The following is a 544,054-nucleotide window of genomic DNA, read 5'->3' as shown; positions in this document are numbered from 1 at the left end:
GAGCTGTGCTGGGCACTGAGGAGCAGCCACCAGAGAAGAGCCCTTGTTCTCCATCCCCCCCCTTACAGCACCGCCAAGACCCTCTTCCTCTGACTTTTGCTCTCCTGTCTGACCTTCTTTGGCCTCTTCTTAGATTTTTGCCCCAAAGCCCTGACCTGTGTCATGACCCCTTGGAAAGAGCCGTTTCCCTTGGTCCCTGGTGAGTTTTCGCACTTGGCCTCGGGCCCGCCGCAGGCTGCACAGCCGGGGTTTGCGGGGAACCCGGGCTGCCGAGTAGCACTAGATGGCAGGAGTCAGTCACGCAACAGGATCAGGGCAGTCTCCCTCTGAAAATACACTTGAAGCTGCCGAGGTGGAAACCTGCCAACTCACTCGGAGCTGCGTGGACCAGGATGGGCTTAAGCGTCGAAAAATCCCTTCTCCAGCCAGACTTTAGGACTCTGCCTCCCGTCTTTCCCACAATCCAGGAGCGCCCTGCTTGAGGACGGTGGGATTTGGCAAGGCTTTATGAGCTAGGATTGTACTTGCCCAGTGAATCTTGGCTCCGATTTTGGACGTGCTCAGAGTGCCGGTTCGGATGTGGGATTGCGTGGTTTAGATGTCTGTGATTTCTTTGGGGGATGTCAGGGCTGGGTACTGCTGCTCCTGCCTCACTGAGGAGCATCACCTGTGCAGTCCTGAGAGCTGAGCTGCAATAGCAGCAGATTTTTACACTCCCCCTCCCCATTCTCCATTTAAATGTCATCTTTAGCTGCCCAACAAACTTACCCTTGCTTAGACTTTTGCAATTCTGCCCATTCAGCCCCTGCTTTCCAAAGCAGGGAGAAAAACAAAGAGCCAGAGGAGCCGGGTGTCTCCTTGAGGCACTTTGCTGCATTTCCAGCCCATGCCTGTCCCTCCCGGTACGGTGCAGCCAGGCAGCGCGGCTCTGCGGTTCAGCCAAACAGCCATTTAAGTGAGGCACACGGAAATACTATATCGCTCTAAGTCTTGTTATAACTTTTATCTTGCTGCGACTTTGCTTTTAGAGATGCTCTCAGTGGCTGGCAGCAGCGGGAAGGCAGCAGCTGTCACATCCCACTCCCTAATGGTGTTTCCTATCGAGCATGCACCGGTGTTGCTGTAACCTTTCTGTAGTCTGTGCTGTGATATTATCGGGCCGGAAACTTGAGTGAGAGACAGATGATGCAAAATCAATCTCTGGAGCACCTGGAAGATAAAAGATTGGTACCAAATGTTGTAGCAACAACAAAAGAAACAGTTTCTTCCTCAAATTCTTTGCCTTGGAAATTCCTCCTGGGAAGGAGATGAAGAGTTGCTTTACTCTTCTCTCCCTGCTTCCTTCAGCCTAGGAACAGCACCAGCCTGTGCCTCTGCATGCCAAAATCTGGGGACAGAGTAGTTGCTGCAGAGTAAACACAACAAAGCTGGTCTGTGCTCCAGGGAGGCAAAGATCTGAGCAGAGAGCAGCCTGTCCCCTGCGGCTGGTGCAGAGGAGGCAGCAGGCACAGATTACGCCTTTCATCATGGCACAATTAGAGAGGATCGCTAATGATCTAATTGTTCCTCTCATCCCAGCCCTAAGAACTGAGTGGAGATAACCCATTGGTACTAATCCAGGCTTCAAAGACTTGCTCTGCCAAGTTATTTCCTCTAAATACTGTCAAATCTTTGTCAACTAGTAATGGTAAAACAAGATGTTCCCAGTGCCTGTGTTGGGAGCGCAGCCCAGAGCTGCCAGCAGAGGTGGTGTGAACTTCACAGTGCTCCAAACTCTTCCAAAGTCCCAGGGTTTATACCAGGGCACGAGCCATCACCTGTTACCTGACCCAGCCCATCGCTTCGAGCTTGCAGCCTTCCCCAAAACCTTCTTGGTGCTGATGTACCCACTGAAAAGCAAAGGCAGGGCTGCATGGCAGAGTTTGCAGACACCGTCTCTGATGACGAGGAGGCACACGTGGAGGGTACGTGGTAAGCCTGAGGGATAAGATTAAAGCTGATAGGAATCACATTGCAGAATACAGACTTATATCTGCTGCTGATGGGGATGTTTATTTTCAGCAAGGCACATGTTTCCTCTGGGAAGGAATTAGCCCCAGCACAAGCTCTAAACCTGATATATCCCCATGAGTTCGGAAGCTCTGGGTACTGCTCTGGTTACAGGAGTGATGGTTATACACAGGGGGTACAGCCATGGCCATTAAATTTTTTAAATAACCTTCCATCTTGTGAAAACTCACAGTTACAAAGGTCGTCCCTGATTAGAGGTTCTCAGGTTTGAGGCTGAGTCCTGTGTAAGGTGAGAAGGAGATTCCCCGCAGGGATGGGGGATGCAGGGCTGATGTGGGGGTCCACCAGGCAGCAAGGCACAGTTGGATCCTGGTTTTTGGGCTGGCCCTTTGTCAAAGGGAACTGTCAAACATCTGGGCAGAGGTAGCATGTGCAGACGGCTGCTTTCTGCCTGAACATCTGATTCCCTAGAAAACATCCCCTCAGATGCAGGCACAAACACTGCTTGTAGACAAGCATATTCTGAGGAATTTCCCTGCTCTGACTCCAGCTGGTGCCTGGGGATCATTGAAAGACCCTTAAATTGGGAAAGATTATTGGCAGGTCATTAGCCAGCTGCATTTTTATCCATGCCCGGTGAGAACAAGGTGGCAAACCAGCTTCTTTTATGAAAGACAGATGCAGTCTCATTCCTCCAACCCCATCTCCTGTCAGCAGCTGGGTTCAGCAGTCTCCTGGCAGCCTTGCACGGTTTTGGCGGGGCTGGAGCTGACCTTTCCATACAGAGGAGGAGAAAACAAGAGGGGAAGCCTCTCAGTCTCGCACTCTCTGTTCCCTGAAGCAGGGGAAAAGCAGACGCCTCCACAGACCGTCTCAGACTGAATGGGAGAGCCTGGGGTTAATCATCTAGGCTGGGCATTGACAGAGCATCTCTATGCATGTAAGAGCTCTTCAGGAGAAGCGTAATTTCTCTGCATGTGCACCACTCACAAGAACAAAACAGCTCCCTGGAGCTGGTTGCAATAACAGAATTGTCTTCTGAAGAGAAATCAGAAAGCCAGAGGGCTTCGGAAAGGGCAGTGCAGAGGCTTTTAATGTTTTTCTTCCTTCTAAAATAAAGATGATGTTTACTACTTCCCTCCTTTTCCCTTGCCCATGCAAAACAGATGTTGCTGTGCAAAAGGCAACCACACTGAGCTAATGATGCTTCTGTATGTGGTGAGACCGGCGCTGGGAGCGGGGGCAGTGGGCAAGGGCAGCCTTTCGGAGCAGAGGGGCACTGCCAGGCAGCTACTTCTGCAAAAAAAGCCTGGGTGGGTGCTGCTGGGCACAGCCTGCTGCTTTTGCAGAGACCGAGACACTTAACAGCACATGTGTGGGATGGGGAAGGGTGGGAGCGGATCTGCGGGGTTTGAGCATGGTGCTGTCGGGGCGAGGATGAGTATGATGTTCATCACTCTGGATAATGTGCTGAGCTACTGCCAGGGTGAACACTGGGGCACCTGAATAATGTGGAAAGAGCAATGCTGTGGGCAGCACCCCTGGCTCTGCCCACCTGTATCTGTGGCCTCTGGCTCACCAAAGGGGCTGGGGAGACAGTGGGGGGGCTGCTACCCGAAGGAGATGAGGAAAGTGGAAATTAAGGATGAGAAAAAAAAAAGGGGAAGAGAAGAAGCCAGCGGCAGGGATGAAGGCGAGTGGTGCTAATGTTTGGCAAGGTCTCCAGGGTTATCCTGGGATTGGGGATGATTAATGTGCTGGAGGACTCCTCTCTCTGTGGTCTGCTGGCCAGGCGATCCGTCACTGCCTTGTGATGGACTGCCTGGTTCCCACGCGTCACCGTTTTAAGGTGGGTTATTGATGGCCCGCCTTTACAAACCATTCCTCCTAATTACTTTTTGGCCCAGGAAACAGCAGTCAGAGCTGGATGGAGAGAGGGTGAAGGGGTATGTCTGCAACAGAGACTGTCAGGAGATGGCTAAAACCCATGACCCAGCGAGCCTGTCCCCCCATCCCAGGGACGCCAGCTCCAGCCCTGCTGGGTCACTTAAAAAGGTGTTTAATCACCAAGTGGTAGCGCTGGGCACCGGCTGTGTAGTTGAGTGCTTCTAATCAGATCAGGTGCAAAGGTGTCTGAATTTCTCCATCGTTATAAATCTGGTCTCAATTTACCATATAATCAGCTGGCGATCAGTGTGGGATGCCTTGCTGTCCCGCCCTGCCTCCCTTTTCCACTGATTGATTTGTTACCCGTGTCAGACCTTTCATCTGTGATGGGCAGAGATGCTGGAGGATCGTGTTCTGCCCTTTCGCCCTCTATTTGCTTGCTTTGCACAGAGTTCAGATTAGCTGAGTAAAAGCTGCTGCTGGTTTGATTGACTCCCAGATCAATTAAAGCAGCATGTGGACAGATGGAGGGCTCAGATCCTGAATTTTACCCCAATCTCCTTCTTCCTCCTTTCTCTGGGGGCCTTTCAGGTTAATTGCCCTGATCTCTTGCTGCCTTTTCCTGCTGGCCCTGAAGGACTGTCTGGCTAATGTTGCCCTATGTGGCCAATGCTGTGATGAATCCAGGCTGGGGAGGTGCTGGGAAAAGGAGGGAGGGAGAGAATTGATTTGCTCCATCAGGCAACAGCAGCAGTTGCTGCCACTGTTTAATTCTCAGTTCAAGCCCCGTGGAGAATGCAAACGGCTCCGCTCCTCGACCAATTTACAGCTGCTGACAAGCTGCTAAACAACATCTTTGTTACGAGCACGTGTGAGTCCGTGGGCTCCTCTCCGGGTGACAGCATGATGCACAGGTAAGGAGTACGGATGCTGCTGCTATTTCTAATGAGCGCTGCTTGCTGCAGGCCACCCCGATCGCCGGCTGCCTTCTCCCAGTGCCCGGTGCAGCCCTTTCTGCATTCTGAGTTTGTCTTGTCGGCTTCAGCGGGCTTTTGGAAGAGACTGATGGATGAAAGTTCACCTCGGATGGAGCTGGAGCCCTCAGCACGGGCTGCCTTTGGCTGGTTGTGATAAATGAGGGCATCGATGGCCGGACGCTGCCCTCCTGAGCACGTGGGTGCTGGCGCCAACCACCTGCACGATCCTGTGCACGGCGTGAGCCTGCAAAACCCGTGTCAAGCAAATCTGAGCGAAACCTGAAGGGTTTGGGTTGCTCTCACTTGGGATTTAGCGTGTTGGAAGGAGCATCCTGAAACAATGCAGATGCTCAGTTGCGAGGAAGATGCCTTCCGGCAGTGACCCAGGGGATGAAGAGGGAGGAGGTGGTGAACCAGCCCCGCTGTGTTCTGGACTCCAGGCTTATTTTTAAGCCAACATCTCATACCAGTGTTTATTACACAACGCCCTTTTGGTCTGAGGCTTGCACCTTTCTCCGGCGCACAGTCCCTCTTGGCCTGAGCGCATTCAGGGACCGAGAGCTCCAAGTCCTCGCTAATCTTATCAGGTTGCACTAATCCGAGGCTGGAATTTAGCTGGTCCTATATTCAGCAGGGACCTGCTTTTGCATTTAAGTAAATTATCTCCCTAATAATGACAAATCAATTATTGGTGCTGCTTCCAAGGAGAATGTTTTGGTCTATCTTTTTTTTCAAAAAGCAGTAAGTAAACCTGTATGTTCTCGCTGCCAAAAATCAGCTGCAGCAATGCGGCCAAAATAATAAGGAATAATCCAACCATGCAGACAGTGAGTTAATGAATTATCCTCTTTAAGTTGGAGGTGCTCAAAAGCAGCACAGAACTGAAACATACCCAGAAACCTTGTTGGGCTTTATTAAGATATTCTACTTCTCTTTACATCCTTTTTTTTTTTTTTTGTCATCATGAGCCTCACTGGGCAGTGAGGTTTGTGGCTGGGATCAGGCCAGCTTCCACCGCACGGAGCGCAGCTACGAGCTGCGACATGGCTAATTGCAGCTGGGGACACCTCTTTTGGGTGCCCCGCACCCCGGGTCCCCGCTGAGCTGGGGAGGGGCTGGGAGAGTCCCTGCTGACGTCTGTCTTTCTGGCAGGACATCCAGTCACATCACTGATTTAAAACCGGGTCTGCAGGGAAGCTGGGGAGGGTCAGGGGGAAGCGCTGCCAAGCACTCGATCGGCACCAGACGCTGCGGTGACAGGCGCGGTTTGGCACCGGCTGCGGTTTGGCACCGGCCCGTCTCCTTTCTGGTGTGGGGAGCTGGAAGTGGGCAGGGGAGGGGGGGGTGGAGGAGAGGTCACCTCTTGCCCCCCGCTCTCCCGCTGCATCGTTGCATCTGTTTGTGGGCTTTAATTAGCAGTCCTGCCATTTGGGTGGCATGTGGGCATCCATTATTTAGTGGCATTATTTGTGTTGACAGGATTGATGGGACATTTCATCAAGCAATTACAAAAAGTCCAACTTGTTCCAAAATACAAAGGCAGCAGCCGGCATAAATTAATATGTGTTGCTTTTGAGTGTTTACTACAGACTGTTTTCTTCTGTCTTCCCACAGGAGATAATTAAGAAGGAGGCTGTTGCTCTGCTACCATTCGGTATCGGGAGATGTTGCCATATCCCCTTAACTCCAGTGGACCTCCTTGAATCTGACAGATGATCAATTTAGAGTATCGAGAGGAGGAGGGTTATTTCTTTTCCACTGTAAGTTTAGGCATTATTATTTCCCTGGGTGGATTGATTCATATTTGGTTGGCTTCATTAGCTGAGTTATGCCATAGCCCAAATTAGCACTGAGCTTTCAGTGATCAAGAAGGATGGAGCAGTTTGTTCTTATCAGTAATTGATCATGGAGCTATTAATGGATGCAAATGTATTTGTTCACTCTGCTTTGATAAATAATGGCTCGCTACTCCCCTGTGATATGATTTGTGCTCACATTTCCGCTCGCTGCTGTACCGTCCCCAGGCCATGGGCTGAAGCATCTGGCCAACAGGAGACAGATCTTGTGGCTTAATTTTCTTTTGCTATCAGTTATTGATGGGCAAACTTCCCCAGCTGATTCATCCCGGTGCCTTGCTCCAACTTTCAGCAAGCTGCTGGGGTTTTTGTGGTCAGAAAGCCGTTTCCCATTTTTGCGATGCAGGTTGATTTTCATTTTAGGATTAACCCTTAGTAGCTGCTCCTGCAAGCCGGGGGTACTTTAATGAGATCTGTGCTGCCTGGGGGTCCTTGCTGGTGTAAGCAGCTGCCGAGCTGTAACTGGTCCTGCACCCGGATCCCTCCTGCAACCGCGGTGCACAGGGTGCAGGCACCCACCAGACCTGCAGTCTCTTGTGTGGTTTGATTTCTTGGTGAAATTCTCGCTGGGGATTGACCAAAATAGGTGGCTCTCTGTACCCATGTCTATTCACCAGATGGTTTCTGAAACCTCTTGGAGAGACATCAGGGACAGTGATTAGGAGCAGAGGTGATGCTTGGGACTGGGAGTGATCATGGCCACGTTTGTCTCAGCTCAGTAGTCTTGGGAAGGATCTGGAGAGCAGGATGCTGCTGGAACGTGACTCAGTGTGTTCACTCTTCCCTGTATCCGCCTCTTACCAGCTCTTGTAGCAAATTCTCCCTTGCAAGAGCCTGTGCAGCGCTTGGCCCAGCGGGGCTGTGGTCTCTCGTGGGGTCTCCTGGCACTCCTCTGGTGATACACATCAGGGACAAGGAAGAGGTAGGTTGTGAGGACACCTTGCCACCTTTTGTTACAAATAAATCTTGGATAATGTCTTTTTTTTTTTTCCCTCTTCATTATGATAATGGCATCATTTTTGTGCATGGCAATTCTCAGACACAAATAGCACTAAATCACCTTCCTCTTCTATGGTAACTACACTAATATTATTAATATCCTGCATTCATAAAACAATTTTCAGCATCTCAAAGCGCTCTGCACACATTAATTTAGCCTTACAACCTTCCACTGGGAGAACTGCCAGTATGAGTCACATTTCATAGCAGGGTAGAGGGGGTAGCATTGAAGAGGAGAACCAAGCTCTCTTCATATTTACACCAGCGCGGGCGCAGGATAAGTGCTCTCAGGATGATGGCAGATGCACTTGTGAGCGTGTACAGGATTTGACTCATACCGGGGGGAAGGACTCTCCTCGAGGTCGCTCAGTGAATCATTTGCAAAGCCATAAATAGAGCCCGAAGAATCCTCAGCTTCCCTGAATCTGCACATGAGGTGCGTTCCCCGGTGAAGAAAAGGGCTGTGTTTATACTCTGGGTGAAAAATGAGAGTAAGAATGATTTTAGAAAGCAAGAAGTTGCAGGGCCTGAAGGCTGGGGGGTGTGTGGTGTAAGGAAGCAGAGGAAAACACCCAATCTTCAGTCTTCTGATCCAAAATCCTCTTGATATGAATTTACAAGGATTTGGGTTTCCTTGCAGGGCAGGGTCCCTTTTTCCTCTGGTGCCCAGCTCAAGCCCAATCCTTCCCCTGCAGGGAAATCATAAGAATCACAGAGTCGTTTGGGTTGACAGGGACCCTAAAGACCATCTAGTTCCCACCCCCCTGCCCCGGGCAGGGACACCTTCCACTAGCCCAGGTTGCCCAAAGCCCCGTCCAGCCTGGCCTTGAACCCTTCCAGGGAGGGGGCAGCCACAGCTTCTCTGGGCAACCTGTGCCAGGGCCTCCCCACCCTCACAGGGAAGAATTTCTTCCTTAGATCTGATCTAAATCTGCCCTCTGTCAGTTTAAACCCGTTACCCCTCATCCTATCCCTACCCCCCTGTTCAAGAGTCCCTCCCCCCTTTCCTGTAGCCCCTTTAAGTCCTGGGAGGCCGCTCTAAGGTCTCTCCGGAGCCTTCTCTTCTCCAGCTGAACCCCCCAACTCTCTCAGCCTGTCCTCACAGGGGGGTGCTCCAGCCCCCCGAGCATCTTCATGGCCTCCTCTGGCCCCGCTTGAGCAGGTCCGTGTCCTTCTGATGGTGGGAAATCTCACACACAGTGTGCACCTCACTTTCCCCTTCAGTTATGAGTATTTGCAGGCACTGCCTATTGCTGGGGAGATATCCTTCAAAGGGTAAAATCATGAGGCATGATGGCTGAGGTATCAGATGAATGCAAAAAGCCAAGTGGTTCTCAGGATTTTTTTTTAATTACCATCTTCCACCACATTTTAATTTGAGGCATCAAAGCCAAAAGACAGAAACGCAGATCTGGTCTATACCTGCCATGGAAGGCCTTCTGTCTGTCATCTCATTTCCTTTGCTGGGGACAAACAAACTCTCTCTGCTTTGTTCTGTGGCAGTGTTTTGTTCTGTGCATTAATTTCTTTTCTAAAATTAAAAAAAAAATCCTAGAGATTTGGCACATTGCAGAAGGGAAAAATGCTGTTTAGGGGATTAAAAAGAAAATAACTCCTTTCTTTCAAATAAATTACAAAGCACTCTTGCTGCTTTGTACCTGAGAACCTGTAGGAAAGTTTATTTTTAGTGCCAGATTGGATGGAGAGATGAAATGACTGAGTCGTCTTCAAAAGCCACCAACGATGAACCAGTGCCAAGGAAGTGAGGCTGCAAAGTGTTATTACTGTTTATGTTTTTTTTTTTTGTCCGGAGTGGTTTGACATTCAGCTTGTTTTATTCTTAGTCCTGATCAGAGACTGAGAGTATTGCACGTATCGGGGAGAGGAGGGAGCTTCAACAAAGGGTAAGATCAGCACGTTCATACATAAAAAAGGTGCTGAGCAGCATCTCTCTGCCCCCCGCTCCCCTCTGCCAACACCTGTGTCTGAGGTTGCAGTTTCCTTTCCTTTGCCGAGCCCCAAATCTGGGGAAAACCCCAGCAAAACCTGCCTTGCTCTCCTCTGCCCGGGCTGCCCCACCAGCCAGCCCCACACATCCTCCCGTCCCCAGCAGCTGCCGGCAACTGGGATCTGGTGTCTCCTCTGGGATGAGCTCGGTGGTGACGGTCTGTTAAATAACCCAAGTAGCTCCTCGCCCAGATTTGCCTCTTCTCTGAGATGCTGATGCTTCCCAGCAGATTGATACCATCATGTGGTTTTAATGGAGTCAGAATTAAGGCCTTTAGGTACATATTTCCTACCCTGCTTCCCAGAGCGGGGTAAAGCCCACGGTGTGACGTGTGCCGGGGGCGCGGAGGCTTTCCCACGGTGCTTTCCCCATCTCCCCCGTCTGGAAGAGGGAGAGTGGTGGTGGAGGAAGAAGACGTGCAGGTGGAGCTCTCCGAGCATTGGCATGTATCATCTTCTTTATTGCTGTCATGGTGCTCGTAACTACCTCCATCCATCACTCCCGCCGTACCGCGGTGAAATTAGCCCAGTGCTTATTGGAGCAGCGTGCCGAGGTGCCAATCTCCCCCGAAAGCACTAAGCCATCCTCTCCTAAAAGTCTGTTAATTTTCCTTTCTTTTATTTTCTCCCTCCCCTTTTCTTTTTACTGCCATATTAATGAGCTTTCATTTTCATAGTGGAACAATGAAGGCCGTGGCCAATTATGCTAAATTACAGGTGTGAGAGGCTCGGTGTCAGATGTCCTCCTGCGAGCCGCAGCTCGGCTGCGCAGCCCATCGCAAGCGCTCGTTCAAGTCCTGCACCATTAAGTGACCAAAAGCGGCTTTCATCAAAGTGCCGAGGACAATTTTAGCAATAAACAGGATTGCATCTGAAGTGGATGGGTCCATAAAGCTCGCTCCTGCAGCTGCTACACACCGTTGCCTGCGACGAGAGGCCCTTTGGGCTTCTGAATTGTGGGGAGGGAAGGAAGGGCTTGAGCATCACACGTGGGCTGTGTTTAGAATGTATGTGGGGATGTTCATGCTGGCAGAGGGTGCGATTTCTTTCTTTTAAGCTGCTTTTCTATCCCAGCAGAGCTCCTCGTGTGAAGCGCTTCTGTGGGTGTATCTTAGTTTGTTAAAGGAAACAATTAAAGCGGCAGTGTGGTAATGGTTTGTCTTCTTGGTAGAAACATGTTAAAAGTCTCTTCCTGGGATTTAAACTGCTGGTGAAAGGTTTGACTGCCAGAAAAAAAAAAACTTATAGGGACTATCTGGACTTTTTTCAGCATTAAATTCGTATCCAGAAAGGTCAATTCCTTACCTTTAACTTCAACGCTTTGGCTTTCTTCCTATAAAGTAAATCTTCTGGAGGCAATTGCTGCTCAGCAGAGCCTGCTCCCAGCACTGCATGTTGGGCATGTATCACTGCATGATATTCACACAGAATTTTTTGCTCACACACCAACTCTGAAAACTTGGAATTGTGTCAGCTGTGGGTGCACAATGCCCAGGGCTGCAAGTCCTCCGGTCCTCTCGCACGGCAGCGGCAGGGTCAGTGCCAGGAGCTGAGCTGAGACCCTCCACGTGAGGGGCTGGACCAGCAGCACTGGGGGCTTCGGCTGTTGCTTAATGCTCCTGTTGAGGCTCTGAGTCAGCATCTCATCTTCGGTTTTCTTGGTTTCTGCCTCTTTCCCAGGAAATCTTGGTGTCGCGCTGTCATTTAAATAGATGCAAATTCACGTTTCAACTTCTCCCCGCGTATCCGTGCTCTTGGTGAGGTTCACCCTTACTCTCCTGCCTTTACCTGCCAGGCTGCCTGGTCTCAACACCGGCAGACGCATCTCTTTCTTGTTTGACAAGCATTTGGTGTTTTTTGGGGGGAGCTGGTGTGTGCAAAGCAGCTTCATGTCGCAGTGTCTGTGAATTATTACAGATGCTAAATGCAGAGAATCTCCTGACAGCTCAGCACCTCAGATCTCTTGGCCATCAAAATCACAATGTTACTTCTGACTGAACTTAATCATCTCATAAGAAATGATGGAGTAGAAGGGGAAAAAAAATAAAATATGAAAATCACTCCTGTACCACCACACCTCTGCTTCAACCTTTCTTCTTTCATGTCTTGGCTGATTTGTTTTGATCACTCCCAGCCTTCCCCGCTGAAGTTTGTTTGAATCCCATTCACAGGGAATTCATTGAAATAAGGATCCACTAATGAGTTGTAGAACAGCTGGTGGAGAGGAGCGAGGGGTTTGCGGGGCACCGGGGAGGGGATGTGGCTCCTGGGGCTCGGCCAGGCGACCGGGCAGGGATGGGGGATGCTGCGGTGAGCCCAAAAGTGCCTGCAAAGCCCAAAATAGGTCCAATGGGACCTTCCTCCAGCTCTGGTCCATACAGGCAGTGACAAGGCTCAGCAGATGGTGAAACAAGAGCTGTGGAAAATCCCTTATATTGTGAGCAATGTACTGAAACATCACTTTTTCTGGGAAAAAAAAAAAAGAAGTTATTTAATGCATTGATGTAGAATTGAGTGGATTTTTTTAATATCATGACTCTGATGAAAAACTGGTGGAAATACAATTTCTATAACTACTGAGCTGGTCCAGAGTGAGGGCTTCAAGAGGGGCCAAGCAATTATTTTTATTCCTTTTGTTATAATAAAGCTTAGGCTAATTCCCAGGAAGGCTTGGTGGTGCTTATGTGCGGTATGCACACGTGAGGAACCCTAAGTCTTCCAGGCAAGAAAAACTCATCTGTTTTACAGAAAGGTAAGTCAACACCTAACTTGGAGTGTATTTGATTTTTTTTTTTTTTTTTTTTTTCCAGGGGCACTGTCCAAAGTCAAATAGGTAGGAATTAAATTCCTATTTTTGTCTCAATCCAGTATTTCTAATACAGATGCATCTTTATCCCCTTTAGGGTTTTTCCCCCCTTCCTGTTCTAAATAATTACCTGGTTCCATGACCATCAATACACCCAAATGGAAAGAAAAGCTCTGATTTACATACACTTCAGTCAGACTCATCTCAAATGACCCAATTCTGAACCACCTTCTCCCAGGGTTTAGTGGGAGAAGCAAAAAACAACCCAGGGCATCTACCTCTGAAAAGCACATTTCAGACTCGCCCAGACTGACTGATGTCCTTCTGTCCCAAAGTTGCTTTTTTTTTTTTTTTCTGTTGTTGCAGATGTTTTCAATTTCTCACCAATTTGTTGTAATTGTTATGATAAGCATTTCTGCCAAAATGGTAGTAAAAACTCAATTTTCCCGAGGAAAATTAACAAAATATGTTCACGGCTCATACAACCTGTTTATTAAGCTGTAGCAGGAATTGACTGCAGCTGTGAAATAAGATATAATTAAAGTCTGGGGTCCTCTCCCAGATATCAGGTTTTCAAAATTTGCTATGCTGCGGATACAGGAATTATTGTGGCCAAACAGCCCAATCTGTCAACTGGGAGCACTTCCAGCAGCCGAGCGTGTGTCTGTGCATACCTGGGGAGAGGTATATGTTGGTTGGCGACTGTGTACATCATCAGATGTAATCAGTTCATCTCTAGAAAATGGAAAGAAAATGGTATTTTTTTTCCCTGAGACATCAGCATCAATCTTTTCTCCTTTTTCTTGGGATCTTAGAGCAAAGCTGTTACAGGATTATTTGTGGGTTGGTTTTTTTTTTTTTTTTTTTCCAAATGGGGAATAGAGTCCCCTCTGCATCAGGCTGGGGAGGAGGCAGCATCCCCTGTGACTTTGCAGCTGACCGATGCTGTTTGGGTACATCGGCCTGAGGATGTCACCGGCTCTGACCCTTTCCATTCGCACCCGCGGGTGTTCAGGGCGCGGGAGGAAAGTGCTGAAAGTCAGCGGCAGCCCGGGGAGGGGGCTGTGGGGGAGGCAGGCTGACCTTACATCTCATCATCGCTCCTCTTTGAAGTGTCGGCAATTCATTCTCGGCTCCGCGTCGCAGCTTCGGGACCTTTCAGGGTCACGGCTTGTTCTCCGCAATAAGCAAACAGGCTGGCACTGTATCCCTGACACTCGGATTTAATAAAGAGATATTTAACTCTGCCCTGCTGCAACCTTTTCACAAAGACAGGGATCTCCATGGCAGCTGGAAAGTCTCGCACTGGTCAAGAGGCAATTTTCTGATTAAACAGTTTTGCATGGTGTCTGGCAAGGTCTTTTATGTGCTCATTTAATCCTCTGATCCTGCGCTGCGCCGGAGCAGGGAGGAGAGGCTGGGAGGTGATGGCCGTGCTCAGCTGCTGACTCCCCCATTCCTCCTTTCCTTTCACCGCTGGTTCAGCTCCAGAGATGAAGCCAAACTGTCCGCTAAAGGATTATAAAGAATTACTGCTGTCCCCTTCAGTTGGTCCCTGAAGCTCTGTGCGCTTTTCCCCCCTCCTCTTCCACCTGTAAACCAGGGTGTGAATATCTTCTGAAGCTGAACGTGCTTCGTGCTGCTTCTGCTGGCGGTGCTGCCCGATCCACAGGGCATCACACAGCAGCTCTAGACTTGAACTTCAGGGCCAGGTTGTTTCTTGCTCGTGGAAATGTTGTTTTTTCACTGTGAGAGCTGCTGATGTGCTGGGGTTTGGACCTCCAGCTGTGTCTCCAGGGTCCTGATGCACAGGGAGCGTGAAAAGTGCATTATAAGGGCTTGATATAACTGTTGTTCTGGCTGTGTCAGAAAAACATATTGGAAAAACTGTGGGCAAGTTGAAGAATTACTTGGAGAGTGCTTAGTGATGCTTGACTGAAGGAGCAGGCGTAAATCACCCCAACTGTGCCGCTGGTTCTCCTGGTGCTCAGGGACAATGGAGGTTGCCGGGTGCAGGTGTTGCAGCCAGAGCTGTCACTTGCTCAGGTTTTAGGGGTGTCACTTCCACGCAGCTCTGCAGAGCATCCCCCAGCTGGGACGGGCACTGCATGGCAGGCTGCGAGCCTGCCAGGTTATATCTTGTGCCATTCATATTTTTTTTTTGTTTTTCCCCCCAAATATAAAGCCTTGAAGGGAGGTGCCTGAGTGACAACAGGCATCCACGGATGCGCTAAGCGCCGTAATTTGTTGTAATGACTCAAATTCAGAATGATAACCCAGAGAGGTAGCGTATGGGCCACCAGCGGCTGCCGCATGCGGCAGGGTCGTTAATGGGAAACGAAGGCCTTGATTCAGCGGCAGCGTGATTGCGCCGTGGCTGGAGACTGGAGTGCCGAGCTTCCCGCCGGGGGTAATTTGGGCCACTTTCCCTCCATTCGCTAAAGAGCTGCTCAGCTGATGGGGCCACTTTATTGCTGCTTTTCTTAAGGGTGGAAGTAAATTTCCCAGGGCCGGGAGCAGGACGGCGGCAGGGCAGCAGTGGTCCCTGGAGTCCCTGCTGCCTCCTGCAACAGGTTGCTTGAATTTCTCCTTCCCTGGTCTGCCCGTCCAGGCTGTATTCCTCTGCAAATAACCCTCCGGGCAGCTCGGCCGCTGTATCGCAGCTGTTGGCAACTTGCTTTAAGAAATCCAGAAGGAAAAAGTCTTGATGGTGTTTGCAGTTCCATGGGAGAGATGAAGGGGCACATATTGCCTTGCAGGTGCCACAGAGGGGACATTTCCCTGTCCCCTCCTTCGCACAGACCTTGCAGAGAGGTCACTGATGAAGTGAGTTGTCACACAGCGTGTCACCTCCCTGCTGCTGCCCAGCCCTGCTCTCCCCTCCCAGGCAAAACGTCTAGATGATGCTGCTCTGACTTTCTCCCTTCTACCAGGGACAGGCAGAAATGGCACAGGCTGCTCCTTAAAAAGTCAGATTTGGGAAATAACTTGTATCTGCTTTGCTCTTCTATTCCTTTCTATTAATGCTGTTGCGTGGCATCCCACACAGGGAAGGTGTCACACAAATAAAGCGTTAACTGATTAGTATCATTGCCCAAGGTATGGAGCAGCCAGAAAGGAGAGCAAGAGGTGACAGGGTGTGAACAATTGGGGTTTTGGGAGCACCCAACAATTGCTCCCTTGTTCCCAGCTGTGCAGCGGTCACCGCACACGTGTGGATGGATCTGGGGAGGGACGGGCTGGGGGGCACTCATGCGGTTTTGCTTTTCCCTACTGGCACCCAGCTCCACGTTCCTGCTGCACCAGGATGGGGAGATTGCACAGGCCAGGGGTGGGGGCTGAGACACAGTGCTATTTTCCATTAAGGTCTCCAAACTCTCAATTAATTCAGATTTTACCAGACAGCTATTTGTTTGTTAAATTAAAACCAGCTGGTTATTGAAAGAAACATATTTATTGGGAATTAGCAGCCATGTGCTGGATGGATATTTACTACTTAGTTGTCAAAGCTCAGAGAATCTGTGTTTAATAATAATTTTTTTCCTTTCAATTAGTGCAGGGGGGGGAAATCATCCCATTAATTCCAAATTAAGTGCACATTTGGAAAATTTCAATCCTGAATGCTGCTGACATCACTGTTGTATTACAGCTGCATTGGGTCTGGCTCTGGTGAAGCTCTTCCTGGACAGGGATTTGTCACCCTCTGCCCTGACCCAAACCTGGCCGGGGGCGGGGGGCTGGTACCCCCAGAGCCTCAGCTCTGCCCTCTCCAAGCTGAACCAGGCACTTTGCAGCTCAGTCTGGCCCCAGGGCCATGGGGCACTGAGTGCGGGGCAAAGGCAACCTGCTCCTCTCCTCCTTACAACAAAAAGTTTCAGATATCTCAGTGGTTAGAAGAAAATGTTGGTAATTGGGTCTTCCTGGAATAGGCAAGGAGGGACATGAATCATTTAGAGAGAGCTGGATGGCAATTAGAAAGCTCTTCTGCACCGTACGCTGCCTTTCTTCCTGAGCTTGCTGTTTGCTAAAACATTTATTGCCCATCACAAGCAGTTTTCTTGGGTGCCCGGTGCCTGTCCAGCCTGCGCTTGGCTTTTATCAGGTCTGTGAAGAAATGCTGTTTATCTACACAGCTTTAGGATGGGGGAAATTACAGTTTCCTGCTCTGACACGGGCACCGGGATTTGAGGAGGCGGCGTCTCAGCCCTGAATCCCGCGATGGTGCTCGGACGCGCTGGGGCTTCTGCTGTGGGTGTTTGGGGGGTGTGAGAGGTTTTGTGTCAGGGCACCGGGTTGCAAGATGTGGCCTCATCTCTTGTGCCCTCGGACAAGTCACTCCCCTTGCTCTGAACTTCAGCTCCTGTTTGCAACAGAATCCTTGTGCATAAGGGTTTTGTCATCCAAGTGCAAACGGCTCGCAGGCTGAAGGCACCCTTTGAAACAAACCCTCAGTGCCCTGGGGATGGAAGTTTGTGCCTCACTGCCCGGAGTTTAGCTCAGTGCTGACTCTTTTCCTGTGAACCGAAGGTGTTTGTCCGCACTCCCAGGCAGAGGGCAGCTAAACTGTGCGGATCCATCGCTGCCGGCTGACCAGCCCCGGGCAAATCGTGACCTTTGCCATCTTCCTCTTAATTGAAAGGAGACGGGGCAGGGAGATATTTGTCTAGAAAACAAGTTGTGAAGACTGTAGAGATGGAGAGAACAAAAAACCGTCTGAGGGATTGCTTTTCAACTCATTGCTTCCAACTTTTATGGCTGTGACGAGGGACAGCATTTCCCCAGAGCGGGGACGTCGCACAGGCGTCGCTGGGTCCATCCCCGTCCCAGCAAACCCCCCCTTCTCGGGCTGTAGGGGTGGGATATAAACAGCGCAGAGGGTGGGGTTGATGCAATGAATAGGATTTCTGCGGCGTCGCTGTAAATAATCATAAGCAATGCGACCCACAGGGATGGAGAAGGGGCTGGGCTGGCGGGGACCCCGCTAGATGGCAATGCTAAACTGCGCCGCAGCCCCGCCAGCTCCTGCACAGCCAGCAGCAGATTTCAGGAACGTGTTGGGGCCTCTGCTCCCCGGCTGGTGCCCTGGGTTGTGTCTTGCCCTGGCAGGGCCTTGCACCGTGCAGGGGAGGGTCAGGTTGGGGGAAGGCTTGAGGAACCCCAAGGGCAGGTACAGAGCGGTTCACCCTGGGGACAGCTGCTTCTCCAGGTGATGTAATGGGTGGCTTTATATATCAAGGCGTTTGCAAGAATAAAGGAAACACATTTTTTCAAATGCAACGGATAGTGAGATCATGCCTGTGTATGCACATACATATGTACACCTATCCCTTTGTGAACTCTGCTCTCCCACGCTTCCCTCTGGCAATGAGTTTCCCACGTCAAAGATGACAGGCTTGGGTGTCAGGGACAAGCAGGGACTGTGCAGAATTTTTTCCTACTCCTTTTTTTATCCCTTTCAAGAGCTGCACACTTGCTGCCTCAGTAGCACAGCATGCCGCTGGCACCTGGGCTGCACAAACCAGCAGGCAGAAGCACCCGGTCCCTGTCCCCCTCGTTCCTCGCTCTGTGCATCCGCCGTCCCCCTCTCCCTCCTCTCTTCTTGAAACCTCCTCTCTCCTCCTTGGAAATCTGTTCTCAGCTGTTCCCTTTATTCTCTGCCAGGCCAGTAGATACACTGAATCCTTCCCCCCTCCCCAGGCACATTTGTCACTAACTGTTCTCATGTCTTTGGCTGTTTCTTCTTCAGACTCCCCCTCTCCGTGTCACCTACAACCAGCTCTGGATTTTGGTGCCACTGAAAAACTCCTGCGTGGTTCAGACTCCTGCATCTTGTTGCTATTTAGCCTGACTGCTCTTTCCCCTTTTAATTGCTTTCCTCCTTTCTTAGGGGCTGGGCCTGCCTTCTTTGACATTTCTTAAGTAGCATCCGTGCTGAGATGAAGGATTTTCATTAGCTCGGTAGGCTCAAAGTCAGCGAGGCTGTGGGTGTGCTGCCTCGGGTGCGCAGCCAGGGCACCTCCAGCTGGGCTCTGGTTCGGGCATTGAGCCTCATGCAGGTACCTGTGGGGATGAGCCCACCAACAGATAGTCATGAGAAACATTATCCTAAATCATTCCATGTAAATCCACGCAGTCCAACATCCCACATCCAGCAAAAGAGCAAGGACTGCCTGTATCCTCTGGATTTATACAGCCCCAGCGCCCTGCGAGCCCGGCCCTGCTCTGGCGATGCTGCAGCTGTTCCTGCCCACAGGAGTAATAATTCCTCTTGTCCCCTCCACGCTTGTGGTTCCCACCACGTCTGCATGGTGGAGTGAGATGGACCGTGTCTCCTGCGAGCGAGGATTACCTGGACTTGCAGAATCAGGCCCGTGTTTAGCACACCAGGCATCAGCTGTTACCTCGAATACCGAGTGCTGAGAGGGAATATCTGGGCTGAGCTAATCCCACTCGCTGCCCTTCTGCTGTCCTCCAGTTGAGGATTTTCTCTCCCTCCTGTTCCCAGCCCCAAACCCCCCATTTCCCAAGGGGGCAGAGCACCTGATGGCATTAGTGCCCATGGCCGCGGGGCTATGCTTTGTGCACTGATTGCTTTCCTCTCCTGGCACACTTAGACACAAAAAGCCTTAATCAAGGCGAGCAATTATATTTGAGAAGAACAACAAATAGAGATCAATAAGCAGACTGTGATGTCTGCTGGAGACATTTATGATCTCTCGGCTGGATTATACTGGCCAGCCAAGAAATACAGTCATACAAAGCAGTCCTGTGGACGGGGATCAATCATGATGCTGTTCCTCTTCCCAAACCTTGGGGATGCTTCCCCCACCCTTCATCCCTCCAGTGTTACTACAGCTCAGTCTCCAAGCGAAAATATGGTCCTTGTCATCAAACTTTAAGGAAAAATTTGCAGTACTGAGGATTTGATTGAAAGTCTTGCTTTGAAGGGGAGAGAGGGAGGCAGGTACCTCCCCGTCCCCCCAGGCTGGTCCCTGCTCTTATTTCCAGGTTTTATGGCATAATCTGTGGCGCTACCCGGTGTGCTCTCTCCTCTGCTTGCTGGTTTGGCATTAGATAAGGGAGAAGATAGTGAGAGAGTATAAAGTTTAGAGCCTGTGGCAGGGACTCATTTTTCTCATTTCAGGCAAAGGGAAAGGATATAAAATGAAAAGCAAGCAATCAATAAAAGAAGAAAGTTGTATTTCTTTAAAAGAAAAAAACCCATACGTGTCTGTCTGCACTTTTATCCAAGGCCTTAACACCAGAATAATGAACTGCAAACCCCGTTTTAGCAGTTCAAAAGTCCTGAGATGGTGCTATGATCCCTTGTCTCTCCCCACCTCCAAAAAAATCCCAAGTGGCACAGATTCTTCCCTCCGTTATAGCTGCATAAATCCGGGATAATGGCATTGCCCTCCGCAAGGTTATTGTGTGTGGGCTGCAGCAAGGGGAGGGAAGGGATCAGCCCTGCTACTCTGTAAATCAGAGATGTTTTAATGACTGAGATTGTGTGACTCTGCCTCCACCTTTCCCAGTGACACCGTTCCTGTCCCGACTGGGGACAGTCATTCCTGATCTGCGGCAGATTAAAGGAACAAAAATAATCAGTTGCTGCACAGCTGCTGAGGTAACGGAGTGGTCCAGGCTCAGGCTGTGCAGATACAGCTCCAGGAGCAACAGAGCACTTCTTCGTGCACGTGCTCTTCCACTCGCCCCTCTGCGGTTTATAAATAAAATAGATACAGAAATGTAAAAAATAAACCTGTTCTTTTGTTAACACCAGGGAGTACGATAGACTGGTCTAATTTAATAGCTATATAGTCATTCAGTTGTTAACAAATCAATATTTTCCTAAGAAACAGTATGGCCTACCATAAATATCTTCATAGTTATGTGAACCTTATCCACATAATTTGTGCGCTGCGGATGCCATAATGAGTTACATGATGGCTGTGTCAGGGGGGGATATTTATTAGGAGATGATGGTATCTGGGTGGCCTGTAAAAGATTAAAAAAAAAAAAAAAAAGAAAACAGGAAAACCACAGACCTGTTCATAATTCTTGTTTCTCACAGTATGTGTTGCTTTAAAGTACACCTGCTCATTATTAAGGACTAAATCAAATGGCTTTTGGATAATACGTGGAGTTTATTTGCACTTGCAATATATAATCTAATACATATAAATTTACAACTAAATAGAAACACTCTTGAGCTCTTGACTAGAATTGATGTGGTGAAGTGAGCAGGGTCTGCCAGCCCAGGAGAGGTTGGTGTCTCTGCCACCTCCAGAAATCCCGTTTAATTTGGGAACGTGTTGGGTCTGGCCACGCGCAGACGGCACGTGGGCTGGAGCCCAGCACGGGCAGAGCTGCCTGCTCCAGCTCCTGCTGGGAAATCGTTTGGGTTTAGGATGCTTGGAGCCTAACACTGGCTCAAAGCTGATTGCAAACCTCTCCCGCTGCCCATCCTGCCCTGGCTGGGCTGTGGGACCTTCACTTTGGATACGGAGCAGTAGCCACATAGTTCCTTGATGGCCCGACACGGCTCTCACCAGCCACCACACGCCAAAGTCCTTCCCAGCCTGCTGTTGTCATCAGGGGAAACCTTTCCTGAAAATGTGCTGAGAATATACTGTCTGGAGAGGAAATGAGCAATGCTCACATGGCAAGAAAACATCCCTATCATGCAATTATTTCTAAACATGTTATTTTATGATCCTTCAAAAAACCCCCTGCAGAATAAGAGAGGAGGAGGAAAAGTGAGCAATCAGGGAATCATTCTCAGTTTAAATTGCCCTCAGGAAACGAATGTGTCAGAGTAGATTGAAAGATGGTGTTATCCCAGGAGAGTGAAAGAGAGACAGAAACAAATAGAGACAGGGAAACTGTTGTAGAAAAAGATGGCAAAGATCTGTAAGACCTGAGCAGATCGCTGACAGCAGCGTGCTCTGGATCCGCTCCACCGTGGTGCAACTCCGTTAAGACCTGGTTGCACTATTAAGAACAGATTTATAAATAGTACATGGAGGATAAATAAATGACAAATAGATGTTTTAATAAATGGAGAGTTAATTGCTAGAGAGCTCAACAGCTCAATAAACTGCTGCTTTACTGTCTCTAGGGTTTTTTTTTTCTTTGCCACTGTAGGCTGAGGCATAACAACTTCTGTCCTCCTAGCTATGAGCCACACACACTGATCATATCGTGTCTCCAACATCCTTGGCATGTCCATGAAGTGGTGATTTTGCCTTTATAAATCATTTATGAATGAACCATCACCAAAATGAGCAACTGAGCTTCTGATTCGAGATTAGACTTGCCCACCAGCCCTGCAGCTCATGACAAAGCCCTTTCCAAGAACTGCTTTTACCCAGAGGCTCTGGTTTCCTGATACCCACTTGACAACAGGAACATCCTTCGGGTTTCCAATTTTCTCCTGAACTACCTCTTCCCTGTGTCTGCAATTACAGGGAGCCATAGCAGCTGTGCCTCTGCCTTTGATTAGTACATAAAAACCACTTCAGAAAAAGCCATCCTGAATTACACCCATTTTCTGGTGGCTTTGCTAACTGGGGTGTTTCACGTTGTTTGACACTCCAAACACATCTCTCAATTTCGCGGTCCAGGAGGGCTCCAGGGAGCCACCACCCTCCTCCATGGGCTTTACACAATTAGTAGCAGCTCAGCTCCACCTTCCTTCCTTTCTCTATTAACGAGCCCGCCAGGCTTCAATTGCTGTAAAATAGCTGACAGGTATAAATTAAAGGGAAAAGTGTTCCAGGAGATGAACCATAACCCAAGGTGATGTTGTCTGCAGCTGGCCCAGGCTCCAACCTGCCTTGGCTGAGCTGGGACAGAGCAGTGCCCAGGAGCCTGCCAGACACTTGTGCTTTGTGCTTTTCCTTGGGACCCGATGGATCGCTGCTCTGTGGCCTCTGGCATCTCACTTCGTTGCTGCTTCTGCTTTCTCTCTGCGCCTTTGTCTGTCTTATCCACCTATGCAATATTGCTGTGGTGTGGGAGTTTGGGGCCAGGCACTGATTTTTTTTCACAGCTACAGCAGCAATGCTCTGGATGGCTGTCTCTCAGTGAAGGCAGAGATGATCTTTTCCTTTGACAGTCCTTCCACCACTCTTTTTTCAGCAAGGTTATAAGGCAGAAGGTCCTTGTGAGGGGGGAACAGGCTCTCTAGGATCCCCTCTGCCATCACAGCTGGGCGTTTCAGCACAGCGATGCTCATGTTGCAGCTGGGTCTCCTGTGATCCCTCAACAAATCGCCCAGCGTGTGCTCAGTTTTCCTCTCACTTACTTAGGAGAGCCAGGGTTACAAAATTGGGCTACAGGGTGGTTTAAACGCTGTGCCCAGGGGAGAGGGCAAAAAATGGTTTCACGTGAAATAATTGCGCTGAAGTACCAGTTTCACAAAATACATCATGCAAAAGATTGGGAACAGGGTGGATCAGATTTGCTTGTCAGCTGTGAAAATCAGGAGTATTACTTGTGACTTCAAAAATATTACACGGTCCTTTCTTTGGAGTAAAGGAAAGTAAAAATTTGGGCCATTGATCTCAATTGAGTTACCCTTCAATGGATTTACCCCAGTGTAATTCAGAGCAGAGATTTACCCATAATGATTTCACCCATGACTGAATAACTTTCCCTTCATCGTCTCTGCCCGTGCCAGAAGCACGCTGGAGAAACCCAGCAATCAAATCACTCATGTGCACCGAAACAGTTCAGCCAGGTTCTCGACGAGCATCGCTCACGCGCGTGCCAAGGAGCCACGTCGAGACAAGATGATTTAAGATGTGTGTTGGAGTTCTGCGCCATATTACATCTGTTTTATCTCCTTTCAGCCGAGATGGATAATCAAGGGGAGAGCGTGCCAGGGTGATGGCGAGGGAAAAGGTGGAGACTCCTGTTAGCACTGTGTTAAAACAAGACGTGCAGCATTATCTCCAGGCGAAACAAAACATTTGTGCTCTTTTTCCTCTTTCTCTTCTCCTCTTTAACCACCTCTGTGCTGGCAAGAGGAGCCAGTGGAGGGTATGCATGTATGGACGCTGCGTTTCCATCAGGGATGGGAGGGAGGGTGATAAAATCCCCCCAGCACTGCCACCCCCCAAGCTCTCCCCGAGCATTGGGATGAGCCTCTGGATCCTTCTTGCTCTTTGCAAAGCAGAGGAGCCACCTTTAAAAAATAGCTGAGATTTTCATCTTGGGCTGGGAGAAGTCCATGAGAGTCAGTGCTGCCGAATTTAATGCTGCTATTTGGTCGGATTTGAGGTAGCATCAGTCAGCACCCTCTTCACTGATTTACACCAGCACAGCTCTTGGACCATAATCAAGCTCATATTTCCAAGACCAGCGGGGCAATCCCGCTGGCGGATTTTGCCGGAGGTGGGGATGAGCTTTGCCTGGGCTGCAGGAGCCTGGGGGGACGCGGCAGTGCTGGTGGGGGCTCAGTCTCGTGGGAAAGGTGAGAGTCAGCTGAAACGCTGCCCGTTAGCTTCCCACCGTGCAGAAGAGCAGGGAGCGAGGGTCAGAGCCCGGTGTGCTCCATCTCTGCTCTCTCCCTCATCCCCGAGTCCCTCCCTGCAGAGCGAAGCCACTCGGGAGCTGGCTGCGAGCTGGAGCAGAGCTTTGGCTCTGACCTCCGAGGTTGCTGACAAAGGATATTAATGATTTCCCTAAGGGCAATGTTCAGGCAAACAGGTTCGTCATTTATTTTGCAGATTTACTGGAGTATTATTAATTTACTAGGATAAATTCCATTAGGAGAAGGCATTCATTTCTGAAATATAACTTATTCACAGTGTCTAGACCCGCTCTTCAGACAGGGATTCCACTAGTTAAGAATTATTCAAATATTGATCTGGACATTTCTAATTAACTTTGCCCATGCATTATTATGCATATGCACAAAAATTGATTTTTGCCAGCCCAATAATTAGATTTAATACCTGAGGTAACTTATATTTATGTGTTTAATTATTAGATTCATTAGCAATTTTAATAAATGCTATCAGCTCAGGAATTAACTACCATACTTGACACTTGTTGACTTTCCCAGTCGCTGGTGAAATAACTGCCTAATCAGAAGAGGAGAGACAAAAGACTTTCTGCAGACTGCTTTGGAAGTAATTATCACGTTGTGCTATATAATTATTAATACATTCCTTCTGACTGCAGCGTGGTTAGTTTCTGAAACCAAGGCCATCTGTGATAAACATATAAATATCTAACAGGCTTATCTCGCTGGGAGGTGCAGGGAATATAAAATACATGTGAGAAGAAGCAGGCAGATGCGATGGGAGAAGGACAGGGATTAACAACGTTTGAGTGATAAAGCCTGGGGCGCTGTGCGAAGTGAACCCGAGCTTCCCATTGCAATATCAAGGCAGAGAAAGGACAGGGCGACGGTGGCACAGGGACAGTGGCACGGTCTGGTGTGTGGTCCATGAGTCACACCTCCAAGTTGGTGTGGAGTGGAGCTCCAAATCTTTTCAGGTCTCCAAAAGCAGCCACTTGTGCTGTGGGGAGATGGTCAGTGCTTTGGGAAAGACTCCCCTCTCCTTCCCAAATGCCCATGTTTTCCTGCGGTTCCCGCCTCAAAGTACCCCTATTAGCATCCAAAAAAAAGTCGTCTCCTGAAAATGGTGGAGTGGAGCACTGTCCTTGCAGGTCTGCAACAGGCACCCCTCGATCTGCCTTTCTGGGTATCACAGGACTCTCTGGAGGTGCCCAGCCTGGGGCAGAGCCCACCGCAGCCAAGGTGGAATCAGTATTTAATGAGCTGTACTAAGGCAAACTTGCAGTCATAGCATGAGCCAAGCAAGTGCCCTAATTTATATTGGGATCCATTTCTATTTCAGCATCCTGGAGCCATGAATATCATGCAAAAAGTCCCCTTTCCCAGACATCCAGGAAGATTTGTGGTGTTGTGTCTGAAATGCATCACAAAAATGTGCTCGTCTTTTCACCCTGACGACTTGACGCCCAAGATGTGGTTGGGAACGACCTAACAGCCCATTTCTGAAGGGTTTGTGTCCAGCTGCTGCCATCGCACCCCGCTCACCTTCCCCTCCCTCCCCTGCCCACAGATGCCTGTGCAGCCGCACAGTGTTACTGAGCATTCACTTGCAATTTGGTGCCGGGGCCATTGGGAAATTGCTGACAATTTGGATGAAAATGGTTGGAAAATTGCAGTGTTTAGGCCCATTTTGTGTGGCTGTGTGTGTGCAGAAATTGCAGAGGAAACACTGGAAGAGGCCAGCGGTTAGACATAGGCACTGTTGTTCTGTGGGTGGTGGGTGGCCCCCCCCCTCCCCCAGTCATTATGTATTTGTAAACAAATGTGTAAATCGAGCAGAAGAAATTGCCCTTGAGGGAAGCAGAGGACAGGTAAAAGCACTGGGAGAAGAGAAATGTAGCTGGGAGCCCAGGGTGGAGCTGCCTCTGCTCTGCCACGCTCCCAGCTAAAGCTCACCTTGGCTTAAGGACGTGGCTGTGACCCAAGGTGGTTGTCACTTGGTGCTGACCAGGCATTTAAGAAGCACCTTTTTTGAAAACACATCAGTGAGGTTGCTTATGCATTTTCTCACTTGTAGTTTATACCTCCCCTCCAGAAATTTGCCCCATAAACTTGTCTGTTAGCTGGAGTTATTTGTGTCCTGGTGCATCTCAGGGTGAGCAAGGAAATCTTGCTTTTTTTTTCCACGCGGTTTAAATAAAAGGCCCCTTGCAGCCCTGTGTGAGCGAGGGGATGGCTCCTTATCAATACGGGGTTGGCGTTACCCTGGGCTGATCGATCCCTCCTCGTGGGCACAGCACCGCAGAGGTGCTGGCACAACACGCCAGCTCCCGGCGGCATCTATTGATCTGTAAAAGCCTCTTGGAGCAGATTGACGTTTCTGCCCATCCTTTAAAGATTTATTCTCTTTCTGCTGTGACAGCGGGGAGAAATCCTCATCAGGAGAGGGAGACGTGCTCATGGGTCCCCTCACCAGTCTTTGCCTGGAGGAGAACCTGTGCCTGGATGCCAGCCCTGTGGCCGCTGGACGCGTGTTGGCTCAGCTGCCACCATGCCGGCATGGGCATGGGACCATCTCCACCCTCATTCTTCAATTTTAGGGCTGCAAACCCCCTTCATTCACCAGAACGAGCTCTAGCCCTGCTCTGTGAGGCTTTCTGTGGAGAGTCTTATTGACAGCATTGCTGCAGTAAGAAACTGGAAGGGAAAACCAGATTTATGCAGGTTTGGGTGCAATGCTGCTGCTCACCTCTTCCTAAAATTAGCTTTTTTCCCCCCTCCTCCTCTCAACATCCCTCTTTCCCTCCTTCCAAACCCCGCGGCGAGGTGTGTTGCACAAGGCAGTTGACATTCAATCCAAAAGCCTTGTTAAAGGCCCGAGAAGCGGGGGAAGGAAGGTAGGGGAGAGAGGAACCAAACTGTTGATCAGATTAGACAAATTCTCCAAGCCTGGTTTACACGTCCAGAATGAGATGCTAATTAATGAACAGCAAAAAAGCAGCCGGGCTCCAATTTGCATAAATATGCATTGTCAAACTGTTAGGTAAACAAAAGGCGAGTAATGGCAGCACAAGCTGGATTCATTATGCAGCGATCCCAGCGAGACTGTTCAGTGGGGATTACAGCCTCTGCAATTTTATTTTTTTGCTTAATTTCTCTTTCTGTCTCCAGTTAGAATTCAATTCGACATCTATAATCAGCTGCAGACAGAAAACCCTGATGTAAAACCTTGACACAAATAATGACAAAAAGAAACCTTTTCCTTTTGTGTTTCTTCCCGGTGCGTGCAAACGTGTACATAGGGACTGTAAATGAAAATTTTGGGATTTTAATAGGTGCATGGAAAAATGCATGCAGTAAATTCATTATAATCCTTCTTAATTACAGCTAATTGGGATTGTTGATTGTTCTGAACATTGAGAGCTGGAGCAGGGAGGTCAGTCCCTTTGGTTGTTTGAAGGGTAATTACGTACCCTGGAGTTAATGGGTCACTTAGGAGCTTCCTTCTATCCGTCCCGTTGATACACGGGAATGGTCCCAGTGGGAATGAGCCAGGTCCCTCCCGGGGGTTTTGGGGGGCCGGGGCCTGTCCCCCCTGGTGCATCAGCAGACATATATCTCATTTCTTGGGACATCTTTTAATCTGCTGCTATTGCTTCCCCGTCCTTGGTTCGGAGAGGTGTCACGAGAGCTTTTGGGAACAGAAAGAGCACTGCAATGCCCATAAAATAATCATAAATATCCTTTTAACAGCTAATTGAGATTCCTCCTGTCTAACAGATAGTTAGATGGATGGACAGATAGAATTGAGGAATTACGATGGTTTATTATTCACTCTTGGTACGTTTTCTTTGATGCTCTCTGGGCCATTTATTCTACCACATTAGCTGATTTTTATTTTGATATTGTAATTTTCATTTTGGTAAAAGCACCCACAGGAACTGAATGGGAACTCATCAGCATAAACTGAAAGGAAGAAATAACTTATATTAAACATAATAATATTTTTCTTAAATAAGAGAAGAAACCAAAATGATGTAAAGATATGGACACACAACTGAATGCAATCAAGTTGCTGCAGCTTGCAGGCTTCAGCCAGGAAGACTCATCATTTCTGTGCTATGAACTTGAACTAGTTGCAAAGTAAAAGGCTTTTCTCTGCGATGGCTCTTCCCTCTGTGTGTGTGGGCAGTCACCGAGGCTCGGTGCATGGATGCCAGCTTGCAAAATCGCAGTAAGGTGATGAGTGTGGGTGATGTGGCCTTACCCTCCATTGTGGCAAAAATAAAAGTATTTCTCATTTTCCCCTTTGCCCCACCACAGAGGGAGCCGAGTCCTGAACAAAGAGCCCTGCCAAGGGCAAGTTTCACTCCCTGCTCGTGTTGCTGCATGAAACGATGCAGGCCCGGGCAGTGACCATGCTTCTCAGCTTAAACATTTCCCCGAAACCTGATTTCAATATACCTTAGCTGCACCCTGCAGAGAAACATTCATGTGTGGAGCTTTCTGTTGGGGAAACGATGTCCATTCTCTGCTTGAGAGTCAGCGTGAGCTGGGAGGGCAGCAGGAGCACAATGTATTAGCATGAGTGCTGCGGCGGATGCTTTATGAGATCAATTACTGCGGCCAGGCTTGAGCGGCTGCGATACCTCCAGTCATGGACAGAGTTGGGCAGGTCAGGACTATAAGTGTTTGCATTCTGGGGGGCCACAGGAAACTATAAAGCAGACCAGAATGCCTTGTGTCAAACCTCTCCCCACCTGCTGACCTTCTTCTGGCTTCGCTGAAGGTTTTGAGCATAAAGTGTAAAATTAAAAAACTGAAAGCTTTTTGCTGAATTGGAGGGAAATGGGTAACAATTCCCTGGAAGCTTTCCTGAAGCCAAGGAAATTGCGTGGAAGATTGCATTCGCATCCTTAGGTGCACTGCTTTCATCCTGGGTTGGCAGCGGGCTGACACGAAAGAGGAGCTTTCAGCAGATGAGGAGGCCAGTTGGCTCCAGCTGACCACTCAAAGGCTTAAGGGCTTTGCTGAGTTAGGGCTTTCCAGCAGTTCTTTTTTAAATTGCATGGTTATTATTTAGATTTTCCGGTGCTGTTTATTCTGTACAGATCTCCAGGATTTTTTTTTCACAAGGAACTTGCTATTACTGTTGATTTCTTTTTTTCTTCTCTACTGCAAGGATTAAACATAAATCATTCTCCTTTGGTGCATCATCCCTTCCTGGACACTGACTTCTCCGGGTATGATGCTGAGCACTGAGCTTTGCTCCCTTCCAGGCCATCTTGCAGATGACTTAACTTGGGGCTCCTTTCCAGGGCAGGCTCCATCCTTCCATCAGCACCGATCATGCTGCCCCTTCATCTCTGCCCCAGGAGGGTGCTGGGGGTGGGAAATCAGGACATCATTCCCCCAGGAGCCAGGTCAGGCATCTGCCATCTCGCTATTGATCCATCCCCTCACAGACGTGGTACCTGCCTGGGTGCAGGGGACTCAGTGCAGTTTGTCAACGGTGCCATGCTGAGCTGGGAGCCCCAGGGCTTTGCAACGGGACGGTGGTAAAGAGATTTAATTTCTTCATGCTCTCAGGGACTCTGTGTCAATTCAGGGTTAAATGGACCCAAACAAAGGCAAGCTGTGGGAAAGCTGGGGAGAGACCAAAGGAATTTTTACCTCTATGGAAGGAGGCTCATGGGGAAGCAGCTGGTGGTCTCATCCCCAGCGAAATCTGCTGCTGGAAGTGAGTGGGGCTGACTTGTGCAAGGAGACGTTGTTACAACAGGGATCGAGGGCATCTCCATTGGGATCAGGTCCCAAAGAGTTAATAAGCCCAGCAGAAAGGGGAGAGGAGTGATTAAAAACCATGAATCACATCTTCATAGCATTCCCTGAAGGACTTCCAAAAGAATATGAGAAAGGAGGGAAACGATGGACGGGCTTCTCACATGCTCTAATCCTCCCTCCTTCCCTTGGCAAAGATTTGTGAAAGAGGCAGATGAGACGTTTCCTGTTTGGCAAAGAGCAGGGAACAGGAGATTAAATCAACCTGCTCTTCTCTGCACTTCTAACACAGTTTGAAAGATGCTTAAATATTTATTTAAAAAGAAGGGGGGGAGAAATAGAAAGAGGGGGATACATAAAATTAAAATGTTCATTATCTCACAATTCATATTTAATAAGAGTCGTTGTTACAGCTGGATAATGGATTTCCTGCCATAAATGTCTTTCCCATTTCTGCAGGCTCAGCCTTGGCTAGGAAGGGCTGGGGACACCTGGCAGGGGGGAAGGCACAAATGATGCTGAGAGGTGGCAGTCAGAAGGACACCCCTAAATCCACCAAATTCTTGGTTTTCTAAGACTATTTCTCATTATCCTGCTGGAGGGGAAGATGGAGGTGCTGGGGTTGAATTGCTGTGCTGTTGCCCTGTGTTTGGGGAGTGCTCAGGGTGTTCATTTAAAGCAGAGGCAGCTCTGGGGTGGTTGGCAGGCAGGTCAGCGAGTCCTCAGCTGCCAGCCAGATCCGTATTCCCATTTTCCCCAGAATCTACCCCTGGAGACTCATCAGCTTTGCCTTGAAACAAAAGCTCTTGTCGAGCAAAATCCCAGTTCTGTTGGCCCCAAGAAGGTGCAGTACAAGGGCTGTTAAATATTCGCGTGCCAACAACGTTAAGAAAATCCAGTGGAACTTAAGTGACTTTGAATGCGAAGCACTGATTAACTGCTGGAGGGGATTATCGAAGAAGTAAATGGAAAGTAACGCCGGGGATTGCCTGATATGAATTGATCAGAGGGTCCCTTTGGACCAGGAAGAGTTTATTAGACACACTACCTGATGCGATGGTTCAGAAGTATGGTTAGTCAAGCTACTTTGGCTCTTTCTTTCTGTCAGCTTATTAGAAACCCCTGGGTAGTGAAATACCTCCAAATAGGATGAAGGTGTATTTACTAATTTGTGAGGATTAACAGGAATAGAATTATTAAGATCCCTATCGGAGGCTGTTGTGAGGTACGTGGCTGTTTTTGTTGGATCTCCATCCCAGGAAAGCTGCATCAATGGCCTCAGATGACCCAAGAGGGTCCAGCCTGGGCAGAGGGATACTGAGTTGCTGTTGGATTTCCCCCTACCTTCCTGAAATTATAATCAAGGCCTTAAAAAGCAAGAAAAAGCTCCCTGAGAACAAGCGAAAGAGGGTAATGTGCTTCTCTGCCTTTGCTCCAAGGCTTTCTGTTTGTTAGGGCTGCATCTCTGGGAGCAACCTGTAGCTCGTGTCCGTCTCCTGTGGGATCCCTGTGCTGCCAGGGGCTGGGGGAGGTTTGGGGTGAGATGCTCCAGGTGCCTTCTGGGCACTTTCTCTCAGCCCACGCTGAATCAGGGCAGGGATGGAAGGGAAAGGATTGCACCAGCTTTATAATAAATGTCTCTGGCAGGGACGGGTGGCTTTATTAACCCCATCTGTCTTCCACAGCCACACAAATAGTGGCAATAAATCTCCCAATTACTGACATTAATGGACAGAGCTCACGGGGACAGTCCAGCCCCGATCCCTGCCTGTCCACACTCCCCTCCTGGGAAGGTGCAGCCAGCAGAGCCCATCTTGGCTTTGCAAATTGCGGAAAACTGGTTTGTTGCCAGGAATGAAGTGGCAAAAAGTTGGTGGTTTGCTGAGAAAAAACACTAGTCCAGGATTTGTGTGAGTGGATGCAAACCCTGCTATAGCCTCCACCATGGGGAAACTGAGGCACAGGGGAGTGGTAACACTACGGCAGGAGATGACTGGCAGCAAAACTCCCCACTCCTGTCTGCACAAGTGGGTTTGTGCAGATGCAAACTGTTAACCACAGCAGTGTGTCCTGGCCTCCAGATACCAATCCCTCTTCCACAGGAGCCAACGCAGATGTTGAGCTGCTGTGCTGTCCCCTCAGCGCTGAAAATACAGGTTAAAATCTGGAGTGGGTCAGGGACACTGCGGGGCTGCCTGGTGGAGTGGCACAGGTGAGCTGTGGCCCAAAAGGGTGATGAATTTGGGTTCCCAAAGAGGCCCCAGGCAGGGCATGCAGATATGGTTTAGCCCTGTGCCGTGGGCTCAGGATGCTCAGCGAGAGCCTCCGAGCAGGCACGCACACAGCTCAGCTCTCCGTGCCACCACGCTGCTGCTCCTCTGTTTTCCCTGTCTGTAAAAGCTCCCCCCGCCACCTCAGAAATGTAGGGTTTTATGTTTGCTTTAATAGAAGAGTCTTGTCTTATTGATTTCCACCTGCATGCCGGCGTGGCCGTGCGTAGCATCGGAAGGCAGAGCGAGCAATCGATGGGGATCCCAGGGCGCCACGCTGCTGCTGCTTGCACTTCTGCATTACTTTACTCCTCGCCGTGGCAGGGAAAACTCATCCCCCCAGCTCCAAGCACGAACAACTCTGCCCACCTCGTGCTCCCGAGGGCCCTTCTGGAACATCCAATGTGTAAATCCGGCTGTTTTCCTCCTTCAGAGGTGGAGGAGCTGATTTCCCAGCTCACGTCCAAGACAAGAGGCAATCCATCCCGGCCAGCGAGATTCAAAGGCTCAAAGCCTGAGGCCAGCAGTAATAGAAAACTAAAAATGTTTTGTTTCAAGTTTATTGCTACAGTTTGTCCTCTTTCAACCCTTATCTTACAGAGAAATACAGATTTGATAATGGATCGACTGCTTATATTTAATATTGCTGCGTCATCAGAAGGAAATGTTGTTTTGCTTTGTGGAAGAAGCCTGAAAGCAAAGCAAGGTTTCCAAATGCTGCCTTGGAAAATCCATGTTTGCTGTGAATGGGGATGGGAGAGTAAACACCAGCATTTCCTGAGGAATGTGCACTTTGGTTTTCTATCACCCCACCTTTGGAGCATCCATTTCCTGAAAAATATCCCCGGCTCCCTCTTGTTTCAATGTGGAGCCAGAGAATAATGTGTAATATCGGTATTTCCTCTAGAATGGCGATCTGTTCTTTCTCCAGCCTGTCAGGGCTCCTTACACATGGCATAGCACGATGCTGTCCTGCAGATCTGCCCCTCGGGTTGTCCCCTTATCCTGGTCTTCAGCCCATCAGCCAGTCAGGGGGTTCAGGGAGGTAAGGGCTGCGGGAGGAGCTCAGCCCTCGTGGCAGCCGGAGCCGGCAGCCGTTAGGTGCGGTGCCTCCAGACACTGAGCTGCAGAAATTCTGCTTCTCATGGACTGTTATTTAGTGCCGCTTTTGGGGTGATGGATAACGGGGAACATCTGCAGAGATGGCACACAGTCCCTAACTCTGTGGTGATCAGCCTTGGTGGGACCCAGGGAAAGGAGTGAAGGGAGGGAGACAGAGCAGGCACCTTATCTGTCTATTTATCTATCTGCTTTTCTGGCCAAGAAACCCTGATTTAGGTGGCAAGGTTCCACCTTTTTAGATCTGGATGAATGAGACTTCAAGGGAGAATTTTATTTCATCTGTATTTCTTTTATTACTTCACCATATCATACCCCTGTCCTTCTACAGCATTAATCATTCTCGTTCCTCCTCCAGGATCACTAGTCTTTCTAATTCCCTGATGTCTTTTTTCAGCTGCAGAGCCGTGAACGTAGTGGGTATAATGCAGATCCAGGGACTCGGGGTAGGTTTTTCTCTGCTCAGTTCTGCCTACTTCTGCCTTTGGTTGCAAAAACCTTTTACTCCTGCCTGCGGTCCCCAGTTCCCGGTGCTGAGCAGCCACAAAGCAGAGGAACTGCAGGTGGATTTTCAGCAGCTGCCCCTTTTTTCAATAAATGTCCCTGTGGAGTGCTGTGGGGACACTGGAGTGTCCTGATGGACATCGCTGGGTCCCTGCCCCTGGGAAGGGTGATCTGGATATGGCCCCCATCCCTCAGGAGCTTTGATCCCTCAGTTCAGGCAGTTTTGCTTCCCGAACTCAAGCTCATCTTCAGCAGGTCGGAGGGACCGTGAGGATGCAGCCCTGATGGGAATCACAGCACAGCACAGTCCCTACGCCAGCGTGTGATGTGAAGCATTAAACATTCCCGATAACTCCCCTTGGTCCACCTCAATCAGCAAATCCTCCCTGGTCATAGCCAGCCCAGGTATTTCTGCTATGCCTTTGGGCACCAGTGAATGCCTCTTCTTTATATTTCTCTTGTAAAGTGCATGAAAAGAATTATTTTATGTAAAAACAAAGACCCTCCCAGCAGGTTCGGTTGATATAGGGAGAGGACGCTGCGAGTTCTGCAGAGATGGTTGTTGTGAAAGGATCACACAGATGAATTGCATTGGAAACCATGAGCACCGACAATGGGGTTTGTTTTACACTTGTTTTTATTAGCACCCATTCAGCTCAGAAGTTGAAGATCCCCTGGATGAAAGTGCATCTCTGAAAGCTTCAGCTCTTTCCCCCCTAATTAAAGTTCAAGGCAGCGATCCGTACGTCTGAGCCTTCCAAGGGCTCCTGCAGGAAAAGCAGCCTTGACATCCCCAGTATTTCTAAGTTTAGAAATAAAACCTGTCATCACCAAGAACTGCAACTTTTCCCTTTAACACAAACAAGCGACAGGAGACAAAGATCTCTCAGACCTCATCGTATATCACAGAGCTTCTTAAACATCAGGGTCTTCAAAAGAGATCTCCTGCCAGGGCTGGCACGAGCAGTGCAGGAGGAGGGCTGGTTTCTCCGCACCCATCGCCGGGGGGGGGAACCTGCTTCTCCCCTTCCTCCAGTCCCCCACCCTCCACTCATCCTCCTGGTGCTTTGCTCTCCCTGTCCCACCAGTTCCCAGCACGGAGCTGCGTGGTTTTCCCTTCCAGCTGAGGCTTTTCCCACTTGCAATTGTTTCCTTATGAGAAGGTTGGTTTTTTTTCCCCTTGCTGCCTTGGGAAGGTGAAAGACCCCCCGTGAGACCCAGCCGCCCCTTGCCCCGTGCACGCAGGATGCCTCTTGCTCCCTGCGGCTCCGCTCAGGCACTCAGCTGCCTGTGCACTTGTCTCCCCTGTAATTTTTCTTCGAGCAATCATGCTTGAAAAATGTCTTACATGTAGATCTCTGTAGAGTGGAAAAAAAATGTTGAGTGGGTGGATTCAGGGGGAAATAAAGGGGTTTATTCTCGGTGCCAGTTAATGAAATTAGAAAATGGAGAAGAGCTCGCCTAATATCATACAGGGAAAGATAAAATACATTTTAAAAAATCACAATGCTGCAGCTCTCTCTAAATGTCAAAATATTACATTTTTTTGGATGATAAAGATGGAAGAAATAGCTGGGTTTCAATTTCAGGTGCCACATCATATCTCTTCCCCTCTATAATTTTTATTAAAATGTGAATGTTCCAGGAAGTCATTATGTCGTCTTTATTATGTTTGCATAGGAAATAAAAAGTTTATTTGAGGAAAGTGCTCAGAAACAAGGCCTGCTTGTGTCACCCTTAGGGGAGAGCGGGGCGGGCGATGGCTGCTCTGCTGTCCACCCTCCCACCCAGCAGGACCCTGCCCACCGTGGCAGAGGGTTCAGCATCCCTGAGGCCACCACATACCCTCAGGTGCGTATCCAGTGTGTATCCCTGTATCCAGTGTGTATCCCTGTAGCCGGGGTATATCCATGTATCCGGTGTATATCCCTGTATCTGCTGTATATCCCTGTATCTGGTGTATATCCATGTATTTGGGGTATAACCCTGTATTTGGGCTATATCCCTGTATCCAGGGTACATCCGTGCCCCCCAGCACAGATGGGACGTGCAGAAGGCTCAGCAGCATAAACCCACCACTGCCCGTAGCTACGTGCTGGTTGCAATAAGGTTGTGCTTGAAATCCAATACGGCACCGAGAGCTCTAACTCTGCGCGGAGGCGAGTGTCTCAGCCCCTCTGAAGCAGAGTTGCCTCCTCTGATTTTGACTCAGCAACCTGCCTTGTGCGGCCACGAGCCGGGGCAGCGGGGCCCTGCGAATCCCCCTCCGCTGCCAGACTCCACTCTCCCCACCGTTAACACCGCTCCTTTCCCCGCCATGCGATTGCGCTCTGGTTTTCCTTTTCCCCCTGGATTGCTCTAAGGGGAAACACCAAAGAGAAGGAAAAGTGCTGTGGTTTTACTTTTTAATTTGTTATCTATATTTCACTTTTTCTGTGGCTGCACTTACTTTTGCCTGTTTGCGTGAATCTGTGATGCCTCTTGGTTTTGTTGTTTGTTGTTTTTTTTTTTTTTTTGTTAGTAGGAAAAAAGCTCACTTTTTCTAACTTGCTCAAGGCAAGGCGAGGGGAAGCATGTTGCATTCATGATACGGATGCTCTCCCACCCAGCCAGGTCCCTGCTGACCTCCGGGGTGCCTGCAGACAGCTCTGCCTGTTTCTTTTCCCTCTCCCTTCCCTTGACGGAGGTGTCGAGACCCAGCGGTTGCCTGACAAAGGCCGCTGGCAACGAGATATAAAACTTTTAGCAGCAAGGGCTGGAAGACACAGCCTGCCACATTCACATGAGAAGTTGGGTCCATTCGAAGTGTTTATTGCAGGGCGGGTGATGAATTGGCTCAAACCCCCCGGGAAGCAGGAGGTTTTCTCCACATCAAGCTCCCCAGAAAGGTCGCTTTTGCCAAATGCACCCTATTAAGCTCAGTTCTGGGGCAGCAGATGAGATTTAAGGGTCTGTGATCTGGAGGAGATCAGCCCGTGGGTGCTGATGTTCCCTTCTGGCTTGAAAAGCGACGAGTCGATGAATGTCACAGGCGCTAATTTAGTGCTGATTCATAACACCTGAGAGTCAATGTGAGAGGAGGTGGATGGATTTTCAACTCCACAGTCTCCAGTAACGTTCATTTGAACCCTCTTTGGCAGCTGTAGCAGAGAGGGCAGATAGCAGCCAGCCTTGCATCCCCCATGATGCCCACTTGCAGCCACTCAGATGCAATGAAAAGAGGCCCCGAGCCGTGGAGAGACTAATTATTGCAGCCACTCCTGTGCATCTGCCAGCTTGGATTGGAGGGAGAGGGAGGTCCCCGGGGCCGTGGCCGCAGGGAAAGGGATGCTCAGACACAGCCTACGACTGTCCTTTTGCAGTGACACAACTCGCTGTGTGCCGTACCACGGATCTCCAAGCACAGTCTGAAAATTAAAGCCTGGCTGCACAGCTGAGCATGTTGGTGGGGTTTTTGAAAGGGAAGCTGAGCTTGTGCAAGGGTCTGATAAATTCCTATATACTGCGTCGTGTACGTGAATACTGTCTGTGTGGCCCAGGGCAGGGGCTGTGTGGCTCCTGCAGAGCCAAGTGCTGGCAAAAACATACTTGAAAAAGAGTATTTCACTTCCCAGCACATCGCGCGATGCCGCAGTCATGCAGCCCTTCCCCTCCGTGCCATCAAGGGAGTAGATCTGCGTTGGGTTGGCACAGCAGGCAGGGAATTAGTGCCTGGCCGAGTCCTGTTTCTAGGGGATTAGAGCTCGTTTTACAGAGCTCAGCTTGCAAACGCTGAGCTGGTGACCGGCATGGTGGGCTTGGGAGCTCCTGGGGCTCCGTCTGTTCGAAAAGGGATGGAAAATACCCTCCAAGCAAACAGAAAGGGGCATGGAGTGACAATGCTGAGGATGGGCATCTCATACCCAGCACAGATCCCTAATTGCTGCTTCTGTTAAAGGTAAAATCCTTCAGTGAAAGTATTTGTGGCTATTGGCCGCAGTGATGCAAAGGGGCAGCTCGGTGCTCCCAAACTACTGTATAAATTGTTGAGTCTGCTAGCTGTAATATTAGCTTTTAAATTTAATAGCATTTAGAAGTAAGTCGTACGTTTCTATGAGATTTACTTGCACAATTAGAAGCCTGGAGGGATTTTTTGTTTTTAATTCAAAGCATTGTCATAAAAGCTTTTGGAAGAAGAGGGAGAAATAGCGACATTTTAACTCTTCTTTTTAGTTCCTAAATAAAAGTCCTTAAACTGAATCATTTTGGAGTAAACTTTCCAATATACATTAAAGGAACACAGCCACAGCTGGAGAAGTGACAGTATAAATATAATGTTATGCATTCATGTATATCTCCCTTTAATAATTTCTGGATTTATCCGCTGCAAAGAGAATAATTTTCTCTCTGCCCCCAACACAGACACAACCTGTGCTCCGGCCCCGTGGTGCTGCTTGTGATCGGCTCTGGAGCTGTTCCCAGCCCCCGCGTTGGAAAATTAGCATTAATTAGCTTTTCTATGGCATGGCACCTACAGGGAGCAGAAATAATTTTGTGAAGGAAGGGAGCACTGGCCTTGTTTCACAGAAGGGTAAGCTGGGGCCGTGTGCAGGGTAAGGTAAGAGCGAGATAGCCTTGAAGTGAAGGCGAGCGTCTGTAAAACAAGAAAGTCCTGGGGGCTCGCTGTGAATACGGGCATGTTTCTATCAGTGGGCTGAGTGCCATGAGCCTTTATCCCTCTCCATCCTACCTCACCCCCGGCTCCCCCCGAGCAGGGAGCTGCTCCCCTCGCTGCCTCACTGACGATAAGCTGAGCTGCCATTAAAGTGAGGAATCACCAGCAGCATGGGTTATTTTAAATCTTTAATAGACATATTACCTTACATTAAGGCTTCATCATCTCCCTCCCTGTGTAAGCACAAAGAGAGCATCCATCACAATTAGTGTAACATCCCAAAAGGCATAAAGAAGATGGACGCGAGCGCTGGAGGGAGGCACGAAGCGCCATGTACCACCTTTCCGTGGGGCTCGGGCTCAGCTCCAGGGGGGCTGGCAGGCGGGCAGCGCTCCGAGCAGGTACCAGACGTGAGGTGATGCTGCCCACGTGTGTGCACTGCTTTATCTGCCCTCCCGGCCTCTCCAGTGTTTTCTATAAAGCCCTGGGGCCCGGAGTCATGCTATTGTGTGAGAAACTCAGCTTTCATTAAATGATAATAATAATAGTCATTAAAAAATAACGCTAAGTTTGTAGCTCTCGTGATTCCCATTAAAAGCTAGAAATACGACCTGCGTCTCCTAAAGCAGGAGGAAAAGAAAATGCAAATCACAGTTTATAATTGTTCTAAAAATCCTCACATCTTTAAGCCCAAGTTCATTGAGTTTTGGGGGGGAGAAGAAGCTGGGGAGGAGGCTGGTTCCTGCCCTTATGGCCTTCTCTCCTTGCTCTGCATCCTCATGGCTCAGAGCTGGGTTTATTCCTGTGTCCTGGATGCAGCCAGGACCCATCTGACACCATGAGCATCCACAACCCCAGTCCCGAAGCCGCTCCCTCTGGTACGGGGAGGTGAGAGCAGGAGAAGAGGGGTTCTGATGATTTCTACAAGGCCTGAATTTCAAGGGCTTCCTAAGTAGGAAAAGCTAAAAAATCTCCCACAGATATCAGATTTCTGTATTTTTATCCCAGGTTTACTCTAATGATGCTTCTCTCCTGATCCCAGGGTCTGTGGGAGGGTAGCGAGAGCAGTTTTTCAGAAGCAATGCTAAGCCCTGAATCCCAGGCAGGAATATGAAACATTAAGGAGCAGCTAACGAGAGGAGAATTGAAAGGAAGCTTTTCCCAGCAGAATGAGTGGGCTTTAAAAAAAAAATAAATAAATAGAAAAAGCCCAATGGTGTTTAGGAAAGAAACAGCAGCTGGAAGATGCAGGCGGTGGGAGCACCGCTCCTTCCTCTGCCTCGCTGGCTCCTTCCTCTGCCTCGCTGGCTCCTGGCAGCTGCCAGGCAGAGCCCAGGGGATGCTGTCAGAGGGGACGGTTTTGTGAAGGCATTATGGGGGGGGTTGCTGGGGGGCTTGGTGGTGGGGACTCTACCACGGGGATGTTGAGTCTCCAGGGACCTCCACGGTGGAGTCCTTCGCCTTCCTCAGCAGATGGGCTCGGGATCGCTGCCTTCTCTGGCAGAGACATGTGGTCCTTGGCTTTTCAAACAGGAACTGAAGAAATAAATAACTTTTGTCTTGTTAATTCAGTATTTTGGTAAGCCAGGAAGAGGCTTCATCCGATCAGGGCTGTGGTATTATAACAGAGCATGTCATCATGTCCTCAAAGCTTAAATGAACAAAAAGCAATTAAAGTTCCCAAACCTGCTGATCTGTACATGGCCTCCTCCCCTCCCACCGTTTTTTTTGTGTAGGTCTGATCCATTAAAGAAACTAATTACTTTCTTTTTATGTTTGCAGAATAGCTGAGGTGGGACATGAATGGGTAAGCCCCAACTCACTGACCCCTTTGACTTGATATCAGTGCCGACCATAATTAGTTTTCCTGATGAGGCTTCCCCTTCTTGCCAAGCCATCGAGAAGAAGAGGAGCCAGGCCCTGACCACACCACCAAGAATTAAAAATACGTCTCCAACCCCTGCAAAATAAGGCAAGGAACCACAGGGGCAGGGTTGGGAGCAGCCGCCTTGCGCAGGAGGGTGGGAGCATCCCTGCCTGCGCAGCGACGCGGGAGCCCGAGGAAGACGGAGGGGAGCTCTCACACTGGTAAATTTTTAATCAAAGGTGGCATTACTGATGTCCCTGGGTTTGCAGCACTCTTTTATCTCTGCTGAAACGCTTTGAGCTGGAAGGATCCCCTCTACGTGACCTGTATGATTTATACATCTGTAGGCAGGTAACGGCCAAGGTGCGAAGCGCCGGCGGGGCCAGGATGGCTTCCCTCTGTTTTTGAACATCCCTGCTCTCATCTGCACGCTGGGCTCCCATCACAGCTCTGCCCTGGCCGGGCTCGCTCGCCCTTCATGTCCCGTGACCGATTTCCTCACTTTTTCTTTTATCTCTAATCGACGTCTCTGGTACAGTTTGCTTGGCTGGGAAGCCCAGCCAGCATAAAGGAATGAAGCATGAGAAATGAGGTCTTTAAAACCCATAAAAACATTTGCATTAGCATTTCAGGCTTGAAACATTTTCAAGTTGCTACGTTTGAAAGTTTTCTGGTTTTTTTTTTTTTTTCCCTTTATTTCCACGTTAAAGCAAACATGGATGTTTCTTGCAGGAAGCAATCCCACTTTGAAGAGAAAAATCATAAATACTTAAAGGCATCCTTAGGTCCTTGGTGGCCTCCTGAGCATCCCAACCCTTGTGTTGCCTCCCCGGTGCCCCGCAAGCTGTGTCTGGTGAAACCATCTCCCCAACTGGCCTCTGGCCCTGCTGCATTCATGGTAGTTTGTTCCAATTAGCCAACCATCATCACTATAAAAAAAAAAAATGTGTGCTTTATTTCCTGTTTGAATTTGTTTAGCTTTAGCTATTTGTTCTTACTCTGTCTTTCTCCGTTCAATTAAATAGACCTTTAGCACACTGTATTCTTTTCCCTTAGAAAGGTTTTATATGCTCTAATCAAGACACACCTCGTTCCTCTTCAGCATAAACTAGACAGACTGAGCTCTCTAATTCCTCCACCGCAAGGCATTTTCCCAGCTTTCAGACAACCAGATGCCACCCTCTCCAGCTCTCTCAGCATTTCCAGCTTTAACTTTTGGTGTGAACCCCTGGAAAACCTCAGTGTGTTGGGGATGGAGTAATGCCCGGAGTGGTGGGATGTACACACTATCCTCCTCTCCCTGAGCCCTCCTGCACACCCACCAACCATGTTTATTTGCTCCCCCAAAATTTCTCTTTTTCCCCCCAAAAAGCCCAAACCTGCTTCTGAGCCAAAATAGATGATTTAGCTCTAAGATGGAGGCAAAGCCAAAGCTGTTTGCTCCTTTCTTGCAACGCCTTCAGTCAAAGGAAGACCAAGAAACAGCTTTTATTGAATTTGTTTTTCCCCTTTAAAACCAGGGGTATTTTTTCCCAAGGAGGCGGATGCACACGCGGGCCAGCATGCTCTGCTGGGGAGTGTATAAATAGCCGGGGCTGAGAGCAGAGCACAATAGCTGTCACTCGACCGCAGCAGAATAGGGACATGAGTGGTAGCAGATGAATTTCCTAAGCAACAAAGATCCTGTTTTCATGCAAATATCTCTTAGTAATAAAATCCAGGAGAAAAGAAAGACAGATAATGTGTTATATAAGCAGAATTATCTTGGCAGAGAATGCTTCTTTCAAGGTGGGTTTTTTTTTTTTTTTTTGGAGACATCAGCAGCCTTTCAGCAACTTGATTTGGGCTGCGAAGGAGAGCAGCGGTGAACGATGTGCAGCAGAGAAAGTACTTTAGTCGCCTACAAAGCACTGTATGAATTTAACACGAGCAGCAGCTAATGCGAATAAAACTCAGAAAAAGATTCCTTGCCGTGATAACACGGCCTGCCTTCCCCTTAGGATTTCTGAGCACTTTGCAAACATCCATTAATTAAGCCTCAAAGGAGATCCCGTCCCAGGTTTTACAGCCGTGGCGAGATGAAGTGTTCTGCTCTAGTGCAGCGTCTGGGAAGGCACACGGCGTTGGGATGCAGCAGAGCCGGGAGCTGAATGCTGCCGCTCTCCCCCTTTAGCCCCTCTCTCTGCTGCAGAGACAGTCAGAAGGAGGAAGAATTTTGAACTTCACAGCTGTTGACCTTGTCAGGCTGGCCTGAGACTGATGCCCCGTGTCCCTCTTGGGATGTTTTAATCTCTGGTGTCACGAAAAAGCTCCAGCACGGAGAGCAGTGATGTCCATTCTTCCGTGGACACAGATCCATTCCCAGGCAGCTCTCTGCTATTTCTCCTTCTGGTTGCTTTTTTGTGGTGTTTTGTTTGTTTTTTTTTTTTTTTAAATCTTTTATGCATTTTTGGAGGGTGTCTGCAACAAACCAGCCTCATTTGTAAATGTGGTCAATACCCTGAGTTTGAACCTTGAGCAGAGTGGGCTGACCCGCTCTGCATGGGTGCACAGTCAACTCTGAAAATGGATTTACCATGGGGGAAGTGGAGGGAATATCTGCAAACCAGGAATGTCAGTCAATAGGTTGGTGAAGAGGCCAGCCGCGGAAAGCAAGAGGGAATGCAAGAGATGGGTGCCCTCACTTGTAGACCTAATTAAATATATGACCAGTGCACTGGCACATCCATACCCTGTGCCATCTGTCTATATTCATCACAAAGTACTTGGTTTTCCTCACTTGGCCCCCTCATCCCGACACATGTTACAGTAACCTGTTATGATAATTCAATGTAAAATCTGATTGAGATGGTGACTTTCAAGTAGAGCTCAGCATAAATCTGAAATTCGGGTCCCAAACTCCCCAAATTTCAAACCCTGGGGAGGCTTGAAGTGCAAACCTGTTCCCAGATCCAAAGCTGAGGCCTGTTTGACTTTGAGATCTGACATCTGGAAGCTGGACCCCGATTTTTGAGTGTTGAGCATCCAAATGAAATTCAGCTGAAGGCACAGATCTTGCTTGAATTTCAACCTCCCCCGAGCTCCTAGGAGCTGGGCAGCTAAAAGCACTCAGTAGTTCCTCCTGCTGTTTTTGCTTTGAAAGAGGGGTGTCACCCTCCCTTCCTCATTTCTGCTGTAATTAGGCTCTAGAAATTTAGGCTCTGCAGATATTTTGCTCTTCCCCAGCTCTCCCTCGCATCCCGAGCTGTTGCACCTTTCCAAGCAGTAACTCAGCCGCTCGTACTCTCTCTGAAGGAGCCAACGGGGAGCTTCCAGCTTTCCTGGTTTTGTTGGTCCCCTGGTTATTAGTGCACTTGGCTCCAGTGACATGTGTTTTTTGAAGCCTGCAGGAACTTTTATGTAGCTAAAAGGTCTCTTGTGTTGTCCTTAGAAGCGTGCATCTCCATCCTGCTGCCTCCCTGAGCACAGGAGCCTTGGAGCAGCTTCTGGTCTGGAGAATGAAGTTGGTCTGTTTACTGGGAGGAGAATTAGTTTTTCTTTTCTAATGAATGCAAGTTTAGGGCAGAACTGATGTTTTTCTTCCCCATTGCTTGTGTCCTTGCATGTCCATGACAGGTTCAGGTGCAGAGCCAGTGTCTGTCTGCAGATTGAGACTCCTCCCTGTCTCACTTTTGGTGGAAATCATCCAGTTGCTTGAAAAAATTATATACGCACAGATACTCTGCTGCAGCAATCCTCGTTTTGTTAGGGACTAGTGCTAACAGTCCGCACGTGACCATGAGATATTCCAAAGCTGTGACAATGGGGTGAGAAGAAGAGGAAGGTGTTGAGATGGAAAACACGTGTCTGTATAGGTGTCACCTTGGTGAGGACAAGAGGCGTGAGCAAGCACTGGCACGTTGGAGGTTGCTGGGGGAACTGGGGATAGACGAACTCACTTTGCAGAGTGGTCCCCATTTCCCTGTGTGTCCCATCCTGCTTTCAACCCTGGAATATTTTGTGTTTGTTTCTTTGTGAATAAACCTCTGAGCTCTTTCGAGGCCTTCACTGGGTGAAGGAACAAGGAAATTTATGCCAGAGGAGGACAAGAGCCTCCAGTGGCAGAGAAATTTTGCTATCCGTATTGCCATCATCGTGGAGGAGGTTGTCATGGTGACTCGAGGTGTCAAGAGACTGCTCCGGAGCTGGGAGCAGGGGAGCGAGACGCTGGCAATGGGAGGCAGGGAAAAAGGGGAACAGGGTGAAATGGGGAGAAAGTAAAAAAAAGTGCAAGAATGAGTAAGGAGAGAAAAATGCAGTGGGACGGGGAGGAAAAGAGATTGAAAAGAGAGCGCTGCAGGGAGATTGGCACTTTATTCCCTTCCCTTTGTGCATCCGCTGGGCCAGGATGAGCGAGAGCGGCGGCAGCGACTGGGGGTCAGGGCTGGGCGCTGCCCGCTTGGCTCGGGGTTTGGAGGCAGCAGTTTTACAGTCTGTGCCCCAAACGCCCTTCACTCACCCTTGGCCCGCGCCCTGATCTAGCATGGACAGGCGTGAAACGGCGATGGACAAGTTTCTTGGGGAAAATAGCTCCATTAAGGAGCTCGCAAGCAGGGCTCTGCAGGGATGTGCCAACTATCCCCCCCTCCTTTTGCCCTCTCCCTCTGCCGAGCCCCCTTTCGCAAGCACTAAATCTGCAAAGTAAACCCCAGCGAGAGCACTTTCCAAGGGCTGCCGGCTATGACAGATGTTATTTTATGGAACACGGCACCAGAGATGTGAAATACATAGTTCATAAATGTCAGGAGGAAGGAAGCAATATCCTGGATTGAGGTCGTTTGACTTTTTTTTTTCCTCTCTTGCGAAAGCATCTTTCCAAGTAAACAGCAATCCAGGCCTGGCTGCCATTTGGAGTGAGGAGCTGTCTGCCTTGGAGAAGGATCCGGCACTTGGGGGAAGTGGTGCCTGAATGTGCAGCTCATCTGAATGTGAAAAGGATATTTTTTTGTTCCCCACCCCATTGCAACATCTGTCTGAGAAACTCAATGTCAGGAGATAAGGCTGAGGCCTTAATTGAGGTCTCCAGGGAGGGCATTGCAAGTGTGGGTCTATAGGAAGAGAATACATATGTGTGTGTCTATATATATATATATATGTAAGTGTATATGGAATTGAAATTAATTAGGTCCTCAGTTAGTAACAGGGTTTCTACCATTTCCAAAATGCGTGATGATTAATACTTGTTTTTACTCCTCTGGATGCTCTCGTGGTCTGCGTTAATGCTCAGCTGCTTAATTTCCAGCCCCAAACCCCAGCACCATCCCATGGCAATGATTTCCCTGGCAAACCATACTTCTCCTCCTGCTCTCAGCCCTGGCCGTGCGGTGAGTTCAGGAACCAGAGCTGACAAATCCCCACCTCTAAAGTCGTTAATTTTTAATACAAGTGTGTCAGAAAGTGTTACTGAAACTCTGCAGCGGCTTGGCAGGGCACTGGGGAGGGCAGGGAGACAGCCTAATGTCACTCACATCTGCCTGCCTGTCTCTGCTGAGCATTGTATGACCAGTGAAATGCGTTTCCACCCAGGCACGGCTTGGAAGCCAACAGATGTGGCATTAAAAGCTAATCCCCAGCGACTGGCCTCCCCCGGCCGCCCGCAGCTCCCTTGCACCGTCACATTTGCTCTGGAGGGGCTGGCTGAGCTGGGGGCGATGGTGTCGGCCGCGCTGGCCATCAGCACCCGAGGACAGCATCCTGGGAGAAGGATACGGGATCATCTCTGGGCTTTTTTCTTCATTGCTACCAGGAAAAACATCCTGTTGGTCTCAGAAGATGCTGCATCCCTGAGATTTTTGGAGTGGGGGTGCCGCAATGCAAACGTCAAATTTTTATTTCAAAGAAGGGACGAAAAACCTTAAATTTCCTTGTGTTCTTGCAGCAAAGCTACTTTTGGCTGGAAAATAGGCCAATTTCCACCTTATCTAATGCCTCCAGCTGTGATATGAAAAGCTCAGAGGAAAAACCGCATCTCTCACGTTATCTTTTAACTGCAAAGTTTAATTATCCTCAGCTGTTCTGCTGACATGTGGCCGTGCCCAGGCTGCACCAAGCAGGGTACAGTGGCATGAGCAGGGGTTGGGGACGACACTGGGAGCTTGGCTATGTCGATGCCAAGGCAATAATACCTGAATTTTGTTGCTTGAATGGGGCAGGCAGGAATATTCTCCATTCTCATCCCATTAGCTCTGAGTTTCTGTGATGAGTAGCACAAATTTTCTCTCTTCTTGTTCCCCAGGCTCTGTGCATTTTGTGCCCACATGCAGAAACCTGTGTGGGATCCGTACGTAGCTGAGATGTCCATCAATTATTTATAGAAGGAATATATTCATTTTGCTCTTAATTTATTCACCATTAGCTTCATGGTAAATAGAAGGAGAGAAAAAAGGGGAGATGTACAGATGTGGATGGAGATATTGAATAACTCTACAGAAATAAATCCACTGAAGAGGGGGCAAATGTTAGAGAATGTGGTAGGGAGGAGATGAGAGTTAGAAGAAATAAAAAGCTTTAATCTAAGCAGGGCTTAAATACACTTCCAAATGTCATCTCCTTAATAGCTTGTCCTAAGTCTCAGCGTGTTAGAAAATATAAATGATGGAGAGATCCTTCTCCCCTTCTCATTAGCTAACATCAGTAGTTTTATACATCTACATCTGTTCTTCTTGATTGCAGCTGGCCTCTTAGGTGGTTGGTTTTGATTGTATTTAATTCATTAATTTCTGTTTGGGTGAGGCTTTCTTCTTCCTCCCCCTTCTTCTTTCCCCAACCTCCTCTTATTTCCCTTTAGGATTCAGTAAGAAATTGAATTCTTGCAGCCAAAGCATTCAGAAGATCTGGGGAGCAATATGGTGTGATGTCTTTTTTTTCAACAATCCACTCTGCTTTGGCGACACGTGATAGTGTGTTAATGAAATATTTAATGCAAACAATAACGGAGGAAACCAGAGGAATTTTGTTCCTGGATTTCAATTTAGCGAACCCCTCTGCCTGGAGGTCTCCTCCCAGCCTGAAAAACGAGTGTAATGCTCTTGGAGCCTGTGAGACCTGCTTGTGCCTCGTGAGGATGGGAATGAAAGGACCATGAACTCCCTGGTGCGGGCAGGGAATTGCTGGGCCAGGTCCTTTGGTGGCTGCCCCGCTGCTCGGCTTAGGATGGTGATGCTCGGATGGCATGAAAAGGTCTGGGGACAGAGTTTTTTAGTAGGGCCTGTAGTGATAGGACAAGGGATAATGTTTTTAAACTAAAAGAGGGTAGAACCAGACTAGATATATGGAAGAAATTTTTTACGATGATGATGGTGAGACACTGGCACAGGTTGCCCAGAGAGATGGTGGATGCCCCGTCCCTGGAAACATTCAAGGTCAGGTTGGATGGGGCTCTGAGCAATCTGGTCTAGTTGAAGATGTCCCTGCCCATGGCAGGGGGGTTGGACTAGAGGATCTTTAAAGGGCCCTTCCAACCCAAACTCTTATTCTATGAGTCTATGGCTACGGCCTCACATGTGCCGTGCAAAGAGCTCAGCCGTTGTTCAGTGCTTACCTCATCGAGCATGAATTTGGGTTGCTATCCCTTGGGAGCCAGCTCAGGGGACGCGGTGTTTGCTCACCCACTTTCAGCACCTCGTGCCCACCCATGTAGGTGCTGACTGGCTGGATGCAACGTCTCTGCAGAGCTCCCACGCCTGCAGGAAGGGCAAATGGGTGAGGAGCCCTCTCTCTGCCTCCCGCCGAGCTGTTGATGAAATCTCTTTTCCCTTCTTTTCTCTGCACCAGCTGGGGTTTTGCTGATCTGCCATAGTGGTGTTAGGTTGGCTTTTTTTTTTACTTTTTTCCTTGCAGACTAGTATTTTCTTCTTGGTTCTGTGGCATTTTTTGTGTATTTGTCAAGGACACCACTGTTTAGGAAAAAAACACACCAGCCAAACCCAAAATACACAACACTTGAAAGACTGAAAGATCAAGATCTCTGTCATCTAAAGGAGTAAACTAATAGTGTGATTGCAAAAAGCCCCCGTGAGGATCCTATCTGTCAGATCACTGTCAGCTTTGTACTCAACATCTATTAAAGACAATTTACATGAAAAACATGCAATCTCCTCTCCAATCAGAAGGTAACCTAATCCTGCCAGCAAATTGAAGGTGAGTTCTCAGTCGAGTCTGGCCTTTTCAAATGCAATAGGATCTTTTCTTCCCAGACCTTCCCCAGGGGTTAGAGCTGCAGGAACAGGGGTTCTGTCCCATCCTCCCCTGCTCAGGCCCAGCCAGGATCTGGCATCCTCTGAGAAGAGCTAATTCTTCTCCCCTTGTTGGTCATACCAGTATACAAGCTGGGAATGAGGGTCAAACCATCTGTTTACACCAGTCTTGCTCCTACTCCCCAAAATGGTTTCTTCTCCTTTGGGAAAGTGCTTTGAATCCCTGAATAAAGAGTCATGAACATGGATGAGAAATGGCGACAGACTTCAGACAGGGAGCCTGCATATCATGCAGCTGTAAAGCCAGTATCCCGAGGCAGTGATTGATGGAAATTCTGTCATTAACAACCAAGACATTGGATTTTCCAATGCAACAATCATCTTTGCTCCAGCCTTACACATTCCCAACAAGGATGCTCTGCAGCTCCAGACAACACTGATTTTTAATCCCCCTGAAATCAGCTGTTCCAACCACTCTTAGTGACTGTTTTTGAGGCCCCTTGGCTCTGACTGGGGAGGTTTGCACTCCTGGTTGCAGCTAGCAAGCCCAAGAGTAATGCTCTGAGAGTCTTGTAAAATTAAATTGCATCTTTATATTAATGGGGGTGGGGGAAATCTCAGCTTAATGTCTTGGAGGAAAAAACACAAAGGTCCCTGGTAGGTGAGGGTCTCTGTTTGGTGCACAAGGACCAGCTATGGTGGATTTTAAAATCTAGAAAAGGGATCAGTGTCCAGTCTTGGAAGCTGAAGTGAACCAACCTCTAATTGAAATAAAATCCACGCTTTTATCTGGCCTGGTAATCAATCATGGGATCCATTACCAAAGGTCAGATGGCTGTTTTTTTAAAAACACAGCCTAACTCCATCCACGGGCAGTTGTACTTGAGATGGGAATTACTGGGTGAATTTATATGTCCTTCATTAGGCAAAATGTCAGATTAAGTGTAGGAAATAGCATCTTTTGGCCTTAAAAATGACAAATCTGTGAAATCCAAAACAATTGTGCTGAAGTTCAGTCTGACCTCTTTCAACTTCTGGCACTGCAGCTTGTTGTCCTTCCTAGTTTCGTGTAGGAAAGGGATGGAAAAAGCAAGAAGATGAGAAATTTCTAGACCTGGGTGTCAGACCCGGCTGTCCTGTCACTCGCAGGAGCGTGTGGCAGCGAGGGGTGACAGCAAAACCATAAATAGGAGGCAGAACAGCAGCCAGGTGCCAGAGGACTCGATGCTGAACGGCAGGGAGTTACAAAGACAGTTCGAGAGAGATAAATGTCGGATAATAACGGCACGCATGTCTTTGCAGCGCCCGTCTCGCCTTGTGCGAGGGATCAGGGAAGAGGTTCAGGAGCGAAGGAACAAATCTTTGTTATTAATGAACAAAGAGAGCAGAAAATGCTGGCGATGAGGCTTTCTGCATAGGAAAGTCAATGCCTCTGATGAGCTTTTAACACTTAAAGGAGCTGAAATTTCTCCCCAAAGCCTTGGGAGTTTCAAATGAGCTCCTAGTTCTATTATGACACATAAGTAGGGTTTGGGGTAGGTTTAATATCGGTCTTATATCAACCCTGTCATTGCGTGAGGCTACATGCAAACACCCTGTGAAAGACACTTGCTTTTGTAATGTGCCGATGATACGCCGAAGGGAAGGGGTGGGATGAGCAGCAGCATCAGGAAAGTCAGGTGACACAACCGGGATCCTCTGCTCCTCTGTAGCAAGGCTGGGATTAAAATCCAACTTTCCAGGGTCCAGTTTTTGTAACATCTTGTTGCTCAAGGTCACTTGCACTGCCTGCTCCAGGTGGTTTCCATATGCAGAGAAAAACAAACAAAAATAAAGAGTCAGGTTTTGCCTCTTGTTCTTAGTTGGGGCTAGAAACAGCTGCTCGCACACGCGTGTGCTGCTCACCACCAACCCGACCAACCCCAAAACCTCTGACATGCAGTGCTCAAAGAAGGAGCAAGCTGGAAAGCTGGGAATCATTCAGAAAAATAAATCAGCCACTAACTAAAATAGTTACAGCAGTGAAGGAGGTTAATGCGTGCGCTGCAGCCAGCCACAGGCACGGAGGTGAGGTATTTGTAATATAATATTGAAAGATCACAGTCCACCTCTCCCTTCCCAATAGTCCAGGGAGAAGTTTCCATCTTTCTAACAAATACTGTGCCTTTATATAGCAGACAAATTATTCCAAATGGCTTTTGTGGAGTCATGATGACATATGTTGAAACATATTTCCAAGATGATGGGAGACTGCAGGGGAAATGTGCAGGAAGCTCTTCCCCAGAGGAGATGCTCTTAAAACTTACTGTGAAAAATCTGCTGCGAACGCGTCCAGGTCAGAGCGTTTGACTGTGTAAATCAGCGTAACTCCAGGGCCAGATCCAGCTCCCGCAAAACATGGGGAGCTTTGCCCACCTCCCTCGCTTGTGGAGTCACTCAGGTTTGTACTAACCGTGGAAAAGACGGTTTACAAGACAATATTTCTAGGTTTAGAGGGAAAGGTGAATTTTGCCTGTTAACTATGAAATTAGGCTAGAAAAACAAATGCCCTCTGCTTTTATCATTGTCATACCTGAGATTCATTCGCCCCTTTGGTGAGCAGAGGTTATAATACAGTTTCTCCATCAGAGTATGGGGCTTACATGTAGTTTCTCTCTTTCCTTCTTGTTTTAAAACAATCCCCCTCCAAGCAGTACATTTTGAAGCCAGCAATCCCATCCCCTTCATATTCTTTAAAATATTTAAAGATGGTTTCCTCTCCTCCAGGAGCTGAGTATTAAACTCCCTTTCTTGGAAAAACAGAATGTGAAAATCGTCCAAACAAGTTTCCTTGACTGGCAAGTTGTGTGGAGGACTCATAACTTCATCCCATCGGGGACATTTTCACGGCAACTTTTCTAAGGGCTGAAAACCAGCTATTAAATCCCAAAAGCCTTCCAGAGGAAGGAAGCGAGCTGGGTTGCTCTCCCTGCTGCAAGCTCTGGAGTCAGGAGCTACACAGCTACGTTATGGAAAATGGGGAATTTCTTCCAGTACCTCACTGCTCCATAAACTTGTGGTTCACATGCGGATCCCCAGAGACTCTCAGTCCTTTGGGCTGGCTGATGACGCATCCTATATCACTTCTCTTGCTGTCAAATCTTCCCTCTGCACAGTAGCTGAAATTATTAGGTGTCTCTCCAACAGGGACCAGGAGAGACGGTGTCAGGAGCTGTCAGTGTTGCTCTCTGGAGCAATTTGTCTGCATCAGGTGGCTGCCAGGCCAGGCAATTTCTTGCTGACAGAGTTATTGGGGCATTAGGAGAGGTGAACAACTCCCGGTCGAGTCCCGAGGCATCCCTTTCCCACCCTGGGGAGTCCTTTCTCCACCAGACCCTCCAAGGCTGCTGCTTCATCTTTAATAATTAAATCTCCTCTAAGAATCTTCCCCAAATCCAAGGGGTTTTCTGCTGGGAACTCCAGGCTGAGCTTGGCTTAGGGATGTCTCGCTTGTTTTATCTCGTTTCCCTGCACTTGCTCGTTTTTAACCTGATGGACAGATTTTGAGATGATTTATGTCTTGGCCAGAGTGAGAAGGGGACCAGACATGGAATAAAGCTGGTCAGGGCAGAGAGGTTTCTGACTTTTCACAACCGATCAATGCATTTTTTCCCTGCCGTGCGGTAACACAGTTAAGATGTTTCTTTCTGCATCTTTCCAAGGGAGGCAGCCCCAACCAGAGATTAGCCTAAATTTCCTTAGTCCCAGGTTCAGTGAAAGTATTTAAGGAAATGCTGGATGACGATCAGCACACACGCAGCCCCTTGCAGGGTAAGGGGGGACGTTGCGATAGCGCAGTCATTAGCAGTTCCCTGTCTGCATCGGGTCTTTTTGGCACACCAGGAAGTTCATGTTCAACATGTGGCGTTGGATTTTCTTCACTGCACATGCTCAGGAGAAAAACCATCATTTCTGTGTGCATGTAATCAAAGAAACTCTTCTCTGATTAACGTACAGTATCCTTGGGGAAGGGAAAAAAAAAAGAAAAAGAAAACAAACAGAAATTGGACCCAAGATCTTTCCACATAGTGCTCAAGGCAAACAAATAAAGGATGATAGATAACCAAATAGAGGAGAGGAAATTGTGCTCTTCTCTCCTCTAACAGTACCACAAAAGGCCCATCTCTCTGGTTTCCTGGTAATTACCAGCCTCTCTGTCAGTGGGTTACCTTATATTAATTAACATTATTTATTGCTGTTGGCAGAGTGACTGCTACAGTAAATCAAGCAATTATCAGCCTCGCATATTGCACTCGAAAGAGAAGTAACCAGGTGCCAGAAAGGATTTACTTTCTGCTTCATGTTTTATTCACGGACTCTCCATTTAACGTTGCGTTTCTCCATCACAGCCACCATTGCACTGCAAAGAAGCGCATGGTACGGCAGCACCGGTGCCTGCTGCCTGCACTGCCGGCAGCTTGCGGGCAGCGGATCATCCCAAGGCAGAGGTGGAGGGGAGGGCTGGGCTGCCCATCATCTCCTTCAGCCTTGGTGGCCCCAGCCCAGCCAAGGAAAGGAACACCATGGCACCAGGGTGAGGGTTTTCTCTCCTCTAAGGAGAGAAAGTTCATAATTTTTCCCGCTGGCGGTTATTAAATATAAATTTAATTGCAATTACTTGCAAAAAATAATAAGAAAAAACTGGCTGGCAAATGGAAAAAGTAACGTTGTGCAGCACTGTAAAAGGTTAAAGCTGCTTCTGCTTGTAGGAGCTGCTCACAGGTTGTTATTTCCAAACTGACCCCGTGGGTGCTGGGGGAGACCTCGGGTGCTCCCCAGGCTGGGTGGGCGCTCGCCCCAAACCGCTGCTTTCTCCTCTGGTGAGGGTCTGGTCCCTCAAAGAGTTTTGCCAGCTGCCAGTTCTGATTTAATTATTTGGTGAGAAATAGAATGTGAAGAAAAGACGGGGGGAAAAGCCCATGTGGGCATCTGAAGGAGACACTTGGCTTGTTAAAGCAACACAATCACAGTTTGTTGCTAATTACAGGAAAAAATACAGCAGTCCCTGGAGGAGATGGCAAGAGAGAGACTCATAAAACCCACAATATGAGTATGAAACATTTTCTGGTTTTTGTAATTGCTTTTTTTGTTTGGTTGTTTTTTTTTTTTCCTTCCTGTCATTTGAAAATCTTCTCTGGGCTTTGTCTTCTGCCCGTTTCAGCCTCTGGCTGTGCAGAAGCCGGACGCAACAGCACCGCTCTTAGTGGCGGATCCTGCAACTTTTGCAAAGAGCTTTGCACCACGGTCGTGTGTGATTGCCGGGGATGAGGAGCACTGCCGCACTTTGCCTGTTGCTTAGTTGTGTTGGGGTGTAGTTCAGAGATGTCTGATGAGATGCTCAGCTTGGGAGGGGCAGGCAGGAGTAGTTGCCTAAATATCAAATAAAGGATAAGTTTTGTCAGCTGCTGAAACCAAAATATCTTGGGATAATGTCTATATTTTACTTCTATTTCTTTTCAATGTGCAGAATTGTGAAAGAAACAGAAATTTCCCATGCAAGAGATAACTCAGTGTCTGGGGGAATCTGGTGGATCTTTGAAAAAACAGGTGAGAGCCTGGGTGCTCTCGTCCCCACCGCCCAGCTCTGCGGTGCAGCAGGGACCAACCCTTGGGGCGCTGCTGGAGCTTCTTGTCAGGTTCAGCTGGGTGCCCTTCTTCCACCTTCTCTGTCATGGCTCTCACCAAACCCTTGCTGCTTTGTCCTTCTCCTCTGCTGAGCTGCACGGTTTTACTGCCAGTGTGTCCCTTCCCAGCCACCTTGTCTGTCTCCATTAGCATCGAGTGTCGCCACTCAGATGGTGGATGTCGACGTGGGACCTTGAGGGTCTTGAGGTTGTGATGGAAAAAGCCCAGAGCTTAAAACCTTTCCATTTCCATCTCCTACTCCCTGCGTGACACTCTGCAGGTGAGAAACACGCTGTCCTCAGCCAAACGCCTGCTCTCATGCGTTATTTGAACAGTTTCCTAAACACTTCTCCAAGAAGTCCTGTAATGAAAGGAGTGGTTTCCTTTGGCTCCCTTCCCAGACCTACCCAAACAGAAGGATGCTGACCTAAGGCTGTTAAACACTTTGATGTATGGCTGTGTCTCCTTAAGTAGAAGATCCATATTCTTAAACTAAGCTGCCATGACACAGGGACATTATGAACTCTCTGAACCAACTGAATCCTACAAATGAGCCATTAGTTGGCTGTACGGCACATTGGCTTCCCTGCGCTGGAGGGGGCTCCCGTTAAATAAGATAATCATTGCTGTCCACATGCCCGGCAGGCTGCTATGTGTTAATTTTAATGCAATTTGTCTTGCCCCCTTCCCCCCCTTCCCCTGAACAGTGGTCAGAAAAGCCCCACGCTGCTGTGCTGGGGGAGGCTGTGGGTTTATGCTGCTTCAGGAACACGGGTTCAGCAAATTTCTTATCATGGGAGGAACCAGTTGCCTTCCCCCTCTGATTTCCAGGGAGGAAACTTGAGGAAAATCCCACTGTCACACCAGCATCCATCACAACCTGACTTTTATTACCCCTGATGACAAATATTCTTTTATTTGCTACTAAGCCAGCCCCCATAACTGTGCCTGATACCTCTAATCGAGGATCAAAACCATGTCGAGGAGGGAGACAGGGATCCTTCTGAGCTCCTGAGCATCCTACAAGCAGCCCAAATAAATGACAGCACCCTGCTTAGCCCGTGCTCTCACACAGTGCTGGCGAGGCACCTTCTCCGGCTGTGCTCTGATAAGCAGGTTTGAAGAGCAGCATTTCAGAGATGTTCTCTGGGTAAAATGAGCACTGGAGAGTCTTAACCTGAAAAAATAGAAAAGAAAATAATAAAAGAGAAAAAACCTGAACAAAGGCATGGTGTAAAAATGAAAGATTTCATCATAAAAGGTAAAATCTCAACGCCCAGCACATGGCAAGTGCCCCAAAGGGTGTTTACACCCCCACCACGTTTCAGAGGGGTTTCTTGTCTCTCCGACGTGCGCTGCCTCTCTTTGCTCCCAACGTTTTTGCTCCCTTGACAGATCTAATCCGTCTTGCAGCATTGTCTGCGTGCAGACGCGCAAACCGGAGGTCATCGCTGTGGGGAAGAGAAACGTACGGGTAATTTATTACATGGCATGGAAGGGAAGAAGGAGTCCAACTCCAGAGTCACGTGCGTAATTGCAGTTTTACTCTGTGACCTCCTCTGGAGCCTCCTTCGAGGAAACTCCGGTCATTTGAAAATGGAAACAAAATATTTGCTTTAGATGATGAGTCTTTAAGGGACTTTCATTGCAGTGTTAGTGATGGGAGCGGTACGAGAAGGAGCTCCTCTGTCTGCACAGCTCAGAGCACAGAAGATCTGTATTCACAAGGCATCAGACCACCACTCTTTAGATGGTTTGCTTTCCACCGAGAGGGAAACTTTTTGCCCACATTTTCTTTTGGTTTATAGGCTTTCAGAGACACCTAGTCCTCTGCTGCAGCCCACTAGAATTGATAGCAGAGCTGCCTGGGTCCGGGTGGATCTGCTTGGAAATGGCTTTTTCAAATAAGCTGGAAAGATATTTTCTGTTTCTCTGAAATTTGAATGAACACGCAATGTTTTTTCTTCATTAAAAATTGAAGAAAAATAAATAATTGGGTACCCTTGGGTAATAATTACCCAGATTTATTTATGTACCTTGTGAATAGTGGATGGGGTCGTTGTTCTCTCCATGGGTAACTCCCAGCTGTCAGGGCTGGGCGAGCAAACTGGCCCAAGGTAGGGCAACAGAAAAAAACAACTCCTTGTCTCTCTCCCTTTCTGGTGAAGCATTAAGGATTTGGAAGACTGGTTTGCAAATAAAAGGTGACATCTTCACCCATCTCTTTTCATATCTGATCACCCACGGGGTTGAGAGCATTGGGATGGGGCGGTCAGCAGCCGTGGGTCCGGTCCTCTGCCTCGCTCCCGGCTTTGGGACGCTCTCGCTCCCCGGGTCTGGTCCAGCTGGCTCTGGCATCCCGTGAGGGCTTTGGTCAGGGAGAAGAAACTGGTTATTGCAGACCGGAGCCAAGCTTGGGCAACCTGCTGAAACCCAAACTGGGCTATTTTAGCTGAAGAGCAAGGAACACCCATGACAGGCAGAGCATTTGCCTTGATTTTATTCTGATTTACTTGTTGCTTGGATTCCTCACAAATATAAGCTTGCACAACAATTAAATTACATTTAATTTGATTAGATTAGAGCTGAGAGAAGCACTCTTCTCCCTCTACAATGTAAGGAAAAGAGAAATGAAACCTTTCAAGAAAAAAACATGACTTGGGCTTGGAAATGCAAAAAACCCCAAATTTATCTAGATGAAGAAAGGGAGATGTAATGAACTTCAATTGAGCAGGAAGCCTTGAGAGAGAATCAAAAGTTTGGGGGGTTCATCGGAGGACATAATTGCAACATGTATATTGATTTTACAGAGATAAGAAAACAAATGTTTGCAGAGATTGGACTTAGTTTATTACATTTATTTCCCCACAGAATTGATGTTTCTCCATTAGAAAAAAACCCCTGATGTTCTTAAATGCATTGTTTTTTCAGAGATTCTTATTAAGTTATTGCCTGATCCCACTGGCTCTATCTTTTTGCAAATTGGTTTGTCTGGAAGAAGGTTACACTTTTCAGGCAGCTTATGAAGCATCCTTTTTTTTTTTTCCCCTTAATTGTTTGCATTAAAGGACTGGGATCTCGCTGCGCCTATCGCTCCCTGGGAGCTCGATGAATAAACCCCTTTGCCCAAACACTTGCCAAAACCCAGGGGATGGGTCAGCCCTGCCCATGTGCAGTGGGGATGCCTGAGCCCCTCGTGCTGATAACTGCCCACTGACTTCTCATGTGCCCTTAAAATACTTCTTCCAGCACTTTTTCTATGTGATGAAGAGAGAAACTGAGGCAGCAGCAGGGAAATGACCTGCCCGCAGCCCCAGTGCCCAGCCTCAGTACCGCATCCTTGCCATCCCAGCGTCGCCACGAGCCAATGCTGGGAAAACCTAATCTGAGAGGTGAAGGTTTCTTTTTATTCACCGGCGTGATGATTTAGGCCATGTATGTTATCCAGCGTTAATTCTACGTGCTCCTAAGTCTCCTGGTAGCTTCTCAGGGCTTGCTAATACTGCGGCTTAATCACAGCTGAGACACCGCTGCCTATGCCAGAGAAACAACACTTCCAGGTCTGATTGATTGGGATTTAAGTTCTGATTTCTCTTAGAGCATAATCAGGCCTGAATGGGAAGGTTTTTACAGTGACAATTAAAATAATGAAAGTGAACTTTAAATGACATTCAAACACTGTCACCTGCTACCAGCTCCACTCTCCCCTCTGCATTCTGGGAACTGCAATTTTAAGCATCATTCACTGCAGGGTGATTACAGCTGCATCTATTCAGCGAGTCGAGCTAAAAAACTGCAGCAGCCTGAAAGGAAGCATTTTCAGGTGTCAGGGCCTGCCACTGCGCCTGATTTCCAGGAAAGCTCAATATTTTGAATGTGTGATGGGGGCTGAATACTTACAAAAAACCTGGAACAGATTCTGAATTAGTTTTCTCTTCATGGCATTTACAAATTGTAATGAATTCATATTATGTTTGTGGTGTATAATAGTAAGGAGTTTATTGATTTACAGATCATTATTTTACTATACATTCAGAAAACAGCAACCCGTGGCATTACTCATGTGGCCAGGGTCAGGAGCTCTTCCAAAGCCTCGTGTTATCTATTCTGTTCAGATCTGGATAAATCAAAGCCCATCATGAACAAGCTTGAAGTTGAGGGTAAATTAGAAGCAGGAGGCTCTGGTGTGTGGTCCCGTTTAGGGGTTCCCATGTTTAGGGACCCTGCCAAGCAACTGATGGGGTGTCGGGCAGTCGTCAGGCTGCGCCCCAGGGCTGGGTGGGAGCGAGCACAGCCCTGGGGCAGAGACTCCAGAGGAGCTGGAGCAGCATCGAAAAGGGTAGGAGCCAGGTCTCAGCGAGGACTCAATGACTCAGCCTCCTTAAGCAAACATTTGCTTTAGCATTTTGGGGCTCAAAATGCTGAAGTCACCTTATCCAGGTGTCTCAGTTACAAATTCCCATCCCTTACTCTCGTTTCTGCGGGGGTTTACCTGCGTCCCAGCAGGATCCCTCCCCTGCAGCCCAGCAAACAGGACCGATCAGGCACAGACAGGCTCCCTCCTGGGCTTGTCAGATCCTTTGATGAATTAAAAGGGTTCAAGGGACGCGGTGAAGTGGTGCTTGTACTTCAGCACAGGCAAATAAGTACTCAGTGAGTTCTGGAGGAAGAGGATGTTAAAAGCCACGGCTCCTAAAGGCGTGCACAGAGCAGCCTCCGTGGGCTGTCATGCTGAGAGTGAGAAAAACCTCCTGCACCTGGGATGGCTTTCACCCCCATCCCAGCCCAACCCCAAACCAGGCAGGGACATGCCTTTCCAAAGCAGCTGCAGTGGTCTTGGCACCAGGTCACTGCTCTGTCTTGGCCACCTTCTCCATGAAATCAGCTTCCAGACTCAGTCCTATGTTCTGCTCGGGGAAAGAAAACCAAATCCAACCATCACACCCCATCACTCCAAACCTTGCAGTGATGCAAGACTGAATATGTTTCCTCTGCCTCCTTCAGATCCCTGGTCTTCCCCCGGGATGTTGGCATGTGCACCTCATTGATAAGGAGGGTTTTGGAGCAGCTTTCCTGAGCAAAGCAGCTGTGCCAGGAGAGTTCTGCCCTGCTCTGCCACGGCACAGCAACGAGCATGGAGGGATTGCAGGAAACTCATGTCCTGACCCCCTGCTTGGTGCACCCAAGGAGCCTGGCAGTGTGGTACAACCCTGCTCCGCTGAATGCAACAGGGCTACTGAGAGCAGCAGTAAAATTCAGTCAAAGGACAGGGACCCCATGGCCACCGTCCTGCTGATGGCGCCTCCCAGCCCTGGCTCATCGTCCTGGTCCTGTAGCTGATGGGCTGGGTTGATTCTGTGATGTGGGAGCAGGTGTGATGTAGTAAGGAGAGGTGATGTTGCTGATTACATCACTGCAATCTGTGGCCTGCAGTGGGGTCAGTTCTCTGCCGTGCCAGGAGCTCTACATCCATAGCAGAGAGCTCTGGTCCATGTTTATTCTGTTTATTGCAGAATATTTCCATGGTGGGAGAGCACAGGGGCCTCACACGGCAGATGTATGTATGGAAAGAGAGCCAGGGGCTGCCTCGGAGACACGGCATTCCCAGGGCTGGGAGCGCAGAGGGAGGCAGCCAGGGCAGAGGGACGTGGGAGCCGGGTATGGGTTGCAAAGAGGTGAGGAAGATGATGGTACCTCCAGGTGGGAGTCGAGGTGTTGCAGCACATTAACCCGCATCTCGCAGCAGACGCAGGAAACAAAACCAAGACCCTGTAATGCTGCAAGAGTGATTTAGCTGCAACACCAGTTTTGCTGAGACGCTTATGCGAGGGACATCTCCTCGCTGAACTCATGCCATGTTTTCTCACTGAGTGTCTCTGCCCTCTTCCTCAGCCAGAGGAGCTGCTGCTGGCTTTATCTTCTGCTCGGCAGGAGGGGTGTTAGCTAGAAAAGACTGCCGGCTGTGAGGCAGGACTCTGTCTTTGGTCCCTGGGAACATCCCATCAATCTGCTGTTTGGAGGTGATAAAGCTTTTGCTTGGATGTTTCCAGCACATTTGTGTTTTGGTCTGGGAGCTGCAAGGATGCAAAAGCCCTGGAGCCGCCAGCTGCAGCGATTCGCAGGGCATATGCAAACCTCCTGCGTGCTGCTGAGGGGGGCCAAGCAAGCCAAAGAGATCTGCAGGGCTCCAAATCAGCACAGCTCTGCTGGGGCAGCGGTTTTATCCCCGCTCAGGCTGCAGCTGACAGGGACACACGCTCTTGATCACCCCTGCATTAAAATTCGTCACTGATCCCTGCTTGCGCCTTTGATTTTGGTGGTTGTGCCTTGCTGAGGGACGACATGCTGTTCTGTTCATTTGTTTTCTGATAATCTTTGCCGGTCTCCAAGGCTTCCTTCCCCCAGCTTCAACTGCTGCCTGCTAATTTCCATCCAAATCAAGTAGGGCTCTTGGCTGCTCAGCGCGCAGGCACAGCTTTTAACCAGTTAGCCCAGCTCGCCTTCCAAAGAGCAGGGACGTGATGGGTGAGTGAAGATGCTTGAGAAGTTACAGGGGATGCTGCTTGCTGGGAGGCGGGGACAGAAACCTCCTTTGCTGCCACAAGCAAAGGACAGCATCGGGTCCCAGCTGGCAGAGTTGCTCCTGGGACGTTACCGTGAGAGGCAGAGGAATCGACGGTGTTTCTTCGCAGGACTCACTTGCACCGATCCTGGCCTGGGAGTCTTCAAAAAGAGGATGCAGGGATCAAAAATAGGATGCAGGGACCCTGGGATGGCACGTGTACAGGTGTGTTAGTGCAGAAGGGCTGGGGATGAGAGGCAAATGCTGGGGATGCTCTGTCCTGGGGAAGGAAAGCAAGGTGAGGGATCAAAAAACAATCTATTAACACCAAAAATCAAGACAGCACAATTGCTATGGTCTCCTATCTGCAACTGAGGCAGCTTTGCAGCTCTTCACTTCTAATTACCCACAGATAATAAGCGAATACAATAGTGAAGGCTATTAGAATAATTTACTGTTCATCAAAGAAAAAAGATTGGAATCATTTGCCTTCAGTATATCCATTTCTGTAACGAGGATCCTACCCAAGAGACCATCCAATCAGCCCCTTCTGACAACTCTTGCCAAAAATCCGTTACAGTTATTAGCAACAAAGTTATTAGCTAGTAATTAACTCTGTAATTAACTTGAAGTCACTTCAGCAATCAACACTGAGATCTAATGTGAACATGTCATTAAATCAAGTGCCATTAACGTGTGGAAAGATCTCTCCATGGTGGCTGCGATGACAACAACCCAAAGTTACCACGCCACTGGTTCGCTGGTGCTGGGTCACCTTGCAGGCAGCAGCTGGGGACGAGCAGGAGGCCACGAGGTCGCAGAGAAGCTGCCTTCTGCTCCCTCCCTGGACAGGTCAGCTAAACCCTGACCCAGGCTCAGCCATCGCTTTCTGCACAGGCCTCCCCAAGCATCCCATGTTTTCCAACTTCTCAGCCACTCTGGATGCTCACTGCAGACAACCACGACTCTTGAGTTTTTGATCCAAAAAGCATTGCCTTTTAATTCCTTGCATGAAGCACTGAGTTCATTTCTTCTCCTCCTTCTTTTTTAACAAACATATTGTCACCTTCCGATCTTCAGGCCAATTTTCTCTCCAGTCTGCCTTGCAGCACATCCAGACACTCCAGCTCAAGTGGGTTTTATCCCTCCAGCCTCTCTCCTCCCCTCCCTGTCCCATTCCCTCTCCACCCACTCTCTCCCCGATGCGCTTAAAAAAGACACAATTGAGACGCGTTAATACACCCAGCTCTCCTGCGTGAGAGTTATTCTGTCTCATCACGGATACAGAGGGAGAGGGAACAGATTTGGCATTTAATAGAGCTATCCTCAAGGACACCAAGGCAGCTATTCAGGAACGATCAAATGACAGGTTTGAATATCAAACAGCAGCCCTGACAGCCAGGAAATCGGAGATCTCTCGCCGTACACCTGATATCCTAATCTGAAATGAGAATCTCGGGGGAGGCGCATCCTTTTCAAAGGGTGCTTTTTTTAAAAAAAAAAAAAAAGGTAACTTTTCCTTTTGCCTTCAGAAGTTTAACAAAAGTGCATCCATTCAGAGAAATCATTTATCTCCAGTGGCAATCAGCTTAAATATGTCCCATTATCAAGCTGCCTGCTACTGTACATCAGCAGGCGCTGTTAGGACACATGGCTAAGTGTGGGTAACACACTAGTAATTACTTGTCTTTGCAAAATAACCTCAGCTGATGAAGAGGAAGGACAGGACAGAAAAGCAGCTAAAGCCAAGAGAGACGGAGCAAGTGTGTGGAGAGCAGGGGGCGGCTGGGAGAGGCTTTACCTGGTGGTACCCTGGTTTGATCCCGATCAGGCCTGCCTGGCATGCCAGCACATGGGGCAGCATCACCCCAGGACATCCCTCTCCTCCTCCAGCCTTAAACTTCCCAAAAGCTTAATGACCTCCAACCCACGTCCAGGCAGCCGTGGGGCTGCAGCACCTACATGGGCTGGTGAGATGCCGCGTGCTGCTGATGGACTCGGTGTTTCCAACCATGGTGCTCTCCTTTTATTTTTGCAGATCATCCTCCTGATAAGGCACAGCCCCATGGGGTGGCCATGCCCACTGGTCTCTGCTGGGGACCTTTGCAGGAGGGAAGGGTCTGAGTGCCCAAACCAGGGCAGCAGATACCTGGCTGTGAACAGAGACAGACACAGAGGCGATGGCAACCTTCCTCATTTCAAAAAACATGTAAGCAGGACTGTATCTCTATACACTATATGTATATTCCTTGATATATAACTTAATAAAACTTTATGGACCTAGGATAAGGAATCCACGCTGAATAGATGAACTGGGATTGAAATATGGTCCAATTAAGTCTGTAACAGGGCTGGCTTTACTTTGAACATCCTCCAACTTGAAATGAAATCTTCACCGAAGGAGATAAATCAGCCAACATAAACCGCAACCCCGCTTGTGCACCGCTCCCAAACGAGCAGGGATCAGCCCAAGCCTATGATTTTTGAGCCAGGGAAGATGGATTCCTATCGGGATGCATCCACTCACAAGGTGTTTGCAGCCTTCTCCCCATGATTGAGCTTGGGCAGCTCTTCCCCAGCCTCTCCTGCGCTGGCTCTGCCAGACCCCTCATGCTCATCCCTGCAGAAAGAAAACAAAACAGCAAATTGTTTTGCCGTCATGTTCCCACAGCTGCAATTAGCACATTCATGCATTAGTTTTATTTCCCCTTATTCGGCGTCCTCTTTTTTTCTCTTCTGCTGCTGTTTCAAGAAAAGGAGATTATTTTTAATTACAGTTTTACACTCGATTAATGAACGTCAACAATGTGCTAATGAACGGGACTGCGGCACGAGGACATGATGCGTTTCCACAGCTTTCAGGGGGTTTCTGTAGTCATTATTTATCTCCAGGGTGCCCCCGTGGAGACTTGGAGATGGGGAAGGACAAAGAAGGCAAACGGCAATGTTATGTTCTCCTGGGTTCGGGCGCATAAATTGCTCAGGACGCAGCAGTCTGAAATGCCCCAAACATTGACCCAGCGTGGTCCTGGGATGGGTCTGAGCATCCCGAGGGCACCAAGGGAGGGCCTCTGCTGTGGGTAATGGCAATTTCTTATGCCCCGTCATACTCATGCAAATAGCTCAGCGTTAATGAAAGTTCTACCCTGATGTCATTCTGCATAGTTAAAAATATACCACCACTCTAATTTTCTGGTTCATGGTGATATCACCCGTGGAGTTCGAGGCTTTGTTTTTCATCAAAAGCAGCTTTACTCTCTCCCCCCAAATGCAAGGAAAGGTATGGGCTTTCTGCATGTGGAAAAGGTCATTCCATCATAAAAACCTGCCGCCTGACACGCTGTTTTTATTGAGGTGAAAGGCAGAAGTATTGAAATTCTGCCAAGCCAAATGAAAAGAGAACGCAAGCTCTCCAAAACAAATAGCAACCCTCCAAAACCCGAACAGAAACCTTACGCACACAGTTCTGCAGGGATGAGGCAGTGGTTTGCAGAGACAGCCCGGATCAGGGCAGCTCACCCTCTCCCCAAGCCTTCTCCATCATGTCATCTTTGCCGGATTTCCAGCCCCCTAAGGAGGAAACGCATTTAAATCCTAATGGAAAACACCCCGTGGGCATCCTGACTGCTGCAAAGACTTTATCCATCCTTCCTCCTGGCCTTTCCTCCTTAAATTCTCCTTAGAGACCTCCTGCCTCTCTTTATCTTATGGCTCTCCTGAGCTCTGGGTGCCACCGAGCGTGAAGGTTGCTGTGTAAATGCAAAGGGGCTGGGAAGAGGTTGCGGGAGAGGGAGCAGAGGTGGGGGGAGCGTGGCACTCCGGTGGCCCCCTGCACCCCAGTGGCACCCGTCATGCCCTCCCCTCCGTGTGCCAAAACAGAGCGTTAAATCCCTTGTACTTAGTGAGTGCAGTCGGTGTAATATGTTTCTCACTTTGTTAGAGAAAATCAGCTTTGGCCAAGAGCAGTGGCGCTGTCAGGGTAATTAAGCAGCGTTTTGTGCTTATCGTTACTGCTATATTTAGGTTTTTTGGTATATTATTGCATGACAGGTGGAATAATGACAAACCCCACTTGGGCTAAAGAAAGCCTGGGCTTGCTGGCCTCCCATCTGCAAACCTTTCAGCACAGGGTGTATCAACTTATTTAAATGAGAGACGAGATCCTCGTAACACTGCGGAGATGTCTGGGAGAGCTTTAAAAAGCCAGGAGCTATCACAGGACTCCTGATTGAAACCGTAAAAGTATCTTATCTCCTCTTTACCCACCTCCCCTTGAACTGAGATCGTATCCATCCATCTATCCATCTATTTATCTATCTCCTTAAACCAAAGATCTGTGACATTGCTGTACACAAAGCATACATGCCAAACAGAAAAGCTGAGTATTAAAACCACTCTCCCACTTTTTCTCAGTTTTTCTGGTATTTTGAGGAACATTAGGTGAAGACTTTTAGTTTTATCTTTAAAAAACACGCTATGTTTTGCTGGTATATTTTTACAGAGACATTGGCCCTTTAAGTAAGAGGTGTAGTGAGTGCTGCAGTCACTGAGCCCAAACCAGTACTGCTGACAGGCTGGACAGGTATCCCACCACCCCACCCCCCCCCCCAAAAGAAAAAAAGAAAAAGAAAATGCAACCCAAAGGAAAAAGCAAATAAAAACTGTGTATATTTGTCTGCCTCCCGCAGAAGGGCCCTACACTCATCCTATCTCCAAGGCTCAATGTGCATATGTCCCCAGCATGATAAGGCTCCTTTGAAACCGTTTTCAATCCCCATGCTCCGTCACCATTGGCTGCCTTGTTACCGAAAATTTACCATGAAAGCAAAAGGGAAAAAAAAACCTAAAAAGACTCTGGACTGAGTCAAATCTATTTACTCATAACTCACAGTGTGTTTTCCCTTCCTCCCCCCCCGGGAGGCTTATGGATGCCAGTGCCGTGCTGGGGGGCGCTGGGGTCGGGGGTCCCCTTCACCCGCCGGGCATGAGGGTGAATAAATAAATCCCTTAATAAATTCAGAGTCATGGATGGGGTGGGGGAATAAGGGGGTGGGAAGGGCTGGGGAGCCTGGTGTGGAAACCTGAGGTGGAGTTAATGCTGCAGTTGTCAGTCACTTTATTATTTATGAGCCTGGAAGCCTTTTATGATGGGAACGTATTTTGATCCCTCAGCTAGAAAGAAGCAAGTATCTAATGCTGTCTAACCCTTTTCCATTTCATTCAAGAGCAGGCTGAGTTTGCCGACACTTTCTGTTTTCGTGTGCAATAATTGCTTAATGGTGACGATTAAGCTTGGCAATGCTCTGCAAACTGTCACTCTTCGAGAGCTTGCAATTTTTCCTCAGTTTGGCTCCTTGCGAAATTTTCTGCTTTTTTTTTTTTTTTTTTAACTTTCTTATTCTTTTCTTCCAGCAGCTCAAAGCTGGAGAAGTAATTTGGTTCCAGGTTTGGAAGAGCGGCTGATGACCTAGGTCCATATCTGCAAAGCGTGACCTGCAGGGAGATTTCTGTGCAGATCTGTTGAGATCTATACAGAGAGAACTAAGCTTGCAGCTGGTGTAAATCAGCAATAGTACAAGTAGTTTCAGCTCCAGGGGGGGGTTAAACCCATCAGTCTGCATCTGCCAAAATCTGGGCTTGGAAATCATCCGTAGTTTGGTTTCTGGGCAATGGCAGCGGGGCTGGTGCAAGCCAGATGTACAGCAGGATGTTAAATGCCCAGCAAGGCGTTTAACTCATCCCCACATCACTTAAACGATTATCTTGTAGTAACATTTGGGGTTTTTTGTGCGTTATAAGGTATATTAATTATGAACAGGTTTTGGAATTGAATTCCCAGGCTTTAATGGGCTGCTTCCCTCCACCAGCAGATGTGAGCTGACTCTGTTTATGGCCATCCTATCGCTGAAAAGGCTCCGTTTCAGCAAGAGGGGGAAAATGGTCCATGTCACCCTGAAATGTTAGCAGGGTAATGAGGAAACACAGTGAAATGAAACACTAAAACACCCCATAAAACCTAAGTGCTTCATCACCATAACTAATGAAAATATATGATTGCCTAATAAAAAAGCCCTTTGAATGGGTTGCGCATGGTGGCCTTGCTTTTATTAACACTTGTTAACACCCGAGCGGTGGCTGCGGTGACGGCCACAGTGGCTGTGGGGGTGACCGTGGTGGCTGTGGGGACAACCACGGTGGCTGCGGGGACAACTGTGGTGGCTGCGGGGACAGCTGCCGGGGGTGGAAGGGGCCGGCCAGCCCCGCGCCGCTCCAGCTCCGCTCCCGCCTGCAGAATCGATGGGTGCACTGTTCCTCCCATCCCGCACGATGGATGAAGGCTTGGCTGGACTCGTATTTGTAGCCCAGAAATAGATTTTCTTCGGTTTTTTTTTTTGTTTTTTTTTTTTTTCTGGTAGACTTGATGTCTTCAGGTGCTCTTCCAAAGTTTTATCAAGTCCTGATTTTCCACATTATTGCAAAGAGTTGGTCCCTGTCCTGGGGTCCTGCAGTCCCCACCAAGCCCTCCTCCTCCTCCTCCTCTCCTGAAGCTTTGCTAGTGTTTAAGTTGAACAAAAATAACCAACAGCATTGTGGTGAAATAAGATTTTTAACTTAAAAAACCCCACAACTCATTTTATTCACAGCAGCTAATTCCATTAATTATGTTATGATGCAATTAAGCATTTCATTTCCTAGCTATTAAAGCTTAAATTATTTATTAATAATTACAGATCATTAGCTGATAATATTCACTCAGCAGCTCGGGACCTGAATAATTCATCTACTTTGACTGAGTATTCCCCCCCCACCCTTGACATTTGTCTGTAATCTTTTTCTCTAAGTTTGGACATTTGTTTCCCAGCTCAGGGACCGCCAGCAAACTCTGGTACTTTGAGGGGGAGCTCAGCCAGGTCTCAGCCCCCAGCAAGTGCACAAAAGCCCCCATGGACCCCCCAGACCCTCTTCCAGCTGGAGATAGAGCACCCCCGTGATTCACCCCCCCCTCTTTCAGGACAGCAGCAGCCCTTCTGGCTTTCTGAAACATTTATTAGCGTAACCAGTATGATAATAATAAACAAGCCAACAATGATAATAATGACTAAACCAGCTCAGAACGGGCTCTGGGGTTGATGCTTTTGGAAACTACAATGCTGTGCCCCGTGCCCTGTTTTCAAGGGCAACAGCCACACCTGCTAATGAGGATATTTCCCAAAAAACCCTCAAAACTGTTCCTTTCCTTTCTGTGATGACCTTGCAAAAGGCAGCGTTGGTGTGGGGAGGGGACGGGGACCTGGGTGCCTTGAGGGGTAACTGAGGGGCTTCTGTGGGAGCAGGGAGGGATGGTCCTGGCCCCCGCACGGCGGTCGCTCCCCGTGAGCAGGGGGGAGCATCACTGAGCTTTGAGACTGATGATACGTGATAATTGCTAAATAGCTCAATATCTAACAGGAAATTACCTTGCCTTGCAGAAACAGCGCAACAGTGTTGTTTAATTAAGACTATTTAGATTTGGATTTCTAGCATTATTCTTTTTTATTGATATATATGAGTTCATGAGGATCTGTTCTGGGGAAGAGAGGAGAGAGGAATGGGTGAGAAGGGAAATTGAGAGCTGTGCTGTGTCTTCACAGCATCAGATAACTAAACAGATAAGGACTTTCTACTGGCGAGGGCATTAGACACGGACACTGAGCACCTGTGCTCTATTTCGGGCCTGGCCAGCAAATTCCTGCAGGATTTTGACCCATTTACCGAGGGAGAAATGAAGCAGATAAAGCAAATCAGAGCTAATATTTCTCGGACAACGTGCGGGCAATGGAGGGGCTGCTCAGGAGCTCTCTCCAAGGACCAAAGCAATGCTTTCCAAAGCGAGGGACGACTCCGAAGGCTCATCTTTCTTGCAACAGCCAGTGGGGTTTTTTGACAGGTCTTGGAGGCTCTAACTGGGACTGATGTGGGACACAGGGAGAGGCAGAGACAGAGGAGCAAATGCCTTCCTGGCTCTGGAGGGAGGTGTCCAAGTGTGCAAAGATGCGATGATTTGCCTATAAGGTCATCTGAGATGCACCCAGCATCTCCTCCTGGTCACCCAGCATCTCCTGCCAGGCAGTGCCACGGGGGGGGGGGGGTCTGGGTGCTTCCCAAGGAGCAGCTCCCACTGCTCAGGCCAAGAAAATGAGCACTTGAGAAAAGAGCTTCAGATGCAATAAGAGGAGGGTGGAGAGGAGAGGAGCTTGGATAGAGTCCCCCTTTCCTCCATGCCTCGAGGGAAAAAATAAAAGGCACTTCACTGTAGCTCAATTAATTAGTTAATGCTTGTATGGCACTTTTGAGATGTAAAGAGTGAGGTAAGAGCTCGGCGTTATTACTGGTAACTCAGATGATCAACACTGTGTGCTGGATGTGCTCGGAGCCAAAGCTGAACCCCACGGAGGAGGCGGGGAGGGAAAGGCACCCTTCTTTCGGCTCAGAAAAGCTCTTAGCTTCACCCAGTGAATCTGGAAGTGCTGGAAAAAAGGGGGAAAAAAAAAAAAAAAAAAAAAAAGATCATGCTTAGAGGAGCTTGTTAGGTTTGTAAGAAGGAATCATTCAATCAAACAGAGCGAAAGCTTTTTTCTATGGTAATCGCTTCCCACCGGCAAACCTCACAGGAGCAAGCGGGTCGGCTGAGCCAGGCTGGTTAAACGGGGTATGAAATTAGTCCTTCCCACCCAAGGCTGGCTCTCCAGCTTCCCAGCAAACACTGCTGCACTCTGGCTGGTCTCCCCACTTTCTTTGGGGGGATGTGGGAGCCAAGGCAATGACCAGAAGAGGCACATGCAGCCTCTGCTGCCTCCTGGCACTTCTGCGAGGCTGTTGTGCTTTGGGGAGTGCAGCATTTTGGGGATGATTTGGAAATTTTCAGAGCACAAATTCACCTGGGAAATGCACATCTGGTGGGGAACATAGTGAGCCTTTCTGAGGGATGGGTGGGATAAAAAGTATCCCCACTAAGAGCAATTTCCCAGCCCCAGTGCAGCACATTGAAATGAAAGGTGGCAGCAAAGAGAAAGTGTGTTGTTGCAGTTAATTAAATGAAGCTCTGATATCTGAGCTGAATTCCATACACTTACATAAAACTTATATATAAGTGTAGCTGTTTGTATAAAACACCTATAAAATTGTACCTTTTCCTTACTGCCTTGTGGGTTGTTAGCAAACCCAAATGGGGAAGGGCTCTGCTTTTGCAGGCAGCAGCTACAAATTTTGATATTTTCTTTTTCTGCCTCAAATAATGTTGTAAAACTGAAATCTCAGAAGTTCTTCAAGAGGTAGGAAGCAAAAACTGAGAGAAGCTTCTTTGGTCAACCAAGTAGCTCCCTGCAAAGAACTGGAAATTTTTTTTGTTTCCTGTCTGGCTTTTAATGCTTCTTACTATCAATTAACATTTCCAAATGAAAAGTCATTCTCAGCTGAAAAAGCCAGAGGTCTCAATTGGAAAGCATCAGAGTTCGACTTTCTGATTATTTCAGCTCTTTTCTTTTGTAACTGGGGGAGAATTCATTGAAACAGATCCTTTTCAGCATTGATTTCTGCTTCTGATAAAACAGTATTTTTTAATTAAAGGAAAAATTACCAGTGGTGAGGCTCCATTTGCTGGTGAATTCAAAGAGTGGTTGTTACAGTGATGGAGACAACGTGTGTTGAGACAGACAGGCTTGAATCCACCCCCACTCGATGGCTGAAAATGCGTCCAGATGTAATTAAGATCCTGACTGCCCTAGAAATGCCTTGAACTACAATAAATAATTCATACAGGAAAAAAAAAAAATCACTTCTCATTCAAAAAATCCATCCAGAATGAAAACCTCCAGATGGAGAACGTGTCGGTCTTTTGCTGACAAAACCCCACGTGCTCTGGTGGGGCTCCAGAGCGAGGAGGAGGAGGAGGCACGGGGAAGGTGAGGTTGGCAGGGCTGTGCCATTCAGAGCAGGGACCATCAGTCATCGGTCCACACCACGCAAGAATCAACCTGTGGTCCAGGAACAGTTTTCAGGCAAAGAGGAGATTGGGCCAGGCTGGTGGCTCACAAACAGACCCAAGGAGCTGGATGAGCAATGGGCCAGGCAGCAGAGGGAATCCCCAGCCAAAAATCACCGTTTCCCAAGAGATCAGGGGTATGGTACATCAGGAGCTTACACTCACTTTTCCTCATATAACCCAAATCTGACGTGAATTAGTTAATTTGTATGGACAGGGGTTGCATGGGGATGCAGGGCGACGGCCCCGTCGCTTTCCTCTCCTCCACACCTGCGCAATCTGCCGTGCAGATGCTTTGCTAAAAACCCTGGATCTTTAAAATAATCCCTAGCAATCTTGATGTGATGAGTGAAGGGGAGGGAAGGATGAAATCGGTGTCAGCAATAAAAAAAATTTGTTACATAAAGCCTGACTTGAAAAATAAGGAGTGGAGTGGAGTTGAGGCTGCCTTTTAAACTTAATTATGCACATGTTTCTCAGCCAGGGTTTATTGAATTGTATGGTATAAACCATAAACAAACATTAAAACCTGGCTGTGTTGACTGCAACAAGCAACAAAATGATCTTTAAAGATCAAATATTTATTTCCAAATCCCAGGAGCCGACCTTCCTAGATAAAAGTCAGGAGGGAAGGGGGCCACTCCCCGTAGACACGGCGTATGCATCTTCCCCCGGTCGGTGCCAAAGCAAATTACCCGCCCCTCGACGGAGCAGAGGCAGCGGCTGCTCCGAGGGCTCCACAGATGCATAAACCTCAGGATTGGCGGGTTGCTGTGAATTATTTGTCCCCATTTTGAAATAACTCATCTGGGAGATGCAGCAAGAAGCTCAGATGCCGGCTCCTTCCCATCTCCATCCTTGGGAGTGTGCGCCGGCGTCGTGGGCATGACGTGCACCCATGTTTGGTGGGTTTATTGGACATTTGTTCTCCAGCACTTCTGTCTCCCAATTTTTTGGGGGAAAAATCTTCCAGGGTGGCCGTGCCCTATCAAGGGCCAACCCAGTGTCTGTGGTGTCTCGTGGCCAGCAGCCAGGATGCATTTGGGGGCAAAGCGTCGCGGTTCATCCTCCAGCAGCAAAAACATCCCTGACGCCTCCGAGTGTGGCCTCTGCCTGTCCCCGGCCCCATGAGGGGCTCTCGTTAGGGAAAGAGCCAACGATAAAAACAACCACCCGAGCAGCTAAACCTTCAAACCTGGCCGCAGGGCGTGCTCAGGAGGGAGCGAGTTCAGCACGCAGCCAGAGATCTCGGCAGTGATTTGACAAGCCCAGTTTTAAATAATTCAAACCGTGAGCCCTCTGCCCTCTCTCCTGAGGAATTATTCTGCTCTCAGAAGCTCCTTGCACTGCGATGTTCCCTCTGATACCCACCCCAGGAGCATCAGCTGCCCTTTGAGCAGCCCCTTCCCTTTGTGCCGGTTACTGTCACCACGGGGGGGGGGTCTTAGAGGACTTTTTGCTGGTGCTGGGTCTGCCCCAGCACAGCGCAGGGGGGTGCTGAGAAGTATGGCAGAGGAGCTGCCCCATCATCCTCTCCTGAGGATGAAGCCAGTGTCCTGAGGTGGGTGACATGTGCTGCTTTGGGGACTGCTCAGGGGCCAGGTGAAGGCAGGAGCGGGCAGCAGGATGCCTGGGATCCTGCCCACGGGATGCAACTGGGGGTTCATCATCCTTTTCTCATTGTACGCCCCCCCCCAAACCCCCAAACTGCCCCCCTGGGCTTCATGCTGCTCTTTAACATCTCCCAGCTAGCAGTTGTGCAGATCAGTGCAGGTTGAGATGCTGCTTCTCAAATCCCCCATGGCCAGGGAAGGAAATACTTATTTGCAGGTGGATATTTATTGAAGAAATATGAGAGAGACAATTTGGGGGGAAAAAAACCCCAAACAAAGCAACTCAGGCAGCCTCCCCTGACTTATCAGCATGAAAGTTCTCCTTCATCTCCTCTGAAATCTCTATAATTTACTCTTCCCTCCCTTGCAATGTTTATGGCTTTTATGTTTTTTGAAGGTTATTTATAACAATTATGTAAGGAAGAAAAAAGTGCCATAAGATGATGTAATTTACTGGAAAATACATGAAATGCTAAAAAAGAAAATAAATAATCAAGCAGCACATTTCTGTGCTGTTACAAGTGCTGCAGGTGGAGGCACCCATCACTGCAGGCAAGGTCCCCGCTCTGCCTCAGCACCGGCACCTTTGCTTCTGATTGCACCCCAACAATTACATTAATGATTTCAGATTAGGAAAGAATAGTAAATTGTAGCATACAGGGAAAAGATGTGGGGGGACACTGATGGGGGTGGGGCTGCAGGAGTGTGGCCAAGCCAGCAATTACCTGGGCTGGGTTTTACCTTCATTTTCAGGAGAAGAGGAGCTGAGAGCATCTGTACCAGCCGGCCTGAGCACCAGGAAGGGTCCCGCTGGGCTCCACGCTGGATCCCTCCTGGTCCTGGGCTGTAAATGAGCTTTTCTTTGGTTCCCTGGCAGGGCTGGGAAGCCCTTTATAGCGCTGGCAGCACGTCTGAAGGATTGCAATTCTCGGTGGCAGGCTGCTTATTCAGGTCTGCCTCTGCAAATTTGATTATAATGGCTTAAAGAGAATCACCCCTTGATAAGGCTACCAAAAATAATAATAAGAAGAAAGGCTGAATGGGAATAAATGAATTCATCAAACTGAAAAACTATAACTCAGTTATTAGACACACGCAGCGAAGTGAAGCCAGCAAGTGCTGACGCAGCGTTCGCGCTCTTAATTCGGTCTCTCCATCACTTCACCCCCTTTCACCCCCACCCCAGAGAGAGGGAAGACTCAGCAAAATGAGTCAAAGGCAGCCAAGAGCGCGGCGATGCCCATCATGGTGCTGCCAGGGCTGGGCAGGGCCAGGGCAGGGCAAACCTGCCAAGGGCCCCCTCCAGGCTGAGCTTTATAATCCCTCCTGCAGGAGGGGAAAATCATTTTCTTCCCTTTTTGTGCGTGTACGCGTGTGTTTTTGGTTTTACTCTATTCTTCCAGTGACATAATTACCTCTACGCCAGGCATTTAAGCAGCATCATAAACAAGATGGTACATAAATGGAACGAAAATAGGGAACAATTGACTGTAAATAAATACACAGGTAACAAGAGCGAGAGCAAAAAAAAATTGTCTGATTACACAAAACCCATCAGCTCAAAGCTCTGCGGGCGACAGCCCCAGCTCTGAACTGAGCAGCCAGAGCAGCTACTGGGGGGGCTGCAAATAACCCCAGGGATGGGCAGTGGGCTGCTGAGCCGGGGAGCTCAGCTCCTCCACCAGAGGCTCAAAGGCACCACTGTGGTCCCTAATGTGGACTCTGGATGGTTACGGAGGTGATTTTGGGGTCTCTCCAGCTGTACCCCTCTTTTCTCACCCTGTGCAGTCCTCAGGGGGACAAACAGGCTGCAATCCCCAAACCCGAGCGTCCCCACAAAGCTCCAGCTGTGGGGACATCTCGTGCTGCCGGTGCTGCTCAGATTGAGAACGGGGACAGGACATCGACAGCCAGCGAACGCCGCGACAGCCGAGCAGGCTGCAGCTGCCGAGCGCTTTGGCTCGCCGCAGGGTGATTATTTTTTTGGGGAGCGGGGGTGGGAGGGAGGCGTCTAAAGGCACGAGCAGAGGGAGGCCGATGCAGGATGGTCTGGCGAGGATGCTGCGTCGCACAGCGCCTCGTCGAGATGCGGTTCGGAAGGCAGGAGGGAAGGCAGGAGAGTCGGGAGGTGCTGCCGGCCCCGCTGCCCGTGCAGGCAGCCCCTGCCAGGCTGCCCTCCTGCTTTGAAGCCACCTTGAAAGAGAATTTCCAATTAGTCTGTTTGGGCTCGATTTTACTGGGAGGCAGCAGTGGCTGTTTATCCTTCTCCCAGTTCACCCAATTTGGAGCCCAGTAAATCTGTTCAGTGGCTGCAGGTAATTTTCTCATGTGAAGACAAAAGAGGGTTGGTTTTTTGCTTTTTTTTTAAATTTTAAATGATGTTTGCTAAGTCACTGTGGGCTCTTATCAGCCCTTTCCATTTCCTGAGGAATCCCATTCTCTTTTCTGTCCTCTGTGAGCTCAAGACCTAGATCTGAAGAGCTGTTTATTATCTGCTTTGCCTTCTGATAAGCTCCTGTTTATAAATTCACTTCCCCTACTATATATCTCCATTTGTTTTTTTTCTGATTTTTTTTTTCTCTTAAATTGTAGATAAGACATTTTCTTCCTTTGCTGGCTGACTTCCAGCTGAATTACGCAGCCCACAGCAGGCACAGCACAGCACTGCTTCCTCCTTTTCAGTCGCTCTGACATCGCTTTGGTGACGTTATTTTTGTATTTTGGACAAATCAACGCTGCGCAAAGCCACCCAGGGTGGATTCGTACCCCTTGACAACCAGCCCTGGCTGGGACCTTCCCATCCCATGGTGGCTGCTGCTTCCATGCCACCTGCTCAGGGGCTGTCCCTGTCTGGCTGCATCAACAAAACAACCAAAAAAACCTCTTTTGCTTCCAATTACATGACTCCCTCAAGCTCGAGTTGCCATGACCAGATTTCACTGGCGCTCCTATTTATAGTGCAGAAACATCTACAGATGGGGGCTGAAATTCAGGTGTATTTTGCAAAGCGAACGTGGGGTAACGCCGTGCTCCTGCCCTCAAAGCTGGCACCAGAGCAGAGGAATAAGGTGCTGCTGGGATGTTTCCAGGCTGCTCCCGCTCTTCTTGGACCTCAGCAAGCTGGGATGTTTTATTTTGCTGCCATCAGGCCAGCCACCAGCTTTGGGAAACTCTCCTCTCCCCCTCCCTATGACTTCCCATAAAGCACAGTCCCTCGTGTGCCAGGAGACGTGTTGCTCTTAATTACGCGATGCTTTATTAAAACAAATGTCTCTGTGCACTTAAAGGATAGGTGATGGTTGTGGTCTCCCCGGTAAATATTTACAGACTGCAAAGTTTTCTCAAGTAATCATTTGGGGGAGAAAAAAGGACAATTCATCACATTGATGTCAGATCATGGCCTCTTTGTTCCTTGTAAAAGCCAGATCCATCACACTCCTTCCGAGCAAGGACACTCGGCAAGGTCTCTGTCACTTGCCTGAAATATGCCAGCACAGCAGAGGCCACCACGGCTGGGAGAAGTTCGAACAAACCCAACTTTTGCTTTTAATTACTCCTGAGGTTTCCACCGCTTCCCATCCACCGAGAAGCTCAAGCTGCTCCGAGCAGGGGCCATATGGTCCCAGCGCACTCAGCCCAGATTTCCGAAGCCGTGATTAATTAACTCAGCTCCAGGCAGGTGAAAGGGTCAGCGGGGCTCGCTGTGGTTTTCGAGGCTGGGCAAGCGGGTACACCTGAAATTCCTGGGCAAATGTGGCTGGTCTCTGGTAGAGGTGGGGGGGACTGGGCAGGGGACCCCGTGCTAGGGTCCTGGCTGGAGCATCATGTCCCCTTGGGGGACCTGTGGGAAAGTTTGCAGGGGCTGAGTCTAGCGATGAGGGTGCTGAGATGATTTATTGGTGCAGGAGGTTGCAGAAAGATGCAGGAGGATGCGGGAGGATACAGTGTGCAACCGCTCCAATCCCTCCCAGCCCCGTTTTGTCCTGGGGAGCTGGGCTGCCTCGCACGCTGGGGCGAGGAGCATGCCAACAGCTCGCCTGTGCACACAGCTGTTCAAAGACAATAAAAATTACGCTCTTGCCCCACAGATTTTCCTCTGACATCCCATCTGGGGCTGATTTGTGGGGAGGAGGAGCCCTCTGTTTGCATTTGGTGAGCGCAGCCGGTGAGCAAGCAGGATCTCCCTCTGTCTCGGCATGGGGGGAGCAGGATGCATGGCGCTTTGTCAGAGCCTCTTTCAAACAGGATTAAAAATGCATAAACAGATAAGGATCATAAACGTGAGTCTGTTGGGCCAACGCAGCTGAGAACCCGGCTGCTGAGCTGCCTTCGCCCTCGGCCCTTCGATCTCCTCATCCACCACAGGACCCCTGGAGCTGCCCCACTCCCAGCTCAGAGAGGCAGCCTGGGGGTGGGGGGATGCTCTGGGCATGCAGGACAGTGGCACACAGGCTTAGTGGGTCCAGACTGGGGGGCTGGCAGAAACAAAACCTTACTGCTGCTGTGAAAAGGGGTTTCTGTGCAGGGCTGACCACACCCAAACCCCCATAGGCACCAGAGACCATCGCAGGCTTCCTCCTGGGGTTGCAGGAGGGGCACGGCGTGCCCGTGCCATCTGAAGCAGGGGCTTCATGGGCTGTTTCGAGCTGCCCTGTGCTCTCTGTTGCTCCTTGTTTTGCAGAGAAAAGAGGAGGGTTTGTACTTTGGCCAAAGGATACGGCACCCACCTCTCCTGCAGACTTGCTCTAGACAAGCTTTGGGTGCTGAGAAAGATCTGGATGGTTGATATCTCATCCCAAAATTCACTGTATCATTTTAAGTCTGCAGTGCAGTACACCCTGCCCACAATCCCTCAAGCATCCACTCAGCCCTGACCCGGCACAGAGTTTCTGATGCCATTTCAGCTCTGTTTCAGGGCTGCTATTGCCCTCACCTCTGAACACAGCGACGTTTTAGTATTCAGCTCTCAGGCACCTGCAGCTCTGCCATAACACCCCATCGCTGCTGTTATTGAGCAGCTCTGCTCTTGGCTTGTGCCAGTCTTATACTGCAAGAAGATATTGCCCAAGATCTGCGGGGGAACCAGCCAGCTCACTGGGCTACGGTGTCTGCAAGGTGAAAATCCCCGCGGAGAGCCAGGATGCCGTTGCCAGCTCCCGCCGGAGCCAGGGGGGCTCTGTTTGGTTGGTGTGGGTGAAGATTGGGGTTTCATACAGCTAATTATCTGAGTAATCTTCCTCTCTTTCCCCCTCCGTGAGATTTCTAGTTTCTGGAAGTTGCATTCCCTCTTCTACAGACCCGACGTGTGACAACAACCCCAATGCTCAACGTATATAAAAGGAAAAAGGGAAGGAAAAGGGGGGGCACAGCGCACCAGAAAGACATTATTCACATTCCAGTTCAGCTCACGAATGTCAGGTTGTGTTACACTGAATCTCTTTAAATACTGACATTGTTCATGGGCCTTAGGGTAAGCTGTGCCATGCAAACTGCGGGGTGAAATTCAAATTGGCAATGGGCATTATCTGGAAAAGCATCATAAATCCAAACTGTGAGGGCCGAGCAATGCACCAAAATCTCAATTAGTGTTACTGTGGCTCTGAATCAAGGCTAGTGGAAGATGGCACCAAAGAGCATCGATTTGTGTTATAGTTGTAGACGTGTCCTTCTGCCTCTGGAGGACGGGAGGATGACAAGTCCGTGCCCTCCGAGAGCCTTGGGGAGATGTGTCTGCCTTTTGAGAAAAAAGAGCAGCCCTGCAGTTTGTGAGTGCCGTGACCGATGTGTATCGTGTCTCCTCACCCTGCGCCCAGCCCCGAGGCCCGTGCGTTGGCGTCTGCACAAATGCAGCACAGGGACACGTCCCTGACAAGGGCTGAAGGAGGAGGGAGATAAAAAACCCCAAATCCTGGGGAGACGTGACAGAAGGGACGTGTTGGACATCAGCACCAGATCCTGCACGCAGCCGGGCTGCGCTGAGCTCCTTCTGTCTGCAGGAGCCCGTGCAAAAGCACTTTCCTTTCTGTGTCTGGAGACGTGATCTGAGCTGACACCCGCTGCTGCTGCAACATGTGCAGGGAGCATCTCCCGTGCCAGCCGTACCTGCCGGGTGCACGCAGCGTGCCCACCCCCGTGCCCTGCTGTCAGCCCTCAATCTTCCCGCTGGTGCAGGGACTCGCTTCAAAGCCTGGGATCTGGTCAATGCATCCTCATTTTTCACTCTCTGTCAGCCAAGACATGTTGTGACGTGCTGCTGGAAGAGCAACTGTGGCTTGGTGTGGGCTGGGACCTCCCCGCAGCCACCAGCCAGCTGTGGTGGAGAACAGGGGGGCACCCAGGGTGAGTGGGTCCCTGGGTGAGGGTGCCCAAGGCGGGAGGAGCAGGAGGGTGGCAATGGCAGACCAAGGAGGTCCAAAGAGATCAAAATGGGAAACTACAGCAGCGCCTGGACATCCTGGGGTCTGGCCACGCTCGGGACAGGAGCTTTGAGCATGCTCTGGCACGGGGCTCTTGTTAGCGGAGCTGACAACGTGCTTCTAAACCCGGCTGGAAACTGTTTAATGAAACCACTGCAAACCCACTCAACTGGGTGATACGTTTTTTAAGCAAGAGGCTGTTAAAGGCAGCGCTGCTTCCAGCAGGAGCCTGTGCAGGTGTGTGCACGCACAAAGGGTCTCCAGAGCCCCTCTGCCTTGCTCCAGGTATGGAGAAGGAGAGAGTGGCAAAGCCCTGGCAGCCCTGGGATGGTGGGGATGAGCCAGGAGATATCAGGGAGGTGATGGAGTCACCCCAGAGGCAAAGCTTTGAGCCGGCACGTCCCTCACCCCCGCAGCTCACAGGTGGGGTGCTGGCAGCTGCCTGTCACAGCCGCTGCGGCAGCGCCACATCTCCCTCCACGTGTCACTTCGATCTCTCCCCGGATGGCTGGCGTTGGAATGCAGGATCTGACATAATCACACGCCCAAGTGCTTTGCTATAAACATGCGTTTCCTTTTAGAGGAGGTCTTGTCCCTCAGACAGCTGAGGTGGATGAAGGCTCCAAATAGCTGATGATAACTTTCGGCTGCTGCCTTGCCGGGTGGGTTGCCTTGCTCTGCCCTGCCTGCTCAACACTGGCACCGCTGCCCAGGCTTTGAACACGGTCAGGGGATGCCCTTGGGGACCGCAGTTCTCCCCAGGTCCCCCCAGCACCTCTATTTGCAGAGACATCACAAATAAACCACCCCTGTGCTGGAGATGGGGCAACTGTGCAAAGCATCAGTGGTCCATCCCCTCCCCGGGCACCCTGCTCACCCCTGCCCAGCACAGGGGCAAGGGTTTTTGGCAGGGCTGTCTGCGAGCGGGTGGTACAGGTGACTGCAACCCTCATTTGGGAAGGGAGTTGCCATGGAAACCCATCCCTTTCTTTTTTGGCCACCGGAGAACCCTTATTCTCCATCGCCAGGCTGAGGTGGGAAACTTTAGCAGGAGGTGGGTGGTTAATAAACCTGGAAAAAAATAAAAGGCAGAGGGAAAATGCCCCTGTGAGGCGATGTCTTGTCCTGCACATCCCTGCTGCTCACAGGATGGGGCCATGGGGTAACATCCTCGGGGGGTCCTGGGCTCCCCGTGGGGTCATCTCCTCCCACGTCAGGCGTTCGGCGTTATTTTGGCTGCTGGGCAAATGGCTCAGCAACGAGCTGCCTCTCGGAGGCACCTGAACTTGAATTCCCACGGGGACCAGTACGAGCTCTAACATTTTCTTGGAGGAAAAGGTTGTTACTGAGATTATTGACCTGGAGGGCAGAGTTAAAGCAGGCTGGAAATCGTAAAAAAACCGATTCCATTTTCCACCTAGACTATCAAGGCTCCCAGCAAAGTCTTCCTGTCTCTTTTCTTTCTTTTTTTTTTTTTTTGCTGTTAACAGACATTTTTTTAAGGTCACGGTGCTGGCTTGCTGTGCATTATCAAGTAATTTGCACAATATATTTCTTCCCTCTGTGTATCTTCTACTGATAATGTATCAAATGCCAGAGCATTAACAGGAGGTTTTCGTGCGGGCGTTTGCTGTGTAGGCAGCAAGAACTGAACTCTCCCTTGAAAGGACAGAGGTGAGAGCAGCAAGGAAGAGACGTGTGGAGGATAGAGCAAAAGGCTAGGAAAGGTGAGAGACATGAGAAATACCAGAAGAAATCCTTGAATAAACCATGCTTTGCTGCTTTTTTTTTTTTTCCCCTCCTGCTGTCATACTGCAGGACAAAGACCTGGGTTTTTAAAGACCTGAGTTTGACACCTCGCTTTGCCCGAGGTCCCGTGGGCTGTGTCTAAGTGGTGTTTGTCAGGCAGATGCTGGCTCACTTCGTTTGCAATCCACATTAATTGGGATCTGGGTGCAACTAGAAGATGCTGTTTTCAGCTGGTGTTAAGGGCCTTGCCAGGCACTACCCCTGCTCGCAGGGTGCAGGCGCTCAGACCAAGGAAAATCCTCCCCCCCCCATCCCAGTGATGCTGAGGTGGCTCCGGTGCAGATTTTCAGTGCTGGTGGCCCCAGCGAGGCTCCCACGACATCTTATTTGGGCAGGAGAATAGTCTCTAGGCCCTATAAAGAGCATTTCTGAGACATTCCTCCTTCCATCCCATTTCTCCGGTCCTGCCTGCAGGACAGGGACTGTAATTTGCCCTTTCCCCAACTGCTGGATTCCCACCTACTGTCCCCCAGCCTGAGCAAAACCTGGTCACTGGTGTCCCCTGAACGGCCCCTGCACCCTCGTAGGTGTGACAGCACGCACGCAGGGTGTGAGGCAGAGGCAGTTTAAAGAACTCTGTGTGTAACCAGTTTTTTTTTTCCCCTTTGCTAATTCACACTCTGGGGACTGTCAGTCTCCGAGTCCCCAAACCTGCTCATCTGCTCTGCTCTGCAGGGAGATTAAAAACCTCCCTGGTAAGACATGCCTTCTGTGCAAGTGCTTGGCAGAAGGCGAGCTGGAAGCTGCTTTGCACAGTGCTTCAGGTAAAGCATCAAACGCATGGAGCCAGGCTCCCTCCTGCAACCGTGGACGGATCCTGGCACGGGGGCATTTGGCCCCGAGTCTCCCCTCAGCTGGGGAAGAGGTTTCTCTGTTCTCCTGCCATGAGCAGGGAAGGGCGCAGAGGAACAGCTTTAGGGCTCCAAAAGTGCTTTTTTGGGACTGGAGCCCTGAGTGATGGCTGTGGATTAATGGGGCACAGGCAGCCACAGGGTGCAGATGCTGCCCTGCTGCGGCTGAGCCAGCCCGGGCTGCCGATACCCCAAAAATATGCTTGGAAAGGAAGGTCTCCCAGGGAAGGTATTGATGAGGGCTTATCCTGGATTCAGGCCACCTCTCTTCAGCCATAGGCAAAAGTCTCTTTAGTCATCTACTTCCCTCTACAGTCGCTGGGAAGAAACAGCATCTTCCGATAGCAACTCATCCCTGCCCGGGAGATGGATTCCCCCAGGACCCAGCAGATTTATTGGGGGTCACCCCCCGATGGGCTCCCCCAGCCGCCCTGGGGCGAGGGGGATGAGTCCCATGTTGGTGTGGTGTAGGGAGATGTTTGGTGAAGCACAGAAATATGAACCCCAAGTCTGGCTGGTGGCCATGGTACCCTCCTGCTGTCAGGGCAAGCGAAGGGAAGTCTGAGGGGTCAGGAGGGGCTCACTGGTACCCAGTGTCCGGGGTGGACTGGGCACACTGGTGCACAACCAGTCTGTCTACTCCCCTAGTCCTTTCAGATTGATCTGGCTTTTAGCATGACTTCAGCCGATTATTAAAAATAACTTGAAAGGAAGAAGAAAGCACTTCATCATCTGCCCGGAGCCTTGCAAAGCCCAGGGAATAACAGCATCTTTTACTCGCTCTCTTTTCTGCTCAGAGAGCTCCTTTGCTGGGTGGAATATATCGCCTGCCTGATGCACAGCGGCTGCCAGCAGATCTGTGTGCTGCCCGGCTCCTTCTGCAGGCTATTTCTGTCTCCGCTGCTCTCCGCCTCTCTTTTGCAAGGGCAGGAGGAGTTTTACTCTTTAAAAGTTTGTTCCTAGGCTGCCAACGCTGCTGAGCGCTGCCCGTTCAACCCACCCGAGATCTGCTCCGCACGCTGGCGGGATGCTCTTTCCGATGGCAGAAGTGGGCAAATTTCCTTTGGGGAAAATGATAATAAAAGGAGAAAACACTCGCTTCTGTGCTGACCTGTGGAGGGGATGCCATCTTCCGTCCTCAGGGGGGGCAGACGGGTCTGCAGGCCTTGCGTGGGCTCCCAGGCGAGGTGCCGTGGTGGCACCCAAGGCGGTTTGGGTTGGCAGTGGGCAGGCAGGCTGGTCCCCACGGCGTGGGAGGTCGTGGGGGGACATGGGGCTGGAAATGAGTAGTTGTTCTTTGTTATCTGTGGAAAGCAAACACGTGAAGGAAGGGAAAGGGTGAGCTCTGAGAAGGAGCTTCAGAAATGCGTGGGAGCAATTTTAGGTCTTCTTGGAGTCCCCGGAGAATTAGTTGTTTGGCTGGAGGTGAGTAATTAAGGATTCTGATGTGGTCAGGTATATTAATGTCCCTCTGAAAGCTTCAGATCAATGATGGAAGGGAAAAAAATAGAAGACATGCATAGTAATAAAAAAAACCCAACACCAGAAACCTTGCTTGACATGATGACATTACTGATATTTTTTTATGATCTTCTCAAATAAACTCTATAACAGTTATTAATTTAGTATCGTTAATAGCTCATCCTTCAAATGTCAGGCAGAAACCGAGGCTGCAAAATCAGATTACTGTGGACAAAGTTGGGGGAAGAAAAATGGTAAAATCTGGACATGAAGAGCCCACCCTGGCGTGTCCTGAGGGCCCTGCACAGCAATGCAGTTACACCCAGACAGCCCTGGCGCGTCCGTCCTGGGGGGGTCAGTGGCTCCATCCCAAAGGATGTGGGAAGCAAACTGCAGGATCATCCTCATTGCATCAGTCATTAAAACCCCAGATCCCCACTGGTGGGGTTTTTTGGAGGGGTTTTCTGTGGTGACTTCCTGGGTGATGAGGGGCTGGGCTGCAGCCCGGGCACAGCTGCATCTCAGCAGCCCCTGGAGCAGGGGGAAGACTCTAATTAAACAGCCCTTTAAATAGGGACTCAAGCTGAGTTACTGGGGGTGTTGTAGGAAGCTGATTCTCCAGAGCAGCCCCTTGTATCAATTTTAGTAGACTCAGAAGTCAACCCCAAGTGTTTTTGGTGTGCTTTGTGGTTGGATTTGTACGTGGGATCTCTCCCCCCAAGTCCAGGTATGTGGTGCTGCAGGGTTTTACAGGTTGTAAGGAGAGGGGAAGGGAAAGAGAGAAACATTTTGCATTGGTCAGAAACATTGTGTCTATGATATTCATGCTGTTACCCCCAGGAATCAATGCTCATGAATTTATTAAGACCAAGAGGCTGCTATATTTGCAGGAATATGAAAACAGTCTGTTCCTAACCAGAATGCAAATTACAATGTGTGTGTGTGTGGGGGGGGATAACAACTCTGTGTGTGTGTAATTTAATTTTCTGGTGTATAAAAAAGGTGCAGACGTGACCGTAGTCCCGGCGCTTCAATAACACTGTACAAATAGCGTAGGGATGTATTAAAAGTTGGTGCCTCTGCGCTGGTGTCTGTGTGCACACAGATTTGCTGTGTGCAGACAGGGAGAGAGGGCTGTGCTTACGTATCCCTGTAGGTGTTTGCTGAGAAGAAAATATGGGAGAAAACCTCTGTATTTTGGCTGTTAATCACCCTTCTGGTATTCAAAATGAGAATTTCTTTTGCTGGCAGTGTCTTCAAACCCAGAAGTGTCTGACCATGCATATGGTAAGGCTGTGCATGTGTAAATTGGCACAGTACTGATGCAACCCCGTAAGTTGGAGCTGGTTTTGCACCACTCCACGTCTGGGTGGGTAGAAATGTCTCCATGAGGCCTCTTCCACTTGTGCAGTCATGAAAGCTAAAGATAAACCAGCCCTGATGGATCCGTCTGTCTCCTTGGCAGATGGGGTGGTGTAGGGGAAAGGGAGGGTGTCTGGGGGTGTGGGGGTAACTGCAGCCCCCTCCACCACAGTATAGTCCAAATCCTTTCACCAGCAAGGGCACACATTGCCCCAGCCCAAACAGCAGCTCTTATTTCATTGTGTAATTCATGTACAAAGATGCAGCAAACACTGTAAATTTTGTGATGCGGGGGGGTAAAAAGGAGAATTCTTTCTTAATCCAACCGGCAAAGCTCCCCCAGCCCTGTCCAATCTACCCCAAGTTGTGAATTTTGTTCTTCCTACAAAAAAAACCCTAAATAATTGGGCTATTTCTGCTAAATACAGATGTTGCTGACACGATGCTGTGGTTCCCCTGGTTTGGGAAGCTGCTGGTAGTTAGCCTGAGCGATGCACAAAATGAATTCCTGTCTTTCTCCTTCACCCCGGCTCTTCTTCCTTGAGCAATACTATTGGCACTTCTCAGCAGCAGAGATAGGCAAATCATGGTGTTTTTTTTTTTTTTTTCTGATTCTGTGAAAGTAATTTATTCTTATTTGGGGAAAAGAATGGGAAAAAAAGAAAATCATTTGGGATTGACTCAGTCGTTCTTTTGACCCAAGGTTTAATGTTTGTTTCATGTTGGAATTAATTATCTCCTGCTCAAAAACTTCCTCAAGTCAATGTGTCAGTGGAGGGCTGGGGGAAATGCTACAGTGTGAAGAAAAAGCTGAAATTCCTCAACACAGGGAGAGGGGGAGGCTCTGTGATGCTCGGGGTGTTTTGGGGAGAAGGATGGGGGTGTCGTGCTCTGCAAACCTCCTTCTTGGCATTATTCAGCCAAGCTCTTGTCTCTGCAACTGGCCTGAGATGTGTCCCATGCTGAGGTTGGTGCAGGAGGGTGGAGGAAAAGTTCTGCTTGGTCCTGGGGGGTCCTGAGCCCCCCCCCCCTGCCCCCAGAGTGGGAGGAACAGGGGTAGCTCTGCAGGAGCCCAGCATGGTAGGAAGGTCTCCATGATGGCATGTGAAATGGGATGTTGGCACCTCCAGAGCAGAGCGTTGAGCTGCACTGGGTCACTTTTCAGTGAAGCAATAAAAGGAAGGGAGGGAAAAAAAATCCATTAAGAGGGAGAAATTGTATGAAGAAACCAATATCTGCAAAAGCCCAACTATAAACAAGCCCTAATCAAAGCCACACGATGAACAAGGTACATCCAGACGTGCCCAGGAGAAGGGGAAGGAGTAAGAGCAGCAGCGTGGGAGATGTCCCACCAGTGAGTGACTGCAGGAGGCGAGGGAAATCCTGTCCCGCACCCCTCGTCCTGCCTCTGTCCCTCTGGCTTGGGGAGGTTGTGGTGGCAGCTTTCCAAAGCGCACGCTTGGATGCGTGCCTGCTTTTCATTCAGATGTAATATACTGATTTACAGAAGAAGGGCAAAATAAAAAAAAAAAAAGGAAACGGAAAAAGCAAACCCTCAGAAATTCAATTAAAGCTGTTGCCTCCTTTAGAAAGAGAAAGCTACTCACTTTGAATGTGGTAAGTGTTCCTTTCTTCTGTAAATCAATTTAGTTTATAAAATGCAAAAGGGGGAGAAAAAAGAGATGGGCCTGGTTGTGCATTATCAGCCCATGGGTCCCTCACCTCTTGGCGCTGCTGCTCTCTTTATGTCGCTCGCGTTCGCTCTCATCAGTCCTCCCCCTCCTCTTCTTTTTAATTTGGGTTTGGGTTTTTTTTTCTTTTCCCCCCAAGCAGAATGGGCAGGATACCAGGTGCTGGGGTTGCCAATTCTCTTGTTCCTGTTAACAGCTTTCTGGCCATCAATATTTCATTCTCAGAGATGTTAATGGCTTTGAACCCCTTTCTTGGGTGCAGGCCAAGGAGAACTTGCCACCCCTTGCTCAGCTATGCTGTGTGTCCGTGCCGGGACAGGTTTCATCACAGCCGGTCCCTTTGGGAAAGGAAAATGGGCATCGGCTCCTGTGCAGGCAGGAATGCAAAAAACCTGAGCGTCAGCTCTTCTGGCCTCTCCCATCGCTTGGAGGACACCCAGGTCGCATCCCTTCCCCATCCCTGAGCAAGGGGTGCGAGGCTCAGCTCAGCTGACTCCTCCTCAGGACAGTTTGCAGTGAGGGTAGCCCTGAAAACAATTAAAGCAAATTAGGTTTCAGTGCAAACAAATAATTTGGAGAACAGCGATTGCTGGGCTGTGTTTGCCCAGCTTTCAAGATGCCACGTCTCTCTGCATGTTAAAATGGAGCTTGGCAGATGCCCGAGAGCATCTTGCAGCCCCGTCTCGGAAGAAGGTCAGAGCAGAGGGGACAGGCTGGGGACAGCCTGGGGAGCCAGACTGGCCAGCGGTCCCCAACCCGGGGCAAGGAGGCGGCTGTGACCCCTATTTTCTGCAGTGGAGAGGAGTAATTGCCCAGCCTGGATTAGGCAGCTACACAACATGGTCTGAGCAAGACCTAAATACTCTGGAGCGGTGTTTTGCAACGTGCATATACAGCACCCAATAAAACAGGCGCTGACCTCAATTGAAGACTCTCAAAGCCACTGCGATATAAAAATTGATGAACTGGCCCGAGGAGAAGATGCTGTCGTTTCAGGCTGGGATGAATTCCCTGTGTCACCATGGCTTTTTTCTTTCCAGGGATGAAAATCAGAGCCCGTGCCTGGCTGTCCTTGCTTGGCAGGGTCGGACCCTGCTGGCAGCATGGCTTTTGCAAGGGATTATGACAGGCAGAGGCTGGGTGGCTGTGGGGAGAGAAGAGGAGGAGGAAAGAAAATGCAGAAACTGCTCGAGCTTAACTGAGCCTCTGTGCTGGAATTCTTACCCCAAATCTTCTAATTAATAGTCAGGATTAGCAGCTGCTGAGGTTGGGTCTTAGCCATCTAATCATAGCAGCACAGACCGGCTGTGCTCAGCATCCTGAGCACAAGGCAGCCTTTCTAGACTACCAGATAAATAAGTTTGCAAATTAAACAACAACAAAAAAACATTAATGTTTGGATGGAACCGTTCCTTGCTGTTGTGCTGTTCGGAGAGGGAGGATTTGCTGTTGCAGTGCAGTTCCTGCTAATAAACCCCTTCTCTGTGCTCGGGATCTGGCTCTGATTGCTGTCGTCTTCTTCCAAAATGCATCCGATCCCTCCCTGCGTGGCAGAGACGTTTCCCTGTCTGTGGGTGCTGCACCCAGGGCCAAGCTAAGCCCACGCCATGCCAGCTGCACCTCCTCTGGGTGTATCTCCCTTGCCTGACTGCTGGTGTGGGCATAATCCATCCAGAACATCCAGGCTACTCCTTCCCAATGCCTTCCATTGCCTTCCCAAGCCTCCCAGATTTCTTAGGGGAATGCAGCTAAAAATTGTGCAGTATTTGCCCGGTACCTGGGAACGGTCCAGCCTCGTGGAGCCCCAGCTGAGACCCTGTTTCACCACGACCTCGGCAGCTCAGCTCCCGCTGTGACGGGGGAGATGCCAAACCTGTCAGAGATGTCACAGGACCAGGAAATTCGCCCTCTGCGAGGGCAGTTTGAGCCCTTCACCAGGAGCAGCCCCTTGTCCCCACGGCCCCGCGACGCGCTCGAGGGGACGGGAGCGGGTGCGCAGCAGTCCAGCCCGCTGGGTACCTTGTAATAGCTTTTTGTGTTATTGGATTTTTTTTCCTTTAACAGCGCTGCCTGCTCTTTTCTTGAATGTACAGTAGGAACAAAAGAGCTCAAGCTGTTTGTCTTCATTTCTCCTGCTGTCTCTCTTCCATTCAATACCTCTGCCTCGCGAGCAGTTTTCCTGGCACTGTGGGTGTGTGTGCGCATGTCTGAGATGGGATGAGGTACCCGGGTACCCCCCCCGGGCCGCCAGCCCTGCCCATGAGGGGGTGCAAGGGGGGCCAGGCCTAAGGCAGACAGGGTTTCAGGGTGCGTTTTGCTGCTTGTGGCATTCACGAAGCCAGCCAAACTTTGCTTCCTCGTGCATTTTCGAGTGTTGCCTTCTGCCAGCTGCCTATGTCAGCTCTGACGGGTATCTGCAACTTTTCTGCCTGCATGGGGTATTTTGAAAATCCCAGCTGTATCAGAAAATGCAGAGCTCCAAATGGGGTTCTTCAGAGCAAAACACAGCTGAAATAATCAAATGCCACATTGTTCCTGTGCAGAATGGAAATCAGCTATAGCTTCACCCTAACTTTGAAGGATTTATGAACTTTGCTGTAACCCCTTTGCTGAGAGCCCAGGAGATGTGAGAAACTTCCCGTCCCCATCAGTGTCACATATGGGGAGGGGGGGACTCAGCAGGAGAGGCTCAGGTTTCACTTGTTTTAAAATGTAATGAGTTTCCAGCCATGGAGGTCGCCTGGGAGCTACATGTGGAGTTACTGGCAGTGCTGGTGCTCACGGGTCTGGGGGGCTTGGACACGAGGGACCCCCAGCCCACAGCATCCCCCAGCGCCCTGGCACAGATGAGCCTGAGACACTTCACAACTTCTAATTCTCTTTTATGGAGCTCGGTACTTGTTGCCATCTGCTCCCAAATGTTCAGTGCAAATCGGCATTCACTTTTATGGTTTTAATTAACCTAATAATAAGCCTTGCGTGCCAGACAGGGGAGAGGCAGGCACCGGGGCTGTGCATGCGCCCTGCCAGCAGAAACCTTTGCTTTCAGGACAAAACCTGTCTCTGAGCCCCAAATTAGGGGAAGCCATGAGGCAGTTGTGCAATAATTCATTACTGATGATTAATTAGCACTGCAGACCTACTTCAGCAGCTTTTGGGGGCAATTGCCATCCCCTTTTGCAGCCTCCCTGGTGTGGAAAACACATAACCACATAAACTTTTTTCCTGCTTCCCATACAAGTCCAGCACATCTGGGCTCTCAAATCTCCTCAGGTATCCTGTACTCAGTCTTGGGGCTCCAATAATTTCTTGATATTCTTGTTGAGAGGAAACACCAGCTCTGCTCACCTTGGGATCCAGTCTGTAGCAGCTGGGTCTCCCCTTTGCTCTGGCTCCAAGGAGACTCTTAATTTCATGAGGTTTTCATTTCCTCACTGGGCTGTAAAGACATTTTATCTTAGAAAGGCCGCTCGTTTTTTCTTTAAGCATAGGGGAAAAACAAAGCAAATGGAAACATGCCCTTTGGGTAGATAAACATACTTTTCTCTCCTGTTTTCTATGATGAATGTGTTGGTGAATGGGAGGAAAAAGAAGCAGAGGAAAGGATGGTAGTTATAAAAGTGTATGTGGATGTATGGATAGATAAACAGACATTTTGTTTCCTATGTTGACTGGGTCACTAAGTGGATAAATAGATAAATCTCTGTTTCTTATTTCCTATGGTGGCTGAGTCATGGAGGAACAAGATGGGGAGTATCTCAGATGCTCCCTGCTTTCAAAAGCATCATCGGTTGCTTAGCCAGTGTAAACTGCTTTTATTCTGGCATCACAGGATCTGGGCCATTATCTCTCTGTTAATTACTTTAAACTATCTTCTGCTGAGTTTCACCTTCTTCCTTTTCTGCTATTTATCCTGCCTTATATCATCTGTAATAATACCTCTGATGTCTTCCCTCATCTCTCACTTGGTCCCGGCGGGACGGTGGTGGGTTTGTGGATGTGTGCGAGAGAACGCGAGAGCAAGTTGTTTTCTTTTATCTCCTTCCCATTCCGTATTATCGCTCCCCATGCCGCCTCCTGAAGTGTGATATAATTGCCTCTGAAAGCACTGCCTGCCTGTCATATCTTATTGCTTGGGTAGGGTATCAACAAAATGCAAAACTGCCACAATTTAAAAGCATTCAGTGTCTTTTATACATTTCCACCCTGTTAGAAACATATTTAATAAAGTTTTGACGTGTGGAAAGAGGCCTAGTAAGTGATGATAAAATTCTGAACAGCAGCGGTGCACCAAAGGGGATGTATTAAAGTTAATGAATAAATGGGCTGATTTCCACTGGAAATGTGATTGTAAATAAGCATCAACAAAAAAAAAGCAGAGGACAGACACTGTACATCCTCATTCGGAGGCTGTGGCAGCAGAGATAAATTGGGCACAAATAAATAAAGACCCTAACGAGGGCTGATGAAAATGGATTAAAAGAGGATTAGGAGATTTCTAATGAATTTAACCAAAACCTGAAGGAAAAGTGACAACTGACCTTTTACTGGAACTTTCTGAGCCAAACTCAAGAGACTTGCAGAAACATGGGTTTCAGACAAGCGCCTTAACCACAAAACCATCCCTGTCTGTAGGATCTGGGTGGTTTCCCCGGGATTGTGGTGGTTGCCCACCCATCGCACCCCACCCCGGGCAGGCAGGGATGCTGAGCACGCAGAGAGCCAGGCGGTAGCCTAAAGCAAGTACACGATGCAGAATATATATGAGAAATAGAAAGATAGGCAGGAAAACACCATGTCTCTTCTCTGATGGTTCACACAGCAAATAAGCTAAATTCATGAATAAATTGTTTGCTACAAATAGTTCATAACGCTCAGGGCTTCAACCATGCGCCGGCTCCTCACCAGGGAGAAATATGTGCAGTCGTCTGCTAATTCCAGATCTTCTTTAGGTCAGACCCATCAGATTAATTACCAGCACCCTGTGTCCTTCCCCTTGCTGGGAGGAAGGACTTCCAGTTTCCAGCCATTCCTCTGTCCCAGTCTTTGGGGTACAGATGCTCTACCTTAAATTCCCTATTTTTTCTCTTTTTCACACGCACAAAAGATGCTGCTGTATCTTGGTGATTGCAAATAGATTTAAAGATCACAGCAGAGACATTAAAGCCCTATTAGACTATCCAGTCTAACCCCCCGCAGGTCCAGGATGGGATCCTCCCATGGACGATGTAGCTCATATTAAATGGATGCTGTGTTTAATCTGACAACAAATCATCAGGCACAATGAGGGAAGGAGAAAACTCTTCCTACAGTAATTTCATTCGCCTGGAGCAGTCAGTGCAGGATGAATACTGGGGAAAACATTAAAGAAAAACAAACACTTGTTTCCAAATATCCTTAAGAGCTCCATTTGGTGGCTGGTTATTTAGAGGAGCCTTAACGCTCGAGCACCCTCTGTAATACTCCATGGCTGGGTGTGCTTGCTCGCTGCAATTACGTGTCTAGCCCTTAAGTAAGAGGTCAGCAACACTGTCTTATAGTCAATTAGTCAGGGAAACCGAAATGAGCAACCCGGTGCTTTCATTCAGGCAGGCTGGAAATGTGAAGCAAAGAGGGTTGTGTTGGTGGTTGGTTTTTTTTTTCTTACAGTGATCTAACACGGTTTTCCCTTTGCAGGCCACTAGATAATATAGGGGAAAAAAAAAAAAAGGGCAAAGAATCAGGAGTAACACGTGTGCTCTGCATCCTCCTACTTCCCTCTAGTGAGGAGGCGATGCATAGAAATTAATTGCAAGTTTCTTGTGGGGTTTGCAGGAGGGGACTGGATGTTTTGGCTCAGGCAGCAGCGGTTTGGGTGGGCAGAGCTGGGGAGGGGAGGTAGCGTGGACGCACCCAGCACAAACCCGCTCCCGGCGCGATGGCAACCCCAGGACAGCCAAACACGACTGAAAATGAGCTTTATCTTGGTTTTAACTAGCAATTGCCTAACTCAAGCCATAGCTTTTTCAGCTCCGCTGCTCCCATTTATGTACTTGCAGGGTTATAAAGGCTCCCAATCCAAATCAATACTAGTTCTGCTTTTGCAAAACCAAGTGATAAGGCTTAATCCATCTCAGGACTGTTTTAAGTCGAAGCAATCTCGCTTAAGTCAGCAAGATGATGTGGTGTACGTTTGGTGTAAATTAAATAATTTTAATTTTTAGTCCAACCTGGTCAGGCAGAACTGCCCCAACGCTTGCGAACAAACCCAATCAAACCCACATCAAACAAATAAATGTCAGTCACCATTCCGCACCGGTACGGCGATGCAGCGGGTCTGTTGTTGCACTTAATGCTACATGACATTTAATTAACTTCCAAACAACTGCCTTGTATCCCGTTCTGGGAAGCGGCTGCGTAAGAAAGGGGCACGGCTTCATGCTCCGAGCGGTGCCGAAGCCGGCGCGCGTTGCAAGGGCTCCCTAGTTGGAAAAAGTCAAGCTGGTGGCCTGACTTAATATGCAGGGAAACTTTCTCCGGAGTCTGAAGCGGTGACTCCGTCTCCTCCTCGGCTGCCAAGACGGTGCTGCATCACTGAACTATATAATTGCATATTTGTTCCTGTTGGGTTTTGAAATATTAGGACCCAGTGTATAATTCCACGGTGCCTGTGCGGCAAATTCTGCTGTGTAACTACAGGAGAGAAAGTTGTGCAAGGGGAGCTGTACCCACAGAACTGCTCTGTGTAATTAAACCAAAACTGGAGCAAAAGCAGGCGGGAGGAATAAATCTATTTGTTCTCTCTGTGCTTCCTCCCCACCCCGGAGCGCGATGCCTTGGTGCTTTGTGCTGGGCTGGTCCGTGCAGAACGAGCCCTGCCCTCATTTTTGCTGTTGTTTTCCCCCTCCATCCTTTTTCTGGCAGAAGTAGTTTGGGTTTAGGTTGGAGGTGGAAAGCCATGAGTTGTGTTTCACCTTGTTGTAGCCGGCTTCTGCTTCAGCAGAGATGCAAACACCCGCGGGGTCTGCACCCGCTCGGCTCCCACCTGGCTGGCTCCTTTCCTGCCTAGATGCCAAGAAACCATATAAAAACTAGACTACTTGGGTTTTTTTTTTCCCTCCCTTTACCCTGGGAGGCACACACTTACCCAAACCAGTGGGTTTAAGTGACAACACCTTTGCTTTCTCTGCAGCAATAAAGAGGAAGGAAGGAAGAACACCGAAAATATATGACATATTGGCAGAATTGTTTCTAACTAGAAGGTTTTTCAAAGTTGTCTAAGTGTCAGCAGCTCTTCTTATAGCCTGAATTTATTTGGCATGGTGTCACAGTTATCTCTGTTAAACAAGTCCTCATATGCACCTTTCAGAGCTTAAGAACACCTGAGGGAAAATGTATTAGGATCTCTGCTTTCAATCTTGCTGTAATTCCTGCTTTACCAAGGGTGGGGAAAAAAAAAGAAGGAAATGTAATGCTGCTGCTGGGGATTTTTTTATTTATTTATTTATTTTCTTTTTAATCCAAACTGACTTTTGTGTTAGGGAAAGGTGCTCTGGTTGGCAGCCTCTTGGAGGTTTATTGCCGCTGGCCACAGATGTGCCAGGCAATGTGGGATGCCCTGAGGCCAGGGCTGAGCTGCAGCTCCACAGCCCCTGTGCAGTGCAGGCACCCACATAACCCAACTGCTTTGCTTTTTTTTATCTGTGATAATGCCATCTTTGCACGTTCCCCCATTGGAGGGAATTACAGGGATAATCAACTTGAGATGCTCATGAAACTCTTGCCTGGAGAGCAGGCAGAAAAGAAACCCAAGCAAAAAACCCTCAAATATTCTGCTGTTTATTGGGGAAAGCCTTAAAAGAAAATGGGAGCTGTACATAAACCTGTCCCCGGGCAGCTGGAGCTACACCTACCCCCTTTCACGTACCTCTAGGTTCCCTTACTCCCCCTTTGGATGTGAGGCTGCACATTGATCCTCCAAAAAAATAAGGATTATAAACCTCCAGCTTGTGCAGGGAGCATCCCGGCTCGGCATCACGCCTCTCCTGGCCCAGTCCACGGCGGATCTTTGCTTTTGCGCCACGCGCGGTGTCAAGTTGAAAGACTCCATCGTACAAGTTGCTAAACAAAATCCAATTAAGCGGCTGGGCTAGAAATGTAATTGTTACAAAAAGTGGCGTGTCAGATGGCGAGATGTTATTAAAAAAATATAGAGAACAATTTGCACTTTCCCTCCCTCCTTTTCCTATCGTGCCACAAACCCTTCAGATCGCAAGTGGGCCATGCAGCTATTCCGCCAGCCTACAGCCCCTCTCTTAAAAGGTTATTCCCTGCGAGGAAAGCGAGCTGGAGCAAAACGTGTTGCCGAAGGATCCTTTGCAAGGCATTTTGGGGGCGGACTGTGAAATTAATGCTATTGCTTACAGAGCTAGAAGTGCATGTTATTTAGCTCATTAGCAGGAAGGACGCGGGGTCCCACGGGTGCCCCACGGCTCACCTGGGGGCTGAGAGGGATGAAGGGTGGAAAATAAAGAGGTTTTTCTCCTTGCAGCATGGGGAAGGCTGGGCTGGTGAGGACCTGCAGGCTGGGGTTACTCTTCAGGCATCAGCCAGTGCCCAAGGGGATGGCGGCTCTGGAGGCCTCACCCAGGGTCAGATAATTTAGGATGGGGCAGCCCCAGATGCGATGCAGAGTGCAACCCCTCAATCATCCTCGCTTGCCGCAGGGGGTTTGCAGGTTCGGGGAGGGAAGTCTGCATTGCTTCGGTGCTGATTGTCTGAAAGTTTTGCTGCTGAGACTGACCTGCCTTCCCTCCTGCCTTTGCTCAGAAATTTAATCCACTTGTGCTCTTACAGTGCTTTGCGAGCCTCGCATGCACAGGGCTGCTAATGACTAAATGTTATTACTAGTATTATTTTTACTCAAAAAGCTCTTCAAACAAACATTAAGCCATCTGTTTCTTGAGCAAACCCTCGAGGTTATGTTTCGTCCTAACTTTCTGCTATTATTGTTTAAGCGTGGCCGTTCAGAGCTGCTTCCCATTATCCCCCATCCCCTGGGAGACATGTCTAGCAACAGAAAGAAGTGTTACTCCAGCAAAAGCTTGTGTAAAATCCTGCCACCGGTGTTTGTAAGGTGATTGGGAGTAGGGGATGCTTGTCCCCAGGGGGGTTATGATAACCAAGCATCCTGTCCCGTTTCCAGGGTCTCTTTCCACTGACAGACTGTGGATAGCTTCAGCCTCCTGCAAGTATTTGAAGTGCAGAGCATGTTTTTATGACTCTGATTCAGCTGAGCACTTAAAGAAGTGCTTGGAATTAGCGTGCGCTTACACATTTCCCTGACACCAGCCTTATTTCCATCCAACAATAAGTTAAAAAAAACCTCCAAAACCACTTGGTGAGGAAGATGAGAGTGCCGGTCCCCTGCAGAGGTTTATCTGGAGAGGATGGTTTCGTCATCCTGGCAGGCAGCATCACTCAGTACCCACCAGTGAGTGTGGCAGAGACCTATTTCCCACGCAGGGATTGCAGCGAGGGGCAAACCCAGACGATGCCCCTCCAGCCAGAGCGTCCCCCGGGGAGCAGCAATGAGCTGGAGCCTCCCTGGGAGCTTCGGGAGGACAATTTCCTTGAGGCCAGACAGCAATCTCCAGCAGCTCTCTGCTTGCTGCCTGCTCCGGACAGACACAGCTGGGGCGGGAGCAGGCAGGAGCCTGGGACTGCAGCTTGCACAGGCAAGGGACCATTAATTCCCATTTTTCCTTTGCTGAAGCAAATTACAGCAGAAGGGGCCCTGGGAAAGGGTAGGAAAGGTTTCAGAGAATGGGAAGAGTAAGGAATATTGACCTGAGCTGCAGAGTTCAGCTGAATCAAATTTTCTCTGGCTTTGGAGACATGTAGAGGGGGGGACCAGATCAGTAAGTGGAAAAAAAGGCTTGAGAATCAGCATCCATGAGGCATCATAGAGCAGGAAGTATGGTATGGAAAGCACAGCAGATCCTGAGATTTAACTGCTGGGAAGCAAAAGCCAGGCCCTGTTGGCTTCCTTCCCAGAAGAAGCTGTCCGTGGTCATGTTGCTTTGCTTCGAATCTTCCACTACAATTATTTTTTCACCTTAATAATTGCCCTCAGTTTTTGCTTGCAAAACACATGGTTTAGAAAAAAAAATTAAAAAGAGGTACTCAGAGGATTACATGGCCAGCCAACCAGGAAGGAGATGAAGGCAAGGAATGTGCTCCTCTAGGACGGCGCCTGCCCTCTCATTGCCACTAACTCGTACAGGGAGACACTGAACTGCAATTGTGCAGAAAGGAAAAGCGGCTCCGATGCCCCACCGCTGTGCCAAACCCCCCCCCCCCCCCCCCCAGCACTCGGGCGCTTGGCTATTCATCTTCCAGGCTGTGGCAGAGACAGGCACCCCCCTCCCTTCTCAGGGTACCAGGCTCCGTTGCTTTTTCAGCTTGGCTGCTGGCATCACCCCAGCCTTATCCGTAACAGTCTAGAAATCAGCTAGAAGGGGAACTTTCAGATAACTGATCCGCTGTCCTGAAATGACCACGCTCCTGGCTTTGCATTGTGCTTACGCGCTGCAAAACTATACGTGCGTGTGCGTGGATACAGGGTTGGCATGTTGCAGCTGATGGGGAGCCAAAGGGGCAGGGCAGGCTGCCTCTCCCTTCTGAGGTTTTGATGGGAAGGAAGGTCAGCAGATACCACCCTTTCCCCTCCCTTTGCTCCTCTGCAGCACAACAGAGTCCCCAGACCATGGAGGAGGGAGGAGCAAGAGCTCGCTCACCCCAAATAACCCATGTGGCATCATGCAGTGGGGTGAGGGGATGGAGGGGGTCGGGATGTGTTGCCAGATGGTGTAAAAAAAAAAAAAAAAAACCACAACAAAATGTTTAGGCTCAGCAGTGGCCTCAGTTGTGTGGGTGATCAATCTGCCAGGGAAAGAAGTTCTCGCTTTGGCCAGTTTTTAGACTAAAATCTCTTTCTCTCCTATGCCTGGAGAGGCGTGCGTGCCCTGGCTCAGGGCTCACCTCTGCTGGGCAGCACACTCCGTCATAACAGGATAAAAAGAAAGTGATAATTGTAATCGATGCTCCTTACATCTTTAACACCCCCAGGACATGGAGTGTCACAGGTATTAATGAATTAATATCTGCAGCAGCTGGTAGCCCTGCAAAGCTGTGTGCTAGGTGCCCGTGAAAGGGGGAAGCTGAGTGGTGGGGGAGAGAGATGCGCGTGGTGGCAAGCCCGGGGCATCCTGCCCTGCCGCTCGTCCCCCCGGGCTCCTGCTCGTGGGGACGGCACCTCGCTCTCCGTGGGCTTCCCTTTCTCCTGGTACAGCCCCCATCCCTCTGCCATCTCTGCTCGGGGCTCCCTGCTCTGCCTCCCCTGCTCACCCTCTTGCCCCCATTCCCACCCTGCCGCATCTCCGGATGGCTGGTGTTTCCCCCATCACATCTAATCTAATTTATACGCAGCTTTCTTCATATTTGCAAAACATAAAAAATCTCTTCCAACTAAGAGCCTGCTTTCCATTCCAGAGATAGGTTATATTCTTCACTGCACACATGCCTGCATATATTTGAACAAGTTTGATTCAGTGTAGCTGACACAAAAACCACTTAGTTGTTTCCCCTACATCATCCTAAGTTAATACTCCTGACAAGTACAGGAGGCTTTTCAGCAGTTTTTCTATTTCAGCTCCCCTTGCTTCCTGCTCTCTCTGTTTCGCCCCCGCTGTAAAATTTCCCCGAATCTAAGCAGCTGACCGTACCCCAGCAATTTGTATCCAATATGCTTGAAACAAAAAAATTGAAAGGGTGCCTATGGATGCACGATGCAATGACCTGAGTCACTGAGCTGGATTACATTTCTATGTATTTTGTGCACACTCTGTGTTTTCAAAGGAAATGAAAAATAGGGAGCTGGAGATGGGATCATTCGCACACCCAGGTTAGGGCTAGCTTTGGTTTTATCATTACTTCTGGGTTATTACAAAGCCAGCTCTGCTCCTTTCTGAACTTCGGGGGGATTTTGTTAGTCCTTCGGTGGGTTTGACTTAGTGCTCCTATGATGGAGAAGCTGGTCCTGGACTGCTGAGCAAGGCGTGAGGTCTCTGTGATATTTTTGCATCCATCTCCCTGGGTTCTGCTGATGCTTCTGAGAGAGGAGGTTTTTGTCCCAGCCAAGCCTTAAGCTCCTTCCAGCAGCAGCCCTGAGCCTCTCGCTCCTACACCACAGCGTCCCTGTGCCCATCCCCTGGGCAGACAGCACGGAGAGGAGCAGCTCTCGGTGTTTGTGCATATCCAAGCAGCTCTCCTGTAGCAGGATCTCCTGAGCCACCCCAGCAGAGGAGCAAATATTCTGAGGTTAACTCCATCCGCAGTCACAGATTGCTGCCAGTGATGGATGCATTGCTTGGTGGGGACAATCAATTGGTAAAGCAACCCTGTCTGGAATTTATTCAGGGTTGAAATGGGTTCCCCAGGCTCTAAGTCTATCGATTCTCTCGGTGTAGGTTATTTTTACCATTATTTACGTGCTAGTAGCATCTCGGGGACTAACTCAGATCAGCCTCTATTGTGTTAGATACTGCTTGAAATGAGAACCGGCACCTCCCTCCTATAAAGGGGGTTATAAATAAACAGGAGAGTCTGCGCGGGCGGGCAGCGGCGCTCTCGCATCCCTCATTTGCACGATGAAGATAAGTGACACGGCGAGGTCACTTGATAAGCCGCTATTGGTGTGGGAATCTGTGCTAAATCTCTGCAGAGCCTGTGCATAGCCTCCCCCCATCCAACGTCTTACCCCAATGCCCCACTTTGGCCCAAAATTGGCCCCCCAAAAAAAGATGGAGTGGTGGTTCCTAGGGAAAGGTTAGTCTGGTGACTAAGTAGTCTCCAAAGAAATAAGCCTTGGGGAACAATAGCTTGTAACATTAACTTTGCTAAAGAAACTGGTATCCTTTTATGGCTGATGTACTAATTGTTTTACCCTTTTCCTGTATTCTGCTATTGTGAACATGTTTTCATTCTGTGCATCTTTTGTGGCTGCTTCTGAAAAGCTGGTGCCTTATCACTCTCCTTTTCTTCAGGTCTCTAAATATTTATCCCATAGTTTCATTTGACTGGTAAATAAACGCTTACACCTTTTCTATTCCCTAACGTTGTCTTTTAAATTAATCTCTCAAAAAGTAATTGGGGAGAAGAGGAAGAAGTTGAAGTTGGATAAGACGTTAGATGAAACAGTAGCAAATCAAACTGCTGTATTCAAATCCTTTCTTTTAGTTAAATTTCAAACTAAAAATAGTCACTACTTTGACATTCACATTTCTTAATTGCTTATTTTCCATATCCCCTGTAGGTAGAGTAAGACATCATAGCCTTAAACCGTGGTGAGAGAAGTTTGGGGCTATGTATTGTGATAAATTTTCCAATCTCAGCGAGGGATGGGAGTGGATGGCTCTTGACGCAGGGAGGGAGGAAGGACAAACTGGGCTAAATAATCTTTTTGAGGTCTCTTCGAGCCTTATTTTCTTTTCTGATGCTTCGTTTAAATCTAGTGTGCCCATCTCTGACATAGAGGACTCGATATTCCCTGGCAGGCTGGTGAAAATAGCCTTTGACGCTTGAGTCTATTATATAAGGGAAAATAATGTTTTAGCTTTTTGTTGCCTACTTCGGACTCCAATCTGGCAAAGATTTACTTGGGTATTTAACTTTCTGCACTGAGGATCACTGGGGTTATTCAGCGTGCGAGGTTAAGCAGGTGCCTAAGTCTTTGGAGGATCAGGAACCTCATTTGTATTAACAAGTCACAGAGAAATCCAGCTGACTGGCTCAGTTTAACAGGTTTTACATGTCCGGGTGGGTATTCCTGCCCAGCCCCGGGTGTCCTGGCTAGAGCTACCTGCTTCATCGAAGACCCGAGGGACATCATTTCAGGCAGACATCTCCACTAGCCCCCGCACAGCAATAGCTTTTTTTTTGTTAAGGATGTAATTCCCCTGTGGCAGAACCGGCTCGGTAAATGTAATGACAACGTAGGTGTTGCATGGTTAGCTCCTGCACAGCCCACCCAGCTTCCCCTCTTTTTAACTCCCCTGGAAATAAATGCTACTTTGTCAGCAGATAAAAAAAAATAAAAAAAAAAAAAAAAGAGAGGGGAAAATCTAGAAAAGGAATTGAAAATAAATTGCCTGCTTCATTTAAATAACATAGCTGATTTAAATCAGGGAATGAACTCTCTTGAATTTCTGGGTTGTAATGAGGACAATGCAGACTTATTGTTCAGACTCTTTCAAGCAAGCTGTATCCAAAACGCTCAATAGAATTAAGCTCTGATCCTGCAATCACTTACGCCCATGCGGAACTGGATGGCTCCACTGAAGACATTAGACGGGGTTATTCATAGCATTAAGCGTGTGTTTAAGTCTTTGCAAGACTGGAACTGTGCATAGCCATGGAATTAGGCACCCGAAGCTGGAGCAAGGGGCATGGGGGATGTCCTCCGCACGGCGCCCCGGCATCGTTTCTCGCTCGCAGCCCAGACGCGGGGTGGTGGGCTTGGGCACGCTGCAAAGCGCTGCCTGGATTCGCTTGTTGGTTTAATTCCCAGCATTTTTCATGTTCCTGCTGCTCACCTCATTTCAATGAGCTTCTCATTTCCCACTGTTTGTTTAGTCTCAGTGCTGGACCCTGCTCAATATTTGCCTTCTCGTCCCTACTATTTGTTCTTATTTCCATGTGTTTAACATATATATTTGTTACTATCTGCCCAGTAATCGCAATAGCTTTCCCTTGCTGCTTCCCTTTTTCCCTGCTCAGCCCAAGGAGCAGCCCCGCAGAGGGAAGCCTCCCTGGCTTCCCAAGGGCAGGACGCTCCGAGCACCAGCAGATCTGGAGTCTCATTGCAAACCAGAGCAGGAAATGCAGACAGCAAAGCCATGGGCTCAGGTCTTTGTTTCTGAGCCATAGAAAGGCTTCCACAAAAGCTCAATATCTTATTTTTTTTCCCCCCCTGTGTGTAAAAAGGTTTTTCTCCAAGTCTTACAGGGCAGGCTATTTCCCTTAGCGATTAGCTGTCTTTTATCCAGGGACCTTGAACCTGTCTATAAATGGAATCCCCCTGCTGCTCTGTGCTTTGGACATTATATTGGCCACTTATAGCGTGAGGAAAACCAAAGCACACAAACAACATCTGCAACAGAGGGGCCAAGGTGCTGCAATCTGGCAGGGCAAGGTGAATGCTGCCTGCTCTTGCCTGTGCTGCCTGTCCAGAGGGAAAGGGCTGCGGGATGTTCATGTGCCCAACAGTGGGTTAATCCTGCGGTGCTGTGCAGGCAGACGTAACCCCAAATCTCTCCTTTCCCCCATTCTTGGGGCTTGCCTGCATGCTTCCATGACTTTAAGAGTGCTGGAAAATGGGAATAAAGATGAGGAAGAAAAGAAGAAAGAGCGGGGGGAAAGATGCACTAAGCGAGACGCAGGCTGGAATTAGAATACACTGTTTTGCTCCCCCCCAAAAAACCCAGTCTATTGTTTCATATCAGGTTTCCTCTCGAGCAAGCAATTGTGAAGCCAACCTGTCCCGCGAAATGAGCTGTCGTTCCTGGCGCTGAGCAAACACTATTGATTGCAGCGTGGGGGGAGCCCGTGGTGTGTTTCTGCCCATCCCGAGGGGGGGGGCTCCTTCGGCGGGGAGGTGGCTCCTGCTGCCGTCCGTTGGGACGTGGCGGCTGGCTGACACGCAGCAGAGTGGCAGAGCTTCTGCAGCGGGATGAGGGACACCGTGGGTGGCACCTCGAAGATGCGTCAGCAGGTAGCGGCCAAAATTTTGGAATGAGGACCTGGGTTTTGGCTGTAGAGTTGTTGTTTTTTCACGGTGTCTCCCCTCCTCCCACTCCCTCTTCACCTTCCACCAGCTTCATGCTCTGCTCTAACACAGGCTCTTGCTTGTTTTTATTATTTATTTGAGCTGGCAGCTCTCTGTTTTGCAAAGATTCCCCCCCCACCTCATCCTGTCCTTCATTGTACCACACTCGAGGCATCTCTGTCTTTCACCCGTGCTGCTATAGCAACTGTCGGAGATGCTACAGCAAGGCCATCCTGGCCAGGGCCATCTGCACGAGAACAATACCTACTTCAGGCATTTTTAGCACCGAGCAGGTAACACTGCATGCTGCAAAGAGCATCCATTGTGGCTCTGGAGCAATATCACCATCCAGAGGGTCTCTCAGCTAATAAAACCCTCTGTAGCTACAGAGAAGCATGTTTCTGCAGCTCGCTTGGCAATTGCACGCACGCGATAGTCCTGCGGTGAGTAGACCCAAATGCATTGGCCGTAATCATCCGTCACGTTTATATACCGCACTTCATCCCGAAGGATCCCAACAGGCTTCGCAGCAGACGTTGTGCAACGGGATCCATCATCTGGCATCGAAGCGTGGCCGGATCCTGCCGGGATGGAGCACGGCAGCTGTCGAACACGGCTTTACGCCGACGGTGGCGAGGGGACCTCATCCTATAGCCCCTGCAAAGCCATGGGAGGGGTGTGGAGGGGACAAAACCCACCTCCAGATCTGAGCTGGGGATCTCAGGCTGCTGCTGGGCCCCGTCCCACAGCTCTCACTGGTCCTTCAGCCCCCGGTTCCGCTCAGGCACACTTGGACCCACTGTAGCTGGTGCAGCAGGTACATCTGCGCCTGCCATTGACAAAAAATACTGTATTTTCCTGCAGCTTTTGGGTTTCTTATGTCTGAAGCAGATGGGCTGATCGATGGGGTTTGACATGGCCGTAGCCCAACGTTGCCTGCCACAACAACGCCGTTAGCGAACAGATTTGATAGCAGCCGTGCAAGTCACTTTATAACCACAGTAATCACCACGGCACGGGCAAGATTCACTTACTTTGCAAAGAGATGATAAATATTCTCTAGTTTTCCCAGTGCACATTGCTCTTCTGCATGAATGTTTTGGGTGAGACAGGAGAAAGGTTGGTGTCTCCTGACACCAGATAGAGGTCTGGATGTGTCACCACTCTCCTCTTGCCTTGCCTCCCCACCCCAGGGCTCTTTCCAAAATATTGTTGTCATCCATCTCAATTTCTCATCCTCCCCCACATCCCTGGGCTGTTTGAAGCCCGTCTCCTTGCTCGGGAATGTCTGGGGCCGTGTCGTGTCACTTGTCACCCCCCACTGCAGGTCACTGGCTTGGCGAAGTGTGCTGGATCGAAGGGGAAAAGGAGGGAAAAACCACCGTGTGGCTCTTGCAGCCTGGGCTGGCCCACGGTTAATGTGATCAGTCAAGTTATACGGTAACAGGGATATTACCAGTGTGTTAACACACTCGGGTCCCCAGCGAGCGCTGCAACCCCGCCAGGCGGCTAATGAGCTGCGCGCCTTGCATTATCCGGTGTAATTGTCTTCATATTAATGGGAATAATCTGTTAACACTCTGGGCCAGGATTTGCGTGGTCCTCTCTGCATCCCAGCTGTGGGTGCGCAGGGTGAAAATGGGGATCCCCACGCACCCTGAGACCAGGGGTCCCGAGGGCAAAACTCGCCGGCCCCTCACCTGCCTGCAGGTCCTTCCGATCAGTATTGTTCTTTCCACCCTGTAAACGGGATTGTCTTTTAAAATATTTTGAAATCTACTGACAAAAAAAGCACTCTGTCAGAGGTAGATATTATTGATGTTGTTATTATTGCATCTCTCATCTCTGCTGCAAAGGATGCCTGACCATGCTGACAGCTGCTATTAAGAAAGTTGCACAGCCAGTGTTTCTGGGGATGTAATTCTTTCTGAGCAAAGTTAAACACTAAAAAGGGTTATTTCATGAAGTAAAAGCAAGAGCTGTGAAAAAGTTTGTCTGTGACATGTGAATAGTAATCATGTTGTATATTACCCGGAGATAGACCTATTACGAGATCCTTCCGTGCTCGTTACAGATGCGGCAAAACCCGTTATCCCAATTCTGCAGCTGCAAAGGGTAAACTGGGTGAAACTTTCCAGGTGCTCAGGACAAAGACAGGGAGAAATGACATTTGTGTTCAAGGAGTTTCTCATGCTACAGGGCTGAGAAACACAAATGGATTATTTTCCCCAGTATAGACAAAGTTTGGAGCACATGCAGACCAATATATGGCTTCAGCCCCTTTATGGCTTTAACATAAAACCAGGAGACATGTGGTGGCTTGGGCTGGATTTTGTATTAGGTGTTAAAATAGCAGGAGGGGGAGAGAGACAGCTGGACCGGAGCAAGCACAGAGCACACATCAAAGCCTGCACCTCTGCTCGCTTACTCCTGAGCATCTCTAATGAGCACCTAAAGGGACTGTACTGGCACTTGGTGACTGCCGTGGGAAGGACGGAACAGAAAAGAGCAGGGAAGGGGATTCCTGACAAGATCCTTTATTTAAGGATCCTTTCAAGCCCTGCTCTGCTTTCCCATGAGCTGAGCAGCAGGGACCAGCCTCGAAGCCCCATCCTGCTGTCACCCAGTGCTCGGGGACAGCCAAGATGTTTCATGCCAGCATCATCGCCCAACTCTTGGCTGTTGCTGGCAGGATCCCGGGCAAGTGGCACAGGCTGCCATCCATTAGCAATTTCCCCAGCACTTCAATTTATCCCTGTCATTTAGGGTTCGTGTGCTATTATTTAGTCTATTTCCAAGATCTTATTACATTTTTTATTCATAGGGAGGTTAGATTTATATATTGAAGATCAATAAAAGGCTCTATCATGGCTACATTATTAATAAGGAATACATTATATGTAGACAGACAGCCCACTCTATTGGATTTACTTAGTAGATATGCTTTTTGGGGGCAATTCTGAAAATTTACTACCTGTTCGATCTCTCTTCCTCTCCTTGCCTCTCCCTGGGCACCCATCCCTCCCTCCTTCTGCACGGGGATAATAGCAACTTTATTTAGCAGCATATGTCCTTTGTCCCTTGCAGATGACACTGTTCATGCCTCTATCCTCTAACAGCCCCTAAATCTGAGTGAGAAGCAGGGCGTGTGCCACGGGAAGAGCATCCCTAGCTCGGTGGCATCATCGTCGTGGTCTCTTTAGCATTATGGCACTTTATTTCCTTTCTGCTTTATTTCCTTTCTGCTTTTCCATACCATGGCTGGATAGGGAACATGTCTGTAGCCACCTCCAGCACCCAATAATGATGTCCCTGCCACAGGTAGGAAATTGAAGCAGCAACATAAATTAGGAAAATTGAGGATAAAATCAGCTGCTGATGCTTGATCGTGGAGAGTGCAACCCCACAGCACAAGGGTAGAAACTCAGGCTCCTGCTCCAAACTCTTCTCTCAATTCAGCTACGTCTGTAGCCACCAGGCAGTGATTCACCATCACGTGCTTTCAACTATTTTGCACCATTTTGCACTTTGCTGACCTTCCAGCTCAGTTCTCGCTGCTGTTTATGTGACAACATCTTCCAGAGGTGTAAAGGGAGGGTGTGTGCACGCCGTTGGGCATCCACATGCATGGCTCGTGCCAGTTTGGCTGCCCGAAGGGCTGGGCATTGGGCACAGGCAGTGAGAGCTCTGCAAAGGTTGGGGGGAAGGATTTGCACAGGGTCACACAGGGAAGGGACAGAAAAGCTCCACAAGCCACTTCAGGACTGGGGCTCCTTGTGCTGACGAGGGCTGGACTCGGTGCGGGTGACCCCCATCCTCCCTGGCCAGCTTCCCACCATGCACCCACTCATAAATCTAATTCAATCAGCAGTAATTAACTCTAATCATCATAATTAACAGAGAGTGGGAAAATATTAGCTGGAATAATCAAATCTGATCAGTCTGATGCTGCCTTTGCCTGGGAAACCTGCGGGGGGATAAGTCAACTCATCCGCACCACACTTGTACCTTGTCAAGGTTTTACGAGTACATGAACCATCAGGCTCATCAAAAATGATTCCAGCTATGGTTCACGCCCTGACCTCTTTCAGCTAATTACTAGCACGGCAGTTAATCACGGAGAAGCATTAACGGGTTGGTTCCTCCCTCTGCTTTGGCTGCCAGGCAGGGGATGCTGCATGGGCTGCCGCGAGCTGTGTGTGCGCTGGTTAACACGAGAGGGGCTGGTGGGGAATGCGCAGTGGTGCGGGTTCAGTCCTGGGGTGGAAAATCAATAAAATGCATAGAGTTCTTGCATACTGAAAATGGCTTTCCTTCCCCTGGTGCTTTTAGCATTCAGGACCTCTCTGCTCTCAGTCTTGAGCTTGTGCATAGAGGAAAGCAAAGAATATTTGGCTCAGAATGTTTTATAAATTTTTATTTACCGTCCGTTCTTGAGATCTTCGGGTGAGCGGTGTCAGGTAAGAGTTTCAAAGGAAAATATCTAATACCACAATTACGATAAGCAGCCCTCAAACACAGATAATACTATTTATTAACAAAGCATCAGATGTATCTGTTTTCCTCTCAGCGGAGACCCCGGGAGTGCCCCAAAGCGGTGGCAGCCCCCTGGGGACCAGCGGATGCAGGTCCAGCGGTGGTGGAGCAGCCTGGGACAGCAGCACACCTGGGGGGCTGTGGTGGGGATGTTGGAGCATGTTTATAGATGGCTGCATCTATTAGCAGCCACGTGTTGGCATGATTGATGTCTAATTGCTGTCGTGGCACAATATGGCCACGGCTCCTGAATGTTTCCTGCCCTTGGCACAGTAAAACACCTCGAGGCTTTGCTCAAGTCCTCGGCTCTTTCCAGACTGTCCTGTGTGAGACTCAGCCCTCAGCGTGGTCGTCTCTGCCTTTGAAAAACATTTAAAATAACAATCTGTTCTGTTTTTTTCCCCAGCTCTTCCGAAATTCATATCTTTCCACCATGTTCTCAAAAAAAGGTAACTCAGCCAGTTGGCGGTAATAGTCTTGCGAAGTTCCAAATCATCTCTTTTCTGCTCATATTAAACTGTGTCCCTGATCAGAATGAAACCAGGTATTTAGTGTCATTAAGTACTTTTAACTACACTATTTATTATGCTGTGGATTGTGGTTTGTTACAGGATTTCTCAGCCATTATATGATTTTAGAGGGGATTTTTTTGTTGTTGTCATTCTCTAAGGAGCTTGTACCACTTAAAATTTTGTTGTATAATAGTTAGTATAATCATCTAAATTAAATGTGTCTCTTCTGTATGATGTTTTATGTTAATGCCACAGTGCGATGGCAGATGCATAAGCAAGCAAGCTGTAGATGGGCAGGGTAGCTGCAAAAATGTACTGGACCTGACTCTGCTCCTTCGGGGTGTAAATCAGGAGATGCTCCAGCAAGCACGGTGCAGCTACACCGGCTTAAAGCTGGCAAAAGGGAGAGCAGGATGGGACCCGCCGGCTGCCTCGGCTGGGGATACACACGGCAGAGCTCCCGGTGGTGATTATTTCACAAGTGTCTGCCATTTCACCCAGAGGGCTTTTTAAAAATTATTATTATTATTATTATTATTATTTCCTAGATGGAAAAGCTTTCGCATCATACATCAGCGTCATGCTCACAACAGCTCGGCTTCAAGCCTCTACATTTCGGGGTGAGTTTTGGCCTTCAAACTCCTTATGGATTCTCCATCCTTTCAGAAATCACCTTTGCCCTCTGCCTCCGCAGCCCCAGCCTCGATGGGCTGCTGTTCTCCTGCAGCCACTGGTCGCTGGGGATGATGTGACTGTGTCCCCAGCGAGGTCTGCTCGGCCACGGTCGGACTGGGACGACTGGAGGTGGCTGCAGAGGGGCTGGGCTTGGGGCTCACAGAGATGCAAGATACATATACATTAATTCTCCATTGCTTCTCCACAGATGCTTGTGTCAGTGCCAAGGGGGTACAAAATGCAACTACAGATGGAAAATTAGCGTCTGAAGAGGTGAAATGCTTCTCTAAAATTCAGTGGGTGTTTTGGGGCAGAATAAGGGACCAAACCCAAGATTTCCAGGAGTGTCTCAAGAGTCACACAGCTCCCAAGCACAGAGTCAGCAGCCAGAGACGCTGAGGCACGGCACGGGGCAGAGCAGGCAGGTTAACCAACAGGTTGGAGAGAAATTGGTATGCAAGCTACAGCCAAGGAAGCCTTTATATCAGAGCCTTACAAAGGCAATTCTCAGCAATTGATATAAAAAGGTGTCAGTTCTGGTTTAAGTACTGTATTACCAGCAAAGATTTATCTGCTTCAAAGGCAGGCCTTGTGCCACCGAGGGAATAAACAGCTCTTCTCCTTATCTTTTTTGCATAGCGCAATATTTTCTCCATTCGACTTTGGCTCAAAAAAGACTTTTTCCTCCACTTTCTTATTCGCATATTGTAATTTAGAGCAACCCCCCCAAGCCCCCCTGGAAATCTCCCAGGGAAAATGGCTTATTGGGGTCACTGAGGGGGGGTTGGAGAAGCGGCTTGTGCCCCCCGGGAGGCTGTAGGGGGGGATGCAGGGGGATGGAGGGGAGGTTTCTGTGGGTGCTGTGGTGGGCAGAGGCTCCTTCCCAGGGATGGAGGCAGCTGGTCTGGAAAACAGCTCCAGCAATCGTAGCAAAGAGGAGGAGACCATTTCCCCCCAACCATCGGCCATTTCTGTGCAGAAATCCTGGAGGAAAACTGCAAAGAGCATCTCCGAGCACCGCCGGGTCACCCTCAGTGCAAAGCAGTGCCAGCACGCCCGCTTGAGGGCTGGGGTGCGAGGAGCGAGGGATGCACGGGGCAGGGGGGGTTCATCTCGCCACCTCTTTATTTGCTCAAAAAAGGAGGGTGGGGGAGCCGGAGTGGCCGAGCAGCCTGCGCAGCTCCGCTCGGTGATGGAGTGGCTGCTTCGCTGCTGCCGGCTCGCTAGCAGGGTGGATAGATCAATAGATAAAACAGTTTTCACTAGCTCATTTGCCGAGCTGCTGGGTCGGTGCCGTACCTGGAGCTGCATGGGAATGAGGCAGCCCCGGCCCTGGCGCTTCGCTGAGGCTGGGGAAGGGGGCAAAGGAGAGGTTGCAGGATGCGACCGGGCTGGGGCTCAGCCTCTGCTTGTGCTGGGTGCGGGGCTGAGCTACCCCATGGTGGAAGGGGCCCCTCCAGCCCCAGGCGATGCTGCTGCGGAGCTTCCCGTGCTTTTCCAAGTAATTCCAACAGACCATTTTTAAAATGATGTCTTTAAACATATTTATACAGGCCACATATATTTTACATGCCTGCAACAATGCATTTTATGAAGCATATAAAAAAAACAGATAGAAATTATCTATTTCTCCTGTACAGCTTGTCTCCTTTGCGGGGGGAGAGATAACAAGGACCTATTTCATTTTGCTCTTTGCTGCAGGATGCCATGCAATAAATTGAGAAACGAAGTTTTGAAAAATGCTTCTTTTTTTCCCTCCTTTTTGAATGCTATTCTAAGCTGGAAAGACTCAGCAAATGGAAAACATTATTTGCAGGCTATCAGCCCAGAGTCCCTTTTGCTCCCCTCTCTTGTTTGCTCACTGAAATGAATGGGCTCTTCCGGCAGCAAGGATCATAACGTTAATCAGAACTAAAGAGCATTGTGTTTGCAAAGAATCAAGGATCTTCCCCATCGCAAACTTTACAAAATGGTTCTTCAGATACTTGGGAACAATTAGATCAAGCTCAAGCTCAAGCTGCTGCCGGGTGCTGATCGGCAGTTCTCCTCTTCATCAAATATTCAGCATGGATATTTCATTATCAGCCTAATTCATACCCTGCATCCACGGCTGGGTGGTTTTAGAAATTAAACTGTACTTTCACCTCTAACGAATGCAGTCCCTGGCAGGCGGTGAAGTGGAGAGCGGCTGCCACGCCGCTGACTTACTGAGTGGGGTGGGAGGGGGCTGCAGCAACCAGGGCTGTGCGTGGCTTCACCTTTCATAAGCAAAAAATTAATCACATCCAAAGCGATCCGGTGAACGAAGCTAGCAAGCTGTGCAATTACAGCAATGTACAGGAGTTAATTAGTCACTTGCCTTCGCCGTGGAGAGAGCCCGGCGGAGCAGCGACGCGAGCTGCCGAATGCCGGAGCTGGCAAGGGTTTGCTGGTGGGGCTGGTGCGTGTTCTGCATCTCGGGGCTGGGATCAACCAGAAATAATTCATGATGATGCTAACCCTGATGTTTGGAGGAGCGGTGAGTATGGCCGTGCTGTTAGGGACATGTGGACCTGAGCAGGATGGGAACCAGGGGAGAGGAGAGGAGGTCTAGCTGCTCAGACACCTGGGATGCGTCGAGTTATTGTGAATTCTGCTTTATGTGCCCACAAAAACCCTTGTCTCCACTATGGGAGAGTTTACAAGCAAATAAATCTGTTGATACTATGAGCCGAAAAACATCAGCACCAGGCACTTGTGCCCGGCCCCAGCTTTACAACGCTGGCAATTAAACTTCTTGTCGGCACACGGGTTCTCAAAAAGGTTGACAGCATGTTCAGCTAATGGCACTGCTGGTGCTTCTCTGCCGCCTGCGGTGGTTTATGAGCACTTCAAGAGGCACAACCAGAGTCAGGAACATCCTCCCTCCCACGTACCCACTTTCTGAGACACAAGAGCGTCCGACTCCTCTCTGGGGCTTCTCAGATGGGAGTTTGTTCGTGATTTAGTGCACAAGCAGCGAAAGGGATTTGCCTGGGAAGCATCATCCCGACACCGCAGTCGATCTGCTGAGTCTGGGATACACCAGGCATGTGCGAAACGGCTCCCCAGAGCACAAGGCCCAGCGATGCTCAGGAAGCATTAACTCACTGTACGAACCACCTGCGTGGGCACTGTCAGCGCAGCACGGCGAGCTCCACGGTGCACGCCCAGGGCAACACCCTGTCAAGCCACAAAAGCCTCTGGTTGTTCCTTTCCAGCTTTTTCCTAGGTAGAAAAAGAGGTCTCACGCACACGAGTAGCTCTGCAGCTCTACACAGGCTGGTGGCACGGTGGGAGAGCCCAGGGGCAGGGTGGGCAGCAGGCAGGAGGGAGGGAGGTGGGCTGTGCACAGCCCTGGCAGGACTGGGGGGCTCTGGGCAGCAGTGGGGGATGTACTGGGAACGAAGCCTTACTGGTGGTGCTGGAGGAGCATTGCTGGCCATCAGCAAGCAAAGCAGCAAAGCTGGTTTGCTATGGAGGTGCCTCTCTTACAGGAGCTCTGCCTTCATAGAAACCCCAAATTCATGCGATTTGTACCCTTTTGGCACAATTTACTTGAAACGAGTCAGCGAACTGAACTGTTGGGGAGGGGAACGCACAGGCACGAGCCTCGTTTCCTTCAGAAACTGGGTCACGAGGGGCCATGGGTTTCTGATTTCACAGCAAAGCGGTCAAAGGACTCAGGTTGTCCTCGGGCTCTGCACCTCTCCGAGGGCTCTACAGGTGACGTCCGTGTGTCCGTCCGCGCTGGGGCTACCTGAGGCTGGGCGAGATGAAGCCAGCACGACATTTTCCATGGATGTCAGCTGCAGGGCTGTGGGTAGAGAGCTCTGCCTGGTGACCGGCACGTCTCCTAGGGAAGGGACAAACCTCCCAAAGGCCCTGGGTCTGGCCCCGGGAAGGATGCAGATGCTCTGGCTCACGTGTGCAGCTCTGGCTGAGCTCGGCGCTCGCTTGTCACATAGTGCTGGTCACCGGGAATTTGATGGTTCGTGCAGCATCGTCAGGGCTCCACTTAGCACAGCCGGTTGGCTCCTCTCCATGCAATTACAAATGCAGACGCTGGAGCTGCAGCGGCCCGACCAGGCACCTGCATACAGATCAGCCCCGGAGCCGGAGCGACAGCGCGGGGCTGGCTGCCACCCGCTTCACCGGGAAGCGCCGGGCTGAGACACCGGCTGTCGCGGCAGCAGCAGGGATGCTGGCGCGGGGACGTAATTAAGCACTTTTTGCATGGGTGGTTGTAATGAAAACCATATTGCCAAGAGGACTGCTCTCGGCCATGCTCAGGATTCACCGCTCGTGAGAGAAATGTTTAAAAAAACAAAGGAAAAAGCCCAATACTTCGTGCCGAAGCATGGCAGGTGTCTCTCACTCCCCTCCCCACCTCTTGACTATTAAAAAGTGTGGCAGGTGGAGGTTTCTCTAACCTGCTGAAGTATGTGGCCAGCGGCTACCAGAGGCAGGAAAACTTTTGGATTTATTCATGGCCACCTGTCAGGGGCTGTCATTCCCCACGCTGAGCTACAGCCTGAAGTTTGCTGTGCTATAAATCAGCTCCTCTTGGACATCATAACTCTTCTTTATAGGCTCTTTCCCCCTCATAAATAAACCTCATTCCATATGTATATACTGCAAAAGGCAAGCCTGATTTGCAGCTCTGTGCCAGCTCAGGTGGCATCTCTCTGCCAGCTGACAAAGTGCCCGGGGAAACTCTCCAGCCCGGCTGCATCCCTGCGTGGGGTGCATCCCTGTGTGGGATCCCTCGGCTGCGGGGACTGGGACCCCCCGAGGAGACCTGGGAGAAGCAAGGATTGGAGTGGGTGCTCGTTCCCGTCCCCATTCACATAAAGCAGCGCAGGGAGTGGAGCCAGTCACTTGGGAAGTCCTTCAGCCACAAAATCCTCTTTGCACGCGGAGAATAAATGCATTTACTGAAATTAGGACTAACTGAAGAGACATGTCGTTAGCAGGAAAAAAAAAAAGGAAAAAAAAAGATTTGCAAGAAGTGTGAGCAAATGGAGCAAGATCTGAGGCTTCTTTTCCCTCCCCCTACACGCTCTCCCAAGGGGGGGATGCAGCAGGGATGGAGGGGGCTCCTCAGGGGGATGGGGAAGGTGGCTGCAGCTTTTGCTCCGCTCCCTCTTCAGCACCCCCTGGCCAGGAGCGGGGAGGGAGCAGGGGTCTGCGCTCAGCCTCAGACAAAGACCTCATTTCAGCCAAAACAGTCGAGCAATTTATGTCCCCCACTGTCCAAATGAAGAATGGGCCCCTCTATTTTTGTCCTCTAGCTGGTATTTTAATGGCAGATTAACAGGAAATAGGTCTAAAGGTGCAATCTGCCTTTTTTTTTTCCCCTCAAAGAGACTGCAGAAGTGCACATTGGGTTTTGCAACTGGATTAAAGAATGTACTGGCCAGCGACCCCACCATGAGGCCAGGGCCCAGGGACCTCTGAGAGCCCAGGGGTTGGAAATAGAGACTTCACCCAACCCATTATGAACTTTCTTCTGCCTCTATTGCTCCCACAGGGATGCCAGGGATCTCACAGAGCTGCCAGAAATGCCAAGACCAGACTCAACCCAAGTGTGTGTGGATGCAATTCCCACTGAAGTCAATAGAAGCGGTTCTCATCCACCCTTATCGCAATTTTCTGCCTTACTAGCACCAAATCCAAGGGAAGAGAGAGAGAGCAGCCCGTACCCGGAGCACAGCCATCTCTTTCTGAGCTCCTGCTTTGCATGGCTGTTGCGAGGCTGGGGACGAAGGACACCGCAGGGTGATAAATCCTGCCAGCACAGCGCTGCCCGTCCGCGCCCGCGCTGCAGAGCAGCCCTCCCGCCCCGCCGAGCGATGGGCTGGCATGGGGCTGACTCACTGCCACTGCCCAGGTTATCATTTTGAATGGTTTAAGTTGGCAGCTTCCTAAATGGAGAGAAGATTAAGCCCGAGTGAAACATTTTTTTATAACTCCAGCAAGTTCCAGTTGGAGAGATGAAGGGGAGCCCTGGCACTGATGCTGAAGGGGGTGCTGGGATGCAGAGCACCTTGCAGACCCCAAACCCTTTAATTTTTGAGACCAGAGCATGGACTTTCTTTCGTGTCTCCTTGCAAACCCCAGCTGCAGCCCCCTCTGAGCCCTGATCAGCACCGGGCCAGGCAACAGGCAGCAGTTGGGGCTGGTTTCTGGTGCAGGCAGCTCCCACTTTCTGGCTGCCATCTCCAGTCAAGATAGTTCACACATAGATGATTAACAAAGCCGTTGGCATCGCCTTCTGAGAATTAGTTAGAAATCATAACGCAGTCTAATCAATACTGCTTTCACCCACGCAGGGAGCTGCTGGGGAGGGAGGGGGCCGTGAACAACATCTGCATCTAAAGCATCCCACAGCGCAGAGCTGAGCTGTTGCAGGCGCTCGCAGCTCGTCCGTACAGGAGGGTGCTGGGGTGGGTGAGCCCCCCCCAAGCTTCCCTGCCGGTTGGGGTGGCCCCAGGCTGAAGCCGAGGTGTTTCCTTCCAGGACAACCTGTCCCTCACTCATTTCTGAGCGCTCAGGTCAGAGGGGATTCAGGGATGTCGCTCTTGACTAAGGATGGATGAAACAACCAAGATGAACCTTCCATCACAGCTGAACACCGTCTCCTCCTTACCCTGAAGGACCCTGGAGCATCTCTTCCTTATTTACTCCTTAAAATTAATATCACAATCAAGTGATCCTCTCCAGATTTATACTGGTACGATCTCCGGTCCTGATGCAATGTCACGCAGGTTTATGGAGATGCTGTTGATTTGGACCAGTGATCACAGTGACAAGAGTGCAATGCCAGGAAACTTCCCAGGGCCGCTCCTGATTTACATCCGTGATTCCGCTTCATCAGAAGCACTGCCAATGCAATCCCAGTCAAAGGCAGCTTATACCAATGTGGCAAAAATTTGCCCTATAAATTATCTTTAGAGCACAAGGATTTCAAGCATGCCTGTCCTAGATTAAGCCGTGTCCTTGTCAGTCTTGAACTAAGAGAGGAAATAAATTCCTCTCTCCTTTATTTTTGACTGACCTGGAAAGCCAAGACCTGGCAGGAGACAAGCCCTGCCCGCTGCTCCAGCTCTCCGTGCACGTGCCTTGTCTCCACCGCGGTCGACAGAAATATTGCTAGCATCCATTTCATTTCACCAGGAGGGAAACTGAGGCAGGGACTGAGACAAGGGCGGCTCCAAGGCCCCTTCAGGGCTTATTGCAGAGCCAGGGAAGGAGTCTGGGGAAATAAGAAATGCCCCGGCAGAGGCAGAAATGCCCCCCGAGCTGCAGAAGCCGGTGCTCCCCCTCCTCTGCGGCTGCTGGCATGTGTAATTAAATAATCAATTATCGGTGCACAGGTTTTACGGGTGCGTTTATGCCCCTGTTGCAGGCAGGGGACGGCAGGCTGCGGGCAGGAGCGTGGTGCTCTGCCAGATGGGCCATCAAGCCCCGCTGCTGCGCGGGCGCGTGGCTCCGCTGCCTTCGCTTTTCTTGTTTGCAACGAATTTACAAATCCTTTAAGTACGGAGAAACTGAGCCTTCCCCCAGGAGAGACAGATGGCTGCAGAGGCATTAGAAAGGCAGTCAAAGCAGAGGGGTTTTTTTTGTTGTTGTTGTTTGGTGGTTGATATCGGTATGTTCATCTGCAAATGGTTCCTTAGTGCTTGGCTCTCCTGCCCTCCTTCTCCTTCCGCGCTGGAGAGCGCAGGGGGCTGCAGGGACCTGGCAGCCCAGCCCTCCCTGCCAAGGGTTTGTCTTTGATCCTACTGGGGATGGAGCAGGACCGATGCCAGGTCAGAATCAGCCCCTGCACCACCGCCCATCCTGGTTCCCACCATGCGACTGCTGCAACAGCAGCTTCCAGCCTGGCTCCCAACCCATTCCAAGGTGGCTGGTTCTCTCTTTCGGGGCTTTAGCCAGGGGCAATGTCACCCTTCTCGTGGCTGCTCGGGACGCCGCGCTGGGCAGGCTCAGGAGGTGATGGGGAGCAGGATGATCCTGGCACGGCCGGCAGCGCGGGGCTGTTGCTGCTGGAGGTGATGGCAGCGTTGGGGAAGGCAGCTGCACGCACCGTTTTTTTTCCTTTTCTTTTTATTTTCTTAAACAGCAGCAGCACTTTTCAAATTCTCAGCATCGTGAGTCACCTCACATATTAAGAGCCCAGGCAAGAGGGCACTGGGCATGTGTGGGACAGAGATAAATCTGGAGCTCCACGCAGGGACGGCTGGCTGGGTGTTTAGTTATGGCACAGGAATAAATGTCTGTTTTGTGTCAGCTCTTTGCAAGGTCCTCCGATGTCCTTCCGGCTCCAGCTCCGCTGCACACATTCTGTTTCAGGCTGAACAAATACATCCACGGCCAGAAATTGATTTTCTAAAAATGTAATATGCACACAAAACCCAACATGTATAAAATATGTCGGTTTGTGGGGGAACAATTGCGCTTCTTTCCTGCCCCCAAAAAATCAATTGTAAGAGCGTATGTAAAAATACAATGGCACTAAACTCCAAATAATTAGGTGATTGTGCTAAGCGAACATCTTATTTAAAAATGGCTCAGCAGTACACGGCTGTGAGACACAATCTAATCAGAATGAACCAGGAAATGTAGCAGTTTCCAGGTGAGTAAGCTGAAATGCAGAAGTCATTGTATGAAAGGGAGGGGGAAAAAAATCAGGGATGGAAATGACAAGGGAAGGAAAGAAGAGGAATCAGCTACATAGACAAGAGTAACAGCAGCACATTGCCATCATTATTTCTGAGCAGAAAGCACAGCAAAAAGAATGCGGGGAAAACATGAAATTAAATCAAATATGATTACCGAACAAATAGAAAAGAACCAGCTCAGGGTTGGGATTTTTTTCAGAGTGTGTTTGGGCTGGAGCAGAGGCAGGGGTGGGAGAGGCTGGGGGACATGGGGGGAGCGGGGTGAGGGGAGAGGGACTTGTCCCTCCATCACACCCCACTGCAGCCTCATCCCGGAGCAGATGATCCCTTCAGGTCGGGAACGAGCAGCAAGAACAGGTGGGAATCTCTTACCCTAAAAAGTGGTTTTTAATCCCGTTTTCATGCAAATGTTATTGCAATAAAGAACAAGGAAGTTCAACACAGGTACGGGGGCATAATTGCTTCTGAATAGATTGCTTTTCAGAAAAAAACACTTTTTCTTTAATTTTGAACTCCCTAGTGCGCCAGCTGCTCCTTTAACCACCGCCAGCGCTCGCTGCTCCCATCACCGCTCGAGCAGCTCTCATAATCAACGAGCGCGGGGGCCCTCGGTAGCTTCGGCTCATCCGTCTTTCCCAGCAGCTCGTTCATCACCGGCAGCGGGGAAGGCGCTCAGCCCTCGTCCCTGCTGCTTTTGCCGGTTGTCCCTTGAAAGCGGCGGTTAAAACGTCGCCACCGGCCGCCGCGGTGAGGAGCGTTGGCAGGAGGAGCGTGGCCACGCTCCACCGAGGCGCCGGGTTCAGCAGCGTTTTACCTTTCGAGCCACCGGTGCCAACACATCCCCAAAAACATCCCGTGGTGGCAACACCTGCAGCCCGTTCGTGAGGCCGGAACAAGATGCCAGGGCAGTGTTTAGGTCAGGAAAGGACCAACCAAGGGGTGAGGATGGGTGTGGGGTGTTCACTGTCCCATGCTGGGGTTCACCTGCAAGCAGCATGAGGAGAAGCATCCTCCTCCTCCTCCCCCCCATCCCTTCTCACCATAATTTGCCTTTGCTTTCTCATAAAATTTAAATTACTCAGGCTAGGAGGAGAACCCCCTCCCCTTCCCTCCCTGCCCCTGTTTTGATCTTTCTGGTGCAGTGCAGCTGTTAAACAAAAAACCTCGGCGTGCTGGAGCTGGCACACAGATGTGGCCACGTACTCCCTCGTGCAGAGAAGCCCTTTGAAGGCGAGCGGCGAGTGATGTGAATAGCGAGCGGGGACGTGTGCGGCGAGGGCGGGGGGGGCAGCTTCAATCTGGGGTGGGGATGGAGAGCACAGACCCTCAGCCCCACTCCCTGGGGTGAGGATTTCCAAACTCAGGTGAAAGATGAGCGTGGGAGCCCCGATGGCATGGGATGAACTGGGGGAGGGCACACGGGGGGTCCCCAGGGGCAGCGGGATGTTGTGGGAAACGCTCTTGTCCTAAAGACAGGCAGATCCTGGATGGATGCAGCAGTTTTCCAGCGATGCCACCCAAAATCAGCCTCATCCACAGGACTGGACCCCCGGCTGGGTGAGGGGAGCAGCCTCCCTGCTTTCCTGCTGCCCACCCTCCCTGCCTGCAGCGCTGCCTGCTCGGAAAGGAGAGGCTTCCCTCTCCCCCCCGCAGTCTGGGCCAGGCTCGTGCCACGCTGCACCTCGAGCTGAGGTTGTGAAGGTCATTTTTGACCCGTGTTCCCTGCAAACGTGCTGAGTCTCCACCTCATTTCCTATGCATTGAACTTCCCAGACCTGGAGGACTCTCCGACAGCAAGGCATGGGGATTTGACTATTATTTTTCTCCTGCCTTTCCCCCCCCCGCCAGTCTCTCTCCAAGAGAGGATTATGGGTTGCACCTATTAATTTTAGACCTGAAGCACCGAGTGGAACTTTGCTGAGTGTTTTATAACCCGCTTTCTCCCAAATTCCCTCTCTGCCCAGCGCCGCGCTTGTGCCCTTCCCAGCAAGGAAGGAGAAACTGGTGCGGAGGCAGGAGGGGGGGTGTCAGGGCTGGGGGTGCTGCCCTCGGCGTGGTCCAGCGATGCGGGCGAGAAAGTGCCCAGCCCGGGGGGGTGCAGGGACCCCACAGCGATTCAGCAGCAGAGCCTGGCTCTCCCTCTAGCTCAGGCTTTTGCTGGAGGAAAGGGGAGCCTGAAGCGGCCCTGCTGATCCCACGCTGTCTGGAAGAGTGTGGAAATGATGGGAGCGGGTTGCACATCGCTCTGGGGGTCTCTGCCCTCCTGGGGGGACCAGCATCTCTGCAAGGCCATACCTTGAAAGGGATTCCTTCTGCAGGCTGGTAAAGCACAAACTTCCCTCACATTAGCACAAGTAAATGCTTCCTAATCCCCCTGGGCTTCGCCTCCCCATCGCTCCCATTCAGATGTGTCTATTAACCTGGTTTTTGGGAGCCCCACAGGGCCCGGGTCTGTGTAGGTATCTCTGCCCAGCACCTTGCTGGCCAGCACTGCTGCTGGCTGGGGGCCCTGGATCCCAGCGCAGCGTCAATCGTCATAAACCCCAAGTGGCAGCAACGGTGTGGCTGTGCCAGAGCCCCCTGCCAAAAGCAGACAAAGGCTGTGCCACCGTGCTGCAAAATCAATTTGGCAGCTCCCAGGGCTGCAGCGCTCCCGCAGAGGCACGGGAAAAGCATGGAGTGGGTGTCTTGGGGAGCCCCAGCTGCCCTCACACCCTGCCACAGCCTTGTCACCCTCTTTTTTGGTTGGTATTTGCAGCAGGAGGGCTGGCTGATGGAGGATGCACATCCCAGTGCACAACTGGGCAGCACCAGCCAAACCCCCAAACCCCTTCGCTGTTCGTGCTTGAACAACAGAACAGGCAAGAAAAGGCCTGGGATTTGGTTTTGCATTTGCTTTTAGCCGTTTTAGGGGACTATCAAACAGGATTTCAGCAGTGATTAAAATGTGAAGTGTTTGGAAGGGCCGTCTATAAACCAGGTGATGATGGATTGATTTCACTCCCAAACTTTTACATCCTGAGTCCTGCACTGCGCCGGCGGTGAGCACGGCCACGCAGGGAAGGTTTTATAGAGCATAAAGGCACAGGTGCCGTAAAATAAGGGGAGGTGGGCTGGATTAAAGCAAGGCCTGTGCAAGAGGAGCTGCAGGCATGAACGTGTGTGTGCCAGAGCAGCTGCCAGGGGAGCTCTGCTGCCATAAAACCAGGCATCGGCAGCTTTTTGTCTCCTCCTGCAAGGCAGCTTTACACACCCCCAAAACTCAGCGCATCCCTGAAGTGGGGTGGGAAAGGGAAGGATCCCAGCAGATATCAATGGCGCCACAAGGATTTTTCATTTATTTATTTTTTTTATTATAAATAGCCAAAAGACTTGATCCCAATTCCCCTTTAAATGGGCAAACCATAATATTGATAGTTTGCAACAGACACAAGACAAATTGAACTCCTCCATCAGCCGGCAGAACCTCTTTTAACAGGGGATATATCGAAGCCATAAATTCCTGAAGACAGGATTGCTATGCAATAGCATAATATATCTTCTATTCAATCTTTTATACATTATGTTTTGTCCTGCATTTTGGTAGAAATATTTATGGATCAGGAGATGTTCCTTGAAGAAGTATCGTCCCTAAGGGTCTCTCCCACTCGCCGTGCTTGGTGGCCTTGGAATATTTGCAGGGATGCTGCAGGGATGCTCGTCTGCGGGGCGGGCAGAGGGGCTGGCGTTAGGCGCTGGTCCAGAGTGTGTTTTCTGAAGCTTCTTTGCACTTGATTCGGGTTCCGTATTTGACCTCCAGGACACCTGGAGCTCCTGTTTCCCCAATAAAAAAGTAACTATATGGCACGAGAGACCCCAGGACACCAGCAAGTCCCTGTCTCTCCTCTGCGCAAGCACGGCAGGAGATTTTAAAACTCATTTTGCTGCATTTTTTTCTGTGGGTTTCTTTCTCTACTGTGAATGGGAAAAGCACCAAGGAAATGCACTTTAAATAGGTAAACAAAAAGAGGAATTCTCCCGAATCATAATTTCCTTTCATGTGGCTCTGCCTCAAGGCTTCTGGCTGGTAAAATTAAAGAAATACAATTAAACCGTAGCTGGCTCCCCAGTGCTTCTGTGCAAACTAAGGCAAAATACTACTGGCACAGACAGAAAAAGCACCCAGGCCTCCATAACTTAGCTGCTTTAATTTAAGCTTCTATTCACATCCCTGTCAGCAACCAGGAACCGGTCCCATCTGCCGCTACTCTATAGTCTTGCATGAAGTGAGCTGGCAAGTCTCACCTTCATTTCTCATGGGCAGGTGCCAGCAAGCTAAAAATACAGCTAGAAATGACCCTTTTCTTGGCAACTTCCAGGAAGCCTGAAAGCTGCAGCAAGACAAGTCCTGGCGAGGAGCAGTGCTCACTTTTTCAATGGGAAAGGTGGTTTTCCCATCAGAGCCACCTGGGCACCTGGTAGGCTGTGCCGTCTCTTGATCACGGTCAAGTCTGTCACTTCAAAAAAATGTTCCACCGCTCCTGAGAAGTCACGGGCTTGGCAGAGGGGATGCAGGGTCTGAACGGCCGGAGCTGTGAGGGAGCTCGAGGTGGGATGGAACTGAGATGAGCTAAGCAGAAAAAAGCATCTCCATCCTGCGGGAATTTCTGATCTACTACTTTATGCCTTTTTTTTCCCATTAAAAAAATTCTCTTTTTCCAGAAATAAAAGTAGCCTCTGTACTGACCATCATTGCTGTCAGGACTCTGATCACCCAAAGCAGCGGAGGTTTTAGCCCTCCTGATTTTGGGCCCCAGCCCAACTAGATGCTCATTGCACGTTGTGTTCAGGCATTGGGGCAAAACAAGATAAATCAGAGCACAACCATCACGGCCGGTCCCTGGGTGTACCAGCAACCAGGAGTGAGGGAAGTCAGAGGCAAGCAAAGAGTTTCGGAGCCCAGCGCCCTGACTTCTGGAGAGGGTTTTATCTCATTAAAACAAATGAACAGATGACAGTTGCCTGTGTTGACTGGGGGACTGCGCTTCTCGATTACACTTTATAAACCCCAAGCTGTTTACTGCCACGGCAGATAAGTGGAGCTTTTAAGAGGAGGAGATACAGTCTGGGGTTTGTGCATGTAATAGACTTTGTGTGTGTGTGCGTATGCGTGTGTGATAACACCATGAGCCCAAACTGTATGTGAGGCTGCGACTTCTGCGTCGCAGGAAGGAGGCAGCAGCCCCCCATCATTCCCTGGAGGGGTCCAGGGATGGAGCATCCCTCCAGCAACCATCCCTGCCCAGTCAGGCACAGGCAAGGCAGTGAGGGCAGGGCAAGAGGGGAGCCCCTCTGTAAAGGACTCGGGAGGTTTGTGGGGTTCCCACAGTCCTTTTGGCCACATCCAGCCTTTATCTGAAGCTGCTTTCAGGGCTCTAGATGTAATGGATGCACATAACATAAAGCACATCTTAATCAATGTGAGAGATTCTGCTTAAAACCCAATGATTTTGATCTGGAGCCTGACAACGTGGTAATTTATATGCAGTGCAGCATAACCAAAGAGCTTGTTATGCAAACACAGACCACTGATTTGACAAATCTCCTGGAAACAGAATTAATGTCTGTATTCTGTGAAAAGATGTAATTTATTTTAATATTTTAAAGAGAGAAAATTATATATGCATGTATATGTGTGTATAAATAGAGCTAAACAGAAATAAACACATATGCACATGCAGATACATATATTTACAAACATTTCGATACAGCTCTGTGAATATACATGAACTGCAGGGACAAGGGTGGATGGATGGATGGATGGATGGACGGATACTTAGTAGATGTAGATCATCGTACTTCAGCTGGCGTCGACTGGATTATGTTGATTTACTTCAGTTTCAGATATGGCCAAAAGCAGGTAGGTAGTTAGATCCATACTGATAATTTAGCTCTTCTAAAAGAGCAGAGAAACGCCGCCGTTACCCAGCGCAGAGCCCGGCCTGCTAACACAGCTGCTGCAGACTTTGTGCCACTGCATTAAACAATAAGATATTGAATTGGAAATGACCTCCTGATTATCAGTGGCATCTCTCACTGTGTTTATTTATGGGCCGCAATAATATTAGTATAATATTATTGTTGTCCTTTTTGCAAACTATGCTTTATTTATGGCGATGAGGTAGGAAACACAGTCTGCATAATTGAGTTTGTGATGGAACGAAACATATGTGAGAAATTTCTTAATTTGATTTCAGACACACACAATGTTCACTACCCAGTCTCCTTATTTTCCCATCTATTTGTCTTTCTCCATATGGACACATCCATTTATCTATTGCTCTGTTACTTCTGAGTCTCCTGCTTCTCTGGGATCCAATTTTTTTCTACTTATGGAGGAAGCAGAAAAGCTGGTGAGAGCAGAGACAGACATGAAAGCGAGCTCTTCCAGGGGACGGCTGAGCACGGGAATGGCCAGGAGAGGAGGCTTGGAAGATGTGGGGAAGAGAGAGACACCTCCAGGAGGAAAAAAGGGAAAAGGAGCAGAGAAAAAGTATCATACAAAGTTTAAAACAACCTTCCGACAGCCCAGGACTTGTGTGTCAATACAGATGCTGTCGGTAAACTGCTACCTCTGGTTTACCACCCGTCCCTCCCGCAGCAGAAGCCAGCCAAGCAGCATAGATCGCCACCTAGAAGTTTTATTTCATGTGCATACCTTTCAATAACGCGGTTTGATTATTGTTAGATGTCTACGAGCCGTCTTGGCTTTGGCAGGACTCGGTCAATACCCGCAGTCCCTTCCCAGTCCCTCGGCTCTGGGGACGTGGAGGCAGCTCGCCGTAACTCCTATCGATACGGGAGCACTTCCCTTTCTGAATCAGAAAAAGGGAATCGATGGCCTGTCATTGATCACCCTCCTCACGGCCTGAGCCCCATCTCTCCTTTCTCCCTGCTGCTCCGACCCCACCTTTATTAATTAAACAAGCGGCCCCCGTGCTCCTGCAAACCTCCTTGCAAGGCGATGTATTGCCCGTGGCACAGTCAGGCCAAGCCTGTGCATGGACGGGTATCTATAGGCACTGCTATCTGTGCATTGTGTAAGCAGGAGAGGCTGTAGGAAACTAATTAAGCATTCAGTCCTCCTTTTGCCTCAAAGATGCTATGCAAAACCAAAGCCTATTGAATGTTCAAGCAGAATTCTTATTAATTTTATGTGGGAGATAGGAGAATAATTGCCTGGAAACCTGGTTTAAAGAATGGAAACAGGCTGTCTCTTCTTTCTTACTTAATTTGTATTGACTTTTTTATTTTTATTTTTTGAGAGCTGAAAACATGGAGTGTGATTTTTCAGTGCTTTAAAATGTGTATTATGTCCCCACTTAAGGACTTGCTGTGAAGTGGGTTAGAGTAGTGAAATTGCACTGCCCTGAATACAAGCGAAATAGTAGCAATAATAACAATAATGCAAATGTCAGGGCTGTCACGGCGCCGTGCACCACCAAAACGTGGCTTTGCCAAACTGCTCGAGCAGGTGGGAATGGCCTTTGCCAGCCCTCAGCGTGCGGAGCCGGCGTGTCGCACCACGCCGCAGCGCGGTGCCGAGACCTCTCCCACGGGGAGAAGCGGCCATAAATCTCCCAGAACAGCACTTTCCTCGCAGGGGAATGAAAAAGTCATTAGCTGGGAAGAGAGGCAGGGCAGGGAGGAAGAAATGCACAGCACGGCACGGGAGGAGGAGGAGGGCAAGGGGGCTGGGGAGGCAGGGACCCAGCTCGGCATCTTTACTGATGCTGCTCGCACTCCTGGTCCCATCACACGCACGTTCTCGCCCTCTCCATGTTCTCCATGCGGGAAGATTGGCAGTGACCTTTAAATGTCACTTCCAAATGCCAGCCCTAGCTAAGTGGCTACAAACCGCAGTGTTTATGTTAGATTATGGGGAGCGATGGGCCTGAACCACTCACCTCCTGATGGGAGCGAGACAGGGATGCTGGAAAAAGCAAAGGGCCCCTTGGGCGGTCCATGACCAACTTCTCCTCCACCCATCATTAGAGAAACCCCGTCCCCCTGCCCCAGCTCCTCGCTGGTGTGGCCAGTATCACAATCCCCAGCTGAGGGGTTGGGGCTGCTGCTGCTGCTCCCCCGGCTTGGAAGCATCAGCAGTTCAGGTCACCTCCCCAGGGCAGAAATCAGGGGTCCCCCGGCACCGGGGAGGGGTGTCAAGGTCAGGTTTCTACCCTGCCGAGGATGGAATGCAGCAAGTCAAACAGCAGCATGATTTTCTCTGCCTCTTGCTCACTTTTAATAAGTTTAAATTAATTAGAAAATCACACCAGGAAAAAAAAAAAAAAACCAACCCAAACCCCGTATTATATTTCAACCATGTCGCGGTGTTCTTTCCATGTTCCTGAACGTACATCTCAAATTAGACCCCGCCAGTTACTGGGGGAGAAAATCATTCAAGACTTTGTTTTCAATTGATTCGAAGTTTGGGTGAACAAGCTGTTCCCGCACGATTTTCATCTGATCCCCATTAAATCCTGTGTCCCCCCGCCCCCATCGCGTACCCCAGGCCAGCCAGCCAGGCCAAAATAAACCTGGCACACAGTACTTTTATGGTCAAATAAAATAAAATCACTGGAGTCACTGCTGCAATCGCTGTCATGCTGGAACCATCAGCATTACCCGGAGTGAGATAGCTATCCAGAGGAAAGCGAGAGGCTTTGGCTACACAAATTGTATTTCCCTAGGCAGCGGATTAATTAAAACTATCAAGTGTTCCAGCTTTTTGAAATTAACTTTGAAAGTGTTTGGATAAAAAAGTGGGAAATAAGAAAAAAAAAGCCTGAACAATTTTTTTTGTTCCTTTTCTTGTCTCCCTTGAGTGCAGGGAAAGATGAGAAAAAGGCAGATTTCCCCCCTCCCCAGACCGTTTGTGGTGCGGGACACACGCGTGGCCCACGGGGAGCTGATCCTGAATTGTGATGCTAAACCTGGGTTTACCACAGATCTTGGGCCAAACGTCCCTTCTGTTAAATTTCTGTTTGGGGGGGCTGCTTGGCTTTCTTGAGATGGTTCTTCTGTTTTTTTCTCCACCTCCAAGCAGAGGTGTCTCCTCTCCATCCCAGCTCGGTGGTGGGGACTGGGCTCTGTGCTCCAAGGCACCGGCATGATGGAAATCCTGGGGGAAAACCACTGGGCTGCAGCAGATGACACTTGGTATAAACAAGAGGAGAGGGGGAAATAAAAAGAGAGAGGGAAAAAACCCACTCAACAGCCCGTGTACAAGACATTAGGGACTATCACGAAGAATCACACTCGGTGCAGGATGAAGAGGCTGCACCAAATATACAGGAGCCGGCTGCCGGCGGGGATGGCTTCGTGATCTAAGAGAGCAATCGGGAGGACGGTGCCTCGTTCCCGCAGGACGGAGGTTTATTTCTCAGCAGGTTCAGCTGTGTGGTAGGTAAATTATTCTCAGCCATACTTCCTCGGGTCTTATTTCATGGCCCAGCGATGATTGTGCTACTGATCTTCCAAAGGGGGTTGTTCTGGGCTGGAGAGGCCTTATAAATAAGGACGTGGAAACCTTCCAGAAGAGACAATAGCTAAACACACCGTATAGGCATCCTGTCTTATGACATATGGGGTAAAATACAGCCAAACAGCCCTGGAGTAGGAACATTTCACTATGCACCAGTTCCTCGGTGTTGGCAAAGAGGAGCAGGGGATGCTAACCCAGCCAGGCAGGGCAATATGCCTGATAAAGGCGAGATATTTGCAGGAACAAACATCCCTCCCAGGTTTAAAGCAAACATTTACGGCAGTGCTGGACTCTTCTTTCTGCTGGTTCTCAGTTAGCATCAGGGGCTCATGGGGGCTGTTCTGATTTTAATCAGGCTCCTGCCCTCCTGTTCAGCCCTTTTCCCAGAGCAGTGCTGCAAGCTCCCCAATACTGCTAAGAGCTCCCCAATACTGCTGAAAACTCCTCAATACGGTTGAGAGCTCCCCAATACTTCTGAAAGCTCCCCAATACTGCTGCGAGCTCCCCAGCAGTACTGTGAGCTCCCCAATATCGCTAAGAGCTCCCCAATACTGCTGGAATCTCCTCAACACTGCTGAGAGCTCCCCAATACTGCTGCGAGCCCCCCAGCAGTGCTGCCAGCTCCCCAGTGCCACTTGTCAGCTGGGCAGCAGCTCCCACCGCTCTGTTTTCCCCAAATCTCACCATTTCTGCCTTTTGGAACAGGACAGCCTGCCCCGCACGTGGGTGTCCCACACCGATGACCCCGGCAGTGGGTCCTGCAGAGCTGCCTGCACCCCCTGCCTGGGGTTCTCCTGCCTGCACCACCATACACGTGCTGAAACTTCCCTTGTTTTGACATGCCCCATTTCAGCATCTTCAATAAAACGTGCCGGGAGCAGAAGGAGCAGACCTGGATCCCAAAGGGTCCTGGATCAAGCCTAATTACTCTTCAAATGACTTCTAATCATCTCTCCCGCTCTGTTTCCTGCAGCATCCATGGTTCTGGCAGCTGTGGAGCTGAAAGAAGGAAACAAATGCAAAACAAATCATTAGGAAACAACAAACCCCAAATCTGCCCAACCCAAGTAGACAAAAAGCAGCTCAGGATTTCTGCAGGATGGCTTGGCCTGCCTTCTTCATCTCAGCGGGACTCTCAGCAGATCTTGGTTGCCCGGAGAGAGGTTTCCTCTCCCCCTTGCTGCCTCTGCACCTTATCTTCAGGCTCAGGCGAGCTGCTTTGGCTGCGAAGGCTGCGGAGTCACTAATCCTGGCTCACCCAGGGATGGTGGGAGTGAAGGCAGTGGCTCGGGGGGTTAATCCTGACTTCTTCCCACTCCTCAACCCCAGCCGTCCCCCTCCCAGGCTCCCCCTTTGTGCCATCTGTGTGCCACAGGCTTTCAGGGGACACCAGCACCCTCCATCTGAAGCCCCAGGGGAAGGGTTTTCCCTGGCCCAGTTTTGGCATCACGAAGCTTGTAAAATCTGCCCTCCCAGTTCTCCCAGTGGAGAAGGGACTGCCCAGGCCCCGGGGGGAGGTGTCTGTCCTCCAGCTCTGTGACCGCAGTCCCCACAGTCCCTTAGGAAGCTCCGGCACACAGACTGAGACTGGCCACAAATGTCTCCTGTTCCCAAGTGCTCCCCTTCCATTAGTTGAAAAAAAATCAATCAGATGCTTTTTATTCGCTATTTTTTCCCCCCGCTGCAGCAAGCCTTTGCCAAGCACAAACATCCCATCCTGGCTGCTGGCGCTGAGGCTGCTTTCTCCATCCCAGGGGGCTGGATGGGTGGGACAGATGTGGCGGGGAGGGCTGTGGGATGGGGCAGTGATGGGACCGGGGTGACGTGGGACTGGGGTGACATGGGACTGGGGTGACATGGGACCGGGGGGGTGCATGGCTGGGGAGAGCCTGCGATGGGGCAGTGGGGACCGCGCTGATTAACGCCGCGAGATGTAAAACACAACATTAGCACAAAACCTGCCGGAGTGCATTCTCTGATTACCACGGAATTATAATTACACTGGCCCTTAATATGCCCACATCCGAGTAATTACAGCCGGCTTACCAGCCTCCAGCCGCGATCTGATATTAACTTTTAATCACCTCGCCTTTGTGCCGGGGAGGGCATGGCCACATCGAGCTGTCCTTGTTAGGGACAGTCCATCAGTGTCCCAAACACAGCGAGGGACGGGGATGCAGGGAAGTGGTTGGACTCTGCATCCCTTCCCGGGGAGCCTTTGGTGGCCAAGGGCCGCGGTGTCCTGCTGTCCCCATCGGTCCCTTTCTCCCTCAGGCTCCATCACCACAGTGTTTACATCCCGGGCATCACCACCACCTCTCTCCCAACCCCAAACCCCGCCGTGTTGGTCCCAGGGGAGCAGAGAGGCACAGCTTTGCCTGCTTTGCCACAGGGAAAAGTGCTCAAATCCCAGGAGCCGAGTGGAAGGTTAAAGCCAAGCCCCCAGCGGTGCCCACCCGCCAGCGGGAACAGCCCGAACACGGGCACCCAGCCACAAACAGCGTCAGGATTACAGGGAAAAGATAAAATTAACAACAGGGACAGACAGAGAAAAGAGGGGGAAAAAAGAAAGAAAAAAACCCCCCTCAGATAGTATAAAATATTCTCCCTAGAGGACCGATTTCAAAGACATTTTTAATTAACTGTGCATTTCACTGGAGCTTAGCAGCAGAATTATTGTACATAAAATAAATACCAGTTGATTATTAAGAACATATTTACCAAGCCTTAAGTACTTCAGGTCACACATGCAGGCTCCTGTTCGGTACAGTTGTTTCAGAGTAATCAGTTATTTACTTTACACCCTCTGTTGCTGTAGGGAATAGGATCAAACTCGGGGGGCAGAGGCATCCTCGACCCTGGGAAATCTGCTGCCCAAGGGGGGATGACCATAAGGCACGGGGGACTGGGATGGAAAAGGTTTTTCTTTTCCCCTTTCACCTCTGCCGTAAGAAAAAGCCGCCTTTACTGTGCATATTTATCGGAGCTGTAATAAATGGGGGTCCGAGCCTTTTCCCCCGATGATTGATGGACACGGGGATTAGTTTAAGCACAAGGGGAAGCTAAGTGGTCTGGCTTGGACCACAGCACATTCATCAACTCGACAAGCAGAGCACGGGTCTTACTCCTGCCTTTGCTGGGAACCTTTTTTTTTTTAAAAAGAAAAAAGAGCATTTTGGATTTTATTACAGTAAATGTACATATACGAACCAGCGCTCGTCTTTATCCAAGTTAACAGCCAACAGTCGTAAGCTGGGCTCAGTTCACATCACAAGTGTGTAAATGGTTAACGGCAGCAATTATTGCCCAAAACGAGCAGCCTGCCCACCTTCTCTAGGTATTCCCATTGCATCAAAGCCTTTGGCACAGGAATGGGGTCAAAATTGCCCTCTTTGCCCCAGAAAGGGGCTGCAGAGGTGGCTCCAAGCGCCGATGCAGGAATCCAGTGGCTCCTTTGGAGGTAGACCTGTTGTCCCAGCGGGGCCTCACATCCCAGGGCAAAACCCATGAGAGCTCCTGGGCGACAGTGGAAAACAAAATCCAGCTTTTGTGGCTCCCAGCCATGTCCTCTTAAAAATAAATTCATGGCTCCTGTCTGCCTGGGCCATCATTTCACAAGGTTTATGCACAAACCACATACAAGTAGACTGGAAACATAAAATTATATAGGGCAGTTAATTGAAAAACTGCCTGCGCCGCATGCAATAATTGACATTAAGTGTTGTTTGGAGCAGGAAATCGCTCGATATTAAACAGGCTCGGTGGTACCGTAACAGCACCGAGCGGCTCCGGGGCAAATCCAGCGCCTGCAGAAACCAGGAGGAGCCGTGCTGCTGCTGGGATTCGGATGGAAAACAAAGTTTCCATGAAGCAGGAGTTTCCATGGAGGGTGTTGATGCTACACAGGTCTCACAGCATGTACTGAACAGGATAAGGAGGCGGGCCCGATCTGGGAAGAGTCGTAACTTCAAGTGGTGGTTTAAATCAGCTCAAGGAAAGACAGCTAATGAGATTTTTATTTATCTTTTTATTTTTTAAGTAAAGAGAGCAAAGTTTTGCAATCCCCTATATTTCCTACAGGATTTTACCATTCACTGAGGGCAGTGGAGTTATTTCCCTTCCAATAACCATCCCACAAAGGGCCCCATGGTCCCAGTCGTGTCCCGCGGGGGCTGTATGTGCCCTGCAGATGATCCTATCATTACAAGTCGTCTAAATAGACGAGGGAAAAATTAGGAGGGGAAAAACAGAGCAAAGGGCCTGTGGTTGCTTGGCCAAAGACACCCAAGCAGGGCAACAGAGCCTCGGTCGAAGTCCTACTCCAGATATCTCCAGGGTATCGATGCTGTGGGAATAACCCTGTTGCCCTACTAGATACCGCTGTGGGGGTCACCAGGGACCCCAAATCCCCCTCCCTCGCTCTGGTGACAAGGCACCGTTTGCCCCTGGGGTCGGATCGTGATTTCTCTCAGCTGGGACTAAGAAACAAGATTTGGAAGTCTCTGACTCAGGAGCCAGGTTTTAATGTTCTGGTCGCATCACCCACTGCCTTATTAGCAGTATCAAGCAACCGTAATTTATAGACACTTTTCCAAAGGGGAATTATCAATATATTTATTCTGCTGCTGATGTACAGCTGAGCTCTGCATAAGGGTTTACTAAGCCTTGACAGTTTTCTATCAGCTCTGCGACCTATAGGTTTTTCCCATACAAATATTTAGCTCTAACTCAGAATAGAGATTTTACTCTCAAAGTCCCTTTCAGACCCTTCAGCCCCCTGAGGACCTGGGTTCTTTCAGTGCTACAGCCTGGCTCCTGCAATCCATCGGTCAGGGGTGGCTGGCTTGTTCAGGAGATGTTGCAATATGGGCAGAAAATATTAGCTTAATACCTTCAAGCCCTGGGCTGAACGTGGTGTAGCACATTTCATAAAGACACCTTTGCTGTCAGCTTTTGAAAGGGGAAACCAAAGCGATGCCGTAGGGCCCCAGAGAAGGGCAGGGGCACTGCAGGAGCTCTCCCAACCCCGTCTCTCACGCAAATTTTGGCTGCCTCCTCCAGCCCAGGGTGCTCGGCAGAGCTCTGCTGCACCCCAAAAAGCCCCCAGAGCACCCCAAAGCTCAGCCCAGCCCCAGTCCTCAGCATCTCTGAGCACACCCCGCTCTGGCTGTGCCCGTAGGGAGAGAAAGAGCCCATCCACGTGCCAAAAGCTTCAATCAAAGCAGCATCCCACTGATTTCCCCTTCTGGGGAGGCCCCGAGGGCTGGTTGAGTTAAGACAAGGAGGAAGAGCAGCACAAACCGAGAGCTGCTGGAGCTTGCTCATTTATTTGGGCAATGATAGTTTAGCTTTAAATATTTATAGTGCTTCCTAATGTACTAGTAAGTGTACTGTAGTATATTCTGCAAAGACGATGAGCCTCTGTGAGCTCACTGCAAATATCATTGTCTCTTTGCTGCTAAATCTTTGATGAGAATCGGGGAGGAAGGTGGATTCGCGCGCGTGTGTGTGTGTGCTGACAAGTGATCGGAGTACAGGAGGAAATATCCCAAGGAGCAGAGCTGCTCTTTAGGGTTTGGGAGCACGAGGCTCTGCCCCGCTCCAGTCCCCGCTCCGAGGGGGAGCCGCTCTCCTGTGGAGCCACCCTCCGCCTGTGATTGATGAGGAGCTCGTGAGGAGGAAGAGTCTGTCGTACCACCACCAGCTCAGTTAATAAAGGCCACAGGAGAGCGGTGGGAGGCAGCCAGCGATACCTGCCCGTCACCTCGGCTGCTCAGCACACGGACCAGGCTGGAGCCCCGGGGAGCTGGAGCTGTGTCCCCCTGCCCCTCCGGCTGGCTCTGACACCCCCCGAGACCCAGCACTCTCATTTCACTTGTGATGCAAGGCCAGGATTTATTTGGGAAAGGCCCTGATCCACCTGTATTTAAAGGGTTTCTTACACCGATGGGCATGAGATGCCAGACAGGCATCCTAAGCCTCTCTTCAGAGCAGCTGAGAGAAGAAATTATTTAATCAGGGACTATTTAAACTGCAGGGCGGACTTCATTTACCATTACGGCACGACATAAAAGTTTAAGAGCTTTCACAAAAAAAAAAACCAACAACCACCCTACGATCCACTTTTCCAGCCATTCAAGTTCTTGTAATAAATCTGCAAATATGGAATTTATCACTGGTAAACGTGTCCCTTCACCGCCGGCTCCGGGGAAATCCCTTGCTCCGGGTGCAGCTCCCGTTGCAGCCGTGATGCTGGGGACCGAGGTGTCCCTGCTGCTGGGGGACACGCTCCCAGCCCCCACCCTGCTCAGGACACAGGGAAGCACCTTCCCCATCGTATGCTACACATCCCCCCCGGCACAGCCCCACCGTGCCGATGGAAAGACTCGCCATCGATTTCCTACGCTCCTTGGATGCTCTCCAAAGCGCGGGGAGCGCAGCCTAAACCTTCAGCCCGGCCTAAGTGATTGTTAATAATGAATCAATAACGATAATATAACCCTGCAGGGCAGTTTTGCTATCGGAGGCATCTTATTAATAGGAACTGAACAATTAGACCCTGACAGCCCGTGGAGAGGGAGGCTTTGAAGTGCAAAGAGCTGCTGCAGGGTGAGGCGATACGGGACCGGGGAGCTCATTCGGGAGGCTGGTCCTTGCCGGTGCGTGGAGCTGAGTCCCTCCGGGGGGGTCTCTACAGCCCCCCCAGCCGCTCCAGTACCCTCTCTGCAAAGCAGCTGTAATCCCCGTGGGGAAGGGGAACGCTCTGCCCTCATGCAACGAAAGCTGGGGTGCTGCCCTCCACCATTTGCCAAGAGCTGAGACTGGGAAATAATTTTCAGATCATCACACAGGTGGGTGCAAAGCTCAGCGGGGAGCCGAGCATCCCAGCAAGCAGCCTGTACACTGGGGTGGTGAAGGGTCCCCTCGGTGCCCACGGCTGCTCTGCTCGGCTCCGAGCCCATCCTCGTCCCTCTCCCACCGCCCGGTGCCTGACGCGGCTGCATAATCAACCCAGCAAGGAACACGGGCTATTTTGCAGGGGAAATAAAAATGTATCTATAATTAATGATCCTCCAAGAACACACGGCCCCTTATTAATGTAGCGATTTGGTGAAACATAATTTATGAGACACTGAGCTTAATCATCGACAAGATCCCAAGTCAGATGCCTGGGAAGGGAGGGAAAGGGGAGTTGCCTGCTGTGATTGCACATTCAAAGGACACTTGTAACATCCAGCTCTCTTGGCAGGAACAAACCCCCTCATGATATGGCTGGAGATAACCCAAGATGGGCCTGATATAAGGGAAAGGGGAAGAAAGCAAATCCAAGCCAGCAGAAAATCCATTTACAAACATCCTTTCCACAGGCACTGTGCTAATTATAAAATCAATAGACCCAAATCTGCTCTGCCAAAGGACTCTCCTCTATCCCTGGTCCCCAGAGCAAGGCAGGACCTTCCCCGGGTGGCCCAGGAGGTCCCCACGTCCCCTGGAAGTGGCCCTTCTTCTCCACCCGCTGATGGACAAGTCCAGAGAGACAGGTTAGACCTTTTATAAAAGCTACCTGGGGGAATCCGGGGCACGAAGCCTCCCAAGTGTGTGCTGTGGGGCTTGAGGCTGGGCACAGCAGTGAGAAATTCAGGACTCCCGTTTAACTTGCATTTCCGCACGGAGATTTCTAGTAGGATAGCATTTCCACAGGTTTCTGTGGGAAATACCTATTTCCAGGGAAAACAGAAAAACTGAAATACCAACTCAGCTCTGGCTACCCGAGCCTGAAAACACATTCCTGCAGATTTTGATTTTCAGGTTCTCAGTGAAAACCCTTGGCATATGTCAAGCAGCATATGCAACGGGGAGCGGGGGTGGGCAGCGGGTGAGAAGATATTCCCAGTCAGCACTGGAAAGGGCCCAATGCAAAACCATTCGGAAACATCAGGAGCTTTTGCAAAATCATGTTCTCATTTCCCGTTCCTTCACCAGCCCTGGCTTTGGATGCTCAGCACTTCTGAAAAGCAATCCAAGCTGTGATGCCACATGGTCTCTCCAGAGCTGCCAGAGTCCCTCTTCCCCATGTGAACGGCAACTATCTTTTATCTGGGAGCTATTAACAATTAAACAAACGATGCTCCGTTATTTATTTTTTGTCTTGCAAAAGCTCTTAGAGACCCCAGGCGTAAGCCAGGGCCCGTGGCTCGGCGAAGCGGCTTTAAGGCGCTGCTGTCTGTATTTAGCACATGCAGCATCACAAGATATCTGATGGAAACACATGTTCCTCTTGCGACAGCCCCCTCTGCGCAGCATCGCTCTGCTTGCTCTGTGGTTTAAATTAATTTTAACAGGGATAAAAAAACCTCGTGCGCACGTGGGAAACTGCATGCAAAGTGGTTTTTACTGGATATTTCCCAGAATATGAACGATCGTGGCAGAGCAGTAAGAGCAGCTCCAGGAGATCTCCCCGAGGCGTGTTCCTCTCGGGCGGTGCGGGCTGAGAGCCGTGCACGGCTTCATCCTCACTGTCATTTCCCAAGGAGTCGGTCGTGAAATCCTTGAGTAGCCTTGGATTTGTCCCAGCCTTTTGCCCGTGGATTTGCAAGCTCATTACACGGGGTAATCAGCGAGGCCTGACAGCCTTTTGGGGAGGAGGAGAGCAGGCGAGAGCAGGATAATCCCACCGCCACGATCCCTAAAAGCCACCCTGGCGGCTTCACGCACACGAGGACAGCCAAGCCACGAGCTGGAGGATGCTCACGCCTGCTCACCGCCCACCTCCGCCGCAGAGCCCCCGCTCAGCTAAAGCCCCCACAGGCACCAGCTCAACCGCTTCTTTAAATCATGCTCCAGTCTGATAAGCATTTGAGAGCCTTTAAAATGATAATTGCACAGCACGGGATAAAGCACAGCAGCCGCCACGTGAATATTCATGAGCGAGGGACCGGGGATGCTGCCACTTTCAAAGGGATGCGGGTGGTACCCCTCTGCCAACAGCCCCGGCGGGAACCGGCCCGGCAAAGCATCGCTGCCCCTCCAGAGCACCTTGGGAAACACTATTTCAGCTCAACCATTAATTTGTCTTTCTGATCTCGGTTAGCCACCCCTCCAAAACACTTTGTTAGCGCCTGGACTCCCAGTGTTGAAGGAGCAAGAGGCAGGATCCCAGACAAACGGCGCCGAGGCTGGCGACGCTCGGAAAACCCGGGCAGGTTCTGCTGGTCGCTGCCAAGCGCAGCGTAGAAACACCTGTATGCTCCAGCCATCGCTCCGCCAGCGCCGCGGAGAAAAAAGCAGCTAATTAAACCCATCCTCGCTGCCGCTGACCCCGCTGACGTTGCTCTGAGGGCTTTGACATCCATAAAGAAAAGGGACCACGAAATCAATTATCCCAAAGTCCGCGACGAGGGGCCTCTGGGAGCCGACAGTCAGTGCTTAGATTGCCAAGGGGCCATCCGCACACCGCGGCTGGCTCCCGAAGGCTGCGAAATGTGCTTTCGGGATAGTTTAATTAGTGTGATTTATGTCGCCTTCAATTGATTGGGTCCCCAGAGCTTCAGGAATCTATCAGAGGGAACGGGCGGCATCGACCCTTCGTTTCAAACCTGTGCTGGAATCAGAGCAGCTCGGGCGATGGTTAATAAGCAAATATCTTGCTCATAAATACAGCCAGTGTGTGCCTGGGGGTGCAGAAGATGGGCGGTGGGAGGTCAGGGACTTCACTACCCCAACCCCGCACAGGGCTGGTGTTCCCATCCCAGATCCAAGCGTGACCCACTGAAGCGGCCTGGGTGGATGGGTTAAAAACAAAGCAGCCAAAAACACTGATTTGCAGTAAAATCAACCAAGCCTATAGCAAAGCAAAGTCCTTCAGAGCTAATAAAAAGGGAGGATTTTGCATCTTAGCACAAGGAGATGAGCTGCCAGCAGGTCCCGGCCGTGCCCTGCCACAGCAGCCGCACTGCGGAGCAGCGCTGGACGGCACTGGGACACCAGCAGCACAGTCCCATTTTCTACAGAAAAAGCATCCTGTGGGTGCTCTTCAGCCCTCACCAGGCTCCAGCTCCGCTCCAGAGCACCGAGCTCTTTTTTTGTTGTTGTTAGTGGCGGTTTGGTTGAGTTTCTCTTCTCTCTTGATCCTAATAAAAATTAAGTGAAAGCAAAATGAAAGCAAAAAGCTTTGCAGGGTGAGGACGGAGCAAGGCAATTAGTTTGTGCTCTTGAAAATTATTCACTAATTGTGCAAGGAGTTGTGTACAGAAAGGGAACTAATAAAAGAGATTTAATTTGATTCTGGGAAGGGAAGGAGAGCGGAACGAGCAGCAGAACGCAGCTGAGTGCTAATGGGCTCTGCTGATGCTCGGCTCGTCCCCGAGCAGGTTCTGCCTGGCAAATGTGGAATTGAATCCACCGACTTTGGGGCTCTGAGCAAATTCCCTGTGACTGTGCAACTGCCTTCTCCCCACAGACCCCGCCCGCAGCCCGGTGTGACTCCTGGGCTGTGTGAGAGGCTTTGGGGCAGCCTGGGGCTGACCTCCAGCACGCGGCAATGATGCCACCTCGCTCCGGGGATCGCTGACAGTGATGGTTTTGAAGATGGGGAAACTGAGGCACACAGACGTGGATGCAGAGTAGCGCCCAGGTCTGCTTTGCCCTGTGCCTGCTGGGCTGGTTAGGGTTAGGGGTGAAAGATGGGTGTGCAAATACCCGAACCTCCAAAACTGCCACAGGCAGCTGGCGGTGGCTTCTTATCCCAGATTCGGATATTCTGGGAAGTTCCTCCCCACTGAGCAAGGGGCTGAGAACGAGGGACAAAAGCCTACCCAGAAATGTCCCCAGGATGCTCAGGGAGCACGGCAGGGTCAGCAGAGCTTCAAAGAGACCGGACTCGGTACCGCTGACATGCAGAATTCCGTGCCAGAGGTCTCACCCGTGGCACCAGCTAGTTCTTTAGGGTTTCTTCAGCTCTGCATGGAGGAGGGAAAGCAACAGCTTCTGTAAGGAACAAAGTGCCTGAGGGGAACCCAAGCCCCCGTTGGCAAAGCGCTGTGAGGCAGAGCCTGAACATAATAAAAGATCTGTGTTTTTTTTCTGGAAAATGCTCGGAGAGCGAGCTCGGTGCTCTCAGGAGGAGGAGGGCTCCTACGAGCACAAGGTGACAAGATTTTGCCTGGTCACAGGGAAAGTCAGCACCAAGGTTTCCCTGACTTCCTTGGGGCTGGGACTGTGATTGTCCTCAGGGTCCCCCCACTTCTCCAGCACCTGCTCTTTGAAGCCCCTTTGGTCCCATAAAATCCCAACCTGAAGTTGATGTCTCCAGAATCAGCACTTTAGGCAGCAAATAAGCTGACTGCTGTAGCTAAGAGCACATCTGTATTGCTCCTCAGTTTTTAGCAAGCCCCTCCAAAGCCTTGGCAGAACCACTACGGATTTTGCAGCAGAAATACTGGCTCAGCCCACACTACCAAGAAAAAAAAAGAGGGAAGGGAGCGCTCAAGTCTCAGTGCCTGTGTGCGTATGCATGCACACTTCCATGTGCTGCTAACCGCTTGCCATCGCACCCTTCCCTCCTCCTTCACTCGTCTGGCTCCTCCAGCCTCAGCTCCCCCCTCTCCAGCACCTCGGCAGCCAGGAAAACTCCCCCGGCCGGGGGCTGGCGCTTGCTCTCGGCACCCAGCGTCATTCCGGCTGGCACGGCCAGCTGCTGCTCGCCAGCTGCACCGCAAATCCCTGTGGGCAGGCAGCACCGAAACAGCCCTTTTGCTGGCAGATGCTTCTCCCAGTCAGCTCCAGTGCCCTGCTGGGAAAAGCTGAACCTTCACCTGGGAGCCTTGCTGCCTTTCCCAGCTCCAGACATGCCAATTAATTTGCTGTGTTCTGATATATTAAACATACACGTGTTATGGATGAGTTCTGGGATATTATTATTATTATTATTATTATTATTATTATTATTCCTTAAATCACAGCCCCAAGGTACCAGTGGACACTCAGCATCACTGGCTCTGTCGGCATTGCCCACACTGGTGCACATTCCAACGCTCCTTGACCCTTAAAGTCCTGCCCTAGCCAGTGTGGGACTAAGCATAAACCCCGCAAGAGACCCTCCCGTTGTTGTTTTTCCATCCTCTTTCTCAAATATTTAGAGAAGCATTTTTCAAACAGCTTTGCTAGGCCACGGACATGGCGCTTGCTGCAGCGGGGGCATAAAACTGACCCCTGCTCTGAGCAAACACAGGGCAGCGACCAAGAGGTTACACTAGTGCCTGAAACGCAGGTGCCTGTGCCCTGGGAAACAGCCCGCTGGGCCCAGATGGAATGGAAATGTCTGGTGAGAAACACAGAGAATCAAAAAAAAAAAAAAAAAGTCAAGATCAATAAAAATGTTTCATTTCAACTCTTTCTGATGGATCGGAGTGCACAGGGAGGGCTGCCTGATGGATGGATATATCCGGAAGGCAGCTCGATGGATAGGATTCCCTAAATGAAATTGGGTGCATTTCAGGTGATTTTTTTATTTTTTTTTTTAATGACAGTTTTGTTTCTACTACTCGTACGTCCGTCGCAGCCAGGGCACAGCGATAGTAACGGTGAGGACAGGGAAGAAACACGAGCCTGATGCAACATGCACACGTGAAAACAGGCCCCCAGGAGCAGCCGTGCTCTATTTTATTGCTTTTCCTTAAAGGCTAACTTGCTGATTATATTAATTTTGGTCTCTTTGTGGGGGTAAACTGCAGCTGATGAGAGCGTAACTCTTGTGCTCTTGCTGTCTACAACCCAGAGCCTCCGGGGAGATTTAGCATCTTCCCCCTCTATGGTGACTGACCTCTGGACCGTCTCCAAATCTAATTGCCTGGTGACCTCCAGGGACAGGCAAAAAGTGCTTCTGTATTTATATAGCAATGACATTAATCTCCGAGGTAGTTAATTACGTGCTTATTGGACTTGCTTTGTGCAGTAACGTCATGCATGCTATGCTTTTTTTAAAGCGAAGCCACCCAGAAATCCACGTCATGAACAAAATTGCTCCTGTTTAGGTAAATGCATTCCTAAAATATTTAAATTACTCCCTGTCTCCGTCCGTGCTTCTTCTGGAGGGTCTGGGGAAAGCAGCAGAGCGTGCCGGGGTGCTCGCAGGATGAAAGGCGCTGGCAAGAAATGGTACGTGGCTGCTGAGTCACCAGGAGGAGGAAAGGACATTTGCGGTGTCGTGTCCCCATGCCACCACTGTCCCACCCTGCCCCGGCAGAGCAGCCACGGGGACTCGGGTGTCACCTTGGGGATGTTCTCGGGTGGGCTCAGACCTTTCCCTGAAGCATTTCTTGAGGCTGCAAAGGGGGCAGCACGGCTGGGCTGTGCAGCTCGAGCACTCGGCACCCGCCAGCCTGCCGGGGGGCTCAGTGGGGAGCATCCCACCGGGGTCTTTCACCCATTTTACAGCAAGAAAAGTCCCTTCGAGGCAGACGTGAGGACAGAGCTGTGGGTTTGGGTTTTGCCTTTTACAGAGGCAGCCCAACAGCACAACTTGTTCCCAGTCCCTGCAGCCCCTGCACACGGATCCCGTCATGTTTGCCCCTGTTATTTTTCTGCTGTATCTCTTTTTGACAGGACTGATGACATTTAAGTTTTCTGAAAGCTTCAATAAAAAACACTTTAGCCACTATCACCTCAATCTCATTTCCAGACAAATCTGACCACCTTCCCCATCCCGGATTAAAATAAAGGCACAGGTTTCCTGACAGCCCATCACAGACACGGCCCTGCCTGACATGTAACTTGCTTTGGGAACCCAAGGGCAAAAAATTTGCTAAATGGCTTGAAAATAACATGAAGAGTGGTGGAATCTGGCCCCAGATGACAGCTGGGGACAGTGTCCCGGGCATGGCGTAAAGGGTGGATGGTTTATACGGTGGCTCTTTATGAACGGTCGTGTGGATATGGCATTGGATGGGGACAGAAGTGCTGTGGATGCAAAGCTCAGATCTGCATCTCCATCCTCTGCTGTTACCCTGGATTCTAACATTTTGACATTATCGGAAGGAAAGAGTTTTCCTTCAGTGCCAGGATTGTTTTGACAGTATTGAAATAAAATGATCCAACATTACGGAAACATTTCAACGGTTTCTTGATCAGATTGTGCTTATTAAAAAAATATAAAAATCATCATAGGAAAGTTTCCAGATTTCAGCTGTTTGGTTCAGAAGGGAAAAGCTGACGGTGAAATGGCAGTTCCCAGCACCACCAGACCAGGGGGTGCTGCCAGCCCCTCTTGCCAGGGCCAGAGGACAGAAAGGGCGAGATGTCCCCAGGGTGTGTGTACCGTGCCACGTCAGAGCCATGGAGAGAAGATGGAAAAACAACAGAAGTAATCAAAATCTCCTGCACTTTGTGCTTTTTAATTTCCAGGCTGCCCTCTGTGTTGGCGTCAGCGCCGTTACCAGTCAGGCTCTGCCATCCCGGGGTTTGGCACTGGTGCTCGTATTCCCAGTGATGGGGTTTTAAAACCTGATCTCCTCTTGGCGCGTTCCAGGGAGTCAGAGAAGGGAGTTTCCCTGCAAGCTGAGCTGTTCCTGCTGTGTTTCCACCTGAACGTCATGGCTGCTCTGAGCAGCCGTGCAAAGCTCCAGCTTTGCCTGCTCCCAGCGAGCTGGAAACCTCCCTCGTGCCGAGGCTCCGGCCGTGACGGCTCTGGGACCCGCGTGGAAGGCGGCCGATGCCTGCAGGCATCTCATCCCGTCTCCAGCCAGACCCTCCTTTGCAACGGGGAAGCTCGTGTCCTCTTCCCGGGGAGAGATGAGGCTGTTTGGGCTTTTTTCCTTGCAGCAACATTTCTGCTCCACTTTTTAGGACTATCTTTCAACTCCAGATTCAACATCTGACCTTAAACTTGGGCTTCTGCACCGCTTTGAAGATGAAGAGCGTTTAACAGCCACTAACCACACAGCTGGAACCAAGGAAAAAAGAGAAGAAAATGCCAAGTGGCTCCTGCAAACTTTCCATAAGAGAAAAATTGCTTGGGAAAAGCTTCCTTGAGCGAGTGGGACTGAGTGTGGGGTGGGCAGAGGAGCCAGCCCACGGGCGAGCAGCTGGCAGGGCTGGTCCTCCCCATCCTCATCCTCACACCATCATTCCCCCGTGCAGCAGCAGAGCTAAGTGGATGTCAAACACCAGCAGAGCCAGAATAGTGGCACTTTATATTCCGTTTGCACGGGTATAAATGACTGCAGAGCGATGGAAAACGAGGCCCCTGAGCCCCCGGGGCCGTGCTCGCACGCTTGTGTTTGCTATCCAAAGCACAATAAACCACAACATGGGATTAATCTCAACTCCACATTATTCAGGTTCCTTGCTCAGGAAAGTCTGAGGCTCAGTGCATCTCATTTTTGTGCTTTGCCACTCACCATAGTATCAACGGTCCTTATTTAATGGTTGCTCCAATTTTATGCAGACAAATTGCCTTTGAACTCAAGGACTGTAAGGGAGGCTGCGGGTATTGCCAGGCTGGAAGTTTTGAGTCCTCAGGCATATAACTAATCACAAAATCCCGAAATCCTCTCTTCTCCATGACTCAGTAAAGCCTCCAAAAGCTCCCACTTCTTTGCGCTTTCCCTTCCACGGCTCTTTCCTGGGGCTGATGAGACAGCACTAAATATTTAGCACATCTCCAAGGGCTTGGCAAGGGGCTGTGCCCACCCTGGCTCGTGCGTGGCCACAGGTCCCTGTGGGGGTAAATCTGCAGCCTGGAGGGATGTTCAAGACTGGATCAGGCATAGGCTGGAGGATGTATGTACCAGGGGGATGTATATACCATGGGGATGTATATACCATGGGGGATGGATACTCCTGGGAGGAGTTGGGGGGTGGCAGAGGCTGGCCCAAAAGGCTGTGGATGTTTTGGGAAGGTGTGAAGGACGATGCAAGGAGGCCAGCGCATCGGTATGCGAGAGGCACCGTGCCCACTCCCTTCCAGCCTCGCGTTCTGCTGAAGCATCGCTCGTGCTGGTGATTTTCTGTGCGCAGGGCAGAGTATCCGAGCCAGCCCGCGCAGATGCTGCTTGTAGAGGGAATGGAGGGGAGACCGGAGGGAGGGAAACATTTCTCCTCCCCCCTTCAGGGCCGACCCACTGAGCTCCAACCCCGTGGGCAGCCCATCAGGGTTATAATGGCAACACTGGTACGTCCCTGCCTGCCTTTTCCTGCAAGACTTATCCTTCATGGTCTCCCAGGGAGGAGAGGGCTGGGGGAGTTTCCAGAGTTATTTCAGCAGGTGGGTTTAGTCAGGGTTTTCCTTGCTCCTCTCCCAGCCGGGGGAGAGCTGCCCTGACCCACATACCACACACTCAATGCTGCTTTCGGGGACGAGCCCCGGTGGGGTCCTGGGGAACCAAATCAGGTCAGCCCAGCACCTCGGGCACCCCGGTTGTCCTCTCTGGCTCCTGCCACGGCATGTGGGCACCTGGGATGGGAAAGTAGGGCAGGAGGAGGATCCCCCCATCCTGCCCCGTCACTGCCAGCATTCACCATCCCCAAACCCACACCACATCCTCCTCCCCGAAACACCCCGCAGCACCTAGAGAGAACAACCTTGGGGTAAACTTATTGGGGGAGGACATTGCTTAAAGCTACTGAACTAATTATATATGGATGTGCTTCCCCCTACTCATCTGCTGCTGCATCTCTTTAACTGCCCTTCGACTTTGCCCCCTCTCCCCTCTCCTCTCGCCAGAGCGGGAAGGGGAGATAAGGGGAATTGGTATGCTTCGCAGAGACTCCGGGACATCGGGGCTTTATTTTAATCCAGTCCATTAATCAATTTCTCTGTTGAAATTGAATTAACTGTCTTTCATCAGCATCACATCCTGGGACTTGAAAACAGTAAGAGGCACAGAGGAATGCAGATGAGGCAGCAGCCCTGCCTGCCCCCACAGCCCTGCCTGCACCCGCGGCTGCCGGCAGAAAGGGCTTTGCTGCCTGCCTGGCCTCTGCGAGGCACGAGGCTCTCGTCAGCCCCTAATTGGGAAATGAAGGAGACAAGGTGTCGTCCCGCAGCCCGAGCAGGGCTCCTCTCCCTTCCTTAACTAAACAAATTCACCACCAAATCTCACTCCTTTATACTCTTTTTATTGGGGCAGGGTGGGGAATATTTGCTTGAAATGCAATTTAAAATGAAAGCAAATCAGATCTGGCTCCCTGATTCAAAGGCAAAATGCTTATTACTCTGCTCTCCCTGCCACTGGGATCTCTAATGCTATGTAAATTTGACGGCGCTGACAGAAACCAGTCCTTGTATTTCTGCCTGGAAATCCCCCTTCTCCCACTGCTCCTCATGGGATAATTGAAGGTAATTGGGGACAATGATGACTGTCAAGGGCTCAACAATTCATGCATAGTCCTGCACAATTTTTTTCCTTCTTCTGTAGTCCACCACTGCCTCATCCTCACGTCGGATCCCAGCCAGAGCCTGCCCAGAGGACTCCTCTGCTACCTCCGTAGCTTGATCCAGCATCCACCCAGATCAATAGGAGCTCCTCTGTTCACATCAATAGATATTGGAGCAGAGAGTAAATCTGGGCTCTGGATAATGGCTTTATTTTAATTAGTCTTCGGCCTTCCAGTCATTAGTTCTCAACAGCTTAACTCCAAGCAAGGTGCAATAAAGACTCCACTAGTGTATATTAGTTTCCAGCCCTGGCCTAAGAAGCAAGAATTAAGAGTAGAATTTGCAAAAGAGAAAAGTTGCTGCATTATTTAAAAATTTGCTGATGAATAATTTAGTCAAATGAGTCTGTGAATGTTAGACAATATTGCATTACAAAATAAATCAATTACAATATACAAAAAAAAAAAAAAAAACCTCCTTGGCTCATTGAAAAACACTGCAAAGGAGAACAATATTCCCTTTATTAAAAAAACAGGGAGGGTTTTAAATAAGAATCTGTTACGATAACCAAGGTACTACTGCTAGCATCTCCACGAAAGGGCGGAAACATCCTTTCTCTCCCCCAGCAGCTGCAGCAGCTTCTCTCCATTAACATTCCTCTCCCATTTTAGCAAGGTTAACTTTGAACCCACCAGGTATCCCAGCTTACGGAACAGTTGAGTTAGTTTTCTGTAAATACACATAAATTAGCATCTCCTCAGTCCACGCCGCCTCGGTGCAAAGGGCCCTGCTCACCTGCAGCAGCCAGCCCTGAGCCTCCGCACCAGCTCCAAACCACTCGGCACCTCTCCCAGCGTGGGTTCTGGTTATTTAGAGGTCACCCCAGGTTTCGGGGCACCCCAGACCTTCCCAGAGCCTCCATAAAACCTTTGGAGCTGGGAGGGGGGACCTCAGCACCGGGGGCTTATCACACACCTCGCCTTAGGTCGGGATGCTGCGACAGCACTGGGACACCAGCTCCCTGCTAATATAAAAGTCCCTTAAAGCCAACAGCCGTAAGGCAACTACTTATATATAAGTATAGTCCCATAAATACAGGGACAGGCTGACAGCCAGGCAGCTTTCAGGTACAAAAGGAATTTCAATTTCTGCCTGCCTGTGCAGAAGTTGGGCTCGGATTAGTTATCGCTTTATTTGGGGCTGGGAGGGTTTAGGGAGAGAGAGAATTAAGGCTCCTCAGAATAGTGCCAGGCTGGGGCACCTGGGTGCTTAATTGAATCCTGAAAATGAGTTAAAACGTTAAGCCTATTCCTGCCGGTGGTAATTGGTTGTCGGCTTGATGGAGGAGACCTCTGTATGTCCTTAACTCCGACAGGGCCCGAGAGCAACGGGAGAGGCTGGGGGCAGGGGGTGCCAGGCTTGTGGGGACACAGGGACACCCCACTCTGCTGCCAGTGTCCCCACGATGTCCATCTGACGTGGGGCACCAAGCCCAGGGGTCCCAGCACGGCTCCAGCCAGCCTGGTTGCTGCAGAAGGATTTGACGGGGCTCTTTGTTCTGGACCTTTTCATTTAAAGATAAAGGAGCAGGAAAAAAGCTTTATTTTCAGCCTTTGCTTCCTCCAGTTGAGACTACTTTTCCCCCCCCCACCTTCTTCCCCATCTCCTCTATCCATGGCTCATAAACAACCTCTTTCTGTTGAGCTCTCTCTCCAGTTCTGGCATCTCTCCTCTCTCTGCCCCAGGCTCCTTCACTATTTATTCTCCAGCACAACCGCCCTGCTGCGCTCGCTGGCTGCTCGGAGCCTGCTTTTCCCGTGAGTCTCAAGGTGCAGGAGCTGAGAGGAACACAAGGATCTTGCTAAAAGCCTCGCTGTCCTCTCCATCGGCATGTCACTGCCCAGAAATCAGCAGAATTTCTCCCAGGATAAGCTGGGGGAAAATCCTCAGCAGGTTGGGACATTGGCTAGAAAGCTTATACGTCTTATCCCAATGTCCAGAAGCCAGGTTTTAAAATTATTTTCATTAGTGCTTTCTGCCTTTTGAACCTTCCGATTATGTTTCTTTACAAGCACCAAATAGAAAGAAATCTGAGATGCTCCTGTCTTCACACGAGCCAGAAGCCAAGTCTTTGAGAAACCTCACACTCCTCGCGAGCATGCGGGATGACTCTCTGCAACCTCGTGCTGCGTGTCTCAAAAATCAGGATATTTGGAGCTCCCGGTGCCCTCCACACCTGTGGCACGCCATCCAGCAGTGAGGTGGGCAGACACGGGCTCCCTCCTGGCCAGGAAAGGGGGGATCCATGCAGGGAAAAGGCGTCTCCTACCTGCACAAGCCCCGGGAGCGTGGGGTAAAGCACCGACGTTGCTGCGTCTGCAAACTTATCACCGAGAGGAGCCGATGGAGAAAAGAGTCCAGGCAGTTTAATTAAAGATAGGATTCTTTGAGTGCTTATCGCAAGGGCAATGAGAGGCAGGCTTGGCCAGGACCCCAGGTTAACCTGAACAATTTAAAGCTTTCGGCGTAAAACCCTTGACAAGTGAAACAAGGATAACGGGGTGATAAACCAGCAGGAAAGCGCTGCCAAATGAGATGCCACGTGAACCGTCAGCTGGAGCAGGGACAGCCAAGGAGTACCCGGGGAGGTGGGGTATCACTTTTAGCATCATGTATCCCAGTTTGGAGGATAACTGGTCCTGAAGCGGTACCCAAAACACGCTGGGAGGAGAGCAGGACTACGGCTCAGCTGCCAAAGGCTTCCTGCATGACACAAACTCCTCGCTGCTTCTTTGCACCTCAGTCTTATGTTTTTAAAGTTGGTCTCGGCAGCTGTTGTCACGGGCTAAATGTCCCCAGGAGTGGGACAACCCGCTGCCCTTTGCCATGGGAAGATGCTCAGCGCTTGTACAGGCTCTCAGGGAGAACAGCCGTTGGGATTTCCCATGCAAACACAGGCACGTGGCCCTGCTGAGAGCCAGGACAAGTGGCGGAGCATTCTGATACATGAGAAAAAGAGGGAAGAAAACAGGGAAAAAAAAGCCAGAAAACACAGTCAGAGCTAGTTAGTGCTGGGGTCATACAGGGAAACAGGCTCCATCACTCCAGACCACACACGAGCTTTGGGAAAAATACACCCTGCGGCCTCTGTAAAGAGCCCCGAGCCTGCGGCCGAGCACCTCCCCATGCTGGGGGGAACATGCAGTTCTGCCTGACCCCGCTGCCTGCCGAGGGGAAGATTTCCTAGCAGGCAAACAGCAATTTCTCAGCCCATACTTGGCAAAAAGTTCAGTATTACAAAAAAAAAAAAAAAATATCGGAAGTTTTCTCCCTTGCCCTCCCTGCTCCCACAGCCCTCGCCAGCACCAACAGCCTGCGCTGCCGAAATTCAATTAAAGGCCCTCAGTGTTTGGGGGCTGCAGCCACCCCCACATGCCCAGGGGTGACCCCTGACCTGGGAATATTTTCCAAAATTGGGGAGCGCCGAGGCTTGTGTGTTCGCCATCATTGGGGAAATGGGAAGGCAGAGCGGGAGCAGCTTTTGTGTGACTCAGGGGCTTTGCTGTCCCTTTGCAATCCTGAGTGCCACTCCCAACCCTTTCTTTTCCCTAGAAATATGACAAAAAGGAGGAATATTTCATTTTAGAACAGATGAGACGGGGATATTCCTGACTAGGTCCATCTATCACAACCAGGTGAGCACATTGTATATGCAAACCCATTGGGAAAAATAAAGTGGATGTCGTGGAGCGACTCGGGCAGATGAATAGGGCTGAGCCAGCCCTGCGCTGTAGACACGGTGATGGGCAGCTGGAGCATCACCTCTGCCATGTGGCAAAGCTGCTCAGGGAGCCCCCAGCTTCATTTCTGCCCCAAGGAATGGGCCCAGCACCCACAAAGCTGAAATCAGAGGAGAGCATCACTGCGGGAAGGAGGGGGCCGCTTGGCTATTTTTCACAATGGAGCAGTATAAAGCTGGGAGATCATATTAGCTTTTAAAATTGCCTTCTGCTGGCTGGCTGGATCCTGATAAAGCACAAAGATGAATTACCAACTACCAACGTGTGTACAGGAGGGAGAGGGAGGCTGTTACAGGTTTAAAAATCTCAGGTCTTCTGGTTTTGCAGGTTCATGCAGCTGTCTGGGACAAGAGCAGCACTGGGGAGAGAATAGGTGCCGATGGACCCCCTGAGATCCATCAGATCCCATGTTGGAGATGACAGAAACTTGGAGCCAGACCACTTGATGCACCAGCATCCACCCAGGATGCTCAAAGGTCTTTCCTTGAATTTCACTCTGATCTTTCTGACATTTCCAGGGGGGTTTTCAGCAAAGCCAAATCACCAAAGAATAACCCGAGCTCGGCCATCTGTCCTACACGGGGCTGAGCTGTGGGGTCGCAGCTGAAGAATGCAGAAAGGAGGCTCGAAACCATGCACTGAGCTGCTAGAGCTGGGCTCAAGGGTGCTCGCACCGACGTCCCAGGGACAAAAGCAAATATAAATCTCCTTTTGTGCTCCAGCAGCAGCATCTCTGCAAGGCAGACAGGTCGAGAGGGCTCCAGGCAGGACCAGGCATCTTAACCAAATTTCTTGGGCTTTCTGGAGCTGCGGGAGAAGTAGGCTTCTCTTGCATTAATTAAATCATAAGAGGAAATGATAGCGTGGATAAAAGCAGCAAGCGCGAAGCGGCTGGGAGCTGGTGCGAGCCTGCGCTAATGACGGCTGATTTTGCATTAGCATGACTGCCTTTGGTTAGCAGACAGAAATATGCTGAAGCAGAGGCTTTTGTCAAACTCGGGCCAAAACACATCTGTGAATAATTGAACAATATTCATGTCGGAGGAGTCAGCAATTTAGCACTGGCTTCCTCCGCAGTCTGGGAGGAAGAGGAATGGCTTCTGGAGAGCGAGAGGAGACAAAGCCAGCTCCGGCTGGTACGTCAGCAGCTGGATAATGAGATGTGCAAAGGTGATGCTGGGACCTCGTGGGCTCGTGCATGAACAGATCCCCACCGTTTCTGCTGTGCCATGGCCAGGACCCGTGAGCGGGTAGGAGAGGAAGCCAAGAAGACGAGGAGGAGGGTAGAGGGGAAAAGGTGATAGTTGTAACAGCAGCTTTTGAATCCTGCATCATTTTTCTCCCCTCGAAAGGTCAGAGACAGCTGGCCCTATTAACAAGGACCTTTGGTGGAGAAAATTGCCTTGTGAAAGGGTGATTTCCAGGAGTGACACTCTATTGATTGCATTGACTGCCCACTAGTGTCATTTAGAGACTGTCAGGCTGCTGTCTCGGTGCTTCATCCCGCTCCAGCCCGCTGCCGGCACACCCTGACCCCGGGAGCTGCCTGCCCCCACTCTGCTGCTTCCCAGATTGCTGGGGGATAACGCAAAAAATCACAAGAAAATTGCTGGAAAATGAAAGAGACGGGCATAGGGCAGAGGAGGGTTTTAATTTGATCAGCTAAAACCAGATTTGTCTTCTCCCCTCATCGCTGTCTGTGGGATTTTGTGCCAGAAGGACGGTGCCCAGGTGTGGAGAACAGCCCAGACCCACCCTGGGCTGCTTCTGGCCCTGGAAGACCCTCTGTGCACCAGGGGGGAGAGGGCTCGGGCCAGCCTTAGCCCTTGTGCTGAGATTTGCCCATCAGCCCCAAGCTCAAGGGCAACGAGGTGATGCTTAACTTTCAAAACCTGCCCACACAGATGCCTCGGCAGGCCTGGAGGTCGAGAAAGCTGGGAAACCAAAGTTGCTGCAGCAGAGAAAGTGATGGGAGGGGACGCAAAGGTTTTGCAGTATCCTACAAAAAACCTGGAAGAGGTGAAACATTTCTTCTTTGAAAGAATCCAGGCTCTCATTTTCAAAACAGTTCTTGACCTACAAAACAACATCAGTGAAAACTCTTTGATTGTTTCTTGCTGGTGTGTTTTTAGCTGAAAAAAAACATAAAATAAATCAGGGCTTTTGCACTCCAGCCTGAAGCTCCGGTGCCGGTGCTGCTCCTCGGCAAAGCCTCGTACTGGTGTCTGCCGGTTCCCCTCCGGCCACACACCCGCTTCCCACCACCTTTAGCAGCTCGGCAGAGCATGCATCTCACCGAGCTCCAGCTCCTGAACATGTTTGTAAATCTGTAGTAATAATAGTGCGAACAATAGTAAATCTTTGCTCCGATGTTCAAGGCTGACACTTCTCCTGCAAACTCGAATTTGTTTTTCCCCCGAACAACCCTGTTTATAAATAAAGACATCCCGCCCTCCCCATCCTCCTGCTCACTGTACTCGAAGTTACACGACAGCTGAACAAAGCCCAGGGAAACGAACGGTGACTTTGCAGAGAGCAGCAGCGAAGGAAGACGGTGTAGGGTTAAACTGCCCAGGCGAGCCCACAGTTCACACCCCGGAGCAGAGGCGACGTGGGAATCTCACCAGCACCAGCAATTAAATGTCCCAGCCTTGCAGGGGTTGATACACTTGGGGAAATCTATCTCCTAAGCTCGAATGGAGCCGAGCACATCGTTAGCATTGCCGTCTTTAAATGGGACCCTTCTCATAAAGTTTTGCCTCTTTAATTTTTTTTCCTGAAGTTTCTTTCCATCAGCATGTGCACTCACACTGAAGCAACCTCCTTCCCTCTGGCTGCACCCCACAGATGGGGCATGGGGGTGCTCCCTGCCTGCAACGGTTTAGGGCTGGCAGAGGAGGTACAAGAGCCCAGGTCTTGGGGCGAGAGCAGAAAGGCCACGAAGGAGCTCACACCCTCCCTGCAAGCAGAGCTCCTTGCGCTCGGCTTCCCCGCACACCCTGGGAGACGGGCCCCGGCTTTCCTGCTCCCAGAGCAGATCTGCACATCCCCGGGGAGGGGACAAATCAGTCACTGTCCCCCTGCTGCGGGGACCCCAGCAAAGCGGGGATCTGCAGGCAGCAGCCCTGCCCGCAGGGAGGGGTGCGCTGGCTGGAGAGGGTGCAGAGCCAGGCAGGCGAGCAAAACACAAGCAAGCGCACTCCAAGAAAGCATCTGCCTCCAGGCTCGCTGCCCATTTTTCAGGCTTATTTGCAAGCGATGGCACAGCAAAGTACGAGCATTATGTGCTCAGCTACCAGAAAAGCGGGGAAATGGAGGGGATGGCAGATTGAACGATGGCTTGGCCAGAGCCGTGCCAGACGCAGGAGGGGTTGTGGGGACCCCAGGCTGGGGACAGCTCAGGGGCCTGGTCGTCGGGCCTGGCACTCCTGGGGAAATGTCCCCTCTCCTGTCACAAGCAGTCCCCGAGGGAGTGGGCCAGCTTCCCTGAGTGCCAGCAAATGCATCCAAGGATTAGCGAGCGATTAGGAAGTGCTTTGAAAACGTAAAGCGCAACGGAAGCAATAATTATTTAATAAGCAAGAGTAATAATGAAAAGCAACCAGTGTGGAGCAGCCAGGATTGGCAGGTCCAGATTTTTAACAAAGGGGTGGACAGGCTTGGGGGGGCTGTGCTGGCCACCCCCCATCCCTTCTGTCCTCTCCTCATTGCCTGGTCCCTTCAGGCTCCACAGCCCAGACCCTGCCACCAATCAAGGCTCTGCTAAACAGGGAAAAACCCCAAAGGATAAACGCTGGCGCTGCCCGTCGGACCCCGCTGGGAGATGGGGGGTGAAGAGCAGAGCCCATGGGACGCAGCGCTGGGGGGGCTGCCAGGGTTTGCAGGAGGTGTTAGCACCAACGGTAACACTGAGGCCAACAAGCAGCATCCTCAATATTTCGGGGTACACACAGGTGACAGGCAGGGCACAGCGATCGCTGAGGGACCCCCTGAGACATCCCCACAGCTCCTGCTGTAACAGTGCGGGTGTCGGGATTTACAATCCCCCTCCCCAGTTCCCCGCGGCGACAGGGAGAGTGACGAAAAGCAGGAGGGGAGCGACGCGCACGCAGCTCGCTCCGCTCCTATAAACCACTCCCACGTGGGGAGCCTGGGAAAGGCTCTGCAGGATCTCGGAAGGCTTGGGGAGACGCTGAGCTGCCTAATTTGGATGAATCCGTCATCAAATCCCACAGCCGCTGGAAAGGGTCCTGTGCGAGGGGTGCAGCCACGCTGGAGCTTTGCACCTTGCTTACAAGTCGCTCAGGCTCGGAGCCAAAAAACCACCCTGCTGAGGCTTCCCGCGCTGCTTCTCCGATTTCTTTCCGGATTGGGAATTGCACGGCCCAGGAGGAGTTTATTATCCAGCCCACAGGAGAATACAATTCTTCCCGTGTGCGTGTCTGTAGAAGGGGCTGCAGCTGATGCCCATCACACATAGCTGCACCCTGCTCCGGTGAGGAGGGTGAAGGGCTGTGCGAGGTGATGAAGGTCTGACCCTCCCTGGAAAACAGAGAGGCCACCTCTTTGTGGGAAAAACCAACTTTGGCTTATGGAAATAATCAGGGTAAACATAAAATTAACATGTTTCAGCCAGATTTGACGCGCTCCCCCACCTCCAGACAGATGCTTTCCCATCCCCAGCATCCAGCCTTGGCTGGGAGCTGCCATATGGATTAGATTCTTTTCCTGGAACTTGTTCTATAACACATACATAAAATGAGTTATTTTCACTTGGGCCCAAAAGCTGCCATTGCTCCCCGTTTCTCTTTGACCTGTCCTGTTTCTCCAGATTATTTATGGGCATAATTACACGCCGCTATTGATTTTCTGACGGCTGTCCTGATGCTAACTATTTTACAGAATCAAGCTCATTTCTACAGCAAAGGTTTTCATGGGCCTTGACAGCCCGAGGAAGGTGGCTGACGCAAGGAGTAATCACATTTTCTGCTGGCCCTAAGATACCTGTTCCTGGAGCCGGGGCAGCACCGGGGAGGTGACAGGATTCGGTCATCCCGGGGCTGGCAGCGGGGACCGTGTCCATCACCTCCTCCAAGCAGAGAGTAAACGAAGGGCAAAACAGCAGGAGGTGGATGGAGACCTGCTGAGATGCTGGTGACGCAAGAAATTCACTGTAAAACAGCTTGCACATGAGTTTAAAGGAGGTGTTGCTCGCTTCCTTGGCACGGCACGTTAGATGGGGGGATTTTGCACAAAAAAGTCTTATCCAGGGCATCAGGCAGGTTTGCTCGCTCAGACTTTCCCCCTCTGAAGGGGAAATATCAGGGACTCATGGGGAATTTTGACACACGTTTCCATCCTGGACAAGTGAAAGCAATGGCAGCTTTAATGGAATACAGAGCCGAGGAAAAAAATTAAATCAACTCAGTATTGAAAGTCTCTTTTTCCAGAATTAGGATTCAAGTGAAAACACATTTAAATAGCAACATTTCCAAGTGATGCGTAAAACCACAATGAATTCCTCTGAGTAGGAGGGGAAAAAAAAAAACCCAAACGCAACTTTTTTTCTCCGATCTGAGCTGGTGGCTCCAGCCCAACGGTGGAGCTGTGAACTCAGGAGGAAAGCCAGAGTGCCCAGGCAGGAGGCCAGATGCCAGGGTGATGGCCAGGCAAGGAGGGGGGACATTTCCATGAGCAAGCAGCTCTGCTTTCCCGCAGACTGCCGGGCTCTCACCGCTCTCCTGGGACATCCAGCGACTGTCGGTTGTGTCAAGAAGCTGCTGCTACGTCCTCCCCAGGCAGGGCTGGAGTCTGAACAGCCCTGCCTGCAGCGCTGTCTGCTCGGCTCTTCAGGGAGAGCCGGAGCAGCGGGTTTAGAAACCTTAAATAAATCAGCACGGCAGCTCAAAGCAGATGAAGTCGCAGACGGCACACGCTGGCGCACGGTGGGAAATTAAAATTGATGCTCAGGTCCCAGCTCCGCAGAGCTGCTCTGACCCACTTGCAGGAGGAAAACTTCACACTCGCCACTCGCTTAACTCCTGCGAGCCCGGCTCGCTCATGCCATCCCAACCTCTCTCTGCTTTACAGGTGCTGAGACACCCTAAAGCCAGGCAGATGGGCCACCCACCAACAGCCTTTCAAGGCTGCGCTCTTCCAGACATCCCCAAATCTTCCTCTTGTATCAACTTTCCGTTTTTCCCCCCATCCTTAATGTCACTGCCATGAGTATAGTGGAGCAGCTAAAAAACCCCAGAAAGTGGAGCAGATATCCACAGAAAGGGACCATCAAACTTCTGTCCCCCCAGCCCAGGCTTCAAAGGCAGCCTAAGGAGAGCATTTAGCCCATGCGCCCTCCAGGGAAGTGTATTCCTCTGCGGCTTCTGCCCTGCCCCACACCGCAGTAAAGGGAAATACAAGCTGCACCACTAGAAATGCATCTCACCTCTCACAGCTGCTTTTCAAGTCACTGCTGGCTTTTCCCCGGGTGCTGGTGCCGCTCTGCATCGCTCCCCTCCTGCTCCAGTGTGGGGACAGATCCTGCAGCCTCCCAGCCCCGCTCATCTCTCTGACCCGTCCCCAGAGCCTGAGCAAAACTCTTGCTGGGATCAGAAGCAGCCCAGCAATGACCAGTGAGCGCGGCTGGTGGTAACAGAGCACCCTCAGTACAATTATGTATTGATTGGCTGCGTTACAGCCGTGCTGATTGTCTGTTATCGATACGGAGCCGCGGAGCTGCCCGCTTGGCTCCAGCAGAGGCAGAGGGTCAGGAGAGGAGGTCAGTGCATGGGGGGTGCAGGGAATCCTTCGGCATCCCTGGCCAAATCCCAGGGGCAAAGGCAGCCATGGGAAGCGCCGGCAGCCCTTCCAAACACACGGCACTCCCCACCTCGGTGCATGGGCCAAACCACAGCTGCCAGCCCTGAAATGTGGGGACTTCCAGGCAGCAAGAGATGCCTGGAGCCGCCAAAAGCAAGGGGGGTCCCCATGGCCCAAGCGTGCCCGCGCTGGGGTGATAAAGAGACTTTCCGCAACTCATTGTGGCGCTGCTCCTGCCCTCAGACATATTTCTTGACTCATTTCCTTTAAAGGGATCCCAGAGGGTGAGGGGAGGGGGTTGGTTTTGCTCTGCTTCAGGGCAAGGGTCTGCGTAACCGAGCACGGGCGCGGGAGCAAATGCTGCTCATGCGATGGGCAAATGGGGAGGGGGGCTTGGAAAAACAAGCCACCCTCTCCCAAGTGGGAACAGAGGATCTCTACACTGAAGCTTGGCTGTAAATGCATGTGTATGGGCAAGTAAATATGTAGCTGTTCCTGGCGTCCTGCCTTGGGAAATCTCAGATTGCTGGGCAGACGTTGCACGGCATCCCCAGGAGGGACGTGTGCCACGCCAGCGGGGACAGGGAGCAGGGGCAAAAATACCGTTGCAAAAGCGCTTTTCTCAACCCACACTCCAGCTAGCCAGCAGCGAAAGGGGCACCTCAGCAGTGAGGCTGATGATTTGCCCTAGCTGATCTTAATCAGCCCGAATCCACCCATCAAATTCACATCCTGAACCCACCAAGGTGGTGGGAGAGCGAGCGGGCGGATGCGGGATGCTCCCACAGCAGGACGGGGACCTGGGATGGGCATCAGGAGCCAACACACCATAAATTCACACCGTAAATCCACACCAGAACCCCGTCCCTTGGCGGAGCAGCCCTGCGTAATACCAAGCAATAGTGTATTGCTCTTTCTTTTTTTTTTTTTTCCAAACAGAAACAGGTCATAACAAGTAGCAGCCATTAGACTAATTAGCCCCAGTGAAAACAGAAGGAGGGGGGGGATTCAGAAAGGCAGTAATTGAAGCCAAATAATGAATATTTAACTCTCTTAAGTAAAGTTTAATTAAGTTATCCTATGGCTGAGGCTTTTTGCAGCATTACTGTGTCTTTCAAGCACATTAAGTTGAGCCAAAAATAACCTTTGCAGAGACACGGGGTACTCTCCCCCTCTCTGCTCCCCTCTCTGCAGAGCTGCATCACTGTTCAGCCCATAGGTTTCATTAACAGTAAAGTTGAATTAATTTAGAGCAAGGCTCCTCTGGCCAGGCTGCCCCGGACCCCTGCCCCTCCCAGGCTGCACCAGTTTACTCCCATTGCCCTCCTGGGTGCTTTGGAAGGGTTTTTAAGTCATTGATGGAGGCGGATGAGCTGCCCTGCATTCCGCGGCCCTTCCCAAGAGCAGTTGCCACCCTCAAAATCCCTGCAGTTGGAAATAAATGCAACTCCTCCCACTTTTGAATGAGAACACAACAAGTGGTTTTATCATCCCAATTTAAATTAATCCTCCAGTTTATGCCATGTGAAGATGCCGGACAGATTTGCTTTCCTTGCAGCGGCCATTCCTGGGTGGCAGAGGAAGCCTCTGGAAGCCCAGGGACTGAAGGAGATTCTTCTGGGCTCTAAGAAGTGTTTTATAGCATAAAACTACCCACCCATCCTTCACCTGTCCCCCATGGGGAGGGGGACCAGTGCCCCCGCCGCTGCCCAGCCTCTCCAGGAAGGATGCGGGACGAGCAGTCGATTGCTCTTTTAGCAAAACCTAAATTCATTAACGCACTTCCCCTCTCTCCCAGGTTTGCCCTTTAAGAGCTCTCAGCGATTTTTGTTGATGAGCATTAACTTCCCTTCCAGCCGAGGCTGGGAGCACACCTGATGAACAGCTTTAATGTCACTCACTAATTGCAGAGCCCTCCATCTCGCCCATCGCCAGCAGCTAATGCACCATTAGCGCCGGGGCGAGAGGGGGTCCCGCAGTTGGGGCTGGAGGGGACCGAGCCCCCCGCCTCTCCTCACCAAACCCTCTCATCGCAATCAGCCCGCCATGGCTGCGCTCCAAAACGCCCAGGACGCCGATGAATGATTTGTAACAACACCCCATCAGGTACACGAGCCTTCCTGTAATTGCTTGTCCTTCTCGGGGCTCTTAAAAGCTTTCCACTGGAAGAGAACAGAGGCTCCTTGTCAGAAACAGGCTATTATACAGATGAAAAGAGCCTCCCCCCCTCTTTGCTGCCTCTTGTTTTTTCTTCTTAATGTTTTATTTTCCGCTCCCCCCCCGCCATGATTCTCTCCCAAGCTGCGGGTGAGGCTGAGGCATGGCTGAACGAGCACGGCTTTGAGACGATGTCACTGCTGGGGAGGGTTTTACCGGATGATTTTCGGAAGCTGGCAGGGCAGTAACCTTTAGCGTGGGACTAAACATACACGGGACCACACACGGTCACGCAGGACCAGGGGTGGGGTTTCACTGCAGGTTTTATAACGCACATAAGCTGGCGGAGCAGCGTGGGGTGTGCTGCATCCCCCACCGCCCGTGGGCACAGTGCCACGCGGTGCCTGAGTGATGGCCAAGAGCATTTTGGGGCAGCCCTGGATCACCGAGGAGAACGCCCCAGCTGGAGCATCGCATGGGGTCAGAGCACCCAGCACCCAGCCAGCACCAGGGACCGAAGGGTGGGGGTGTCCCCAGGAGCCTCATTTGCAAACGTCCCCCAGCCCCATCAGCGTGGGATGACGAGGACTGGAACAGCTTCAAAACAAACCCACTGAAGACATTTCAAACAACTCCCTACCCATCTCCTGGAGATCAAACTGCCAGTACAGAGCCAGTGCTGCTGACTCATAATGCTTCATTAGCGATTCGCCAGCAATTAATTCATCTCTTGATGATGTTCGGTCACTTTTGTACACGGAGAGTCTGATTTTCATCTCTCTCACGCTGGCTTTGCATTAGTGCAGCTCTGCTGATTTCAGCGGGACCAGGTTGCTTTGCGAGCAGCCGTCCCAGCACCCTCTCCTCCTGCCAGAAACCAGCTCCTCCGTGCAGAGCAGCAAGAAAAAAGAGCCCTGCGTTCAACCAGCCTTTGCCCTCTCTCTGATTTTCTTCATCTTTCTTTAAAAGAGCTGAGCCTGGTGACTTTCCAAGGCGGGGAGACGATGCTAGACAGGCTTCTGGTTTGATCCAGCCTGACAATGCTTCCGCTCCGCTGATATTTGTATCAAGTACCACAAGGCAAGGGAAATCAGGATTTTCCTTTTGAATCAGTACTTAGCCTGCTTACAAGGAGCGGTCAGGGTCACTGAACGGGAAAACCATTTCATTCTCCCTGGAAATAGTCCATTACAGTGCCGCTAAGCTGCGGGAGCAGAGGGCAGCGCAGCACAAAAAACAGATACTCCTCGACTCCTTTACCACCCCCAGTCCCACCTTCCCCTTAGAGCAGCCTCTCCAGCTCAGAAACCATCTGCAATAAGCTCTGGGGTGCAAAAGATTCACAGGGCATCCGAATAAAGCAGCAGGGAGGGGGGAGGCAGCTCCAGTCGGGGGTGCTGCAGGCTGCCAACACCTTCCCTCAGAGCAAGGGGGGTCCCGGAGAGTCCCCAGCCCAAGGCACCTTGTCCAAGGTTTCACCAACTGTGCTCAAAATTCTGATTTTTTGGAGTAGGGGAAGAGGCAGGCAAAGGGGAAGAGCAGTCAGCCCCAGTCAGCAGAGGGGGAAACCAAGGCACAGAGTAATTCTCTATAGAAATATTCATTTTAAAAGCCCAACTCCATTAAGGATTGATCTTCCTGCCAGGCCAGCCCGCTCAGACACAGCCCCTCTTCCACACCAGTGGGATATTCGTCCTGTGGAAGAGCCAGGCTGCTACAACCAGCCTGCTAGGGTTTGTAAAACTCTTCTTACAAAACTGGAATTTGGGGCCTGAAAGGACTTGACAATGTCCCTTTATTTCCCCCACTGTCCCCAGAGAGGCTGGCACTGAATTGATGTCCTCTTTGATTCAGGGAGAGGATTTTTCTCTCTGCCTGTAATTGCCTGCAGTTTGCTGGTCGATGCTTCCCAAACGCAGCAGCAGAGTTTGCAAGGAAGAGGATTCCCAGAGCGGGCTGGGACAAGCATGAAAATTCAGGGGGAAAATGTTCAGACACAGGAAAGCGCATTCCCCCCCCTCCAGCCCCGGGGGATGCTCTTTGCACGGGTCAAGGACCAGACCCGCAGCCCGGTTGAAGTTTTCCCTGGATTCGGGTGCTGTACATCCCATGCGGCAGGACACGGGCCGCACTCTGCACCCCTGTGCGAGAGCCACAGGCTCTCATCTCATCCTATCCTTGCCAGTCAGCCCCCATTTCTCTATTTTCGTGCCCTTCTTTTGTTCCGCCTTCTTTCTTAACACTTTCCCCCACTTTTTTTCCCCCATATGTTACTTTAGAAGAAGAAAAAGTTGGGATGAGAACCCAAAAGAGAAAAAATACAAGTAGAGCAGAGTGTTTCAGGGGAAAAAAACAACCAGGATTATTTTTAACAGGAATGGAAACAATTACGACCCTAATGGAAAGCTATAATGAAGATTAGCTTGGGTTTTTTTCTACCAGTAACAGCTTCCATCATGAGGGAGAGAAGCAAAACCAACAAGAAAAGGGCAGATTTTCCCATAACTTTAATTTGCAGCGATTTTCCTGCAAGGCTCAGCCAGCTCCAGTGGCTGTTGCACACTCCTCCAGAGCAGCAGCACAGCCGGAGGCTCTGCCATGGGCACCCGTGTTTGCTGTGGGATGGGGTGCAAGGAAAACACCGAGCTTTGCTTTGGGCTGGGTGCAAGGACAGCACCCGGCAGAGGAAGATTTGGGGCTCAGGGGTGGACGACAAGGGGGTTAGACTCACACACCCCCCTCCCCTGAACTAGGCAGCCTCAATCAGCTCCCATTCATCCTCTCCCCATGCCCTGGGCTTCCTCTGAAAGCCCTTAATCATTTCTCTTATCTTCTGGAAGAAAAGGCGGTGGATAAGGACAGCGGGGTCCCCTCCATGGGCTGGGAGAGTGCTGGGAACGGGGGACGGGATGAGCACAGCCAGGATGGAGATGCAGGATGGATGAGGCTGGAGGGTCTATAGCCCCCCAAAACAACCAAATTGCTCCTTCCCATCGAAATGCCTGGGCTGACAACAAATTTCTTGCCCCTGAGGATCATCGGGGATGTTAAATGAGAGCCTCAGCATGTGCTAAACTGGAATAACTGTGAGTGGCTGCGTGCAACAAGCTCTTGTCCTTGGCTTCCCACCCCATCCGTGCACACCCTTCCTCTCCTGTCCCCGCTCCCCCAGTCCTGACCTCCCCGGCCAGCTTCTCTAGTAGTTCAGCATATTTTCAATGTGAAATAAATGTTATTTTCTCACATGCCGAAGCCCAATTCATCTTCCTGTCAGGGGAAATCGCAGGGAGAGGGTGAGCAGCAGCAGGCCACTTACTGCCTACATGCAGCAAAAGGGATAACGCTGCTGCTCACACAAATCCTTCCTTCCTTCCTTGTTTAATCAAGCTGAAACACGGCTCGTATGGGCTTGGGAGGGAATTTAAAATAAAAAAAAAAAAATAGGAGGTGGAAAAAGTTACCTTGTTCTCCTCTCTGGTCCCTTTTGTTCTGCCCAGAGTTATAAAACCCAGTGCGATTTTTATCTTTTCATAAACTTTTATTGAATCTGATGTTGGGAGGGCCATGGAGTGCCATCCAATTAAACTTCCCCCTAATCCCACTCTTAACTCCGTGGCACCGATGGGAGATTAAGAACTAATAAAGATGACAAATGAGAGGAGATAAACGGGAGCCGAGGAGGAGGATGGAGGGCAGCAGGGCACCAAAAAAAGGGCTTTAATTGTGAAAGCCATAACCCCAGTAACTTGAGAAATATGGCTTTCATATACTGCTGGGCAATTGGAGACGGGTAAAGCTGATATTAAACACAGCCCTGGCTTCCTCTGCAGCCACACGGGTCCAGGGCTGCCCAGAGCTTGTGGACGAGGTCCTCCTGCCTGCTGGTGGGTTTGTTGCGCCCCCCGTGCGTTTGCAAGGGGCTCTGTTTCTCTGCAGAGCACCCCCAGAGCTGCTCTCTATCCAAAAGTGATTATCCCTGGCCCTGCACACATTTTTGCTGTGCAAATCACATGTGCTACGAGCCAGGGAAAGCCCAAGGAAAAGCCACGGGGGAACCCTTGGTGAATTTTTTTTCTTTAATTGCCTGACCAGCTCGTGAGTCACTAGGAGAACTGGATGGAGGCTGAAGCCCCCAGGAATGGCTGTTGGGGATGGGCATCATCCCTCCGCACATCGCCACGGACCAGCCCTCTCTGGGCCCCCCCGGGTGCTCAGACATCCCGGCCCATGTCAAGCGCAGGGGCCCAGCCCCAGGAAGGCATCACTGGGGACCCTCCACTTGCAAGACAAGAGAAAAAAAAAGAAAAATCTTGTGCCACAGGACAGCAACGCTGATATTTGGCCACAAGGATCTCTTTGTAACGCTCAGCGCTTCTGCGTCACAAGGATGGGGAGCCCCACACTGCCCCAGTATCCACCTGCTGCTGGGCCAACTGGGAGCTCTGGCAGACCCCCGCTCTGAGCACCCCACGTCCAGTGCCTCCAGTGGAGAGGAGACCCCATGTCCCTGCAAGGCTCCAGTTGACGGGTTGTTGTAAGCAATTCGCTGCCTTCCTTCCCACACCCAAACCCCTCACCCATACATTTTCTCAGCTCTATATTATTTTTTTTATATCTACTCATATGAGACACATTTATCCAACCACCTGAGAGGGGACCCACGGCCCAAAGCACACCACCAGCATCTCCCAACGCACGCAGCCCATCCTCTCTCCACCTTCCACGAAAGATTATCATCCTTTACACCATTATTTTTGCCTAATTACCAACTGAGTGCTGCTACTTTTGCCATGCAATCAGATCCCAAATAACGCTGCGCTCCTGAACAGGGAAAACAAGGTGAATTCCTCCAAAAAGAGACCAGGGCAGGGGTCCTGGGAATGGTTTCTCTGCAGTCCATGTGCTTCCCTCCCATTTCTTCAAGCAAAACGTAATTGGCCTTGAGCAGGAGCTGCTGCTTTTAATTCACTTACCACTGACTCATGCCTCCCTTCCCCAGCACCCTGTTCCAACCACATGGTGAGCGGCACTCCAACGCACTGGAGCTATTTTGACACACTAAGTAAATATCAATTAATTCGCCTTTAAAAAAAAAAAAAAAAAAAAGCTTAATTGAAAAAAATCCAGGTCCAGATTTGCAGCCCGGCGTTTGCCAAAAGAGCCTTGTTTTAAGGCTTGCATTTCTCAATTGCTGGGGATTTTACAGCTCCCACAAGTAAAAGCTCTCTCTAAAGGAGCTGTATGACTCACTGAAGTCAGAGAGAGGAAAAAAAGGGTAAAATATTCACTTCCAGAAGGGTCTGAGCTCCCACCTGCTGGAGCAGAGAGCCAGGATAAGGGGGGTCACGGGCCAGCCCAGCTGGGGACCCTGAGCAGGAGGTCTGGGACCCCTTCAGCTGCAGGAAAGGGGGGCGGGTTGGGTGCATGGGACAAGCCCCCTGCACAGGGCCAGGAGCACAGGGGATGCTGGAGCATTGTGTTTCCCTGCCCAGAGCAGCAACCCACAGCCCCCCACCCCGCTCAAGGCATCAGGCTGGTGGGAGCTGCAAAACGCTAAATCTTACCCAAATTTCAAGGCAGTCGGTCCCAGCAGGAGCAGGTGCAGGCACCCGCTCGCTGTGGCACAGGGCCAGCCTCCCCAGCACACCACCAGCCAGGGGCATCATTAAAGCTTTGTATTTAAGAGGAAAAAAAAACAAAACAAAACAAAATAAAAATCCCCAGCCCCTGCAGAACAACTTAATTTAGTAAATCACTTTGACTCATGCAATTATTTGCTTTTAAAACACAATTAGCTGATGAGCCTCGGCTTTGTTTTGGGTCTTTTCCTCCTCACTGGTGCTGCGTAAGGAAGCGAGTGCGTCACTGGCACCGAGTCCCTGGCAGAGAGGGGACACACCAGAGTCCAGCCCCTGTGCCAGCAGCAGGACCCCAGCTTGTCAGTGCAGGCAGGAGGGCTGCTCCCTGGCAAAGACACAAAAAGGCCTCTTTGGAGCATGGTTTGGTGCTAAAGTTCCCCAAAAGGGAGCTCTGAAGCAGTGGTGGGAAGAGGGAAACTCACTTGCCTGAGTCCATGCAACAGCAGTGATACCACCTGAGAAATCTGTTCATCCCAGCATCTCCCTCCTTTGACACCTCCTAATTAGGGTTACCCTTTGCAGCAGCATGCAACCAGCTTTTTAATTACAAGGGAGAAGGCAGAAAGTGTGAGACACTCTGTATTTTTAGACAGCACGAAAAAAATAGATACCCAACACTTTTTTTTTTTTTCCCTCCTTCTTCCTCCCTTTCTGCTCTTCACAGCTGCCCTTAGCTGAGAACTTCAGCGCTTACAAGTGAGAAAGGGATGGGGGAAAGGTTAACCAAGCTGTCAGAAAGGGTTTTTTTTCCTCTCCTTAAGATGGCAAAACAGCAAAATGTGTTTACTGTTGGGCGTTGGGTAGCTAACGAGAAGTAGGTACTCCGCCGGCCTGACACTAAGTGCCTTTGACACCGATGACGGCCCTTTGGTAGGAGCAAATTCACCCAATGCCTAAACAGATTATTTCAAGTGTCTGTTGCTGGAGAGCACCACTTTGCAAATATTCTAATGTTTGAACTGCCTCATTTATCCAGCTCTGTATCCAGGGTATTTTGCATGGCGTAAGCCACGGTAAGGGGAATTAGAACATGAGAGCTTTGATTTCGGGTGCTTCCTTGCTGCGTATTTGTAAGGCAGCCACTGCAGTCGGGGCCAGACGCCGATTAACAGGTTGTTCCCATTTTTAAGCAATTTTGCAGTATTTCTCGCCTTAACTGCAGTCACTCAGAGCTCGGTCTCGGAGTGGGCAGTTACCAGCACTGCTGATGTACATCCAACAGCCCATATTGCAACACATCAACCAAATGTGAAACCCTACAAGAGCTGGATGCATGTGGGGCTGCCCCCTCCTCTGCTTCCCAATGCTGTCCCCCCCATTTGGAGGCTTCTTTTCCCACCCCCATCCTCTTTTCTCCATTTTCCAGTGCCCATACTGTTTTTTTCCCTGAGGCCAGGCAGCTATCCCAGCTTGGATCACCAAGGAAACGCCTCCAGCTTAGGGGGAAATCAGCATTTTCTCCCCCACGGCTGGAAGGGAGACAGAAAAGCTTCCCCCGTCCCTTGGCTATCGCACTTGGAGGTTAGAAAAATGTCACGGAGCCAGGAGACACGATACGAGACAGACCGTGCAAGGCGGCAGCAGAAGAGACACCGACAAAAAAAACATCTTTACATTGCAAGTGACATCAATTCATTTCACTATCACTCACTGACGTCGCTTCTTTTCTGCTCACTGTTTTTTCTAAAATTGTTCAAGGCAATCGCGTGGGTGTTCAGAGGAGCCGGAGGGGACAGCGGTGCTGGGGACAGGCTGGTGTTACACCAACCCCCTCTGCTCCCCAATTTGCTTAGCATCACACCAGCAGCCTGGGCTGGCCCGTGGGTGGATATTTCTGGGCAAAACCACCGGGAAACAGAGACCCTCGGGCAGAGCAGGGAAGCCTGAAGGGGTGCGGGGAAGATGCACAGCCAGGTCACAAGTGCTGGCAAAAATTCTGCAGAGGAGAGAGCTTAAAGAGCTCAGGCTGCTTAGTTTATCAAAAGGAGAAGGGAGGTGACTTGATTGCCATGAGTAAGTACCTTCCTGGGAGAAAATAGAGGCTACTAAAGTATCTTTAATCTAGTGAAGAAAGACATAACAAGAGGCAGGAGTTTATCGTGTCTGGCTTCAGCTTCCCACTGGAAAAATAAGGCACATGTTTTAACAGCAAGGCTGATTAACCATTGGAGCAAACACCAGCAAAAATGATGAATTCTGCAGTTTTTAATGGCTTCAAATCCAGGCCAGGTCCCTCTCCTGGTAGGGGTCAGCCCAGCACCCACCTCTGCTTGCTGTGCAAGGGTAACCAGGTGAAACAGGAAGGTGTAGGACACATAAAGCAGCCAAAGATTATTCCCAGATTATTTCATGGTCCCTTCTGAGGCCTGAACTCCAACACAATGCACAACACAAACTGCCTCTCCAAGGCTCACACAAGAGTCCGAAAAACCAGCTTTATTTTGCACCGTGGATGGCAGAGGTGAAGGATTCACCCCTCTTCATCTGGGCTGCGCAGGTCTGCTGATGTCCTGCCAGCCTGGAGCATCATGGCAGAGTCGGTTCGTGTGATCTCCAGGACAGAGAGATACAACCCACACGGAGTCACTGGGACTTGCTGAAGTCTCACACACAAATCCACCTCTAAACGTTTAATGCACCCATCTCGCCGTGCTCAGGGACAGGTCGCAGCACTGGCAGTGGTCCCCCATCTGCAGTGGGATGCTGGTGGGTGACTCTTGGGGCTGGTTTGGTCTCTGGGATCCCCAGTGTTGTGGTTTCATCTGCCGTGCCAATGGGTTTGTGTGTAACACACACAGTGAGACATCGGCGAAGCTGAAACTGGATTTTCCCTTCTTACAGCATAGGTTTACCACTCAGAACTGTTAAAAAGCACAAAAAACAAATCCAAGCAAACAAGATGGTTCAGAAAGGGAGCAGGTCACCGAATCCCAGAATCATTCAGGTTGGAAAAGCCCCTCGGGATCATCGAGTCCAACCCTCAGCCCGACTCTACACAGTTCTCCCCTACCCCACATCCCCCCACAGCTCATCCAAACGGCCCTTAAACACACCCAGGGATGGGGACTCCACCCCCTCCCTGGGCAGCCTATTCCACTCTCTGACCACTCTTTCTGGGAAACATTTTTTCCTCCTGTCCAGTCTGAACCTCCCCTGTTGCAGTTTAAAGCCGTTCCCTCTTGTTCTGTCACTAATTCCCTGGGAGAAGAGACCAGCACCAACCTCTCCACAACGTCCTTTCAGGGAGCTGTAGAGTGATGAGGTCTCCCCTCACCTTCTCCTCCTTCAATGGCTCCTCACAGGATTTATTCTCCAGGCCCTTCCCCAGCCTCGTTGCCCTCCTCTGCCCTCGCTCCAGCCCCTCGAGATCTCTCTCGAATTGAGGTGCCCAAAACTGGACACAACCCTCCAGGTGTGGCCTCACCAGTGCAGAGCACAGGGGGACTATCACCTCCCTGCTTCTGCTGGTCACGCTATTTCTAATCCAAGCCAGGATGCTGTTGGCTTTCTTGGCCACCTGGGCACACTGCTGGCTCATGGTCAGCTGCCTGTCAATGAGAACCCCCTGATCCTTTTCTTCCAGACAGCTGCAATTCTGAAAACGCAATAATGTGACAGCTTCCCCCCACTCAGGCTTTTCCGAGTGCAAAGCAGCTAAAGCAGAAGCCATAAATTGTTCAGCTAAAGGACAAGGAAGTGCCGTAGGAGCCATTACCTTCTCAGAAGTCAAGCAGCACGGATTAGAATGGAAATTACTTGGAAATCTTGGCGGGGCCAGGCAGGGATTGTTCAGGGCTCAGCAATTCTCTCCGCTTCATCACCAGGGTCACTGATTTACTCGCTGCTTTGCCGTTTATATGGTGCATGGCAGGGAGAGGCACTGGCCCCTGGGAAATTAGGGGGACAGGAAAGGTCCTGCGTGTTTGGAAAAGTAAATTAATGTTAGAGGTGGGAAATGGAGCTGGGGATGCGGGGTGGAAAGAGCCTGACCCTCCTGTGTTCCCTCTTGCCCAGGTGTTGCTCAGCCACAGCAAGACAGGAGCGGTTTTAAATGGTGCCTCTGCTCTGTCTCTCCGGAGATGTTAAAATCCACGCGCGTCACCAGGCAGCCCACTCCTCGCTCCCCGGCCCCGCGTCACATCTCTTATCAAAGTCCCATTTTTAAAGAACAAATCGCAGGCGCTGCTTCTGCTGTTGTTCCTTGATTTCTGAGTATGTAGGTGGACAAATTTTCCCAGATTTTCCCCGCACCACAGCGAGTGGTGCCAGGGAGGATAAAAGGATAAATATATATAAATATATATACAAGAACCTATGAAGTCATTTGGCTCCGGGAGCTCGGGCCTTAAATGCACCATACTGAAACGTCACCAGGTTTGGTGCCAGACCCGGAGAGCTGGCAGAGATGCTCTGACAGACCTGGTGTCAGCTCTGACGTTTGCAGAGCTGCTTAGACTTTCTAGCAACGAAGAGAAGCAGCTCAGCTGAGTCGTTAAAGTTTTGGAAAAGCAGAAATGCAGCCAGACGTGGGGTGATTCTGGTATTGCGGGTCTGCGGGCGGCTGGTGCTGGTGCCGTGGGGCTCAGGAGGTGCAAAGGGGGACAGGGATGGGGACAGGGATGAGGATGAGGTGTGCCCCTCCCTCCTCTCCCCATGCAGCATCCCGGTGAGCCCTGCGCCCACCTCGAGGGTGCCGTTAAGGAAAGCAGCTCGGCATCTGGATGAGCTGAAGTCCTCAGGGAAGGGGCTGTTCTGTGCGTATCCATCCGGGTGTGCCATTTTCCAGGCAGCTGGAAACCAGAGCCTGGCTCCGAGCCGAGCACGTGGGAAAACCTGACCCTGAGGGTGCAGAGGAGGGACACGACGCTTCATCTGCTGAGCAGCCCCCCTGCACTCGTGCCCCATCCCCAGAGGGGACACCCTGAGAGTGCGGAGGCTGCCGGCACCCTGCATCCCCGGCAGCACGGGCCGAGGAGTGGGAGACACAAGCCGAGCCCCACGTCCTGCTCTGCAACCTCCGAAACACTGCCAAAAGCAACGTCTTTATTCCTAACCCCCTGCAATCTGTGTAGGGACAAGCGAGTCAGCCTAAGCTGTGCACCGAGCAGACTTTTCGCTTTATATTACCCAAAGGAATGAACCGCTATTATGAAATCATTAAATTAATAACTCGGTAATATAGGCAGATATATAAAACAATCTGTTCCTAGAACAAAAGAAATTACTACGTTCCAAACATTCATAATTTAATTTAACAGTGAATTAAAGCGGCATACATAATTTCACCCTCAAAATGTCAATAGCATTATGTAAATAGAGCCCGGCGTGCTCGTGCTGACGGCGTGTGCTGGCAGTGCCCGCGTGGGAGAAGGTGCCCATACACCAGGGAACGTCCTTTAGCACCAGCCGCCAGTTGACAGGAATAGATTAGCTGCTCGCCTTTTAATTAAGGATGTACTAAACATTCAAAGCACTCGGCAGGACGGGAAAGGAGAGAAGAGAGAGGCAGCTTGGTTCGTAGCAGGGTGGAGAGGGTAAACGAGGGAGCACGGGGCGCTTTGGATGCGGATCCGGGATGCGGATACGAGGATGCTTCAGCTCCTGAGGGCTGCAGGGATGGTGTCACAGCCCTGATCCTGCACGCACCCACTCACCCCAGCACCCAGCTGCAATAAAACATCCAACCCGTGTCGAGCATCACGGTCCCTGTTACTTTTTGGCTGTGCTAACACGGCTCCTCATGGCGAAACCGAAGCCCTGAGCCCCTCAGACTTCATTTCTCCACCTTTTCTATTCCTGATCCGTCCATCCAGAGGGAAGAAAAAACTGTAACCAAATACAGTATTTAAATTAGCCTGACTCCTATCTCATTTACTCTTTTTAAATTTTATTTCCATTTGTGCTACCTAATATTTTTCCCTTTTGTTTGAAATTAATTTGCTATAATTTATGGGAGCGTATTTTGATTGCTTTTGATTAAGTTGAACAAGCAAAAAAAAAAGTCTGCCACATTAGACATGAAAGCAAACAAATCCTTTCTCTAGGCCCGCTTGTGCATAATTAATAAACGCTGTCACTCCTCGTACAGTAAATATATCTATTATGTTACAATAAAATATGTGTTGTAGTGATTAATACACACAACCAGAATATGTTCTGGGTAAACCCACAAAAATCTGGTAGTAGAAGTTGTTTGTTTCCATAATATCTGGGATTTGGGGCAACTGTCAGGACTTCAGAAAATGGGAGAAGTTTTCCTTCGAGAGGCAAAGCAGTGCACAGCTTCTGCTGAGAACTTCGCAGCTGAAATTACAGCATCGTCAGAAATTCCTGGTTATTCCTCTTAACTGCAATAACTGTTAATATTTTTTTTTAACTTTGTAAGTAGGGCAGGGCAGACTTTCAGGCTGAATTCTGCTCTAACCACCCCCTCCTGTGCTCAGCCACAACCACAGGTAGGAAGCAGAAATCCTGGAGTACAATCACCTTCTTCTGGCAAAACCTCCTGTAACCCGGGCTGGGGGCTCGGGCTGGGGAGCGGGTCATAACCCGGCTTCTCCTGGGAAGAGGCATCGGCCTGGAGGGCAAGAGGGCTCGGGGACGCTCGGGAAGCTGCTCCTCTTAATTGTCCTAGTTAGAGAAGCTGCCCTAAATCCCTAAATGCCTGTTTCAGCCCATCACTCCTAAGAAAATTGGGGGGTTGAACCCTTTGCCAGCAGTTATCTGTCTTTTACCGCCAGATTTTACAGGTGGAGGGAGAGGAAAATAGTAAAGATGTGGGGGAATAAATACGCTAAAACAAAGGCAACTCCTGAAAAAGAAGAAAAGCCCTGGACAGTTGGTGCCACTTCTAAACACATTAAATATTTATGGGCCCTTGCTCATAGCTTCAAATGAGCTGTAAATTGAATGGAGGTTATTTTCTAGGTAATTAAAAATGGAGAGAGAGATACAGGGGACTGTTTATGGGAAGCCGTAAAACCGCAGCTACCAAGAGTATTACCACTGCCTCCCCCTCCGCTGCATCGTGGGCTGTTGCAACCCACTTCCTCTGCATCCCACTTCCACTGCATCCCACTTCCACGCATCCCAATTCCACTGCATCCCAATTCCACTGCATCCCAATTCCACTGCATCCCAATTCTACTGCATCCCATTTCCACGCATCCCAATTCCACTGCAACCCCCTCCACCACATCCCACTCCGCTGCATCCCTTTCCATTACATTCCAGGCTGTTGCATCCCCCTCCACTGCATCCCAGGCTGTTGCACCCCCCTCACGCACAGGGCTGACAAAAGGCTCACATATACCCGCATTTCAAACCCCCAGGTATTATCTGCCCATGGTCACCCTTCCCCGTCCCACACGCAAAGCTTGGTGAGATGAGCCAACAAATCGCTTGGGACCACCGCTCTGATTTCCCAAGCGATGCCGGAGCATCCAGAGATCGAAGCGCAGGGCTGATCCCACCGAAGGGCCACAGGTCTGGGTCCTGCCCTGGCAGCACAGGGGGGCTGGGGCGGCAGCAGCCCGTGCCACAGCAGCTGGGGACAGGTTCACCTCCTCACACAGTCCTTCTAATTCCAGGGTTCAGCAAAAACCAACAGCCCAGAGATCATTTTCAATAACAGCCCCGTTCCATCTCTGCACAGAGTCATTAACATCCCGCTCCGCAGCAGGGCTCTAACTCAGCCTGTTATTAATGTCAGTTCCGCTGCAAACCTATTCCTGTGCAAATTAATCCTTCAGGGAGCAGAAACCTCCCGGGCCGTGGATGTCTGTGCACAAGACACACTCCCTGCACCCCAGCCATCGCGAGCACTCCCCAGTTTGCACTCCCAGCCCAGGCCCTTTGCAGAAAGTCACCCCAACAGGACCAGGGAGGGGCTGAGCATCTTGGGCAGGGGGGGTCCAGGCTGCACCCACCCGCACAGCGAGGCAGAGCCTGCATGGCCAAGGAGGGGGAGCCGGGGGCCACAGAGCCGGCTGGCAGCTGCTGTAAGTCAGCGTGACAGCTCTGGCCTCGGGTCGTGCCGGCCGAGAGCTTGACCTTCCTCACCACTGAACTCTTCTTCCTCCGGGTCACCCCTTTCCCAGCCGCCCGACCAGCCTCCGCACGCCCCCAGCACATCTGCTGCCGCTGAAGCTAGAGGAGCTGCAGATAACTCTGGTTTTCCTTTTTCTGCTGCTTTTTGCCCCGTTTGGCCAGCACTGCGGTTGTTTCCATCCTTTTGCTCTGACGCAAGCATAATAAGCCGCAGCCCTTCCATCCCTCCTGAGAAACCCCAGAGCACAACGGAAACAAAACCAAGACCCCGGGCTGAGCAGAAGACACTTCGTGTTACGTTCTCTGGTCGTTTGGACGCGATGCTGGAGGAGGCAGGAGCAGGGGAGGGAAATTAAGGAAGGGAAGGGATAAGGACCAGATTCCCGAGCCTCTGCCTTCTCCTCTCCAAGAAAGACCTGGTGGCACCAACTGATCCATCTCAGCATCTTCCTGGAGCTTCCCCCACCCCCAGAGCTGCCGTGCATTTCAGGCCAGAGGCTGGTGGCAGCGGTCCCTGTCTTCCAGCCCCCCACGGCGCACAGACCCCTCAGGGTGCTGGGGGGATTCCAAAGCCCTGCCAAAATCGGGGGGACATTTCCAAGCTTCCCACCCACTCACGCAGAGGCAGAGTTCTCCCTCCTGCACTTTGCATTTACTTCTCTAAATAGCCCAGTAGATGGTCAATCCCTTTAGAACAATCCAAGCAACCCCTCGGAGGTGCCGACACCACAGCTTTGCCTTCCAAGAAGTTTATTGATGGTTTTCAACCCAGTGTCTGCAGGACAGGGCGGTGGGCGAAGGGGAAGCAGCGCATCTCGTCGCGTTTCAGTAGCAGGACAGGAATTTGGGAAGGCAATGGCTTCGCCCCTGCCATTGCACTGGGATAAATCACGGCCGCTGCATCCTGACAGCTCGGAGGCAGCGAGCTGCCAATGCCCGGCCGGGGGTCGAGGACCCACGCAATGACTTTTTGTCTCTTATTAATGCAGGGAAACGGAGGGGGAGCGAGTGCAATTAGAAAGAAGGAACGAAAGAGGGAATGGGGGAGAAAGGAGGGAAGGAAGGGAGATTAACAAACAAACAAAAATCCCCAAATCCATCAGAGCGGAGGCTACAAAACAAATTAAAGTTGTTATGGCAACTGGTGTGTGTGGGCAGCAACACACGTCTCCCAACGCACAGAATTAAAACAAGCGTCATGTTCAGCAGCTAATTAAATACCGCTGGCCAAGCCCGCTGCCTCGCGGCGCAGCCAGCTCGCCGGGCCACCTCCGCGCTGCCGGGGCCAGCGCGGTGCAGCTGGGCTCCGGCTCACCCCGGGCGTGCGTGATGGCTTCCAGACACCCGTCCTGCCGGGGTGAGCTGCGGGTTTGCTTCCTAAAAAGCTCAGCCGGTGTTGGGTTAGGGAGGGTGAGCAACATGCATGCACCAACATCACCCTGGGGACCCGCAGGGTACCCCCGCGGTGCCCCCCAGCATCGTCTGGGCACGGGGAGGGTTTGGGAGCCACAGCAGATCTGGGTGAGAAATGCCAAGGCTCACCACCCCCATGCCTCCCCCTTCCCCACACACTTGATTTTCTCCAAAAATGACCATGCAAGGTCACTGAAAGGACCCCGATGGAAACAGTGAAGCCCTTGTTCCTCCCGCGCCCCCTCGGGGGATCAGCCCCCTCGTCTGCACAACAAGCCGGTGGGGGCAGATGCTCTGCAAAATGCTGCCTTTATGCGGTGAGGTCTGGGAACGGGGGTTTCTGGGGCTGGAGCACCCATTTATCAGCACCCGAGCAAAACAGGGCTGCAACAGAGACACCTTAACCAGTTCACTGCCAGCCTGGGGGTTTTCCCTTCTCGGGAGCACCGGCTGCTCCGCTTACCAGGGCTCCTCCAAGGAGAGGAGATGGAGAGCATGGATGATGCTTTTAGGGGCAGCTGGTTTTTGCTCCAGCAAGGTCCATCAGCAGCTCCGCCGTGCATGCAAAGAGGGTTTGCAATTCGCGCTGCAACCACCTGTAACTTCCCAGCTCTCTACTTAATCCTCCTTGACATCCCAGTTGCTGCTGCTTCTATAATGAATATACAGACAGGGAATTAGAAGAGCCTGTGCTTGGTTTTATTTTACCCACTGAGTCTAATTAACGTATGCAAAGATGCGGCACTCAAGCAGGCATCGAGGAATAATTCACGAGGCCGCGGCCAGGCAGGAGGGAGCCCGGCGGGCGCTGAGCAGCATCGCTCCCATACGTGCCTTGCCCTGGCTTTGGCCACAACAGCAAAACCTTGCAGCCCCTTACTGCAGAGGCTTTAAACAGTTTTTCCAGATTGTAGAGCCCTTTAAAATATCCCGGTTAAACCCAATGAAGTCCTTTGCTGAACGAGCCTGCCAATTGTCCTACCCAACACCCCAGGGTAACACGCCGCATATCACAGCTGTCAGAGAATTATTACAAGCGTATTTCATAATTTGCTTTATATAACCCTATGTAAAGCCCAGGAGCTTCTTCTCATGTCTGTGCGTTTCTTCCCAAGGCCAAAGTTTAAACAAAAAAGCTTTGGTGGTTGCAATTCTTCCTGGTAGAAGATGAGGGGTTGTTCTTTCAGTACAGTCACCAGAAAGACAGTTTTCCTGGGGTTTAAATCTCCTTTTCTCCCATGGAGGTCCCTCAACGTTACTGATCTTGGGAGGGAAAGAGATGAAGCATTGGAGATGTTTCCTCTTAAATCTCAAGTGGCTGGAAAGCCTCACATCCCTCCTCCACCCTTTTTTATCCCCATTACCTGCTTTTGCATGTCTCAGAGCTGCCCAGGAGCCGACACCTTCTGCCCTTCCAGAAGGGACCCCTGGGACGCCAAGACCTTGCTGCTCCTCCCAGAAACCATTCCAGTGAATTCATCGAAAATTATTAAAACCAGCTTTCTAGAAAGTGCTTTCCCCCCTCCCCCCAAGTTTGATGGTACCTTAGTTTTGTACATCCGTATTTTTGGTACAAACGGAAGCTATTTTTAAAAACGTCTCTGAAAACGCTTTTTCTTCTATTTTTTTTTTTTTTTTCTTAGCGCTCCCACCGGTTGGCATTTCCTGCAAGGAGCACAGAGAGTTTTTCACTGCTTAAAAAGCCTGTCTGCAGAAAACCGCCTCGAACAGACCTCATGCCAGCGCTGAGCTCGATTTACGGCAGCGAGCGAGGGAGCATAGGTGAGTGCCCCGGGGAGAAAAAGGTAAAAAAACAGCAAGCCAGGATGCTGAAGGTGAAATCATTAGCGGGCACAAGCTTCTCGTCCCCTCTGCCCCTGCCCTGTCCCCGAGTGTCCCTCGCTGCTCCCCGCGTGGCTGGGGGCACGGTGCAGTTGGCTGCTCCTTTGATGGCCAGGAGCAAAGAGCTTGGAAATTTATGCACAACATTAAGTAAGATGCTTTGGTCTCCAACTAGGTTAAATTGCTTTCTATATTTAAATTGCCTGCTAGCTGGTTGGATGCGAGGCACAGCTGCGAAATGGAGACTTCCATCCAGTAAACAGAGGAGGAAATCCTAATGGATTAATCTGTTATAATTAGACGATTTGCGGCAACTTTGACACGGCTCTCGCAGGAGCGCTGGGTGGGAGAGGCGGAGGAGCCCCTGCGAAGGGCGATGCCTCAAGTGCTGGGTGCCAGCCCTGGGTGAAATGCGGGAGCAGCCCTCACCCACCAATGCTCCCAGATGCAAACTCTTCATTTAAACTCACCCTGCTCCCCTGAACTTGCAAACGAGCCAGCACAAACACCGCATTTCACAGCGCAGTGTTCCTTGTGCTGCTATTCAGAGCAAACCCTGCCTTGCCAGGGCAGCGTTGCCTCCGGGCAATAGCCATGACGTTTGCACCCTGGCTCTGCCTGGCTTGCTAAGAAACACAGAGCACTATTTTTTCCTCCTCCTACCAAGATGCAATGCACAGGAGTGTAAGTGCCAAGCTGTACCCTGTAACTCTAGAGCAAGAACTAAATACAATTTCTTTTCTGGCTCCTTTATCTAAGGAAGGGGAGGCTCTCTCTGGGAAAGCTTTAGCGGTTTTCTTCAGTTATTGTTTTATGCAACATCAAAAAAAATAGTGTTTTCAGCACTTTCTCATATCAAGGAAGTAATTGAGTCAAAATGAAGAAGAAATTATCTGTGAAGTTAATTATCTAGCAGACATGTTTTACACTCAGTCATTTTTCACTACTACGCAGTAACTGGAAGCACAGGCATTTTTCTTTTCTGTAATTAATGTACTCGGAATATGTTGGAGAAAGTATCAGAGGTTAGTTTTGGGTTGGAGGAGCATGTGTTGGAGGTGAGTTATTATCGCCCAGGCAGAGAGGGGACAGCGACACCAGGAGTGAGCCCAGCTGGGCTGTTTTCAAGCCTGGCTTGGACAACTCCTGCACCCAGGGCAGAGGGATGAGATCTCCCCAAACCTGGGCTTAGTTTGGGAGCTGCCTGTCAGCAAGAGTGAGTCTGTGCGAGGGGCCAGAAAAAGGAAACCCAGAGCTCTTGCCAGCCTGATGCGGCCCGGCACAAGCTGAAGCGGCGGTTTTCTTGTTGGCAGCCTGTGTGTGCCTGGTTTGTGCTTCCAGCAAGCAGAAGTGGCCGCTGACATCAGTCCAGAGCTTCCAAGCATCTCCCCAAGTCACGAGCAGCCTCCTCGACGCCTTCCCTCCCCGTGGCCAGTTTTCCACAGAGATGATTTTCCCGGTGCTGATGAAGGGACCCTTTCAGCCCCGTCCCCATGCAGGAGATGCTGAGCAGAGCCCCGGCGCCACAGGAGGGACCCCAAACCTCTGCTGCTTTGGTGCGGAGCAGAACAGGCATTAAAGTCCCCTTTCTCCAGCTTTGCCCACCCCTTGACAGCAAAAGCAGAACAGCATCCCCACGGCAGAGCCTTGCAACATCCTACACTCTGTGCCAGGCAGGGAGACCCTCCCCAAATGCAGAGTGCATCTGTTGAAAGCAGGAGAGCAAACATGAGCAAGGATGTTAATGAGTTTTGAGGGGGAAGGGGCTCCACATTGCTCATCCAAAGCCCTTTTGCTCTTGCAAAGCTGCAGCCAGCAGCCCAAGCAAAGGGCACGCTCCCCTCTTTTTGGCTCCGGTGGGGCTGTCTGGGTACCAGCGTGCCAAAGGGGCTGGGATGGTGCCTTGCCGCGGGAGCACGTGGCTATGAGCAAGCGAAACCTGTTTTAAAATAAAAATCACCTTCTACTTCCATAAGGTCTCACAGCAGAGGTGCGACACGTCCCGTCATCCACCACCAGCTCGGAGCCACCAGCTCTGCTCCTGCTCTCTGCCCTGTGACAGCCTGAGCGGCTGCCCCCGTGCTGGGGCCTTGATCCAGCTGTGGGTTTTGTTTCTGATCATAATTCACGTTTAGGCATCACCTCTGTGCCCAGAGGCTGCTGTATCCCTTGAGCAGCTCTGCCGTCTCCAGAGGATCTTGTGCCACACCTGCATGACAACGGGGCGATGCTGCAGGGACCTACCTGGGTGTTTCCTGCGCTGCTTCATGGAGCCGGGAGCTTCCTCGCCATCCCTGCTGACATCCTTTTCCCAGGGAAGAAGATTCGAAAGAGAAGAAAAGCCTTGAGCGAGCCGGGAAGATTGCCTACCTCCAGGGAGACAGACCGGTGACCCCTGGCAGCAACAGACAACGAGAGCCTCCCCCTGCCTTTCTCCTTGATTTAATTCATTGTTCATTTACTGCAGTAATTATATCAGGAAAGTGTAACGCAGGACACAGGAGTCCCTCAGAGGCTGCTAATTGTTGCTGGAATGAGGCCACGCGGGCGGTAATTGAGGGAAGCGTGGCCGATCCTACAGCCCAGCTCCCCACGGGGAACGCTGCAGCTGAGACCACTCGGGGCAAAGCCCCAGGCCATGGCTCATCCTGGGGCTCATCAGACACCTCCTTAATTGCCTGGCAAGATCAGGGGGTATCACTGAAATAAACTTCTTTATTTTCCATAGGGGAGGTGGGAGAGCTCACTCGTGCTGATGAGAAAAATCCCATTGTCATATGTAAAGCAGGACTGGGGTCTTCTTGGTCACCCCCTGAGCCCTTCTCCTGGGGACAATGACAGCAGCTGGATGAGTCCAAACTCCCTTTTGTCTTCCCAGTGTCCCCAGCCCTGGCAGTGTTGGGACACAGCTCATGGGGCAGAGCCCCCCTGTGCCACCCCCCAAAGCACCTCCTCAGCCGCTCCCCCAGGCTGAAGCTGAGGGTCCTGGTTTTCCTGCCCAAATCCTTTAAATCTGGGGTCATCCAAGGCCCCAGGACCTGTGACAGACTCCAGAGCTTCACTTACAATATTAAAGATAAGAAAATAAATCAATTATGGTTTCCTCTCCTTGTCAGAGACCTCCCCAAGCCTCCTGCCAGCTTCCTCTGGTGAGATTATCCCAGATAACAATGATGGGTGGTTTGAGGAGATGTTTGGTGCCTCACTGGAATTGTTCGTATTTAACAAAAGAGACCAGTTTCTTACGTCCTCCTCTTTCTTTTTCTCTCCCTGCTGGAACAGCATCAAGCGAATTTCTGGGCTCAAGGATCAAGAGGTTTCTGAACTCGAGCATCCCGGCTCCATGCACATCCCCACCCCAACCCACAGCTCCGCTCACCTCCACGCGGTCGGCAAGAGGTTATTTTTATGCCTTTAAAATTAAACACAGCACAATGGGGGGGGGAAAAAAAGGTATTTCTTGCGAAGCAGCTTGGGAAAGTTAATGAGGCAAAAGTATCTGCTTGCAGGAAGCCTGGAGGTGTCAGGAGCGCCCCAAGGTGATAACTCATTTAATGGAGGATTAAGAAGAGGGAGGAGGAAGATGACACCTGCCCAACCATGCTGGCCTGAGTGCTTATTAGAGCCTAAAGGAGAACATCAAATTAATTATACAGGGCAAAGGTGTCATCCCATCTATTTTTAATCACCTCTCATGTTCGTAAAGTCTTTCCATGCTGCTGCAGCTGCCCTTGTTGTGAGAGATGGGCCAAAATCCAATGGGTTGTGCCACGGGTGACCAAACCCCAAACCAGCACCTCAGAAAACTTGCTCTTGGAGAAATGAACTGCCTTTAATCCTTTTTTTTTTTTTTTGGCTCTGGAAGCAGGTTGGAGTGAAGGGAGAGCCATGGAGAGAAGATGAGTATGGGCAAGCAGAGGAAAAAAAGACGGGAAATCCCCTATTTGCAGGCAGTCCTGGTCCCACGCGCTTTGCAGCTCTCAGGCAGGGGCAAGTCCTGGATCCACGGGACCCCACGCTCAGTGGGATGTTGGAAGCCACCAGGTCCATGGAGCTTCTCAGGGTCATGCCCACAGCTGAATTTTGCAGGCTGGTTTCTGTTCCTCTGGTCACGCTGAAGCTGCAACTAGCCAAAACCCACCAGAGTGTCTCTGCTGCCTGCACGCCTGTGACCGACACGCAGGACCCATCCCTCCGGCGACAGTTTGCATGGACGAGGGTTTCAGTGGTTTGGAGCTGGATTGTCCGTGCTGGTGTTTGCAGTGCAGCCCCAGGAGAGCCTGTGCAAGGTCTCCAAACATCCCGCTGGTGCGTGGGGTCTCCGAATCCAGACGAGATGAGGCTTGGCTCCGGCTGAGAGGTGCTGGAGACCCCCAAACCCACACAACTCCATTTGTGCTGCTCCTTGAAAAGGACCATTCCCAAAACAACGCCCTGCAAATGAAATCCACGTATTCATCACGTAGCTTCTGCCAGCAGGAAAGGCAGAGATTTAGCACGCTGCGTTAACTCCACCGCATCCTCCAGAACAATTTCCCACAGCCTCCTTCCATGGCTTCACGAGCAGATAGCATCTCGTCCCCTTGCCCTCCTTCCAGGAAAGGCTTTGTGTCTGGAGAGAAAGGCTTAGCAAGGCTTTGGGAGGATGACTCACCAGGATTTTGCATCTCAAGCTTGGCGTCCCCAGCCCCAGGATCAGCACTTCCACCTTGAAGAGCTTTGCTTTCAGCAGCTCGAGGTATGAGGCATCTGGATGAAGACTGCAGGCTTACCAGCACAGCTAACGCCTTCATCCCAAACGTAGGAATATTCAGCAGCTCCAACACAAACTCTGTGCCTAGGACCCAGCTGGGAGCAGGGGGCACAGCTGGGATCTGGGGTGCTCCAGGGATGGCAGCTCTAGGCACTGCCCTGCCTCTCACCCCGCTGGCATGGCCACGGCTGCTCAGGGAGGGCACAGCACTGCCGAAACACCCGCAAGAGCGAAGGGACAACTCAACTCGGGCTCATTCCAAGCTCTTTGCTTCCTGCTGATGCCTCCTTAGCTGGAAAACTTGAGGAGCTCCAGGGATCTCTTGCAGATGGGGGGTGCAGGTCCCTGGCGGGCAGCAGACGTGGCATCAGCTACTGGATGGAGACGTTTCTCCCTGACCTTTCCTAACAAAGGAGTTCATACTCCCTTTGGAAAAGCCACGGGTGTTTCTAGCCCTTGCAGGGAAGTAGGAAACCAAACCACCACCAAGAAGAACGATCTGCACTGTATTTTACAGCCCCTTTCCTAAAAAAACACAGTGCTGGTGCTCAGAGGGGTCCAGGCGCCTCTGCTGAAACTTTGAACTCATGGCTGAAGCAGAAGGATGGCTGGGAGCACCCGGGTGGGGGCAGCTGGGATTTCAGCTCACCCCACACATGAGGGGCCCCAAAATTGGCTGGAGAGCCTCTTGAACACCACCCTCCATCCCTAGATGCTTTTTTTGGTGCCAAACTGCTCAGCACATCTGGCTCTCCAGCTCAGAGCTGTCATTTTCCTGGCTGTTAGAGGAGAGAATATGGTAAAGAGCAGCCTGGGTTTGCAGCGCGACTCCTGCGAGAGACGTGACATGTTTATTTTCCCCGTGCCAACTTCCACATCAAACGTGTTTTCTTTTTCCGTACTGCAAAAGGGAATATTCATCCATCCCTCCCCTATCCACCAGCGCCCAGCTCCCTGCAAACAGCCCAGCCAGTCCTTCAGCTCAGATTTTGGCATCCCCAGGTCCCCGAGATGCCCCTGACATCCCGTTTTCCATGGGCAGAGCTGGATGGGGGTCGATGTTTCTGCTCCCTGGCATGAGCAGTAAAGTAGGAAAAAAAAAAAAACAAACAAAAACAACATAAATTTGAGAAATATGATGTTTTGTATGACCCAAATCTCAATGTTTCATTTTGGTTTTAAACACTGTCAGGTTGCTTGGGGCGGGGGGGGGGGGGAAAGACATTAAGGAAAGGGGATGGTATTTTCAAAAACAACCCCTGCCACACGGGAACGTGTCAACTCCTTTGAAATGTTTGCTTGTTTGCTTGTCTCCTGGAGCGAAACAGTCAGGGAATTGTTCGCAGCATTGAAAATATTTAGACTGACCCAAATCCCAGTGTTTCTGCAGCTGAAGGGCCCCCGTTCCCCCCCCGGGCTCGGGATGCTTGGCCGGACACAAACCCGGGCACAGGCGGATGCTCGGCGGAGCTCGGCTTTCGGTGGTGCTTCGTTCCTTGGTTGGTTGTTCTTGGTTTATTTTTTTTTTCCATTATAGACATTATTAAAAAAAATAAACTTTACAATAATACATTTTTAAGTTGTTGTTGCCATTTGAGCATTTTTTTTTAAAAATAAAGGACAAAAGGAAATTAAAAAAGCCACACTGTAGATGTATATGGTTATGTATATACATACATATATGTAGGTATAGGTGAATGGTATATACATACACTATATATGTATATATAAAAGAAAGAAAACGGAGAGGAACATATAGAGGTTTCTGACCACCGATGGGTCAGATCCCATCCCAACCCAAATTTGACCAGACGAAGATTAAAAAAAAAAAAAAAAAAAGTCTCCCCCTCGAAGTGACAGATAAAAAACATCAGGACAACCTCACAACGTTTGAATAGTAGTTTCTTTTCTCTTCCATTTTAAAACTCTCGCCGACCACGGGAAAGAAAAAAATTCCACCCCAATAACAATGTCAAGAGCTCGAGTGAGTCCCCCTCAGAGGATGCAGAAGAGCCTCCCAATGGCACGTCCATCCTCTGGGATGCTCCGATGCGGAAACCTCGCCGTCCCCGCAGCCACCCCAGCGCACCCGGGCTGATTCCTGCAAATAACCTTTGCCAAAGCTCTGCTCGACGCTTATTTTCCCTCCCCAGTGCCGCTCGCAGCTCTGAATCTCCTGTTGCAGGGCACATGGGGGGGTTTCGCCACAAGCCGTGGCCTCCTGCTTTAGAAAAGAAACCCAACGCACCATCAAAGACCAAAAAAAAAAAAAAAGGGGGAAAATGGAAATAGGAAGAAAACCACCAAAGTTTCCCAGCATGGTGAGGGTCCTCCTGCCGCCCGGTGTGCTGGGGCTCAGCATCACCGGTGTTTCAGTCTCCAACACGAGCCGGTCCTTCCTCGTCGCCACGGCAGGAACCGAGGCGAGAGCGAGCATGTCGGCGGGTGCGCGCTTGTGCGCGCTTGTGCAAGCGTCCCTGTGCCGCCGGCCGCTGCCTTGCTCGCCCCTCTATAACGCCAGCAGCAGGAGGATGAGCACAACGGGCAGGATCCGGCCCGCCCGGTGTCGGCTGCCGCCCGCCTTTTGGTCCACGAATGTCTTCTGGTCTGGCATGATGTCCGTGGTCAGCTGGGTCTGCGGGTGAGGGGAGAGAAGGGTTTCAACAAGGCCCTTTTTAGGGGAAAGCCAGCCAACCTTGAAAAATGCCTATTTTTGCCCTCCGGTCCGTGAAGCCAGTGGTTCCCCAGCCCCGAGACCCCCCACCCCACACTCTCCCCTGCCCCAAACATACCTCTGAGTAGCACAGGCTCTGCTCTTTGGACTTGTTTAGCTTCGGGCCGTGCTCCTGAAGATGAGAAAACAGAAAAGTTTAGGGCAGGTATCTGGCTGGTCCTGCCCAGGGTCACACCCTGAGCTTTGGGGTCCCCAGATTCCCCTGGCAGCTACTGAGCTGCCCTGAAAGGGTGCGGGGCGATTGGAAATGGGGGCTCAGAGCACGCGGCTGGTGTTGAAGCCTGAAGAAGCTTTGCAAAAGGCGAGAAAAGGGGCTCATCCCTTCTCCCCAGGCAGCTCTGGGTCTTTGCTGGGCCCCTCACGTGAGGCTGCAAGCACTCACCCAGACTCATCCCGGCCCCAGGTTCACTCCCCCCATGCTCCCTGCCGCAAATACTCCTGCTGAGGACCCTGCCTCCACTCCTGTGACACCCACTGGCCACAGTTCCCCTGTCCCGCTCCTCTCCTGGCAGCACCTTATCACCTACAGAGTGAAGTGTGAAGCCACAAGCCCAGCACAGTGCAAGAAAATATGTGTTTTTCAGGTTTCCCAAAACCATGTGGAATTTAAGCTGTTTTCACCCCAAACAAGCCAGGGGCAGGAGAAGTTGGGCTCGGGACAGCTCACCTTGCCCTGGGCACAGCGCTGGGCCAGGCAGAGACGACGCCCCGAGAGAGGGAAGGGGATGGACAGGGCACAGATCCCTCCGTTCCCCATGCCAGACCTCTGGGCAGTGCCCAGAACCCCAGTTACTCGGGATGGCCGAATCCTGCCAGGCACCTGGGTCCCTACCCTGCACCCAGAGCGAGATGCGTGCACCGAGAAGGACTTTTTGCTGCCCACGGGCTGCAGCCGATCTCCTGGCTGACTGACCCCCCGAGCGTCCAGACCAGTCACCCCAGTTTGCAGTAGCGACTGGGCTCAGGTTGTACAGTCAGAGAGCGACACGGGGGTGTTGAATGCCAGTCGGCTGAACAGGAGCCAGCAGTGTGCCCAGGTGGCCAAGAAGGCCAATGGCATCCTGGCTTGTATCAGCACTAGCGTGGACAGTAGGGACAGGGAAGGGATCTCACCCCTGTGCTTGGCACTGGTGAGGCCGCCCCTCGATGAGTGGGTTCAGTTTTGGGCCCCTCACTCCAAAAAGGCCATTGAATGACTCGAGCGTGGCCAGAGAAGGGCAACGGAGCTGGTGCAGGGTCTGGAGCACAGGTCTGATGGGGAGCGGCTGAGGGAACTGGGGGGGTTTAGTCTGGAGAAGAGGAGGCTGAGGGGAGACCTCATGGCCCTCTGCAACTCCCTGAAAGGAGGGTGCAGAGAGGGGGGAGGAGTCTTGAGCCAAGGAACCAGCACCAGGACAAGAGGGAATGGCCTCAAGCTGCGCCAGGGCAGGGTCAGACTGGCTCTTAGGAAGGATTTCTTTGCAGAAGGGGTTGTTGGGCGTTGGAATGGGCTGCCCAGGGCAGGGGGGGAGTCCCCATCTCTGGAGGGGTTGAAGAGTCGGGTTGACCCAGCGCTGAGGGATCTGGTGGAGTCAAGAACGGTCAGTGTGAGGTTCATGGTTGGACTGGACGATCTTCAAGGTCTTTTCCAACTGAGGTGATTCTGGGATTCTGTACCTGGACAGAGGTGCAGGTGGTGATGATGCTCGTGTCGTACATGGTGTTGCTGTCGTTGATGTCATCTGGCAAGGCAGGGCTCTTCTCCGTCTTCGGCGGGAGGGTGACGGGGGGTGAAGGGTTCTTGGGGGAGAGGTTCACGTCGGTGCCGTTGCCGAAGGCTTGGATGGCATTTCCTGGGGGCAGGAGATGTTTATGGGGGGGGCTGCACCCCGGCAGTGATGGGGCAGGGTGAGGAGGGAGAGAGGGAAGCGCCTTACGGAGACAGGGGTTTTCCGTGAAGTCTTGGAGGAACTTCTCACACTCCTCCTCCATGTTGCCGCTGCCTTTGCAGGAGCACCAGGGCGAGATGGTGATGCTGGTGGTGCTGGCGTCGACATAGTTGGGCGTCATGTCGAAGCCTGCTCCCGGGCAAGGAGAAGGAAGAGGGATGAGGGGCCACGGTGGGAGAGACCCTTCACCACCCCGACCCCCGGCACTCACCGATGAGCCCCGCATAGGAGCCCAGGCACGCCTGGTAGTTGTCCCCGGGGCAGCTTGTCAGGAACTGGAAGGAGGCTTGGCAGTTGGTGTGGAAATCGGCCAGCCGGGACCTGGATGCAAAGAGCAAGAGGGAGAGGGATGGGATTTCACTGCCGCTCCCGGCACAGAGCAACTCGGCAGCAAGGAGCAACATTTTAAAAATATAAAGGCAAGAAAAGAGGGTAAATGAGATAGAGAGAGGAGATCTACATGAGATCTAAACGCAGGAGGTGCAACTTCTTGTCTCACCTCCCATTGCCGCAGCCTGCCAGAGGGTCACGAGCAAGGGAGGGGTGCCTGCGCACGGAGGGGTACCCCACTGGGGGTGAGCCCCCGAGCGTGGGACCCTCGTTCCCCCATCCTTTACCTCTCCCCACCTCCCCAGCCCTTTCCAAGCACTGCTGAACTGGCAGAGCACACCATAAACTTCACAACCTCATTTGGCCGCGCTGCTCCCGGTGTCATTACACGACTGTAAAATTTCACGGCTTGTTTTTATCTTCCCCCTGAAATGTTAAAGCTTAGAGTGCAATTAAAATGCCTGAGGTTGGGGTTTACATTCTCCTTTCTTCTTTTGCAGCTGAGAAGGGAAAAAACAAGAGGAAGCCTCACAGAGACCCCAGGGGCTGAGATGCTCGTGTCCTGCCTGCCCTCCTCCTCCATCCCTGCCTGCCCTCCTGCCAGACTCGGCTCTGGGGCAGAGTGAAGGCAGAAAGAGCAGAGATAGGGATAACCAGCAGGACCAGGAGGAATAGGAAGGGACAAGAGGAGCAGAGGAGCTGATTTCCACTCCGATTGCTGGCTTGGTTACCCCTTCTCATCTCCTCTCACTGCTCAGTGTAATGCACAGAAAAAGTGCAAGGAGCGATGGAAGAACAATTCTTTCCCGGTGTATCAGTAATCTGGCTCTGCCGAGCCAAACCCACACTTTCCACGCGATGCTCTGGGGATTTTTTTCTTGGGATGAATCGAATCACTGAGGTAGAAGGCTAAAGAAATGGGAAGGATGTAGGAGAAGATGGACAGATGGACCAGGTGGACAGACGGATGGGCTGCAGTTTTCCAAATTGACTCAGTCATTAAACGAACAGACACGAGGCTGAATTGTGGCCCAGGCTGGATCTCAATCACAGGGAGGAATCGCTGCGAAGCAGCCAAGTTGCTGACACTGTAGATGAGACCTTGCATTTCACAACAGAAAACCTCCTCAGCTCTTTTTTTCCACTCTTCATATAGAAAGAAGGCATACATTATTTTCTTTAGCTTCCTTTTCCTTCCTTCTTAATTAAATGTCATCTTTGTCCAACCAGTGATTGAATCATCCAACAGTACCTGCCTAAAGCCATAAGAACTGATGGAAATAAAGGGTAGAAACTGTGTTATTTTTTTAAAAAAATAGGAATGATTTGTTTTCAGAAGGTTTTTATCAAATTAAATGGAGGAACAAATGAAGCAGTGATTGAATGAAGCAGAAGGGATCTGCAGAGATACCTTACATCCATCCAGCACTTTTCATCACGCCGGAATCTCGAGTGCGTTAAGGGAGCGGGGGGCAGGTACCACTGAAATGCAGCCAGCGCCGGGGAGGGGGGAGCAGAGATGCTGCTGCTGAGCCTGCAGCCAGGAGGCCACTGTGTTTTCCTGGGCTACGTACTGGGAAAAGGACGTAAGAGGGAATAAAGCACAGCTGCTCGGGGCTGGACCGCAGCACTGGATGCTCCACGTGGGAATGCAGCGGTTTCCTGGAGACTTTTGTTGTTTCCAGCCACCCGTGGCTGGGGCTTTTTCCAGGGGTTTCACAGCCACTGATGCTCTGTGGAGCAGCTGAGCCTCTTCTGGGGGCTCCCTGGTCCTTTGGGGACCCCAGCATCACCCCACAGTGAGCTCCCTGGCCGAGGCGGGGGTTTGGTGAGAGCCACCCGTGCATTTGGTACCTTCTTTTTGCTGCTTCCCACGGCTGGGCATGCAGGTCATGCTCAGTTTTCACCTGCCGACAGGCTGCCAGCGGCATAAACTGGATTATTTTCCCACTTACACCAGCTGCCTGACCCACTTACAGCCTCCCAACAGGCTGCAAATTTCCAGGACAAGGTCAGCCTCTTCATCTGGGTTATTCAAGCACTCCCAAGGAGAAGACAGGACTCCTGGGCACTGCTGTGCTCTTCTGCATGTTGGATGTTAATAAATAGCAATAACACAACTGGGAGAGATGCAGCTGGGGGGTGTGCGGGGCGACTGCTCCACGACACAAGGAAGGAGGATGGGCTTGGGCTAAAGCCCCGATTTCAGGAAAAAAGGGGATTCTGCAGCTCTCCTGTGGCATGTGTGAGACAAGGAGCCAACTTTCTCCCTCTCCTTCTTCCTGGAAACAAAACTCACCCATCCCAGGAGCAGGATGTTTTCACCAGACTCACGTTTATTTTCTTCTCTAGCGATTTAGCACACGGGGAAAGAAAAACTCCCTACGACAGCGGTGCAGAGAGGGAGGCTGGGGTCTCCCACCCTGCACCCATTCCTGGGGCTGATGCTCAGCTCTCAGCACAGAGTCTCCCTCGCTGGAGCTGTGCATGAAAAGCTTTGCCAGGGGGCATTCGCAGTGCTCAGCCCTCCCTGCAGCCAAAACCAGCCTTGGGTGAAGGGGTGTTGCTCCCCACTTGCTAAGTGGGAGCAGAAGGAAGAGCCCAGGGTGGGTGTTGCAGAGCAGAAAAGCTCCAACTCCGCTCCTTTCACACAATCCCCATCGCATGAAGGTATTTGGATGCCCTCCTCCTCCCCTCCACAGGAGATAAATAAAGTTTCCGACAGCATTTCCCCTCTCCCCAAATTAGAGGCGAAAGCACGTCAATTCTCTTAAAGAACTGTGGCAAGTTCATCACCGAGCGCCATGAAAATTTGTCACGCTGCTCCCCGGGGCCCTGCTCCTGGCTTGTAGCATCCTCTAAGGCAAATGTTATTCTTTTCATAATACATGACAAGCCAGCTGGTAATCTTTCCAGAATATCCAAGCCAGATGTCACTCTTTCCGTTGTATACAATGAGTTTGCAGTCGTTGGATGAGACTCTAACTGCCAGGAATAAACCTTACTGGAGTCGGCCCATGGCTTCTCAGATTTCTGCTTTTAAGTGCCTGGGCAAAAAAAGGAGAGGGAGCCAAGTCCATCTTAGCAGAAACGGGAGGAATTGGTGCCAAATTGCTGGCTGGCAGCTCGAGGCAGCAGGTGGGTCTGGCCAGTCTCCGCCTGCAAAGGCCAGACCTGGGCTGGGAAGAGCTGGGCTGGCAGCTGGGGCAGGGATGGGGAAGGAGGACAACGGCGCGGGGAGCTGCAGAGCACAGCCTCAGCCAGCACGTTATTTTCCTGAAAGGTCTCCAAGTCAAAAAAAAAAAAAAAAAAAGGAGTGAAAAAGGGATTAACAAGAATTAATTATATATACACACATATATCATATCCTAAACCCAGTCCAAGCGCTAGATTTCAAAGTTAGGGGGTTACAAGCTGTTTCTCTTTGATGCATCTAGAAAATATATCTGATTTTTGAGTGAAAAGACCAGAACGATGCCAAGGGGAGGCAGCCCCAGGGATCCAGGGGCTTTAATACCTCTCCTTCTCCCTGTCCAACTCCAGACACCTCCCAGGGACCTGGGTCCCTGCGGTGCACGTATACCCCTGGCACATATAGCTCCCGTTTAGGGGACTCTGTGCATTGCTGGAGGGCCCATCCCGCCAGCTCCTGGCTGCTAACTCCTCTCCTACCCTTGTTAGCGTGCAAGAATTCAGCAGCAGCTTGCCAGTGCCAGCAAGACACCCTCGCTCTGACATTAAAAGTTACCTACACAGCAGAGGATTTTTGATTGGTTTTTTCCGCTTGTTGGTGCATTGCAATTTTTTAAGCAGAAAAATCCCCAGAACAGATGCAAGGTGCCTAATTGGGTGCTAATTGTTCCCATCACCGCATGCCTATGAGAAGTCCAAGCCCAGCGCTGGTAATAACTCACCACCCATCAAAGCGAACAGTATCAGGCTCTTGAATATTTCATGCAGAAAATATCGAGATGCGGAGATTACTCAAGACGTGTTTTTCACAGGCAATTTACAGGGACCAAGGAAAAATGGCTTTAATAGACATGAGCATCGAGAGGCGGCTTGGAAACGTGCCTCTCCCCCCCCTGCAGAGCAGTGGATGTTCAAGAAGCTGCGACAACATGCAAAAACTCAGCAAGACATGAAAAACCCGTGGGCCCGCTGGGCATCCTCCTCCCAACGCTCGCTCTGCCTGCTCGTCCTGCTGGAGATGAATGCTTTCAAAGCCAGGAGATGCTGAGATAAAAAAAATTAGCCTCAAACACCAAGAACAGTGGCCAGGTAATTCAAAGAGCCCTGGGGATGGGGATCAGCTAAAGAAATGAGAGGGAAGCTGGAGCAAAACTCCACTTTCTGGATGACCCTCTACCAAAGCTAGTAAATAGTTCACAGGGGAAAAAGAAAAAAAAAAAAAAAAGATCAATGGAAATATTTGTTTTATCCAGGAAAAGTGATCTGCCACCTCTGGTGGAGACTGGAGTCACCTGTTCTGGTATAAGCCAGGAGGGTTTTATTGCTACTTTTAGTGAAAACCATCTCTCTGCTGTAGCGGAGCAGCGCTCCGCAGGATGGGCGCTGGTCCCCCATCCCACCGCCGCCCCCCGCCCAGGGCGATGGGGGCAGCAGGAAAGAGGCAAAACCAGAATGAACCAGAGCTCAGCAAAGGAGAAACCCCCAAATTAGAGTAAGCAGAGCTAAGCCAGCGAGAGGGAAAAAAATGAGGACAAACAGCCAACAGACCAACTGCTAAGTTAGGAGCCGTTAATTACGAAGTTTAGTTATCCATATGTATTTTTAGGACGTTGCATTTAGATTCATCATAGATAAGAGCAGTTGAAAGTCTTTTTTTTTTATCCTCTTGCCTATGCTCAAACCCTATCATTACCCAGCAAGAGAAGGGAAGAATTAAACACACGCATCATTTGATTTTAATTGAAGGACTGTTCTATTTCATTGAACTGCTAACTAAGCCGAACAGGAGATTGTGTTTACATAAGCAAACCCTGAGTCAGTATAGACTTGCTGTCACATTAAGTCAATACTTATGAAGGCTCTCTATTTAATTATTCAGTGCGAATTGACTTATTATTGTGTTAAGAGCACCGTTAGCCTTGAGCAAGGTGGCCACGGAGCTGAGAGATCCCTTCCAGCTGCCTTTGCACCTGGGTGCCCACAGGGTCCCAGGGGAGAGGTACCTGGGGGTGCTGCCCCACTGGCCCCCTCCCTGTGTCCCCCCCCATATTGGGAAGCCAAAGCCACCAACCTTTGCAGATTCGCTAATTTAAGGTCGGATTTGGAGGCTTCTCCTGGCAGGTTACTGCAGGTTGCCCAGCTCCAGTGCAGCCACCCACCCCTGGGGACCCATCGTGCCCTGTCCCCCCTCCAGGGCCGAGCACTGCTCCTCTCTACCAGCTCCCTGAACCGCTGATAAATCCAGCAGCATTCTTCCCTCCTTCTTCTTCCTCTTCCCAGACAGCTCTGTGGACAGCTGAGCCGTACTTCTGAGCCGCTCTCATTACACGCCGTAATGAGAAAGTTGAGCTGCCGCTCCGCTGTTTATCAAGGAAACATCCATTATAGATGGCATTTTGTCTGTGCTAAACAAAGGGCGTGAAGACGAGGACGTGGGTTTAAAAACAAAGCGTTTTGTTCCCATGTTTGGTGTTTAATCAATACCAAGCCAGCCTGGATCCGTTCCTTCTCCTGCGCACGCCGCGGGCCAAGCCTCCCTCGTGGGTCCTCGGGTGATGAAGCGAGGCTTCCCCTCCCCGGGGTATCGCTCCCAAATTAGCTGCCCAACCCCAGCCAAGGAGAGATGGTTTCTGCTGTGCAGAAATGCACCTGGCCAATGGACACAGCCACGGGCGTCCTGCAAGGAGCTGGGCAGGATCCGTCCCCACCCCCAGGCAAAAATCCACTGAAAATGGGGAGAAAACTCAAGCAAATGAAACATCACCCTGCTTTTGGATGCTGAGGAGCTACAGCCAGTGGAGGCTGGGAAATTCTTCAGCACCAGCATCACTGAAGCATATAAGACCAGATTATTTGTGTTCCTGACTTGCTGATGCAAGATGAAAAATACAGCAAACTGCAGCTGCTGAAATCAGCTCTTTTCTCCCCTTTCCTTCCCTTTCCCCTTAGCTGAGGTTAGTGTTTTGCAAAAGGTTTTTATATTCTAGGAGCTAAAACCTGTCCATTGCAATCAGGCACAAAGCTCAGGGAGTTCGTCGGGCTCCTCTGTTGTGCCGGGAAAAGCTTCCCGGCGCAAAAAGCTTCACAAATTGCAGCGATCTGAGCCTGATTGCTCCTGCGCTCATGGCCAGGAGCCGGGCGAAGGGGCTTGGGGCATCTCAGAGGGGATTTTTAGCAGCCTCACAGGTCAAGGCCATTTGAATTGCTTCGGCTAGAGGACCAGGACCCGAGCTCAGAAGGGCAATGCAGAATGGAGGGGCTGCACAGCACCCTCCTCCTCGCCACGGGGACCCCCGGGTGATCCAGACCCTGCTCCACGCTGAGCACTGGTTAAAATACCCCGGTCCAAAGAATTCAGAAAACAGCCACTTACAGAACCACTCTTGGTCCTGATGGAAGTGCTGGTAGCTTTTATCTCCCCAGCTTTGTGGCCACTGATGGGACAGGAGTTGGTGTTCAACAACCATTTAACCACCAGCCCTGTGCAGCTGGAAAGCAGCAGCAGAAAGCCATGAAAACCTCCAGAATGACTCTTTTCCATGCTGGACCATTCATTTGCCCTCTCCCCCGACTCCTCTGCTTCTCGTGGGAAAGAAGGAAGCAACGTGACCTCAGCGTGGGTTGTGTCCTGCAGGAGCAGCAGCCCCTATGAGGGACAACCCCCTGCACCCATCTCAGCACCGACCACGGTGAGATGGCAGCAAAAACCTCCTGGCAAAGTCCTATCCCGGTAGAGAGGGCTTTGCCATTCATTAGGCGTTCAGCCAGGAGGCTTAATTACGTTCACAGCTCGTGCAGAAGCATTATCTCATCTCCTGTCACCGCTGGGTTTCGGAGCAGCTTGCCAATCTGCTTCTGAGTTCAATGCCCTTGCCAGTCCCGTGTGCTGATAAGGAGGACAAGCATCAGTCTGTGATGCCGGGCCGATAAGCACAGGCAGCGAAGGGAAAGCCCACGGCAGACCCCAGCAGGGGCTCGGGATGATGGGATGTGGAGGGGGTTTCACACCCGCTTGCTCTTGGGTGGAGGCTGGTGGGTGCAGATGCCGTGGGAAGGAGGACAAAGCCTGTGCACTCTATTTATACACATTCCCGGCACCTGGTGATGATCTTGGCAGGGGCTGCCTGCCAATGCTTTGTTATTTATAAAAGCAGAGGGCCTTGGGGAGGCAGGAGAGAGAGGAGAGGCCCTCCCCAGTACCAGGCAGCCCTGCAGAACAAGCCCAGAGCTGCTCGGCCAAGGGGACACCAAAAAACCAAACTCACCCAGCTGGCACAGGGATGCAAACCCCCCCCCCTCCCTGGGCTTTTGCAGAAGCCCAGAGCTGGACTAGCAGCATCACAAGGGATCCTGGAACCGTGCACCAGAGTTTGTAGATCCCTGTGTGCGGTGCAGCGCTGTCTCTAGGACCCTCTGCATCACCCCCTTATACCAAGCCAAAGCCACCTGAAATACAAGGCACGTCCACATCAGCCAAAACCCTCTGACGAGGTGCAAACAGAAGCTGCTGGAGGAGTTTGTGCTACCCACAGGGTGGTTAGACAGCCCAGATTTCCTTCGGCTCCTGAGCCTGGGCTTTCCAGGGTCACTAGGTGCTCTCTCAGCCTGGAGCAGCTGGGAAATGCCAGGAATGTGCATGGAGGAGGAGCTGAGGGAGAAGGGGTTCAGCCAGCAGGTACGTCCATGCCCAGCTCTAAGCTGGGAAATTGGACCCACAGCAATGGGTGCTGCGACTCCCTGCCCGTGTCTGGGGCAGTGTTGGGGCGGACGGACTCACGGCCGCCGGATATCAGGCAGCTCACAGCAAGCAGCCAGGGCAGCAGGCTCTGAGGATGGTTTTCCTTGACCAATTCTCCTCCTCATCCTTGCCCCACAGGCGACGGGACGTGATGCCCATGTGTGCACCAGGCGCAGCATGCAGGGCCATTCCTCCACCCCCAGGGAAGATGTGCTGGCAGGAGACCTCCAGATGGAGATGGAGGCGGGGGGAAAACAGCAGCAGGGACCATAAACCACAGCCTGCGCGTGTGCCCGCTGCCAGGGAACGCACAGCGCACACACAGCCCCTGCTAGAAGGCTCTGCCAGAGCCCTCGCCATCCCAAAAGCCAGGGAGAAAAAAGCCAGACCCTCTCTCGCTTGCAACGCAACATGACTGGAGAAAAATTCTTATTTTTTTCCTCCCCCTCTCAGCTCAGGTGCCAGGCACGGCTCACCCTAGGTAGGTCACCGCTTCGAAACACTTCTGCAGCTGCAAACACAAGGAGGACAAGTGAGCTGCTGGAGCGTGGCAGCATCTCTGAGCGTCCCCGGGCGCGTGCTCCCCGCCGCAGGCTCTTAACCCCGTCTTGCACCCCAGTGCCCCAGCCTGGTTAATGCGACAGCTTTTGATGGGGGGCTCGGAGCCAACCTGCCTGCCTGAGCCTTGGGGAACGCTGCCAGAGCCCCCCTGGGGCAGCACGGCAGGAGGGGAGTGGATGGGATGGGATCTTGCCAGCCCAGATCCGAGGGGTGCATCCATGCCCAGCCCTGCAACCCCCCAGCACGGGGAGAAAACAGCCGAGGTAAAGGCAAAACTCTGCAAACCAATGCCCAAAGCTGGAGGCACAAATAAACACCGGATTCGGGTGCTTTGCAGAACGAGAGCCCCCGGCCAGGCCCACCCCTCCCCAGAAAAAATGCATTTCCAACTTGGAGCAAACAGCCAAAGCAGCTGCCACACACTTCCCCCTTTGCTGTTTCACCTCTTTCTGGCAGAATTTCATTTCATGCAGGAACGGGCTTATAATTAATGCTCGGCAGCTCTGCGGCCTCTCCGGTCCCCCTCAATGCGCTGCTAATGCGGGTTATTCCCCCCCCGCGAGCGGTTGCATCCGCAGCATTTAATGTCTGAGCAAGCATCAGGCCTGCTGTCAGAAAGGTGCTCCCATTAATTTGGCCACGACTCGGCACAGCCCTGGTATCTTTTATTCATAGACATTGGCTTATTGTATTACTTTTTGATAAAAAGCCACATTCCCACATTTCAAACACATTCGCTTGCAGCCAGAGGAAGACCTGAAGCTCTGTTATTTATTTATTTCGCCACCAGGCTCTGGGAAACTCCATCACCTTGATGGCAAAAAGGCCCTCCTCCTCATAGGAAACATATTCTTTATGAGGCTGATCCAGCCCCCAGAGGGTGACAGGAGGTTTTTTGCCGTATGAATAATGAGTTTCATAATGGAACAAAAGCCTGATCTCCCAACTTTGCTCTGCCACGGGGAAGACAGCGGATTTCACCAGCGATGAAGTTTTGCTGGGGATGCTGGAAGCACGCCGAGGGATTTTGCTGCTTGCAGGGCGTGGGTGCCCACGCTGCCACGGTGCTTTTTGCACGTTCACCCCCTCCACAGCTTGGGGAGACGGAGCGGTGCCGGGTGGGGAACAGAGCCAGCGCAGTCCCCAGGGGCTCAGCTCCACCGCTCACAGCAGAAAGGCAGCTCCATCCCCACTGCTCTGCTTCTGCCCCATGGCTCTGCCCCACGCCGAGCGCTACTGGAGGCCACTGCCCCACTGCAGCCTCCCGGGCCAAGCACGGGGAAGGGCAGAGCTGGGGTTTTGCACGGGGGGGTTTCAGATCAGAGCTCAGGGTGAGGTGCGGGGGGCTCAGTTGGCAGCCCCCATGCTGGCAAAGCACACGGAGCCCTGCACAAACCCACAGGTTCACCCCACAGCGAGGAGAGACCAAACTCCAGGCTGCACCTCAGCCTCTCCATGAGCAGCCAAAACCCATTAAATCTGCCCCATTTTGCGCACAGATTCCAGCTGTTCCTGGAGGAGGCCCAGCCGGCAAGTGCCACGCGGCGTTGGGGAGAGGCAACCGATAAACTTGGAGGAGGGTCATGCAACAAGAAAGCACTGCAAACCCAGCCATGGCCCCCCAGCCTGGCCCTCCCCTCTCCAGCCTGTGGGTCCCCCTCCGGCACTGGGAAGGGCTGGGGCAGCCGGCGCAGAGCCCCGCGCAGCCCTTACCGGCAGAGGTGATCCGTCCGGCATGTGTTGCGCAGATCCAGGCAGTTGGGCTTCTCCTTGTCCTCGTAGGAGCAAGAGGGGACGATGGTTTGTCGCCGGCGCTCAGCACAAGCCTGGTCCTTGCAGGAGCAGAAGAGGAGGCGGTAGGTGTACTCGCTGGGGACGCGGTCGAAGAATTGGCGCAGCGCCTTGTGGCATTTCCTCCGGCTGCAGTGCTCGGTGGCCGAGATCTCCTTGCTGCAGGTGGAGATGTAGCCCGAGCGCAGGCGCTTGCAGTTGTCGTTCAGGTTGCAGGCTTTGGCCGCGTCGAGGCAGTGGTTGCTTTTGGAGTTGGTGGCGGGGTCCATTCCTGCCCGGAGAGCAAGAGGGAGAAGGGGTGAGCGTGGCACCGAGGGATGGGGAGATGCCGCGGCATCGGTGTGACCCCGGGCATCTCCAGCACAGCCTGGCCCTGCCCTGCAGGCAGTGGGGAGGGGGCTGGACGCGCCGCTGCTGTGCCCCCCGCTTCACCCCCATCCCCCTGCACGATTTGGAGGTCCTTCTCCAGCACAGGAAGGGTTAACGCGCACCAACTGCAGCAGGGGGACCTGGTCAAACAGTCTTCGGTGCATAATTCATGCCATGAATTTGCAATATTTTTTTTTCCTTATCAATTATTCAAAGAATAATTATTAATTATTCAGCCTGCTCCAAAGCAGAATAATTTGCCGAGCTGCACAGGGCCCCCCTGGCCCCCACATCCTCTCCTAGGGCTCCCCAAAAGTGGGTCACCCCCAGCCAGTCCCCCCCAGGGCAGGGACAAATGGGGACAAGGCTGCCACCGAAGCCGGGCACCGGCCAGATCCCGTGTCCATCCCAGGAATCCCAGCTGTCAGCAAATAAACAGGCAGAGGATGGACGAAGCCAACCCACCGTGCGCGAACGGATGCTGAATTTTCTTTTTTTATTTTTTTGTCAAAATGATGGATTGCCCTCAGCAGCAACCCAGGTGCTATTTTAGAAGCTCCCTGACTGCACTAGCCATCTCGTCCCTAATTTCCTCCCCTTCGTAGCCAAGCCAAGCCTGTGGATTCCTCCATTGTCTCCCAGCTTCTGCAGGCAAAGACAAACGACAGCACCGAGGAGAGGTCCCTAACAGACACATTTGTAGGGACCTGCTAATTAGCAAATGACAAGCAGCTGCCTGGGCGAGCATATCCCCACCTCCCCTTGCCTCCCCCAGCTGCCCCTGGGGGCTGCCCTGCAGGTGAGCAGCATTTTGGGGTGTCATTTGCAGCACAGGACCCGATTTTTGTCTCATTTTCCCATGGTCTTATCCAACTCCGCGTGATCCTGGGAGCTGCCAGCACAGCGCTGCCTACATTAAGGGGTCCTGATTAAAAGGTGAAGCTGGAAGTCCCCCCCAGTGCCAATCCCCACCCTGCTGCCCCTGGGGGATGTTCAGCTGCTGGGGGTTTGGTGGCACCAGTCCTGACCCATGTTGTGACAACTGTGGGGTCCCCGGGGTCCCCTTCACCAGGGCCAGCACCCCCTGGGCAGGCTGCGGTGAGTCCCCAGAGCTGGGGGGGTAAAGCTGTTTGAGAGAGCCCTCAAAATTCCCAACGTGTCATCCCAGTGATGAACACCCCCCGTGGAGATCTACCGGGGCCAGGAGAGTTTGATGAGACATACGTAAAGTGAACACTTCTTCTGATGTGTGATTTAGAAGTAAATCTGCCTTGAAAAATAGCGCAAGAGGCAAGAAGGTCGCCTGAGCGGAGAGATGTTGGAGCTGACGGATGGTCGGAGCGCGAACGGGCGCTGCGCTGGGGGAGAAGCCTCCTCCCTGCTCCTCCTGCAAACGGGCCAGAAGCCCTGTCAGGAATAAAGCGGTGAGAGGGGGGAAAGGAGGGGAAGGCAAGTCCTTCGAGGCTTCACACCCTCCCTGTGCAGCCGAGCCCCAAAGACAGGATGAGGCTGGGATTGTCACTTTGCAGCCCGGGTCCCTCCAGCTGAGGGCTGAGGATGGAAAGAGCTCATGACACTGATGTCAGAGAAGCAGAAAGGGCAAAAGACACTTACAGAGGTTGGGGGACACATGGCGCTCTTTTCTCCTTGCCCAGACGAGCTCTGGAATTTGAGGGGGATGCACCGAGCACCCTCTGCACCCAGGGGTGCTGGCGGCCGCCCCGGCTCCGAGCCCCACGAGCAACGTTGCCAGCCAGCGCAGCAGCTCTCCGGCACAAGCGTGGGATCTGTGCAAAGCACTGCCTGATTGCCTCATCCTCCAGAGCATCGCTCCTGCCCTGCCCGAGACCTGCAGGGACCTGGATGCATTTTAATAGAGCCGATGCTTGAAAGTGCAGGGTTTCTGGGGAGCTCATTAATAAAGCACAAGCATGAAAATTTCATGAGGTGAGAAGGAAACGGGGGCCAAGGAGCTGGGGAGGGAACCGCGCTGGGAGGCCTGGTGCCACCAGCCGTCCCCTCAGGCCTCTCGGTGCAGGATGGGGTCAGGGCAGAGGAGGAGGAGGAGGGTGATGGGGAAGGCAGCGCTGCTGCCAGCTCACTCCGTGCTGTGCGGCGTGGGCTGAGGCCGGGGGTCTGACACCCACCGGCCTCTGCGGTGCTGCTGCTGTGGGTTGGTGCCCGCGTGGGCAGAGACACGGCGTGGGGCTGGTTTCCCACCCGGAGCCTCCTCCTTCCTCCCCACAGGCTGTGGTTTCCATGGGGCCATCCCCGGCACCCCTTGGCACTGCAGAGCCCAGTCTGGGATGTTCTGCTCCACGGAGGGGTCTGGGAGGGCAAAACCCCATGTGCGGGGAGGGCTGCTGTGCTTGCTCGGGGTGCTCGCTTGCGATGCTCGCTTACGGTGCCACCAGCCCCCCCGCCCCGATCCCAGCTGGCTGCCCACCGAGGGCGCGAGAAATCAGAACAGCGTGCATCGCCCCGCTCCTCGCTTACACAGCCCCTTCCTTCGAGAAAGGTAAAGTAATCCCTCTGTTATCCCCACAGGCAATTAGCAGCGCTCTGCCTCAGCCTTGTTATCGAGAAACAACACTAACAGCTCGTTTGCTTCAATCGCGGGTCGGGGCTGGGGGTCCCGGGGGGCAGCTGCTCACCGCTCCCACCGCTCCAGCCCTGCGCGAGGGGGATGGAGAAGGGGTGGAAGAAGCATCGAGGCCACCCCGATGGTCCCAGCACAACTCCAGAGCATAAAACCTGTCAATTCCCCTCTTCCCCCAGCCCCAAAATTGCCAGACAGACTTCCTTCTCCTCTCGCTTTGCTTTTATGAATAAATCAACCCATGAGCGTATAATCCCCCACTCCAGACACTTTGCTTTTCATACTTTCCAGAAGCTAAAATATTTCCTTGACGCTAATGTAATCCAAAAAGGCATGCGGGAGACGGGAGGGGGTGGCATCGTCATCCTGAACTGGTGCTAAGCTCCCCGGAGGGAGCCTGGCAAATTCGTTTCGGGAGCTAAAACCCGGCGGGTGACAGCAGCGAGGGGACGTGGTGTCACAGTCCCCCTCTGAGGTGTCCCCAGGGGAGCTGGGGTGGCTTCGGGCAGAGCTGCACAGCCCGGGGGGGCACGGCCTCACTGCGGGATCCCCGAGGTGCCACCATGAGATCTGGGGATGAAGAGACCCCCAAAACCCTGCAGCGGTGGGTGGCTTTTGAGGAAAGGGTTAAGAGGAGAAAGAGCAAGGAGAAGCCAAGGCATTGCTGACCTAATTTGAAAACGGGGGGGGGGGAGTGGGGGTGGCAGCACCGAGGGTTGTCATGGAAATAGATGGCAAAAAAAAGTTCCTGAGGATGGTGGTGGAGTTTTGGGTTCCCGAGAGGAGGATGTGGAGGCTGAGAGATGCTCCGAAGGGCTCAGCATCCTTCCCCCAGTTGCAGCCTGTAGCTCTGCTCGAGGCTGACTACCCCGGGGAGGGACAGCAAACAGGGGCCCCCCCCTCAGCTTCCCCACATACGGGGTGTCCTGCCAGTCCCAAATCTTCCAGAAAACAAACCACTTTACACAGAGCAATGGATGGGCAGCGGGAGGGTCTGGACCCCCGGAGCCTCCCCCTCCTGCCCTGCCTAATGCCGTGACACTTGGCTGCTTGAGGGGATGCGTCGACAAGACAAACGAGGGGATTACAGGCTCTCCAGCCCACCTCAGCTATTCGGTAGAAGCCCACGGTTGGAAGCAGCTGAATCCAAAAGGTAAAAACCTAAATCACAGCTTGGGGGGGGAATAGGACACCCAAGAAGGAGGCTGTGGCCCGTGGCTCTGCTGTCACTGCTGGGCAGGGGCTCAAAGCGAGCCCTCGCCTCAGCCGGGGCTGATCCCGCCGGGAAGGTCTGAAACAGAGAGAATTTGTCCCAAAGTGCATCAAACCCTGGCAGTGAACCAGCCCCTACATCGCTCCCCTCAATCAGGCTCCAGCACCCCGGCTGGCTGCAGGGGCCACGTGTCACCCCCAACTGATGCTCAAGGCACCGGCTCCGGGGCGATGGGAGAGGAGACGGGCAGGAGAGCGGCCACAGGAGCTGGAGGAGCAAAGGATCAAACCACGGCGGAAGGAGTTGCGTGTTTTCCTTGCCAGGGAGCTCGGTAGCAGGTCTACGTTCACGGGCAAGAGAAGATAAAACAGCGGAAGCATGTTGCTTTTATTACCTGAGAAAATTGAAGCAAGTCTGAATATATCAGAGAGACGAGAGGTGACCGGCTCGTAGGGGGAAGCTTCATAAAATTCTTCTCCTAGAGTGGGAGGGAAGAAAGAGAAGGGGGAGAAAAAGCAAATTAAAAACCACAGTGAATAACCTCAGCCACCACCGAGGCTACGGCCAGGCGCGGGCACCCCCCTGGAGTGGCAATCTGCGATTTGGGAAGGAAAAACCAAAAAGCGTTTAAAGCACTACCCTGCAACAAAAAAAAAACCATTTTGGACCAACTCAGCTTAATTCTTGCTGGCTGGGAGTTTGTGGCCGGGCAGGCAGGTGCCTGCCGCAAGCTCAGCTCCTTGTGCGAGTCAGGTTTGGCAGCGGCTGCGTTCAAACTGACCTCAAGAGTTGGGGGAATTTCCATTTGAAAGGTCAATGTTTCGTGACGACGTCCGCAGAGTCTGGGCCAGCTGCAAGCTGAAGGTTTTAGGGTCTAGACTCAACTCTGGATTGTTTTATTGTTGTTGAAAAAAAAAAAAAAAAAGCATTTGCCTGAAAAAAAAATGCTGTGAAGATTGTTTTCCACCCTGCTCTGCCTCTGATGTACTTTGGGAAAAGGGAAATATTTCATTGGGAGGATACAGACCCAACCGGAGAGCCCTGAGGAGCTTCCCCACCCCTGATCCACCCACGCTGCACCCCAGGGGCTCATCCATCACAATCTGCACTTTCCAGAGGGAACCTGAGCACGGTCCCCAGGCTGGGAGCAAACCTCCTCTCTCCCATCTCTGATTTCAGGGCAAAACCACGTGTTTTTGCTTCGTGGAACTGCAGAAAAGGCTGATTTCAGGAGAGCCGGCCACGGCTCTCGGGAGAGGAAATGTTCCCCTCAAACCCCAGCAGCCACAGGAAAATAAAATAAAATAAAATAAAATAAAAATAATCAATGGCTGGACTTTGAAAACCCCAGTCAGAGGCTGACCAGCAGCCCGGAGCATCGATCTCTGCTGCGCCCGGCAGGATCCCCGCCCGCAGCGGGTGCCCTCGCTGGGTGTCCCGGGGACGGACCCGGCAGCCCGGACCGCTCAGCCCACGTCTGCTCCGCCGAGTTATTATTAGCCCAAGGCAGCAGCATTTATCCCGTGTAATTAAGGAGCCACTTGAATCCTTGTGCTGGAAAACAAGCTCATTAAGAGGCAGGGAGCAGTGCGGGAGGGCTCGCTCTGAGCCCAGCAGCTCCTCAGCGCCATTCCTTGGAAATTTGGGAGGGCAGAGCTGGGTGGCTGGGCCAGGGAGACCCCGCTGGGATGCCAGGTTGGGCTGTGGGGTTTCAGCCCATCACCCCGCATCTGGCCTTGCCACCACCCTCAGGGTGATGCTACACGGGAGCAAGAGCCCACGCCGGGGCCAAGGGCAGCTCCTGCCGCGGCTGCTCATCGCGGGGAAGGAAACACACTCCGGGCAGCCTGCGACGTCCCCCCACTTCGGGTCAAGCCCCTTCGCCTCGCTGGGCTTCCTAATGCTCCGATGACAAATAGCACCTTTATTAAAGTGCATTTAGGAAACACTGTAACCTCCCGGTATATTGCTTTGCCAATGCAATAAATAATTAAATACTAGCTGAATCCTGCTGCTTGCTAGGAAAATTACTGAGCATTAAAAGGGCAGTGGACTTTTCTTGAGCTCACTGAGATGCAATTAACCTCCAGGAATGAGGCTGGAGTGAAAACAGTCCTCCTTAATGGCAGGGACAGGTTAGCTCCCGCAGCCAAGAGGCTGGTTGGGGGACCACCGGGCACAGCATCTTTGCTAAAAGGCAGAAGATCAGGGTCTACCCTGGGCTCCTCATCGCTTCTACACTCACAGGTTCATGCACGTTAAAGCTGTGAGCTGCTGGATCTCCCCAAAGCTTCTACCTCTCCTTAAGACTTGGTATAATCACTTCTCTTCCCACCTCCTCCTCCTCCTTCTCCTGGTACAGGTCCTGGAGTACCCATCAAGCAGTAAAGCATCCTTCATTCATGTCTGCAAAGCCCTCTGAAATTGCTGAATGAAGGCTGCTAATGAGGGGTAGAAAACAATTAAGCAGTAATTCCTGCTCTGGGCTGGTTTTCAGGCTCTAGTCCCTGTTGCTGACCCAGATTTGAAGGTAATGTCACCCGGGGGGTGCATGCTCAGGTACAGCTCCCTGCATCCCTGCCCAAAGCCCTCCCAGCACCACCACCACCTCCTCTGGCTTCGATCCCAGCTCAGGGGGGGAGGTCGGAGACCTGCACCCACTGCAGGAACGAGGCTGCCAGGGACGGAGGCTCCTCCGCCGGCTCCATCAAATGAATCCCTTCAGCTCAAGCTGCTAAAGGAGGTGGCTTCCAGCTGGGGAAACGAAACAGCAGAGGAACAGGCGGTTTTACAGACCCAAATCATTGGTGGAAGCAGGGGCCAAGCTGCCAATATTGGTGCCACGGGCGGCCAAGGGTCCGTCTGCTCGCAGGCTGCCACCGGCCAGGCGGGCATGTGCCCTTGCGAGGTCTGTGCCACAACCCTGGGGCTCTGGTACAGGCGGTTTTGCACAAGCTGAGCCCGGATTTAAGAGCCTCCACATGCAGAGCCAGTCCTAAGCCCATTAAAGGGATCTATACTGTTAAACTGATGCTGGCTCTGCTCCTCTCCAGTCTGGGGCCAGGCGGGCGCTGCCAGAGCTGTGCAGGGGTGACAGGACAGCAAAGCAAACCCCACCAGCCCCAGCCCCAGCCCCAGCAGAGCTCCCGACAGCCAGGTCCTTCCTCTGAGCCCAGCAAAGTGCCCCTCTGCAGCCCTGGACCAGCAGCACAAGCGTCCGGGGCAGCCCCAGTGATGCCCCGGCAGAGGGGCGAGGGGCAGTGGGTGAAGCCCGCTGCCTCCCCCTGCCTTCAGTGAACAAACCAGCCCTGGGCCAGCAAAATCCAATTCCAATCACCCGCACTGCTCCAGCCTCTGATTTACGCCTTCACCCGGCTACAATTCTGGCCGGCTCCGGTGCATCGCAAGGTGAGACCCCAGCGAATCCTCGCTGCTGCTCCCCAGCCCACAAACCCCCCCGGAGCCAGGGCTAACAGGGGGCTGGGGGGGGCCACAACAACCTCTGCACCCTAAGAGATCCCTACAGCTGGTACTGAGGTGCAAAGCCCTGCCCCAACCTCTGCACCCCATGGGCACATCTCCTCCTCCAGGACTGGCAGGAGGGAGGGAGCCCAGCTGGAAGGGAGCCCTGTCCTGGCTCGCAGGTGCCCAGAGGCTCGGGCACAACATCTCTGCCACGACAGTGATCAGCTCTTGCTGCCAACGCAGCCCCCAGCCCGTTTCTCCCTTGCCCTGCACCCGCATTGAGTAGACCAGCTCCCAGCCCAGCCCCCACCAGCATCCTCTGAGAAAAGGGGGGACCACCTGCCTTGCCTGGGGTGCCCGTGCAGCCCAGGGCGCTGCTCACCCCATTTTTATTAGAGCAACGAGGTGCCCTCAGAGCTTCCCAACACCAAAGTGGGTGAGGACCCTCCACCCCATCGCAACCCCGTGGAGCCCTGCCCCGTACCTTCGGTCAGCCCGAGGTGTATACTCCAGTAGATCTGAAGGCACTGAAGCTCCTTTTTCATCCCTCGCTTGCAGCGGCAGTCGTAGAGGGGGCTCTCCTGCAGCACCTCCAGGGCCGCCTGGCATTCCTTGTTGGCCAGCATGGTGTTCCTGTCGCGGCCGGCCAGGCACTGCCGCAGCGTGCGGTAGCGGGAGCTGCAGCTGGGCTCCGCCGCGCACAGCTCGTTGGCTCGCACGCAGTCCACGGGCACCCGCCAGCCATGGGGGTCCTGCCCCGGCGGGGACGGGGGGCCGGCCAGCGAGCGGAGGATCTCATCTGGGCGAGGGGGCAGGGCGGGAAGGAGAGATGAGGGCACAGAGAGGTGAGGGAGGGCAACCGGGTGGGGCGAATCCCTTGTATCCCCTCCCCGGGACCCCCACACATCAGCCCCTGCTGCTCCCCAGCGTTAGAGCTGCCTTTGGGCTCCTTCCATCATACCTACACCCAGCCGGGACGTGTCCCCAGCCACAACCCCACCACAGGCTGTTAAATACGACTAAATCCAGCTGGTGGCCTGAAAAAGCAAAGCGGGATGTCACCCCGGCAGCGGTGACGCGCCCCAAGACGTGGGGTGGGGAAGGTGGAGGGTTAACCCAACGCCTGGGCTGCCGGAGCCACGTGATGCCACGGGACTCTCTGTTTCTTATTAAAACCAAACAGGCAAATAAACAAACACCCAGCCCCGGTGCTCGGGGACACGAGCCTCCACGCATGACCTCTCAAGAATCAAGGGAAGCAGAAAGCCCATCCAAACCCTCGGCGCCCATCGCGGCTTGGGTTTTATTCTGCAGCTCATCGTTTTCAGGCCTGCCACAGGATTTTTAGGGCATCTGACTCATGGGTTTTTGAGCACTCGGGCTTGGCAGGGCCGCAGATCGGCTGCAGCTCGGTACAAACTCTTCCTCCCGGGGACGGCCTCCTGCGTGCCTCTGTGCTAGCCGCCCCTCGGGGTGGCAACCATCCAGCTTGCCTGGCTCCTGCCTGCTCCTTGGACCCTGCCTTGGCAAGCAGCACTGTGCACCCCCCCCCCCCCACCCAGCACTCCCTCAGCTCTCATCCTGTTTCTATCATTTTCTCATTTTCTTTTGCTTTTTCAAATCGATTCTTGCCAAGCCAATCCCAGGCAATCCCAGGCCCATCCCATCACGGGTGCACGGGGAAGGGGAACAGGTACATTGGCACAGCTGGACACCCCCTAACCCCAATCCTGCACCAGCCAAGCGATGGGGACAGGGTGGGCAGGACCCGCTGCCACTCCTGACCCCCCTCCCCCATCTACCAGCTTGCAACCACAGGCAAGAAAAGCCCTGGAATGGGCAAAGATGGGCACGACGGGGACCTGGAGGGCAACCTCGGCCGCCCCGGAGGGTGATGCAGAGGGAGACCCCCACTTCGTGCAGTGCCTATCGCCACTGGGGAGCAGCCCCCACCCTTCCCCTTGATGCCACACACAAGGCACATGGGCACAGCAAACCCCAACCTCCAGCTCCCAGCCCCTTTCCAACCCGTGGCCGCTCGGCCGGGTATGGCAGGGGGACAGTGACACCTACAGGCATGTGACAAGGGCCACCCGTGTCCCCCCCCCACCCACCAGGACACGCAGCTCCCACGCTCGGGGAGGGAGTGCTCAGCCCCAGCAAGCAGCTCCCCCCACGCAGGCAGGGCTTGTCCCCTGCCACCACCCTGGGGTGGACACTCGTCCCCTGCCTCCTGCGTGCCACGGGAGCAAGTGGCCACAGGAGCAAGTGGCCACGCACGCCTCTGCCCACCTCGCCAGGTCGGAACACGCTCCTCGGGCCACGGGGAGAGGAGAGGGGATGCTCGGGGCTCGGATGGCTCTGCAGGAGGGATGGGGCAATGCCGGGGGACAACGGGCAGCAGCCCCGGGTGGAAACACCTCCGCTGCCTGCAGTCAGGCCAAGGAACAGATCCCGTCCTCCTGGTCTTCAGCCGATGCCCCCGAACAAACACTGCTGGGTTCAGAGAGGTCTGGAGGGTGTCCAGGTAACCAGGAGCTGGCGCAGAGCCCCTACACCCCACGTTAGATCCAATTTTGGGTGGCAGATGCCCCTTGGGAAGGCCCTCCTTGGCCTTTCAGGATTATATTCCACATGGGAGGCAGGCAGGATCCACGAGCGGTGGAGGCACACTCCTGACACACAGCCTGGCCTGGTGGAGGAGAAACAGGCATCCCCAAATGCTCCTCAGGGCAGAAATGCCAGCTCTTGGCCATGAGATGGATGATGCTTTGGTGCTTTGAGTAGAAAGGGGTCAGCTCTGCACCTTTACACACCGGGAAACCCCAGCCCAGAGTCCCCCAGTGCAGCAGCTGGGACAACCTGCTCCTTCTGCAGCCGCTGGCCCCAGGGCAACCAGCCCCCAGGCATGGAGAGCCATCCCACAGCGGTGCCATTCCTCCTCTGCCGCAGATCCCGCTGGAGCAAGTCCAGGTCTCAGCTCCAATTCGGTCTTCTCCAGCTGATGCAAGGAAGCCTCTTCCCAAAACGCCATCCAAAGCTTCTCCTCCCGCCGTGCTCCTGCCTCCTCGCTGGCTCCATGGGCCTCCCAGGCAGGGATCGGTGCGGGCAGGCAGGCAGGGAAGGGAGACGGCCTTGCCCTGAGGCAAAAGGCACTGAACCACACGGACCATCCTTGCGAGGGGCCCCAGCACCCTCGGCTGCACACCCCAGTGCCGGGGCGGGCGCTCGCTCGTGCCAGGGTGTGAAGCCCAACAGTAAATCCACGTGCCGGGGAGCTGGCAGGGATGTGTGGCGGTGAGCTGGCCTCGGTCTCCCGGCTTTTGTCACCTCGCTTCCTTGGCCTCGCAGAGAGCAGGGTGCTGCGTGTCCCCTCAGCAGCCCCAGGAGGGTGCCTGCAGCACCCCGCACCGCGTCCAAGCTGGGAGCGCCAGCAGAGCCCGGAGCGCGGCACGGAGCCATCCCGCTGGGGGAGGAAGGGCAGACACAGCCCTTCCCCGCGGTTCACAGCCCGCACAGGGCAGCTCGGACCCCCCAAAATCCAGCAGCATGCTCAGCCCTGGCTGCTGGGTGGGTATTTTTTCCTGGGGCCCTCCTCTCCTCCCCGCTCGCAGCGCTGCCAAGCCGCGTGAAGCTCCGCAGACCCTCGCAGAGGTATCAAGTGGGGAGTTTGGACGGAGGGGCAAGCTGCGGGGGGTTTTTTCTACCCAAAAGAAATCGCCTCACAGATACGTGTTCGCTAAACTCATATCAATAAAACATCTGCAGAGAATTTAAACCTAATCCTCAGCCGTCTCTGGGGTGCCGGAGCACAGCAAGGATTTGCAGGCAGATGCACAAGCCTCCGACAGCCAGCCAGCAAACAACGCGATGGCCCGCTTTCCTCTCGCTCCCACGGCTTCCCCCAGCAGCATCAGGCTGTGTTGCTTCTTTTCTAGCTGTAAGACATGTTTCCTTTTACTGGTCCTGCCAGAGACCTTTGGACACAGGCAGCTTTAGAGGTAAATATTTATCCTCACGACTTGACTCACAAAAAAAAAAAAAAAATAATTGCTGAGGAACGTGCAGCCTCCCAGCCCGGCCGCTGTGGCAGCGATCACTTTCTCCCAACCAAAGGGCTTTTTTGGCTCATCAGAAAGAAGAGCCCAGATGTGAAGAGTTGGGCTTCCTCCGTGCCGGGCCCCGCTCGCCCAGGCTCCTCCATGCCATGGGGGGGCTGCTTCAGAAAGCAGCAGGATGAGGCCCCCTGCTCACCCCATCCCTACTGCTCAGCGTACGCCTTCCCTGCAGTCACTGCTCGGGGTGTTGCAGCTCCTCTGGCTCGGGGGGGGGGGGGGGGGATGGACACACAGCCTCCCCGCCCAGCCTCCCCCCCCCCGCCCCGCACACATGAAACCTTTGGGGCACCCAGAGAAGGGGACAGAGGGTCTTGTTTTCACGCAACCTCCCCTGCGAGGGCGAGTGGCCCGTGGTCTGGATGCCTTTGGTGGGGCAGCCTGGAGGTCCCCGTCCTCCTGAATCTCTCTGGTGAGACGTCCAGCAGCGAGTCAGACACGAGTACAAACGGCCCGTGCCCCCCCCAGCCACCTCTGGAGAGCCCTTCCTCCCTCCTGCCCAGCTGCCTTCCCACTTGTGTCCCCCCCCCTTGCCCCCAGAGCCCCCCTCCTTGCCCTCTCTGCCTCAGAAGGCAGCGCTCATGCCCCCCTGCCCCAACACCCCCCCCCGCATGCTCTGCCGCTGGCAGGTCACGGGGAAGGGGCTCAGCCCTGTGTCCCACCCCCCGTGGGCACAGCACCCCCTTCCCCTCGCCAGCCGGGGATTGTGTTGGGGAGCTGGGGAGAGGCTGAGCCCGTCACCCCGCTTCCACCCAGGGAGCAGAGCCCTCCTCGGGGGTGCCGAGCACCCCACGCAGGGTGGTCCCTCTGCCCGCACCCCCAGCCCCGCCCGGCGGGATGCTCTGGAGGGAGGTTTGTTCTGCCAACCTTCAAGTCTCCCTCAGCCGCTCCCTGTCCCTTCTCCCTGTCCTCGCAGGCGGGGTGACGCTCCTCCAGCCCAGGCCAGCTCACCAGAGGATTTTTTTTGGGTGCTCGCTGCTGCAGTGTGCTGGGGATCCCCCCCACACCCCCCATCCGAGAGGCAGCGGGGTGCGGGTGCTGCCGGAACGACGCGGCACACCCCCGTGTCACGGTCCTGCGGGCACCCAGCCTCGCCGGAGGAAAAAATAAATAAATAAATAAATAAATAAAAAGGACCTTTATTTGCTTCTTTTTCCACCCAGACCCACCGAGAGCTCTGACTTCTCCCCCTTTTCGGCTGCACCTTCCCCGTCTCCGGAGGGGGCTGCCCTGGGAAGGCTGAGCTTCCCCCCCCCACCCCCGGCAGAGCCAGAGCTCCGGAATAACTCGCACCCGATCTCCCGCAACACGCACGAATTGCAGCGGACAGCGATTCCCCACGCACACACACGCCATCAGCTCAACTTTCTCAAGCGATTCTCCACGCCACGCACTCGCGGGGATGCGGGGGGGGGGGGGAGATGGGGGGGGCCGGCACCCACGGCAGCAGCGGCTGCGGGGTGTTGGGAGACACGGGTGGGGAGGGAGAGAGGGGTCGGTATCCTCCGAAACGCAAATCCACGCAGAGAAAGGTTCAAAGACGATGAGGGCTTCGCTGCCGCCGATCCTGCCCGCTCCCGCGGACCGCGATCGCGGGTGGGGGGGTGCCAGGGGCGGGGGCTGCCCCGCCGGGGCGGTTGGGGCTGTGTTTGTCGTCCCCCCCCTTCTTTGAACTTTGATAGAAAATAGGAAAATAAAGTTGCCCCTAGTTAACTGCCGTGTCTCGCCTCGTCCCTCTGTTGCTGCAGCCCACCGCGGAGGAGCGGCGGTCGCCCCCCCCGGCCCCCCCCCGGCCCCCCCACCTCTGCCATCCTGCCCGGCCAGGCGACCACCGGCCCGCGGGCAACCCCGCCGGGGCCACTCACCTACGAAGAGGACGATGCAGAAAGCGTTTGCCAAGATCATGTTAGTAAATCCCCGCGTTCCTCCACGTGTGCAAAAAAATTTAAAAAAAAAAAAAAAAAAAAGAGGGGAACAAAATATTAAAAAAATTTAAAAATAATAATAATAATAATTCCCAAGGAGGCCAGGTAGATCCCAAATCCGGGCGAGGATGGGCGGTGGGCTGCGAAAGCCAGCGGGAAGGGGGGTGCGCTCCGCCCGGCGCGGAGCCGGGGCCCTCAGCCGCTGCGCCGGGCAGCGCGGCTCGTCGCCTCCCGCATCCCCGGGGCTCCGCGCTCCGCCGGGCTCCCGGCGGCTTGTGGCGAGCTCTGTGGCTACCGGGGAGGGGAGGGGGGGGGAGGGGGGGCGCGGCGAGGGCGGTGGCGGAGGGGCAGAGCCCGTCCCCTCCCCGGCCCTCCCCTCCCTCTCCGCCCCTCCGCCGGGTCCGGGAGCCGCGCAGCGCGGAGGGCAGCGCAGCCGCGGATGCCCTTCACCGCCCTTCCGCACGGGGCAGGGGGGACAAGGCGCGGGGGGGGAGACACAAGGCGGGACAGGGTGGGGGTGTCTGTGTGCAGACCCCCGGCTCCCCATCCCTCCCGCCGACCCTCCGCGGAGGCACCTGCCTGCGACCCCCGGGGCGCCGCGCTGCTGCAGAGACAAAAGCGAGACCCCCCCTGCTCCCCCCCACACCCCCCCCCGGCTGCCTGGGATCAGCCCCGGGCCACCCCGAGCGTGGGGGTGGGAGAGGGGGATCCGTCGCAGGGGTCACAGGGACGTGGGTGCCTCGTCCCCGGATCGGTGAAATGCCACCAGCTGCGGGGGGGGGACGGACACACAGAGACAGGGGACCCCACCCAAACGGGGACCTGCCTTCCCGCTGCCGAGGAGTGGGGGAGGAATTGCACCACACCCCCCGCAGATGTGCACAGACACACACACGCACATCTGTACACACACGCATCCAGCGGGGGTGGGGGGGAGGAATTATTTATTCCCATCTCAGGCTCCGCAGACGGCCCAGCCCTGGCAGCAGCACCTTGCTCAGCCGTTCCCAGCACCCACCCCCCCCCATCGGGGCTGGGGGTCATCACCCCCCGCTGCTCCCCAACCCTGGCGAGCGGGCAGGGGCCTCGTTGCAGAGGCACGGTGCAGCTCTCCCGACCCCCTCCTCCTCCTCCCCCCAGCCCTCTCACCCCTCTCCCTGTCCCTGATTTGGGGTCAGGACCCTACAAGTGCCAGAGCGGGGGGGTCCTGGCCCCAGACCTGCGAAGGTCGTGAGCAGCAAGGGAAGGGGGGGTGATGCTCCGCTGTGTTCGCCTCGATGTGATGAAGGCCCTCGGGAGCAGGAGGGGATTTTGGGGGGGGGGGGGGGGGGGCAGCCCCTCTTTGTTCAGCCCCGTGTGCTCTGCACTGCGGGGTCGGGGGGGGGCCCGGTTCACCAAGCCAGAGCAAGGGGCTTCAAGAAACCAGCTGGCACATCGCCTTGGCAAACGGCAGGATCAGGCTGCTGAGTAAAGATTCAGACAGAAGGAAAGGGGGGGCACAACAAACAACAGATCAGAGCAATGCGCATTAGTGAGGCTTCCCGTTTAACGCCATCCTTCCCCGTCCTATTCTTTTCCTGCTCTTTGCTCTCCCCGGCTTGCCTTCTCTTTTTTTTTTTAAAAAAAAAAACCCACAACACATAGACTCTGACTTAGCAGGATGTTCCTGTGCTTTCACAGAGCCTCGGCGGAGACAGCGGGGAAAAGTAGTGTCCTTAGCTGCCCGGCATCGCTTTAATTCTGTCAGGGCTCGCAGTGGCTTGTTGCGCTGGGTGTTACACTTGTCTTCCTGCAGGAAGATTACCCAAAAGTGCCAGTCCTGACGCAGAGAAGCCGCCGTTCTCTCTCCCCTTTGTGCCTGTGCTGATCCCCGAGACGCGATCCCAGCGGCGGGAGCAACAAGAGCTGCTTCAGCCCATCGCCAGGCACCTCGGCCTCTTCCTCAGGAAGGCAAATCCCGGCTTTAATACCCACTTTAATGCCATCTCGGAGCTGAGCGGAGGGAAAGGATTTCCTCGGCCAGAAGAGGGAACTGCTCTCCTCTCTTCTCTCCGCTCTTCATCCTCACCACTGTCTCCCTCTCCTGCCTTCCCAGGCTCAAGGCTGAGCTGTGTCAGAGAGGAAGGATTGCTCAGCCCCCACCGAAGGGACATCTGAGGACTTTTGTCCCCACAGCTGCTCCCAGGAGGGGGAGGCACAGCTTCAAACCTCGATTTTCCCTGCATTTTGTTTCCTTAACGTGCACAGAGGCCATGGGAGACCCTCAGGGCCCCCCTCCCTGCCCCAGGGGCTGCTGCTGCGTTTAGCAGAGGCAGCTTTGGGCTTCCCAGCCCACTTTGGCCCCAGGACGGGGGTCTCCCCGCCTGCTCCCACCCATGATGTCCAGTCAGCCCCATCCCAAATCCTCCAGGACTCTGCATGTCCCATCCCTTCCTTGTCCCTCATCCTCTGGGCGAGCACCCGGCCAGTGCCAGGGACCATGGGATCTAACGGGGAAGCACCCGCCTCTAATTAACTGAGCTAACGCAGCACATTTATTAGCACGGCCACAGCAGCCACCTGACAGAGGCCCCGGGCAGGGGCCACGAGCATCCCATCCCATGGGATTAATCCCAGCAGTGCTCCCACTGCAGACATCGACTGTGGCACCTCCCCGCTCCGGCGTTATCAGGAGCAGCCAGCTACCCGGCCTCTCATTTAGAATTTATTCCAGGGGAATTTATCGCCTGTGTCACTGGGAGCTCCTTAAATCAGGGGCTCGGCACGGGAAGCATCACGCTGACCAGCCTCCGCGCTCAGCCCGCGGTTTGGGGTTTTTTAGGAGAAGAGGAGATGGGTGGGATGGCGGAGGCGGCTCTTCCACCGGCAGCTTTGTGGGGGCACGTGTGAGGTTTTCCCTTCTGCAGCCCCGGCAGCACAAAGAGGGCTCTGTCCGGAGCAAAGCTGTGCGGCCGCTGATGAGCTGCTGGTCTTGGTTGGAGGGAGAAGGGAGGGAGGAGGGTGGGAGGAAGAGGTCTGTGGGACCAAGGGACACCTGCAAGGGACCATCGTGCCAGGGAAGAGGAGGGAGCATCAATACAACCCTGCGAATATTTATGCTTGGGGGAGAAAAATAAAAAATAAAAAAACCCACAACAAACCCAACAACTTTATTATGCCACAGCGCTGGGCAAATTCAGACCCTTTGTGAAATGACAACGCTAATCGCCAAAGCCGATTACAGACACCCAGCGGCCGGGCGGGCGCCGGCTGCCTGCGCTGCTGCCAGTTGCTTCGTGCTGCCTTCAGCGGGGCCGGGCACGTTTGGGGTGGGGGGGGGCGGGTGGCAGACGTGGGTTGCTGCTCCTCTCCCCAAATTGTCCTCCACTTCCAGAGGATCCCACTCCCGGCAGCTCCAGCATCCCCTCGGCAGCGGTGAGGAGGAGACGACTCCGTGGGGCCGGGACAACTCTCCTCCAGCTTTGTTTCTGCACAGAAATTGATAAATGCGACCGGAGGATTTGTCCCCTCCTTCCATTTAAGTCCCATTAATATGAGTTGGATTTGCTTACCCTCCTGACTTTAGACTTTAATTCTGCAAAGTGTTATCACATTAATGGGAGTCAAGGTTGTTAAAGTGACGGATTATGCATTAACAGTGTAATCCATGGGGGGCAGGACCAGCCTCAGAGCTCTCCCCAACACGGGTTGTCTTCTCCTAGTCCTGACAGCTACGAGAAGAGCATTTGCACCTCCCCAGGCAGCGAGAGGGTGACCCAAGGTCTGTGGTTTTGTGCTGGTTTTCTGCCCTCGGCGGGTGCGCAGGCAGGGCAGGAGGCAGGGAGGGGGACGCTAGCCGAGGGGACGAGGGCACAGCCCTGCCTGGGTGTCTGGGGCTTGCGGGGCTGCTGTTCCCCCCCCCCACCGCGCTGGTACCCCAGGTCTGCTCTCCAAGAGATGCTGTATTTCAGGGATTAGCAGCAATCCGGGTCCCCCCACCTCTGGGGGCCCACAGGGTCCCCCGGGGGTCCCAGGAATGGCTGGAAGGCAGCACCTCCCCTCTGCTCCCTGTCCTGGGGGGTCCTGCAGCCCAGAGGCAGGGTGGGCCCAGCACATCATCTCCCCAAGCTGCAGCTCACTTTGCAGAGCCCAGTTTGGGGCTGCAAGTTCCCAGGTTGGGGCTTTACCTTCCCAAGCAGTGTGGCAACTAAATTCCCTGCAGTGCTCGCCCCGCGGGGTGCCCACAACCCCCAGCCCACGCTTGGCAGCTCCCGTAGCACTCACTGGAGGGTTTGACACCGGGGCTGTGAGTGATGGGAGCCAGGCCCCGGGCTGAAGTGCCCCGTAACTCAGCCGTGCTGCGAGAGGCACTAAGTTACGGCAGGGCGGCCGCACAGGTACCGCTGGCACATAACTTTCCGGGATTCGCAGGCGTGCTCCGTTTGTTTAGTGCCTTTTAGCTCCAAGGCCCCGGGATTTTGCCCATTTGTTTCCCCGCTGCCTTGCAGTTGGGTCTCTATTTTATATTATTTTTTAACCAGAGGAGAAGAAACTCCCACGAGGGGCTGCCCGAGCCCTGGCTGGGTCACTGCGGGTGCGTTTGCTGCGTGCACGGATAATTTGCTCGTGCAAAAACCCCGGGCGTAGCACAGGGCGCCGGCGGGGAAAGGCTGCATTGCTCCTCACTGCGCAAAGCTGCAGCTGGCTGCATGCTTGCTGCTGCGGGGGAAGCCCTGCAGCCCCATCCTCCTTCAAACGCTGCGTCTGACCAGGATTTTCCTCTTCAGGGTGCCCTCCAAGAGCTGATCTCCGGGGCCTGAATCCCACTGATGCCGTCAGGGCTCCCCCTGGCACAGAGAGTCACATTTTTGCTCCCTCCGGGTGTCTTCTCGGGGATCACATTTGCAGGGCTGCTGACAGCAGCCAGCTCATAGCCACCGGCTACAGGAGTCGTTACAACACCCCGACACTGATGGACCCCGACAGCTACATGCAAAACAGAGGCTATTTTTTCCCTCGCTGCTGTTTTCTGAACTGATTCTCACTCTTTAACCTCTGCTGGGGAAACCAGCCCCTTCCCCTCCCTCCTTCCCCACCCACTGATGTCCTGGGGCCCAGGGGGGGAGGAAGCGGTACCCTGCAGAGGCACTGAACAAAAAGGAGCCCAGCCAACACCCAATCTCACTTTGACCCCTCTGAACAAACACAGAGCTGGTTGTCAGGTCCCAAACCTGCCAGCCCACAGAGCAGCACCGGCCTGCTGAGCCAGCAGCTCCTCCTCTACCCCGTCCTCGAGTCGTTTTGCAGCTCTCGCTAACGAGAGCGCCTCGGTGACAGCCGTCAGCCCTATCGATCCCGTTCCCCAGCTCTGTCCTGCCAGAGAGAAAGCGATAGTTCAGGGAGGACATGATTCTCCCTGCTAATTGAATGCTCTGGCACGGGGCCCCATCCGGCACGCCGACGGCGCCGATCGATGCCATGAGCTGCCGTGCAGGCAGCGGATCTGCCTGTGCACCCCACGCCGGGCACGCAGGTCCTGCTCTGCCAGGGATTTCCAAGCCGTGGTGTTATCCCTAAAATCCAACCTTGGCATTGAGGAGGGAGGGGTGGCAGCGTGTTTGGGGACAGGGGACAAGTCCCACCAGGGCTTGAGGGTGTCCCAGGGTCAGGGACTGGAAGGTGCCGCCAGTGGGGCTGCGTTATCACACCCCATGGTCTGCTCAGGGGATGCTGCGGCCGTTCCACTCCTCTCAATGAGTTTTTTCAGAGTTTGCAGCAACCTAACTGGGGCCAGGCGATTCAGCTGGTGGCTCTCGGAGGGGACCATCAGCTCAGCCAGCTCCGTTCGGGATGCGCGGAGCCGAGCTGTCAGGTCTCATGCTCACACACTCGTCAGCCTCCGCAGCCCCAAATTACAGCTGACATTTAAATAAAACCCCACGGCACCTGAGCGAGACGCCGAGCTGAAAGGGAAGCGGTTGGGGATTTTCTTGCGAAGGAACATATTTGTTTTACTCCGCTCTCTCCTTAGTGTCTCCCAGCCCTGGAGACCCACAGGGTGGATTTGCCGGGCACATCAGCCCCAGGGCACCCCGGATTTTAGCCGGGGACCTTCATGGGACGGAGCGACAGACCCCTCCGTGTGCGAGCAGCTCCTGGTGCCCATCAGACGAAGGGCGCAGGGATGGAGGCAAAGGCAGGAGAAAAGGGACTTTTCAGATGCTCTGGGAATGGCGTGGGGAAAAGCAGGGTAATGAGGGCTGGTTCCAGTGTCACGCACTCAGCCCTAATCAGGCAATGAAGCAAATCGAGTTTCACTAAAAGCTCAGGAGCCCAGGCTGGGCGGCCCCCTCCCGCCCCCGCGCTCCCCGGTCTGGGGGAATGAGATTTCCATCCACTCCCGGGACATTAAGTGAGTAATTGCCGTGGTCTGCGCTGGGGCAGGGAGCGCTGGCGTGGATACGGCGGCCTTGGCTGCTGCTTCCCGTGCCTTCGCTGCTCGGGCGGATTAGCAGGACTGGGGCCCACGTCAGGAAACAGAATTAAATTCCTGTAGATCGGCGCACTCGCCGTGCAGGCAGCGCAGGCAGCAGCGGTGGGCTCCGGAGGGGGTCCCGGCTGCAGGCAGGAATCCGTGTGTCCGTGGGGGATGTGGGGAGCTGCTGCCGGGCTGGGCTCGGCCTCGGTGCATGGCGCAGGGTGCTGGGAGGTGTCACATCCCCCCCACAGCCCCTGTGCCCCCCGAGGGACCCTCTCTGTGCATCCTCCTCCAACAACGCCAAAGCTTCGAGGCAAGAAGCGGGAGAGGAGTGGGGAGTGCTGCTGGCTTCTGCCAGAGGAGGGTCCAGCGCACAGCGGCTGGGCTGGCAAAGGAGCCTTGAGCCCAGGTTTGGCCACTGAAACCCCCCCCGTGTAGCTGCTGATAACCACAACAGCGGCGAGAGCAGGGGAGCAGGGTGGCTGGGGCAGGGTGCTCTGGGCCAAGAGCCAGCTGAATTTTTAGGAATGCCAGCTCTTCCCTGTCCCCTCTCCCCATTTCTGGGGACAGAACAGCACAAGTGATGCTCAGGGCATCTCTGCCAGCATAATCCCAGAAGCTGGTGTCATTTAACAAGGTATTCTTCAATCTTCACTCCCAAACACGCCCTTTTCTAAAGCAGCTTCGTCTACTCCTCCCTCTGCCCAAAATGAACCTCTGCAAGGTTCAGCTGGGTACTGGGAGCTTGAAATAGCAGCTGTGTGGCTTTATTAACTGTTAGGATAATTTAAATCTTGGGAAAGAAGCAGAGATGGGGATAAAAGCAACTGAAGGGATGGCAAGGAGGAAACGAGAGACGCGGCACACGGGATGTCTTCCTTTGTCTGCGGTACGAGGGAGGGCAGGGGAGCTGAAATGGTTTGATCAAGGTGGGGGGAAGAGGTAACAGAGGGAAAAATCAAAGCAGCGGGTGGAAAGGGCAATGAAATCTCAGCAAGCCCACTGCCGTCACCGGATATTTCTAACTGCCGGCACAACGCAACTCTGCTGCGATTCCTGCGGCAGGAAAGGAGAAATTGCTCCATTAGGAACGTCGTGGCGGTGGTGAGGGGAGGCGGGGGGTGTTGGGGTTTTCTTCAGGAGAAGCTTTACCTCCTCTCTGCCCCGAGGTGTTCCCCTCATCACAGCGAAGCAGTTAGGGTGGGACACAGGGTCCTTTGCTGCCGGTGCGGGGGGACGGGGAGGGATGGGTTGGCATCCTCCAGAGAGTGGTCCCTGGGTGCCAGGCGAGGGTCCCCCTCCCACGCCGTGTCTGCCAGCGTCTGGCAGCCCTCCCACCTCCCCGGCAGCCTGGCACCGGGTGGCAAAAGCTGCCTCAGCTGTCAGGCTGGGAAGGTAGTGAAGAAACCCCACACGTTTTGTAAAACAGGCCGGGGGAGAGACGAGAGAGCTCGGATGGGCGTCTGCTGCGGGAAAGGCTGCGGCAGAGGGTGCAACCCCGGCGTTAGACGTCGGGACAGACCCTGGGGAAACATCACAGGAGATGTCCAAAGCCATTCCCTGCTCTGCTGTCATGACTTGCCCCTCGGGTCCCCGGCAATGCCCCCAAGTCCCCTGATTATTTTTATTGTCTCTCCCTTCCCCTCCGAGCCCTGCCTGCTGTGTCAGCAGGCGTATTTATAGCACCGCTCTCCTCCCAGACTGGTGTCAGGAGCATCCTTGCCCGGGCTGATCACTACCTGTCACTCCAGGCTTTTTCACGCTGGCCAAGGCACTTGCAGCCACTTTTCTCCTCAGCTAGTTTTTGCTCCTTGTGGGCACGATGTTTGATATGCAAACACCTTCCCCATGTCTTCGGGCAGCTCTGGGGTGACAGGCAGCCCCAGGGGACATTGCCAAGGGGTTGTCCATGCCCTGGGGGGCTGAGGCAGGGGTAGGGGTGAGTGTCCGTGCTCCCCAGGGCAGTGACCCTGAGCATGGGTCCAGCCAGCTGCCTCCCCCTCTCCCTGCCTGGGATTTACCGCTTTCATTTTCCTCGGCATTGGGAGCTGAGCTTAATTATGGATATTTTTATGTGCATTAATAACATTTGCAGCGCCGCAAGCCAGGAAAGTGGGATGAGGGAAATGAGGACCTCTGCTCCGGGTGGGAGCTGGGGGGCTGCCGGGGCAAGGCAGCAGAGCTCTCTTTTCTTGAAATACTCTTAGTGCTGGATGCTGCCCGGGCCACCACACCTTGGGTTGTGGCTCTCCAGATCTTGGGGGTGTGAGTGGCATTTAAAGAAGGAGATCCCTTCCTAAACGCCGGCAGGAGAGATGTGTGCTGGCCCCAGGGAGCACCGGGGGCTATTGCTGGTCCTTCCTCTGTGGGACAAATCCCTGGTGCTGCCGCTCAGCTGCTGGGAGCTGCTTCTCCTGCCCCTCAGGGTTCCTCTAAAGGATGGTGGCAGGGGAAAATAATCCCCATGCAATCCCTGCGGAGACCCAGCACAGCAAGGGAGAGCTTGGCCCAAGCGCAGAGTTGCTCTGGCTGCAGGATCCCCCCCTGGGGAAGAGTCCGAGGCGCCCACCCCCATCTCCATCCGAGATCCCGTCACAGAGGCGCTGGGAAGGGGATTCCTTTTGGAGAAGGCCCTGGAGAAATGTTTCCTATTTAAGCAGAGCAATGCCTCTGCGCCCCAGAGCTCCTGTGCGCAGGCACCGACGCAGGCAGCGTTTGCAAACCAGACCAAGTACACGTTTCACTGTCATTTACTCCTTGGTTCCTCTGAGGAACGTCAAGGAGGATAAGAGGGTGCAAAGAACAATGATAATACTCCAAATAATCCAAACCCTCTCTGAGAAGTAGATCCTGCAAGCTCAAAGCGAGCCTTCCCTTGGGAAAGCCTTTTCAAGCACCATAAAAAAAACCAACAAACCTCTCTTTTCCAGGAACCCCCCTACCTCTCTGCAAAAGGAAAGCATGCATTTTTTATTTATAAGCCAAATAATAATAACAAAATAGTAATAAGATGTGAAGGCAGGGAAACGCAGCCACCTCCGGCTGAGCATCGCTGTCTGCCCCGGCAGATGCGCTGAGGAGAGCGGAGCCTTCGCGCTCGGCGTGGGGAGCACTGGGGAGGGGGGGCAGAGGCAAACTCGATGTTGCAAGGACAAGAGGGAATGGCCTCAAGCTGCGCCAGGGCAGGGTCAGACTGGCTCTTAGGAAGGATTTCTGTCCAGAAGGGGCTGTTGGGTGTTGGAATGGGCTGCCCAGGGCAGGGGGGGAGTCCCCATCCCTGGAGGGGTTGAAGAGTCGGGTTGACCCAGCGCTGAGGGATCTGGTGGAGTTGGGAACGGTCGGTGTGAGGTTCATGGTTGGACTGGAGGAGCTTCAAGGGCTTTTCCAACCGAGATGATTCTGGGATTCTGTGAAAGCAGAGCTTATTAAAAGCACGTCCAGCAGCGCCAGCACCTGTGTGCAGAGGGCTTGGCCACCTCTGCTGAGTGGACAGGATTAGCCTGGGGTTTGGTTTTTTTTTTGGGTTGCTTCAGTGGAAGCCCTGCAGCACACCTGGCTCGGGGGGGGCTCACCCCGCTCCTGAGCTAAACAGGAGGAATCCCGCGGGCTGCCATGAGCCCCAGCTGCACAGGGATGCAGAGCGAGGGGAGTTGGCCACCCGCCACCCAGCAGCAAACCGCTGCGGCTCCCAGGACCTGGTGAACAGGGTTTGTGTTTCATGGGCTCACACAAACCAGCAAGCCCACCCCGGGGGGGGGGGGGGGTATAAGATTTTAGTGGGGGCAAATCAGCTTAGCAACGCTTAGCACCTTGCTGGGCTGGTCCCCAGGCACCAACCCACGTTTCCGAGTGGACCAAATCCTCCTGCCCCGTGCCTGAACCTGGCACCGAGCAGCAAACCCACCTCCATCACCCAACGACCAAGTCAGTGGGAGGGTCAGTCCCATTAAACCCTCGGTGGGGAGGGAGCACGGTGCTGCACACCCAGAGCCCCCCAAAACGCCTTTATCTCTGGGTGCAGAGAGCTTTGGTCCCGACAGCAGCTCCTTGGGACTTGCAGACCCCTCAGCATGGGCTCAGGAGCTGACTGAGCATCCCCAGGCTCAGCTCCGCATCCCGACCTCTCCCTGGAGGGCTGCAGAAACGTGTCCCCATGCATGTGCTGGAGGAAAGCTTTGGGCTCTGGCTCCTCGGAGAGGCTCCCGCATCCTTTTCTGCCTTGGGAAGGGGCAGGAGCAGCGTGCAGGAGGGCTGAAAGCAGGGAGAGAGGCTGAGAGTCTCCAGAGCCACAGCGCTGGGTATTTCAGGAGCCAGACATGGAGTTTGCCGGGATCAAACCAGCTCATCCAAGCGCTGATCTGCCCCTGCTCCTCGGGGAGGCACAGGGATGCCCTCCCGCGATGGCATCTCCATCCTGCTGCCGGAGCACCGCTGCCCTCGCTGCCTGCACCCCCCTCCCCAGCCCCGTGGGGACACCAGGGTGGGTTTGATTAGAAAAGCCAGGGATGGCTTAATTGAGCTTCCCAAGGCTGCTGCAGGCACAAATTGGATGTGCCCAGCTCCAAAACCAGGCCGTTCCCCAGCTCCTCCTGCGCATACTGAATCTTCATTTAGGCAGCCGCTCCTGCCAATTAACTCAGGGCCTCTCGTTAGCAGCCTGGCATTGACTGGCCTGCCAGGGCTCCCACCGGAGCTGCCGTGGCTGAAACAAGCCTGAAGCAGATTTGTCTCCTTTGGCTCCAAGCGGTGCCAAGGGGCTTCAGCTGGGGAGGACCAGCAGCTCCCCTCTCCCATCCTCTCTGTGCTTCAGCCTCTTCTGCTGTCCCCTTGGTTCGCCCTTGGTCCTCCTCACATGGGTGTCTGACCCTCCTGCCTACCCCAAAAACCGTTGCAATAGGCCGGTTGGGAGCAACCCTCTTTGCAGCAGGGTCACCTCCCCTCCCTGCAGCCCAGCTCCTGCTCAGCTCCAGGACTTTGGTGCCCAAACCCTCCTGTTTGGCCTGAAATTGAAGCCCCAGCATCCTCTGGAGCGAGCTGTGGGAGCCTGCACCTCGGGCACGGGCTGGCACCTTTTTGGAGGGTGGCTCTGCAGCTCTGAGGAGGTGGGTGCCTGGGCAAATCCTGCTGATCCTCTGCAAACAGGTTGTTCCACAAAGGAGCTCTGGTGCTTAGCGGGTAGGTAATGTACTCCGGGAAAGGCTGCGCTGATGGGCTGGGAGCAGCGAGGTTCTCTTCCCAGGCTGCTGCGTTTCCGGGCTCTGTTTCTGGAGAGCTGCAAAGACAGAGACGAGCACCCGCGTAGCCACGAAGAGCCAAGGCTGGCAGCCAAAAAGCTCTTTTTCCCCTGTGCAGAGCCAGGGCCAGGCTGGTGCTGCCCTGCCAGCCCCTGCCAGCATCCAGGACACACCAAATGCCAACCCAGCCTCCACTTCATCCAGCGTCTCAGCGTTCTGGGAACGGCTCAGTTTGCAGTGAGGTGGGTGAAGGACAGAGGGCTGTGATGGGACAGACAGACGGGGGACAGGCAGGGTCTAGTGTTTGCCCAAAGAGACTCCTTGCCCTTCTCACTGAGCACAGTGGCGGTGGGGACAGATCCCGGGGCTGTCCCCAGTGTCCCCAAGCAAGGGCAGGCGCAGAGCCCTGTGGGCAAGCTGGCTGGGGAGAGAAGCAGCTGGAAACGTGGATCCAGTTGACTTGCTCTGGGTAATATCTCCTGATTATTTCACTGCAGCATGCTGAGGCTGCAGAGTAATCGAATTAGGCAAATATTATGGGGAGGAAAATGGGCTGATAAGTAGCTTAAAGTGATCGAAATGACCTGAAGGTGGCCATGCAAATGGTCTGTATAATATCCTGTAATAACCCTGTCCAGGCAGCTCCGAGGAGGCTGAATTCCAGTAACAGGGTGTCTGACCAGGCTCAGCTGCAGCAGCAGGCGAGGGCTGGGTGCTCCTGGTTCCCTGGGGGGCTCAGCCCTGGACCCCCCTCCTCCCCGGCACCCAGGCAAGGGGGGAGCCTCCACCCAGCTCTGGGAGATGCTTTGGGGTGCAGGTGATTTTGCTGCTGGGAGAGGATATGCCCCCCCGTGCATGCAGCCACCGTGGACCCACATGCCACTCTCCCTCTACGCAGCCTCCCCAGGGATGCTAAAAAGGGTCAGGCTCAGCGAGAGACACCACGTTCCCATCTCCAAACCAGCCTGATAAATCACCAGGACAGAGAGACTCAGACAGGGGCAGGAGGGATCGATACGGGATGGCGCACGCCGAGAGCTGCAAAGCCCCGAGACATCCCCAGGCACAACGGCCACAGCCCCCCCGGGCACACGCGCTGGGGAACGCAGCCAGGCCGGGGGGAAAAATGGGGCAAAAGGATACAAAAGACACCCCAGGATCGGGATAAAAGCTCTGTTTAAAACCCCTCCCATCCCTTCGCACAGGTAGGGAAGCTGGGAGCAGTGAAAGGAGATGATAAAAATAGTTCTTCTCCCAGTGTCGAGCAATGAAAGAAGACGGAGCTGTCAATCCGGCTGCCTCTCCCCGGGGAGGCCGACACTGCTGGCGCTGGCTGGGGAGCAGAGCTGCCCCCCCCGGGATGCACGACTGGCAGGCAGGCACAAAAGAGACTTTTTTCTCCCCCATCTTTCCTGCGTTGAAGGAGATCAAGAAAAAATGCCCCTCTACCGCTGGAATCGGGAGGGGAGTAAAAATAGTCGTGGCTGGAGCCGTGCGTACAACAAAGTCTCCTGTCACCCGCCCGCTGCACACACGGCGGGTAACGAGGCACTGCGCCGGTGCCAGCTCTTGCCATGATCAATTAAACTGACAGCACCCGCCGGTCCCCACTTCTTTGTATCTCTGGAGCATCCGGAAGGCGAGCGAGAGGCTGGCAGGTCGCCCAGGAGGGAGCCCACACCTCTGCCTGCATCCCGAGCCGGCAACGCCAAAATCCCTCTCCAGCAAGGTGCGGTGCGCGGCAGCATCCCTCCGGAGCCCCGTTTTCAGGGCTGTCCCCCATTCCCAGCACAGCCCAGAGCCTCCCAGCTGGCTCTCCAGTTACCCGGGAAAGACCCCGGTGTCTTTGCTGCTTGTGTCTGCACCAAGTGTGAGGAAACCCAAATCTTTGCTCCAGGTTCCCACGCTTGGCAATAACGAGAATTAATCAGAAAGAGCTTTCATGAAATGGGATCGGTTTGTGCCACTGGGTTTCTTTCCTGTTAGGGGAAAAAAGACAAGACGTTAAACCAAAAAACCCACCCAAAACTGGGTGTCCCAATAGAAAAGGCATAAATGATACATAATCCGATGTGCTTGGGGAAGCAGCTCGTGAAAGAGATTGACTTTGACAGCCTAATAAATGTCGGCTTCTGACGGGCCCCGGCTCCGAGATGAATCCTCCAAACTTTAATTGGAGACATGATGCTCCCATTACCCAGAACAGAAAAATCCCACCTCCCTGCCTCGGATCTCACCATTGATAAAATTATCTTTTTTTATGTCTCTAATTGATTGCAATGTTGCTCTTCCCCTGGAGGATTTGCTCCTACAGCCTGGCAGGGCTGGAGAGGAGCCTCGGAGATGGCCAGAAGGGTCCCTGCGCCGCACGAGGAGGGGATGGGGGGCACAGGGAGACCCCCAAGACCTGTAGCATCCTCGGTGAGCCCGTCTGCTTCCTCAGAGGAGGAGGAGGAGACAGGGACTGCCAGGGAGGGACAGCAAATGAACTGGGAGGTGGGGAGAGGGAAGGGCATCACAAAAATGAGCTGATAGCCATCTCCTTACCTGATTTTAATTATCCTGTCGGATTTAGCAGGCAGATTTCAGCCCCGCTCGCCGGCAGCTGACAGAGCCTCGGCGGCGCTGACAAGCAGAGATTAGCGGGGCTAAGCCAGGGAGGAGGCTGGAGGCTCCCACCTCGCCTCCATCTCTGCCCACCGGCAGGTCCGGGGCGCAAGGAAAAAGGGGTTTTGCTTCTGAAACAGAGCAGGTCGCTGCCACCCTGAGCGGCACAGGGTGCCTACGGCCACCTCCGGCCCCTCCGGGGGCACAGCGGGTGCGGGTGGCACGGCGATTCAGTGCAGCCCCTCTTCTCCGCCATCCTCTTCCCAAGCAACTCAAGAGAAAGCCCAACCAGCCACCAACGATGCCAGGCATTAGGAGGGGAAAAACAGCCACTGTTACTACCGGCTAATGGTCCATATTTTGTTTACACTTTCTGCTTTCCCATCTAATAGCTGCTCCTGGGCTCGCTGTCATTTTTCTCTCCTTGCTGCTACCGCCAGCAATTACTCCCCAGCATTTGCATTTAATGATAAGGCCAAGGCCACGTGTTCTGAATAGATGTTGCACGATCGGTGCTCTAATAGTGACGCTGCTCCCTGTGTCGGGGCGAGAGGAGCAGGAGGGGGAAGAGGGGCACAGAGGAAGGACAAGCAGGAATCTGGGGGGGCAGGACCAGCGTGTGTCGGACTTTATGTGCAGCTAAACCAGCGCCGAGTCCCTCCCCAGGGCTACCGGCGCGGAGCAAGGCAAGGGGAGTGTTTGGAGGAGCCAACCTGGAGCTTACCCCTCCCCTCACCAGCAAGGCAGGGCTCATCATTAATGATTTATTCTTAATTAGGCCGTTCTGTCCGTTACAACCGTGCTCTGGCATCTTTGGCACCAAGGTGTCTGGGAACAATAAATGTATTGGCGAGGGAATGAATTCCTCACCTATCGCTTAGGTAGCGTGGAAATAATTACATAGCAACTAGGTGAGCTCAGATTTCGTGAAGCTCTTTTGTTCGCTGGGCGCCTGATCCCAAATGTTGCCGGTAACGGATACAGCAAACACAAAGCTACACACGCACCGGTGACGCGGGGAGGGATTACGGGCGGAATAACGAGGCCCGAGCCCCAGCGAAGGCTTTTGCACGACCCGAATGGCTCCTCTGCGGGAACCGTACGGGTTCAGCATCCCCCGAGATGGAGCCGCCGGCGAAACACCCCCCAGCATGTGGGCTGGGAACTCAGGGGGAAGGTTTAAACTCGAGGTGTTTGAAAACAGGAGAGAAAAGACCCAGCGGTGAGAGAAATCCAAGACACCTCATTTTAATTGTCTGCCGTTCTCGGCTCACCAGCGACCGCCTGGCAAGAGGAGCGGCAGAGGCGCTTTCCAGCTGATGAGCAGCGGTTGTCTTCATTTACAAATAGCTCCTCTGATTAATTGCAGGGAGGCGATGCTGCTTCTGCTGGCATCGCTGATGAGCCCTTGGGGGACCAGGGTCACATTGCGAGCTCTGCTCCTGCCCGGGGAAGGGCTGGAGCCGTGCGGGGGGGAGCAGTTCTGCACCCATCATGTAGGAATGGGACCCCTCGAGCCCCATGGATGGTGTCGGGTCACCCAGCACAGCCCTCACCCTCCCAGTCCCCTGCTGGGGGGGAGGTCCTGCTGGGGACTGGGACCCCCACACCAGGGTGATGGGGTGCACGGGGACACGGAAGTGGCTTTTGACTTTGCACCAGGGGAAGTGGGAGGGTGCCAGCAGCCTTGCAGGGATGGATTGTCACCCTGGTGTCTTCGCACGGTGGAAAGGCCCCTGCAATTGGGCTTCTGTTGCTGCATTCAGCTTAAATCCCACGTGCAAGCACGGGGACAGGCCCTGCTCTGTGTGACAGCACTCGATCCTGCTCTCAGAGGCTCTGTGCCTGCGCCACAGCCCCCAGGACGCTGCCTCTGCAAAGCGAGGATGAGCAGGGATGAAGAGAGCTGGGGGAAACCCTCCCTTTCCAGCAGAGGGGTGGGGAAGGAACTTTACATCGGGACCCATCCCGCTCCCCAGCACGGGGTGCGAGGCCAGCGGTGCGGGGCGAGCCAAGCCGAAGCCGTTGCGGCAGAGCTCGGGAGCCACCGTGCTGCTGGAGGCAGCAGCTCTCCAACCAGCCCCGCTCAAAAAAACCCACCCCACCACCAGCGAGCAACGAGCCCCTGCCCGTCTGAGGCCATTAACGAACCCACGGCGCTTTCTGAAATGGTCCCCGCGCTCGCTGCAAAGCCCTGGCCTGGCTCCAGCCACGATAATTACATTCTGCCTTTTAAGATTTCCCCTGCCTGTGCAATTAGGACGGGCGAGAGCATCAGCGTGCGGCTCAGCGTGCCTCGTCCCCGCGGGGGGCTGGTTTTGGAGCAGGTTGTGTTTCGCTGCGGGAGCTCCTCCAGCCACGTCTCTCCAGCAAACCCAAGATGCTGGGGGGGCTCCAGGGGCTTTTCACCCCCCTCCCAGACCTGCGACATGCCCCTGGAAGATGCTCCCCTGCCAGCGTAACCAGTCTGCCATCCCAGTGCCTGATGCCCGGTGCAGGAACAGGCTGCTCCAGAGGAAGAAAAACCTCCTTGGAAGGACCTGAGGCGGGAGGGCTGTTCGGCAGTGCGGGGATGAGAAGATGGGGGGGGGGGCCCGGCGATGTTTGTCCCCCCTCGGCCGCCCCTCATCAGCATGCACCAGGGCTGAGCGGCGGAGCAGCTCCCGCCGGTGACAGGTTTATGCAAGATGAGTTATATAAGCCGTGCAGAACCGGAGTCAGCGGTAATGAGACGCTTGTGAAATCTTGCACCGATCTGTGTCAGTGCCCTAATCGCAGGCGACAGCTGGGCTCTGCGGCTGGTTGGAGATGATAATATTAATGTCAGGAAGCATCAAGCGGAGGATGCGCCTTTCAAAGGGGGGATTACACTCCTCGCGGAAGAAAAAGAAACAGCCCTAATCTTTGCTGTTGGATCCCGGGTGCTGGTGGGGGCCTGGGGAAGCATCTCTGAGTGACCTGGGTTGGGTTGGCTCCGTCTGTGCCAACATATGGGCACATACAGGGCACAGCCAGGCCGTTCGTGGTGTGAACGCTGTTAAAATGATCCAGGTCCCATCCCCTGACTCCCTTTCATCCCTCTCCCTGCGTCCCACCTCCTGCCTTTGCTGCCCATCCCCTGCCTGCCGCTGGCCGCAGCGGCCCCGGGGCTCAGCATCCCTGCCCCAAGAGAGGAAACTTGGGCTGAGAAGCAAATCCCGGTGCAGAAGAGAAGCTCCCTTTGTAATTCAAGCAGCTTCTTCCCGTCTCCGAGCGCGGCTGCCAATCCAGAATTTATTAGCATGCAATCTGCTCTCATCTGGGATGCCGGTGGAGGGGGAGCTGACAGGCAAGCGCAAACAAACAAACAAACTACAAAAGCAAAGGGCCGGGGATGCTGCGGATCCCGACGGCTGCGAGGCACCCGGGTACCGGGTGGAGACAGGCAGAGGTGCGGCCGTGAAGGCTCGGGTGGGAAAAAGCCCTTAAGGATCCTATTTTTCCTAGTTACTCACCGTGAGCAGCCTTCACAGCTCGCAAGCCTCAGAAAGGCTGGCGATGCCTTTTTGGTCAGCAGAGTCTTTCTCCTGTCCTAGAACTCCTCGCACTTAGGAGAGGATGACTACGAAAACCTGGAGTCACGAGTAGGTATCTCTGCTGTAGGTTCATCAGCTCAGAGCCGCTTTAGGGCTGGGTGAGCTCGATAACAGAGGCCAAATCCCAGCTCTGGGAAAAGAGCAGCCCCCCAGCTGGGACCGATGAGCTGGGGAGGCAGTAAAAGCTTGGCAGGAGGGGAAAGGGCTGGCTTTGGGCTTTGCAAGGTGGGTTGTATTTATTCTTTCCTTTTTTTTTTTTTTGCAAGGGAAAAATCACTTCTCGCTCTCCTCTCAGGACTGAGCTGAAGCAGAAGCTCACAGCGTTGTGCTGGACAGGTAAAATGCTGCTTGCTACCTGCTCACAAGTGCTTGTTTGTAAGGTGTCCCTCCTCAGCAGCTCTGTGTTTTGCCCTTTGCTGTTCAGTTTGCTCTCAAAGCCCAGTTGTTCCAGGCCTGCCCCCTGGTGCAGCGCACGCTCCTGGGTGGGATGGAGCAGAAACGGGGAGCAGTGGGGGATTGCTGGGGCACGGCGGGGGCTGCAGAGCAGCTGGGGGAAAAAAACTGAAGCAGGAAGAGAGCAGGTTCCCCATGGGGGGTGGAATTAGGGATCAATAACCCAAGAGGCAGAGAGTGCAGCAACCCTGAAACTTGCTGATGAGGGTGAACTGGGGGAGCAGTTAGCCCAGAGGAGAAAAGGTCATGAAGTGCAGGCGGAGGGGCCAGAGCTGTCGACTAACGGGGCTTTAGGGGATGGTAAAGAGCTGATGGCTGCAATAACGTGCCATAGGTTACAGCGTATAGAAGGGGAGCAGGGGGAGCACTGCACTTACCGCGGTGGGGAAAGGCAATCAGGTCCTCGGTAATGGGTCTGAAAGGGGGAAAGGGGGGTGTTGGCTTTGCTGTGCAGCGATTCAGAGCCGGGATGGCAAATGTCTGCTCCCTGACAGCGCGGAGCCCGAGGATGAGGGTATCGGGGCAGGAGGCAGCATCTCGGCAGGGCTGGAGGGTGCAGAAGAGTCCTGGCATAAATGGGATCAGCGTTTCATGACCCAGTAACTCAGCTCCCTTTCCTGGGGTCGCTTTCTCCCCCGTGGAGCAAGAGGGGCTCTCCCCATGGGTTATTCAAAGCCTCAGTCGTGGTGTTTCATGTTTTCCCTCAGCGCGAGGGAGAGGAGCGAAGGGGCAGCGGCTCCGTGTGCTGGTACCAGCCAGAGCAGGGCAGGATCCTACACATGGGACTGGGGTCTGCAGCCTGGTGTGTGTCTGGGGGATGGGATGAAGATGTGGTCTGAGTGAACAGCTGAGAAAACAGATTATATTCACAGCAGGGCCATGAAAGCCGGGCTAATTCAAAGCAGAAGGGAGTCTGGGGTGCTCGCGAGCACGGAACTCGTGGAAAAGTGGATCTGTGCAACTCAGTGATTGACTTTTAAACTCAATTACTCTCGAGGCTGTTGCACAGACGCAGCTTAACACCACCCCGGCTCTCTCCTGAGCAGATCTGCTGCTGTTCAGCAAAGATAAAGCTGGCACTGCCGGGCTGCTCCATGTCCCCACGATGCTGGGGATGGGGACGTGCCCTGGGTGGCACCTTCCCGGGCCCAGCCGTGTGCCGGGGCTGGGGAGAGGTTAGTGCTGAGCCCTGCGGGACGTGGGGGAGAGCCCGAAGGGTCAAGCAAGCCGGCTGCCCTCCATAAATCCCACCGTGTGCTGGCAGAGAGGACAGCTCTGCTTCGTCTCCATTATTACTTATGCATAAATACACGGTATCGACGGGGCCATGAATCAAAGTCCCCAGCTGGGTCAGCAGGAACGGGAGCTGCCATTAGCTCTGCCTGCACCGTGGCTTGTCCTACCCTGTGCCCTCTCTTTCCCCCCAGGGCTCGGGGGGGCGGATCTTGTGGCCCCACACCCTGGAAATTTGATGCAATGAATTTCCTCCATGCTTAGCCCAGCTCGGCGATGGGGCGAGGAGCAGAGCCCCGGACCCCTCAGCCTCTGCCCGCGCTGAGCATCCTTGACACCTCCTGGGATGCTCCTTTGGAGGGCAGTGGGGTGCTGGGGACCCCGCTGACAGGGAAAAGACCCCACCGCTGCCATCTCTTAACCAGCTGCAGCAGCTTCTGCTCTCTTTTAATGCACCAATATTTCTTCGAGACTGCGCTCAGTTGCTTCTCGCCCCATTATCACTCAAATGTATATTTTATGTGCCTGCACCAAAGGCAGGTCGTACCCGCTACGTGCCGAGGTGGAGCCCGGCGTGACACCAGGGTGAGAGGCAGGAGGCAGCCAGGGCTGCCCCATCCTGCCCCACGCATCTGTCCCTCTTGCCTGTCCTCTCTATAGGCACCAGCCCCACACGCTGACTCCTCCCAAGCTTTCTTCTCCCTCCTGGTGCTTTATTCCTGTTCTTGCTCCTTCCTCCTCTCTCATCCCTCACCTTCCTTGTTGGATCAGCCCCGGGGAGGGGGAAACCCCCAGGTCTTGGCAGTCCCCAGGCTGTAGCCGGCAGCCTGCACATCCCCGGGGCTCAGTGGGTGTGAGATCTGGCTTTTGTCAGGTGAAGATCCTCCCTGGCAGAGGCCTTGCCCACCATTGCCCGTGCAGAAAGCTCAGGCAGCCACGACCACGGGTTTTAATTAAAATTAACCGGTGCCCGCAGCTCCTGGACACAATTACTCAGTCACCAGGTATCAGCTCTGCTGACAGGGAGTGTAATTAAGACGTGAGTGTTTCTCCTTCCCCAGCCACCACCTCCGCCACGAAGGTGCCTTCCTCCCCGCGATGCCTCTGCCCTCCCGGGCACCGCTGTGTCCCCAGGGCCATGCAGCGATGGCACCCCCCAGCTTCCCAGGGCTCTTTTACTCCTGGAAGGCTTTGGACCACGGTACAAATCGCTCCTCACCCCGTGCTGGGAAGCGATGTGCAATCACAGTGCTGGTGTCAGCCCAACCCCTCATTAAGTGCCATGCCCCCACTCGAGTAATTACTCCTATTTATAACTGAGCCTCCGCAGCCTGACCTCGATAAAACCCCCGGCTGCTCCACCTCCCGCGCTCCTGTCGCTGACACAGAGCAGCAGCTATTTTTACCCCTCTCCTCTGGAGATGCTGCGCTCCCAATTCCAGTCGTGGGATTTAAAAAAACTTTACTGCTCCTGCCACCCCCTCCCCGGGGTCCCTGGGGCTGAGGCAGCAGCACTGGCACCCCCCTGCCAGGGCAAAGGTTTGGCAGGTCCCCGCTGGGTGGGGGACTCAGAGTCTGGGTGTGATCTCTTGTTATTCGTCTTCAGGCAGGAGATGCTCCATGCTGGTGGATTTGGGATCGTGTTAATCTGGAGCCCTCCAAGGACCTTGATCTAGTGATGTCACCAAAGGGTGGAGAAAAACGTGATGCAGGGGAACCCATGGGAACAGCTTTGCAAACCAGCTCTTCCCAGGGTCTCGCTGGATGCTGAGGCCAGGCAGACCCAAAGGAAAAACCCCTTTGTGTCCAAATGAATCCCCCTGAATATCTGCTCCTGTCCATGCTCGCTAGCAGAGTCAAGCAGCAGCTCCGTGCAAAGGCAAGTGGCTATTTCGGCTGCGACTGCCACGTTTCAAAGAGGAAACGCTGCTCTGAACTCCGCATTAACGCCGCGCAGCGGAATTTCCCATGGTAAGTTAAAGAAGCAAAGCGGCGCTTAACATTCTGCAGCCCTGGGTACCAAAGTGCTCACAGATGGCTCAGGCCTTTGTAAACCCTCGAGTCAAGCTGGAAAATGCCTTCTCCGCATGCAGGCCAGGCCTGGGATAGGGAGGGAAATGATTCATTGTCTACTCGAAGATAAATCCAGCAAGGGAGTCTGCTCATGGGGGGCTGAGTTTGGGCAGGGAGAGCTCCAGCCTTCAGCATCCCTCAAGGCTGAGCCACAGGAGCTGCTTCGGCTCCGTCTGTTGGGGCGGCAGCTCTCTCGCCAGGCTGGGAACAAAACCTCCCTTAATATACAGCTACCAGTATCCTTACACTTCCTTCACATACATATATCATCTCTGGGGGAGCGTGTGGTTCTCTGGGGCTGCCAGCATCCCTGCTCCTCGCCCTGCACTCAGGGACACAATAAGGACGTTGGTTCAAGCGCACAGGGCTTTGCTTTGATTTTAAGCAACAATAGATCACAGAATCCCAGAATCATCTGGGTTGGAAAAGCCCTTGAAGCTCCTCCAGTCCAACCACGAACCTCACACCGACCGTTCCCAACTCCACCAGATCCCTCAGCGCTGGGTCAACCCGACTCTTCAACCCCTCCAGGGATGGGGACTCCCCCCCTGCCCTGGGCAGCCCATTCCAACGCCCAACAGCCCCTTCTGCAAAGAAATCCTTCCTAAGAGCCAGTCTGACCCTGCCCTGGCGCAGCTTGAGGCCATTCCCTCTCGTCCTGGCGCTGGGTCCTTGGCTCAAGAGACTCCTCCCCCCTCTCTGCACCCTCCTTTCAGGGAGTTGCAGAGGGCCATGAGGTCTCCCCTCAGCCTCCTCTTCTCCAGACTAAACCCCCCCAGTTCCCTCAGCCGCTCCCCATCAGACCTGTGCTCCAGACCCTGCACCAGCTCCGTTGCCCTTCTCTGGCCACGCTCGAGTCATTCAATGGCCTTTTTGGAGTGAGGGGCCCAAAACTGAACCCACTCATCGAGGGGCGGCCTCACCAGTGCCAAGCACAGGGGTGAGAGATGCTGCTTGTGACCCCGTCCTGGGCTCCTGCTGCCGCCTCACCCCACTCCGGGCACAGGGGGCACCGCGGCATGGCCCCTGCCCTCCGTCCCCGCACACCTCCCGGCGAGGCGGCAGAGCCGGGCATTAATCATTCCCACTGCACGCTGAAGCCATCTGGATGGTATTGGCCCTTCTGCCACACCACGGAGGATTGTTAACACAAAGCATATGCTTTGTTTGAAATTAATAATAATTTAAGGCTCTCACCAGCTGCTGGTAATTGGCTCCCCTTTCGCAGAGATAACTGAGAGCAGCAGGGTGGAAATTCAGCCGCTTCCTGGCTCCTTTTCTAATGAGATGAGTCCCCGGGAAAGGTGGCTGTTCTGCAGGGGACAGCGTGACACCGGCCGGGTAATGGCTTTTAATAACCAGCTACACGTGGCCCACGCCACGGTGATGGTAACACACAAGCACCGGGGCTGCTCAAGGACCCCGGGGTCCCCTCAAACCCCTGCAGCAGCCACAGAGGGAGCAGACCCTTCTGGGCACCGACCCGGCTGGGGAAGGGCTGGTTCTTGCAGCCTCGTTTGCTGCTTAATTGTTGCCATCAGCAGCAGATCAGCGTGGAAGGTGTATTTTTACATTTTCTTGCTTAAGCATCAGTCTGGGCAGGTGGGTGTTGGGAGGCTGGTGGATATATTTATATTGCAGTCCTGACAAAATCTGCGTGCGGAGGAGCTCTGTAAAATATACAGAGCATTATTTTTGTTCAAACAGTGCGTATTAAGGCAAAGGGAATGTACTAAACACATCCGCTGCAGCAGAGACATATGGGAGCTGAGGGCTTTTAAAAATCTCCAGATTCAATCTAGGCTTTTAAATGCAACTTGCCCCGTGATGGCTCTGCGGCTGCAGGGGGGGAGCAAGCAGAGACACTGAAATTAGGGCTCCGGCCGCATCCCCCCCTTCATTGTCATTAGGGTCCAGCCAATACCTTTAATGGGATTCCCGTAATGAAAGTGGAGGGGTAGCATGCAATATCCAAAGAGCTAAAACGCTCTCCCGGGCCCCGTGCGGTGCTGCTGTAATACAACTTACTGGTATTTTAGCCTTCGACAAATATTCAGCACTGGAAAATGATATGGAGCATTTTGGGGCTCACGGCGGGGTGCGGGAACCCTTCCTCCTCTTCCCATTCCCCTCCCCAGCCCAGCGAGACCACCGGCACTGCTGAGATCACATCCCGTAAGAAGAGTGATGCCCTGGACCAAACCCAGCGGCAAATTGAGCGATGGAAGGAGCTGGGACTGTTCAGTGTGAGGAGGAGAAGGTGAGGGGAGACCTCATCACTCTCTGCAGCTCCCTGAAAGGACGTTGTGGAGAGGTTGGTGCTGGTCTCTTCTCCCAGGGAATTAGTGACAGAACGAGAGGGAACGGCTTTAAACTGCAACAGGGGAGGTTCAGACTGGACAGGAGGAGAAAATTTTTCCCAGAAAGAGTGGTCAGAGAGTGGAATAGGCTGCCCAGGGAGGGGGTGGAGTCCCCACCCCTGGGTGTGTTTAAGGGCCGTTTGGATGAGCTGTGGGGGGATGTGGGGTAGGGGAGAACTGTGTAGAGTCGGGCTGAGGGTTGGACTCGATGATCCCGAGGGGCTTTTCCAACCTGAGTGATTCTGGGATTCTGTGATTCTATGAAATTGCCTTTCCAGAAGGCAGTTGCCTTTCCACACCCTTGGCTACCAGCCCTCCTCGTCTCCTCCAGGCCCCAGCAGCAGATCTGGCGGCTCCTTTGGTCCCGGCTCTGCATGCCCGCTCTCCCTGGAGCATCAGCCTCTCCAACCTCATGGAGCATCGCGTTGGCCTCAGCGCATCCCGGTGGGAGAATCCAGCCGTGCCCCCCCGCATACCTCCATCCCGCAGAAGGCTGCTCCCCAAACCAGCCAGGCACCCCTCGGTGCGCTGCCCTGGGGCCTTTCAGTGCTGGGAGGATGCTGATGCTGTGATGTGCCCCTTGCAGCTTTTTTCTTTTTTTTTCCACAGCAGCCAGCATTATAAATATTACCAGACTGGGGGGGGGGGATGGCTGCAGGGGGGTACGGGCTGGCCAAGGTCCCTGGGATCGATGCGGGTGGGTCTGCGGGGACCAAGCACATCACCCCGCAGCTGAGTCGTGGCCAGCAGAGGCCACGGGATCAATGCAGAGTGAAGGAAATACGGCTGCGGACACACGGCTTTTACAGCTTCCTTCCCCAAGAAAAGCTGGTTTTTATGGACTTCTGGTAATTGCCAATTAATTTTGCTGAAGCCAAGGGCAGGAAGGCAGCCCAGCTCTTGCAGGGCACCCATGCAGGGGTGCCAAATGGGAAAACAGCCTCCTTTTTCCCACCTATTTTCCTGTAGAGTCCTCAGCAGAGTCTGCACTGATGCAATCCCTGCAAAATCCCAGCAATGACCAGTCCCGCACTTCTCGAGCCACCAAAAAGGAAAGAAAAAGCTGGATGGAGTTAGGAGTTGGCCATAGCTCCAACCCGTGGCCAGAGCCACCACCTCCCCGCTCCTCATCCCGCACCTTGTCATCAGCTTCACTTATTCCCAAGAAGGCAACCGGCAGCCCCAGAGCTCCAGAATCAAGACAGACGAAGAAAATCCAGACCCTCCCAATTAAGTAATTTTTCTGAATGAAGGGCCCTGCTCCGCCCTGCGCCGGGAACGTGATTGACATAAATCCCGGGGCTGATTAGGGGCTTGTCATTTAGCACCTCTAATGCCTCCCTCCTAATAGTATTAGGGGCCTCCTTGTCGAGACACTAATGCAGTTTGCAGCTGCATCGTGGCGCCTGGGATTCGGCCGGCGAGCGGCGAGCGCGCGGCAGAGCGAGCACAGCTCTAATCCGAGCAGACAGTAATGAAAAAAGGAGCTGCCTTGACAAGGTGCGGGGGGAAACATGGTCCCGGGATGCCCCAGGAGCATCGTCTCCTGGCCATGGGCAGCATCCCCGCCCTGGTTGATTGGCGAGCGAGCTCCTTCTTTATTTCCCCATCCTCTCCATCCCGGAGATGCCCGTACCCCTTTTTCCTTGCTCTGCCCCCCCCAAACCTTCCCAGCCCCGGGATCCTCCCTGCTTCCTCCGCAGGGGGGTCCCGGGATGCAGCTCGGCCTCTGCTCCTGGAGAGGGGCAGGGTGTTTGCTGGAGGTAGCGACCCCTAAAGCTCTGAACAAATCTGTTTTGATTAGCTGCGCTCCTAAATGATTTATAATCAACATAATACAATAATGACAATAACTCCCTAATCAGATTAAAGCGCTCTCCATTTGTCTGGGGCTTTGCGCTGTAATCTCTTCCTCCCTTCTCTGCCATCGATTTTATTTTCCAAGGCTTTTCCATCCTTTACATCCTCTTTACCTGGACTTGATCTTCCAGGATGGGTCCCTTTTTCCACCCTAAAACCCCGTCCACGCAGACGGGGCGGGCAGGGGACACCGTGAGGAATTTATTCCGGGAGCTTCGCCCGGCCCGTGCCGCTGTCACTGTGAAATTTGATTAGCGCCGTTCACAACGAGTCCCTCGTTAGCCTGACTGGCCCGGTACAAATCTCGTTAGACCCGTAGGATCTTTAAGTGAAGTCCGGAAGGTGTTTCCATTTCTTTGGTTAATGAAGAAAAATAGCTGTGAAGGCGGCTGGAAGGAGCGGGGATTGCAGCAGCAAGCCGGGCTGGAGGGCGGCGAGGAGAGAGGACTGTGTTAACACTGATTAATAATAAATAACCACCATAATGAGCACTAATTAATAATAGCACATGCTTAAGCAATTGATTTGCGGTGAATGGCGCTGTGCTGTCAGGAGTCCCCATCGCTCCAGCTCCGGGTGCTCCTGGCCTTGCCCGGGGTCCAGAGGTGGGAGCTGGGACAGGGACCGTCCTCGCGGCGGCAGGAACAGACCCGGGAAAGGATGCGGAGCCGTGGGCTCAGGACCATCTCCCACCCCGCTCTGTCGCCTTCTAAACCCCTGCCCATCCCTCCAGCAGGTCCCAGGGCACGGCCAGATCTTCCTCGCTCCATGCTCTTCCTCGGTCCAATGTTCCCTCACTGGAAAAACCTACTAGATTTGGTTTTTCTCTTTTTTTTTTTTGTGGTGTTTCTGCACAGGGAGCACCCCCTGTGCCCTGCGTGACCCCGGATGGAGCAGGTTGCTTGCACAAGGGGAGCATGGCTGTCGGGGACATGTTTGTTTCCCGGCCCGTTCAATTCAGCGTGTGATAGATAGATTGATATGGAGCTTTAATCAGTGTAATATATAAAGCACTTAATTTGCCTTATTAAAAGTCTGCACTTTGGATTTTCAGGATCCAGGAAATTAACTCAAGCACCTAAGCATTTATTTGATTGAAAGAGATTATAAATAATTCATGCCTTTTCTTTGCCTTCAGTGGAAGACCTGCTGGGGTGTTGGGGACCGGCAGCAGCTCCCGGGGTCCCTCCGTCGTGGCACCGGAGAGGGCCCGTGTGGGGTGATGGGCACCGACAGAGCCCAGGGCAGCCCTGGGGGATCATTCTGTGCCCGGGGACCATCATCCGATGGGAGATTGGGGCTGGTGCCTCCCACTGTGCCCAGCTGAGCGGCTGGATGTCAGGGCTAGAGGTGGCCAGGAGGAGGAGGAGGAAGAGGACGAGGAGCAGGCTGACCCAGAGCAAGTCAGGTGGTGTCAGGCCACGTACTGGTCTCACTGTACTGGGAGGAGAGGAGCCAGCCACTAAAATCACCATGACAATAAAGCTGAGTGTTTCATCTATAATTCAGAGGAGCTGGAAAGTGGTTTTATAAAAAAAATAAAAAATAAAAAAAATTAAAAATAAAAACGTGGCTGAGACAGTAGAAATTTATGTCACTGTTCTTGCTGAGCGAGGATGTGGCGTGACCTTCGGACAAGCGCGGTGCCCAGCCCCGGCCACGACGCTGCTGCGGGGGGGCTGAGAGCTGGGCCCGTGCTGGGGGGGGCTGGGGGCCACGTGTGGCCACGGTGCCACCGCAGCCAGGGCTGAGAGGGGCGAAGATTTGGGGGGGGGGGGGGTGTGCGAAGAGAAATCTGCAGGCGGGGTGTGTTTGCTGTGTGCGCTGCGCATCATGGGGTGGCCTTCGAGGTCGGGGGGGGTGTCCCTGGGGGGGGGGGGATGTCCCTGGGGGTACGCACCGTCCGGCTGCATTCATGGGATGGGGTGTGCACCCCTTGGGGGGGTCCGCGACACGCAGAGCTGGGGGTCCCGAGGTTTGGCTGGATGGGGAGTGGGGAGCGTTTTGGGGTCCGGTGCGCAGGAGCCGGGTGCGAAGCGCTGGCCCCGAGGCTGCGGGGTGCGACTGGGGGGGCTGCTGGGGAGCGGGGTAGTGGGGGGGGGGGGCCCTGCCCAACCGCTGCTTGCCCTGCCTGTACGGCGGGCTCACACTGCCCTCCAGCGGGCACATCCCGGCTGCCGGCCCCGCAGCCGGCCAGATGTGCCCCGCAGCCGGCCAGATGTGCCCCATCAACTGGCCAGATGTGCCCCATCAGCTGGCCAGATGTGCCCCGCCGCTCTGGGGGGATGCTCGGGCGGAGGGAAGCGCTTCGCCCCGTCCCTTCCAGCCATGGGTGTGCTGACCTGGGGGGGGGTCTCAGCTCTGCTGGGCTGGGGCGGGGGGGTCCTCTCCTCCTCCTCCATCCCGCTCACTGCAGGTTCCTCTTCTTTGTGAATTTGAGGGCCACGTTGTCGTACTCGGTGTCCCCCAGCCACTCCTTGCCCTGCAGCAGGAAGGGCTGCCGGAGAGTGACAGGTCTCTTGGGCACCGCGTAGTCATCCCGCTGCGGGTTGTAGGGGTACTCGTGCCCGGGGGGCTCCTCCGGGGCCGCCTGCAGCCTCCACGCCTCCCCCTTCACCTCCTCGGGCTCGTCGTAGACAGTGTGAGCGGACAGACCCTCGGGCTCGTCGTAGATGTGGTCGGACTTGGCGGCGGTGGGGCACAGCGGGGGCTGCTTGCCCGCTTGCCCCCCTAACTCCTTGATGCTGTCGTAGAAGGGGTCGGGGACCTCCTTGGGGCAATGGACCAGGTTACTGAACTTGTGAGCCACGAAGGTCTTGGCGATGGTGTCGAAGGGGATGGCGTACTCGGATTCGGTGGCCACCTTGGCCGGACCATCCTTCCTCCGGCCCTTCTCCAGCACCTGGGGGTTCCCCCGGTGGAGGGAGCTGAAGGGCTCGGTGTAGGGGCTGTCAGCACTGCGGGAGGGCAGGAAGGCGCCCGACAGCTCCCCAGTCCCAGGGCTGCTGCTGGGGGGCATCATCAGCTTGGCTTTGGGCACCTTCCCCTCCCAGGTGGGCTCCAACAAGGCACCCTTGGTGCCACCGGGCTCCTCGTGCCCCTGCGACCAACTGGGCTTCTTGGCATGGCCGAGCAGCCGGGAGGCGTCATCCCCGGGGCCGCCCCGCCGCGGCTCCTCGGCCCCACGGCCACGATGCACGTTGATGGCCGACTCGATCACCTGGAAGATCTCGTTGCCTTGCCTGGTCTCAAACTCAAAGTTGCCTTCTCCGGATGCACAGCGCCGGCCGGCCTCGAAGGAGAAGGTCGCCTGGGGAGAGGCAGGATCAGGTCCCCGTGCTGCAGCCCGCCGCCAGCCCACCCTTCCCGGACCACCCTTACCTTATCCCGCCCGAAGCGCCGCAGGAAGCGGTAGGGCCAGCTGTAGAGGATCTCCGAGGTCTGGAAATCCCGCAGCTCCAGCGCCTCTTCGCTGGCTCGCAGGATGAACCGGCCCCAGAGCCGGCAGCGCTCGGAGGACTCGGTGGCCCTCACCGTCACCTTGAACTCCTGCTCCAAGCCGGCTGGGGATGGAGGAGAGCAGCATTTAACACGTGCAAGGAGCTCTGCGAGAGCACAGCTGCGTCTCCCACTGCAGAGGGGGGCCGTGGGGCTCGTAACCCCTGCAGCCGGAGCGGCGGGGAAGCGGCGTCCGGCTGATAAGGGCTCAAGGGCTCCAGCCACACGGCAGCAGCCCGATAGCACAGCGAAACCCGGCCCTGCCAAACCGCAGAGCAGGAAGAGGCTATTTCAGGAGGAAACTTTCCACCAAGCTGCCCACGTGTAGCTGCTGCAGGGGCTGCTCTGGGGGGCAAAACCAGCCGAGGTGCCTCTGGAAGGCGGCGGGGGGATGAGATGCTGCAGGACACGCGCTGCCTCCTGAGCAAGAAAACCCAACTCCGCTGCACCTTCCCCACCTCCCAGTGCCTACCTTTGTCTCGGGAGCTGTAGAGGGAGTTTTCCTCCATGGAGAACTGGCTGTCAGTGCTCAGTGAGCTCTGCTGGCCATCCTTGCCTGCTGCCTGCTCCTCCCTGCTCCTCTGCCCGGGAAAGAGCAGCCGGTGAGCAAGTGCATCCCCCCATCGCAGCAACCCCCCGGGATTCCCCCCAAAGATCCCGCTGTATCCCGTGCCCTGGTGATCCCCGGCCGGTGCGTACCGGGAAGGCCAGCTCGCACAGCTTCTGGATCCAGTCGGCCACCTCGGTGCCGTCAGTGGCCAGGAGGTACCGCTTGTCGGTGGTCTCCAGGAGGAAGGGGACGGTCTCCTTGGGGCACCCGGCGTCGCCGCTCACCTCCGCCACGTGCACGCAGTCGCTCAGCTTGACCAGCCGTTTGCTGCCTTCGCCTTTCCGCAGCTTCTCGGCAGCCGGCGGCGCTGAGCCCTCGAAAAGCTCCAGGCGGGCGGTGGAGCAGGAGCTTTCCCGGTATAAAATGCCCCAAAACTTCCTCCATTTCTGCCGTGGGGAGAAGCAGCGAGAGGAGTGAAAGCCCAGCACGGGCCAGCTCTGCTTTTCACCCTTCCCGTTTTCATCCCCTTGGGATCATGCACGAACCCGGGGCGGGACATCGCTGCAAACCCCTCCAGGGTCCGGGCAGGGTCTTGCACCATCGCCCAGGCCAAAGCCGGGGGTGACATGAACTGGGCAGCGTGAGGAAAAGCTTCCCCGACACAGAGCCTGCGGCCAGGCTTTCCAGCCAGGAAAGGCACCGGCAGCATCCCAGCCTCACCCAGCAGCATGCCTGCGCCCACCCTGCAGCACCCAAAAGCCGTGCCGACGGCCCCCCGCTGCCAAAGGACTTTCAGCTCCTTGCTCGCTCCATCTTCCCTGAAAACACCAACTTTCGAAGCGATTCCTGACTCGCCCGCCGAGGAGGCGGCGATTCACCGCGCACCCACGCGTGGGAGGCACCGGCAACGGCGGAGGGGAAGCGGCGGGAGGGGAAGTTTTGCACCGAAATGGAGCATCCTCCACGGTAGCTCCCTGCACTGGGGACCTGCCAGGGCCGGCAGGCTTTGCCGAAACGCTGCACCCTTTTGCCAGGACGTGTTTTGGGGACCCACCGCGGAGGTGGCCTCTGCGCCATCCTCCACCATCACAGGCTTCGTGTGTGGCGGCAGCTGCCTTGCTGCAGGAAGGCAATGCCCTGCCGCCCTGCCTGCTGCCCTGCCTGCCCTGCCTGCTGCCCTGCCTGCCCTGCCTGCCCTGCCTGCCCTGCCTGCCACCCTGCCTCACACTCGCCCTGCCTGCGGCATTTTGAGCCCCTCAACTCTGTCTCCCGCCCGAGCGCGGAGCCGGAGACGCCCGGGTGGCTCCTTCCCCTTCTTACACAAGAGCGGTGCCGGCGGGAGCCGTTGCCAAACCCCGGCTGTTATCAGCCACTGAAGCCACGAGGCTTTGGGGGTTGCATCTGTTTGCGCCGCGGCTCTGGCCCGTTTCGCACAGCCTCTACCTGGGGGGGTCCAACAGGGAGAGGAGGAGGGGGGTTCCCTTTGTAATATGTCCCCAGCACCTGCCACCCCCTGCCCGTCCCCACCGGCCCAACGTGCTGGTGGAGAGCCGAAGGACGGTGGGGGAGCCAACGGGTAGGAGCATCCCGTTCCCTTCGCACGCAACCCCCCCCGTACCCCCTTATCCAACCCAATGGAGCCCCCCCGTGGGACTTCCCCGGGGACTGAGCAGCCCCCCCCCCCACCTTCTCACCTTCCCGAAGGTCTGCTGCAGCTGGAGGTAGAGCGCACCCCGCTTCACCACCGCCTCCTCCATCCTCCAGCCACCAGCATCCTCATACGCTGCCTCTGTGCCGCCGGCCCCCCCCACCCCACAGCTCCAGGGGGGGTCCCGGCCCGGCCACACACCCCCGTCCTGTCGCAGCGCTGCCGTCGCGCCAGGCTGTGCTGTCTCAGCATGTGACGTGCGGTCGGGCTCTTCTGTTTCCTACGCTCGCACGGCGCGGGCTTTGGTTTCCTGCGCCTGCGAACTTACCAAAAAGGGCAGAGCCGACCGCACGCCCGCCCCGGCCCCCGACACCGGCTGCCGCGTGCCTGCAGCATCGCCAGGAATCGGGCAGCCCCGCCACGGGCAGCGCCCTGGCCGTGCCTCAGTTTTCCCATCTGTGAAATGGGTCTAGAGGCGGCTCCGAAGGCTGCCCCGTTGGCAGCTCTGCTGATCTGCCCGCTCCCAGGCATCCCAGCACAACCCAGTGCTCCCAGTAAGGGTGGCGCAGTCCCCAGCTGCAAAACCAGCCGCGATGTAGCTGGGAAGGGGGCGAGGGGACAAGCTGGGGGAGGTGACGGCATGATGCAGAGGAGGGAGGAAGAGGTTTGAGGCTGCGGGCAGCACCGGGGGGTTGTTTGGTGGCCAGACACGTGGGATGGGGACAGGGGTGGCAGGGGCTGGGCTGGTGGAGCGCTGTGGGGGGACACAGAGCACCCCAGCCCCGGGTGTGTGGGGACCCGGCAGCGTTGGGCACCCTCGGGAGACTCAGGCTTCCTCCTCAGGCCAGGAGAGGCCCCCACAGCTGCAGCCCCCCCACTGCAAAGGAGCACCCAAGGGTGCTGGGACTGGGGTGCCTGGCCAGGAACTGGGACAACAGCACTGGGACTGAGCAGTCAACGTGGAGCCCCAGCTGCCACCTTGGCACTGGGCCCCTGGCTGGGGGTACTGAGAGCACTGGTGTAGGGGTTGGAGTAACTGGGGGCACTGGTGCAGGGGCTGCTGAAGCACTGGTGCAGGGGCTGGGGTAACTGGACGCCACTGGTGCAAGGAACTGGGTGCAGGAACATGATTGCAGGACACTGGTGCTGGGTACTGGGGCACTGGAAGCACCGGGAGCACTGGTGCAGGGGCTGCTGGGGCACGAGGCATGCTCCTGACTGGGGTAACTGGGAGCACTGGTGCAGAGAATCGGGGACACAGCTGTAGGACACTGCGAGCACTGGTTCCAAGCACTGGGCGCACTGGTGCTGGGTACTGGTGGTACTGGGAGCACTGGTGCAGGGGCTGCTGGGGCACAAGGCGTGCCCCTGGCTGGGGTAACTGGGAGCACTGGTGCAGAGAATCGGGGACACAGCTGCAGGACACTGGGAGCACTGGTGCGAGACACTGGGGGCCCCAGGAGCCGAGGGTAGGTGGCAGGGCCCTCCGGACGCGCGGCCCCTTTAAGCGCCATGTCAACAAAGCCCGCCCCTCCCTCCGCTGCGTCGCTGCCGCCGTGACGTCACCCGCGCCGCAGCGGGCGCGCCGCGGGGCGGGGCGAGGAGGCGTGGCCCCCGCCGGGGAGGCGGGGCCGGGCGCGCGGCGCAGGCGCAGTGGGCGGCGGGGGCCGTCGCGCGTGCGCGCGGGCGGGGAAAGCGCGCGCGGGGGGGGGGGGCGGGCGCGTGCCGGGCCCGGCGGAGGCGGAGGGAGCGGAGCATGAATGGAGCAAAATGGCGGATCATGTGCAGGTGAGGGGGGGGGGGGGGCCGCGCCGCGGGGCCGCCCGTGGGGCCGGGCGGGATGCGCCTCCCCTCTCCGCCCGGCCGGCCTGACGCGGGGCCGGGCCTCGGCGGGGGCGCGGGTAGGCCCGGCCCGGTGTGGTGAGACCAGGCCCGGTGAGGCCCGGCCCGGCGCGGCGCGGCGGGGGTGGCAGCGGGCCCGCAGGCCCCGCGGTGCGGTGGAGGTGCTGCCGCCGCCGGGGTTCCCCGTCTCCTCCCCCTCCGCGACAGCGCGGCCCCGGCCCTCGGCCGCGTGTGGGCCGGGCGGCGGGGGGGCGCGGGCACTGGCATGGCGGGCGCGGGGGCGAGCGGCCTGGCTGGGCCGGCGGCGCGGCCCGCCCGCCCCCCCCTCCCCGTCCGCCTCCCTCCGCGGGCCGTGTTTACCGGAGAGCCCCGGGCGGCTCCAGGCTTTGGCATGTGTCACCGCCGGGCCCTTCCCGGCCTCCCCGGGGCGAAAGGCCGCCGGGAGGGCGACTTCACCGGGGGAGGGCGGCTGCAGCCGCCGGTGTTTACCGGCCGAGCGGCCTGTGCCTCCTCCCGCCGCCGCTGTGGAGTTTTCTAGCAACGCCGGTAACAAACGTTTGGGGAAAGGAAACTCGGATCCCCCCACCACCACCTTGGAAACGAACAGCGGGCTCCGCTCCAGCACCCCCCGCTGCCCGAGCCCCGTCTTTCCCGGTGTCTTTGCGGGAGCCAGGCCCCTGCAGCCGCCGTCCCTCGCCCCAGCTTTGGGCTTTGCATTCTTGCTTTGCCCAGTCGCGTTTGTTTTATTTTCCAGCTGCGAGGCGTTTAGGTAAACTGTTTTGATTAGCGTTAAAAACGAAACCCTGCGCGGATAAGCACGCTGCTGTTGTGTACAGGAGCCGGGAGGCAAATCAAAGGTGAGGGTGGCTTTAACCGAGTCAGGCTTGCGTGAGGAGATGGAAAACCCTCTGAAGAGTCGGTGCTGTCACTGACAGAAAAAGTAAAAATAGGTACAGCTGGGGGAAATGGTGAGGGTGTTTTTGCATAATATTTTAGTTGAACTCGCACAGGATTTGCATGGTGTCCAAAAGACTGGCTAAACTGTAATGACACGGGTAGTTACATATTATCCATGCAACTTTTAAATAAATATATTCTTCACATGATACCCTTGTGAACCACAAGGGTGAGCAGTTTATTAACTCAGAATAGAGCCGTACAGCTCTCAGGTTGTCTGGCAAGGTTGCTGGCAAACGTCTCTTGGGTAATCTCAGAGGAGGAGAGGAATTACTGCATTATTAAACAATTCATAGGCTCTAAATTTACTGAAGAAACTCTGAATTCGCTTGCCATGAGTCGAGCCCTACCTTTAAAACTTAGCTGGCGAGCCTGCGTTTTGACACTGAAGGCAGGTGGAACAGCTGCTCTTGTTGCTTTAAAACTGTGCTTCGTACCCTGCTTTTCTTTGTTAAATATTGAATTGAGCAAATGGAAGTTTAAGCCCTAAGAACAGGGTTGCAATTGCTGTGTTCAACTTGGTTAGTTAAAGTTTAACGTCAGAGGCTTGGAAGATGTTCCACTCAGAGGAAAACTGATTTGCAAATACAGTTAAGGCACCTGCAGCTTGGCGCAGTTCCTGTGCAGGACAAATATAGCTAACAAAATTGTTATGTGCCTTAGCTAGATGGGGTTTGCTTGGGTGTTGTTGTCTCTGGTTTTTTTTTCTCTTTGCTGCAGGTAAAGGCATTAAGCAGTAGCTCTGAGGAGCTTTCCTTCAAGAAAGGAGAGCGTGATGTTCCCTCCAAAACTGATTGTGGATCTTTGTGGCTGGAGGAAGTAGTGGTTTTTATTAATAAATTAAATTTTTGGTGAGAGGTCTTAATGCAAAACGCCAGTCTTTTGGACATAAGGCTTGAGCTAAGCTGCGGAGGCTCCCCTATCAAACGTCGTGTTCGTTTAACAGAACGGTGATTGAGTTATCCAGCGTCACGGGGAGATGTTGACTATCAGTGTGAATAATTGAGAGAGTTGGTTTTATGACATATGCTGTGGGAATTGGTCCTGTTTTAATGGGAACAGGGATTTGCAAATAAATACCGGCTGTCAAAAGCTGCGCAGAGTTTAGCAGGTTAGTAAAGTCCTGCTGCTGCTGCTGCTTGAGAGCTTTGGGTTGGGTGTTACATGTTCACAGTGGAGCTTCCTGGGGTTGTACCTGGTGTGTTAATACGTGATGAAGTACAAAAGCATTATTTATAGACTGCATCTGTGCTGAAGTTATTTACAATATGGGGCAACAGTAGGGATAAAGACAAACTTTTAAGGCCTTAATGAAAGAGAATATCATCTTGAAAAAACAGACATTATGCAAATTGTGCGTGAGCCCACCAGTTTTGTTGGTGGGAATCGTGTAGTCAAAGCTAGCTTGGTGCTTTCCTGTTGAGCAGCTCTTCAAGGGGGACTGTTCAGCGTCTGGAAACAAAGGATGCAGTGATACTGATACAGGAGCAGGGAGAATCAGATGATTTTGTGTGCCTGAAAAGGAGTCCTGTAGTCTTAAAGCAAATTGCCGTACGCCGACTTTTCCACTTCTCAAAAAGCTCATACGACCTTGTTTGGAATTAATATTTCAAGTCTTGTAAGCAGCACTTAAACTTGCTCACAGTGGAGACGGAGGAAAGCAGTGAGGATGTCACCGCAGTTAGATTTGTGGGCAAATAGGAATCCCCTTCTCCCTTTTTTCCCCTTCTTGGAAGCAGATTTATGTCATCTTTGTTTTTCTTCCACTTTGCTGGCCCCTTAGATGTTTGCTATGCTGCTGCCCTAAAATGGGATGCACTTACTGAATGTGAATATTCCTGTGGGAGAACGTTTGTTGCAGGATGATTATGAATTCTGTGACTTAGTATATTGAATGTTTCATTTGTCTTGAATTTAAAAAGATCATTGCACTGATTAAAAATTGGTGTTGCTTCTGTCTGACGACTTACTGTCTGTTCTTGGTAGCCTGACTCCAAGTTGAAATGGAAGAAATTTGGGCTCATTAGAGGAACAGGACAGGTGCTGAGGTGGCTACTTGTAAGAGAAAAATAAGAATTCTGGCATCTAAAAAGGAAATTGCATCCCATTTTTTGCTTCCACACTATCTGATTTTAGGTTCAGGACTGGGTGTTTCAAATCCCAGAGATTGGCACTGAGTTTTCTCTTTTTAGCTGTTAAATGAGCTGATAGCGCTTTGCTCCAAGCCGGAAAACTTCCGTGTTTGGAGCAGTTTTGTGTTTGTGCAGGTTCAGTTCTGCTGGGGCCTCCAGATTCACCGAGCAGGCTGCAGACAGAAGTGACTTCTTTCATCTCGATATAGTTGTGGAGGGAGCTCAGTGGAAAAAAATCATTAAAAAGTGTGTTTGGATAGGCTTTCTTGTGTCACATCCACCATGTGTTGGTAATACACAGAAACGGGTCACGAGTGTGAGTGTGAGGAAGGACACGGGGATTTTCTCACTGGTTTTGGAGGCTCCTTTATGTCATGCTCGTGTACTGAGGGGGACACGACTTGATTTTTCAAGGCTGTTTCCTAGGGCAATTCCTTCTCCATGCCTAATAGGACCCAAATGTTTTTTTTTCCTTGTGTGTTTCTGTATTCTAAAGGACGTTGTTTTGGCTCAAACACAAAATCTAATTTGGCTCTAGAAATCTATAACGTTCAGCTTGCTCCAGAGGAAACCCTGGAGACTTAAGATGCATGTTTCCCATTTGATATCTCGGTAACCTTGCACTTGCTTGGTAAAAGAGTCACGATGTAGCCTGCTGCCCAACTACAAATTGCTTAGAATACTTTTTCGTTTGTTTTAGTTCAAGCTTTTACCTTCCGAGTGTCATTGGAATTGCTGAAAGCTCTTACTAAGGACTTGGGTTTATCTCAGAATAGCCCACAGGAGTGCTCAGGACCTGGGGAGGGGGAAACACTGCTTTGGCTAAAAATAGATCTGGCAGCATTTCTTTTGCAAATTAAGCTTTTTCATTTTTAAACTGCACTGTTGGATGCTCAGCACCAGTGGTTGCGGAATACCAGTGGTGGGTGTTGAGAGTTGGATTTCAGCTGAAAGGTGGAGGGATACGGTTGCAGTTCAGTATCTCAAGATCTCGGCAGCCAAACTTGGATGTAATAAAAGTGGACGCTCCTTTTTGGCTCTGGGGACTCCAGGGCTAGCAGCTTATTCCTGGTCCCCCAGCCACATCTGGGGTGTACTTCGGGGTCCCTTAGGTAGCAGGGAAGGTGTCTGATACGTGGTTACTGGCAGCAGCCCCAGCCTGCTGCGCCTCTTCTCCAGACGATGGTGTTTTGAAGCCCAGATGGGAAAGGAGAACGTGGTGGCCTCGTTGTGGGTTTTCACGTTCATTAGCAGCCTGCCAAGGGCCGGGCTCGGGGTGAAATCCTGGCCTCACTGAAGCCTGTGGGAGACTTTGTTGCTGAATTCAGTGAGCTGGAGCTACTCTGCGTTTAGGTTATAATTCCACCCGTAATAGTTCACCTGAAGATCTCCGAGCTTCTGTATCTCGAAGGGGAAAGGTAAAGCTCTGTTCGGCGTGAGCTGGGTACCTGCTACGACAGTCAGGGAAGGGCAGAGAGGTCGGGGCTGGGACTGTGCTGTCAGATGGCTGGTCTCCTCTCCCTGCTTCAGCGACCGAGCTGTGTTCCCTCGGGTTAGCCAACGCTAATACAATTAAGGAGGATTTGTTCATTTTAATCATTTTAAGAGAACACTGAATGCTCTGTAGCTCAAGAACTTTATTACTGTTAATAATGTCTCATTGCCCTTGTTTTTGGACAGTGCAGTGGTGTTCTATGAGTTGATAGGGCTCAGGCCCACTAAAACAAAGTTCAAGAAGTTACATTTTTGCTACTTAAAATTGTCAGCAAAAATGTAGTTTTTGTCTTCCTGCTTCTAAACTGTGGTTTCAAGAAGGCTTTTATGAATAGTTTGCAATGCTTTTCTGGTGGTACAGTTGTGTGGCTTAGTTGCAAGAATCTAGGTGGGTGGTTTTTTTTTTTGTAAGAGTAGCCAGTGTCTGAGGTTACTCTCATTTTTCCCAACATAATTATGCTCTTGCATCTTTGGCCCTTTGTGTGATACCCAGTGATGCTCTCTGCACATCTTCAGCTTTGATTTGCAAGAAGGGTTTTGTTATTTCTTTACTTGTCTGACTTTGGCACAGCTGGCTTCTTCTCCACAGTGGGTCTGTAGTCTTGGAAAAGACCACCTGAAAATTTTTTTAGTTTTTCCAGTCAAGCCTGGTTGGTGTCACCTCTGGAAATGTCGGAGCCAAACACACCCAGGTGTTAACACGATAAGGTATCTCTGATAGCCTGAAGTCAGAGCCCACTGATTGGGCAATTAGCTGGTGGTAGGTCCTTTCTGGCTTGATTTGGGTTCTCCCTGTTCTTGATTGTGCAAGGAATACAGGACTTAGACCTTCTTAGAGGGAAGAGTTTTAATTAAATGCTTCTTATACCTTCAGAGTCGGACCAGACCTTAAGGATCTGTCACTCACTGAGCTGATGGTTGGTGTGGCCTCGTGCGGGCAGTTGTTGACGCTGGTGGTGTGTTCTTGTTGGATATTTTTAGTATGCGTTAGTTCTAACAAACTAATAAAAGGTACTGTTGGAGGATAGTTGCTAAACCACCCAGAAGATATTTCAGCAAAAGCTTGACATTTTTGCTTTTGTTCCTCATCAAGGACAAAATGTGAAGTTTTATTTGTGGGCCCTGCTAACTCCGGTAACGGTTTGCCAGTAGGAAGCTCGTTGCCCTGGTGTGGTCAGGATAAAACATCAGCTTTATGCTCTGGTGCTTGACATCTTACTGGTGGCATACTTTGAATATTGGGTGATGTAAGATCTACATTATAAATGTGCTTTGATAGTCTGCTCCTTCTCTTCCTTCACCCCTTGCCTGTTGTTCTCCTCTGGAAATCAGAAGTAATTCACCAGGCTGAAAAATGTGCTGCACTTCAGAAAAATAACGTGCCACAGTTGGGTGCTGTGAACAAGAAGTATTTTTTTAGCAGCTCTTTGACAATTTAAACTATTTTTGGGTGCAATTGGCCAATGATTGCACTGTGTAATGTGTTCTCCTGTTGTTTATAGCCACGCTGGGCTGCGTCTCCTGCCGTTTTGCCCGTGCTGCGGGTGGGCAGAGGAGAGCACGGTGCCAGGCCGTCCCCGCGTGCCGCGTCGTGTGTTGTCCTGCGGTACCCGGAGCAGGAGTGCTGGTTAAACATCGCGCTGTGTGCTCGCGGGGCCGTCTGGCTTACCGGCACTTACCTGCTACGAGTCTTGCATCTAAATCAACATCCAGCCCGAGAGTAAAAAGTTTCGTTTTAACACTAGAAGAGAAAATACACCTTTCATCTTTTAACAGACTGTCGTCTCCCCTTTTCCCTTGTTTGAGATCATTCAAACTCCGTATAGAATGTGAGAGCACTTCTTTCTGCTCGCAGCATTTTGGTAGTTCAAAGTCTAACTGCGGGTCCCTAGCTGAACTTTTTAAATTAAAGTTTACAGTTCTCCTTTTAACATATTGTTCAGCATTCTTGTTAATAACACAAAACCAGGAAAATCAGACAAGAATGTGTTTACAGGAATCAGACAGGCGGATTGGCACGGCACTCGAACTTGGATTGCGTTGACTGATCAGCACCATCGCTGTCGCTGCTTTCTTGCACACAAGTGCAAAGTCAGTTGGTATTTTGACACCCTTACGGCCATTGGGCAGCCTTAGAGAAATCTGTCGCTGATAATTGCCTTTTTCCTTCTAACTGTAGGATTTAAAATAACGCCGGTTTAAGGATATTAAAATGATGTGTAAGGCACGGAGGTTGTGAAGCATTTCATGGATGTTTCTGTGCTGCTCATTAACATCCTATCTCTGTTTATAGTGAAACGGGCTCTGGCCTTAACTCAGCAATGGCAAAGAGGCTTTAACGTCTTGTCTGGGTTGGTTTGTAGCTCTGGAGTCATGTCTCTCGAGGTGGGAGGATATATTGGGAGGGAGAGAGCTTAACTTGCGCTGAATCTGGTGGGACTGAGGAGTCAGATCCACAAAACCAGGCGATCTGGGAATTTGAACATTTTAACACCTTTTAGCCTTTGTGGTCTCAGCAGTGAGGACTCCTGCTATTTCAAGGAATGGGTCAGAATTCCTGTCCCAGCTGACATACTATTTTCTGCAGCTCAGGCAAGCCTTCTTGCTCCTGTCTGTCTAACATCCAACAAATCTGATCACAGATGAGGTAAGATCATCACAAAGGTTCCTCTTAGCTGAGAAATACATCTTTCAGTCACTTTATCTTGTAGCAGGATTACCAGCAGACTATGTGTTTTCTCCTGTTGTAAGATCAGTTTGTAAAAGAAATAGCCTCCATTTTTCTGCTAAATATCTCCACTTCAGGATCATCTTTAAGTTGTTTCCATTCTTTTTATCTGTTGCCAGTAAAATGAGCTTTGCATCCATACACCCTGTGGACTCACAACTCTAGATCCACAAAGGATTTATGTCTGTCCTGCAGTGGCATTTTCTGTCATGTGTGGTTCCTGAATGCACCTTTTACGTGGCTTGTTCCACAGCCCATCATTCTGACTTAATTGTTCTCTGTTTACTGTATTCCCAGTGGACAGGGGTGTTACTGCTGTATCATCGAAGTGTTTTGGTTGAATTCCTGTTTAAAAACTCTGTGCCCTTGTATCACCAGTTCAGCGTGTTTGTGAACACAGTGATTACAGGAGTTATAGTCCAAGGACTTTGTACTGGAAAGTACTAATTCTGTTGCTTCTCTTCTAGCACTTCCTAATGTCGTAGCCGACAGTAGTTTAACCAATAAGTTGAAGATGATTTGCAGTGCTTGGATTATTTTGCTGGTTCTGGATGGTGAGTTTGAGCAGTCCCATGGTAACTTTAATATTTTATATGATCAGAGGTGCCTCCAAGAGTTTGCGGGGCATTTGGAAGGCTTCTGTTTTCTTCTCAACCATCATCTTGGAGCACAGCTTTGTGTCTCAAACAAATTCACGTGCTGTAGGCCTGGCGCAGACCTGTCGGTGTGTGGGGCCTGGTTTTGAGTTGTTGGGGTTTTTTGGTAAATCGCTTACTGCTCGCAGTGCCTGGATGCGTGGTATTGATTGTTGCACCTGAAGGTGGCTTGTTCTGCAAAGCCAAGGCCCTGAATGTTTTCTTTATCTCTGTTGGAGAAGATGAGACCCAGAAATCTGCAAGCCACCTTGCTTCACTGCAGTTAGCTTGCCCAGCAGTGCAGCTGCCGTGGTTTTCCTCCCTAGGCTCTGGTATCTGCCGTGAGACTCCTCACCTTCTGTTCCGCATCCTGAATCTGGTGGGATGAGGCAATGCTGAAGACTTTTTTTTTTTCCCCTGCCTCTTAACAAAATGTAAAGCAAGCAGGGGGATCAGTGACCTCAAAAGCAATTTTCAGTTCATTCAGATAATTTTCTAAATGAGCTGTTCTTCTTAGACTTCCAAGAAAAAAATATTACTCAGTTAAAACTATCAGAAGAATAGAAGGTGTGTTACTGCTTTTTGTGGAGTGCTCCAAAGTGGCACCCCGCAGCGGTTATCCTGCTATCTAAATAAATCAAAAATAATCCCCCACAATGCTCACAGTACCCTTTAGAGAAGAGCCTTCATAGCTCCAGCTCCTGCTCACATCGTGTGCAGCAGTGCTTTGAATCTGTCCGTACCTTACAGACCTGCACAGGCAAAGAACTCTGGTGCCTGATTTTCTAGTTCTGAGACACAAAACATAGGCTGTCCCCTTCCAAAATAACCATCTTAGGTGTCAGAGGTGTCTTTCAGACTAAATACCCAAAGTCTGAGTCTATCTGTTCTCTAGAATTGTGTTCACACCTAGGGATATTTGGGTTGTACTGATAATCCTAATAATATGAAAAACATTTCTGTCTACTATGGGAAATGCAGTGACCTTGGTACCTACCTGGCCCACGTGCCCACATTACTGAAATGGGGGACGCTGATTTGCATGGCAGGACTCCTTTCTCTTTATAATACGTCCTGTAATTGTTATCAACAGGTAGAAGAAATTCTGAGAGGTTTAGCTCATCCAAATGGTTGCAGCTTTCCCATCTCTTGTCTACTGAGCGCTGCGTTGGTCCCGTGTGTGTGTTGGGCTTGCTGTTTCTTAATTTCCTGGTTGCTGCTCGTTAGGAAATGGCCAACCTTTGCCAAATGAAAAGCCCTCAGATGCACAAGAAACGTTCAGCTCTGAAAAAGAGAGGTTAGAAGCGTACGGTTGCTGAAGTGGAATATTAGCTGTGGCATATAAATAAAAAGGTAAAGAAAAACAGGAGTGACTCATTCTCCCATTGTAGCAGAGGTGTTGGTGCTGCTCCAGCCTCTCTTTTTTATCCTCAGAAGTGGAGGAGTACCTGCTTGCTGCAGTTACCAGGCCAGTTGTGCTGCTGTCCTTGCCTAGGGCCCCGCTGAGTCCTCCCACCGAGAGAGAGGCCTTTCTTGGGGTAGAATTCAGTAATTCACCCATTCCCTGTTGTCTTAAGTTTAGTAGAAATCAGTCATGGCATAGAAGCAGTTTCTTCAAAACAGCACATGATTTATTGTTCCAGAAAGTAGCTAACAAAGATTTTTTTCTTTTTTTTTTTAAATAAAACAAGTGGATTTTTTTCAACTTCACCTTTCCTCAAGTATGACTGGCAGACTTCCCATGCAAGAAATAGCTGCCATAATTCAAAGCCATGTGCATCTTCCTGGCCTGCCCACTTTTTCCTTCATCAGTGGTGTAATTCCTGATGACCTCAGAATGTGGGTGCCTTGGGCCATCATATCTCTGTTGTTGTTTTACTTTTCCCATTTGTTCTATAACAAACCTCCTCTTCTAACTGAATTATGCATTCAAGTGAGTAACGCTGCACAATTACATGTAGTGTTCAGAGAAGATAGTAGATACGTGGCTGTTTTTCCATAGAAATCAGACCTTCCAATTAGCAGTTCGAGTTGTGCATTATATCAGACTTGGTGCTGCATGAAAAAAGTGCAAGCGCAGAACACGGTCAAGGTGACATGAACGCTGCCAGCTGGCCAGCGCTGAAAGCAGGGATGATTCCCATTTTTGCTGCATCTGTTCTGTTCTTTAAAAAAAAAAAAAAAAATCTGATGCATTGTCAAACCTCCTCTTAATTTATTTCATGTCTGTTGGTATCTGCACATGGAGTCTGCAAGTCCTGATGATGCAGAAATGTAGAGGTTTCTTTTGGTGGTTTTAGCCCTCGATCTGTTCTCAGTGCCCCTGGCCGCTGAGGTATAATTAGCTTCAAGACCACTCACCTTAAAACATGCCCTGTGTTGGAAAGCCAAACATTGCCTTGTCTTTTCCCTCATTTTTTAGCAGATAGCTAAATAAGTGGCTGTCCTTATAGAGCTAAACCCTGATAAAATGATGCACTAGTGTTTATTTGCACCCAACTAGAATATTGAAGAGTTTCTCAACAGTTTCACCACCCACTCAAGGGTATCATGTTCCTCCTCTTTGAGCTCTTGGGGATAGAACCTGCCCTGTGTAACACCCAAGGTTGTACATTGTCAGTACTAAGTAATGGGAAGTGTTAGTGTTAATTCGAAGCGTTTCTGTGGGGCGGGGTGTGGAGTTGCTCCAGAGCGTTGGGCGGTAAAACGGCAGGGCTGAATCCTGAAGGAAGCCCTCTTCCATCTGGGTGTGAAGACACGAACGTTCATCCTGGAGAAAGAAATGAGAGCTCTTTATTGCTTCCCCGAGAGATGCGGGGAGATGCCTGAAAATACTACTGCAATAAATAATTTTGAGATGTGCTGGAAGGGTGTAGGTAGGTTTGCTTTCTCTGTTATTAGTAGGGTAAATGGAAATGGGCAATTTGTTGTTCAGATTCTCTTAACAAATAAGGGTGATGAGCCATGAGACCTTGACTTTTACAGCTATGAGTGCTTACGGAGTGCATCATCCTGGTCCTTGGCAGTTAATAGTTGCATCGCTCAGCTTAAAAGCTTTTTTATTTTTGGTTGAAATACCTGACATTCATCAAGTGACCTGAGGCATTCTCTGAGCCTCAGTCACTTAAAACACCAGGGCCCTTTGACTGCTGCGATGCATCTTCATTGCACGGTTGCATTTGTTAAAAAGCAGTGTTTCGGAGCCCTGACTGCATGTTGCCTCCTCTTCCTCCCTGTTTTGCCGTGAAGTCGACAAGCAGTTGAGAAAAGCTAGCTATTGCCTGCAGCTTTGAAGAGCAGAAGCCGAGACACGCTGTGCCAGCACAGCACCGAAGGCAAGGCTCTGGGTGCAGCGTTGGAGGAGCGTGCCCTGCCTCTCGCATTGCTTGAACACCGTGTGCTCTGGGGGTTTACTGACAAATGTAGAAATCGGTCTTCCTTAGAGAGAAAACGTTCAAGGGAAAGGAAAAAGAGATGATGGTCTCTTCCCACCTCTGAGGTGTCATGTCCTGGAGGTACGCAGGTAACTTGTGGGGCCTGTTGCACGCTCGTAGTGAGCGGGGATGGAAACATCTCATTGTCTGCCCTGCGGTTGCCCGGCGCTTGCGAAGTCTGACTTTGATTATAACATATGGGGGAATCAGTTGGGGGATATTAAAATGGATGAATGTGCTTGGGACAAAAATAACTGTATTAAACATGTTGCAGGATCTCTGGCTCAGGGAGTCAGTAACCATAAGGCAGGAGGAAGGAGTGTCTTGGAAACAATGTGTGCCTGGAGGATTTACAGCAATGCACATCCTTCAGGACAAGAACCACCAGGCAGCAGAAAAGTTTGGATTGATCTTGTTAAGCCAAATATTCCATTTTAGATGTCTGAATCTGTGGGGTTATTGCTTGCCCGCTCCCCCCGAGCGATGGGGGCTGGCTGTGTGCGCTCCTGCTTACTTTCTGGCTCTGCCATCTTGAGTACGCCGAGCACAGCGTGCGTTTCCTCAATTTTCTGAAATGGGAACTGTCAGCATGGCAAAGTCAAACTCTATTGAACTAAACCTGCCTAGAGCTTATTGCAGCCCTTGGATGTAAAGAGCGTTGCTTAAGCAACCGTGTAATATAAGATCAATTCCCCAGCCATCCCCCGGGGACTCCTTTTAGGTAGCTGTTACTTTCCTTGTAGTATTTATCATTTTAAAGATGATCACACATTGTTTATCTTCACCATGGGGAAAACACTGAACAATGACGAGTTTTATTTGTAGCTTGTAGTATAAATGAGATTGATAAGTTGGGGTTTTTTCCCACATTTTGAGCTCCACAGCTGCTCTCAGTGGACAAACATCTGAGGCCAAGATCATACAAAGGGGCTGCCGTATATGGAGGAAAACTCATTTCTTCTCAGTGTTTGATATTATTAAAGAAATAAGCAATAGCATGATGCAGAGTTCGTATGAGGCTGAGGGATTGGCAGTTCCTGCTCAGGACTCTGCAGCCCACAGTGGAGAGAGCTTCACCGGTGGGAAGGAGCCCCCCACTCTCTGTAGGATGTTGGTCTGCAGCAAAACTTCCCTTGGAGCATGTTTGGGGGGGGGGGAAGCGAGTGGAATTTTTACTAATCATCTGTCACGTTTGCTGGTTTCTGATAAATACACTTCCCCTTGTTGAAAAACACTTCTGCCACATACAAAACAGTGGCGTTGGAGTCAATTGCAGGGTGTGTTGCGTTATCCTCTGGTACTTTGCAGTGTAAGGCTGAACTTCAGTTTGGGGAGATGGATCAAAAATATGTTGGTTTGGGTTATTTTTCCTAGGGACATAAGCTTACTCAACTTCTGTTTGCAAAAAAAAAAAAAACAACCCAAACTCTAAGAGTTAGAGACGGCGACATAACGAGATGTCATCCTGGAAGCTGGATTTAGAAGAACACTGAGATAGGATACAGATTTCCATTAATAGGCATTAATTGGCACACTTGATGGGAAGGAAAAGCATAGGCATTGTTTGGATCTTGGTGTCAAGGGGAAGAAAATGTGTGTGCGTGTAGGAGGAGAAGTGAAGTGATCATCGTCTGTGCTGAGCTTGGAGTCGAGAGGTGGTTATGTGAAAAATTTAGCAGCAGTTTAGGCATTTCAGTGTGTGTTTAAGTCACGTATTCCTAGCTGGGAGATGACCAGTGGTTCGGGTTGTCATTTAGCCTTCGTAGTGCGATGTATAAGAGAAATTGGACCATGTGGGGGTGTTTTTGTTGCTTCATGAAGTGCTTTGGGTGTACTAGTACGGGCTAATAGAACATGGTATGTGCAACTGTAGAAAAATCCTGGGATTTCAGTGCCGTCGTGTGAGGAGCAGATAAGAGCGATTCGGAAGGCTGGGAGGGGCTGAGGCAGGAGGTGTTTGACACTTGGGGCTGTCTCCCGTGACTCAGCTGTTTTCCTCCCAAAATGCCCTCCCGACCGCTGCCCCGCGGCCGCAGAGCCATCCCAACCTCTGCGGCGTCTCCCGAGCCCTCACCAACGCCTCCTTGCCTTCCCTAGGTTCTGGGTTCTTCTTTTTGCTAAGAGTTTTTGGAGCTGTTCCTTCTCAAAGGAGCAATGAACACAGGTTTTGGTTAGTTGTAATTGTCTGGGTTGGTATTTTTCTTCTCAGGTCACCGGCCGCGTACCTTTCCTGTCCATGGTGTAACGCAGCCCGTGCCCGCAGCGCTCGCGGGATGCCAGTGTCTCCCCGTTTCAAATACTCTGCTGTCTCATGCTTTACTGCTTATCTAGAATATGCAGAGCTCTTGCCCTGCATAATCGTTACACTATGTTGGTTTTTTTTTTTCTATCTTGGTTGAAAGAGTGGGTATTGCCTGGTCTCTGTAGTGAAATAATCCCCACCTACTTGCTACCATTAACACCCAAACATCTCTGACTTTCAAAGCTGGGTGCTGGAGTAAGCCTTGCCTGATTTCTACCCCGTTGGCAGAGAGGAGGGGAACTCCACTGCCCTCATCATGGCAATATTAAAATATGCTGAAAACTTAATGTTGCAGACCCAGAATGCGGTGTCAGGGCAGCTCAACTGCTCTGCCTGTCTGTGTGACAGATAATCGAGTTAAGGCGCAAGAGGAGGAAAGAATTTTTAGGGTTGTCTCACCAATAAATTGATGCAAAAAGGTTTTTCATCAGAGAAATGTATTTGGTCGGATGACAGCTTATCATGAATGTGGTTTTTTGGGTATTTGAGCACATGAAATTTTAAAAATAACCATTCACAAACTTGAAATAATGGATGAAAACTCCCAAGTTTGGACATCAGCTCTCCCTTTGAGTTGCCCTCGTAGGCTTTGGTGTTGTGCCCCAAAATCCTCTCCATATCCCTCTGCAGCCACATATCTGGGGATACCATGAGGAAGAAGCATCAAGTGAACTTTAACTTCAGGGTTGTCTGGGCAGGGATACTCGGGACAGCTGACACTGCACAATAAAAGACGTGATATTAAAAATATGTTTAAAACCTGCTGTGGATGATTGGCTTAATCTAACGTGAATAGAGTGCACTTTTATTTCCCACTGAGTTGCTGGATTCACACTCCTGGATAATTTGGACTAGCTTTTCCATCTGTGTGATTTTTTTATTTATTTTTTTTCTGCTGTAAAACTGTGCTTTAATGACCGCGGTGTCATTAATGGGGCATTTAACGGTGACCTTGTGTGCCACATCATGGTTGGTGCAGTTGGCATTTTGTCATTGTTTTGTTTGAGTCCCGGAGTTCGTGTGTTTCCTCTGGCTCCGAGGGAGTTAACTAACTGTAATCTGCAAGAAGGCTGGCACGGATCTCGCACTGTGCACAAACAAGGGTGTTTTGTCATGGCGAGTGTCGCACAAAAGGAGCCCTGGTTATTGCCACTGAGTCACAGAAGTCGCAGGGAATTAGCGTTTCTCAGAGGTGTGAAGAAAGCTAACTGTAGGGAAAACCCCATTCCTGAGCTTCTCGAAGAATTAATGCACGGTGATGTAAAACTTTTTAAAACTCAGTTCTTTTTTTTTTTTTTTTTCAAAATCATAAGCTATGCTCTCTGGATCGTTGTTCATCGGGTTGGTGTGGGACCATGGGCTGCGATTCCTCACTGTCCTGTGGTGGTGGAGCTGGGCTGAGCCACTTCCCAAGGATTCAGTCCATCGTACGCGTGTGGACTGGATGGTCCTGGTAGCTTTTCAAATTGATAAATGGCGGCAAGGATTTTGGAAATTTAGAGAAAATGGTGTTTCGTCCTTGGGCTGAAGATGATGCACATAAACAGGCACCTTCTTCTATGTAGACTTTGCCAACTGATTTTAAATAACTGGAAGTGGATTTGTAATGAGAACTGACAGGTGCTGACAAATGCTTAACGGGAGTTAATATGGTTTATAACAGTTTATGGTTAATAATGGTTTATATCCATCTTAGATTTTTGAGGATTTTCTGTGCAGAGCTTAAGTCTTTGGGTTTTGCTTTTCTCAAAAACAATACTGTATGTTGAACTGCTGTCTGGCACTTGGCAAAGTTCTCTAATTTCTCTAAAGTAGTGAGGCTGTCAGGGCAATGTTTTTCATGAGGTTGTTATTTAAAATAAAATTTAAAAAAAAAAGCTCTGGAATATGGTACGAGGTAGAATTTCTGCAGAGGGTCCCTCTCTGTATTTCTTCTAACACTGTCTTATCTGATGATCATCTCGACAACAGAGCATCAAAATCTTCCGTGTGTTTTTGGCGTGGAATTGCTGTGCTCGTGTCTAAGAAAGCGTTCAGCTGTGTGCTGATGTGGTGCGTGGAGCCGCCGTCTGACCCTGTCGGTAACTCAGCTTTTGCATAACAATCTCTCCTCCGAAAATAAATGAGGCGACCGATGCTCTCTTCCTTTTTATAGATGCACAAAAGTTATGGTATGCTTGTAATGATTTACCCCTGGAAACTTAGATTGTAGCCCTAAAGCAGTTGAAAATACCTGCTTATTAATCTAGCAGTAAGAACCTGGGGGAATATTTATATCCATCTGTGAAGCCACTTTTTAACTAGGACACCTAAGATTTCACTGGAGGAAACCATCTGCCTGGATCACAGTTTATGGCAAATATTTTCCAGTTGTTTGAGCACACAGAATCTGCCTGGTAGTTTTATTTCCCTTCGAACGCATTCACAAAGACACTGCTCAAAGGCATCCATCCCATTCTTCATTTGCTCTGTTCTGCTTTAGGTATTTTTGGCATGTGTAGTGTAGAAGATTTAACGTGAGATCCTTCCAGCATCCTGAGCTGCTGAAGTCTGTTACGGCGCCCTGCAAAGGGAATATAAACTAAGTTTGCGAGGGATTTGACACTGTAGGACATAAAAGCTAGATGTGAGGGTGGTTTTTTGCTATTTGAAATGGGCCGGTTAGGATTATGGCTATTACAGCACAAAATGTAAGAGGTTTTCTGGACCTCATCAGCCACGTGGTACGGTACGTTCAGGCTGGGTGAGTGCTGACCCTGGGAGCGAGTTTGGGTAAAAAAGGGAGAAAGTGGGGAGGGAACGTGGTACTTTGTCAGGTGTGAAGAGGTAGCTGTGAAATTTCTGTACAGGTAACTTGGTAGGTTAAATGCATTTAGTTGATGGAAGAATGAACTATGAGTTGAGTGTTTTCCTTCCTCTGCGCAAACAGTAAAGTTACCTATGTGTGTCTGTATACCTACGTATAACCTGGGTTAAACTGTGTAATTAAATGGTAATAAAACCCCTTGTTTCTAACTGATTTGTTTTCCTGTGTTCCAGAGCCTAGCCCAGCTAGAGAACCTGTGCAAGCAGCTGTATGAGACCACAGACACTGCGACACGGCTCCAGGCAGAGAAAGCCTTGGTCGAGTTCACCAACAGTCCAGACTGCCTGAGCAAGTGCCAGCTTCTTCTAGAAAGAGGGAGTGTATGTAAAACAATATAGCTGTCCAAAATAGATCTCGGTATTTTGGGCATTGATAAGGGAAATAGCCGCAGGGTCTGGTATGCAGTGTTTATATTCCATACCCAGTATGCTCTCACGTATCTCAATTTGTGGGCAGCCTATGCCAAAAAAAGCATTGGCGCTGATGGCTAATTATGCTGCTGCAGTGGTTACTACAAACGGTTGTCATTTCTAATGTCTTGTGGGCCTCGCTGCATTCTTCGCAGGCTACCACGCAGACATGTCAAGCTTTAAGTTGAAAACATTATCATGGCAGTGGTGTTTCACAGACTGTGGGAACTCACTGCCGCCGCTGCAGGCTTTGGGGAGAAAATGCTGTGGGCACGGAGCTTCATAGGGGATAAAACCAGCCGTGTTTCTTCTGGAATGTTTCCTTGGAAAATTGCCCCTGTTATAGTGTTGTCTTAATAATCCAGCAGTTTAAAACAGGGAAAATTAGATCATGTGCTTTAGAATTAGTGTTACAGAAAGGATGTGAAATACACTAGCACTAAATCCTGCCTGACTTTTTTAGCTTTCTTCTTTTGAAGTGGCCGCTTGGTTTTTACTTTGTATCAGCACAAATAACGTTTAAAATGGCTTTGCCACATGATCTTGAAAGATAAGACTTTTGGCAGAATGTGCATCTAGCTTTCATATCTATCAGATTGGAGCCTTGTTCACAAAAATAGGAAACATTAAACAGCCTGTTGTAAAGAATAAGTCCTCCAGGAGGAGGTGGTGAAGGGAGGGGGAGAAGAGTGATACTTAACAGGCTTAGCAAACTTACACAATTATTTAACTTTTTGTTAAACTCGAAGTCCAGTGAATTAAAAACAAACTGATTTGAAGCTCTTCTGATGGGAACTAGTAACTGGTTTACTTGAGGAGAAATACATCATCTTTTATTTTTTTTAAGGAAAGTTCCTACAGCCCAGTTTCATTCTCTGCATGTGATCCATTGCCTCTCTGACCCTTGCCAGAGGGTTGTGGGGTTTTTTGTTCAGTCTGGGATCTGACTCACTTTATACCTGACTGGCCTTGAGAATCTTGGAATAAAGATGTTTCCTGCATCTTGGATACTAAGCTTTCTACAGTACTATATATTACAGAAACCGGCATGCAAAATGCTTGTTATTTCCCTGGCTGGGATGTATGGAATTGGGTGCAGCCAGGGTTTTTAGGTGGTTGAAGGCCGTCGTTTGTATCCCTGAATTAATTACAGTTCGGTGGACTGTGTGCTGTTCTGTAAGAAATAAATTTGAACCTCTATTTAGTGATCAAGTGGCAGTTGTAAGTGCTTCTTAACATATGGTAACATACTTGTGCGGCTCAGAGGGCCAGTTGTCTTCAGGCACGGCGTTGAAGGTAACTTCATGCAGTCTGACTACGTTTGCAGTTTTACTCCTGCCTTCAGGGGCGGGTCCAATGTCTTCCACTCTTTAAAAGCTTTTCCTTTGTTTCTTAAACACTTTCTTCAAGTATTTGGTCTACTTTAATGTCTATAAAAGCATAGCATTTATTCTACGTAGGATATTATACTTACCAATTAATGCTTTGAACTCAAATTTCTAGAGAGCAATTAGCTAAAAATCCAGCACTGCTGCTTCATCTTCTAAAGTGTGCAGTAAACTTCTATTTGTGTCTGTCCTTTTTTTATTTTTCAGTCATCCTACTCCCAGTTACTGGCAGCTACATGCCTTACAAAACTCGTGTCACGCACAAACAACCCTTTACCATTGGAACAACGAATAGATATTCGTAAGTACAAGACTTAATTTTTCTAACCAAACTAATGCAAGTGTTTGTCGTATGGACTTTCATCCATGGTGGGAGGTTTTCTGCAAGCTACTGTGCTTTACAGTTTGGGCATCCTAAGGTATAGGATGCCCAAAAGACAAAGAAACATTTCTCTTAGATGGCATCTTCACCTATATTGTCACCTAACAGAGTTCAAGGCTAAATAATTTTTTCCAGATGGAAGGGAATGACAACTCTGTCATCTTGTGAATAAACCAGTTGCATTTGATAAATTTCTTTTGGAGTATAAAATATGTGTGGTGCCTGCCTCTTCTGAGGATGTGCTTTCAAAACTGAAAATCCTTTATGGGTCTCTGAGATATCATTTAGCGTATTTCCTAAGGGAGCAGTCAGCCTGTCACAGTGCTCTTTCCTGGAGAACGGCTGATACTTCCTTTCCTGCAAGGAGGGAGTCTGGATGCCATTGCCTGCTTTCTTTTTTACAAATGATGTGGTAGATGATCATCCCTGAGGAAAGGTCTTGAAATATTTTCAGCTTTTCTTGCTCTTTACATGTGCTTACAGAGGGTTGGGCTTCATCTGATGATACAACCCAAGTTAGGCTTGTGGGGGGGAACTCTCACCTGTCTCTAGGCACTTCCCAGATCTGTTCCACAGCTTAAGGCACGAGTAAAAGGTCAGCTTTGGTATCTAACCCACTACTGTGCTGCTTTTATTTTTTTAAACAGCTTACAAAAAGATGCTTTTTCCTGTCAGTGTTACCATCTCAGTTCCATCTGCCGAGTTTTTGTCTACAGATACAGCTCTTCTCTGTGTTTCAGGGAACTATGTGCTCAACTACCTTGCCACTAGGCCAAAGTTGGCAACGTTTGTCACACAAGCACTAATCCAGTTATATGCCAGGATCACAAAGTTGGGCTGGTTTGACTGTCAGAAGGATGAATATGTCTTCAGGAACGTGATCACAGATGTCACAAGGTTTTTACAGGTCAGAGTTTTTTGTAAGATGAATACACACCTTGTGGGGCTTGAAGGTGCAGGCATTTTCAGTCATCGTTTTGCACCTTGGTATCCTCTGTCCAGTCTTTCCTCTGTGCGTTTGATTTAATAGTGGCTACCAAGGCTCAGCAGCTGACAACTGGCAGGACAGGTCAGTTTTTATAATTTAAAAGTTTGGTGGGGCAGGGATTTATTTCTGGAAACTGGTAAGGCGTGTCTTCTCGTGTTCCAGTTGCACAATTCTTTCAAGCTCTCAAGCTTAAATACACCGTGCTGATCAGTGCAAAATGGTAAACACATGGGTTTATTGTCTACAAGGGAACTATGTGCTGTGCTTGACTTACTTTCATTCACTGTAAGGGTGTTATATCTATGGAATTCAGGTCTGATATTTAGCTGAGTTATCATAACAGTGTAGCTTAAAACTAGCGAGCTGCACAAACGTTATTGTTAACATAATTTTCTTTAGAAGTCCTGACTGTTGTTTCATAAATGTACGTGCTGTCACCACAGCATAGGGTTTCATTCCCAACCCAAAAGGTTGTATAGGTAGAAAGTTGCATTTTTATCAACAGCAGTCTCCAAACTGAAACTTCCTCCTAGAGAGATCAGTAAATCCTGTAACACTATGAATACTGATTTATTTGCTCTGAAATTTGTCCCAAAATCAAAAGTCAGAGGAGGACAGTAGAAGATATCAAAATGACCAGAAATTCTTCCCAGTGTGGAAAGGGAAATGTAACGTGTACAAAGCTTCAGTTCTGGAGTGGTAGAGTGTGGGCATGCAGAAAAGAGGCTAACTACTATTATTTTAGGCATTTATGGATGTCTGCAGCGAAGTAGGATCTAGAAGGTGTTGAGTAATTTTAAAGATCATGTTCCTTTCTGGGCTGTGTCCCACATAGCTCGCAGGTGCTCTTAGCTGAAATTATCAGAGCTAGATTCCTCACTCTCCCAGCCCATGACATGGGGAACATGTGCTTTGTAATCAGGGGCCTAATTAAACGGTGTGAATATCTACTGACTGTGTTCAGTTTGGGATGGTCTGTTCCCGTTTGCTCTAGTCACCTCTTCTGGCTGCTGCAGTGTACAGGAGGCTGCACTTTTTTAAGGACACGGTTCAACAAGGTTTTCCAGTGGCTTCTGTCTAGATATTATCACATAAATACTGAGACTGTCATCAAGAGGTGGCTCCAGTGAAAAGTAGCCATGGTCCCAAGCCTAAATATGCTTGAATTTCTCTGTTGCAGATGAGTTCAGTCTTCGAAGCTGGAGATCAGGGCAGTTTGTGCAGAAGGTGCAAAGCGAGGTGGAGCTAGGAAAGGAAACATCATTTATTAGCTACAGAACAGAAACTGGGGCAAAAGAACAATACAGGTTGTTTCTCTTAAATCATTTGATAAATGGATTACCGTTTCTAGTGAAGAGGTATCTGTAACAGACTTATTTCACAATTGGCCCCTTGTTGGCAGTCTCGAGTGCAGCCAGAGGCTGAGCAGGCTGTGAAGAATGGACTCCCTTCACTGGGAGATAGGCTGTCCTTCTTGGCAGGAGGCTTGTGTGGAGAAACTTGGTCAGCTGCTACTCATGTTGTTCAAGGTCTGTAGTTTAAAAAGGGGAAGGAAAAAAAAAGTTTATTTCCCAGAGTTTTCATCTGGCAACTTCAATGCTCATCCTAACGTTGCAGAAATTTCCACGTGGTTTTAAAACCACAGCCTCTGTTAAAATTAAGCAAACTGATTTAAAAAGGGTAAATCTAAATATGTCTTTGCAGAGTTAGGGCATAACACCAAGATGTTGATTCAACTATTAAATAAAAAGTGCCTATTTTTATTAGCTCATGTTACTGAACTCTTCAGAACCCTTTGCATTGTTTACAACATCAAGTGCTTAAAAATTCTCTGCTCGGTATTGCTTATGGGCTTTTTTCCAGTCACAGTACTACAAAGATAAAGCATTTCTAGACAAACATGTCTAGAAATCTTCCAAGCAGAAAGGTCTTTGAGTAATGGTGAAGCTTAATGAAATCATCCTGGCACTGCTAACTGCTTTCCCTGTCCCCCTTTCCTCCCCCAGGATAGTGTAGAGCACTGCATCATAGGAGTGACAATCCTGTCCCAACTAACTAATGAAATTAATCAAGTAAGTGCTACAGCCTTCCTCAGTGAAGTAAGTGTCCAATTTTCTCATTCATATTGTTGTGTCCTGCTGTGTGTCTGTGCATCGTTTGGGGGTTTTTGTTTGGGTTTGTCGGGGTGTTGTGTGGTGGGTGTTTTTCTTTTTTTGTTACTTTTACGCAGTCACTTACTGTTGTGGTAAGATGCTGAAACCTCCTGTCCTGAGGAATTGTTTTGTTTCACTGGCATCTTCCATCTTCTCTCATATTTTGATGTAATCTTCTGAGATGAAAAAGGAAAAGAGCAATGCTAAGCAACTAGCCAAGCCCACCTAGTGAGGACAAAGCCCGGAGCGTGAGGACGTCCCCAGCACCTTCTGTTGTCAGTCCCTGCGCGTTGTTTCAGCTTACAGCATCCTTGTGCCAAGAAGCGGACGGAGCATGCCCTCCTCTGTATTGACCAGGGAGATGAAACAAAGAGGATTTACCAAATTGAGCAGATTTTTAAAGCGTCCTTTTCGTTCAGTACTAAATCCCATAGCGTTCCCAGCAGGTAGTTCTCAAATTCTGCTGGTTTATGGGGGCTGAGTGCTGGGTCCCCCACGCAGCCCCGGCCCTGGGTGACTGGCGGGAGGACTGGCCACGCCGAGTCCGTGGTGCTCCGGCACAGCACCCGCTCGTGCCAGCAGCAGTGAGTCTTTTCCGGGTGGGTTAGTTAGCTGGTTTGCAGAGCTGCCTCTCAGTATTTATGTTGAAAGATGGGACAAGTGGCTTTACTTGGTGCTGTCTAAGCTTACAGCATTTTCCTAATCAGTCAGACTTTGCTGTAGCACCGTCACAGCCCTAAGACAGCGTGAGGGTTGCCATGTGTATAAATGTCTCTTAATTTTGCTAAGAGGACCAGGTGTAACTATTTTGATTTTAACTTCTTACTAAGAAAACTAACCTTTCATTTTTGCTGGTATGATGACTAATCCAGGCATTGGAACAGAGAGATCCTTGAGTGGGATTTAAAGGATGATTACAAATTGTTTTCAGAACTGGGAATGGTGGAGGAGGTTTTGTCCTGGCCAGGTCAAAGCACCAATTTCTTCTGCTGAACCTGATGAAGTTCAGCATGTCTGAACTTCCCCAGCCCTGCGCCGTAATCTGAATGGCTTCTACAGCCACTGCAGACCCTAAATTCGCTTTAATTCTTCAAGCCTGGCCTGATCAGTAAATCCTAACCCACAGATCTCCGAACTCCCGAGCCGTGTCTTGTTGCTGTTACCATTTCCTTGCCCAGACTTTGTACAACCCTAACTCCATCTCCGCAGAGGGCCGCTCCCTCACTTCCTTGCATCAGGGATGAAAGCAAGTCTGTTTACCTCTATAAATTAGTACCAGTGTCTACCAGCACCCTTGTACAGGGGCTGCAGCTTCTGAGAAAGGTCAGCGCAGGACCTGCCACCTATCCCGGTTCCAGAGTCCCTACAGGTTGAAGCTAAAATAAGCAACAAAGTTAAAGACTTTGATCAAAAAATCTCTTCCTGAGATCTTGGATATTAAATCTGCCACAGTTTACTACTCATTCCTAAATGTGCTTTGTGGCAGCAATTGCACAGGGCTGGATTCAGTGACTCATCTTAGAAAGTCTAAAACTGCTATTACTTGCAAAATAATAAATCTGCCAACATGCCCACTCATCAGAGTGGGGTCGTGTACGTGTACATAGCAAAAAAACCCACCTAAAAAAACTCTTGTGGGGCTTCTCTTCAGGCTTTTCTTTTTCATAACTATTTAAACTTCCAACTACCTTGTATGTGAGCTGAATTCCCTAGAGTTCTGTTTACTAAAGCTTTTGTTCCAAAAGCTCACAGTACAAATAAAACAGAGTGCTAATAACTATTTTGAAGTATCAGTTCTCACCCCGTGAGTGCTGCACAGACTTGCCTGGAGGTACTGAGTATCCACCGTATTGTAGAAGTTCACTGATTTAAGCCACATGACCTCACGATGAAGAAAAGGGAAATACTCGTTTGCCACAAGGCCAGAAATACATGAGATTTGTAATAGCCGTGGAACGAGTAAATAATGCTCGTTTTCTTAAAGACCCTGAAATCTAATACTGTGAGCTGAGGAGTGATAATCCAGTTGTCAGAGCACCTGGCAAGTTTAGATCCAGTTCTGATTTGCCGCTGGCTACTGGGTGATGCAGGGCTTCTCTTTCTCACCTGTAATACAAGAGACAAAAGCGTTTGTGTCCTCCATGGGGTTGTTGTAAAGGGTAGAACGTTCAAGTGAGGTCCAGAGTGACTGGTTCCTGCAGTACTGGGTGACGTGTGTGCATATTTAAGGTTAACACAGGTATAGTAACAAAAGCGTAAAGAAAACGGGGGTCCGTGTTGTGTGCCTCTGCACTGGGCTGTGGGAAGGCTCCATCCCAGATGTGCTGTGATAACCGACTGCCCACCAGAGAACTCATCCTGGGCAGGTGGAATTTCTCCAGCCTGTGTTCAAATAAATGGCAAAGATGTGAAGTATCACTTCACTTTTCTCCTCTTCCTAGAAAATAGTCTATGAAGGGACATGAGTTGTGCTGCTGTTCGCCTGGGCTGGCCCGTGCTAGAACACATTGGTTGAATAAGTTGGAGATTTTGTTATCCAGTATAAAGCAATAATGTGTCTGTTTGCCTCATGTCAGCTTTTTATTCCGATACGGTGAGAGGTCCAGAACTGGAGTTTATAACAGACACAGCAAAGTCTAAACTGGCTGTCACCGGTTAACTCTCCTTCTAGTTTTCTTCTCATCTGTGCAGGTTCAGGAGGGGAATTATAATTGCTAGTAGTTGACCATGGGTCTGCCCATCGGCTTCAGGTAGGATTTAACTCTTAGGAGTTTGGAGCGCTTTAGAAAGCAGCGCTCAAGTTTCTAAACTGACTTAAGTGCTGTTGAAAGTACTGCTGTTGATCCTGCTCCGGAAGAGATTTAAGTGAACTTGAGAGTAAACCCAGCGCTGCTTTCTGGCAGGGTTACAGTGAAGCTGCGTTGTAAGTATTGTAGGTGGAAAGTCCTGTTGTCAGCCAGCAATATGACTTTATCCATGGAAAAGCCACTGCTCTGCAGGGGCAGGGCAGCCCCCTGGTTTAGGCAACTGGTGTGACATTGCTCTGGGGAGGGAAACCTTGGTGTCCCGGTGCTTAACAGGGTTCCTGCGGGCTCTGCTGGTCTTGTTCCACCTCTGCCCGTCAGCTCTAAGCGCTGGTTTTCTCTCTGCTCAGGCGGATACTACTCATCCACTGACCAAGCACAGGAAAATAGCCTCTTCCTTCCGAGATTCATCCTTATTTGATATTTTCACGCTGTCATGCAATTTGCTGAAACAGGTAAGGAAGCTGTCCTTCGTCATCTCTCTTGGGGGGTGTAGGGGCAGCAGAGTTTGGGCTGAAGTTCCTTCCCACTGATGTAACTCCTGAAAAAAACACTCATGTTCTAAAAGCTGCATTCTGGACTTGTTTCTCAGGAAAGCTTTGACGTCGATTTGTTTTAAGGAAAAAAAAAAAAAAAATGACACAAATACAGAAATATAACTCTCTTCAACAATTTTGATAGAACATACATGCCTGGACCATGAGGCTTGGCTTAAACTCCTGTCTTAAAGCATCAGGAAAGAGATGTTTGTTTTACATTTTAAATATCTTTGATTTACAGTACTGGCAGAGAGGTTTCCTGTAAAATAAGTCCTTGTCTCTTTTTTTTTTAACCTCGATTTAAAACCCACATGGCGAGAGGAAAAAAATGCTAGTGAAGCTAGGTTTAGTACATTGAGACTAAAGGCTAACCTTGATGCTTTAACACATGATAAATATTAGACTGTCTTATGTTCCCCAGGTTTTTATTTTGTGCAAGTTATCACACATGAGTTAACTCGCTTTAAAAATACTTATCCTGGGACAAAGCAGCAACGTTCGGACAGTAGAGTTGGATTTTACCCTAAAAAAAGCAGTTTTTCTTTCAGCTGAAGTAGTACATGTATATTTTGTACACAGGTAGATTATCCGAAGAAAATTCTTGATTCTGCGTCAGGTTTCTTTTCTAAAAAGCTAATCTGGAGTTCTAATGGTGCCCTCAAGAATAGCCCTTTATGAGAAAGTCTACCCCGATAAAGTGAGTGGCAGTAGCACAGATTTGATTAGTTTAACTTTTATCCTTCCAGCTGAGTGAAGTGTCAAAGCTGACAAATAGCACAAAGAGTGAAAAGGAAATTTTATTTTAAAGTATTTCAAAATGAGCAGCTCTGGTTCTGTCAGTAATAAAGGTGGGTACGTGGGTGTAATTTGATCTTTTTTTCTCCTCCTGGTTTCTAAAGGAAGCAAAGTTCGTACAATTATGCTAGTCATCCTTTCCCATGCACCCATACCTCCTGAACCAATACGGCTCTGGTAACTTTTGAATTCGTTGGCTTATTTCAGGTGATCAATTAGAGGTCTCAGAAATAAAAGAATCCCTCTAGTTTGGTGAAAAGAAGTGCCTGGGGAGGTGCAGGCGGGACAGCGTCCTTCTAACTGCCCAGACTTGTTGGAGACAATTCAGCAAGTGCTGGTACTCAGCCAGGAGGCATAAACCAGCCCTTGTTACCTGGTGTCCCCAGAACCGCTCTGGCTGAGCTATTGCCCACGCTCCTGTTGCTGCGTGACCGTGGGGACTTAGAGACTAGAACGACACAGCTTATCTCGGGAGGAAGCCTCTGGTTTTCCACCCTAACTTTTAACCATCTTGCTTTTGTTTTTTGGGATGCTGTGGTTCAAGACAGGTTGGAATGTTTCCCGTTGTCTCACGCAACATCCATGTTTTCCTGTAATTAAACACCTGCTACCCAAGTTACATCTTTTTTTGCCTAATAGTAGCTTCTGTATATAAAGCAGAAGTTTCTAAGGTGATCTTTTCGCGTGGGGAGGATTGAGCTGCGAGAAACCAACGTCTGTAAACCAGGGTGCATCTAGGCAGCCCCAGAAGAGTAAGTCTTTGTGATACCATGGAGAGAGGGAGGAAGGAATCCCAGCGACCACTGGCACTGTCTCGGCAGTGTCGGCACGGTGCAGTGTGTTATTTGCAGAAGGCTTAAGCTGGAAGGAGGTAGTTTTAACTACAGAGCAATAATAGAAAGGCTAGACTAGCTGGCCTGTCCCTGGAGTACTGACCCAAGTGCTACGTTTAAACTGCAGTGAAATGACCCAGCATTTCGTGTCCGGCGAGTTCTTTGTGTTACTTGAGAGCATCCATGTTTTCCCTGCCCACAGCAGAGCGGTGTAACCGGAGCGGGGTTTATCCAGATCCTCTGCGCAACAAAAGTGAAGGCACTCATTTCCATACGGGGGTTAGGTGGAGCAACAGGATTCCCTGCTGCTAAGTGCTTGTCAGGCAGAAAATGTATTCTTGTGTTTAACCTTAATAAGAACTTCCTTATCTCCTGCATCTCACAGTATAATTGCAAGCTGGCAAGCCTGGCTGGTTTTCTCCTGTGTGCTACAAGCCGAGTGAAAAAGAAAGCACTGTCTGTTTATCCATCTCGTGGAAAGACCACGCATGTAAATACACATGCTGTCTGGAAAAGTGTATGGGATGGCTTGTGGCGTGTGATCCTTAGGATTGCCACATCCTGTGTAAAGTTGAATTGCTGCCTCAAACTCAGCTGTCACCTTGATTGCTTTGTTTTGTTTTTCTTTTTACTTTTTTTAATCCGATGTTTTTTTATAGGCTTCTGGGAAGAACCTGAATCTAAATGATGAAAGCCAGCATGGTCTGCTCATGCAGCTTCTTAAGCTCACACATAATTGCCTGAACTTTGATTTCATTGGCACATCAACAGATGAGTCCTCAGATGATCTTTGCACTGTGCAGATCCCAACCAGTTGGAGATCAGGTAATCTTGCTGGAGGAAGAGGGCTAATCTGCAGCGTACCAGCTGAAAGCATGTCTGACTTTCTAAAGCCCTCTCTACACTTAACAAATAACTTTAGCATACGATGCCACATGTAATATCCAGCCTTTCCTTGGTGTGATTGCAAGTGCAGTTCAGTTCGGGTTGGCTATCTCAAAGCTAAACCACTCCTCTACCCTTCCAGTTACACCTGCCAAGTCAGGAAACAGTAAACTGTTGAGGTGGTTTTTATTTGTAAATAACAAATAACTCAGCACCTGTTCTCAGCATCCTTTATGTTCTCACCAGTCATTTTGCAGGCAGTTTCACAGGTTGTGTTCTTAAAATATTTTCCTGTAATTTTGTCTTAGTGCCAAGTACCAGTGGGTTTATTTTATTTCTAGGAAAGGCAGTTGTGTAAAAATGTCAAATCCTTTGGAAATTTTCTTAGAGTGTGGTACTTCATGTGCCAAGTCCACGTGCCATTGTTACGATAAGCATTAGCCCTATGGAAAGCAGTAAATGAGGGTGTTCTCAGTAAAATGCTCCGTTCTGTTTCAGCGTTCTTGGATTCTTCGACCCTTCAGTTGTTTTTTGATCTTTATCATTCCATCCCTCCTTCATTTTCTCCTCTGGTAAGTTCAGTGTTTATTTTCCTTACAGACTCCGCTACCAGAAAGTGTTTGTAGGATTCATCTGGGAGACTTGGGGGTTTGGAGGATTCGTCTGGGTTAAAATGCTGAGGGCTGCCTTCACCCAGCTGCCTTTACCTCGACAGCTCTGCCTTCTGCTGTGGTGACAAGGGGGAGGCTGGGCCGGTGCTGCTGCTGCTGCAGGTTTTGATGCATCTGCAGGTTTGGGTTTGACCTAAGAGCAGCTTGTTTGCTGGAAGCCTAGCCTACTTCTTTGTCCTTGCGTAGCCTAGAGTCTGCCTGCTCGCTCTGCCAGTGAGCCCTTTTTGAGGGATGTAGCTTCTGTTATTTCCACCGTACTGCTAAGTTGGTCCTAAAACCATACTGCGAGTAGGTAGCGAGTCTGGGAGCACAACTGAAAAATGTAATTTCTCCTTCCGCACTTTAAAACTGGGCCATGTCCCAGTTGGATGAAATGGCCAATAGCACAACTTAAACTAAAAGTTGGGTTATTTCTTCTTGAAAAAAATGGCCTGCCAGGCATTTATCTATCAGATAAATATTTTTCATAATTAACGCTACAATGAAAACATGCCCTTTGGCTAGGGAGGGAAGGGTCCTTCAGAAGTTTTTTCTTCCACTGAGACTCTCAGCACTGTTCATTATGTTGAAGGGTTACTTGCTAATTCTGAATTTAGAGCCTCAAATATTCATGAGAGACTTCTAACAGTGGGAGACTTTTTTTTTTTTTTTTGGTTACTGCATAGAAATCTGAAGCAATTACGCCTTTAATTGTCCTGCCTCTTTGATCAGTAAATGTAAGAGCCAGCAAGAGCGAGGGGCTTACCAGTTGAACCAGTAGCCCTTAGGCTGGTCAGAGGGAAGGGGGCTTTGCCCCCGGATAAGGGCTGCCAAGTGCTGTCATAACTGACTGCCACTGCCCTTCAAAAACCTGTTCACCACCTGTTACTCATTACTGCAGCTGCACCCTTGGAGTTTACCCTCCATTTAAATTTCAGAGGTTTGGGTTAAGAACAATTTAGGTATTTTTTTCTTGCTAGTCTTCTATCTTCTGCGATACTTTTCCAAGTCAGTATTAAGTTTACCAGCTTTCCCTGCCAGTCCCAGTGTATTTTCAGTCTTACACTGTCTGTGTTCTCCATCTGAAGAAATCCCAGCATTTTTAGGAGCAGAGCTTGGAACGCACCTTTGACTGTCAGGATGGAGACGTTCCTTTGGGTGATGTGGTTTTTATCTCTGCTGTAATTTGTTGCTACGCTTTTACAGAGACTACACAGAATTGCAAAGATGAGGGAGCTGTTGTGTAGCATGCAAAGGAGCATCATACTTAAATGATTTGTTGCATCACGAAAAGGAAACGTGCTGTTCGTTTTATTGTTCTAATCCCTCCCTTTCTATTTATTCTCTTTGTCCCTTCCAGGTTTTATCCTGCTTAGTGCAGATAGCCTCTGTACGCAGATCCCTCTTCAACAATGCGGAAAGGGCAAAGTTTTTATCTCATCTCGTTGATGGAGTTAAACGAATACTGGAAAACCCACAGGTGAGTATTTCGGATGCGCTCAGTGGAATTGTGTCTCTACTTCCTCCGCATCAAGTTTCTTCAGCAAAAATCCTTTCTAATGTACATGTCCCACTTGTGGCACTGGGGAGGAGGGTGCAACATCTTTTCCTACTCTTCCACCATAAATCTGCACCTCTTTTAGCAGACTCTCAATTTTTCTCCTCAGAGTTTGTCAGACCCAAATAACTACCATGAGTTCTGCCGATTGCTGGCCCGATTGAAAAGCAATTACCAGCTGGGAGAGCTGGTGAAGGTGGAGAACTACCCCGAGGTCATCCGACTCATTGCCAACTTCACCGTGACCAGCCTGCAGGTACAGAATGGTTTTACTTACCCTCGATGGGTCTTTCTGCCCCTTGTCTTCTCTTGAAACAAAATTATAACCCTCTTGTCTCTTCTTTGCCCCTTAATTCGCTGAATGTTATTTTTACCAAAATACCCTGCAGACTCTGTGACACAACCCTGCGGTGTAGCATTGATGATTCCATGAATTCCTACTGAATGGAATGGGAGCAGTATGTGGGGGCAGGCAGGGTTGCTATGCCTTCAGAGTCTTTCTGTGTCCTAGCAGGGGAAAAAAAACCCAACCTTGTTAAATAAGGCTTATTTTTAGAATTATGTATCACTTAACTATTAAAATGCAGTTGCAGGGGTTGCTAGTAATATGAATATCATGCCATATTCCCACTGAGTTTTCCACTGATATACAGCTTGTAACTACACCCCTGCACAGAATATGGTTTAAAAAAAACTTGTGTAGCTTACATAATGCCTTTGTTTGTTAAACTTTAATATTTACCGGGAAAACAGCTTGAAACTCTCCATTCTGTTTGGGGAGCTGTCTGCAGCACGCTGCAGTATGATCTTGGCAGTAGTTTGGGACTAAAGGCTTTGGCTCAGCTGCACAGCCTAGGAACTGGGGATTATTGCACAGTCTTTACTGAATGCTGATAATACCCACTGAAGTCAGGTGTGAACAGAAATTCATTGTTAGAATTGGCAACCAGATCATTAAAGCTTTTAGATGTTGCTATATCTAGTGCTCCGTGAGTCAAAATAATCTGGGTAAAATAATCAAGGCCATAACTCACTGGTTTCTTTTCCTTTTCTCTCTCTCGGCTCCTGGTAGCACTGGGAGTTTGCTCCGAACAGTGTTCACTATCTCCTGAGCTTGTGGCAGCGACTGGCTGCGTCTGTGCCCTACGTTAAAGCCACAGAGCCTCACATGCTCGAAACGTACACACCAGAAGTCACAAAAGCTTACATCACGTCCAGGCTGGAGTCTGTGCACATCATATTGAGGTAAGAAAAGCAGAGAGGTGGCAGCACTTCAGCCTCTCGGCACCGCAGAAGGCTCTGGTGTGTATCTCTTCTGAGTTTTCTTTTAAAAATGGCCACGACCGCAGGAAGTTTTGTGAGTCGCCAAAGGATTTCTAAGGGAGGCTTACCTAAATCACATATTCTGTCTCTTATAAAAAAGAGACTTATATTTTTTTTTTTAAGCTGGAGTGTTTTTAGACCTTCCTCAATCTCAAGTGGCTGAGATTGATCTGAGTGGTCTCTGACATGGGTAGAATTCACCTTACCCAGCATCATACATCTGCAGCATACCATTTACACTCTGAATTGCCCTTGGAGCAGAGAGGAATAAGTATGCAAAGTGTGATTCACTTAATTTTTAGAGCTGTCCTGTAGGATGGCACATTATACCTAAAAGTGGGGATTTTTTTTCCCTTCCTTTGAGTGTAGGGGCAGCCTACAGGCCTCTGCAGTGCCTGAATTTGTGTGGGATGAATTCCACCTTGTGTGTGTTTGTATTTGATGAAAACAGATGTTCAAGTATAGAAAAACAATGCCTCTCTCAAGGAAGTCTGATCGGTTTGTCCCTTTTTTAGGCATCTAGCAATGCAAGGGAGGAACAGCACTTCTAGCTAGTTCTGGAGTTTGCATTAAACTTGGTGAGCTTAGTGTATTTAGAGGAAAAGGTAACGGAAACATTGAGGAAGATGGAAAGCTTTGTTATAGACAACCAGAGAGAGATCTTGGCACCACACGTTCAAAGACCTGAATAAATGTTAAAGACGTAAGAAGAGCTTACTCATCCCAGGTCCTGTTGGCCTTTCCACCTCCACCACCACTGCTTTTCTGATTTATGGCCGCAGTAATGGTCAGATGATTCTGTTGGTCTCTGTAGCTCTCCGTCATGACAAATAGTAGAGGCAGAGACTTTAGTCATTGGAATCGCTGTGTGCCTGGAAAAGCATCCCCTACCCGATAGAAATAAGCTTATGTTATGGCTTAGGCTGTCTCTACATTTTAAGTGCTTTTCTAATCTGTTTTTATGCTGCTTAGGGATGGTTTGGAGGATCCACTGGATGATACTGGCCTTGTGCAACAGCAGCTAGATCAGCTCTCCACCATCGGCCGGTGCGAGTACGAGAAGACCTGTGCTCTGCTTGTGCAGCTCTTCGACCAGTCAGCCCAGTCCTACCAGGAGCTGCTGCAGAGTGCCACCGCCAGCCCCATGGACGTTGCGGTACAAGAAGGTGAGTGTGGTTGCAGGACTGTGGCCTGTGAGCTTGCAGTAGGTTGCCCATTCTCAAAAGCAGCCTTTCCGAAACTCACAGTCCTGGTGAAATCCATAAACGAGGAGGCAGATCTCACAGACCTTCCCTTGGGGAGGTGCCCATATGGTGTAGGATACTTTTGGCTGTGGACAGACACTCCCAACATAAACAGCAGTGCTGGCTGAAGATATTGCTGCCCCACAACCAACTCCATTCCTTTTTTTGGGGAAATGTAGTGTATCTCCTTGCCCAGTCTTTCAGAGACAGGTTCTGAGGATGTTTCCCCATCCCCAGGCGTCAGAACTGCCTGCCCCATCCCTCTCTTGTCCAAGGCAGGATACGGGGTGCTCATTTGAACCTCCCCTCTGGCTTTGTGGCAGAAACCTCCAGCTGGTTGTTGGTAATGAGTAACTGGGAGTGGGGTTTTCAGCTGGTGCCACAGTCTGAAGGAGGGTGTCTGTCCGCAGCATCGGGTGGGTTCAGCGTGGAGGTTTTGCACTTGCACAGCTGGTTGTTTTAGGAATTGTTTAATAAACATAAAGAAGTGGTTCTTTTGGAGGTCCAGGCATAGCTGTTATGCCCACTCTCTAATAATGTAGCTGGCTTCCCCTTCTGTGGAGGAGTTGGGCGCATCAGCACAGGTATGGAAACTGTTCCTCTTTCTTCTGAAACAGTAGTGTCTGGTCTAACACAGTATATTTTTTTTGTGTGAGGCAAAACTCTGTATGATGTTGACTTCTCCACCAGCCACATGTACTTTGAAAGAATAAACAATGCCCGCTGGCATCTGCACATGTTTAAATACATAGAATATAGTTTTATAAGGAAGTGGCTTTCTGCAGTGGAATAGCTTTAAATAATGGAAATCTTCCAGGCAGACCTGGCATTCTTGTTTCTTTTCTAGTAAAGTCGTGCCTGTTCACCACCAAGTGGAAAATTGAGTAATTTTGGTATAGATGGGCACTAAAGCAGAAAGGTACTCCTTGTGAATCCTCTCTTTGCCAAAATAAAATGCAGATCTCCTCAGCTTCCTCCGGATCGTGTGTGACGTGCTTGGTTCTGATGTCCTCTGTTGGTTTCAGGGCGCCTGACGTGGCTCGTCTATATTATCGGGGCAGTGATTGGTGGTAGGGTCTCGTTCGCCAGCACGGATGAGCAGGATGCGATGGATGGCGAGTTGGTTTGTCGGTAGGGATGCTGACTCTTTTCTAGCTGCACTGCTGTTGAAGTCACTAAAAGAATTGCGATCGTGAAGCTGCCGCCATGTTCTTCCCCTCTTTTTCACTGAAATTGTGAAATTGGCCGTCCTGAAAGAAGAGATTGGTGGCACGGGCTAGAGCCCAGCAGCAAACTTCTGCTGTGACTTGGCTAAATTGGGAAATCTGAGGTTATAAGAAAGAGAATGAGAGGGGAAGAGCATGTGAGAGGGGAATTTATACCGGGCTTAACTGCATGCATTGGAGCAGAACTAAATGCATGATGGTTCTCTGTTGGGTGGGGGGAAAAGTCTTTTTCCTAATTAATAATCCAAAGTGGGTTTTGTCCATAAATACACTCTGAATATTGTAGTTCTCCTATAGCTGTTAAAACTTTATAATGCCAATAACACGTGCTGGATTTTCAGGATTGTAAATCCTCTCCAGTGCAAAGCTTTATTTGATGGGTGTGAGAACATGTAGCTTACAGCTCCTGACTAACCCTGAGTCTCACCGAAGGCTTTGTGGTCCAGAGCCTAATTGCTCTGCTTGGAAGCCAGGGTAGTAACAGAGCCAAACTGTGAACGGGTGGGAGCTGGCCGGTTGGTGAGCCGGGAGATAACAGTGAGCACTGGCTTCCCACACAGCTGCTGTGCTACTGAAGGGGAAACAGTGAGACCCCGTCCGTTATTCCAGCTGCCTTTAGTGCCAGCACATACGATAGATGTTCACAGAGTCCATGTACATTTTATCTTCTTTCCCACTCTGTGCTTTGTGGCACTTGCCAGAAAGAATATCGTTGCTGCTTGAGCCCGTGCACAGGTCACAGCATTGTTTCTGCAGGGCTCACAACAAAAACCAAACTGAAGCGGGGGTGTCGTTTAGAGTCTGGCTCTTGTGAGGGGAGCAGGTAGTGCTTTCTCAGGTGGGTTTGAGGACGTGATGGACCAGTCGCTGGGTAAGTGTGCTAAAGCACCCGAAACTCACTTCTGCAGCAAATTAAAACTCAAGGCCTTGCATCCCTGCCTAACAGGGATAGAGAAGCCTCATAATGGCCTTGCGCAGAAGAGGAATGTGCCCTAGTCAGTGTTTTGTTATCAGTTTTGTCAGTTCTTGACCCAAAACGACAATGCCCACAGAAAGTAACAAATACTGTGGCCCGCAGCCTGGAAGCACCACCGTGTGCCAGAAATCCCTCCTTTCTCCCCGTGTCCATCAGCAAGGCGTGTTTTTCCCACCTCTCTGCAGAGTGCTGCAGCTGATGAACCTGACGGACTCCCGTCTGGCGCAGGCTGGCAACGAGAAGCTGGAGCTTGCCATGCTGAGCTTCTTCGAGCAGTTCCGGAAGATCTATATTGGAGATCAGGTGCAGAAGTCTTCCAAGGTAATCAGTCCCCTTGGCTGCGTCTCTTTGGTGATACGAAGTCCAGTAATAGCTTCCCTTTTTTTAAATGAAAGCAAGTGGCATTACTTGTTTTCTCCTCTTTATAGCTGAAAATGAGACCTGTTTGCTGTGTTTTCTAGATACATGTCCAGGGTTAACACTGCAAAACCTGAGCTGTTTTTGAAATACTGTGTTCTGTATGCGTCGGGAAGGAGCCAGTGACTATGACAGTAAGCCTAGAACTTGAGACCTGGGTGCAGTTTGCTTATCTGCCAGGTTTCTGCTGTGAAATGAGTCCCTTAAGGGGCTATTAATTTCAAATGAGTCCCTTAAGCTCATATACTTGTGAAGGCGTGTGAGTCGCACCGCCTGTGCGCCCGTGAGGAGCCTGAGCTTGGCATTCTTGCTTCCTCGGCTCTAAAGTGAAGATAAATATCTGTTCTCTTCCATCACAAGGCAATTGTAGATGTACTGGACTTTGAATGCCTTGGTGCATCTTTAGAGATGCAAAATATCTTTTTTAAATTAAAAAAATATGTAAAGAATGAGAAAATCATTACTCCAGAATTAGGTTCTCTTCCAGTAATCTATGACCATCCTTCTCCATCTCACAGGCTTCAGAGCAGTGATGTGTCAAGGAGCTTAGAGTTCCAGACAAATCCACTAAGATACTGCGTGTAGCTGCAGTGTTACATCCCCTTTCCCTAGAAAAAGCAAGTGCTTTGGCTTCTGTGTACAGTATCTGAACCACCATGACTAGTGATAGAAAAGAGTTATCAGTGATTAGGGCAAGTATTGGTCTGGATCAGATCAGAAGCATCTCAGTCTGTTGTTTGATTGATCTGGGAAAGCCCAGAGCAAACGCCCTCCCAGGCATGTGGGCCACAAAGGGAGAACAAGTGAAAACCAAACAATCTCTGCCCATTACTTGTTTTCTTGACAGCTTTTAAATTGGTGTTATTTTTCCCCTCCAGCTCTACCGCCGTCTCTCAGAGGTCCTGGGCTTGAATGATGAGACCATGGTCCTGAGTGTCTTCATCGGAAAAATGTAAGTGTTTCTGCTTGCAGGCATCAGAGATTCCAGGGTCTATTTGAAGGTATAACCAGGAAAACTGGAATATGAGGGAGTGGTGTTCAGTCTGAAACTAGTAACATCTGGCTACTCAAGAGAATTACGGGCTTTTATCAGGGCTTAAGTCACACACAATATCCAGGATTGATTTATCCACCGTGGAGACACAAAAATAAGCCGTACACCGAGATAATGGATTCTCTTCCCAGTGCCTGCTTAGTAGAACCAAAGTCAGAGAGGGGACAGCCTCAAGCACTCGTGCCCTATCACTTGACTATTGGCAATCACCAGCCACGAAAGCTCTGTGGGGAGGGGACTGCTCCTTCAAAGGTTTTCTTTGCAAATTGTGCTGTTCAGTACCAGAGTAGCGCAGGTCCTTTTCTTAAAACTCTTCCGCTCTGGTAGGCACCCGATTCGGCCTTTTCCTTGGCAGGTCTCCTCTGGACCGAACCTGTCGACTGCCTCTTTTTTTTGTCATGTCTTTGGCAGCCTCCGTGAGCATTTTGAACCAATTCAGTAGCTCTGACGCTGACGCCCAGTGCCGTGCGCCTGGTGCCGCGCAGCCGTTAGCTCCCCCTTGGCTTCTTTAGGTGCACGGGGCCTTGCCTGCCCTCACGCGCCCCGGCTGCGCGTCATCCCCAAGGGGTGAAATGGCTCTCCTGGAAGAAGCAAGGGCTACTAGAATTCTGCAGCTGACAGTGGATGGTGCAGGTGCAGAATTGCATACGTCTGCATGTAGTCACTGCCGCAGAATTCTCTTACCCTTGCTGCAGAAACCAGCCCTGGAGTGCCACAGAATTCCAAGGGCCTGGGTATGGGCCAGTGTAGCTTGGGACCCAAGTAGTGAAGATTATCTGAAGGATAATTTTCTAGTCAACCAAATGTAAGTACAGTAATTTTATACCAATATTTTGTGGCTTGTGATGTCTGTGGTTTCGGTGGAGGGTGGAGCTGATGATGTTGGGTCACTTTTGAACTGGAAGAATCCGCCGCACAGCAAAGGGGAAGCTGAGCAAACCCCCTCTGATCCCTCCTTGTTGTCCTCTTCCCTAGCATCACCAACTTGAAGTACTGGGGCCGATGCGAGCCTATCACCTCCAAGACGCTGCAGCTGCTCAATGACCTCTCCATTGGATATCCTTTTCAGAAGAGCTGTTGGGTGCAACCTCAGCCTGGGGGAAGAGTGACCCAGATGCTCGGCTGGAACAGGAGCACTCTGCATCTACCAGCTTCGTGAACCGCTTCATCTTGTGGGTAGTGAGAAGAGCAGAGTGCGAGTGCTTGGTCAACGTCTTACCTAGCTGTTGAATTGCAGTAGATGGCTATAATATTGCAGGGGTTTTTTATTATTTTCAATCAGAATTATTTGGTAACTTACCATCACCGTTTTGGATCGTAATTGCTTGGTAACTTACCGTCACAATTTACAGTCACAGTCTGTCTTACAGTCTTCTACTTGTTCTTGCTGACAGAGTAAATTAAAATGGTCTCTACAGGTCTCTACTGTAGAGATTTAAGCAACTTGGTTGCTCTTGAAACAAATGGAAGAGAGGTTAGAACATATTGAATAATATCGACGTAAGAGTCCCCTTCCAGTTTTGCCCTGGAAAGTGCTTTGCAAGCATTGCGAGGAGTTTTCTGCTGACTCCGCTGCTTCCTTAACACCCCCTTTACATACAGCAGCGTTAGAAAGCTGGTGAAACTGAGCGCCGTACAGTTCATGCTGAACAATCACACGGTAAGTCCTTTCACCTTCTGCTTCTTGTCTCACAGCAAAACTCCTCCATCTGCCTTTGTGTGGCTGAGATAATCCCCTAGTTTTAACATCTGGACTCATTTTTGAAGTTTACCTGTTCCCCAGATGCTTCCGTCATACTAGATGAGCCTCCAGAAGCTGGGATCTGTGTTCCATCTCTCTCTGTTCAAAGCCCGCCCTTTGATTTTGAGGGGCTGTGGTTATCTCCAAAGGGTTAATGTGGGGGTCTCTTTTCTCTCCACTGAAAGACAGCCACCTCCAGAGAGAAATGTGGAGACAGCTGATGCTGCTGCACGTGCAGGCAGACAGCAGTGAGCACTGTTTATGCAATTTAATGCAAAGTATAACAGCATTTCGGTGCCCTGGCTTTCATTCTAAAAAGTGCTGGTTTGGAAGAAGTGCCATCACTTGCAGCGGTCAGGGTAGCAGCCTTGTTCCTTGGTCTCTACTCTGTGTGGATCTGGGACGCTGACTTGAAATCAGAAATGGTCGAATAAGCGATTAGAAGTCAGCAGCAAAGTATCAGATTTCTGTCTCGCCTCTGGGAGCGTGTGGTCATTCGATGCTCCGGCGCTGTAGCGACAGGACTGCGTTGACTGGTTGAACAAGGCGCTGTATTCCTTGAGCTGGAGGCTGTTTTGCAGCAGTCCCATGGCCTGTGTTTTGCCCAGAAGTTGCATTGTCTGGGCCTACTGGTTCCCTGGAGAATGTGAGCAGAATAACTCAGGATCTGTCTGCAGAGGGCTGCTCTTCACCAACCTTAACGCCTCAAGGGTCCCCCACGAGTTCAGGGGTTGCAGATTGCTTCTGTGCTCTGGAGGCAAAGCAAGACTTCCTTGTTCATCTGGTCCTGGGGAATTCCAAGATGAAGGATGATAGTGCTGGTGTCTTTGCCAGCAGATGGGACGTGCTCGGGGGCCGCGGGCGCGGTGCCTGTTGCCCTCTGGTGGCACGCTCGCCGAGATGGCTGGCAGATGTGAAGTGGTTAGCAAGATAACCCTGCAGCTTGCTGCTGCTCCTCCTCGCACAGGCTGGGAATTAGATGGGGGAATTGAGGGATCCTCAGCCCTCGGTCCGGGAGCCCATTCAAGGTGGTGGTTCCCCTCTAACCCATCTCTCCTCTTCCCTTTGCAGAGTGAGCACTTTTCCTTCCTGGGCATTAACAATCAGTCCAACCTGACTGACATGAGATGTCGGACTACGTTCTACACTGCACTTGGGCGTCTTCTCATGGTGGATTTAGGTACTCGGGTCTTTTCCTGGGAACCAGAGCAAAATGGTGACTTTGTGGTGTGGGTGCTGGGCTCTGCAGTAGGCTGGGCCCTGCTCTACGCAGGGAGCTGTAAGCTCCTGCAGGAAAAGCTGCTGGAATGGGAGAAGCCAAATGGGATAAGAAAAAGGAGGGGAAAGAAGCTCAAGAGTGGCTTCGATGCCATGTTGCTGGGTACAGGTAGTCCAGAGGTGCACACCGCCAAGGCTGGGGCTAAATTTTTCCTTCGTAATATTCCAAATGTTTTCCTGAGGTGGCAGGGTTTGTTCTTAGTCTTTTCTCTAAGTCAGATATTGGCAGCAATAGATCACCTGTCTGGAAAGCTGTGGTCTCTCTGCCTCTAGCTCCGTGGGTGAGCAATGTCTGAGGCAGAACTGCAGGGCGCAGGGCTGTGCAGTCTATTTTCTCCTGATTTCTGTTTGGTTTTTTTTCTTTCAGGGGAAGATGAGGATCAGTATGAGCAATTCATGCTTCCCCTCACAGCTGCCTTTGAGACCGTGGCACAGATGTTCAGCACAAATACTTTCAATGAACAAGAGGCAAAAGTAAGTTGGGCAGGACCTTCCCTGCTATCCATGCTCTCGCTACGCTTTCCCGTAGGGGCTTTGACCTTTTTGGTTCAGACGGGCAGGAGAGAATGAGTGACTCCTGCATAGTGAGAGCTGTTCTGCCCTCTGACAAGACCAGGAGATGCTGGAGCGATGGGTGCTTCCCTTTCAGTGTCCATGGTGGTGGGCCCTGTACCCCCTGGGGTCTGGGGGTGGTTCAGAACAGCAGCAGTGAGCCTCATCTGCCAGCTTTGCTTCTGCTGGGCGTGAAATACCCCGGTGCTGTCGCTGCGCTGGCTCGAATTCAAGAGGGTTTCTGGCACTGAAGAGGAAGAACTGTCGAACCTGGGACTGGCATCCAGCACTGAACGGCTGTATTGCTGTTGGGGTGGGAGGAAGGGAAAGGGGCTGGTGGAGCCAGGGAGGGAGAGATCCGTACGTGTGGTGTGTTTTAACATACCTTTTCTTTGGCAATACAGAGAACCTTGGTTGGTTTGGTGAGAGACTTGAGAGGAATAGCCTTTGCCTTCAATGCCAAGACCAGCTTCATGATGCTGTTTGAGTGGATGTATCCTTCTGTTGCCCTAAAACTTGAGTCATCCTGTCCGTCAGAGGGGAGAACTCTTGGCTGCATCCAAATGCCCTATTTTCCCTGCTAAATCCTGACTGGGAGTTTCTCTTCACTTTTACAGAACTTGGTGTCCTGTCTCTAAACCCTAAAATAGATTTAACTTGGTCTGGTTGCAACCAAGTCAACCTAGAAATCTGCTCAAAGCTGAACTGTTAGGGTTTTTCCCATTGGACTTAAAGCGATTTGACCTGTAAAGCACAAAGGCCTTTAATGGGCTGCTGGTGTCTCAGCAGCAACAAAAGCTTTCCTCTTGCTCACTAGAGCCAAGAGCAGTTGGTATCTTTGTCCTCTTGGTGAGAGCATAGCTGCTCAAAGAGCACCGTGTCTGGGCTCCAGATTGCTCTTTGGCTGGTGAAGGTCAGCTGTCTGTTGCAGTGACAGATCTGTATATCTGTCTTGTCTTTCATTTAAAACCTTTTTGTTTCTGTTTGTCCTAGTATAAGAAGTGTGTATGCAACTCCAACAGACTCAAGATTTTTTTTTTTAGATTTTTTTTTTTTCTGTGATAAAGCAGACCCCAGCAAGCAGCTCTTTAACCTTATTAAGTAAGCTGTTCGGGTGCCATACACAAAATACACCTTTTGGTAGAAACTGTGACCTTTTTTCTTCATGCAAAGCCACAAAGTTCCTTAGCTCTCACCTTGCAGCTACCCATCCTACATGCCAATCCTACAGCGGGCAATTGAGCTCTGGTACCATGACCCAGCCTGCACTACACCTGTCCTCAAACTGATGGCTGAGTTGGTACATAACAGGTATGAACCTCCAGCCTCAGAGAGCTTGTGTCTGTCTGCTGCTGCAGCGTTGTGTGGGTGTCAGTGCCCAGTTGTGTTTTCTCTACTTCAGTCTATTTTTGCTGTAAAGGCTGCCAAGGGCGGCGGGGAGGGGGAGAACTGGCATTGTTTCAGTAGGGAAAAAAATCCAACAGTTCAGATATCAGTCGTGTCATGACTCAGACCAAGAGACGCGATCAATAAACAGTGAATTTGTTCAGCGTCTGCTTCCAAGGACAGCACTACAAGATGGAGGCAGGCAACTCATGTTAATTTTTAAAACCCGTGTTTAAAACGAGCGTTGTTCTATCTGGCAGCCAGATGACCGCTTCTGCTTTAGAGCATCAGCTCTTTTTGCCGGCAGAGAGGTACCTCTGACGCGATTCAGATAATTCAGAAGCTGTCTAAGCTGGCCGTGGAGGGTTGCCAAGACGCTGCTCTGGCCCGCAGCCAGCTGAACGCAACCCCGTAGGAAGGGACCGTTGTTACAGCCAAGTGGAAGGGACACGAGGTTCAGGCACAGTCATTTGAGAGTTGACTCCTTGTGCTGTCAGACTGTTTGCCACATCCGAGCGGCATCTTTGCAGCAGGACAATCCTTACTGGAATACGTCCACTCATTTATTTCGGAGGTGATCTGGACAACTCGCTGCACTTCAATTGTAAGATCTATTCACTGTAGGGGAAAAAGTGCCAAGCTCTGAATTCTTGGTTGTGTTGTCAATAGGAGCCAGTCAACTGCCCTACAATGCTGCTTCCAAGATGTTCGCTGTGTTTGTGTACAGTAGCCTAGTGACTATTGCCAAGACGGGATTTCCAGCCTCGATCTTGTAATATTCCTCATGTCTGTGAAATACAGGCCCTTTCTTCTGCGGCAGCAGAGCTCCTCTGTCCCCAAGTGGCTGTGTCCTGTCTGGCGTTGGTAACGAACAGAAGTGTTTTCTACCAGACCAGCGTGTTTTGTTCAACTCTGGGGAGCAGCCCTGGGAGGAGGGTGCCCCAGGCCGCAGCAGGGCGTGGAGGTGCTGGAGTGTTAGCTTTGGTTTTACTTCCCTGTTTGAGCTTCAGTTTATTCCCTGTGTTCCCATTAGATCCCAACGGCTGCAGTTTGATGTGTCCTCACCGAATGGCATCCTGCTCTTCCGAGAAACGAGTAAAATGATAACTACGTATGGTGAGTGTCGAGCAGGTGGGATCCGAGCAGCCTCGGTCTGCCCTCGGCTCGCTCCGGGAGCGAGGGCTGGGCCACTTGCCAGCTCCGAGAGCGAGCCCAGGCTGGGAAGCAGTGCCAGATCGCTTGCTGAATGCACGCTTAGATACGGGGAGATGCTTCTGCTTGAAGTGCTGGGGGGAGGCAGGCAAGCAGAAGCGGCAGGGTGTTCACCAGGCAAATGAGGGCAACGAGCAGGAGCCCAGCTGAGCCCCTCGCGAGTGTGCAAGGTAACACGGGCAAACCTGTGAAGCCAGCGGAGAGCAATCCTCTCCTTATGCTGTCCCGTTTCCACAGCAAAATTACGTACAGTTGGTTCCTAGTAGAGCCACGCTTTCAACTTGTAACAGGTTCCATAACCTTCAGCTGGGGAATAAATCTTCGGTGCTTGTGGCTGACTTCTCAGTCGCTCCTTATGGCTCTACTTTTGTTTTTTCCTGCACCCTGGGGGAGAAGGGGTTTGGATGTGGTTGCTGAAATACTGAGTCCGCTTCTGTGCTCCCGCAGGAAATCGTATCCTAACGCTTGGGGAGGTCCCAAAGGATCAAGTCTATGCCTTGAAGCTCAAGGGGATTTCCATCTGCTTCTCTATGCTGAAGGCTGCGCTGAGCGGGAGCTACGTCAACTTTGGGGTCTTCCGTCTGTACGGGGATGATGCACTGGACAATGCCTTGCAAACTTTTATCAAGCTTCTGCTTTCCATCCCTCACAGTGACCTTCTGGTAAGCCAACACCCGTGGTGAGCATGTAGACACGTGGCTAGGGAAGACAGGGGTGGAAGATTACACAGGAAAGGAATACTTTAATCACAGAGGCGAGTGAACTTGTGTTGTTTCCTGGAACTCCAGCTATAGGCACAGGAAATTACAGCTCCTGGAATGTGCAGCGGCAGGTCCTGCGCCAGGGCCGTAACCCCAGCACCCAGGGCCTCGTTGTCAGCCCTCCTACGGGGTACGCTCCGAGTCTCGGCAGAGCAATTACCAAAATAATTCCTCCTCTATCTGAAAAACACTTCCTGCTAGTGAAGGATTGTTCTTCCCTGTCTTGCCTGCGGGCAGAGATCTCGATGCATCAGCAATTCCAGTGCGACCTGCTTGCTGAAGACATCCACCTACAGAGTCCTGCTCCTATCCAGACCTCGTGTACAGAAACCCATTTTGTGGCAGAGCTTTGAGACTCTTATCAGCACAGCCCTACTTGGCAAAATATCGAGGAGAGAGGGCAGCGTGTATTCCTCCCAAGTCTTTATCTGTCTTATTACCGTAGCAGGATCTGAAAGAAGTTGTTGCCATCTCTATGACTGTGTTCAGCACGTTCTTAATTTATTTAACACACCGGTGGCCAAACCTTTGCTCTTGAGATGGGGCCACTCTGCAGGACTCCCAGCAGTACCCCCCCACGCCCGGGTTGCTGCTGGGGGGTCCGTGGCACTGACTGCGGTGTCAGTTTTTCTGATTGTGTCGATTTTTTTTCTGTGATCTGGCACTCTGCACGGACCCCTGGGGAGCCAGTCCCACCTCTGCGTCTCCAGCGCTGGCACTGGTCAGCTAATGTTCCCCGCCTGGAAAAGAGCAAAGCAGGGGGGAAGGGTGTTTTGCTAGAACAGTGTTGGGAACTTGCTGGACCATTGTTGCTAGAGCCTGTTGGGAAGGCTTTTAGTGGGGGAGAAGAGTGGAAAATATGTTGGCCCATAAATTAGGCTGGGAGAGAGGTTGGTTTGTTCTCTGTCCAGGAGATCCAGTAAGCAGTTCTCAGGTGATTAATGAATGGGTTGGGTCTAGCAAAAAGCCATAACTGATGGTTACAGACCAGCCACGAGGCCTTAAAAAGTCTTTCTCTCTTCCTTTCTCTGCAGGATTATCCCAAGCTCAGCCAGTCATACTATTCCTTGCTGGAAGTTCTCACCCAGGACCACATGAACTTTATAGCCAGTCTGGAGCCTCATGTAATCATGTATATTCTCTCTTCCATTTCAGAAGGCCTCACTGCACTAGGTAACTCCTCCTGCTCTCTGTTGTGCTCTCGGGGCTTTGATTTAGAAGTGGGGAGAGATTTGGGTTGCTTTGGATGTGTGGTGGGTAAGTTAAGACATACCTGGTGAACGGGTGGAGGAGTTTTAAGGTGGAGTGTTAAGGCTGGAACATTAGAGGCAGCAAATCTGTCAGTGCTGACCTGTTTAGGGTTCGGGGGTTCTTGCTTGCAGAGTCCCTCAAAGGCCCCAGATAAATGTTGGTGTTTCCCAGGGAGCCTGTGGGGGTGCAAGGGCAATGCTGGCAGTGCCCCAGTATCTCCCCCTCTCCTGTTCTTGCAGACACCATGGTTTGCACAGGCTGCTGCTCCTGTTTGGACCACATCGTGACGTATCTCTTCAAGCAGCTCTCTCGCAGCACCAAGAAGAGGACCACACCTCTGACCCAGGAGAGCGACCGCTTCCTGCACATCATGCAGCAGCACCCAGAGATGATTCAGCAGGTAAAGACCAAGGGCCTTGTTGTGGCCTGGCACGAAAAACTCCCTGATAAGCTCTGAATTTTCTTAGCGTGATGTAATACGGGGGCTGCGTGCTCCCTGCTCTATTGCCCCAGGCTTTTTCCGGAGAAAAAAGGATTTTATTTTTTTTTTTTTGCTGGTATTGCAGCTCTCCTACGCGTTTATCATATGGTAGGTCTGATTCAAAGCCGTGCTTCAGGGCGACGGTTCTCTCTGTGCAAGGAACACCATTTTTGCATTTCCGATATGAACGGAAGTAGCCAAAAATGAGCTTTTGTCGTTGTCTTTTTTTTTTTTAAGAGAAATACAGTTACGGGCGGTGCTGGCAATTCGTAGAAATGAAGCCAGCAAACATACCTTCAACCAGAGAGCGTGCGCTCCTCTGCTTTAAAAAAACCCCAGGGTTTGTTTAAACCCCTGGAACAATTCAGGAGTACACACGCACTCACAGCAGAGAGCCAGCACCGTGGGGTCTCCACGCTTGACAGGGCCTGGTCAGTGCTGAGACACTCGTGTTGGCACTGCGTGGAAGGTGGGTTTGCGGCCTGACGGAGCACGTGCTGCCTTGGCACGGCTCGTGCCTGCCTTCAGAAGGGGCTCTGCGGGGTGAACTCGATAATGGAGTTATTTACGTGCTGGCAGCACATCTGCCATCTGTCTCCTGCCTCCATCCACATCTCTGACAGACACGGAGCTTCCTGGGATTTGTCCTCCCTCTGGGTCAGGAGCGTGTGCGGTGGCAGAGGATCAAGAGTGAGCCGAGACATTTTCCTTGCTTAGGTCTGGCTTAGCTCACCATATACCGTGTGGTTTAAGCACCTCGGTGTCACTTAACGACAGATGATCCTGCTCACGGAGGTTTTGGTGCTGCGGAGGGCCCTGAGTTGGGAGCTGCCTCTCAGTACCTTAAAGCAAAACTCTCGGCCGTGCCGCCGCGCTCGGAGCGTCCCTGACACTGTTCCCCAACCTCGCTCGCTGGTACTTGTCAAAGTGTCAGCACGACTCCCACGTGAAAGCGGGGAGTATTGTTCCACCCTTGCTGGTAGATGAAATGCGAAGAAAAGCAGGCTTTTTTGGGGACTAGAAGCTGGTTTTTTTCCTGAGGATAAAAAGAGAAACTGCATTTTTCCAAACCAGCTAGGTTAGATACTGGCTTTAGCCTGAGGAGGCTGTGGAAGGGGACACAGACACCCCAAGTGTGGGCTCGAGGAAGCTCCCCAGGACACCAGAGCCTGTGCTCTCCACATTTAAGCGCTTGCTATTACATTGTCTAAATGAAGATGAGACAATCTTTTCCCCCGGCTCCCTTGGGGCAGGATGGAGTGTGTCAGGAATAAATATCCTGACAGCTTTCAGCACCTCCTCCACGTGCCTTCAGTGAAGTGGAGAACTTCACCAGTTTGTGGGTCCTCCCTTTGCTCCACGGTGCTCGGAGCTCTGCAGCATTGAGGCTCTGACACTGGAAGCATCAAAGGTGAATCGTTGCTTCTGAGCCTGCACGTGGTGAGGGGAAAGCTGGGATGTCAGGGCTGGTTTTAATCCCAGAATCATTCAGGTTGGAAAAGACCCTCAGGATCGAGTCCAACCCTCAGCCTGACTCTACACAGTTCTCCCCTACCCCATCCCCCCACAGCTCATCCAAAGGCCCTTAAACACACCCAGGGGTGGGGACTCCACCCCCTCCCTGGGCAGCCTATTCCACTCTCTGACCACTCTTTCTGGGAAACATTTTTCCCTCTCCCAGATGCTGTCGACAGTGCTGAATATCATCATCTTTGAGGACTGCAGGAACCAGTGGTCGATGTCTCGGCCTCTGCTTGGCTTGATACTGCTCAATGAAAAGGTAAATATCCCTCCATCCCGTCGCAGCTGGCGGGGCTTGGATGATGCTGGAGCTTTTGGGGTGAAGGGAGCGGAACACGTTGGGACTTGGAGAGGTTGTGTGTGCAGGGAGGGGTGTCCAGCCCTGGTGCTAAGGAATCCTGTTCACTTTCACTTGTAAGGGCGCTGGAATTCCCCTGAAAAGCTGCAACATGTTTGCTGCCTCTTCCCCAGAGCCTTTAGGCGTGCTCCGTCCCAAAGCCGAGGTGGCCGTTTGTCTGAAAATGAACCCGTCCTTCTCTTTGTCTTCCACAGTATTTCTCTGACTTGAGGAACAGTATAGTGAACAGCCAGCCTCCGGAGAAACAGCAGGCCATGCACCTCTGCTTTGAGAACCTCATGGAAGGCATCGAACGCAACCTCCTGACCAAGAACAGGGACAGGTCAGCGTGGGGCTGAGCCCGTGAAACGCGGGAGGGACCAGCAACCTCCTGCCCCGTGACACGTGCTCTGCCTTTTTCCCTAGGTTCACGCAAAACCTGTCGGCGTTCCGGCGAGAGGTGAACGACTCCATGAAGAACTCCACCTACGGCGTGAACAGCAACGACATGATGAGCTGACGTCTCCCAACTCCACCTGTACAGAGCAGCATCTCTTTGGCCTGGCCCAGAGGGGTTACCGTTTCCGATGGAAAGAAAAGAGGGCGTTTCTAATCCCTGCTCTTCCCCAGGGCTGGATTGCGGCGCTCTCGCTTTGGGCCGTACTCCACGTCCCGAGGGAGGAGGGAACAGGAGGGGTTGTTGAGCTCACCGGGGCAGGGTGCTTCTGTTTCCGTGGGAGGGGGTGGAAGGGCATAAGCCAGGTGCAAGAATCCAGCGTCTCCCTACCCGAATGTCTGCGTGGAACGCCAGCGCTCTGCTGCAGCCTGCCTTGTATAAACATGTACATTTTTTCATAACATTTTGAACAAGGTTTATATTGACTCGAGTTTAAAAAAAAAAAAAGGAAAAAAAAAAAAAAGTGTGATTGAAATTTTTACAGAGTCCTGGTGCACCGGTGCTGGCGTGAGGGTTGTGTATGCGAGTGAGGAAAGTGTGTCCTGCAGGCCTGAAGCTTTACTGGGCGAGGGGTGGGTGTGTGAAAGTGCAGAGATATATTTAGTGACAAGTGTAGAGAGAAGCAAAAAAAAAAAAAAAAAAAAACACCAACAAAAAAAAAAAACAAAAAAAAAACACCAACAAAAAAAAAAATCCAACAAAAAAAAAAAAAGGCATTGTAAAATTCCAAATGTATATTTTTTCTTATTAAGCCCCTGGAAATCACAACTTCCTGTTACCGTCTTGCCCTTGTTATTAGGAACTCTAAGCCATGCCGCGTGATCTCATTCGTGCTTGCTCGTGGGTGTCTCTCCTCTCCCCCGGTGTAGCAGTAGGCGCTGTCCCCTCGTCAACCCGCTTCTCGCAGGGCCCTCGCCTCCCTCTCCCACCGTGCCCCGCGGCACTCTCCCCGCTCTGCCTTCTCTTTTTTTTGTTTGGTTGGTTTTTGGGGGGGTTTTTCCCCATTCCCCCATCTCAGCCGGGGGGCTGCTCTCGGAGCCAGCCTGGCCACGCAGGGCTGCACCCGACCTGCCGCCTCGCAGGGTTCTTAATAACAAGGTTTGCCTAGCATGAAGTATTTAACATCCCCTTTAAAATGATTCCTTTTTTTTTTTTTTTTTTTTTTTTTTTCTCCTAAGTCACCATAATAAATGTTTTGGATAGAAAATCGACTTACAGAGGAAAGCTGATGGGGGAGGGAACCTGTTTGCCTTGTACTTTTTCCACTATTGTTGCTGCTAGTCGTGTGCATCCTCTTGCTCAGCTCTACCCACAGACACTCAGTCCTTAGGGCTGCGGTTTCTCTTCCCAAACACTTTACTCTTATTTTTTTTTTTTTAATTTTTTTTTTTTGTTTGTTTTCTTTCCTCTGGCGATTGTGTGTTGGGTCCTTTTTCGCGTGAGCAGATTGCTGGTTGACTTGTAAGGGTGTTTGCTGCATACAGTGTAAGCATTGTGACTGCAAATAAAACTTCAATGGTTTCTACTGAGCCGTGTCTGCCTGCGCATCCCCTGCCTGCTGGGGGGGGCGGGGGGGGGGGGGTGAGTTTTCCACATGAAACGGGTTCAAAAAAGTTGATTTGATCTGTGGGGGTAGATCTTACTCAGCTATGGGTGCAAGCAAAAAAAAAAAATCCAAGCGGGTTTAGTGGTTTTAGTTTGTTCTTTCAACACCTGCAGCACAAGGAATTATATATATATATATATATATAAAAAATTATTTTAAAACATTTATTTACAGTCTACAAATGGAATCTGAGCTTGGAGGAGCCCCCCAGAGCCTCCCCTTGCCCCTCCGTCCTCACTCCGCCGGCGCCCTGGCGCTGCTGTAGACGACGCTGTTACACCCTTCCCTGTTCCGAGCGATTTCGATGGCGAAAAACTGGATTCTGGTGGCTAAAAGGAGGGAGAGGAAAAACTTTTAGGTTCAGCTTTCCCGTAGCCTCGTGCACCCCTTTTCTCCCCAGCCCGGCCCTCGCCCACCGAAGATGGTGTTCTCCTCGGTGTAGTCCTTGCGGCAGTCCAGGCGCAGCAGCGTCCCGTAGTTAAAATCCTCCACCACCCCCTCGAACCGCAGACAGAACGGGCGCCACTTCTGCGGAGAGAGAAGCAGCAGCGTCCCCGGAAAGGGGAGGGGGGGGGGGGAAATTCACCTCTGTTTGTGCCCCCCCAACTTTGCTCCCCACCTACCTCCTTGGCCGGCTCCGATTTGAGCTCTTCGGGGTCGAGCACGTCGATTTTAAGATCCCGGAAGGTTTTCCTGAACTCGCCGTAGATCTGCTCATCGACTTTAGTGAGGTTCAAAAACTTGGGGTCGACGGAGGAGATGAGCTACACCGAAAGACTAAAGAATTAACCAGGACCCCCCCCACCAGCCCCCCCCGTCACCGCTCTGACACACCCCCCCCAGACTTACGTTGAAGTAGACCTGGGCGTGCTGATGCGCCTTCATGGCCCAGGCCAGCTCCACGCGGGGCTGCGGAGGCAAGAGCAGGCTCAGGGGGGGTCCCCTCCTCCTTTTGGGGGTGTAGTGGGGGGTAACAAGGCAGGGGGGGAAGTGGGGACGGCCTGGAGGTGATGGGGTGGGGGTCTATGGCCAGATGGACCCCCCCAGCACAGCCACGGTGGGGGTTCACGGGTGATGCTATGGACCTGCAAACCCCAAAGCAGCCCAGCTGTGTGGGACACCCCCCCCCCGCCCCGGTGCTGGGACCCCCGCTCTGGGGGCTGACACCCCCTCGCTGCTGGGGACACCCCCCCCCCCCAAGTATTGAGAACCCCCTCTGGGCTAGGAACCTCTCCCAAGGCTGGGACCCCAACCCAGGACAGGGACCCCCCTGCGCTGGGATCCCCCCCTCCCCTCCTAGGACTGGAAACCACCCCCCCCTCCCCGGGACAGGGACCCCACCTGGGCTGGGACCCCCCCATTCTCTCCCAGGCTGGGACACCCCCCAGGACAGGGACCCCCCTCCCCTCCCAGGCCTGGAACATCCCCCCCCAGCACTGGAACCCTCCTGGGCTGGGACCCCCCCCGGGACAGGGACCCCCCCCAAGGCTGGGACCCCCTCCAGGACAGAGACCACCCCCGAGACAGGGACCCCCCCCTCCTCTCCCAGGACTGGGATCATCCCCCCCTAGGACTAGGACCCCCCCCCCCCAGGACAGGGACCCTCCCCTCGGGACAAGGACCCTCCTCCAAGGCTGGGACCCCCCCCCCCGCCCAGGACAGGGACCCCCCCCAGGACAGGGACCCCCCCCCCGCACTCACATCGTTGCCGAAGGCCTCGGCCGGCAGCGACAGAGCGTGAGCGGCCGCGGCGGCCTCGCCGGGTCCCTGCGCGGGGAGAAGCTGCTGAGGGACCGGCCGGGCCGCCCCCCCCGGGCCCCGCCACCGCCCCCCCGGTCCCCCCCGGCCCCCCCGGCCCCACCAGCCCCGCCGCCATCGCCAGCGCTGCCGGAAGCGCCGCCGCGGCCCCGCCCACACGCGCCTGCGCCCACGGGGGACACGGGGGGGGGGACCGGGACACGCGGGACACGGGGGACACGGGGGGGGGCACCGGGACACAGAGAGGTGGCACTTGGCAGGGCACGGGGAGCCGGGGGAGGGGGGGGGGGTGGAAGGACACGGTGGCCCGTGGCACACCGAGGTGGTCCGTGGCAAGGGTGGCCCAGCACGGGGACCCGTGGCAAGGCAGAGTGGCACAAGGCAGGGCACGGTGGCCCGTGGCACCCCAGGATGGCACATGGCAAGGCACAGTGGCCCATAGCACGCCAAGGTGGCACATGGCAGGGCACGGTGGCCCGTGACACTATGAGGTGGCACATGGCAGGGCACAGTGGCTCATGGTACTATGTGGTGGCATAAAGAAGGACAAGATGACCTGTAACACGCCAAGGTGGCACACGACAGAGCATGGTGGCCCGTGGCATGCCAAGGTGGCACACATCAAGGTATGGTGGCCCGTGGCATGCCAAGGTGGCACACAGAAGGGCACGGTGACCTGTAACACACCAAGGAGACACACGGCAGAGCACGGTGGCCTGTGACACTACAAGGTGGCACACGGCAGGGCACAGTGGCCCATGGCACGCCAAGGTGGCACACAGGAGGGCACGGTGGCCTGAGACACTACAAGGTGGCACACAGCAGGGCACAGTGGCCCATGGCACGCCAAGGTGGCACACAGGAGGGCACAGTGGCCTGAGACACTTACAAGGTGGCACACGGCAGGGCATGGTGGCCCGTGGCACGCCAAGGTGGCACGCAGGAGGGCAAGGGGGCCTGTGAAACCCCATGGTGGCACATGGCAGGACCCCAGCCCCACAGCCGGCCAGGTCCCTGCTCTTGGGGAGGCCCTTGTCACTGTGGGTGCCCGTTGGGACAGACAGTGGGGGACACACACACACACCCCGGGACCCCCAGCCCCCTCCCCACCACCCCGCTGCCAGCTGGGACTCTCTGGGGTCACTCGGGGCTACGAAGCTGATGCTCCTCCAGCTGCAATTTTTGGGGTGACAGGTCCCAGCACTGCAGCTCCGGGGTGCTCTGGGACACAGGGGCTCAGCAGGGTCACCCACCTTCCGGGGGGGGGGTGTGGGGGGGGTGTGTCCTCTGCTTATTCGCGGTGGGGTGGGGCAGGGCTCCCAGCTGTGGCTCCCACACCTGGGGGTCTGATTGCCCCCCAAGGGCTGGGGCTATTTAAGATGGAAAGGGCTGGGTGGGTGTATTGGGTGATTGGGTGGGTGATTGGGTGGGTGATTGGGGGCCCCTCTGCCTCCATAAGCTGCCTGGGTGGGGGGGTGCTGGTGTATTTGGAGGCTGCTCTGGGGCTGATAATTAAATTGGGGGTTTGGGGGGGTGAGTTTTTTAGTGCAGTGCTAGTGAGTGGCTGTATTGCTCCTGGGGGAGGACACGGGGTGATGTGCTCTCGTTGGTCCTGAGACTCTGGCTGGGGGGGGAGGGTGTCCTGCGGCCTGTGGGAGGGCTGGGGAAAGCCCTCCTGAGGTGGGGGATCCCTACAGAGCAGTGCTGTGTGCCCCCCCGCAGGGTGAGGGGTCCTGGAGCCATGTCCCTTACAGACAGCACCGGCATGGACAGCAAATCTGAGAAACCTGTGTCTCTGATTTGGGGTAAGCACTAGGGATCCCCCTCCCCAGCAACATCCCTGTGAGGCTGGGGGGTGCATTGGGGGCTTCTCCCCTGTACCCCCAACCTGGAGCAGCCCCGCTCTGACCCCCCCCTGTCTCTGCAGGGTGTGAGCTGAGCAGTGAGCGGGACTCCTACACCTTCCAGGTGCCAGAGGAGTGGCAGTGCGAGCAGCAGCTGGCCCTGCGGACAGTAAGGGGTCCTCATTTCCCCCCAAAACCCTGAGGGAGCCTCAGCGAGGGGTGCCTGGGGGTCATGGGGGGTCATGGGGGGGTGTTCTTGCTCCCTAAAGGTCTGCCTGGGGGAGATGGCACGGGATGAGTTCCATGTGGTGGAGATCGTGTCGGGTGAGGAGGGGGATGCTCGTGCCCCGGTGCCCCTGGCCACGCTGAAGCCCTCCGTGCTGCCCATGGTGAGTGTTTGGGGAGGGGGCTGCTGCTGGTGGGTGCTGCTGGTGGGTGCTGCCACCCTCCTCTCTTCCAGGCCACCCTGGTGGGAGTGGAGCTGACGCCTCCGGTCACCTTCCACCTGAGAGCCGGCTCCGGCCCCGTCTACATCAGCGGGCAGCACGTCTCCAGTGAGTACTGGGGTACCCCCACCCCGTGACCCCCGCTTGGGAGTGGGGGCTCAGCCAGGCTCTCCCGCAGTGATGCCCAACCTGTCCTGGGATGAGGAGGAGGAAGAGGAGGATGCTGAGGATGAGGAGCCAGCAGAGGAGTCCCCCGAGAAGCCCCCCAAGGGCCAAGCTGCCAAGAAGGGCAGCGCTGCCAAGGTGAGCACCCCCTTGGCTGGGATGTGGCGCGTGGGGAGGGGTCCCTGTGCTGGGGGGGGCAGCCTCCTCCCCCCGGGGAGCTTCCCCATGCCCTGATCCTGGGGTGGGCTGCTCCACGCTCCCACTGAGCCCCAAAGCCTGTAAAGGGGGTGAGCCGTGATCTTCCTCGGGGCTCCGTAGCGAGTCACCATCCTGCCGGTGTGTTCCTGGCCCTGCTCTCTACATCTTCCTCTCTCTCCCCTAGAAGAGGAGGCTGGAGAAGGAGGATGAGCTGTGAGTATGACGAAAAGTACAAACCGTGGAGCAGGGGATCCCCCACGCTGCTGGGCCCCCGCACCCCTAATCCCAGCCCCCCCCTTCTCTCCCAAGCAGGAACAACGTCTCCCCCGAGGATCCCCTTCCCAGCAAGGTAGGAGCTGCCTGGGGTGTCCCTCAGCATCCCCCGGCTATGGGGGTTAACACTCCTTGCCCAGGACTGGGAGCTCTTGGGGAGGAAAAGGGGCTGTTCAACTCAAAAATGGGGGAGAAAAAAAGAAACACGGTGCCAGGCTGGGGGGGTGTCCCTGTGCTCAGCCCCAGCCCCATCCCTGCAGGGGCGAGGAGCCGCCCGCGGCAGCAAAGCGACAGCGAAGAAGTAGCAAGAGCTTCAGCGGAGCTTGGCCAGGTACGAGGGTCCCTACGGGGCTGGGAGGGGGCCTGTGTGTGCCCCCCCCAAAGCAGGATCAGCTGAGGGATGCGTAAACCCCTTTCTCCTTCCCTTCCAGGTGCAGAAGAGCCTGGGAAGCTGCTGGTTTGGTGTTGTCCTTCCCCAATAAAAAGGCTGTTTTGCACTCCTGGCTCTCTGTGCTGGGATTTTGGGGGGGGGCACGTTGGGAGCATCCTGGCCAGGGGCTGCTCCTGCCTCCCCCCGGGGCTGCCGGGAGCCCTGTGCCCGCTGCCCTGGCGTGCTGCCTGCCTTGGCAGCATCCTCCCTGGCAGGCTGGGGGGGCCGGAGGCAGCGCCCCCCCCCTCCACGCCGTCCCGCGCAGGGTACCGAGGGTTGCTTGTGAATAGGAGACAAAGGGGGATTACTGAGCAGCAGGGAGATGATTATAACCCATTGACCTGGCCTTGGTCTGGAGGCAGCAGGTATTTGGGGAGGGTCCGGTGCCCCTCGGGGGTGTGTGTGGGGGGGGGGGGGGGAACTGCTGTGCCCCAGATTGGCTCTGAGAGTGGAGCTGAGCCCCCGACAAAGACAGGCTTTACTCTGCTCCAGGTGTAGGGCAGGAGGGGGGCTTATGGGGGGATGCCTTTTGGGGGGGGGGCTCAGGGGTTAGCAGGGAGCGGGGTGCCCCATTTGGATGGGGCTGGGGGGTTGGGGTACCCTCGCAGGGGACAGTCCCCAAAGGCTCTGGCCTGTGAGGGCCACACACAGAAAGCTTTGACAGGCAGCCCTGTCCCTTCAGCCTTTCCTCACCCCCCAGGGGCTGCTTGCACAAGCCAGCCCCCCCGCCGCTGCGTTGACAGCTCCTCAGGACCCTCTGCCCCAACCTCGGGGGGTCGGGGCGGGGGGGGGGACACACGCAGCAGGCGTGATGATGGCCCAGTGGCCAACACTCATCCCCACGGCTGGAGGGGCTGAGGCACAGCCCTGACCTGAGGGATGGGGCTGGGAGGGGACCCTGGGGCTGGGGGGGGCACGGTTGTGGTTATTGGGGGCCACAAACAGCGTTTTGGGCTGGATTCCCAGCCCAGGAGGTGAGAAGGCACATGGGGGGGGGGTCTAATTTGGGTCGTTAGCGCTGAATCAGCCACCCCAGCCTCCCACAGATGGGGGGGCAGGTACCCCGCTGCTCTCCTTGTCTTTCCTGTGGGGTCCCTGCGCTGATGGTGAAACTGAGGCACAAGCTTGGAGGTTTCTGTACTAAACTGCTCATCCCATGTGCTGCCCCTCTAGGACACCCTCGGGGGGCTGTTTTACCACACCCCCCCGGGCATTTCCCCAGCTCCCTGGCAGGGTATTTCTAAGGCACTTAACACCTCCCTGGTGAGCAGAGGGAGCATGGAGGGGTGCGCAGCCCCTCACTCCTGAGGGGGAGGTGATACCCCATGGGGTGGGGGAAAGAGGGGAGCTGTGGGTGGGGGGGCTGCGACAGGCTCCCTGGACCCCCCCTCCAGCACCAAACCAGCCAGTTAAAAAAACGCTGTAGCTCTTTTCCCCGCGCGATGCCCGGATCAGCGCCGTGCCGGGGGTCAGAGGAGGGTGACAAAAAGCATCCCCCGTGCCAGCGTGTCCCTCCCCGAGGCCTGGCAGGGCGCTCCCCACAGCGGGGGCTTTTCCCACCGCCGTGCCCCACAGCATCACCCCCCCCCCATCTCCCATAACCCCTCTTCCCCTCCATGGGGAGGGGGGGGGGCTTCGTCACCTCCCACGCTGGGGACACCCCAAGCAGCTGAGCCCCCGCCTTCCCCCCCCCGGCCCCTGCTCGCTCCGATCCTCCGCAGTCCCGATTGCCTCCCAGGAGAGGTCCAGCCCCTCTTCCCTTGGGCTCTCCCCACCTTTAAAGGCTGCCGCTTCGCCCATCGCCCACCCGTCGCCCATCGCCAGGCCGGGACAGGGTGGGTGCTGCCGGCTCGATGGAGCGGGGGGCTGCGGGTGCTGCCCTTGACGGTGGGCAGCCCTACCCTGCCCGCAGCTGCCTGTCCCGCTGAGCCGCTGCCGGAGGGAGATGCGAAGCGGGGACTAAGCCAAGGACGGGAGGCTGATGGGGTGGGGACGAAGTGGACAGGATGGATCTGGATGCCCCCAAGGCGTAGGACGCGCAGCCCCCAGGGCCGGAGGAGGAGGAGGAGGAGAGGACCCGACCCCGGCTGCCTCCCCCATGCTCCCTCGCCGCTGCTGCTCCGCAGACGTTGGCATCGCACGTGGGCTCGCCGGCGCGGCCGCAGCCTGGGTTTCACCCCATTTTTCCCTCGCCCGCCCCAAACGCGGGGAGCACCCGAGGAAGGAGGGGACAGGCTGCTCCTCGGCTTTCCCTGCCCCGGCGGGGATGTGCCGGCGGTGAGGGAGGGCAGGTTCGCAGAGAGCCCGCGGTGGTACCTTCGTTTCATGCCGGTGTCTGGGGGGCTTCGACGAGCGCCATGCAGCCCATCACCCTGCAAAACCTCTCCATGTAAGCCCCGCTTGTCGGGATTCTAAACCCGGGTTTATCAGTTTATTCTTCGTGCGGTTATTCACAGCTATTCCTCCGGTGTTGGCGGGTTGGGGGGAGGGGGGGGGGAGAGAAAGCAACTAACCCAGAACAAAACACCTTGTTTCTCTCCTTTTTTTGTCTCCCGCTGCAGATGTTTCCAGCTGCTCATGTTCTCCTGTCAGACCCAGGTACGTGGATGTTTTACTAACCCCGCGGCACGGCCGGCTGGGCAAAAGCACCGGCTCTGCCATGGCCGAGCCAGCTGTTTGCTTCGGGGCTGCCCTTTGCCCTGGCACGGGGCTTTCCCGGTGGCCACGGGGGCCAGTGAGAGCCCACCCCAATTAGTACTCAGCCCTGGGCAAGGGGAAAGATGCTGCGAAGGTGCCGGCGGGGTTGTGTCCCCATCGGCACCAGCCTTGGGGGCTGCAACAGGCCGGCACTGGGGTATCAAGCGCATCTTCCCCGGATCCCTGCAGCAGCCTGGGCAAGGTCAGCGGGGAAGCTCTCCTGGGACAGGCGATACACTTTTATTATTTTTTGGTTTTTTCCTTTTTTTTTTTTTTTTTTTGCAGCCTTGCTCAGGGAGGGCCGTGCCAAGTCCGTCAGCCTTGAGCTCTCGGGGCCGGGCTCTGCCCTCGCTCACGCCGAGGCCGGCTGCCGAGGGGGTTAACGGGGCAGAGCAGGTTCTGGTCCCCCCCAGCAGCGGGGTGGTGTGAGGTTCGACACCCCCCTCCCCTCTTCCCCCCCCCCCATGCTCTCAGCCTGCACCGTCCCTTTTTGTGCCCTTTAGAAAGGCCGCGGCTATTAAAATGCACTGTTCCATATCAGCACCCTCTGCTCCAGAGCCCGAACAAAACCCCTGTAGCTGCCGGCCCCAACAGCCTTAATATGTGCTCGGGACCTTTTTTCTTTTTTTTTTTTTTTTTTTTTCCCAAGGTAAATGCTTTTATTTCTTTGAAAATGAGAGGGGAAGGGAACCGCCTTTGATGGAGAGGGGCCACCCCCCCCACCCCCCCAGCCCACCTCCTCAGCCAGCCCCAAAGGCTTTAAAGTAGATCCTGGCAGGAAATGAGTCCCCAGGCGCACACAAAGGTGGTGGGGAGCTTGGGGGGGGGGGTGCAGGCAGTGCCCCCCACCATCCCATCCCGCTGCTCCCCTCCCTGCAGGGAGGGCCGGGTCCCCTCATGCCGGGCTTCACACCCAGCGAGGTGACGCTGCAGCCCAGGGGGATGTGGGGTCCCCCCGGGTGATGCTGCGCACCCCAAACTAGAGCTCACACCCCCCCCCCCTCCCCAGCCCTTTTGGGGCTGGTTTTTGGGTCGGTTCAGCCAGGTTCAGTGTCCTTTGGGTGGCTCAGTCAGCTGTGGTGCTGCCCCAAGTCCCGGCTTCCCACTTACACCGGGATTAACCCAAGTCTTCTCTTAAGATGCGCGTTGGGAGGTGCTGGTTGGAGACTGGTGAGGGGACAGGGGCTGACCACCAGCACTAATCCCCCCCTCCCCAGCTCATCTGCAGTAATTAGCTGCTGATTATCATACAATAACCCTCCTGTGTTTGTGCTGCTTGTGCATAAACTGGTTTGGGTCCACGAGGTGTTTTATTCCTCCAGTCCCAGGGCCGGTGTGTGCTTGGGGTGGACTGGGAGGGGACGGCTCTGTCCTAGGACACCCAGGTGGGTCTCCCCCCCCACCCTCTACAAGGGACCCGGTGGGTGTTTCATATCCCAGCCTGTCCCCAGTCCCTGACTGGGAGCAGAAGGTGCTGCCCGATGCTGCCGAGTGTCCGTCTGACCCCGGGGTACGGCCGGGACCCGCAGCTCGACCCCGGTCCTGAGGGACCGGCCGGTTGTGCCCGTGGGAGAGCATCCAACCCGCGTCCTCCCCCCCCACCGTGGGATGCAAACCAGCATCTCCTCACCCGCCGTGCCAGTCCTCTCAGGTCCAAAGCATCTGCTTGGTGCCTTCATCCCTGCTCAACGGGGATGATGGCTGGGAGCTCTTCCTCGCCCACAGCCAGGGGTGGCGGGTGGATCCCCGGGGCCAGCCCCATCCCTCCCGCCCCGCCGGGCTCCCCGGTCCATCCCCTTGCCGTCGGCTCTCCAAAACAAATTGATTTTATTTTTCCCTTTGTAAACAAAGGGGGAGAATCAACCGTCTCCTAATTTTAACCAGTATGTGAGGGACCAGGGTGCCATGACCGACCAGCTGAGCCGCCGGCAGATCAGGGAGTACCAGCTCTACAGCCGGACCAGTGGCAAGCACGTCCAGGTGAACGGCAAAAGGATCACCGCCACCGCCGAGGATGGCAACAAGTTCGGTAAGGGGCTGCCTGCTCCCCGGGGGGTTTATCCCCAACACGGGATAACTGCGTCCAGGCAAGGGCTGGAAAAAGACGGGGAAATGTCTCTTCCTGGAGTTTGGCAGAGGGAATGGAGGGTGCAGGGAGGTTTTATTTGCCCCAGCCGGCTGGTTTCATACCCCAAAATCCTGTGGATAGCTCCTGCGAGAGCACGGCTCCCAACCAGGCAGCCCTGACCTCAAAACTTCCACAAATCACGCGTTTCTCCGACACCACACACCATTTATAAGCCCTGTATTTAGGGCTTTTGCTTTCTAATCCCTTCCCGATGTGCGAGAGGCAACTCTTCCTGGAGGAGAATCACCTGATCAGCCTCTTAAATATCCTCCATACGCGGTGGGCAGAGCCCACCCTGGCCACATCACCTTTCCCCGCAGGGTTTGCCGGGGAGCTCCAGCCCTGACGCCTCGCTGATGGGCGCCCCAGCCCCGCCAAAGGCAGGCTGGCATCCCCAGGGTCTTTGCGAAAGGCTTTTCAAAGCCCGGAGAGGCCGATTCCCCACCTTTCCAGGTCTCCCTGCCCGCTCAGGCGGGGGCTGTCGGGAGCGCAGGGCCCGCCGGGGTCATTGGTTTCAGTGTCGGCTCCCAACCTTTGCAGCCACCGCTGTGTTGTAGAGAAACAATGAGGACGAGGATAATTAACCCACCGGGTGCTGGACTCGGTCTAGCCTTGGAGAACCCATTGAACCACCGACAATGAGGATGTGCCGGGGAGGGGAGGAAGGGGCCGTTGCTCTCCCCTTCATCAAACACCCGGTTTGACTCTGCTGGGTTTTAACAAAGGCTCTTTAGCATCATGGCTGGGGAGCGTCCCCCGACAAGGGCTGCTCTGCCCTGGCTCGGCGTCCTCCTGGCCCCGTCGGGGAAGGGAAAGACAGGGAGGGATGCTGGGGGGGTGAGATGGAAGCAGGGTGAAGGGGACAGGGGTGGTTTGGGTGCTGGGAGCTCGTGGGGGGGGTGCTGCAGCCCCTGTGGGACACTTGCCCCCTTCCTGACAGCCAAGCTCATCGTCGAGACGGACACTTTCGGGAGCCGCGTCCGCATCAAGGGGGCCGAGAGCGAGAAGTACATCTGCATGAGCAAGCGGGGCAAGCTCATCGGGAAAGTAAGTCCCGGCCCCCACACGCTCACCCTCTGCCTGTCACCCCCTGGTCCCCAGAGCTCAGCCCGGGCACCCCGCTGAGCAGCTGGAGCCAGGGTGCTCATCCAGGCTGGTCCCCATGGCCCCACTCACAGGGCCTGTGTTGGTGCAGTGGGGAGGGGGCTCTCCCTGCCCCCCCTTAAAGCTGCCAGTCCCTTTTCTCCTCCATCAGCCCAGCTCCTGCAAGGAGAAGCTCCTGGGCTTGCTGGCGCATCGGGGTGGGTGATGTGGTGAGCAGGGCAGGGGCGGACTTCGGGGTGGCAGCACGTCGAGGATCCCGTCCCCGAGCCCCCAGCTCCATCCCCAAGCCCCCAGCCCCATCCCCGCGGGTTCTAAGAGCCCCCCCCTCTCCTCCTCCCGCAGCCCAACGGCAAGAGCAAGGATTGCATCTTCACCGAGATCGTGCTGGAGAACAACTACACGGCTTTCCAAAACGCCCGCTACGAGGGCTGGTACATGGCCTTCACCCGCAAGGGCCGGCCCCGCAAAGCCTCCCGCAGCCGCCAGAACCAGCGGGAAGCCCATTTCATCAAGCGCCTGTACCGCGGGCAGCTGCCCTTCCCCAACAACGCCGAGCGGCAGAAGCAGTTCGAGTTCGTGGGCTCGTCCTCGCCCACCCGCCGCACCCGCCGCACCCGCGCCCCTCGCCCTCGCACGTAACACCCGGCAGCCCCTGGGCTCCCCCGCCCGCCCCGCTGCTGGGCCCTGCCCTCCTCATCCTCACTTCAGCCTCGCCAGACTCTGCCCCTTCTCCCGGCACCCTCCAGCACTGTTTCTTCCCCCCTTCTTTTCTAAAGATGCTCTATTTTTATACTCCTTTTGGGCACCACGAACAGGTTGGGGCACGAGCACGTGGCTACAGCCCCACGCTGGGCTCCCTTCGTCCCTGGAGCATCCCCTGGTCCCCACGTTCACCGCCCAGTGCCTTTGCCCGCCCCCCCTTGGCACCCCCTCGGAGACTTGTCCCCGTGCCACCACCCAGACACGTTCCTGTCCCCCACGGACACGGCTCTTGCTGACGGGGATGGAGTTGGCACCGGCCACGAGACTGCGGGACAGAGAGCCCAGCCCTGGGCTCAGCGGGATGCTGCAAGGGTGAGGGGGTCTGTCCGTCCGTCCGTCTGTCTGCGCAGCCCCCGAGGGGAGGTGGAGGCCGGGGGGAGCCCGGGCAAGCAGACCCCGGGGCCAGCACTTGTATCCCCGTGGCTGTGGGGTCTCTGCGTTATTTATTGGAGGGGGGGTCTGTGCCCTGTCCTGGTGGCACCGGGGTGCCAGAGGCGTGGGGACATGGGTGGGTGCCCACCAGGCTCTGCTGGCCAAAGAGAAACTGCCTTTAGGTTGTTTTTATTTGTTTTGATTGGTTGTTTTTGTGGTTTTTTTACAAGCTCTGCTGTTTCCTTTACGAGTCAGTTTTAGGCCTAAACACTTAGACTTTGGAGTTTATTTGTGTAAAGGAGGAAACCCCAAGGCAAATAAAAGTGAGTGTCTAGACTGATGGGGCCTGGGGGAGTTTTCCTTGCCGTGCCAAGGCTTTGTGCCCGCTGGGATGAGGGGGCACCCAGCACCCCATGGCAGGAGGGTGGTGGCGGCCACCGCAGGGGCCTCCCCGTGTCCCCATCCCTGTCTGTGTCCCCCTGCTCCGTGTCCTGGGGGTGTCTGTGGCATCCTGGGGGTCCGGGCATCACCCTTGGCATGGTACCCAGCACCGGGGGGCCACCGGCTCGCACACCCCGCGGCAGCCACCGGTCAGGGTGACCCCCCCCCAGCCCCGAGCTCGGTGCCCCCAGCCCCGTGCCGTCCCCCCCTGCCCATAATTGCTTTCCCCTCTGACAATGCCCTGGGAGGTGGCAGCCGGACGGCGGGGAGGATGTAATCCCCTAACCGGGGCTCACCCAGCCCCTACAAAGCCCTGCCAGCATAATACAGGGAGGGGGGGAGCACGGCTGGGGGGGGCAGCAGGGAGAAAATTATAACAGTTTGAGTTAAATGAAGCTTTAAAGCAGAAGAGAAATGCAACACCCAGCAATTACGGCCGAACAATGCGCCCGGCGCTGCCTGCCCAGGTGTGGCGGGAGGGAATTAGCCGAGCGGCCGGGGTAATTTTTTTTTTTCCCCTCCCGTTTCCTTCGGCCCCACAGCCCCGGCTCCTTGTTTCCGCAGGAATTTGAGACATTCTTGAAAGGAGAGGGCTTTGAGAAAGGGGCCGACTGGGTCCGGACCCTCCCTGTCCCCACCGCCCCCTCCCCAATTTAGCCAAAGCTTCAAAGGTAGAGGAGTTCCCTTTGTGTAATCTCCGCTTTAATTTTTCCCCGTCCCTTTTTTTTCACCCCCCCTTCTCTTCTCCTTCCCAAGCCCTTCCTCTCTTTTCTTTCAGGGTTTTCCCCTTCCTCCCCTCTCTTTCTTCTCGACCTCCCGGGATAGAAAGGGCTCGGAAGGGTGAGTCCTTTTTAATTATGGCCAGGGAAGAAAAAAAAAACCTCACACTGCTTCTTTCTTGTTTTTTGAGGTGAGACCTGGGGCGGGGGGCGGAGGTGGGGACAGGAATGTCCTCTGTGCAGAAAGTGCACTGGAGGGTGTCTCGCCCTGCCGCAGCGTGCCCAGCTTTTCCCAAGGCTTTGCTCTCTGGCGGGCTCGGCGGGGGGGGCTCGGGGGGGGCTGTGCAGCCAGCCAGGGCAGCTCCCCTGAGCCGTGACCCCGGAGCAACCCCCTCGCTGCAGAGGGGATGGGTGCCAGCCCCCCACCCCTCTGCCACCCCCAGCCCCAGGGTTCTCGCACCCCAATGGTCTCCCAGTCCTGACACAGGGCTCCCATCATCTGGACTAGGAGCATCACTGGGCTGGTGGCCCCTGGGGACACAGGACATAGCCAGGACACCCCTCGCAGGGCTGTTGGCCACCGGCTCCTCCGGGGTGATGTCCCCTGCAAACCCAGCAGCCCTGCGGTGGGGCAGCGGGGACAATTTTGGGTCGGGCAGGTGCCTCGCAGAGGGGTGCGGGGGCTGTGACCTCCTTGGGGCTGCAGGAAGGGTCCTCACCCCCATCCCACAGGGTGGTGAGGCCAAAGGATGCTCCTGCACATCCTCCATCACCTGGTGAAGCTGAAGGATGCTCCTGCACATCCTCCATCACCCACTGAGGCTGAAGGATGCTCCTGACACATCCTCCGTCACCTGGTGAAGCTGAAGGATGCTCCTGCACATCCTCCATCACCCACTGAGGCTGAAAGATGCTCCTGCACATCCTCCATCGCCCGGCGAGGCCGAAGGATGCTCCTGCACATCCTCCATCGCTCGGTTGCGGCGGGAGGCGGTCGCTGTAGCAACGTGCCGTGCGGCGCAGGGGAGGGGATGCTCGGCGCAGGCATGGCTCCCGGCGGACAGGCAGACCTGCCTGCAGCGGGCCATGGGCTCCCTTGAAGGTAGGGCCCCGCTCCCCCCTGCCCCCACACCCCATCTCTCCCCCCACCCCCCCCCCAGCAGCCCCCCTCTGGCAGGGGACCGGCAGCTGCCTTGGGACTGGCTTTGAAGGGCATCACCGGGGTGAGGGGTGACCCTGCGGGGCCGCTGGCACACGGAGGGGGGGCCCCGGGCTTGGCTTTCGGTGGGTGCCCGCGTGGGTGCGCGGTGCCCGGCTGGTGCGTTTCCAAACTCCTCCCTCCCTCCGGGCACCCCCGGGGTGCTGAGCGCGGCGGCGGGGTGGAAGCGGGGGGGTGCTGAGCTCACGGTGGGTGTCACGGCCGGTTCAGCAGCCCCGGGCGCAGGTGGCAGCCGCCGCGGTTGTCTTCATGCTTGAGAAACTGGGTTAGTGTGGGGGAGGCAGCCACAGCCTCGATTATTCATGGGCACGGCCCCCCCCCCCCGGGAGGGGGGGGCTGGGGTCGGTGAAGCCCCTTTAGCGTGGGGGCATCAGGGGGCCGAGGCCGTGATGCTCTTGGTCGGACGAGCCAGGCTGGTCCTGGCACCAAAGGGTGTGGGGGTGCGTGTCCGCCCCCGGAGCGTGCATCCCCCCAGATGTGCACCCTTAGGTGTGCGTGTCCCCTCCAGATGTGCACCCTTGCGCGTGCATCCCCCCCAGATGTGCACCCAGGGGGTCCAGCGGCCCTCGCTTGAGCCAGGAGGGAAACTGAGGCAGCAAACGGCTCCGAGCCGGGGAGGGGACCCAGAAATGGAGCTGCTGTCACCAAGCAGCTCTCCCACACACTGAGCCAGGAATAGACGCCGGCTCCCGGCGCTGCGGCACCAACGCAGCCCCCCCACACACTCCACCACCTCCGGGGGGGTCCGACCGTGGCACCGGTTCCGTATTGCCTGGGCCAGGCCCCCCCCACCCCGTCCCAAGGGGTTCTGGGGGATCAGGGGTGGCTGAAGCCTCCCTGCCCTGCCCCAGCCCAGCTTTGGGGGCTCTGCCCCAGTGTAGGGGCTGGACCGTGGCCCCCCCCCCCCTAAAAGAGCTGGGGGGGTCGGGGTGCTCCAGGCTCTCCCTGACAGCACCTGCAGGGATCAGGGATTGATTTTTAGCACCTCCCTGGCCCCCCGCTGGGCTCTGTTGGCCCCGGAGATGGAAATTCCAGCCCTGTTTCCCCTCCCGGGGCAGCGAGGGGTGGGTGCTGCGCTGGGAGCACCCCCAAACCCACGCTGGGGATAAAGCCAGATGGCAGGTGGGGGTGCCATCCTCACCCACCACACCACAGCTCAGCCCACGCACCGTGGGGTGCTCAGCCCCCCAGCTACGGGGCTCGGGGGGTGCCAAAACCCCAGTCGGAGGCAGGGTGGGGAAGGGGGGGGCAGGGGATGCCATCCGTAGCTGCGTCCCCCATTTGCAGCAGCAGCTGGAAAAAGGGGGTGCTGGGGACCCCCAGCAGCGCCCGGGCTGTTTCTGACAGGCGGGTTTATTGATGTTTTCCTCCCTCTTTGTGCCGGGGAAGCGAGCGGGAGCGAGCGCGAATACTGCTTCGTCATGATGCCGGCTAATTCTCCTCTTGTTGGGAAAGGGACTGAGCCAGCAGCAGAGGTGGGGAGAGCAGCACCCACCCCCCCCCACGCACCCCCCCCACCCACCCACCCACCCGCGTACGCCCTACCCGGCACCCAGGCTGTGTTATCGGTTCGGCGGGTGGCCAGGCCACGGGGCTGGGGCTAGGAGATACGCTCGCACGCTTGTCACGCTCTCGGATGCGCGTCGCAGCGTGCCGGCGGGGGCTCGGCCGCAGCCAGGGCAGCTGGCCCGGCAACCCACGGGGTAATTTGGTGGCCTGGCAAGCAGAGAAAGCCAAGGGTGACCCCTCACCCCCACCCCAGCTCCCCACGGCTGGAGGGATTGCGGTCTCCCCGTTTCTAGGTGAGTGGCCAGGGTGGCTCCGTGGCGGGGAGGGAGGTGGCCACGGGTGGGAACGCACAGCCGCGCGGGGGGGTCTGGGGGGGCCGGTTCATCGCGGTTGGCATCAGCCGCCCTTCGCTTGCCCGTCGCCTTTGGTACTGCTGCTCCCCCTCCCCTGGCTCTGCGTAGCCCCTGCTTCTTGGGGGGGGGGGGGGGCGGGGACAGCCCCAAATCTTGTCCCCCATCTTCTCTGGGGGCTGTGGTCATGCTCCCCCCTCTCCCAGCGCTGCAAAACCAGCCGCCCGTGCCGGGGGGGCCACGGGGATGGGAAGGGCGGTGACCTGGGGCAGGGACATGGGCTCCATCGCCGAGGGGGGGGGTTACCCCTCCCCAGGCTCCCACCCGCGTCCCCTCCGCACCGGCACCATGCTCCCAGCACCCCACTTCACCCTACAAACCCCTCCCCGTCCCGGGACACCCCCCCAGCGGGGCCATCCCCTGTCCTCCTTCCCTGCGGAGCTCAGAGCATCCCAGCCCCACTCATGGACCGAGTTTGTGGGGTCTCAGCGCTGCTGCTGGTGGGAAGGGGGGGCACCCCCATCCCACTGCCCCCAAGCACAGGCAGTGATGGGGTTTGATGCTCCCTGTGTGCAACGTGGTGGGGCCGTGGCAGTCAGGGTCTCACTATGGGATTTTGGAGCCCCCCCCTGCTCCTCCTGGCCCCATCCAGCCCCACTGACAACACACCAAGGGGCCAAACTCCCATCGTCCCGCTGCAGCGGAGCATCGGTGAGGGGGGGGGGTGGGTGTGTGCAAAACCGCGGTGCAAAGCTCAGCCCCCCCAGCTCTTGGCCATCTCCTGGGGCAGGGTGGGGGGTCAGCTTGTGGCTGCGGGTGTGCGGGGTCGGTGGCCAGGCAGGGCTAAGCCCAGCCTCTCCCGGGAAGACCTGGGCCACCAGCTGCCACCTCGGCCGCGTCCCCCTGCCCGGTGTCCTGCCAGGTGGGTGCCTCGCTGTGGTGACCCCACGCCCATCTTCGGGGTACCCAGGACCCCGCCACCGCGGGGTGCTCGATGCAAGACACCCCGCAGGGCCATGCCTAGGGCCAACAGAGCTGTCGAGGGGGGTTTTTGGGGACCGGGAGGTACCACCAGACCCTCACCGGGTCCCTCCCGGCGCCTCCACGTGCGGGATGAGCGGGCTAATCCCATTTTAATCCCAGATTACGCACCACGTGAGCCGCTGCCCGAAGCAGGCTGTGACATGGCCATCGGGGAAGGGGGGGGGGGCCAGGCATGGACCCCCCCCATCCCAGAGCTTTAAGGCCAGTGTCACGCATCCCCCCTCCAAACTTGTTGGGGGGCTTGGAGCCTCCTGGCAGGGCTGGGGGCCAGGAGAGGAGCTGGGTTGGCCCAGATCCTGTGGATCCCTGCCCTGAGCCAGGGAAACTGAGGCACGGAGCAGCCCTGTGTCCGCAGAAGGGGATGTGGGCAGGGTGCACCCTCTGCCTCATGGGATGGAAAGATCCCAGGGGCCAGCTGGTGGCTTTTAAGGCCACCAAGGTGTCCCTCAGATGGGCAGGGCGCGATGGCACGGAAGCCATGGGCTGTCAGTAGCCAAAGGGTCACTCCCCTCTGCCGGGTGATGCTCCAGCGGGGAGGGAAAGTGCCAGAAACAGGACAAAGGAGGAACCGGACACCAGTGAGATGTGGGTCGGGGACCCACGTGCTCCCTGTTGGCTTGGCCCCGCCGCGATCGAGTTGCCGGTGGGGCCCCTGCGTGCGGCGGTGCCTCGGTTTCCCCCGGCGAGGCGGGGAGGATGCTCGGTGCCTCTCCTGTCATGTGTGGTTTTGGGGTGTGTGATGGGAGGAGAAGGAGGAGGAGGAGGAGGAGGAGGAGGAGGAGGAGGAGGAGGAGGCCGAGCTGGGCTGGGAAGCACCGGACGCAGTTCCCAGGGCTGGCGGGAACCGTCTGTTTGGGGAACTTGTGACCCCGCTGTATCCCCCCCCTTCCACTGCTGGCAGGGAGCTGGGACAGCGGTGGGAGCGACAGGGTGTCCGTGCCCAGCACCGTGACAAGGACAAGGCAGGCAGTGAGGAGGAGGAGGAGGGAGAGGGGAGGAAGGCTGGGGGTCCCTGCCCGCTTCCCTCCCCTGCCGGGGCGAGGGGGTTCGCGCAGGCTGGCCCCTGGCCCGGGCGCTGATGGCTTTGACGGCTGCGAAAATTCAAATCCGGATTTCCTCGGGGTGGGGAGGAGGGAACTGGCCTCTTCCCGCTGCAGCAGCAGCCCTCCCCACGGCGCAGCGGGGGGGGCCAGCACCCCTGCAGCCCAGCAAGCCCCCGCCAGCACGAGGTCTGTCTGTCCATCCCTCGCTTTTCCTCTTCCCGCGTATCCTTGCCCAGCACCTTTCTCCCCCCAGCTCCGGCGAAACACCGCAGGTACAGCATCGCCCCGGGAGGGGGGTACAGCGTTACCCCACCCCACTCCCCCTCGCCCTCCTGGCCAGGAAAATCCCAAACAACACGCCAGGCCGGCCTTATCTCGGCGAGCGTGCGGGCGACCTGCCGGGAAGATTGGAGGTTGCCATGGGGAGAGCGGCTACCATCGGGGCGGTGGCTCGCCGTCTGCGCCCAGATAACGTGTCCCCGCGTCCCCCGGCCGGGGAGGGGGGGGGGACGGGACGTGGTGCTGGAGCTGCTTGTGCCTCTCTCCGCACCCCTGGCTCCGGCTTGTTTTCCTTCCCCGCCAGCATCCGCATCCACCCGTCCCCGCACCCACCCTCCCCGCCGGCCTCCGCCGCTTCCTCTGCCTCCTGCCATTTGCTATCTCATCCATCTGCTCGCCGCCACCTCCCTGTGCCACTGCGGCCCCACCGCCTCGTCCCCAGCCCACCCGTGTCCCCCCCAGGGCCGTGGGGGGCTGCCCTGGCTCTGCCGCTGGAAAGTGTGAGCTCATGGGTGCGCGGGGCGGGCAACGCTTGCCCAGACAATGCCGCCTTGTGCCGCCCTCGGGGACGATCCCAGGGTGCCTGTCCCACCAGCACCGGGTCCTGCAGACCCTTGGGAGGTGCTGGGTGTGGGTGCGAGGGGGTGGGTGGCAAAGCTGGGGGTTATTTGTGGGCTCAAAGGAAGGATGATGCTTGCGTGGAGCGGCTCAAGCGCGGCAGAGCCTCCTCGTCCCGGCTCGACCCTCGTTGGAGCGAGCCCAAGGGTTGTGCCTCGTGCCGGGCCGGCTGCTGGCAGCCGGAGGATGCTCCGGGCTTTGTCTGGTCCTTTTCCATCTCCGCATCCCGCAGGGATGGGCTCTGCGCCCGCGCTGGGTGGGTTTGGGGGTCCCCAGAAGCGGTGGCACCTCCCCAACCTTATGGACAGGTTGCTGGAGGTGGGGGGGGGGAACTTCAAGGCTGGAGGGCTCCGCGCTGCTGTTGCTGTTGTTGCCTGGATTGCACGAGGTTTCCCCAACGCCCTCCCCTCTGAAAGGAGAAGTTTTGAGGAGAATGGGGAATTTTCCCCTTTGTGTGTGGCATTGTGGGTTTAAAGCACAGGGAGGGCTCAGGCCCGGGGGCTGCGGGGCAGGGGCTGAGCGCAGCACGCCCGTCCCGCTGCCGCTGGAGCCTTCTCGAGGCCACTCGCTGTCGGGGGACAAAGGGCTTCATTACCTCTGCTCCGCTTGCCAGCCCTCGTCAGCAGCCACCGGGCAGCGGGGCCGGCGGGCAGCACGGGCGGGGGCGGCACGCAGCAGGGCAGGGCGCTGCGGGCACCGGGACAGGGAGGGGAGGTTTTGCAGGGTGACGGCGGGAGGACAAGGTTGAGTTTCACACCGTTGTCGTCCCCGCCAGCCGCTGTCACCTCTCTCCGTCTCCCGTTGCAGAGGCAGCACCCGAGCCCCAGCCCGGTGTTAGCACCCAGAGGGATGTGGAGCCACAGAGGCAGCGGTGAGTGGGGGTCTGGCGTGCCCCAGAGCCTCTCCCCAGCCCCGGGGCAGATCCCGGAGCCTTTCGGCCACCCTGGGGACGGTGACATCACCTGGCAAGCCTGTCCTGCTGCCAGCACGTGTGACAGCGGGGCTGTGCCAGCCTCATGTCACGTTAGGGTCTGGTGCATGGGGGGGTTGCTGGGCTCTGCCCAGCCCCACTGCCCTCGGGCACCTCGGGGTGCTCCGTGCCCACCCTGGCAGTGCCCCACAACCCCCCGCTGTCCCCATGCAGGACCCTGTGACTGACACAGCCCCTCCGGCCCCGCAGCTGAATGGAAAGATTGCAGAAGGTAAGGGGGGGCCATGAGCAGGGTGCTGGGGGCTGTGGGCAGGGTGCTGGGGGTATAGAGTGGGGGTGCTGTGGGTTGTCAGGGTGCTGGGGGGTTATCAGGGTGCTGGGGGCATAGAGCAGGGTGCTGGGGGCATAGAGCAGCATGCTGGGGGCCATGGACAGGGTGCTGGGGGGTTGAAAGGGTGCTGGGGGCCATGGTCAGAGTGCTGGGAGCATAGAGCAGGGTGGCTGGGGGCCATGGTCAGAGTGCTGGGGGTTGGCAGGGTGCTGGGGGCCATGGGCAGGGTGCTGGGGGATTGGCAGTGGGGAGCCCTCCGCCCAGGGAAGACACACAGGGGCTGGTGGCCAAGGGCAAGGGGCTGGTGGCCAAGGACATCGTCAGTCACGCTGGGACGCTGCTGGCAGGGCCCTGCCTTCCTCCTCCTCCTCCTCCTCCTCCCAGCCTGGCAGCACCATCTAGTGGCAACGTGCCCTGGCCAAGCCACCGTCACCTCCCGGGTGTCCCCTGCCCTGACCCACAACGCTGAGACCTCGCACCCCTCCAGCAATACCCCCTCCCCAGGGACGTTTTGCCCCCGCTCACGGAGGTCCGTGGGGCACAGGGGTGTTCCCGGGCCCCCCCCCTGCCATGCCCCAGGGTGCGGCCCTGAGCCCCTTCCTGGGCTGGTTGTGCCAAGGATGAGGTTTGCTAAAATCTCCCCTTTTTTCCTTCCAGCAACCACTGACCTCCCCTGGGAGCGTCTGTTCCTCCCGCGGGTCCAGTGTCCCCGGGTCGCCCTCCAGCATCGTGGTAAGAGGCCCCTCACATGTCCCCCCCCCACATCCCTCCATCCGTGGGGGTCGGGTTGTGCCTCCCCAGACCCTCTCCATCACCCCAGCGGGACCACGGAAGATGCCAGCCCTGGGGAAACCCTCCCCGTTGCCCAATGTTCCTTTTCTGCACCCAAAAACCAAAGGTATTTTTCCTTCCTTCCAGGCCAAAATGGACAACGAGGTTCTGGGCTACAAGGACCTGGCTGCCATCCCCAAGGACAAAGCGATCCTGGACATCGAGCGCCCTGACTTGATGATCTACGAACCCCATTTCACCTACTCCCTCATGGAGCACGTGGAGCTGCCCCGGAGCCGAGAGGTGAGGGTGGCCCGGGGCCACCTGCATCCCCCATTTTTTTGGGGAGGGCCAGTGAGGGGTCCCAGAGGGCAGATGTGGGGCTGCTGGAATAAATTGCTTCTTGCCTTCTGCAGCGCTCTCTGTCTCCTAAATCCATCTCTCCTCCTCCATCTCCGGAGGTGAGTACCGACACCGCTCGCCCCAGCGCTGGGATGCAGGCGGGGTGGGGGTGGGGGGGTGCTCTGAGGAGATTTGGGGCGGGGGGGCTGTGCTGAGTTGACCGGGGGCTCGCTGCTCACTGGCCACGCTTGCCCGTAGGTCATCCGGGAGTGGCTGGAGAGCCGGACCCCCGGCAGCACCTCGCAGCCCACCTCTCGCCAGGGCGGCAGCTCGGCCCGCAGCAGCGTGCAGCACTTCCACCGACCCGGTACTGTGACCCCCCCCCATCCTACCGTCCCCCCCTCGGCACTGCCTGACCCCGAGCCCCACCACGGTGGGGAGAGGGCTGGGTGAGCCCCTTCGCAGGGCTGTGAGCTGCCTATTCCCAGCCCCCAACCTCCTTTTTTTTCCTTGCAGAGACTGACACGACGGAGCTCAACATATACAAGAAGCCCCCGATCTACAGGCAGAAAGGTGAGCGGGGGGGGGGGGGGCTGTCCCACGGGATGGGGCACCCCGGGGCTCTGCCTCACCGCCCTCCCTTCGCCGTGTCCCACAGACCATCATCCCGGCGCCCACCACGGGAAACATCTCATAGAGGACTTGATCATCGAATCCTCCAAGTTCCCAGCGGCGCAGCCCCCAGACCCCAACCAGCCCGCCAAGATCGAGACCGATTACTGGCCGTGCCCCCCATCCCTGGCCGTCATGGGTAGGTGGGGGGCAGGCGAGGGGGTGGGCTGCTCCCCCCCCACCCCGAGACTCCGTGGGAGCGCTGAGGATGGATCTAACATCCCCTTTTTGCCCCCAGAGACGGAGTGGAGGAGGCGGATGGCCTCCAAAAGAGGGGAGGAGGAGGAGGAGGACCTGACGGAGGAGATGAAGAACCTGCGGGAGCTCCAGAGGCAGGAGCTAAGCAAGGTGAGGGGCAGAGCGGGCGGACGGGCACCCTGCGAGGGGCTGGGGATGCGCTGACACCCATCCCCACCCTTGTCCCTTCGTCCCCAGATCACCTCCAACCTCGGGAAGCTGATTCTGAAGGAGGAGATGGAGAAATCTCTCCCCATCCGGAGAAAAACCCGCTCGCTGCCGGACCGGACGCCCTTCCACACATGTACGTGGGTCCCTTCCCTTCTCCACCCCGTGGCTCTGGCTGCCTGCACCCCTGCCAGCTCCGGCAGCCCTGCCTGCACCCCTGCCAGCTCCAGCAGCCCTGCCTGCACCCCTGCCAGCTCCGGCAGCCCTGCCTGCACCTCTGACAGTCTCTTGCTCTCTCGCAGCTCTGCACATGGGGAGCTACAAGAGCTCCTCGCTGCCCGCTTCTGGCAGGAGCACCCTCACCCGGGTGAGTGGGCAGGCAGCTGCCTCCACGCTGCGGGGGGGGGGGGCCCACACAGCCCTGGAGGGGGTCTGGGGGTGGCACCGCTCTGATGCTGTCCCCTGTCCCCTTGCAGCTGCAGTCGGCAGAGTTCAGCTCGGCAGGCAGCGAGAAGGGCAGTCCGGGTGAGCATCGGCTGGGGTGGGGATGTGGGGGTGTCCCGCAGGGTTTGGGGGTGTCTGCAGGGATGGGGGATTCGGAGTGTCCCCAGGGATGGGGGATGCTGGGCTCAGCAGAGGGTGGAAAACCACCTCTTGGGGCTTGTCATCACCCGGGGGAGGATGGTGGGGGGGGGTCCTAGAGGGGGGACCCCGGGCTGAGCCCTGCTCCTCTCTCCTCTTCAGGCCTGCAGGTAAGAAAGAACTCATCCTGCTGCCGGCACGGAGAGCCAGCGAGGGGGTGATGTATGCCGGGTCTGGGGGGGCGGGGAGCAGACACGGGGCCACCTCTGATGGGTGCCGGAGGGGGGGGGCGCTCCCCGGGCTGGAGCCCATCACCTTGGCTTCAGTTCGGGAGGGAGAGAGCAGCCCTTTGGGGAGGTGGGGGGGGTCGGTGCTGACGCCAGGCTTTGCCCCCTCAGAACGGGCAGCGTGGGCGCATGGACAGAGGCAATTCCCTGCCCAGCATGTTGGAGCAAAAGGTGAGTGGGGATGGGGGGGCGGGGGGGCTTGCGCAGGGCTGGAGGGGGGCTGTGGAGAGGGTCTTACAGCCTCCGCCCCCCCTCCCCTTGTAGATTTACCCCTATGAAATGCTGATGGTGACAAACCGAGGCCGGGTGAAGCTGCCGCCCGGGGTGGACAGGACCCGGCTGGAGGTAGGGGCTGAGCTGGGGTCAGGGGGGAGAAAAATTGGAGGGGGGGGGGATGAACCCAGCACCCCATCACCCTCCTCTCTTTCCCCCCTCCCTCCTCCTCGCAGCGGCACCTCTCCCCCGAGGATTTCCTGCGGGTCTTCGAGATGCCCCCCGAGGAGTTCAGCAAGCTGGCCCTCTGGAAGCGCAACGAGCTGAAGAAGAAAGCCTTCCTCTTCTGAGCCTTCCTCTTCTGAGCCCTCCTCGGCCCCGAGCTCAGTCCGTGTCACGCCGTGTAACCGCTTTAGGGCTCTCAGCCGGTTTTTACTAGGCCCCCCCTTTTTCCCTTCCCCCCCCCCCCCCCAGCTCTGCCCCCCGCCTCGCTCCTGCAGGCAAAGGGGTTGGGGGGGGGGTGCTCTGCCTCTACTCCCTCAGCTTGCAGCGGGGTGGGGGGGCTGGGGGCAGACCTTGCCCTGGAGCAGGCACGGTTCAGCCAGGAGAGCGGAGATGCGGGGGGGGTCTCTGTGCTTTGTACCCCCCCCTCTCTCCCCCTCCTGGGAGGGTAAGGCCTGGCTCTGCTTTCAGCCAGCTCCGGCATGCAGGCAGTGGGGTGGCTTCTTCTCCTTTCTGGGGGGGTCGGCTGCCTCCAACCTCCACACCCAGGGTGCCCCCCCACACCCAGGGTGCCGCTCTGCCCCTCGGGGTGCCCCTCTGCCCCCCCATGCCTTCACCCCAAGACTTGGGAAGCGCCTGGGTGGGGGCCGACTCACTGCCAGACCCGTGTGCTCCTGGCAAAGCCAGGCCAGCACCCTGCCTTGCCCCCCCCCACTACTCCAGCCCCCCCATTTAACACACCCCCCCCCTCCCCAGGTCCCTCCTGTGCCAGCTGTTGCAGCGAGGACCTCAAGGACACACGGACACTGCCAAAACCTGCCCGGCACCGGGCTGGCAGAGGGCAGGGCTGGGGTGGGATGGGGCAGGGGGTGGCAGCGGTGGGGGGGGGGGGGGTCACAGGGGGGGGACCCCCCAGCAGCTCCTGCTGCATTTGGAACCGCAGCTGCGCCCACAGCGGGGTGATGCGTTGGGGGGTGCAGCTGGGCAGAAAGAAGTGGGGGGGCGGGGGGGTACGGCTCGACAGGCAGCGCTGCCTGCCCCCCCCCCCCCGCCACCGCGCAGGCAGGGGCTTCACACCGGGCAGCACCTTCCCTCTCCCACCTCTCCCGTCCCCTCTTTGGGCACACGTTTTGGGCAGGACCCCCGCACCCCCGACACCCCCCCACGCTCCCCGGTTTCTGTTTCCAGCCACTTTTCCAGCCGCTAGACCTTGTTGGGATGTAAAGAATGTAATTTATTGGGAAATCACTGGCCCATACTTGCCTTTCACTGCTACTCTACAAACGACATATCTATAAATATATATATAAATATGGGTTGTTTTCGGACTGGACTACGGTGATTCACTTTCTCTGTTTTGTTAGAGTTTATTTTATTTGCTGGTGTCGGAGAATCCGCGTGAGAGTGATTTTTTGCTTACAATTAAAGGTGAAATGGCTTTATCCAGCCCGGCTCCGCTGCTTTGCTTTTTCCTCTTCCCCCCCCTTCCCCGGTCCCAGGTCCCTGCAGATGGCGATGGTGCTTCGAGAAGGATGAGGAGCCCTTCCCCGCCTTCCCTCCCCCCTCCCCTCCTCACCCCCCCCCCGGCCGGGCTGTGCTGGGGGCCCGCAGGGTGTGTGAGAGCCGGGCCGAGCCGAGCCGGGCCAGCGCTGCCCCGGTCCCGGCGCGATGTGAGCGCACCCCCACCATGGCCCGGCAGAGAGGTACGAGGGGGGGGTACAAGTTATGGGGGGGTGCGAGCCTGCAAAAGGGTGAAAGAGAGGGCAGAGGGTGTGCGTGAAGCTGTTGGGGGGGGGGAGCAGGGCTTGGGGGGGTGCTTTCGGGGGTGTGGGTGTGCAAAAAAGGGGTGTGGAAGGGAAAAAGGGGGTGTATAGGAAGGAGGAGGGGGGGTAAAAGGGGGAGAGTGGGGGTTTGGGGAGGTGGGGGGGGTGCAAGGGGCCAGGCGTGGGTGTGGGGGCTCGGGGTGTCGGAGCGGGGATGGGGGTGCCTGGGTGCCCCCGAACAGGTGTTGGGGCGCTGTGGCAGGATGTGGGGTGCCAGCACCCTCCCTGGGGGCAATTTGGGGGCGCAGAAGCCGTGAGGGGGGCGGGGAGCGTCTCCGCCCTCAAGCCGTGGCCCGGAGCCTCCCCGCAGTGACGGGTCACGCTGCGGCCAAGAGCCTTCGGCCTCCTCCTCTGAGTCATCCCGCGCTGGGCCAGAGCCACCCCCGGCGCTGGAGCGGGGCCCTGGGGTGCCCCCGAGCCGCTGCACCCCCCCGGGGGGAGCGGGGCTGAGCCCCAGCACCTCTTGCCCCTCGTTGCACGTGGCCGCGGGGTGGCATCCCTTGGGCAGCCCTCTCCTTCCTCCCCCGAGGATGAGGATGCCAGGATGAGGATGAGGATGCCACGGGGGTTGGACGCTTTGCGAGGACATGGTGGTGTGTTTTGGGGGGGGCGTTTTCCTCCCGCCCTGGAGACCGAAGCAGCTGGTTTTCATCCCGGCTGCCTTTCCCGGGCCCCGGCAGCGGGCGGCTGGCACAGCTTCGTGGGTGCAGGCAGCGGGGCTGCGGGGCACCACCAGACACGACATCCCCCCCCCCACCTCCTCCCGCCCCACCGAGGGCATCAGGGCCAGGCAGGGGGGAGCGCGGGGGGGGAGGAGGGTTGAGGGGGTGAGTGGACGGAGATGTCATTGCCGAGGAATTTGGCCTGGGCGGAGGAGGAGAGGAGAAAGGGAGGGAGAGGACGAGCCAGGCACACCGGGCACGGGGGACAGTCCCCGACACCCCCCTACTCACCCTCTGCCCGCAGGTTCCTTTGGCCAGCCCCTACCCCAATGCCACCCCCCCCCCTGCCCCCCCTACTCAGTCCCCCCAGGAGCTGTCCCCCCCTTCCCTTCCCTTCCCCGGTTTCCAGGGCAATCCAGATGTTTGGGCCCAGCTCCGGCATTGCTCAGCCTCGCTGCCCTGCCAGATGTTTCCTCTCCCTCCGGGCAGGGTGTGTGCTCCCCAGCTGGAGGGGGGGGGACAGGGCTCCCCCCATTCCAGCACCTCCTCAGAGGCTTCTCCCCTGCCCCCTGTAAGACCCGTGGCACCGGTGGGCTCCTTCCCCCCACCTGCTGCTGGTTTTGGGGGTGCCCGGAGCGATGAGGGGATGTGGCAGCGCTCAGGGATGCCGGGGTCACCTGAGGTTTTGCGGGGGGGTCACCGGGGCATCATCCCCAGGCCTTTGCTGGGGTTGTCCCTCTTCTTCCTCACAAGGGGATGGCGAGGAGGGAAGCTGGGGGCAGCGTGGGGGAAGCGGGCACAGCCAGGCCCCCTCCCAGGAGGCGGTGGGTTTCAATGGGGGGGGGTCTGCAATATTTTATCCCGGGGGGGAGCAGAGCCCAGAGCAGCTGTGACACAAACCACTTCCAGATGCACAGTAAGAAGGAAGGGGGGGGGGGTGCGGGACATCTGCCCCTTCCTGCAGTGGCAGTGGGGGGGTGCTCTGGGTGAGGGGGGTCTGGGGGAGCGGGGCGAGGGGCTGGGCTGGGGGTGTGTGTGGTCCTGCTCCGCCACGTGCTCCTCCAGAACAAAAAAACACCCAGAGCTGACGGGGCTGCCACCGCTCAGGGCCGGAGGGACCCTCTCCCCGGGTCCCCCCACCCTGGGGGGGCTGGTGGGGGGGACACACAGTGCGGGACTCTCGTTGTCCCCAGCCGGGGCGAGGAGGCACAAAGCAGCTCCTTGTCCCGCTCCATCCCTCCTTCCTGGAGGTCCCCGGCTGGCGCTGAGCCCCGACCCCTCTCCCTGCCCTCGGAGCGGGTGAATGCTCCGCATTTTCAGCGTGCCCGGAGCAGCCTTCATCCCATGTGCCACGCCTCCTCCTCCTCCTCCACAGCACGTTGGGCTGCCCAGCATGGCCCCCCAGCCACGGCTCCCCTCGCCCAACCGGGAACAAACCCACTCTGTGAGCGCACACAGAGGAGCCTTCAGCGGCGCGGGTCCCCGTCCCCCCTCCTCATCCTCCCCCGGCACCCCGGGCCTGTCAATAGCGGGATTGTGCGGAGCCGGGGCAGGTGCCGGGAGCGGGGGTACGGGGCACGTAACCCCACGTCTGTTTGCTGGGTATCGGGGAGCCCCTGCCAGCCCTGCCCGGTGCATCCCTGCCTGCACCCTCCCTGCCGGGGTGTGGTGGCACGTCCTTGTCCCCTGCAGACCTGGACAAGCTGCTGTCGGACCTACGGTCCTTCCTGCTCATCCTGGACCGGGAAAGCCTCAGCGCCGCGGCTCGGGCCAAGAAGAAATCGGTGGCCGATCTCCTGTCCCGACTGCAGAGCCCCCAGTGTGAGCACGGGTCTGCGGGTGGGGGGGACATGGGGCAGCCCCCAGCTAGCACCCGGTAGGGAAGGGACTGGGAGCAGGGCTGTGACTGGGTGCTCCCCCCCCCACCCTGTCCCGCAGCAGAGGACGCAGAGTATATGATCATGCGCTGCCTCTCGCCTTCCCCGGGGACCCCGCAGGGTCGGGCCAGCCTGGGTAAGTCACACACTCTGCCCTGCACCCCGTCTTTGCCCTCACCCCATCATCTCCGCTGGTGGCTCCCCGGGGATGCCACCTCCTCGCCCACGTCGCTGCCAATCTTGTTTTTCTCCCCACTCCAGGAACCAGGACGGCAGATGCAACGGGAGGGAGAGCCTGCGAGTGCCGCCCGGCCAGCACCCTGAGCCTGCGGGGAGGGGTAAGGGTGGGCAGCGGAGGGGAGGGGGGCTGTGGGTGCTCCTGGGGCAGGGGGTGGGAGAGAGGCACCCTGTGGGCGTCCCTGCACTGCAACCTCGCTCACACGGGGGTCCGGCCGGGCTGGGAAGGTTCCCGTGCTGCCCCCAACTCTGGGCAGAGCCCCCCCAACAGTCCCTTGGGGAGTCTACGAGGTTCCCCCCGGGGGGGGCAGCACCTTCGGAGCACCCCTTCTCCCCCCAGAGCAAGGCGCAGGGCGTCTCGCCGTCCCCACCAGCTGATGACTCCTATGAAGACGCCGAACCCCTCGGCCCCGGCAGATGCGGCGGCTCCGGTGAGCACCCCCCCGCACCCCCTCCCCGGCACCCGCAGGCACCCAGCACCCTGACGCCATCCCGGCTCTCAGGCGGTGCCGACACCGACAGCAGCCACTACGAGTCATACGGGGAGGATGAGGATGGTGTGACGGACCGTGCCCACTACCTGCGGCGGCCACCGGCCACCGGTCCCGACCCTGAGCCCCCCGGCCCCCCCGAAGCGCAGCTCTGCGGCTTCCTCTGGAGGAAGCGCTGGCTGGGGCAGTGGGCAAAGCAGCTCTTCATCGTCCGGGAGCACGTGCTGCTGGTGAGCGGGAGGAGGAGGAGGATGGATGAAGGCTGGGAGCGGGTCCCCGAGCTCCGCCGAACCCCACGGTGCCTCCGCAGTGTTTCAGGTGCGCCGCCGACCCGCAGCCGGTGCTGGAGCTGGATTTGCGGGGTTGCCACGTCGCCTACAAGGCCAAGCGCGGCAAGAAGATGCCACACGCCCTGAAGGTGACGGGGACGGCGGGTGAGGAGCTGGTCATCGGCTTCCAGAGCCGGCAGCAGGCTGAGGACTGGAGGAAGGTTTGGAGGTGTTGCAGCCTGGCAGAGCTCTGCGTGGGCAGGAGGGAGAAATGGGGGGGCACAGCCCTGCTGGGGTGCTCCCGAGGTGGCTGAGGATGGTGGTCTGGGGACCCTCCCATCCCGGGGGTGCCTGGAGCCCCGTCAGACGGGGGAGCTGGAGCCCGGGGCTGCAGCGCTCCCCCCTCCTTTGGCAGGTGATCGAAGAGGTCAGCAGCGATGCCCCGAGCGGGCTGGCAGCCATCAGCGTCCCAGCGTCCCCCTCCTCGAGGCTCAGCAGGGTGAGCCGCTTGTCCTCCCCCCCCTCCAGCAAACCCAGGCACGGGGAAGGGGGTGTTGGGAGAACACCCCAATTCCCTGTCCCTGCTGACGCTGCGGAGGGTGGGGGTCAGGGTGCTTACGGGGCTCTTTGCATCTTCATTCTCAGGCTGCTGGGTCCCAGCTGGGCGAGGAGGAGGAGGATGGCTCCCGGCAGAGCCCTGCCCGCAGCCCCAGACCCGGCGGGGATGCTAAAGGAGGTGCGGTGCGTGGGGATGGGGCGAGGGGGTGTCCCTGCACCCCCGTGTGCCCCTGCTGATAGCGGGGTGCCCCCCCTCGCTCCCCCCCGCAGGTTTCCTGGCGGTGCGGCTGCGCGGGCGGTGGCAGCGGCTGTGGTGCGCGGTGCGGCAGGGAGCCCTGCGCATGTTCCCCGAGCCCGGCGGTGCCCAGCGCCCCGTTTGCGCCCTACGCTTGGACGGCTGCGACGTTTCCCCCGGGGGAGCCACCGGGTCCCCCCAACGCCTCCGCATCCGCATCGCCCAGCGAGGCCGGGAGCTCGCCCTGCTGCAGGTGAGCAACCGCCACGGCCCCCCGGCGCCCCGCTGTGTCCATCCCCACCCCCCCATCACTGGGGGCACCCCCTGAGCCCCGACCCTCTGCCCCACGCCAGACCCGTTCGGACGAGGAGAGGGAAGCTTGGCTGAAGACCCTGCGGGCCAGGGGAGGAGGGGAGCCGGCCGGTGACACCCCCCACACCGAGACCCCCAGGCTGGGCGATGCCAGCGGCTGCCCTGGCACGGGGTAAGGAGCCGTCGGCCGGGGTACAACCAGCCCCAGCCCCCCCCAACTCTGCTGCGGGGCCACAGGCAGTGATGGGCCCCCCCTCCTGCTCGCAGCGGGCTGCTGCTGCGCCGTGTCCCGACCCCCAACGCCTACATGGATGATCCCTTCGGGCAGCCCCCACCAGCCGAGGCCCCCAAACATCTCTACTCCAACGTGGAGCGGCTGCAGCAGCTGGTAACCCCCCCTGATGCACCCTGAGCCCCCCCCCTCCATGCAAGCCCCAGGGTGGCGGCAACAGGCTCCCACCGTCCGCTTGCCCACGGGCTTCTCCTGGGCTTTTTTTCGCAGCAGCAGAGCTTGGACCGAGCAGTGCAAGGGCAGCGCAAGAGACCCGTGTCTGTGCTGCCCACCGCTGCCTGCAGCAGCGCCCCGGGCAGCGCCCTGCCCTCGCAGGCAGGTGAGCAGGGGCTGGATGCTCCATCCAGGGGGGCAGCGGGGTCCCCCCCTGCACCCCAACCCCATGTGCCAGGATGGAGGCTGCGGTGCCCACCAGCACGGTGTGGTGCTGTGATTCCTCTGCTCTTCCTCCCTCTGCTCTTCCTCCCAAGCATCCTTCCTCTGCTCTTCCTCCCTCTGCTCTTCCTCCGCTCTTCCTCCGCTCTTCCTCCCTCTGCTCTTCCTCCCAAGCATCATTCCTCTGCTCTTCTTCCCTCTGCTCTTCCTCCCAAGCATCATTCCTCTGCTCTTCCTCCCTCTGCTCTTCCTCCCAAGCATCCTTCCTCTGCTCTTCCTCCCAAGCATCCTTCCTCTGCTCTTCCTCCCTCTGCTCTTCCTCCCAAGCATCCTTCCTCCGCTCTTCTTCCCTCTGCTCTTCCTCCCAAGCATCCTTCCTCTGCTCTTCTTCCCTCTGCTCTTCCTCCCAAGCATCCTTCCTCTGCTCTTCCTCCCTCTGCTCTTCCTCCGCTCTTCCTCCGCTCTTCCTCCCTCTGCTCTTCCTCCCAAGCATCCTTCCTCTGCTCTTCCTCCCAAGCATCCTTCCTCTGCTCTTCCTCCCTCTGCTCTTCCTCCCAAGCATCCTTCCTCCGCTCTTCTTCCCTCTGCTCTTCCTCCCAAGCATCATTCCTCTGCTCTTCTTCCCTCTGCTCTTCCTCCCAAGCATCCTCCCTCTGCTCTTCCTCCCTCTGCTCTTCCTCCCAAGCATCCTTCCTCTGCTCTTCCTCCCTCTGCTCTTCCTCCCAAGCATCCTTCCTCTGCTCTTCCTCCCCAGCACCAGCAGCTCTCCGGGGCCGGGCTGCCAGCCCACAGCGGGTGAAGGTGACCCCTGAGCTCCGGAGCAGGGATCTCTCCCGATCCCAGCGCACTCTGACGCTGCCCGAGAGGAAAGGGGCTCGGGACGGGCTGGATATCCTCCTCGGTAGGACCGCAGAGGGGCTCTACCCCCGTGCCGGGGGGGTATCTGGAGGGGTCCAGGGGTGCCCGGGCTTGGCAGTGCCCCTGCTGTCCTTGCAGGGAGGAGAGCCTTCCCCAAACTGGAGGAGAAGGTGGGGCAGCTGGAGAGGGCCTGCCGCATGAAGGGCAGGCTGAAAGCCGGCTCCGAGATGAACCTGCTGGCCATTGGCAAGTCACTGAGGGGCCACCTCGCCGCCACCGCCAGCTCGGCTGGCTCCGAGGTGTGGGGAGGGGGCACTGGCGATGGGCACCGGGGAGGGCAGGGTCTGTGGGGAGCGTGAAGGGTGCGGGAGGGCAGGCATCGCCCTCTCTGCGCTCTTTTTCCCGGCAGGGCTCGTTCCTCACGCCGCTGTTGAGGCGCACGGCGTCGGCGAAGAGCGCCCTGAAACCCTTCCCCTCCCCGGTCCTCATCGAGAAGGGAAAAGTGCTGCAGAAGAAAAAGGTACCGATAGGGTGGGCAGAGTTAAGGGGAAGCGGGTCCCACCCGTGGGTACGGGGGTGCAGAGGCTTCACCACCCCCTTTCTCGCCCGCTCTCCAGGAGTGGGAGATGAAGTCTGCGATGTGACCGGCGCCGCGGTAGCCCCCACCCCGCAGACGTTCCTGCCGGCCCGGGCATCTCTCAGCAGAACGTGGGGCTGCACGTGGATCGTGCAGGGCCCGCCGCGGATCCGGTGTTTTAATCATCAATATCAACGCTACAACTACGCACATCTATTTTTTATATATATATATATACATCTAAACTCTGCCTGCGGGTTTCTAATTCCCCCTCGCTGCCTCCTCGCCCCTCCCAGCACCTTGGTTTTGGGGCCCAGATTTCCCAGTTGCAACCTCACGAGCCACCAGCGTGGGTCTGGTTGAACCAGTGCACCGGCAGCGCCCCGGTTCCCCCCACCTCGGGGACACCCACTCATGGGGGGCCCCCAAACCGAGGTGGTGGGGTGGGGGCTGCTTGGGGCACCTAATTGCACCTTCCCTGGAGTCGGCGGGACCCGGGCTGGGCCCTGGGCCGCTTTCCAGCGGCTGTGTTCATCAGGGCTTGTTTTTAATTGTAGAATTTTTTTTTTTTTTTTTTTTTTTAAGGATTATATATATATATTAAAAAAAAAATCTTAAAATTTGGCTTCCACCCGGCTGCGCTGCGGGAAGAGGTGAGCTGGGGAGGGGGTTGTCCTTGTCCTGGTGTGCACTGGGCGGGGGGGGGGGGGCTGTCCCCATCCCAGTGTGATGTTTTCATGGGGGGGCTGTCCCCATCCCAATGTGAGGTTTTTGGGGGGTTGTCCCTGTCCCAGTGCAGGGGGGGGCTGTCCCCATCCCAGTGTGAGGTTTTTAGGGGGGTTTGTCCCCATCCCAGTGCAGGGGGGGGCTGTCCCCATCCCAATGTGAGGTTTTTAGGGGGGTTTGTCCCCATCCCAGTGCAGGGGGGGGGCTGTCCCCATCCCAGTGTGAGGTTTTTAGGGGGGTTTGTCCCCATCCCAGTGCAGGGGGGGGCTGTCCCCATCCCAGTGTGAGGTTTTTAGGGGGGTTTGTCCCCATTCCAGTGCAGGGGGGGGCTGTCCCCATCCCAGTGTGAGGTTTTCAGGGGGGGCTGTCCTAGTCCCAGTATGAGGTTTTTCAGGGGGGCTGTCCCCATCCCAGTGCACGGGGAGGGGGGACTGTCCCCACCCCGTTGCGAGGTTTTCGGGGGGGCTGTCCCCACCCCAGGGCTGCCCCCCCCGGAGCAGCTTTAGGTTTCTGTGACCTTCCCAAACCCTCCGCCCCAAATACTCCACCACCCCCCGACACCTCTCCCACCTCCGTCCCTCACCTCTCTCGCAATCCCCCCCCCCCCATTAATCCATCCCCACCCCGTGTCCTGCTCCCCAAAACCCTCCCGGAGCCGGAGCCTGGAGCCGCGGGAGGAGGTGCCGTGGCCGGGCCATCCCCCCCCCCCCCGCCCGGCGCCGGGCGGAGCCACCGGAGCGGGGCCGCGTCGGGGCGCAGCGGAGCGCGGCGGGATCGGGACCGGGACTGGGGCCGGTGGCGGGGCCGGGGTCAGGGTGGGGGGGTCGGGGGGGGGGTGGGGGCAGCCATGCTGAGCCGTTTAGGCGCGTTGCTGCAGCAAGCGGTGGAGATGGTGAGTGGGGATGGGGGGGGGACACACACGGTGGCACCGGGACCGGGGGGGGGGGTTTCTATACACCCCTGACCCCCGTGTGCGCAGCGGGAGCCCAGCTTGGACCTGCTGGAAGCCTTCACCGAGCACTGGAAGGGCATCACCGGCTATTACCTGGAGGCCACGGGTGAGTGGGGGTCCCTGTGGCTTGGGGGGGGGGGGGCTGTGGCCTGGGGGGGGTTCCTTGTAGCGTGGGAATAAAGTCCTTGTGGTGTGGGAACAGGGTCCTCGTGTCCTGGGCAAAGGTCCCCGTGCCCTAAGATAAGGTCCCATGGCCTGGGAATAAGGTCTCTGTGCTCAGGGAGGGGGGTCCCTGTGCCCTGAGATGGGACCCTGTATCCTGGGATGAGACCCCGTGACTTGGGACAGGACCCTGTGCCCAGGGAGGGGGTCCCCACTCCCTGGGATGGGACCCCATGTCCTGGGACAGGACCCCATGCCCAAGTTAGGGGTCCCCACGCCCTGGGATGGGACCCCATGTCCTGGGACAGGACCCTGTGCCCAAGGAGGGGGTCCCCACTCCCTGGGATGGGACCCCATGTCCTGGGACAGGACCCCATGCCCAGGGAGGGGGTCCCCACACCCTAGGATGGACCCCAAGCAGCACCGTGCCGACCCTAGATCCCCGTGGCCGACCTGGCACGCAGGACTTTGGCGTGGGACCCCCCTTTCTGTACCCTGGGAGGACTTATCCAGCCGGGTGCTTGGCCCAGCCCGCCCCTGACCCCCCCTGCACACCAGCAGGGGGGGTTTGGGTGGGTGTGGGTGCTCCGTCTGCAGGTTGGGGCACGTCCCTCTCCGACTGAAAACAACCCGGAGAGCTTCAGCCCTTTCCCTCGAAGGATCCTGGTCCTTCCCGCTTGTCCCCCGTAGCCCCCCTCCCCGGGACAACCGGCCGCTCCCCCTGGGACAACCAAGAGCTCGGAGCGGGGCCGCGGGGGCGTCCGGCCTCTCGCTAGGCCACGAGCGGAAGGAGCAGGCGCTGGGCCGCCATCATCACATTGCCATCTAGCGTCATCCTCGCGGAGGAGGATTCTGGGCCAGCACGACTCGGGGGGGGGCTACCAGCCAGCAACCCCCAAATACACCCCCCGAGCTGCGCCACGTCCCCCATTCCTGTGTCGGCAGACGAGAGCGTCCCCGCCAGACAGACGGACATCCCTTGGCGCCTCAAGCAGATGCTGGACATCCTGGTCTACGAGGAAAAACAGCGGCCGGCCGGGGAGACGGGGCCGTGCCTCGAGTACCTGCTGCAGCACAAGGTCCTGGAGACCCTCGGCACGCTGGGCAAGGCCGAGGTGGGTGGGCAGGCACCGGGAGAGACGCTTTGGGGGGGGCTGAACCCCCCCCCCCCCCACCGCATTACAGCACCCACCAGCCTTTTCCAGCTGCTTCGCGTGGGGCTGCTCAGGAATTTTCATTCTGAAGCTCTTCCAGCTGCGCAGCGGGAGTTTGTGGGGTGCGAGCTGGGTGGGGGGTGTGGCTTTTTTTTTTTTTTTTGGGGGGTGGATTGCTCGGTGTAAGACCCCTGTTGGGATCCTTTTGGGTGCTGCTACAAGGGGCTCTTGCATCCCTGCGTGCATGGGGAGGGTGTTTTTTCCCACCAGCACAACCAGCACATCGCTGCGTGGCTTCACAGGACAAGGTGTTTTTAGACAGATTCCCCCCCCCAAAGTCAATTTTACCAATTTTACCAAAGTCAATATTACCAAATATAACAGCTCTGCTGATCCTTTATTGCTAATAAAAATGAGGTGCCCTGTAAATACCCTTTTAGTGAAACATAAGCAAACTCTAGCGCAGCGTGGGCTTCCGAAACACGCGCTGGCCCTGCCGTGACCGTGAGGATTTGGGTTTTTTTGGGGTGCTGGGCTGTAACTCCCCATCGCCTGCATCGCAGCAGTGGGAAAAGGGAAATAATCCCCGTGTTGTTTTTTTTTTTTTCTCTCTTTTTCAGAGAACTGAGTTCAGTCCCAAATTGCTAAAGGGAAGGGAGCCTGGGGGCCCTGGGGGAGGGTCCGTGGGCATCATTTTGGGGGAGCAAAACTGGGGTGTCTGCTGAGTGTTCTCACAAGCCCCCCGCACTGGGTGCTGCGCCGGGTGATTTGGGGCAGTTACAGGGTAATTAGGTACAGGAACAGGTAAGTGGGCTGTCGCTGATACTTCTCCCCATCTCCCTCCCAGTACCCCCCCGGGATGAGGCAGCAGGTCCTCCTCTTCTTCAGCCGGGTGCTGGGGCAGGTGCAGCACCCGCTCCTGCACTACCTCAACGTTCACCGGCCGGTGCAGGTGAGCCCCGCACCCAGGGGGGGGCTTGTCAGGGGCTGGTGGGTTGTCCCAGCTCACGGTGGCGATGCCACGTGCCGGGGCTGGCCCCATCCCTGCCAAACGCTGCCAGGGAGCGATGCCAGCGGGAACGGGGAGCCACCAGCCCTCTCCCTGCCCCGCCAGAAATTGCTCCAGCTCAGCGGTGACCACCTGGGCTCTGGCACGGAGAAGGAGGAGGTGCAGTTCGCTGCCGTTCTCTGCGCCAAGATCAAGCAGGATCCCACCCTGCTGACACACATCCTGGAGGTGAGGAGCCCCCCTGGGCTGGCGGGATGCGGTTGGGGTCATCTCTGGGGTTTGGGTCGTTTCCTTGAGCGTCTTCACGTGCTTCACAGCTCCATCCCCGCTGCAAAGCTCCGCGGGGTGAGCAGGAGGAAGATGGTGGCTATGTATTTGCTTAGTTGGCTAAAACTGGCCAGCGGTTGCCCTTCAGTTAAGGGCGTATGACTGTAAAACTAGAGCAACCCGAAGAAGGGGAGGAGGGATGCATCCCCAGAGTTACATGTGCATTTTGAGCGCTGTGGACTTCAGAGCAATTTTTTAGAATAATTCAGTAGTGACTTAGTGGCTGAACTTAACCTCCTGTTTCTCCTGGAAGATGTTTCTGTGCGTATGGGCCTTCAGATAATTCAGATTACTGTGTCAGTCTCTATTAACGTGACTTAATTTGTGGTCTGGTCACGAGCCTTTGGTGCCTGTGGCACACGTTGATACTCAGTCCAAGTGTCCCGGTCTTGTTTCTTTATTGCGTAGAAATGATATGGCAGCTGTCCAGGTCTCTGCATGTTGCTTTGGAACTGGCTCCTAAAATGTCACTATTGGGGTTGTTGGGCGTTGGAATGGGCTGCCCAGGGCAGGGGGGGAGTCCCCATCCCTGGAGGGGTTGAAGAGTCGGGTTGACCCAGCGCTGAGGGATCTGGTGGAGTTGGGAACGGTCAGGGTGAGGTTCATGGTTGGACTGGAGGAGCTTCAAGGGCTTTTCCAGCTGAGATGATTCTGGGATTCTTTGCTGCTCCTCTTCCTCTCCAGGGCAAGAGTGTCCTGAATGGGAAGAGAGCCCAGAAGCTGCCAGCCTGCCCCGTGGAAGAGGGTGCGGAGCATCCCCTGGGCACCGCAGCCGCTGCCGAGCCCTCCCCGCCGCGGCGGGACAGCAACCTCGTCACAGCCTTGGTGGGGCTGAGCAAGAGCAAGGTAGGGGGAAAGGGCTGGCAAGGAGGGAATGGAAGGCGCTGCCGGTTGTGTGACGCTGCCTCTCTCCTCCTCCTCCTCCTCACAGAAGAGCAGGGTCGCGCTGAAGGCTCGGGAAAACCTGCTCTTGCTGGTCGGGCTCGCCCAGGAGGCGGCTGCTGCCTGCCTGGTGCGGAGCAGCGCCCTGTGCCAGCTGCTGACGGAGCATCTCTGTGACCTCTACAGCGCTGTGCCCGCCTGCACGGACCCCGCCGACATCCTCGCCATGGAGAGGGTCAGCTGGAGGTAAAGCGGGCGCTGGGCAGGGTCCCCCCCAGGCACCGCCGAGGCTTTGCCGGAGCCCCACGGCCTCTACCCTGTGCCGGCTGAACAGGAGCCAGCAGTGTGCCCAGGTGGCCAAAGAGGCCAATGGCATCCTGGCTTGTATCAGCACTAGCGTGGCCAGCAGGGACAGGGAAGGGATCTGACCCCTGTGCTTGGCACTGGTGAGGCCGCCCCTCGATGAGTGGGTTCAGTTTTGGGCCCCTCACTCCAAAAAGGCCATTGAATGACTCGAGCGTGGCCAGAGAAGGGCAACGGAGCTGGTGCAGGGTCTGGAGCACAGGTCTGATGGGGAGCGGCTGAGGGAACTGGGGGGTTTAGTCTGGAGAAGAGGAGGCTGAGGGGAGACCTCATGGCCCTCTGCAACTCCCTGAAAGGAGGGTGCAGAGAGGGGGGATGAGTCTCTTGGGCCAAGGAACCAGCGGCAGGACAAGAGGGAATGGCCTCAAGCTGCGCCAGGGCAGGGTCAGACTGGCTCTTAGGAAGGATTTCTTTGCAGAAGGGGTTGTTGGGCGTTGGAATGGGCTGCCCAGGGCAGGGGGGGAGTCCCCATCCCTGGAGGGGTTGAAGAGTCGGGTTGACCCAGCGCTGAGGGATCTGGTGGAGTTGGGAACGGTCAGGGTGAGGTTCATGGTTGGACTGGAGGAGCTTCAGGATCTTTTCCAACCAAGATGGTTCTGGGATTCTGTGCAGGTCACAGGGTGATGCTGCCGACAACGGGGTTTTCCCAGGGAAGGAGAGCCTGGCTGCCTTCTTCGGCTGGCTGGACTACCTCGATGAGGTGGTGGTGGGCGCCCACCCGGTAAGGAGCCCCCAGCCAGGCTCACGGAGCACCCAGCCCCCCGCCTGCGCCGCGGCTCAGCCTCTGCCGTTGCCCGCAGGTCGTGGCAGATGCCATCAGCGAGGCCGTGGAGGAAAGGTTTTTCCAGGGCATCCTGCAGCCGCAGCTCCTGCAGATGTGAGTGTCTGAGGCATGAGGCAGCACCCGGGGGGAGAGAGCTTCTCCCTCGAGGACCCCCTCGGGGCTGGGTCCGTAGGGTCCCCCTTGCCTGCGCCTCCTTTTTCACTGCCGTGAGATGCTGTATCTCAGGAAGGCCCCTCGCAGCATCCCCCTGCGTCCCCGGCAGGTCCGAGCTCGACGTCCTCCGCGCCACGGCCACGCTGACGGGCACCGTACGGCAGATCCGCGCCCCTCCCCTGCTCCACCGCCTCGTGCTCTTCCTGCTGGGACCAGACCGGCACCCCGAGATCCCAGGGGACACCCCTCATCCTCTGCGCACCCAACTCATCAACCGCTGCAACCACCTCTCCGACGAGGTGAGCCCCATCCTTGGGGTGGTGGTGGGGGGGTGCTGGGGCACGGGCGATGTTGGGGTGTGGTGCCAGCCGGTGACACCCCCCTCGCCATGCTGCAGATCAGCCTGGCCAGCCTGCGGCTCTTCGAGGAGCTCCTGCAGAAACCCCACGAGCACGTAACGCACAGCCTGGCCCTGAGGAACCTGGAAGCCAGGGGCTACCTACAGCGCAACCCCCCCGCGCCCGACGAGCGTGGACCCCTCGAGCCGGACCCTGAGGATGGGCTGTGAGCAGTGCTGGGGTGGGGGGGGAGGGCGGGGAAGTGCAGGGAAGTGGGGGGAAGCCCCTCGCTGCCCACCCAGCTAATACCCCTGCGCTGGCCCCGCAGGGACCTGGAGGAGGATCCGTATTTCACCGACGGATTCCCAGACGCCGGCTTTGGGATGGCGAAAATTTCTCTGCCGGCATCGGCCCCGTCGGGCAAGGGGCAAGTGAGCGAGGTGGTCAGCAGGTAGGGATTTGCAGGGGCTGCTGCAGCACGGGGGGGCTGCATCCCCCTCCCCACCCCTCTCCCCTTTCTCCCAGCTTCCTCTGCTTGGTCCCGGAGGAGGCGAAAACCTCCTCATGCATGGAAGAAGGTGGCTACGACACCTACGTGCACGATGCCCTGGGCACGGTGAGTGGCTGAGGGGGGGGTCCCCATCCCCAGCCATGCTGGCCTCCGCTCCAGCTCTCACCCACCATCACCCCTCGCCCCCCCACCCAGGTCCAGGCGTGCCGTGCCAGCGCAGCCCCATGGGGGTGGCCCCCAGCCCCCCGGCCCCTCGACGCCTGCCACCCCGAAGGGACGTTTTACGAGGGTCACTTCCTCAAGGTGCTGTTTGACCGCATGGCCCAGATCCTGGACCAGGTATTGGGGTGCTTGGGGATGTACCTGGGTCCCCACCACGCTCAGCCCCCCCAGCCTTGGCACAACCGCCGCTCTGAGCTGGCACAGGCTGGGGGTTGAACAGAGGATTCTTTGTCTTCTCGTGGTTCTTGCTGGCCCCAGGGACCCACCGTGGAGGGTGGGAAAAGTTTTTCCAGGGTTTGGGACCCCTGTAGCGGGGGGTAAAGTGGCCAAGGGCAGCGTTTGCAGCTGTTGGGCTCAGGACCCCACCGGGGGGGGTGACTGGGGGGGGATCGGCTGTGCTGACCCCCCACTGAGCACCCCCCCACCCCCCCCAAGCCCTACAGCTTGAACCTGCAGGTGACCTCGGTGCTGTCCCGCCTGGCCACCTTCCCTCACCCCCACCTCCACGAGTACCTGCTGGACCCCTACCTCAACCTGGCACCCGGCTGCCGCTCACTCTTCTCCGTCCTCGTCAGGGTAATGTCACCCAGGAAGGGGAGGGGGGGACTCGGGGACACCCCCCCTGCCTCAAAATGGGGCCTGACTCTTCTCCACCCCCTGTCCCGTGCAGGTGATTGGGGACCTGATGCAGCGGCTGCAGCGTGTGCCCCATTTCAGGGCCAAGCTGCTCCTGGTGCGCCGGCAGCTCATGGGGCTGGTGCCCGGAGAGCAGTAAGTTTGAGGGGGGCACAGGATACCCCTTGAGGGGGGGGGGGGCTGCATCCCACAGAGCCCCCCAATCCTCGTCTCCCCACAGGATGGACCACACGATGCTCTTCAAGGGGGTGGTGGTGCTGGAGGAGTTCTGCAAGGAGCTGGCTGCCATCGCCCTGGTCAAGGGACCGCCGGAGGGGCCCCCCTGAGCTGTGGCTCCCCGACCCCCCCCGCCGAGCACCCCTTCTTCGGCTGGGCTACCACGTGCCGGTAGCCCAGTAGCCAGGCATGGCGGTGGCACCCCGGGAAGGACACCGGCCTCGCAGCACCCGGCGAGGAGGAAGAGGAGGCGCAGAGACCTTCCCCAGCGCCTTGGCCAACCCGGAGGTGACGCCACCTCCCCGGGTGCAGGATGGGGCCTTTCGGGATGCAAAATGAACTGTGCTGCGTTTCCTTCTTGGGGGGGTGGGTTCCTGCCCCCCCCAGCCTCCACCAGCCTCAAGCAGGATTTTTTGGGCAATAATGGGATGTGCGGGGCAACGCCACCCCCTCAGCTGCAATAACTTGTCTCCCCCCCCTGCCCCGGCTCTGGGGCAGGGCGGGGCGGGGGGTGTGGGTGTGTGTGCATGTGTGCACACACGTGTGTGTGTTTGTGGCTCCTGCCTGGCAGGGCCAGGGCACCCCAAACCCCGCAAAGCCGGGCACGGTGTCCCCTGGGTGACGGGTCTCTGCTGGAATAAAGCGGTGAGCTCAGCACCCCATGCTGTCCCCCTCCCTACGCATCCCCCCCGCAAAAAAACCAGCTCCCCACTCCCCCCACCCCGTCCCTCCCTCCTTCAACCACAGCCAGGTGGATGCAAGAAGCAGCAACCGGGTTTATTTCTGGCTCTCAGCACCCCGCCCCGGGCCAGGACCCAGCCTCAAAACACCCCCCCCCAGCCATGGGGGGGCTCTCACTCTGGCACTCACCAGCCACATGTCCCAACCAGCCCCCCCCTGCCGTGCCCAAAACGGGGCTGCTGGGGGCTTTCGGGGCACTTTCAGCTGTGGATGGGCACCGTGGCGTGGAGCCGCTGCAGGATTCGGCCCTTCAAGCTCTCCTCCTCCACACGCCACCAGTGGAAAGTGGGGACACGCAGCTCGGGGGGGGCAGCCCGAGGGCTACCGGGCGGGAGGCTCAGTACCACGTTGAAGCAGATGCCATCAGCCCCCCCAGGCCCCCCAGCCCGGTGCTGTAGCCCCAGTAGCCCCAGGGGTCCCGGGGGGGGGGCTAGCGGCAGGCAGTCCCGCAGCAGCCGCAGCGCGGGCAGGCGGAGACCCCTGCGGAGCTCGGCTGGGGACGTGCCACAGGCCACCACGGGCAGGTGGGGGGACCCGGTTGCGCCCAGCAGCACCCAAAGGTCCCCTGTGTCGTTGGCGAAGGTCAGCAGGAGCCTCAGGCAGAGCAAGGCGCAGGGCAGCTCCTGCGGCAGCGTGGGGGGGTGCGGGGGGCTGCGGCGGTAGCGGGCGGCGAGGTCCAGCAAGGGCAGGATGTCGGGGGCTCGCAGCGGCAGCGCACGGGGGTCCCCGGCCCACCACGCCGCTTGCAGGGACTCGGCATCGGCCTCCTCCAGGGTCTTCAGGGTCCCACCTGTGGGCAGAGAGACGGCGATGGCCTGGCACGGGGGTGGCGGGGACAGCAGGACACCGGCACGGGGCTGGGGGGGGCGGCAAGACCCCAGGAGGGAGCTTGGGGGGGGGGGTGTGGTGTGCCAGGACTGGGGGTGGTGCTGGCAGGGGACAGCGATGCCCCGTCGTGGGGCTGGCAGGGGACAGCGATGCCCTTTACTGGGCTGTGTCGAAACACGGCACTGTTCCAGCTGCTGAGAAGAAAAAAATTAGCTCTGTTGCAGCCCAAAACAGGACAGGATGGCAGGCAAGGCACAAAGGTGACAGGGGACACCGATGCCCCACTGTGGGGCTGACAGGGGACACTGATGCCCATCATGGGGCTGGCAGGGAAGGCCAATGCCCTGGCACAAAGGTGACAGGGGACACTGATGCTTGGACACAGGGCTGGCTGGGGATCTCAAAGCCCATTGTGGGGCTGGCAGGGGACACCAGTGCCCCACCATAGGGCTGGCAGGGGACACCAATGCCCTGGCATGAAGGTGACATGGGACACCAATGCTCAGGCATGGAGCTGGCTGGGGATGTCAAAGCCAATCGTGAGGCTGGCAGGGGACACCGATGCTCTAGCACAAAGGTGGCAGGGGACACTGATGACCTGGCACAAAGGTGACAAGAGACACCGATGCTCAGGCACAGGGGTGGCTGGGGATCTCAAAGCCCATTGTGTGGCTGGCAGGGGACACTGATGACCTGGCACAAAGGTGGCAGGGGACACCGATGCCCATCATGGGGCTGGCAGGGGACACTGATGATCTGGCATGAAGGTGGCAGGGGACACTGATGCCCATCACGGGGCTGGCAGGGGACACCGATGCCCACCCATCACAGGGCTGGCAGGGGACACCGATGCCCATCGTGGGGCTGGCAGGGGACACCGATGGCCCAGCACGGGGCTGGCAGGGGATGCTCCAGGTGAGCCACGTCCTCCCCACACCCCTTCAGAGCCGCAGAGGCCCACAGACACGCACCGGTGGGGCGCGCGAGGAAGGCGAAGCGGATCCAGGCCGGCCCCCTCTCCTCCAGCGCCAGCAGGCTGAGCGGTTGGCACTCCAGCCCCGTCTCCTCCTTCACCTCCCTCCTCATGGCGGCCACGATGCCCTCGCCGGGCTCCATCCTGCCGGCCGGCAGGTACCACCTCCCGCGGCACTCGGCCTTGGCCTCCTGCACCAGCAGCACCTCGTCCTGCGGGGACCCAGAGGGGTCGGTGGGGCAGCGGGTGCCACCGGGGTGGGGGTCCCGCGGAGGGGAATGGTGGGGTGGGGGGGGGCTGCCTCACCTCCTCGTTGAAAAGCACGGCCAGGACGACGTAGCAGGCGTTCCTCCCCAGGCGGACGGGGCCGGTGGGTGGGGGGGGACCCTTGAAGTTCGCCCCCACGTCCCAGCCGCCGCCACCCAGCACCGCATCCAGCTCCGGCGCTGGAGCCTCCCCCATGGGGGTCCCACAGGCTGGATGAGGGGGGAGCAGAGCCCTCAGGCACCCACTCAGGGGGTAGCGGGGTTTTGGGGTGGGGAGGGCACCCCCCAGACGTGCAGGCGGGGGGGGAGGGAGCCCCGGCGCTGGTTGGGCTGGAGGGAGCGGTGAGGGAGGGGGTCCGGAGATTGCGGGGTGCAGTGCGGGAAGTCTCCCAGCAGTGGGGGGGTGCTGGAGGGGAAGGGCTTGCTGGACTGGGGGACGTGGAGGGGGGTGTAAGAGGGGAAGGGTCTGCTGGGCGGGGCGGGGACGGAGCAAGGGAAGAGCTCGGTGGCTTTCGCGATGCAGGGGGGGGTGCAGAAGGGGAAGGGTCTGCTCGATTGGGGGACACCCAGGGGGGCGCAGGAGGGGAACGGCTGGCTCGACTGCAGCGCGTAGGAAGGGAAATAGTAGGGGAAGGGGTCACTGGGTTTGGGGAGGCGGGGGGGGCTGCGGTAGGAGAAGGGCTTGCTGGACTGGGGGAGGCATGGGGGGGCACAGTAGGGGAAGGGCTGGCTGGACTGCAGGGCGTACAGGGGGGCGTAGGGGAAGAGCTCGCTGGATTTGGGGATGCGGGGGGGGCTGCGGTAGGGGAAGGGCTGGCTGGACTGCAGCACGCAGGGGAAGCTGAAGTAAGTGAAGGGTTTGCTGGACTGGAGGAGGGAGGGGGGAAAGGGGCGGCTGGACTGGGGAACACTGGGGGGAATGGGGCGGCTGGACTGGGGAAGACTGGGAGGAAAGGGGCGGCTGGACTGGGGGATGCCCGGGGTGGGGTAGGAGAAGGATTGGGGGGGCGGCGGGCTGGCCCAAGGAGGGGACGCGGCAGGCTGGGGGGGCCAGGGCGTGCTGGACTGCAGGGCGCTATAGGGGAAGGGCTGGTCGGAGTATGGGGTGCATAGGGGGAAAGGTGGGGGGTCCGGCGGGGTGCTGGGGGGCGAGCTGGGCTGCAGGGTGCTATAGGGGAAGGGCGAGGCGGGCGGCGGGGCGCAGCGGGAGGAGGGGCTGCGGGGATGCAGGGTGCGGCGGGGAAGGGCTGGGGGGGCTGCGGGGGGGCTGCGCTAGGGAGAGGGTTGGGGGGCTGCGGGGTGCAATGGGGAAGGGTTTGGGGGGGCTACAGAGTACAGTGGGGAAGGGTTTGGGGTGCAATAAGGGGAAGATTTGGGGGGCTGCAAGGTGCAGTAAGGGAAGAGTTTGGGGGGCTGAAGAGTGCAATGGGGAAGGGTTTGGGGGGCAGTAAGGGAGGGTTCGGGGTTTGGGGGGCAGTAGGGGAGGGGTTTGGGGTGCAATAGGGGAGGGTTCGGGGGTCCGCAGGGTGCACCGGGGAGCGCAGGGAAGGGGCGCAGGGAAGGGGCGCAGGGCGCCCGCAGGCCCCCCCCCCGCCTCCCTCCGCGCATGCGCCGGGGGACTCACCGCGTCGCGGGGCTCCACCGCGCAGCCCCCGCCCACCCCGCCCGCCGCCCATTGGCCACCCCGCGAGGCCAGCGCGCTTCCCATTGGTTATCCCCGCCGCCACTTCCCCGCCCGGCTACGGGGCGGGGCTTATCCTTAAAGGGGCCGGGAGGTTAAAAGGTGGTGACGCAGGGAGCAGTGCGCGGGCCGCGCTAATTGCGCGGTGGTAATTGCAGGCCCTTGGGGCGGTTGCTTTCCCGCGGCAGCGCAGGATGGAGCTGCACCTCGGGCCCCCGAGACCTCTGGGCAGCGACCGGCTGCGCTGTCCAGATGTTTTCCCGTTCTCTGTGAGGCGCAGAGACTGTCCCAAACTCATCTCACCAGTGGCCCCAGCCCGTCCCCAAGGGCTGGCAGCACCCCACGGTGCCATGGTCCCTCAGGGCAGCGACTGGCCGCGCCATCCAGATGTTTTCCAGTTCTCTGTGCGGCTGCCGGCGCAGAGACCGCGCCAAACTCATCTCACCAGTGGCCCCAACCCATGGCCAAGGGCTGGCAGCACCCCATGCCGCCATGGTCACACCGCCAGACCCCAGCTCTCCCACCGCACCCCATCCCCGGGTCACTGGGGCTTCCCTGATCACGGAGGGGGGCGATGCCGCACGGGAGGGAGACGCCAAGGCGGGTGCTGGTGGTGCCGGCGGCTCCGGCACGCTGCGGACATTTTATTCCCCACGCCTGTCCCGAGCGTCCCCGGGCGATCGTGGAGCAAAGCACCAAGCGAGAGGCGGCCGGCCCCGGCTCCCCACAGCACCTCGGCCGTGACCGTGGCCGTGGCCGTGGCCGGCAGGGCCAAGCTTTGTTCGAGCATCCTCCCGGCACCCGTCTCACTCGCAGCCCCGCAGGACTCCCACGGCCTCCCGCACAGCGGAGAAGATCACGCCGTCCAGCTGCAAGGGTGCAAAGAAGGGGGTCAGCGCCGCTCACCCCGCACCGGGATCCCCCCAGAACCCCCAACCCGACACCCACCCACCTGGGCGCGGAGCTGGTGTGCGGCCCCGGGGAGGTGGGTGCTGTGGTCCCGGAGGCGGGCGGCGTTCTCCGGTGAGAGGAACCGCTGCTCCACGCTGATGGTACCGGTGAGGGTCTGCACCTGCCCGCGGCACGGCGGCGTCAAATTTTGGGGGCTCGACCGTGCCTCAGTTTCCCCAGGAGGCTTTGGCACAGCTGGCCGCAGGGGCTGGGGGTTACAGAGCTGCCTACCTGGTGGGGAGCCCCGGCAGGGACCAGCACCGCGTCCCCCAGGAACTGGAGGAGGGTCCAGGCGCTCACCCCGCACTCCTGGCGCAGCCGCCTCCGCAGCGAGAGGTCCAGGTAGTGGTTGGGGGGCTCCGCCACGGCCGCCCCCTCCTGCCCTTGGTCCTCGCACGCCTGCAGAGGGGTGGGGGGTGAGCAGAGGCAGGGTTTGGGGGGCTGGGGCTGTACTAGGGGGGTGATGACACCCACTTTCTGCAAGAAATCCCGGATGCGGCCGGCATCCTCGGCACGGAAGATGTGCCACAGGGCACCGGGCCGGCTGCCGGCATCCCAGAGCCGCTCCTTCAGCGGCACGTCCACGCCGTCGGCTTCGACTTGCAGGAGCAGGTCTGTGGGCAAAGGGGTGCTCGTGGGGGTGGGGTCCAGAGCAGGGAATTGGGGTGCGGTGACCCCCTCCACGCTCCCACCTTACCGTGCCGTGCCGCCGGCCGCTGGGGCAGCCACGCCGCGGCGTGAACCAGGACGCTGATGGAATCGGCTGCCTCCACCGTCAGGTTTTTGGTCCCAATGGTCCGGTCGTGGGGCTGCACGCCTGCGAGCGGGACGAGCATCGTCACGGGTTGGGGAGGGGACACCCCAACTCACACACCGCCCCCCCACACCCCCCACCCCGGGGCAGCACTCACCGTAAGCCACGCAGACACGTGGGCGCAGCCAGCGCCGGCCCCGCAGGTAGGTAGCCAGGTTGAGGCGGCCGGCTGGCCCGCAGTACTCCGGCAGCGGCAAGCTGGTGCTCAGGTTGGTGGCCCTGTGGCACAGGCGTGGTGCTCGAAGCCGGGGCACCGGGTACCGGCGCTGGCAGAGCCACCCTGGCTCTGCATCCCATCCCACACCGGGTTGCATCCCGTAGGGAACCCACCCCACATCCCGGTGACGCTTTTATTGTCACCTACCGGCACAGCTCCATGTCCCCAAAGCCACTTTCCAGCTTCAGCAGGTCCCCACCGCCCCGCTCCGGGGATGCTGCAGGATGGAACGTGGCATCACACACGGGGACGGAGGGATGCGCAGGCTGGGTTGCCTCCCCCTCTTCTAGACCCCCTCAGATCTGACTTGAGACCCCACAAACTCGTCGCATGCCCACCTGCGCTGGCAGCGAAGCCATCCCAAAATTCCCGGCTGCTCATCCTGACTCGGTCCGATGGTGCCCGCAGGTTCACCGCCTCCACCGCCCGCTCCCCCCCGGCCGGGCAGAAGGACTCCGGCCCCCACAGCCGCCCCTCCAGCCTCTTCTGAAGCCCTGAAACAAGGACGGGCTGCCGGGGCAGCCGAGGGCTCAGCTGAGGGGGGGTGCGGGGGGGTTTAGGGGTGGTCCCCGGGATGCTGGAGGGGTGGGGGGGGCTCACCTGGCCCCGCCGCCAGTGCTCCTGGAAGAGCTTGTAGTTGCTGACATGGTCGGGGTCGTGCAGCCAGAGCAGCCCGCTGGGTGCCAGGATGCAGTGAGAGGCGGGAGGGCCGGGGGGGCTGGGGGGGTCGAGGGGGCTGGGGGGGCTCAGCTCGCCCCCCGCCTGCCTCTCCTGGATCTTCCTCTCCACCACGCGGGCGATGATGCTGTCCAGGATGCTGGTCAGGCGGTTGTCCTAGGGAGAAGAGTGGGGGGGGAGCCCCATCAGCCCACCCTGACCCCCCTCCCAGCCCTGCTGAGGGGTGGGGGGCAGCATGGGGGGGGGGGGGGGGGGGGCGCTGTGCCCTGCCCACCCCGGGACTCACACTGGGCAAAGCGGGTGACACGGGGGCGAAGGCCATGTGCACCCCGTCCTGCCCCAGGCACAGCTTGACGGCGGTGGAGGCCAGGAGGTCGCAGAGGGTGGAGGTCTGCACGGGCCCCCGGGGGGGCGGCTGCCCCGGTGATGGTGGCCCCCCCTCGGGGCTTTCTGCTTTAGGGGGAGAAAGGGGTCAGGGCTACTCATGCCCTCCTCTGCCTCTCACCCCCCCCCACACACACACACACACCCAGCACCCTGTAAAGGATGCGGGGCAGCAGCCCTGACCCCCCCGGAGCGGGGTGTCCCCACAGCGGGGGGGTCGCAGCCAGCCCTACCTTCCTTGACGGGCTGGGAGGTGTCAGCTTGGCCATCGCTGCTGGGTGGGGGGGTAGCCACCGTGGCCCCCATCGGCTCCTGAAACACCCATGCGAGCATGCGGGATGGGGGGGACACACCCCCATGTGCCCCCTCCCCAGGGCTGGTCCCCTACCCCAGCATCATGCACAACCCCCCTGCAGACACCCTGTTGTAAGGGTTGGGGTGCACCTGCACCCCCCCATTCCCCCCCCCCCCCAGTACCTGCCTGCTCCCCGGGGGCTCCGCAGCCCCCTCCCCGCAGGGACAATGCGACTCGATGCCGAACTTGACCCTGACCTCGTGCAGCAGCTTCCAGAGCTGGGTCAGGACTGGGGACAGATGATGGGGACAGATGATGGGGACAGATGATGGGGACAGGGGGGGTCACCCCCAGGCAGTGGGTGGGAAGGGGGGGGGACACACACACTCACCATGGGTGGGGACAAACTGTGTGGGGACAAGGGCCGTGACAGGGTGATCCTGCCCAGGGCAGCACTCAGGCGGCTGCACCGGATCCTCTGCATCAGAGAGAGGGTGTGTTGGTCCCCACGGGGGCTGACACCCCTTTTTACACCCCCGTCCCCGTCCCCGTCCCCTCCGTCCCCGTACCGCGGCCGTCAGCCTCCCGCCTGCTGCGGTGGCAGTCGGGGCACAGCTGGAAGCCACATCTGGCGCAGCTCCAGTGAGAGTTGAAGAAGCCGCGCTGGCAGGCGTCACACAGCTGGGGGGCTCCTTCCCCCCGCCGCCAGGCCGTCACCCCTGTGGGAAACACAGCCCTCAGCCCCCCCCCAGCGCTCCCAGCGCCACCCCCCGCCCCACACCCCCGTCCCCCGCTTACCCTCGGGGGGTCCCGGCCACGTGTCCCTGTCCCTGCGGACGGCCTCGCAGAAGGGGTCCCCCAGGACCCCCAGTAAGTATTTGGCCAGGCAGAGGCTGCTGCCCGCGCTCCTGCGGCCTCGCTCGGGGCCGGCCGCATCCAGCCGCAACGTCTCCCCCTCCGCCTCCCCCAGGGTGCAGAAACCATCGACTCTCAGCTCCCCGCCGGCCCCGAGGGCAAACCTGCGGGGGAGAGGGGACCGGAGGGGGTGCTCCGAAGTGGGGGGACGGGAGAGGGTGCTCGAAATTGGAGGGATGAAGCAGGATGCTCAAAAGCGATGGGAGAGGATGCTCAAAAATGGGGTGACAGGAGAGGGTGCTTTAATGTGGGGTGATGGGAGAGGATGCTCAAAAGTGGGGGGATGAAACAGGGTGCTCAAAAATGGGGTGATGAGAAGAAGCTCAAAAGCAGGGTGACGGGAGAGGGTGCTCAAAAGTGGGGTGACAGGAGAGGAAGCTCTAAAGTGGGGTGATGGGAGAGGGTACTCCAAAATGGGGTGATGGGAGAGGATGCTCAGTAGCAGGGTGACAGGAGAGGATGCTCTAAGGCAGGGTGATGAAACGGGATGCTCAAAGGCAGGGTGAGGGGAGAGGATGCTCAAAAATGGGGTGACAGGAGAGGATTCTCTAAAGCAGGGGGATGAGAGGGGCTGCTCAAAAGCGGGGTTAGGCTGTTCCATGCATCCCACCATGCATCCCCCCCGGCCCAGGCTCACCTGCGGAAGTGCAGCAGTCTGCAGGTGCTCTCAGGGGGATCCCAGTCCTCCTCCTCCTCTTCCTCCTCCTCCTCCTCCCCCTCGGGGTCCCCCCCGGCCCGGGCGGCGCAGGCACAGCACCGCGGGATGCTGTCGGGCAGGGCGGTGCAGGCCACGCTCTGCAGGCACCACGGCCCGACACGGCTCGGCGGGTCTGGGGGAGACGGGACGCACTTTGGGACACCCTGAGTGGGGACACACCAGCCCGGGGGGGTGGCAGGGGGGGGACTGGGATGCCGCAGAAACTGGGCCAGAAAGTAGGGCTGGAAAATAGGGCTGGAGATCTGCAAGAGGTCAGGGCTGAGATTGCTGGCACCGCCCCAAGGAGGGCTCCGACTCCGCGATGGCACTTGCCACCCCCCCACCCTGGACATGACACCCAAGGGTGCTGTGCTGCCCCAAAGGGGCATTTCTAGACACCCCCACCCTGGGAGCTGCTTCCAGACCCAGCCATGCTGGGAAAAAAAACCTGAGCGCAGCAGGTTCCCCAACCCTCACGTGTTCAGAGCTCGTGTCGCGGGCGCTGGCAACTGGGATGCGAAATTTCCCTGGGGGACGGGGCGCTGCCACCGCCCTCCCCCCGGCCCCGCTGCCTTACCTCCTCCTCCCAGCTCCATCCTCCCCTCCTCAGGGTCCCCTCCGCTCTCCGTGCTGTCACCCGGCCACGCCACGGCCACGTGCTTGGTGGCCTTTGCGCCCCGTTTGGCTGCCCCAGCGTCCTCGGTGGCAGCGCGGGGGCCGTCGGCGGGGCCGTGGGGGCGTTTAGCCGAGCGCTTGCCCTCGCCAGCCAGCTCGGTGCCACCGTCCCGCCGCGGGGCCTTGCAGGGCGGCAGCGACTGCTCCGAGTGCCGCGTCAGCCACGTCTTCTTCAGCTTGGTGTGGTTGCTGGGTGGGCACGGAAAACGGCTCCCCGGGATGCCCAGGGTGGGCTCGAAGGGGCCGAGCACCCCATAGCCCACCGCCGGGCACCCATCGCAGCCCGGCGCGGTGCAGAGGCAAGCGGGGGGCTGCTCCAGTTTGGCAAGGGCCGGCGGGTAGTGCCCATCCGTGAGCGCAGGCGACGGGTCGGGGTCCCCTGATCCCGGTGACGAGCCGGGCTGGAGGCTTTGGTAGCCCAAGTGCTCATCTTTGGGCTCGGAGGGCTGGCCTGGCACCGGCTCCAGGGGAGAATCGGTGGCGTGGGGCTGTGTGCCCACCCAGGGACCCCCGCAGCCCCCCGCCATGCCGGGCTGTGGGAGGAAGAGGGGGTGGCTGGCGCTGGGGGGAGGCGTGCGGGGATGGGGAGCGGGCAGACTCAAGCTGCCCCCCCCTTGGCCATCCCTCCACAGGGCTCCCGGCAGCTCCAGCACTGCCGGTTCCCCCTCGCCAGCTCCGTCTTGCCCCGCCTGGCCCTTGCCCAGCAGCTGCGATGGCGCTTGGTCCTTGGCCGGGGGGTGGAAGCCGGGTTCTTTCTTGACAAAAAACTCCTGGAGGGGAGCAGAGGACTGGTGTCACCCCAGATGTGGGTCCCCATCCCCACCTCCATCACCCAGACGGCTGGGAGGTGGTGATGGGGAGCACCCCGCAGCCCTGCCTCAGTTTCCCCACCACCACCCTGCCAAGCTGGGCAGCTGCCCGGTGCTTTCCCGCCCCATCTGGCTGAGCCCGTGGGGTGCCCGTGTCACCCCCAACCGCGTGGGAAAGGAATGGGGAGCCGCAGCGGCGCGGGTGCGACGGGCGCACCCACGGGCTCTGCCTCTCGCCGCCTCTGTGCCGCGGCCGCCGTGACTCAGCCCAGGGGGGTTTGCATCATGCTGCGGGGCCGCCTCGGGGAGGAGAGAATCATCTTTTTTTTGGGGACCCCACTGCCAAGCTGCAGGAGCAAGCGGGGGGCTGCGTCCCACTCGGGGTGGGGGGCTACCGATGTATCCCCGCTCTGGAGCCAGGCTGGGGGAGCCAGAGCGGTGCCGCCGTCGGAGCCGGGCACCAGCGCGGCCATCCGGGGTTGCCTACCTTGTTCCCTGAGCTGGAGCAATCGTCGAAGGGGCCCGGAGCCACCTTACACCTCGATGGGAGCCCCAAATAGAGGGGCTGGCCCCAGGCAGGCGCGTAGGAGCCCAAGTGCCAGTCCCCGCCGCCAAAACACCCATCACCCATCGTCCCCGGTGCCTCCGGCCCCCCGGTGCCAAACGGGGGGTCAGCCGGGGCTCCGGCGGGCAGCAGCGAGGACAGGAGGAAGGGGCTGTGCTTGGCCTCCACAAGGAAGGGGCAGTGGTGGAAAGCCGGGGGGTCACCGGCTCCGTCCCCCGCAGCACCACGGGGCTTGCCGGCACTGCCGGGGCGCTGGGTGTCCAGCCCCGGGAAGGGCAGGGGGTAGCGGTGATACGCGTGGCTGTAGAGGGCCAAGGGGGCCAGCACGGCCTCAGCCCACCGTGGCCTTGTGTGCTCCTTGCAGGGCTCGGCCCAACCCGCCTTGGGTTGCCCATTCCTGGGCGGCAGCAGCGGCGGGAGCTCGGCTCCATCCTTGGGGTGACACAGGGCGTCCCGCAGGCACGGTGCCGCCGGGGGGTAGGGACAGCCCAGCCGGCCACTGGCGAGCTCCCGGCCTGGCCCCAAACATCCCTCAGAGCCCCTCCAGGGACACCCCTTCTCGGTCCCGTAGCTCAGCTTGCCAGGCTCCAGGTAGCCTGGGAGTCCCAGCTCGGCAGCGGCGCTTTGGGGTAAAACCACCCCGCTGCTCTCCACCCCCCGGGCGTCCGGCGTCGCCTCCTGGGTTCTCCTCCACTGCGCCGGGGTCTCCCCCATCCTCGCGTCGCTGGCCATGCTGCTCCGCCACTCATGTGGTGCTCAGCGCCGTCCCGGGCTGACCGGACCCTGCGGGGTGGCAATGAGGGGAAACTGAGGCACAGGGATGGTTGATGGGGTTGGGGTGGGAGGGTGGGGGCGCTGCTTTCAACCCCCCCAGCTCCCTCCTCCCATGCTAGATGGGAGACTCGCCAGCACGGCGAGGGGACCCCGAGCTCCCGTGCCTCGCGGGATCCGGCGGGATGCCCAATGCGGGGAGGGCACGTGGCTGGAGCGTTGGTCCCCTGCCCGTCCCATCCCGTCCCTCCTGCACCCAGCCCGGGGGGGGGGGGCTGGCGGCCAGGACGCACCTCGCGCCCACCCGTCCCTCCGCACCCAGCCTGGCCCCGCGCCCGGCCGCTGGCACCCAGCGTGGGGAGGCCTTGCCCCGCGCAGGTATTTGCCTCCGGCCAGGGCTGGGCTGCACTTCCCAGGAGGGTTTGCAGCGAGGGGGGGAGCTCCCAGCTCCCAGGGGCCCCTCCTGGTAGAAATGCCTGGGGGGATTTGTTGGATTAACGCTCCTCCAGGACCCAGGCCACACGCAGACGCGGGGTTCAGAGCCAGCCCTCGCAGCAGCCGGCGATGGCATCACTTCCCGGCAGAGTAAATGCCACCTGCTGTCCCCCAGCCTGCCCTGTCCCAGGGGGACAGACACGGGGTCCCTCTGCTCTGAGCCACCGCGGCAAAACCGCAGCCCTGGGTAGGACAGAGCCACCCCGATGGCCGGGCAGGCGGCTGTGACGGGGACAGGAGCGTGTGTCCCCAGAGCCGCCCGTCCCCGTCACGTGCCCTTAGTCCCTGTTCCCACGCTGCTGCCCAAGCCCCTGCTCGGGAGCACCCTGGGGCACCCGCTGCCCCACCACACAGCACCCTTGGGGTCCCCCCAGCCACCCCCCTGCCCTTTGCCCCATCCAGAGCACAAGCAGCCGGTCCCACAGCTCGCCGAGCACCCCCGAGCACAACCAGCTACCTGGAGGGTCCATGGGGGGACCCCGCCACCTCCCCTGCAGCACCGAGGACGAGCGGGTGTCTCCGCCGGCGGCACAGGGTCCCGGAGAGGCGAAGCCGGGGGTGTGGGGCGGGGGGCGCGGGTGGTGGGAGCACCTAAACCCACAGGCTGAAGGGATCCGGCTCCGGGATCTGGAGGAGGCAAAAAGCCACCCGGGTGGCCCTGGGGATGTTCTTCTCCGAATGCTGGAGCTGGAGTTTTCGATCCATTGGCCTGGGGGGCTTCGTGCTCCTCCTGCCTATTGTCCTATGAGCTGGGGGGAGGGAGTCCCAGCGTGCTGCGGGGGCGAGGGGCACCCAAGGGAGCGTCGGTGGCGGCGAGCAGGACCTTCCCCCCGGCTCTAGGCAGCCTTGAGCATCTTTGGGGCGAGCGACGGCAGGACAAGGCGATGGTGAGGGCTCAGCTCCCCGCCAGCGTGCAGCCTCCGCCGGCTCCCACAGCGACTGGGCGGGCGAGAGGGTGCTGACGCCCGGGAACCGGCACCGTGCCGGGGGGGTGCCACCCAGCCCCAGGGGCACTGGCGGCGGGTGCCAAGGCGGGCAGGTGTGCTCTGCCCCGCGCGAAGAAAGCGCCCTTTGTTCGGCAAGGCCCATGAAAGGTGCCGGCCGCCCGCTCCAGGTGAAACTGGAACGGGAGAAATGCCGGGATGGGCCAAACGCCCCAGTCCTGGTGCCCAGGGGAGGTGGCGGCGGGGGGGGGGGGGGGGGCGGGTGGTGGCACGGCCTGGCACAGAGTTCACAAGCCCTTCGGTTTTGCCCAAATGGTGAGGATTTGGCCTCAACGCACGCTGCCACTGTGACAGTCCAAGGTCGCCCTGTCTCGCAGCTGAGCCTTGTCCCCCTGCCACCATCCCTCCCCCGGCTGCCTGGGATGAAGGCAGCGCTCCTCTGCCTCCCCTCCTGCCTGCAGAGCGTGCAGCAGCCGGGTGGGAAGGGCAGGGTGGGATCCAAGGGGTGCCGAGGGGCTAACGCAGAGCACGAGCTATCTGGGGCCACTTAATCCCCCTCCCTGTAGCCCACTGGGCTTGCACACCCCCCAGCCGTGCCCCACAGCCCACCGGGCGAGAGCTGGGACCCATCCCCCTGCCAGCATCTCCCCAAGACACACCGACCCCAAACCCCCCAGCTCTCGGGGGTGAAGCTCCAGCCGGGCGCACGGTTGCAGCAGCAGGTCAAAGGGGGTCCCCCAAGGTGGGTGCCCCATTTCTGAGCTCCCAGTGAGGGACTGGAGAGTTGGGGAGGGTGGGGGGGGAGCTGGTGCCAGTAGCACTTACATAATGTACGTGTGTCCCAGGGACACCCCGCGCACAACTCGCACGCCTTACATAAACCGCAGCCTCCCCCGGCACGGCTCGACACGGCTGGGCCCCCCGGGGGCTGGCGGGGCTGGGGGGCTCGGGGGGGTGAAGCCAGGCCACGGCCGCGTGAGCTGAGCAGCGTGATTAACATCAGACCTTCGTTACAGCTCAGCGGCTGCTGGTCTGGGCCCGCTGGGAGCCAGGAGCCACGGTTAACCCTCGCCGGCCGGGGCGCGGTTGTGGCTCGGGGTGCTGGGTGCCCCCAGGGTCCCTTTGCAGTGGCACCCGCCGGTCCCCATCCCACCTCCAACATGGGTGAAGCCGCAGCGGGACCCCCTCGAGCCCTTTTTGCCGAGGACAGGAGGGTTTGGGGGGGGGCCACGGTGCTCGGCTGCTGCTCGCTGCACCCACTGGGTGCCAGGGAACAGGGAGGGGACCCAGACAGGGCTCGGGGCGTGGGTGAGCCCGCGCCTTCCTGCGATGAGAAGGTGCTGAAAGAAGAACTCTCCTCCCGTTCCTTCCCGCCCCTCCCCGGGGATGACGGCTCCAGGGGGGGTGGGGGGGAAGCTGGCAGCCAGCACGGACCCCGAGAAGGATCAGCAGCACCCCGGCACGGCCGGAGGGGTCAGCGGACGCCCAGGAGGATGAGGACCCGGTGCCAAACCTCAAAGAGGGGCCATGAGCAGCCCTTGATGGGGGAGGGCAAGGAGCAGGGACCTGGGAGTGGGGGGGGCGATGCTGGAGGGACAGGAGGGAATTTCCCACCGTGCACTGGGGCAGCATCTCTGGGCGCTGTGCCCTCCCCACACCCCGCTATCCCGGCCATGGCGGGGCTGCTCCTCCCGTGCTGGGGAGCCCAAGGCCCTCGCGAAGCCTCCCCGGGGCCAGCGCGGCTCTCGTGGGAAAGCCACGCTGACGGCAAGCTCTTTTGGGGTTTGGCCACCATCCCGCCCCAGCCCAGGGAGCGGGCTCCGTGCCGGCCTCCCACGGCACAGCGGCTCCGGCCGGGGTCCCCCCGCTCCCTGCCTGTCCCGGCACGACCCACGGAGGGTCCCCCAGGGCAATCTGGGGGGGGTCTGGGCTGGGCTTGAGTTTTGCCAGCTCAGGCTTTGCCAAGAAACCCACCCCCGGGGGGTGGAGGGGGCTCTGCCTTGGTGGCTTGGCACAGCCGGCCGCAGAGCTCCAATCTCCTTGTTTTTTCCCTTAAATCAGAGGGAGTGCGAACACCCACGAGCCAAGCGCTGGCCAGAAAGACGCCGCGGGAGGCCGGAAACACCCGAATTAGAAACCTTGGCATCCCTGCCCCGCTCAACGCCGGAGGATGGGGAGAGACTCAGCGAGGACGAGGGGTGAAGGGACACTGTCCCCACGGTGTCCCCTGCGACCACGGTGGGGAGCGGCGGGGGGGGGACGCGTGGCTGTGCGGGGGGCTTCTGGAATGCTCCAGCACTGGGGACGGGGGACGGACGGGGGTCCTGGTGCAAAAGGCTCCCTGGTACCCCAACAGCCCCTCTCTGGGCTGGTGCTCCGGCAGCGCAGGCAGGTGAGGACCCTGCCAGTCCTGCCCACATCCCCTGCCCCATCTGGGCACCTCGGGGAAGGGCTCCGCAGCCCCCAGACCCACCAGCCACCCGCGGCTGGGAAAACAGCCTGAAATCAGCTTTTTCCTCATGCAAAAAGGACTCAACATGCCCCTCTGTGGTTTGCTCAGAGCCCCCTCCAGCTCTCTCTGCATCCATCCATCCCTTCCTCCTCCTCCTCCTCCTCCTTCCTCCTCCTCTCAGCCCCAGTACCGAGCTCGGCACGCACCTACCTGCCTCCACCGTGGCGCAGGTGAGGAAGATGAAGGCGCAGGCAGAGGAAGGCAGCCCCGTTCCCCCTCCCCACCCCTCCTCCTTGCCCAGCACCGGGCGCGATGGCCGCAAGAGCTTTTGCTAATCTGCACCCGGTGCTTAAAAAAAAAAAAAAAATAAAAAAACAAGGCAAAAAAAACCCCACGTCAAACCTTCAGGAGTCTGGAGGCTGCGGCGGAGCGGAGGGCACGGGAGGACACTCACTCCCACACGAGCAGCTTTCTGGGAATTAGGGCCACAGCCCAACTGCTCTGGCAGCCTGCGCTCCCCTCCGGCCCTGGCTGCCGGTACGGCGGGGCCTGGGCAGCCGCTACGGCCCCGCTGCCGCGGGCTCGGACGCTGGTGCCGGCCCTAATCTCCCGCTTTCCCTTCGGGGAGGTGAGTAAGCATCGCTAATCCCGCTCGCTTCGCTGCTGGGGGAGAGATGAGCCGCTTCTCCCAGGCTGGGGGTCGCACCCCAATACCCCCTGCCCATCCTAACCCCGCGCCAAGAGGGGGGGGGGGCAGCGCCCGGGGACCCCATCCCTGCGGCAGCTCTCGGGTGCCGCACGGCGGGGATGGGGCGAGGGCAACTTGGCCCCGTTAGGTTTGTGGGGAGCGGGGGGCTTGGCCAACCCCCCCCTGGTGCGCATGGTGGGGGGATGCTCGGGAGGGGGGGCTGGACGCTCCCTTCCCTGCATCCCCATCCCGGGGCAGGACAAGGCAGGACGAGGCATCCCAGTGCCCGTCCTGTGCCACCCCCTCGGCTCCCCCCTACCCGCCCGGGACTCCTGTTTACCCCGGCGTCAGCAACCGCCTTCAAATACCTTGATGTAATTAAAAGCTCGTCCCAGGGGCCAAGGGCTTAGGACGGCAGCCAGGGACACGGGCAGCCCTCTGCCCCCCGCACACTGGGCAGGCAGCTGCCTGCTGCCCGCTCGCCCGGAACCCCACAGCACCTACCTGGGAGCAGTCGGGGTCTCCTGCCCTCAGCCCGGGCCCCAATTCTGCCCCCGCCGCCGGCCGGCCATGGCGATGGGCAAACTGGCACCGGGCAGGCGACGGGAAAAGAGTCACAATCGACAGGCAGCTGCCTGTCCGCTCGCTGCCCGGCTCCTCCTGCCAGAGCAAGGCAGTGCCTCAGTTTCCCTCGGTCCCCAGAGCCACTCCCCCCCCCACCCCGAGCGTGGTCCCCAAAATCCCCGAGGCTGCGGTGTCGTGGCAGGGACACGGGTCCAGCCCTGGGATCGTCCTCGGTGCCAGCGCGGGCAGGGCCAGGCTGTGAGCGGGGCTGGCTGGGGACAGACGGGTCCTGGGGAGGGGACAGGGGGGGGACAGGCGGTTCGGGGGGGGGTGGGGGGGTGGGATATGCAGCATTCCTTCAGCTGTGTCCTCCCACGCTCCCGTCACCTCGAACGCCCCTTCCCCAGCCCCTCCTGCCCCCGCGCTCCCCACCCACCATCCTCTTCCTCGCCGGTGGGGTGACGGCAGGTGTATGTTTGAGGACATAATGTGGGGGGGGGATGCAAGAGAGGTGCTGTGTCCCCCCACCAGCGTGGGGGAGGAAGGTCTTACCTGCCTGGTGGCAACAGGGGGGGGGGTCTCAGCTCCTGCCCGGCCAAGCCCCCTGCCCACGGGCAGCGCCCTGCCCGCAGCTCCGCATCGTGCCTCCTTGTGCCCTCTGCGGCGGGAGGCAGCTGAAAGCTCCCCGGGGCTGCCAGAAAAAGAGGCTGCATTTAAACAACAGACATAATTATGCTTTTGATACCGTCGGCTAAAAATACAGCTCTGTGCCGCGCGGGGAGCCATGTGTGCGCGGCCTCACATGGCTCCCGCCTGGAACGGCTGACTCAGGCGATGGGGACGGAGGGGGCCCGAGATGGGGGGGGGGACCCCAGTGGGGACGAGGGGTTGGGGACACCCGGACCCCTGCCGTGGAGGGGTCGGCCTGCGGGAGGGTGCTGCTCTGCCAGGGACCCCCCAAAATGAGCCCCAGGGATGGCACCAGCATCCGCACACCCCCCCCCCCCCCCAGAAGGGCGGTAGCCCCCAGGTTGGCTGCGGTGGGGTGAAATGAGCTGGGAAAGGGGCAGGGAGGGAGCCGGGGGGGGGGCGCAGGAGCGTGGTTGGGTCGCTCAGGGTCACCAGCATGGGCTTGGGGGGGGACTGTCAGGCGGTACCTGGATGCCAAGGGGTGGGTGCGGCGGGGGACTGGGGACGGCACCCAAAGCCACTGGGGGGTCTGGCCAGCAGATCCCATTAATGAGTAACAGCCCCCACCACCCTGCGAGCCGGTGCTCTCCCGGGGGGGGAGCAGAGTCATCCTGGGGAGCAGGGCTGGGGCTGCCACCCCCCACCCCACCCCGAGCACTGACCTTTGCCAGGGCCAAGGCACCAGCTCACGGCTGCTGCCCTCTGGGAACGGGCAGTGCCTGTCCCGGGGGCACCAGCTGCCGGCGGGGGGGTTGGATAATGCTTCCCTGCAGCATCAGAGATGTCCCTGCCCTGCTGGGAGAGGGGACACCCCCGCGTCACTCAGTCCCGCTGCCAGCTCAGGGGTGCAGGCAGGGGAGCCCCGGGAGGGGAGCGGGGGGCTGGGGGGGTGGAAGCCACTGACCTGACCCTCGCTCTCGGTAATGCCTTCCCAGTGGGGAATCATATTTTGGGTTGGAAAGGACCTTTTACAGGTCATCTAGTTCCCACCCCCCTGCCACAGGCAGGGACACCTTCCACTAGCCCAGGTTGCCCAAAGCCCCGTCCAACCTGGCCTTGAACCCTTCCAGGGAGGGGGCAGCCACAGCTTCTCTGGGCAACCTGTGCCAGGGCCTCCCCACCCTCACAGGGAAGAATTTCTTCCTTAGATCTGATCTAAATCTCCCCTCTTTCAGTTTAAACCCATTACCCCTCATCCTATCCCTCCCCTCTGACCAAGATTCCCCCCCCCTTTCCTGTAGCCCCTTTCAGTCCTGAGAGGCCGCTCTAAGGTCTCCCCGGACCCTTCTCTTCTCCAGCTGAACCCCCCAACTCTCTCAGCCTGTCCTCACAGGGGGGTGCTCCAGCCCCCCGAGCATCTCCGTGGCTTCCTCTAGCCCCGCTCGAGCAGGTCCGTGTCCTTCTGCTGTTGGTGCCCCCAGAGCTGGACCCAGCACTGCAGGGGGGTCTCCCGAGAGCAGAGCAGAGGGGGAGAACCCCCCCCCTCACCCTGCTGGCCACAATCCTCTGGACGCAGCCCAGCACACAGGTGGCTTTCTGGGCTTACAGGGCCACGAGCCCCCCAGTTTACATCACCTCCTGCCACCCCCATGCACCGCAGGGTTACGCTTCACCCCGCTCCGGTGGGGCCAGACCCTGCCCTGGGGTGAGTCGGGGGGGAACCAGCCGGGGCTCAGCCCCCCGCTGCCAGCACAAGCCTGGCACCCCCTCTCCAGGGAGGACAGTGGCCACGGCCAGGCAAGCTCAGGTCAACCACTGAATTGCTGGGCTGGGGCGCTGCCAGCTGAGGGAGATTACGGCTTTGCTGACTGCAGCCTGGCACAGACCCGCGAGCTGACGCAGCTGGGATCAGCGCTGGCACCGGAGGGGGCTGCCGCAGCCCCGGGGGGGGGGACGGGCTGCACCACCCCGGGCAGCTTTTGTCCTCTCCTTGGGTTTCTTTCCCTGGGGAAATACGCAGGACGCTTGTCAAACCAGGGCTCAGGTGCCAGGACGCCCGGTTCCCTTCCCAGCTCTATTTTAGGTATCGCCGGTGCTCGTGCCTCAGTTTCCCCAAGCTGGGAAGCAAAGGGGTCCCCAGTGACCACCCATCTTGGGGACGGATGATGCTCAAGCTCCATCCCAGCACCCCCCCAGCCAGCCCTGAGGCCACGGTACCCCCCCATACCCAACCCTGGTCCTGGGGGCAGGCAGCCCCGGGCCGTATCCTTGGAGGAACCACCGTCCCTAAGCAGCTTTAGGGGGATTACAGGCAGCCCCCCAAGCCCTTGCGCTGTCCCCCCCCCAGCCTTCCTTCCCCACTGCTTTAAGTAATTGTCTCTGAGACAGTTTTACACGGCTAATCCACCCACCTCCACCTAATCTGCTCCAACACCGCTGCCTGGCTCTGCGCTGGGGGGGCTGCAGGTAGGGGCAGACGCTCTCCCTGCCCTGGGAAGACCCCCCCCCCCCCAAAGGCAGAAAGCAGCCAGGGGGCTAAAAATAAAGCTGGCCTGAGGGCAGGAAGGATTGGGAGCAAGGGGATTGATGCCAGAGAGCAGCAGGGCACCAGGGGACAGGGCTCGGGGTGGGGTGGGGGGGCAGGAGAGGCAGCGTTGTCACCTTGTGCCACCCTGCCTGAGGCTTGGTGCCCCATGTCCTCCACCCGGGCAGGGGACACATCCTCCGGGGAAGGAGTAAAGGGAGCAGAGACCCCCCCAAGGTGAGACTGGGGAGCCCCGGGAGGGAGAAGGCAGCTGCCCATGGCCGGGGCCGTCAGGACAAGGCAGGGCTGGTGGCCAGGCCGGGGACATCCGCCCGCAGCCCTGGCCGTGTGCCGGGGCCAGGGGTGTCCCCAGCGGGGCCACGGCCGCTGCTGCCACGCCGTGGGGGACACGGCTACTGCAAGGAGGGGCTGAGATGCACCCCTGCACCCCAGCACCCCCCTCCACGCACCCTCAGTCCTGCTCTGCCCCACGGAGACCGAGCGCTGCTCCCTCCCACAGCCCCATGCACCCCCCGAGGGTCCCCCACAGCCCCACAACCCCCCCCCCTCCGAGGGAAGGGGACAGCGTTTAAACAAAAAGGGTCAACTCCCGTATCTGAAAGTCTAAAATAACATTTATTTTTCCATGTACAAAAGCTCCCCTCTGGGAGGGGAGAACATTGAAAGCCACGTGGTACCAGGCAGGGCACAGTCAGGCACCGGCACCCTGGTTTCAAGTATGGGGGTGTCAGTTTGTAGCTGGGGGGGGGGGCCCTGGCTAGGGAATGTGTCTTTGGCTTCAGAGGACAGATGGGACAAGGCACGTCCCTTCGCTGGCTCCCAGGGCAGAGGGGATGTGGGGAATAAGGCATCACGGCAGCAAGAGAGGAGGGGGGGGACCCCAGCAGAGCCTGTAGTGTCCATAGGGTGGGAGGAGAAGGCGGGGGGGGCCCACGGGGAGGCGCCGGCGCCAGCCCGCAGCAGTGGGGTGTGGGAGGGGGCAGGGCTGGGGGGTGAGCTGGGGGGTGCACAGTGCAGCCGGGCAGGCGCCGAGGTCAGAAAAGGTATTTACAGTGTAATATGGGGGGGGGGAAGCCTCCTCCCCGGTTCCAGGGGGGGTGGACGAGCCGTGGCTCGCTCCCTCCCGGTGCTGCAGCAGCAAATTCGCGTTCAGACTCCTGGCAGAGGGTTTTCCCGGGGCCATTAACTGTCCTGCTCCGGCGGAGCCGCTTTCCTCCTGATCTGGCTGCGCAAGAGCCGGGAAGAGCCCTGGGGAGGGCGAGGGATGGGTCAGGTCCCCCTGACCCCAGCCCCAGGCCACCACAGCCCCCCCCCTCTCACCGCGGTACCTCTTTGCCCAGCATTGTCTTCCTCACCCCACGTAGGCTGCGGCTGCGGGAGAGGGATTTGGGGTCCCGGCTGCTGCGGGGTGAAGGCTGGGGAGAGACCTGCGAGTCCGACCAGAGCTCCTCATCGTCCGTCTCGCTCTCGTACTGCTGCCCGGCCGAGGCTGGGGACAGAGGGGCACAAGATAGCTCCTGGCACGGCCCCCCCACGGGTCTCACTGGAGCCCCCCGCTCCTCACAGCGATCGTCCCCCTGCCCCAGCTCACCCAGCAGCTGCCTGTGGCTCTCCTGCTCCTCCAGGTACAGGGGGTCCCGGTAGTGCACGGGGGTCTCGTCGGGGACGGAGCGCAGGTCGTGCATGCTGAAGCTGCGGAGCCGCCCGGCCAGAACACCCTGGCTCTTCGAGGGGGGGGACACAAAGGATGGAATTGAGCCCCAAAGCACCAGAACCCCCCCAGAACCCAGGGGCAATGCAACCCCACCGGGCAGGGCTCAGCACCCGCACAGCCCAGGGGTGGCAGCTTCCTCCCGGGGATCCCTGAGCATCCCGAGGGCAGCGGAGTAGCCCAGCCCGTTGGCGGTACCTTGGTGGCCGCCTGGACAGCGGCCGTGGCCGCCAGGTTGAGGCCCCTCTTGCCGAAACGCACCATCGTCTCGTAGCTGCGTTCCCTGGCCCGGATGATGTACGTGTCGATCTCCTGCCAAAACAACCGCGGCCGTGCCCAGGGTAGCGCCGGCGCAGGGTCCTGCTCAGCGGGCTGAGCCCCCCCAGGGCACGTAGGGGCCCCCTCCCCACCTCCCCAAAAGCCAAGTAGCCTTTACCTTCTCCTTGCGGGACAGCGTGGGGTGCACGAATTTACGGTAGAGCAGGCTGGCCCCCCGCGTGTAGGGGGAGAGCAGCCAGATGACAAACGCCGTCTTAATTTCGTAGTAGAAAGGAAACCTGCCGGAGAGGGGGAGAAGATGGGGTCTCCAGGGACAGGGGACCCCAAAAGAGGCTCTCCTGCTCCCCCCACGGCAGCCTCACCAGGAGATGAGCAGGTCGGTGAAGGTCTCGGTGGCTGTGAAGAGCGCGAAGATGATCCAGTACATCATCCAGCGGACCTGCGGGGAGCGGGACAGCCCGTCAGCCCGCGGCTGCAGCCCGGGAAGGAGCCGCCCCAGCACCCTACTCACGTATTCCCGGATGTTTTTGGACTTCACGGCCTTGTAGGAAGCATAGGCAGGGTAGAGCATCCCGAAAACCAGCCTGTAAGGAAGAGGAGGGGGTGAGGCAAGTGGGCCACCCCGCGTAGAGCAGTGGCAGGGAGGAGAGGAGCTGCCTGGCCCAGCGCCGCAGCTTGGCCTTGAGCTCTGCCAGCACCATGACGGCCCCGGAGCTGCCGGGAACGTGGACGGCAGCGGCTTGGAAAGCTCAACTGGGGGCACGGGGCCCAACCAACTGGGGGCACGGGGCCCAACCAACTGGGGGCACGGGGCCCAACCAACTGGGGGCACGGGGCCCAACCAACTGGGGGCACGGGGCCCAACCAACTGGGGGCACGGGGCCCAACCAACTGGGCGCACGGGGCCCAACCAACTGGGCGCACGGGGCCCAACCAACTGGGCGCACGGGGCCCAACCAACTGGGCGCACGGGGCCCAACCAACTGGGCGCACGGGGCCCAACCAACTGGGCGCACGGGGCCCAACCAACTGGGCGCACGGGGCCCAACCAACTGGGGGCACAAAGACCAACTGGGCGCACAACGTCGCTCCCACAAACTCGCCCACCTCCACGGGGACTGGCCCGACCCGTCGAGGCGGTGGCAGGAGGCACGGCCCAGGTGTGGCACAACGGAGGTGACAGCCCCCCCAAACCGGGGTGACAGCCCCCCCCGAGCCCGGGCACAGCGATGCTCGGTGCCAGCCCCAAAGACTCACCTGGTAGCCCGGTGACTCGGGGGACAGGCAGGGAAATCTCCTGCCTGCCCGCAGCTGGGCTCACCCCGACCACCTCCCCCGACCTGGGGACGGGGCCGTGGGGGCCCCCACCCCGCAGCAGCGGGGCCTCCCCCTCCCCACGAGGGACTTGGCCACTGGCCACGCAGCCCAGCTAGCCACAGCGCGGGAGCCAGGGGAGCGAGCAGGGCTACAGGGTGGGGGTCAGTGCTGGGCACAGGGACCCTCCAGGCGCTGCAGGGAGCCGAAGCCACGCTCGCCCCCCGCCCCCCCTCGGGACGGGCAGGGGGCCGGCAGTAGCCCCGGGACCACAACACTAGCCCATCTCCGGGGGGGGACGACACCTCTCGTTGCCCCCATACAAGCGCATCCCCCCAGCAGCCCCTCGCCCAAATTCCCACCTGGGGCAGCTCCGCGCAGCCCCCCGCCCTGCAGCCCCCCCTCCACCGGGCACCCCCCGGGCCCCCCCCGGCCCCCACTCACACAATCACCCGGCTGAGCATCCAGGACACCATGGTGCGGGCGGGCCCGCCGTGCCGGGCAGCGCCGGGCGGGGGGGGTCCACGCTGTCCCCCCTCCCCGCCACCTCCCCGGAACCCCCCAAAACCCCCCGGGTCCCCCCGACCCCCCCGCGGCCGCCGGAAGCGAATGGAACAACGTGAACGTTGCAACGGCCCCGCGCATGCGCCGTAGCGGGCCCCACCCCCGCCGCGCTTAAAAGGGCAACGTCGGCCCTTAAAAGGGCAACGCAGGCTCTTAAAAGGGCAACGGCGGCCCTTAAAAGGGCCTCTCCCCACAAGTCCATGTTGGGGTGTGTGTCTTTACGTCCCTGTCCACCAAAATAGTTGGTTTTGTAATATTTTTTTTCCCAGAAAGAGTGGTCAGAGAGTGGAATAGGCTGCCCAGGGAGGGGGTGGAGTCCCCACCCCTGGGGGTGTTTAAGGGCCGTTTGGATGAGCTGTGGGGGGATGTGGGGTAGGGGAGAACTGTGTAGAGTCGGGCTGAGGGTTGGACTCGATGATCCCGAGGGTCTTCTCCAACCTGAGTGACTCAGTGATTCTGTGAAAATGAGTGATGCTGGGGACTTCTTTTTGGTTTTGGAGGGGGGTGGTTTTGGTTTTTTGTGATGCTCAGGTGGGGTGTGCGGAGCACCCCGCCGTCATGTCAGGGGTGCGGGAGGTCAGGGTTGGGGGTTTGGGCGGAGGTGGGAGCGCCGCTGGGTCATGTCAAGGCAGTCAGATGTACTGGCACCACCCTGACGTGTTGATTCAGCGGGGTTTAGCCTCAGCCGCCGCTAAATCCCCTCCCCGGCACGCCTCACCTGGGTTTACATGTGCGCTGAACCTTAAGCACCCGCTCAGGCGTGTTGCTGAACCAGAGCCAGGGCTCTGCGGGCGGGCGTGGATCCCTGCAAGATGCTCGGGAGAAAATAGAAGCTGCTTCCTCCTCCCGGAACCAGAACGGGGCTCAGAGCCCTCGCTGGTGGACCTGACATCACATCCCTGGGCCACCTTCCCCTTGGCCGTGCATCCCCAGCAGTGGTCCAGGGCACGCTGGCTCCCCCATCCCAGTCACTGCCACTATTGGGGTGCCAGCACCCCTTTGCAGCTGCTCCCCATGTTTCCCACCTGGCTTTAAAATCTGCCCTTCCCTCGTAGGGAAACTGAGGCACAAAAGTGTGGTAAAGCCCCGCTGCAGCATCAGTTAGGGCTGGGCCTAACCAGTTAGGCGCTCTGCCCTGCCTTGCACCCAGGGCAGGGCTGGATCCGGCTGCGGGGGGCTGCAGGGAAAGGACCTGGAGCCCCCGAGGTCAAACTCTGCTCCTTGTGCCCCGCAGTGCCTGTTCCTTTTGAGAGGATTTTTATTTGTGAGCTTAGTTGGTGGTTTTTTACATGCATATTTATATACCTGGGGGACAGGGAAACGCTCCCCTGGAAAACCAGCCGGGCGGCTGCGCGGGTGCTGGTGCAGCTCGGGGTGCAGCAGGCTCCCGCTGGGACACCCTTCCCTGGGGAAACACCTCCTGCTTCCCCCCCCCTGCCATGGGACGAGGCATCTGCAGCAAAAAAAAAAGAACAGGCGAGCCACGTGCAGGGTCTGGAAGACCCCTAAAACCAGGGGTTCCCCCCTCCTGGGCTCGGACAGTGGGACTGGTGCAGGGACAGGGGCAGGGCTGGAGGCACGGCGGCTGGCGGCAGACGCAGGCAGGGCCAGGAGTCACAGTGTGTTTATTGTGGGGAGCGTTGGGGTGGGCGCGTACACCTCGGCTGGCACGCTGGGTCCTGCCCGGCAGCGGGGCCGCAGGGGTCTGCGGGCAGAGGGAGCTGCTGGACATGCACAGAGGGGGACGGGAGCAGGCCAGCCCCGTTTCTGCGGCTGGCAGCACCGCCTCGGCAGCAGCCTGACAGCCTGGAGCATCCTGCTGGCCTCGAGCATCCCATCTGCTTCAGGGTATCCCATCTGCATCCACCTTGGGGCATCCTGCTGGCCTCGAGCATCCCGTCTGCTTCAGGGTATCCCATCCACATCCGTCTCAGAGCATCCTACTGACCTGGAGCATCCCAACCGCCTTGGTGCATCCCATCTGCATCCACTTTGGAGCATCCTGCTGGCCTCGAGCATCCCATCCGCCTTGGGGCATCCTGTGTGCATCCACCTTGGAGCATCCTACTGGCCTCGAGCATCCCATCCACCTCAGGGCATCCCATCCACATCCACCTCAAGCATCCCATTCCCATCTGCCTTGGAGCATCCTGCTGGCCTCAAGCATCCCATCCACCTTGAGCATCCCATTCCCATCCACCTTGCAGCATCCAGCGGGCCTCGAGCATCCCACCCACCTCAGGGAATCCCATCTGCATCCACCTTGGACCATCCCCCCCACCTTGAGCATCCCACCCACTCTGGAGCATCCCATCAGCCTGGGAGCTCCGCAGTGTCCTGGGAGCATCCCATCCAGCCCCGGCAGCCTGGCCCTGCCTGTGCACCTCCCTGCCTGCCACTCCACTCCCATGCCCCCCCCAGACCTCCCTGCCGCAAGCCCCTGGGCCCGTTGTCCCCTCCCCGGGCTGCTGGACGGGGTGACCGTAGGTGCTGCCCATGGGAGTACCGGGGGGAAACTGAGGCCCGTGGCTTCCCCTGGCAGCGGGGCCGTGGGGCTGGGTGCTGCCCTGCGCTTCGGGGGGTGGGTGAAAGTGTGGGGCTGGGAATGTGGGATTGTGACCACGGGGCAGAGCCGGCTGCAGGCAGGAGGAAGGGGCTGGTGGGCGCATGCGTGTCCTCGGGCAGGAGCAGGCAGCTCTCGGGGCAGGCGAGAGCCGTGTCGGGGCAGCCCGGGCTCTGTCTCCCTGCTAGAGGCTGAGGTCCACCACCACGTGCCGGTAGACCAGCGTGTTGGCCTTGAAACTGGGAGCCAGGAGGAGCTGCACGTCGGCAGCCGGCACGTAACGGAACGCCCGTGGCGCCTGCACCGACAGCTCCTGAAACTTGACGAATTTCTGCTTCTCCTCTTCCCACAGGTAGACGTGGGTGAAGGAGAAGTCACTGCCCAGGGCCAGGTACTGCCGTTGCTCCACCGAGAAGGGCTGCATCACCATGGAGCCGCGGGACGGCAGCGTCTGCAGCTCGACGAAGCGCTGCCCTTCCCATCGCACCACCTTGGAGTCGCCGATGTAGCGGCTGAGGCAGAGGAACTGGTCCCGCTTCACCTTGAAGTGCTTCACCATCTGCACGTCCAGCATCTCCCCCACCTCCCCCTGGGCCGTGAATTGTTTCTGCGCCCGGTTCCACTGGTAGATGACGGGCGCTTGGGAGCTGCTGGAGATGATCAGCCGGGGTTTGCCGTCGTTCTCCACGTATTCCACGTCGGTGTCGCGGTGCCAGGCGTGGAGGGCTTGGTGGGAGTAGAAACCGTTCTGGTTGAGGCGGTAGAGGCTGGTGGAACCCGCCTTGGAGCTGTCGGCGATGACGAAGTACCAGTCGCCTTCGATCTGGAAGGCCTCGATGTCGTTGGGCTTGCGGGTCTTCTGGCTGTCGATGTCTTGGATCTTGATGAACTTGTCCACGGCCGTGTCCCAGCGGTAGATGTAGGAGCCACCGAAGAGCTGGGCCACCACCACGTACAGCTGGTTCTGCGCCACGATGGGCTTGCAGTGCACTGCCGAGTGAGCTGCCGGGCAAGGACCACGTCACCGCGGGGCCGTGCCCTTCCCGAATCACCCAAAATGGGGGTCACAGCCCACGAGGGGACCCCCCTGCCATCACGCCTTACCAGGGATGCGGTCGAAGTCGCGCAGCTTGCGCTCCACGTAGTCCCACTTGAGGATGGCGCAACTGCTGGCACCGGGCTGCGCCAGGGCCACGTACAGGTCGCTGGCGTAAGTGAAGGGCTCAGCCGACACTGACTGGAAGGGCAGGACCTGGTGCACCACAAAATCTGTGGGGAGAGGCGGCGGTGAGGGTCTGGGTGCCCAGGGAGGGGGGTGACGGGCGGCCGTGGTCCCTTACCCGTGGTGATGCACTGGAAGTCACCCAGCGCCAGGTCCCGGATCCGCTGGCCCTCGAACTGCCCGGGGCTGCTGCAGAAGATGGCGGGGACCGTGGTGTTGGTGCTTTCCAACCACTCCACCAGCCACTTGATCTTGCAGTCGCAGGCCAGCGTGTTGCCCCGGAGGTCCCTGCCCAAGGATGGCACCCAGTCACCCCCAGCACCCAGCCCAGAGCGAGCAGAACCCTGAGGGTGTCACCCTCGCCCCAGTCCAGCATCCCGGGGGGTCCCCAGTGCCGCGTCAACCTTACAGGTCACTCAGGATGTCCAGCGGCTTGAAGAGGTCCCGGGGCAGCGTCTGTAGGTTGTTGTTGGCCAAGGACCTGGGGGATGAGAGGGGCCGTGGACGTGACTTAGCCCTGGCCATGGCAAAGGGACAAGAGCCACCCCTCCATGTTCCTGGGGAGCAGGAGACCCCCCTGCTACTCACAGGTGAGTCAGGGACTTGAGCCCACGGAAAGTTGCCTTTGAGAGTGCCTGGATGTCGTTGTTCTCGATGAACCTGGGGCGGGAGGAGACGGTGGCACGGCTGCCCCAAGGGGACCGATCCCTGCCGATGCCCCCACTGTCCCCGTGCCCTCCCCAGGGCCATCCCTGTCCCTGCGTCCCCCTGTCCCCATCCCACGCACAGGTACTGGAGATGCGAGAGGCCGGCGAAGGCGTTGTCCCCGATCAACGTGAACTTGTTGGAGTTGAGCAGGCTGCAAGGAGAGGGGGGAAGGCGTCAGCACCGAGGTCGGGCAGGACGGGCACGGCGGGACATCGGGATGCCCCGCCACCAGCGCAGCAGACGTACAGGAACTGCAGCGAGGGGATGTGGGCGAAGGCGGCCTCTCGGATCTCGGTGAAAGCTGCGTTCACCATCGTCCTGCCAGCGAGATGAAGCTTCAGGGCTCTGCAGGAGAGGGGACGGCAGCCAGGGGCGGGGGGGGGACGGCTCCACCACCCCCATGCCCCCAAGAGCCATCCCTGCTGTCACCCGGGGTCTGCCAGCCCCAGAGCAGCCCCAGCACTAATCCTGTCTGCTGGGGGTGGCACAGAGGGGACGAGGCGCTCAGCCACCCCCCGGGGCTGGCACCCACCCCACACCCTGCGGCACCCCACACGCGTGTGCACCCAGACACGCACACGCATCCACGACGCACGCCCGGACAAAGGTCCCATGTCCCACCACATCCCCAGGGACCCACCAGCTGACCCACCAGCCGTGTCCTCTTGGGGCTCCGGTCCCCAAGGTCATGGCAGATGGGGACAGGCTGCAGCCCTGCTCCCTCCGGCACCGCCACTGCCGCAGGACAGAGGGACGTGGGGACCAGCCCCGGGGGGTCCCCAGCCTGTTCCTTCCCCCCAGAGCCCCCAGTGCTGCCTGTACCCCACCCCACCATGCGTTTGTCCCCGATGCAGCACAAAGAAAGAGGCTTTTCCTATCACCCCAGCAGCCCCTGCCAGCCCTGCGCCCTGGGGACATGCCCCGCTCCCCGTCCCTGTCCCCGTCCCCAGCCCGCTGCCTGGGTACTCACAGCGAGATGACCTCAGGGGGGAGATTCCTGGGCACAGCCTTGGAGTCCACGCAGAAAGCTGTGTCCCGGGTGCAGGAGCAGCTTGGGGGACAAGGGGGTGGCCGGGGGGGTCGCCGACCCTCCGCTGGCAACCAGAGCCAGGCCAAGGCGAGGAGGAGGAGGAGAGCGGAGAGCTGGCCCCTCACCATCCTCCTCCCACGCCGCAGCTCCATCACGCCTTGGCCTAGCTCTGCTCTCGCCCCTTGGAGCTGCTCCCTCTTGTCTTGTCGTGCTGGGGAGTGGTGGTGAAGCTTTTTCCTCTCCTCTTTCCCTGGAGGTTTCAGTGTGGAGGAGAAGCGGTGGTGGCGGCGGAGGCCGGCAGCGCCCGAGCCGCTGCTCTGCAGCGCATCATGCTCCTGTGCTGCGGGAAGGAGGGAGGGAGGGAGGGAGGGATGCGGCTGAGCGACAGCGTGAGCATCCACGTGGCCCCGTGTCCTCGTCAGCCTGCGGGGGTGCAAACACGGGGGGTGCACACCCAGGGGGGGCAGCCACCGGGAGCCGGGGTGGCTCTTGGGGTGCACAGGGCTGGGGGACAGGAGAGGGACCTGCAGCAACTTGCAGGGGTGATGCCAGCGCGGTTCTCCCACCCTGTGGCTTCACCCCGCTGCCTGTGCTGCAGCGCTGCCCGCGCCAGCTCCCTGCCTGAACTGGCAGCAAGCGCTGCCAGGTGGTGGGAGGCACCGGCCACTCGGCCACCCCGTCCCAGGCACGGTGCTCCCGGCCAACAATGAGCCCAGCCAGCTCCTTCCCCGCGCTGAAGGGGGGGCCCGCAGCTGCCCGTGCATGGGGCTGCAGGGACCAGGGGTGCAGCACCCCCGGGGATGGGTGCGGAGGGTGCTGGGTCCTTGGCCAGAGCCTGGGGATGGGTGCGGAGGGTGGGCACTGCTGATTGCCTTGGCCCCCGCCTGTGCTGATGGCCAAATGCCGGGAAAGGGCCCTCGGAGGTTTCATACCCCCACCCCGGGCTCAGCAAACAGCACAAGTGGCACCTTGGCAGCCGGGGTGGCCCCCGCCTCCTCCCACCCACCTGGCACCCTATAAATCCCCCCGGCTCCAGCTGGCGAAGGGACAAGAGCCGCGTGGCGATGGAGGGCGAGATGGACGGCAGCTCCAAAGAGCCTCTGATGGAGGAGGCACCCCCGGTAAGGAGCACCCACCCCCCCCAGCCCGGGGAGCCAGCGTGGGGCTGAGCACTGGCTGCCACCCCCGGTCCCACACCAGCAGCTCAAGTGGTCCCTTGTGTCCCCAGAGGTACACGGCCTCCCCCCGCCTGCCCTGCATCCCCCACCAGCTCAAGTGCCTCCTCGTGGTGGTGGTGGTGGTGGTCATCCTCGTGGTGGTCGTCGTCGCCTTCCTCCTCCTGGGGCTGCACATCACCGAGACGCACGCTGAGACGGTGAGGCAGCGCCGGGCAGGGAGCCGTGGGCTCCGGTGACGGGTTTGGGGATGGCACCGGCCACTGATTCTTTGCAGGGATGGGGTTTAGACCCCCCCCAAGTCTCCCTGAACCCTCCCCCCCCCGCCTGGCAGGTCTTGCGAATGACCATCCATGGCCTGGATGGCGAAGGGACCCCCCAGCACCTCTCCATGAGCAAGAAGGAACGGACCGGGACGTTCGCGGTGCGGGACGGGCTCAACGCCTCCGCCGTGGTGGTGTACGACTACAGCAAGGTGGGGGGGGCAGCCCCGGGGACAGGTGGCAGCGGGGACAGGGCTGAGCTGACCCCAATCTGTCTGCAAACAGCTGCTGGTCAGCTACAGGTCCTGGTGTCACCGCGCCTGCTACGTCACCCGCGTGGACAAGGACAATATTCCGGGACTGGACGCTGTCACCGAGACCTTCCAGCGCAGGCAGGTGGGTGCTGGCCACCCTTCTTGGATGGGTTTGGTTGTTCCTGGGCCAAGTGTGGGGCTGCTGGGCTTGTGGCAAGCATGGCCGAGGATGGTAGCCCGCTCCGTTCTCTCTCCCACAGGCTGAGATGAAGGAAGCCGGTGGCAACGCCGAGCCCCTGGCCGACCGCTCCATCCTGGGCACCACCGTTAACATCCTCTGCAGCACCGTCCCTGTGTACTGGGCGTAGCACCAGCTGGGGTTGGCTCGGGGGGGGGACACGGGGCAGCACGGTGGGGATGTCACTGTCCCTGCGCTCCCCCCGTTGCCTCCCAGGCCTCTCTCCTCCTCCCCATCCCCATCCCGGGGGGCTCCATGCGCAGCCGCGCGGCACCGTGGCGTTCCCGTGGCACTTGCAATAAACGAGTGGGATTTGCTTTGGGATTGACGCTTCTGTCTGCAAAGTGAAGCCTGTGCCCCCGTCTCTGAGCGCTGCTCTTGTCCTTCCCCCCCTCTACGCCGGCCAAACGGCCCTTCCCGGGGTGTCTCTGCCCCAGGGGTGTCTCCTCGAGGGGTCCGATGTGGGTAGATGTGTCCTTCGTGTCGGTCCAGCCCCGGGCGAGGAGCAGGGGAGGGCTCAGACACCTGCTCCCCGGGGCAGCGGCACCCCTGCAACATTGCACACCATGTCCCCAGGCTGCACGGCTGGTGTCCCCTCCCCACCTGCATGGTGGGAGGACGAGGTGGCAGCGGCAGCCTCTGCCCCTCCAGCCAGCTCCGGCACCCCTGCGGGATCTGGGCCACCCCTCTGGGAAATGTCCCCATCCGTGTCCCCATCCTCGTGAAGATGGGGACAGAGGGACTGTGCCACATCCCTGGGGACACCCAAGCACTGGGACACCACAACCCGCTTGCTCCCAGCTCCCCCCCACCCCTGATACATCCCCCAACCCCAGCAGCTCCAGCTCCTCTGCCCCAAAACACCTGGGATCATCCTTGGGGGGGCACCTCCTGCACCAGAGAACGGGGGATCAGGGGGGGCTGGGAGGGAGAAAAGAGACCCCGGGAGGACCCCAGCCAGCCCCCCCGGAGCGCAGCAGTGCTGGGGAGCATGATTTAACTTTTCAAGGGTCACATCTTTGCTGGGAAGAGGAGGGAAATTGCACGTTGCCATGCGTCAAATCTGCTCCCCGAAATCCTCGCTCCGGCCCTGCCCCCGTGTCACCCCGGTGAAGAGCAGGGCTGAGGAGGGGGCACGATAAGGGTTCCCACAGCCTCTCACGCTCGTGGTGTCAGAAAACAAACAGCCAGGAGCCACTCGAGGGTCTGCCGTGCTTGAGTGAAACACGGGGGGCACACCCTCACCCCCACACCCGGCTGCAAGAATTCCTGAGAGGCTGAGGAGGGGGCCTGGGGGTGACTTGGAGAGATTCCAACCTCAGCCCAACCACGGGGGAGATTCCTGCCCAGGCACGACCAAGGGCACAGTGGTGTCACCCTGCCCCACTGATGGCACCACCTGGGGTGACACACCAGAGCTGGGACCCCCCTAAACCCTGAGGGGTGCAAACCCCCACCAGCACCGGCAACCCGAGTCCCTGCAGTGCCCAAACATCCTCAGGACCAGCCGGATCCCTGTCCCCAGCCTGTGGTGACCCCGCTGCCACCCCAGCCCTGCGTGGGAAAGCTTTGATGTCCCTCCTCGAGCAGCTCCAGGTGCCTGAGCTGGCGAAAGGACCCCGGCACTCAGCCAGCTCTCGCCCGTTGCCGGATGCTCCACCCTGGACGGCCGCTCTGACCCATGCAGGAGGGTTTGTTTTGGCCCCGACATTCGCTCTGGGGCAGCGGAGAGGTCCCTGTGCTTGGGGACAAGTGTCCTCAGGACCTCTTGACTGGTGGGTTCCCAGGAGAGCCCATCCCCGGGGAAGGTGATCAGCAAACACGGGTGAAGTGGATCACACGCCACAGCCCGATTGCACACCGGGGCCACCAGCCCCTTCAAAGGGGCCACCCCGTTCCCCACCTCAGCAGCCCAGTATAAATCCCTCTGCCCCAGCTGCTGCGGGGCAGCCCGGGCTGGGAGGAGGAGGAGGAGGAGGAGGAGGAAGCCATGGAGAGCAACATGAAGCAGGTGGTGGTTGAAGAGCCGCTGGTGAGTCTCTGCGACCCGCAGCGGGGTGACACGGTCACACTGGGGGTGTCCCTGTGCCCAGCAGAGATGCTCAGCACAGGGTTTTGCCCAGTTTATCCCAGCGAGGCACCAGTTCACGTGTGATGGAGGAAGAGCCCGCGGGACGCTGCGTCCCCAGAGCTCAGGGGCAGCAGGACGGGGGCCCATCCCCATCCCTCCTTCATCCCCCATCTCCATCCCCCTCACCCCATTTTTCCCATGCCCGCAGGACCCGGAGAAGGGCTGCTGCGGCTCCGGCTGCTGCAAGCTCTGCTGCTGCTGCAAATCCTGCGCCGTTTGCTGCGCCAAATGCGCCCGGTGCTGCCTGCCCCGGTGCTGCAAATGCCCCAGTTGCTCCGGCTGCATGAAGCGGTCGCTCTGTTTCGTGCCTCGCCTGCTCTGCTACCTGCCCCGCAAGCTCCTCGGCTGCCACCACCTCAAGTGCCTCCTCATCGTGGTGGTGGTCGTGGTCTTGCTGGTGGTCATCATCGCCGGCGCCCTGCTGATGTGGCTGCGCGCGGACCAGCGGCACGCCGATGCCGTAAGTAGGGACCCCCCCCCGGCACACCCGGGGAGGGGGTGAGCAGGTGGTGAACCCAAAATCCACCCCCCCCCCAGGTCTTGAGGATGGGGCTGTGGAGAGAACCGGCCTGGGAAGAGGACGTGGCCACTTTTTACGTGGATGGTGGGGATGGAAACCCGGCCACGGTCATCTACGACTACAAGAATGTAAGTGGGGAGACGGCGGGGGGGGCACGGGGAAGGGGTGATGGGAGCGAGCTGACCCCAATCTGTCTGCAAACAGCTGCTGGTCAGCTACAGATCCCAGCTCCACCGCGCCTGCTACATCACCCGCATGGACCAGAACAATATTCCAGGGCTGGACGCTGTCACCGAGACCTTCCAGCGCCGGCAGGTAAGTGCTGGTCACCCCGCAGGGCACAGGATGGGGTGTGGGGGGGCACATGGTGATGCCATGGGCATGGTGCTTTGTGCCCCGATGGAGAATTGGGGTGCAGCATCGCGCTGCTGCCTTATTTTTCTTTCTTTCTCTCCCCTCGCCAGGCCGAGAAGAAGCTCGCCATGCCCCTGGGCGATCGCTCCCTCCTGGGCACCACGGCAAGCATCCTCTGCAGCGCCATCATCCCCGTCTACTGGGCTTAGTCTTGCTGGGTCAGTGCAAAAGGTGCCGCGGGGGGGGGACAGGGGGCTGGCAGGGAGGGCTGGGGGACCCCCACCCACCCAGCAGCCCCCTCACAGGTTTGCCTTGCAGCATCCCCGATGGGCATCGCCAGAGCCCCTCCGTCCCTCCGGGAGCAGCACCGCAGCTTCCCCCCACCAGCCTCACCCCAGTTTCAGGAGGTGCCAGGGCCCCACGCGATGCCGTGGGGCCGAGGAGGAGGTTGGGGGGTCGGGGGGTTGGTGTTGGAAGGGGGTGTAGGGGGAGTGGGGGGGGCTCCGCTTCACCGTGCGGTGCCGCATCCCTGCTGCAGCCGCGGTGCTGGGGGGGCTGGAGGCGGCGGGTGGGTGTCTGCTGCTGTGCCGGGGGACAGCTGGTTTGTCACTTAAGTCTTCTCAGCTTCGCCAAACCCAAGTGCAAAAATGAGCTTAAAAAAACATGACATTTAAAGAAACAAAATTCGCCGTTCCAGTTCTTCGCTCCCTGCTCGGCTCCCAGAAGCTCCCGGCTTCCTTCGCCTTAAAAATTGTATTTAGGGGCTCTGGGAAGTGAATTTCTGACTGGGGCACAGCCTGGGGGCACCCCCCGAGGGCACCCGGCACTGACCCAGGCTGCCCCCTCCTCCTGCCAGCCCTGCCCGAGCCCAGGCTGTCCTGACAGATCTGTCCGTCCTCTCCCGCCCTGCGGCGCTGAATAAAGGATAAGGGGGAAATCAGGTCTGGGAGCTATTCCTGGCGAGAGGCGGCCGCATGGCCACTGGCCACCGCCCGAGGCCTGGGATTGTTAGGACTGGGATGCCAGTGTTAGTAGGATCAGGATTATTAGGACCGGAATGCTGGCATTATTAGGACTGGCATTATTAGGACCAGGATAATTAAGACCGGGATTATTAGGACTGGGATGCTGGTGTTATTAGGACCAGGATTATTAGGACTGGGATTATTAGGACCAGGATTATTAGGACTGGGATGCCAGAATTATTAGGACCAGGATAATTAGGACCGGGATTATTAGGACTGGGATGCCAGTGTTATTAGGACCGGGATTATTAGGACTGGGATGCCAGCATTATTAGGACCAGGATTATTAGGACCAGGATTATTAGGACTGGGATGCCAGTGTTATTAGGATCAGGAATTATTGGGACCTAGATTATTAGGACCAGAATTATTAGGACCGGGATACTGGCGTTATTAGGACCAGGCGTTATTAGGACCAGGCGTTATTAGGACAGGGATGCCAGCTGGGGTCGAGCATCCAGGGCAGAGGGGGGGAGCGAGGAGCAGCACAGCCGCAGCCCCCCCAGGACAGGAGCCCGCCAGCAGCACAGCTGCCTCCCGCCAGCCCTGTGGCCATCGCGGGGTGGGGGCCACAAGCCCCCCGGCCCCCCCCCGCTCCCCGCTCCTGGCAGGCGGGGAAGCTGCTCCCCATGGGGAGAGCGCAGCTGCGGCTGGCCGGGATACGGGGCGCCCGGCCAGGGCCCCCTGTGGCTCCGGGACCCCCCCACGCCCAAACCCTCGCCCTCCCCCAGCCCAGCTGCACCGGCACGCACGGACCGTGGCGTGGATTTTATTTAAAAGTCTCCCGGGCTGACCACCAGCCCCGGGCACCGGCAGCCACCCGGAGCAGCAGCGGATGGCGGGGAGTGTGTAGAGTTTTTCAAGGCCTCAGCCTCCCCCCCCGCCACCACAACATGATGGAGGAGCTGAAGAGGAGCTCAGAAACTTGGCAGGACCCCGAGGTCCTTGTGCAATAATTCAAGCGTCCTGGTTTCTCCAGGCTGCGCGGGCGAGGTTTGCAGAGGGCGAGCGCTGCGCCTCTGGGTGCTGCACCCCAGGGATGGGTGCGGGGAGCACCCAGGACCCCCGATGGGGGGGGTTGTCAGCCCCAGCAGCCGGGCGCAGGGGTGCAGGCAGAGGCGTTGGCAGGGTGGGGGGCCGGGGGGCTCGCTCTGCCCGGGGACAGGCAGGCGGCTTCGCCAGTATGTAAAAAACATGAGGGTTAGAAATAAATCTTTAAGGTCCCTTCCAACCCAAACCACTCTGTGACTGTCCTTGGCGGGCTGGGGGGAGCCTGGGCTGAGGGGAACCTGTCCTTGAGGGGACTTGATTTTAACCCAAGCATATAAAAAACATAGGGGTTGGAACTAAATCTTTAAGGTCCCAACCCAAACTATTCTGTGATTCTGTGATGGATTCTGTGATCCTGCCCTGCTCCCGGTGGCCCTCAAAGAACCATTTTGGTGAGGAGTGCCAAGGCCCCGCGTCCTGCGCCCCCAGCTGCAAGGTGGGGGGTACATCAGCTGGCAGCCCTGCCCAACTCCCTGCCTGCTCCCTGCTCACTGGTCACCCCCCAAAAAAAACCACCCAGCCCTCTCCTCGCGTGCTCCTCACCCTGTGTCACGTTGCTCTCACCCACACCGGCGCCGTCAGGACCTGCCCGGGATGGTCACAGCGTCACCAAAACCTGACTCATGGCCCCTGGGCCCCCTCCAAATCCCACGGGATGCCCACCCTCACCTACCCGGGTGGGTGCAGGTGCAGACGCAGTCCCGCTCGCTGCCGAAGCGGTTGGCGTTGCCCCCGCAGCCCCCGTACCAGAAGGGCTCGCAGGACCCCGTCTCCCACCGGTGGTACCACATCACGGAGAAGCGGGCGCAGGCGATGCCGGGATCCTTGGCCAGGGCGCACGGCCCCGGGGTGGCCACAGCCCTCCGGCCCTTGCCGGGGCTCAGGGGTACCGTGGGCATCCCGGTGTGGGGCACGGCCTTGGGGGGCCTGGGAGGGGAAATCAAAGCAAACCCCCCCAATACGTGCCGAAGAGGAGGTGCAGCCCCCCAGTCCCCCCCGCAGGGGCCTGAGGGATGCGCACGCAGGGGATGGTCCCAGTGCCACTCACTCACTGTGGGGTCCCCGGGGGGGGGTTGCTGGTGCTGATGCCCAGGGGGGGCAGCTCACGGGGGCACCCCGGGGTGCCGGGGCGCTGACTGCTCTCCGCTGTGGGGTAGAAGCGATAGGGGAGGTTCTGGGCGAGGAGGTTTGGAGGGTGGAAGCCGCCTGCTCCCAGAGTAGCTGGGGATGGGACCCAGCGATGCCGCCGCCCCCCAAAAAACCTCCCCACCCCGCTCACCCCGCAGCCTCCTGAGGAAGCCCAGCACCGTCCTCTCCGCGTACCCCACTTCGGGTGGGTGGACCGAGCCCAGGCGCAGGGAGTGGTACCGCCAGGCCGGCAGCGCCTTGGGCACGGCCGCCTCCGGCTGCTCCGTCCCGGCTCGCCCCAGGGAGAGCACCAAGACGCCGAAATCCTCACACTGGGTGAAGGGCCCCAGCGCCCGCCGCGCCTCCCTGTCCCACAGAGCCGTGGCCCCCGTCCCCACCACGAAGAGGACGCGGAGCCGGTGGCCGGAGCTCTGCGAGAAGACATGCCGGAGGGTCCATGCCACTGTGCCACTGGCGGATGCCGCGGCCACCCTGGGCACCAGCGCGAGGCGAAGGCGCTCCTGGAGCTGCTCCCTGGAGCTGGGCAGCCCAAAAGGGACCTCGGCCAAACCCTGCGCGGGGGCAGAGGGTCCCGTCAGCACCAGGGCGATGCGGGTGCTGTGCTGCACCGGATCGTGCCGCAGGAGGCGGTGGAAGAGCTCGCCGACGGCCTCCAGCCTCTCCGCCGGCATCCCCGGGGCCGCGTTGTCCACCACCAAGGCCAAGTCCACGTCCAGCGGGTTGGGGGATGGCACAGCACAGCCCTCGGGGTGGCAGAGGTCTGGGGAGGGGGAGAGATGATGTCAGGGGGGGGACGACACCCATCCCAGGTGCCGCCCCGGGGCTGCCTACCGAAGCAGAGGACGCAGGGCAGCACCGTGTCCCGCAGCACCGCCGCATCCCTGGCCGGCTCCGCCGCGGAGAGCTGGACCACTCGAAAGAGGCCGTTAACCTGGGCACGAGGCAGAGTCAGAGCTGGGGGGGGTGAGGGCTGGGGGGATCTGAGAACTGGGGTGAGTAGCCACTAGCCCCAAAGCTCACCTGGAAAGCCCGCACCACCTCGGGCAGCGGGGTGAAGGTGAGCACCGCCGGCACGATGCCCAGGGCTTCATACTGCAGAGCAGCCTCCCCGATGCCCTCCAGGTCCTGGTTCCGGCCACTGGTGAGGAAGAGGACCACCTTCCTGCCCAGGGTGGCCGGCCGGACCCTCTTGAGCACATGGTGGCCCACGAAGAGCATGGCAGCGGCCAAACGGCCGCGCCGGGAGGAGCGGGTGGGTGAGAGGCGGCGGAGCCGTCCCAGCAGCGCGGCCCCGCTCCCCGCCTCCCCAGCACGCAGCAGGTAGGTGGGGGTGGCCGCATAGGCCAGCATGGCTACCCGAGCCCCTGCCGGGCAACCCAACGGGGAGACCTGCAGGTCCTGAAGCAGCAGGGCCAGCAGCTCCTTCATGCGGGAGAAAAGGTCCGGCGGCACAGTGGAGGAGGTTTCCAGCACCAGAACGAGCTCGGTGGGGAAGAGCGGGCAGGAGGGCGAGGTGGTGACTGCGAGGGGATGGTGGCATCTCAGGGGCCACTGAAAAAGCCCCCCCTGGGACATCCTGTGCTCACGGTACCCGTGGCCACCCATCCACCATCGCCATCCAGCTGTCCCCTCATCCCCTCGGCCGAGCCAGTCCCTGTCCCCTCCCTGCCATCCCCGCTGCTCTCACCGCAGCTCCGGCGGATGAAAGTCTTGAGCTCGCAGGGCTGGAGGGATGCGCAAAGCGGCGTCAGGCCCAGCTCTCCTGCCCAGCTCTTCCCAGCAAAACCAGTAAGGCTTGCTGGGGCCAGGCAGCCACAGAGCTCCTCGCTGTCCCCCGAGGTCACCCCTCAGGGCCAGAGCCCCGTCCCCACACCGTACCGTGGAGGGGGGAATGCCCGGAGAGCCCTTCGGGCCCTGGAGCAGCAGGAGAGGAGAGAAATGAAGAAGAAATAGGAACAAGGGACACGTCCCTGCACGCCGGGGCTGGTCACGGGCACAAACGGGGCAGGAAAAGGGGAATTTGCAGAGAATCACCATCTCTCCCGGAGGTCCCACGCTGCCACGGCCGCCCGCTTCTCCTCTGCTCCCAGCGTCACCCTGGAACAGCCCCAGGGGGCTGAGTTGGGTGGGCACGGCAGGGGGGGAGTGGGGAGGGGGCTGCGCCGTACTCACCCTGCGCCCGGGCAGCCCTCGCGCACCCTTGTCCCCCGGGGACCCTCTCTCGCCCCCATCACCCTGGGGGGACACTCGGAGGAAGCTGATCTCATCCTTACCAGCACCCCACAAACCCTGGCCAGGTCCCCACGTCCCCTCCTGGCCCCTCACGCACTCACCTGAGCCCCGGGGTACCCCGGCAGGCCCCGAGCGCCCTGGAGGAAGCAGCACAAGTGAGTGGGGCTGGGACACCCCCCCACCCGCCCCAGCAGCCCCACAGAGAGTGGGCTCATCCCACCCATCCCCATCGCTGCTGCATGCTGGCGGTACCTTGGCACCCTTCCTCCCCGGAGCACCCCTCCGGTCACACCCGTTCTCGCCCTGGGAGGGGGGAAAAATCCCAAAGCAAATTATTGTAGGACCAACACAAACATCCCTTTTCCCAAAGCTTCCTTGGACATGGCTTTTCCATGCCACCCCCAGCTGCAGAGCCCCTCGGGAGGATACCATGCTCCCCCCCCCATGAGGGACACCACCTTACCAGGGTGCCTTTGGGCCCCCGCGGTCCCACATTCCCCTTCCTGCCCTCGGCTCCTGCCTGCCCCTGGAAAAGAAAGAGGGGGTGCAGGCTGCGGGTGCGGGGGGGTGCGACTGCAAAATGCCACGTCGCAGCATCCCTCACCTTGTCCCCTTTGGGACCAGCTGGGCCGGCTGCTCCCTGGGAGCCCTCAGCTCCGGGAAGACCCTGGGCGAAAGACAAAGGGGGATCAAAGGTGCTGGGGGGCACCTGGGGGGTGGGCACCCACCGGCACGGCCACCAGCTCAGGGTGGCCACGAGCCCACACCAGCACAGGGAGGGGGATGGCACCTGAAGTCCTCTGTTCCCTGGGTGGCCGTTCACACCCTTCGTCCCGCGCGGTCCCGGCAGCCCCTGCAAAGGGAGAGCAGAGGGGGCAGCGGGGGTGCCCACCCCAGGAACCCAGTGCCAGCGGGGTCTGCCCTGGCCTTACCTGGGCACCTCCGTAGCCCTTCTGCCCCCCGGGGCCGGGGCTGCCACGATTCCCCTTCTTGCCCTGCAAGGAGACAGGAGGGCTCCAGTGTGGAGATGTCCCCGCAGGGACCCCCCCGTCCCCCGGGCGCTGCCAGCCCCACCTGCACTCCCGGCTGCCCTTTCTGGCATGAGCTCTGCGGAGGGAAGCGCCGTCAGCAGCCACGTCCCCACCCCACGGGCCTGGCCCCCGGTGCCCCCCCTGCCCTTGGCACCTACTGGATGAGCGGGGGGACCTGGGGGTCCCGCTGGACCCGGGGGACCATCCTGGCCGGGGTCTCCCTGGAAATTACAGGCGTTGAGAGGGAAGCAGAGCTCCTGGTTGTCCTCCCCAGAAGGGTCCCGCCGAGCACCGGCATCCCCCAGCACGGTGTTGGCCCCTGCCAGCCCTTACCTGGGGACCCCCATCTCCTCTCCACCCCGGGGTGCCGGGCTCGGGGCTTCTCCTCCCGGGTGACCCCTGAGGAGCAGACATGGGGCTCAGCGAGCCCCCCCCAGCCCCCCATGGAGCTCTGGGGCTGCAAGCCCGTTACTCACCACCTCACCGCAAAGGCCTGGGGGTCCCTTTTCCCCCCGGGCACCCCGGGAACCTTTCCGCCCCTAAGCGAAGGCAGGAGGAAGGGATTTAGCAACCAGGCGGTGGGTGAAGGGGGCGGCGCTTCGCCGAGGCTCAGCCGTGCGGTGCCCACCTGCCTCCCCCGGGTTCCCTTCTCTCCAGGGCGGCCGGGGGTCCCTGCGTCGCCCTGGGGAGGTGAGAGGACCTTGTGCCTGTGTCCGTGCCCGTTTGGGGCGGAGGGGTGGTTGAACCAGCTGGCTGGTGCGATGCCCTGCGGCACAGCTCACCTGCTCCCCATCCACGCCATCGTAACCGGCTTCTCCGGGATGTCCCTGCACGGAGGTGACGTGGGCTGGTGCCGGGTTATACGGCGCAGGGTGGAATAACCACGTCCTGGCCCTTCCCCCAGCACCCTGGGCCATCCCAGCCCTCCATCCATCAGGACTTTCTCCCATTCCCCTCCCTGGATCTGTCTCTTCCCTGCCCGTCCTCCAGGTCTCCCCAGCACTGCCAACCGCCCCAGGCCTTGGCCACCGTCGGTGCCTGCGGGAGCCACGGGCTAAACCAGAAGGTGGGGACGTACCTGCTCCCCGGGGTGACCCACGAAGCCCTGCAAAGAGATGGAGGAGAGCAGCCGGGGAGCGGTGGGCACCCACAGAATCCCAGAATCATCTCGGTTGGAAAAGCCCTTGAAGCTCCTCCAGTCCAACCATGAACCTCACACCGACCGTTCCCAACTCCACCAGATCCCTCAGCGCTGGCTCAACCCGACTCTTCAACCCCTCCAGGGATGGGGACTCCCCCCCTGCCCTGGGCAGCCCATTCCAACGCCCAACAACCCCTTCTGCAAAGAAATCCTTCCTAAGAGCCAGTCTGACCCTGCCCTGGCGCAGCTTGAGGCCATTCCCTCTTGTCCTGCCGCTGGTTCCTTGGCTCAAGAGACTCCTCCCCCCTCTCTGCACCCTCCTTTCAGACAGCTGTAGAGGGCCATGAGGTCTCCCCTCAGCCTCCTCTTCTCCAGACTAAACCCCCCCAGTTCCCTCAGCCGCTCCCCATCAGACCTGTGCTCCAGACCCTGCACCAGCTCCGTTGCCCTTCTCTGGCCACGCTCGAGTCATTCAAGGGCCTTTTTGGAGTGAGGGGCCCAAAACTGAACCCACTCATCGAGGTGCGGCCTCACCAGTGCCGAGCACAGGGGTCAGATCCCTTCCCTGTCCCTGCTGGCCACGCTAGTGCTGGTACAAGCCAGGATGCCATTGGCCTTCTTGGCCACCTGGGCAGCCACGCCGCCCTCACCTTCGCTCCGCACTGTCCTGGGCATCCCTGAATCCCTCGGCTGCCGTAGAGCCCTCGCGGTCCCTGCTCCCCCTGGGAGGGGAGAGCACTGGTGTGACGGGAGGGTTCCCTCACCCCCGGGGCCACCTTTTCCCACCCCCCGGGGATCCCACGGCCAACTCACGCTGTGTCCATGCTCGCCCTCGTCTCCAGCACGTCCCTTGCTGCCCGTCACCCCCTGAGACAGAGAGACCCCAGGAGCGGCACCATGACCCCCCCAGCCCCATGATGACCCCGGGCTGGGAGCCAGCGCAGCCAGGATCCCTTCCCAGCTCAGAGGGGAAAGGGCTTGAGCTGAGCTTAGCTCCCAGGGCTCCTCTTAACCCTGGGAAAGGGATCTGGGGCTGGGCACGCAGCACAGGGGTGCGATTCCCACGGGGGAGCGTGGGTGAGACCCCCCCCACCCCCTGGGCCTCAGTTTCCCCCCTGCTTTGCTCAGTGTTTGGGCACCGTGGCAGCAGCATCGAGGTGGGCACGGCCCAGCCTCAGGGTTTGCTCTGGGAGCCCGACAGGGCCACGAGGAGTCCACGTACCCATCCCAGCAGAGAGGGATGGGAAGCATGGGACCGCTCTCTGCCAACGGGGGGTGCAGAAACATCCCCCCTGATGGGGAAGGGAAAGGTCTAAGCCTTGCTCCGAGCTGTCTGCAGGGCTGGGCACCCCTCCCGCATCCCTCCCACATCCCCCAGCCCCTTACCTTGCCCCCCCGGGGGCCAGCGGGGCCATGTGGACCGGGCAGCCCCACGCAGGTGCAGGGACACATCTGGCAGCAAGTCCGCTCTGCCAGGGCCAGCTGTGGGGAGGGGGCAGCATCCCCGCTCAGAGCCCGCGGGGTCCCCACCGCCCCATCCCACCACACCCCGCCCTCACCAGCTCCTGTGCCAGGACCCCGCCAGCCTCCGGCGCGTCCACAGCGAGGTGCTGCCCGCTCGCCAGCCACCGCCCGAACTCCAGCTGCTGCAGGTCCCCCAGCCCCGTCACGTTGTTCACCGCCACCGTCACCAGCAGGTCGGCCTGGTCTGGAGGGGATGGGGGGCTGGGGGATGGCCCCCAGTCCCCTCCAGCTCTCCCCACTCGCAGGGCTCACCCCTCTGAGCCCCACACAGCCATTGCCGCCCCACCTTGCAGCCAAGCCGCTGTTGCTGCATCCTTCATCTTCCTCGCATCATCATCCAGCCCATCCGTGAGCACCAGCAGCACCTGGACGAGGATGGGGGGGGGCTGGTAAACTGCAGCCTGCTCACCCTGCTCCTGGGGTGCTCACCCACCCCCCCCAGGTTGTTCATCCCACTCCTGGGGTGCTTGCCCTCCCCGGGGTGCTCGCCCACCTGCTGGGGTGCTTGTCTCTCCTCCCTGGGATGCTCACCCACCTCCTGGGGTACTCGCCCTGCTCCTGGGGTGCTCGCCTTCCCTCCTGGGGTGCTTGTCTGACCTCCCTGGGGTGCTCACACACCTTCTGGGGTACTCACCCTGTTCCTGGGGTGCTCACCCACCTCCTGGGGTGTTCACCTGCCTACCTGGGGTACTCACCCACGTCCTGGGGTGCTTGTCTGACCTCCCTGGGGTGCTCACCCACCTCCTGGGGTGCTCACCTGCCCTCCTGGGGTGCTCACCCACCTCCTGGGGTGCTCGCCTGCCCTCCTGGGGTTCTCATCCCCCCAACTCACAGCAATAGCTGTGCCGACACTATACCTTGGCATCGGCCGCCTGCCGCGCCAGGGTGCCGAGGAAGGTCTGCAGGGCGGGCTGGTTGAGGTAGGAGCGTTGGAAGGCGTGTGCCCGCGCCAGGCGCTGCAGAACATCCCCCCAGGGCTCCCGCAGCCGCTCCTGGAAGAGCGTGTCCCCATCCCGCTGCGTGCTCTGCAGGGTGATGCTCAGGCCCAGCGGGCTGCAGGTGAGGTGGTCCAGCGCGGCCACGTCCCGCAGGACCCGCTCCAGGTAGGGCTGCAGGTTGGACTGCAGGTAGTCGGTGACATCCAGAGCCACCAGCACGTGGAGCGCACACGGACCTGCAGGGCAAAGCGCCGAGACCGCGAGATCCCGGCGGCGTGGGCCGGGAGCGTGGCCTCCCCCCCACGGGGCCACGCGTGTCCCACGGCGCGACACGTCCTCACTCACTCACCCGCCTCCCGGCTCCGGGTCCCTGCAGCGGCGAGGACGAGCAGAGCCACGGGGAAGCAAATCCCGCACGGCCCCATGGCCCCGGCACGGCTCGGCTCAGCGGGATGCCCCAGTCACTGGTGGGACGGGAACGTGAAGGGGGGCAACTGCCTAATTGATCTCCAACCTCCAGCTGGTCTCCCGAGAAAACAAACAGATCCCCCGCGAAAAACAAGCCGGGCTTTGAAATACTTTCTGTTTCCACCCCTCTGTTTCGCGGGCGCTGGGAAGGATGTTGGAGGGCTGAGTCCCCGCATGATGTAAACCCGTTATGTCAGGATCTGAGCGCTGGTTTTCCACCCTAATATCGCCCTTTTCATTCCCACAGGGCGCCCCGGGGACCCAGAGCTCTCGCTGGAGGTTTTTTCCCCCCCACCTCTCCCCCGTGTTCGGCAGCTGCGAGGCGTGAAGGCAGGGCTGTGGCCAGGCAGCAACGGGCAGTGGCCAGAGCAGGCCACCTGCCCCGGGGAGGCAGCGAGCCCAGCGCTGCCTCCATCTCTCCATCCATCACTGCTGACGGGCCGTCCATGGAGCACAGCCCAGCCCGGGGCCACTGCGGCCAGCCGAGCCGAGCCAGCACCGGCCTCATCCTGCCCCCTCCTTGGCCGCCTTTTGCTCCCCGGGGCTGCAAGCACTCGCTCCCGGTGAGCCACGGAGCAGCTGGGGAGAGCGTGGGGGCAACACAGGGCAGGACACGGGGGTCCTGAAGGTGCTGGAAGGCTCCTGGGAGGGTTTTGGGTGGGTTTTTCCCCCCCAGTGCTGCGAGGACGCCTGTACAGCCGGCTGCCCCCCAAAAGCTCAGCCGCTGGGGCCGCGCAGCGGAGATGCAGCTTGTCTGAGGGTTTTGGGGAGCCATCCCACCCCCCTCCATGGCAGCCATCCCCCCGCCGCTCCCGGAGGCGGGGAGCGATGCGTGGGGGTCAGCACGGCAGCTCTGCCTGCCCGTCCTGCCGCCCGGCTTTGCCGATGAGTGGGACACAACCGCGGCCGCAGCAAGAAAGCGGGGGAAGGCAGCCGGAGCCCAGATCCCTTCGGGAATCAGCAAATTGAGGGATGAAAGAACCAACAGGAGGAGAAAAACCTGCGGCATCGCGTGGGGACGGAGGAAACCCCCTTACCTCTCCCGCGCCTTCGCCGGTGCAGCGCCGGACGGTGCAGCTGAGCCGCCTGCGTGGGAGGACGTGCGTTCGGGGGCTTATTTATTCCAGGGCTCAAGAAAACATCATATGTCCAACACGTCAGAAAGAGCTGCCTTGGAGCCAGGGAAGAGGCTCCTGAGCTCCGTGGGGCTGGCCCTGCCGGAGCAGGCAGCTGCCTGCAGTGGGGTACAGGCCATGGGCACCCCACGGTCAACCTGGGAAGGTGCGAGGAGCTCATGGGGTGGGAGATCATCAACGGTCGTGTGGGGCTTGGAAAAGCTGGAGAGCTGGGTCCTGGGAGTGAACACCAGTGTGGGAAACCCAGACTGGGGGAGAGGTGGGGGGGAAAAAACCCTCCAGTGAGAGCTCTGGGTCCCCGGGGCGCCCTGTGGGAATGAAAAGGGCGATATTAGGGTGGAAAACCAGCGCTCAGATCCTGACATAACGGGTTTACATCATGCGGGGACTCAGCCCTCCAACATCCTTCCCAGCGCCCGCGAAACAGAGGGGTGGAAACAGAAAGTATTTCAAAACCCGGCTTGTTTTTCGCGGGGGATCTGTTTGTTTTCTCGGGAGACCAGCTGGAGGTTGGAGATCAATTAGGCAGTTGCCCCCCTCCCCGCCACGTTCCCATCCCCGGGCTGCGCCGTGGGGGCTGGGGGTGGCGTGGGGAAGCAGAGCGAGACGGGTTTTCAGGGGTTTATTTATGTGCTTGAAGGGGAAAGGTTTGACTGGATGTAGGTTTTGCAACGGCGGGCTAAGGAGCAAAACACATCCCGAGATGTTCTGCTGTCCGGGGAGGAAAATAACGGCCCGAGATAAGGCGTGAAGGAGATTTCCCCACGATCCGCTGCGCCAGGCCAGGCCCTGAACGTGGGAGGTCCCTGAAAACCAAAGGGAAAGAAGATTTTGGGGGGGGTTAGTGAGCAGGGGAGGGAGCCCGGATGCTTGTGTGCACCCAGCGTGTCCCCGGGGCAGTAACTGCGCGCGGTAACACTGAACGCTTCAAAAATCACGTTAATGATGAGAATATTGAAGTAGGATGACAGGGCTGTGTTAGTCCAGGGGCAACAAGTGCCGGGAATGCTGCACGGGATGAGGAACCGGGAGCCCGAGGGGACCCCCCGCAGCCCCTCGTCCCTGTAGGGGGGGGACACGGCCAGGGGACAAGGGACACGCAAAGCAGGAGGCCCCCCCTCACACGGGCAAAGCAAGGCTGAACTCGGAGCTCTACCTAGTGGCGAGCGGGTGGGTGGACCCCATTTCCCTCCCCGGGATGGGGGCACCCACACCCCCAACCTGGGGGGGATGATGCAGCCACCCCGACCCCCCCCCCCACCGGCTCCCCAGGGTGGGCAGCTGGGAGGGTGAGGGGGAGCAAGGGGGGGGGTGGCATCCCTGGGAGCGTCGTGGGCATGTCCTGCGCTGTGCCCCCCACCCACACTCCACCCTGGGGTGCCTGGGGGTGCCTGGGTGCAGAGCTGGGTGACACCCACCCTGCTGAAGTGGCGGAGCCCTGACGGCAGGTGTCACTCACAGCCCTCGGCGCACACGCGTGCACACGCGTGCGACACGTGTGTGCACATGCGGCCCTGCGGCCCAGCCAGGGCTGCCGGTTGCTTCTGCCCTGCTCTGCTGTCTGGGCACCCTCTGACCACCCTGGGGTGCTCACCCACCTCCTGGGGTGCTCGCCTCCCCTCCCCAAGATGCTCACCCACCTCCTGGGGTGCTCACCCACCTCCTGGGTTGCTCACGCACCTCCTGGGGTGCCCACCCACCCTCCTGGGGTGCTTGCCCTGCTCCTGGGGTCCTCACCTGCCCTTCCCAGGGTGCTCACCCACCTTCTAGGGTGTTCACCCACCCTCCTGGGGTGCTCACCCCGCTTCTGGGGTGCTCACCCCACTCCTGGATTGCTCATTCCGCTCCTGAGGTGCCCACCCACCTCCTGGGGTGCTCACCCCACTTCTGGGTTGCTCACCCACCCTCCTGGGGTGCTCAACCACCTCCTGGGGTGCTCACCCATGTTCCTGGGGTGCTCGCCCCACTTCTGGGGTGCTCAGCCAGCCTCCCCAGGGTGCTCACCCAGCTCCTGGAGGCCTGTGACCCACCTCTGGGTACAGGGCTGCACCGGCCCCCCGCTCCCACAGCATCCCAGGGTGGGGGGGCCCCTACTTGTGCCCGCCTGAGCTGAGCCCCCTTGGGAGGAGTCAGGGTCTTGTGATGCGTTTGTGGGGTGCAGACAACTTCTGCTGCGGGGTGCAGAGCTCACCCGTGTCTGGGAAGGGGATGCTGCCTCCTCCCCCTCCTCCTGCTCCAGCAAGGATGCGGGATGTGGGGTGCAGGATATGGGGTCCCGGACCAGGGGTGCGTGGGACTGGGGGTCCGGGACCAGGAGATATGGGGTGCAGGGTGGGGAATGCCAGAGAGGGGCTGGGGGTTGTGGGGTGCAAGACCAGGACATGGGGGTGTGGGAAGGGGTGCAGGACTGGGCGATGTGGGGTGCAGGACCGGGGGCTGCGGGCTGGGGGGCTCGGGGGGGGGTGCAGGACCGAGGCTGGGGGATACGGGACGGGATGGGGGGAGCAGGATCGGTGCTGGGGGACACGGGACGGGACCGGGGGTTGCGGGACGGGACGGGGCACGACAGAGAGCAGGGGGGGCAGGACCGGGTCCGGAGGCTGCGGGAGGGGGGGGGGGGGCAGGAGGGGGGGGCTGCGGGCCGGGTCTCCGGCAGCAGCGCGGCCCCGCCGCCCCCCCCCGGCGCTGGCCCCGCTCCCAGCCCTGCGCCCGGGGCTGCAGGGGCCGAGCTCCGCGCTTGAACCCGCCCCCGCCAGATCTCATTTCCCTAGAAAAAAAAAAAAAAAAAAAAAAAAGAGAGAGAGAGAGAGAGAGGGGGAAAAAAAAAAAAAAAAGGGGGAGCGAAGAAGGGAAGGAAAGAGAGGAAGAGAGGGGAAAAAAAAAAATAAAAAAAAAAAGGCGCCCGCCTCCCCTGCCCGCCCGCTGCCCGCGGAGCCATGGCCGGGCTGCGGACCTGCGGGCTGCTCCTCTGCCTGCTCCTGGCCCGGGCCATGCACTTCCCCGACTACTCCTACGTGCTGGAGGAAGAGGAGGAGGAGGACGAGGAGCCCCTGGACTACAAGGACCCCTGCAAAGCCGGTAGGACCGGGGGGATGCGCGCCGGGGGGCGGCCGGGCCGGGCGGGCGGGTAGACAAAGGGGAGCGCGGGGGGGGGGGGGGGCTGGTGTGAGTGTGAGTAAGTGTGGGTGAGTGTGAGTGAGGGTGAGGGTGAGTGTGTCCCACCCGGCTCCGCACTTCGGGGCTTTGCACGGGGAAAACTTGGCTCCCCCGTCCCGTCCCGATCCCGGTCCCGGGGCTCCCCGTTGCCCCCGGGGGGGTGGGGGGCAGCTGCCGGCCCCGCTGGGGGATGCATCTGGTTGTACTTAGGGTGGGGAGCGGCTCTGGGGGGTGAGGGGGGGTGCTGGCCTGGCGCCCCGCTTTCTCTCCCCAGCCTTGGCCGCACCGGGAGCTGTCAAAGGCAGCGGGCAGCCCCCCCCTTCATCCCACCCCCCCCATCCCATCCCACCCCCCATCTCACCCCAGAGCTCTGCGCCTTTTCGTTTTCTCCTTTTCCCCTAAAAAAAGCAGCCAGAGGAAGCTCGTGTGTCCCCCCCACCCCCCCCCCCCCCCGGGGGCCGGCCGGGCTGCAGCGTCCCGGGACACTCGGGCCAGGGCTCAGCCCCGGAGGTGTTTGCCCCGGGCCGGGGTCCCTCTGTGCTGAGTGAGGGGGTTGTTGAGCTCTTCTTTAAATTTTAGAAGGGCTGGGGGGGAAGTTGGGCACCACAGGGGGACAATCCCTCTCATCCAGAGCCACATAAAGGGGGTCAGAAGGATTTGGCGGGGCAGGGGGGGGGAAACTGAGGCACGGGAAGGACACGCAGGGCTGAGCAAGAGGCGAGGGCTCGGGGCTGGCGGGTCCTGGCTGCAGGATCACGTTTCTCTTTAATGGCATTGTCTGCGCTGGAAGGCGGCTGTTGATATAACTCTGTCTCCATGAGGGCTTTTTTCTGGCCAAAAATCCTTCCCTTCCTGCCCTCCCGGGCTGAAACAGCCAGGCTTGCAAAACTGTCCGGGCAGAGCCGGCTGCAGCCTCCGCTCGCGCTCCCGCTTCCCCCAGCCGTGCCGGAGAGACGAGGCTTGGCCCGCTGACGAGCTCAACTAATTAGGGGTGACTTCACCAGTAGCCAAAGGCCCCCTCCTCGCCCCACTCCCGCGCACCCCGAGACCCCCATCGCCTCCCAGGGCCTGGTGAGGCGGTTGCTCCCCCCCCCCCCCCCAAACTTCCCCGCCTGCCTTTACAAGATCCTTATGTGACTAATTTAATTACGGCAGCTCTTCCCCAGGGGCCTGGGGGGGGTGTGGGGGGGGATCAGGCCCTGCCACGCACCACACGAACCAGAGATTTACCCCCGGTTGGGCTCCACCGCACCGGGATGGGGAGATCCAGGAGCGGGGGCTGCTCAGCGAGCAGACCCCCCCCCCCAGCACCCCCCTGGACCCACGCGGGGGGTTGTTTTTGTTTTGGGGTGGTGACTTCCCCCCTCCTTGGGCTTCGGGCAGCGCTTGGAAACAGCTGAGCACCGAGGCCTGGGCTCCCAGCAAGGCTACGGGAAGGGGAAGCGCCGGGAAATGGATTTTTTTCCTGGGCACAGCTCAGGCCAGAGGTATCCTGAGGCCGCCCGCCCAGGCAGGACGGCTGCCCGCGGATCGCCAGCCGCCCCGGTGATGCCACCCGCCTGCACCGGTGCCAGCAGGCCATCCCCGCCGCGGGAGAGGAAGAGCCGCCCGTGCCGCCGCGGCTCTTCCAGGGATGCCAAGAAGGGACCGTTGGGAGAGCCGGGCCTTGGACCAGTCCCCGGGCAGGCAGGGAGGGAGGAATTACCGGCGGCCCCGGTTTCCCTTCACCCGGTCAGCAGGATATCCAGGTCTCGGTGCCCGGCGGTGAGGAGAGCAGCCGCTGGGTCGCATCCTGACCGCGTCTCCGGCCGGGAAAAGCAGCCGGTGTCGCTCCCGCCACGCTCCCGTGCAGCAGACGGGGCTGGTTTGCTCTTGGGTTGTCCCGGGGAGATCCCGGGGGGGTTGCTGAGGAATTCAGCCCCAGGAGCTGGGACCCCTCGGGTGCCCTCAGCACCCCGGGAGGGATGCGGCCCGCTCACTCCGGCTCCACGGCCACGTTTGGGGGTGCCTGGCTAAAAGGGGGGGCTCGGCGTGCTTTGGTCACCCTGCACTCGTGGGGAGGGGGATGTGGGGGTGCGCAGCTCTGCAGCCCCCCAAGGCTGGGGGAATCAGCTCTCCCGCGCTGGCTGTGGGGGACCCAGCACCTCCTGCCCACGGGGTGATGGCAGAGGGGTGACACAGGGCGCATCACGTGCATGGAGGGGGCTGGGGGCCCGAGCCCCCCGCCCCGACTATACGAGTTTCCCAGCCGTGCCTGGAGCTCTCTGGCTCGGGCTGCCTGGGTTTCACCTAGATTACACTTTCCAGGCGTAGTCAGCGGAGGCTACTGGTTGCAGTCACACTTGTCAAGCTGCCCAAAAATATTTTCCAGCCGTTATATGTCACTTATTCATGCAGGGTAAAAATCCACCCGCGGAGCCGGGGCCGGCGGGAGGCCTGCGGTTCGGGGCTGGGGACGGCACAGAGACCTTGGAAATCTCAGGCCGATCCCGGGATCTGCTTTATCTTTGTGTAATCACCCGTTCGGCGCGGCGGCGTGCTCCGGCGGGGGCCGGGTGTGCGATGGCGAGGCCAGGGGGCTCGCTCGCCTGCCCACCCTCCCCTCCCAGCTCCTGGGAAACACTCCGGCTGCTGATTCACGCCGGCGGGTCGCGGCGAGGGGGGAGAACGGCGTTTCCTGAGGCTTTATCCGCTGCCGTGCCGGGGCTGGGAAACACATGGCCAGTGGGACAGGGTGGCCTTGGGGAGCTGCGGCCGGACCCGGGGAGAACAAAGCAGCCGGGAGGGCTACAGGGAAAGGAAGGAGGATGGCTCACGGGTGGCTTTCCCCAAATTTTTCATCTTGGCTGTGCCGCAGGGGGGTGTTTTCTGGGCGAGAACGTGCCCTCCTGGTTGCCCGTGGTTTTGCCGGGGCTTCCCGGAGGTCTTCGTGGTGCGGAGAGAAAACGGGATCCCGCTGCCTCCTGCTGAGCTGCTTCTAACCGAGGGCTGCAGGAGGGCTGTTGGTCACCGCTGTCCCATCTACCCGGGGGGACTTTGCGTGGCAACTCCCCTCCATACACGTGCAAAAAGAAAATACCCCCCCTTCTCGCGAGCCGCAGGAGGATTTGAGCAGCCCGGCCAGGGAGCTGCGAGCAAACGTTGGAAGGAGTTAATCGGTGCCTGGGGAGGGCTGGTGGGGACAGGATTGAGCAATAAAAACACGAGGGGGGGGGATGTGTTTGCAGCCAGAGCCCTGGGGCAGATGGACAGAGGTTTGGGAGCTGGTGCCCCTTGGCAGAGCCGGTGCTGAGCAGCCAGGACGGGCACGGTGCCGCTGTCGGGGTCCAGTCCGGGAGAGCCCCCGTTACCCCGACATGTGCTGAGCCGGGTGTCGGGGCGCATCCCCCTCCCCGACGGGCTCCAGTCCCCGCTCTCACGCCGCTGTCGCTGGGCTCCCCTCCTCGCAGGGGAATGCAACAACAAACCACCCCCCCCTCCCCTTGGCAGAGCAATTTGCAAATATTTTCCTTTCCAGCAGCTCTCCCTTTCACAAGTGACCGATGCCGCTGGCCCGGGGTTGTGTTTTCCTCGGCGACCTGGCTTTGCGGAGGGGAGGCAGGGAAAGCTCCTTCCCAGGGGCTCTGACATGCCTTAGGTTTAGCGTCCTCCACGCCGAGCCCCGGAGGAAGCTTTCCCCTCTGCTGTCACGGAAGAGAAGCAGAAGGAAAATCCTCCCCTGGAGTGATCAAACCATCCCTCCTGCTCCCGACCTGCCCCCCGACGTTCATTAGCTGGAAGCTGATTGCTGCCGCGGGCTGTGTTTATTAGAGGCCAAGCTCCCTGGTGTTTATTTCCCGCTACGCTGCAGCATCGCCCGGCACGGAGAGGGCAAAGGGCTCGGAGCCCACAGCCCCACGCCCGGGGCTGGCGAGGGAATTTGGCCGGGGATACCCAGGGAAGCGGTGGCGGAGACACGACGCAAGGGATGCGCAGAGGAGATGGAAGGGAAATTGGGGAGAGGGATCATCCCTCCGCCGTGGACGCTGTTCTTTAGCATCTCTGCCTTCCCCTGGACGCTGTTTTCTGCCCGCACGCTGCGGAGAGGAGGGCAGGGCTGCCGGCAGGAGGGTGCAGGGGCTGGTGCAGCCCCGGGTCTCGCAAATCCCCGGCTGGGATAAGGATGCGCTGGCGAGGAAACAGCAGGCAGGGGGGCCCGGCTGCCTGCAGGCTGCCTGCAGGGATAGTGCCTGATAGCAGCGTGCCCAGACTGGCTTTTTGGCGGGGGGGAGTGTTGCCCCTTGGTGCCGACCAGCTCCGTCCCGCCGTGCCTCAGTTTCCCCCCTGGTCACAGAGGGGCCGTGCTCTGGCCTGGCTCCCAGCCTGGCCGCCCGGGTTTTGAATTCCGGCTTTGTGCCGGCTGCGCTCGTCGGAAGGTGCTTTGGGAAAGCAAATATTCCTCGCCCCGGCGTTTACAGCCTGGCTGCTCCGGCTGCCGGCCAGGGGCACCGGGAGAGGGGCTGCGCCGCCGCCGTCCTGTCCCCGCTGTCTCTGCGGGGCGCTGGGGGGGGACCTCATCAGGAGGCTCCCCCCACCCCAACAGCCCTGGGGATGCTCCCCATCCCTCCGCCTTCGCGCCCAGGGCGCTCCGGCCAGGCCAAGACCCCCGAGGCCGGGGAGGGGGATTCCCCCCCCAAGCCCTGGCCAAGCGGGGTGCCCCGTTCCTCTCGCCGCGGCCCCGGCGTTGTTTTGCCGGGAGCGGAGCTCGCAGCGGGTGCAGCTGGGCCGGTGTGCGGGGGCGAGGGGGCGGCGCGAGGAGCATTCCTCACATATTTAACGGCTCTGCCGCGGAGCCAGTGGGATGCTGCCCCGGTGACTCCACGGCTTTATGACCCGGGAAGCTCAGCTGAAGCCGGGATGCACCTATTTGAACTGTTCTCCTCCATCCCGCTCCGGCGATGCCTCCATCCCAGGCCGGGGCAGAGCAGCTTCGCTCCCTGCCTCCTCGAACGCTCCGGAGCCTCCCCTCTGCTCACTCCCTCGCACCAGGAGCGATGCTCAGGGCTCGGCATCGTGCGAGGACTCGCAGCGTCTAGGCCAGAGCTGCTAAACCAGCGAGGGAAGGCTGGGCTGAGCCCTTACTCCCGGGCAGGGGATGCTGCCCGTCCTGCCGGAGCCATGGGAACCCATCTTGGCGCGGCGCCGCTTCGAGGGCGCAGGGACGAGGGTCTTTCGCGTCCGGCGCCATGCACGGGGGCTCATTTGCCCCAGACTGACCTGGAACATGATCCCATCCTGTTTATCTGCTGCCCTCCCCTGCCAAGGCTTCCCCGCCGCTCTGTTTGCTTTTGCCTGCTCACCAGAACATCGCGTTCGCACCCCGGCCTCTTCCCACGGGTTTTGTGGTGGTTTTTTTTTTTTTCCTGCGACAGGGTTCCCAACCTTGGTGGAGTCCGAGGTCAGGCTCATCCCAAATTCCCGGCGATGCCGGAGAACTCAGGCCCACGGGTTCCCCTCTCCGCTGCTCACCTCGCCCAGGGGTCTAAAGGATGCTGAGCAGCTCCTGCATCCCTGGCGGGGGGGACAGAGGGACCCCGCGGGGGCAGCCACCGAGCCCTGCGCGGGCAGGAGGTGCCTGTCGCATCGGGCCGGGGTGTTGCAGGGGTTGGCCCGAATCCGAGTGAAAAACCTTGTTTGTCTAAAGCTTCAGCCCCGGGGGTTACGTCACTGTTCCAAGAACCCGAAAGAAAACACATAGCACAAAAAGTCAAACAACAGCGGAGGGCTGAGTTATCTCCTGGCTTCGGGGGGAGGAAGAGCTCGGTGGGAGCTTCGTCAGCCGGGCCCAAACAGATGGTTGTTTTCTGGGTGGTGGGAAGGATGCGTGGCCAGAGCCTGGGTGCTCCCTGTCCCCTTCCTGATGGGGGTGAGGATGGGGCCATCGTGGCCCCGTGGCCGGTGCCTGGCCAGTAGGGGCGAGGATGGGGCCACCGTGCCGCCGTGGCCAGCTGGGCCCTTTCCAGCACCGAGGTGAGCAGAGGGCACAGCCCACAGCCCCCCCCCGCCAGGCTGGGAACGGCTTAGGGGGACCATGAGGTCCCCTCTGGGGATGGAGTTGAGCCGAGCCCCATGGCCTGGGCTCTCCTGGGCACCCAGGTGGCACCGTGCCCCGGTGGGGCGAGGGTGCGGGGTGCAGGACATGGGTGCTGAGGGGTGCGGTGCCTCAGCGGGTGCTGTCTGCTCCCCCCCAGAGAGCACAAAGCCAGGCTGGTGCCACCCCTGTGCGCGTCCCCCTGCTCTGACCTGCGCTCTGCCAAGCTTTGGCAAGCCCCTCGCTGCCCGTGGTGGCCCCCCAGGACCCCCAACAAGGTGCCTTCGCCCCCAGAGTCCCCCCCCCTGGATTGCAGGGGGTCCCCTTTGCTTGCAGGGGTTCCCCTCCACCTCGGAGGGAGGATGCTCGCTTGGTGCACGAGCTGGGAAGGGACAAGTGGCAGCAGCGTGGCAGCCAAGGCCCCTCGGGGGGGGTTAACGGCATTTCAGGGATTTGTTTGAGCAGAAAACCCCCCCAAAACCACCCCACGTGTCGCCGGGGAGCGAGCGGCAGGAGGACGCAACCAGAGCCCAAACCAACGTGGAAGTTTCTCAGTCCAAAGCTTTGGGCTTGTCCCCAACGTGTCCTTAAAGCGATCGCTGGCGGGACACCCCCTCGCCGTCACCCCCCGCAGCTCCGATGTCCCCTCCGGGAGCAGCAAATCGCCTCCCCCGCCGGGTTGGGGATTTTTTTGGGGGGAGCCAGGCTGCCTTGTGCCGCCTGGGAAAGCAGCCCCACGTCCCCACGCTCGCCTGCCCGGCTCTCTCACGTCTCCCAAATCCCTCACATATGGTTTCTATATCACTTGGCGCTGCCGGTGCTTGCTCGGCTGTAAGCGAGCTTACTTTCCCTTGTCTTTCCATGCAGCTCTTGGCACGGGATGCTCGTCCTTCTCCCCGGCCCTGGTCCTCCCCCGCGCTGCCCGTTCGGACACGTCTCTCCCGGCCCCGGGGAGGGTGCGGGGAGGCCGGGGCCGGCTCCTGCCTCCGCTCTGCCCTCAAATTGCAGCCTGGCGGTGCCAGCGGCAGGTTGGTGCCAGGGGAGGTGCCGGCCCCGGCTTGTTTGCTCTTCCCTTGGCTCTGCCGAAGGTCTGCTCTCCGCCCTGGGGTTTCCTCTGCTGGGATGGTGCTGGGGACAGCCCCAAAATGTGGCTCTTTCACCCCAAAACGCTCCACGTCACGTCCGGAGCTGGGTTTGGGCTCGACGCCGTGGGGTGCGGTTGAGCTGGGGTGCCCAGGCTGTTCCTCTCACGCCGGTTGTTGTGGACCTGTCAGGGTTCTCCTAATCGTCCTGCTTCGCTTTCGTAATTAGTGGCTCTTTTGGGATCCACTTGCTAATTGCTTGGAGCGCGGACTTGGCGCTGCTCCCCATCACCCCTGAGCTGCTCCAGCCACCCCACTCCCCACCGCTGCCATTCCCCTGCCCCTTCCCCGGGGCTTGGCAAGGGCAGGGGGTGCCCGGGGCCACCCATTCGCCCCAAACACCCACAAACCGGGTGAGAAACCCAGCTCCACCCCACGCCGGCCACATCCAGAGCCTCTGTGCCGGCGCTGGCGCAGCGGCACGGCATGACCTCAGCCAGCCCTCGCCGTCGGGCCACGGCGTTTCCGCAAAAGCCGGGTCCCCGGGGCTCGGTGCCGGCCAAGTGCCGACGCCGGGAGCCGCGTCCTGCAGCGTTGACTCACGGCGAGGCCGCGGCGCGCGGGAGGGCAGGAGGACAAGGAGGAGGTAGAGGAGGAAGGGCTGTGCAGGGTTGTGTCCTTCAGCCCTGTCATGCTGAAGCGTCTCCGCACCCCTGGCCCTATGGGAGCTGTGACAGGGCCCTGGCAGACGGACGGACAGACGGACGCCCCTCGGCCGGCTCCGTGGGCGCAGCGGGAGCTTCCCGGGCCATATGGCTTCGCTCCGTGGTGGCAGATGACTCCGAGGGCTCGTTGGAGCATCCCCGGGGGTGTCGGAGCTCGCACCGGGCTGGGGGGGGCAGGATCCAAGCAGGAAAGGGGTCCCAAGCCCAGCGTTGGGTTTTGCAAAGTGAAAAGAAAGGAGTTTTGCAACACAAATAATAACAGAAACCCTAAAAAGTGATGAACCGGGCTTTATGCGAACCAGATGTCAGCGTGGGGCTGGCTCCAGCTGCTGGGAGAGCCGACACGGTGGCGGGCTGGGGAGCGGGGAGGGGGGGGCCCAGCCAGCACCACGCTCGCCTTCCCTCCTGGCCCCCAGCTGAAGGAAAGGGGGAGGAGGAGGAGGAGGAGGAAGGGCTTGCCTTCTTCTTCAGGGGCATGCCGGGTGCGGGGGGGCTAAGGAAAAGCGGGATGCAGGGACCCCGATGGGGTTTGGGGTCCCCAGGCAGAGGCATGGGGGGCTCACATCTCCCCTCCACACCCCACGCCCCCCCCTCCAGCTGCCTTTCTGGGTGACATCGCCCTGGACGAGGAGGACCTGCGGCTCTTCCGGGTGGAGCGGGTGGTGGACCTGGCCCGCCGCACCATCACGCGCCTGCCCACCAACTCCTCAGGTACCCCCCAACCCTCCCAGCTGCCTCCATCCATCCCCGGGGGCTGCCTACCCTCACACCCCCCCCCCCCCAAAACACACTCCCCACAGGCACCAACGCCACCAGTCTGGGCCACCAACCACGCAGCCGTGGCCGGCAACGGGCACGGAGCCGCCGGGCCGCCACGTCCCGGCCAGAGAGAGTGTGGCCGGACGGGGTCATCCCTTACGTGATCAGCGGCAACTTCAGTGGTGAGTGCAGGCGAGCCGGGGGGGGATGCTCCATCCCTGGCGTGCCTCAGTTTCCCCACGCCGGGCTGACGGCCCCCACCGCCCCCTCCCGCAGGCAGCCAGCGAGCCATCTTCCGGCAGGCGATGCGGCACTGGGAGAAACACACTTGTGTCACCTTCCTGGAGCGCAACGACGAGGACAGCTACATCGTCTTCACCTACCGCCCTTGTGGGTAGGTGAGAGGGGTCCCAGGACCACCTTGGCTTGAGCACAGCGGCTCGTGGGAGCGCTGATTAGGTTGCCCGGCTGATGTACCCTGGCACCGACGTGCCCACGGCGGCGTGTGCGTGGTGCTAACGGTGCCCCAGACCCGCTCGGTTCCGCGGAGAGCTGGGGGTGCAAAGGGGACCCCTCCCCAGGGGTGGTTTTGGGGTACAGGGTGGGTCTCGGAGCCACCAAGCTCGGTGCGGCACCCGCCTGGGCTTGCAGCAGGGCTGATGCCAAAAGAAACAGGGGTTTGGAAGAGCTCAGCGTCTTCACGCGTCGGGGCACGGCCCCGGCCAAGCAGATGGTGGTTAGGAGGAGGCTTTCCCTTGGAACGGGGGGTGCAGCCATGCCGTGGCGTGCCGTGCCGTGCCAGGCAGCCCCGGGTTAGGCGCCGAGCTCTCCCAGTTCCAGGCAGAGCCGAGGTCGGGGGCACGGTTTGAGCTCGCCGTGTGGGCAGGACGGCTGGTGCTGCCTGGGATGCTTCCCAGATGCTCTAGGCCATGTGGGACCGGGGTGGGGGGGCTGATGCTCCCGGCCTGACTCATGTCTTTACCCTGGGATACCCACACGGGCAGGGGTGTCCCCCCCCGGAGTGCTGGGGCTCAGCTGGTGTCACCCCCCCGCCCCCCCAGGTGCTGTTCCTACGTGGGTCGCCGAGGAGGGGGCCCCCAGGCCATCTCCATCGGCAAAAACTGCGACAAATTCGGCATCGTGGTGCACGAGCTGGGCCACGTCATCGGGTTTTGGCACGAGCACACACGCCCCGACCGGGATGACCACGTCTCCATCATCCGGGAGAACATCCAGCCAGGTAGGGACCAGCCTCTTCCTCTTCCTCCTCTTCCTCCCTGCCACAGGGTGCTGCCAAAAGCTGGGGGGTGTCGTCGTTCCCACCCCGCCGCTGGCATCCCCATCCCGCCTGCCTCCCCAGGGCAGGAGTACAACTTCCTGAAGATGGAGCCGGAGGAGGTGGAGTCGCTGGGCGAGACGTACGATTTCGACAGCATCATGCACTACGCCAGGAACACCTTCTCCAGGTACGTGTCCCCCTCCTCCCCGCAATGCTGGGGACGGTGACATGGGCGTCCCCAGCCCTGGGGGACGGTGGCACCTTCGCAGCTCTGCACTGGGGTGCAAGGCACCCATCTCCAGCCATGCTGGGCAGGATGAAGCCCCACAGCGTCCCTTTCCAGGGCAGGGACGGTGCTGTCCCCGCAGTCACCTCCGGCGGGGACACGTCCCCGCTGACTCACCGGCCTGCAAGCTTTAATTAGCCAGGCTGTTTTTAGCATCCTTCTCCCGGCAGCAGCGGGGAGCAGCCGCAGACCTGGTGCTTTCCAGCTCAGCCTCTGCCTGCTCTCACCCCAGGGGCATCTTCCTTGACACCATCTTGCCCAAGTACGACGTGAACGGGGTCCGACCCGCCATCGGCCAGCGGACACGTCTGAGCAAAGGGGACATCGCCCAGGCCCGCAAGCTCTACCGCTGCCCGGGTGAGTGTCACCGGGATGGCTCTGCCGGGCCCCGCGCCGGGGCCGTGTGTCACTGCCAGGGGGCTGATGAGCTGGGGGTGAGCGTGCACAGGGCCGTATCTCCCGGGGAGCGGCTCTGCTTTCCCCCCAAGACTTGACAAAGGAAGCTTCGCCCTGGCTGGATCCCATTTCCAGTGGAAAACTGCTCTTTGGGGTCCTCCTGGCCATCAGATCCCCTGCAAGGACCACGCAAGTTGCCTTTCTCCATCCGCGGCGCTTTTCCGGGGTGTTTTTGAGGAGAAGCTAAATGCAAGACCTCGGTGAGCCACGGGGCTCTGCCCGTGTGAGCAAGGGCATCCTCAGCTGCCCTCTCCTCCTGCTCCTCTGAGAGAAGAGCATCCCCCGCAGAGCATCCCCCCAAAAAACATCCTCCAAGAGCATCCCCCGACCGCAGAGCATCCCCTGAGAGCATCCCCCAACCGCGGAGCATCCCCTGACAGCAAAGCATCCTCGAAGACCACCCTCCGAGAGCATCCTCCCACCCCTCCCCAGCCGCAGGAGGGTTTGAGCCGAGGCACGGCTGGGCATTACGCCGGGCTGTCACCGGCAGGATGGGGACAGCACGGTCCCACCGCAGCCTGGTGCAGAGCGAGGGATGCTCGGCACAACCTCTGCCCGTGTGGGCACCTTGAACGGCGCCGAGGACCACGGCCCGTGAGCAGGGGCATTGCCCGGGGTGCTGGGGGGGTGTTGGCACGAGTCGTGTCCCCCGCCCCACTGCAGGCACGTGCTCCGCGACTGTACTGGCAACATCTGCAAGGAGTTTGGCTCCCGCACGCTCCCGCTTAATTCCAGCAACTAATTAACAGCCTGGAAGAGGGACGCCTTTGTGAGGGGCCCCAGCAGCCGGCCGTGCTGCGTTCGGGGGCTGCCGGGGAGCGGGGCTGCGAGCGCGAGCAGGAAAAGTGATTAGTTTGGAGCGGGGGGAAAAAAAAAAAGCCCAAAAAGAGAACTCCAAGGAAAAAAAAAAAAATCCCCCTCTGCAGCCCGGCCTTCCCTTTGTTTCCACTGTAAAGCAAGGAGGGAAAAAAGGCAGCGAGCCCAAGTTTCAAGCTGCCTTTTTTTAACGTTTCACCTTTCATCTCGTGGCACCCCCCGAGCGGGAGGTGGGGGGGCGGCCGCCTTGGCCCCGCGACAGCCGGAGCGAAGCGCCGTGTGCCGTGGCCGCGGCATCATGTGGCTTCCAGATGGCAACGCTGGGCCGGATCCAGCCGCGGCTGCGTAAACCTGCCCGGAGCCCGGGCGGCGAGCCGGGCCCCCACGGCGTGGCAGGGCACGGGGGGGGCCAGGGGATGGCGCTTGTCCCCAGGGTTCGGGGGGGGGCACGGTGCTTGTAGGGGGGTGCCGGGAGCATCGCCAGCCGCTCTGGTGCAGTTTGGGGCTTTTTGGGGGTCGCTGCAGCGAGGCGGCGATGGGGTTTTTTTGCAGAGCTGTCCTTGGGGAGGGGAATTTGGGTGGTAAAAGGGCACGAGGGGGCTGGGGGCAGCGGCTGGTCCCAATCCATTCCCACCCATCCCAATTCTGGCTTCCTGGGGGGGGGTCTGAACCCCGCTTTTCCCCTTTCGCAGCCTGTGGGGAGACGCTCCAGGACAGCCAAGGCAACTTTTCCTCCCCGGAGTTCCCCAACGGATACTCTGCCCACATGCACTGCGTCTGGAGGATCTCCGTCACCCCCGGAGAGAAGGTACCAGCCGCCGGCACAGCACCGAAGGCACCCCACCTCCTCCCAGCCCTCCTCTTCCTCCCTTCCCCCACCTACCACCCTTTTTTCGGGGCGCCCCTAACCCCAGCATCCCCCTGCCCGCTGCCTCGCTGCGCTTCGGGGTGCTGCCGGGCATCACCGCGGAGCCGGACCGCTGGCACCGGGCACGGCCGAGCCTAGATGGAGACCCCGCGGGGCGCGGGGGGGGGGCTCACCCCACGCTTTTTCCACCCCGCCTCCCCGCTCCCCGACCTTAGATCATCCTGAATTTCACCACCCTGGACCTCTACCGAAGCCGGCTGTGCTGGTACGACTACGTGGAGGTGAGAGACGGGTTCTGGAGAAAGGCCACGCTGCGAGGTAACCAACCGGGAGCTCTTAGCCTGGCCGGGCGGCACTGCCTGCACCGCTGCCTGCCTGCTGCCCTCACCTCCTGCCCCGCGGGGATGCTCCGGGTGCAGGCAGCGGGGCGAGGGGCTCCCCTCTGCCTGTATCCCTGCCTGACCGTGATGTGCCAAAGCCCTGGGGCGGGGCAGGGCGGGGTGGGGGGAGCTGGCCCCGGATGGGTTCTTGGGGTCAACGGGGGGGGTTCCCAGTTGGCTGGCCCACACCAGTAAAACCAGTGCGGCTGACCCAGCTGGCCGCCACATCTCTCCCCAGGGAGATGCCAGTATATCGGCCCCGTGAACAGGATGCTCCCCAAATCCCAGCACTCTGAAATAACCCGTGGAAAAGCCGGAGGGAAGCGGGGGGAGAAGCAACGCTTTCTCTTTAGGATACTGGCAAGGGGTGTGGGGAGGGGGGGACCGGGACGTGGTGGGGAGGAAGAGGAAGGTGCCCGGCCAGCGGTAGCCCAGCACGCCTTCATCCCCAGGCAGGTTCTGCGGGAACAGGCTGCCCGAGCCCATCGTCTCCACCGACAGCCGCCTCTGGGTCGAGTTTCGGAGCAGCAGCAACTGGGTGGGCAAAGGTTTCTTCGCCGTCTACGAAGGTAGGAATGGGTGGGGGGGGGGTGTGGGGCTGGTTGGGGGGCAAAGGAGGGCTCAGGCAGGTTCTCCCCCCTTCCAGCCATCTGCGGGGGGGATGTGAAGAAGGACAACGGGCACATCCAGTCCCCCAACTACCCCGACGACTACCGGCCCAGCAAAGTGTGTGTCTGGAAGATCACGGTCTCCGAGGGCTTCCACGTGGGCTTGACCTTCCAGTCCTTCGAGGTGGGCAAGCACCCCCCGCCCCGTGTGGGTGTGTGTCCCCCCTCCATTTCCCTGGGGCAGGAAGGGGAAATCCCCCCCCCCCCCCCCCCAGCAGCATCTCCCCAACCCCACGGGACAGGCCCGGGGCTGTCGCTGCCCTCATCCCTGCCTCAGTTTCCCCATGAAGCTCCTTGGGGAGCGTGGGGCTTGACGAAAGGGTCTGACAGGGTTTGGGGGTGCTGGCGCCAAGATGGGGGGTGTCCCCCTGGCTAAGACCCCCCTCCCCTCGCCAGATCGAGCGGCACGATAGCTGTGCCTACGACTACCTGGAGATCCGGGACGGCAGCAGCGAGTCGAGCAGCCTCATCGGGCGCTACTGCGGCTACGACAAACCGGACGACATCAAGAGCACCTCCAACAAGCTCTGGATGAAATTCGTCTCCGACGGCTCCATCAACAAAGCGGGTTTCGCCGTCAACTTCTTTAAAGGTAGGAGATGTGCCGGGGGGGGGGCTGGCAGCCCTGCCTGCCCGCTCAGCCCCGCTGCCCCCGCCCAGAGGTGGATGAGTGCTCGCGTCCCAATAACGGCGGCTGCGAGCAACGCTGCGTCAACACCCTGGGCAGCTACAAATGCGCCTGCGACCCCGGCTACGAGCTGGCTTCCGACAAGCGCCGCTGCGAGGGTGAGTATCCCCCACCCTGCCCTCCCCGCTGTCCCCCCCCCGCCACCCACCCAGCAGCGCTGAAATCCCAGGGAGCCCGCGGGTGTGATGGGTGCTGGGTGCCTCCCGCCCTGCAGCCGCCTGCGGAGGTTTCCTCACCAAGCTCAACGGCTCCATCACCAGCCCGGGGTGGCCCAAGGAGTATCCCCCCAACAAAAACTGCATCTGGCAGCTGGTGGCCCCCACCCAGTACCGCATCTCCCTGCAGTTCGACTTCTTCGAGACCGAGGGCAATGACGTGAGTCGGCCGGCGAGCAGCCCCTCTCCAGCGTGTGTGCCCCCTCGATGCCGCCGGCGGCTCGCGGGGTGGCACGGCCGTGCCACCAGCCCCGTGTCCCCCACCCCTTACAACCCCCTCCCCACCCAGGTCTGCAAATACGATTTCGTGGAGGTGCGCAGCGGGCTGACCGCCGACTCCAAGCTGCACGGCAAGTTCTGTGGCGCCGAGAAGCCGGACGTCATCACCTCCCAGTACAACAACATGAGGATCGAGTTCAAGTCCGACAACACCGTCTCCAAAAAGGGCTTCAAAGCCCATTTCTTCTCAGGTAGAGCTGCCCGGCCCCGGCACGGGCGTCCCCTGCCCTCCCTCACCCAGCCGACCCTCCCTGCGCCCCCAAACCGCCGCTAACGCCTGTCCTCGCCCGCGCCGGGGGTGCAGCCCCTGGTCCCAGCCCGGCGGCAGGGTGATCCTCGGGTGTCTGAACCCCCCCCGCAGCCCCCAGCAGTCTGGCTGGCAGCACGGTTTTTTGCTGCCTCTTAAGGCTTTTCCCCTCTTTTTAGGGGGTGGAATCGGGTCCTACTTGAGATGCTGGGGTGCTCCCGGGGGGGGTCCCCAAATGGCCAAGTGGGTGCTGGGCTGCAGAGGGAAACGCGCTGGGGACAGGGATGTGCTCAGCCCTGGGGGGGGGGGTGTCTCGCCCCCCCAGCCTTGCCGGGGGCCGGGCGCTGCACCCCTCGGGGGTGGCGGCCATGTCCCGCTCTGCTGCCTGCTGCGCTGCTCCATCCCGCTACGCTGCACGGCCACGGGCTTCCTCCGCTTCCCGGGCAGGGGGTTGCTCATCCCGGCCCGTGCCGGGGACGGGGAGGGGGATGTCAGCATCCTGCCATCACCATGCCTCAGCTCTCCGGCGTGGTCCTTCCTCCCTAAAACCATTACCTGCTTCTCCGTGTCTGTTCTGCGGGCCGCTCTCCTCTCCCGGGCCACCCCACCAAGGAGACGGTGTCCCCCTCGGCTGGGTCTTGGAGGGGTAGGGATGGGGACATGGAGCCAAACGCGCCGCCAGCAGCGGCCAAGCGTCACCCCGGGGCTGGTTCCCGGGCTGGGGGCTGCCACGGGACCCTCGTGCAAGAGAGGGTCCCCCTCGGCACGACGCCGTGCCCTCGACATCAGCCCGGCCGCGAGCGACCGACAGCACCTCCCGGACAGGCTGGGCTGGACCCGACCACCGGTGCCTTGCACCTCCCGCTGCTTTTTGGCCCCGTCGAGGCCGTTTTTGAGGGGCAGCGTGGCCGCTCGGCTGCGGAGAGCAGCGGGAGCCGGCATCCCCAGGAGCTCTCGGGGTTCCCCGAGGCAGCCCGGCCGCTGGCCGGAGCGGCAGAGACCCGCGGGCCGGGGGTAGAGTATCTTTGCTTTATTTTTTTAATTAAAACCAAGGCAAGTAAGGTGGCCCAGCGGGGCCCAGCCGTCAGGAGCCGGCACCCTCCAGCAAAGCGAGACCTCGGGAAAGCCCAGCGGCCGAGCGGCAGCGGGACCACGGGGCAGCCGGGTGAGTGTCCCGTCGCTTTGGGCTTCTTCCCTCTCACCTTCACCCTCCTCCTCCTCCTCCCACCGGCTCTCCTGCAGGGGCTGCCCCTACCCCAGCCCACCAAACCCTCTCCTCCGCCTCTCCCCGCTCAGGTCTCAGGCTTTCCCGGCAGCAGGACCACGCTGGAGGACTCGGCCACACCGGGGTCCCTCCTCCGGTCCCCCCCTCCCCGGGGTCGCTCCCGGCCAGCCCTGGGCAAAGCATCTCCCGCGCGGCTCCTTTTTAGCCGCCGAGGGTCTCTGCGCTCCTTCCCCGCTGCTCCGGACGCAGCCACCCGCCGAGCCTTGTCCCTCGGTGCTGCGGGCAGCCTGGCCGCCCGGGCGCCTGTTTATCCCCCGGCGAAGACGTGACCCCTTCCTCTTCCTCCTCTTCCTCCTCTTCCTCCTCCTCCTCGCGGGCCGGGGCGACGGGAGGCAGCGGCCGGCTCCGTCGGCTCGCGCGTAAGGATGCGTTCGCCCGGGAATCCGCCACGGTGTCGGCACCCAGGTATGTCCCCCCCCGGTTCTCCGGTGAGCCCCGGTGCACGGGGAAGAAGTGGGGTGGCTGGGGAGGGGGGGGAAGGTGCAGGTGGGGGGGCTGCGGGGCGGTGAGCAGCCCGGAGCCATCGGATGCACGCTGGGATAACGGTGAGCGCACGGCCATGCCGGGTGGCGGCGGAGCAAGCTGGGTAGAATAAAGAAATTGCTAAAGACACCTCTGCCAACTCTCTCCGCTCTTGTCTCGCCCGCCCAGGCTCCCTCCGGCCCACCGGCGGCGGGGTGATGCCGCTCACGCTCCCCCCGGGGCCGGAGCTGCTCTGAGCCCACCCGGCCCATGCGAAGCCCCTTCCCACCCCCCAAAACGAGCCTTTCCGCCTCGCTTCCTAGGAGACGTCAGGTTACAGGCTCCGGTTGAGAGGCGGCTGTGGGGCTTGGGGCTGCCCTGTGGGGCTGGGGGGGGCTGGGGCAGGGCCCCCCCTCGCTGCCGCTGCTGGCTCCAGGAGGGATGCTCTTCTCCAGCATCGCTATGAGCTCGGAGAGGGATGCTTGGGTGCCTGGTGCCTGCTTGCTGCTGGCTTCCCCCCCCGCCTGCCCCGCCATCCCCACCGCTGCCCGCTCCCCAAACCATCGCCCCATGGGGAGGGGGAGCATGGAGGGGTGATGGGCCATGGAGCAACCTGCCCTGGCCCCAAAGCGGGGGGTCTGGGGGGGGTTTGGCGAGCCCTGAGACGCCGGCCATAGGGACCTCGGGCAGGTGGTGGGCGCTGGGAGGTAAGTACGGCCAGCCGGGGGGGGGGACGCCTTGCTCCGGGCGAGCCCAAACCCTTCTGCTGCCATCCCCACACCTCCCCCAGCCCGGACACCCCCAGGAACCCACCCAGAGCCCATCCTCATCCTCCCGGAGCCAGCCACGCCACCACCTCCTCCTCCTCCTCCTCTTCTTCTTCCTCCCCGCAGAGCCGCCGAGCCCCGGCTGCACGAGGGGCTCGCGGGGTGGGGGGGGGTCCCCTCCGCTGCCTGCTTCCCCGGCTGCCGCTCTGCATGCCCCGCCGCCCCCCGCCGCCCCCCGCTCCCCCCATCGCTCCCCCCCTTTTCTCCCTCTCTTTTTGCAGAGAAGAAGCAGCAGCTGCAGCCCCCGAAATCTCGCCCACCCGGCCTGAAGTTTCGCCTGCAGAAGCGGCCGCGGGGCCCCTCCTGAGCCACACGCCGTCCTCTCCATCTTTCTCAGGAACGCCGCGGCCCCGGGCACCGCGCGGGAGCACGCCGGGGCCGAGCCGAGCCGAGCCGAGCCGTGCCGCCGGCCCTGGCAGCCCCTTGCTTGACAGAACTGGTTGTTGGCCTTATTTTTAATTTTTTTAAATTTTTTGTTTTGTTTTGTTTTAAGCACCCCCTCCGCCCCATCCCCGTTGTTTTTGTCATTGACCAGCTGACCTTGTTTTGTTTTATTTTTTTCCACCCCACCCCACCCCGATTTTTACCGTGTCTGTGACATTTCCCTATCGATGAGTAAAGAGGGACTCCCGCGTCCTGGTCTTTCTTGTGCATCTTTGGTTGTCACTGTGTGTTTTTCTGCCTTCCCCGTCCGTCCCGTACGCAGGTAATGGTTGTGCCCGTGGGTGAGCCCAGGGAGAGGAGGACCCAGCCCGTCCCCCCGCGGGGGCTGCCCCGGCTGGCGGGCGAGGGACGGCGGATCTGCTTGCTGCTGGCCGTAGGCGCTTGCTTGGCTGGTCGCTCTCCGGAGGGCAACGGCGTGGGGCTGGGGACCGGCCGCAGCGGGCAGGGCTGTGCCGGGATGCCGTGCCGGGATGCCGTGCCGGGATTCCCGGCTGCTGGGCTTTCCCACCTGGCTCAGCCGCGGTCCCTCTGCTCTCTCGGCAGACAAGGACGAGTGCTCCAAGAACAACGGGGGCTGCCAGCACGAGTGCCTCAACTCCTTCGGCAGCTACGAGTGCCAGTGCCGCAGCGGCTTCGTGCTGCACGACAACAAGCACGACTGCAAGGAAGGTGGGTTCGTGCCCCAGACGCTCCCCCCAACCCCAGCAGGACCCCCCTTATCTGTGACCCTCCTCATCCGTGACCCTCCTCATCTGTGACCCCCTCATCCATGATCTTCCTCATCCATGACCCCACTCATCCATGACCCCCTTCATCCATGACCCGCCTCATCCATGATCTTCCTCATCCATGACCCCACTCATCCATGACCCTCCTCATCCATGACCCTCCTCATCCGTGACCCCCCTCATCCATGACCCTCCTCATCCATGACCCACCTCATCCATGACCCACCTCATTCATGACCCACCTCATCCATGACGTACCTCATCCATGATCTTCCTCATCCATGACCCTCCTCATCCATGACCCTCCTCATCCGTGACCCCCTCATTCATGACCCCCCTCATCCATGACCCCCCTCATCCATGACCCTCCTCATCCATGACCCCCCTCATCCATGACCCTCCTCATCCATGACCCACCTCATCCATGATCTTCCTCATCCGTGACCCCCCTCATCCATGACCCCCCTCATCCGTGACCCCCCTCATCCATGACCCCCTGCTCTCCCCACAGCCGGCTGCGACCATAAGGTGACAACCATCTCAGGGACCATCACTAGCCCCAACTGGCCCGATAAATACCCCAGCAAGAAGGAGTGTACCTGGGCCATCACCACCACGCCGGGGCACCGCGTCAAGCTGGTAGGGATGGTTGGGGGGGGGATACCAAGGAGGGGGTGGGTTCCCCGTCCCTGAGCCCCTCTGAGCGGCTCGGCCGTTGCCTCCACAGACTTTCTCGGAGCTGGATGTGGAGGCGCAACAGGAATGTGCCTACGACCACCTGGAGATCTACGACGGCAAAGACGCCAAAGCTCCAGCGCTCGGCCGCTTCTGCGGAGCCAAAGAGCCCGAACCCCTCGTCTCCTCCGGTAACAAGATGTTCCTCAAGTTTGTCTCTGATAATTCTGTCCAGAAGAAGGGCTTCGAGGCCACCCACGCCACAGGTACCACCATGGGGCTGGGGAAACCTGGTTATGGGGTGGGGTGAGAGCGTGGACCCTCCTAAATGCTCCCCCCTCCGCTATCGGCTTCTCCCGCAGTGTGCGGGGGCCAGGTCCGCGCCGAGGTGAAGACCAAGGACTTGTATTCGCACGCACAATTCGGGGATAACAACTACCCGGGGGGTTCGGACTGCGAGTGGGTGATCATGGCCGAGGAGGGCTACGGTGTGGAGCTCATCTTCCAGACCTTCGAGATCGAGGAGGAAGCCGACTGTGGCTACGACTACATGGAGCTCTTCGACGGCTACGACGGGACGGCCCCGCGCCTCGGCCGCTTCTGCGGGTCCGGGGTGAGCTGGGGATGGGGATGGAGCGGAGGAGCGATGGGGTGGGTCAGGGTGGGGAGCGGTGTGAGGCTGATGGGTGAAGCTGAGCCAAGCTGGAGCGGTGCAGAGAAACCCCCAGGGAGGTTGTACGTGGGGGTGCAATGATTTACACCCTCCCCGTGGGAAATCCCGCCACCTCCCCGTCTTGCTCATGCATCCCGGGGATGCTCGTGGCTCTGAGCACCCCTCTCCCTCTCCCCCCCCCACCCCGGCAGCCCCCGGAGGAGGTCTACTCGGCCGGAGATTCGGTGATGATCCGCTTCCACTCGGATGACACCATCAACAAGAAGGGTTTCCACCTTCGCTACACCAGCACCAAGTTCCAGGACACGCTGCACACAAGGAAATGAGGGCTGGGGGTCCCGGCCCGCCCCCCCCCCCGCAGGCAGGGGAGGAAGAGGAGGAGGAGGAGGGCAGGGAGGAAGGAAGCGGGGAGCGCAGCCCCGCACAGACTGCACGGAGGAGCACACAAGCCAACCTCAGCACTCAAGACACGCTCGTACGGGGCCCCGGGGCTCGGGCGCCCGCGGGCACAAGGGCAGATTGTTGGGGGGGTGGGGGGGGTCCCCTCTGCCAGCGGCCGCCCCGCTCCCAGCGCTGGGGTGGCGGGGGGCCGAGCGGGACCCTCTCCCCTTCCTGTTCCCGGCCAAGCCGGCCGCAGCTCTCTGAATGTACAAACCAGTAACCGGGAAGAGCCCAACACACAGAAGGTGCTGTCTCTCTCTTGTACCGATGAAATAAATACCCTTGTACTTGGAGGGGGGCAGCCCCAGGCTCTTTGCTTCCCCACCCCGAGAAAAACAGCATCGGCTGGAGAGAGGCGGGGGGGAGCACCCCAGCACCCTGCGGCAGACCCTCGGGAGGCCCCCGAGTCGCAGCTGAAGCAGCCAAGCAATTAGCTAATTGCAATCTGCTTCTGCCCTGATGAGGGAGCGGCTGGCCCGTCGTCTCGCGTGGCTCAGCGCTGGGTCCCTCGCTGGGTGCTGCCGGGAGCCACCCACTCTCCTGGGACTCGGCTTTGAGCAGCTCTGCTCCCCCCACACCCTCATTTTGCACCGATTCTCAGCCAAAAGAAGCCGTCGGACAAATCGCCCCATCACCAGGGGGTTCCCTCAGCACGGGGCAGGCGGGTGCCACGTGCCGCAGCCACCACGTCCCCACGCAGCCACCACGTCCCCACGTCACACCGGCTGCCCGCGGCAGATGGCCGATGGGGCCACAACCCGGGTCCCCGTGGCCACCTTGGCCTCGGCACCACAGCCCGTGTCCCCTCCTCGGTCCCACGCGGTGGCTGCGTAGGGACACGGCGGCCGCGTGGGGATGCGGTGGGATGCTGGGGACGTGTCGGCGTGGGCTGGGCTGTGCCCAGATGGGCCGGTGATGGGCACCAGGGGCTTTGCACCCAGAAATTTTCGCAGCCTTGGGGATGGGCGAGGGGGTGCCGACCCCAGGCCTCGGTGGCCGGGCAGGAGGGTGCCCGTGGTTGTGCCCTCGCTGCTGCAGCTTCCGTGCCACCCTGTCCCCCACCCCAGCCCTATCCCCCCCCCTGCCCCTCCCTAAGCTGAATCGGGGTCTGGAGCCACCACCCCGGGTCCCATCGGGGCGGGGGACAGAGGCGCGTGACACGGCCGATGGCGACCGCACACAGTTTATTGATACACCGCCAGCACAGCACAGGGATGCTCGGGGTGGGGTGGTGGGGGGCCACGGGGATGGGAGGGGGGGGGTTTGTTCTCTTCTACCGTTACAGCGTGCATCGGATACACAGAGACGGGGAGCGAGCAGCCCGCGGGGGCCGGCACGCAAGCGCCATGCTGCCGACGGCTCATGCGGGGGGCAGCAAAAGGAGGGGGGGGGGCCGGGGGGAACGGGGTGGTGGTGGTGAGGGGGTGTCAGGTCTGTTCCCCCCCGCCCCAGCTCCTCCGGCTGCCTCCTGGGCCGTGGGGCCGGGGATTTGGACGGCAGAGCGACGGCTAGAGCAGAGAGCGAACACGGCACAGCGCTGCACGACACGGGGGGGGGGACACCGCGTCGTCCCCCCCCACACCACTGCGGACACGCGCACCACGACTTGCAGCCCCGAAGCGGCGCCGGCGGGAGCTGGGGGGGGATCCCTGTCCCAGCACCCCTCTAAACCCCCGGGGAGCAGTTCAAAAAACCGGGGTGAGGGGTTGGGGGGCGCTTCCAGCCTCTCCGTAGAACCCCCCCGGGGTCGAGCAGGGAGCCCCAGTCCCGGTTGGCAGGGCCGGGGCTCCCCGGGAGCTGCGCCGCCGGTGGGGTGGGGAGGGGGGTCAAGGTGGGGGATGCGGGGGAGGCCGGAGGAGGAAGGGGGGTCCCGCAGCGGCCGCGCGGCGGAGGGCAGAGCGCGGGGCTCACGCCAGCGAGGATGATGCTGGTCGGCCAGTCCAGGAGACGAAGGCTTTCTCCCTCGGGGCGCAGCGCGGCGCGGGCTCTGCCTCCACGCTGGGCGAGCGTCCTGCCGGCTCCTTCCCCGAGCGGGCAGAGGCCCAGGCAACGCCGCTCTTTCCACCAGCCGGGTCCCCCGCACCCAGCTGGATCCTCCACCCAGCAGCGTCCGTGAGAGAAGCCCCCGCGGCGGGCGCCCGTCCCCCTCCCCGGCCCTGCCCGCGTCCCACCCTTAACGCCCCACGCTGATGTTGCACGTCTTGCAGCTGGGGTCCTTTTTGGCGTTGGCGGTGGAGAGGCTCATCAGCTGGTGCCCGCTGATCTCCCCCAGCACGCCGAGGCTGAGGTCCACCGGCTCGGTGTATATGACCTCCAGGATGCTGTCCTGGGCATGGCGGTACACCAGCTCGCCCTCCTCCACGCAGCACGTCAGGAACTTGTTGGAGGAAATGTCCAGCTGGGGTAGACGCTCCCGGCAGAAGAGATCCCCCGAGGAACCCTTGGGTGCCAGAACCAGGACGACGTAGTGGTAGGCGGTGTACATGCAGTAGAAGTCCGCGAAGTAGAGGTTGGTGTTGGGGTTGAAGAGGCGTTGAGCCGGGATCTGGAAACGGTAACGACCGTAGGGCGAGTCCTGGGGGGGCTGCCCGGTGTTGAATTCGGTGTTGCAGCTGAAGAAGATGCCGTGCAGCATCCCGCTGGTGGGCGAACCGTGGCTGCCGCTGTTGTCCTTCAGCGATGGTTTCATCACGTTCCCGCAGTGCATCCTGCGCGCGGGGACCGGGGCGAGGAGGAGGAGGAGGAGGAGGAGGAGGAGGAGGGACACACACACACACACACACACACAGAGGGTCAGGGGACACCGCCCCGGCGAGGACCGGGTGGCCCCGGGGTGGGAAATTGGGGACGGGGGACGGGTACCTGACGTGCTGGAAATACTCCTTGTGCTGGTTGCGGTAGAAGACGGAGAAGCGCAGCATGCGGCCGGCGATCAGCTCGGCTTTCTCCTGCAGCTGGGCCAAGTGCTCCTTGGCGTAGTCTGGGGACGGGGACGGGGACATCAGGGCGTCTCCATCCCCCCTGGCAGCCCATCCCCGCCCGCAGCCCCCGCTTCCCCACGCCTCCCGCCTCCCACTCATCAGCTGCTGCTCCAACCGGCCCGGCTTGTGCAAGCTCCCGGCATCGCCCCCGTCCTCCCGGTTTCCTGGGGGGCCCCCGGTTCCCGGCGGCTCAGCCTTCCCCCCGCTACCACCACCACCAGGCTCACCCCCGGTGCAAAACTCCACCGTCTCGCTCCAGCCGGACACCAGGTACTCGCCGTCGCTTTGCTTCACCGCCGTCTGCACGGCCACGCTGTACTCGGTGCGGGGGCTCAGGAACCAGTGGCCCCGCACCGTCATGGGCAGCGGCACCGCTTTGGCCACCAGTTTGGTGGGGACATCCTGTGCCAAGGGGCGAGGGTCAGGCGGGACGGGGTGTGTGTCCCCACCACCCCTTTCCCCGCATCCCTGCCCTACCCCCCAGGTACGGCACAGCAGGGCCTGACACCCCCAAAGCAGCAGCCCCCGCTGTCCCCCCGCCGCCCAGCTCCCTCCTCCCCCAGCTGCCTGCACGGGCCCCAAATACCTCCCAGCAAAGCCGCTGCTGGGATGGAGGGCACAGGGTGTCCCCCCCCACACCCCCCCCAAGGGGTCTCGGGGACCCCCCGCTCCCAGTGGCACCTCGCGGTGTCAATAGGCCACCGAGCAGCACCGCAGTGCAGAGACGTTTCTGTGGCAACGGCGGATGCTGAAGTCGGGAGACACAGGGGAAAAAAAAAAAAAAAAATCCCACCCCCCCCCCCTTATTATTGGGGAGGAGAAAAAAAATAATGTTAAACATTAAATAGCATCACCCTGGCAACCGCGCTGCTAAAAACGTCCTGAATTAGTGACTCGCATCCAAGGGGAGGGGGAGCGTGAGCGGTTTGTGGCTCTGCTCCCCCGCGGGGGCTCGGGGGGGGGGGGGGTCAGGCACACCCCGGTCCCCATCCCGGTCCCCTCCGCCAGCCGTGTCCCACAGGGGAATTTGGCCCCTAACCAGCGTGGGAGTGGGTATAACCCTGTTTTCTCCCCTAAAAACCCTCTCTCCTCTCCCCAGATGGGGGGTCCCGCATCCCCCCCCTCGGCCCCCGGCTCACCCGGTGCTTGAACTTGTTGGAGTTCTTGTTCTCCTTCTTGTTGAGGTCGATGAAGTAGTGGGTGACCCTCTCCAGGTCGCCCTTCTCCATGGCCCAGGAGATACGGAAAGAATCGCAGGTGATGTTGTTGATTTCGATATTTTTGGGGGTGGAAAGCAGCTCCATGGCCGGAGGGGCTGAGCTCCTGCGGGCAGAGCAGGGGTTTGGGGGGAAGGGGGGGGGGGGCGTAGGGGGGGGTTGCTGAGCACGGCGGGGGTGCCCGCTGCCCACGGTGGCAGCTGCCAGGCGGGCAACCAACCGCCCGCGCCGGTGGCCCCCGCGGCGGAGCAGATGGCACCGGGGTGGAAAAGCGGCCGGCAGCCAGGAATAGGCAACGCAGGCAGGAGCAGGCAGCGGGAAGCAGGGAACAAGCCCGTTCGGGAAGCAGCTCCCCCCCCCCCCCCCCCCACAACCCCCCCCCACCTCCCCGGGGTGCCGCGGGGCCCCGGCTCCCCGCCAGCGGGTGTTTCGGGGTTTGCTCAACACCGGGTGGGGAAAGAAAAACAAGGGGAGCGGAGGGAGTGCTGGGAGAGGGGAGGGTTGCACGCAGGCGGCTGGCACGGGAACAGCTGGATCCGCCTTTGCCCTGGCCTGTGCCTCAGTTTCCCCATGGCCGGGGCTGCGCTCGCCCCCCCCCACCACCGTGGGAAGCCGCTCTGCCGGGTGGGTGCGTGGGGGGGCTCCGCACCCCGGGGTGGGGGACGCACGTCGGGGGCATCCTCCCGCTGAGGAGGTGCGGGAGGGGGTAGGGGGGTGCCCCCCCACCCTGCACGCTGATACAGGTCCCCAGGGCTAGTGTAAGCCCTGCAAGGAGCAGCGGTGGCCACGGCGGGCACCCAACGCACCCACCGCCCCCCCCCCAGCCACGCACCCACACTCAGGGGGTGGCTCGCACACCCACGCCCCCCGCCCCCCCCCATCCCAACCACCACCGCCGTGCCGGTGCAAACACCGCCGGGCACATCCACCCCACGCGTGGGCACGCTCCCGTGGCCACCCACGGTCACGAGTGGCCCCCCCCTGGCGTGTGCGCAGAGCCAGGGGTGCCAGCGGGCAAGCGCAGCACACGCCGGCAACCCACGGCAGGGCGCTCGCTTGCCCCCGCAGCCCTGCGGCGAGCTGCACCGCGCACCCCCAGCCTCCCCCCCAGGCACCCCAGGGACAGGTAGCCCCCCACAAGCCGGGTGTCACCGCACGTGCACCCCCCCCTCCGCCCCGTCCATCCTCATCACCCTCGGGCGGAGCAGAAGGTCACCGCTTTGGGGACAACGTGCCAGCCCGCTGCTCCGTCCCCGTGCCCGGCGTTGGCACAGGGGCTTCGTCCTGCGCCGGGAGCTTCGCAGCCAGGTCGTGGTTGTCCCCCGTGTCCCCATGCACCCCGTGTCCCCCCCCCCCAAACCAACCCTGAGCCGATGCCATTTGGGAGGTTGAAGGCTCCCAGTTGCCCATCGGTGAGGCCCTTACCTGGCCGTGCCGGGGGGCTGCCGGGGGGCGGTGGGATGCTGGGGGGGCAGCAGGGCAAGGCAAGGCAGGGCAAGGCAGGGCAGGCAGCCCCGGTGGGGCCAAGAGCGGGAAGGGGGGAAGATGCCGGTGAGAACGCGGTACCCGGCGATGCCGCGCTGCTGCCTGCGGCTGCTGCGACTGGGATCCTCCCAGCCAGCTCGGAAATAGCAAACACCCTCCAGAGGAGGGAATAAAAAAAAAAATAATTAAAAAAAAAAAAAAAGGAAAAATATATATCTAAGCGGCTCGGAGAAGGGGGGAGGAAAAAAAAAAAAAAAAAAAACGGCTGTTTCTGCCAATCGGGTGGCGGGTTGTGTGCGGCGTCAGGTGATGGAGGCAGCGCGGCTCCTGCCTGCTGCTGCCTGCCAGGGGGTGGGTGGCGGTGGGGGCAGCTCGTGGGTGGGGTGGTGGGTAGGTCCTGCCCGAGCCCCCCCATTTTGGGGTCTGGGTGGTGAGAGGGGGGTGTGTGGAACAAACCCCTTATCCCTCCAAATGGGGTGCGCTGGCTGCAGGGGGGATGCTGGCACCCCCGCGGGGACCCCCGTGGGAAATGTGGGTGCAAAGCCCGGGGTGGGGTGGGGGGGCTTGGTGGCTTGTTGCTGGTGATGTGGGACACACCCTTGTCTGGGGGTGGGAAAGAATTTTTTGGGTGGGGGGCGAGCACCCCAAAAATATCTCACTGCCCCCCAACACCCCGAGTGTGTGCGGTGCCCACGCGCGCTTTCCCGTGGGGCTGTGGCCTCGTTGTGTCCCCCCTCGGCTGGAGGGGACCCTAGGGGGGTGGCTGCAGCCCAGGCAGCGGGGGGAGTTCAAATGAAGGGGCGAGTGACCCCCCTTTTCCCAGTGCCCCCCCCCCCCGCACTGCCCACTGTGCCCAGTCGCAAAGGCCGGGCATTGCCCGCCACAAAGATGGCGCCGCCACCTTCCGCATGGGGCCGGACAGTGCCAAGCACAAAGATGGCGGATCGTCGGAGGGCGCCCGCGCGCCCTTAAGTAAGATGGCGGCAACGGCGTCTTTCCGGGAAGATCGCGGGGGTCGCAGTGCACGCATGCGCAGTGCGGCGGCGAGCCGGTGGCTGCCTGGGCAGGTTAAGGGGTGGCGTGGCGGGGGGGTGCGGGGGGGAGCGGCCCGAAGTGGGGGGTGAGTGGGTTCGGGGGGGGACGTACGTAGGGGGCGGAACGCCTTGGGGAGGGGAGCGCGAGGGGGCCTCGGTTTTGGGGGTGTATGGCGGGGGTGAGCCCCCCGGGGAGGGGCGTGCGAGTGGGTCCTGTTGGGGGGTGTATGGGGGGGGGGGAACACCCTGGGGAGGGGGGTGCGGGTGGGTTCTGGGGGGTGAAAGGGGGGGCTGAGCCCCCTGGAGTGGGGGATGCGAGTGGGCCCTGTTGGGGGGTGTATGGGGGGGTGAGCATATGGGGAGGGGGGTGCGAGTGGGTCCTGGGGGGGGAGGTGCTGAGCCCCCTGGAGAAGGGGGTACGAGTGAGCCCTGTTTTGGGGTGTATGGGGGGGGAGCCCCCCGGGGAGGGGAGTGTGAACGGACCCTGGTTGGGGGTGCGGGGGGGGGTGAGTCCCCTGGGGAGGGGGGTGTGGATGAGTCCTGTTTAGGGGGGGGAGCCCACTGGGGAAGGAGGTGTGAACGGACCCTGTTTGGGGGTGCAGGAGGGGGTGACCCCCTGGGAAGGGGGGTGCAAGTGGGTCCTGGGGGGTGCATATCGGGGGGTGAGCACTCTGGGGTGGGGCGCACAAGTGGACCCTGTTTGGGGGGGGGGGGCTGAGCCCCCTGTGCAGGGCGCTGGGCTGAGTGTCCTTGACCGTGTGTCCCCCTCCCCAGGCAGGGCCAGGCCGAGGATGGCGGAGGGGGGCTCGGGTGACACCGGCTCGCCGGGCAGCCTGCGGCCGGGGCTCCCCGGGACACGGGGGCTGCTCGGGAGGCGCCCGGCCGCCCCCCCCCTCACCCCCGGGCGCTTGCCTTCCATCCGCTCCCGAGACCTCACCCTGGGTGGGGTAAAGAAGGTGAGTGCGTGGGGGGGAGGCTCCCCCAAAACTGACCTTTTCAGGGTGACCCCATGTCCTACCCCACCGCTTGGGGTATGGGGGCTTTTGGGGACCCTCACAGTGTAGGAGGGACCCCAGGAGCGGCAGCACGTGGGGTTTCGGGGAGCTGGTCCGTGCGGGACGTGGCCGGGTCCCCAGCCACCTCCTCCCGCCCTGCGGCCAGTTTGGTTTCTGTTGCTTATCTCGGCTCGTGCAGTGACTTGTCCCTCTGCTCTCGTTTGCAGAAAACCTTCACCCCCAACATAATTAGCAGGAAGATCAAGGAAGAGTAAGTGGCCTCGTAAGCGTTTTTGTGGGGTGTGGAAGCGGTTTTGCCAGTGGGTACCTGCACGTTGGGGTCTTGGGGGGCAAAACATTTCGTGAGAAGGGAACCCGCTGCCCAGGGGGTGGCGGGGGACAGGAGTGAGGGGGACAGGGGTGAGGGTGACGGGGTGAGGGTGGCAGGGGACAGGGGTGAGGGGGACAAGGGACAGGGGTGAGAGGGACAGGGGTGAGGGTGACGGGGTGAGGGGGACAGGGGTGAGGGGGACAGGGGACAGGGGTGAGGGTGGCAGGGGACAGGGGTGAGGGGGACAAGGGACAGGGGTGAGGGTGGCGGGGGACAGGGGTGAGGGGGACAGGCCACCTCCCCGTTCCCCAGGCCCCGAGAGGATGTCACCATCAAGAAGGAGAAGAAGGAGCGGGACCGGGACCGGCAGCGCGATGGGCACGGCCGTGGCCGGGGCCGGCCCGAGGTTATCCAGTCCCACTCCATCTTCGAGCAGGGCCCTGCTGAAATGATGAAGAAGAAAGGTAACAGGAGCTGCCCCCCCCCTTTCCCTGTGGGGGTGTCTTGGGGCTGTCCCGCCTGAGTCAGGGCTCACCCCGGGGCTGCTCCCCTCTCCCCAGCAGGCTCCTGGGACAAGACGGTGGATATGTCAGACTTCGGCCCTTCCCACATCATCAACATCAAGAAGGAGAAGAGGGAGACGGACGAGGAGACGAAGCAAATCCTACGGATGCTGCAGAAGGATGATGTGAGTGAGGCCGAGGTGGGGGGTGGCTTTGGTGCTACCGGGCCGGCGCTGAGCGTCCCCTCTCCCATCCCCGCAGTTCCTCGATGACCCGGGGCTGAAGAACGACATCCGTAACAAGCCAGTGCAGCTGCCGCTGGCCCACTCGGGCTGGCTCTTCAAGGAGGAGGCAACAGAGCAGGAGGACTCCCAGCCCTGGCTGCCCGTCCCCAAGGAGGAGAAGATGGAGCTGGACCCGTCGGCGGTGAAAGGTGCGCTGGGGGGGGGGGCGGATCCCGGTGGGGAGGGGCTGGTGGGGCTGCCCACCCTCCCTGTGCCCACCCCGCTGCTTCTCACCAGTAAAAGAAGAACCGTGTGATGAGGACCCCCCAGCTAAGCCGGCACAAACCAAGGGACCCCCTGGTTTTCCCCGGGATGTCTCGGTGGCCGAGCTGCTGCAGCGGCTGAGCTTGTCGGCGGAGGAGGAGCTGCTCTTCCTGCAGCTGCCTGACACGCTGCCCGGGCAGCCGCCCACCCAGGACACCAAACCCATCAAAACGGAGCTGCAAAACGAGGAAGGACAAATGGTCGTGGTGAAGCAGGAGAAGAGCCAGGTAAGGGCTGGGTGTGGAGGGGAATGGGGGACAGCGTGGTGATGTGTGTGTGTGTGTGTCCCCAAATCCCGCGGTGTCCCTCGGCAGGAGGCGAAGCAGGCGGAGAATATCTGTACCCTGGCCGACCTCCCCGAGGGGCAGGTGGGGAAACTGCTCATCCGCAAGTCGGGGAAGGTACAGCTCGTGCTGGGCAAGGTGACGCTGGACGTGACCATGGGGACCCCCTGCTCCTTCCTCCAGGTATTAGGGGGGTGCACTGGGGACCTAAGTTGTAGGGCTGCACCCCAAGATGGTCCCTGGTGGGGTCATGCTGGCCCCGGGTGAGCTGGGCAGCGCGTTGTGGTGGGGAAGGATCCTGCTCTCGTCCCCAGGAGGGGACCTCGGCCCCTCTCCCACCACGGTTACGGGGTTTCCCGTGGGAGGGGGCTGCTCACAGGCATTTTTTCCCTCTGGAAAAAGGAGCTGGTGTCCGTCGGCGTCGGGGACAACCGGACAGGCGAGATGATCGTCCTGGGCCACGTGAAGCACAAGCTGGTGTGTTCCCCGGACTTCGAGGCTCTGCTGGAGCACCGGCACCGGTAGCCCGGGGGGGCCCAGCCCCTGCCCCCACAGCCTGTGGGGACAGTCCCTGCACTTCTTGGGGACCCTGCAGCCCCCCGAGCTCTGCCCTCAGCCCCTCCAGCCTTGCCTTTGGGGACACAGAGAGGTGTCTTCTGCAGGTGTGGGTGCAGGGCTGGCTCCTACCTCCTTCCCAGCCCTGCAGCGGAGCAGCAGCGGGGTTGGGGGGTTCTGTTCTGTCCCCCCTCCCTGTGCCAAACAGGCAGAGGCTGTGGCCGCCCCCATCTTGCAGATTTCTGGCTGTGTGGGACCGTGTGTGGGGGGGTGTGTGTGTCCCAGCCTCTCCAGCAGCCGCACACGTGCTGGGGAGAGCAGGACATGCGCCTTGGGGGGAGAAATATGGAATAAAAACGTTTTTTTTTCGCTGCTCCATCTCCTCCTGTGCCCTCCACCGTGCCACCGCAACCCCTTGTCCCCTGGGCTCGGTGCTGGCTTGGGAGAGCTGGGGGGGGCCCCCTGCGCTGTGCCAGGGCTCAGTGGGCAGAACCGCAGCCTCTCCCCCCACCCCAGCCCAGGGCTGTGCCGGGGGGGGGGGATCACCCCGGGGGGCTCCATGCCCAGGTGGCAGGGCAGGTGGGACCCTCTGGGGGACCAGCGTTGGCCCTGGGGTCCCTGAGCCACGCTGCAGCACAGTGCGGGGCGGGGGGCTAATGAGTGGCCCCCACCACAGCCCAGGAGGCTGCGTGTCTTGAGGCGGGGGGGGACATGCATCACCCAACCACCTGCCATCGTGGACCCACCTCCCTGCGTGCCCCTGTGGGGGGCAGGGAAGCCCCGATGGCCTGTGCAGAGCGGGGCTGGGGCTGCACTTGCCCCTTTGCTGTTGCTCCCCCCACTCCCCCCTTCCCTTTCCATTTATTCTCCCCCCCCAGCCCCATGGCAGCTGCCCCCGCTGCTGCCCCGGCCACGCCCCCTCCTGCCCCGGCCACGCCCCCTCCGCGCGCGCTGTCCGCGGTGCTGAAGCCCCCCGCACGCGAAAAGGGGGCGTGGCCAAGGCGCTGCCCAATGAGGGGCGGGGGCGGGGCCGCGCCTGCGCAATGTGGCGGCGACGGCGTGCTCGGCGGTGAGGGAGCGGCCTCGACGGGGCGGCCATGGAGCGGCCCCGGCCCTTGCAGCGCCCCCGGCCCTTGCACCCGCCCGGGCGTATCCCCGGTCCCGGCCCAGCCGCTGCTCCCCCGGGCAGGCTGCAGGGGCTGCCAGGCCGCGCTCAACGCCCGGCCCAGCCCAGCCCGCCCGAGCCCCAGCCCTCCCTGGTGCCGCTCTCCACCCTGCTCTGCGGCCTAGGCCTTGGCGAGCGGCCCTGCCCCTCTCTGGAGACGGGGAACTGGTCCCTCGGTAGGTGGTTGTGCCCGGGGAGGGGGAATGGGGGGCGCCCGGCCTGGCCCCTCCACCACCGCAGCCTCTCCTTCCCACAGGCCGCGGCGTGGTCAGGGCTCTGGCACGGCCCAGCGTGGCGGTGGAGGATGATGAGGGGGTGGCGGACGTGGCGGCACTCCCCACACGCGGGCGGTGAGTCCCCCCCACCCGTGACCCCCTTCCTGCCTTGACCCCGAGTCCTTCCGATGGTTTAAGCGTCCTTCAAGTGATGCTGCTGGTGTGACCTAGCTGCTGCTGGCTTGGCACCAAAAATCGGTGTTTTGAGTGTCCTCAGGCAGCAGCACCCGCTGTGTGGGGAGAGACAGCTGGTGGAGGGGGGGTTGCACCGGGGGGGTGGCGGGGAGGGCCATGGCTGGGGGTTTGCACCCCGGTAATGCCACCGGCGTGTCCCCGGGGCTCACCTCTGCCCACGCTGGGGACGCAGGATCCTGTGGCGAGGCAGAGGGGACGCCCTGGCCAGCCCCCCCGGGAGAGACGCCGCCGTGCCTGCTGCGCCCAGCCTGCACCCACTGGGATCCCAGCCCTCCTCGCCGCCCGCGCCCACCCCAGGGACCCCCCTGGCTGCCAGCAGACCGTAAGCAAAGCGTCGGCGAGCTCCAGCCCCATATTTTGGTGTCTGAGCACCAGCTGGGGTCACGGCTGGCCACCCTGCCTCTGCCCCATCTTTTCTAGGGCACTGGGGACAAAGCCGGTGGCCAAGGGAACCTCCGTACCCCTGGGGCTGAACTCGGTCAAAATCCACTGCCAGAACGAAGCCGTCTACCAGTACCACGTCGCCTTCAGGTATCGGTGTGGGTACGGGGGGCTGGGGTACCCCCGCAGCCCCTCAAAGGGGGGGTGTCCCCGGGGCAGAGCCCTCCGTGTCTCTCCCTCCGTCCCAGTAGCCACTAGATGGAGCGGCCGGCACGGCCACGGCGCCTGTGGGCAGCAAAGCAAAGGAGCTCTGGCTTTTCCCCCTCGGGATGGGGCGGGGGGGTTTGGGGTCCTGAGCAGGGTCTGGCTGGGGGGAGGCAGGGGAGGGTTAAAAGACGGAGGAGTTGCCAGCGGCGGCAGCATCCCGGTGTCTCCGGCAGCCCCGAGGTGGAGTGTAGGAACGTGCGCTTCGCCATGCTGAAGGAGCACCAGGCACTGACGGGGGACGTGACGGCGTTCGATGGCTCCATCCTCTACCTGCCCATCCTGCTCCCCCAGGTAAGGGGGGAGCGATGCCATCCGCCCCAGGGGCAGGGGCTCTGTTCTAGCCGATTTGGGGGTGCAGGGATGCCCCCCCCTCTCCGGGTTTCTCCACCCCACGTGCCGGGTAGGACATCCCTCTCGCCCTGCAGCAGGTCAGTGTGAAGGCTCAGAGTAGGAGCGATGGGGAGGAGATCACCATCACCATCCAGATAACCAAAATCCTCGAGCCCAGCTCGGATCTCTGCATCCCCTTTTACAACGTGGTTTTCCGGAGGTGAGGGACAGCAGAGACCCTCCCCGAGCTCCAGGGAGGAGAAAAGACCCTCCTCCTCCTCCTCCCTCCGAGCCTGAGCCTGTCCTGCTTTTATTTTCCTTTCTAGGGCGATGAGAATCTTAGATATGAAGCTTGTTGGGAGAAATTTCTATGAACCTGCCCAGGCCACCATATTACATCATCACAGGTGGGTGCTGGACACGTTTTTTTTTTTTCCTGCTGCTGCCCAAGCACGTGGGTGCGAGACAGGGACATCCCTGTCCCCCCGCCAGTCTGGAAATGGGGCAGTCCTTGCCAGGTCAGCTCTCTGGGCCAGCTCTGGTTAGCCTGACCTCAGAGCGCCTGTTTTCTGCAGTGCAATTCAGGGGTTATTAGCTAAAAGCTGGCAGCCAGCTGGGAAATAAATCCCCGTGTGTTTCGAGCGCTCTGTGGCGAGCGGGACGGCTGCCCGGTTCCTCTGGCAGCGCCGTGTGGGCGGCTCCGGTTGTAACCCAGGAGCTGTTGGGCATCTTCCACCTCCGGGCACAGGCTGCAGATTTGGCCGGGATACTCTGTCAGCATCCGGAAGAAGGACGGCGGCCTCTTCCTCTTGGTCGACGCCATCCACAAAGTCATCCGCAGCGATTCTGTCCTGACCTTCATGTAAGAGAAGGGGGAAAAAAAAACTGCGGGAGCCCGGCGGGGTTTTAGGGATGAGGGTGGTTTTCCAGCAGCCACGTGCCCGGGGCTGGCTCGTGGTGAGGGCAGTGCCACGGGTCAGCGGTGCTGTTTGGCAAAAGGGATTTAATTTTGGGGGTAGAATGGGCAGGGAGCATCACCCTGAGCCTCTCCTCGTCCCTCTCCCCCCGCCGCAGGCACGCCATCTACAAGCAAAGCCTCAACAGCTTCCAGGACGAGTGCATCAAGCAGGTGGTGGGCAACACAGTCATCACCCGCTACAACAACCGCACCTACCGCATCGACGACATTGACTGGAACAAGACCCCGAGGGACAGTTTCACCCTGGCCAGCGGCGAGGAGATCACCTTCGTGGACTACTACAGGTAGGGACCGGGTGGAACATCCTTTGGGATGGGGGTCTGTCCGTGGGGAAGGGCTTGACGCCCGGTTCTGATGCGGTGGGGGAGCAGGAATGTCTCTCCTGATGCCATTTCCTGCTGTTTTTTCCAGCAAAGCCTACGGGATCACCATCAGGGAGCTGGACCAGCCGCTGCTCATCCACAGGCCCAGGGAAAAACAGACGCCGGAGGGGAGGGTGAGCCAGGCACAGAGAGCTGGGGAAGGGAAATGAGACCCCCCTGGTTTTTTCTCAGCTCCTTCAGCCCCTGTCGCTGGTGGGACAGAGGCTTGCAGCTCCCTTGGGGTGCTGATACCTTGTCCCTGTCCCTGCAGCGTCCTCTGGACATGGTCCTGCTCGTGCCAGAGCTCACCTTCATGACCGGCCTCCCCGAGTTAAGGAGAGACAGTCGCACAGTCAAGGTCAGAGCGTGTTTGCGTCTGCTGGGCCCCGCTCACCCCAGCTGGTGTTGCCCGGTTTGAAGAGCTGAGCCCCAGCCAGCCGCTATCGAGGCGGGGGGGAGCTCAAAGGCTCCCCAACATCCCACCCGGGGCGTTCCCCAACCTGCCTCTTCCCGTGCCCGCCCGCTGCAGGACGTGATGCGGGAGGTGCTGCAGAGCCCCCAGCAGCACTACACGCGTCTCACCAGCCTCCTGCGCAGGATCAGGGACAGCCCCGAGGCCTCGCGGGAGCTGATGCGCTGGGGGCTCAGCCTGGACCCAGACATCCACAGGGTAGGGGCTGCGGGGTGCTCAGCTCCGAGTTTCCCCCTCCCCGGGAACGGGGCAGCACTGGAACTACCGTGGTTCTTTTCTCTGTTCAGACCCAGGGCCGAATCCTGCCCGCAGAGAGGATCAACCTGCGGCACAGCTCTTTTGTCCCCGCCGAGGACCTGAGCTGGAGCAAGGAGGTGACGCGAGAAGCCTCCATCTCGGCGGTGAGCCCGCGGCTCGGCCGTTGCAACAACATCCCCTTGTTTGAAAACTGGGATGGGTTTGCTTAGTGCTGGCACCCCGCTCCCGCCTGAGCTTGTTCGAGCTAAAACCCATATTTACGTTGGCTTTATGCTTCAGCCTGTTTTTCCTGAGGAGGTTAGAGGTACGTGGCCACGGTGCCTGCTTCCCCACCTCCTCCCGGAGTGCCTGAAATCTTCCAGAATGCACGAATCGGATGTTGTTCTGTGCCCTTTGGGTTCCTTTTGGGCCACTTCCCCAAATTTCCCGCTGCGCTGCGGGGCTGGGAGCCGCGTGGTTGGGCAGCCCCGGCCCCGAGGCGAGGGTTGTCCTCCCCTCTCTCTTAGATCGCCATGAATTACTGGTTGCTGGTTTACCCCAAGCGCCTGCAGGACCTGGTGAAGGATTTGGTGGCCACCATGGAGAACGTCTGCGGCCCCATCGGCATGCGCGTCGGCCAGCCCGCCTTGGTGGAGCTGAAGGATGATCGCATCGAGACCTACGCCAAGACAATCCGAAGCGTTTTGGGTAGTGAGGTGAGGAGAGGGACTCGGGGGTGGGGGTTAATGTGGCTGCTGGGGAGGGCTGGGCAGTTTGGGGGGGTCTTCTCAGACCCCCACGCATCCCCCCTCCGGTGCTCTGCTTCCCCGCAGGACAAGGTGCAGCTTCTCCTGTGCATCATCTCCAGCAACCGGGAGGATTTGTACGGGGCCATCAAGAAGCTGTGCTGCGTGCAGTCCCCGGTGCCCTCCCAGGTAGGCGAGCAGCTCAACGGAAGGGGAAGCTGTGGGCATCTCTGGCCTCGCTTTTCCCTGCATTTTTTTAATTTATTTTGTTTTTCCCCCCCCCTCAGGTCATCAACGCTCAGTCCCTCGTGGGCCAGCCGGGCAAGATGAGAAGCGTGGTCCAGAAAGTCCTGCTGCAGATGAACTGCAAGCTGGGCGGCGAGCTCTGGGGGGTCGACATCCCCCTGGTAAAGCGGGCAAAAACCCCTCGTCGATTTGTGACCTCCGGGGTGTCAACTTGGGCTTCCTTCCCTCTGGGGATGTGGAGGAAACACCTGGAATTGGGGGCGGTGTCTCTGTTTTGTGCCTGCAACACCCCTCGCACCTGGAGGGATCCAAGCAGGGCAGCTTGGAGGTGTCTGACTTCTCCCTAACCCCCTCCCCTTGCCTTTTTTTTTTTCCCCCTCCCCAAGAAACATCTGATGGTGATCGGTATGGACATCTACCATGGCCCCAGCAGAGGGACGCGCTCCGTCATCGGCTTCGTGGCCAGCATGAATCAGTACGTGGTCTCGGAGGGGGAAGATTTTCCTCCCACCCCACACTGGGAGATGTGGGGGGGTCCCGTTTTTTTCAGGAGGGGGGCCAAGCTGATGCCTTCTGCGCTGGGCGAGCTCTCTGCCGGCGTCTTGTTGGCGGGTGGTGCTGTATTGCTGGGAAAAGCGCCGAAACGGGGTCGGTTTGGGTTGTGGCAACGGCTCGGTGGATTTTGGGTGGCGAGGAGAGAGGGGGGGGCTGCCTGACGCTTCTCCCCGCTCCATCCCCAGCGTCCTCACCAAGTGGTACTCCAGGGTGGTTTTCCAAATGCCCCACCAGGAGATCGCCGACAACCTGCGCCTCTGCCTGGCCGATGCCCTCCAGCACTTCCACGAGGTGAGGCCAAAACCCCGCCGGAAAAAAAAAAAAAACAACCCTCCCCGTGGTTTAATCTCTGCTCAAAACGGGGGAAAAAACCACCCTGAACCTGTCAACCCCGGCGCGTGCGAGCGAGCAAAACATCCTCAGCAGCCTTTGGACTGGATGCGGCGCCCGCAGCCGCTCGCCCTTATCTGGGGAACGTGCGAACCCGCCTCGAGGATTCGTTTGCGCCGGGGGAAGCGCCACGTTAACGCCTCTGCTCGGTACCAGCGTGGAACTGCTGAGCCCTGGGCTCTTGTCCCGTGTCCCCAGCGTGAGAAAAGCAGCGTGGAGGGGGGGGCCAGGACCTATCCCTCCGCGGGTGCTGGGGGTTTGCTGCTCACCGAAGGCTTGTCCGTGGGCAGGATTAGTGCGAACTCTTCTCTCTGCCCTGCCAGCCCTTCTAAAACTTGTTTTGAAACACATTTGCTGCGTCTAGGAGGGGCTTTAAGCGTGGCTTGAATTCGCAGCCTGCCTTAAATCTGTTCTGGACACTCGGGCCAAGCTTCTTGCCAGGGCGTGTGTCTCCCCCCACCAACCAATCCTGTGCCCGGTGAGGGGAAAAAACCAACAAAATTCTTCCAATTTCTGCTTCCCCAGATGAACCACTGCTTGCCCCAAAAGATAGCGGTGTACAGGGACGGCGTGTCTGACAGCCAGCTCAACACCGTGCTCAAGTACGAGATCCCACAGATGCAGAAATGCTTCGACGCTTTCGAGAACTACCAGCCCAGCATGGTGGTGATGGTGGTGCAGAAACAAATCAGCACCAATTTCTACACCCTGACCGCGGAGCAATTCGCCTCCCCTCCTCCGGGGACCGTCATCGACCACACGGTCACCAGCTCCGACTGGTGAGTGGCAGCGGGAAAGCTGCCTGGGGTGCAAAAATACCCACCTTTTGTGCCAAAAAATAAGTGAATAATGGGGGGTGCAAAAAAAACCAACTTTCTTTTCTCCTTTTCAGGCAGGATTTCTTTTTGTTGGCCCATCGCTCGCGCCAGGGCTGCAGTATCCCCACGCGCTACGTCTGCGTGCTGAACACTGCCAACCTCAGCTGCGAGCACCTGCAGAGGTAAGGGTGGGCTCCCCGCAGCGTGGGGCCCCGTGTCTGACCCCCAAATTGGTGTTTTTTCACGCAAAACAGTCCGCTGGAGTTAAGCGGGGAGGGTGGTAGGTATCTGCTCTTCGTACTGGGGTGGCTGGGAGGACTCTGCGGCGGGGTGGGGGCGGAGAGGAGGTGGATCAAATCGCCTCTTCTCTGCGAGCGTGATAAAGAAAAATCTGTGTCGCCCAGTGCCGGCCTCGCAGGCGCGGTGCTGCGGGTTCCAACAGGGCTCAAACAGCGCCCGGGTAATTAGTGCGATCAGGCGTTATCAGCGCCCGGGCAGCGCCTGACCTTTAGCTCGTGGAATCACGAAAAAAAAAAACCCACCCCTAGGAGCGGGTTTGGCCTCGCCGCCGGAGCCCTGCGCTGCCTTAGGGAGCAGGATGCGGCCCCTCAAGCCACGCTCCTGCCAGCCCCGGGGTGCTGGGGAGCACTAATCGCCCCCCTCCTCTCCTCTCGCTGTCCCCAGGTTGACTTTCAAGCTTTGTCACCTGTACTGGAACTGGCCGGGCACCATCCGTGTCCCTGCCCCGTGCAAGTACGCGCACAAGCTGGCGTTTCTCTCGGGGCAGGTCCTGCACCACGAGCCCAGCGCCCAGCTCCGCGACAAACTCTTCTTCCTCTAGCCGGGGAGGAAGGGCTGCTTGGGGTCCAGCTCCCCCAGTTGCCACCGTTAAGCCTCCTGCAAAGGAGCGCTGCCTTTCCTTAAGTCTTTTTTTAAAAAAAAAATGATTTCTACACAGTTTCTTGGCTTCACGTTGTTTTAAAAGGGTGCTCGGAGCTGTGGGCTCTCAGGATCCATCATGAACCCGCTGCTGCGGGGCCACCAGCCTCTGCCCACTGCGTTCCAGTCCTCCCAGTAAAAGGGTCGGAGGAAACAAGCCCCAGAGGTGACGCTGCTCCCACAGCACAGGCTGCAGCTCGTCCCTGCCCGTCCCCCTGCGCCGGGCAGGTGTTGGATGCAAAAAACCCAAAGATTTCTCGTATTTTTCCCCCCCCCCCCCAATCTCTCGCGTTGCCATCGAGGCAGCCGCCAGTTTAAAATCTTTACTTTGCTTTTCCGAGCTCTTGTTGAATAAACCCAGCGCCGGTTTGGCTGGTTGTCACGTCCTTAAAAAGTCAGTTTTTCTAAGGAGAAATTTTTATTATTTTTTAATTTTTATTATTCCTCTGTTGGGCTGGTAGGAGAGCGGGTCGCTCTCCCCAGGGAAAAGCGTGTGTTTTGAGTTTTCAGCGATTCCAGGTGGTTTTTTGCCGTGGTCCAAGAGCTACCGGAGACCTTTGAAGGTGCCGGGGGGGCTGCAAGCGCATCCCCCAAATCATCTGGATTTCACCTCAGCGTGCCCCCAACCCACCCCTTGTACGAACACCAGCAGGGCTTGGGGCCACAGCGGGAGCCTCCCGCCGCCCTTTTTATGCCAAAAAGTTGAAAATTAATATTTAAGACTTTTTTTTTTTTTGGCTGTAACTGTTGTTTTCAGTTCACTTCAATAAAAGCGTTGCTGGCAGCTGCTCCCTCTCCGTGCGGGCTGGGCGCTCCTGGGGACTGAGCCCCCCAACCCTCTTCCCTGGGGGGGTCCCAGGATGGAGGGGACGGGCAGGGACAGGCAGGGAGCCTGGCAGGCAGGAGCAGAGCCCTTCACCGTGGCCTTTGGGCCCTGGGTTAATCATTCACCCTCGCTGAGAGCAGCTTTTCTCCCCTTTTATGCGCCGGCCCCCGCGGACTTTGGCAGCCTTGGCCCGTGTTTTGGCGCAGGGTGAAGCTTGGCCCTGAGCGCCTGGGGCCAAAGTGTGGGGGGGGCGCTGCTCGGTTGTCCCCTTGGGAGGGGTCTGGGGGGTGTCCTGTGCCCCCAAGGGGGGCCTGGGGGGGGTCTGTGCGGTGCCCTGTACCCCTGAGGGATGGCCAGGGGGTGTCCATGGGGTGCCCTGTGCCCCCAAAAAGTGCCAGGGGGGGTCTGGAGGGTGCCCTGTGCCCCTGGAAGGGGTCTATGGGGTACCCCATGACCCCAAAAGTGCTTGGGGGGTCTGGGGGGTGCCCTGTGCCCCTGGGAGGGGTTTGAGGGGTGCCCCATGTCCCCAAGAAGTGCATGGGGGGGTCTGGGGGGTGCCCTGTGCTCCCAGAAAGTGCTTGGGAGGGTCTGGGGGTGCCCTGTGCCCCCCAGGAGGGGTCTGTGGGGTGCCCCCTAACCCCAAGGGGTGCTTGGGGGCGGTCCATGGGGTGCCCCACGCCCCCAAGGGGAGCCGGGGGGGGGGCTATTCAGTGCCACATACCCGGGGTGGGGGGCTCTGTCCGATCCCCCGTGCCCCCCCCCCCCGGCCGAGTGACGCCGTTACCGCGGTGCTCGGCGCTGCACATTGAGGGAGGGGGCGAGGGGGCGTGGCGAAGCGGCGGAGGGGGCGTGTCCCGCGGTGACGCTGACCAATGGGAGCGCTCCCCGTGCGCCCGGCCGAGCGTGCGCCCTACGCGGCCGGGACCGGGCGGAGCGGGCGGCGGCGGCGGCGGCGGCAGCGGCGGGTAGGGCCGGGACTGGGGGGGAACGGGGGGGACTGGGGGGGGATGGGGATGGGGAGGGAGCGGGGAACAGGCTGCGGGGACGGGGCACCGCGGGGACCGGGCTGCGGCGGGCCCCGAGCCCCGGGATGGGGCTGGGGCTGGGGCAGGATGCGGGGAAGGATGCGGGGACCGGTTTGGGGGTCTAGGACCGGTTTTGGGGTTTAGGAGCGCGCTTAGGAGCGGTCCTAGGGCTTGGAGGAAGCTATGGGGCTCGCTTTGGGGCTGCCCGTGGGGTCTGGGGCTGGGTGAGGGTGCAGGTAGCGGTGGGGTGTGGGGGAGAAGGACCCAGCTGTGGGTCTGGCACCACCGGCGCGAGCTGTGGGGCTGGACTGGGATCAGGTAGGGCTGAGGCGGGGGGGCAAAGGGGCCAGAGAGCGGCTGGGGGATGCGGACTGGTGTTGGGATGGGACAGGGACCGGGTAGGTCCAGCATGGGGTTGGGGGGGGGGGCACTGGGGCAGGACTAGGGGGTCCCTGTGGAGTGGGGGAGCTCCTGGGCTGGTGGTTTTGCTGCCTGTTTGCCCGCACCGGGGCCTGCGGGCCGGGGTTTAGGGGAGACTAAAGGACAAGAAACAGGAGGAGGCTGGGGGGAGCAAAGGGGAGCTGGGGGGGGGGAAGCAAACGAGGCCCCACGCCGCTGGCCCCCCCAATGGAAACCCTCCCTGGAGCAGGCAGGTCCTGCCTGTGCTGCCAGACACGTGGAGCGGCTTTTGCTCCGGAAGGAGGTCGGGCCCGCTGCCCGCAACGCGGCCTGGCAGGAGGAGGGTGCAAACCGGTGGGGTTTTAGGGGGCTCCCCCCCCGCCCTCGCTCCAGGTTTGCGACAGCGAGTTGTCCCTGCGTGGGATTTCGGGAAACCTCTAGCGCGGGGCTGACGTCGCCGGGGCCGAGCTCGGCTTTGCCAACGTTTCTTGTTCCCAGCATCACCTTCCCGCTCGGAGGCGGGGATGGTTTGTAACCGGGACCGAAGAGCTCTGGGAAGTGACCCCAAGGGACACGGAGCGGGGGGGTAAAAAAAAAAAAAAAAAAAAAAAGGAGAGGGGGTTTTGGCTGGCTCTGGCAGCTCCTTCGCGCTGTCGTTGCCGCCGGGCATCGCTCCCCTGGCAGAGGTTTGTTCCTTCTGCCCCGTCCCAGTGCGGCAGCGAGCGATAAAGTAGGTCAGGCGCTGGGCCGAGCGCGGCACCGCGGCTCCCGGAGCGGGTCCCGTGGCCGGCGAGAGGACGCCCTTGAAGGTAGCGGGCAGGAGGCTGGGGCGGGGGGGCTTTTAGGGGGTCCCCGCTGAGCCGGCGGTGATGGAGAGGGTTTGTGCTGCAGCTCCCCTTTGCCCGCGGGATGCGGGGGGGCTTTGGCACCCTCCTGCCTTGCCCTGGGCTGCCCGCGGTGTTTGGAGGGGTGCAGGACCCCCCGGCTGTTCCTCTCTGAGCCCTTCTCTTCCCAAGCGGCAGCTCCTCCACCTCGTTTTTGCCCTAAAACGGCAGCGAGTCTGTGTGATTCACCCCCCTGCCCGGCTCTGCCTGCAAACCGCTTCTTCCTGCCTGTTGTTTGGCAGCTGGGTGAAAGTTGAGGTCCGGTTTGCCACCCTGGGTGTGCCCGGCTCAGCGTGGCTTTGGGAGAAACCCCAGAGTGGGGGGGGGGGGATTTTGGCACGGGAGAGGGCTGCGTGTCTTGGCACGGGCTGGCGATAACCGGCGGGACAAGGGACGCGGGGAGCGCTCAGCCGCCGCGGAGAGGGAAGGGCAGCCAACGTCCCCGTCCTGGGAGATGGTGCCACCGGGACAGGCCTTTGCCACCGCAGGCTGTGTGCCAGCGCCTGTGTACCTTGAGGGAGTCACTGGCCACCTAAATGTCCCACGTGGCCACTTGGGCTAGTGGCTGCTCCTAGAGGCATCGCGCAGGGAGGATCCGTCTGGGAGGGTGGATTTGGGCAGCGGGGAGGAAGAGGGGGATGCTGAAGAGGCAGCGGTGCCTCCCCGAGAAGGGTGTTGCCATCCCCAGCGCCTCGCTGGAGGAGCTGGCTCCCCCATTTTGGGAGGAGAGGGGTTAAGCCAAAGCTTCCGAGCTAAGCCCTGGCAGGAGGAGGCTAAAACCTCCACGGCCTGCGCTCTCCTGGAGAACAAAGCTCGCCAGGCGGGCGGTAAGCTTGTAAAACCTGCGGGAATGCAGGAGACGGGGGTCCCGGGGAGGGGAGCGGGGTCCTGCCAGGCTTGGGTCGTGCCTCGCAAACCCAGCCCTGGGTTATTTTCAGAACAATTAGTTGGCCGGGCTTCAAAAATATCTTAGGTTTGTTTTTGGAGGAGACCGAGATCTGCGAGCCGTCAGCACGAGCGTGGCGGGGCGCCGGCGGGACCGCGGCTTGGCCGGGGTGGCGGGTCCTGTGCCAGCGCAGAGCCGGGCTGGATGGGGCCCCGTGCGCAGGAACCGTCCCGGGGCTGCAAACTGCTTCTCCCGAGGAGCCCCCTGGGGAGGGGAAACCACAAGGCAGCGTGTGCCCGGAGCCCCGGGTTGGGAACGGGACGGCTGCTGGGTGTAACGGAGGCGGCGGCGAGCGAATTATTTTCTGCTTGTCCTTGGGAATCCTAAATTTGCCGTTGGCTTTTCGGTGGAGCTTTTCCAGGAAGGCGGCCTGGGCCCCGCTCCAGCCTCTTGGGTGCTGCCCAAGGTGGACGTGCGGGTCGTGCCCGGCCTCCCACGCTCTCCCTGAGCCCCGTCCTTTGCACCCAACGCGTGCTGGCGGGCAAACCCCCGCTCCCCCGGGCTGTGCCGCCCCGTTTTTATTGATTCCCGGCTTATATGAAAGGAGCGGAGAGGGCAAGGATTGATTCTAGGCAAATACTGTAAAGGCATCGACAGTTGCGGCTGGGAAGGACCCGGTTTATTGTAATTATCGGAGTTAAAATATAACTTAATGAAAATCCTACCTCTGGTCCCTGAGCTTCTGTGTCCTCCGAACGCCGGCGTGGGTGGGCAGAGGTCCCCGAGGGGCGCGTGTCCCGGCGCCAGCGGCACGAGGGGGACCCGACGCGGCATCAGCGTGGCTGGTGCGTGGCTTCCTCACCCCACGGAGAGCCGAGTTCAGTGGCCGGCGTCGGTATTAACTGATGTGGCTCCATCCCGCGGCGTGGCTGCCCAGGTGGCCAAGGAGGCCAATGGCATCCTGGCTTGTATCAGCACTAGCGTGGCCAGCAGGGACAGGGAAGGGATCTCACCCCTGGGCTCGGCACTGGTGAGGCCGCCCCTCGATGAGTGGGTTCAGTTTTGGGCCCCTCACTCCAAAAAGGCCATTGAATGACTCGAGCGTGGCCAGAGAAGGGCAACGGAGCTGGTGCAGGGTCTGGAGCACAGGTCTGATGGGGAGCGGCTGAGGGAACTGGGGGGGTTCAGTCTGGAGAAGAGGAGGCTGAGGGGAGACCTCATGGCCCTCTCCAACTCCCTGAAAGGAGGGTGCAGAGAGGGGGGATGAGTCTTGAGCCAAGGAACCAGCACCAGGACAAGAGGGAATGGCCTCAAGCTGCGCCAGGGCAGGGTCAGACTGGCTCTTAGGAAGGATTTCTTTGCAGAAGGGGCTGTTGGGCGTTGGAATGGGCTGCCCAGGGCAGGGGGGGAGTCCCCATCCCTGGAGGGGTTGAAGAGTCGGGTTGACCCAGCGCTGAGGGATCTGGTGGGGCTGGGAACGGTCAGGGTGAGGTTCATGGTTGGACTGGAGGAGCTTCAAGGGCTTTTCCAACTGAGGTGATTCTGTGAAAAGATGTCAAGTCCCCACCTCAGGAGCTGGGTGGTCGCAGCGCTGCGCAAAGCTCCGTGTCTGTGTGTGTGTGTCCCCTGCCTCGGGCTGGGGCTTCCTGGGGAAAAAATCGTCTCCTGATGGAGCTGTGGGGTGGAAGAGCGGTGGTCGGAGGCGCTGGGGACGCGAAAGCTAACGGCAGCGCGTGGCTTCTCTTCCAGCATCGCCGAGACACCATGATCGCCAGCGCAGGGCCCCGGGGCTGCTGCCTGCTCGTGCTGCTCTGCCTCCTCCCCTGCCCGCGGGTCTGGGCAGGCAGGGACGCCGCAGGACCGGCGCTCTCCGCAGCCTCCTTCCTGCAGGATCTCCTCCAGCGGTACGGAGAGAGCGAAACTCTGAGCCTGAAGCAGCTCAAGGCCCTGCTGAACCGTCTGGACGTGGGAGTGGGACACGCCAACGTCTCCCAGCCGCCGCAGCAGCGGGTGAACCTCTCCCGGGTGAGGCAGGGGCTCCGCAGACCCCCCCCCCCCCCCCCCCCCCAAAAAAAGCTCTTTGCAGAGCTGCGGGAGTTTCAAGGCACGTGCCTGTCTCTTCCCTTCCCCAGTGCTTCAGCTCCGTCGAGCTTTTCGCCATCCACAACCTGAGCGAGGGCTCTGCCGTGGGGCACAGCGAGTTCAAGGAGTTTTGCCCCACCATCCTGCAGCAGCTGGAGTCGGGGGCGTGCGCCTCCGAGAACCTGGAAAACGAGGAAAATGAGCAGACGGAGGAGAGCAGACCCAGCTCGGCTGAAGGTAAGCGGGGAACCGGAGGGGGGACACGAGCGCAGCACGGAGCTCGGGGACACGAGACACCCCGGGACAGCCAGTTCCCATTCCTGGTGCCGAGGTACAGGCAGAGTCTGGCAGAGGAGGCAGCTTTGCCTACAGCAGCCGGGAGTCCTGACGGGTTTTCCACGCTGTGGTTCGTGCCGAGGGCTCGCAGCACGGTTCTGCCCCCGATCGCACACGCCGCAGGGCAGAGCTGGGTGCCTGGGGTGGGGGGACCTTGCTGCGAGTCCTCGAGGGTGGGAGTGGGTGATGTGGCACGTTTAGGGACCCGCTGGCCTCCAGCCCCCAGCGGGTGCTCAACGAGCTTCCACGCCCCCAGGTCCTGACGGTGCCCCAGGTCTTGGCTCGGCTGCCCTGAGCGCAGCACTGGCTTCCCCCACGCCGCGAGGCCGGGGCTGGCTCGGGAAAGCCTCATCCAACTAACCCGACGGCTTCGTTTCCACCCTCCCTGCGATAAAAAATGATGGTTTGTGTCACAGTGGAAGTGTCCAGAGCACAGGGAGAGGCCAGCCCTGGCGTGGGGGTGCAGACCCGGAGCCAGCTTTTTCCACCTTCCCGGATCCGGGGTCTCGGGGTCCTCCCCGCGCCGAGAGCCTCGGTAATGTCTGGCCCTCGTTTCTTCTCGTTCCGCAGTGTGGGGCTTTGGTTTTCTCAGTGTGTCGATGATTAACGTGGCCTCCCTGCTCGGAGTCTTCATCGTACCGTGTACCGAGAAGGCCTTTTTCAGCCGGGTCCTCACGTTTTTCATCGCGCTCTCCATCGGCACGCTGCTCTCTAACGCGCTCTTCCAGCTCATCCCAGAGGTGCGGTAGAAAGTCCCTGCCTCTCTCCCGTCTCCGAGGGCAGCTCTCCGGGCACCCTCTTTGCCTCCACCCTGCTGAATCGAACCGATCCCTCCGTCACCCGAGGCTGAGGGCTTGTCTCAGGGGCTCCGCAGGGCTTTTCTCACCTCTCTGAGCACCAGGAAACCCTCCGGAGTGGGGAGGCCACGTCCTCCAGCCCTGCTGGGTCGTGGTCTGAGGTCCGGGAAGGTGCTGGGAGGAGCCGTTTGCTCCTGCCCCGTGGGGCTGTGGCTGCTTTCTGGGGAGTTTATCCCTGGGAGGGATGTGCTCAGCCCTGCTTCACGCAGAGCTGCCCGGCCCTGAGGCTGCTGAGATGGAAGGACCTGCGGGGCGGAAGAAATATCGGTGTAAGGGCACAGAGAACAGCCTGGAGGAGCACCAGCTCCCTCTTTTACAAGTGTTTTAATTGCCTTTCCCCCCCCCCCCCGATTTACAAGACTGACGTTCCCACAAAGGTTTAGGCTTACGCGAGGTTTCCTGGTGCTCTGATGGGACCGACAGATACGTCGCAAATTAATTGTGTTGTAATTGCACAGTTCTGGAGTTGGATAAATACACAGATTGGACGTGTTTGGAACACGTACGCTTCCTCGGCTGGTCCGGGTGGCTTCGCTGAGCCCTTGTGGCTCCTGGGTAGATGAGCTGGATCCGAGCTCCTGCACATCCAGCCTTAAAATTCTGCATTTAAGCTGCAACCTTCCCCCTGGGCAGAGCACCCTTTGCCCCCACCAGCATTGCCCATTGCTCTTTGCTCTCGTCCGTGTTGGTGGGGGGAAGTTTTTTTCAGGCTCCTTTTCAACTCCAGAACTGCGACTTTTATTTATAAAAAAACCCAAAGCGCCTGTATTTCCTGATCTGCCAGGAACTGAAATGCCCTACGTACGCTCCACCCTCGCCGTCAGACGGAGCATCCCAGCGTGGCCTCGCGGGCACCGGCCGCGTCTCTCCGGGCTGCGGGATGAGGATGGAGCGTGCGGGGTGCTCGGGGGACCTTCGATGCTCTGTGGCACTGGAACAGCCGCCCGATGTCCCGCGGGGAGCTCGGGGAGCAGAGCTGGGGTGCTGGCTCTGAAACAGCCTGGCTGCCAAAACTCAGCTCCAGCCCGGCGCTAAAAAAGATTAGCTTGGTCCAAGGGAGGTCGTTTGGTGCGAGCGAGCTCCGACCTTTCCCAAATTGCTGTTTCCAAAGCCACTCAGCACCAGGTTCGCCCCTCTTGAACCAATGCCAGATGAACAAGCAATCACTAATGAATGTCCTCTTCTCTCTCCCCCTCTCCCTCCCTCCTCTCTCTTTCCTTTCGGCGTGGATTCCTTCCCCTGCCTCCCCTCGTTGATCTCCTTTCCCTCCGACCACCTCCCCTCTCGTCCGCTTCCCCCCCGGGGTGGGTTTGGCACGCACGCCGCAGTCTGGGGTTACGGTTTCCTCTGCGTGACCGTCATCTCCCTCTGCTCGCTGGTGGGAGCCAGCGTGGTGCCCTTCATGAAGAAGACCTTTTACAAGCGGCTGCTCCTCTACTTCATAGCTCTGGCGATTGGAACTCTCTACTCCAACGCCCTCTTCCAGCTCATTCCCGAGGTAGGGTGAGGACCGTCGGGTCTGTCCTTTTTTTTTTCTCTCTCTCGGGGGCTGTTTCTCTCTCACTGGGCACTCGCTGGCTGGAGAAGGGGAAGGCGGCGTCGGAGGGGAGCCAAGAGCGAGGTACAGAGGCTGGAAGCCCCTCGGGATCGCAGTCAGAGCTGGCGTTTCGCCCCTCTTTGGAAGGGACTCGCTCCAGGGAGACCTCCGGGCTGCTTCAAGCAGAGAAGCGCTATTTTATTGCCCTTTTTAGCCCCGCAGGCAGGTCACCTTTGCGCCGAGGCAGCGGAGCTTTCCAAGCCTGCTTTTAGCATCCCTGTCCCGGTGCAGGGTGGTGGATCCAATGCCTTGGGGCACAGCCAGCTTGGCTGGGGGTGTGAGGGAGATGAAAAGTGCATGAAGGCGTTTTCTGAGCTTGTCCCCAAAGCTGCTGCTGCGTAGGGAGAGGTCGGAAAGCGGCAGCGTTGCCCCAGAGGTGCCAGGGGCAAAGGCAGACGGAGGACGCTGCCAGAGACTGTTCCTCAGTCCTGTCCCTTGTCCCCTTTTGCCTGCAGGCGTTTGGATTCAACCCTCAAGAAGATTATTATGTTTCCAAATCTGCCGTGGTGTTCGGGGGCTTCTACCTCTTCTTCTTCACGGAGAAGGTCCTGAAGATGCTCCTGAAGCAGAAGGACCAGGTGAGGCTGATCAAAGGGCTGCTCGGGTGGGCAACAGCAGAAATGGCGGGGGGTGGGGGGTGTGACACCCCTGAATCCCCCTCCCCTGTCACAGAATCCCAGAATCATCTCGGTTGGAAAAGATCCTGAAGCTCCTCCAGTCCAACCATGAACCTCACACCGACCGTTCCCAACTCCACCAGATCCCTCAGCGCTGGGTCAACCCGACTCTTCAACCCCTCCAGGGATGGGGACTCCCCCCCTGCCCTGGGCAGCCCATTCCAACGCCCAACAGCCCCTTCTGCAAAGAAATCCTTCCTAAGAGCCAGTCTGACCCTGCCCTGGTGCAGCTTGAGGCCATTCCCTCTTGTCCTGGCGCTGGTTCCTTGGCTCAAGAGACTCCTCCCCCCTCTCTGCACCCTCCTTTCAGGGAGTTGCAGAGGGCCATGAGGTCTCCCCTCAGCCTCCTCTTCTCCAGACTAAACCCCCCCAGTTCCCTCAGCCGCTCCCCATCAGACCTGTGCTCCAGACCCTGCACCAGCTCAGTTGCCCTTCTCTGGACACGCTCGAGTCATTCAATGGCCTTTTTGGAGTGAGGGGCCCAAAACTGAACCCACTCATCGAGGTGCGGCCTCACCAGTGCCGAGCACAGGGGTCAGATCCCTTCCCTGTCCCACAGCATCACCATGGGCACAGCCACTACGGCCCCGAGGCTCTGCCGTCCAAGAAGGACCAGGAGGAGGGGATCACTGAGAAGCTGCAGAACGGGGACCTGGACCACATGATCCCACACATAACCGGCGAGCTGGAGTGCAAAACCCCCTCCGGGGATGAGAAGGTTGTGGTGGGCTCCCTCTCTGTCCAGGTTAGTGCCTCCTCCCATGGGGTTGCGGGTGGGCACATGGAAAAAAAAAAAAAAACACCTCAGGGAGAAAGGGCGGGTTTGAAGCTCGTTGCACCTCCCAGACAAAATCCTCTGTGAGTGGTAGAAAGCAGACGGCTCAGGTCAAGCCTTGTGTGGATTTAATGCGTGGAGGGGTGGGTTCCTTGGGCTGGTGGCCCCCGCAGAGCGTCTGGGTGCTGACCCCCAGCTTTCGGGGTGCCGTGGCAGGACCTGCAGGCCTCCCAGAGCGCGTGTTACTGGCTGAAGGAGGTGCGGTACTCCGACATCGGCACGCTGGCGTGGATGATCACCCTCAGCGACGGCCTCCACAACTTCATCGACGGGTTGGCCATCGGGGCCTCCTTCACCGTCTCTGTCTTCCAAGGGATCAGCACCTCCGTGGCCATCCTCTGCGAGGAGTTCCCGCACGAGCTGGGTGCGTGAGTCCTCGGGGAAAGGTGCTGCGAGGGCTCTCGGATCTGCCCCTCTTTAAGGCTAACGCTGCCGCTTTCCTGGTCCTACACGTTGTTTCTCGAGAGAAAGGCAAATGGGGGGTGGAATAAACAGAGTCGTGATATGGGGCGGGGGGGAAGGCAAGGCTGTAAACTACACTGAGTAATCACAGCTCTAAAAATAACGAGGTAATATGATGTCTGAGATTTAAATTTAGATGGAGACATCTGAAGAAGAAAAAAAAAAAAAAAAGAAACCAACACCTCGTTTGGTTTGGAAGGGGGGAGGCAGGCAGTGGTTTGGGTTTGAATGTCCAAATTTATGTGCAGGCAGGGCCGGGGGCATGGTCAGCGGGCATGGGGAGCCCAGCCTTGACCTCCCGCCAAAGCAGGCGCTGAATACGAGCAGAATCCCAGAATCATCCAGGTTGGAAAAGCCCTTGAAGCTCCTCCAGTCCAACCATGAACCTCACCCTGACCGTTCCCAACTCCACCAGATCCCTCAGCGCTGGGTCAACCCGACTCTTCAACCCCTCCAGGGATGGGGACTCCCCCCCTGCCCTGGGCAGCCCATTCCAACGCCCAACAACCCCTTCTGCAAAGAAATCCTTCCTAATAGTCTAAATCCACCTCGGTGCCATCCCAACGCTGCTGCCCGCCTGCTGACAGCCCCTTCCCTCCTCATCCTCTTTTCCCCCAGGGGATTTTGTCATCCTGCTGAACGCTGGCATGACCATCCGCCAAGCGCTGTTCTTCAACTTCATCTCCGCCTGCTGCTGCTACGTGGGCTTGGCCTTCGGCATCGTGGCCGGTAGCCACTTCTCTGCCAACTGGATCTTCGCTCTGGCCGGGGGGATGTTTCTGTACATAGCACTGGCCGACATGGTAAATGAGGAGCCCGGGGAGGGGCTGCCGGGTGCATGGTTGGGACCTTGCCAGGGTTTGGTGAACCACAGAACGGTTTGGGTTAAAGGGACCTTTAAAGATCATCCAGTCCCACCCCCCTGCCACGGGCAGGGACACCTTCCACTAGCCCAGGTTGCCCAAAGCCCCATCCAACCTGGCCTTGAACCCTTCAGGGAGGGGGCAGCCACAGATTCTCTGGGCAACCTGTGCCAGAACTTCTTCCTTCTGTCTAATCTAAATCTACCCTCTTTTAGTTTAAAACGTTACCCCCATTGTATCACTACACGCCCTGGCAAAAAGTCTTTCTCCATCTTTCTTGTAAGCCCCTTTTACATATGGAAAGGCTGCAATAAGCTCTCCCTGGAGCCTTCTCCAGGATAAACAACCCCAACTCTCTCAGCCTTTCTTTATGAAAGGGTGAAGCCCTCTCACCATTTTCATGACCTTCCTGTGGACCCACTCGAGCAGGTCCACGTCCTTCTTACGCTGGGAGCCCCAGAGCTGGATGCAGTGCTCCAGGTTTTGGTTTTTTCTAGCCTGGCTAGGAGGAGCTCTGGCTTCCCTGGAGGCAAGGCCAGCACAGCGAGCACAGGGGGGTGTTTGCTCTGCCCCACTGGCCAACCTGTGGTGGCCACTGTCTCAGCTTTGCTTTGCCCCCTGGGCTGGTGGCGCCAGGGACTATTTGCCGGGGTGGGAAGCAGCGGGGAAGGATGGAGCCAGTCCTGCCGCTGAGCCCTGCCATCGCTCTCTCTTCCCCCCTCTCTCCTGCAGTTCCCCGAAATGAATGAGGTGAGCCGGGAGGACGAGCAGAACGGCAGCACGCTGATCACCTTCGCCATCCAGAACGCGGGGCTGCTGACGGGCTTCACCATCATGGTGCTGCTCACCATGTACTCTGGCCAGATCCAGATCGGGTAGGACCAGCCCGACTCACAGCTCTCTTCCAGTTTTTCCATTTTTTGTTGGTTTTTTTTGGGGGGGAAGGGGTATTTCTCTTTTTTTTTTTTTTTTTTTTTTTCTTTTCTTTTCCTGCTGCAAGCATACGATGGTACCTGTGCGGGCACTGACATCACACTACAGAAGAAAAGGCATTGCTTTTAAAGCTATTCCACAGACTTAATTTTTTTTTTGGTTTAAGGCCGAGGGGAGCTTAATCCCCTTGGCCGTAGGACCGAACTGACCGGAGGATCTCTTTCCAGTGTCATATCCCTTCTCTCCTCACGTCTCCTGGGAAGGATGGAGTTGGGAGACTGGAGCTCCTCTAGCCGTGTTGCTCCCTTCCTCGTGCTCGCAGCGATGGGACGTGACGCTCTCCTGACCCCTTTGCGGGGGGATGCGTGATGGGGACAGACAGGGACAGACCCTTTTTTGGGGAGTTACTTACCAGCCAGTCCTTGGAGCTGTGCTCACCAAGCACAGAGGGCTGCCGAGGCTGAAGGAGGAGCACGGCTCACGATTTCAGCACCAACCTTGCTGTCTTCAGAAGCGTGTCTCTGGAGCCACGTCTGGTTTTCCTCCCGTTCTGCCTTGGCAGCCCAGAACGATGCCCTGGGAAAAGCAGGGTGAAGAGGGTTTGTTGGCTTTTTGGGGTTGGTTTTTGGTTTTTTTTTTTTTTTTTGGTTTTTAATTTTAAAAAAGCACATTCTGGGCATCAGCGCTCGGAGCAGAGGACACCCAACCGCACCTCGTGCGGGTCGGACTGACGCGAGGGCTGCTGGGCGAAGGCCAGCAGGATGCCCTTCCCTCCCTTAGGTCTCTGCTGCTGTATGGGGGTGCAAAAAAACCCCCCCTTCTCCTCCTGTGAGGGCAGCCGTGTGGCAACACTGGTGAGAAGGGCACGAGAGCAGTGTGGGGCGAGGGCAGAGTGGGGACAGCAAGCCCCTGCCCGGCCACGGGCTCCCTGACCAGCAGCTCAGTCCTTAGACCAAGCTCACGCCGACACCTGGGAACAGACACCGGTTTTTAAACACTGATGTTACTGAGTTGCTGAGGTTCAGGGTGGGGGGAGTGTTTTTAAAGAAAAAAAAAAAAAAAAAAAAAAAAGACTGTGAACCTCTTTAGGTTGTGTGTTTCCAGCCTTAGGGAGTAGCCAGGGGAGGGTGTTACTTCAGAGCTCTGCTTCTGGGCTGGTTTTCCCCAGATTCACTAGGTGAATTGACTTATTATCATATTGATAACGTTGCCCACCCCACCCGTGTTGTCTGAGGTTCCCTTGCACCCCCTTCTCCCCCTCCCCAGACCTCACCCCGCACCCGGTAGCGGCGAGTTTGCGGCCACGCTGACGAGTGGGAGCCAAGGCAGGCAGCTTACCCCGGTGGGTTGGGAGGACGGAGCCTTCGAGACGTGCTTTGGTGGACGTGCCGGGGATGGCTCGTCGCCTGTGCGGGTGGCTGTGGGTGTGTGTGACAGGGTGACGGCCACCCTGCCACTCGGCTCGGTGCTGCTCGGCTGAGGCTCCCCACGCCTTCCCTTCCACCCTGGTTGGAAAGCAAAGAGGAGGGTGCGCGGGGTATTTTTCCTGCCCATCGCAGCAGCGACAAGGCACCTTCAGCCCTTGGCACAGCCTGGGGCAGGCTCAGCACCATCCGGTAGCGCTGCACCTTGGTTTGATCGCTGGCTGCTGTTACCTCACTGTAGTTCCTAATTTGCCTTAGGTACCAGCTGGATGATGTCCCTCTTAGGCTCCTAACAGTTGTCACTGAGTCCCTAGGTCTCTGCCTGTGGAGAAGTGGCACTGCCAGTATCCTCGTGGATCGGCACCTCTGCTCTCGGTGGCTTTGGCTAGGCCAGGCATTGACTTTGTCCCCTCGGCACCCAGGAGGCTGTTGGCTTTGTCCCGCACCCAGGTTTAAAAAAAAAAAAATCAGCATGTCGAGGAGCAGGGAGCCTTCTTGGGAGCACCCTTCAACCCAGAGGTACCACACGGTCCTCGGGCCGCTTGGTGATGCCTTCAAGGAGAGACGGGCTCTGCTTTGTCCCGTGCAGTGTCTCTTGTTCGTGTGGACGGTCATCGTTCAGTCACTCTTCCCTCTGCAGCTGGTCCGTGGGAGAGAGCCACCTTGAAGCAGCGTGGTCTGTCCTGGCTCGGGCACCCAGCCGCCTCCGCAGCACCTCGCGGTCGTTACCCGTGCTGCTAATTGCTCAGTAGTTGGAAGGAAAGTGCTATTGGAAACTCCCTTTCCCTGCTTGAGCGAGCTGCAGCCCCGTCTGACCAACTCGATGTGGAAAAACTGAGTCCTCTGAATGGTATAGGTGCCCTCTCTTCTCTCTCAAGGAAGTATTTGGAAAACACCGTATCGCTAGCGGCTTTCCGCAGGGCAGAGGGCAGGCGTCGGCGCTGCCAGGGCGAAGCCGTGGCTGGCAGGAGCGGTTCAGCGGTGCGCGCAGATGGAAAAGCCTCCACGTCGGAGGCGAAAGGGGGGAAATCTTGTGCTCTGTCCCTTGGGGACCGCGAGGTGCTTTGCAGACTGTGCCTGGGAGGTCCTCTGCGTCCCCGAGAGCTGGAAACGTGGCAAGAACTGACGTTTGGCTTCCTCGGAGCCGGTACGGGCCCCTCGGCACACGCGGTGGGGATCATGAGTCCGTTGTCTTCTCGTTTCGAGTTTAACCCCGTTTCTTGCTGAGCTGACTTTGAAAAATGTGCAACCCAGAGATTTGGGGGGTGTGAGGGGTGAAACCCCTCGGAGAAACAAGGCTCCTCGCAGAGACGGACCCTCCCTCCGCCGAAGGACGGGTGGGAGAGAGCTCCTGTCCCTGGCTCGGGCAGGCTGGTACCCGCCGTCGGGGAAGGGATGGAGCAGGCAGGAGGATGAGGAGGGAAAGCGACCCAAATCGAGTCTGTTATGGATTTTCATCCGTGTTTCCCTTCCTGTGTCCGGTTCGAAGCTCAAGTTTCATCTCAGTATTTCAATAACTCAGGTGTTGTAAGAGATACGCGTTGAAACAAAGAACATAACTTATGTCACGTGAATTGTAAAGTTATTTGTAAAATTCCATAAATAAAATATATTCTGTAATGACGGAGGGTGGCAAGCGAGCTCTAGCGGCAGAAACCTCCCCGTGGCCAGAGCTGGTTGGGGTGTGAAGGGGTGGGAGCTGCGCTGGTTCAGGATTTTTCCAAGGGGAAGGGTTTGAGCCAGGCTGGAAGGGCTGGGTGATGCAATCCTGCTTTTCCAGCCCCAATTTCCAGGGCTGTGCAGTGCGGCGTGCCCGACGGAAGATGGCACTGACACACACACACCCCCCCCCGCCTGCCCGCGTGGCACAGCATTCCAGGAGTCGCCTTTAAGAGTCAAAAAGCCCTTTTTAATTTTTATTTTTTTTTTAAATGTATTTCCAAGCGTTGACGTTTGGCTGGAGGGAGGCTGAGGTTTCAGAGGGGGACTGTGGGATATTGTATTCCTCTGCAGCTCACACGAGGGAGCCTGACTCAGAGCAGTGTTATTTGTGTCCTTGCTTTCCCACCCTGCATTAGGGGGGGGGGGGAAAAAGCATACTTTGCTTTTCTACTTCACTTTTTTTGCCTTTTTTACTTCACTTTTTTTGCCTTTTTATATACCATTACCCTCAAGCTGCCAGCTCCAAGCAGCAAGCATAATTTTTAGAAACCCCATTGCAGCTAAAGAAAACAAATCTTGAAGTTCTGCGGTGTTTTTTTAAAAATAAGTGCTATATTAAGGAAGAAAGGTCGCAGCGTGCATCTGACTTGCTCTCTCTCCCCTCCTCAGTGCTGGCTCAGTGCTTCCAGGGGGGGCTGTCAGGCAGCAGTGCATGGAGGCTTCAGGTGGGCTCTTTTTTGCTGCAAAATCCTCCTGTTTTGATGAAGGCCTGCAACCTCAGTTAACCCCCGCAGCAGAAAGGTTCAACCCAGCGAGCCGGGCTGGCTGGGGTCACCCTCAGCCCTCAGATAAACTCAGGCCCTTCTTGCTATTTGCAGTGGGGCTTGTCTCTGCTTCCTGATATCACAGAGTCATCTGGGTTGGAAAAGCCCTTGAAGCTCCTCCAGTCCAACCACGAACCTCACACCGACCGTTCCCAACTCCACCAGATCCCTCAGCGCTGGGTCAACCCGACTCTTCAACTCCTCCAGGGATGGGGACTCCCCCCCTGCCCTGGGCAGCCCATTCCAACGCCCAACAGCCCCTTCTGCAAAGAAATCCTTCCTAAGAGCCAGTCTAAAAAAATACATACATACATCAGTACTGACTGACTTACGCTTCTCTCTTTGACTGAGCTGACACCACAGGCTATTACATACCTCTTGGCTGTACAGTAAAGGATGATTTAAATTTATTGCTTTGACTGATTTGTTGTGAGTCAGGGCTGTTGCTATTGCTATTAGACACTGCATACCCATATCACAGTCTCCAAGATATGCCACAAGCTGTCGGGCTGTGCGAACGCTGCGTGCCCAGTGCCCCGTTTCCCAACCTGTGCTGCCAGAAGGGCGTGGTTGAGGTTTATTTTTACCTGCTATGTCTTTTTTCCCCCCCTCTCTCCTCTGCTGGTGCTGAACCAGGCCGGGGGGCAGATGGGAGGCGACGGCAGAGGGGTGCTGAGGGGTGCTGTGCCCCCTGGGCTCATGGAGGGAAGGGGCATCGCACCCCTTCCCTCACAGGCCTCCCGCCATGTTGCCCCCCCCGCTGTTGCCTAGCAACAGCCCCATCCCCTCCAAGATGGCGGCAGGAAGGGGTGAGGCGCGCCCACGTGACCCAGGCGCATGCGCAGGGCGGGGCGGGCGCGGCGCCGGCGCGGTGGGGCCGGTGCGGGGAGAAGGGGGGGGGGCGAGTGAGGGAGGAGGGCGGCGGGGGGCGGGGGGAGCGGAGCGCCGCGGAGCCGCCGGGGCACCCAGCGGATCCCCAGCCCGCCGCCGGGAGCACCCCGCGGCCCCCCTCCTTTGGAAGGGAGCGGGGAAGGAGGAGGAGGAAGAGGAAGAAGTGGGGGGGGAAGGCCGGGAGCGGCCCGTTGTGGGGCCGGCGGTACCGCCACCACCATGTCCGGGCGCGGCCACAACAAGCTGCCGACCACCGAGCGCATCGTCAAGGGTGAGGGGCCGGGGGCGGCGAGGGCGCCCCCTGCCTGCGTGGGGGGCGCCGCGGGGGGGGAGCACGCTGGGGAGGGGGGAGCCTGGGGGGGGTTGGGGGGCGTGGGGGGCATCCCCGGGATGGGGGAGCCCTGGGAGAGGCGGGGAGGCTGTCCAGGTGGGGCTCCCCTCTTAAAGGAGAGCACTGGGAGGGGGGTAGGCTGGGGGGGGGCACCCCTTTGTCTGGTAGAAAGCTCTGCGGAGGAGCCTGGGGGGCACCTTTGGTCTTGGGGGGGGCATATCTCTGTTCTAAGGGCAGCGGGAGGGGGGGGTATTTTTGGCCTGGGGGCACCCCTGGTCTAAGAGGGTGAGCGATCCTGCCGCCTCCCTCCTTGCTGAGGTGCAGGTCCTCACCCTGGTGCAATGCGAGGGTGGGGGGTGATGGGCTGGGGGACCCCCAGCCCCTGTGGCCGTAATGGGAGGCTGCTGCCTGGCAGGTGGTGGCAAGGGGAGGGGGGTAGTGACATCCCAGCTCTGCTGGGGGGGTTCCCTATCCTGGGGAGAGCCCAGTGCCCGGAGGAGGACAGGGGCGCTGAGCTGGGAGGGGAGAGGTGCCAGCCCAGGGGGGCAGGCGTTGTGTTTCTTCACACCTCGTCCCCCCCAGACTGGGGTGCCGAGACCCCGCTTTGGGTGGAAGCGGGAGCTGAGGAGGGGGGGTGCTGACCTGACCCTGCTTTGCATCCCCCCTGAGGATTGGGGTCGGGGGGGGGGGGGGGGGGGAGAGCCCACCCTGCCCTCAATTCTGGCAGCTCCCTGCCTGCTTGCCTGTGTCTTGCCTCCCCCAAAGCCCTGCTCGCTCTCTCGATGCCCCGAGGCGGGTGCCAGCTGGCCCCCTCTTCAGGACCCGTTATAGTAGGTACTATTTTTGAAAGAGCAGAAGACACCGAAGCGGTTAACGAGGAGAGAAATACGTTAGCTGAGAAACTCCTGGATTAGGAGGAGGCTCGTATGATGTACATTTCGCTGCCCTAATTGATCTAGTGCCATTATCGTACCCACGCATCGGGGAACATCCACTGCGCGCCTTCGCTTGCTTAAACTTTTGCTCAGCACCCACCGCTGTAGCCGAGAGGCACCCAGCTGTCAAAGTTATACAATCGCCCGGTTATTAAAGCTTCTCGCCCCGATGGCTTGAATCATTGCAGGCAGTCGCGCTGCCCCGAGCTGGCTGATGAAAGGAGCCGTTCCCCAGGAATTGTTATAATATCGGGTGTGGAGGTGTGCCCACCAGAGAGATGCACGCTGCTGTCTCTACCTTCTCCTCTGCAGGGGTCCAAGTGATTTTTATTTTTTTTTTTTTAGCCTGTCATGTGGCCAATCACATGTTTAGATGTTAATAACCGTGGCCTCAAATGAAGGGAAAGTGGACTAGGGTGGCAGCCTGGACTTTGAGGCCCCTTGGGTTTGCTTAGCTCTGCGCTGTCCACGGGTGTTTTTTGTGGATTGCTCTCCACAGGCCGCTTGAAATAAGGCTGGAGGGCTCATGGATTTGGGGGACCCGGGGTCTTCTCCAGAGCCACGCGTGTGTGTGGCTTGGTGATTTGTAGGTCTGCGGGCAGCCCGAGTGGCCAGTGCGAACCGTAAATCTCCTGCTAAATCCGAGGCAGCTGCGTGTGTTTAGGTTGGCCTTGTTCGGGGAAGGTAATGTCAATGCAGCCATTATGATTCAGCTGAGTTGTCTGTACCGACACGCTGTCCCTGCTGCTTCGGGCTTCCAGATCCCGGGAAACCCTATCAGCAATCGTACCGACATTACCGACGCCGCTCGGGGGCTTGACAACCCCGCTGCATCCGGCTGGCCCCCGCTAATTTTGGGAATTAGTCTGTAGCCAGGTGGGGTGGATGCTCGTGGGGTTGGCTGGAGCCTGCTCGCTCCGTGCGCTGATGCTCCGAGAGCCGCAGGAACTTGTCAAGGAGAGCGTTTGATTTCCCCCAGGTACGCTCGGGACGCTGATTCGAGTGCCTCTAGAAATCTGGGGAGGAATAGCTTCTTCCGTGGCTGTGATTATTGTTTAAAGGTGGTGACATTGTTCGCGGTTATTAATAATTTAAACCTGAAGATAAAAGCTAATTTTGTTCAATTGGAAATGCCTACAATTAAGTAGGATGTAGAATTTTAACTATGTTTAACCTATATATTTACATCTCTAGAGCCCTGAAGAAATGTTAACTATAATTATGTTTAGTCAGGAGAAATGCAGTGTTTCCATTTGCCTCAGTTTTGTGCTTAAACTTGTACTCGGGTAACTTCATGTTCATTATTAAATTTTGGGGTACGTCAAGAATTGCTTTTTAGTAGCCCAGTTCCAGCAGCAAACCGATGGCTGATGTTAACAGAGATCATTTGTGCTCAAACTTGGTGCTCTCATGAGAGCACTTGGGGTGGTTATTACGCTGGAGATGCGGGTGATTAGGTCTGCTTATCTACGTTAGCCTAAAGTTAGGCTCGAATTAACTGGTGGATCCCCAGCCCGTGAATACACGTTATGCAGGCAGGTGAGCAGGATGCTTTGGGCTGCTGCAGTGTCCCTGATGCACACGGGTTGGATGCTTGAGCTCAGGACTTGGGCTTGGTGGGTACCTTCCTCCCCAGGCCGTGTGAAAACAAACCTGCAGAGGGTTTTGGTTTGGTGGTTTTTTTTTTTTTTTTGCGCAGAAGCGATCCTGCGTCGTTCCACCTCCACGAATCACGCCTGCAAGGTGTGACGTCCTCTGGGAAGCGACGGCAGCGGTTAAGCCTAGGTGTGTGCTGCGAGGATCCTTTCCAAAGACACATGAGCATGGCTGAACGGTGGAAGGCAACCCAGCTTACTGTGTTTGCTGTGGCATCCCTGAAAAATTCCTTAAAAAAACCAAGAATGTTGGTATTTAGACACCTGGCTGAGCCAGAGCAAGTAGTCGAGAGGGGTTTTCTGTATGTGTGTGTTGCTAAAGCGTTGCGCTGTTAAGAAGGTGGTGAACGAGGAGCAGCTGGGATCCGGTGCCCTCTTTTTGGTAGCCGTTGTGTCTTGGTCAGTAGGCGGTGACGTGCCGAATTCACGTCCTGTTCGATCCTGCCTGTGCCACGTTTTATGAAGTACTGGTGGGTTTCTGCTTTGCTGTAGATGGCCAGACCGAGCCCCTGTCAGGGGGCTGATACTCAGAAGGTGCTGGTGAAGCTAGGCCCGGTGCTGAGACCACGTAGTGAGAGGTGTCCTGTAAACGAGTTTGGGTTTTGCTATCCTTTCGTAAACACTTTGGGCTTTTCAGGCACCTTTCTGCATATCTAGTTTGTTTTTTCCCAGCTGGAAGACGTTTAAAGCGTGTGTGTGTGTGGATGTAAGACCCCTGACGTGATGCTCTCTTACATATCAGCTGTCTGGTTCGTGGTGGGAACCTCCCAGATCATCCATTAATTACCTCCTCAAGGTTTCTGGGAGTGCAGGAACGCCGGGGCAACCTGAGCACGCTTACCCCAGCAATATCTGATACCACCCGCCTGTTCCGCTCGGGTGAAGTCATCCTCGCGCAGAAAACACCCGCCGAGCCGCTCCCCTGCCCTCCGCGCAGCGAGCGCGTGCCTTTGTAGCGTGGCGGAGCCGCTGCTAGAGGCGCGGAGTCCGATCCCGCGGGATTTGTTCAGCGAGGGTTCCCGGTGCTTTCAACAAAAAGCCGTGCCTCTGGGGAGCCGAAAACCGGCGTCGGATCAATAGATGCCATCTTCAGAGGCTTTGGAGAGCTTCCCCCGCGGCGCTGCCAAGCGGGTAGGGTTCAGAGGGTGTGCTAGTTCATCTCGCTGGAAGACGCTTTCAGTTTATGAAGATTGTGTAGCTTTCTTCCTGCTTTGTTTTTAATATAAACTACTACTCTTGAAATGCAGTTGGGCGGTTGAGCGTTGGGCTTTCTCCAGTTGCGGTAGGTTGGGAGCTGCAGAGAAATTTTATAACGGAGCACACACCGATACAAAAGTCCGAGTAGCTTTGTAATTGCGTTCAAAGTGAAGGAAGGCTTAGGCGAGCCTCAGATGCAAGGGAAATTGTGGTTGTTGAAAAGAAGAAATACACAACACCATCAGTGTGGCTGCTGTTTGTTTCGTGTTTGTCTTCTGTAAGGCTTTAGTTGGTTTGTCTGGTTTAGCGTTGCCATTTTATAGGTAATAAGGGATACTTGAGGCGGGGGGGGCGGAGAAAGAGCTGTGAAAATGGCTAAAAATGGAGGTAAAGGCCAAGGTGCATGCTCTCAGACCTCGGGCGTGCCAGAGGAAAAGTGCAAATACCATCAGGGTCAAGATGTGGTGGCGGGATCTCTAAAAAGCAAGTTGTGTCATAATACAGCAACTCAAGAAGGCCCTGGGTGTAGACAGCCCTTCAAGCCTGAGCCCCGTAGGATCTCTCTGAATTTCTCGGGAACCTGGTATTTTTGGGGGCTCTTTCTTGCAGGAAAGATGCTTTGTTATTTGTAAATGGGATGTGCTAGGGAAAGGGGCAGGTTTAGGGTTGCGCCGAGACCGGGTGTTACAGAATTGGTGCTGATTTTGCCAGATCATGTGGCACTTCATCCAAAAATGAACCAGAAGTCAAATGCGGCGCTAAGCGGCACTTCTGCAAACGTCTTAGGGTAATGCAGGCTGTTCAGCTCTAATACGCTTCATGTAGCCCTCATCAGCCCCAAACAGAGCTGGGAGAACCTTTTTTTTTGTGCGTGAAAATTCCCAGAGCCAGGTCTCTCTGTAGCCATGCTCGTTAGCAGAAATGCCACTGCTGGTGGCAAAACCTACACCCCAACGCTAGCCTTGGCTACTAAAACCTGTTTAGAAAGCTGCGATAAGGCGTCAGGGAAAGCAGATTGGGCTGTCTTTTTATTTATTTCCTCCGAGAATAACGCCAGATGCTTTAGATCGGTGCTGGAGGTAGGACAGAGAGGAGGGAAGGTCGTGTCCCTCTGGACCCCGCCGTGTTTAATCTAGTTTTTTCCTCTTTCCCTGCTCTCTGGGTATCAGGCTGTGAAAGGTTAATCCCATTCCCCCCCGTTCAAGGCTGTGCTGGCTGCTTGGAGGGCCCATTCTGCAGCAATTAGAACAAATGAGCCCCAATTAGCTAGGTACTGTGCCGAAATAGTATTTTTCATTTAATAAAGAAGGCAGAGTTGAGAGGAATTTGTCTCCTCTAGCTGTAATGTTGTTTTTGGTGCCCGTTTGGTTGCATGGGCAGGCGAAGGCAGGCTGTTCCTTAGGAAGTAGGGCAGGGTGCTGGCTTAAAATAGCAATGAACGCTGGGCTGCTTGTGATGAAGGGAGCTATTTAGGTAAATCCTGGGGTCTCGGTGGGGGCAGAGCCGCCTGCTAATCTAAAGATACTCCTTGGAGACCTATATTAGCCCGGGATCCTTCCCGGCTTGGCTGGTTTTCCAGGTGATCCCTGTTCGATCCCTTGCGCTCCTCTGCGGGTTGCGTTGGGATGGCGAGTGTGTCTGTTAGATGTACAGAGCGTTAATGTCTTGGATGGTAATGGAATTAGACATCATTAAGCAGCGGGAGTGAGGAAACAGGCTACGTAAAGGCATCAGCGTTATCCTATAATGCAAGGCTTGGCTCTGGATGGCTCTTGGAGGCCGGTCTGCCAGGCTGGTGGTGCCAAAGAGGCGTGTGCCGACCCGATGACGCTTGAGAGCCGGGTCAAGGGTACTGGGGAAACCCTTTAGGGCAGGGAGCTTGGTGTAGGGCAGGGGGAGGGATGGGGAGCAGCTCTGCCACGCGGAGCACCTCCGGTTAGGATGGCACGGACCAGAGGTGAGGTGGAGTGTGAAGGGTGGGTGCTCCTGGGTGCAGAGGGTGGCTCAAAAAGAAACCTCAGTGCAGCTTTTAAAGATTTTTGCTGGCAGGGAGGAGGAGCGTCAGGCTATCCGGGCTGCACTCTGACTTCAGACCTCCAGCCTCCGAAGCGAAACCTCGCTGCTGTCTCCAGCTGCAGCATCTCCAGCTATGAAACCTTAATAGGATCTCGCTGTGTTTCCATGAGGAGCAGAGGTGGATGTGAGCGTGTTGAGTAACGCGACCTCTTCCAGCTGGGAGCCGGGGTCCGCCGCAGTGGGAGGGCTTGGGGGGTTTCTCTCTCCAGAAGCCTGCATCAATCTCCTGGCTTCTGAGTGCTTCCCCTGCTTCAGTGAATACCTCTGCAATGGTGGCGGCTGTCAAACGTGGGTTTAAAGCGCTTTCCCTGCTGCGAGCTGGATCTGGTGAGAGCGTGCAAGGATCTCCCCTGTGTCAGACAAGCGGTTCAGGGTGCGTTTCAGGTGAACAGGGAGAAGTGGTGTCAACAGCCATCCCAGTAAAAGTCTTCACTTCCCTAACCTGCTCTAGGAAATACTCCCTTTTATCAGTTGCTGAGGTGTAGCGAACGTGGTAAAATGGCTTCTCAAACAGCAGTGGGAGGATTATCCCAAAGGTGATGCCTTGGATGCGTATCGCAGAGGTTTCCCGGAGGAAGACCCTGACCCGCAGCACAGAGGGCTGGTTTGGCTGATTCAGCAATAACTGGGGGCTCCTGTCATCGAGCTCGGTCCCTGGCACGTGCAGGTCTCTGAAGCTGCTCTGAAAGCATTGCTAGAACTTATTTAGCCCATTTATTGGGCTACTTTTTGGTTTGCAAGAAAACTGCTCTGGCTCGTCTCCAGTGTGGCCACTGGGAAGATTTTAATTAGTTTGCAGCTCCCTTCAGACCGTCTGCACCTCTGTGTGGTTATAAGGCGATGTGTGGGTATAAATGTCGAACGTTGGAGTGAGCACCTTGCAAGAAATGCTTTAACCAACGCTACTTTCATCCAGGGCGAATGCAGCTTGGCTTGAGAAGGGAAACGGAGACCCCTGTTGTGTGTGAATGGGTCTCTTCTTGCTGCAGTGGTGATGGCAAGCGCTCGAGTTCTCGTTTATTGACGATGTGACCGCCTTTGGCTGGATGCAAAGGAACAGTCGCTTCTCCACGGACCTGCAGGCTGGGCTCTGCCTGCTCCCACCGCGGCGCTTGGGCTCCAGCGGGAGCGGTTCTGGGGGCTCTTTGCTTAAGGTTTCCCATACGGAGCAGCCGATTGCTGCCCGCAACGTCATCCTGAGCGAGAAAATACACAACGTGCAAAATTGTGTCTGCTCAAAGTCGCTTTAAAATCGTGGCCAGCCCCCCCCCTGCCCCGGCCCTGCCGCTGCCGGCGGTGGGGTCAGATTTACATTTGCCAGCAGGTGGGGGATTTGCCTTTGACACAAAGACCCCGCTGTTCCTGTATTAATGATCTATTAGTGGACGCGCTGGCAGCTTGCTAACCTTGTGAAACAGGTGCTGAATTTCCCTGCCTGCTGACATCTAGGAATCCCCTCCCGTCTCCTTTGGTGAGCTCACTTTTTTTTAAGTAGCTGCAGCTGTTTGCTGTAGACCTTGGCCTTTTTCTTTTCCTTTTTCCTTTTCCCCTCAAGCTTAGCAGCGACCCCCTCGAGTCGGCTGAGAGACCGTCCCACCAATGGACCTATTGAGAGGAAGACGCCGGGTTTGCTGTGGGTCAACTGTTGAGTGGTTGTTTCGTAGGAATACGTATATTTTTAACTGCTGGAAAGTCTGTAGAGCTTGAGGGTCTCAAAAGAGCTATTTTGTCAGGCTGGTATTGAGGGCTTATGTGCTCTCCTTGACAATAGCTGGTGAGTTGGCACTCAGTGATGTAAGGAGCCTGTGTCCCCGGCAGAGGACTTGGCTCCAGACAGATTGTCTCAATGACAATCCCAGGCAAATCCGCATCAGTGCTGGTCATTAAGGGAGGGACCTACGCACAGCGATGCGGGTGCTGGGAACTCGACGGACCTTGCAAGCAAGTACGATTTGAACGTCTGCATCGCTCCCGAGGAGGCTGAGGAAAGTCAGTGTCCACCGAGGGTATTTTCGAGACCGTCTCTGAGCCGCAGAGCACTTTGGCAAGAGCAAGGTCCTGGCCGAGGTTCGGCTTCGTTTTTGGTGGCGGGGCAGGAACCCCGGCATGAAGAGCCGATTGACGGGGGGAAAGCTTTGCGGGTGACTCTGCTGGCTGAGAGCTGGGCGGCTGATGTGTGGTGACAGTCTTAAGTCGCTTCTGTTCTAATTAAATACTCCGGTTTTAATCTTGCCCGGCTCCTTGAAGGAGCGTGGCAAGGGAGCAGAGTGCCAGCTCCACCTCACGGGTCAGCAGCCCGGCCAGGGGCCATCGTAGCTGCCTCTGGGCTTGCCTACCATGGCAAACCTTGGCACACAGCTCTGTTGGTGAATCCTCCTTGAGTAGCCGCAGTTTACTTTGGCAAAGGCACCTTTTCTTTCTTTTCCTAGCCTGATAACACTATTTACTGTCTGTGCTAGATGTTTTGCCAGCAGAACAGTTTAAGGATAATCACCTCCTTCCCTGATTAAAGTTTTTAGGAGTCCGTGAGCACAGTTCAGATAGCTATAAGGTTTCAGAAACTGTCTGGCTTCCGAAACGCACAGGTGGACTTCGATTTAGGTAGCTTTCATGGTTTTCTAGCCTCTTGGCTTTGCACTTAGTATTTCTGCCGGTCTGTGGGAGCTCTAAGCGTGGCCTGGGTTATGCTCGTTTGACACACATTGTGTTTGTATTTGCATTTTGATGCACAGGACTGTCGCTTGCTTTTTTTGGAATGAAACGCACCTGGCTTCTGCACAGGCTGTGTGCGCCAGAATCTAGTAACCGAAAGTCAATGTGGCCTCAAAATTCGGGTGTTACTCCTTGGATGACTGCAAGGTAGTTGATAAGGTAAAGACAGATTTGCTGATGGGAACAGTTCAGTTGATTTAGTCTTTCTCAGTTTCGCTCAACTCTAGTGTCGTGATGACTGTATCTCTCCCCCTTCGAAGAAATCATTCAGCTTGATAGAATTCAACGTACAATACAGATATTTTTAGGGTTATTGTGAGGAGATATTCTGGTTGTCCTACAAAAGGGAATCTGGCTCGAGGTAAAGATCAGAGCGAGCTCTCTATACCAGTTGCACACTGGGTGGCCAGCGTCGGCTCCAGCAGCACACCTCTCCCTAGTTTTGGATAAAACTGGGGCGTTGTGAACTGCATTTAATGGTCCTCTGTATTTGAAGGAGCTGCCACTCAGTGGGACTTGCAAAATGAATGAGGAAGATGCCCAGAGTCTTGATGCCACATCGGCCCCGTTAACAGAGAGTGTGATGGGTTTGGCTGATGCTCAGCACAGGAGCTGTGTGCAGGGCTGGGTCCTCCTGCAGCTCTTCCAGGGGTGAGAAACAAAACTCTTTTTTTTTTTTTTTTTTTCTCTCCATTTGTGAGCCTTTGGAGCTTCTGAAATATGGGGTTTCTTACTCATAGCAAGAAAAGAAAATTGCTGCCCTCGGAAGATTGGAAAGAACACGCAGAAGTTTGGCGGAGGGCAGACAGAAATGGCCATAGTCATGTTTCTGGCTCTCGCTGCATTTATGCAAGGAAGGTGTTTGCTTTCCTTGGTGACTCTTCTGAGATATTACTGTTGTTTATGTCAGCACAATCCGGTGGCAAGGGCAGAAGTTACTTATTTTCTCAGGTGGTAGGAGGCTATATATTGCTCCACTTCATGCTCGCTTTGCCTCCACGTAGCTCCTGTAGCTGGAGAGAGCAGTAGTTCCCTGACATCGCAGGGTCAGGGCGCCTGTGCCAGCACTGCTTCAGACTGAAAAATGACACAGATTATTTGTCAGGGCTTGGTCCAGGCTTTGAAAAATTGGTATCGAGCATACATCTGTTTTTGCAGGCTTTCATGTAAACTTGCCCTGAGGCGGCCCGGGGGAGGGAAACCGGCATGCAAACCAGCACAGGGATTCTTAAAGCAAAGACATCTCCGCATTTTATGACCAGAAATTTGTATGGTTCATGATTTCAAGAAAATAAAGATTATTCCATGGAAAAATTGGGTAGTTGCTAATAAATATTAGGACTAACAGCAAGTTTGAATTTGACAGGCTCACTGTAGCTGTTGAGGTTCAACCCATCCTTGCTTTTGGGCTGGACCCCCTCCTAGAGAAGCACTGAAGCAGGTTGGCTAGAGCGTTGCTGTAGGTAACGGTGGCATCCATCACTTGCCTTCAAGGTTTTGTTCCCCGTTAATGACTGTGAAAGCTCTGCACGATCCTGAGACTTAAGCCTTCTGCAAGCACAAAATGGCATTGCTGTTGCCTTTTGTTGCTGAACTTCTCCAGATTATTGCCTCTTAGCTGGCTCTGTTTGAGCCCTGGACTCAGCTTTGAATAGACGAATGTAGGTTAGGTGTGAATGGGAATAGAAACGTCTGATAAAAATATCATTGGGCTATTTGGAAATTGGGGAAGAAAAAAAAAAAAAAACGCCAAAACTGACCTGCTGCTCATGCTCTGCACAGCTCCGCACAGGAGGCAGCTTTCTCTCCGCCTTTCAAAGCAGGTACGGATGGCTCCCGTGCAGACTTTTCCCTGTGAACGTTTCTACCTTTGACAGCCGGGTCCGGCTTCCTCGGCGGCCAGATCTGGGTGGTGGCAGATGGACGTCTGTCATCCCCGATCGTCAAACCCTTCGCCGAACGTCAGTCACATATTTCAGATGCCTTCCAGCGCAGGTGGAGAGGGCGTGGTGATGGGAAGCTGTTAGTACCTTCCGTGTGTGTCTGAGCATAAGAAAAGACAGCTTTTACTTGTGCTTAGTTTTGACTGAGCTGTGCTGGCTGCTTCAGAATGCCCAAAATGTACTTTTTTTCTCCCCGAAGTGCATCTGTAACCATCTGTTCAACTATCGATCTGTAATATCATTTGATGAGGAGCAAGCAGGGAAAGGGGCTGTTGCATTCAGTGCCCTTCAGATTCACTCCCAGGTGGGTGTCAAGAGTTGCAGAGAAATCTCCCTCAAGTTTGTTACTGAGCATGGGTGACTTTTTGGGCTTGAAGCCCCACATGCCCCATTGTGAGAGGACACCTCCTTCTCCTTCGAGACCCGACCACTCGGGGAACAAACTTGAGTTTTGCTGCAGCTGCCTCTTCAGGCAAGTAGCACTTGCTCCTTTTTCAGTAATGAATCTGGCTTTGTTGCTTTGTACAGTCATCCAAGGGACTCTCGGCTATATAAACAATAATTTGAGCATCACTTTGTTTTCTCTTCCATGGCACTGGCTCTTTCTGGAGGTGTGGATGGCTCAGCCCTGCTCTGTCTGCTGCTACTGCCTCCAGTCCTGGGAGGAGAGGATCTTTGCTTGGTTTCAACCGCTCTTACGAAGATGGGCGAGGGATTACGTGGTCTGACCCGATCCATGCTGGAAGAGCTGTGATGAAGCTTAATAGGGGCACAGCTTAAGTACAGATGTAGAAACGCAACTCATGCTTTTCTCCCGGAGGAATATAGTCTTTTTGTACCGAGGGGCTGTGGTGCTCTGGGTTTGTAGAGTTGGTGGTAGAGAAGCAGCTTTTTGTCAAAGTCCCGTCCTTAACTATCCATGTCCTCTCAGAGTGCTGCCAGTACCCACTTGCTCCTGGACTAGCAAATAAAATCTGTGTTAATTTTGCAGCAGATGGAGTCTTGCGCCACAGTCTAGCAAAGAGATCCCTACCCTCTTCGTTTTACTGAAGTCCCTTGAGCACAGCCGACCTTTTAATCCATTATACCCCTCCAGAGTTCGCTGGCATTTGTGTCCTTTGGTTGGTGGTTTAGCGGGCGGCGTGTGTCCTGTCAGAGTGGGGATTGTGGTCTTTTCTCAGGAGCAACCTACAGAGTGCCTTTTGATGCCCTTGCAAATTTGTAAGTCCCAGACCTAAAGATTTTGTTATTTAGACTGGCTGCAGCACGTGGTTTTTGTATACAAAGGCAAGATGACCCGAAGATCACAGCGTTTGCTGCTCGCCCTGTTGTGAATGTTTTATCCATCGTTTTCGTTAATTATTGGCTGTGGGCAGTGCTGGCTCTGAGGGCGAGCTTAGCGCTTTGTGCTGCTTGGGCACTCTGTGAGATAAGGAGTTATTTCCCCATTTTGCAGACAAGAGCAGGAAGTGGACAAGACTCTTCCACCCTTCTCAGTGCCCTGGGGGAGTGAAATTTCGAGTCAGCTTTTGCTGCGCCGGCGCTGCTCCCGCTGTCAGTGAGGAGCCCCCGTTCTCAGCACCCTCGTGCCATGCTGGTCACTCCAACAGAACTGAGCGTTAATCAGGATAAAATTGAGATCTTGAAGAAAAAAAAAAATGGATGTTTGTGCATCAGATAACCGCTGAGTGGCCTAAAGCCCTTACACAAGTTATGCTGGCTAACAGGATTACTTGCTTTGACAACACTAATTACTTAAGTACTCATCCTCATCCCCCGCTGGATCACTGGGTTTTGGTTTTCCCAGCACTCGGGCTCCAGTGGGTGCTTCTCCTGTCTCGCTGGTGCGTGGAGGATTTTTTTCACGCAGCCCCCACGAAGTTTTTGCAGCACCCAACAGCTCTGGGTGTGTCGTGGCACGAGCGTCTCAGCTCCGGCGCTGCACAACCAGCTCGGGGAATTGAGAAGTCTTTTTTTTTTTTTTTTTTTTTTTTGGTGGGGGGTGGGTTAGCAGGAAGCATAGCGAGTAGAAAACAGGCGACGTGGAGTAGGTCTTTGCTGTGTGTGTGCATCCCCAGGATGGTGCTGGTCTCTCTGGCATCTCTGGAGCAGGTTTTTCTCCCTGTGCCTCCATGCTGCTGCAGCTTGGCAGAGGAGAAGCCGGTTCCTTATCGTGCCCAGCTCCTTGTGGGAGTGGAGCCGTGCAAAGCCAGCGAGGGAACTTACATAAAAGTTCTTGGCTGCTCGCATCGGTGTAGCCTCGTATTTTATCTTGCATAACTCCGCTCACTAGGGCTACCAAGAAAAGGCAAAGCAGACCATGCCAGGAGCTTTTCAGGGGTCTCTCCGAGTTGTGTGACGGGCAGTACTGCTCTTGTGGTCGCATGCCATCTCCATTAAGCTTTCAGTGGCAGCTTCTGTGGCTCTGGAGTCAGTTTGAAGGCCTGGGATGACAGGGAATATGGTGCTGAGCTGTTCCTGTTTCTCTGTTTTCTTCCTTATAAATCGTTTGACCTTCAAGCGCTCTCTGGCTTCCCTTGGAGTCAGATGGCAGATGCTAGGACAACTGCCCAGTTTGTCGAAGTACTTACAAATCGTTTTCCAGTCCCTTAATGGCAGCGAGTCCCAGAGCCTCCCTTGCCCCTCGCTCCGAGTCCCGTGCCCACGTTTCCCCCCAACTCCTTTTAGCCTCCCTCGTTCCAGCTGAACCTATTCGTGTCAGACCTGCAGCTTCCCTCTGCCTCCTCCTGCAGCGCAAACGCTGCCGTCCTTACACGGGTCCAGAGAGTGTGGGGAGGGGGAGAAAATATGCCAAATTCTGCCAAATGTTGAGGTTTTCATTGGTAACCAGAGGGGTGTCTTTTTTTTTTTTTTTTTTTCCTTTTGGCTGTAGAGATGAGCTATGTATGCAGTAAAAAAATGTTGTCCAGCCTGTGTTGGTATAAGCAGGGGTCTCGCTTAAACCTCTTTAATTGGCGGCTCTGAGGGGAAGGCGCTGCGTGTGTCCTGGCCCGTTCAAGGCACGCAGGGCACTTAGCGAGTACCCAGCAGAGCAAAACTTCCAAAGCCACCGATGAAAGAGGGGCCACCTTATTGCAGACACCGGCTCCCCTTTCATTATATCCGCTCCCGTTCTCCTCTGTCCTACATTTCACATGATTTGAAAATTGATGTTCAGCTGCAAAGAATCTCTTGTGCTGCCTCTCTGCTTTTTCGCTCTGGCCCCTGGGTTTCCGAGCTAAATAGCTGCTCTATTTGCATTTAAAAGAGATCGGTTGCATCACTGTATTATTTGACCAGCACTATCGCTTTGCCTGTTAAATTCAACATGCTTTGGCATATGGGACGCCTTTACTGGGTGATGGGTAAGGACATCAACTTCATTTGCATATCAGATATTTTTCTGCTCTAGCTGGATTACAGTTAAGTGCAAATCTGTCTTTCACCGCATGACACGATCGCATCAGAAGCGGGAGATGTGGAAGCGATGGTACATTATCTAGTGAGTGGGTTTCATTACACGCGGGGTGTGTTGGAGGCACTGCTTACTCAGAAGCAGGCTGGCACCAGAATCATTAAAATGGCTGTAAAAGGCCCATTTGCCTTCCAAATTTTGGGGTAGTCTGGGCGATGCCCAGCAAAGACCAGGCGGTCTGTCCAGCTGCCCGAGGTCTTACGGACAGCGCAAGAGTTTTTGCAGAGGTGTGCCCCGTCCCTGCGGGCGGGAGGGCGAGCGGCAGCTCCCCGCGGCACCCACCCTGGGTAAGAGGCTTTTTTTGGGGGGGGGCTGTGAGCGTGCAGCACCCCAGGGAGCACCCCAAAGCAAAAGTCATCCCAGCATCTCGTCCGTACTGCAGGATCGCTCCCTCGGCAGGCCTTGGTCCTCATGGCTTTGGTCCTGCTGTCACCTAGGGGTGTTGACAGGGCTGAACCCAGCGGGCTGAGGAGACGCTGGTTATTGGAGATGTTTTGAGAAGCAAACGGGCTCCAGGACCCGAGACGATCCCTGCGCTGCATCGCTGCTGTGAGGTGCAAATTCCTCCGTGGGGCACAGGAGCTGCTGGCAGCTGGGCCGCACTTTTGGGGCTGTTTGACAGGATTTTACTTCTAGTTTTCCTCTTTTTCCCAAACACCCAGGGCTCCTTCCTGCAATTTATTTTGAATCAAGCCTCTAAATATTATTCAGGGCTCATGTATTCTCCATCTTTTTCTTCTTTAAATGAGCCAGGCCCAGGAGAAGGTAGCTGAGGAAGTCAGATGGTTCTCACTTGTAACTATTATTTTTTTTATATGTTTCCTTTCTGCTACACCTTCTCACAAATAATACAATTGCCTAGCATGAAAATAACAATAATAATGGCTTTTGATGGGGTGTTTTTCTATTTAGAGTTAAAAACCAGGGCATGTGTTGCAAATAGATGAGGCCTTAACTTGCCTTAAATGTTGGATTCCATCAGGATTTACCAATTACTAAGCTTGGGGTTAAGCTTTTTGAAGGGGCCCGTACTGAGAGGTGCGAGGCTGTTGCCTGGCGAAGGCAACTTCTGCTTTGCCCGGTACGTGCGGTTTCCTGATAAGTGAGAATTTTACATATTGGTCCTCCCACCTTAATTGCTGATTCCTGGGAACCGGTGTGTTTTTCTCCTGCTTTTGCTGATATTTGCGTGCGGTCCTGTTTTAGTGCAACATTACGATGACAACTATCCCCACCGAATTAGGAGACAGCTTTGGTGCCCGCATTTTCTGCGGATACATATGGCATTTAGTCTGCATACGGTGGCTTTTTAAACATGCTGAGGGGTGTATTCAGCTGCTCTGGCAGCAGAGCTTTTCTTCTTTCGGTATTTGAGAGCATAATTTCAGTGAAAGTATGTTTCTGAGTGTGTGCTCGTCTTGAGGCTTGGAACGAAAGCCTCCTGCTGAAAAGACTGTAATTCTTTTCCCCCCGAAAAGAGACGTGTTGCTAACTTCTTCACTTCCATTTCCAGCTGTCCCGTTTCCTCCCACGCAGCGGCTCACTCTGAAGGAGGTGTTTGAGGATGGGAAGCCTAGGCTTGACGTCTTGAAGAGCCACTTGGTAAAGGAAGGACGCCTGGAAGAGGATGCGGCGCTGAAGATCATCAACGATGGGGCTGCCATCCTTAGGCACGAGAAGACAATGATTGAAGTGGAGGCCCCGATCACAGGTCAGAGAGCTGTCGGCGGCTGGAGTCCTAAATAAGAGCCATCTAGGAAACACGAGCTGCCTGAAGTAGCAGGTTTTCTGCTGTGTTCCTTCCATCAGCAAGGTTTTTTTAAATTGCCTGAACTCTCAGAAGAGAGGATTTTGCTGGTGTAGATCGAGTACATCTTTGCAGAAGCTGGATGTAAAGCAGGGGTGGCTTGGGTCAGAGCACAGCCACGCTATGCTCCTTGTTGCTGTCACGACCTTTCTTTTCTTAGCGTGTAATTCTGTCCCTCTTTTGTGCTGTTCTTCCTCCCCTAGTGTGCGGTGACATTCATGGGCAGTTTTTTGACCTGATGAAGTTGTTTGAAGTTGGAGGATCACCCAATAACACCCGCTACCTCTTCCTGGGAGACTACGTGGACAGAGGCTACTTCAGTATAGAGGTGACAAAGCTGAGCCTGTGGGTGCTAGGACTAACCTAACCGAAAGTGTTGAACTAAACTAGCAAGTACAGACCTCTCTTGTGCTGGATTTTATGCTCTAGTTTTGCATGCAAGGAGGAACATGTTATGTTGTAGATAACTTACAGTATGATTTTTGGCAGAAAAGTGATGTCCAAATGTCATGATTTTGAATTGGATCCTCACTCAGTGACAGAGTTAAAACAGCAGCAGTGGGGTTAATGACTGAATTCTGGCTTCTGAACTGGAGTTTTAATATCACTTGTTCCCCTGACTGACAGCTACAAGAGGGAGACTTGATTGTATGTTGCAGGCAACAGGATCCTACCAGGCAGTGGGAAGCAAATGTTTAAAAACTTGCAGGATTCAGCTTAGCAGGGAAAAGAAAGCGCTACACTACTGAGTCACTGCTTCCCTACTGTCCCCCTGAAAGCATCCACCTTGCAGTGCCAGAGACGGGGTCAGCAGAAAGGAGCAATAAATCACCTGGGCCGTTGTACATCTCGCCGTGACCCACGAGCTTAGTGCCGAGACATTAATTGTGTCGCTGGCCACGCTGTGCCCCTGTGACAACCTGCCTTGTCCCCATAACACTGTCACCTTACAGACAGCAGGTGTCCTCTGTGGGGTGTCACCAACCCGAGGATGGGGGAATGGTTGGTCTTAAAGGGCGAAGTAATCAATGGGTCCCCGTGGCTGCTGCTGGCTCGCTGAAGACCCGTGAGCGACAGAGCAGGCGGGAGGGGAGAGCTGGTAGCAAATGCTGCTAAACCTCAAGAGAGATTGCAGCCGTCTGGTTTCGCAGAGGCAGAGCCGAGTAGAAAAAAAAGTGCTTATTCCCGTTGGAGGCAACGTAACGGGGGGTGTTTGGGGAAACAGGGGCACGAGAGGGGGTAGAAGTGAATAACAAAATGGTTTCTCTTCAGAGAGGGAGGTTGTGTATTGGTGCAGGAACGGCTGAGCTGTTGGGGCCGCAGAGGCATCTTTCCCAGTTAAATTTTGAGGAAGAACTCTTACGGACAGTGCTGAAGGCAGTTAATGCGAGCGCTTCTTTGAAGGATTTTGCAGAGGATTTAGGAGGGTACCGCCGACAGCTTGTGCTTTAGCAGCTTTCTGGCTTGCTTCCAGCCTTGCGCTTCGTGTGTTCCTAAATACTGACGGCGAGCCAAGGTGTGACGATGAGCAGTTTCCGGGGTAGCGGGGACGGATGCTGGAAAGGTGGGGTTGTGGCTGTTGGGATTTCTGGTGGCGCTGGCAGGAGGAGCCCCGTAACCCCCGGGGAGGAAGGGGAAGAACAGGCGTCGGGCCGCTGGTTGAAAGGGCTTGGCTTGCACAAACTGGGTTTGCAGTTTAAATGTATTTACCTGGAAAAGAGATTATAGCGCAGCAACTCTGTCTGAGATAAGATGTGGATTTTTTTTTGGTATTAACCAAGAAACCTTCAAAGAAGCATTGGCATACCCTGTGTCTGCACAAGAGTTTTACAGATCCTGGGTGGTGAAGTGCTTCTCCCCCTCTTTGCTCTTACCCTGCGGTTGATCTGACGTGCGGATTTAACTCCCAGATCTGCAGAAGCGAGTGCCCGAGTTGGGGATCGGTGTCCTTGTCTCTCCATGCTGTGAGAATATGGAAGAATTCCAGGGGGATGGATGATGAGACCACCTTGGAGAACAGAGTAGTGGGAAGAGGTGTGGTTGGTTGGGTTTTTTGAGGAGGAATGTCTGAAAATCACAGGTGAACCTCTGTGGTGGCCTGCCACTCCAACCCAGGGCCTGTGCGAGGCAGCCAGGTGTTTTCAGGCACGAAAGCCTTGGGGCAGTCGGTCTTTGTAAGGTCTGAGCACAAAGTTTTTACTTCACGCTGCTCTTGACCCTCCTCCTTCCCCTTTCCCCTGACATCTGCGGAGGGGAAAACCACCGAGCGCTCCGTTACCCCACAGAGCTAGCATTGATCTTTCACGAATCAGGGTGGGCTTTGATTAGTACATGCGGGGGCTGATCCAAATGTCACTGATAAAGCAGAATCTAGAAGGCTTCATTCCCTTGTTCCTATTGATGTGTGCCTCTTCTTCCCACCTACAGCAAAGTGCAGCCCGTGTGTTTTAAGAGAATCCCACCTGGGTGGTTTCTATAGTGAAACAACAGGTTTGCTGCTGGCGTGGAGGATCTCTGCGAGTTAGCGGTGCCAAATGGGTGTCTTTGCGTTCTAATTTTTTTTTATAAAGACTTCTATAAACTGCAGAGCTGTAGCAGCTGGCCTCTGAAGTGCGGAGATGACTGATCTGTGAATGTTCTGGGTTTGGAATTTTGATGGCTTTATCCCAGAGGCTCAGGGGATGGAAAGGCATCCAGGTTTCCCTGTGGTTTCACCACTGGGAAGGTGGAGAGCACCAGCATCGTCAGCCTTTCGTGAGTCACCGCACAAACTTGTGCATCCATGCGCTGGGTGGGGATGTTACCGACTGCCTGCCCAGAGCAGCTGATAATCATGACCTTTTAACTGCATGAAATAGGAGGTAATTGGATAATTGCATCCTGATGCAGGCAATCAGGAAACAAGATGCAAAACTGGGGGCCAAGGAGGTGTTAAGGCAGACTGTGTTGTTAGCAGCCCAAATAACCCTTGCAAGCTTTCTCCATTGCTGTGAGTATTTGGTTGTCAAGGTAAAAGGAGCAGTTTATGGCTCAGACAAAACCTTTAAAAACCCCAAAAGCCTCTGTTCATCAGCTCAGCTGGATGTCTTCAACAAATTATTTCTGGGCCTCTGGCTTAGGGAAATTCTCATTTAAGAACGTTCATTCCCAGTAAGTATAATGAGGCCATGAAGCCTGGTTTGGTTGGGTTGTTTTTTTAAAAGAAAAGAGTTGTGGGGGGAGAGGGGAGGGAAGCAACCGTGTGAAAGCTGGCTGATGTCTAGTGCAGGGAGGACTCTGCAAAGCCTTTGCCTTCAGTCCGTGCCACAAAGCCCGATGCCACAGCGAGACTAACCGGCCACGGGCTCAAACGTAGTGAAGGGGCTGACAGGCAGCTCGGAAATGGGGCTGAACACCTCCGTTTGGAGATGCTTATGGGACAGCATCCTGGTGAAGGAGTCTCTTGTCTGTCTGCAGGTGGGAAGGATGCTTCCTTCAGCGTGCTTTGAGTTACATCTCCTAGCCCTCACAAGAGAGGTCTGTGCCCGTGTTAGTCCGTGCTGGTCCGTGGAGCCAGAACTGCCGGAATACAATGAATAGCCTTGTTTTATTAAATTATAGAGTGAAACAATTATTATGACCAAAAATAGAATCTATGGAGAGAGTAAATTTATCAGTAAAGATGGCGTGATTATGGCGTACACCTTTGCCAGGCTAGTTTTTCAAATCCAATTACAGTGGGACACACGATCGCTGTCTAATTACAGAATTGTACGTACGGTAATCCTGCCAGGATCGAACGCAGTGCTTTATCCAGAATAATAAAAGAGATCCAGTCGCTGTCGTAAGGCATGAGGGAAGGTGGTTCGTGGGCCGAACGCGGGGCCGGGATGCCGCAGTTTTGCCGAGCTGTTTCTTCCGTGCCTGCTCCGGGAAGAGCTGCCAGGCTCGGTGTTTATAACCTTCTCGTAAATGCCGGGTTTTGTAAATGGTACGAGGGGTTACGGGGTGGCTTGTTGCGGGCTTGGCCGCAGCCCCTCTTGCCTTTGTGTTGGGTTGCAGGTAGCAATTCCTCTTGCAGTTCCCCCACCGTGACCCGCTGAGCTTTTTCCCTTGCGAGCGAAAGGGGGGAATGAAATGGGGGCACAGGCCCGCACGCCTGGCTTTGGGCTTCAAACAGATAAGGCAGAATATGGAGAGAAGGAGATTATTTAAGCCTAGCAAGCCTTAATTGTCTCGAGTTGCTACTAGGCTATTGTACACATGCAGTAATCAATTCCTGGGCACGGTGCCTTGAAAGTCTGGGAAAGGGATTTGCACAAAACGCCAGGAAGCATCTGAAGCATGCGAGTGTAGAAACCTCCCTTGTTCCAGCCCCTCTGGAGCTGGCGAGGGCTGTTGAATGTCCTTTACTCATCGTTACCCCGCTAGTACCTGGCAGCCCCCACGTCCTTGTGAAATAGCTGCAAACCACGGGGAGCTGCAGCGAGACCAGAGGCGTTTGCTCTCCACGGCTGTGGTTGGCTTGCTGTGTGTCCAGGAAGAATTGTGGTGCCGGGTGACTCCGTTCACTTCTATTTCACTTAAAACCACTTTGAATGTATTTTTAAATACCTCTTCTGCGAGTTGCTGACCTTCTATACCTCCCAAATCTTAATGGGGTGTCTCTACTTTCTTGCTTTGCTTCGAACCAGTGCTGCCAGGGCTGGTTGCTTGCTCCGTCCTTAGCAAGTCATTTGGTTCATTTAGAGCGACTCACTTTTCAGTTCTCATGCTAGCCCAAAAAAAGTGACATTTACGTTGCAGTCACAGGAGGTTAAAGCTTTAAATCACAGAATAATTATAAATGGTTTTGTTGGGGACATTCCTCCTGTTAACAGATGCAATAAAACATTATTTTTGCTAGCCTTAACCGCAGATTAAGTGACAGCTTAACCTGCTACTGGAGCTGTTTTTGTTCAATTTTATAGTTCAGAATTCGCTCTCCAGCCTTTTCCTGTGGGGTTGAACTCTTGAGTTAGACACAGGCGGGTGCTTCGCAGCTCCTTGGGGTTTTAGGGCTCCCTGCGTGTAGCTGGAATGACTTCTGTCGAGCTTGCCTTGCGGGTTCAGTGCTTAAATATCTAAGGTGTCTGTACTGGAAACTTAACTTGAAACTGGTTTATTTTGGTTCTGGAGGTTGTTTCCGTGCCACGGTGGCTGGTTCCTGGAGATCTGTGCACCAGATCAGCAATGTTTTTAAGTGTAAAACTGTTGACAGACTTCATGGTTCATGTTCTCAAAGCGTGTGCCGTTTCTGTAGCACGTCAGCCGAAAGGGTAAGCTCTTATTAGAGACTTTAATCCAGATCTTCAAGCTTGCTGTCATTATGGGTTGTCCTTCCAGCACTCAAAATCAACAAGGGAAATGTGATAACATTTCCCCATGCTAGATACGAGCTGATTTAGCTGTCAGCTTGACAACGTATATAGCACAGAAGGGTAAGCACGCTCGCTTTCCAGCCCTTCCCTTCTTCACACAGGCTTTTTGGAAAGCCACCGTGAAATATTTCTGGGACTCTGGTAAAAATGGTTGTTTCAGTTTGACTTTGGTCTGCCCCTCATCAAAGATAATCTTTTTACAGGTGTTGCTACTCCGACAGGGGATGTGGAAAGCCCTCTTCAAAGCCAGAAGGCTTTACTAAGCTTGTTTTTTGGCTAGGCTTTTCCTGTTTTGAACTTGAGCTTCACATGACTGTAGCGTAAGCAGAAAAACGGGGCGGGGGCGGGGAAGTCAGTGGGGAAGCTCGAGTTTAATTTTTCTGGTGTTTAATGCACTTGATAAAATGTCTAGCAAGATGGCTGGCTGCTGTACTTGCCGGTCTCTGGTTTCGATTGCCCTGGGACATCTGGAGCGCACATCTCGCTGTGCAGCTGGTTTTGCTTTGCTGCTCTGAAAATGGGTGCTTTTTGCTTTGGTTTCTGCTGGAAGGAAAAGCTGCCCCCACCCAGCCCAGAGCCGGTTTCAGTTGAATGCGATCTCATTTGTCACTTCTCCAGCTCAGGCCTAATATAGAGAAATGCTCCGTGTGGCTTTCCCCCACTGGTGAAGTTGGCCAAGATAAGATCTACTGCCGATTATGGAGCTGGGTTTCTATCAGGGTTCCACTTTGAATTCAGCTTGTTGGGTGTCTTCCCAGAAACACTTAGTGAAGTCTACGGATGATTAGTGCCCTATAAAAGGTTTTTATTACATGCCATCTCCTCCTTCCCTTTCTTGCAGTGCGTGCTGTATTTATGGAGTTTAAAGATAAATCATCCCAAAACATTGTTCCTCCTTCGAGGGAACCATGAGTGCAGGCACCTCACAGAATACTTCACCTTTAAGCAGGAATGTAAGTATCAGCGGTGTGAGGAGGATTTAAATACATGAATGTGTTTGTGACCAGGTGTGGGTCTTAATTTTTGTGCCTGCTGTGAGTGGTATCGGTTAGCTCGGGAGCTGTCAAAACCTGTCATCTTTTTTTCCTGCGTACATAGCTCTTCTCCTGTTTCAGCTCCTGCTTAAAAAAAAAAAAAAACACCAAAAAACAAAGAAATATATAAGTCCTGTAAAGTACTGAGAGCACGTTGATGTGGCCTTCTGGTTACAAAGAATGAGCGTGGATGGAAGAAATGCGAATGCATCTTCCCCGTCTCGCTGATGAGCCAGTTGCACGCACCCCCCCCTCCCTGACTCTCAGGGCCCAGCAACGTATAATTACTGCCAAATGACTTTCAGCTCCAGATTGTGCAGCTGGGATCAGTGATTACAATTGGAAGCAAATAAAGGATTTGTTCCTCAGTGTTTGCACTAGGGAGAATCATTACCTTTAAGATCATTTTAGTTGAGTTAAAGATAGTTTTGTGCAGCATTTACATATTTTTAAACCAACGATGATGAAAGGTCGGGGAATGACCCCTCTCCCCTGAGGGTGACAGTCATTCCTCCAAGCAATAAAAAAAGTATACGCCAGCAACGTGCAGCTCTCGATTAGGGAATAGTTGCTCAAGAACCCGACCTCAAGGAGTAGTTTCGGGCAAGGCCCAAGTCCAATCTGCAGCCCTGGATGCTGCTGGACAGGGTAAGGCTGATAGGTACCGAGATACTGACATCTGTTTACTCAGAAATGAGTTGGAAACCACCAGCCAGCTCTCTGCTGGAGCCATCAGATGGTGGTAGATGAGCGCCCGTTGAGCTGGGCTCAGTTTGAACCAGAGAGCCAGAGGTGATGTTTGGGTTTTTTTTTTTTTCCCCCTTTGGAAAACAGCAGCTATTGCCTTTCCACTTCTATATCGTAGCGTGCAGCTGAAAAAACCTGTTAATATCTCTGAAATAAAGCTGGAGGAAAGGTAAACTTTCCATTCATGCACTTTTTTGGCTTCGGAGGTGGGTTTTCTAGCAGTAACAGGGCTTTCTGGAAGACGTGACTACGTTACCATATTGCTGCCCTGCGGAGGGGTGCAGGTGCACGGAGCCACGCGCTGGGCGTGCGGTGATCTCTGCTCCTGCTCTCTCTTCTAACGGGAAGCCTTGAGAAGAGATTTCTGAGCGTGCTTGGAGGCTTGCTGTAAAAGCTAAGCTGCTTTGGGAAAGGCCGTGGTATCTGTTTAATGTATCGAAACACCCTCTTCACCTCTGCTAAGATGAGGCACCCAGCGGAGATTGCGATCGCTTGTAGCCCCGAAAGATCCTGTGTGGAGATTCGTTTAACCACAGGCATCTTGGTCACATTCTGACTCGAAGCACTCGTGTCCAGCTGAAAAGGCAATTCCTATCTTAAATGATTGTGTAATATTGCTGTGCCAAATTAAACAGCTGCTGCACTTCCCAGTGTATAATCTGCCTAGCAGCTGAGGCTGGGAAGACTTTTTGAGGCTAGAGGTGCAGTATGAATGTAGGAGAACGATGCCATGGCTTTATTAGTATCCCAAGTTCTCCCTGACAGTGACAAGGCCTCTTTTCTGTGTTCGTGTTAGTGCAGGTGTTCTAGAAAATAGCTTGAAGGGAGATGAATATTCTTGACCGTGTCCAGATTACTGGGAAGCTTTTTTTATCCGCGTGTCCAGCAACGTTTCTAAGTCAGCGTTTTCACTGATACGCAGGTGCGAAGTTTGACTCGGTGGCCCACAGACGTAGAGTTCCCATATCCCCTTAGGAGTTCATTCCTTGAACGTTATTTATCAGCACTTTGGCTGATCAAAGCTTTGCTTGATGCTTCTTGTATCATGTAGGTTTGGATGTGTGAATGACTCCCCCTTTAAAAAAAAATGGAAAGGTTTTTAAAAAAAAAAAAAAAAGCTCTGCCCTCCGCCTGCACAGTCTTTGGTATGAGTAAATGAATTCAACTCTTCCCTCTCTTCCTCCCCCTTTCCCCCCATCTTTCCAGGTCGAATCAAGTATTCGGAGCGAGTGTATGATGCGTGTATGGATACATTTGACTGTCTTCCTCTTGCTGCCCTCTTAAACCAGCAGTTTCTGTGTGTTCACGGAGGACTGTCTCCAGAAATCACGTGTCTAGATGACATTAGGAAAGTAAGTAATCTCCGTGGTCCTTCCCCGTAGCTTACAATTAATAGTGTGGTTAATGACTTGCGTGGTTCCTGCGTGGAGCTCCAGGTGGAGGCTCCTGTGCTCTGCCTGCCCACGCCGTGGGGGTGTGTCACCGTGGCAGCTTTCACCAGCGTTGTCCTGAGTTTGTGTCCGTTTTTCAGTTAGACAGGTTTAAGGAGCCTCCAGCCTTCGGTCCGATGTGTGACCTGCTCTGGTCCGATCCATCAGAGGATTACGGCAACGAGAAAACGCTGGAGCATTTCGCCCACAACACTGTTCGAGGCTGCTCCTATTTCTACAGGTAAGGGGTGTTTTAGGGGGCGCCGGTGGACTGGAGCTTTTTCCTCTCCCCTTACTCTAAGGTGTGCGGGGAGAGAAGTTGCTGTTCAGATCGCTCTGTGGAACTTTACAGCGTACCTGGCTCTGAAGTAGCCTTCAGTTGGCTCTAAGGCACAGAATCTTGTTTGTTTTTTTCTCCTCCTGTAATATTGAGCTCTCTTTGGATATGTTGCTCTATGAGATTGTGGTATTGGACAGCAGAGATGCTTCTTTTAGCTGGCGGGGTGCCTTTGGAGTGGTTTTCAGGCATTGGACAGTACCAGGAGCTCTAGGAAATAATCTTTTCCTGTCTAAAAGAGAAGCGTTTGTGCTGACAGACCACTTGTAGGCCGGCTGATAAGGGAGGACTTGGCACCAGGGGTCTGTTTAACAGACTGCTTCGCAATTAATTTTTGAATGATGTAATATATACTGGCCTTGTTTGGGGATGCTGGACGCAAACCAAATGGGTGCTGCGAGTGGCTGGTGCCTGAAACCAAGGCCGTGGGTGCTGCCTGTTCTCCTTTGCTACGTGCTAACCTGTACTCGCTTTTTGTTTTCCAGTTATCCTGCAGTTTGTGAATTTTTGCAGAACAATAGTTTGTTATCTGTAATCCGAGCTCACGAAGCCCAGGACGCTGGGTAGGTTGCTGCAGCCTGGTAGCTCAGCAGGCTCCGTCTGCGTTCGTGCTCTCCTTAGCAAGACCAGTGTGTTTAACACTTGACCTGTTTTTCAGGTACCGAATGTACAGGAAGAGCCAGACAACAGGCTTTCCCTCACTAATCACAATCTTCTCTGCACCAAATTACCTAGATGTCTATAACAACAAGGGTAAGGCTGGCAAAGCCAGGGCTCTGCTGCTGTCCTCATGCTCTTAGGAAACCCCTCTCCATCTTCCCTTGCCCGCTCTGCCCTCTCCTCTGGTTGCATTCTTATGCCTGATATGAAAAAGAGCTTTATATGCTAAACTGGTGGCAGCTGGGGAGCTGGAAGTGGCTGGGTTCTCTGACTCGGAGACTTAATATATTACTGTAGCAATTAGCTGTCAAGCTATAAAGCCTAGAATAATGCTTTTGTTTCCAGCCACATGACAACTGAGTGCTGTTGATGAACGCTGCCATGAAAGAGAAGCTGCTAGTGTAGGCAAGCTTTCGACTTCCCTGTGCCCCTGCAGTCATATGAGTAGGGTGGGGAACTTTCCTCAGCTGTGGGTTTTCTTACCCCTCGCTTTGGATCTTGGCCCTGTGCTCGTCACTTCTGATTTGTGTGGATTTTAACAGCTTTGTTAAATTGACCTTCACTAGAGCTTTAGTGACGGGTAAACTGAAAAAATACTGCTTAAGCCTTCTCATTTTGGGGAGCTGGTAGTTTGATTCTGCGTGATTCCTGTCGATAGTGAAGCTTCCTTAGCGCAGGTACAACTCCCAGAAGTTGACGGTGCCTCTGGACATGTGTTGTCTTTCCTTTTTCTCTCCCAGCTGCCGTACTGAAATACGAAAACAATGTCATGAACATCAGGCAGTTCAACTGTTCCCCTCATCCGTACTGGCTTCCAAACTTCATGGATGTCTTCACATGGTCTTTGCCTTTTGTAGGGGAAAAGGGTAAGAGAGACTTGAATTTCTGTTACGAGTTGCCCAGCGACTGGTCGTAGTACCCTGAGTGTTAGAAACCTGTCCCACAGGCTGCTAAATGTGCTGGGAGAGTGTTGTAGCTCATTAATGCCAGATAGCACCGGAAAGCAGTTCAGGTTCAAGGAGATCTGCATATTAATGGGTAAAGTTCTTATGAAAATAATCGCTGATACCCATTTTAGCAAGCTTTTAACCATAAAACGACCCTTCCTTGCTATTTCTGCATTGCTGATGGAGCTGATCTTGGGTGGTGCAGCCCCACCTCAGAATTTGGAGCCATTTCTCTTGCTCTGGGTTTGCGACAGAGAAATTAAAATCTCTTGTTGGCTTGTGGCCCACCAAAAAGGAAGCATTCACTTCAGTTTAAAGGCTTATTTCCTTCTGAAGGAGGCGAGGCAGCTTAAAATATGACCAAGGCTTTGCCTCAGCTTTTCAGCAAAAGGGTTTTTACATCTCCCGGTGAGTTTAAAATCCACCTCAGCCTTGTATGTTTGGAGTGTGACTTCAAGGTCTGAAGCGCCAAAGGTTTTTTTGACTTGGAGGACCCAAAGGTTGAATTCCCCCGCCCCAAGATTTGACGTTCTTGGAGCCAGGTGGCCCGTTGTGCGGGTCGGGGTGGGGAGGTGGGACCTTCAGCGAGCCCAGGCTGTTCTGCTTGAGTGTTGGCACCCTGCTCCCCACGGCTGTTTCATCTGTGATGTGCTTGGACTGCATCCACCTCCTCGGCAGAAGGTGTAAAGTATGTCGTCTGCTCCGGGTACTGCTGCGAGGTACCAGCAGTTTGCGGCTAAAAGTATCTTTGGGCTTCCACTTCCAGAGTATAAATGACCTTGAAATGGTTTGCTTGTCCAGCTCGTCCTCCAAATCCCTCTGTCTGCCAAGTGTGTGCACCAGGCCTCGCTAATCTTCCTGTCTGTACTTCTTACAGTCACAGAAATGCTCGTTAACATCCTCAACATATGCTCCGATGATGAGTTGATTTCAGATGGGGATGAGACGTTGGAAGGTAAAAAAACGCTGTTACGACCGACCTGGTAACTGTGGGGGGGGTGAAGGTGGGGACGGTGCATAGCAAGGGTGATCAGCGCTTGATTTATAGCTGCATACCCAGCCAGGGTCTCCAGTTCCTTTTTGGCCAACCCTTGTGCAGTTCTGGGTAGGGAACATTTTTTTTTTTTTTTTTTCCCTTTCCTATTCAGTCACAGAGAAATTAAATTATATTCACTGCGACAGACGCTTCTTGCCAGCTACTCTGGAGAATGGTTTCCTGCTCCTTACAGAGACTGCTTCCCAAGTGGTTATTTTTTTCCCCCAATTCAAAATTTTCTGCACCAAAATATCTACCCAGTCTTCTCATCTGTTGCAGTGAACTGCTTTTGTAAAGTGGCTTCTTGTGTCACACCCCCCCCCACCAAAAAAAAAAAGTAGAACGCAGGTTTTGGCCCTGGTTTGAAGCTGTGCAGGAAAGGGGCAAATCAGTTGCTGAGCTGATCTGCAGTTTATGGCGGGGGGGTGGCTTGAGAGCGAGGTGGTGACCTAGAGGAAGCTGAGGCGCAGCCGTGGGGCCGGGGGCGTGGCGGGGGGCCGGGGGAGCTGCCTGGACAGGTCCGTGTGGGGCGGAGGACGGTCAGTCCTGCAGAGAAGCAGAACACCCTTGTGGTACAACAAGGTGCCGCTGCTTCGGTCAACAGGTTGAGACTTTAACCCGCTTCTCCCATTGCATTTCGTTTTTGGTTTTTTTTTTTCTTTCTCCCTCCCATGAAAATTAAATTTGTTTCTTCTATCTCTGTCTTCATCTACTTGTTTCTTGGTGTCTCCTCTCCCTGAAGATCACTACATTTCAAGCTATCAGAAAGGTACCCAGCTAGAATTTGCTACAAGCTTAATTTTCACTGCCTGTGCCACCAGATTCCTTGGAGTGGATTTGAATAGCTGACTAGTTGGGCAGTCTCTTCATCCCCTTTCAGTTTTAACATAAGCGCCGTGTGTTTTTTAACCCTCCTGCGTTCCTCCAGGAACTTGAGAAACGGGGTCACGTTTCTATCTGACTTCTGAATGCAGCCACTTAGTGCATGGCTGAGCCATCGGTGCATGTTAGACCTCCGGTTTGGCTTGTACTGTCCTAATGTGTAGTTGGGCCATGTGAGGAATCTCAGCTGAGAGGAGATGTATTTGTTACCTCTTTTACTTTGATTTTTTGTTTGTTTTCAGTTACCCTCCATGCTTTTCTCTCCTGTTCGGTCCGTATAGCGGAAGGGGAGTTCACATATCTCACTTTGTGTTTGTGTGGGGTCAAAGCAGAGTTGCAAGGCTCCGGCCAGCCGTTCACTGTGCGCGTTGGATGCCAAAGCTGATGCTTGCGTGACACTCCTCCCCGCGGCGAGCACAGCCCGGTGTCTGCAGTGTTCATCCGCAGTCAGATTCGTCAGTGTTCTGCCTTGCAAAACTGTGTCTACATGGCTGAGTCATTTGTGTTACATCCTGTGTAGTGTGATCAAACCTGGTGAGCTTCGAACGAGACCTACCCGATCCGTTTCCTTTGGTGGTTCTACTCTCTTTAGACCTTTTTTAAGTCCGTGTGTCATCTCGTTGGTGTTGCCCTTCTCGCTGCCATCCCGACCGCCATCCTCTCAGCACTGTTCTCTCAAGAGTGTAGCTGTGAATCTGTAAACCATGATTTCTTTTCCTGGAGTCAGGCAGGTGTTTCATACTGACATCACCTGTGCCTGGAAAGCAGGAAACCTTAAACATGCTGGTGGTTTTTTTTTTTTTTCTCTCCCTAAGGTGGGACAACAGTCCGTAAAGAGATCATCAGGAATAAGATTAGAGCCATTGGGAAGATGGCACGTGTCTTCTCGGTTCTTCGGTAAGGAAGCAGCTGGTGATTTGGGGTCTGGGTGTCATTTGGGGTCTGGGTAACGGGCGACGTTGGTCTGGGTGCACCAGGCAGGCAGAGTCCTGGGTTGGGGGGGGTGGAAATCTTACAAGTCTCTTGCTTCAGAGCGGCTGGCAGAGGCTTGAGGTGGTGGTTTCTGCGTGCTGGGCGGGCTGAGTCTCTCAGAAACCTCCATCTCAAGCACTGGCACCTTTTACAGAATCCCAGAATCATCCAGGTTGGAAAAGCCCTTGAAGCTCCTCCAGTCCAACCACGAACCTCACACCGACCGTTCCCAACTCCACCAGATCCCTCAGCGCTGGGTCAACCCGACTCTTCAACCCCTCCAGGGATGGGGACTCCCCCCCTGCCCTGGGCAGCCCATTCCAACGCCCAACAGCCCCTTCTGCAAAGAAATCCTTCCTAAGAGCCAGTCTGACCCTGCCCTGGCGCAGCTTGAGGCCATTCCCTCTTGTCCTGGCGCTGGTTCCTTGGCTCAAGAGACTCATCCCCCCTCTCTGCACCCTCCTTTCAGACAGCTGTAGAGGGCCATGAGGTCTCCCCTCAGCCTCCTCTTCTCCAGACTAAACCCCCCCAGTTCCCTCAGCCGCTCCCCATCAGACCTGTGCTCCAGACCCTGCACCAGCCAGCAGAAACGCTGCTGCTGAGGTATATTTAGCCCTCCCTGGCTGCGTTTGCTGCGTCGTGGCTGAGGGAGCAGAGGGCCCGTGTTTAGGAGGCCCAGCAGATCCGAGACGTGGTCAGCACGGGGCAGACTCTGGTTCTCGTGCCGCTCGCCGCTAATGGTCGCGTGGACCGAAACAACCGTCGTGTTCATCTCTTGGTAACCGGCTGCGTTGCCTTTTCTTTGCAGAGAGGAGAGCGAGAGCGTGCTGACTCTCAAAGGCCTGACTCCCACAGGTACACTGCCCCTGGGGGTGCTCTCAGGGGGGAGGCAGACCCTACAGACCGGTGAGTACGGACCATCCTCCCCTCTGCCGTTTCATACCTGGCCCCTCAGCTGCCCCAAAAACTGCTTCCGTCAGTTCCCGTAGGCGTGCTTCAGGGTGCCAGGGGACCTGAGAGATGGTTCAGGCCCACGGGGAGGAAGGATTCAGAAATAGGAAAAAGCAGAAATGTAGGTGGGGATGTGGAGAGCCTTCCAAGATGTCCCCGTGTACCCTCGAGGAGGGGAAAAAAAAGGACAACAAACAGCACCCTGCCTAAAGCATGTGTATTGCTTCATTGTATGTTTCTGCAGCAATTTTTATCATTTATTTCCCTTCCAACGCTGCATGATGAGCATCCTCTGCTTCACCTCCCTGCTGCTGCTGTGTGATAGCGTATATGAGTGTCATAGTAAACGTGCCTGCTTGCTTGTTCTTCATTAAACAAAACCCTCTCCAATTTTGACCCTGTAAAGTTGTGAATCCCAAGCTGAGGAAGCTTAGATTTAGTTGAAGGAAGGAGATTCTTCCAGGCCCGTATTTTTCATCTTAAGGCTTCGCTCAGCCCCCTGGTTTTGATCTGGTTTTGGAGGTTTCTTCTCCGTGCTTGCTGGCAAATAACTTTGCTCCCTCGCTGAGCAGCCAATCGCTCTGTCCTGGGAGCGTGCTGCGAGCGAGCTGCGTGCTCTAAACTCGCAGGGCAGGGAGATTGGCTGATGGTCAGGGAATGAGTTATCATAGTAACATGTGTCCCCAGAGGGAATCCTGTAATCTAGTGTTTTAATCCTTTCCTACCGCCAGCCTTTGAATGCTGGCACCTCACCAGCCTGCTTTCCCCTTCCTACCAGCGCTGGGTGATTTCCTGCGGGCTCAGGAGAGGGCTTGTTCAGGGATTGCCTTGCCTCGATTAAATAGTTCACAAGTGAGAAATGTGTAGATATTGCTGCCCGCTCCTGGGGTGGGGAGGGTGTGGTATCGCTCCCAAACCCATGGGTTTCTCTGCCCGCAGAGGAGCAGGATTTTTACGATTTTTTTAAAAAAATTTTTTTTAATTTTTTGTCTAGCAGCCATAATGGTTTCTGTCGCCCCAGTTCTGGTGCAGGCATGGGAACAGAGCCTGAGTGGGAAGGTGCCTGCTGCAGCTCGGCAGCTCGCTCGTGGTGCTGCAGCTTTGCCCCCGTAGCTGAGAGCGCAGGTCGTGCTGCGATGCTCTCCTGCACCTTCCCCTCTCGGGGTGGGGATCCTCCGAGGGGCTACCAGGCAGCTCCCCCCCAGGAGAGGAGCTGAGATTTGTGTGTTTTCCCCAAGACAGGACAATCAAGCCAGACCGTTGCTGCTGCCTTACCCGACCCTGCCTGCAGCCTCCTCCCGTGGCCGTGGGCTTCCCGCCCCTGCTGCTCCTGGCACCCCGTGCTCCCCTCAGCAGCACCCCGCTTTTTCGTGCCCCTCTCGTGCTCCTTTCCCCGTTGTTCCTCCTTCTCTCACCCCTTCCCCTTCCGCACGTCCCTTCGCCCTGCGCCATCTGCTCGCGGCAGCCGTGCTGGGAGCCCGTCCGCTTGGCGGGGAGAGGAGGGGGCTGCCCCCCTTTTGGGGTGCCTCTGCGCCCTGAAAGAGAAGAGACGGGGCTGCAGGTAACTGCAGGAGGGCCCCTTCCCTCCCTGAGCCTCCTGCCAACCTTTGGCAGCACGGCTTAGCAAAATCAGCTGAGTAAAGTCACCAAATGTGGAGCAAAAATGTTCAGCCACGACTCTGCTCTTCCTCTGTGGCCTCTCAAGGACCACGTGGCCTTTGTATTGTGTCCAAAGCAAAAAACTGTGGCGTTTTGAGGCTAAAAGTGGGGGATCTGTTCTAGGGAAGGACCTCCTCCCAGATGTTGAGGCAGGGACTACCAAAACTTGGACAGCTGCTGCAGCAGATTTAAGAAGGGGGACATTGCTCAGCTTTATGGTGCCTTGTTGCTTGGTAACACTTTTAGGAGGTGGAGCTGAAGCCAAACTGAATTTGAAGCATCAGCCTATTTTTTTTTTTTTTTTTTTTTTTTGTTAGAATTCAAGGCATCGGGAGCAGAGCAACCTGGTATCTGCTGGTGCCTGCCCTCCCCCAGAGAACAAACTGCCCCTCTCTTCCCCCACGTCCCCCGGGGTCACTTTCCTTACATGGCTCTGGTGGTTGGGGCTTTGCTTTGGGCTGAATTCCACCTAATTTACCTTCTGAAGGTGACCGGGGTGCCCTAGAGCCACCAAACTGGGAGCAGGGAGGCTGGAAATGCAGGTGGAGACCCACAGCTTAGTCCGAGACTATCCCTGTCCTTGCCACGGGCCGCCTGCGCGCCCGAGCCCTCCAGCACACGCGGCAGAAAACCATCTCTCTGCTTCTCTTTCTTTCCATCGGATTTATCTGTGTGACGAGTCCAGCGGACGCGAGGAAAGGAGACTCCCCTGTGCCAGTGCTCAGCAGACGCTGAACCCGAGGGAGTCCCCTTTCAGCCTTCCTCTCAAGCTCCTGTCACCTTTTTTTTTTTTTTTTTTTTTTTTTTTTTTTCCCTCTTGCCAGTTGGTTTTGATTACGGTCGTCTCCACCGGGGCTGGGAGGCTGTGGGCTCTGCGTTCGCAGCGATGATGTTAGATCACTCACTGTCACTCTCTTTTTTTTTTTTTTTTTTTCTGTCTTCATTTTTGCATGCCACTGTTCTTCTGTATTGCAGCCACAGTAGAAGCGGTAGAGGCACGGGAAGGTATGGCTAGAATCCGGCGAGAGACTCAAATCATCTCTGTGTGTGCGTGCGCTAATTTTAAAGAGCTTTATCAGCCTTATGGAAGCTTTTTTACTCTTGCATCACCAGAAGTGGGGGAGGATGGGCCCCTGCTGGGAAGCAAAAAAATACACAGTGGGCTGCTTCGAGTCTATTTTAGCCTTAACGAGGCTATTGCTTCGTGCGATACCGTTATTCCCAGAGTGCCCCCTCTGCGGAGCGGCCGGTGTCTCGAGACCTTGGCGTTGGGGTCCTGCAGTCTGATCTCAGCTGCCTCGTGGCTGAGTTCATCCCCTGGGTAACTCGATCCGGTGACGGCCGCCAGCACGCTCGGTCAAAAATCATCTAGAAAACGGCGGATCACGCGGCTCTGATGTCATCCTTGCCTTCCCCACACGTGGGCTAAGGTGGTCCCGGTGGGGAGGAGCAGTTTTCTCCCTGTAGTTCGTGTAGAAACCACAGATTCCTGAGGTTACGGTCTGGGGAGGTTTTTCTCCTCGATAGCTCCATTCAGCTACTGATACATGGGGCCGTACCTCTGCGAGAGAACTTTCTGATTGCCGAGGGAAGTTGATTTGTAACGCAGCCAAGTCCTTGCAAAAAAGATTTGGCACAAACCCCTTTTATTTTTTCTTAACTTATCTGTAATACGAAGAAGTCAAACATTTGGCCCGTATCATCACCGCAAGGATGATGTACTCAGCCTCGGAGGGATGAATCAGGGATACGCCCACCCTTGGTGGGATTCCGACCCTCCCGAGGCCGCCTGTGTGTCTCCTGGTCATGCAAGAAGCGTTGCGTTTGCGACCCGAGGACTAGCTGTTTCCCTCTCCTGGTGTTGCAGCGTGTGGTTTGTGTCGGAGTGAAAGCCTTGTGGTGGTGTCTTTGTTGTGTTGTTTTTTGGGTTTGCCGTTTTTTTTTTTTTTTTTTTTTTTTTTAGTATCGTGTTTTTTCAGCTTTGAAAGTTTCCTGAGATTTCCCTGTCTGGGGACATTGAGCACTTGTCTGGTCTTCCAAGTTCCTGCTGCTAAAGTGTATTCAAAGAAAGATTTAGGGAGCAGAGCAAGTCGCTGCGGTCTGGGTGCTTCATTTTGCTGCTGTGACCTAGCGTGGTCCCCAAAAAACCCCCAAAAACATGCCAAAGCCAAAAAAAAAAAAAAAAAATCCCCTACGGACCCATCTCGTGGTTCCCGCAGCCAGACACGTGCTTTCTGTCACCCCGACCCTGTCCTGTGCGTGTCTGCCGTGTGCTCAAGGGCTCCCGTCCGGGCACCCGCGGCTCAGCCTGACTTTTCCTTTTCTGGGCCCTTCTCTCCGCAGCCATCCGCGGATTTTCGCCGCAGCACAAGATCCGCAGCTTCGAAGAAGCCCGAGGGCTGGATCGCATCAACGAGCGCATGCCGCCGCGCAAAGATTCAATGCACTCAGACGGGCCCGTGAACTTGGTAACCTCAACAAACTCTGCGGACAAGAACGGCACAGGGAAGAAAGCCCAGTAACGGTCCGAGCGCCCAATCTGCACCACTAAAGGATCCAAAACTTAATGAATTTTATTTATTTATTATTGGGGTGGGGTGGGGGCAGGGGAGAAACCAACTTCACCTGGAGGCACGTTCATAATCCAGTTTGCATCCATTCTGTAAGAAAGGTGACCATTTTGTAATTTTTTTATTTATGTTCAATATATAAAAAGTCCATCTTTTTTTAATTTAGAAACCAATCTAACTGCTAGTGCATATACGAAGTGTTGTGCTGTACAGCTGACCTCTCCTCCACGAGAGGCAAACCTCTGCGGGGGGATTAAAAGAAACAAAAAAACAGTCCCAGGCAACTTGGGTCGTTGACTTTGGTACAATTCTAAGTTAGCCTGTGCTTTCAAAAGCAGGTCCTTTCGTTGAAGATAGGGTTGGTTTGGTTTTTCTTTTCACAACTGTCTTCTTCCCAGAGTTTGCTGTTGTTTTCTTCAAGTTCTTGCCTCCCTGCATCTGCTGTTTTAACAACCGATTCTGTGGAAGGCACCTGGCTGGGATCCGCCCCTCTCCCGAGGCGACACCCAAACCATTCGGGATTAGCTCCAAAGGGCTCCGACCCATCGCAGCGCCTTTTCCTGCAGGAATTCAGGTTTTTTTCTGGTAGAGCCCCAAGCCAAACCTTTCTCGTCAGAAGGGGAAGGCGGGCGGGAGAAGCGCTGCCCCTTGTCGCAGCAGTTCCCGAAGCTCCGGCCCCGCGGGCTCGGCGCAGCAGAAATCCCGCTGGGAATCCCTCTGATTCAGAGCAGAGGAATTCTCTCCAGTCTCTAGCGAGCAGCCGCTCTTTGGGAAATCTGCAGGGCCTGAATTTTAAAGGAAAAAAGGGGCTGATTTACAACCTGCGGACCGAAACCCCTCCCTGCTACCGCTGTCACATACTGCAGAGCCCGGGGCACGTTCCCCTGCGCTGGGCTCTTGAAAATCGGCCCTTGCTGGTCGGTGTGTGAGCGGTGGGCGACCAAATCGATCTCCCCTAAGCCACCATCGCCTCCCAGCTGTCCAGCACGCCTCTTGCGGGGGGGCATTTCGCCTTCTGCAGACGACTTGGGCTTCCTGTGTTGGCCAGTGGCTGTTCCAAAGGGAATATCGGCCCTTCCCGGCAGCCGGAGAGGGTTTGTCAGCTTGTGATAAGGATTTGGGGAAGGTTCGGCGACGGTGCCGCTCGGTTTTGTAGAGATGGGGCTTGTTGGCCAACAGCTTTGTTAAAAAAAGCCCCCAGGTTGGGAAGCGTGTCCCTCCCTCAGCTGTTGGGGGGGGTGAGGATGGTTTTAGGGAGGTTGACAGGTAGAACCGAGTGGATCTGGCAGAACTTGTGGCAGGGTGTCTGTGCAGTGCTGGAGAGGGAGGGGGATCTCCCGGGGACAGCGGGGTTTGCCGTGTCGAGGGGCTGGGAGCTCGGATCTGTTAAGCAGATCCTCGTTCTTTCCCTTGGACCTGGGGTGAGGGTTGAAAAAGCATTTTGTGAGGTTCCTGGTTGGTCGCTTCCCTTCCCCGCGTGTCGTTTGAGCCGTGGCCGCCTCCTGCGATGGCACAGAGTCAGAGCAGCAGCTTTCCCAAGCAGATCCCTTGCCAGCGTTCCCTTCTTTTCCAACTCAACCGTTCCGCTTTCTGCGAGCAAGGGCAGCAGGTGACGGGCTGAGCCTCTAACAGGGGATCTTTGCCACCCCCTTCTCTGGATCTCGCTGTCTTCCCTTTGTGCTCCGGCCCTAAGCCGTGATTCCAGCGACGGAGGAAAACAGCAACTTTGCAGGAAGCTTTCAAATTGTCTTAGAATCATACGTCACTTAATTTCATGCCAGCTATTTAGGAAACCGTATCCGTGAGCAGACCACTGGGTTTTTCACAAGAGACTTTTTGAGTCGCATGCCTCCACTTTTTCTTTCTTTTTTTTTTTTTTTTCCCCCCCCTTTTTTACACGCCCACCGCTTTGCAAAAAGTGCGAGATGTTTTGAGCAAGCTTCTCTAACCCCATATGAGGCGTGGGGGGCCAATTGCCTTTGTCTGTGAGTATTTCTTCTGTTTTTTAACGGCATCCTTTCTGAAACGCAGTGAGCCGATGTGTGGTATCTTCCTCTGAGAGCGCAAACCGTGCAAAGGTGCTGCCCGTGCATGTTGGGGCATGTTGTTCTGACCCAGGCTGGGAATCTCACCCAAGCACCAGTTTGTGGAGCTTTGGGACGGGTGCTACTGGGGTGGGGGGGGGTGGGGGGGGATGCTCGTACCCCGAGTCTGGCGGGGTGGGGGTGGGGGGGGGGGTTCAGCAGGGACCGTCCCTTTGCGGAGGGGGATTTGCTTTGCTCTCGTGGTTTATCCCCCGATTCTTCTCGTGCTCCGCTCACCCCAAAACCCCTCCGGTCCTTTGGTGATTTGTGAGGAGCTGTCACCCCCCACCCACCCCCCCAAAAAACAAATCGCTGGAGCTGGGTGTTGCTAAAAAACATCCCCACAGCTTTGGGGGGGGGGGCCACAGCTTCCAGCTTCCCCCAGGAGGGGCCGGTGCCCCTCGGGGAAGGGGGTGGGTGTTGGTGTTACGGGGTGATGTTAAGGGCTGGATGTTGGGGTGTCCCCCCCCGCCCCTCCCGGGAGCCGTGTGGCAGCTGGCACGTATGGATGCCATACTGCCAGGCGAAGCGCAGGCTCCCGTTGCTGTAGCGATGCTGGTGCTGGTGGGGTGTGTGTGTGTGTGTGTGTGTGTGTGTGTGTGTGTGTCCCCAACCTTCCCTTGAGTTCCCGAGGGGGTGAGGAGCAGCGATGGGGCGCGTGGGTGCTAATTACCCCCTCGACTGATTAAAGCTCATCGGTGTAACCCTGTGGGTGCTGGCGGCCCTGCCAAGCGTGCCCCCCCCCTGCTGGGAAGGAGCCCCAACCCCTCTCCCCCAGCTTTTGGGTGACGATGACCTCGGAGCAGAGGCCAGCAGCCGCTTAGCGAGGTCCCTCGCTCATCCCTGCCCCGATCCCCGCCACGGCAAAACAAAAAAAAAAATGCCAGAAATACGCAGATTTCTATTTTTTTTTTTTTTTACCCCTCGCTTCCCTCCTCCTTTCCCCCTCTGCCCCTGCAAAGCCAGCGCCTCGCAGCTACGCCCGTCTCAAGCCCCCTCATCTCAGAGCTCCGGCCCGTCCCTTTCCCTCCCTGGCTACCACCCGGAGCTTGGCTAACGGGACTCGGGGAGCACAAGCCAAGGAGCCTGCCTGGCCCCGGGGCCAGCCCAGCCGCCTCCTCCGCAGGCCGGCCTCGCAGCCTGGGTTTTTTTTTTGCATGTTATAGCAAGGTGCATGTAACAAGGAGGGGAGTCAGCAATGGGTCGGGTGGTGGGTTGAGTTCAAAGCTTTATTTTTTTTTTTATTATTATTATTTTTTTTTTTAATTTTTTTGGCGTTGGGAGAACCTCTTGCTGCCTGTGCTTGCCCGGGAGCCTGGTGTGGCGCTCGGGCACAGCTCCGAGCTCGGTGGCAGGGATGGGTGGAGGCCCCCCCGGCCTCTGCCAGGGAGGACCTGAAGCCCCACGGGACACGTGCTGGGTGCAGTGATGGTGATTTTAGGGTTCTCGATGCTGAAGGATCATACGCCCGTTGCCTGGAGACTGCCTCCTTTTTTTTTTTTTTTCCTTTTTTTTTTTTAGTTATGTTTAAAGGAGAAAAAAATTGGTGAAAATGTTATTTATTGGCAGAAATTATTTAATATAATTTCTTTTTTTTTTTTGTGGACAAGGAATGAATTTGTTAGAACTGTCTTAATGTAAATTGGAAGTCATCTTTAAGGAGAAAAAAAAAAAAAAAAGTTAAAAATTGACACAGTCACTCGGCTTCGCTATGGTTTATTTTGGGGTGCGCTGGGGTGCCTGGCTCCCGGGGCGGGGGGCACGGCAGGGAGCCCCAGGGGAGCTGCCTGGGGGGAAGGAGAAGGGTTTTAGGGTCTGTTTTACAGCTGCTGCCTTGCTCAGGGCCCCTCTCCGGGGCCGGGGCAGCGCCGGGCCGGCGTCTCCCAACCTCCCCGGCACGTCGGCACTTGTGAAGTCGCTCCCGGGCGCTTTTGTTGGAGACTCTGGGCTCCATCTCCTCCATCCTCCCAGCCGCTGGCTGAGTAAATAACCCTCCTCCTGCTGCCTTCCTGGGTGCCAGGAGGAAGAGGAGGGTAGTTGCCAGCTCTTGTTTCACCCCACCTGGCTCCTTCCTCGCCCTTCCCCACCACGGGCTTGGGCGAGCAGCCCTGGTGTTGGTGCTGGCCGGGCTCCGTCCCGCCAGATTTCAGCTCCGACACCAGTTCCTGCCCGGGGCCCCCCAGCCTGGGCCAAGCAGGGGGGCAGGGACCCCCTCCTGGCTCCAGCATCACCTCCCGAGCTGGGGGCAACCTGGCTCCCAGCTGTGGCTACCCCATCCGCCTTCCCCCTCGCCCGCTGCTTGGCTCAGCACCTCGCCCTCGAGTTCAGCTCGCCACGTGCCAACCGCTTGCCACCTCCCAGCGGGACGGGCATCCCCCATCCCCAGCGCCCGGCGAAGGGATGCTCCGGTTTTCCCACCCATTTCCTGGATCTTGCCACCAAACTGGGAAACCACCAGCAACCAACTGGCTCCCCGACCCTTGGCGTGGTCCCACGGACCCAGGGAGCATCCCTGGGCCTGGCCGCGCGCTCGGGCCTGGCATCGCCGCGCTGAGCAAACAGGAAACACTCACCCTTTGTTAATCCCGGCCCAGGCCGCGCGTTAAATATTTATCTGCGAGCGGAGGCTGGTGCTGGGAGGAGGCAGAGCCGGCGCTGGAGGCTGAACGCCCGGCTGGGGGACGGTGGATGGGGCCGTGGGGGTGAGTCCGGTCCCTGCCCAGGGTGGGGGGCCCACGAGAGGGTGGGCAGGGATGGGGTCTAGACCCCCGCAGCGGGGTTTAACCCTGTACCCGGGGTTTTGTCCCCTCTGCCCTTGTCTTGGCGGTGGCAGGAACCGGCTCCTGTCCCCAACCTGCTTCGTCCCTGCGGTGCGCGGGGGGAGCAGCCCCGTCCCCACGGCTGTTGGATGGGGGCTGCGTCCTCCTGGGCCGTGGCAGCGGGGAGCACTGCCACTCCTGTCCCCCTTTGTCCCCCACCCGCTCCTGTCCCCCGGGCGCAGCGCTGCGGCCAAGCAGAGCTTGTGCCATCGTCCCCTTCGTCCCCAGCAGCGGCTTTCGGGCTCGGTGGGGACCGAGGGGTGGCCGGCGGTTGGTGACAAAGCCACCATCCTGCCCCCCCCCCCCCCCCGCGTCAGGTCCCGTGGGGCAGAGGCCTGAGCTCACGTGGGAGCGCGTGGGATAGAGGAAGGGCCAGGGCTGCCCCGTTTTGGGGCTGTCAGCAGTTTCGGGGAGCAGCGAAAGCGGGAGCAGGAAGCGGGGCCGGCGGTGGAGGCTGGGACACGGGGCGCTGCCGGGGGGGATGAGGTGGGCGACGGGGCACCCACAGAGCTGGGGGTGGTACATGGGGGTCCCCAACGCCCAGACCACCACGGGATGGAGGGGATGGAGGGTCACCCCTGGGAACACGGGAATGGGGACGCTGCATCCAGCGTGACCCCCCGTGCTGGGGTGTGGGGGGCTGTGACAGCACAGAGCCCCGCTCTCCACCTCCACCAGGCACTTCCCTCCTCATCCTCCCCCCCAAAAACCCCCTCCAAGCCCCCGGCTCCATCCCGGCGGGGGGCTGGCGACGCCGGGCTCGCCCCGTTTCGTAAGCGGGGGCCGAGCGCGCGGGAACGCGTGCGCGGGGCGTGGGATGAGTTCAGCCTCTTGGCTCCGATCCCTGGATCCCATCCCTGGAAATGTCACTGGAAACTCTGAATGGGCCGGCCCCGCTCCAGAGCGGGGAGCACTGGGGGGGGGGGGCAAAGAGGGGGGGTGAGAGCACCCCAGGGGGGCCGGGGCACCAGGGGAGGATGACGGCGGCTGCTGACCCGGCCGGGGGATGCTGCCGGGGGGGTTCTTGCTGCCGGCTGCCCGCGATGCGCTGAGGTCCCCCCCTTCTCCTTCCCCCAGCAAAGTTTGCGCCGTGCGTTTTTCCTCCCCGCCGCTCGCAGCTCCGTCCCGCTCGCTGCGGGGCTCCCCGAGCCCCCGGGCCCCCCCGAGGCCGGCACCACCCAGGAGGTAAGAGCTGGCTGGGGGGCCGGTGAGGAATGGCAGGGGGGGGGGTGTGACCGATGGGGACCCCAGGGGTCAGATTTTGGGGGCCGGTCTGTGGGAGCAGGATGGGGCTGAGCCCCCCGGGGCTGCGGGAGGGCACTGTGCTGGGAATGGGGTGGCAAGTGGTTGGGGTGCCCTGGGAGGGGGGGGATGAGTCTGCACCCCACTTTCTGTGCCTTGGGGCAAGTCGTTCCCAGGGCCTCAGTTTCCCCATGGGGAGGGGGGATAATCGTTAATCGCAGCCTTGGGGGCTGCGGAGCCTCTGGCACCGTTGGGAGCCGGGGGGTCCCCACCCCGATTTGCCCCACAACGGTGGCACACAGGGCACCGTGCCGGGCTAGCAGCCCCCCAGCTGGGCTCAGCACAGCCCCCCCGTGGCACCTGCGAGTCCCACGGCCAGTGGGGACGTTGGGGGACAAGCAAGGACACGGGTGTCCCCTGAAAGGTTCCCGGGGATGCTCACCCCACGCCGACGCGGCCCCCCGTCTCCCCGCAACGGTGTCGGGAGCGGTTACAGGGGGTCCCATCCCCGTTCCCCCAGTTGCCCCCCACCCCGTGCTGCGGCCCTGGCACCGCGGTGAGTCACGGCGTCGCCCTCCCGGCGGGGTGGTGCCAGGCTCGGCCGCGCATTCCCGCCGCCTCTTCCCTCCTTCCCTTCTCCCTTCCCTGTTTGCGCTGCAGGGTGGGGAAATATTTCTGCCTTTTCGTGTTTCTCAGCCCCGGGGAGGCTCGGCCCTGGCAGCTCTCCCAGCCTGGCGCTGCCCGACGCCGCTGCCGCCACGTGCCTGGGCGGGAGGGCAGCGGGACGATGGGCGAGGGGCGGCTCAGTCATCGCCCCGTCCCACCCCGGGGTGTTTTGTCCCCAAAGAACCCGGGGTGGGGATCCAGGCGGGGTGGGCAGAGGGGCCGGGTGATGCGGATTTGGCAGCGGCGGGGCTGAGCCCGCGTGGAGAGCACACGGGGAGCGGTGCCAGGGCTGGTTGTGCCCGGGAGCAGCCGCTTCCCTCCGGCACCGTGAGGCTCCCCGAGTTGCCACCGTGGTTGTCACCCCACTGCGGTGTCCCCTGCGCCTCTAAAGAGAACGGGGGACAGTCGCCAGCGGTGGGGCTGGGCTGGGGCTCCCCAGACCCCCAACTCTCCAGCAAAACCCGGTGAGACGAAGCCGCCGGCGGGGAGGATCCGGCAGACGGGGGCCGGGATGTGTCGTGAGCGCGGCCGCTTTCCCCCGCAGGGCACGGGCACCCCCGGGGCACCGTCCCTGCACCCCACGGCCATGGCAGGCCGGCTCCTGCCCCCCTACACCGGCGTAGAGGACGTCCCCCCCTTCCACCCCCCACTGTGGGTGCCCCCGCCGCCCCCGGCGACGCGGGTGAGTGGGGCGGGGGGCTGTTGCGTTCCTCGGGGGGATTTGGGGAGCCGCCTCCATCCCTCTGCCACCACCGCGGTGCCCCCCGCGCCAGCCCCCTCCTTGTGCCGCAGGTGCCCGTCGTCCGCCACCGCGGCTCCAACACGCTGAATTTCGACTTCCACCCCCCGCAGACCTGTGGCATGGCCGAACGCGGCCAGGTGACCCCCGGGAGCTCAGGTACCTGCCCCCCAGCACCCCTGGGGACACCCCCGCGGGCTCCCCCAGGGCTCCCCCTCACCCGCCTCGTCCTCAGTGAGCGACTGGTACCAGACCTGGCCGGCCAAGGAGGTGAAAACACCCAGCACCCCAGCACCCCCCAGCCCCATGCCTGGCCCTGGGGCTACCACCCCCGCTTGCCCGCGGCCACCGGGCTGGTCGGCCACATGGACCAAGGACAGCAAGCGGCGGGAGAGGCGCTGGGTGAAGTACGACGGCATCGGGCCGGTGGATGAGACGGGGATGCCCATCGCCTCGCGCTCGGTGAGTCGGGGGCACAGGGCTGGGGGTTCCCCCCCCTAAACTTAACCAAACACCCCCTCACCGCCCCCTCCTCGCCGTGTCCCCGCAGAGCGTCGACCAGCCCCGCGACTGGTACCGCAGCATGTTCCGGCAGATCCACCGCAAGCTGCCGGGTGAGTCGCGGTGCCACGGCACGGCACGACGTGGCACGACACCCCCTCACCCCCCTCCTCTGTCCCCGCAGAGCCGGACTGGGACACCCACCGCTGCCCCACGGGTAAACTCGGCCCCTCACCCACCACAACACCTCTGACCCCCCCCCAAAACCCGCGGAGGAAAGGGCCGCCCCCGGCTGAGCCCCCCGGCGTCGCCAACGGGCTGGACTGGTGAGTGCGGCACCCGGATGGTCCCCAGGGACCTGTCCCCAGTGGGTGCCCACGGGGTGGGGGGCTCAGCTCCTCCGGGATTCCCCCCACGTTTCCACAGGCCCAGCTGGGGTGTCACCGGTGCCACCGCCGAGCCCGGCAGCATTTTTGACTACGAACCAGGGAAATTCTCGGTGCTGGAGCAGCCGTGGCAGGTAGGTTCTGGCACCCCCGGCACGGGGGGGGGGCAGTGGGTGTTATGGGGGGGGGGGCAGTGGGTGCTGCGGTGGGTGCACCCCTAACCAGCCCCTTGTCCTTTCCAGCCCCCGGCAGCGGTGCCGCCGGCGCGGGCTCAGCCCATCGAGGTAAGCTGTTGATGGTAGGGGGGGGTCCAGGGGGTGGCTCTGGGGGGGGTCTGGGTGCTCGTGGGGTGCGGGCAGTGCCAGGCTCGCCCCCCGCAGCCCCCCCCGCCACCCGCGCAGGTGCTGCTGGAGCAGGAGCTGGAGCAGCTCAGCCAGGAGCTGGACGAGGACATGAGGGCCATGGAGACGCGGCGGAGGCCCGGCCAGGTACCCCCCAGCATCCCCCCCCCCGCGGCACCCTTGGGCTGGGTGGCCCCAAAGGGACACGTGGGACTGGGGGTGCGGACATCCAGCTGTGTGGGCATCCAGCTGTGTGGGCATCCAGCTGTGCGCACAGCCCCCGGGCAAGGCTTGAGCGTGCGGGTGGCAGGATGTGTGCACGGCTGGGTGTGTGCACATCTGGATACATGCATGGGTGGCTGCACACGTGGCTGGGTGTGCGCACATCTGCGCGCATGCACGGCTGGGGGCGCGCACAGCTGGACGTGTGCACACCTGGAGGCATGCACAGCTGGATGCGGGCAGGGCTGGCTGTGTGCACATCTGGATACATGCACAGCTGGGTGAACATGCAGCTGGGTGTGCGCGCATCTGCATGCATGCACGGCTGGGTGCATGCACAGCTGGGCATGCGCACATCTGGATGCACATGCGGGTGGCTGTATGCACATCTGTGTGGACGCACAGCTGGATGCGGGCACATCTGGATGCACACGGAGATGACTGCGCATCTGGATGCACGCACGGGTGGGCACACATGCGGCTGGGTGTGTGCACATCTGCATGCATGCACAGCTGGGTGCATGCACAGCTGGACATGGGCACATCTGGGTGCACATGCGGGTGGCTGTGTGCACATCTGGCTGTGTGCACATCTGGCTGCGGGCACAGCGGGCTGCATCAACACCCGGGCTCACGCACGCCTGGCCGTGTGCCTACCTGGGGGCGCAGGCAGGGCTGGCTGCCTGCACATCTGGCTGCCTGCACATCTGGCCGCTCAAACGTGGCCGTGGCCGTGGCCGCAGGACGCTAGGACCCGGTCTGGCGGTTATTGGCGCAGCGCAGCGGGAGCTGGACTCCTTCGCTTCCCGCGGAGACTCTGCCTCTTGGATGATTAATTTTTCTCTCCCACCCCCTCCCGCTCCTCTCCGGCAGAGCTCGGCGGCTGCTCCCACCGCTCGCTCCCCTGCTCCGGCCTCCCCGGCGCCTCGGTGAGTAGAGCTGGCTGCTCCCCCCACCCCAAACCCCCAAATTTCGCTGTCCCGGGGCCCCACTCGAGGCGAGGGGGCAGCGGTGGGGGGCAGCGGCGGGACAGGGCCCTGTGCTGGCGTGGGGAGGGGGGGGACAGGCAGGAGCAGCCTCCCAGCTCCCGCGGCGGGGTGGGGGTCCCCACGCGTCCCCCACGGTGCTGCTGGCTGTGTCACCCCCACCACGCCCCATCACGGGTGGGGGACCCCGGTGGGTGGGACGGGGCGGGAACAGGGTGACCCTTTCCCTGTCCGGCCCGTGCGGGGACGCCGTGTCCCGGGACTTGGCTCAGGCCCAGGGGAGGTGACGGCGGTTGGATTCTCACCGCCATGTCCCCCCCTGGCCCATGTCCCCACCGCCACAGGGAGGGGACAACTGCGCCGGAGGCTGCCGGAGCACCCCAGGATGGGGTGGGCACCCCAGAATATCCCCACAGCCCCCCAACAGCGGGAGGAAAACAAACAAACCAAGCGCTCTGCTTCTTGTAGGACCTACCGTAACCCCCCAGGGGTGCCCGTGGGGGGGCTGGAGGGTTGGCTGCCCCCCCCCGCCCGACCCCCTGCTCTGGGTTGGGGGGGAATTGGGGCTCTTTAAGTGCCCCCAGGAGCGGGGTTATCCATTAGCCAGGCGGCCCTCCCCGGCGCTCGCTTGCTTCCTGCTCGGTGGCAGCGGGGACGTTGGCAAACTTTGGACCCGTCCCGCTTGGCCGCTGCCGGGACGAGACCCTGGAGGGGCGCAGCTGGGGGACCCCAAAATCCTGGTCGCAGGAGATTCAGGGGTGCTGCCCCGAGAGGGCAGCGGGGTTCAGAGCAGGGAGGGCGCGTGGCAGCGGTGGCTGGATGTGGGACTCAGCCCTGCCCTGAGCCGCTGTCACCCCGCAGGAGTCCCCTGTCACCCCGCCGGCTGCAGAGCCCCCCCGGCACCCACCGCCCACCCGCCAGCCCCGGCATGGAGCGGGGTGGCCTGGGGCTGGCTAGTGATCGGAGCCGTGCGGCCCCCGGCAGAGGTGAGCCCCCCCCAACCCGAGTCGTGCCACGGGGCACCCCGGCCCCACCAGCTGGTGACACCCCGCTTCTCGCAGACACCCTCAGACCGGGGACCCTCCCCAGCCTCTCCGACTTGGGGGACCCTGTGGAGGCCGTCAGGAGGGAGGAGAAGAAGGTGAGGCTGGGATGGTCCCATCCCATCCAGGATCAGGGCGGGGGGGGCACTGGGATGGGGGGGGGAGTCCCCCCTCAACATCTCCTCTCCCTCCCAGATGAAAGCCGCTCGCCTCAAGTTCAACTTCCAAGCCGAGTCGCCCAAGTAAGCGATGGCACTGCTGGGGGTCCCCGCTGCGTGGGGGGGCGATGGGGACCGGAGCAGCGGGGGTGGGGGTGTGTCGGTGTCCTCCCCCCCGCCCTAAGCGGTGTCCCTGAGTGCGGGGGTTTGCAGGGAGCTGACGCTGCAGAAAGGGGACATCGTCTACATCCACAAGGAAGTGGACAGGAACTGGCTGGAGGGGGAACACCACGGCCGCGTCGGCATCTTCCCCTCCAACTACGTGGAGGTGAGCGCGGGGGGGCCGCAGGGGGGCAGCGGGGTGGGGGCAGCGGGTGCTGACCCTCACCCATGTCTGTGTCGCCCCCCACCCCAGATCCTGCCCCCCACGGAGGTGCCCAAGCCCATCAAGGCACCCACCATCCAGGTGCTGGAGTACGGCGAGGCCCTGGCGCTCTACAACTTCCGCGGGGAGCTGCCGGTCGAGCTCTCCTTCCGCAAGGTGCCATGTCGTGCCATGTCGTGCCATGTCGTGCCATGCCATGTTGTGCCGTGCCATGCCGTGTCGTGTCATGCCGTGTCGTGTCGTGCCATGCCACATGGTGTCATGCCGTGCCGTGCCGTGCCGTGCCGTATCGTGCCATGCTGTGCCATGCCATGTTGTGCCGTGCCACGCCGTGCCACGCTAACCCATCCTCTCGTCCCCTCGGCAGGGCGAGCGGGTCTGCCTGGTGCGGCGGGTGGACGAGAACTGGTACGAGGGGCGCATCTCCGGCACCAGCCGTCAGGGCATCTTCCCCACCACCTACGTGCAGGTGCTGAAGGAGCCGCGGGTCAAAGCCACGGCCGAGGACTTCCCACCCTCGCCCGCCTCCGCCAGCCCCCGGCACCCGGCTGGCTCCCCGTCCCTGCAGCGCTCACCCGGTCCTCGGGGCCCCCCGCTTTCCACCGGCTCCCCCCGGGCGGCGGAGCGGGGGCCCAGTGAGGCCGGTGGGCGCCCGGCTTCACCCCGCCACCTCGGCTTCGCCTTCCCCCCTTCCCCAAATCTGCCCCGCGCCAGCGCCCCGAGCCCCTCACCGACCCCTGCCGGCCCCCCGCACCCTGCGGCCACCCAACCCCCGGAGCCGTGGCGCCCAGCCTGGCCCCCCGAGCCGGTGAGTGACCCCCAGCCCCGCCGTCGTGCCCCGGCACCACTGGGGCTGGGGGTGCTGCTCCATAACGCTGCACCCATCTCCTCCCCACTGCAGTGCGCGGCCCCAGGGGCACCCACCAGCACCCAGCCCGAGTCCGCCCCGTCCTACAACGGCTCCGAAATCCAGTGGACCCCGTAAGTAGGGCCAGGAGTGGCACCGTGGCTGGGTGTCCCCACCTGGGGACCCGTGGTGGCCCGGGCTCCGGCCACGCTGTGTCTCGCAGGTACCAGGCGTTGTACCAGTACCGGCCCCAAAACGCCGACGAGCTGGAGCTGCTGGAGGGGGACCGGGTGGACGTCATGCAGCAGTGCGACGACGGCTGGTTTGTGGGTGCGTGGCCACCGGGATGGCCACAGGGATGGGGACACGTTGCCACCACGGCCCCTCATCACCTCTCCTTGCCTTTCCCCCCTCCCTGCCAGGCGTGTCCAGGAGGACGCAGAAATTCGGCACTTTCCCCGGCAATTACGTGGCGCCGGTGTGAGAAGAGGAGCCCGGCGAGGGGTGTGGGGCCGGGGGGTCCCCACTATCCCGCCTCGGCCACCCTGCCACGTCCCCTCTGTGTCCCCCCCTTGGGGACGAAGTGCCTCCAGCTCCCTCCCGCCCCTATGGGGCTGCCTCTAACAGGGACCAATCCCCCCCTGCATGGGGGGGGTCTCCCCCACCCCAGTGCCTTAACCCGAGCCCTGCTCGCCGCTGCCCAATGCCTTACTGCCCACCTTGGTGGCCGCACCTCTCTGGCCAGTGCCGGGGCAGCCTGGCTAGTGCCGGGCCTGACCATGACGGCTGTGACCCGAGATGCCGGGCCGGGGCCGTGCCACACTCCGGGGACTCGTGTTTGCTTCGTGTCCATCCATCATTAAAGCTCAGCTCAGCCCAAGGCCCAGTCTAGTGGTGCCGGGATGGGAGGGAGCCAGCGGGAGGTGCCCATGGGGAGCCTTGGGGGGGCTGCGTGGGGTGGCACGTGGTCCCCATGGGGTGAGGGATGCTGTGGGGCCATGGTGCGGGGTTACGGTGCTGCGTGGGGCTGCAGGGGGCGGGGGCTGCAGGGGGGCAGCAATGGTGCCCGCGGGGCAGCAAGGGGGCATGTGGGGCAGTAAGAGGACACGTGGGGCAGCAACGGTGCCCGTGGGGAGTTGTAAAGGCACGTGTGGGGCTGCAGGGGAGCATGGGGGGGCTGCAGCAGGGCTTGTGGGGGTGCAGTGGGGCATGTGAGGTTGCAATGGGACACGTGGGGCTGCAGCGGTGCCCGCTGGGGTTGCAGTGGCGCATGTGGGGGCTGCGGGGGAGCACGTGGGGCCGTATCGGTGCTTATGGGGCTGCAACGGCGCCCGTGAGGGGCTGCTGGGGGTCACGGCGGGCAGCAAGGGGACATGGGGGGCTGCAACGGTGCCCGTGGGGGGGTTGCAGTGCTGCATGCGGGGCTGCGTGTGGCTGCGACGGCGCACGGGGCAGTGACGCCCCGAGGGGCAGCGATGCTGCGTGGGGTCGTGGGGCACCCTCCTACCCCCCCACACCCCTCCCAGCCTCCCAGGGCACCTCCCGAGGCCCCGGGCCGGGCCCCGTACGCCCCGTCGGGGCGGCTGTGCCCGCAGACGGCGCTGCCGAGCCACCGCCCGGCCCGGCCCGGCCCCGTCGGGCTCCGCCGGCCCCTTCCGAGGGGGAGGTGCCGCCGCCGGGGCCGCGCTCGGGCTCCGCCGCCCCACGGGGCCGCCCGGCTCGGCCGCCCGCCGGTGAGTGCCCGGGGTGTTTGGGGCGGTGGGGCGGTGGGATGGAGCGGGGGGTGCAGCCCCCCGGGTGCTGTCGGCTTGTGGCGGGGTGCCCGTCCCTCGGGGATGCAGCTCTCGGGGAGCGGGGGGGGGTGTCCCGGTGTCCGGGGGTGCCCCGGGTGTTTGATCCTCCAGGCAGGGGAGGAGGATGGGGGGGGTGGTGGGGGTGCAGACAGGGTGTCCCGCCGGTGCCCCCCCTCCGTGTCCCCGTGTCCCCTGCGCCTCCTGGCATCGCCTGGCACCCGCCGTCGCGCCTCGCGGGGTGCCGGGGGGGGGCCGCCAGCCGCCGCGGCCACAAAAGCATCGCTGTGTGCTGGGGAGAGGAGCTGGAGGGAGCGGGGATGGAATGGGGGTGCAGGGGACGGAGGGGGGGTGCAGGGTATAGAGGGGGTGCAGCGGATGGAGGGGGAGTGCAGAGGACAGAGAGGGGGTGCAGGGGATGGAATGGGGGTGCAGGGGACGGAGGGGGGGGTGCAGGGGATGGAATGGGGGTGCAGGGGACAGAGGAGGGTGCAGAGGATGGAGGGGGGGTGTGCAGGGGATAGAGGGGAGTGCATGGGACAGAGAGGGGGTGCCGGGGCTGGAGGAGGGGTGCAGGGGCCGGGGGGGGTGTAGGACTGTTGGGGTGTCCGGGGATCCTGCCCAGCCGGTGTCGGGGTCCCGGGGGCAGCAGACCTCAGTGCCCAGGGATGCTGAGCGGGGCCGGGCATGGGGAGGGGGTTTGGGGTTTCCTCCCGGCGCTGCGAAGCCCAGCCCAGGAAATTCTTCCGGGCAGCCTCTCAAGCCCCTCTTTGTGCGCTTGGGATTTTTAAAATGCCTTCCCCGGCGGCTGCGGCCGGGGTGCCGGGCTCCCGCGGCCACCTCGGGGCTGGGCCGGTGGGCTCGGGCCCGGCTGGGCTGTGGCGGGACGGGACGGGGACAGCGGTGCCATTTCGGGGAGGGGGCTGCCCATTCCCACCGAGCCCATCGAAGCCGAGAGCTGCCGGGGTGCCGTGGGGACCCCGTGGGGACCCCCGTGGGGATCCTCAGCATCCTCTCCCGGCGCGACTTTGCTGTAGGATGAAGGATTCGGGGCGGGGGGTGCTTGCACCCCGCTGCGTGTCCGGCACCCTCCCCTCCGAACCCCGCCGTGCCGTGCCACGAGCTGCCGGCCTGGCTGCCAAGGCATCCCCGAGCTCCTGCCTTGCACAAGGCCCCAGGGGCAGCGGGGTGACCTCGCCTGCCCCCGTCCCAGCCGCAGCCGCTACCCGGGATCCCCTTGTCCCCGGGAAACTGGGGGGCTCGGCGGGGGAGGAAGCCTCGGCCGGGGGGCACCGGGGCAGCAAGAGGAAGCGGCGGTGGCTGCCGGCACCCTGCGACGGCGCGAGGACGTGGGTCCCCTCCCCGGAAGGAAGGCGCTGACAGTCTCCATCAGCCCACGCTGGGGACCCTCGGGGAGGGTTGGGGGGCCGGTGGGGTGCAGTGGAGCCGGGGGGAGGCCTCCAGCGGGTGGTCTGGGGGACTGTGCCTCGTGGGGAGAGCTCTCCTCTGCCTCGTCCCCACGGTGCCCCGGCGTTTCCTCACGCCGCGGCTCCCCGCCCGCCCAGAGCCATGCCGGTGACGGTGACCTTGACCGGCCCGGCCCCTTGGGGCTTCCGCATCACCGGGGGAAGAGATTTTGGGAAGCCCATCACCGTCTCCAAGGTAGGAGCCCCCCATGTGCCCCCTGGCCCCGGGGAGGGCTGCCGGGGCGCTGGGGCGGGTGCTGTGCTGGAGCTGCTCCGGGGAGCGGATCCTGTTCAGTGTCCTGGAGGGATCCTGCTCCGTGGGAACGGCCCCACGGCGGGCGACGGCGGCGCGGGGGCTTGTGCTACCCCTGCGCCGGGCTTCCAGCTCTTATCACCGTGCCCTTGGTCCCCCCCCACCCGCCGCGCGCCCCGGCAGAGGGTCTGGCGCTGCTTTGGCAGGGCCGTGAGGACCCCGGTGGGTGGGAGCACCCCGGCGGGGTGGGATTCAGCACCCAACCGTGTGCCGGCACCTCGGCGATGCGCGAGGGCTGCACGTGGGGATGCTGCGCTGCTTCCCTGCGGCGTGCGCGGAGCCGAGGAGGCGGGGGGGGGGGGGGCCTGTGATAACACCGGGGTTGTTTGTCCCCGTGTCCTCTTCTCCGTGGAGGTGGTGGAGCACGGGAAGGCGGCCGCGGGCGACCTGCGGCCGGGGGACGTCATCGTCGCCATCAATGGGGAGAGCGCGGCCGAGATGCTCAACGTGGAGGCGCAGAATAAGATCAAGCAGAGCCCCGGGCAGCTCCGGCTGCAGGTGGAGAGGTGGGTGCTGTGGTGACAGGGACCCCACCCTGGGCCCCCACCCTCAGGGGACCTCACGCAGGCTGGGGTCCCCAACTATGGTTGTTTTTCCCCTCCGGCGACTCCTGGGGCTGCGCCATCCCCGCCGGAGCCTGTCTGGGCTCTGTAATTAAAAAGTCAGGCTTAACAAGGCCGGGCAGCCCTGGCAGCCGTTACCTGGCCGACTGGTCCCAGTTGGGGACCTGGGGCTGCTGTCTCCCGCCAGCTCTGCGGGGGGGGGGCACCCCATGGGCACACATGGGGGCTGCATGTTCCGGGGGCAGATGCAGGACCCCCCCCTTGACTCTCCCTTGGTCCCCAGGTCCCCGCTGCCACCTCCCAGCCACGCCAACGGGGACACCTCACCGGAGAGGCTGGCCACACGCTTCCAGGTGAGCCCTGGGCAGCCCCCGCACACCCTGGGCCCCCCACCCGGGGCTGATTCCAGCTGCTGGCATCTTCATTCCCCCTCCCAGGACACGCTGAGGATGCAGGAGGAGAGGCAGAGCACCCCGAGAGACTCCTACCCCAGCCCAGCATCCCTCAGCCCCCCGCCTGGCAGCGGCAGGTAAGGCCCGACCTGGCTGCTTGGGGCGGGGGGGGGTGGGCAGGGGTCTGGCAGGGCCAGGGACTCTCCTGATGGCTCCATCCTCTCCCCCCAGCTCTCTGCCCTTGGAGGAGGAGTTCAGCTTTCCCGGCCTCTGCCAGGTGAGGAGGAAGCTGGGGGGGCTGCGTGGGGCCAGGCAGAGATGCTGGGGGGCATCTGTGCACTGTCACCCATTTGAGCCCCAACCCATCGCCCTTTTCAGCCCCAAACCATCATCCATTTGAGCCCCAACCCATCACCCATTTGAGCCCCAAAGCATCACCCATTTGAGCCACAACCCATCGCCCTTTTGAGCCCCAAACCATCACCCATTTGAGCCCCAACCCATCGCCCTTTTCAGCCCCACACTTTTACCCTTTGCCACCCCAACCTGTCGCCCTTTGCAGCCCCAGCCCATCTCCCGTTGTGGCCCCGTGGCATCCCCCGTTGCAGCCCCGTTGCCACACTATCGCCCAGCCCCGCTCTGCCCTGGGGACCGCGTCTGCGGGTGCCGCTGGCCGCCCCCCCGCCGCGCTGGCAGGCACCCCGGGCCCCACGGGCACCGGCACACCCGGCCAGGGATGTTTTCCTCGCTCCTACCCGACGCCTCTTGGCAACGGCGCCAGCCTGGGGAGGCCAAACCAGTTTGGGGAGGCCCAGCCCTGCTCCCACGAGCCTGGGGGGACTGGGGCGTTGGCAGGGCAGGGACCCATGGCCCAGCGCACCCCCGGCAGCGCCCGCTGGCCCCTGTCGCGGTGAGATGCCCGGGATGCCCGGGGGCTGGGATGCCTCCCTCGCCACCCAGACCGGTCCCGGGGTGCCCGCAGCCACCCCATCCCTCCCCACCGCGGTTTCAGGCGGCTGCTGCACCCCACGGGGCAGCTGCTGGCTCCAAGGTTGGCGTCTCCCTCCTCTCCTCCCTCCCCGCTTGCTTTTTTCTTGTTTTTCAAGCCCAAATCGGGAAGCGCGGTGGCCTTGAGCACGGCCCTTCCCAGCTGCCTTTGGCCGCGGCCCCGGCCGCCCCTTGGCTGCTCCGGCCGCCCGCTCCCTCCTTCCTCCCCAGCCCTTTATTTGCTTTGGTGCTGGCCCCGGAGGGTCCCTCCCTGCCCCGGAGCCCCCCCGCCGTGGGGTTGGAGCTGGGGGGGCTGCCGACCCCAGAAAAAAAATCCTTCCCAAAGGGGCGGCGAGGAGAAGGGCCGCCCTTGGACTTTCCGTCGCATCCCGGGGCGGGTTGGTGCTGGCGGGGATGAGGCCAAGGCGCCCAGCTCCACCCGTGCCTAATTTTAGCTCATCCCTCACCCGCTCGTGACCCCGCAGAGCTGCCCCGATCCCTCTCTGCAGGGTCCGGGCAGGGGCTTCTCGTCCCTTGTCCCCGTCCCCGGGCTCTTGCCGGGGTTTGCATCTGCGTGGCGGCTGCTCCCGGGAACATCAGCTTCCACTTAGCCGGGGTTTCGCCTTTCCTGCCTCGGAGGCCGCTAAGCAGGAGCAGATGCCGGGGAAGGGACGGGTGCAGGCGTAGGGTTACCGGGGTGGGGAGCAGTGGGGGTGCTGCTCCTGGCCCCCCCTGGGGTCCTGCTGGCCCCCAGCCTGGGAGGGGAGAGAAGCTGCTGCCCCTTGGAGCATCCCTGCATCCCTCCTGGGGACCGCAGCGGAGCCCCCATCCCTCTGGGGCCCGGGTGGTCCCAGGGTGATGCCACGCTCGCCCCCTCCCCAGGCTCGGGATATGCCACGGGGGGGCTGCTGCAGCCCCCCACTGCCATCCCCAGCCCCCTGCACACCCGCCCCTCAACCCCAGGGCACCCAGCACCTTTCTCCCCCTGCCAGGAGCGAGGAAGCCTGAGCCGCCAGAACAGCTCCCCGGGTCCAATCCTGCCTCCACCCCCCCGCCCGCCCTCCCCGGGGCTCGGGGACCCCCCAAACCCCTGGGAGACGTGCAGAGAGCGGCGCCGCTCTTCGCCCTCTCCCTGTAACAGGTACGGAGTGAGCTCGGGGGTGGGAGAGGGGGGGATACAGACGCAGGGGAAGCCACCCCAGCCCTACGCACCCATCCTGAGGGTGCAGCGCTGGGTGCTGCCTTGCCGAAGGAGTTAACCCACCTGCGAGGCAGGCAGGGACGTGGGAGGGCCGGGCAGGCCGGGGCAGCTCCCCAGGGCGGAGGGAGCAGGTGGCCGGGTGCAATTCGGCAGACCCAGGCGTCAGGGTGCTGGGAACCCCCCTCCCTTCCCCTTCCCCCCCCCCCCCCCAAATCCCCCCCTCTTTGGGGTGCTGTACCCCACAGCCTGGGCTCGGAGCCGGCCATGCGGCGCTTGGAGGAGGATTCTGAGGTCTACAAGATGCTGCAGGAGAACCGGGAGCTGCGGGCGGCCCCGCGGCAGTCCAGCACCTTCCGTCTGCTGCAGGAGGCTCTGGAGGACGAGGGCGGAGGTGAGGTGGGGAGGGGTACAGGGGGAGATAGGGGGGTCTGGCCAGGGAGGGTGGCAGCACCCTGATGGCCTCGTCTCCCTGCAGCCGGCCTGGCCCCCCCCTTCCCCAGCCGCCTCTCGCCCAGCGCCCGCAAGCCCGTGGCCGGTGTCCAGAAGCTGCACGTCTGCGAGAAATGCGGCAGCACCATCGCGTGAGTGGGGCTGGGGGCTCGGGGCAGGGTCTGGCCCGAAATGGGGCTGAAACTGGGCAGGGGAGGACACCCCCCCCCCCACCCCGCTTTCCTCCTCCCCGCTGATGCCGCCCTCCCCGTCTCCCCCAGCACGCAGGCGGTGCGGATCCAGGACGGCCGGTACCGGCACCCATCCTGCTACGCCTGCGCCGACTGCGGCCTCAACCTGAAGATGAGGGGCCACTTCTGGGTGGGCGACGAGCTCTTCTGCGAGAAACACGCCCGCCTCCGCTACCAGGGCCCCCCGGGGGGGCCCACCACCCCCTCGGTGTCCCCCCAGTCCTGAGCTCCAGGCACCGGCACGGTGCGACGGGGAGCTGGCTGCCTGCATCCCCCTCATGTCCCACCCCACCCCAGGACACCCCCCCCAGCCCCACTGCTTTGGTAGGGTGGGGGTCTGCGTTGCGGGGGGGGGGTTTGTGGATGGCTGGAGGGGCACGGGGGTGGGGGGGGATGCGCTGCAGCTGCCTGCCTTCGCTGTGTCGGGGTGGGGGGGGGTGTGTGTGTGATGAGCTGGGTTGGTTCTCAGCCTGGCCTGGGGACACGGCGAGGACATGGGGGGGGTGCGGGGGGGCACAGGGATGCTTGAGCACTTAGGTACCGGAGAGGGGGCTGGCACCGCTTTGTACACGGACTGCAAAGGGCTTCTCTGGGGTATTAAACCAGAGCTCTATATAAATATAATATATATTTGCTCCACTCCTGTGTCTGATCTGTGCGGGGTGGGGTGGGGGGGGCAGGCAGCAAGGGACCTTCCCCCCAGCCCCAGGGTGCAGGCAGGGACCCCAGACCCTGCTGCCCTCCTGCCTGCACCCATAGCAGCGGTGGTGAGCTGGCAAGTAACCCCCCCCCACCCCCCCCCACCCTAACGGGGGGGTCCGGGGCTGGGCGCAGGCTCCGTGACACGGCACGAAGAGCCCTGGGGGCTCTGGTGATGCCCAGGACTCGGGGCCCACGGGCCTTGTCCTGCTCCCAGGAAGGTCAGGGCTCCCCGGGGGGGCCCGACTGTCCCCTCCCTGCTCGGGGTGGCCCTGGGAGGTGTCAGGGCTTTATGGCCGGGGGCCTTTGTCCCGCGGAGGCCCAGGGGGGCTCTTATCTCACAAAGATGAGCTTTGCTGTTATCTGGGCTTTGCCCTTAGCGCCAGCTCCTCGCTGAGCCCCTTCCCGTGCCCCCCCCCAGCAGCCCTGCACCCCCCCTGTGAGTCCCACCCAGCTCTCCCCCCACAGCGAGGCACCAAATTCCCGCAGCCCCCCGCAAGGAGGGGTCAGCCCTTCCCTGCCAGACACACGCGGGGTCGGGGGGGGGTGTCCCTCTGCCTGGGGTCCCCGCAAGGTCCCGGGAAGGCGGGGGGCGGGGGGGGGGGGCAGGCAGGCTCATCCCCATGCTCTGAGGACATGGTGGGTCAAATCCAGCATCCCCGGAGGGGGGGGGGGTGTGTCCTGGGTGCCTGTCCTCCTGCCCCCCCCCGCCAGCGTGCGCACGTGGAAAAAGAGGAATAAACGCTTCTACCTCGGGGGGGGGCCGGCGGGCGTGACCCCCCGGGCCGGGGCTGGGGGCAAAGGTGCTGCCCTGGTAGGGTGAGGCCACATCCCCCCCCGCCCCGCCCCGGGGCCGTGCCGCCCCCCAGCCCTGCCCCATAAAGCGGCGGAGGAGCAGCGGGGGGGGGGGCCCGTCCGCCCTGTCCGGCCCCCGGTTCCCCCTCCCCGGGGATGCTGCGCCGTCGCGGAACCTTCAGCGTGGAGCCGCTCCGTGGCCGTGGTGAGTCCCGGGGAGGGGGTGGGCTGTGGGGTGGACCCCCGCGCAGATGGGGGGTCCCCGAGGTCTGCATTAGGGGATTTCCCCCCCCCCCCCGAGGTCCCCAGCCTGTGAAGCTTCTGCTGGAGGGGATCCTCGGGGATCCCTGGTTTGGGGTGTCTGTGCCGGTCCTTGGACCCCCTGTTTGTGGCCTTTTCCCCCCCCCACCCCCCCCATAGGGAGGGGCCCAGGGTGCTGCCTGTGCTGGGAATTCAAACCAGGTGTTGCCTTTCAGTGCCTGCACTGGGGTCGAGCCCGTATGCAGTGTGGGGGTCCCAGAAACCCACCCCCCCATCTCTATGTACCCCCCCGAGCTCAGCTTGAGCTGGGACCCCCCTCCAGCAGCAAAATCTGGGATGTATGGGGGGGTCTGAGCTGGAGCTGTACACTCAGGGGGGGACCCCCAGCACAGCGGCAGCTCCCACGGGGGAGGTTTGAGCTCTCTCGGTGATGGGGAACCCCCCCACCCCACCCCTACCCCCGTCTCACCCCGGCGGGGCTCCAAGCCGCGGTGGAACCCCCGTGCTGGCGTGGCAAGCGCAGTGGCCAGGAGGCCACCAGCCTCTCGGCACGTGGGGCTGTCCGGTGCCCGTGGAAATTTGGTGCGTGGGAGCGGGGCTGCTGGCAGGCGGCTGTGCCGGGGCGTTGAGGCCGCCCCCCCCGGCATTGCTGGGATTCATGCGGCCACTGAATCGATTGTCCGCTGGCCGGCCGTGGGGCCACCAGCCTCGCCAGCCCCCGAGGTGAGTGGCTCCAGCCCCCGGCTGAAGCGATGTGGCTGCACGGGGGGAGGAATTTGGGGAGCACTGGGGACACCCCCTGCCCCCTCTCCAGAATTTGGCCCCAGTTGGGGCCCTGAGCGGGACTCCCCGAAAGCGGCGGGATTCGTCGGATCACGCTCTCGCCTTCCCAGCCGGGGTGGGACGGGAGCCCTTAACCACCGGCCCAGCCAGTATCGCCGATCCCAAACCCTGAGAGGAACCAGTTGGGAACCAGTCGGGTAATGAGGTGCCTCTGGATACAGGGCCCGTCGCCGGCTGGGGTGGCTATAAAAGGGAGCGCCGGGACGCGCGCCCGGCAGTCGGCTCCGGCTCTCGGCGATGTGGGGTGGCTCCCGCGCCGGCTGGAAGAGGAGGTTCAGCTGCTGTGAGTTGGGGGGGGGGGTGTTTGTGAGCCTCCGAGGGGGTGGGCAGCTCTGCACCCCGAATCGAGCGCTGGGAGGGTGCCAAAGCTTCGCTCCCCACCTCCCCGAGGGCTCTGCCGTGGCCTGGTTGGGAAGGGAGGTGGGTGGTGGTGCAAGGAGGGCTGAGACACCCCCCCCGCCCCCCCACACCCCCCACCCCACCCCGCTGCGGTCCCACCCTGAGCTGTGGGGTGATGCCCCCCACGCCGCGGGGCCAAACACGAGGAGCCGGCGGTGCCTGGAGCCATCCTGCGGCCTCAGGCACGGCTGGAGCTGCTGTGGGATGGTTCTGGGGGGGTGGGGGGTGAACACCCCATCCTGCCTCTGCCTGGGGACACCCCCGCCCCCCCCAACCCATCCTCCCTCGCCCCGCAGATGGTCCCTGGGAGATGGCAGAGAGCTGCGTGGTGCGCACCTCCGCCAGCGTCTACCGCCCGCTGCAGGAGAGCCCGCGGCAGCCCCCGGGGGGGATGAGCACCTGGGGACCCCCCCCACCGTCACCCCTCTCCCCCGGCAGCCCCCCAGCAAGCGGGAGGCTCCTCAAATCAGAGTCGGAAGACTCCGGGGTGGAGATGGCCAGCAACGAGCACTCACCCTCCACCCCCCTGGGCTCCGAAAGCAGCTTCTCCCTCGACGGTCTCCCAGCGGAGAAGAGCCCCCCCGGAGAGGAACCGGGCACCGACCCCCCCCGGCCCCCCCGCAAGAAGCTGGTGCAGGCAGCGCAGCGGAGCAGGAGGCAGCGGCTGCCCACACGCTGCCCGCGACAGCTCGGCCGCCGCAACGTCCCCGCCACGGCCGACCCCGCGGGGGACCCCCGGGACATGGAGGAGCCCGGCGCTGAGGGTCCCGACGAGGCGGTGAGTGCCGGGGAGGGGAGGGTGGTTGTGGCTGGGGCTTGGCTGCCTGGTAGCCCTCGAGCCCCCCGTGCTTGCCCACAGGCCGTGCCGGGACAGGGGCTGCGGTACCTGGAGCACGTTTGCCAGATGTTGGAGCGTTTGGCCCGGCTGCAGCAGGACAACAGGCTGCTGCGGCAAGAGGCGGCAGATGCCCGGCACAGCCGCCCTGACGCCATGGTGAGGGTCGGGGTGCAGGGGGGTGGGTGGTGGTGGGGGTTCTGGGGGGGTCCCAGCTCACACGCTGCCTCCCCTCGCCCACAGCCCACCCAGGATCCGGCCGTGTGGAGGTTCCGGCCGCGCTCCCGCTCAGACAGCCAGGCCCCAGGTGAGTTTGGGGTCGGGGGGGGGGAAAAATGGGGACAGTGGGGCTGTGCCTGGCCGGACCCCCCAACACACCCACACTGGATTTGTGTGTGTCCCCCCCCGCACGCAGCGCCTGACCCCGAGCCCTGCCGGAGGACGTGGGGGTACTCAGCCAGCTCCCCCAGCCTGCTGGACCCCTCTGAGAGTGCCCCGACACCGGACAAGGTAGAAACTGGGGGACGGGGGTGTGGGGGTGTCTGTGAGGTGGGGAGGGGGGTCCCACCGGGTTCCCCCCCCCCCCTCCACCTCGCTGACAGCCGCGTCTCCCCGGCAGGACGGGCGCTCGCACTGGGGGCGGGTGAAGGTGCTGCTGACCCGCCTGACCCGCCGCTCACTGCGGGGGGGCCGCTGCAGGTAGGGCCGGACCTGGAGGGGGGGGATGTCCCCGTCCTGCCACCGCCGCTCCTGGATGGAGGAACCGATGGATGAACTGCGCTGCGCCTCTCGCATCACACCCCACCGCCTGACCTCACGCTCACCCGGGGCCGGTCCCCAGCCCGACACCCCCCCCACACCCCCCTTCACCCCTCTTTTTTTCTTTTTTCTCCAAAATAAAGCCTTTTCACTGCCAAAGCGTTGGCTCTTTCCAAGGTGATGGGCCGTTGCGCGGTGACGTCACTCTCCCCGACCCGGCGTGACGTCACACGAGGACGCGTCACAGCCGCATCACTTCCGACGGCTTTTCCGCCCCTTTTGTCCGCCCGGTCCCGCGGCACCGTTAAGCAGCTGATTTTTTACCCCCCTCACCCCCCTCCCCGACCCCCTCCCAGGTCAGCCCCGGGGCAGGACGGCGGGGGGGCTCCTGCTACGTCGTGGGGGGGGCTAAAGCTTGTGTGTGTGTTGTGTTCCCCCCCCCCCCTAAAGAGGTCCCTGCTGAGCCCCCTGCTCCCCGCTGAGCTGCTGCCGCAGGTGGGTGGGGAGGGGGTGCCGGGGGGGGGATCCCTGCTGGGGATGGGGTTGGGGGGGAGGGATGCTCTCGGTCGCATCGCAGCTGGGGGACACGGCAGCCTTCCTCAGGGTGCTCAGCAACCCGCGGGAGTGTTGGGTGGTGGGTTTTTTTTTTTTGGAGGGGAGGGGACAAAATACACGAGGAGTTGAGGGGGGGGGCTAGGGGGGTCGATGCTCCGCCGCAGTGTTTCGGTGCTGACGGAGCCCCTCACCGTGTCGTCGGGGCTGCGTGGCGAAGGGCTGGGTACCGCAGGCGGGAAGATGCTGATGAAAGCTGCGGCCAGGTGCTCTCCAACCAGGTACCCCGTTATCCCTCCATCCCCCCTCCTTCCCAGCAATTTCCTACTGTGATTTCTTGTTTTTGTTGTTTTTTTTTTTTTTTCCCCCCCCCTTCCCAGCAACGTACCCCGAGATCCCCGGCCCTGCTCCTGCCCCAGAGCATCCTCCGAGCTCGCCCGGAGCCTCCTGCATCCCGCTGCTCCTTCCCTGGAAACGTGGGGGACTCTGGGCACTGCAAGGGGGGGCGGGGGGGGGATTAGGGGGTCCCTGGGGTGGGTTGGTGCGGCGAGGCGATGCTGAAGGTGCTGAAGCTTTCTGGAGCAGACTCCTTGGGTGTCTGACGATCCTTGTTTCCCCCTTCCCCAGCAGCAAACCTCTTCCTGTCACCCCCCTCCGCTTACCTGAGACGGGACGTGTCCCTGCTGTGGGGTGGGCACAGGGCAGCCCCCTCCCCTCCTGCCCTGCACCACCGGCGCCTTCTGGAGCGTGAAACACTCACCAGGGCCAGACCTTAAGACGTGGGGCCCTTCCCTACGGGGTGCTCTGGCCACATCGTTATTTTTTTGGGGGGATATTTGTGGTCAGAGAGGATCTCTGGTTTCTCTAAGTCTTGGGGGGCCCCCTCGGGGTGGTTCTCTGCCTCCAGGCCCTTCTGCAATGCCGGGGAGATGCTACGGCAGCGCCCGGCTCCCCCCGGCCGGTGGTACCCCAGCTGCATCCTGACCCCGAGGAGGATGCTGGGGCCGCTCCGGATGATGCTGGTTCTGCTTTCAGGGCCAAGGTGAAGAGGAGGGAGGTCGGCGATGGCCCCGGTGCTGCCGGATCACCGGGAGCCAGGGAAAGCTCCTGAGCACCCAACAAAGAAAATCGAGGTGTGAACCCCGGCGTGTGCGGGACTTGGCAAGTTAATTCACCCGGTTTTGGGGGGAAGCCCTTAGGTTTGGTGTTACGCCGTCACCTGTGTTTACTGGGCTGGCTGTGGGATGGCGTCTGCACAACCTGGCTGTGTCCCCTGGGGTCTTGTCCCCAAGGGGGACGGGGGATTTGGGGGAGGAAGGGGGACAGCCGGGATGCCGCGACACGGCCGGGCTCACCGCCCGTCTCTGCCCAGTCCCTGCGGGGAGGAAAGAGGCTGAAGCTGTTCTCATCGGCGGGGAACGGTGCCCGTCATGGGATGGCCCCACCCTGACGCTGCTCCCGCGTGGCCCAGGCGGGGCTGGACCCCAGCCCGAAGTGGTGCCACTGGCTCACGCGTCTCTGAGCGGGGACATCCCTCCCCGCTGCCTTGTGGGGGTCCGAGCGCTGACAGGAATCGTGGCTGAGCTTGCAGCGCATCGTAGAGTTAATTTTTCCCTTTCTGCGAGCTCTCCCTATTAACTGGGATCTGGTGGGTGGTGCGAGAAATCGGTAATTATCCACTTTTACTATTTCAGACGGAGTCGTCCTCTCCAGCCCGGTGTGGAGCTGCCGCTGGGCAGACCCGGCCCTGGCAAAGGGCTCCTTGTTCTGAAGCAAGTTCCCGGCCAAGAGCGGAGTTTGCACGACCAGGAACGCTTGGGTTTGGTGTGTGTTTGTTGGTTTTTTTTGTTTTTTTTTTCGGGGGGTGAAATCTCTTGAGCACAGGGACGGCAGGAGGAGCTGAGAGCACAGAGCAGGAGCGGGATGCACTGGAGGGAGGAGAGGCAGGTTGCTGGGGGGTCGGTGGCAGGGGAGGGCTGGCAGCCCCGCGCAGGGTGACCCAGCCGTGCAGATGAACACGGGATAAGGTGGATTCTGGAGAGCCCAGGAGGGGGGTTTAATCCAGCCACAGCAGGCAGCGAGGAGCGTGGCAACTCCAAGCCACGGAGCGTGGCAACTCCAAGCCACGGAGCGGCCAGCCAACAGGCAGCACGTGGCTGCTGCCCAGCCGGGGCACTGCAGCCCACCCCGTGGGGTTGCCACGGGCCTCTGCCCACCCAGGAGCCAGCGTGGGGTCTGCCGGGGCTCAGCTCCCCACGCATCGCCCGTGGAAAAGCGTGGCCCTCGCTGGGGCGCATGGGCTGGGCTCCTCGCCTGGCAGTTGTTATATATAGCATCCCTGCTCCGGGTAACCGTGGCAACTGATTTTATTTTGCTTAAACCTGGCCCGGCATGTGATGCGGTTGGGAAGGAACAGCTGAGGGGGGATGAAGTTCTCCCTGGTGGGTGCTGGGGGAGGAGGTTTGGCTCAGGCCCAGCGGCGACTTGTCCAGGAGCGGGGCTGGGCAGGGGATGCTCTTGGGCTGAGGCCTCGCTCCGTGTCCCTGCAAACGGCCTCGCTGGGGACAGTCACCAGCCTTTCTGTGACCTGTCAGGGCTCTGGTCCTGTCCCCGTCACTCCTGTGAAGGTTTTATGGGGGTCCAGCTCCCCGCTTTGTGCTGGGCTTCCTGGGGCACACCACCCCCCCGTTCCCTGCCGTGCTGCAGGGGCCAGTTTGCTGAATTCAGGGACCGGTGGGAGGTGGGGTGATATTTTTTTTTTTTTTTCCCCTGCTGGGTGCCTGGGCAGGACTCCCCGGAGGAGTGGGAAGCCTCGTGCCAGCCCAAGGCTAAGAAGGGACCCTCGCTGCCTCCGTTGCTGGAGGAGAAGCCGTGCGGGGCCGAGCGCGGCGATGCCGGGTGTCGTGTCAACTCACGTGTCCCAAAAGGCGGTTTCATTCCTGTAGGTGCCTCCTGTTTTCGGGAGAAATCAAGGTCATGCTCTGGGTGACAGCTCCCAGCACCTTCCCCTTCCTGCTCCCACCTAACCAGGGTGGTTTTTAGCAGGAGATGGAGGCCCCCCGAGCAGCACGTGGTTGCCACGGGACCACCGAGCTACTGCTGGAGCCTGAACCCGCTGGGGAACTGGCCCATCCCCACCCGGCCAGGCAGGACGGGCAGGCTGCCTGCTCCACCATCTCTCTCTTCACCCTGCTGCAGCGCAGGAGGCGGTGGGAGCAGCTCTCCTCTGAGGGAAGCTCGGCACAGCACGGGCAGGCACATCCCCGGTGCCCCCCTCCCTCCCCGCTGGTGATCCTCCAGGAGATGCTGCAGCAGGATTTTGGTGACAAGCGCTACACGGCGCTGCTGGACTTGCTGGAGAAGAAAAAGCCGCTGGAGATCAAGGAACTTGGAGCTAAGAAAGCGCTGCCGAAATGGAGGAGGAGGCTGAGCAGACGTAGGTACGTAGCCGGGGGGAACCCCGTGTCCCTGGTGCAATCCCTCTTGTCGTGGGGACAGGCTGCGCGCCGCTCCGGTCTTTTGGGGAGCTTGGCCTCTCCCACCCTACCACACGTCTGGGTTTCAGCCCACGGCTCCGGACCCAAGCGCTGTCCTTCGATTTGGGATTTCTGTGGCTACCGAAGGGAAGAGGCAGAGGGACGGATCCTGCGCTGGGGGATGAGTTGTTCTTGCTCTGGGAAACCTCCCTCTGGTGCCTCCTGGCCTGGCCCACGTCTCCCACGTCACGGGGCTCGACCTGGGGAAGCTGCTGGAGAAAGGAGAGCAGCCAGGGCTCCCTGGAGAGCAAAACCCCCACGCTGGAGGTCAAGCTGGGTAAGTGAGGGCGAGATGTGCTGGGACGTGGGGTGTTGTCTTTGCGAGCCCCCCCCGCTCACCCCCTCTCCTCTCTTCTAGACTAATGACTGCTTTGAGGAACCAGCGTCCACCAGATCGCTACCAGGAGAGAGCAAAGTCCCTGCCTGCCTGGATGTCACACAGGGGGGTCGTGGATGGCAGCAAGGTCCCCGTGAGCCCTTTCTGTCCTGGCCCTCTCCCTGCGGAGCTGGAGCTGGGCTTGAGCTGGGCTGGAGGTGGCTCCCACCCTGGGTGTGCAGAGCCAGGGCAGCTGTCGGGGTTTGCTCTGACCCCTGGTTTGTATTTAATGGGAACACCTTAAATACGAAATCTTGTGTGTATTGGAGACAGGGCACGGGCTATCTCAGTGTTCTGAGCTGGACCCACAATTTGGGGCCAGACTGGCTTATTTAGGAGGGAGGGACGCAAACAGGGGGGCTGGTGCCAGCTCCAGGCCCTGCCAGCCCCATCCCAGGACATGGAGGGCAGCAGTGAGAGCTCCTGCAGCCCCCCCATATGCTGAAAGGCACCAGCTCAGGCTCCAATTCACTATATTCAACTGTAAAATTTTTTTTGTGCTTTGTTGAGGCCGTTTCCTTTCTGTGTCTCTTCAACCCCTCTTTTCTCCTTCCCACCCCCCTCCAGCCCTTTAATACCTTTCTTAAAATTACACCTCCAACCCAACAGCCTTCTCCTGGGGCTGGGGGGCTCGGACCCCGTGGGTCCCCCCGGCGTGGTAGTGGCTGGCAGATGGCAGCAGAGGGCGGCAGCAGCCCGGCCTTGGCACCGTGTCCCTCCCCCGGCGACACAGACCCGGCCCTGCTCTGCCAAAAACTTTATTGGAGAAGAGCAGCGGAGCCCCTGTACCCCAATTCGAGCTAGAGAGCTCCCCCACACCCCCTCGGTTTTCCCTGGGGTTGCATTTCCCTTTTGCATCCCCCCCTGCCTTCCTCTGGGCTTCCCCTATAGCCCTCGGGGGGGCACCCACGCACCCATGGCTGTGCAGATGTACACCCCCTGCACCCCCCCCAGCTGTGGGGCAGAGGCACTTTGCATTGTTCCTGCTTAAAATGGGGCGGATTCAGAGCTTGGCATCACTTGATGCTCGCCGGGGGAAGCACAGCCCTTTCACCGCTCTCTGATGCTTCAAAAAATGGAATTTGAAGGCTTTTACCCTCCCCCTGGGGGGGCTACTGAGCTTCTAAGGCACAAAATGAGCAGCTGCCGGAGTGGCCCCTTCCTCCTGCTAGAAAATCAAGGAGTCTGGGCCCGATCTGGACCTGGAAGGGGGTGCGGGGAGGGTCGAGGTGTGCTGGGCATGGAGCGAAGGGCTGGCAGCACCCAGCCCCTCCCCATTTTCAGCTGCAGAGTGGCCAATTCCCTACAAACCCCTGTTTAGGGCAAAGCCTGGCTGCTGGGGGGGCAGAGCCAATCCAGAAAATGGTTGGATAGAACAGGGGGGGCCCTGCTGTGCCCCCCACCCCTGCCCTAGGCAATACCTTGTCCTGGCAGCAGGGCAGAGCCATGGGGCAAAGAGAGCAGCCAGCGGTTAAAGCCCCCACGTCCATCCCTGGGAGGGAGGAGATGGGGAGCAGCCTGAAGGCTTGGGGGGGGGATCCCCATCACCACCATCCCGCCACGGTGCTCAGTCGTCGGCCACGATGGACAAAGCCCGCAGCTCGCTCAGCTTGGCGTCGTTCTCCCGCTCCCGCTGCTCGTCGCTTAAGCCGGGCCGGTCGATTTGCGCCGTCAGGTCGCCGAAGATCTTGTGCATCTCCGTGTAGTAGACAACCTGTTGTAAAAGGGGGGAGAAATGGGGGTGAGGAGGGGCTGAGAGGAGGGGGGGTCTCCTTCCCCACCCCACCGTCAGAGCCAAGAGGTGCGGCACTGCCCCAGCCAGCCCCTCGCCTCAGCATTTCTGTTTCTAAAATAGCTTCCTCCCATGTGTTAATACCACCCCCTTAGATTATTACAACTCAACACATTTTAATAACACGCTGCCCTTCTCTGCTCGCTTCCCATCTGGGGAGCTGCGTGCACGGGGCTGCCGCCGGCCCCCAGCCCCACCGAGCAGCCGCCAGCCCCTGCCTCTCGCCGGTGGCACCGGCACCGGGACGAGCCACTGGCCCACGTTGCCCAACTCTCCGAGGGGTCTCTGCTCCCCTGGGCAGGGGTTACGGCGAGCGCGGTGAGCGGTGCCTGGCAGCGCCACTACCCTGCGTGAAGCAGGGGGAGGGGTGTTTTAATAATGTGCTAATTAGCATCGCCAATTAACTCCGGCAGCGAGCAGCGCTTCCCGGCGTGGGAGCCAGTGGGTCAGTGCAGGCAGATGGCACCGGGCTGCCTGCTCGGGCGCGGGCCTTCGCCGAAGGAGAGCCGCGGTGCCCGGCGGGTGCTGGCAGCAACTCCTGCCTGCGGCAGCACCCGGCGCAGCGGGCAGGGGGGTCAGAATCAGGCCCCCCACCCCGGCTCAGGTGCTGCTGTGCCTCACGGGAGGAGGGCGATGGGGGTGCCTGAGCTGGGCATCCCCCTAGTTCTGGTGGGGAGGGGCGGGGAAGCGCTGCCCCCCGCGTCAGACGATGCCAGCGTTGCCCCCATTTCACAGAGGGGCACAGGCGAGGCTCCGTGGGCACCCAGCATCTCCAGCAGCGCCGGTGCGGAGACACGCACAGTCTCCATGGAGACCGGCTCCCCTAATCTTGCTCAAAATGATGCTTATTTTGGGCAGGGCCGAGGGGAGATGCTGGGGACCCACACGCCTTTGCCAGCTGCCTGCAGCCTCCCCCCTGTCCCCACCCTCCTCAGGTCCATACCGGGGTGCAGCGGGGGCTGCTCTGGGCCTGGGTCTCCCCACGCAGCGGGCGCCGGGTGATTCAGCATCAATGCTCATTTACACAGTGACTAATGAACCCCGCGCCGCGGCAGGGCCGTGCAGGCAAGACCCCTACCCCCACCTCACCAAACCACAGCCCCCACAGCCAGGCCACCCCACACCCCTCTCCCCACCCAAGCAAGAAGACGCTGCCCTGAGCCAAACGTGTCAAAAAACACCCGCCGGCACCATAATCCCTCGGCAACGCCGCGGGTGAGCGCGGACCCCCGGCGCTGGTGCAGCCCCCTGTGTCCCTCGTCCCCAGCCTGGCGTCAGATGGGCTCGGTTCAGTCACATATGGCCAAGTGGCGCTGCCAATTCCGGCACAGAAAAGGCACCGGCATGTTGAAACGAATCTCCCCGGGACGACAAGGCCGGAGGCAGCTGCGTGCAGCCGGGGGAGCTGCGTGTGTGTGTCCCCCCCCCCCCACACCCCACCACCTTGAGCCCCGGGCACACCAGCATCCGCAGCGGCGTCTCCTCCATATTGAACCGGCGACACAGAGCAAATATTTTGGTGGCTGCCCCCACCGCCGCCCACGTGCCACAGCCATCGAGCCCTTCCTGGGGGACACAGCGGGTCCCCACGGCCCAGTGGCTCTCCTTGGGGATGCTCTTCTCCCCCAGTAGGACCCAGTGCCTAACCAGTAAGCAGTCACCCAGGGTGCTGCCAGCTGAGCCTCCTGGGCTTGATCAACGCGCTCCCACAGACTCTTTTCTCCCATTGAAATACGGGTGAAAACCCTCCTTGCTTCTACGGGGAGGGGGCTGCACCCCGGCCCGATGCCCCCCCCGTGGCACCGCAGGCAGCTCGTCCCGCCGTCGCTGTACCTGCTGCCGGCAGCTCAGTACTTTTCCAGCTATGGATACCATATGCTCCGTCCCCATCCCATCAAATCCCATCTCCAACTCGCCTTTGAGACCGAGCCAACGGCCCCGAGTCCACCTGTCTTGAACTAATTCTGTTTCGGGACACCGTGTTCTCCTGATTTTCTATAGATCGTGTTTACAATGCCACAGCCGGGCAGCGGCAGTTTGTGTTTATGTCAGCCCTACACAAAACAAAAGCCCGGGGTCGCTGCCAGGGCCGGACTACAGATGCTCACCCCAACCCACGGCCAGTCCTGCCTCGTAAGCCCAATCTTTTTCCCCATTTCATTAAAAAAACCAGAGCAGTATCATGTTTTCTAGCTGAAAAATAAAGCGCAAGGCGGGAAGGAAGTGTTGTTCACGCGCTCGCACCAGCGACGGGGCTCCAAATCTCCCCCTTTCATCTTCATGTGGCCACTTCAAAGTCCTCAGCCAGGGAAATATTTGCCTCCGTTGGCTTGGCCCAGGCACGTGGGTGGACAGAAGTATTTGGTGTTGAATGTTACAGCCCCTGCGAGCTCGGGGCATGTCACGCTGTCAGGAGACACCCGGCACCGGGGCCGGCGGCCAAGCTGTGCCATGGGAACGCAGCCGCCCGCCGAGAAGGTCTTGGAGGGTCTCGTTGGGTCAAAGCCACGAAGCTGCTGCTTTGGAGCTGGCTTGAAGCGGGGTCCTTCCCTTTGCCATGGCACGGCTCGTTCCCAGCGTTCGTAGCTCATCATCACGCTGGCCGGTGCCACTTGTCACACACTTGTCTCGCTTTAACCCCTCCCGCTTTCTCCAGGGCCAAAAAAAAAAAAATTTTAAAAAAGGGAGAACTACACAGTTTTACAGCCGGGGCTGCCTTCGAGTGGCGGGTTTGACCTGGGGACAAGCACCCCCAGAGTCACAGCCCCCCAGCCTCCATGTCCCCGCCCGCCCCTTTCCTTGAGGGATGCGCGCTCGAGCCCCACGGGCCACCCATCGCTCCTGGAGGTACCCGGCGAAGAGGCTGAAAATAGAAATTCCAAGTAACATGACCCCTAAACGACGCTAAATAAGCTCAATGAGGCATGGAGGGAGAGAGAGAGAACCCGGGAAGCAACGGTGGTGGGATGACCAGGGCTGGCCCTTGGTGTTCACGTGCCTCCCGCCGCCGGCTCACACCTGGGATGTTGGGATGGGGCTGGGGATGCTCCTGGAATCACCACGGCAGCCCCCCGGCTGCCCTCACCCCTGCAGGTGAGCAGCCGCTGCGGTGAGTCAGGGCTCCCGGGTGCTATTCCTGGCTCGCCCCTGACTCATTAAGTCACCTTGGGCAAGTCACTTCCCTTTTCTTTTTTATTTCAGCCACCTGCGATGGGGGAAACGCTGCGTGGGGGCGGGGGGGGACACACACAGCCTGAGCCCAGCCTCGGCACAAACGAGTCATTAGGGGAGTGCCGAGCGCTCCTCCCGGCAGCGGAGATGCGTCGTGCTGGTGAATCCCTCCCCGAGGAGGGAAGGATGCAGCCAGTGTTGGGGAAGAGGGATGCAGCTCCCATCGAGGTCGTCAGGGAGGGTGGGATGTGACCTCCTTTAGCATCCATCTGGGACCAGCTTTAGTCCGGCCTAAGGGAGATGCATCAGCTTTGTTAGGACGCTGCCTCTCGGGTATTAAAATCGGGATTTTGCTCGCCTTTCCCAACAAAGATCCTCACCTGAAGAGAGGCAGGGCAGACGGCCAAGAACCAAAATAGAGGATGCCCAAGGAAAAATAGAGGATTGCCAAGGAAAAATAGAGGATTGCCAAGGAATAATAGAGGATTGCCAAGGAAAAATAGAGGATGCCCAAGGAATAATAGAGGATTCCCAAGGAAAAATAGAGGATTGCCAAGGAATAATAGAGGATTGCCAAGGAAGAAGAGGGTACGAACGGCGAGTCTTGCAAACAGCCCCGGCAGCAGCGCCCTGCCACTCCCCGCTCGCATCTCCCGGTGCCCCGAGCACATCGGTCCCCCCCGAGCTGCCACCCGCTCGCCCCAAGCTCCCGGCGAGCCGAGGCAGGAGCCAGCTGGCAACCGGGAGCCAGCAGGAGCCAAGCGAGGGCCACGGAGGCCAAGGACAGAGGGGCAAAGCCACTCTCTCTAAGGAAACTGCCGTTGGATCACAAACACCCAGACACAGCAGGCGGCATTCGGGTTTCAAGGTCTCGTCCAAACGACCCACCCACAGCGAGCGGCCGGAGAGGGTTTGCAGGGGGAAGGGCCGGCGAGACTTTGCGGTGGCTCCAGGGAGTCTGGTTATTTCGGCTGCGATGGCTGGAACAGGGAGCCCCGCGTGCCCGATTGCTAAGGGAACAGCAAGAACAGCATCCCCAGCACCCACCCAGGCGGCGGCAGGGTGCATCGGCACCATCTGGTAGGTGAATCAGCCTGCAGACAACTTGCTGGCAGCTCTGCGGAGAGGGCCCCCCCCCCCCAAGTCGGAGGTGAGACGAAACACGTGCTCTTTGCACCACCCCGCCGCACCTGTGTCACCGCAGCAGCTCCCTTCCAAAAAAAATACCGTAGGAAAGCGCCCACGCCAGGAGCAGCGCGTGGTTTCGCCCACCTCCTGGCGTTGGACCACCCCGTGATCCGGGGCACGACGGACGCCCGAGATGCCAGAAGTTCAAAGCTAGATTAGATCCCGATAATGTTCCTCTCCAGCCTAAAGAAAAGGGCGAGAGGAGAAGGAAGATGGAGGAGGAGTGGCAGCAAGTCGCAGAAGGAAGCTGGAGGATGGAAATTAAAGCAGGCTGCGGTTTATTTAGGCCACCCCTTCCTGCAAATCCTTGGTGTGGAGATTACACAGCAGCCGCCTCTATCTCTGCCAGCACGCCCCGGTTCTGGTTACCAAGAGCCAGAAGAGACCCTTAGGATGAGCCCTGAGCGTCTCATCACCTCAAACAAGATCCAGCCCTGAGCTCAGGACTACAAACGCAAAGAGACGACGTACCCAGGTGGATAAAGCCGTCGAACACCAGCGGCTGATGTATAACCAGGGCTTGAACTGCCTTACGTCGTGGGACAGGACATCACACGTGTCCCAGGAGCGTCCCTGACACGAGGCAGATCCATATAAACCAGAGAAAACTCACCTCTGGGTGTTTTTTCCAGCGGGCAGCCAGCACCACATCACCGCAGGTACCGGCAGATGCCAACCTGCTCCTCTGCCAGGACAAGGTCCAATGGTGACCTGCCACCGCAGCTCCCTGTGGCCTCACACCACTCGGTAATTAAATTGCTGGAGGGCAGAGGATTGCTGTGTGCTACCCCTGCGTTACACCCAGCTCCAGAAGGTTCCTTGCTCTAAGAGCAGTTTGTCCCCCCAGGCGCCCTGCAGTGAGGACACCCACCAAAGGGACACGTGGCAGTGCCTGGCAGGAAGGGGACAGCGTCTCACCTGTGCCCGCACCAGCGACTCGAAGCTGGGTTTGAAGTAATCGATGCGGCTGCTATAAAACTTGGGCATTTCCTCCAGGAGCTGCTTGTTTTTGGCTTCAAAGTCCTCCTTCACCGGCCTCAGCTCTTCACGGGCCTGGGAAAGGAGAGAGGATGGGGAGTGAGACGTCTGGGAAAATGTCCTTCCGCTGGGCAGGCCTGCACAGAGGACACCCCAGGCCAGCAGACTGCTCTGCTTTGACCCAGGGGCAACCAGCAACTGGCTAACGGAGCCTGGTGGGACCGACTGACCAGCTAAAGGAGACTGGTGTGATCCATATGACCATCCAATGCAGCCTGGTGGGACCAACTGACCAGCTAAAGGAGCCTGGTGGGACCCATAAGACCATCCAATGGAGCCTGGTGGGACAAATGACCAGGTAAAGGAGCCTGGTGGGACCCATACAACCATCCAGTGGAGCCTGGTGGGACAAATGACCAGCTAAAGGAACCTGGTGGGACCCATAAGACCATCCAATGGGGCCTGGTGGGACAAATGACCAGGTAAAGGAGCCTGGTGGGACCCATACAACCATCCAGTGGAGCCTGGTGGGACAAATGACCAGCTAAAGGAACCTGGTGGGACCCATAAGACCATCCAATGGGGCCTGGTGGGACAAATGACCAGGTAAAGGAGCCTGGTGGGACCCATACAACCATCCAGTGGAGCCTGGTGGGACAAATGACCAGCTAAAGGAACCTGGTGGGACCCATAAGACCATCCAATGGGGCCTGGTGGGACAAATGACCAGGTAAAGGAGCCTGGTGGGACCCATACAACCATCCAGTGGAGCCTGGTGGGACAAATGACCAGCTAAAGGAACCTGGTGGGACCCATAAGACCATCCAATGGGGCCTGGTGGGACAAATGACCAGGTAAAGGAGCCTGGTGGGACCCATACAACCATCCAGTGGAGCCTGGTGGGACAAATGACCAGCTAAAGGAACCTGGTGGGACCCATAAGACCATCCAATGGGGCCTGGTGGGACAAATGACCAGGTAAAGGAGCCTGGTGGGACCCAAGCTCTGGCCCTGGACCATGAGGAAAGCCATGGGACACCTGGAGAGGCTGCTGCAGAGATCACGAGCCAGCCGGTCTTCTCCCCTTCAGAAGAACGAAGACAAAAACCAGCCCCAAAGCTCAGCCAGGCTGCAGAACATCCCCATCCTCCCCTCACCCTGCAATTCCCAAGAGCATCGCCAGAGGATCCTGCCCCCACCGTCATTTTCGCCCGTGACCTTCAGCTCAGCGCGTCCAACTGGCTTCTTTAAACAGAAGCGTGGGGAGAAAGGGAAATGTCTCTGAGATGGTGTGGAAAAGGGCAGGAGGGGGTGGGCTGTGAAATATTAGACCGGTTCGAGTCTGCCACTTAATCCCGGTGCCATTCCGATGGGAGGGGGACGCGGGAGAAAGCCGGCGAGCCGAGCCCAGCCGCGGCGCCGGTCCCGCTCCCTGGGACAGCACCCCGGAGGGATGGCATGGACAAAGCCTTAAATCATATCAGGCTTAAGTAGGTCTGAGAGGCAAATGAGCAAATTCATCGTCTGCCATGAAACAAGGAGTGTTTCAACTCCCGGGGTGGAGTTCACGCGGGGCAGAAGACTTTGAGCGAACAGCTCCGAAGGGAGGATGCAAATTTGCAGCTCAATAAAAATACCTGGATGAGATTATGCTATTTCCCATCAAATTTGTGGACCTCTCCGATGTCCCAGCTTCAGGATGGCTTAAGGCTCCTGCAGGCGCTTAAGCTCACGCAGTGGTTAGTTAAGATCTTTTTTGGGGGGAATTAGATCACACAGAAGTTCATTAAGGGAAAAAATATTAAATAACTAAAACCTGCTTAATCACCCGGACAAAAGCATTCACATTTTTCCAGCTGCAGCTTTAGTCACCGAGGCTAAGCGAAGTAAGCTGCTTACTATTAAATCAGAGGTCTCTTTTGTTAAGGCTGATAGGGCTATTCTTTAACACAAAACTTAATTTTTGTGGGGAAAATCATCAGAAAATACACGTTCTTTGACACTGAGAAACTCAACTGTTCCTTCGAGCATCACGCAACGTTCTGCAGGAGCGACAGATTTGGGGAGAAATGCTGGTGAAGATTTAATTAAAAAATAAAAAAATAATCACGATTTCACTAAAATTTGGGAGAGAGAAAAGAATCTGGCAAAGCTTCCTGTTAACCAATTACTGCAATTTTCCAAGACGAATTTTTGTAACAGGTGGCAAACATAAAGCCTCAAAACGCTCTGATCTTCCCCTTTTCCCATCCAGCTGCCTGCTCAGACGCGGAGGGCAAGGGGAAACCCCCCGTGTGTCGACTCCAGCGCTGGCTGCTCCTCCAAGCATCCCCAGCTCCTGTGGCTTCTATTTAATTTTATTTTGGAAAACTGGCTCTTCCCCTGCGCTGCGCTCTCTAATGCACATTTCTGTTATCAAGTTTCCTACGTGGGAATTTTACATCCATAAAAGACATCCCTCCACAACGTCCTATTTCACAGGGGCTCGGCGTGGATGTCAAACGCCAAGAGAAGAGCTCTTCCCAGCTTTTCCCAAGCCCTGGGGCTTTTTCCTACTGACCCTGCTGGGGATTTGGGGCCGTGAGCATCTCGGTACCTGGTGCAGCTTGGCGAGGACGGGGCCGGTCCTCTCCTTCTCCTCGTATTTCTCCACCTTGGACTGCAGGCGCTTGTAGTCCTGCAGCGTTTGCTCCCGTCTCTTCACTGCCATGTTCAGGCTGGGGAACACGCTGCTGAACCTGGTGAAAGGATGGGAAGGGGGTTTTTGGGTGGGATATCTTGGTGGGATGCAGCATCCAAGGCGATCTTCCAGGCAAAAGCCCCCAAATAATTCAGGATTCAGGCCAGAAATAGCCAGGGGTTTAAACAAAGCCTGTTGCAAACACAAAAGCTTTCATTGCAATCTTCCAGGAGACTGGAAGAAAGAATTAAATTACATATAAAGGTTTGCAAAGCCTTGCCAGGGTAGGGTGTTTGAGAGGAGAGCTAGAAGCACATGCCTATTTTTTTTTTTTTTGTGAAGGTCAATTCATGTGTCTGAGAGTGTGTTTTTAAATAATAATAATAAAAACCGAGCCAATTTTGCAAAGCCTGGTAAAAGTACTTTGAAGGTCCCAACCTGCTTCTGACTGCTCCTGCCAGCCCTTATGCTTTTACCATTAGTTTTTTATTTTTAACAGTTTTCCCCCTCTCTTCCAGCTGCTGTATTCAAGAACATGGAGAGCTGCCTTGTCTGGGACAGGGGACGGAAGCTGCTGCAGAAAACAAAGCTGTTAACTCCACCGAGCAAACCAAAGGGAGAAAAATAAACAACTTTCCCCCCCATAGATAGCCAGCTAATGTGGTATTTCCCCAATACCGTGTTTGGAAAGGGAATGAACAGGCAGAGGAATTGAATCGAAAGTCTGGGAAAAATAAATATGAAGAACAAAATAAATATTAACTGCAGCAACCTTTGCTTTTTCAGGCAATTTCTGGGGTTGCGAAGCCCAGCCTGCCGTACGGCAAGGCTTGCCCAGCTGAAGAGGAGCTCTGTACCCCACACAGAAGGATTAACAGCAGCCAACAATTAGCCAGGCTACAGGAAGATTCATATTATTAAAATGTGTTACAAATTGAGGAAACATGAACATCTGACGGTGAAGACAAGAGAGAGTATTTTTGAATGCGACAGAAGAGGGAAAGCCAGAAACTGGAGCGCTGCTCTCGTCTCCCAAATTTCAGTAAATCAAATTATACCAGTGGGGACTGTGCTGGTGCTGGGCTGTGGGTCTGTATGAAACGGGTCACCCTACCTCTGGATATATTAATTTAATCTCTGCAAATTACAGGGTCATTTTGGGGGGCCAAGGCCAGGAACCGGTCATGAAAAATGTGTTTAAACAGCCTGGGGATGATTTTCACTTCAGAAAGGCGAGTAAACAGCTTTCTGATCTCTTTAAATTGAAAAAAAAAAACCCAACAAACTATAATCCAGACTGGGGGGCACATTAGCAAAAAAGAAAAACACAAATCTCACTTTACGACTGTAATTTGCTTTAGATGTAATCGGATGCAGGGCTAATACAGAGGCATTCGGGTTCAAACAAAACGACGGGCGCTCGCAGCCCGGCACAGCCACTCCATCCCCTATTAAAATCTCATTTTCCGCCGCCGTGCTCGCCCCGGAGGGTGCTAATGTGCCAGACCGGCGGGTGCAGAGGCAAAGCTTTTGTCCCTGAGCCTTACCAGTCCGCAAAGGGCAAATGCCAAAAGCGAGGGGGAAGGGGAGATCTTTGTGTTCAAGCCTTTGTGTTCAAGCATCCCTCCCCGCCGCGGGGACCCAGGGATGTGTTCGTGCAATCCCTGCTGACCCAGGACAACCAGGGCTGGTCCGTGCAAGGCTCTAACGTTCCCCCTCCCCTCGATGATATTCTCCCTCTGACCGAGACCGGGGCCACGGCACGAGGAGCAACCTGCAAAAGTCATCAGGGAGCTCGCCCAGCGTCACCCTGCCGCCCAGCTGCCCGCGCGCGGATCAGATGCTGCTGCCCTGACATTGCTTTTTATGGTGATCTTCACACACGGCTCCCTATTATATTTAAATGCCGTGGTGGCTTACACGGCCTGGCTGCGCCGAGCTCCAAGCATGGGCTCACCATCTCCTGGGCGATGGGCTGCTGCTAAAATACCTCCTCCCTCTACATAAGGTCCAAAAATACACCGGGAGAGGGAAATAGGGAGTAAGGGCTGCACGGAGGAAGGGAAGGGGGCACCCAGGTTGGGAGGTCTCCTCGGTATAAAAGCACGGAGGTTCCTTGCCAACAGCGCACACTTAATGTCAGCAGCTTGCGGTTGCAGCTTCTGCAGAAATTTCTCCCAATTATTAATGAGCTGGCAATGGAAAGGCAGGATCCCGTCAGGCCGGCGGCTCTCAGCTTTATTTTTGTGTTATATCCCTGATGGGGCGGGTTTGGTAACGGCACACAACCTCTTCCCTCTATCACACCCGAAAGCAGGGCAGGAGCAAGGTGCAGCTCACGAAGGACTACGGGGATGAGCTGAGCTGCTCCTCCGCAACACGCTGCTCCTCCACCATGTGCCTCCAGGCCCGGGAAACAGCGGAGGAGACAACTTGGGGCTGGGAAATCCTCCCTTCCCTGGTCTGCAGGAGGCTGGGCACCAAAGGTTTGAGCTGTGGCCATCCCCTCTGAGGCTGCCAAGCCACCAGCGTGGCCTAGATGCGGCCGTCACTGCCCGTGCACCCACCAGCTCTTGGACAACGCTTACCAAGAGGATGCCACAAAACTGCTAAGCCTCGTGTCAGTACCCAACGCCAGCTTTTAAATGGCATTTTTCAGCTTTTGAGCCCTTTCTCTTGCACGCTCTCTCAACGCTTGGCACTTCCACGGTGCTCGTACATTAAAAGAGCCACGAGACACCAGAGAATTAGCACGCAGCCATTTACATCTTACAAACTCGCTACCGCAGGGGAAGAGCGAACCCTTTAGCTCAGAAACGCAGCAAGTGAGAACGCAGAAGACGATCAGCGACACAGTTTCCATTTACTTTGAAGTTCAATCTGGTTTTTTAAAAGGAAAAAGGCTTGATTTATACTTTTTTTTTTTCTCCCCCTTTTTGTTCCTAGTATCAACTCGGTGCGATTTTGCAGCCCGTAATGGAAGGACACTGTACTCCAGCAGCGCTCTAAAAAATATCTACAGCGCTGGATCTGAAGAAGCTGTCACTGTGTAGGCACAGCAACTACTGTCTCACAAGGACTTTTAATGCACAGATTATACGCTGCATTTCAGAGGGAGGGAGGGGCAGCTCAGCTCCATAAGCTGCCATTAATAAAACGCCCCATGCCAGCTCCCTGGCTCCAACCCACCTTCCCACAGCCCTGGCTCTGGGTGCCCCCCGCTGCGGCCTGGGTGCTGGAAACATCAGCGTTAAGTTATGGGATGCACACAGGGGGCTCGAACTAACCCCCCCCCCCCCCCCGAGATGCTTGAGGGGTTTTCAGGGCTGTGAGCAGGAAAGTTGAAATCCACTTGAGTTCTTCCTGAGCGGCCGCAGGCGAGCAGCGAAGCGGCGTGGGGATTTCTAAGTCGCTTGCAAACCCCACGTAGCAGCCGAGGTGGTGTCGGTGCGGTGGCCCTTCACCGCTGGCACCAGCAGGAAGGATCAGGCCAGCCATGGCTCCTCCAGAGACCACCGGGGTGCTGATTGAGCTCTCCCCGTGCCGACCGAGCTCTCCCCGTGAGTCACCTTGTTTAATTTTCACGCAGGATTAGCTTCAGCTCAAGCAGGGAAGGATGCTCCTTCCTTGGACTGATCTGGATTGAGGTGAAGCTGCCTCGGGCTCCTGAAGGAAACACTCCGTATGAATTCCCTATTAACCCAGCAGCTCTGAAATTCCCCTGCAATTCAGACAGAAGCGGGTTTCTTGCCCACGCTGAAGTCCTGCCCGGGTTTTTCCCCCTGTGTGTACAGAAATACGATCTCAAGCCAAGTGCCAGGGGTGGTAAACACCCGTGAAGGGTGATAGGGAGATACGGGCTCCCTCCACTGCCAAGTTATTCCGATGACTTAATAAATTGCTGCATTTCACATGTCACCCCAGCGTCTTCGCAAATATCTCATGCATGTTATTTACAAACGCTGCTGGTGGAAAGCCTGTCAGAAAGGCCAGAGCCTCCAGAGCTGCTGCCATCCACGGACACGTCTCTGGGTTCCCAAGCCCTGCGCAGATCTCAGATCTTTTGAGGAGCCTTTGGCTAAGCACCACAAACCCTCCTGGCAAGGGCCAAGGACTGTCCTTAGTGCCATGAGGTGGTGAGCAACATCCCAACAGTACTAGCCACTCTGGAAACGAACAACTAAACCCAGAATTTTTTCGCAGGACCGGGGAAGCCTCAGAAGCAAACCCTGGTTGTTTCACCCATCCATTCCACCTGCACACGGAGCAAGGGCAGCGGTTCCTCCTGCTGCAAAGCGCTCTGAGAAGCCCAGATGAAAAGCCCGATAGCAGATGTGGGTATTTCTTGATAAGCCCAGCACCATCCTCCTCGGTACGCTCCACCCAGACCCTGCTTTTGTAGGGGATGAGAGGGTCTGACAGCTGTAACCCACTCCCAAATCCCCAGGACCGCCCTCTGTTACTCGACACTTCCTTTTTAAATACAAAGTCAAGAAAATTGAAGCCGACTTAAAAGAAAATTTGGCGGGTTCGGTGCTAAAAGCACAGAGCAGGAGTGAAGGTAAAACAGCAGCGCAGGGCATTAGAGCCCCCGCCACAAAAGCAGCTTGGGGAATAAGCCGCCGTTGTTCCCTGTCACTTTTTAGGCAAGGCTGCTGAGAGGGGATTACAATACAGGCAGCTTAAGAGGAGCAGGTGAGGGGAGATACACAGGGATAACTCAAAGAAAACACAAATTACTGTCTCCCTGCTGCTGCGGGGGGAGACGGGGAATGTACCTGTGAACTCCTCTTAGGATGACAGTTTAGCCCTGAAAAAAAAATAAATAAATCACCCGATTCTCTGAATTATAAATCATGTTGCCACCTCGTCTCCACGCCAGCCACCCATCAGCTTCCCATAATTAAAGGACGGGGCTGGAGAGACAGTGCCACGGAAGATAAAAGTGCCACCAGGATTCCCGTCGCTGCCGGATTCGTTCGTTAGTCAGCCCGGCTGACAAGTCTGGTGCTTGAAAATTGAAAACTCTCTGGTGGGAAGCTGCGGGCGAGCGGCTCGTTGCGGGGATGCTCGAGGAGTGGGACCGTCCTGCTGCCTCCCCACCTGCAGCCCGTCCTCTCCTCTTCCTCTCCAGCCCTGATGCATCCCCGGTGCCCGTCCTGCGGCTTCCTCCAGCCCCCATTTTTAGTGTCAGCAATGCGAAAGATGTGCGAGGGCTTTGGCGTAGGGAAAAATAATGGTAAAACCTTTATTTCTCCCCGTTTGCAAGTGTCTCAAGCACTCCTGTTGGCAGCCCTGTGAGCTGGACTACGCTGGCACGCACACGCGCTCTCCCTTTGGCATCACTTGAGGGACAACGGGTTGGTTAATGAAAGCAAAAGGGAGCGGACAGGATCCACGGCTGGCACCAGGCAGGGGAAAAGGGAGTAACAGAGCAGGGGAGCATCAGATGCAGGAGAAAGCGACGGTGGATGAGATGAGGAGGAAGTTTGGAGAGGCACAAGGATGGCTCAGCGCGAGGCCGAAGCATCTGGGCTATGCTCGGGGATGCCTGCCATTCCTCAGCCCGTGCCCACACGTCCGTCGTGGGCCCGTCCACCCACCAGGAAGGGGGAAATTAAAACCAGCCCTTCCGACTGGAGCGAAAAGGAACAGAAATGAAGATGACGGTACAAAAAAGCAACGAGCTGGGGATTAGGCTGAGAGCCCCGCGGGGCGGGAGGGGGCCAGGCAGCCATGTGGCTAGCTTTGTGCACGAAATCCTCATTAGGGGCTCGTTAAGGACATGAAAGCGGCTTTTCCTGCTTCCGGTCCCCGGCACCCCTGGGGCTGCTCACGGCCCGTTATCTGCTTCGGCTGCTGGGAAGGAAATGCAGCTTGAGGGTTCATGGTAATGGCAGGGTTATGGGAAGATGGAGGAGAAGAAGAAGGAGAAGAAAGAAAAGAAGGAGAAGAAGGAGGAGAAGAAGAAGGAGGAGAAGAAGAAAGGAAAGAAAGAGAAGAAGAAGAAGAAGAAGAAGAAGAAGAAGAAGAAGAAGAAGGAGGAGAAGAAGAAGGAGAAGAAGAAGACAAAGAACAGAAAGAAGAAGAAGAAAAAGAAAGGAGGAGAAGGAGAAGGAGAAGGAGAAGGAGAAGGAGAAGGAGAAGGAGAAGGAGAAGGAGAAGGAGAAGGAGAAGGAGAAGGAGAAGGAGAAGGAGAAGGAGAAGGAGAAGGAGAAGGAGAAGAAGGAGAAGGAGAAGAAGGAGAAGGAGAAGGAGAAGGAGAAGGAGAAGGAGAAGGAGAAGGAGAAGGAGAAGGAGAAGGAGAAGGAGAAGGAGAAGGAGAAGGAGAAGGAGAAGGAGAAGGAGAAGGAGAAGGAGAAGGAGAAGGAGAAGAAGGAGAAGGAGAAGAAGGAGAAGGAGAAGAAGGAGAAGAAGGAGGAGGCCCCCCTGCTCCGTGGATGCCAAGCACTTGTTGCTGCTGCTGACAGATATTGTTGACATAAAGCTCTAGCAGAATTTATACATCGATCTATCGATCTGCTGTGAAGGGCTCCTGGATTGCACCTCTGGGACCTCCCGCTGCGCTGACACCCAGCCCCGGCCAATGGCACCCAGGCGACAGTGCCCGTTGTGTCACCCCGGCCAGCAGCCCCTCGAGCGGGGCCACGCTCTGAGCCAAGGGGACGGTGCTGCGCCAGGGTGACCGCGACATCCCGACACTCGGGGAGCTTCAGACAGCTAGAGTTTGTTAAATCGAGACTCTGTCGCACCGAAAATCAGCTCCGAACGTGAAAGGCATTAAAGCCCGTGAATCTCCGAACCACCTGGCTTATTTAAGCTGCTTCCTTCCTTAACTACTGACACACAATATGTAACACTAAGATGACAGGTCACAGTCTATCACTCGATGCAGCCAATCCACCTCGCTGCTCACCCAAACCAGAGGGAAGAAGTGGAAGAGTGAAGTAAAAACCAGCTGTTTTTTCTCCCTCCTTGCCCCAAATCTGCTGGTCTGGTGTGAATTTATGCAGGCATCTCCCAAAGAGGCGAGCAGATCCCTCCTGACCTTTCCCAGCCACCCCAGCTCTTTGCCCAACCCACACGCTGAAATATGCAACATTCTCACCAGAGCTTTGCTCCTTCCCCGAAGTTAAATGAGTGATTCCCAGCCAAGGGCTTCTTGGGGCTCAAAAAGCAAAATTCTGAATAACCCTGCGTCCCCAGAAGCAGAAGGATTTAAACAATACGAGCCTCCACCCCGCTCTAAATCTACTACTGCTTTCTTCTACATGGTTTAACAAATTCTCCAGTATTTGTCCGAAACCTACTATCCCTGGACAACTGGACGGAGATTTTACTGCACATGTGCCTCTGATTACAATATATTACCACTAATGATAATTGCCTGGACTCCACTTATCTGTTTCTTTGGCTAATAAAGAATAAAAGACCACCAGTGAAGATGTAATAAAGTGCAGCTGTTGTAGCAAAAGCCTTTTTCTAGGTCAAAGCGAGTTTGGGAGAGGCTAGGGAGGACTGTCTCTGCGAGGGGAAGCAATACCTAACTGGAAATAAGAAGAGCTCCTCAAGGCAGCTTTCATTAATCTGAAACTTTTATCCTAGAAACGTTGCTGGGGTTTATCTGCCAGCAGGACAAGGGGAGGTGCAAGCTCTGCATTTCTCTCCTGCATCTCATTAGCCTCAAAATGGACCCTTGGGCTCCTTAGAAATGTTCCTGGCTGCACGACTCGGCCATGCACGCTTGCGGAGAGTCGGAAGAAGGAACGAAAGGAACATTTTTTGCTCGGCGTGGAGATGCAGCCTCTCCGAGCATGAAACATAAGCTGTTTAAGAGCACGCAGCAACCGTTTGCAGGTGCCAAAGGGCAGGAAGGGAAAAAATACCATATTCAAGCCTAATGGAAATTTAGGAAGTTCGAGAGAATTGCCAAGACTGGAAAGCAGCCAGGACACTGGAGTAAACACCCTTACGTTTAACCAAGGACCGGACTGATAAGCGGCGAGTTGAGCGTTACACCTTGAGATGAAACCTCCCAGCGAAAGCGCTGCCCCTGCAAAACTCTAATTTCCCCAATATTTCCCTGCGGCAGGAATCCTAGAACGTGATCTTGCACAGCTGCCTCAAACCCAAAGCAAGAGCAAAGGGGCTTTTCCCCTTCTGTACCCGCTGTGCTACGGCAGCACCTAGACCAGCAGCCGAGCGCTGCGCAAGCGCGGAGCAAGATGCCGGTGACGTGGAAATGGCTTTAGAGTCTTTAATTAACGGCCCCATCCACTGCCCAGGGTTTAAAACACAAGGCAAGGTTTGCAGGGAAAGGTATTATCTTTCATTTCAGCGACTTAACACAAGTTGGGGGAAAAAAAAAAAGCTAACATGAAGATTTCAGAGACACGAGCCCTTCTTCCAATTTTAACAGAATGCTGGAAGAAAAAGTTAATGTATCTTTCATGAGGACAATCTAGACAATAAGCAACACAATTCCACAGCACAAGCCTAGGATTTTTTTTCTTTCTTCTTCTTTTTTCTAAATAATCAAGAATTTCTGGTCGTGGATAGACGACCATGGTAAAACTTGAGTCACCAAACATCCCCCGGATAGAAATACACTGTAACCTCATGCGCTAAGTGGTATATGAGATTTTACTTTCAGATTTGGGTAGAAACAACAACTTAAAAAAAAAAAAACCCAACCACCCTGTGTCAAACCTAAACTGAAATTGTTATTCAGCAATTTGCAACACTTACTGTCATATTAAAGTAATTTTATTTTATTTTCGCTCGCTTGCTCCGTTCTTGTAACAAAACAGCAAATCTCAGGATTTCAGCAGACATTTGGCACAGCAACTGAAGCGCTCCTTAAACGTTCAGGGGGTACAGCCTGTGACACGGGTAATGGCTGCTAACGCTGGTGGAAATTGTGCAGACAGAGGGGAATTGCACCAGATGAGACCTTGGTGACAAAATTGCCGCGGTGCCGAGGCAGGACTGAGTACTGACGCACCGTCCGGCGCCGCTGAGCAAGGGATGGGGGAAAATACGGAAACCTGCTCTCGCTGTCCCCTAAGGATTTCTGTCCAAGACCACGCATGGTCTGAAGCTTTTCCTGAAGAGGTTTGTAAGACCTTCTCCAGGGCCTGAGACATCCCATCCTGGGGCAGGTACCAGCCCGGGACGGGGGATGCTGGAGGTTTTCTGCCCGCACTTCCCACCCCTCACTGTCTAGCTACGACGGCTCTGCGACATCTCTTTCCTTCCTGCGTGGATGTATTCTTTATAAACATGAAAGAAAGCAAGCTTTTACTTTTTTATTTAGAAAACTTCCAAAGGAAAGAAACTTTTTTTTGAACAACCAAGCACTCAGCACCCTGGGCTGGATGGGCCAGGCCTGCTGCCCACAGTCGGCTGGGGCAAAGCGTTGGTAGTAACCAACACATGAAGGGAGAGAAGTGGAACGCTTTAATACGCTCAGAATTACTCATCTCAGGTGTTCTTTGAAGTACAGGTGAAGACATCTGGCAGGTTAAGACACAAGAGGTCTTCACCCTTGCCACAGAAGAAGAGTGTGGACTCAGCTAAACCATCTCAGCTCTCCGTGCCCCGGCTGTAAAGCACCAAGGATGCCATTTTGTCACAGGGATGTGAACTCCTACCTCTTTAGGAAGGGCTGATTTCTAACCTGGCAACATCTCTTTCGGTGATACACATCCCTAAAGTACACAGCTATGACAAACACTCGATATGGCTCATGAGACAATGGTGGTACTTACTTTTTCAAAGGCTCTATGACTGTCTTTTGGATCTGATTCACCTGTTGAAAGCAAAAGGGATGATTATATGTCAGGCTTGTTGAAAAAGCCTGTTTGCACAAGGATACATGTTTGCACAGTGCCTACCATAGGATGATGAGGGCTTCTGAGCACAACCACAATGCCCTTTAACCAAAAAATAGCAAACTTTTCCCATGGGCTTGGAAGGAGCTGCAACCCCCAGTACAACCAGAGTCAGAAGAAGAGTAAGATTGTAGAGAAACTCATGTGGGAAGTATTTTGGAGATGAAGACAAAAAGGGAAGGAGGATCTGTCTGGCAGGGCGAGATACTAACAGCACCCCAGCACAGCCTGGTCTCCCTTATCCATATTCACCTTCTCCTGGTTGAAAGAGTCCATCCTCTTCATCGCTGTGTCGAAGGCCGTGACCATCTCCAGAAAGCCGGGCTCCTGTTCACACAGCGGGTTCGACAGCAGGTCCGAAGAGATTTTGACAGCAGACTTGGACATGGCTGCGGGCAACAGGAGCGTGCAAAGGAAAGCAGAGAGGGTCACGTCTCAGCGGCTGCCTGGTGGCACAGTCACACAACCCCTCGCTGCCAGCGCTGGCACCTGCAGCTGCCAAGGGGGACCAGGGGCAAAAATCAGGGAGTTCAGCCACCGAGGGGGGATCTAGCACAACTTTCCAGGAAGATATTCACTGGTGGCTGAGAGAAAAGAAAGGAAGAGCCACCAATTCATTCACGTAAACACCCAGAAAACTGTTTATATAAGTTAAGTCTGAACCACTCCGATGTACGGCTGGTGATGTTGCCAGAAATAATACCAGACTAACAAAAGCACCGTTCTCTTAAAAAAATGTAGATGGGTTTTTTTATACGTCTTTTCTCGACAGACTATTAAGTGTCACTCTCAGTCTCACTACAGCTCTTCCACAATGAGAAAAATCACAGTCCATTAAGTCTTTCAAATGGCTTTACAAAAATATATATTTGAAGTGGATTTAGTGATTTTGTGCTGGTGGAAAAGGACCAGACTGACAGGACTGGAAGACGAGGTTTCTCTTTTACTCTCAAAATAGGCACAACACAGACACAAGCTGGCTAAGCACTTTCCCTCACTGAGCCTAAATTCTCTGCCCGTGGAGACCAACCCCACAAGCCAGGGGAAAACGCAAAGGCTGAAGTCTCTGGAGACCCTGAGACTGCCACCAAGAAATCCAGAAACACCAGGTCACACTCTACGGGCCTCAGTTCCTGTCTCGCTGAGCACTTTTGCTTGTGTTCCATCAGACACGTCTCTCTTCCTATCCAAACGCTCAGTCTTCAAAGGGAAAATTAAATCCCTATGACAGGACCATTACAAAAGAGCAAGAAAATAGCTAAGGTACAGAATGGAAAAAAAAAGATGAATAAAAAGGCAAGCATCAATATAAATGGGAGTAAAGAAGGAAAAAAAAAAGTCACGGGTACTAAAAAAAAAATGTTCTTTTTCGTCAGCACTGCTGCTGGAAGTTATTCCAGTTTAAGATCAGAAAGCCAGATGCTTGAGCCGTGCTACAGATGAGCTCTGGAAAGACTCCTACTGTACTCACTCAGATATTAAAAGTTAAAGTCATCTGAATAATGGGGCTTAAGATCATAAATCAAGGGGTTAAACATTCTGATTTAAAGGTTACACACAATTATACGGAGAGCTCAGAAGCTAAATAGCTGGGAAGCTCAATGCAGAACGAGATGCTAACTACGGAATAACAAAGCTACCGTATCCGTCTATTATCCAAACATTAAGGGTTTAGGCATTTAAACCTTTAAACAGATGGGATATAATCCATATGTGTGACCACATCTGAGGAAGGATTTGTGCCAAAATGGGACGGAGTTAAGAATGGCAGAACTCCTTCAGCAGGAAGAAAAATTAGTTTCCCTTCATAAGGAGAGGACTGAAAGCGTACTGCAGCGAGGGGAGGTGCTGCGAGCAGTGGGGTCACGCCGAGAGGCCAGAAGTTGGGGTTTTTCAGGCATGTTCAGTGAGACTTCGGGCCAGATGCTTGCCCTGTGTTGCTGACCTCACCTGTACGGCTCTGAAAAAGCGGCCACGGTGGGTTCTGTGGTTCCCAAGGCAGCTCTGCAGAGCCTGGTGTGCAGGGAGCCAGGACTGGGGAGGGCTTCCCCTGGTCCCACCTCTGGGGAGAGGGGAGGAGAGGGGAGGAGAGGGGAGGAGAGGAGAGGAGAGGAGAGGAGAGGAGAGGAGAGGAGAGGAGAGGAGAGGAGAGGAGAGGAGAGGAGAGGAGAGGAGAGGAGAGGAGAGGAGAGGAGAGGAGAGGAGAGGAGAGGAGAGGAGAGGAGAGGAGAGGAGAGGAGAGGAGAGGAGAGGAGAGGAGAGGAGAGGAGAGGAGAGGAGAGGAGAGGAGAGGAGAGAGGAGAGGAGAGAGGAGAGAGGAGAGAGGAGAGAGGAGAGGAGGAGGAGGAGAGCATCACATCACAGCGCCTGTCCCTTGGGTGGGCTCCGAGGGGGTCTGTACTGCACTTGGCTCATAAAGCGTGCAGGACACGACTCCAAGTAAAAGAAGTGATTTTAGAGAGCCACTGCTTGTTTGAATCATGTTAAAAGTAGTGGAGAACAGCCAGGCACGCTCCGGGGAGCAACACTGAGCCACGCTGATCCAGCGGGCTACCTGCATCTCATTTCAAAAGGAGAGCTCTGGCCTCCAATTAAAGAACATCCTCCTGCTCCTTAAGATCATATTTGGTTTGGAAAGAGGGTGGGGAAGGGGGTTAGTGATCTTTAGCCACAGTACAGGGAGTGCTGCTAACAACCCATTCCCTGTTCCCAGCCATGCTGCTGCAGCTGGCAGGGCAGCGGCCGAGCCTCGCAGGAACATTTTCGTGCAGACAGAGGAATCGGTCTTGTTCTGAGCTGAGTCTTTTTTGGCAGAAGGTGGAGACTCGAGCCACCAGGTCCAGTTTGCTAGGGAGTGTTTGCAGGCAGTGAATAATCAACCCCCTCGGCGCAGAGGTACAGTGGAAGAAATAAGACACTCAGGAGGACACAACAGCGCTGATACGTTGTCATCCTCGTCGGGTACGGGGGCTGGATGTTGGCTGAGCAAGCACAGCCATCTCCTCTGGGGAACGGGCACTGCCAGGTGAGGAAAGCAGTCCTCGGTGCTTGCTCAGATCTACCTCCTTTTCCTTCACCCATCCCTCACCAGACCACATTCAAAATCTTCCCTTCCACTCATGATTTCATGCCTTTAAATGAGAAATCAGATCTTACTGGATCTGGCCAAGGCTCATTTGTGACTCTGCCATGTAGCAGAACGGAAAAAGAAAGTCCTCCCACAGCTCCTCTGGGACTTGAAATGCTCCATATAAACAACGCCCACTGCAAGGGAGGGGAGGGGAATCCTTAACAAGGAAAAACTTACCAAGAATCCCTCACAATGACCAGAGTCCCCAGAAAGGGCAGTTTTCACCCTGGAAAGGCGTCCTGGCAGCACCGGTTACTGGTGCCTTTCCCACCGCTCCCCGCCGTGCCAGCGCTGTGCTGGGAAGGGTGGGAGAGCGCGGGCAAGAGCCGGCACCCGCGTTTCCGTCTGGCGACATCCGAGCACGCAGACACACACACACGCACACAGGTGAGAGCCTGTAGCATGGGAAGCCCCGAAGTTGCCAGCCCCTCCCGCTGGCAGAGCGCCCGGCGGGGCTGTTTCCCACTCCCCTGCCCCTCCGTGAACGGAGTGTTGGACCCGTCCAGCCCACACCTGTTTGTGCTGGTGCATCTGCCTTGGCTCCAGAGCCGTGGGGGCCCGGTACAAATCGGGACGACTCCAAAGCACACGCTGAGGAAAGCCATCTGTGTTTAAAACAGCTCTTTGCTGCGTGTTTCTGCAGGCTGCCCTGCTCGGTTCGATACCCAGCATCCAGAATCCCCCGCTCCCCTCCGCCAGCTCGCTTCCATCTCCTCTCAATCCCACCCCGGTTTCCAGCCCGCGCCACGCGCCGCGGTCGCGCCGGTTCCCTGCGAGAGAAGCTGCGAAGGGAGCGGGCAGGGGCTGCCGTGCCTCGGGACAGGACACCTGCGAGGCAGATGTCACCCCGCGCGGGCAGCAGCAGGCAGCTGCGGCGGAACAGGCAGAGATGACTTGTTTATTGCTTCCTACATCGCCCACTGCCACGAGGTCAAGCCAAAGCGAGCAGCCACCGAGGGAACGAGCGGGGTTTTTCCTGAATGAGAGCTGCTGGGTCAGCAGGTCGTACGTGAGGCACGTAGAGCGATGCCTGCGTGGTGCTCTGCGGACCCCCCCGCAGCCTCATCCCACCTTCCTTTGGCTTCAGGTGCCCTCGACTGAAGTAGGTGAGTGCGCGCTGCTCGACACAATAGGCTCAGCTGGAGACTGCTCCTGCCTGGCTAACGTGAGAACTGGAATAATTACGCCTATTTTTCAGTTGCAGAAACTGAGGCAAAGAAAAGAAAGTGACTTGTCCAAGGCCACACAGCAAGCTGCAGCTCAAGAGATAGGGACTAAGCCCATAACATACTTTCTGTTCCCTTGGTTGAGAAACTGCTCGGCAGCCCTCATGCAGATGGCCTTGTAACTAAGCAAACTGAGTGGGACTGAGATCTAGATTTGTTTTCCAGACTTGTCACAGATTACTCATGTGATCTTGAGAAAGTCACTTCATCTCTTTGTGGCCAAGTTCACAGTCTATGTATCCTACAGTCACATACCCAAGTCTGCATCTGTGCTTTTCTTCATATCCTTCTGAAGTTTTTTGGTCTGATCTTCCAATCTGAAAGATGGGAGAACAAGGCAAAGTCTGAATCTTGGAAAGAAACAAACCGAAGTGTATCATACGTGCAACAAATCATTTACGGGCTGAATATGCTGGCTTCTGTTGTGAGTTAAAAATATCCAGGCAAGGCTCTATGAAGTTCAGTGCTGCTCAACCTTTTCTGGTTGTTTTCAGATGGTTTTCAACCTTTTCAAGTTGGTGATCTCTTATTCAAAGTCACATATTTTCTTAAGTCCTCACGCTTACCACAAATGGCAAAGCCAAATGCTTCCAGATGATAAGTGTGAGCTTATGTGACACAGTCAGTTATGGTAAAACCAATATTTGTCGTCAGAGGTGCTGAGCTGTTCGGTGACCCCAGAGTTTTCTGGCACTTTTACACTCTTTACTTTAGAGCTGCCATAATCTGCAAACCTCAACCCCACTGCAAATACTTCTTAGGACACCTCTGAACACCCAGCCACCAGAGAAACTCTGAAGAATTAGAAATTACAGGGCAGTGAGTGATTTGCTGCGAAGAGCGTAACTGGCCAAAATTTCCTGGGAAGATGCAAGAAGAGGGCACAACAGAAAAGTATGCTGCTGTTCCTGTTTTACCAGTGTGGTTGATACTTACTGCTGAAGCTTTCCATATTCCCTTTCAAAGTCTCTCTCCACCTGTGGAAAGAGGAGATGGAAATCAGCTCAGAGGTACTGCAGCAGAGCCTGGAGTGGCAACTACCTGCGCAGTGAAACCTGTCCTCAGCAAACGCCTGCGTGAACCCAGGGGAGGGTAAGCTGCAGCTACCAGGGGAGTTACGCTTCAAAAGTTAATGAAGTCTTGGCTCTTCTTCCTCCAGACTCTCTCAGAGCAAAAGACACTGCCACCAACTGCGTCAGCTCGTTCCAAGGATGTGCTCCAGCACATGAACTGGAAGCTGACAGAGTAAATGGGAATGCCTTAAAAGCAGAGAGATCGCAACTGAGCACGCACTGACACAGGCGCCCACAGCTCAGCTCGGCGCCGGCGGGGGACGAACCCGCTTTCTCTTCCAGAGGCACGATCGTCCCAGAAGCTGAGAGGAGCCGCTTCTCCTCCAGCAGCTCGCTGCCAAGGACCCCCGCGGTGGCTCTGCCCGGGGCTGGCTGCCAGACCCCCACCCAGCCGCTCCCTCCCGCCCCATCCTCAACAGGATGGTTTTTCTGCCCCAAACCCCTCAAGCCGTTGCTGAACCCTCCAATTTCTGCATTATTTGCCCCCTCGATAGGCCCTTTATTCCTGCACTAGCTCCTTCCAACGAAATCCTGCCGCTGGAGCAGCGGTCCGAGCGGACTGCGGCACCAAAGGGAGGAGAAACCTGTGCTGGCGAAGAGCGCAGAGCTCAAGAACAGCCTTCTCCCGATGCTACATCAATGACTGCTTCCTCCTACTTGCTATCTGGCAGCAAATCTCCAGTGATACAGGATATTTTAAGGAACTTTCCTTCCATGCTGACTGTTTTTAACACACACTTAAACATTCATTCCACACCTCGTCGACCAAATAAGCAAATGGATTTCAATTGACCAGCCAACAGTAAATACATGCGTTTTTGTTGTCATGGGATCAAAACTGGGTTCATTTGTGTTGTCAAGCTACCATGCTATTAAGGAAATGCGAAGTGTTGCAAGCAGCCAGGACTAGAAGGATCCAAAGGTTTGTTCCAAATCTTCATGCTGTCCTCGGGATTTCAAACCCAGGCTTGATGTAACAGCATTATGTGAAACCAGAACGCTTAATAGGGACAGTTGCTGTTCAATCAAAATTGCTATTAAAAGATCGGTATTTTAAGATGGAGCCCAGTAACTCTGGTTTTCCCGAAACCTCCTTCTCTAAATATCTTTTTGGTCTGCACTTTGAGCTGCACTTGAACTCCGCAGCGAGGCGACCAGCCCGAGCTGAAGGCAGGCGGTGCCCGGCGCAGCGAGCGTGCCGAGTTCCAGCCCCGTCCCCAGCGGGGACAGCTGTCCACACCATCAGCTCCCACCATCCGGGGGATGCGTGCTGGCTCTCTCCGCCGATGAAAAACCTCCACCGAGCTCCAACTCTCTTTCGTGCTGCTAAAAATGGTCGCTGGAGAACAGGCATGGAGCAGTGTGGGGGCAGCTCACACGACTTCTGCCTGGTTCACAGTTCTGCAGAAATCCGCAGCAGCTGGTGCCTGGAGGTCAGGTAACCAGCACATAGTAAAAATCACCCTCGATTTCTATGGCTGTTCCGGCTGCTAAAATAACCAGGGAGTATTGCACTCTATTTATATGCCTTATGTGTGAATTGTTTTGGTTGCAAACCAGAGAGGGTCGGGCACGACTTAAAAATATGTCCTTTGAAGGCTGGTGGTATCCTTCCCCTGGCATGGAGCTCCAGCCCTCTCCACCTCCGGGAGGCTCTTCCTCGGGTCTGCTCAGCCAAGAACCGGAGGGTTTGGCCACGAAATGAAACTACCTGCAAAGATTCGTGGTATCTGCCCCTTCCCTTTTGCTGTTAGAGTCCCCCACTGCAACGAGCGGAGATGAGCAGAAGGCATCGTTGCCTGATGGATATGAAGGAAGGCAAAACTTCCTCACCCTGCGACTCTCCGGGGGATGTGAACCCCCCAAATCTTCCAGGGTTTCCAAACTTCCCCGAAACACCCAACTCCGTTTGCCTGTGCGCTTTCTACATCCGATCGAGGTGAATCTACAAGGCGGCACTTCAGCTGCCCGGCCTGACTCACGTCTCCAGTGCCATCTATGCAGAGACAGCTGCCCAAGGATTGCTCTTATTTTTCACGCCCACAGTAGCAACTGGCTACCAGTCGTCGCAGGCTGGAGGCTGATGTAGCCCTCCCCGTCATCGCTGCTCTCGGGTGCGTCGCAGGAGCCCAGGCACACCACAGATGGGCGGGGAGCAGGGCCCCCCGTGCACTAGAGAGAGAAAACCTGCTCTCACGTGCTCCCACCGTGCAGATTTACAGGCGGCAGCGACCGGCGGATCGGAGGAGCGCAAGGAGGACAAGCTGAGAGCGAGCCAAGTAGATTTTGCAGAGCACACAGTAATTCCCGCTCCCAGTAGCTATCATCAATGGCTACACATACCCAACTCTCACAGCAAAAGGCTGTGGACAGGATTATCACGTTAAGAGTAAAGAGAACAAGAAGTACAGGCAAGAAAATTACAATATCCTGAAGGGAAGTTTCCGAAATATTAAAATAATCCCACTTCTCCGCAGCCTCTTTCTGAAAACTCAAAATCAAAACGTGTTTCTGTATTGAATGCTTTTTCTTCTAGGCATATGGGCTAGTTAATGCAAGATTGCTCGTCTCTGGGTTTTTATTTAAATCTACATAAAGAACGACGAGTTCTTAAAAGCATTGAAATAAAACGACGTTCTTCTTTTTCACCCAGTTATTTTTGTTTGCAAACACTGGGCCTTCCACCTGTGATAACATCCCTCCTGCTCTAAGGGCAATATCATAATCGACACCATGGTTACAAGGCAACGAAGCAAGACCAAAGCCAATACTACAAAGAGATGGAAATAAGGGGCTGTGATGAACCTTCTTATTCCCCTGAGGTTAATTTCTTTTCCTGGAGGAGGAGGACTGGCTGATTTCTACATGTTCCAGTGGTCTCAGCCTCTTCGTGGGTCTTGGGAAAAAGAGGAAAGCATATGCTTCCTCCTCCCTCCTCTCCAAAAAAAAAAAAGAAACCCTTATAATTAGGCCAGAAAGTCTGCTCTAACCTGGAACTTCGGCTGAGCTTTTGCCATCCCATCAAGCAAGAGGAGATTCAAGGCAAGTAACGCGGGTGAGTATTTGCTCTGCGTCCCCCAGCGGAGTCCTGAGCCAAAGGAACGCTGCAAAGGGCGGGTGGGTGTATCTGGGACTTCACGGGCTTCGCCACCCAGCCAGCTCTGCAAATCCCCATCTAGCAAGAATGCTTTTAAGAAAGACTGCTTAGGTGGCCTGCTAAAAGGGAAAAGGAAGCACCTCCGAGCTGCAGAGACCAGTTCCATCCTGCTGAAGATTGAAGGAAGAGAGTGAAAATGAGTAAAATTATTTAACTGGCGTCACTTGATTTCACACCACCATTTCTGCGACATTTACTCCATTATTTTGGGATTTCCAGCTCGCTGGTGGAGCCCGATGGAAAGGCGCTGACGGGCGGCAGCTGCAGCGGAATCCTCCTGCTCATGGAGCTCCTCCGTCCGACATCCCTGGGGAAGGCAGGGCTGCTGGGATGAGTCAAGGAAGGGAGGCTTGGCAGGCGTGTGGGCCCACAGCTCAGGTCCCCGCTCCCTGCCAAGCTGACTCACCCAAGGTTAGCCAGCGAGGAGGAGGAAGGCGAGCCATCTGAGTCAGCCCAGGACAGAGCGCTGCCGAGGGAGGGAGGGAGGGAAGAGGGGGTAAAACCCGGGTGACGTGAAGGGGTTGTGCGCTGGGCTGCCCCATCCCAAGAGCTGGCTGGCTCCCCTGGCTTCCGAGCCGGCTCCGCGCCCCGCGGGGACGCACGGCCTGCTCTTCTTCCCAGCTACCTGCCGGCTCGGATAACCCCAGCCCCGGTGAAGAGCAGGGTCCAACCTCGGGGTGACGCAGATGAACTTCAGCAAGCTGGAGCCACAAGAGAGCTCGCAAGACAAGCTCTGGTTCCAGCGTAACCTCTGCTCGGACCGAAGCTGTCCTGGGGGAGGGAAGAACATCTCTGCCGTAAGAGGCTTCGTGGCTGCATCGGATTTGAGCAACAAACATTCTGCCGAGAGATATAATTCTAACAGGTTTAACTCCTATCACTGGGCATTAGTTTAATTGGGCTGTGTTCCCGTGTCCTCTGCGGCTCCGCTGACAGCAGGTCCTCTCTGCGCATTAGATCCTCCCACCCGGCTCCCGGCCTCCCGGCCAGCCCGGTGACAGATGCTCTTTTCAGGGGAGAGGAGGGGAGAGATTATGCTGTCTGGAATTGGATTTGCCCAGGTTAAGGTGGAAACAAAGCAGAGGCATGTCTGGGGGGTGGGAGATCACTTCAGTTCACCAGCCGCTATTTTCTATGGGGGTTTCCTTCTACCTGAAGAGCTAAACTGTGGCTGACACCATGCCCTTCTTCAAAGGATCAGAAGCGAGTGGGCATAGGAAGCCATGACTAATTCCCTCTGCAGCCTAGGCAAATTGCTTTTCAGTACTACTGCCTGCCTAGGTTTGACACCAGCCCCAGCATCGTTTCATCAAGAAAAAAGGCTCATTGGCGAGCCAGGCCTCTCTCAACAAAGCGATTCTCCCCTCTTCTGCACTCCAGTTACATGCCTCATGGAGAGCCAAATAAGTTAGATCCTAACAAATGCTTTTTTTTTTTTTTTTTCCCCTCCCTCCCCTCCTCTTTTGCGGTCCAATCTCTGTGAGTGGGAGATCCTCTACCCGCAACCACTTCCCTTCTGATCGGCTTGGGATGCAGCCCTGGAGATGCCACACCTTCCCACTTCCTGCAGCGGGCTCCAGAGCCCAACATCTGGAATATCACAGACCTCGGCTGCTACCGCTGTTCCCAAAAGCCCGCACAGATGGAGCGTCTCAGCCTGCAACTGGGAGGTAAAGTTGGGGGCCTCGAGCTCGCTAAAGCTACAAAGCGGCCCCGTCACTTCCACACCACGACGCTGAACGCTTCGCTCCCAGGGGAGATCGGCGGTTTCCTGCCGTTTGTTCTTCTTTGAAGAGCTGCACTTTACACTTACTGTGAGGTTGCAAGGCTTTGGGCTTCCTGTTTTCTGCTTTCCACGTATCTGCTGCCTGGAAAGTATCATCATCGTCAACACACGGCGAGTGGAAGCCATTTAAAAATCGGCATCCGACCCCGAGCTACCGGAGTCGCTGACACAAAAACTTGTTGTTCTTCTTGGGGGAGCTGAGGAAGAGGGGGAAGGAAGGCAGGAAGGAAAGGGAAAAGGCCTGGAAACACTCGCGCTGCTGAATGAACCTCTGCCTGACGGATATTCTGAGCTGTTCTATTTAATACACACACACACACACACACACATATATATATATATAAGCAATGCCTGCCAACTGCCTCAGAACAGCACATACCAGCAGCTCGGGGGAAGGCAAGCTCTCGAAGGTGCAACCGTTCATCTGCATGGAGCCCAAGCTCCTGCCGCAGCTCGGGGACGGCTGATTTCAGCAGCAACGGAGCACGGCACAGGGGAGAAAAGGTCTCTCAGACAAACCTCTCACAACAGTAAACGCAGCAGGAGCAGAGGGAAGTCAGCAAGCGCTGACAAGGGAAAAAATATAGTCAACTTGGATGTGAGAACGGGTGGGATGGAGACGTCCAAGAAAGCCGGCCAAGACACCCAGAGCTGCCCAGCAGTTGGTTCTTGCATCAGCCTGGAAGGACACCCGTGTTGGAAACACCGGGGAAGAGGATGAGGGGCAAAATCTCGTGGAGCAAGGCAACGTGGGGTCTCCTGAAAGCGAGGGGAATGGGTGTGAAGAGCTGAGGCTGGGGGACTGCCTTTCCTGGGGGAGCGCTGACAGCAGCACCTTCCGCCGGCGGGTCGCCAGCCCCTGGAAAAAGGGCAGCTGAAGAGACGCAAAAACCAGTGAGGGATTTTATCAGTCCTTGTCTTCATCGCCTGCCTGGCTTAAATTTTGTACTGACAGTTTGGAGCCGTTACAGAAAATTGCTGCTCTATGGCAGGAGACAACTACCAAATCCTTTAAAATAAAACATGACAATCAAGCCATAAAGGGAGTGGCAGAATTAGCCCTCTGCCTCCAGGGGAAAATGTCATGTCCCAAGGAGAAACTGCCCCATAAACACAAGTGCCCACGCATCCTGAGGAATTAGCCATGATGAGTGTCCCAGAGAGGAAGGATCAGAGATGTTAGTCTGTTCAGGGGATTAGGTCACCAATGCCGTTATAAAGACAAGGTCTCCACCGCGCTCGCTGTCAGGGCACTTATTTTAGAGCAGGTATGGAGGTTAGTTTTCAGGGACAGCTACTGTGAGGTCCCACAGCTTTTTTTGCACGGGACAAAGGCAAAGACCATCTGCTTAAGAAGGGAAAATACCACAGCCAGCTGCAAGCAACAGCACTTGGGATAGGAGTCTCAAATACACGAGAATACAAAATGCTTTTTTAATTTGCTTTTAAAGCAAATGCTGTGCAGCACAAATTAATTCACGCCCGAGCACTAAGCATCTCAGCTTATAAGCCTTTCTTTGGAAACAGTTATATTCAGCGATCTGAACCACTCCTCCTCCTCCATCTGCTCAGAAAGGATGAACAAACAAGCCATTGCTGAAAGAAGGAAGGAAGGAAGGAAGCCCGTTCAGCCATCTCCGAGGAAAACTGTGCCAGACCAAAAGAGCTCTTCCCCTCACCCCCCCCCCCCCCAAAAAAAAAAAAAAAGAAAAAAAAAAAAAGAAACAGATCCCAAACCAAAATACTCTCCCTGGTTGGGGCTCCCCCTCACTCCTCGCACGAGGAACCGAGCGCTGGTCACACGCGGCAACAGGTTCTGCTCGCTCACATCTCCCTCCCACGCGCGCGCACACGCACACGCTCACAAAATGGGACGAGTCAAAGTGCCGGCTTGACTCATCAGCCACATGATCAAAGGCTGGATCTAAAAAGGGGGAACTGGTTTACTCACTGTCTTGGGTACAATCTGTTTCTTGGGCTGCCCGATCTTGAACGGTATCCTGGAAAAGAGAGAAGAGGGAACGTGTAAGCGAGCGATGCTGGTCTCAAACAGCCCAGCCCCGCGGGTTTCGTCCTCGGTGATGGGTTTTGGGGTGAGCCCGGCTTGTCCCGGGGCAGCAGCACCCCTTTCCGTGAAGCGTGTTCCCCCTCCGAGAGCCGGTGTCTCCCCCGAGGGCAGCACCTCCATCTCCAGCTGCAGAACGCCCCTTTCCCCACCCTCCCGCCGTCCTGGTAAGGCAAAGAAATGCAATGGCTGCTCCAGGCGTTCCGGCTGAAGAACGTGCTATGTTTAAAAACAAATCTGAAGGGGAGGGAAAAAAAAAATAAAATAAAAAAAACCCCAACCTGTAAATATTTAGAGAGAGGATATTAAAAAAAGTAACAACCCGAGTGTCTGGAGCTGTGAGCTGCTTCAAAGGATTTCTCTGATACAACAGCTGTAGGAGCAGCTCACCTGCCAGCAGAACAGCCTTCATTCTTAAAATCTTTAATATGGTTGCTAGTAAAATCTGGGTTACCTGAATGATTTTCCCCACGTGAGCTAGCTCAAAGGTGAAGAGTACTCAAAATAAATTACACAACATATGTGAGGGTGGCTGGGTCAGATGGTTACAGCCATGCAGCCATCCTGAAAATAATTGGATTTCTTTCACCTATCAGTATAATAAAAATCCAGGAATTCAACTGCTGTTTTCAATCTATGTAATTAAGTTAAAGAGGTAAAGCATCTCACCCAAAATCTCCCATTTTCTGCATTGTACTGCTTTAAGTACATCTGCATCTGCCTGGGCTTGTGCAAAGCACCTGACACCGTCCCACACGACATCCTTGTCCCTAAACTGGAGAGAGGTGGATCTGGCGGATGGGCCACTCGGTGGGTAAGGAACTGGCTGGGTGGTCACACTCAAGGAGTTGTGGTCAGCGGCTCGATGTCCGAGCGGAGACGAGTGGCGTCCTCAGGGGTTGGGACTGGCGCTGTGTAACATCTTTGTTGGGGACATGGACAGTGGGATCGAGACACCCTCAGCAGGTTCACTGACAACACCGAGCTGTGTGGGGCGGGGACACGATGGAGGGAAGGATCCATCAGAGGGACCTGGACAGGCTGGAGAGGTGGGACGTACCAACCTCATGGAGTTCAACAAGGCCAAGGGCAAGGTCCTGCCCATGGGTTGGGGCAGTCCCAAGCACAAATCCAGGCTGGGCGAGGAGTGAGTTGAGAGCAGCCCTGGAGCCAGTCTGGAGGAGGCCACAAAGATGCTCGGGGGGCTGGAGCAGCCCCCACTGTGAGGACAGGCTGAGAGAGTTGGGGGGGTTCAGCTGGAGAAGAGAAGGCTCCGGGGAGACCTTAGAGTGGCCTCCCAGGACTTAAAGGGGCTACAGGAACGGGGGAGGGACTCTTGGTCAGAGGGGTAGGGATAGGACGAGGGGTAACGGGTTTAAACTGAAAGAGGGGAGATTTAGATCAGATCTAAGGAAGAAATTCTTCCCTGTGAGGGTGGTGAGGCCCTGGCACAGGTTGCCCAGAGAAGCTGTGGCTGCCCCCTCCCTGGAAGGGTTCAAGGCCAGGCTGGACGGGGCTTTGGGCAACCTGGGCTAGTGGAAGGTGGCCCTGCCCGTGGCAGGGGAGTGGGAACTAGATGGTTTGTAAGGACCCTTCCAACCCAAACCCATCTGTGATTCTATGAACTAAAAAGAAAAAATTGGTCTGATCATGAAATACAAGTATCTTTTCCCAGAGACGCCTCACCTAGGGCGTGCCTACAGCTCAGTGGCATCAGCATCCCACCCCAAATCCACACCAGGCGCCTCTTGGGAAGATGCCCGAGTCCCCTCTTGGACCAATCCAAATTCTCACACTGCTACCCAAAGTTTAAGCTAATAACGTGCATTTTAGGCCTCTGGCTTGGCCGCTGGTCACCCTGCCTCCGAGCTGGCTCTTCTCCCCGCCGGGCAGCAAACGCGTGGCTGGTTCTCCATTTGCTTCTCATCAGCTTTACTTACAAGTTCCCCTGCACCAGCGCTGCTATAACTCTGCTCCATCGGACAACTGGAACCCCAGAAAACATTTTTATTAGCGTAACGTGCCGTAAAACCCAGCTATGAGCAACGCCACGCGATGGGAGAAAGTATTTGCGATGAAGCAACACGCCATCCACGCGGACGAAGCAAAACCAAGATTATCCAACAACCTGATCCCTCCCGGCCTCGCTTCTGCCCATCTTCACCGCTGTTTTCGAACCAACGGTGTAATTAGCCACCGGTAATAAACCGGGGCTGCAACCCGTATGTACCTCCTGAGCGGCTCAGGGAGCACAAGCCAACCTGAGTCACCAGGTTTAAATTTAAATTTTTCTGGAGAACTTCCTGTTTATGGTTCTCTGCTTGGACCGATATAATTTTAGGTTGTTAACCCTTTCCAGCTCCTGTGGCAGGCCTGGCAGCCGTGAATCACGCTTCTTTTATAAACAAACACTCGTCTGGTGTATAATTACCCTGTCAATAACTGGGTGTGTGGTGCCTTACAGGAAGAAAGAGAAAAAAATAAGGATTTTTTCTTTGTGTTTTCCTACATGGGTCAAATATAAACTAAAATGAGGCACCTCCCTTACTCTTGCAGGCACAGGCTGTCCCATCCGCAGCCAGGTGCCGTCACTCGATGTTTTTGGAAGTGATGGCATCGACCTATCTCGGTGGAAGGAGGAGAAAAAGATGTGGGCTTTACCCAGGGCAGTGAGTTACCCCCAGAAAAACGAGCTTGCACGATGAGCCATGGTGGCTGCTGGGCCATCTCCAGCAGCGCGGGGGCAAGCACAGGGTTCAGGCCAGGGCTAGGCTGGTTCCTAGCGGGAAAGCACAATTAAAAAGGTGATTAAAGCGTTACCTGAACGCAACCTTCCCCTCTCCCTTGTCGGGCCAACCCTGCCGAAGGGGGTTATTTAGAGAAGCAAACCCAACCGTCGCTGTCCGTCGGCAGGCTGGGTTAAATCAAGGCAATTTTGGTAATAAAAGAAGGATGTGGAGAACTGGCAGGGCAAAGGCGTGGATCGGCCTCGGTCGGGGGCCGCCGAGCTGGCAGCGCAGGCAGCAGCCTAGGGGGAGGCAGCGGGGAGCACAGGGGGTCCCATCCTGTCCCCCACCTCCGCTGCAGAGGGGAAGGAAAAAAAAATCCCAGCCACTTTCTTCCAGAACAAAAGAAAGTCACTAGAGCACTTCACAACACTGTAAATACAGTTTGAAGCAGTAAATATCTCTATTAGCATTGTGATGCCAGTTGGCTAATTATGTCTGTCTCGGTAAAACCTCTAAAAAATAACCCCGTGCAAGTAATGTCTATTCACCAATTATTTTTTTTTTTTTTTGGTTGCTGTTTTACAATTTGAGATAATCTTCCTGGTTTCTGAATCTTTGTCTTTTAATATAATAAAATATGTATAAGCAGGAACAAAAGCAGTAAGGAAGAAAAGATGAGAGGTATGGATCTTACCCGAGCTTTTAAAACAAACGGATACAGCCCCCACCTCGAAACACGACGCCGAGCTGCCGCTGGCACCGAGAAATTTTGCCCCTCCGTGAGCCGACGTCCCAGCCCGCAAAACAGGGGGGACAACGTGCGCCTGACACAGCAACGTTACAACCATTTGCTTAAAAATTAAGAGCCGCCGGGTGGTTTGTTTTGTTTAGAAAATGTACGACGGGCATAAAGCAAACAAGTTGGGGAGAGCTGGGTCGGTATCTTTGACTGCCACGGATCACCGGCGCAGCACGGTTATCACCGTTACCTTAAAAGCCGAGCACGGGTCCGTACACACCGGAGGAAAACCGGAATCGGTGCATTTTTTTTGCTCTCTCATTTCTGCTGAGCGAGAGAAAGCTGGGGTTGTGTTTGGGGTGTGAAATCCCTTGAAATCCTGTTCCTGAAGAGCGCGAGCACGCTGAGTCACAGCCGGAGCGTTCCCACCCCGGTTCCCCCCCCACGGCGCGGGGCTGGGGGAGCACCCCGGCCCCTGGCCCCGACCCGCCACCCGCACCCCCCGCGGGGAGGTCGCTGGGAGTTTGGGAAAGCAGTGGGGTTCAGCTGGGAGGGAGGAGGGCGAAGCACTGCAGGGAGGGGGTGGGAAGAGCTTAAAGTAGGAAAAAAAGTGTGGGTGGAGAAAATCCTGCAAGCTTCTACTCGGGGATGCTCAGGAACCCCAGGGAGGGGAAGGTGGGAGAAGCTGTGGCTAATTTTCTCTGAAGTTTCCCCAGCAATGTCATATATTTACTTGGCTTTTCCATGTGCAAACCCAGGGCCACACACCAAAGCAGCTAATTCTCCTCTGGATGCACAGGAGAGTTGCAAACAAACCTCGCAGGCAGGGGGGGAATACAGCTCAATGAGGTCTGCGGGGAGCTGGAGTTTAAAACATGGAGCTCCCCCTCCCACTCCCCGCCAGTCCCCTGAAACGAAGGCACGCAGGAATTGCCAGCGTGAATCAGACTAAATCACTGCTAATTTAGGGAAGTGATGGTCCTTTTGCTACATTGGACCAAGCAGGACATCAAACCTCAGCACCACCCCGGGCCCGGAGCAGGCGGCGGGGAGGCTGGGGAGCCCGGCCCGCGTCCGGAGCGTGCGCAGGGGATAAATCATCGGTGGTTTCAACCCCTTCCCCCGTAGCATCTTTCATCTGAACATCACTTTGCAACCCCTAATCAGGCCCCAGAAGACCCCCTCGCAGAGAAGCAAGGGATAAGCACAAAGTGGTTTCACCCACAGCCGATAAGCCGCTGCCCCTGGGGACGCTGAGCTGTTTGCTGCCGAACCAGGGGCTGGAGAGGGAAGGGAGGATGGACGGACGGACGTTAATTACCCCGACGTTTAGGAAAAGGCGACTGCGCACCATCACAATCAATATTTCTACCACAGGCGGTGGTGGACACGGGCGGCGCTGGCCAGGGACCCGCAGGTCCCGGTGTGGTAGGAACTGGTGGTAACAACCAGTTTTTATCGGTAACGCCACCGCCGTCAGACTGCCAACTAAATTAATGTTTTCTGAAAAGTGCCCGCTTCCCGTGGAAAGTTTCAGGGTTTTTTTGGTTTTTTTTTTTTGTTTTTTTGGTTTTTTTTTTTTCATCGAAACCCCAAGCGCCAGCAAGCCAGCGCAGCCTGGATTTCCGCCAGAGCTTTTCACTCTTTGAATTTCCACCAAAAATCTCGATTCTTTCACCGGAAAGAAACCTCTCTCTGCCTGCAGGCAGGAGGACAACACCCAGCCTCCCGCGCTGCGAGGGGTGACCCCAACCCACCGAGGCTGGTCTTCCCAAAGATTTTAGCACATGGCGTGCTGAGGGCTTCTACAAAACCATCCGTTTATACCTGGTCCTCCGTGAAACCAAAAACTGGCCCTAAATTACCCCAGAAACTCCCTTTGTGAGAGGCAGGGGCCCTTCCCCAAGCCCTGCTCTGCTCGGTGGAGAGTCCTTCCCTTCGCCCGGGCCATGCCAAGCTCCTGCGTTGGGAGAGGACTCAGCTCGAGGGGTAACTGCAGCCAGGAGACCGTAATTCACGGGACTAGCTGCTATCCCGGAGAGATCAAAGCGTTCCCACAAACATCAACAGGAAGGTCGGGAACATCCGAGGAAGGATGCGAATGTGGAGGTTATAACTTTCACTTCCTCGTTGCTGTTATCGGGGAAATTTGGGTGAACATCTCCACAGCCGGAGGGTGCTTCTCCTCCCCACGCCGTGCCTTCTGCGCTCAGGGAAGCATCGCTGCACGACATCGGTGTTGGGAAAGGAGCTTTCCGTGATGTGATACGGGAAAGCCAGAGAACCCTGGAAGTTCAAGGGCAGCTGCGACAACCATCAGTAGCTGCTGAAACAGGACTAATTATCTCATTAGTCTTCCTGAGCCCTAAAAAGTGCTGCACAGGACCTGAGGAGAGGCAACGTGGTGAAGGCTGGCAGGGCACGCGCGCCAAGAAAACCAACCCTGGGCACCTGGACCACAGGTCTCAGGACTTTGGGCTTCCTAAAAACCGTCAAAAGCCACAAATCCGTGGCTGTGCAGGCTGCCCCGGAGCGAGCCCTCGACACAGCGGGGGATCCCAGCCCTGCCCAGGTGAGAAAGGCACGAAGGCAGACACGGGTTAGACATTAATCTCGAGCATCGCTCCGGATGCCTCGCTGTACTACATCGTGTCCATGGAAACTGCATGCACCGTCCCACCCCGCTCCCCCCGCCTCGCAGGAACTCATAGCAACCGCTCCAAACACAGCGCGAAGGCAAAAAAAGGAAAAAATTATTCAAACGGATCACAAACAGCTTATGTCGAGGGAGACTCTGCGCCAAATTCTGGTTTGGGTTTTCTCTTCGGTGGAGACGAGAGGGGAGGTCACGGGGTGGCGAGAGGCAGGGAGAGGAGCGATGTGGGGACACGCTCCCTCGGAAATCAACGCGTCCATCTCCGCGGGCGTGCGCTTCCCCCCTGCATTTCAACCCCGTCCCTGTGAACTCGGAGGCATTAAGCCACAAATAGATGTCAGGGCGAGCCCCTGCAGCAGGGGAGAAGGAAAAAAAGAAGATGTAAACATCCATTTTATGTTGGTTTAGGTCAGCCCCGGGGAAAGGAGGCACCTTCCTCAACTTCAGCAGTGGAGAGGTGTGCCCGCAGACGGCGAGCTCTTCGGAGCAGGGGCTGCTCGTAGCTCTGCATCTTGCACAGAGCCAAGCGCGGTGTCAGTGTTAAGCAAATCAAAAATAATGTCAGAATCTACTCTCCCACCCATTCCAAGATGAGCATGAAAAAAATAATGATATTTTACTCACCCATCAAAAGAAAATTACTCACGCCAGGCGCGTGGGCGAGCAGAATTTTGCAAGGCTGTTTTAGGCCCTGACTATGCTACAAAAATATCCATTTTAAGCATGGTTGTGAAACACGGTTGTGGCTCAACTATAACACTGTTTTTTAGCTACCTGTACAAAGAAGGCGGAAAAAATAATAATTAAGAAATAACCACGTGCTAATTGCGCTCCGAGGACCACGCCGGGCGCCGCGATCTCCCACCGCGGCGGAGGACGGGGCGCGCGTGGCTCTCGCCGGTTGCTCCACGCCGGGAGATGCGGCGGCGAGTCGAGGTGCCTGGCTCGCCGAGGGCACGCCAGCGTTTCGGTTTCGCTGCGATAATACCTCTGGGGATGTGCAAACCCCCTTGCACGGGTGCTGCACGCGGCAGCGCCGCGGAGGGAGGTGTTTGGGAGCTGCGCGCACCTCGCTCACCGCTTTGGTATCCAGTTGCTTCATCCAATCTAATTTTACCCCGTGCTGGTATCGTTGAAACGCGGAGAGAAGGGGGAGCGTTGCCATTGACCACGCCAGGACTGCGATTTGGGCTCCGAAAAATATCAATATTGATTCACTGGGAAGAAAACAGCGTCTTGGTTTGTGTTTGCATTGCACCTGCCCGACGTGGCCACAGCACAGCTCCAAAACACGGAAAACAAAATGAATAACCAACAAACCCACCCGTACGCTGCAACCCAGCTATGCCTGCCGCCTTCCCGCACTCCCCCCGGCAGGGATAAATCCGCCCCGCCAACCGTCCTTCCCCAGACAGGCAGCCCAACTCCATCCTCCTCTTCTTCACCTCCGTCCCCAAATATTTCAGAAAACACATTCGCATCCGGTAACGATCTGGGGAGTTCAATATCGCGCAACCACACAGTTCCACTCCCGACTTTCAGTCGATGCCAGCTCCTTAGTCCACTTAGCGAGAGCTCCCTGCCAAGAGGCATATGGTTTAGCAGTCCGGCAACGCAACCCCCCATGCAGACCAATAATACGTTGCAGTGCAACAAGAAAACACGTGCTTCGCACTGCCTCACTATCAACATTTGCTTAACATATTTTTTCTCCCAGTAAATACCAGCTGTTGCAGCGGTGCCGAGAGGCAGCACTCCGATATCGAGCTGTCACGCTTCTAAAACCCCCTTCTCGTTTGTAAAATCACCTGCAGGAGCTGGGAAACCAAAAGAGGAGGTTATTTGGGAGTCTGGTTACGGCTACAACAACATTTGGTTTTACGCGGTTCCACGAACCTTAAAAAAAACCCTTGAGACGGTCACAAATTAGACGCTTGCGGCAATGGAGGGTGATGAAACAGTAAAAGCCATCGCTCTATTTCTCTTTATTTTTTAAAAAGGAGTGATGGGCGAGGTATTTGCTGGGGTATTTTCCCCTCTCTTCTCCAAAACGCAGCGCCGCAGGTGAGCGGTGAGGAAGAGGGGGATGTTCAAGAGACCCCAATCCCTGGCGCAAAAGCCTAAAAGAAGCCACCAAACTCTGCCAAGATTTGGAAAACATCTCATCTGGCCATGCAAGGCTGTTTCCCAAAACAAGCCTACTCCTGCTCTAAATAAAGCTTAGCCTAGAAAGACAGCACTGCCTAGTTGCCTAGGTGCAGGAGTCGGGAATTTGGGGGTTTAATCCAGCCTCTGCCACCAGCAGGTTACTCTCTGCTCTCTGGAGCACAGTTCTCCCGTGTTGGTACAACGGGCGTTGCCGTGTTCCCGGTCCTGTCGCAGAGCCCCGGCCCGTCAAGCGCTCGCAAAGAGCGAGGGAAAGCAAAGGATTAACCACACGCCACTCAGAAGGCTTTTACCATCCCGCTTGCAAACAGCCTCTTTGCCCTTTAATCTCTAGGGTCTTCGCAAAAAATTAATTAAGGTAATGAGCGTACAGAAGCAAAACTGGAGGCAGAGTTATGCGCTGCTCCCCCAGCCTGCTCTGCGGGACAGAGCTGAGGATGAAGCTCCATCCTCCTGGTCGGCCGCGACAGCCGATCCCTGCAAAAAAAAGGGGTTTGAATCAACGCTGCCCCAGGTTTAACGGTGCCCGTTGCTGGAGAGAGACGCACGTGTAAACTAAGCAAACACTGCACAAAGCAACCTCCCGCCCCGCCGGGCTGGAACAAAGCTCGTTCCCTCGGCGGCGACGGCAGAGCAGCGGCATCAGGGCCACACATGTTTTCCTCTGACATTTGAGGAGCAGGGCACGACCCCGGCACAATCGGTTCCCTCCCCGCCGCCCTGGCACGCACGCCGGCATTTGTTACCGCTGCCGGCGGGAGCGTAACCCCCTCGCCGCGGCGGCCGGGCGGACGTCACGCCGAGCCCGTCCCTGCCAGCCAGGCGCTGAACTCCGGTGGCCGCTCCATGAATAGGGGCGATTCATCCGGCGCGGGCGGCTGCGTGAATGATCAGCCAGGAGGGTCGGCAGGGCCGGGCGGCCGGCGAGGCCGAACTGAGAGCGATTGTGTCCCCGACACGCCGACCGAGGCCCGCGGGGCGCGAGCCCCTCGCGTTCGCGCGTAAGCGGAGCCGCCACACGCCGAAGGACTGACGCTGCTGGAGAAGAAAGAGGAGACTCAGATTTCAGCCGAGTGCCCCCCTCCTTCCGGCAATGACCTTTTATTCCTCCCCAGCAAAAGGCAAAAACACCCCATCTCGCAGCAAAAGCCACGTGTGTTGCAGAGAAAGCCACCAGACGCCATAAACTACAGTCCCCAGGCGAGGTCCCCGGGGAACAGCGTGGCCGGACGGACACCGCAAAGCGCTGCCGCTCCGCACCCAAATTATTCCAGGGAATATTTCTCTCTTACGTTTTCAGCTCCACGGCTCCTCCCGGACCAGGAGAGCGGACCAGGTCTCTTCCACCAGCCGGAGCTTTCCAAAAGCAGCCCCTCGGCCACGCTGCCTGCACAGCTCACAAGGGCAGCACGGGCAAGAGGCGGCTCCAAGACCCTCGTTAACCAGCGCTGTCTATAACCATGGCTGCTCTGAGATGAGTAAAGCAGAACAAAAATTAACCTGGTGGATAAGTGTGTATTTTTACCCAAAAGGCCTCATTTTAATAGGTACCTATGTGCACATCATTATATTGTTGAAGTATGTTTCCAGAGCGCAACATCCCCCGCTCCCAACTCAAGAAAAATCGTCAGTTTTCACCATGCGCCTGCCCTGGCAAGGGGAAGACCTTTTTCTGCTTAAACCATCACATCCTTCACCTCCCACAACGGCGCCGGCTCTGTGTGACCATCCGGGATGAGAAATAGCGCACGGCAGTCAAGATTAATTCCTAATATAATTAGTTTAAATAAGCGGTGGGGAGACATGCAGAAGCAGCACACCAAAGGCTCCGTGGTATCCGAATTTGGCCCTTCACAAGTCTGTTTCAAACACACATGGGAACTCTTTTTCTGGGTTTTTTTAAGAAAAAAAGCTTTACTTTAATGGAGTTGAAAGCGGTTTTACAGCGTTTCAGACTCATGGAGCTGCTGGGGACCTTTAGGGACGCCCCACCTCCCCTCAGCAGCATCCGGGCAGGCGGCAGCGAGCCAGCCGCAGGGAGGTGGGAGGGCGGGGGGGGGTCAGGGGGCTCGGGCTGTGCTCCCCCTTTCCCAGGATGGAGGCTGGGCCTGCCACAGCCTCGGGAGGGACGGGGAGCTGCTCCAAGGGCAGGGGAGAGGGGTTCACACCCATTAGACACCCACAGACCCTACGTGTGCCTACAGACCCAGCTCCCGGGCAGCTACACCGGAGCCAGGCCCAGTTGGCTCTGGGGCCCCCACAGGGGCCAGCATCGGGGCCAAGCCCGACCGGCACCTGGGCCTCCACCGGGGCCAAGCCCGAGGCTCCACTGGGGCCTCCGCCGGGGCCAAGCCCAGCCGGCACCAGGGCCTCGACCAGGGTCAGCACCGGGGCCAAGCCCGGCCAGCGCCGCGAACAGCACCGAGGCCTGCACTGGGGCCTGCACCGGGGCCTCCACCGGGGCCAAGCCCAGCCGGCACCGGGGCCAGCACCGGGGCCAAGCCCGACCAGCACCGGGGCCAAGCCCGGCCAGCACCGGGGCCAGCACCGGGGCCAGCACCGGGGCCAAGCCCGACCGGCACCGGGGACAGCTCCAGGGCCTGCACCGGGGCCTCCACCGGGGCCACGCCCGGCCGGCTCCGGGCCCAGCACCGGGCCCCCCCTAGGCCGCCGGCCCCGGCAGCGCCCGCGGTGAGAAGCCCGAGCGCCGTAGCGGGCTGGGCCGAGCGCCAGGGGTGACGGCGAGCCCCAGGCCGGGCCCGGGGGGTCCCGCGGCGGCGGGTCGGGGCGGAGCACGGCGCGGCCGGGCCGGGCCCGGGGGGTCCCGCACTCACCAGCTCATGGTCCCCCGCCGGCCCCGCGTCGCTCCCGGAAGTGCCGCCGCCTTGGCCCCGCCCCTTCCGGCAGCGCCGCCAATGGGGGGGCGTTAACCCGCCGCGCGCCGCTCGGGGGGGGCCGTCGGGGGGGGGCGTGACGTCACGGGGCAGGACAGGGGGGTCCGGAGGGGAAACCGGGCAGAAAACACTTAAAATCCTCCGGTTTCGGTGCAAACCCTGGAAATAAGGGGGAAGGGTGTTGGGAGTAAAACCACCGCGACCCCCCCAAAACCGGGAGCAGCGGGGGTGGGCGAGGGCGCGGGGAGGGGATGCCCGGGAGCATCCCTGGGGGGGGGGTAAGGGGAGGGGATGCCTGGGAGCACCCTAAGGTGGGCGAGGGGATGCCCGGGGGTGCCTAAGGTGGGCGAGGGCATGAGCATGGGGTGCCCGGGAGCACCCAAGGGTGGGCGAGGGCGTGGGGTGCTTGGGAGCACCCTCGGGTGGGCGAGGGCGCAGGGAGGGCACACCCAGGAGCAGCCTGGGGTGGGCGAGGGCATGGGGAGGGCATGCGCGGCACGTTTGGAAGGGCAGCAGCACCCAGTTTTGGGGAGAAACCCGTCAAATCCAGCTCCAGGAGGCTGGGTAGGGCGACGAAGCCATTTTGGGGTGCTTGGAGCCCCGTTGCCAGCCCGGGCCGACATCCCGGTGGGGGGAGCGGGCTTGGTGGCGGTGGCACCGGGCCGGTGACGACATGTGCCACCGCACGGGGCTGAGGGGAGGAGGCCCGGGATGGGCGCCAGGGGTGGCTTTATCAATTAGCAGGTGGAGGTAAACAAGGCGGTAATTACAGCCAGGGAGGATGATGCTAAACTGGGAAGGTGTTGCCGACACCAGTGAGGACAGGGATTAGCCGAAAAGGAGTGAGGGAGGAGGGGGAACCGGGGGGGGGGACGGTGTCGGGATGAGGCGAAGGAGCCGAGGTCGGAGAGAGGAGGTTGCACGGTGACGTGGTAGATTTTGGGGTGCTGATGGGGCGTCAGAGCAAACCCCGAGGGGAGGCAGCCAGGAGGACCCGGCCGAGGCCTGGGCAGGGTGGGGAGGAAGAGGAAGGATGGAGCAAGGCGGGTGCCAGGAAGCGTTTGCCGGCGGTTCCCACCGCGATGCCCCACGGCAGCACCTCAGGGTGCAGGGCACACGGCAAGGACAAGGGACAAGCAGGTCCTGGCATCTGGGTGTCCCGGTGGCCGCGGGACTCGGGGAACATCTTCCATGGAGGTTCTGCCCCACGTGTCGCCCTGCCCCGGGCACGTGCCGGTGGGGGGTGAGGCTGGGCCCTTCCTCCGAAACGCGCTGCCAGAGCAGAGGTCGGAGCTGCAGCCCTGGCCAGGGAGGGGGAGGAAGGGGTGGACAGATCCACACGGCGCCGGCACAGGGCGGGGGACGAGGG

The 544,054-nt window shown here is 56.4% G+C and overlaps 28 protein-coding genes across 49 annotated transcripts; 18 read left to right on the top strand and 10 right to left on the bottom strand.

The window, feature by feature from the left end:
* Positions 1–179,500: 179,500 nt before the first annotated feature.
* GFRA2 (GDNF family receptor alpha 2) lies at positions 179,501–206,867 on the bottom strand. Of its 2 annotated transcripts, none has more exons than XM_074808005.1 (9): positions 206,520–206,867; positions 201,024–201,338; positions 197,469–197,552; positions 192,816–193,164; positions 182,493–182,602; positions 182,270–182,410; positions 182,010–182,185; positions 180,412–180,465; positions 179,501–180,254 (listed from the first exon to the last, which is right to left on the bottom strand). In XM_074808005.1, exons 1-9 carry the CDS (start codon positions 206,557–206,559, stop codon positions 180,129–180,131), a joined length of 1,395 nt encoding a protein of 464 aa, XP_074664106.1. In that variant the 5' UTR covers positions 206,560–206,867; the 3' UTR covers positions 179,501–180,128. The 2 variants fall into 2 exon arrangements, with proteins under 2 accessions (XP_074664106.1, XP_074664107.1); XM_074808006.1 differs by lacking the exon at positions 206,520–206,867 and adding an exon at positions 205,522–205,616.
* A 26,536-nt stretch (positions 206,868–233,403) lies between these two features.
* DOK2 (docking protein 2) lies at positions 233,404–238,591 on the bottom strand. The gene is made up of 5 exons (XM_074808195.1): positions 238,174–238,591; positions 236,629–236,925; positions 236,402–236,510; positions 235,813–235,994; positions 233,404–235,741 (listed from the first exon to the last, which is right to left on the bottom strand). Exons 1-5 carry the CDS (start codon positions 238,234–238,236, stop codon positions 234,839–234,841), a joined length of 1,554 nt encoding a protein of 517 aa, XP_074664296.1. The 5' UTR covers positions 238,237–238,591; the 3' UTR covers positions 233,404–234,838.
* Positions 238,592–239,840: 1,249 nt separating this feature from the next.
* XPO7 (exportin 7) lies at positions 239,841–288,648 on the top strand. Its single transcript, XM_074808197.1, has 28 exons — positions 239,841–239,915; positions 256,691–256,837; positions 258,523–258,616; positions 259,438–259,604; positions 261,692–261,784; positions 264,993–265,097; positions 267,469–267,634; positions 268,193–268,266; positions 269,705–269,824; positions 270,012–270,158; positions 270,975–271,147; positions 272,198–272,391; positions 273,495–273,600; positions 274,857–274,992; positions 275,967–276,040; positions 277,118–277,198; positions 277,739–277,802; positions 278,955–279,063; positions 279,529–279,635; positions 280,118–280,206; positions 280,917–281,024; positions 282,133–282,215; positions 282,759–282,973; positions 284,107–284,245; positions 284,563–284,723; positions 286,486–286,584; positions 286,878–287,005; positions 287,089–288,648. Exons 1-28 carry the CDS (start codon positions 239,898–239,900, stop codon positions 287,180–287,182), a joined length of 3,291 nt encoding a protein of 1,096 aa, XP_074664298.1. The 5' UTR covers positions 239,841–239,897; the 3' UTR covers positions 287,183–288,648.
* A 227-nt stretch (positions 288,649–288,875) lies between these two features.
* On the bottom strand, positions 288,876–290,628 carry PBDC1 (polysaccharide biosynthesis domain containing 1). The gene is made up of 6 exons (XM_074808196.1): positions 290,587–290,628; positions 290,427–290,492; positions 289,575–289,634; positions 289,349–289,489; positions 289,142–289,253; positions 288,876–289,054 (listed from the first exon to the last, which is right to left on the bottom strand). The coding sequence occupies exons 1-6, from the start codon at positions 290,599–290,601 to the stop codon at positions 288,960–288,962; spliced, it is 489 nt and encodes a 162-aa protein (XP_074664297.1). The 5' UTR covers positions 290,602–290,628; the 3' UTR covers positions 288,876–288,959.
* Positions 290,629–292,224: 1,596 nt separating this feature from the next.
* NPM2 (nucleophosmin/nucleoplasmin 2) lies at positions 292,225–293,714 on the top strand. Its single transcript, XM_074807914.1, has 8 exons — positions 292,225–292,288; positions 292,411–292,496; positions 292,597–292,716; positions 292,788–292,881; positions 292,952–293,076; positions 293,321–293,349; positions 293,449–293,485; positions 293,670–293,714. Exons 1-8 carry the CDS (start codon positions 292,225–292,227, stop codon positions 293,712–293,714), a joined length of 600 nt encoding a protein of 199 aa, XP_074664015.1.
* A 2,141-nt stretch (positions 293,715–295,855) lies between these two features.
* FGF17 (fibroblast growth factor 17) lies at positions 295,856–300,407 on the top strand. Its single transcript, XM_074808120.1, is given in 7 exon segments — positions 295,856–296,010; positions 296,012–296,099; positions 296,143–296,228; positions 296,401–296,437; positions 298,388–298,565; positions 299,605–299,711; positions 300,111–300,407. Coding segments are annotated over 7 exon segments (948 nt in total).
* A 2,736-nt stretch (positions 300,408–303,143) lies between these two features.
* Positions 303,144–314,326, top strand: DMTN (dematin actin binding protein). Of its 3 annotated transcripts, XM_074807913.1 has the most exons (17): positions 304,864–305,083; positions 308,932–308,995; positions 309,269–309,326; positions 310,044–310,118; positions 310,305–310,460; positions 310,574–310,618; positions 310,758–310,866; positions 311,016–311,072; positions 311,158–311,310; positions 311,410–311,519; positions 311,607–311,712; positions 311,879–311,943; positions 312,053–312,101; positions 312,321–312,328; positions 312,557–312,616; positions 312,710–312,790; positions 312,895–314,326. In XM_074807913.1, the coding sequence occupies exons 3-17, from the start codon at positions 309,309–309,311 to the stop codon at positions 313,006–313,008; spliced, it is 1,206 nt and encodes a 401-aa protein (XP_074664014.1). In that variant the 5' UTR covers positions 304,864–305,083; positions 308,932–308,995; positions 309,269–309,308; the 3' UTR covers positions 313,009–314,326. The 3 variants fall into 3 exon arrangements, with proteins under 3 accessions (XP_074664013.1, XP_074664014.1, XP_074664012.1); XM_074807912.1 differs by lacking the exons at positions 304,864–305,083; positions 312,557–312,616; positions 312,710–312,790; positions 312,895–314,326 and adding an exon at positions 303,144–303,164 and having other exon boundaries at positions 312,321–312,394; XM_074807911.1 differs by lacking the exons at positions 304,864–305,083; positions 312,557–312,616; positions 312,710–312,790; positions 312,895–314,326 and adding an exon at positions 307,195–308,006 and having other exon boundaries at positions 312,321–312,394.
* Positions 314,327–314,410: 84 nt separating this feature from the next.
* On the top strand, positions 314,411–322,066 carry LOC141915955 (actin filament-associated protein 1-like 2). The gene is made up of 17 exons (XM_074807910.1): positions 314,411–314,583; positions 317,058–317,186; positions 317,304–317,378; positions 317,504–317,580; positions 317,820–317,910; positions 317,983–318,200; positions 318,281–318,460; positions 318,655–318,738; positions 318,885–318,975; positions 319,068–319,285; positions 319,386–319,516; positions 319,612–319,732; positions 319,847–319,955; positions 320,766–320,912; positions 321,008–321,168; positions 321,279–321,389; positions 321,487–322,066. Exons 1-17 carry the CDS (start codon positions 314,568–314,570, stop codon positions 321,511–321,513), a joined length of 1,986 nt encoding a protein of 661 aa, XP_074664011.1. The 5' UTR covers positions 314,411–314,567; the 3' UTR covers positions 321,514–322,066.
* An 863-nt stretch (positions 322,067–322,929) lies between these two features.
* FHIP2B (FHF complex subunit HOOK interacting protein 2B) lies at positions 322,930–330,538 on the top strand. Of its 3 annotated transcripts, none has more exons than XM_074808076.1 (17): positions 322,930–323,064; positions 323,152–323,230; positions 324,232–324,365; positions 325,288–325,392; positions 325,555–325,677; positions 326,461–326,622; positions 326,708–326,904; positions 327,634–327,742; positions 327,822–327,898; positions 328,068–328,257; positions 328,356–328,522; positions 328,625–328,747; positions 328,822–328,912; positions 329,003–329,146; positions 329,465–329,605; positions 329,700–329,800; positions 329,886–330,538. In XM_074808076.1, exons 1-17 carry the CDS (start codon positions 323,020–323,022, stop codon positions 329,989–329,991), a joined length of 2,094 nt encoding a protein of 697 aa, XP_074664177.1. In that variant the 5' UTR covers positions 322,930–323,019; the 3' UTR covers positions 329,992–330,538. The 3 variants fall into 3 exon arrangements, with proteins under 3 accessions (XP_074664177.1, XP_074664176.1, XP_074664178.1); XM_074808075.1 differs by having other exon boundaries at positions 324,232–324,401; XM_074808077.1 differs by lacking the exon at positions 327,634–327,742 and having other exon boundaries at positions 324,232–324,401; positions 326,845–326,904.
* Positions 330,539–330,637: 99 nt separating this feature from the next.
* NUDT18 (nudix hydrolase 18) lies at positions 330,638–333,097 on the bottom strand. The gene is made up of 3 exons (XM_074808134.1): positions 332,730–333,097; positions 332,422–332,635; positions 330,638–331,412 (listed from the first exon to the last, which is right to left on the bottom strand). Exons 1-3 carry the CDS (start codon positions 332,883–332,885, stop codon positions 330,823–330,825), a joined length of 960 nt encoding a protein of 319 aa, XP_074664235.1. The 5' UTR covers positions 332,886–333,097; the 3' UTR covers positions 330,638–330,822.
* Positions 333,098–334,975: 1,878 nt separating this feature from the next.
* On the bottom strand, positions 334,976–348,700 carry HR (HR lysine demethylase and nuclear receptor corepressor). Of its 6 annotated transcripts, XM_074808015.1 has the most exons (21): positions 348,637–348,700; positions 347,837–347,991; positions 347,225–347,380; positions 341,293–342,153; positions 339,899–340,766; positions 339,262–339,454; positions 338,508–338,728; positions 338,279–338,428; positions 338,101–338,187; positions 337,892–337,998; positions 337,648–337,726; positions 337,317–337,483; positions 336,953–337,186; positions 336,691–336,862; positions 336,500–336,569; positions 336,233–336,354; positions 336,019–336,138; positions 335,796–335,935; positions 335,553–335,720; positions 335,323–335,442; positions 334,976–335,239 (listed from the first exon to the last, which is right to left on the bottom strand). In XM_074808015.1, exons 4-21 carry the CDS (start codon positions 342,100–342,102, stop codon positions 335,177–335,179), a joined length of 3,891 nt encoding a protein of 1,296 aa, XP_074664116.1. In that variant the 5' UTR covers positions 342,103–342,153; positions 347,225–347,380; positions 347,837–347,991; positions 348,637–348,700; the 3' UTR covers positions 334,976–335,176. The 6 variants fall into 6 exon arrangements, with proteins under 6 accessions (XP_074664116.1, XP_074664119.1, XP_074664115.1 ...); XM_074808018.1 differs by lacking the exon at positions 347,225–347,380; XM_074808014.1 differs by lacking the exons at positions 347,225–347,380; positions 347,837–347,991; positions 348,637–348,700 and adding an exon at positions 346,243–346,999.
* Positions 348,701–351,055: 2,355 nt separating this feature from the next.
* On the bottom strand, positions 351,056–354,325 carry REEP4 (receptor accessory protein 4). Its single transcript, XM_074807996.1, has 8 exons — positions 354,208–354,325; positions 352,961–353,033; positions 352,812–352,888; positions 352,607–352,727; positions 352,369–352,482; positions 352,051–352,183; positions 351,788–351,948; positions 351,056–351,707 (listed from the first exon to the last, which is right to left on the bottom strand). Exons 1-8 carry the CDS (start codon positions 354,237–354,239, stop codon positions 351,642–351,644), a joined length of 777 nt encoding a protein of 258 aa, XP_074664097.1. The 5' UTR covers positions 354,240–354,325; the 3' UTR covers positions 351,056–351,641.
* Positions 354,326–355,935: 1,610 nt separating this feature from the next.
* LGI3 (leucine rich repeat LGI family member 3) lies at positions 355,936–360,440 on the bottom strand. Of its 2 annotated transcripts, none has more exons than XM_074808021.1 (9): positions 360,375–360,440; positions 359,791–360,190; positions 359,067–359,138; positions 358,900–358,971; positions 358,701–358,772; positions 358,522–358,593; positions 358,231–358,400; positions 357,995–358,159; positions 355,936–357,892 (listed from the first exon to the last, which is right to left on the bottom strand). In XM_074808021.1, the coding sequence occupies exons 2-9, from the start codon at positions 360,000–360,002 to the stop codon at positions 357,075–357,077; spliced, it is 1,653 nt and encodes a 550-aa protein (XP_074664122.1). In that variant the 5' UTR covers positions 360,003–360,190; positions 360,375–360,440; the 3' UTR covers positions 355,936–357,074. The 2 variants fall into 2 exon arrangements, with proteins under 2 accessions (XP_074664122.1, XP_074664123.1); XM_074808022.1 differs by having other exon boundaries at positions 359,791–360,185; positions 360,375–360,389.
* SFTPC (surfactant protein C) lies at positions 360,336–362,104 on the top strand. Its single transcript, XM_074808023.1, has 5 exons — positions 360,336–360,971; positions 361,079–361,225; positions 361,360–361,500; positions 361,574–361,684; positions 361,803–362,104. Exons 1-5 carry the CDS (start codon positions 360,915–360,917, stop codon positions 361,908–361,910), a joined length of 564 nt encoding a protein of 187 aa, XP_074664124.1. The 5' UTR covers positions 360,336–360,914; the 3' UTR covers positions 361,911–362,104.
* Positions 362,105–363,770: 1,666 nt separating this feature from the next.
* Positions 363,771–365,199, top strand: LOC141915963 (surfactant protein C-like). Its single transcript, XM_074807921.1, has 6 exons — positions 363,771–363,812; positions 364,060–364,371; positions 364,449–364,559; positions 364,636–364,746; positions 364,896–365,003; positions 365,104–365,199. Exons 1-5 carry the CDS (start codon positions 363,771–363,773, stop codon positions 364,992–364,994), a joined length of 675 nt encoding a protein of 224 aa, XP_074664022.1. The 3' UTR covers positions 364,995–365,003; positions 365,104–365,199.
* Positions 365,200–366,563: 1,364 nt separating this feature from the next.
* Positions 366,564–376,398, bottom strand: LOC141916019 (uncharacterized). Its single transcript, XM_074808044.1, has 32 exons — positions 376,381–376,398; positions 375,225–375,395; positions 374,795–375,111; positions 374,224–374,302; positions 373,973–374,121; positions 373,800–373,895; positions 373,227–373,280; positions 373,064–373,135; positions 372,351–372,377; positions 372,055–372,099; positions 371,901–371,954; positions 371,749–371,811; positions 371,606–371,671; positions 371,431–371,493; positions 371,316–371,348; positions 371,174–371,236; positions 371,032–371,094; positions 370,846–370,908; positions 370,705–370,767; positions 370,494–370,544; positions 370,343–370,378; positions 370,182–370,244; positions 370,044–370,106; positions 369,888–369,923; positions 369,697–369,733; positions 369,030–369,529; positions 368,841–368,940; positions 368,140–368,769; positions 367,913–368,006; positions 367,534–367,787; positions 367,404–367,445; positions 366,564–366,983 (listed from the first exon to the last, which is right to left on the bottom strand). Exons 2-32 carry the CDS (start codon positions 375,298–375,300, stop codon positions 366,892–366,894), a joined length of 3,444 nt encoding a protein of 1,147 aa, XP_074664145.1. The 5' UTR covers positions 375,301–375,395; positions 376,381–376,398; the 3' UTR covers positions 366,564–366,891.
* A 2,709-nt stretch (positions 376,399–379,107) lies between these two features.
* BMP1 (bone morphogenetic protein 1) lies at positions 379,108–400,281 on the top strand. Of its 3 annotated transcripts, XM_074807864.1 has the most exons (20): positions 379,121–379,557; positions 388,110–388,223; positions 388,313–388,453; positions 388,548–388,665; positions 389,333–389,511; positions 389,632–389,737; positions 390,069–390,193; positions 391,801–391,916; positions 392,192–392,294; positions 392,809–392,925; positions 393,003–393,148; positions 393,421–393,616; positions 393,685–393,810; positions 393,927–394,087; positions 394,217–394,397; positions 398,015–398,140; positions 398,711–398,838; positions 398,927–399,140; positions 399,237–399,487; positions 399,739–400,281. In XM_074807864.1, exons 1-20 carry the CDS (start codon positions 379,416–379,418, stop codon positions 399,871–399,873), a joined length of 2,925 nt encoding a protein of 974 aa, XP_074663965.1. In that variant the 5' UTR covers positions 379,121–379,415; the 3' UTR covers positions 399,874–400,281. The 3 variants fall into 3 exon arrangements, with proteins under 3 accessions (XP_074663967.1, XP_074663965.1, XP_074663966.1); XM_074807865.1 differs by lacking the exons at positions 379,121–379,557; positions 388,110–388,223 and having other exon boundaries at positions 388,335–388,453; positions 388,574–388,665; XM_074807866.1 differs by lacking the exons at positions 398,015–398,140; positions 398,711–398,838; positions 398,927–399,140; positions 399,237–399,487; positions 399,739–400,281 and adding an exon at positions 397,249–397,680 and having other exon boundaries at positions 379,108–379,557.
* On the top strand, positions 394,479–396,036 carry LOC141915945 (uncharacterized). Its single transcript, XM_074807885.1, has 2 exons — positions 394,479–395,618; positions 395,750–396,036. Exons 1-2 carry the CDS (start codon positions 395,114–395,116, stop codon positions 395,881–395,883), a joined length of 639 nt encoding a protein of 212 aa, XP_074663986.1. The 5' UTR covers positions 394,479–395,113; the 3' UTR covers positions 395,884–396,036.
* An 874-nt stretch (positions 400,282–401,155) lies between the features above and the next one.
* On the bottom strand, positions 401,156–405,897 carry PHYHIP (phytanoyl-CoA 2-hydroxylase interacting protein). The gene is made up of 5 exons (XM_074807881.1): positions 405,612–405,897; positions 404,109–404,292; positions 403,197–403,371; positions 402,851–402,968; positions 401,156–402,696 (listed from the first exon to the last, which is right to left on the bottom strand). Exons 2-5 carry the CDS (start codon positions 404,271–404,273, stop codon positions 402,162–402,164), a joined length of 993 nt encoding a protein of 330 aa, XP_074663982.1. The 5' UTR covers positions 404,274–404,292; positions 405,612–405,897; the 3' UTR covers positions 401,156–402,161.
* A 765-nt stretch (positions 405,898–406,662) lies between these two features.
* On the top strand, positions 406,663–410,118 carry POLR3D (RNA polymerase III subunit D). Of its 2 annotated transcripts, none has more exons than XM_074807878.1 (9): positions 406,663–406,738; positions 407,484–407,661; positions 407,928–407,971; positions 408,344–408,495; positions 408,592–408,719; positions 408,796–408,967; positions 409,056–409,309; positions 409,397–409,549; positions 409,769–410,118. In XM_074807878.1, the coding sequence occupies exons 2-9, from the start codon at positions 407,497–407,499 to the stop codon at positions 409,889–409,891; spliced, it is 1,191 nt and encodes a 396-aa protein (XP_074663979.1). In that variant the 5' UTR covers positions 406,663–406,738; positions 407,484–407,496; the 3' UTR covers positions 409,892–410,118. The 2 variants fall into 2 exon arrangements, with proteins under 2 accessions (XP_074663979.1, XP_074663980.1); XM_074807879.1 differs by having other exon boundaries at positions 406,716–406,738; positions 407,480–407,661.
* A 900-nt stretch (positions 410,119–411,018) lies between these two features.
* On the top strand, positions 411,019–419,062 carry PIWIL2 (piwi like RNA-mediated gene silencing 2). Its single transcript, XM_074808174.1, has 21 exons — positions 411,019–411,262; positions 411,343–411,436; positions 411,729–411,878; positions 411,977–412,087; positions 412,378–412,495; positions 412,630–412,754; positions 412,861–412,941; positions 413,283–413,396; positions 413,609–413,797; positions 413,925–414,009; positions 414,147–414,233; positions 414,405–414,545; positions 414,635–414,748; positions 415,112–415,300; positions 415,418–415,519; positions 415,618–415,737; positions 415,963–416,051; positions 416,317–416,422; positions 417,047–417,300; positions 417,414–417,521; positions 418,024–419,062. The coding sequence occupies exons 1-21, from the start codon at positions 411,019–411,021 to the stop codon at positions 418,178–418,180; spliced, it is 2,778 nt and encodes a 925-aa protein (XP_074664275.1). The 3' UTR covers positions 418,181–419,062.
* A 961-nt stretch (positions 419,063–420,023) lies between these two features.
* SLC39A14 (solute carrier family 39 member 14) lies at positions 420,024–433,987 on the top strand. 4 transcript variants are annotated; one of them, XM_074807874.1, is made up of 9 exons: positions 420,024–420,069; positions 424,048–424,323; positions 424,431–424,617; positions 426,902–427,071; positions 427,626–427,748; positions 428,407–428,592; positions 428,839–429,046; positions 429,763–429,947; positions 430,740–433,987. In XM_074807874.1, the coding sequence occupies exons 2-9, from the start codon at positions 424,063–424,065 to the stop codon at positions 430,884–430,886; spliced, it is 1,467 nt and encodes a 488-aa protein (XP_074663975.1). In that variant the 5' UTR covers positions 420,024–420,069; positions 424,048–424,062; the 3' UTR covers positions 430,887–433,987. The 4 variants fall into 4 exon arrangements, with proteins under 4 accessions (XP_074663975.1, XP_074663976.1, XP_074663974.1 ...); XM_074807875.1 differs by lacking the exon at positions 420,024–420,069 and adding an exon at positions 421,315–421,337; XM_074807873.1 differs by lacking the exons at positions 420,024–420,069; positions 426,902–427,071 and adding an exon at positions 425,287–425,456 and having other exon boundaries at positions 423,727–424,323.
* A 1,801-nt stretch (positions 433,988–435,788) lies between these two features.
* Positions 435,789–470,493, top strand: PPP3CC (protein phosphatase 3 catalytic subunit gamma). 4 transcript variants are annotated; one of them, XM_074807867.1, is made up of 15 exons: positions 435,789–436,012; positions 451,579–451,776; positions 452,076–452,200; positions 458,113–458,224; positions 460,259–460,404; positions 460,584–460,723; positions 461,305–461,382; positions 461,478–461,572; positions 462,220–462,345; positions 463,304–463,381; positions 464,205–464,231; positions 465,160–465,241; positions 466,125–466,222; positions 468,902–468,931; positions 470,270–470,493. In XM_074807867.1, the coding sequence occupies exons 1-15, from the start codon at positions 435,961–435,963 to the stop codon at positions 470,446–470,448; spliced, it is 1,566 nt and encodes a 521-aa protein (XP_074663968.1). In that variant the 5' UTR covers positions 435,789–435,960; the 3' UTR covers positions 470,449–470,493. The 4 variants fall into 4 exon arrangements, with proteins under 4 accessions (XP_074663968.1, XP_074663970.1, XP_074663971.1 ...); XM_074807869.1 differs by lacking the exon at positions 468,902–468,931; XM_074807868.1 differs by lacking the exon at positions 464,205–464,231 and having other exon boundaries at positions 435,796–436,012.
* A 4,775-nt stretch (positions 470,494–475,268) lies between these two features.
* Positions 475,269–483,795, top strand: SORBS3 (sorbin and SH3 domain containing 3). The gene is made up of 22 exons (XM_074808172.1): positions 475,269–475,282; positions 475,414–475,721; positions 475,764–475,885; positions 476,477–476,584; positions 477,852–477,989; positions 478,100–478,205; positions 478,282–478,508; positions 478,597–478,660; positions 478,732–478,873; positions 478,974–479,067; positions 479,176–479,217; positions 479,335–479,421; positions 480,370–480,425; positions 481,344–481,468; positions 481,544–481,623; positions 481,721–481,767; positions 481,897–482,011; positions 482,099–482,224; positions 482,436–482,876; positions 482,970–483,049; positions 483,139–483,245; positions 483,338–483,795. The coding sequence occupies exons 1-22, from the start codon at positions 475,269–475,271 to the stop codon at positions 483,397–483,399; spliced, it is 2,691 nt and encodes an 896-aa protein (XP_074664273.1). The 3' UTR covers positions 483,400–483,795.
* Positions 483,796–484,595: 800 nt separating this feature from the next.
* PDLIM2 (PDZ and LIM domain 2) lies at positions 484,596–490,673 on the top strand. The gene is made up of 10 exons (XM_074807880.1): positions 484,596–484,648; positions 486,271–486,367; positions 486,839–486,990; positions 487,331–487,400; positions 487,485–487,576; positions 487,671–487,716; positions 489,419–489,567; positions 489,873–490,018; positions 490,103–490,208; positions 490,338–490,673. The coding sequence occupies exons 2-10, from the start codon at positions 486,275–486,277 to the stop codon at positions 490,531–490,533; spliced, it is 1,050 nt and encodes a 349-aa protein (XP_074663981.1). The 5' UTR covers positions 484,596–484,648; positions 486,271–486,274; the 3' UTR covers positions 490,534–490,673.
* A 2,469-nt stretch (positions 490,674–493,142) lies between these two features.
* On the top strand, positions 493,143–494,842 carry C28H8orf58 (chromosome 28 C8orf58 homolog). Its single transcript, XM_074807884.1, has 6 exons — positions 493,143–493,188; positions 493,601–494,082; positions 494,164–494,298; positions 494,383–494,446; positions 494,555–494,649; positions 494,759–494,842. The coding sequence occupies exons 1-6, from the start codon at positions 493,143–493,145 to the stop codon at positions 494,840–494,842; spliced, it is 906 nt and encodes a 301-aa protein (XP_074663985.1).
* A 21-nt stretch (positions 494,843–494,863) lies between these two features.
* LOC141916078 (uncharacterized) lies at positions 494,864–499,816 on the top strand. The gene is made up of 6 exons (XM_074808171.1): positions 494,864–494,968; positions 495,076–495,393; positions 496,486–496,583; positions 497,145–497,274; positions 498,649–499,263; positions 499,345–499,816. The coding sequence occupies exons 1-6, from the start codon at positions 494,864–494,866 to the stop codon at positions 499,696–499,698; spliced, it is 1,620 nt and encodes a 539-aa protein (XP_074664272.1). The 3' UTR covers positions 499,699–499,816.
* A 289-nt stretch (positions 499,817–500,105) lies between these two features.
* On the bottom strand, positions 500,106–542,699 carry BIN3 (bridging integrator 3). 2 transcript variants are annotated; one of them, XM_074807883.1, is made up of 9 exons: positions 542,626–542,699; positions 531,388–531,436; positions 524,357–524,397; positions 523,676–523,737; positions 519,317–519,453; positions 518,942–518,982; positions 509,088–509,229; positions 506,432–506,566; positions 500,106–501,076 (listed from the first exon to the last, which is right to left on the bottom strand). In XM_074807883.1, exons 1-9 carry the CDS (start codon positions 542,631–542,633, stop codon positions 500,930–500,932), a joined length of 762 nt encoding a protein of 253 aa, XP_074663984.1. In that variant the 5' UTR covers positions 542,634–542,699; the 3' UTR covers positions 500,106–500,929. The 2 variants fall into 2 exon arrangements, with proteins under 2 accessions (XP_074663984.1, XP_074663983.1); XM_074807882.1 differs by lacking the exon at positions 542,626–542,699 and adding an exon at positions 527,484–529,518.
* Between the last annotated feature and the right edge of the window lie 1,355 nt (positions 542,700–544,054).

The sequence above is a fragment of the Strix aluco genome, chromosome 28, assembly GCF_031877795.1.
Source record: "Strix aluco isolate bStrAlu1 chromosome 28, bStrAlu1.hap1, whole genome shotgun sequence".
NCBI classification, from domain to species: Eukaryota; Metazoa; Chordata; class Aves; order Strigiformes; family Strigidae; genus Strix; species Strix aluco.
Note: the sequence above shows the minus strand (reverse complement) of the source record. Positions and strands in the feature narration are given on the sequence as shown.

Coding starts and splice junctions, on each gene's coding strand:
- GFRA2 (XM_074808005.1), bottom strand. CDS start 206,559: ATGATCTTGGCAAACGCTTTCTGCATCGTCCTCTTCGTAG. Junction 182,603..192,815: donor CGGACGGATCACCTCTGCCG/GTAAGGGCTGCG, acceptor CTTTGCATCCAG/GTCCCGGCTGGCCGATTTCC. Junction 182,186..182,269: donor CACGGAAAACCCCTGTCTCC/GTAAGGCGCTTC, acceptor TCCTGCCCCCAG/GAAATGCCATCCAAGCCTTC.
- DOK2 (XM_074808195.1), bottom strand. CDS start 238,236: ATGGAGGAGGCGGTGGTGAAGCGGGGTGCGCTCTACCTCCAGCTGCAG. Junction 236,926..238,173: donor TGCAGCAGACCTTCGGGAAG/GTGAGAAGGTGG, acceptor TCCCCACGGCAG/AAATGGAGGAAGTTTTGGGG. Junction 235,742..235,812: donor GGCGCTTCGGGCGGGATAAG/GTAAGGGTGGTC, acceptor GCCTCTCCCCAG/GCGACCTTCTCCTTCGAGGC.
- XPO7 (XM_074808197.1), top strand. Junction 256,838..258,522: donor TTCTTCTAGAAAGAGGGAGT/GTATGTAAAACA, acceptor TTTATTTTTCAG/TCATCCTACTCCCAGTTACT. Junction 269,825..270,011: donor GAATACTGGAAAACCCACAG/GTGAGTATTTCG, acceptor TTTTCTCCTCAG/AGTTTGTCAGACCCAAATAA.
- PBDC1 (XM_074808196.1), bottom strand. Junction 289,635..290,426: donor CCGAGGCCTTCGGCAACGAT/GTGAGTGCGGGG, acceptor TTGCCTCCGCAG/CCCCGCGTGGAGCTGGCCTG. Junction 289,254..289,348: donor AATCGGAGCCGGCCAAGGAG/GTAGGTGGGGAG, acceptor CTCTCTCCGCAG/AAGTGGCGCCCGTTCTGTCT.
- NPM2 (XM_074807914.1), top strand. CDS start 292,225: ATGTCCCTTACAGACAGCACCGGCATGGACAGCAAATCTGAGAAACCT. Junction 292,717..292,787: donor AGCCCTCCGTGCTGCCCATG/GTGAGTGTTTGG, acceptor CCTCTCTTCCAG/GCCACCCTGGTGGGAGTGGA. Junction 293,077..293,320: donor AGAAGGGCAGCGCTGCCAAG/GTGAGCACCCCC, acceptor TCTCTCCCCTAG/AAGAGGAGGCTGGAGAAGGA.
- DMTN (XM_074807913.1), top strand. Junction 311,520..311,606: donor AGAGGCAGGAGCTAAGCAAG/GTGAGGGGCAGA, acceptor CTTCGTCCCCAG/ATCACCTCCAACCTCGGGAA. Junction 311,713..311,878: donor CCGGACGCCCTTCCACACAT/GTACGTGGGTCC, acceptor GCTCTCTCGCAG/CTCTGCACATGGGGAGCTAC.
- LOC141915955 (XM_074807910.1), top strand. Junction 319,517..319,611: donor AGCGGCTGCCCTGGCACGGG/GTAAGGAGCCGT, acceptor TCCTGCTCGCAG/CGGGCTGCTGCTGCGCCGTG. Junction 321,390..321,486: donor AAGTGCTGCAGAAGAAAAAG/GTACCGATAGGG, acceptor CCCGCTCTCCAG/GAGTGGGAGATGAAGTCTGC.
- FHIP2B (XM_074808075.1), top strand. CDS start 323,020: ATGCTGAGCCGTTTAGGCGCGTTGCTGCAGCAAGCGGTGGAGATG. Junction 328,523..328,624: donor CCGGACCCTGAGGATGGGCT/GTGAGCAGTGCT, acceptor CTGGCCCCGCAG/GGACCTGGAGGAGGATCCGT. Junction 328,748..328,821: donor GTGAGCGAGGTGGTCAGCAG/GTAGGGATTTGC, acceptor CCTTTCTCCCAG/CTTCCTCTGCTTGGTCCCGG.
- NUDT18 (XM_074808134.1), bottom strand. CDS start 332,885: ATGGGGGAGGCTCCAGCGCCGGAGCTGGATGCGGTGCTGGGTGGCGGC. Junction 332,636..332,729: donor CCGTGCTTTTCAACGAGGAG/GTGAGGCAGCCC, acceptor GGGTCCCCGCAG/GACGAGGTGCTGCTGGTGCA. Junction 331,413..332,421: donor CTTCCTCGCGCGCCCCACCG/GTGCGTGTCTGT, acceptor CTCTGCCCACAG/GTGGGACCCTGAAGACCCTG.
- HR (XM_074808015.1), bottom strand. CDS start 342,102: ATGGCCAGCGACGCGAGGATGGGGGAGACCCCGGCGCAGTGGAGGAGA. Junction 337,484..337,647: donor CTCCCAGCCCGTCAAGGAAG/GTAGGGCTGGCT, acceptor CTCCCCCTAAAG/CAGAAAGCCCCGAGGGGGGG. Junction 336,139..336,232: donor ACGTGTCTGCGTGGCTTACG/GTGAGTGCTGCC, acceptor TCCCGCTCGCAG/GCGTGCAGCCCCACGACCGG.
- REEP4 (XM_074807996.1), bottom strand. CDS start 354,239: ATGGTGTCCTGGATGCTCAGCCGGGTGATTGT. Junction 352,889..352,960: donor CCAAAAACATCCGGGAATAC/GTGAGTAGGGTG, acceptor CGCTCCCCGCAG/GTCCGCTGGATGATGTACTG. Junction 352,184..352,368: donor CTGTCCAGGCGGCCACCAAG/GTACCGCCAACG, acceptor CCCCCCTCGAAG/AGCCAGGGTGTTCTGGCCGG.
- LGI3 (XM_074808021.1), bottom strand. CDS start 360,002: ATGGAGCTGCGGCGTGGGAGGAGGATGGTGAGGGGCCAGCTCTCCGCT. Junction 358,972..359,066: donor ATCCCCTCGCTGCAGTTCCT/GTACGTCTGCTG, acceptor CTCTCCTTGCAG/CCTGCTCAACTCCAACAAGT. Junction 358,160..358,230: donor CTTCCAGTGCATCACCACGG/GTAAGGGACCAC, acceptor CTCTCCCCACAG/ATTTTGTGGTGCACCAGGTC.
- SFTPC (XM_074808023.1), top strand. CDS start 360,915: ATGGAGGGCGAGATGGACGGCAGCTCCAAAGAGCCTCTGATGGAGGAG. Junction 360,972..361,078: donor TGATGGAGGAGGCACCCCCG/GTAAGGAGCACC, acceptor TTGTGTCCCCAG/AGGTACACGGCCTCCCCCCG. Junction 361,685..361,802: donor AGACCTTCCAGCGCAGGCAG/GTGGGTGCTGGC, acceptor TCTCTCCCACAG/GCTGAGATGAAGGAAGCCGG.
- LOC141915963 (XM_074807921.1), top strand. CDS start 363,771: ATGGAGAGCAACATGAAGCAGGTGGTGGTTGAAGAGCCGCTG. Junction 363,813..364,059: donor TGGTGGTTGAAGAGCCGCTG/GTGAGTCTCTGC, acceptor CCATGCCCGCAG/GACCCGGAGAAGGGCTGCTG. Junction 364,560..364,635: donor TCATCTACGACTACAAGAAT/GTAAGTGGGGAG, acceptor GTCTGCAAACAG/CTGCTGGTCAGCTACAGATC.
- LOC141916019 (XM_074808044.1), bottom strand. CDS start 375,300: ATGGGGCCGTGCGGGATTTGCTTCCCCGTGGCTCTGCTCGTCCTCGCC. Junction 374,122..374,223: donor AACAGCGGCTTGGCTGCAAG/GTGGGGCGGCAA, acceptor CATCCCCTCCAG/ACCAGGCCGACCTGCTGGTG. Junction 373,136..373,226: donor AGGGCGAGCATGGACACAGC/GTGAGTTGGCCG, acceptor CTCCCCTCCCAG/GGGGAGCAGGGACCGCGAGG.
- BMP1 (XM_074807864.1), top strand. CDS start 379,416: ATGGCCGGGCTGCGGACCTGCGGGCTGCTCCTCTGCCTGCTCCTGGCC. Junction 392,295..392,808: donor GAGAAAGGCCACGCTGCGAG/GTAACCAACCGG, acceptor CTTCATCCCCAG/GCAGGTTCTGCGGGAACAGG. Junction 393,811..393,926: donor CGACAAGCGCCGCTGCGAGG/GTGAGTATCCCC, acceptor CCCGCCCTGCAG/CCGCCTGCGGAGGTTTCCTC.
- LOC141915945 (XM_074807885.1), top strand. CDS start 395,114: ATGGAGCCAAACGCGCCGCCAGCAGCGGCCAAGCGTCACCCCGGGGCT. Junction 395,619..395,749: donor CGGGACCACGGGGCAGCCGG/GTGAGTGTCCCG, acceptor CTCCCCGCTCAG/GTCTCAGGCTTTCCCGGCAG.
- PHYHIP (XM_074807881.1), bottom strand. CDS start 404,273: ATGGAGCTGCTTTCCACCCCCAAAAATATCGAAATCAACAACATCACC. Junction 403,372..404,108: donor CCAACAAGTTCAAGCACCGG/GTGAGCCGGGGG, acceptor CCCTTGGCACAG/GATGTCCCCACCAAACTGGT. Junction 402,697..402,850: donor GAGTATTTCCAGCACGTCAG/GTACCCGTCCCC, acceptor CCCCGCGCGCAG/GATGCACTGCGGGAACGTGA.
- POLR3D (XM_074807878.1), top strand. CDS start 407,497: ATGGCGGAGGGGGGCTCGGGTGACACCGGCTCGCCGGGCAGCCTGCGG. Junction 408,720..408,795: donor GGATGCTGCAGAAGGATGAT/GTGAGTGAGGCC, acceptor CCATCCCCGCAG/TTCCTCGATGACCCGGGGCT. Junction 409,310..409,396: donor TGAAGCAGGAGAAGAGCCAG/GTAAGGGCTGGG, acceptor GTCCCTCGGCAG/GAGGCGAAGCAGGCGGAGAA.
- PIWIL2 (XM_074808174.1), top strand. CDS start 411,019: ATGGAGCGGCCCCGGCCCTTGCAGCGCCCCCGGCCCTTGCACCCGCCC. Junction 415,301..415,417: donor GAAGCGTTTTGGGTAGTGAG/GTGAGGAGAGGG, acceptor GCTTCCCCGCAG/GACAAGGTGCAGCTTCTCCT. Junction 416,052..416,316: donor TTCGTGGCCAGCATGAATCA/GTACGTGGTCTC, acceptor CTCCATCCCCAG/CGTCCTCACCAAGTGGTACT.
- SLC39A14 (XM_074807873.1), top strand. CDS start 423,967: ATGGAGCTGTGGGGTGGAAGAGCGGTGGTCGGAGGCGCTGGGGACGCG. Junction 424,618..425,286: donor CAGACCCAGCTCGGCTGAAG/GTAAGCGGGGAA, acceptor CTCGTTCCGCAG/TGTGGGGCTTTGGTTTTCTC. Junction 429,047..429,762: donor GGAGTTCCCGCACGAGCTGG/GTGCGTGAGTCC, acceptor CTTTTCCCCCAG/GGGATTTTGTCATCCTGCTG.
- PPP3CC (XM_074807867.1), top strand. CDS start 435,961: ATGTCCGGGCGCGGCCACAACAAGCTGCCGACCACCGAGCGCATCGTC. Junction 460,724..461,304: donor GGCTGCTCCTATTTCTACAG/GTAAGGGGTGTT, acceptor TTTGTTTTCCAG/TTATCCTGCAGTTTGTGAAT. Junction 468,932..470,269: donor AGCGGTAGAGGCACGGGAAG/GTATGGCTAGAA, acceptor TTCTCTCCGCAG/CCATCCGCGGATTTTCGCCG.
- SORBS3 (XM_074808172.1), top strand. Junction 482,225..482,435: donor TCGAGCTCTCCTTCCGCAAG/GTGCCATGTCGT, acceptor TCCCCTCGGCAG/GGCGAGCGGGTCTGCCTGGT. Junction 483,246..483,337: donor CGACGACGGCTGGTTTGTGG/GTGCGTGGCCAC, acceptor CCTCCCTGCCAG/GCGTGTCCAGGAGGACGCAG.
- PDLIM2 (XM_074807880.1), top strand. CDS start 486,275: ATGCCGGTGACGGTGACCTTGACCGGCCCGGCCCCTTGGGGCTTCCGC. Junction 486,991..487,330: donor CTCCGGCTGCAGGTGGAGAG/GTGGGTGCTGTG, acceptor CTTGGTCCCCAG/GTCCCCGCTGCCACCTCCCA. Junction 487,577..487,670: donor CCCCCGCCTGGCAGCGGCAG/GTAAGGCCCGAC, acceptor CTCTCCCCCCAG/CTCTCTGCCCTTGGAGGAGG.
- C28H8orf58 (XM_074807884.1), top strand. CDS start 493,143: ATGTGGGGTGGCTCCCGCGCCGGCTGGAAGAGGAGGTTCAGCTGCT. Junction 494,299..494,382: donor ACAGCCGCCCTGACGCCATG/GTGAGGGTCGGG, acceptor CCTCGCCCACAG/CCCACCCAGGATCCGGCCGT. Junction 494,650..494,758: donor GTGCCCCGACACCGGACAAG/GTAGAAACTGGG, acceptor TCTCCCCGGCAG/GACGGGCGCTCGCACTGGGG.
- LOC141916078 (XM_074808171.1), top strand. CDS start 494,864: ATGTCCCCGTCCTGCCACCGCCGCTCCTGGATGGAGGAACCGATGGAT. Junction 494,969..495,075: donor TGACCTCACGCTCACCCGGG/GCCGGTCCCCAG, acceptor GCTCTTTCCAAG/GTGATGGGCCGTTGCGCGGT. Junction 495,394..496,485: donor CCGCTGAGCTGCTGCCGCAG/GTGGGTGGGGAG, acceptor TTCTGCTTTCAG/GGCCAAGGTGAAGAGGAGGG.
- BIN3 (XM_074807882.1), bottom strand. CDS start 527,756: ATGGAACTGGTCTCTGCAGCTCGGAGGTGCTTCCTTTTCCCTTTTAGC. Junction 519,454..523,675: donor AAGCACAGATGCAGACTTGG/GTATGTGACTGT, acceptor TGTTGCCCGCAG/CCATGTCCAAGTCTGCTGTC. Junction 501,077..506,431: donor AGTCGCTGGTGCGGGCACAG/GTGAGACGCTGT, acceptor CTTTTACAACAG/GTTGTCTACTACACGGAGAT.